The 576,716-nt window shown below is 30.7% G+C and overlaps 3 protein-coding genes across 6 annotated transcripts; 1 reads left to right on the top strand and 2 right to left on the bottom strand.

The window, feature by feature from the left end:
* The first annotated feature begins 127,444 nt into the window (after positions 1-127,444).
* LOC142322767 (uncharacterized) lies at positions 127,445-457,140 on the top strand. Its single transcript, XM_075361842.1, has 13 exons — positions 127,445-127,634; positions 251,206-251,342; positions 377,385-377,676; positions 380,081-380,285; positions 406,215-406,353; positions 412,624-412,845; positions 413,926-414,266; positions 417,431-417,652; positions 419,631-419,813; positions 421,096-421,522; positions 451,688-451,915; positions 453,706-453,860; positions 456,741-457,140. Exons 1-13 carry the CDS (start codon positions 127,445-127,447, stop codon positions 457,069-457,071), a joined length of 3,072 nt encoding a protein of 1,023 aa, XP_075217957.1. The 3' UTR covers positions 457,072-457,140.
* LOC142324142 (uncharacterized) lies at positions 424,145-444,786 on the bottom strand. The gene is made up of 3 exons (XM_075364834.1): positions 444,530-444,786; positions 439,243-439,377; positions 424,145-428,628 (listed from the first exon to the last, which is right to left on the bottom strand). Exons 1-3 carry the CDS (start codon positions 444,545-444,547, stop codon positions 426,808-426,810), a joined length of 1,974 nt encoding a protein of 657 aa, XP_075220949.1. The 5' UTR covers positions 444,548-444,786; the 3' UTR covers positions 424,145-426,807.
* Positions 457,141-486,593: 29,453 nt separating the features above from the next.
* Positions 486,594-565,837, bottom strand: LOC142324141 (pre-piRNA 3'-exonuclease trimmer-like). 4 transcript variants are annotated; one of them, XM_075364830.1, is made up of 13 exons: positions 565,356-565,837; positions 556,242-556,476; positions 553,969-554,088; positions 546,852-547,025; positions 526,753-526,957; positions 524,430-524,531; positions 524,176-524,292; positions 506,770-506,872; positions 502,332-502,431; positions 498,224-498,310; positions 494,950-495,038; positions 491,303-491,401; positions 486,594-486,876 (listed from the first exon to the last, which is right to left on the bottom strand). In XM_075364830.1, exons 1-13 carry the CDS (start codon positions 565,541-565,543, stop codon positions 486,813-486,815), a joined length of 1,683 nt encoding a protein of 560 aa, XP_075220945.1. In that variant the 5' UTR covers positions 565,544-565,837; the 3' UTR covers positions 486,594-486,812. The 4 variants fall into 4 exon arrangements, with proteins under 4 accessions (XP_075220945.1, XP_075220946.1, XP_075220948.1 ...); XM_075364831.1 differs by having other exon boundaries at positions 506,770-506,869; XM_075364833.1 differs by lacking the exon at positions 546,852-547,025.
* Positions 565,838-576,716: the final 10,879 nt, after the last annotated feature.

The following is a 576,716-nucleotide window of genomic DNA, read 5'->3' as shown; positions in this document are numbered from 1 at the left end:
ATATTCAAGACGTGTGTTTTTCTTGTTTATATTTTATTACATAAATAAGTCGATAATAAAAAAAACAAATATAAAACAACATTTTTCCCGTTTTTAGTCCGTTATGACTTGATTGTCTTACTAATAGTGATAACATGGTTATTTTGATCTGTGTGTTATACTGTTTTTTTCATTTTCCATTTCAAACAAATGGGTTTACCCTTAATGTTGATATTCACATATATATATATATATATATATATTTTTTTTTCTTCTTTGTTATCTGCCAAATATTTTACAATGCGTTATAGATTTCTAAAGAATCATCATAGTTATGATAAGAGATTAATTTTTTTTTAATCATTGAATGTTTCCTTAAAGTATGTTTTTTTTACTGTTTCATTAATGAGAAGTTATTTAAGATACCCTGTAGGCCACTTTTGAAATTAGCTGTGAATAATATTACACAATCACCATTTTACTTGGGATTGTCCTAGGCCGAAGATTTTACGTCAGTTTGTTTTTTAATATGATGTGTTGCAACCCTATCTTCCAATTAAAATGTTTAAGTTGCCTCCTCATGGGGCTCCCAGAGAGCCCCATGAGGAGGTTTCCATTGTGTGATAATCGATTTAACACTTCCCAGATCACACTATTTTCTAGAAAAACACAGTACATTCAGAACGGCATTGTAATGAAATAATTTTTCCTTCCGTTAACTAACTAAATAAACAAGATATTGTATGAAAGTACTGTTTTCAATAAGATGGAACAATGGTATACACCACCAATGTTTCTCTAAATTGGTTGCGTGAAGTCTTTGAGAATAGGCTCATTTTAAACTACATTTATCCACCGACATCTGCAGATCTTACACCTAGAATCTTTATTTATTGAGTGTATCTGTTCATGTGAACAATCCTCATACCTTGGATGAAATGAAAAACAAAATAATTCAATTTGTAAATGCAATCACTGCTTGCAGTGTGTATTTTCAAATATTTTGAGACGTTGGTTCAGTCATGCCAGAAGGAAAATAGTGCCCAACTTGGACATCACCTGTAAATAAAATTCCATTTTAATATTATTTAGGCTTCTGCTTCTCTTGTTATTATTTATTGATTTTCCTAATATGTACATTGCAAACTGTTCAACTAGTGAACAATAAACAACCCCTTCACGTTCCATTAAGATGAAGATGATATCTATGGCATGTAAATGAGGTGTAGTCTTGTACAGACTCAGACCGACCATTCCTGAGACGTGTGATTAATTGAACTCTAAACACAAAAAGAAGACCGGAATCCACTATCTAGAATTCAAACCTATAAAAAAGCAACTAACCTTTAGTAGTATTTGAACCTCAGAATATTCGATTTCGAAAATCAGCGGTTAAACAACTGATTGCGATTACGAGTTAACCACTAGACCCGATGGGCTATCAAAGTTATCTGAATATAATAAATTAAATGTTTGTATACATTGGTGCCCAGTTTTATTTGCGACAACCGAATACTGCGCGCGCGCGCGCACACACACACACACACACACACACATTACTTGCATTAAAGAATTGAAAAAGTAGTTTTATAAAAACAATTTTTTTTGTAATCTAGTATTGTAGTAATCTAATAGTGTAATTAAATAGTAGTTTTAACTTTTAAAGGGAGAAATATGTTTTTTTCTTTTCAAAACGTCTTAAAAGATCTTAACGTGAAAATAAGTCCCTATCATTTATAACAAGTAATTTTTCTCATATTTTAAGTATATCATTTTCTCTTAAACGGATTAACATTTTTTTATACTAACATTCAGCAAATTATAGTTGAACTTAATGGATATATTTTTGGAAAATCCAACTTTTTTTCAGTATTACGGTAAATTATGACAATGTTTAATCTTCATTGTTTAAAGTGCTAATAATTATCATTTGCTAAAAATAATACTTTTTATTATTTCCTCATTAATATCTATGATATGGTTTATCAATATCTACATAATAATCTCGCGTGCATATATGTATGTTTATAAATTCTCTAATGTGCATTGTTATATGTTTTGCTGTAAATTTAAGGGATACAAAAAGCATTTTACACAGTTTACAAATGTTGTACGTTAATCTAGGTTAGAAAGTTCTTGTTAAGGCTTATGTTTTTGCTTATTCAGTGTAGTAGTATTAACTTTAACCGTGTAATTTAATTCCATTCTCTAAAGAAAAGGTGACAAATATACCTTTTGCAAGATAATGGTTGGGGAAGTTCCTCGGTAAGAACGTTTATTTTCCCCCTTCTTCAAGAAAAAAAAAACAGAAAAGAAAAATACCCGCGGGAAATCAAGGTTAGAATTGTATTGTAATTCTTGTTCTAAAAGTAATAGAAACGTTATGTACAGTATATAATTCCTAGAAAGTTTCCTTTTGCATTAAAAAAAAAAAAATAGACCGTTTACAATTTTTAGACCTATTAATAGTTTTTTAAATAAAAATAAACTTAACTTTGAATACTGTAATTGGTATTTGTAATTACTACAACTCATTACAACGTAACATTGGTTAAATTTTAACTACAGAATCTTGGTTTTAATTATTTTAATTATTATTCTAGCCTTAGGGTAGAATAACAATTGTAAATATAAATTTTTATCTAGTTCTTGGTTTATCTACATCTCTATCCCTTTTTCGCTTATATTCGTTTATTTTTCTAATAACGTAATGTATTCTATCTTAAAACTACGGTGTTACCTTTTAAGATCGTAAAACGTTATAACGAAAAGTACCTAAATCCAGATTATATAAAAGTACGAATTCTTATAATTTTCAAAATATTAAATAATTAAATTTTTACGGTAGTGTCTATCGTAAAAATTCTTCATATTAATTATGAACTTTCTGATCCTTGTAGAAAAACATTTTTTTTTTGTATTCCTAGTGTGTACGTTGCAATCCGTTTAACTTGTGAACAATAAGCAACCTTTACATGCCCCAGTGAGATGAGGATATGGATGACAGATAAATGAATTATAGTCTTGTACAGATTCATGCCGACCATTCCTGAGATGTGTGGTTAATTGAACCCCAACCACCATAGTACACCGGTATCCACACTCTAGCATTCAAAACCGTGTAAAAGTAACCAACTTTTACTAGGATTTGAACGTCAGAACCTTCGACTTCAAAAATTGGCTGTTAAACACTGATTTGCGATGACGTGTTTAATCTCTATACCAACCCGGTGGGCTAGAGATACATTTAAATTTAAATTCTATGGTTCAGTTTTGTAATAGTTATTCTTCTAACTAATAAAACTTATACTGAATTCATTAGAGATAATGTTACGAAATTTTAACATAACTTTCGAGTTGCATAACATTCGTAGCTGTGAGAATAGCATTCAAGTGTTGTAAGAAATATATATTTGTGTGTATACCAGAAAATGGTCTTTGTCTATTAAGTCAACCAAATATGGAATCGATGAGATGTTAAAAAAATGTAATTCGTAGCTAATTTTAAAGTCTATTCTTTTCATAAAGAAATTAATCTAAAAAAATCCTAATAAAAAAAAATCTTGCTACATTCTATATTTTGGCTATAAATAAAGAATGAAAATATCACATCATTAAATTATCACATAAGTTATAAGCATTTTTTTGATTATATTAAAAAATTTACGGCAATAATAAATTTCCACATTATTTATTTGTATTTTAGCCCTATTATGCGGACATTTACGAATATTTGAGAAGTTGTTAACTTTTTTATTTCAACGGTTGTTATTTTTTATTAATCTTAAAATAAAGGGGACGAAAAGGAATTTAAAAAAATTATATTAGTAAAAATTTAAAGATTTAAAAACATAAAAGTAATATATTAATTACTAGGTAGTATCACCTAAGCCGAGAGTTCTAAGGTTCAAATCCTAGTAAAAGTAGTTATTTTTAGACGGATTTGAATACTAGATCGTGGATACCAGTGTTCTTTGGTGGTTGCGTTTCAATTGACCACACATCTCAGGAATGGTCGGCATGAATCTCTCTTGAAACATGCAACGAGATAACTAAGCATATGTGTCATCGAGTTATTAATACAGGAGTTTGTGTTGAAGAAGTTGCTAGATGTGATGATCGTCATATTGAACACGTGATAAGCTTCACTTCATTCATGCATATCATCGTCATTCATCCTCTTAAGTGATACCTTACGGTGGTTCCGGAGGCTAAACAAAAAAAGAAAGTAGTTAACATAACCTATAAAATTGCTAATAAAGACTGCTATTCAAAATAAGTCATTCTTTTAACGATTCATTTTCATGCGAAATTTGTAGTGTAATTTTTTTTTAAATACATAATAATAATCATATTTACAAAGACCATTCTGATCGCGATATAATTATGATTATTTGTGGTTTTTGATCGTTATCAATTAAACAGTTTCGTTCTTATCTTCTCAAAACGAACAGACGTTTTTTTTTAACTAAAATGAATATTAACATGAAAAATAACTGACTTTTAAATAAGTCTTAAATTACATGAGAACTAGAAATGATTATTAAGCTATTAACAGTAGATATGTAAGGAATATGAAATTTAAAAACATGCGTTTTCACATAAATAAATTAATATAAAAAAATTAATTTAATATAGATTAAAAATCTGTTTTTTTCCCAGTTTAATGAAAATAAATTTTAATAACGAGATAAAAAGTAAAATCACTTTTTTAATCTTTTTCCAGTAGTTTTGTATTAAGAGAAAAAATAATTTATTTCACGTCACATGTTAATTTCATGTATTTACAGCTTCTCCAACCGATAAATACATCCCACGTTTATTACACAAGAAGTAAACTAATTGAAACAAAGCAAAGTTTAAAAAAAAAAAATTTAGTAGTAATAAAGCATATTCACTGAAAAAAAAAATCTGTTCAGTTTGTAGGCTATATAAAAAATAATAAATTTTTTTGACGGCTGAATTTGATAATTTCTTTTGCCAAAATTAAATAAGATATTTTTTAAAAAAACCAAATAAAATAATTAGAAAAAAAAAACAGAATTTATTTTTATTTCGTACTTACGTTTTTATAAATGATCACTTTTACAACAGAGTGAGTGATTTGGGTGCTATTTTGTTATTTTTAATGTGGTTTATATACATCATTTGAAATTTTCCTTATAAATATAAACTCAAAAAAATTTTATTACACCATATTTTTGTAAGGTTTGTTCTATCAATTTTTCATTTTTGAAAAAGTGTTGGGTTAGATCAGCAAAAGGATCATTCTGAATACCTGTTATATTAACAAATCGGGGTTGGTAAGCCACGGCAGTGACAGCCGCATTTCAAATTATTCTACTACCCTTTTAGCATAATATTTGCTTCATTACCAAACAGCGAATGGGTCTTTATAAGATTTATTGTGGTGTTAGTATTGGATCGTAAAACGTAATATTTTTAAATTTTAATCACCTCAATATATGGCTAATGTTTTAAAAATTATTATATCTTTAAACAGAACTGGCTCACTGAAGAGTCTTTACTTAATATCCGACAATTTTATACGAAAAAATATGTTTGTTTTTTTTTTTTTCAAAATGGTAAACGTGACAAGAATTAGAGAAGTACTTATATGAAGCTAAGAATTGTACATTAGTAGGCCTATACAGTGGTATAACTTACAAATCAAAGGGTATTACTTTGATTGGGTGCTGGTGTTCCAGTTTTATTTTCAGACAGATAATCTAAAGTTAATACAAGATAACGATTTAATACACCAAATAATGGAATCGGAAATTACAGCGGAAACTAATTACTTTTAAAAGTTAGAGCAAAATAAAATTATTTTAATTAAAGAAGATGAACCGTCATCCACTTCGCAAGAAATGCTACAATTTCCGAGGTTACTATCATCAGAATTATCGCAATCATCACTGTCACAAAGAAATAATAATTAATTTCATAGTATTGTCAATAATGTGTTCTTGTTACATATATTCAGTTGCTGTTTCCTTAACTTAATGACAATGCACCTTCCATTTTTCTTTCATTCATTTCGGCCACTTTATTTTCACATAGCATTTGAACAAATTTGATATCAAAAGTTATAACTTGCTTCGTATTCTTACCCCTCTGACCAAACCATCTGATAGGAATTGCAGGTGAATATGTTATTATATCAGGTTTCACATGAAATGGACGTCTTATCTTGTAACAAAAGCAACAGGACAAAAAAAAGAAAAGAGAAGTGAAAATGTCTGGAAAAACTGACAAGATGATTTTTCATTTTTTGAATTCTTGTTTTAAAAAATTATAAAGTTATTAAAATGGTTTTAATATTTAACTCGATTAAAGAATCAGTTTTTCTAACGATGGCTCAATCATTAAACTTTTGTTTTAATCTCAGTTTAGTTCTTTATTTGTCTTAGGATTATCATTTGCATAATTGATCACGCTAATTCTCCTCTCTCTCTGTTATTGAACTTTCAAATTTTAATGCATAATTAATTAAGTATTTTTAAGCATCTTTCCTTTTAATCTCTTCTATTTTATTTATCCTTGATTTTATATTTGTATTGTAAAATTACGAACTAAGTAATGAAATAACGATTAAATGCGATAAATATTTAATACAAGTTTTAGAACGGTATCACCGCTATTTGATTTGATAGCGCTGTTTTAATAAATTGGTTGTTTTTCAACACCGAAATTTTTATGTTACTTTGAAGTTAGATAACATGAAAGATCATTAGGAAATTGCTGATCAATCATTTGTGATCATTATGAGGTAATGAAATTATTTACAGGAGATAATTTGCTTGTAAAAATTCCGCCATACTGGATAATATTTTACTTAAGCCTTAGAAAAACTACGGTAAAAGACAAAAAAGTATCAAAATATTATTATATTACCCATATAACAATGTTGTATTACAATGTTTTTTTTTTTTAATTTTTATTAAATTTAGTTATAAAAATAAAAAGTTTAAGTAAGGAGGAGAGAGCCTTAATTTTTAAAATCAAGACTCGTCCAGTATAGACCGAAATGTCTACTTTTCAGTCACGTCATACCGGCTGCAGCATGTCCTTCATTTTCAAGAGAATACAGCTTGGAATAAACTAAGTAAAGTTGGTTGTAAGTAAGATAAATTGTAGTTTATGACGTCCATCTTACTACTCTTGTAATCCTTGTTATCCTCTGCTTGTTGAATTTTATTTTTTTGAAAATATTTTTACTGATAAAGATGAATCACGAAAAAAATTATTTTGTGATGTTAGAGACATGTAATATGAAGAACCACATCAAAATTTCTTTTACTTTCATTGAACCGGTTGTTGATTTATATGTAATAAGAGAATAAAATATTAGATTATATACCCGTATATAGATTTCTGGTCGTATTAAACTTACTATTTTTAAATCCTTTTAAGTCGTTACCAAAAGGCTTTGTTCCTTTCCTAATTACTTTCTCTGTAACAATAACAGTGTATCAGACAATCAACACCTATTTCCAACTGCATCCTAAGCGATATGTATTAAATTGAACATCTATATCCATGGAAGCTTAAGGAAACTTATTACAATTGCAAATAATCCCCCTTAGAATTCAAAATAAGCGCCAGCATTGTCAATACTCTTCTGTAAAGTGTTGGTACATTATTCGCGACTTTTCTTAACAGTTCAAAACATCACGGACTCTTTCCTCAAATTCGTTAAAAGTTCTTGTATGAGTCTTGTAAAGCCAGAGGTTTTGGCCCAACCCCACAAGAAAGGTCCCATGGTGTCAGATCAGGACTTCTTGCAGGCCACTCTGTTGGTCCACGACAAATTAGCAATCTTCCAGAAAACTGAATGTCTAACCAGTCGCAAATAACTAGAACAAAGTGGAAAGGTGCACAGTCCTGCATAAATATGATATCTACAGTGTTATCCCATTGAGTAATGATAAAAAACACAAAGTATAACATGCATATCTGTGCAGCGTTCACCCATTGTGTTCGGTAAATATAAGACCTACCACACTGGTCGATGTTATTCCATTACACACTCTTACTTTTGGACGTGACTGTATTTTGCCAACATAGCCCCTGGATCAGCATTATTCTAAAAGTAACAGTTATGCCGATTAACAAAACCACCGACATGGAAAAATCCCTTTTCAGTTCATAAAATGTTATCAAACAGATTAAGATTATATTTCTTTCATCTTAACATGATTTTTGAAAATTCCATACTGTGTTTGCCGTTCTCGGGAAAGAGTTTCTGGACGTAGTGAGGCTTTCATGGAAGGAAATTCAAACCATATTTAAAACACCTTGAATGGTATGCGTATTACTCCGCTTTTTCTGAAGGATTTGTAGCGCTTCTTTCAAACATAACCCGTCTCTAGGTAAAATTTTCTTCAGACCGTGAAGTTGATGGTGGACTAGAATGTGGCAAATCCATTAGAGAACCTGTTCTCATTAATTTACGGTGGTAGTTTCCATTGGATATTGGATTAAGTCATCCTTTTTTACCATTCTCAGCTCTCCACATCGCTGGACTTGAACCATTGATTTCCATAGTTCGTACATTGCTGAGAATTTTGCTTTTTCTTCTTTGCTGAGAACTGGAGGCGTTTTCGGTTACTTGAAACATAACAGGTGAGGAATAAGCTTGCTTTCTGTGTATTAGTTACTCTCAAATTGATGTTCCAGCATTATATATATATATATATATGCCGGTCTCCGTGGCGCGAGTGATAGCGTCTCGGCCTTTCATCCGGAGGTCCCGGGTTCGAATCCCGGTCATGCATGGCATTTTCACACACGCTACAAATCATTCAGCTTCATCCTCTGAAGAATGCCTAACGGTGGATACGGAGGTTAAATAAAAAAAAGAAAAAAAATATATATATTATCTATCAGTTTAAATACAGAATACAAAATATTGACTTATCAGACATGCTGTATATTGAATTTCCACATTAAACCGACTAAATAAATATAAATATTTTGAGTTGATTAAAGGTTCTGCGAGTTCTGTTGAGGACTGAAAACGCCTGTTCCGCTTTAATCCGGAAGTTCCTAAGTTAAATTTCAGTTTGAATTTTTTTTTACGCTACAAAATTCATCTTTTAGATTAGAAATTGTAATTAGGCGCCAACCTATAATTGCGAGCGTAAATGTTTAACTCCCCACGTATGATTCTTTATTCAAAATTCTGAGAGCAGAATAATACTGTAAATTATAATACCTCATTTATATTTTATGGAAAATGAAGTAGGAGATTTTAAATTAATATAAATAACGTGATTAGCTAATTAATTTTTCTGTTTGGATGTAATAGCCCTTTGAAGGTTGAATGTTTTAAAAGCCTTATTTAGTTGTTGTCTTGTACTTAAAGAAAAATTCCTACAGATTACTAGTTCTAGAACCAGGGATTCAGGGAACAATAAATAGTATACAGTAAAATTTCCTTTATCTGGACAAAATTTAATCAGAGATCATCTGAATGGATAAGAAAGAATAATCCAGGAGATGATGAACAAATTAACATGAATTACTTAATAGTATTTCCTTTTTTAATTTTGAGCAAATAATTATGAAAACACTTCACCTAAGTACATTAAAAACTAGATTTATAATATTAAACTTGATGCTTATTAAAATATTTATGGTCATAAGTTTCTTTCATGTAAATTTTTCATGAAGTTGCAACTTGATCACGCAAACTTTTTATCATTGTTACTTCAACTTAGTTCTTATCAGTCTGTTGTTGCAAATAAACCATCATTCTGTAAAGCTTGGTCATTGCTTCCGCTTCAGTCATCAACACTTTTGGCTATTTATTAGCTTTGATTTTGTATTTGATAGCAATGTCTCATTATCTATAGATGACCAAGGAGATATTAATTTCTCATCAATTATAATTAAGTTACTTATTCACAAAATTTATTATTTGAAATAAAGATACTTATTTTTTAATAAAGATACTTTCAATCTGTTTAAATGTGGTACTAGTTAGCTTGTATGTATGTATAAAGCAATATAGTAATTTTATTAATGTATAATATAATATATTTATTTTAATTTGTTACTCTTGCTACAGGTGCATAAACTTCCTCAAAGGAATTTCGTCTAATGAGTAAGTAATTAAAATTTATTTTATCGTATTATTAATTGAGTTTATTTTCCTAAATTAAGTGAAGGAATATGAGAATACAAAAATATCCCAATAATATTTTGTCTACCAAAAACTATACAAAAGCTTTTATACATAACTAGCTCTACCCGCCACGCTTCGCTGTGGCACATTGTGGTTGCATGGATGAGAAATGAGAAACAAAACAAAGCAGACGTTTCATAGAAGTTTAATTTTGCAATACTTGTGGATATACAATATTTTTTTTGTTTTTCCACTGTCTGCGTAGATATAAAGGCAATCTGGTTTGTCGACTCGGGAACACGCAACATACAGTTGCCCATGTGAGAAGCAATCCGCATCTAAATCTAAACCACACAATTCTAAAGATTGACCTTGAGCTTTATTGATTGTGATTGCAAATGCCAATCGAATCGGGAATTGCAATCTTTTAAATTAAAATGGTGTATCGGTCGGGATCATGGGTAGTAGAGGAATGAAGACATCTTCACCTTTGAAAGGCCCCGTTAAAATCGTTGCTTCCACTATGTTATTCATAAATTTCTTAACTGCAAGTCGCGCGCCGTTGCAGAGTTTTGGCTGATTAATATTCCGCAAGAGGATAATTGTCATTTTTTGATCAAACCGTTGCTAGAATCAATCTAATGAGGAATGTTTTCCCAGTTCCTCCTGGCGCATCCAAGAAGAAGGTCTCCCCAACTCCGTCATTTATCATTTGCATTATGCAATCATAAATGCCTTTCTGTTCACGCGTTAATTTGGGAATGTTTGATTGGACATATGACTGAAGATCACCAATGTTGTAACTCTGTTCACGGCGTAAATCCACATCAAATGAAGCAATCGCAGCTCGGGTGGGTGCTGGCATTCCCAATTGACTAAGACATTTATTTGCAATAGCTAAGCACTTGTCTTCAATATTTATCCATGCTTCGTTGTAAATGCGTCTGTAAATTCCATGGTCATGTTGGTATTTTCTATGCGTACTCTATGCAAAATATCCTCAGCCATATGCGATCGATATCTTTCCCATAACTCTGTGGGAGATGAAGGGAAGCAAGCGGTCAATATAATAACGAATAATGCGCGAATTTGGTTTGGATGTGCAGTGTTGCACGCGTTATTAATACATATATCCCACTGTTGGTCGTTTACTAATAAATTCAGAGCTTGGTGAAAGGCGCAGCTCAATCACGACACGATCACACAAAAGTACCTCGATTAAAGTGAATATTTAATTCAGATTGTATAATAATTTGAATCAGATGCAAGTGGATACTTCTTCTTTTTTTTGTTAATAAACAATGTAATTGGGAACAGGTATTGTTTCACATGTGACTGCGGTTATCGGTAGCTAGTATGGCGAGTGTTCCCCTCGCTTCCGACAGATGGCGCGGTCACTGGTACACAGCTGACAGTTAAAAAAACTGTTTTCTCGCGCTCGCGGGTCTGAGACTGATGCGAAAAATATATAAAAACAATCTTTGATGCGGGTTATATATCGTGCTAAAATTTGAGCTCAATCGGTGCAGGACATTTTGAGTTTTTGAAGCGTACACAAACGAACTTAACATGTATATATATATAAAGATTTGTGGGCTGTGAAAAAAATCCCTTAAGTCGTGCGAAAAAACACATTTTAAATGCTTACAAAAGCAGAGTAATACTTACAAATTACAGAATAATCAAACGACGTTGATTTCAGATGTTAATAAACTGCTAACGTAAGTAGAAGTTGTGCTGCTTCAGTGTACAACGTGATTCTCTAGTATGAATCTACTAATGAATTACTGTCTCCAAAGAAAACAAAACCCCGCAGGTCAATTGAGAAAAAGGTGAGATTTTGATAAAAACGCGATTCATAAAAAAATTACACAAATTTGAATTATTTAGAAATAGTTTAGCGGTGTACTATGTCCTTTGGAAGAGAATTAGGTTATTGTCTTCGACAACGCTTCTTATCATTAAACGAAAAGAATTCCAGCCGTGTTATAGAAAACAATGATATCAAAATGTTGCTTAGTTCAAAAGGAATCATTTTTGAAGAGGTTTAAGTTAATGTTCAATCATTGCAAAGGGTTTCGCGTATTAAAAGTAATTATAGTCCGTATAAAATTGGTTTGACACACAACGCCATATTAGTAAGTCGTGTTTTTATTCGGCTCCTAACGAATATGTTTGCCGGCCTCCGTGGCGCGAGTGGTAACGTCTCGGACTTTAATCCGGTGGTTCCGAGTTGGAATCCCGGTCAGGCATGGCATTTTCGTACGCTATATATCATTCATATTATCATCTGAAGCAATGCATAACGGTGGTTTCGGAGGTTAGAAAAAACAAAAAAAAAACGAATACTTAGTTGTGTGGTTTCAGTGTTACTATTTGTGAATTTTGTTCTTTGCTTTTACATAGCAAAGACCGCTAAATGACCAAAAAACGATTGTTTGGTCATATATATGTAAAAAAATAACCTAACAAAGGATTTTTTGGTCATTATGTAGGGATATTATTTTCTGTGTATTTGGTTATTTCGACTTTTTTTGTTTGCATAGTCTTAAGTCTATCTGGGCTATAAGAAAGTTGGGTGTTTTAAATTTATTTACTCTATTTGTTTTGGTGTTTTTAATAAAATACAGATGTTTTAGCTGTTAAATATAATTCAAAGAAATTTGTTACTTAATCAGTTGTGATTTTGTTTACATTGGCAACGGCCATACGGGCTCTTTGTGATTGGTCGTTGTGTTTGACAGCGGCCATCTTGCATTGATCTGATTGGTTTTCCTTTGTTTACATTTCCATCTGATTTATTAGCCTCTTATTTATTAAAAATCTGTACAAATTAAAAATAGATAGATAGATTTATTAAAAATAGATGAAAACAATCTTTGATGCGGGTTATATATCGTGCTAAAATTTTTTTTATCGTGTTTTTTTAAAAATAAAATACAGATGTTTTAGCTGTTAAATGCAATTTAAAGAAATTTGGTCGTTGTTTTTGACAGCGGCCATCTTGCATTGATCTGATTGGTTTTCCTTTGTTTACATTTCCAAATTAAAAATAGATGAAAACAATCTTTGATGCGGGTTATATATCGTGCTAAAATTTGAGCTCAATCGGTGCAGAACATTTTGAGTTTTTGAAGCGTACACATACGAACTTAACATTTTTATATATATAGATGTCCCACAAAGAAACGGATAAAATTTTATAAACATTTATTTAAAATTTTTAAAAAATATTTTAATATTAAAAGTAAATAATATCAGTTTATATAATCATTTAATCTGTTGTGTTGTTAATTAATAGTTATTGCTTATTATTATCAATATTATAATACTGTTGAAGTTCGTTATTCTATGCATTATAAATGTAAAATTCAATAAAATTGTTCATGCAGCCGCGTTTTACCTTGTTTTATTATTAACACGATTTTATCATCATTGCACCTTTGAATGCTTATCACTCGAAAAGGAAGGGATTAACAGGAAAACGGGTTTCACTATTGTTTTTCTTTTAAAATTTAAATCTAAATCATGTATCATACATATGTCCACCTTCATATTTAAAAAAATTAAGTTTGATTCAATGTGGCGGATCCAAGATGGCAGACAAAAATTAAAAACCCACCATAGAGCAGATTTTTTTAAACTGTATACAATGTTATTTCTTTCTGCCTCCAAATACCTCTCGGATATGCAGTTTAAAGCTGTTTCCATACTTAAATATTACCCGGTATGTAATATATTTTACACATATATTACTTTTCCTATTAATATAGCTAGAATACCTACAACGGGGAAAGTATGGTGATCATGTCATAAATGGGGATAGGGTGGTTTAGGGTGTTAAATCATTGCATTTAAGGGTCCAACTAATTCATCTAAACAAAAAAAATCTGTGTGTGTGTTTGTTTGTATGTATATACGTACGTATGTATCGCACTGTTTTTGGCCTTACTTATCAGAATTGCCTAACCGATTTTTTTCAGATTTCGCTCAAATATTTCTACGTATGGGAATAGATCATATTAATTTTTTCAAAATTCGTTCGGGGGGTGAGAGATATCGTGAAAGTTTGCATTTTGATTTTCTTCTGAAACATTAGAAAAAATAAATTTGTTACCTATAATGCATATATAAATAATAAAAAATATTTTTTTCGATAAATCAACACCCAACTGTTAAAATTGCAAATTTTTTGCTCTATCTACTTTTGGTTTAAATATTTAAAAAAAAAACTTTTTTTTTATTTACACTTCTTATATAGCGTTAGCTAGAAACGTCTACAACTTTTTTAAAATATAGATACTGTAACAAAATGCAAACATTTTTTTTTTAATTTCTGTAAAAGAAACTTTCATATCTGTTAAGCCAAACATGAATATTTTCAGAAAAACGTTTTTCTTGTAGAAAATATTTTTTCTTAAAATTTACTTCCCTTCCCTAAAAAAAAATATATACATTATTTTTAAAAGCTTTTATTTAACTCGCTTTAGGAATAATCAAATCTTGCAACTGCTATATCTTTTGAACTATCGTATGAAAATCAATTAAATTTGGTACACGTATGTAACTTCGATGACAATACAGCACTACGGTGTCGGAATTTGATATGACACATCCCCACGCCACCACACGTTACCCCTACGATAAATTCATGCATTTAGTTGAAAATTTTCATTTCTCATGAACTATCGTATGAAAATGATTGAAATTTGGTACACGTATGTAACTTCGATGTGTACAAATAAATATTTTTACTTTTTTTTACTCTTAAAAAAAATACAAAAATATATTTTATTACATATAAAAAATTATTTAAAAAAATGCTTTTATTTAACTGATATTAATATTAACATTAATAAAAAAGGAATCAAATTAGAAAAACCGTCTAAAACGTAAAAAATAAACCCGTAAATAAAACCCTCTAAAAAGTAAAAAAATATAATTAAATCAAATTGAGAATTTTAAACATAAAAAATATAATATATTAACAAATATAAAAATGCACTGAAAAGTAAAAAATAAATGATATAAATATCTAATAAATAATTGTAATAATTATTAAATTTTAAAATGAAAAGTAATGAAAATATTTAGTTAAATAAAAGCGTGGCGCAGTTTTTATAACAATGTTTTCGAATAAGTATTTATAGACATTTGCTGTATTTTAAAATATGTTTTTAGTTTAATGAGGTTGTTTAGTATATGTATATACTTTATTTATCTGTAATAAAGTAACTCAAGTTTTAATTCTTTGATGGTTCAAATTTGCACCGAGATGATCTTTAAGGGTTAATAAGATTAAAAATAAAAATTAAATTAGAAATCTTGCACAAAGTTATTACATTTTGATGGTAATCTGAAAAATTATTAATTATTATAATTGTAATTGTAATTGTGAATTCATTAAATGAAAATTCGTAATTAATTAAAATGAAACTTTTAGCGAAAAGAGTGCGTTCACTTTGGCTTAGATTACAAGCAGAATTCGAAGATGAACTTCAACTATGTGAGAACACGTACAAAGAAAGAGCTATTAAAATTATTTATTAAAGGGCTGTTATAGTAGATTTGGCACCTATAATATGTTTTGGATCCAGAATGAAATATAATTTTTTCATTACTCTCATAAAAGTTATACTTTATTTTTTCAGTATTTTTAAACAATTAATTCTCTTTTGAATTCATATTTCTTTATTAGGGATCACTTTTTTATAAATAGAATTTTCCTAGATTTTTCCCACAGAATAAGGAAACCGCTAAAGTTAAAAAAATTTTTAATAGAAATTTGGGAATTTTGATGCTTAAATCTTATATTGATAATCATTATAATCAATAATGCAAAAATATTCCAATCATTGCTAGATTTTGCTATGAAAAAGCTGTGCAAGATATTTATGACTTTAGGACCGGCGTAGGCGGGAAAGTTATGACATGTGTTTAATTATAGCACATGAAAATCATGCTACAATCGTGTACGTGAAAGTTTAAAAAAATAAGACGTTTATTATTCCTCTAGATAAATAGCAACGTAACGTGTGATACAGAGTACCCAATGTGTAATTCCTCGTGTAACGTCAAGAAGCTTAATGGTATCTATTTTTTCCAAAACTAGATTGATAAAAAAAATTTCATTGACAAGATAGTCTATAAGATAGTTTTCTTTTCATAGAAAAGAAAATCTGATCGACTCATTATTTCCCGTGCACTGAAATGAGTTATAACGTTAGGTGTCGAGATTATTAAGTGATCTCCAAATGTTCCTATTTCGCGATTTTTAATTTGCGTTACAGCATTTAATTCTCTTATTCTCTATTAGCTTTCGTACAAAGTCCTCCCATCATGCATGCGGTTTTCTTCCTGTTTCTCAATCTCGCATACCCACCGCTTCTTGGCTCCGTTCATCTACTCCTATTGCGTTCCCCAACTAGCGTAACAACTATGCCTTCTCTATATCTTTTTGCTGAGGCTTTATTATATATGTGTATTGATAATGAACTGGATCCCGTTTCCTCCTTCCAACTACCTTTCTTGACACTGTAAATGGATTTTATTTTTTGGACAGTGTTCATGACTTGACTCACGAGAATAATTGAACATAAGTCGAAATAAATACACTCAATTTTGTTGATATCCCCACCTCCGTCATATTCAGTATACATTGAGGTGAGGGAAGGAGCCTAGTACAACCTAATTCTGTCCGAAGACCTAATATTAATTTCTTTTTCTATTCTTCCACTATAAAGTAATTATTGAGCCAAAGTTTTTAAAAGACTTTACTTGCTCCAATATTTTTCCACTCAACCGTACACCTAACTTCCTTTCTTCCTTAGCAGGATAAATTCATTATTTTTCTCCGTATTAACTATCATTTTCCTTTTTAAAATTTTTCCTTCCATACCTTTAAATTGCCATTAAAGTAGTAGTACTCCTATCAAATAAGCAGTGCCAAATAATCCGTAAACGCTGTCAGCGTAATCATCGCTCTTTTCGTACGCCAATTTCCAACGGAACCTAGTTATAAAAAGGTTTATCCTGGCAGAATCCTTGTTTATACTGGTGATTGTATGTGAATATTTCAGGTGATTGTCTGAAAAATTTAATCTAAGTGAAATCAATTAGATGAAATTGAATTTTTTTGTTTTCAGACAGATCACCAAGACAGAAGGCTTTAATGGATGCTGTTAGTTTTTATTGTTGCTAAACATTTTTAAAAATTGTTTTGGATAATTAGATGTATAAAACTTTGTAGCTTCTTATGTAACTTTGCTCCACTTAAAATTATAATTAATCGCTGATCACTTATTTGGAAAATGTATTTTCTGAACATCTAAATCTTCAGTCGATTCAGATAATTGAGCACTACTCTAAACAGGGAAAAAATGCAAAAAATAAATTACTTATGAAACAGAATGAAAATATTTTAACTATATTTATAAAATAAAAAAATAATCAATAATTTTGTTATATAATACTTTCCTTTGCTATATATCTTTATAAATTATAGGCATTATAATTTACCTATCGTACAGAAATGCGTGTTAACAACTTTGAGGATTATACAGTACTTAATTATACATAAACATACGACAAAAATATTCTAAATGAACAGACCCATTAAAATCACACACATTTAGACCAAATTCTTAATGCGTCTGCCTAATTAAAAAAAAAGAAACCTTTCAGCAGTAAAAATAAATCAGAGTAAAAAAGGAGGACCAGACACTGAAGATTTTTTCAAAAAGACTGAAAAAGTTTTGAAGAAGTGTTTTTTAAAAACGCGTTTTACTATAAACTTTGGTTCGATGTGACGTTAAAAAAAGCTTAAATTTCAAATCTATGTGGTGAGTAGTCGGGGTCTAGATTTGGTGGATGATAGAGGCCAGAAGATGACATCTCTGATCTAGGAACTTTTAGTAATGTCATTGCTGATTTTCCTTTCAGAAATTTTATTTGCTCTGAAGGTTTCTATGATTTAAACATTAATGTAAAATACTTAGTCCGATATTGAAACTATGACGGAAGCATGTCTTGATCAGTACTGTATTTATTGTTTTCCTGGCATATAATTTATTCCATATTTTGTTTCAAATCATGTATTTATGATGGGTGTTGATTCATCAATATTGTTTAACATCATGGCTGGAGTTTTTTTTTTTTTTTTTTTTTTTTTTTTTTTTTTTTTAAATTTAATAAAATAAAATTTTATGACATTTGGTTTGTGTGGGTGTGAGTGTGTCTTTCTGAGATTGGTACGTAATTACGCGTGCGCGTTTGTGTATTTGTAAAAGCGTCAAAAAAGGAAGTATACACCGTAAATATCATTCATCTTCTCTATTTTTTTCTTTTCTTTCCTTCGGTTTTCCCCTTTTTGTAATTTTTCTTTCATCACCAGATCATCTTGATATTACCTCCTATATATTTTTTCTTTCACTTTTCTAGATTAAGCTTATCTACTGAATCAGCTAAAATGAAAAATGATGTAGTAAAAACTAAATTCATAAAAAAAAAAACGTAACCAAACTGCAACTTAAAAATAAAATATAGAATTAAACGGGGTAATAATTAATTACCCCTTATAATTTAAGAACAGTTTATATATATATATATATATATATATATATATAGTATATTTTATGTTAACCGAATTTAATTTTCTTCTTTAATTTTCCAGTAATATTATCAATATCATAAAGCGATCAAATTTAATTAATGATTTTATTAAAAAAAAAAAAGTATAAATACATCACACAAATACAATTTAAAAAATCGCTTAACTTATGTTTATACGGTTCACTGATTCAGTTAGTATGTAAATTAAAGTACGATGTATTTTTTAGAAAATATACCTCTTTTATTTGTTAAATGTTTTCATTTTCTTAACTAACCGATTTGATTTAATTTTTCTGACATAAAACTAATTTTAAAAAAATGATGCTACTCTAATATATCAATTTTTTTACGCACAAATAAAATGGCAAACTTTAGAAATATAATTCCAGTTTTTGGTAATTAAGAAAATAGCAATCATTTTATTAATTTGGCTGATAATTAAGACCACACGTGAAGCAGCATTCATTTCTCTTTCTTCTGAGGGTCCTAGTCTCCAATAGTTCATTCTTTCTTTTTTTTTGCAATCTCTCTTTGGCCATACGTTGTTGGTTTCTTTTTTCTCCTTCTTTTGGAAACCCTTGAAATCTTGTACCAGTTTCTTTTTTAGCGTTGTTCTATTTTGTATCTGTGTTCAGATGTTTTCATTTCTTTTAGGTCATTTTGAACCACTGAATTCTATTTTTGTTGTTGTAAATGTAGTTGAAAATTTGTTTTGTGTGCCTTTTGTCACTCGTTTATATAAGGTACGGATTACGGAAGGATTACTTACCTTTTTGTAATTTAGTTTCTTTTTAAAATTTTTATAAAACCTGAATACTTTAATTGTTATTTATCAGTATTATTCTCACAACCATGAGGGTAACGAACACAGCTGAGATCTACTGGCTAGATGGGAAGTGCTCGCTTTGCTCACCCTTTCCGGCTAGTTTTTTTATAAAATTATTTACCTAGTATTTGTTTCACTTTTTTTTTTAATTTAATTTGACGTACACAATTTTTCCTTTGTAAGCGGTTTTAGCATACTTCTACTTGAATGTAGGTACATTGTTTTGTTAATTTTAACCAAATTTTGTCTTTCTTGTTTACGTTAAGATTTTTAAAAGCAAAATTGATATCAATAGCATGGGTGCGTTGTTAACTCGATTTCCGTATAGTGATAAAGTAATGATTTTATCGCTATAGAAGCAGAAAAGCAAAGATATATCAAAATTAATCGAAAGGTTACTGATTTTAATAAAATATTTTTATTTTTTTTTAAAATAAAGATATAAAAGAATTTGATGACAAAAACAAACTTATGATTATGATTTATTTACGGTGTCTCGGTGCCTTAGCCATGAGAATATCATTAAGTAGAAATTAAAAGTATTTTGCTATGTAAATTATATTTATTAAATTTATCTTCATTATTTTAACTTATTAAGTCCTATGTCGATATTTTAATGCAAGAATAAATAAATAATTTTTTTTAAATCTCACCGAAATATACGCAACTCAATAAAAAATTGTATCGTAAAACACTCCTAATAATAGAAAAAAATTGAAATTCTTGTTGGATATTTAAAAACATTCAGATCAATAAAGAAAATATTAATTTAAACAGAGGCGGATGAAATAAAGCTTTAATATAAACATACATTCCAGTTTTAGGACTACATCTCTTCGCGAAATATAATAATATTTTATTCTATTTTAATCTCAGGAAGTACTCTTTGAAAAAATGTCAAGGGATTAGAACAAACAAAATTTAAAATAAAGCTAAATCCTTTCTGTATAGATATAAAATATATAATTGTATATCATGTTATACTATCAAAAGAGTTTACTTTTTTATGTTATCCTAAAATTGGAAAAGTAATGGACGGATTTTGAAGCGTTTTTATCATTCTTTAGAATAGTTATTAAGGAAGATTTAAATTTATTCAAATGAAGAAAAACCTTCCGAAAAATGATTACTTTTATAACGTTTGAGATACAGAATTGGGATCGTTTTATATGATTCCTTAGTCCAGAAAACTAGTCATAAAACGTATCAAAATAAAAATTCTATAGACTCTTATTACACACTCTTTGAAAATAACTATTTTTTTTTATATGATGGCAAAATATCATATCTAGGGGTCGTGCCAATACAAAAGAAAAAACCTGTACTGCACCAGAATGGACACTACACCTATCTCAACTTTGTTACTTTATTCTCATACGAGTAACTAACTCGTGCTATGAGTCAGTTCCACTGCACGTCTTCGCTGTGAGATTGATTTCATTATCTATTTTGATTTTTCCCCAAATTAATTTTTCTAATTCCTATTCTCATATACGATATTTCCGTTTAACTATAGGAAATATTATACTGTTGATTTCAATGATAGAAAAAAAATTTGATTTTCTTTGTATTATATATACATACACACATACATGTTTCAGACAACAAAAAATACTATCAATATTATAATCAACAACTAATATTATGTGCGAATTCCATGTAATTCAATTTTTTTGTGAGTTTTTCAGTTTTTATCCCCCTCTGGAGCCAGACCGAAACCAACCATGAACACAACTCCAGAGGGTGCCATCGCCTCAAACTGCCTAGTCGAGAACTGACGTTCTCCCTAGACAGCCGGGACACTTGGTCTTTAATTAGTCGCCATGCCTTTAATGCGGGGACCTCGTAGAGATTTCCCACCGTGATTCCGGTCTTGACGCCACAACCCAAGTGAGGAACCCGAAAGGGATCCCCCACCGGGACAACTATCTTACTTTGCCCCCTTCATCGAAGTTCAATCGAAACACTAAGGGAGTTCTGTCCAATCACCGGCAGCGGGACACCTAAGCGGCCCATCCCTCCTGCACAGGGCTGTCCCAATCCAGGTCTACTCCAAAAGAAAGGAAAAACATCTCATTATTTGGTTTTGGTCCTGCAGTCGCGTCCCCCGAGAGAATATCCCCGAGAATTACAAAAAGGTACATGTGGCTTTCCTTAGGCAATCCTTACGTAAATGCCCCGCAATCCCACAGCTGAAGCAATATCCCTGCCTACCGGAACCGCCGTAGGCCCAGCTTGGTGCCCAATCCCCCAACATCTATAGCAACGCTCCTCAGTTGACCTCCTTGAAAGCCAACGGCCATACCACGTTCAATACACTGGTTCTCGTCTGGTCACCGAATTTAAGCAACGTCGGACGCGGTTAGCACCAGTACTTAGATGGATGACCTCATTGCAACCCTGCAAGATACCCACCCAGTACGGAAGCGGCCGTCCTTCAGCAATTTATCCGCGAGCAGAGGTGGACCCGCCACCGTCGCTACTTTTACATCCCTAAATGAGGGCCGTAGGGAGAGGACATCTATCGTCACTGAGTTTCCAGCCGTCTTGCGAATATCACGCACTAAATCCATCTCAGAGGTAAGGGCTTCTAGGTCCTTTATGAGCAAGTGTACACGTCGAATGCCCCTACCGGTCGTAACTGTCGTGCCCTTCATTTTGCATAAAATTTGCCGGCGTAGCTGCTCAGCAACATCTCCTGTAACTCTGATATAAAGGTCCTCTCCCAGACCTCGACGCGCCGATAACATACCTGCTTCGCCCGGCGACACGGAATCCTTTACAGAGCGAAGGAGATCTGCATATGTGCAGCCTGCTGCCTTCATCACCATTGTCGCGGTTGGGTTTCTTCAGCGGGACCCTATCTACTGTGGTACCCAATGATGACATATCTGTGTGCGCCCGGAACTGACAAGAGCGCCTCCGAGCCACATACTAGGTCACTCGATACAAATGAAGCCCCATCCTCCCATGAGGCCCACCAAAACAGACATTGGCATTCTCGCCCAACACCAACTGAGCTGATTCCATCAAGCGATTGATCAATCGTTCCTCACCCTCCGATGAGTCCACTAACACCAAATAATTCAAACCGTCTACGTCGACTGACCCACACGCCAAATCCATCGCACGTGTATTGCCAGCAGCAACCTGACCAGCTCGTAGGGAGCCCGATCGAAGCATCTCGCCCGCCCAGGACATCTTCTCCAACAACGCCGAGATGGCCCAATAATCTGTCCGCCTTGGCAGGTTGACTACCTACGTTAGGGCATCAGCTCCTATGACATTCTCCAGTACCACAGTGGACGTAAATACTTCCTTGGGCCACCTCTAAAGAATCAAGCCGGGGCAGTTTGCTGTCACTATCCCACTCTTCAATGACTTCCGCACATCTATCCCAGGAGTACCTCCATCCGTTGTTTGAGTGGCCACATCAGAAACAATCTAATAACTTTGCGTAGCTTCATCCACTAGGTCCAATTGAGTCGACCGTGTCCTCTTTGGCTTCTCAGATGTATCCTCCAACACGTTTCGGAACAGTTTCACCATCCATATTATGGGAGCACTCCCTAATCTCTGCATTCGTATCTACATGTTGGCTAACTAGAGAACTACGCTGCGTAACATAACGGAGTAAAATAGCCGTATTATTAGCAAGACACTACCTCTGCTTGCCAGGATCAGAAGTCACATCACTCGTCACCCGCTCCTCTTTAAGGTCTCCCTCTTCAATCGGAGAGGATTTGATAGGCTCAAGTATGATACGATAGTGGCTATACTGAAGAAATTGGAAACAAATGATGGAAATCTTTTTATAACCAATCTATATCAAACAAAGATACTTTCGGATATAAGGAAGCTTATGTAATAATGTTCACATAAGGAGAGACATTTTAACCCATATCCTTCTCAATATTTATTTGAAGAACATCTGTAAAACAAGCTTTGAACTATATTTTAGAGGGAATGAGTAAATGGTGTTAATTTATGATTAGCTGACAACACAACATTATTGGCTGATACCTTTGAAGGATTGAAGTGACTAATGTGAAATATATGATTCACTGTTATAGATTACAATTGAATTTAAAAAAGATGTAATTTATAATACTAACTATGATAATGATTTTTTAATTGTTCAATTTCATTTTACTTTCCAAACAATTATTATCCGTCAAATTTAGAAACCACACGTGATATGCATGACGGGGATGGATTGCTGGACTTTTTTTTCTAAATGAATTCTTGATAATTGATATCTAATTTGTAACTAAAAGCAGTTCAGATTCATATCATTGCATAGTCCGTCACGTTATATAAATTATGAAAGTGTTATAATATTTCAAATAGTTGAGGCCCAAAGTGTTGGTTTTATTGAAGTAATAGAAATACAGTTATTTACAAATAAATATTTATATTTCTGATTTTGTCATTTTCTTAATCAATTTAAAACAATTTTTATTTTATTTTTAAGCAATTATTTAATTAAATTTAGTGTTATTGAATGATCAAGTTAAAAATTGAAATCATTGTTTCTGTATATGTCACATGGAACAAGTTCTAAATGATTATTTGTTTGTTTGTGCCTATGTAGTACGGCTGATCTAGAGTTGTTTCGTGATTCAATGCTTGGAAAGTTGAACCTTAGAGAGCTATTAGCGTTAATGGGAGTTGGCGGAGAACATATAAGTTGTGTGAGGGTACGACAGACTATACACATATGCAGGTCTTTCTTTTGCTCGTGTGAGTTTGTACAAACACAAGAGAGAGAAAGAGAGAAATTTTGGTAGAAAATAGAAGAACTGTGTGATAAAGAGAAATAGTATAGTATAGAGAATCTGGAAGGTTTAAAACAAATGAAAATAAGTTCTAGAAGAAGAATATTGTACCCTACTGGTTTTATGGGAATGAGGGCAGTGAATTTAAGTTGATTGTTTATTACAGAATTGTTTTCTTTGTTAATGTATATTATCCTAATTTAAGTATAAAAAAAGTAATGAAAAGATGTAAGAAAAAAGGATTTATATATTAATTCTTCAGGTTAATACAAAACTTTCTCTTATGCAAAATGAATTATTTCATTCACTTTTACATAATCCTTTATTCTTAAACATTTTTAACACTGAACCGTAAATTAACGGATTTAATTTACAATTTTTCACTTACAAAGATAAATTGTAAGATGACCATTAAGCAAAAACAAAGTAATTACACCAAAATATTTTATTTGTTTAAAATTCAACTACACACTGAATATTTAATTAAAAAAAGCATGATTCCTGCCCTTTACCCTGTCCAAATATTACATACCGAAACATTTTTTTCGGTATGAAAAAAGCAATCTCTTGTTTATTTGATCTTTAAGCGCGCCACTAGGTTTGAAAATATTTAATTACTTTTGTTTTTTTTTTATCTCCGTAAAATTCTGAAACTCAAAAAAAAACATTAAATACATTTTTTTTTTTTAGTTGTTTCTTTCATTATATTTTTCAGAATAAATTTCGTATAAATAAATTAATATTAATTAAATTAATTGTAATGATTGTGGCGTCGATAACTTCAAGTTACAAACTGAGAATTTTTTTTTTGATCTAAAGGTTTTATTCAGTTAAACTATATTTATTCGATTGTAAAATAAGTCAAAATATGTCAAATCCGTATTGATTTTAATTTTATTGTCCTTAAAAGAAATTAGTATTTTTTACTTTTAATAAATGGATTTTTTTTTTCAGTTTCTAAAAATTAATGAAAGATCCAACTTTAATATTTTCTTCATATATTTCAGATTATTTGATATTAGTAAGAAATATACAGATCATGATACGTCTTGTGATCTTTGCAGGACTGGCAGTGAATGAATCGTGTACACAGTTTCGTCACTAACTGAAACTTTTTGATCATCTCCAGTTTGTGAAACCTAGCTTCCAGTCTTTCTTAAAGTCGTATCCTTCTGACGAATAGACTTGGATGTAGGAGGATCGATATTACATTAACTTCGTACACGCCGTTGGACACGCGTTACCGATCGAAATTCCGCAAACCAAAGCACGCATTGAACCTTGTATGGGGTCCACATCTCAACTGACTACTACTTTTTTTTTATCCCCTTCTCACCCCAACCGGATATCCAATTAAGTATAACTCAGTTGGGGAGAGTGTCCATTTACTCTAAGGAGGCGTCCCCCGCCCACCGGTATTACGCCCGGCACGACAGGTTAGCCTCCGCGGTCTCGGATCTTTACTTCTTTGTTTGCCTGCCTCAAATTCCCCGCCTCAGAGATGAAGTCTGGCTACGCCGCCCCCCACCCCCTCAGCAGGGAACCGGGTCTCGGTCTTTATGCCACGCCTCAAACCGGTGGCACCGACCCCACCGAGTGCCAGGGCACCCGCAGGGCCGACACCGCCGGCCGGGACTCGGTCTTTCTTTTACCCAACTTCTCCCAAGGAGTTCCCTCCCTTCCCAGGAACCCGCATACCTCGGCATACGGGCCCTCCACGGAGGGACTGTCCTCCCATCCGTACTACATTCCCCGTCTTCTATCTTCTTCTTCCTTATATCGGAGAACTTAACCCGCGAACCTTCTAAACCAATTCCAGTTTACATCACTGAACACCAGCCAGTTGATTAAAATATCCGGTGTTAGCATGTTTGCAGAGATCGCACTTCTGTTGCGTGCCCATCTGGGACAAGCAAAAATAGTATGTTCAGCGTTGTCTATCTCTTGGCAGTAATCACACTGCGGTGTAGCTCTTTTTCCAATTTTATATAAGTACTGACCAAAGGAGTCATGACCCGTCAATAATTGTGTAACGTAGAAGTCTACGTTGCCCCTTCTTTTACCTTTCCAATCTCTTATGTTAGGGATTAGTCTTCTGGTCCAATCCCCCACGTTTGAGCAAGCCCATGCATTCTGCCATTCCTGATCTATTAAAACTGCAACCTCATCTCTTGACAGTCCCGTAAATCTTAATGTACGCCCTTTGACTTGTAGGTCAATAGGGGGGACCTCAGTCAGTATACACTGTGCATCATATGAAACAGTCCTGTACTCTGCAGCAACCCGTAGCAAAGCAAGCCGATGAACGCTTCTTAGTTTCATTTTGTTCCTCTGGATGTTCATAGCGTCTCCCCATACCGGGGCCGCATATAGTATCGCAGACGTAGTGGCTGCAGTTATCAATCTCCTAATCTCCATCCTTGGTGCGCCGTGGTTAAGAAAGAGACCCCTCAGAGACTTGCTAGTGGGGGTTACCCTCTTACTTATCATATCGACATGGTTCCCGAATTTTAGGCTTTTGCCCAGTATAACTCCCAAGATATTTTGCATTATTGACCTCTATAATTCGTTCTCCTCTAATGTCTAAGTTGATATTCCTTATCCGTCTTCTTCCAGAGAAAATTATACAGCTAGATTTCGTACTACTGACTGACTACTGACTACAATGACTACTACTGACTGACAACTGACTACTACTGACTACAATTGAATTGTGAGTCGGCTTGCCGGCGCATGCGTATTTCACTGACCATGAGAATCTAAAGAATAAATCTTGGAGATATTTTCTTTCGTGTGAGCCTACGTTTAAGCTATTATGCTGACTGGTTTTCTAAATATAGGCCATTAATTTTGCATACCTTTAGCCTGGACACCCTATTTACATGTTTATGAGTGTATGTATTTATACGAATGTGTATATTTATCAGTGTATTGTTTTCTATGTTCTCCTTGTTTAGTGTTTCAAAACAAAACCGTGGTTAATGTAAAAACTAAATATTTTGTAGAATGACGTATATATTGAATTTTATTAATTTTGTATTATGTTAATTATTTAAATAAAAATTCGTCGTGTGGATGAGTGGATACAGTGGTAGGGGTAGTCATTTCACTATGTACCCGAAGAATAATTTTTTCGTCTCTTTTTATTATTATTTTAATATTTAGTAATGTTCGCAAAAATGTGTTTTTCTTCACACTACCCCCTTCCGTTAACATCTCAAATATATGAATATTGGATTTTACTAACTCTGTTTGGTTTAATATTTGTATTAAATATATTTTACAGATTAAATCTCATTTTAAATAAAATCTTGAAAAAGACTGGAGAGGGTGAAGAAATTCAGTTGACTTTTACATCTCCGAACTGGGTTAACGCAAACATTTTAAATTTGATAGGATGAGTTCTAGGAAAGGGAACACTGATTTTATTAAGTTTTTTAAAACCCGCCAAAAGGAGGGTAGATTAAAATTGAGAGTATAGGAGGGGTATCATATCTCGATAAAAATTTTTGGAGGGTCAAAATTGTTTTCTCTACTTAACACCTCTTCTTTACAAGTAATATTTGCAAGAAAACCTTCAGAAAGTCAACCCTTTCCTAAATACTCCAAATATTGATTTTAAATCAGCGCTGGTTTTAAATAATTTTACTGTAATTTAATCGTTAATTATTGATGTAAAATATGACTTAAACATGTTAAGTCTTAATTGCATGAATATTTCAAAACAAGTGGACAGGTAATAAATTTCAATTTTTTAATAGCGGCAACGAGTTATACCTCTAAAACTCTTCAGCACATTTTTCCTTTTTAAAAAAATAAAAACTGTAAATAAGTGCCTTGTTTTTCAAATAATAACCTTCAGTAGATGATAAATGTAGTTTATCACAAAATTATATTAAAAAAAAATACAAAAAAAACAAAAAAATTACACAAATATATTTGATTACATATAAAAAATTATTTCTTAAAAAAGCTTTTATTTAGCTAATATTAATATTAACATTAATAACAAAAAGGAAACAAATTATAAAAACCCTCTAAAAAGTAAAAAATAAGAATTAAATCAAATTGAGAATTTTTAAACAAAAAAATATAATTTATTAACAAATATAAAAATGCACTGAAAAGTAAAAAATAAATTATATAATATCTAATAAATAAAAAATAAATAAATGTAATAATTATTAAATGTTAAAATTAAAAATAATGAAAATATTTAGTTAAATAAAAGCGTGGCGCCACGCTTTTATTTACATATCAAAATTCTAACACCGTAGTATTGTATTGTCATCGAAGTTACATACGTGTACAAAATATCATTGATTTTCATACGATAGATCAAAAGATGTAGCAGTTGCAAGATTTGATTTTAATAAAGCAAGTTAAATAAAAGCTTATAAAATAAAAATAATAATTTATTGATATTACAATTAAAATTACGAGTAAAGAAGGAAACCAATATTAAAAAAATTAAAAATATATTTATACATTAAGATAAAAATCTACTAAATTAGAAATAATACCAGTTATTAATGAACGGACCGAGTTGAATGTAAGAGGTAGCTTACGACGTATTGTACTTCCTGTGTTATTTAAACTAGGATTGTTTGCAGCGAGTTTAGAAAGCTAAGTAATTCAGTTTCTTGTTTTATTTTATAAACACAGAATAAAATTTTTTTACTGTTCGTAAAGCTACACCCGTTAAAGCCCATCAGCGTTCGAACCTGGGGGGGGGGGGGGATGGCGACCAGAAGCGTCACAAGGCGGGTGTCTTTCCTCTACGGGGTTGGGATGTTCGTAAAGCTATTTTTTTTTTGTTTTTTTTTTTTTTTTTTGTTTAATATATTGTTTTATTAGTCTTTATTATATTAATATTATAAATAAGAATGTCTGTGTGTGCGTTTGTCTTTTATTCAAATCTATAGTTTTATTCTGATGGTGATGAAATTTTGCACATTTTAAAGAGTTCCAGACAAGAAGAAAATTGTTATCTACATTTCTTCGTTCGTGTTAGGTTTTATAAATAAAAAGACTTGTGAAGAGGGTCAACTAATTACTGACCTAAACTTACAAGATCTAACAAACAATGTTGTACGAAGAATGAAACGACGTTGGAGTTGAATATTCATAAAGCATGTCTTGTTAAGATATCCATTCATTTTCCTAAATTAATTAATATATGATCTGTTGAAATAGTGTTACTGGATATTCATTCATGCTCCCAAAATCTTTTGGCTATTTTAATTATTTGTTATTTTTACAATTGTGAATGAAGTTTAAGTAATATAAAACAAGTCATATTTAAGTTTATTAGTTTTTCTTTATATCTATCTATGAAAATTAAACACAATTCTAGTTATACATTTTTATTTTCTGTACATTTTGGCTGAAAATTTTCATTTTGTTATTTCATTTTTAAAAATCCACGGATTTTTTTTGTATATGATGCTTACTTCTATTATCTCCTAAATTACTGTTAATTTCTTCTTTAAACTTATATATGTATACATATATATATATATATATATATATATATATATATATTTATATATATATATATATATATATATAAGAATGAGAGACAAGGATAAGATAGAAAGGGATACGATAATCTGCTGTATGTAAAAAAACTGTAGTCAATTACCACACTCTTCATACTCTACATCTAAAAAAACAACGAAAAATTTTACAAGATTCAGGATAAATTTTATAAAAAGTAAAAAAAAAAATTAATAATTTTATTAACATAAATGATTAATATCAGTAAATATATATATATATATATATATATATATATATATATATATATATATATATATCACCATTAAATTTATTCCATGATTTGGTTAAAAAAATACTATCTGGCTTTTATTTACCGAAAGCGCAAATATCAAGGCAAACGTTGTGCCAACCAACCTAACGAAGCATTTCGATGCGATTTTTTATGTTTTAATGAACTTTTTTTTCACCAGAACATGTCCTGAAAGTTTGCTACATTCTTCATCAATCAATCTGTATATTTTAAAATAAGTTCTTAAGAAACAAGTTAAGTAGTTACGAATAAGGTTTGGATTGTAATTGTTTTTCTTCTTTCTTTGTGCTTGTGTGTTTGTTTCAGAGATGTTAGCTGTTTTAATGTACCAATTAGAAAAAATAAATCGCATATGAATAACGAATTTAAGTAACATAAAATATAATAAGTTAGTGTAAATTGACGATTCATTTATAGCATTTGTTGAATTGCTTTAGAGTTACATTTAATAGATAATGATCTTTCAAATCCATCACCTTAATCTTGAGAAATCTTGAGAAAAATTGGCAGTAAATCCTAGAAACAGTTTAAATAACTGAGAAAAATCTTACAGCAGGAACTTTGTTCTATTCTTTATCGCGGTCTATCAGGATTCTTTAGAAAGAATAGTGAAGAATTTAGGAAGAAACTACTAGTTTCTTCCTCCTCCGTTGGTCGAAAGACACACCTTTCCACTATATCTTTCTAAAAGCAGTTTTTCAGATCAACAGATGGGTTAGCTGGCGGATTATAACCACCGTTCAAGTATTAATATAATGGAAACCTGTTTCTTACTAGTTTTCCCTTATGTCTAATAAATTTCTTTAATTTTTGCTGTTTTAATTTTTTAATACTAACTTAGAATATTAATGTGTGCGCGTGCGTCTGTGTTTTTTGTAACTGTATATGTATTTTAAAAATATAAAAACTAACTGTTAATTAGATTTTAAGTAAAAATAAGTAAAATAAGTAAAAAAAAATAAGTAAAAATAAGTAAGTAAGTAATAAGTAAAAATAAGTTTTGTATAACGTAAGTTAGAAATGTCCTATAATTTCTTCATAAATAAAAAGATTAAAATGATATGTTAAAAAAATTAATGGTTAAAAAGTTTTGAAATTAAAACTTAAGTAGCTTTATTATTTAATCACCTTTAGTGACATTCTCAAATTTATAAAAGAAGTTTTTTCGATAAAAAATCTGCACTGTGACGATAAGTATTTATAGTTAAAAAGAATTAAAGAACTGACCCAGTTATTTAAACATTTTTTTTACATATTCATCGTGTTTATGCCAGTACAAGAAACAAGAAAAAGGATTTTTATTTAATAAACAAAAAGTTTAGGGAAATAATTTAATTTAAATTATTCAAATTTACATTAAAATATAGGCATATTTTTTTAGTATTTCAACTCTATTTTTAATCTTACAAAATTTTCTGAATAGCAGAGATCTCTACAAAAGTATAAAATGTGAAATAAGAAAAGCAGTGAATGGAAAAATGTATTAATTATTAAATAATTATATTTGGCTCCAAACTACGATTTTCTAGACTGTTTAAAAAACAAGTATTTTTTTATTAATAGAACATATAAAGTACTGTTATATATAATATATTAAGTACATAAAGAAACAAGTAATTTCATAACTTCATTGATCGGTCACTGAAGAGTTTAATACACATGAAAATAGAAATCTTTATATTGTATTTACTGAAAACTTTATTGTTAACTAATTAGTAAATTTTGATTTTGTATATAACATTTAAAAATGATTTTTATTTATTAACTGAAAAGAATTTTAAGAATTTTATTCCTGTTACAAACATTTCTTTATTGGAGGAAAGTTTTTAGTATGAAATGTGAATTTATTTGTCCGAAAATACTACTCGTAATCATTAAGTATGTTTGGATTACCATCTTGTTTATCGTTTCTTATATTTAGAATTTATAAGCAGATTTCGATGCCGTTTTCTTGAAAAGTTTATGATTTCAGTAACCAAGTTTTTAAAAATACTTTTTAGATTGACACTCTAGTTTGAATTAATCGGATTAATTTTATTTAAAAAATAATCTTACAAAATGATTATGAAAAGAATTAAAATTTAATGATCGTAAATGTTTTTTTGTCTTCAGTCATTTGACTGGTTTGATGCAGCTCTTCAAGATTTCCTAGTGCCAATCGTTTCATTTCGGTATACCCCCTACATCCCTAAAAATTTGTTTTACATATTGCAAACATTGCCTGCCTGCACAATTTTTCCCTTCTACCTGTCCCCCCAATATTAAAGTGACTATTCCAGGATGCCTTAATATGTGGCCTATAAGTAGGTGTCGTCTTTTAACTGTATTTTTTCAAATGCTTCTTTCTTCATCAATTTGCCGCAACACCTCTTCATTTGTCACTTTATCCACCCATCTGATTTTTTTTAAATTCTCCTATAGCACCACATTTCAGAAGCTTCTTATCTTTTCTTTCCAGTAACTCCGAAGTTTCATTTCCATATAAAGCTACGCTCCAAACATATACTTTCAAAAATTTTTCCTGACGTTGAAATTAATTTTTGATGTAAACAAATTATATTTCTGAAAGAAGACTCGTTTCGCCTGTGCTGTTCGGCATTTTATATAGCTCCTCTATTCAACTTCCCAAATAACAAAATTCTTTTATCTCTGTTATCTTTTCTCTTTCTATATTTATATTCAGTGGTTTATCTACATTATTTCTACTACATTTCATTACTTTCATTTTGTTCTTGTTTATTTTAATGCGGTAGTTCTTGCGTAGGTCATCATCCATCCAGTTCATTGTTTCTTCTAAATCTTTTTACTTTCAGCTGGAATTACTATATCATCAGCAAATCGTAGCATCTTTATCTTTTCACCTTGTACTGTTACTCCGGATGTAAATTGTTCTTTAACATCATTAACTGCTAGTTCTATGTAAAAATTAAAAAGTAACGGGGATAGGGAACATCCTTGTCGGACTCCCTTTTTTATTACGGCTTATTTTTATGTTCAATTATTACTGTTGCTGTTTGGCTCCTGTAAATGTCCCATTTACAGGAGCAGAACAACTGCTCCTGTAAATGCAGTTGTTCTTCTATCTCTGTTCTTGATCCCTAATTTTTTTTAAATGCTGAACATTTTATTCCAGTCTACGTTATTGAATGTCTTTTCTAAGTCTATAAATGCCAAGTATGTTGGTTTGTTTTTCTTTAATCTTCCTTTCTTTAATCTTCCTATTAATCTGGGCGCTAAAATTGCTTCCCTTATCCCTATAATTTTCCTGAAAGCAAACTGGTCTTCTCCTAACACTTCTTCCACTCTCCTCTCAATTCTTCTGTACAGAATTTTAGTTAAGATATCGTAAATGTATCTACTACATAATTTTTATTACATATTTAACTAATAAAAGAAAAGGTAAAGTAATTATTACCTAATATTTACTATTATTTTTAAAAACTTAAATTAATTTCTGTTTCTGAAACCGTTACTATCTGTATAACATCTGAAATCTTACTGATGTATGTAGTAACTAAATTATTAAATTCTATAATTTGTTATTTACGTAGGTTTAGTTAATTTGTCCAATCGCTTAACCGCTTTAGATTCTTAGCCGTCATCTGAATTTGGAAATTAAATATTCATAGCAGTTAAAAATAATTTAATCTGATTTAAATAATTATAAAAAATTATTTATGTTTTATTTACAACTAGCCGGTCGGGGCCACAGGCCTACCGCAGGGCCGCAGAGTTCGCTTCCCTCGCCGTTCCCACAGAGCTCAGTTTGCTCGCCATTCCCGCACAGTTCGCTTCGGTCACCCTTCCCAATATCCAGATGGCTCCGCTCCCTGGATCCTCTCAGTGATCGTTACAATCATGGTTGTGAGAATAATACTGATAAATAACAATTAAAGTATTCTGGCTTTACAGAAATTGAAAAAGAAACAGTTACAAAAGACAGAATAGTAGTAACTATAGTTTCTAAAGTACACACCTTTTGCCGACGGAAAATTCATAATTTACTCCTGTTGCCATGGTAACCAGGAATTTAATAATGAAGTAGAAGGATTAATTTTTTTTCTTTTATGAATGTCTTTAATTCACAAGCTAGATCCCCTGCAGTTGTCACCCGCTTAGTGACAATCCCGGTCTCCACATCCCCTCTATTCCTAGCCCGGATAGGCTTTACCAGAGGTCATCTTTTAGACCCTCTAAACCTGATATCACATTACAATCATCAAACCGCTTTCAAGCAATTATCGATTGATTGGTTCTCGTATGGAGCGAGAACAAACAAACTGACAAACCTTCGGTTTTATATATAAGATAAATTAGTTTTTTTTTTGTCTTCAGTCATTTGACTGGTTTGATGCAGCTCTCCAAGATTCTCTATCTAGTGCTAGTCGTTTCATTTCAGTATACCCTCTACATCCTACATCCCTAACAATTTGTTTTACATATTCCAAACGTGGCCTGCCTACACAATTTTTTCCTTCTACCTGTCCTTCCAATATTAAAGCGACTATTCCAGGATGCCTCAGTATGTGGCCTATAAGTCTGTCTCTTCTTTTAACTATATTTTTCTAAATGCTTCTTTCTTCATCTATTTGCCGCAATACCTCTTCATTTGTCACTTTATCCACCCATCTGATTTTTAACATTCTCCTATAGCACCACATTTCAAAAGCTTCTAATCTTTTCTTCTCAGATACTCCCATCGTCCAAGTTTCACTTCCATATAAAGCGACACTCCAAACATACACTTTCAAAAATCTTTTCCTGACATTTCAATTAATTTTTGATGTAAACAAATTATATTTCTTACTGAAGGCTCATTTAGCTTGTGCTATTCGGCATTTTATATCGCTCCTGCTTCGTCCATCTTTAGTAATTCTACTTCCCAAATAACAAAATTCTTCTACCTCCATAATCTTTTCTCCTCCTATTTTCACATTCAGCGGTCCATCTTTGTTATTTCTACTACATTTCATTACTTTTGTTTTGTACTTGTTTATTTTTATGCGATAGTTCTTGCGTAGGACTTCATCTATGCCGTTCATTGTTTCTTCTAAATCCTTTTTACTCTCGGCTAGAATTACTATATCATCAGCAAATCGTAGCATCTTTATCTTTTCACCTTGTACTGTTACTCCGAATCTAAATTGTTCTTTAACGTCATTAACTGCTAGTTCCATGTAAAGATTAAAAAGTAACGGAGATATGGAACATCCTTGTCAGACTCCCTTTCTTATTACGGCTTCTTTCTTATGTTCTTCAATTGTTACTGTTGCTGTTTGGTTCCTGTACATGTTAGCAATTGTTCTTCTATCTCTGTATTTGAACCCTAATTTTTTTTAAAATGCTGAACATTTTATTCCAGTCTATGTTATCGAATGCCTTTTCTAGGTCTATAAACGCCAGGTATGTTGGTTTGTTTTTCTTTAATCTTCCTTCTCCTAGTAAAATAGTATAAATTAGTTATAAAGTAAAATAATTATTTCAATTACGAAGGACGTTCAATAATTAAAGAAACAAATGAATTCAGAAAAATTATTATTTATTCAATGATAATGACACTAACTCTACTTTTCAACATCATCTCAGGCTACATTTAGGCACTTATCCCATCTTTCTGTGCGCTTTTTACTCCAGTCGTAAAAAATCGGTGTCTCAAAAACTAATATCTGATGGTACGAAATCAGGGCTTTAAGATGGATGTGGCACATCCCGACCAGACTTTTGAAAAGCTTGAGTGTCCTTTGGACGGTATACTGCAGATGTTATCATGCAAAGCTAGCGTTTTTAGAGAGAGGACCAGGACGTTTCCTCCTTATTGTGAGTTTTACCTTATTTTCTAGCTTTTAAGAAAAGAACTCTGTTCATTGTCCAAATAATTGCAATAGATTGGCCTTTACAATCGTAAATCACCATTGCCATTACTTTACCGGCTAAGCATAGGTTTTTCCTGGCAGGCGAAGTAAGTTTTTGTACTCTATTTTGTGTTGTAACTTTTTTGTACTATAACTTTTGGATCTCAGCTCAAAATGATGTTTCATCACAAAGTTACCATGCAATCTGAAAAAGCATTACGTTCCGCTAAATACCGTCATTTAAGTTCCGTACAAATGAGAATCTGGGTGTCTACGATTTTGAGTTAACTATCTCGGAAACAACGTTTAACATTTTTTTCGGTTATTCAGATTATCATAGGTAATGGAATGGAATGTGCCGATACCCGCACTATAATTTTCAGGAAATTCCAAAAATGATTGCATCTTTCCTTGTGAATAAGATCATTAATGTGATTTTGCAAAGCGTCAGTTGAAACTTCCACAAAGTTGAAACTTTTGTGTTTGAAACTTACACCGGTCTTACGCTACGATGTTTGTTTTTCCTACCCAATTTAAACTATTCAGTCTACATATAAAAATTTGCAAGGTCAATCAACTTTTTATCATACCGCTTTAACAATCACGAGTGAATTTTTTTGGCTGGTTGTATACCTTTAGAAAATTAAAATCTTATCATAGCATAGTTCTTCCATCATACAAATTTGAAGCAAAACCGACTTTTGAAATAAACAAGACAGGTTATAACAATGGAGATCCTTTACGAACAGCTGATATTTTTTATACAGGATTGCCATCTTGAACGTCAGATTGTTTCAGTTTATTGTATCAAATAGTTTTTTCTCTGTTACCTTTTGTCATTTAAATTATTGAACTACCCTCATATTTTATTAACTTTTAACTTTTTTCAAGTCATTTATGAATGTTTTACTTCAAGACTCTTCTGAAAATTTATTTAGATATCGAAAGAATGCTAATTTATTGGATCAGTTAATTAAATCTCTGTCTAATTGTAAACGCCGATCTCTGTAACGGAGCGGTTGCGTCTCGAACTTTCATCCGCGGCCTTGGGTTCGAATCCCGATCAAAAATAGTTGTCTTTTATATGTGAAAAATTCCATTTCCATATTCCTCGTAAAAACTTCAAAAGCTTCTGTTATGAATTAATGAATTAATTCATCATTACAAAAAAAAAATCGATGTAACTGATTATTTCACATTTATTACCTTTAATCACGACTGAAATATTTTTAAAATATAAGTGTAATTTCTTACTATATGAGAATGTATATATGCACACGTTAACTTCAGGTGTTTAACTGGTAATTATTGTTCTAATACCTGAAATAAGGCCTGGAATAAGGCAATTCATTCCTAATAATGACATAATCATCCTACAGAATAACAAAGTTGAAGTGGTTAAGGTGATCAAAATTATCATTGTAAGTAACTTTGACAAAAGTGGCCCATGTAGCTTATATTAGGTGTTAAATATGCGTCGCACCCATAAGAAAAACAGGCACAGATCGTGTTAAGTAAATAATACTGTTCCCTTACTTTGAACTAATGCATTTAATATCTACCAGCAAGTACGGCTATATTCCTACAATAATTTTTAATTATTTAAATTTCTCGTTAATTAAGTTTTGTTTTACAAACTCGGAAAATTATTTCTTTTAAAGCTTTTTACTTTGGCCAACAAAAAAAAAATTCATTTATTTCTAATTTTTTGCTTGTTAATATTTATTAATCTGAAAAGAGGTATATATCAGAGTAAATGAAAAGTTGAAACCCACAACTTTATTAATTAACATTATAGATAAAAATAAACTAAAAATTAACCAGTGCTCGATAAACAATAAGTTTATAACAGAATACAAAATAAAATCTAATTAAATTAAATTAATTAGAGTATAGAGTAGGAGATACATTCAAGCTCGCATGTGTGTTCACATTTGTCAGTTTTTTGTTGTTGAAATTATATAGCATAAAGTACATGCTGAAGGCTTTTTATTGTGGCTACACTTGCTTGCTAACAGTTTAATATTTATCATCAATAAACGAATAACTAACTGAACGCCACAAATATGAAGTTTATGCATGCATCTAAAAATACATTATTGCATTTAGTATAGAATTTTAATCAATTCATGTTTACTCTTTTATTCAATTTATTTCTTTTTTTGTTATTTATTGAAATGAAAAAATATGTATAGTAAACGAGATAAAGTTTATTAAATTAAAAATAACTGTTTTATGATATATTTTCATTTATCACAACGTATAAATGAAATTCCATCTGAAATGGAAGAGATGGGAAGACAAAATCAATTCTGTAAATGTTTGTATTAATCTGTAATTCTGAGTTAGATGTTAAAAGCGGTTCCGTTATTAGACTGATCGTTTTAAAAGTCACTTGAATAAAATTTGACAAAATTTCACTGTTTTTCTTTATGGAAAAAGTATGTTTTCATAAAATTACAGATAAAGCATATAATTTACATTCATAGAAATGTTTTTAGTTGAATGATTTAATTAGATATCATCATTTATTAAAGATTATATTTTTGTGTTTTCCAGCAAATATAATAAAATAATATTAAAAATAATATATCTTATTTTAATTATTTAAAAATCATGTAGCTGTTGGAAGGTAATGAAAAAACTGAATCTCAGCTGTTTAACCACCAACTGCGCATGGGTAGTTTCTTGGTGATTTTGGACAATTGCTCATCTTCTTCATGGACTGCTTCTTTCTTTTTCCTGTTTAACCTCCGCTAACTACCGTTTAGATAATTCTTCAGAGGATGATATGTATGAGTGTAAATGAAGTGTAGTCTTGTACATTCTCAGTTTGACCATTCCTGAGATGTGTGGTTAATTCAAATTCGTGTAAAAATAACTGACTTTACTAGGACTTAAACGCTAGAACCCTCGACTTCCAAATCAGCTTATTTGGGAAAACGCATTCACCACTAGACCAACCTGGTGGGTTCTCTTCATGGACTGCTAGTCAGCGATAACTGCCCAGCTCGTTTGTCCGCTTGCTGATAGTTTTTTTTTTTTTTATTACAGCGTAACTACGTGTACCTAACGGCAAAATATACATGTCTACTTGCTAATGAGTGTGATATTAATGAAACACCATACCCCGTTGCACTTCTTAAAGATTATTGTCAATGTTAAGACGACGTTAACAATATTTGCAGAGTTATGTTATGAAATAGCTCCACCCATTCACTCGTTTCTTTATCTGCTATTTTCTGCTCTGTGCTACTAACGGCTGCTCTGTCCTATCAGAGTAAGTACCTAATGAATTCGGCTGGCAGTATAAGAATACTGGGAATGGAAAGAGAATGAGATGACACACAAAGAAGGATGCGCATGCGTAAATTGATAAGCAGAACTTGTTGAAAATAGTATTTGAAAAATATACCGGTTCAACTTGGTTTTTTTTTTTTTAATATAACGTGTTGTTCTTTTATTTTTTGTTGCTGCAAATCTTAAATTAATCATAATGATAGAAATACTAGTATGAATGGATAATGACCGATGCAACAGTATATCAAGATTGTTAAAGTAATTATTCTAATATGTTTAAAAATTAGAGTATTATTTACTTTTCGCCTTAGATGTAGTTTGGTTATTGTTTTTCAAATTGAAAACCTTAGAAAAAATATTACTAAATAATAAAATTTAGTTTATCACGATTGGCAGGTTATACAAAAATTTAAAATCAATATTTCAAAATTTTTATTTTACAGAAAATTTTAATGACATCATCGTCCAGTTTTCTTGTCTGTGCAGATACTTCAATTCAGCAAATCCGTTTCCTCTCTAAAACTGCCCATGTGTTATATTTCATTTTGCTTCTCTTTTTTTATTCCTTCTTTTCACAGAGTCTCCTAACCTATATAATTATAATTATATTTAATTATGAAGTCATTTATAATCATTTTTCCATCCATTTTTCTTCTATAATTTTTCTCATTATGATGATAACAACACCTTTATTAATTCAAAACTAATTCATTTCCTAATGTACACTTACTTATGATAAAAAAATCTTCATCATTGCCCCTCTATTTTTTCATCGTTATTCTGTATTAACATGAATTCATTAAAAAAATTCAAAACGTAGCGTTTTTTGATATTTCTTTTAGTTTCATTTTTACTTCCTTTTACGAAGTAAAGGAATTATTGTGATCGCGAAAAACTTCGGTTTTCAGATTTCAATGAAAATATCCATTTTGACCATCTCTCAATCCATTTTGAGTAGTTTCGGCGTGACGTCTGTACGTACGTACGTACGTACGTATGTATGTATGTATCTAGCATAACTGAAAAACGATTATTCCTAGGTGTTGAAATTTTGGATTTAAGACTGTTGTAACATCTATTTGTGCTCCTCCCCTTTTGACTACAATTGACTGGACCAAAAGTGTCCAAAAAAGCCCAGAATACAAAAAATTAATTAAATATTTGGATCTCACAAGGGGAAGGCACATCGGTTCAAATCCGACTTTATCTCCTCTTTTTTTTTTAAATTTAAATATGATTTATTAATAATTACTAACCTCTGATTGTAAAAAAAGTTTTACAATAAATAATAAGTGAAAAAATCAGAAGTTAGTTATTAGTGAAATAAAATTTTATGTACTTATAAAAATGTGTATATGTAATTTAATTGGCTTATAAGGAAGTCGTGTGATGTCCACATCGGATGTTTTGGTTTTATTTTTATTTTAAACATAAATAAGATTAAAAAATACCGTTCTTATATAAAAGAGGTGTTTTCAAATTAAAGAAAAGAATTATTATTAATTAATTTAAAGAATTATTCTTTAAAATAAGAGTAGGGATTGAGAGAAATGATTGAAAGAGACACCTTCCTATTAAGCGTTAATTAAGACTAACTGTAAGGAAATATAAATTATTTTTCATCGAAACAAAAAAAGCAATTTTCTTTTAGAAAAAGTTTCGTTTAAATCAAACTTAATTTTTTTAAATTTTCTTTCAGTTCTAAACGAGATATTTAATACTTTTAAACTGTTTAACATTTATGCAAGAAAGGGTTTAATTTTCTATATGTACAGAAACTATAAAAATATATTTTTTGTCATCTGTCAGTATTCCAGATCTTTTTTTTATTCACTTCAATTTTTATCAAAATATGTGGTCCTGCATATTTGTTAATTAATTTATAAATAAAATAAAAATAAAGAAGTGAAATAGATAAAAAGTAATAACTTTTAAAATAAAACCAATTTTTTTTGTAATTATTTGCTTAGAGATTCTTGGATGATTTAATTGACAATTAATAAGATAATTTGAATTATGAGAGGCAGCAGTTGATGAAGGTAATTTTAAAAATTCATTTCTAAAAAAAAAGTCAATGTTAGTAAATTTAATTAACGTAGTTAAAATTTGATGGAGTTTGATGCTACCTAAATTGCCTGAGGTATATAAACTGTTGCAGTTGATACTGAACGTTCAGTTGTCCCAAATGAAATTAAAAGAGAAAATTAAAAAAAGAGAGATAAAAGGAAGATGAATCTCTTGGCGATGTGGGACTTTTTTAATTAAACCAAAAATATTTTTTATTTTCTATTGTATTTTATAAAATGACTGACTATTTCTGATTCTGATATAAGTCTAATTAAAAAAAAAAAATTATTATTTATATTTTAATAAATATGCGTTGGTATAAAGATATCATTGTTACATAAAGAATCACGTTTATCTTTTATTTTCGTAAGTGGATTTTATTAATTGTAAAATTGTGAACAGAATCGATAATCTTCATTTCTTGGTATAGATATAAACTTGAATAATTTTTAACGAAATAATTAATTATGAATAAAAAAATTAAGTATGATTCATCATAAGTATCCTCTACGTCATATGCTAGTATTTTTAAACGATGTAAACAAACATTCGGAAATGGAAGTTCAAATAGCAATATCAAATATCTACATGACGATAAAAGAAAAAAAAAACACTGAAAAATATGTATATTTACATTAAAAAGATATTTCTCTTTGGAGGAAATGAAAAATATTGTAAATTTTTTTTACGATTGATTCAACTCAAATTTGAGCGGGATTTTCAGTAAGGTTATTTATATTCACAGTCAATCTCAATTACCTGGAACTATACTAAATTTGATTACAATAACTAGATGACATGGAAAGAGAGATCTCCGATAAAATCTCGTATGAATTATAAATACATACACATGTATGCATATCTTACACATTACACATATATTTTACAAGAATATAATAAAGATAAACAAGTATATATAGTGATCAGTCCAAAGAACATTGATCAAGTACAAAGCGTAAAAAGAAATCACAAAGTAATGCTGAAAATTATATAAAGGATCACAAAAACAAACCAAACGAGGACAAATATTCAAAATAAAAAATAACAACAATGCTACTAAGTGGCGAAACATAATCTCACAATGTACCAGTTCACGCAAATCTCGAAGAATCTCACAAAGACGATACGTGCCGACGCTTTGGGCGCCAAACGTCCTTACTATTATCTAGGAGGATGACTGCGAGCTAGCTCACATGACTATTCAGCCTCATTTTGTATTTGGTACTGAACCGTTGTATTTCCACTCCGTCGCTCGCGAGTCCCAGATAATCATTTATCTCGGTGTTTCTTGTAAACCGCAGCGCCTCTGATATATTTTTAAACAATTTGTTGTGAAACCGCTGTACGATGTCAATATTACTCCCGCTTGTGGTTACCCCACATCTGAATCGCGTAGGTCCAATTATGTTTCAGGATTGTTGTTTGAATTTCAGCGTGCGAATTTTTTTTATATATTTTTTTCTTAATGTGTATTTTGCAATCTATTTAACTAGTGAACAATAAGCAATCCTCTCCCCTACGGTCCAATGAGATGAGGAGATATGTATGAGTTGTAGTCTTCTACAGACTCAGGCCGATCACTTGTGATACGTGTGGTTAATTGAACCCCGATCACCAAAGTACACCGGTACTCTTTGTCTAGTATTCAAATCCGTATAAAAGTAACTAACTTTTACTGGGATTTGAACCTCAGAACCGTCGACTTTGAAAATCAGCAGTTAAACAACTGACTTGCGACGACAAGTTAACCGCTAGACCAGCCCGGCGGGCTATGTGAAAATATTGATTATAAATTTTATAGTCTATGAAAAATACCATATCTAATGGAAATTCGACCCTGAACCACCGAAGATTTTATAAATTCGCCGAAGATAAACATTTATTCTCATTATTAGCATAATTCGTTATCTTTAGACTTATTTAAATTAATTTAGTATAGTTTTATTCATTATAAAATTCTTACGAATTTACCTAATAAAAAATAATTTGAAAAAACTTTACTTAGAGATTTTTGGTGTAGATTATTTGATCACCGCATAACTTCATAGGTTGTGCGTAGAATACGATATGGAAGTTTTGTAGGATATAAAAATGCCTAGTTTGACCTAGGATTTGAACCGAGATCATCCAAATGAAAGGTTGAAAAACTACCTTTTCATTAGGTAGATGGTACGTTAACTATTTAAAATTGAATGATCGCCATTTTGAAATTTAAAGAGTTAATTCTGCACCATTTAGATAGGAGTTTTATTTTTAGGAATTGCAATTTTAATTGTGTACCAAATTTTATTAAAATTCCTCAATTCACTTTTGAGGTATATTTCAACGAAATAATAAGACAGACATAGAAAATTAACTGTTTCGGACAAATTTTAATGGGAAATTGTTTCACGAACTTCACAGTGTTTGACCCTATGATTTGAGTTGTGAAATACATCATATAAGTTTATGTACATAACGAACTACTTCTCTGTGTCAAAGGAAAATATAATTGTCTTATTTTTAACGATATAAATTTAAAAACATGTTATTAAAAAAGCTAGAGTATAATTTTTTCTAAGCACGTTATGAGCGAATAAATGCTGAAATCTCTTTTTCGTAAGAGTTTATGGTTATGACCCACTTGAGATACACAGGCTGTCTCACGAAGAAAACAGAAACTTTCACGATATGTTCTACTGCTGAAAATAATGAAAAAAGTTCATATAAACATAGGTCTGGAAACGCTTTCTTTTCTGTATTCGATTTTCTGTCTACTTTTTCCTTTGTTTTGCTTCAATAAAAAACCAATTTTTATAAGTTTTTATTTACTTTTTATCGGCTATATTTACATTACTTTTCTTAGAATAAAATTATCTACAAGCTTTTTTACTAAATCATTCGCATGTATTAGTCATTTAACAAATCTATTCTGCTACAAATCTAAAAAAAATTTGTTTTTTTTTACACCGAATTTTTTGTTTTACGTCGGATATCTTAAAAACTACTGGCGCTAAAGTTCTAGGATCTGTTTTATCCTATTTTCCAGTTCAAATTACGTAGGAAACCACAACATTACTCCTTCATTTGGCTCCCAAATTTACAGTAGGACTTCTTTTTATCGAAAAAGCTGAAATCCGGGAAAAATCTTTCGCTAGCCGCAACTCAAAAACAAAGAGCTTCTAGACCTATATTTATATTAACCGTTTTCATTATTTCCACCAGTAGAACATGTCCTGAAGGTTTGTCCGTTTTTTTTTATTACCTCGATATTTCGAGGTCTGTTTATTCAAATTTAATAAATAAGTACGAAAATAAAACTCAGTCTATTTTCTAAATTTCATTCTTCATTCACAAAATATTACAAACCGAAAAATTTTGCTTACGCTATAAAATACGACGCACTCTTGTTTAAACATTAATTTACAATAAATTTTTTGTGGTATCTAGATTAATTTGCACACCTAAAAATTATCCTGTAATTTTTTTCATAAAACTACTTTTTAAATAATCATTCAGATCCAGAAGTTCTTGAGGTTTAAATGAATATCTGTAGAAGGCCTTTAATAAAAGGAAGAAACTGCTTTGTAGCAAAATGGACTTGGATCTAAAAAAAATGGCTGGTTAAGTATTACGTATAGGCCAGCCTCTGTGGCGCGATTGGTAGCGTTTCGGCCTTTCATCCGAAGGTCCTGGGTTCGAACCCCGGCCAGACATGGCATTTTCACACACGCTACAAATCATTCATATCATCCTCTGAAGGAATATCTTACGGTGGTTAAACAAAACAAAAAAAACTTTTAAATGTTTTACATATGGAGTGTGCTTTTATACATATGCGAAGCGTGGACTTTGGATGTAAGAGAAAACGATAAAATCCAAGCTATGGAAGTGCGGGTGTGGAGGAGAATATAGAAGATTAAGTGGGTGTAGCTTCAATAGTTTACTATTGAAAGGGGTAAAGAAAGGATGAACGCTATTGGAAACCATTAAAAAGTAGAAAGTGCAACTGGTTTGGTCATATATTAAGAGGCAAAGGTATATTAACAACCATGATAGAAGGTATTGCGAATGGGGAAATGAGAAGAGGAAGAAGAGACTGAAGATGATAGAGGACATCAAGAATGGAAGTCACAAAGATACCAAAGAGCTGGCCTGGAACAGAGAGAACTGGAGGCATCGGTGGTGTCAGGGACTTGTCAATGGGCAGACTACCTTATGATGATGATAACAGAAAAAAAATATTTATAGTAAATATAAAAATGTTTTACAAAAGATACATTAATTTGTTCCTTTCCATTATTTGTCAAAATATTTTTAAAAGTGAGGAATAAAATGTATATTTGGCAAAGGAGACATTATTTAATTCTGCTTTTGGTAAAAGTACTACGTGACCATCTATTATGGTTAACAGAGTGAAGTTTCAAAAGTGAACATTATTTGTTTGGTGGGTTTAGTATATTCAGCAGAACTAGTATTTCTGCCTAATGAAGGTTTTAGGAGATCATATGGCTTCTTGTATTCTGTAGTAAACCAGAAAAAATGAGTTTCTTGAGAATTCCTGTAAAATTTTTTCACTTGTAATAACACTTTCTAATGGCAAATTGTTTAAAAACGTTCGATTTTAGAATTTAAACACTTACCGATCAAAATTAAATTACCAAACACTTACGAAAATTAAATTTTAATTTATGTACTATCTACATGAAAAAGATGATAATTTCATAACTTCAAAAGTCTTTGAGCCTGTAAATCTAGTAATAATTTGTTATTAATGGTTTTTTTATAAAAGTATCTTTACAAATAAAAACATTATTTAAATTTTCTCATTAAGCGAAGTTTAATGAGATGAACATATTTCAGTAAGGAAAATGATGATTATCTTGAGAAATATCTGTGATGATAAACTAACAACTTTTAACTTAAGTTTGTGTTTATTATCATTATTATTATCACTTTCATTACTGTTATAACTAAATCTAAGTTAATAAATGCTGTTCTACTGAATCAAAAATATATAAATTTCTATCGCTTTTCCTTTTTAATATTTGTTCTCTCTTTGTTTTATAACTACAGGATATTTCTTTATAAAGTAACCATTATTTTCCTTTTGAAGTCAATTTATATCTCTTTATTTTACCTTATTTTAACAAATAAGTACTATACAGTTGTATTCATTAGTAAAAGATTTCAAGTATGCGTATCTACGTACACATACAATTACACTCAATAAGTATAAAAATACGGGTAATTAATTAATTGCAAAACATTGCTTTTATAAATTGCTTATAAAAAAAATGATCAGATTATCAACCAAGAATATTATATTACTTACTATTGCCACTTTTTAACTGTACTGGAGTGATGTTAAAGTAACAATACAATCTATTTGCATTGCCCGTTGTTCATCCGTATCAATTGGCCACGTCATTGTGTATATCAACGTCAATATATCCCCACTCATTCAATAATTTTTTTTTGTAATCCTTCCAACATCGTGTCACGAACAGTTATTCTGTCTTGTTAACCTAGCGATTGATGAATTCGTGACGGCTAACATTCCCGCAAATGAATTTTGTTTTAATTTTTATTAAATTAATTTTTTTCTTCCGATTTATTTTATTAAAATTTAACCCCAAACGGGGAAAAACAATGACAAGATAAAAAATTATTTTACGGAAAAATATAGTGGAGCCCTATTTGAAAATTAAAGAATATTTAGTGTAAAAAATTTAACAATTTTTTTTCTTTAGTTACTGCTTTCTGTATTGTTTTTTAAGAGATTTTCGGCATAGTAATTCACGAGTGTATAATTTAGTCAATAGATTAACTGGTAAAGCACGTTTCCAAAATTAAAAAAAGTTATTTTATCGGTTGGTTAAATTGAATTTATAAAATACATCACATAGTACAATCTTTAACGAAAAAAATTAAAGTTTGTCCAAGGTAATTTAACACTTACATTTTAATCTCACGGATTTTCATTTGAAACCTGTCTGGTTCGTAAAACTTCCACGAAACAGTGCCACCTATTTCTATTTTCCGAAATTTCTATTTTACCACATTGACTTCACAATTATCGCTTCTCATACGCTGATTTTCCCAATGTTCATCTTATCAGATAAACGCAGCAATGGCTTTTCTTATTCTACAGAACATACCTTCATCTGTTACTCTGTTTTTTGTCACAACAATCACAGAACCACTCGATATCCTGTACATCCACAATTATATTTTGTAAAAATTTTATTTTCTTCTATCGATCCCTATAAATGCATTTTCAAAATTTTCAGCAAAAAATCTTTAGAAACGTTTCTGAAAAATATGAACAATATGAAAAATATGATTTACATTTTAGATTTTTTTTTACATAATGTTTTAGCAAATTTTATGCAGATGGATTTTTTTACTTATTAGTTTTTAGGCTTGCTCCTTTACATATATTCGGTTAAGATTTAGCTACAACATAAACTGGATTTTTTTATATTCTAATTTTAACAAATTAATAATAATTATAAATAATATATGAGTAAATGTATCACGAGTAATATTTTAAAATATTGACCGTGTAACGGTTAAAAAATATTTTAACAACTTCTTTTATTAAAGTATATTTTAGTAAAATTCGTGCTAACAGTGTATTTATACATTTACTTTCACGAAATGTAACAATAATATTATTATTATTAATCCGCTTTTTTATTCGTAATGTAATAACGAAAAAAAACCTCGATAAAATGCAACATGCTAACCTGTATGTAAAAATTAAAATATTAAGAAAAAGAAATGTTATAAAACTGTCAATACATTTTTACAAAGATTAAACAGATTTTATTAACCTATTTTTGAAAATTCAATTTATATTTACAATATATACAAATCATATTTATATTCATTTTGTTTTATATATATATATATATATATAAGAACACTAACTCATTGCATACTTTATTTTTAGTGGGCTATAAAAAAGAAGGTTTTATTTAAACAATTTGTGCTAGATTTTACTTTTTGTTTTGTTTTAATATTTCTTTTTTTATTTGTAAATTGCTAACTCTTATTACAATTTTATTTTACTTCCTTTTATGCACAGTTTTGTATTTATTTTTTTTTTTAACATTCTGTGTAATAATACGTTAGCTTTTAAGCATAAAAATTTAATTTTTAGAGAAGTTTTACAGATGAAGTTTATATTGTCAATCTTTTTATACTTATATTACGCATTAAATTTTTATCGTCTTGTAAAAGACAGATTTTTCGTGTATTTAATATTGTAATATTTTAAGTTATATATGAGATCATTTATCATATTTTTTTAAATGAAAAATACTGTTTAAATTTTTTTAAACAGTTTATCATATTCCTTTTATCGTTTCCAAATTTTTAAATACATTATTATTTCCGATTATAATTTGCTCGGTCTTAGGTTACTTTAATTTTTAAATACTCGTTACATATTTATATTTTGTTGTTATCGTTTAAATGTTGGAACTTTAATGTAATTAAAAGGATTTTAAATTAGATATCTTCGGCTTCGGTCGGATTCATTTGGATATTTACAGTACTCCTTTCATATGCATTCGGCTGCTGACGATTAAGCGGCTCCATACACATCACTCGGCTCCTTTCGGATACACTCGGCTCCTGACGAAGCAGCGGCCCAGCAATACATTTAAACAAGCTATCGTCATTCTTGTAGTCATTCATTATTCATTGTTAAGTCGTCACTCGTTTAGTTCCAGCCAGTCGCAGTTACAGCCAGTCGCCTACAAGTGGCAATCGCAATATTGTTGTACAATCGCATTCAGTAAGTTCCAGTTCATAATTCAATTATAATAACGTTTAATAATATATAAATAATTCATTTAATATTTCAAGTATATTAAACATTCAGTTTATACGTACAAAAGTATTTTCAAATATAATAAAGAATTGATGATAACATCAACTTACGACTTTAATTTATTTAAGAATTTAATTTATTTAATTTAATTTTAATTTATTTAAGAATCAGCGCCGAACTTCATGTGTTCGTAATAATTAATGATAAACTATATCGTAGTTGAAACTTCTACGATTTGGAACGGAATGTATACTTATTATCAAAAAATATATTTACGCATATTGGTTTGGTAGATAAAATTTATTTCAACAAATATAAAGACAACATTATTCTTAAACTAATAAAAAAGGTATCCCGCCCATAAAAAACAATTAGGGAAGAGGGGTAACCATTTAATTTAGGATTTGTAAGGCAAGATAGAGAAAAAAATAAAGAGCATTTGCCTCATTACAAATATGGTAGACCAGAGAAATCGGCTAAGCACAGTATTCCTGAAAATTAGTCGCATGATTAGTCTAATAAACTAATCAGTTTATTAGAAACAGTAGCTTTAAAAATATGCCTAATAAACAGGAATTAGATAGTTGTGAGAGTTACTCTATCACTGTAGAACAACGATATAAAATTGATATCTTTTTGATTTTTTAATTTATTAAATAATCTTTTGTTACTGTTTCTAATCATAAAATTAAACTGTTCAACCTACATAAGATGGTGTATTAAGGCAGGTAGATAAGATAGTCTAAACTGGAGGTTAAGATGGTTAAAATATTTTTGAGTTAAATTTACTCTTTTTATTGCGATAAATAATAAAAAGTGTAAATTTACCTTAATGTTATCACCGAAGCGATAATTGTTTGTATTGCTAATACAATTATACAAGTATTAACAGTTTTTCTGGTATTTTGTAAGAACTCTCTCTGTCTATTAATGTCATTATTTTTTTTTATTTTTCACATTCATTTATTATTACCGTTATTTTTACATGCAATTCTTTAAGTTAAAGTGGTTCAACCGTATCCTCAAATCGTTTAGTCTTAATTAAACTCATTTCCCGAAGTCATACAATAGTGAAATTTTACACAACGACGTAAGTCTGATGACAATACAATATTCGGTAATTACGTATTAACGCCACCGCAGCTACAGCTTTATTTAAAAACAAAGTAGTTACTCCGATTTAGGTGGAAAATGAACAGTCTCTTTATTAATTTTAATAAATGGTTATTTATATTTATTTATTTTATAAATATAATTTAACCAAACTTAACCTACGCTCGCTTCGCTCGCTAACCTTGACTAATTAACACCGTAATTTTTTGAGTATTTATTTAATAAATTCAGTAATTATTGCAATTATTTATTATTTAAATAATCAAAACACTCCTGTTAATTAGTTAAGGTTAGCGAGTGAAGCGAGCGTAGGTTAAGTTTGGTTAACCCACCGGATTGGTCTAGTGGTGAACGCGTCTTCCCAAATCAGCTGATTTGGAAGTCGAGAGTTCCAGCGTTCAAGTCCTAGTAAAGTCAGCTATTTTTAAACGGATTTGAATAGATAGTGGATACCGGTGTTCTTTGGTGGTTGGGTTTCAATTAACCACACATCTCAGGAATGGTCGAACTGAGAATGTACAAGCTACACTTCATTTACACTCATAGATATCATCCTCATTCATCCTCTGAAGTATTTACCGCAGGCTAAACAGGAAAAGAAAGGTTAAGTTTGGTTAAATTATATTTATAAAATAAATAAATATAAATAACCATTTATTAAAATTAATAAAGAGACTGTTTTGAATCTATGTTAAACTCTATATCGGCCCATTTTCCATTAAATAAAGCTGTAGCTGCGGTGGCGTTAATACGTAAGTACTCAATATTCCATTATTAACGTCATATATATATATATATATATATATATATATAATACAAGGAATATACCTAGAGGAAGGGAGCTAAATTGATAAGATGTAGCGTAGCTATCGTTCTGATTGATTTTGACTTTCGATTCAGTATTAGTAGATCAGGTGACTGATAATATAACTAGTGTAGAGGATTTAACGAGATAACTAGGGTAAATTTACCTTCTTAAACTTTATGTACGCTAATCACCTGATTTAGTTATAAACAACTGGTATCATTTATAATAACGGAAACTAATTTTCCAGATTATATATAAGATAAAACTGCATATAAATATTTTTTTATTTGCTAAAAATTTAAAACAATTAAAAGTAAAACTTATTTGTCAATTTAAATACTTATACAATTAAAAAAATGATAAAAATAACACTGTAAGAAGAGATTTTATAACTTAAGAGGATTTAATTTGTTCAAACATGATTTTAAATAACTCAGTTTTGTGGAAGAAATAATAATAATATTATAATTTATGACAAGACAATTCGTACCAAAAAGTAAAAAGAATAATTTTTTTCAAGAAAATTCTTTGAAAAAAAATTTCTATTTATGCGTGACTAAACAGAAAAGCATGTGGTGCGCTCTAATTATAAAGCGGTTGTATATGAGAGCGTGCCACCCGCTTTTCTTTTTAGTCATGCATAAAGGAAATTTTTTTTCAAAGAATTTTCTTGAACTTTTTTTTTACTTTTTAATATGAATATTTATGTTTTGTTAGTTTTTTCGCTTTATTTTTTGATGATAACTGTTTAACAACCGAAATGTCTATCCAAGATTAAATTCTGTTATAAAACTTTGTAAACGTTTTTTGACCGTAATATTGTCTTCAATTTCGTTTCAATAACATGTCTTTTTTGTCAAGATTACTGGACAGTCCACACTCTTATCTCACACAAATAATATTTATATAAAAACAGTGTACTTCTTTTGGTTGAAATTAACTAACAAAGATTTTCTTTGTATGCAATTTAATTTTCTCAATTTTCAATTGGATTTATTGTTTTATAGATTGATTTTTAAAATTATTTTATGATAATTTTTAAATTGGAAATTGGAAAAGGTAATTTTTAATAAAGATTATGGAGATAAAATGTAGAAAAAGCTTAACTGAGTCATTCAGATAATTCAATCGGATGTGTTAATACTTTTTCATAATAATAAATTGGAAAAAAATTATGAATAATTCAGTCGGTTAGTATAAATAACCTGAGCACACACAAAAAAGCACATTTATTATAATACAGTAATGTTATTTGAATCGGCTTTGGTTAGAATTTTATCAAAAGTTAAGCAAATCGCATAAATATGAATGATATGCATGAAAGCAAAGTAAAGTAAAGTAGAGTTTAGAGTTGGAACAGTTCAGTTGACTACTAAAGGGTGGCGGTGCGGTAGACTAGAAGGTTTGTGGTTTATAGGATGAGTATAGCGAAACAGAGAAAGATAAAGATAGAAGAGAAGAAACAATAAGGGGGAAAAGGGCTGGAAATAATACTTTATGTGCTTCCATTTCAATGGTCATTTACATATGAATGGAACTCGACCGAATGCGGATGTGTTTCTATTCTAAAGTCCGACTTTCAAAATCCCACATAGTACAGCACATGCTGCTTCTCTTCTCTGCACACGTTATGCAGAAGATTTACACAATATGTGCTACAAGGTACACACACGCACATATATATTTATATATATACAAGCATTCACTAATATTATAAATAAAACACGTACTCATTTATTCACATAAACATATTTTAATTTTAATAGCAAAATATTTCCAGCTACAAATTCATATGTTTGCGTATTAGGAAAGGATACTTTAATTTGTGGAATATTATAACGATAAAAAATTAACTTTACCAAAAAATAAATTTTTAAACCGTATTAAAAAATAAAAAATAAAAATAACTAGCTGAAGTAATTTTAGAAGGATTCAGAAAAAGGCTTTCATAAGGCAATAAGTGAAAATATTGATTCACTAAAAACTTTCACTTCACCGTTCCTATTTTGCTATAATTATTATTTATTGAGTTAAATTCAAGTTATAATTACACAATTTTAAAAAATGGCAATATTTTGCTATAAGTAGAATAAAATAAATGAATCTTGTTACTTAAGTGTATGATAAAACGAAAGAGGTTTCCTTCAGTAAAAAAAAACACAAAAAGGAAAATGAATTTAGATCAATAATAAAATCATGTTTAAAAATAAAATAGATTTAAAAAATTGTATTCAATTCTGTTTTAAATTTTACTTTCTAAAGTAAATTACATATTAAAAACAAACAAGTAGATACTCAGGAGTTAATGTAAAATAAAAAATATTTATATAAAAGAAAAATTGATATTGATAAAGGAATATTAATTAAAAACTTTATGAACCAGATTTATTAAATAATAACAAAGAGTATATCGACATGTTTATAAAATAAAAATAACGTTGACGAAATAGTATGCAGTGTCGTTTTAGATAATCCCAGTTGAAAGGGGAAAATTAGGTTAAAAGTTTTAAACTATTCACAAGCCAAACTCTCAATTCAGATTACCCATCACAAAATAATACACGCTCTTTTATTCGGCTTTATACCTTCCAAAGTAATCTATGAAATGGTGGGAAATCGCGTTTCAGTTTGGTTTACAGATTTTTTAAGCTAACGTTCCACGTTTTAATGGAGCTATCTAAAACGATATCGCCGGTAGTTTTTTATTTTATAAACGTCCTATATGTAAAGTTTTGTTAGTATTATTTTTTTAAATTGTATTAGCTAATTATTATCTTTTTCTTTTACTTATATTATTTCTTTATATTTTATCCTAATTCCTCAATACTTGATAATTTTTAACAATCTATTTGACCATCTGGATTTATTTAATAATTATTTTGATAAAATTTGTAACGTTACTATTTTCAAATTTATTAAAATTACCGTGTAACCCATGTATCTATTCATGTAGAAAATTTAATAATATTAATTGTTTAATTTTTATGATACTATAAAGTCTGTTTTATGGTTTTTTTTAATATTGTTAAAAACTTCTTTTATCAAACATTATTTCTTCAAGAAATACAAAAGGAGAGAGATCTGCAACTTGAGAAAAATTACAAAAGGTATTTAATAAAGAATACCTTTATTAAGTATTAAGTAATATATAATACCTATATATTAAGTAATCATTATTTGGCGTAAGATTATAATAAAATGCGGGGTTTGAAATTTTTTTGCTACAGTTTTCGCTACTTATTTTCTTATAATTTTGCGTGAAAATATGTTTTATGTTAGAAAGATATCAGATTATTTATCGTTATTCATTAAGTTCAATATTAATTAATGACGTCAAACAAAAAAGAATTACCTTCAAATCGTCAATTGCAAATTTCATACAAAACTGCCTTACCACTCGAATTTAAATAAATTTAGCCGTGACGGATATACACTGGCGCGAGAGTCACATTTGAACCATAAAGAAACAATCGCGCCAGTATGTCTTCTCATGGAGCTGTTCACTTTCATTCGAGTGCTTCGAACATTGAAGTGTCCGACCGGTTAAGGATGTCAGTGTATGAACACCCACATTTTGTTCAACCTCCTCATTTTCTTCACAACAATGAGGACTTGTGTCGGTAGCTTATCGTTGGCATTCGTACCACCTATAATGATAACGTAATCCTCATAGATAAATTCTCTGCCTTATGAATTATAAAAGAGACCTCCTCCCGGTCTAACCACTGAAGTTACACTGAATACCGACCCCAAACTCCACTGGATATGGCCAGCCAAGCTTTGGGTGTTGCCAAGAAAAAGAATTTTATGGGCTTAAAAGTTCTTGGCCACCTTCTTTTCATTAATTTGACGACAGTAAGGCCGTTGCCGTCAACCGTTTCCTCTCCCAGTTCAGAAACTGAACCGATGGGAGATGATGTTACCGTATTGAAAAACCAAAGTAGATCTTGCCTAGATTTGACATCCGATGAAACTCCTGCAGCCGCCGCGCTTTACCTCTCAAAAGAGCTGATGAGATTTCTGTCTCAAGAGACAACATCTCCACAACTCTCTGAGAGAACCAATCTCCTTCCTAAGCCTCACTAGCAACGTCGACGGCGGCTTGCAGTAGTAAACCAAAACCTCCTTAGCGATAACAGCAAGAGATAATTTAATTTCATTAATGTTCTTGTATTTCCTTTCTTGTATTCTTATTTATTTAGAATATCCTTTTATTTTTTTTACGATTATTCTCATTCGGTATTTCTCACAATTCTTTTCCAAGTCTTCTATTGTTTCACTTGTTTACTCCTGTTCTTACTAATATTCCTACGTCATCAGGGAAAGCATATAATTAATTCTTCTTTCACCAACAGCCACTTCTCTTTTTCAAATCAAATGTTTACTAATAATTTTCTTGGAAAAATATACTACCGCAATTTGTTTTCAGTTTAACGTTTCATATTATGAGCTTCTATGTTTTTCTAAAACTATCCATAACAAAAAAATAAATGATAAATATTGATCCATGAATGAATGGATGATACATGTGCCCCTAAGAAAATTTCCATCATATAAGGAAATATATTTAATTAAAAATTACAAACAAAAAAATTATTTTGTCCAAAACAGAGTGTTTTCTTTATTTATATTACTCCTACTACAGGAATAAAGTCTTTGCCTTTCATCGTGAAGGTTTTGGGTTTGAATCTCCCCATTCAGATTTAAAATTTTTTACACTCTATATAATTTATTTCTCATTATTAAAAAATAAAAGTAGCAGGAAATTGTAATTTACCGTCAGATTGTAATTTCCAGAATGATAAATATGTAGATATAACAGAAAAAGTTTTAATTTTTATTAAATTTGTTATAGCTGTAAAATAATTGTGTTTCGGTAATGTTTCTATATATTCGAATTTAAGCAAATAGCTGCTTCTGTTTCTGTACAATAAAGGGGTTTATTTTATTTGAAGATGCAGAATCATTATAGTACATTATATTCATTATTATTATATTAGGGTAAATTGTATAAAATTTTTAGTGTGCTTTTTACCGTTCACACGTCACGTACAATCATGTTTATTCATTTATTGTACTATGCTATAAAAAAACAAATTTAAAGATAAACATAAAAAATAAATATTCCTTTGATACAAACTTATATACACCTTTATTTGAAATAGGTTCAAATTAACTTGGGTTTTTTCTGTCGCACAAGGTCAATGAATTTTCAACAACGTTTTAGATTAGATTTTATTTTACACAGTATTTATCGATTCGTTATTTGAATATTAGTTCTTTTTTTATGTCTTCTTCTTTATAAATTTTCTACTTTCTTGTTGGAATACTTCCCAGGTATGTCATTTTCCTTCTTTATTGGCATTTAAGTTTCGTGAAAGGTTGTTGGAAATGAAATGTAAATATTTCAATAAAGGTTAAGTTAAAAAATAACAGTTGTGATATTATTTTCTTTTTTTGGTTTATTTATTTTTTCTTTGTGTATTTTACGTGTATGGAATTTCAATTTTCATACATTGATTTTCAGTTTCATCCAGAAAGTTAATAAATATTGAATTGCTTTTTTTTCTCTTTTAGATTAAAACTTATTACCTAAGCTTTCTCTCAGTTTATTGTTGACCACGTTTGCGCTGTCATACAAGTAATTTATACTTAATAATTACTTGCTATGTAACTATGGCTAATGAAATTACGTTTGTTGTGTTACCTTCCTCTCTCTTTTTCCTGTTTAGCCTCCGGTAACTACCGTTTAGATAATTCTTCAGAGGATGATATGTATGAGTGTAAATGAAGTGTAGTCTTGTACATTCTCAGTTCGACCATTCATGAGATGTGTGGTTAATTGAAACCCAACCACCAAAGAACACCGGTATCCACGATCTAGTATTCAAATCCGTGTAAAAATAACTGGCTTTACTAGGACTTGAACGCTGTAACTCTCGACTTTCCAAATCAGCTGATTTGGGAAGACGCGTTAACCACTAGACCAACCCGATGGGTGCCTTCCTCTCTACCTAATGGTTAATTTCTCACCACTCAAACTTTCTAACAACATTCAAAGTTGACCCTTCAGTGCATATAATATTTTATTATTTGTACTGAAATACAGTAACAAAATTTCAGTATTAGATTAGTTCAGAATCAGGATTTTGAAAATCTAACGGATGTAATCAATTAGTTTAAATTCCATATTACTTATTTTTATGTTTTTCCATCAATTCGTACAAAACGTTTCAGCGGGTTATTAAGTGAGTATTGAGATTAAGTCTCATTTATACAATATTTTAATGATATTATTTTTAAAAAGTTATCTAAGCTTATTTAGTTCGTAAATTATGCCACGATATTTCTAAAACGCCCGATAATTGTAAAATTATTGCGTAATTAAAAATCAAAAACAGAAAAATTGAATGCGAGTTTAAAATTGCCTAAATTTAAATACAAAATTATAATATTGTTAGGTCTACAAAAAAATAAGTCAGGAGTAGTGGCTGTAAAAGTATGATATTTGAAGAAAATACTGGTAAAAGAAAGCCATTTAAATAAATTAATTAAAATGTAATTAGTAACATAATATTGTCGCGTGTTCACGGTTCTGCCAGGATATTGGGAGACTATCAAATGTAAGAATCTTAAAAAAAAATTTTTTTTTACCCTAAAGATATGAACAAAAAATAAAATTAAAATAATAATAACACGTGTATATATATATATATATATAACGTATAAAATAATTCAAATAAAAAGGATAAGATTTGTTTAATGAAGCTAAAACCAGAATATAGTCCAATTTACTAAACATTTTATGACCGCTGGAATCTGATATTGCATTAACAAGATTGCACTAGAAATGTATTAAGTTCATACAAATCAATTTTCTGCAAATATTATTACTTTTATTGTTTACTGTAGAGCTACCCTACACTTTATGAATGAGTAGAATACAGTCACTTTCACTACTCTTTACCAGTAACTCGCCAAACAACTTCTGCATTCATCCACTGTCCACGCTGGAATACTCGTGACGAGCTCTTCACCCTTTGTTACCACACCTTACTGATATCGCCGTCACCGCAACCGCGTCGAACTCGGGCTTGCGAAACAACTCTGTTATCGCTTATTATCACGACTGCGCCAAACATGACTTCGTAGAACTACTGACATTCTCCGCTGGTTCCTGGCATTATTTATATACTTTGGCTACAGAACCAGTACTCGCTTCATCCCTGTAAATTGTTAATGCGTAATAATTTTCATCGCCCGCGTCCTTACGTTTGTCTATAAATTTTTATTTTGGTCCGGTAACTCACCCTTCTGGTCGAACAATAGCTTTTGGAAATGCCATTGTCTGTATTACAAAGAACAGAACGGATCCGTTACTGTAAGAAAAGAATCCTTTTTAGTTCCTTCTCGATTCATCTTTTCATTATTATTTTCTCTTTCTTTCTTCTTAGTTGGAAGAAATAGGTTACGCTAGTCTGTTATACTGGTCCTGTTTATGAAGTCTCTATGTCATCCATGAACCCATGGGAAGAAAAGGAAATTATTTACATACCCCGCGAATAATTCGTGCACTTCTCAGTTTGGCAACAACGGCACAATAATCAAGGATCGTAATGGGTATAACTGTAAAATTAACAAGACTTTTTTCCGTTTTTCAAATCGATTATCTAAATAATTTCTGGAAGCAAACCAAAATCCTTATACCGCCCTCTTTTAAAAAAAATAATTCCACTAATTAGTTATACAGAGTTAGATGTGTTTGATTCTAATTGGCAATCTTCTTGGGTTGATGTTATTTTCTCCATTTTTCTTCCGTTATGTGCTGCTCTTTCAGTGTTAACGCATTTACTAAATTCTTTATTCTCGATTATCTATTTCATATTTTCTATTCTAACCTTTGTCTTGCTGATTGATTTAACTCTAAAATTTAATCTGACTGTCTTAATTTATAACTGACTAACCTAATTCATCTCTTCCAAAAACTTCTCTCCTTTTTTTGTTATCTAAGATCTTTTCATTTCAAATATTATCAGTCCACCAATTTTCAACAGCTTCTTTTAATATCTCATATCAAAAACCTCTTTAATCTTTTCTTTTAATTTTCTTACTTCCTCGTACGAAGTAAAGGAAGTATTATGATCGCGAAACATTTCGGTTTTCAGATTTCAACGGAAATATCCATTTTGACCATCCCTGAATCCATTTTGACTAGTTTCGGCGAGACATCTGTATGTACGTATGTATCTCGCATAACTCAAAAAGATTAGCCGTAGAATGTTGAAATTTTGGATTTAGGGGACTGTTCTAACATCTAGTTGTGCACGTCCCCTTTTGATTGCAATCGACTTAACCAAATATGTCCAAAATCCAAAAAATTTGTTTTTTGGACTTTTTCTTAATTGCAGCAATAAGATCTCATTCACAGATTTTCAACGATATTATCATAAGTAGTACTTGTTTTAATTGGTTCCAGGATTATAGCGAAAAAAATTTTAATTAATGAAATATTTGGATCTTACATGAGGAGGCACATCGGTTCAAATTAGACTTCACCTCCCGTTTTTTTTTTTTTAACTTTTTTTTTTTTTAATTTAAATATATTGATTTATTAATAACACTGGTCAACATGATTTTTGTCTCACGAGTACCAATAGGTGTACTTAATTCAGGTTTTTATCTTATTTTCAAATATGTATTCGGAAAATCTCCATTACCCACAGTGTTTTTGTTATTTTAATTTTTTTTTAAATATTTTAAAACGATTTTTCTTCCATTTGTCCATTGTTAAGAAAAAGCTCCTAGAGCATTGTAAGTATGCTGGAACCAAATGAGCTAACTCAAAGGGTAGCGCTGCTACTGTTGTGCAGGTTCAGATGTGTACAAACATGTAGACATGTACAAACGTGATCTAGTGTAGCACACATTTATCAGAACGATGCCAGTTGTGAGGTAGTAGTGAACCAGTAAACGAGCCATTGAATGCTTTGTGTGTTTGAATTATTGTGTATTACATATTTATAACTTTTAGTTGTTAGATACAAAGTGCCTAGAGTTTGTATAAATCATCCACATTTGTTATTATTTATATAATAGTTCCCACTTACCAACAATCTGTAGTAGTAATGTTCCAGCGGTTTTGGATTATTATTCCATCCTCAGGAACAATGATGTTATGCATTATAATTATTTACTTCACATATCATTAATCATCCTAAATTGAATTTTTTAAAAACATAAATACAACAATTGACCGCTGAAAGGAAAACTAAATTTAACGTTATCCGTCATGTCAGTATGAAGGTCTCAACAATTATTATATTTAATAGTAAGAAGCGGTATTACCAACCGAAAAATCAGAAGTATTGTTTAATATTTGTTTGTATAAAAAATCATTTTCAAATTGCGTCTGTTCATTTATGAAGCTTTTATTATTTAAATGTATGTAATAATTTCGATAATATTTGTTTTATGAAAGTTATTGGAATATTCAAGAATATTAATAAAATTATCGGGGTTATAATTATGATTATTTTCTAAAATATGTCTAGCAAAATTGGATCGTTCTTTATTCCCTTTACTTATATCATTTCCCTTTACTTATATCCCTTTACTTTACATTACTTCTATTCGAAAAAGATCGGTTAGTCATCCCGATATATTCCAGATCGCAATTTGCGCATTTTAAACTATCTACTCCATGTTCATCTAAATTAAATTTATTTTTATGTTTTATTATTCTAGTAGGATCTCTGTTGTTTATATAGTTAATTATTTTGTTATTCGTTGGTTATGCAGTTTTTAGTTAAAAAGATTTAAATATTTTATTGAATTTTTTGTAATTTATATTGTATTCAATTTTAGCATATTTGTGGAAAATGGAAAACTTTTTCTAAAAAACAAAATATCGCTATAACTTTCTTATTTAGTAAAGTATAGAATTCGTTTAGAGTTCCTACTACCCTTTTGATAAGGCCCTCAAAATTGTCTTAGTAAAAAAAAGGTTTTTTTGGTATCACCAACCATTAGCCCACAGGGTGGAAAAAATGGCGTTTCGAAGACAAAAAAAAACCATACCTCCCTTAATAGGCACAACATCGAATTGATTTAAAATAGACGTTGGTCCACTAAACATTACCTAAAACTTTTGTCTGTAACAATTTTTGATATGACCAACCCATACGGCAAGGGATGGTCAAAATATTCCTGGAATTGTAAGAAGATGGGGCTTGTACGCTAAACATTTGAAACTTTTATTTACATGCAACCATTGTCGTATTGAATAAATTTGAAGTTTTTCTTAACTTTAAGGTGGAAATTATGTTTATCCCCTACTTCGCACCGGTGAAATCTACCTCCGCCTTCCGGCGTGCAGAAAGGGATTTTTTTATTTTTACAAAATTTCGTTTATCCTTTTAATTTTACATCCAAATAAAATCGTTCTACTACTAGTATATTGTATCGCCTTGTCTTATTATTCAATCATTAATATTGTCCTTTTTTTCACTCCTTGTTACAATTTTTCTTCTTAATATTTTAAAATTGAATTTCTCTTCTAGTAATAAATCCGTGTCATTTATTATTTTTTTATCTTAACTTATTTTAAAAAATAAAATATCACACTGTAATTTCAGACAAGTCTATTGAGATTTATGTAAGAAGCATTTAACGTTTTTATCCTACTATATGATTTTGCGTATGGTCTATATTACTGAAGTGTAATTTGCACTTAAAAAAAATTATCAAAACCTTTACAATCTGTTAAGAATGTAAAGAATTAAAATGGGTATTATTTAGTATACTAAATCCCTCTAGTTCTGAAAATAATTAAACCATGTATACTTGATTGTGTATTTCTCCTATTAATAAAAATAATTTAAAGTTATGTGATTTTTTCTGTATTGAGTAATTTATTCCATATTCAAGTAATTTAATGCAGACTTTCTTCAAAATGTTTTATGGGAAGAGTTAAAGTTTTTTTTCCCTTTTTTCGTCACTTAGAAAATTAAATTTGTTTAGTAATGTCTGAAATTAGCCATTCTCTTATGGTCTTTAAATTCATTTGTAGCTCTTTAAATGTAAATAAAGATTTATATATTTTTTTTTTGTTTACATTAATTATATTCAAATAATTCAGACTTGGCTTATGGTTTGTCGGCTGTGCTTAAACCTGTACAAATTTCACCGGTGGAATTCAGAAATTAAATCAGTCATAATTCAAAATAACCACAAGAGTACTTGTGGTTATTTACAACGTGGTTATCTTAACAACGAGCAGTCGTTGTTAAGACAAACAGGGAAGCAAAGAAAACTGTGTACTATATTCATACGTATATTTTTTATCGTTTCTACTAAAATCTGTAACTAATTTTTCCATTTTCCGTTATTTACTATAAGATATTTTTTATCTTTCTTCCATTCTTTTATTTCTAAGAAGATTCTTTTAATGATATTTCTTCGTCTCCAGCCAACACCTTTCTTTCCACATCATCTACATAAGATTTTCCAAAAAGTTAAATTCCTTTGTGATTCTTCGGTTAAAAATTTAATGATTTTACAATTCAGATTTCCCTACCAATTTTTAATTATTTTTAGTTAAAATTGGCAATATTTTTTAAGCTTTTTTAGATACGTTTTCTGATTAAATCTTCATTCCGTCGGTTTTCAATTATGTACAATTTCAGATACTTGAATTTTTCTAAATTTAAACATAAAATCTGGAATTATCTTTCATTTTATTAATTTATTAAGTTATCGTTATATATCTTAAGCATAAAAATAAATTAATATTATTTAATTCAATCATTTATTAAAATTGATATGTGTTTTTAGAATGGAATGAATAATTGTAATTTTCTAAAAAATAAAACCTAAAAGATATTCTTTTTAGTATTGAATAATTTACTTCGTGTAAAAAACGTAAGACATGTATTGCAACATAGTGATTAAAGGAGTGGTTTTGCATCTTTTATTTATAAATAAGAACTAAGAAATGAAGGAAGAAATTCTCTGAGAAGTCAAAAAATGTCGCTATTCTTTATATACGTATAAAGAAAAGAGAAAAGGGATTTTTATGCAGATTACTATCTGGTACAGCTTGTGCCGCTTTGTAGATGGATGAATTTGTAGGGACAGATTTATGAAAGAGCATAAAAAACTAGTGATGGGTTGTGATATACGTTGGGTTTCTATCTTGCGGTGAAGAAATAATTTTTTTTATGAAAACAAAAACGTCAAAACAAGTTGACATTGATGCCGCTTGAGACTATCACGTACACTTTTTTTATATTACGATGTTAAAATATTGGCAATTTCTTTTTTTTTCTTAAAATATGATCTTAGTTTTATGTTTTTATTATTTTTTGTTTTTATTTCTTTAGCTTAAAATTATTTTTTGTAAAAGTGATTAAGTCTTTTTAGTACCGCAAGTTACAAAATTTTATTACATAGAATACTTTGCACTCTTGAAAAAATTTAATTGTTTTCCGGTAATACGTTTCAAAGCTAACTGATAAACCCGTTGCTTCAAATTACGAGTATTTAAGTTTTGAATAATAAGAACATTTAACGTTTATCTCCGCCTTTAAAAGTTTTATTCATGGTCGGCGATTTATCACTTGACTGGTTTAAAGTTCATCCTGCCTTAACCTTTCTTGAGATAAGTTTTATGTACTCAACCTGTAAAAAAGAAGTGCACATAGTCTTGGCTGGAGTCTGGTTTGGAGTTTAAATGATTTGGATAGATTTAAATTAAATTTACGTTTTTTATTAGGATTGCATTGAACGATAATTTCTTTTTAAGGTTTATTACTTATCTTTATTCTTAAATTTCGGCCAAAAATATTTGCTTTATAGGGTTCTATAAGTACTTTTTATTTTCTGATCTATATTATTTATGTTTCCTTTGTTTTTTTATAAACTTTTACTTAACTTGCTTTAGTTACAATCAAATCTTGCAACTGCTATATCTTTTGATCTATAGTATAAAAATCAATGAAATTTTGTACACATATGTAAATTCGATGACAATACAATACTACGGTGTTATAATTTGGATATGACCCACCCCCAACCCCTCGCGGGCTACCCCTAAGCTAAATTCATGCAAGTGGCTGAAAATTTTTATTTCTCATGAACTATGGTATGAAAATCAATTAAATTTGATACACGTATGTAACTTCGATGACAATACAGCACTATGGTGTCGGAATTTGATATGACCCACCCAAACGTCCCTACGCGCTACCCCTACGCTAAAGTCATGCATTTAGATGAAAATTTTCATTTCTCATCAACTATCGTATGAAAATGATTGAAAATTGGTACACGTATGTAACTTCGATGTGCAAAAATAAATATTTTTAATTTTTAGTCTTAATAAACAAATAAACTTGAACAAATAATAATATTCAGATATAAACATTATTAAGAATATTTTTTTTTGGATATAAAAAGTTTATTGTTCATTAACACTAAAAAATAAAAAATACAAAATACAATAAAAATTACAAAAATATATTTTATTGCATGTAAAAAATTATTTTTTAAAAATGCTTTTATTTAACTAATATTAATATTAACATTAATAAAAAAAAGTAAACAAATTAGAAAAGCCCTCTAAAAAATAAAAAATAAGAATTAAATCAAATTGAGAATTTTAAACAAAAAAATATAATATATTAACAAATATAAAAATGCACTGAAAAGTAAAAAATAAGTGATATAAATATCTAAAAAATAACCAATAAATAAAAAATAAATAAATGTAATAATTATTAAATTTTAAAATTAAAAGTAATGAAAATATTTAGTTAAATAAAAGCGTGGCGCAGTTTTTATAACAATCTTTTCGAATAAGTATTTATAGAGTATAAGTATTTATTTAACAATTATTAAAGGAAATTTAAGAATTAATTATTTAAGAATAAGTATTTGCTGTATTTTAAAATATATTTTTTATTTAATGAGGTTGTTTAGTATATGTATATACTTTATTTATCTGTAATAAAATAACTCAAGTTAATTTTCTGATGGTTCAAATTTGCACCGAGATGACCTTTAAGGGTTAATAAGAAAGAAGGGTTAATATAAAAATTAAAATTAGAAATCTTGCACAAAGTTATTACATTTTGACAGTAATCTGAAAAATTATTAATTATCACCATTATTATAATTGTAATTGTAATTATGAATTCATTAAATAAAAATTCATAATTAATTAAAATGAAACTTCTAGCGGAAAGAGTGCATTCAATTTGGCTTAGATTACAAGTAGAATTCGTAGATGAACTTCAACTATGTGAGAACACGTACAAAGAAAGCGAGTGGGTGCATTTTCCCAGATTGTTACTTGTAGCTAGTCAGTCTCAACTGGAGAGGTTCCAGCAGACCTTTCCGCCTCCTCGCGTCGTTATTGAAAATGAAAATGAAGATTAATTGTTGTAAAAATAAATGTGTTGATTTAAATAAATTATAAAAACTGCGCCACGCTTTTATTTAACAAAATATTTTCATTTCTTTTAATTTTAAAATTTAATAATTATTACAATTATTTATTGGTTATTTACTAGATATTTATATAATTTATTTTTTACTTCTCAGTGCATTTTTATATTTACTAATATATTATATTTTTTTGTATAAAATTCTCAATTTGATTTAATTCTTATTTTTTACTTTTTAGAGGGTTTTTCTAATTTGTTTCCTTTTTTTGTTAATGTTAATATTAATATTAGTTAAATAAAAGCTTTTTTAAAAAATAATTTTTTATATGTAATCAAATATATTTTTGTAATTTTTTTGTTTTTTGTTTAATTTTTTTTTCTTACTAATGATGATTTTTTAACAATCGAAATCATGTAGGTTTAGATTTTATTTAAACGGGTTTTTGATCCTAATCTTCTTTTCAGTTTGTAGGAAATGAGTATTTTATTTACATATTTACAGTACGTTTCTTAATTTAATCAACTGAAAAAAAAAATGTCTTTATGGCATGTAAATGTATTTCATATGATCAATATATATATTTGTTTAGCAATATTACGGTAAAAGCGATTGTATCATTCTTTATATCACTACCTTTATCTATAACTACGTAAACAGAGCTGATACTGTTTCTCGTGTAATAATACAGCCATTGTCAACCTTTTTAGCTCTACGAGTCCCAAAAGACAAAAAATATATATATGGAATATTTCGCGATCCCCAAACCCCCCCAATCGCAAACCAATGAAAGTTAAAACTATTTAGCTGCAGCAGTTTGGTATAGACCGTGCGATGAATTCGGCAAAAATTAAACATCTCTTCTACTCCATGCAGGAGTCAGATGGTTATCGCGGGGGAAGTGTTAATCCGGTTATTGGAATTGCGAGATGAATTAATATTTTGCCGGGATAAAAAGCTTGCTGGAAAACACTGAGCTATTCTCAGTGTTTCTGCAGAATAATGAGTATATGTTGCTGCTGACTTACTTAGCTGATGTATTTTCGCATTTAATCGATTTGAATGTGAATTTATAACGACATGATAAAAACATTTTATTATTGACAGATAAAGTTTATGCTTTCTTTAAAAAAATTATCTGTATTATTCGCTTTCAAAGCAAAGTTTTTGATATGTTTCCACTTACTTCCGATTATATTGAGAAAAATTTAGATGAAGAAGACACTATTATTCACTACAGTTTGGATAACAAGAGGATGCATTTGCGTGAGCAAAAAATTCAGTTGGTTGAGTATTTCCCGGAAGATAAAAATAATTCCTTAAAAGACGGGTACTGAATCCATTTAGTGAAAACGCTGTTGTTGCATCTGCTAAGTTACCTGTTGAGATTCACAACCAGCTCATCGAAATATCTGCCGGTAAAATGTTACGACTACAGTTCACATCTGAAGATTTAGATTTGTTTTGGCTTGCTCGACAAAGTGAATATAGAGATTTAGTTACAGAAGTATTGAAAATATTAATCCCTTTCGCCACGTCTTACCTCTGTGAAAAGGGTTTTTCGTCTACGGCTGCTCTAAAAACTAAATATAGGAATCGTCTTTTATCACTTGAAAATAACAGACAACAGCGCTTTATTTTCTTACATGCATACTTATAAAATGTAAGTAAAATTTTTATAATAAATGATTTTTTTTCTCATAAAATGATTTCATTATTGTTTACGTGTAAAGTTTTAGGCTAATTTCGCGATCCCTAGGTTGAGAAACGCTGGTCTAATATATAGGTATACATAGTCTAATTTATTAGATGTTTACTACCTAATATTAGGTAATCGTTTATAAATAAAAATTAATTTTAATTTTTTAGAAGATACGAGGAAAATTACTAGAAATTAAAAATGGCTTTATTTTCGAATGAAGAAAGATAGTATTTTATTATACAGTTTATTAATTATTGTTTTTAATTGAATTTTTATTTTGATGTACTGAACGTTTTGGCCTAATATTTGTATATAGATCTTATTAGTGCATTCACGCTTGCTTTGTTAATTAGTAATCTTAATTTATCTTAAAAAAGTAATGCTAAAGCATAAAAATGAAAATGATATGTAGCATAAAGAAAAACAAGATATGTTAATGATTAAGGCATAAGAATACACTGTGCAAAATGCTAGAAAATTTTTTTATTCAGCAAGAAAAAGCACAAAGGATGAATGAAATATAATAGACATCAAAAGCAGATACAAAAAAAAACAATGAAAAAAAAATTTAACTTGAAACATAGTTTTTAGCTCACGTACAAAACTGTAGGCTATTCGTTGATAGTTATTTTATGCAGGCCTAAAAAACTGGTTTACTTTTGAATTATTAGAGAAAATAAATATAAATTGTTATTTAATTCGCAATTATTTTTTATTTATTATTTGTGAAGTAAGCGAACTGTCGTAACCAACAAATAATATTAAGCTGAAAAAAAATCTTTAGCCTTAGTAAAATATAAATACTTTTTTATAACTTCTCTATATTTTCTTTAAAATTATATATTTTAAATTCATATTACTATTTCTTTCACTCAAATAGACCACACTATTTAAATTTCTGTTAGGCTTACATATTTAATAACATTTTACAAAGCATAGTAACATTTAAATAGAAAATTATATTTTATTTAAAATTTCTCTATATTGCATACACTGACTACTTTATAAAAAAAAAAAATACTTCAACGTTTAATTTGAATAAATAATCATATATATGCGTACTTATAATTTGTTATAAGTGACTTTTACTTGTTATAAGTGACTTTTATTTGTTATAACTTTTGTATAACGTTTTATTTGTTATATTTAAGTGACTTAAATATACACTTTAGATACAGTAAGTAAATTTTATTTAAAAAAAAAAATATTCTCAAGTATTTCATTGATAGATTTCCAGAAAATAGGATGAATGTTTGATTTTCATGGAAGACCATAACCATTAGTCTACTTTCTAATTACATGTACTTAATTACGTAAATCCAATAAAGTTTATAGCTAATAAAATCGAATAGTGTTAGTTTTAATTAAATCTGTGTAGTAATGCGATTATTTTTAAAACTTTTAATTCGTACATGTCTTGCCCTTTTTTCTACGAAGTTTTTTCTAACCTAAAATATTTTGGTATGTTTTTAAATCTGTCGGGTATTTTTCAATTATTAGGGTAAATTATTATTATTCTGCTGAAATTTTATGATCATTGGGTAATTTTATATACCTCAAAATATGGATGAAAATTTTGAAGCATTGAAAATTTTGAAGCAGAAATGAAGTTTATTTTATGACATGTAGTTTACATTTGATTTTATCAAGTTTTCTTACCATTCATACATGTGGTGTCTTTTTTTTTACGAGAGACGTTTATTCAGATACATACCAGATTATTTCACTTTTTCTAACTTTAAAATATTTTTACTATTTAATTTTAGTGTAATGTTGGATATTTTTCCCTTTTTAAAATAAAGATTATCCTCGTATGTCCATAATTCAGTGGTCTGAACTTTCCATTTTTTCGTTTCATGCTTGGATGTTATGAAGATAAATTGACTTTTTTTTAAAAGCTGAAGTTGATGATATGTCCATTTCTAGTGTTATATATCACTCACAAAAATCTACGTTATTTCTGAATATGTTTTGGGAAGTTGGTGCTAAAGAGTGTAGTAGAACTTAATATGGTTCGTTTTGGGAGGTTGGATGTATAAAACATAATAGGACTGTGGTTATGATGTCTTGAGAGATCCCACATTTTATTCTAAGAAATTTAGAAACTGAATTATGAGATTCAATTCGGAAAAAAAACGATTGGAAAAATAAAATGTGTAAGAAGTATTCTTGAAATTAATTGCAATACGAATCGTGGGTGTGATACTGAAAATAACCAACCACAAAAGTTGATTAAAATCCAAAAATATATCAACTGCTTTCATTTTAATCCTTTTCGGATAATTATTAAATCAACACGTTAGTGTAATACAATTCTATACTCTTATTTTATAGAGGATTTTTTCCTTTGAATCCAAATTGATAGTTAGAAATAGAGTTTTTCTCTGATTACGTTTTGGTCGTATAAACTAACTAATTTTCTAAGTTTAGACCTGATTGATTGTAGATTTATTGTCAGTAAGAATTAATTTCCGTTTTTTCCTTTCCCGGATATCATTATTTTACTAATTTTTTATTGTTAATAGATGCACACAGATTTTAAAATCACGTTCTAGATACTGGTTTGTAATATCAGTCCTTATTTAATAAGTTTATTTTATTTCGAATAAGTCATGAAACTTCATATGGACTGAAAGTTTTATGAATCGTTCTTTTAATTTTAACTTCTTCTAAACTAAGTAGACGGTAATAATTTATAAGGCGATAGTTGATTTCTGTATCCATTTTGTGTAATATCTGTTCATTGAATTGTAACGTTTAAAAATAATTTCTTTGGTAATTTGTGAAAGGTTTTGTGTTTTATTTTAATTCTAAGCCAGTTACCTGACGTTAGTACGTCTAATTACAAATAGTTCGTAATAATTCAACTGCCGTTTCCAACTGCGTAAAATATTTCATAGCTTTCAAAACAAATAATCTGTAGCAGTAAATAAAAAAAGGATCTTTCTCCGAAACGTTTTTTCTTCATTTCTGAGATAATTTGTTTTTTTTAATTAATCCTATTTTTCCTGTAATAGATTATAAAGTAAATAATAAATAAATGTGACTAATTTATAGAAATGTTTTAAAAATTTGTCATCTTTTTCCTTTCTGCATCGATACAATTTTACAAGGAAGATAAATTATAAGTCAATATAGATTATCAGGAGTTTTATTTATAATTGCCTATTAAAGCATTGCTCAAATTTATTTCGTGAAAATTGATATGGTTTTTAAAATCAGGGTGGCAAATCGATGTAAGAAAGTATTTTTGTAGATATCAGTTCTTTTTTTTAACCCAACGGGATGGTCTAGTGGTGAACGCGTCTTCCCAAATCAGCTGATTTGGAAGTCGAGAGTTTCAGCGTTCAAGTCCTAGTAAAGTTACTTTTATACGGATTTGAATACTAGATGGTGGATGCCGGTGTTCTTTGGTGGTTGGGTTTCAATTAATCACACATCTCAGGAATGGTCGAACCGAGACTGTACAAAACTACACTTCATTTACACTCATACATTTCATCCTGTGAAGTATTATCTGAAAGGTAATTACCGGAGGCTAAACAGGAAAAAGAAAATTATCAGTTCTTTCAGTAAATAGCATTGTGAAACGAAATTAATTTATTCTTACATTATTATTTTATTCCAAATATTATTATTATTATTATCAGTATTATTAACATTTATTATTATTATTTCTAAACATTATTTTTTTAATTTACATTAGGGTGTTATATTTATTGTAATACAAACCTTTAAAACTAAAAAATATCAACAGCCCGCATTGTTTTTTTTTTAATCTTCATAATTAAGTTTTTTAAAGTTTTTTTAACTCTTTTCTTTTTAAAATAATTTTAAACGAACAGCTACGGATATACTTTTAGGGAGACAGATATTATTTATCGATTTACGATCAAAACATTAATATAGGTGCAAATTTTTCCAGTCAATCAGACCAGATGGAAAGGTCCCTAAGCTTGTCTCAATTAACATACTAAAAGTCGAGAGCCTCGCTGCCAAAAACATTTTGAGATATCCGGGTGGATCAAAGAAAATGGCCCATTTTGTATCGATATAAACGTGTTGTAGTCCCGTTTTTCGGTTGTAACTAGTTAAATATTGAATTTATCGAAAGAAGTTTTAAACAGGAAACTGTTTTCTGTTGTAAAACAGAAAAATTTTACACAAGTACTTGTAGTAAAATTTTTATAATATTATAAATAAACGTGAGAATGATCTGTTACATCAGAAACAACAAAAACTCGTTTTTATCTTAAAAAATTAATTTTTTTTAAAACTTTTTAAAAATAATGAAATCTAAGGTTAACGCTCAATAAACTACATATTTCTGAATAACTTAACAAAGTTTACTATGAAAATCTGTTTTTGTTAAGTTTTTACAAACATTTATTTATGTTGCTAGTTTAACAGATGGTGAGCACTGACGCATTTTACAAACAATACGTTCACAAAACTCAGTCCAAAATTAAAAACTACGTAAATCGGATATTACCATCTAAAAGTAAATATGTTTCCCTAACTATTTCTATTGTTTAATATTTAATTTCATAAAATTTTAGCAAGTTTGCACTTGGTGAAAATGCCAAAATACAATTTTTTAAATATAACTATTTTAAAATAACTAATATTTAACGCCATTATATTTTGCTACGAAACTTATTACATTCATAAATAATCACTTTAAGATATATTCGCATAGTTGTATTTCAGTTTTTTGAATTTGGCTTTTATTTGCAAACCTTTATTTTGTTGTCAGGTCGAATACTTCGACCTAACAATATTATACTATAATATGTTATTCCTGAATGTAGCAAATTCATTTAAATTTACCAAACGTTATTCCTTTAGGTATCATTTATCGATGACATTTAATTTTTTGCATTAGTTATCGTAGATCAAAAGTTATAGGTATTTGTTTATCGCGTGCGCGTGTTGAAACGGTGCCGTCAGCTACCTCATATCTCTCTGCATAGTCTGTTTATTGCGATAGCTCGTTTATTTATGGTCTGATCAGAGTGTGTCCGTAGACTTTTTTGTCTACAATTTTCCACTCTAAACTTTTGATAAGAGTGATCTTTTCTGTAAAATCAATATTTAACTACCTACAGCCAAAATAGTGAAAAATACATGATTCTGTAATGTTATTTTGTTTATAAAAATTTATAGAAATGGTATTAAGGCATGCTTAGGGACTTTTTCCAGCTGTTCTGATCGACAGAAAAATTTTGCCCCTATATTCGTGTTTTGAATCTAATGCTCTAATACTCTATATAGTTTTTGTGGTATATGATCTTGTAAAATATTTTTTTAATCAAATACTATGATAAAATTATTAAAAAATAAATTCACTGGATGTATTCCGCTATACTTAGATCTACGCCAATAGTAAAAAAATAATAAATTATATTATTCCAAAATATAATTCTTAAAAATAGTTTTTTTCTTTAATTAGTAATCTGTTAAGTTTTACATGCATTGATTTTGTGGTTACGAGATAAATTGGTTTTGAAACAATATGGATGTGTTACATATGGTAGATTAATGTAGTGGTAAGAGAATATTCCCGGAACGTTATATTAACCAAACAGTACAACAGTTGAAAACCCATTTCAAAATAAATGTCCGGGGAATTGAAACCACAGCTTTGTAAATGCTAGTCTTTTGTTTTTCATGACCATGAAATCCAGTTCAGTATTTCTGAATAGCACCACACTGGTAAAATGTAATATTTAAATATTAGATCCAATCGACTATACCGCTAAATCCTACAACGTAGATTGCTAATTAAAATGTTTTTGTTAATGTTTTACTTCTATTTTTGCAAATAGTGATTGTGATTTAGATACAGATTTAATTACACTTTATAAACTACTGTTTTTAAATAATGTATTCGTTATTAAGATATTAAAGCTGTTTAAATAACTCAGTAGTAAGGAAGTAGATATTCAATGTAGCTTTCACTATTTCAAATCCATTTGTTTCCATTAAAAAAATTTTTAACTATAATAATTTTAATCGAACGTCGTTTATTACTTGATATTCACTAATGCAAAGAGTTATAGAAAACTGGTAATAGAATTAGCGTCATCTCTTTCATATGTAACCTCTGTGTTAAACTAAAATAGTTCAACCTGTACAGCACGTTAATTTTTTTTCTCAAGAGAATTTTTGTGTGAATTTTTTCTGGAAGATGGATAGCAGTTTGATAAATGTATTTTATTATATTATTGTTCCTATTGTTAAATTGTTATCTGCTGCATACCTTCCACACACCGCTGTTTTTCAGGTTCTTTTTCCCCCATACCGGAAACGTCCGCTAACGACTCGGATTTCTCCTAGTCGTAGGCTTCCTGAACCGAATATAAGGAACTCATACCGGCCCTGGACTTCTTCTTCCCCTCACAGGCCAGAGGAGAACCACTTCGTCGATGCTTCCCTGCATGCTTAGTCTGCCTCTGCCCATCATCCTGGTCGCCACCCGACCCTGTCGGGAGAGAAGGGAAATTTACTTCATAATTTCTGTCGTACGGAACAGACGAGCCGACAACCTTCTTCTGGCGTCGAGCCGAAGTCCCTCCTGCCTTCTTCAGCTTACGTCTGCAAAATAAGCTACTGGCACGTCGAAACTTTTCTATAACCATCTCTCCAGTGCTGTCACCACCACAACTATCGGACAGAACTTCCTGAATGGTGACCTTCGATGTTCTCCGTTTGCTGGATCTCCAACCCGCAATTGAAGAAAAACTCTCCTCATCGATCGTGACCTCGTCCTCAGATCTACCTGAATCAGCTATATATCAGTCACAAGTTATTTTAAAGCAAAAACAAAAATAAATAAACACTGCACCCGAATAATCCAGCCACGATAGTTATTGTGCTGTTATAAGCAACAACCCTGACGGAGGGAAATAATTATTCAAAATTCTACTTAAACTCTGTAAGCCGAATGCAAACAGAGATTTAAATGAAATAAACACAGCTGGTTTCCAGTCTACAATCTTTGGCAACCGTAGGCTAAGAAAAGTTTTTATAAATATAAACCACTACCCTCAACCCCCGGGTGGTCTAGTGGTAAACGCGTCTTCACAAATCAGCTGATTTCGAAGTCGAGAGTTCCAACGTTCAAATCTTAGTAAAGGCAGTTACTTTTATACGGATTTGAATACTAGATCGTGTATACCGGTGTTCTTTGCTGGTTGGGTTTCAATTAACCACACATCTCAGAATGGTCGACCTGAGACTGTACAAGACTGCATTTCACTTACACTCATACATATCATCCTCATTCATCCTCTGAAATAATACTTGACGGTGATTCCCGGTGGCAAAACAGGAAAAAAATAAAAAAACAAAAAATAGTGTAAAACAAATAACGAAGAACAAAAATAGCAACGAATACGTTAATTAACACGGAACTAAGTAAAACACTTACAAAAATCCAAAAATACGCAAAACGACGAACAGGAAACACAACAACGAACTCAAATAAACTCTAAAAACACAAAAAAACGACGGAAAAAACGGAAAAAAATAACACTTAATAACAAAAACAAATTACAAGCGCAAATGAGAGCTGCAATAGTGAATGGAGGGGACAGAAAGGAGGCAATTGACGGTCTCTACATGGCTTGGCGTGACAGATGGCGAGAGTCAGACAAAGGAAGGTGGACCTATGGGCTCATACGAGACGTCAGGAACTGGGTGGAGCGAAAGCATGGTAATACAGGCTACGAATTCACCCAGTTTCTGTCTGGACATGGATGTTTTCGAGACTACCTGTACAGGATAGGCAGATGCCATACAAGTCGCTGTCACGATTGCGGCGGACTGGATACAGCAGAGCATGTAGTATTTTTTTGCCCTAGATGGCACAACTTCCGCGTAGTGCTCGAGGGTCAGGGTGTTGAGGGGGCAAACAATATAATCGAGGTAATGCTCAGCAATGGCGACAAGTGGGAATGTATTTCGACTACGATCGCATCAATGATACGAGAGAAGGCCAATGAAGAGAGGCGACGGCAGGATGAGTTGATGCGAATCTATGGAGGCTTGGAGTTCGATGACGGGTGATCAAGGGAGGCCAGCTTCTGGTGGTGGGCGGCGGGGGCTCCTCGGAGTCGTCGCTCGTCGATCGCCCCCTGGGGACGCATTCCGGTCACACGGATTTGGATAGTGGGGTGCCTGGGTGAACATGCAGGGGCTGTACATACCATATGGCTTAGATCCGGCCCCTGCATGGTAGAAGGGGAGGTTTTTTAGCGGGTGAGAGCCCCGCACTGCCATCAGTACGGGCCTGACGGCGGCTGGCAGAGCTTTTTCCTCCGCTACGGAAAGAAAAAAAGGAAAAATAAAAAAAAATAAAAACAAAAGCCATAAACAGAAAAACAACGAAAACAAATACTAATTCCCGGAGTGAAAATTCAATCAGCTGTTCACATCGAGAGCTTAACGACTTCAGCCTTATCTCACTTGGCTATTATTAAATTTACGTCACTTAGTTTAATCAAGAATGGTTTTTTTAATTTTTTTCAGGAAATGAAAGATAGAAAGCTATTCACATAAAAAATACATGAAATTGAGTTTGAAACGATGAGGAAGGAAACGAATCACACTAATCTGAAACGGTCGGAAGGGAAAAGATCAAATACACGGAAATAATGAAAGAATATCGGGAGAAAAGAAAAATAAATCCGAAGAAATAATATTTACATGCTCCATAATTGGCCTAACCGCAAAAAAACTCATTGAGAAGTATTATTTTTAATTTTAAACACTGTGTTTTGAAATCAACTTTATATTTTGTAAAATATTTTATTAGTATAACTTTCTTTTAGCCTATTTTCAATAAGTCAATTGTTATCTTTATATAAGAATTTCTACTTTTACCAAAAAAATGTAATTTATAATTTTACTTATATTTTAAAAACTATTCTTTCTCTTATTTACATCAGTTGTGAGTATGTGTTGTTTGTATAACGCATGTATTTTTTTTTTTGAATAGGCGATGTATTCAATTTAACCGCAAGTTGAAATCGATAAAGTTTTTCCCCTTTCCCTTAGCAATGTACTATACTAAGTTTAACAGTTTTTATAAAAATCTTATATAATAAGCACAGTTGAGAACAATATTTTATTCTTAAAAAAAAAAGAAAATAATAATAATAATAAAATTATAATGTGGGAGAGGGGATGAGTTTTAAAGGAATGAAATATTTACAGATATGAACTATTTTTTATTTTATCCCATCCTACTTTATTGAACTTTTTTTAATTTTTCTTATACTTCTTCAGTCTTTCTTTTTCTTTCTTATATTGAAAGAAGAATATTATTATCTTCTGTTTTGAACAATGAAGGGTATATCTTTCAGTAATAATGATTAAAAAACTTTTTATAATTCTAACATTAACTTGTATAATATATTATAAAAGTTAAATATATTTATTTTTTATGTTAATTGGGTACTGCAGTTATATTGAACTGTTTTTTTTATTGTAATCTTATTTACATTAAATACGTAACTTTAGTAGTGTAGAAAAGAATTTTATGTGTATAAGGCCACATATCAGGCAGTGTTTTCCTGCTGATTTTCTTTATATAATCTGTATTGCGTTTTTATTTCATGTATTAATTTTTTATTTCTTTCTGTTTATCTTAGAAAATATATTATTTATAATATTGTATGTATGCATGTATAACAAAGTGTATATATTTTTTAAAAAAACACATAAAACGACAGACTGATGTATTAGAAAACAAGACATAAAATTTGTTGAGAACTGTTTTGTTTACTTTTAATGCTCTCAATCGGTTAAAACTATTTAACTATATATAACTTTGAGAATTAATTTACGAGGGAAATCACCTTTTGATGACTTTTAGAAACGGCTCAGATTTAAAGTTTGGCTAAACAGTTCAGTTATGTACCGTTATTTTCAGGAAAAAACTTCTTTACATAGCACATTATTCCGCTCAGCTTCTTAAAATGGATATAGAAAAGTGTTCTTATTTAAACAGTAAATGTCGCTTATATCCAGGTCATTTGTAACTAGAATCCGATTGTAACGAGCAAAGATAAAAAAATTAGTTGCTTTCCTACATTACCAATGTATAGTAAAGTTTGTTTGAACGAGCTAATAACGAAGTTAGAAGTCGGTTATAACGATAAAATTATTTTCTTTCGAATAATAAATTTGTTTCCCGAGCAATTAAAAACGTGAATATTTTTAAAATACAGATACTCATATTAAAAGGTAATGTGATTAGTACCGTTTGTTTGTAATATTGAATGTTTTAACGACGTTATTCAATGACTTCTCAATAAGTAAAAGGGGGTAATGACAAACAACCGTAGTTGTTTGCCAGGTAGAACAGTAGTAAGCTATGGCAAGTTTTCTGGGATTCTAGGAAATTTCATCCCTTCACTATTATGAAGTTTACACAGGTAGTATGACGATGGGAAGTGTAAAGAATTTTACAATCGATTTCATGTAGCCTATTCTTAAACGGGTTTGCTGCTGCTTTGTACGGTACGTTCGTGTGTTTAACTCGGCTGTAGTTAGTTAATTTACCGAGAACGTGTTGTGGTGTTTTTTTGAGATTATTACGGCACAGAAATAATTTCGGGCGATAAAAGAAAAATTCTTTCAGTTTGCGACAGATTAAAGATTAGTGAGGAATTAGAAAACGGGTGGTTTAATTCTGACGTGGGTAAACCTTATGGGCTTTCTACGTTCGCTGTCTCAATAATTTACAAGAACAGTAGTAAGCTTAGGGTAGCTTTCAAAAAAAATCATCAGTCTCAGGTAAAGAAGATAAGAATGTGTGAAAAAAATGATTTGGACAAAGTCTTATTACGTGGTTCAAAGTGAAGAAGAATTAAATCGTCCTTATTTATAGGATCAGTTTGAAAATTCAGGCAGAAAAATTTTCTGACCGGCTGGGATACAAAGGGTTTTTTTTTTGTAGCGATGGACGAGTAAACCGACTTAAAAACAGACATCAAATCGTTTTTGCAAAAAATTTTTTTGAGTTAGAATTCAGATCTATATCAGATAAACAGTTATGATGTGGGACTTTATTGTTAACTACCAATGACTGAGTCTAATTAAACTAATATCTAATAATTGGGAACGATTATATGGGAATTAGGTTTTCAGATCTCCATTTAATAAATTTTTTTGTTTATTAAATCTTAAAACATAAATATTATTATTGACGATTTCACGTTATTGATTATGAGGTTCTTTATTTTTAATTAGGATTTAAATTCTGCATAACAAGCCAAAATTAAAAATATTGCTAATAATAATAAAATACAAAATCAAGCATTTTTTAATACACTTTGGCATTTCAAAGAGAAAAAATTCAAAAAACTATGAAACTTAAGAAAGAGTACGTAAGTATTTATTACGTGCATTTGTGACACAGCACGTGTACCCTTACGGGACACCAAAAATGAAAGTAAATTAATTTATGAAGGAATATTGCCACTGTATTTTCATTTTCTTGCTCGGAATGAGTCGAGTTGAATTTGTCCATAATTTTTTTATCTTGTCTTGAAAAACGATTTTATCAAATGTAAATATATGTTTGGGGAAAATGAGTTTTTTTGTTTTGTTTTTTTGAGGGGGTTCACCGTTTGGTATTACTATGAGGATAAGATGAAACCACAGTCTTAAAATTGTAGTTTCATCTTATCCTCCGTATGAAAATGTTAATATTTTTTATGTTAAAATTCTTAATGTTATACAATCATTTAGTATTTATAAGTTACATAAACAAATTAAACAACGTTTCACATCATATCCATTAGAATTAACAAATTTTTCAAGTATTTTAATTCTAATTCTGACTTCGATCTGAGACTAGATTCATGTAATTCATTGAAATAAAACAACCAAAACATTTCTGAAGAATAAAAAAATCAAATAAAAATAGATTAATTTTGTTTCTACAGAAACGTTGGAAATAAATTCTCATTGTTGTTAAAGGATTTACAGATGTCAAAAGTAGAACTTCTTTTCATTTTTGAATGGATTTTGAGTAGATTTTACAGATGGTAATCTCCCCTACCATTATTATGCCAGAAACATAATACAAAGAAATCAGCTCGCGAAGACGAGTAGGAATATTTCACGTTTTATAAATATGATCTTTTTACAAAGTGCACGTATAGGCTCGTATTAACTCACCTTCCTGTTGCAGGTAGATCAATTACGTTTCCATGCATACACCGATATAGACTCGCGTTGACGGGTAGGATTTTAATCGTAGATCTTACATTAATCATTTTAAGCGTGCACTTCGGTAGGGAAGGTAAGAAAAAGAAAAAGGTACAAAGACGCTCTGCGTGACTTTGTACTGCAAGGTAGGATCGGGTCTCGCCCGTCATATACTCCTAGAATAACACATTTCACTATGCAAAGCATTCCTGAGTTAAAATTATTATAAAGTACCACAGTCTCGCGAAGAGGGAGACTGTATTAAATATAAATGAAATTAATAATTAGTGCAATTTATTTACTTCAAAAATATTTTAAGAAAATAAATTGCTCTAATGTATTAATTTCATTTATAACGATAACTTTTAATTTTAATATTATTCATATTATAATAATATATTAATAATTAATATTTTAATATTAACATTAATATTGTATTAATATTAATATTATAATATTAATTCATATTATAAGTAATATTATTCATATTCAGTAAATTTCTTATTCGCTAATGATACAAAAAAAAACTGAACAAAAAACCTATTATTCATTTACTCAAATATTTTTATGTATTACTAAAATCAATTATTTATGTAAAACACGGTTGATGCAGGAGTACAATGTTATAGAAAGAGTAGTGGTAAAGTACATCACAACAAGCTCCAGCCTCTCACAACCAAGCTTGGATTTTCTATCGGGGCACTGTACAAATAACATATAAAAATTATTTAATAAATTATGTTAGGAAAAAATATTGAAAATAAAGTTTTTAATACAGGCATGGTTTTTTTTTTCTAAGTTGTTTGTAGTTATACGTTATAAATGGATAAACGGTTCACTTATCACAAATTTTAGGAACAAATTATATAATCGTTTTATTTATACATGTTTTACATTATATTATCAAACATAAGTAAAAATACTGATATTCGTTATTATTTAATTTCAATGATTAATTAAAATACATCGTAAAAATTAAATTACTAGAATCTAAACTAGAGCTACGATAAAGAAGCAGTTTCTGAATTGTTTAATCAAATAATCAAAAGCGAATTAATTTTTTTTTCGTTCCTTTGTTTATAAAAAAGAAAATAATATTTAATTATGAATAATTTTTAAATATTAAATGTTTAGAAAGTTCATTTATTTCATGTATTAAATGTAAAATACATTTAATTAAAATGTATATATAACGTTTACTTCATCAGTGATGAAGTTCTTAAACGTTTTGAAATTTTTACATGAGAAAAAGTACCAGTTACACTTGTAGAGAATACGTCATAGAATATAGCAGAATTTACAAATATTCAAACGCTACTATTGAGATCTACAAACATCAGTCCAAATTCTTCCCTAAAATTTGCTGAAGCACTCATCAAAATCGAAACCGTTATTTTTAACAGCAGTAATAAGTAGGGAATTTAAAAAAAAATATAGTCGTATAAAAATTCCTCCAAAACTATCACTTGCATTCAACTTCTACTTATTTTAAAATTTAGTAAGTCTTAATTATTATAAAATTAAATTACTTTTATGTTACTTTTGCATGTCACTGAGACGTATAAAAAATTTACAGCTTTTGTTTTAATTGAAATTTTATTTATTGACAGTCAAAGTTATTGTTGACAGTCTATTATAATTGTTACTATTATAATTGTTAAAAATTTGTTGTTCTCTAATTGGTCACAGGTGATACCTGTAAGAGGCGTAATGGATTGTAATAATAATATAGTAATTAGTAAATTTCGCATTATTCTAAAGAATGGTTACTTAGGTTTATGTTGAAATATTTTTTAAACTTATGCGTGAATAAAATCTTTATTTTTTCTAAAGTGATGAAATTAAATTAAAATAATAAATAAGTTAATCTAAATATAATTATATCAATTATGATTAGTAATTAGAACCAACATCATTGCCTACATTTTCAAGCTATGGAGCATAATCCACATTCTTTTTTTAATAAAGTGCTGGGAACCTTACCTCTGTGTTTTTCCCTTTCAGTAAATTAGTTAAAAAAATACGAATTAGTAAATATTTTGTATTAATTACTTTTAACGTCTGTATAACGCATTTTCAACTGTTTTTGTTTATCTATTTTTCTTTACAGGCTAAATGATTTTTTTTCTATAGTTCTAATTATAAGATTAGTTTTTTGGATTATTAATTTTTATGAAATAATTAAATAAATTATAATTACTGTTCTGAAAATTATAATTCGGTATGTTGACTGATCAAATGTAGCCTATATCATTCAAATGTGTAAGAAGGATTACTGTGATTACTATATGCCAATACAATTCTGATTTGTGATTGGTGCAAATCTGATATTTTGTTGTATATTTGTGTGATTGGTTAATATAAAGCGGTATTGTGATTGACTACAGTAGTAAACAGGTTGTGATGAAGTGTAAATTAATTTGTTAGAATCATTCTTTATTATTGTTGTTGATTAAAAATGCTTTCATGAGTCGCATTGAAAGACTTGTTACACGGATATAAAATTACTAAAAATAACAAATTGACTTTCCGAAAAAAATGCAAATGGTGAGAAAATTTTGGAAAAAATTATTCAAATCATTTTGTCTTCCTCACATCGTATCATTGTTAGCTCCCTGATTTTTATTCGTATGCTATTTTTACTTTTTGACTATCGTTGTGTTTTAAGTAATCTTATTTTACAGCTGGTTGATCACCAACGAAGAAAACAGGTTTACTAGCTTACAATATTTAGGGATTTCTTGTAAAAGATTTTGGATTAAAGAATAAAATTTATGAAATCTTGATAAAAAAAGCAATTTAAGACAGTAAAGTGAATACTTTTTGTTTTAATAAAACTCGGATGTTTTTGAATTTTAAAAATTTGCTGTTTTTTTTGCGAACTTCATTTTTATAGAGTGTTATTATTTTTAGACTTACAGAAGAACCTTTTCAATAATTCTCAAACGTACATATGAATTTATCATAATTTAAAAATACCTACATATTGATGAAAAAAGATAAAGTAGCAATTTGTTTTTATTTTTCTTTAAGAATTATATATGTATATAAATATTATATTTGAAAGCGATAGGTAGAAGTAATAAAAATTTTAAATGGTCAAGGAAAAAGGGATGTTGAACTTTAAGGCAAAGATACCCTGCAATAATTTTGTATGGCAACTAATGATCGTTAAATGTATTCATTTGGTTTCTCAATTGCCTAAGATATTAGTAACCGATGTTTTTGTCTACACGAAAAGTGAGTAGATTATAGAATTGTTAGTATTTTCTACCGTTTGAGCAATAACTAAATTTGAAAAGACAAATCCTAAAGCCAAAGAAATTTTATCACATTATTATCTACATGAATTACAAAAATTAAAAAATTTATGAATTTTAATTTTTTTAACCGCTACTGTAATTTTTGCAATATTTGATCAGATCCAATTTTGTAATTTTTTTACCATTACTGTTTTAAAGATATGTTTAAACCTGAGGAATATTTGCTCAGAATCCTAATCTTGTTAGGATTATAAGAAAAAATCGTATTGACTTATAAGGATTTTCATTTTAAAAAAGATAAGTTTCTGTAATAATAGTCACAGTTTTATAGTATAACAACTTTAATTTAACGTTATGAAATTCATAGTTATGAAAACCATTTTTCACATTTTTACGGCTTCTTTAACTGTTTAACTGTAGAGAAATAATTGTTTATAAGTTACACGTTCAAGATAAAGTTTAAAAAAAGCATTTAAAGAAAATAAAATAAACTTTAAAAAAACACAATGTAAGAAAAAATTCCCAATTCTTGAAATTTGTCTTGAAATTTTAAAGCTTAAATTTAAACAAATGAGATGTATTTTTTTTTTTTTAATTTGGCTCAGTAAATTGTATTTGATTTAATTTAGTTATATTCTACAGTACGTTCGGAAACTTGCTGTCCACTAGAATTATGGAGGTGTAGTGATGAAATTTTCTTAATTATTACTTTGTATTTTTCTTTCATTATTTTATTTTACATTATTTTTCTTTCGTCATTTTTTGCTTTCTAGTTATGAGAAAAAACTGGAGTAGTTCATAAAAGATATTGAAAATTTCCTTCAACAACAATACAACACTGCACACGTGTCAATTTTTTATCAACAATTTAACCAGCTGGAGTATTGGAATGTCCCATACTTATGCCGTTATTGCGGATTATAGTTCGTCAGTCGTGCGTGGTCTTTTGTAAAACATTGCTGGTTTCGCTACCCCCCCCCATAGAAAATAATCTGAAATCAGATCGGGCGGTCGTGTAGCCAACAAACCCCTCGAAGTGATTTGTTCACTAAAGACATTTTGTAAAAAAGTCATTGACCTGTTAGCTGTGTGCGCTGTAGCGCCATCTTGTTGGAACCAACCGTGATTGATTTCCATTTGATTTAACTGAGAAATGAAGTTTGTTAAAACAGCACAATAACGATCACTATTAACTGTATTTTCAAAAAAGATTGGACCTACAATGCGCGTTCTACTCACACTGACCCAGACTCCAATTTTCACTTCGTTTAAAGATTGTTCGTGTAATTCATGATATTTAGTTGTCGACCACAGTCGAATACTTTGTGAATTAATATATCTTTCCAGAAGAAACTACGCTTCATCTGTAAAACGTTATGTCGAGCGTACCTACGGAATTTTGGTCAATAAAGCGTTTAAACCGTTGACAGTAATTTAGTCTTTTTTAGACAAGATCTGTAAGTTTCAATTCTTGAACACGCATTACTTTTTAGGGGAAAATTTTTAGTTTTTTTGTTAAAGCTTTATGTGTTGTAGCAAGTCCGATATATTATTGCTGTGCTAACTTAGGTATCGACTTTGTTGGACTTTCGGCCATACATCCGAAATATCAAGCAGCTTCTGTTTGTTTAGTTTAGGTAGAATTCCACTTCCATCAGCGTCTTCAGCAAAGCTTGTTGCCCGAAATTTTTATATAAGAGTTCAACCTGCATCGAGGTGAGTCATAGAAAATCTTTCAGAAAACTTGTGCTTCACTAAATCAGTATACTTGTAACCTTCACGAAAGACGTGTTCAACGAGAAAAGTTCGTTCCTCTACTGACAAAACCATTGTGTTTCTCGCAACTATTGATTTCGTCAAACCAAACAACACGAAATGAATCGAAGCACGTTCAACAACTCAACAACTGACGTCTTAGTTTATTACTGAGAAACGATCACCCAACTTACAGAACAACCAACCTAACGCCGAAAGAATAGAATATACCACATAATTCTAAAGCATACTGCACAGCGACTTTTCGAACACTCTGAATCTAAAGTATCCATGGGCTAACAAAAACGCTACTCGAATAAAAAAAGACTGTTAGCAAGAAACGCGAAGTCCATAAACTTGCCTTGACAGAAAAAATCAATAGTAGAAAGCGATGTAATGAAGCTACTACCGAGGTTGAGCAGATATCTTTATAATTCCAGAACAAAAAATACATTTTGTATCTGACGTTTTCCAATTCACTTTTTTTTTAGAATTTTTACGCAAAAATGCTCTGAAAGCTAAGTCTGATTATGTATAGTTATGGTTTAACATTCCAGTAGTTAACAATGACAACGACAAAAACAATAATATAAAAGTAAAAAAATGTACATGTTCAAACAGAGGACCTCCATTTTTTGAAATAAATAAAAATTTAACGGTATTAAATTTCAATATTAGTTTTTCTCCTAATGTATACGTTACAATCTGTTCAAATAGCGAAGAATTAGCCACCCTCACGGCCCAATGAGATGAGGATAATACGTATGAAGTTAAATGAGGTATAATCATGTACAAACACAGACCGACCATCCTGAAATGGTTAATTGAACCCCAACCACCAAAGTACACCGGTATCCACTGTCTAATATTGAAGTTCGTATAAAAGCAACTAAGGTTTACTAGGATTTGTACCTTAGAACTTTCGACTTCGAAAATTAGCTGTTAAACAACTGATTTGCGACGACGAATTAACTACTAGACCTGCACGGTTGGCTCAGACAATATTATTGTGAATATCTTTTTTTAACATTACACTTTTTTAATACACATTTTTTTTATTTTGCCACTTATGACTAATAATATAAACAGCAATGAAACGAATTCTGTAAGGGGAAAAAATAATTCCTGGATTTTTATTTTCCCTTAACGTTTGGGGATTATACTCGGTGAATAAGGGTCTGTTTTTATTGATTTTTTTTTTGGATTGATATTCTTTTATTTTTTTAAAATATTATTAAATGATCGTTGATACATTATTCGATGGATTATGGATTTTATAAAAATTGTACTCGTATATTGTTTGTTACGTTATCAAAAACACATTTCACTGAAAATACTTTGAAAAAAAAGTATATCAGCCACTATAAAATGCAACTTTTAACTCATTTACCCTGTACACTGATTTCTATAACATTTTTTTCATTTTAATTGAAATATTTTTCTTTAGACCTATATAATATCTTTCAATGTACTTCAATATTCATTGCCTCTGCTATTGAATAATTTTAAATATTGTAATAAGCAGATACCTGTTTTCTCCTGCTGATTTGAAGCAGTTTATATAACGTATTATTTCATTACAGAAAAGCGTACGTTAATCTATTAATTTATTTTACCTTACCCATTGACTATGGCTAGTAAAACACCTGAGTGAGGTTAAGGGTAGCAGGAAGGATTGTTTTCCCTGAGAGTAATATTGTTTTTTATTCAGGTAGTTCCTATGGCGAACAAAATGATATCTGGGACTAGATATCACCTGAAATTCTGTGGGCTCGACTTGCTGATATACAACCATACATTTGTGGGCAACGGGCAAGTGGGCAACGGGAAACTCTACTACTCCTTCCTTTTTCCTGGTATAGAATGTAAGTTATTTTTAAGGATGTCTATAATTTTTTGGGTGGAGGGACTCGTACATCATATCGCCTAAAACAGTTACGGTTACGACACTTAACGTACCACATACATCCTTTAACTTGTAAACAAACCATTTCAAGTTTAAGCCACGAAATATTTCTTTGGCCAGAACCATGTACTTAATATGAGATGTAACGTATAGTATCATCGGCATCATCATGTGTCTTTTGCCTTTTGGCTGGTCCTTAGCACCATTGTTGTCTCTGTTTCGCTACCATACTTTTCTTTTCGTCTCATAACTCAGCGACTTCCTTCCTTTTCTTTTTTCACCTTCAACGGAGCGTTCAAGAACTGTACTTGTGATTCCTTTTTTTCTAATTGTATGCCCGATACAGTTTCTTTTCATCCTACTGATAGTTGCCAATATTGTTTGATTTATTCTTCTTAATACTTCTACGTTACTTATTCTGTCCACCCATTTTACCCTCCTCCTCCAGACCTACATCTTAAAATTCTCGATCTTATCTTTTTATTTTTTCCTCGTTGTCAGTGTTTCACAGACGTACAAAATTATACTCCAAACATAGCATTTTACCAATTTCTTTCACTGGTTCAGATTCATGTAGCTGCTGAGTATGTTTTTTTTTTTTTTGTAAAAAAGGCTTAGTTTGCCATTGCAATTCTCATTTTAATCTCTTCTTTACTCCTCCGAGATAATGATCCGAAATATTTGTACTGATCCAAGATATTTATATCTTTTACTTGCTCAATTTTTCCTTCTGCTGTTACAATATCCATATTTTTCCTCTCATTCATCCTCATAACTTTTATTTTCCTCACATTTATTTGCATTCCGTATTCCTTCATTCCTGCTTCCAATACTTGTATCGTTCCTTGTAATCTGTGAGTATCTTTAGCTACAATCAACATATCGACAACCAACTTGACAAAATTTATATTTCTTCCAACTATGCTTACTCCTTTTTAGCCATACAGCATTTCTTTCGGCATTTCCTCCTAAGAAAGGGTGAATAATGCTGGTGATAAACAACACCCTTGCCTCACTCCTCTGCCTAATTTTAACCAATTTGTGAGATTCTCATTTATTCTTACAGTTACCTTTTTGTTCATATCCGATTCTCTGATCAGTCTTATATCCTTCCAATCAACTTTCTTCTCTTTCAGAATTTCAAATAAAAATAACTTTTCCCAATGTTTATGTCAAATGCTTTTACTACATCTACAAAACACCAGTTCAATCCTCTCCTCTTTCAAAACATCTTTCTCCAGTGATTCTGATCATTCCTACAGCTTCTCTTGTTCCTTTTCCTTTTCTGAATCCAAACTGTTCTTCTCCAGCATTCTCCTCCATTTCTGTAATCAATTTCTATTCATAACTCTCAGAATTATTTTTTCAGCATGTGCTATTATGCTGATAGTTCTATATTCTTCACATTTTTTGGCTCCAACCTTTTAAGGTATCTGTCTCATTATTGTTTTAACAGAATTTTCTGGCCATACACCATTATCGTAAATTGTATTGCACATTGAGAGTATTCCATTTATTTCTTTATTTTTTAAGCATTTAAAGAATTCTATTTGAAGTTCATCTACTCATGTTGCTGCTTTCCTGTTCTTCATGTTTTTAATGTAAGTACACTACACCAAAATACTCAAGTTTTCACCTTTTATAATCTTCACCAACTCTTACGTTTTCTTTTTTCAAATACAATATTATTACTCATCCATCCAAAGTTATCTTCAGTAGCCGTCTATATGTTCTATAGTCGTCACAATTCGAATGTTTGAAGACAATTATCATTACGTTGGAGCCTTTAATCACTGCGTCCCTGTTAACCATTTACAGAATTATGAAAATGTTACATTTTTCTGAGGTTCAGGGAGAGTTAATAACAAAATGCCTTTCATAAGAATAAAAAAAGTTTCCATTCTTATGAAAGGAATCGTGCTCGTTGAATTCGAATATTATTTCAATATAAGAATTATTATTATACGGTTTAGTGATGTTGCATCCGAGGTAAGAAGTTTATAATTTTTTCAGGATTCCTCCCCACCGCTCAAAATATCATTTTCCTGAAAATATCTCGTCTTTTAATGAGATTTAAGTAAGATATATATGAAATTTCGTAAAATAATTTTTTATTTATTTGGCGCTGAACATAATTTTTGTTTTGAATTGATTATTTTTTTAAATCTGCTATTTAAACTAAATAATTCTGTAATGTATATACTCGTATTTTTGTTTTTATTCGAATTTTGGTACAGAGAACTAAAAATAGTCTTAAGTAAATAAAATAGGCTTTACTAATTCCACTGAAATTTTTCAACGAGTTAATATGTAAAAGTTTACACTGGTAAATTTATTAGGAATGTATAAATTAATGATTTAATCAGCTTATACAGAATTTAGAATTCTATTTTTAATTCAATTGTTTTGGACAACATAAAAGCAAGATTATCAAGTACTTTTGAGAAAAAAAATAGAGAACAAAGTAAAATTTAATTTCCTGTTGTTAAGTGGTTTGTACGTTTAAACTTATTAAGTTGTCCTATTTACAAATAGTTTCCGTCCAGTTAAATGAATGTGACTTTTTAAAGTTATTTGTAGGTTGTCTAAAATACAAGTTCATTGTTAATTAAGTTAAAATTTAATTAAGTAGTTATAATTAGTCTTAAGTTGAATTATTTTCTTGTGATCAGAAGAAAATTTAAATAAAATCTAGTTAAAAATTCATTGAATTTTCTAAATTTTTGTAAGCAATTTCTTTTTGTGGTCGAATAATGATATATTTTTCCAATACTTATAATCTATTCAGAAGGCTTAATTTAATTTCTATTAGCGAGTAGTAATATAACTACAATAATTAAAAAATTCAACAAAGAATAACTTTGTTTTATAAATCGATAGAATCGTAATAAGCTGAAATAATGGTTTATGGTTATAATACCAACGCTTGTTAAATAGTTCTACAGGAGTAATATTGCTTCAGGGGAATTATTACGGCTTTTAAAAATAATTTTTCTCTATTTGTCTTGTTAAAAAAGTATGTAATTAAATTTTTTCTCAGTTTTTTTTATTACCTGAAATTATAACAAGGAAATACTATTATAAATTGTTTTAATATATAAATTTATGTTACATTTTGCATGATGACGCAAGAAGAAGAGAAATATATTTAAATGAAGGATACTAATTTTTTTTTGCATCTTGATCAGGTATTTTAATTGAACGGATAGTAAATTATCTATTTTTTTTTGCTCAAGTGACACTGAGTATATGTGAATTTTTTTATGCTTGTCATGTCATTAGCGACTACAGTAACACTATCATATTATATATACACTATCATATCAGTATTATATAAAATAACAAAAATCATAAAGAACAAAAATAAACAATAAAGAAATAGGAACAATAAATAACAAACATAGACTAGTGACAACAATAAATACAAAATAAAATACATGAATCAGACAATAATCGCGAAATCGTATTCTTCATTTCACTGTAGAAGAGTAACCGCAACAGACGTTTTATACCTTCGTTCTCATTTAATAGAAATTTCATATCCGGACCCAGGTCTAAGTTTTGTCGGATGGTTCCAAAGACTGGGCAATCAACGAGCAGGTGGTACTGGGACCATTTGACCTTGCAAGCCTCATAGATCTTCTGAGAAGAGCCAAGTAGGTGAGCGTGGGTAAGCCTGGTGTGTCCAATCCTTAGCCGAGTTAAGATGACTTGGTCTCTTCTGTTGCTCGGGGATGAAGGTTTCTCGAGCACATTCTCCCGCATGTTGTGTAATGCCGTGGGAGGACTCGGCAGCCAGAATCTATTCCACTGAGCCCACAATTTTACACGGACTGATCTCATGAAGTCTCTCTCACATGTCGATTGTACTCGGATGCCATTTATTTCAGCTCTCATCGGTCCGTTCGTTCCCAAGGATGCCACAATGGCCAAGGACCCATACTAGTACCACAATCTTATTTATCCTTGAAAGGATATCATGAATAATTTGGACGATGGATTCAGAACGTTTGCAGCTCAAGCTGTCAAGTACATTCCTAGAGTCTGTAATTACTAGGAAGCTGTCATCGCTATGGGTTTCGATAACTTTCAAGGCGGAGTAAATCACAAAGGCCTCGCAGAAGAACACACGAGAACAGGCATTAAATTTACATTATATCTCGGTGTCAGGAAGAACAACAGAACAGCCACATCCATCGGCCAAGACAGACCCGTCTGTGTAGATGAGAGTGTACCCATTGTACGTCTTGACCATGTTGTTAAATTGGTTAAACAGACTGGAAACCTGTTCCGTTTACGACTTCCAGACTGTAAGTATACGATCTCTGCAGACTCACGTAACCAAGGGGCGCCGCATCCTATTCCCTTTTCAAGGATCTTGGGGCAGACAGATCTAGTTCTTGGAGATAGCGAAGCAGCCTGAGGCTGAAAGACTGCGGTAAGGACATCCTTCCTTCAAGTAGAGAAGTGCGAGCGTGTCTGGTCATTTTCCGTAAGCAGTTGATCGCGTGTTTGATGGTCTTGTATTTTCTCCTGTAACGCAATGGGAGTTCATCGGATTCCACCAGTAAGCTTGGTATAGGGAAAGTGGCAAATTTTCCTATTGACATGCGAATGCAGGTGTTGTGCAAGGGGTCAAGTATGCCCTTAATTGTCTCTTTCGTGGAGTCATATAATACAGACCCGTATTCTAACTGCTTCTTTGCGTGTTCAGGAAGATGGATTTATCCGCACCCCGGTTGCAAGATGAATCCTTAGACATTCAGTCTTGGTGTACTTAGTGTCGCTCAAAAAGGTCAGTTTCTCATCAAAAATTACACCAAAAAGCCTAATCTCGTTTGTTCCCTTTATCTCGTCTTCACCTAAGTGCAGACTCACCAAATCTTTGCATCCGACTGGTTGCCTAGAGAATACAATAAATTTAGACTTGGTTACAGACAATTTGAAACCACTACATTGTGCCCATCTGTGCACCGAGTTCAACGAATTCTGCATTATTTTCCTCCTATTTCCAATTTGGTGATAGTGATATCATCAGCGAAGATACATTTCTTAACTGGCAGAGTGATAACATCAGCCACCCGATTGATAGCAATCAAGAAGAGCAGTACACTTATGACAGATCCCTGAGGGACTCCGTTTTCAATTTTGAAGATCTTTGAAAGGACTCCATTAGCTCTAACACGGATTGTCCGTTTACTCATAAAATTGGCTATAAAGCGCAACATATTTCCGTTAATATAATTCTGTAACAAGGTAGCAATTATCCTCTCTCTCCAAGCCATTTCATAAGCCTTTACAATGTCTAAGGTTACAGCAAGGAAATGTTCCTTGGAAGCGAATGCTTCACACACATCTGTCTGTATAGATACTAGGTAGTCCATGATAGAGCTCTTTTTTCTGAATCCGTATTGGTATTGGGAGAAGAATTTGATTCTCTCCAGAAGCCATTTCAGTCTGTTGTTTATCATCTTCTCCCTCACCTTACAAAGGGTATATGTTAGAGCAATTCTCTAACAGAGTAGTTCGCTGCTGAAGTAATGTCACGATTGGGCTTAGCCACAGGGATGACTACAGCCTTCCTCCAGACGTCCGGAAACTCTCCTTCATCCAAGATAATGTTGAACAGATGTAAAAGGTACTGAAGACCCTCGTTAGAGAGTTCCCGTATGAAGGCATACAGTATTCTATCAAGTTCAAGGCTAGAAGACCTTAGATGTGCAAGTACATCTCGTAATTCACTCATGGTGAGAGGGGCGCTCAGATCCTGTTTGATGTTGTTATCTCGTCGAAGTATATCCTCTAAACTGAATTCAGAGCTGTTTTTCATCTTCAGAAAATTGTTATCAAGGTTTGAGTCGCTCGATTTCCGTGAAAACCTGTCACCCACAATATTTGCAATATTCTCAATCAGATCATGTACATAATTGTCTTATACGTTCCCTTGATTTTGTTGATCTTGTTCCATACCTCACTCATAGGAGTGTGTCTATTAAGCAAGGCTAGGAAATTGCACCACGCTAGACGTTTACTATCTTTATATGTCCTTTTAGCCGTCGAGCGTCATTTTTTATATTCGACATAGATTGCCTCATTCCGATGCCATTTGTATCTATTAAAAGCATTATTTGATGCCTGCATCACTAATTTGCATTTACTGTTCCACCAGGGAATACGTTTGTTACCAATGAATCCAGACGTCAGTGTCAGTGGCACTAAATTCCCATATGAGCTGTTTAGATGGTCGAAAGGTAACTCGGCGGTGCTGTCGTTACAATACTCATCAGACAAGCTCGTAGCTTCAGCAGCTTCAATTGACTCAGTAGTCGAGACAAGACGCGCCAATTTATTTATTACACGCGTGAACCTATTTTTAATACTTCTTTCTGGTACTTTCAGGTATGTTTCCCGAAGCATACGTATCACTTCCATCGTATTAGATGTGTAATCTCGTGATAACTCTAGTACTCCTGAGTTACCCCTGGAGCATTTCAGGAAGCTTTTGAAGTCTACGTAATTCAAGACGTAAGGGTTATCCTTGGCTTGTAAGATCTGTGCTTGGGATTCCAGGCCCGCGTCAAGTCTGTCATCATCCTTTTTTGGCTTCTTGGATCTTGTTTTGCTTACAAGTCTCTGGCTAGGAAGATCGTTCGGCGCCCTACTGCATTCCCAATGCCTCCCTGATGATCGTCTCTGCTAGAATTGGTGAACAGTGCCTTCTTCTGCGCCTTACTCGGAGCACCTGTATATTGGCAAAGGTTAGGAAAACCGGTCTCTAAAATCTGGTCTGTACTCCCTTGAGATGTTCCTAGGCTGCACGGGTTTCCCTCTTGTAGGTTGCAATTTTTCGCTACATGCCCTGGTTGTTTACAGAGGAAGCAGGATACAACATCGGCCAAGAAATATATCCAGTACTGTGAATCATCGTAGGTTAAGTCCATAGTGCTTGGTAACTTTATAAGATCTTTAGGAGGTACATGTAACTGGCGACTCAGGACATGTTCGTAGCCCGGTTCTGGGACAACAACACGCAGGGAGGTAATAGCCGACCCAAGGCGGATGCCAGAACGCTTAAGTTCTTCCTCTAACACCTCATTCTGGATAACTGGGCACACATTAGAGAGGACTACTCTTTTGAATTTAGTTAATAAAGGGCTAATCTCTAGGAGGTGGTTCCCAACATTAACTTTATTGTGCTTCTCGGTAATTGATTTAACAAGATCACTTTTTACCAGGTAGATACACACCCGGTTCATAGAGATCTTAGATGCATATATAACATGTTCTTAGGAGTAACCAGTTTACCAATGGCTACGATATATACACTAATCGGAATATCTCCTATGGCATCCAGTCCGATGGCTTGAGTTTTGCTAGGGTAAGTTAGTTTCTGGGCCACGGTGGCGTAACTTCCTGGTCTCTTCGTCTGTCCAGTAAGACGGGTGTCATTCTCTGAGTGATCAGCTTCATTCAGTTGGTCACCATGTTTACTCAAGATTGTCTGTGGTTCACTTCTGTTAGGTGACTTCTCACAAACGTTTTTAAAAAATCTTTTCTTGGTCGGTCACACTCATAACTATTCCCCTGTACTCAGAGGAAGGAGCACAGTTGAGATATTTGTTTACGACGATCAGCTGGGCAGAACTTCGGACTTGGAAGGCTATGTAGCGTTGTGTGGCTGCGTTACCCCAAGTATAGAATACCCTCAATTATAGAATGCCCCAGCGGGTTATTTTAAATATTGTCTAGTATATACCAGCCCCAAGACCAACTCAAACCCAAATAAGGTCACAAATAAAATAAAAATAAGTAGAAAATGGGTCACTTAACTAGTACAACTAATACGTCACATAGACAGCTGTTCTATAATATAGAATATATAATAATAGACGCTATATTTTCAACCGATAAACTAAAATTGATGGAAATTCTTACTGGTTAGATATCAGATAAATACCCTGAAAAATAGATTTCTAAAAATATATTACATTAATTAAAATACAGTTTAAACATTTTAAAATTAATTTAATTTGAATCACAGAATTTTTTTTATAATAGTTTAATTAAATATGAATAGTGAAGGAAAATAACTGCAGATTTTTATAATTAAAAAAACTCAACTGCAATGTGAGGTTCATCCTCAGTTAAATTTTTACGCAACCTTTAACTTTACCACCAACTTTAATGTATGTAAAAAGTTGGGGCTCGGACTTTTCCAGTCTAAGTGAAGAGTTTAAGTAATATAAATTGCCTTTAAACTAACTTAACTTTTAGCATTGGTCACAATGTATTATATATTTTTAGCCATTTGTTTTTACTTTTATTCATTTATTTATCTTTTTTTTATTACAAAACGTATGTAGAAATACTAAATAAATATTTTTTTTTTCGGTTACTTTAAGTAACCGTTACTAATTTATTGTTAATATTTCTTTAGTGCCTTTTCATACATATCAAATTTTATATGTGTATTCTAAATTATATTTTCTTATTCCCCCGTTATCTACTGATGATGATTGTTTAATAACTGAAATCCTCATCTTGTTTTAAATGCTAATTTTCTATCAAACACATCAATTTTCTTTAAAAATCGGTTTAATGGAAATCCTACCCATATTAGGTAGTCAATATATTGATTATATATATATATATATATATATATATATATGTCCTGAGTTATTCATAATCAATGACCAGCAAAAGCTATTAGAATTAAATTGATGAAAATTTGTATACACGTTCTTCTTAAAATGTAAGTGCACCTAAGAAAGCATTTTGTGAGATTCCGAGTTTAAAGGATTAAATAGAGTAACAATGAAAATTACTACTTTTTATTTTCTCGCTAAAAAATTTGGATATTTACTAGATTTATGGTGTATGTAATCGTCACGTAAATATCTAAAAACTAATTTCTAGATTTTATGAAATTTCGAGTTTAATGTGTTGAAATGGATTTTTGAATTTTGTTTTAAATCCGACTATTATTTTTTTAATTTCTCGTTAACAAATGAAGATAACTTGATTTTTGGTGTGTGTGAACTTCATGTAAATATCTAGAAAACAAATTTCGAATTTTTCTGAAATTCGACCGTGAAAGAGAATAAAAAAAGGAAACGGTAAAACCATTTTGAACAATGATTGCAAATTTTCCCCATTTTCGACTATACTAAACGAGATATTTAATAGATTTGGGCTTAAAAATACTCTTCATATAAACCTAAAATCCAAACATACTTACATTTTCGGATTTTTTTTAATTTCGATTTTTTTAAGGGGTGCGATGGTGTACAGCGCGACAATTCAACCAATACAACCATTTCCACTGTTACTGAATTTGCGACGCTATTGATTGCGCCTGCCTCCGGTTACTTGATTAAAGAACAAAAGAAAAATTATAATTGATCGTGACGGCAAACGCAAATAGCGCGTGCGAATCCGCGATGGGAATGCTAGTAACTATATATATATATATATATATATATATATATTATAGAGAAAGAGAGAGAGAGAGAGAGTGGGAGAGAGAAAGAATAAGTGAGAAGGAGAGAGGAATACAAATTTTACATTTAAATTTTAATATTATTAAAAAAAAGATTATTCCAGATTATTAAATATATCTTGTAAAAAGAGATAACACTGTAGCTTAACATTAGACTCGATACCAAGAAATGCTTTTTTTTATAAAATTATATTTTTGAGTAATTAAAACTTCCCTTCACTAGCTTACTACAAATTCTATACTGTTTCCATTTTATGTTAGTTATGCAATAGGTTCTATTTTCATGCAGATTTTTTTTTTATTAAAATGGAATAAGCGATTTAATTTTAATAATTTTCAAGAAATTTCTCAAACTGTTTAGGTTAGATCAACTTCATATGGTATTATGGTGTTCCATAACTTTATTGGTAACTAATTAAATTTACTTTATTGATATATGGTATTCCATATAAAAATGAAAATTAAATCTTGATTTAGAGTAACTTTAAAAAATAAGCCCTGTATAAAAACAGTTAAGATTTAAAAACAATAAATTATTAACTGTAAGTAAAGCAATATGAGAATGTAGTAAATTAAATAAAATAAGTACAAAAATTAAAAAGCGATTATTACAATTATTTTAACAAATATTATAATTTATACATCTTAAACGAAGATTGGTAGAATCAAGTTTTATTCTTTAATTAAAATAATTTAAACCTTATCGTTATAGTAATGTTGTGATAAAAAACTTAATTTTATTTAAAATATATTGATAAGATTTTTTTCTAATTGGTCAGTATTGTATTAAAAAAGTAACGGAAGGCATAATTTGGCTCTTTCTTGTTAAAGTTACTTCCTGGAGTTGAGTTACTGTTATCAGGTTTGATAACAGTAAAACAAAAAAATAACAAAAATACTTCTATTATCTAGTTTGATAAAAATTAATCTTGTTTTTTTTTTTATTTTAGAAGTACTAAAATATTGTTTGTAAAATTTATAGTGAGGTATCAAAAAGGGATCTCATTGTAAGAAAAAATAAAAATATTTGTCTGTATGTTCGGTGCAGACGAGGATTTTATATAGGTGGATATTTTAGCTGGACAGTTTTAAATATTTTGGTGTGATTTTGAATCTAAAGAGAAATAGTCAGATAAATTATAAAATTAGTTAGGGAAATAAGATTATACAGTTTTTAAATTTATTATTTTATTCTAAAGAAATCAGAAAGATCTCTGTAAGGGGCAAACCGCTAATTTTATACTACATCGTATAATGATAATGGGCTTTGAAGTATGAAAAAATCGGAAGCGGGAAAGACCACCAAAGTCATGAAATGGAGATTACGAAGTAACAGAAGAAACGAGGACTCGAAGCGTCTGTAACGGAAAATAGAGATGTACAGTAGCCGCCACGTAACGGCGATCTTGGATGATCAGCCCTCACATAACTGCTATACCTTCGGGGGAAAATATATATTAAATATTTACAAAAATTGGAAAAAGACGTGGAGATGTTTTAGCCGAATTAAAAATTCAAATCTGCTGGAGCACTTTAGAAAAAAAATTTCTTTCAAATTTGAAGATTTTCTCAAGATCAAAGATTACCAAAAATTTCTATTTTATATTCATCCCCTCCCAAAGAAAAAAAAAATTATATATTTTTCTTTTATAGCTATATCTTGCTTCAGAAAAGAGTTATGGGAGTTTTTCATCTATATTTTTTACAATAGGCCTTCAAACCATTATAAATTTTTTTTGCCCATCCCACTCCAATGGTCTATGGTAACAAAAAAATATTTTTAAATTTATTATAAATTTAAATTAACCTCGAAAGTTACCCATTGCATTTAAAATGTAAAAATCTTAATTTTCTGATAGTTCTTCCTCTTTAGTATTTCTTGAAAAAAAAAATGGCCAAAAGTTTTCACCCTCTTCCTAAAAAAATTACAACTTTATTTATGTCGAATTGTGGGTGTATCTGTATTTTTTAAACAATTTTAAAAAGTTTTTTTTTAAATTTATCATCACTACTTAAGGATTATTTTCTTAAAAATTAATTTTACCCGAATGTTACCACGACACTATGGTAGCCTTCAAAATGAAATAAAAATTTTTCGCAATTTCAAATATTTTTAATGCTCAAAACTTATTTTGTTAAACAATAGGTTTCTAAAATATCCCTCCCCTGATGGAACAGCTCTCGAATTTAAAAAAAATTAAATTTCGATTTTAGTTTACTTAAAATACATTTCAGTGCATATTTTAATCATTACAAAAACCCCCCTGATACACAAGGCCTAAATTTTCAAAAATTTAAAACCATAATTTTCGAAATTGTGATGTCGTATACTATTAAAAACGTTGGTTATTGCTTTATTTTGTTGAGCATCTTGACTTCAAAAATTAAAACTAAAAGATTTAAATATAATCAAACAGGTAATTTTATAATTAATAAAAGAAATTTTTTTAAAAATCAATAACATAAATCTCCTAAGACACATGTTTTTTAATATGCAATATGTTTTTTTTTTAATTCATAATTTTATTTATTCTTTTTCAATAAAAAGGAATTATTTTATCGTAAAGGAGTGTATAACTTAACGTAACCGGGAAAATTATTGCCGGCTTTTTTTATTCATATAAATCGTTATTGAGAAATTAAGTATTTGAGGTTTAACTGAATTTTGATTGTATTGTTGAAAAATAAAAATTAAGAAATTCTGTATTTAGTATACACGAGTATCTTATTAATTTAAAAATAATTTTTAATTTTTGTATTTATACTAAATACAGAATTTCTTAATTTTTATTTTTAGTATCTTATTAATTTAAAAATAAAATTTATTCAGTTGCTTTATTCTTTTAAGATTAATCTCCGTTATTATGTACTTCAATTTAATAATACATATTTTTATATAACTTAATTTTTCAACGATGGAAAAAATAAAGTATGCTGTAAGAAAACGTGAGGGGGGTTACAGAATATTACAAGAACAAGGTTGATGCAATTAAGAAGGATCAGACACTTTAGGTTCTCTTGATAATTACTTCATATAACAGTGTATAGGCTAGTGTAATAATAGTAGTAGCAGTAATAACAAAAGCATAAAATATAACCTAAGGTGAACTTGTTTTCACTCAGCTGTGATTTATTACTTCTTGTGCTACCACTGTTACCAACTTTTCATAAAAATATTACTCTAATTTTCTCTTTTTTAACCAACTAATAGCAATTTTCTTTAAAAAAAGGTGGCAGTTTTAATTTTTATTTCCTTTAATAATAAATTACAATAAAATAAATTTATTTTATTTTATTTATATCTTCTCAATTCGTTAATTTGTTTTACTCGATAATCTGGTGTAAATTTTTATGGTATGGTAATAATAATTTAAAGATTTATTCTCATTTATTTTTACGCTTGATTGATTGATATCTTAAATATTCCTATTCTTTTCAGAGCTAATATTTTAATTATTTTCTGCTATCTGCGCCGTCAGTTATTCGCTTTTAATAACATTGTGATCGTTTCTTCCATTTTATATATTTTACTTTCTGTATATCTTTTCATTACCAGATTAATATTAAAACTCTGGTGCACCTTTAAACTATCAGTTACCAACTTATTCTATCGTATGAGAATATATAATTCTAAAATCTATCTATCGTACGAGTTGTACTCGGTTTTTACTTATTTTTTCTAACTTTGTCCTTTACCATTAAAAGAACTTTTTTTTTAAAAATTGGAATAAAAATATTATTCTTCGGTTTGGTTAAAGATCTCTTGATGAGCTGTTGATTTTTTATATCGAAATTATTCTAATAGACCTGTAATCTATGTGTTGTTTATTTTTTTTTTATTAAACTATATAGCTACGCTATTTTAAAAAAAATACTTTTTCCAATAGTTTCATATTTTAGAGTAAATAATATCTGTATTTGTTAGATATATTTAATATATTGTGAAATTGACATGATATTATTAAAGTATAATAATTTAACCGTTTCTAATAATAATTAGTGCTTTTTAATAACGTGAAATTTGAAAAAAAAGTTTTACTCTTTTGTAACTATAAAAAAAAGTTACTATATAATCTATGTATTATTCGTCAAAAGTGTATAAAGCGTAGATACATAGATGCGCAGTAGTTCTATCTGAAATATTAAGTAGTACTGGCACTGCTGTTTTACAGTAATGAGATAATGTAAAACACGAACAGGATGTCGTAGATAGCAAGAAGCCAGTCGTCTGTCCAACAATTCACCCACCTACACATAAATTAAGTTTTTAAACTCTGATTAGTAATGTGTTTTATTATTATCAATATTACTGCTATTATTTTTATTGTTATTACTAATATTGCGGTTTTGTAGTACGGCTAGTATCGTTTATAGCCTCCTAAATTTCTGTTTATCTCATTTTATAAACATGTTTATCAGAAAGACCTCTCTTACTCATAGCCCATCACCTATCCACTTCTTTCTGGTTCTTCCTCAGTTTCTTCGTTGAAATTGAAATACATCCCCATCTTTGAGAAGACTTACTTCAGACATTTTATATAACGGTTAACCATGTTAACCGTTGCTCTTCAAATTGATCCAATAGTGTTTTGGTCGCACTGATTCTATTCTGAATAATCTCATTTTGAATGCTATCCAAAATCATCGCTGACAGTATCTTTACAAAAAAAAAACTCATTTTATCCAGATTGTCCAGAATTCAGAGCCATAAGTACCATACTTTAAATAAATGTTTCAAATAACCGAATCTTTTTTCCTACATATACACTATGAAAAATGGGGTGAATCAGTAAAAACTGGATTTATTGTACATCTGTAAATGTATGTATATGTTTAAAAAAAAAGGTTATAAAATTAAATAAAAAGAACGTTTCGAACAATTGTTTATAACCTATCTCCAAGGCAAAATGTAGTATATTTGTCTTTCATCTGGATATTTTTGATTGAAATCCCGATCAGACTTGATATTTTTTCTCAAATTATAAAATTAATTTCTTATCGTTAAAAAAATTAATGAAGAATTTAAGATAGTACAAGTGGAATTAAACCTGTAGTTAGGGGTAAGAGATTTAAAAATAAGTTATGTATTTCATATTATTACCATTTAATTTTTGAAATAATACCTTAAAACTTCATTCAGTAACATTAGAAAAATTATATGTATGATTGATAAAAAAATTATTTTTACAATAAAAGATATTAATTCTTCATATAAAATAAGCATCCACTAAAAATATAAAGAAAACTTATTAAAAAAAAAAGACCAGACCTTGAAGCGTTCGCCACATCGGAAATTAATTCCATTTTTTTCTTTCTCTTTGAAGAAAAAAAACTACTTTTTTTAACCTTTTTTTTTTTTTTACAAAATATCTATTTGTATTATTTTAATTATTAAGGTGGTTTAATTTTTTTTTATTCCGATCTGTAAAAGTTTTGAACGTTCAGTCTTTAATAATAAATACGGCTCTACATATTCTTAAGAGTAAAAAATAATCCAGTACATGAAATGAAGAATTAATACTTTTATATTCGATATGGTAGTTCGTCTTTTGATAACTTTACACAAATTCAACTTATCGAGGGTGATTGAAAAAGGACTTCACAACTTTAAAAGCATATAAAAGTTTATCGATATAACATAGATTTGATTGAAGTCTCACTTCATGGAAAAACAAATCAAGTTTGTCACCCGACATTCAGTTTTGTTTGGTATGGCTTCTATTTGTAATGCAACATAACATTCCACCTAAAGTTGATTTCATTCCATACTGTAGCCAGCAAGTCAGGCGATACCTCTGTAGCTGCGGAGTTAATTAGAAATTTTAGTTCAATAAGATCAGCAGGCAAAGTTGGTACATAAACCCGATCTTTAATGAAACCCCACAAGAAAAGATCTAGCAGGGTCAAATCTTGGGAGCGAGGTGGCTATGCAATTGGAGCTTCTCGACCAATCAACTGACCTGGGAATAGAGTATCGAGAAAATCTTGGAATTCTAGGCGGTAGTAAGGAGTGCCCCGTCTTGCTGATAATAATGGCTTCCATCTTTGTCATCATCGTCTAACTGAAGAATTAGAAAATAATGGCTTCCATCTTTGTCATCATCGTCTAACTGAAGAATTAGAAAATTTTGTAGCATGTCCAAATAAAAGATACTATTTACGGTTGCCTACTGGAAGAATAAAACGGGCCGTACAGTCTTTGTTTATTCAGGGCACAACATTGACTTTAGGGCTACCACGAATGTACTGCAAAGTTTCATGAGGGTTTTCGCTACCCCATATATTCGACAGTTAGGGGTGTTCACCTTGCCGCTGATGTAAACGTTAACTCATCACTAAAAATATATCGTTGTCTGCAATTTTATCTATCATTTTCACACAAAGCTGCTGTTAAACAACTTTTTCGTCATATGTAATGTGTTAAACTACGGTTAGTTTGTATGGCTTAAGTACATCCCTTTATGTAACAGGCGCCAAACAGTCATTTGTTGAATGCCAGTTTCAGGTGACACACGTCGAATTGATTTCTTCGGACTACGTGCAAAGCTTTCTCCGAGTTTTTTCACAGCATCTTCAGGGACGTGTGGGCATTCTGGTCATTTTACATGTTCAACAGAATAACCTGTCTCAACGAAGGTTTGGTGCCTAGAATAAATTGTATGCCTACTAGGAGGCTGCCTACTGTACTCTAAAAAATTATGCTGAACTGCAGTTGCTTACTGCAAATGTGAAACCAAAACACACAGCGATAAATGCATCCATTTTTAACAACAATGGTGACACCACTGATGGCCGAATTCGCTACTAATGAACTACGTGAGCATAGCAAAAATGATGTATTTTGCTATGAAATGAGGCCTCAACTGAATCTGTAAGTTATCAAAATACATTTTTTTATTTGGGTTTAAATTTATAAAGTCCTTTTTGAATAACCCTTTTAAATTTACAATTAGAGTCTTTTAAAATTGATAGCCTATGAAAAAAACGTTTCTTAACTTTATTTATATTATAAAATTAGGAAAGAGATAACTTGATAAAGGGGCACAAACAAGTATAACTGTAATATTACGGACTCATAAAAAATTTTACATTGTTAACTCTTTATACAGAAAGATAAAACATTAACATAGTTGATTTAAAATCAGTTCAACTTTTTGTTAAATTATTAAAATAATTTTAACTTAAATTTTGTGAGTATGTAATTAGCAATCATCTAATTACATAAAGATATATATATAACGAATTACTGCCAGAAGCAGTATGCGTTCGTGGGATTTTATGTAGAAAGAATATCTAAACAATACATAATTAATTATGTTGTAATATTTTTATTTTTATACACGGATTAATATGAAGTTCTCTCGGGACTTTCCGTTTTTTTCATAACCTTTTCTACTCGTGAAAATAATGGAAAACGTTCATCTGCTTCATTTGCGATTTACGGCTAGTGAAAGATTTCGTTCGGATTTCAGTTACCCCAGTGAAACGAGATCGTAAGGGACAGAATTAGTGACTTTTTATAGTTTTTAATATGAAAAATCAAATAAAATAAATTCCATAACCGTGTCTGCAGTAGTTTTTGAAAAATTTGTGGTAATTACCAATAAATTGGGTAAAAAACCCAGTTTTTTATGTCCTTACGTTACCTTTGTTAAGTGGGTAATAAACACATAAAATTGTTAAACAAAACTTGTATAGAATGTAATTCTGAACAAAATGATGTAAAATAAGTGAGTAATGTAAGTAAGTGATGTAAAAATTAACACCAAAGTAAGTGATGTAAAAATTAACACCATTATCTGGATATTAATAAAGTACATAAATTTTTATAATCCACATTTTAAGAAAAAGAGCTGAGATTAAAATAATCATCATCTTTAAGTATCGTAACATATTAATATTTACTACCTCTAATACTTATTCAGAAGCTTATACCTCTTTCTATAGATAGATCCACATAAAGACATATTTTAATACGCTTATCTGTAATTAAATGCCTTAAGTTCAATTTACAGTTGAATAGTTTACATTGAATTACACCCTTTCCGTGATTGTGTATAAATAATTACGAGATATCTGAGAGAGGTCCAACTTACCACGTTTGAATAATGTTCTTGTGATTGAATTTGGCTTACATCTGTTCGGAATGCCATTATGTGTGGGTTATATATAATTCGGCTCTCTAATTTTCTAGTTAATGATATTGTGAAACGTTCGGCTTTACATATTTTAATTATTGATTTACTCATTTTAAATAATATCGCGATTTATTTTAGGAATTTAAAAATAAGTTTTAACAATTTTTTTTGGAAAAAGGTAGTCTAAATAAAAAAAATTGTTTTCTACTTTTATTTTGTGGGTTCGCACTAAATTGCTAAATAAACTTTCTATATTTTTTCATCTTTATCAGAAAGCCCCACTTTTTTTCATTCGTTGGAGAAATGCTGTTTTATTAAAAAAAAAGAAAAAAATGGTTGCGTGGAAAATTGACATTGATGAAGTATTCATTTACTTTCAAGAAAACTCATGATCATTTGACAGTTAATTCTTGTAATTAATTTAAATAAATTCTGTTTTATATAAATATATAAGTATATATGTATGTATATTACTTCAGAGGATGAATGTGTGTAAGTGAAGTGTAGTTGTCCAGTCTCAATTCGACCATTCTGAAATGTATGGTTAATTGAAACCCAACCACCAAAGAACACCGGTATCCACGATCTAGTATTCAAATCCGTATAAAAGTAACTGCCTTTACTAGGACTTGAACGCTGAAACTTTCGACATTCACTGTTAGACCAACCCGGTGGGTTTTATATATATATATATATATATATATATAGTCGTGTATTTGTGGTTCAACAAGGATGTTGAGAGACTAACAAACGCAAAAATTTCTACTTATGAACAAAATAAATAATAAAAATAATAGTAATCATAAAATAATAATCACAGTACGTATAAATAACGTACAAAATAGTAATTCAAATAAAAAGGATAAGATTTGTTTAATGACAGTTAAATTATAAAAACCAGAATACAGTCCAATTTACCAAAACCATTACAATGACCGCAAAAACTTAATATTGCATTAACAACAAGATAACACTAGAAAATTTCATACAGTTCAATTTTCTGCAAATATTATTTACTTTTACTGTTTACAATAGAACCACCCTACACTTTAGGAATGAGTAGAATACTGTATCTTTCACCTCTGTTTACCAATAACTCACCAAACAACGTCCTGCATTCATCCACGTATGAGCTGGAACATTCGTGACGTACTCTTCTCTCGTTACCACACCCTTACTGATATCTCCGTCACCACAACCGCGTCGAATTCGGTCTTGCGAAACTACTTACTGTAGTCGCGACTGCTCTGAACACGGCCTCGCAGAGCTATTGACTCTCCGCTAGTCCCTGGCAGTATTTATATACCCTGACCTGCAGAACCAGTACCCGCCTCATCACTTTAATTGTTGCAGTATAATAATTTTTATCGTCCGCGCCCTTACGTTTTTCTATAAACTTTTATTCTAGTCTGGCAACCTTTTTGGTTGAACAACAACTTTTAGAGGTGCCATTGTCTGTATTACATAGAAAAAATTGTTAAACAGACATGTTACTTTTGAGAAAAGAATCCCTTTTAGTTCCTTCTGGATTCTATTTTCATCATTATTTTCTCATTTTTTCTTCTTAATTCAAAAAAATTCGTTATTCTGGTCCGTTATACTCGTCCTGTTACAATATATTTTTATGAGTAAATAATTATATTTCGTAGTTCCAGATTTTGTGTTAGATCATTATTTTCTCATCTTTTTGGTTTGGTACGGAGTCAACCTTATTGATATCCACCATCTTCAACCTATATAACTGAAAAGATTAAAAAAACAATTCAATTTTAATAGGTCTCTATATAAAGACAAAAATATAAGTGTCTTGGAAAGTTTTACTGTGTACCGTATAATATAGTTTTATGAATTACATTTTACTGCCACTGATCATGCTCTGTCATCTCTATAAATATTAGAATACAAGTTCTGATTCATGCATTTGTTTTCTTTTATTGAATCAACAATATTTTTTACTTATATTTGTATTTTTATTATTTTATTATACTTTTTTTGACTAATAATAAACTGGGATTTTTTTCTATTTATATGTTTTCTGTGTAGTCTTTAATTAATTTTTGTATTGTTTAAATTAATTATTTAACGATGTTAAATAATTTTAATCAAAGTAATATTTGTAGGTTGAACAGTATAATTAAACAAGCGCATTCTTCATTGACCTCTAAATCTGTTAATTTCATTTATTTTTATAGTTACTACATTCTATTCTATATTATCAGATACAGATAAGAGCACTCTCCATGTTGTTTTTTATTTATAGCATTCGAATGAATATTATAAATTATGTTTCACTTTTTGTTACAAGTTTTATTTTATAACGCGTAAAGAATTATTTTGTTATCGATACTATCCTTCTTCCTAGTGTTAAAAATAGAATTTTATTAAAGACCATATGTTTTTAATTACATTACTGTTTTATCGAAATAACGGAAACTTGTTATAATCATACCATCTGGTGTAAATTATTAGTTACTGATCGACCACGAGTAGAAAGAATTTTTCCCGCTTTGGTATTCAATCCATCGCAAAACTGAAATCGTATTTCTGATAATATTTTCTTTTTTAGCCAGTTTTCTAAGTGCCGTTCTCCGATATAAATTCTTATATCAAAATGATAGTGCTAAACATCTTATATTACATCATAGTATTTTACAACATTATTAAAGAAGAATATGTAAGCTGTCAACCGTCTTCCACCACTCGTCTTACGAGTTTATTAATTTATTAATTAATCGAACCGAATTTATTAATTCTGTTAAACACACTCTTTAAGGAAAGCGGCAAGGTGACTGAACTGCTAAAGTAGATAATAAACTCCGATATATCAAGGATACCGTGCTGCTATAGGACTGACTCTTATTGTAGAAACTTTCACCGAGAGGAAGTCGTCCTCTGCCGAAAGCGGTTAGGACATATCGGAGCTACTCACGGGTATCCGATATCAGAAAACGAACTCTTACGTGTACGATGTAACTACTGCTTGACTGTGCGCCGTATCATTGTGAATTGCATATGTTATGCAGTCTTGCTTCGTAAATTTAAATTGCCGAGAAACATTCGCTGTATCCTAGGCAATAATAAAAATATATTAGACCACGTATTTTTATTTCTAAAAAAATATCAATATGCTTCGTAAAATATAATTTTATTTGTCATGTCAAATCAAGTCAATTTTTGATTTTATTTTATTTTGTTGTATATTTTATTCTAGTGGTTACGTTTTTTTATTATTATAGTTTTAATCTTAGTTCTTTAATATTTTTGTTATCCGAGTAGGGGCCTTTTTCACTCCATTTGGACTTCGTTAAATTTTATTTATGTTAATTTTATTTTTATACTTTCTACGTAAAGTTCTTTAACTAAAAGTTAAAGTTTTATGTGACTGTTCTTTATAAATAAAGTATATATTATTTTTAATATTCCGTCTGTGATATTCGTTTTAAGTAAAATTTTAGTATTTAGCTGTGATACTAATTGTGAGGTTTTGTTTTTAATACTTTAGTTTTTTTTTTGTTACATGTTTTTTTCCGGGCGATGTTAACGCGAAACCGTTTTTCCTCCCTGAAAAAAGAAGTTAAATATTTATTGTAAATAGTATAAATATGATTTCCTACCAGATAATCGCTTACGTGTTAATCCATTCATTAGATAAAATTTCTGATATATGACTCATTGCTTCAAACCTTTTTTTAATTATAAATGAAATTATCCATGATAGTTAAATCTTACTTTTTTTATTTAAAGTTTTCCGAGCGTATAATTACATAGAATTTATTAAAACTACTAATTTAGTTGTATAAATTCTTCTTTTATTCAAAATTAGCCTTTAAAGAAAATAAACCTGCAGTGAACTAACCAAAGAAAGTTTTTTTTTTACTTTTTTCGCTTGAACTCGTAACATTTTCATTTTTCTTTCTTGTTATTCGTTAAACTTTATAAAGTTTAACAACATAGATGCACAGTAGTTGTATCCAGAGTGAGTGAAGACTGAAGTAGTTTGCCGTTGCTAATAGTACAGTGGTTGGGATAATGTACCACGACAAGACATCATAGTTAGCATGAAGCTATTCGCCGGTTCAGCAATACGCTCTACCCTGCGCGACAAATTGAGCTATCTAAACTTTCTCGAGTAGTAATAATACATGTATTATAATAATGTATTATGCGTAAACTATAACATAAACTTTATCATGAATGCATACAGTTATTCAAAAACAGTATTTTATTTTCTTTGTGATATTATGCATAATTATTTGTTCATTATTCTATTAATTTATCAATCATCGAATCAAATTCTGTAAACTTATCAATTTATCTTTATCAGCAGTATCGAATATAAGGTTTAAAGAAGGGAAGAGAAATGCACAAACATAGCACACGTCTTTAAACAAAGCATCTCATGTACCAAGTCCTAACATTTTCCTTTAAATACCAGACGAACGACAAATCACATTTGCAAAACTAAATAAAAAGATGCTTAAAGATTCTATTTATAATTGATTTGAAGGAAAACCCAACAGCAATTAACTTCTCTATATTCCTTTTTATTCTGGCAGGGATCCTTTAAAAATTTCCGATGAATGATAATGAAATGTATTCTTTTCTGTAACTTATGAACAACGTAATGCTTGACCGGAACTTGAAATCAAACCTCCGGATAAAAGTTAAAGACACTACTACTCTGCCACGGAGATCGGTAATGTATAAATTAAATTAATAATATTTTCAGTTTACACGTATAATTAATTACTTATTATAATTTTGAATGAATAACTATGGAAATAAATATAAAATGTGAAATTAATTCTGCTGCTCGGATGTAATTTTCTGTTAGTTTATAAATATTATATCTGTAAAGATAAGTGGTACACTCAATGACACGTTTAGTTGAGACTTTCATACGGGAGATTATAACCACTATTCACAATAAAAACATTTTATTCAGTTATTGGCAGTTCATCACACCATCCCGTAAGTTACCGACATAATGTGAACATGTTTTTTTTTTTTTTATATAACACAAAATAAACGGCAGTTTTCAGCCGTTAACAAATTTCAGTTATGTGATAAAGTAAAAATTTTGCTAAATAATGTTTAAAACTTAGACCAATAGCGACATAAGATTTCACTGAGAGCAGTAGACTTAGCTGATTCTTTTTTCATTTAGATTTAATTAATTAATTTTCCAAAAGAAAACATTCCGGGTGGCTGTATTAATAAAAGATACTATTTTTTTATTTTTTTTCAATTTCTGCTCATTTATATTCTATTGCACACAAACATAATAGGCACGTTTATGCATTTACGGAATAAACTTACAGTAAAAATGTTACACTGATTATCCTAAATATTTAATGTCCACTAAATTTTTATTTTAATGGCATAATACCTGAGCACTCATTATCTGTATTACGCTTGTCATGACTTTCAGATCTTTTTCGTTCAGGTGAATTATTAAACATTCTTTATCGCCTTGCAGGTTTTTCTGCTTGCCACATTTTATTTTCTATTTTTTCACGTGATCGCAGTAATTTTTCCATTTTGAAACACTTACTGTAGCAGATGCCCTGGTTATTAGTACTCATATATTATCCATTTAAATGTGGTGATATTTAGCCACAAGTAGCCGGCTGTGGGTAACCACAGTAGCCGACCCAGCCGAGGGATCGCTCGGGGAGAACCGCCGCGCCGGCGAAGGACGACCGACGCCGACCCGACACTGCGGCGCTCTGGGAGCCACCACTGCCACGCTCAGTGGAAACCCAATTGCCGCTGAGAGAATGCCCGGTCGGACTTCAATGGACGAGCCGCAACTCACTCCCCGACTTTTCCGGAGACCACATTCCGGACCCAACAGCTCTTCTCAGAGCTAACGCAAAAAACAGCCTTTTTCAGGGCCACCACAAGGTAATGGATTACGAACCGTCGAACCCATTCGACGACAATATATATATTTATTTCTAATATGGAAAGTAATACAAGGCTTATACAACCACAAAAAACGCTTGAGAAGCAAATGTTAGTTGAAAAGTCAATAATTTGTAATTTAAGTTCCCTCATCTATTTTTACATTAGGTAATCTGTTATTATTTTAAATAAAAAATAATAATAATTTTTAATTTACATAAAATATTAAAATAATTTTTTTCTTGTGATCCGTTATTAGTGATATTCATCATGTTATAACCTATTTCCCATCAATATTTTTTTCACCCTAATCTAAAATATATATTTTAGTTTTGTTTTAAATATAAAAGTATATATCAGGAGAGAATTTTTATTTAAAAAAATAAATAAATAGAAACCTATTGTAAAGAAAGAAGAAAAAGATGGAAGTAAAGTTGGAAAAGTCACATTGAAGCGTTATTGCAACCTATACTCTATTTCATTTTGTCACCCCTTTACCTTATCTATCCTTTTTCAAAGCTCAGTAAAGGCATTGTTTGTTTTTACAGTAACCTCTCAACTGAACGCAATAATACAGTCGACAGGCGAAACTGTGATTTATTAGTTTTAACATTGCCTGACTCGTGATAGCTTATTATCTTTCTCTTATTTTATTTTCGTTTTTTTTTTTTACTTGATTTCTTTTTTTTCCTTATTCTGTCGTATCTGTTTACCCATTCCACTCATCAATTATTCTACACTCGTATCAACTTTTATAAAAGCATTTTTATACAAATATATATATATATATTTGTATATTTATCGGTTATATATAATTTTTCAACATGCTTTGCGTATAAATATGTAACTGAAACTTATTAAATTAATTATGAGATTATAACGATTCCTGTATAAATCGTTCTAAAAAGAAAAAAACGCGAATATATGCATAAATTATAATATTATCTAATATTAAATTGATTTTGATTATAATTACTGGATTATATATCTACTATTTTTGGACAGAATCTAAGTTTCGATTCAAATATTAGTATTATTATTACATTAATAATAATTTGGTTTTTTCGATACACCGAAGTCATAATTAACAGATCCGAAATTAAAGATTAAAATAAAAAATGTGAGGACTTAAAAAATTAAATATATATAATATTAAATATATTGTTTTTATATTATAGTAAAATAATATTTTATTAATGTCAAATAATTAAACTCGTTTAACGGAAAACCGTTATTTATTTACAGATAATATGCCACCTCTAATGTTGTATTTATATTAACATACACAGCCTACCGGGTTAGTCTAGACTATACTCGTCGTCGCAAATCAACTGCTTAACAGGTGATTTTCGAAGTTGAAGGTTCTGAGGTTCAAATCTTAGTAAAGGTTAGTTGTTTTTTATGATTTGAATGCTAGTCAGAGGATACCGGTGTACTTTGCTGGTTGGGGTTCCATTAACCACACGTCTCACTTTGTAGCAGACGTGCGACAAAGTTTCAGACGCGTCCGTAAAGTTGTGATACCTTCTGAAAAATGAATAAAAGTCTAGTTTGAACTTTTATGAAGTAGTTTGTTTTAAAGGTTTTTACTCTGACATAAAAATGAATTAGATTCCGCATTAAAGGATTCTTCCCCTTCGTCTTTGACTGTAAAAAGTGCTGAATTTAAATGTGGTCATTCAAGATGATTAACGCTCTAGACGCCAACAAATCGATATGACTCGGGAAACCGTCACAAAAATCCATAATGCCGTAAAAAGTGATCGCCGACTAGATGTATGTGAGCTTGATGACATCACAAGTATCTCGATAGACCGTATCCATTACATTTTTACACGATGTTTTGCGTATGAAAACGTTTACTGCACGATAGGTTCGTGTTTGTTATCAGTCGATCAAACGTGCATTCGACTGAACACTTTGTTAAGGGTGTATAGACTTATTTAAATCCAATGCCGTCGGGTTTCTTCGATGTTTTATAACAGAAACTGTAACATGGATTATCACCCATCAGAGACCAAACTTTGGATGAGTGTAGGCGAAAGTACGCCAAACAAAGAGAAAATGTTTCCATTTGCAGGAAAAGTCATTGCTACATTTTTTTTGGGGATTGGGATGTTCATAGACTTCCTGTAAAAAGGCAGGAACATCAGTGGCCTACGCTTGAAGTGCTTCCACATTTGCCGTATTCGCCGGATTTGGCTCCCAGTGATTACTTCCTCTTTCAAAACCTGAAGAAATGGCTCATTGAACTAAGATTCACTTCAAATGATGGGGTCAAAGATGAGACAACTGCTTATTTTGCAGCGTTGGTCAAATAAGTTTGTACTAAGGGTATTAGAAAGTTGAAAAATCGTTGATCTAAATTTATAGAATAGCGAAGTGACTTCGTTGAAAAATAAAAATAAACAAATCTGATAAATCTTGTTTTCTTTACGTCGTCGAGAACTTTCCGGACGACCCTCGTGTATAATTAGAGAACGATTTACTGGAATGAACTTCGTTCGAGAATTGTAATGTTAATTATGCAGGGCAATATACAAAAAAATTAAAATCGGAAATGAATCGATAAGTGTATTTATCTTTTTTTTTCTAATAAATTACGTATTAACTAATAAAATTTAGTTTAATAAAATAATTACCAATACATAAATATTTAAAAATTAAAAATGGCCGCTATGTTGAAAACTTAAAAACATAAATACAGTAGTAGTACATTTATTTAATTTATAAAGAATATCGGATTAAACATCAAACAGACTACATTTATGATTTTAAGCGCGCTACGTATTGGAAGTAAATAGAACTATGGTGTTCAGGAATGTGTCATTTAAATTGTCCACGCACATACTCAATATGTTTCGTACAGGAGTATGCGTTACAGGAAATGCAGATACGTTCAAATAAATTAAATGGGATGGAGGGCTTTTAAAACTACTGTACTTTCGATCCCGATCACATTTTTGTAATTAGTTTGAAGTAATGATTTGGTTTTCGTAATAAAAAAAAATTCTATAATAATAAATAAATAATGAAAATAAATTAATTTTTTACGTTTTTTTTTTTAGTATTATTTCATAAAATAATATATGTTACCGTGAAAAACCGAAGTTAGAGAATGTCAATATTTTCCAGTGAATGTCAGCACATACCAAAAACGTTGGTGAAAGGCCGAAGTATTTGCTTATTCGGATCTTCGCTGGTATATGTCGACAAACACCTATAATTTCTGGTAGGGGTAGAAACGATAAGTAGAAATAAAAAAGAAATCACCCATTACCAATCTCTAAGGTAAATAGATTACGAGAAACCCTCGTAAAAAAGGAAGTTTAAAGTTTAAAGCCAAACATAACCTACGCTCGCTAACCTCGCCTAATTATCGTTAAATATACTTATTATATATGTTATTCTCCAACACTGGAGGCGATTAATCAAATTCATCGCATTCAGTATGCACTTATGGTGAAAGTTGAATCAAAATATTTAAAAAAAAAAAATTGAACAAAGGACAAACCATCTATCCATTTATTTTTATCGTTCATTCTTGAAATTAACATATTCTGTAAATCCTGATTGGTCCTTTCAGTTTATAAAATGCTAAAAAATAATTATTTGTATTTATATAATTTGTATATTTAACGTTAATTAGATGAGGTTAGCGAGCCAAGCGAGCGTTGATTATGTTTCATTTAAATTTAAACTTTCTTTCTTTTACAAAGGGTTCTTGTAATCTACTTCCTTCGGGAATGGTAACGGGTGATTTTTGTTTTAATTTGTAGTTATCGTTTTGACCCCACCAGAGCTTATCTTTTTTTGTTGACATATGCCGGCGAAGATTTGAAATAGCAAATATTTCGGTCTCTCACCGACGTATTTGGTATGTGTCGACATTCACCGTAGATTATCGACATTTGCCAGATATCAGTCGTTCACGGTAAGATATATATTTAGATTTAATATAAAGTAAACGTGATTTTTAAACATGTTTCATCAAAAAACTGATACAAAGGATTTTTTCACACAGCCAATCTTTTTTCGTGAATTTAGCATCAGCTGTTAGCCAACGAAATTCAGCATGTTTATAATAGTTTTTTTTTCATCCCGAATATGGCAAAAACTATAGCTTACGAAAACCTACATGGATCAATACTTGTTTTGAAAATCATAATACTGCTTGTTTTTATCCAGTAAGTTCTGGATGAATTCAGTTTATCGACAAATTCGATCGATATGGTATAATTATTTATGAATCAATTTGTATAAGATATAAACAGTGTTTTTCAGTTAAATCGGGATTATACATAGATAGTTGGGGTTCTGGGTTTATTGGATTACCAGGTATCTACACAAGCAAACTAAAATACTCAAAATAGAAATTTTTGAAGTTTTTCAATCGGATATGAATAAAGAGGAATCTGAATGGAAGCAGAATTGTTTGAAATTCTTCTGTCGTCCCTGGGGAGTCATAAGTTTAAAATTACCAACTTTCAATTGTTCTGTAACGTTTTTAAAACCAAAAATTTTAAACTGAAGATTAAATCGTTACTTATTTATACTTTAGTATAAAATTATACGTGTCCTTTTTATGTTTTGAACTTTTATTAAATTAATTATTTCTTTTACACAGATTGCTACTTTTTTAATTGTATTTTTTTTGTTGATAAAACTGTTCTGATTTAATTAATTATAATCAATTTAAACTTCTGCCGTCCACATATGCCCACGGGACGCATCTTGTATGCAATATGTTATTAAATAGTTCAGTAGCTGACCCCCCCCCCCCCAAATACCCTAGAGATTTTTTTCCATGAAAATTAATCTCTTTTTTAAACCATACTATAACAGATTTTTGTAGTAAATATTTCATTTTCTTCGTGTTTTAAAAATAATTTTGTTCATCTTCCTATTACACTGATAGACAAAAAATAATATTTTTAATGTTTCTCTAAGTGTGATACCATTTCTTGAATTGCTTTTTTGCGTACATTACAAATTTGTAAATATAATTTTTCTATCACCCTTAGTTTTTAATAAATTATGCTTAAAAAAAAATTAATGGAAAATATAGTTAAAATCTGTAAAATTTATAATTTTGCATGGCCATACCTGTGTTAGAATGAGTTCGCTGATGCTGTTATTTTATAAATAGTCTCAGGCACATTCCGAATTAATATCCAACAGTAATCGGCTAGCATGTTACTATTCTATTTCTCTTTATAGCAGCTTTCCATTACCGAAATGTCTTGGTGGAAACGTTCACAGTGTTCGTCACTTACGTCTCCGAGGTTGTCCGGGGAAAAATGCAGGTTTGAGTGGAGGAAATGTATTTTCAAAGAAATATTTCATCCCATAGCTCTGTATGAAGTAAGAAGTTGATTAACAACATCGTAGTAATTGTCGGATTATTGTTTGCCGAGAAAACTTTTGCAAATGTCTTTAAATGAAGCCCGAGCTGAACTTTCTACATTATTTAACATCAAGATAAATGCATCATCTTTGACTAACTCTCTTATTTGAGGACCAACAAATATTCCTTCTTTAATTTTTCCTTCACTTACATTCAGAAATTTCTGCCTGATGTACAAAAATCCGGGACTATCCTTCTTCATTGCTTTTACAAAATTTTTCATTAGTCCTAGCTTGATATGGTGAAGGGGTAAAATTTTTTTGGGTTCAAGTAAGGGCTCATGAATAATATTTTTCCCATTTGGAGTTAAGTTTTCTCGTTTCTTCCACTCTTTGGTGACATAATTTAATCCTAGCTCGGCTGTTCCATTCCCAAAGAAAACAAATTCACTTAGTGCAGCCAAACAAAATAGCTATAACTTTCAAATCACTTCATATCTTTCAGCTATGTTTTTTATAATTTATTTTTTTCAAGAACGTCTTTCATCACATCATATGTCTCTTTCAAATTAATACTATAAGCGATTGGTATCGAAGAATATTTGTTACCGTTGTGTAGTAGAACCACTTTTAAACTACACTTGGACGAATCTGTTGAAAGGCGCCAGTCCTGAGGTTTATGACCTTTTCCTTAGTGCAACATAAGTTCATCAATATTTGTGCAATAAACAAATTATTTTCATCAATAAAGTACTGGGAAAATTCTTTATGTCGGCTTCGAATGCCCGAAATTTTTGTATTTTTTTGAAGTAAATTCCAACCTTGCAGTCTTGATCCTAACAGTTCAGCTTGATTTTTTGATAAATTTAAATCCCTAACCGAGTCATTTAATTCACCTTGTGAAATAAGATATCGCTTATTGGAAGATAATTCAAATTCAAAATCATTGTCGTCTCCTTCAGTATTGCTTGATTCTTCATAGCTGCTTTCGAAACATACATTCACAGGTGGCTCAGGAACTGGAATAATTTCACTGTGAGGTGTAGGCCTGATTGCAGTTTGCAATAAAGGATATTTTACAGTATATTTAGATTTTTTAGAAATTCTAGACACACTTGCTAAGCAAAAGTAAACATTGGTTACATGATCCTTTGGTTCACGGTTTGGCGTGAACCAAAGGATCATGTAAAGATGGTACACCAAATGGCAAAGCCTTCAGTGTACATTTCAGCTATCCTCTTAAATATACAAAAAAATTAGTGCATACTGTATGAGGAGCCTACGTCTTATCCTGATCATCAGTTTTACCCTTAAATTACAAATGATATACTTTTTTAATTAAAGGTATAATGTTTTTTTTATTTCATTTTACGGTAAACGCGCCACATACATAACAAAACACATCCGTATTATTTGCACAATTTCGAGGCATTATGACACTGCACTGTTAACAAACTTAAGACAGCAATAAGAATGAACAAAATTAATTCATTCCTAAATCCAGTGCTTAATACAAACAACACAGGTGTGTTTTCAGCTACATGTTTTGACCTGCACAGACATGATTAATCTTGTCCACGAAATCTCACTCTTTAGTATTAGATATGATTTTATAATATGTGACTATGATATGATTTAATTCTTTGTCTATTATTGTTTATTTATAGCTTACAGATTATGTTAACAAAGTTTAACAAAAAAAATGAGCAAAAAAAAATACAATATAGGAGCTTAAAATGCTAACGACACGTTGAAAAATGAAAAAATTCTTTAATTAAAATTTAAAAATTAAAAAAAATTGGTGGGTGATAGAAAGATTCTGAGTTCATATTCATTTTCAGCATTAAAAAAAAAAGATTAAAAACATGTATCGCTTGTTAGGAAACAAAAATTATGTTTGTCAGTGTTATCAATTGAGACATATTTTTTATTTATATAGAATTATTATTATTTTTGTTAATTTATTTAAATAAAATTACAAACATAAATCGTTTTCACTACTTGTAAATATGTTAGTAGTGAATAATTTATATTGTAACGGAAGACATACCTACATGTAGAACACCGTCCAGTAAAGCAACAGAATATATTTCATTAAATTAGTTAAACAGTTATAAATATATATTACTAATGTTACTATTTTTTATGTTTTATTTAAAAAAATCTGCTTTTTACAAATTTTTGCAAAAGTGTGAATGGCACATAATACTGCTAATGGGTTGGAATAAATTCAAATTCAAATTTATTGCAATAATAATTTTACAAATAGATATACAAAGTTCCATTCTGTGGAATACCTAGAACAACATAAAAGCTCCTGTGTCAAAGGTAATAATACATAAATGAGTTTTAAAATATAGTTTAATCTAAATTTAATTAATCTAAAGTTTGTCACATCAAGTCTAGTTCATATTACTAATCATTACATAAAAGGCGGTGTGTTGTTCCATTCATCAACAGCAGCACAAATACCTTGATCATATTGTAAATTTTTAACACTATTTTAATTTTGTTTGTTTTATGTTAATTTTATTCATTCTAATTTAGAAAACAATACTCTAGTGTCCTGAACACTGGCAACTCCTTTCTTCACCTCTTTAATGAAGATATTTTTAATAGGTACACGCTTTATACTATTGTCTAACAAGTTAAAATTTTAGGTCCTAAACTGACAAATGATTTTCGAAACTGTTCTTTACATACAGCCAGGATTTGTGAATTTTCTGCATCTACACTTTTTCTTGAATTGTACACATTATTTATTTTATGATCATTACTACTATTGAAAAATACTCTAAATGCTTTGTATATGTATAAATTCTTTACGGGTAAAATATTCAGTTTTTCTGAAAACATCAAGAGGTGGGTTGAAACTGATTTTAAATCCATAATTCTAATTATTGTTTTTTGTGCTATTTCCACACTTTTTAAGCGAGATTTATTAGTGCCTGCCCAACATTCGATTCTAAATTCAAGTCTAGATTTAGTAAGGGCATTATATATACGTACAAACCAACCATTTTTGATTGCAATAACGTCGCAACTTGTAAAATTTATATGAATATAATAATAATAATTCTTTCTTGATTTCAATATATGAGGCTTCCAACTTAATTCAGAATTCTAATTCTTTAATTACTTGAGGTAAGAACTAATTTATTATTATACGTATCTCTGATAACAATGAGATCTTCTACCATCTGTGTTTTTATATATTATATAACAGCTATATTCTATAACGTATCATCCGCGAAGAAGAGACATTCCCCTCTGAAATTTTAATTACGTGAGTCATTAATGATTATTAAAAACAGAACAACGGAGAAGACAGTATCCTGTGGAGTGTCCCATGATTCTATAGTCCAGTCACTTAAATTGTCACCCATTCTGACACATTGTGGACGATTTGACAGTAAGATCCAAACCAGGTTAACACGACACCCCTAATTACTACTCTCTCCATTTTAGCTGGGAGGATTTTGTGATTAACTGTATCAAATGCTTTTTGTACATCTAAAAGCAAAATGAGAATTTCAATACCTTATTTGAAAACCGGGATGAGTATCTTTTGAGCACTCGCGCGAAGATAACAGTTTCAAAACTTTTATTTATGATAAATTCCAGTATATGTACAATTTTAACTAATTTTTTTTATAGAATTCGATGGACATGATAGATATGTTCTCTTGATTTTTTATTTGTCAAGGGTTGAATAACCCTTTCAATTTCCTCTTTATTGGCCAGAGATATAAAAAAGGATTCACAGTCACAGACCGATTTTATCCTACCGCCAACTACATATACTTATGACATATTGCTATAAGTTTTAGATATTAATTTACCTGGTATTCCTGCTAAATATTCGCTAAATACATTAGCTATTTCTGCTTTATCCAAATTTCCTCTTTGTCCTTGTTAAGAGCACATAGAATTTGCTGCTTTTTGTCTTCATTCCTAAAATATTATTTATGGCTTTCCATGTGCTTTTAATATTACCTCTGTTGGCGTCCGAATAATTTGTTAAATTATCTATAAACTCGGAATGTTTGTGGACGAATAATTTCAATATAACATTGACGTATGGTATGCATAAGTCATATTGAACAGGTGTTTTTTTTTAAACATACGTTAATGTATCTATCATAAATTCTACTGATTCCAACTGGAATCCTTTTCATTAGCAAAAATTTAAAAATGCATATTTTTTACATTTAGTTGTTTACGTAATTAAATGTAAGTAATGTTTTTAAACTATTTTATTTCACAAAATTAATTATTTTCCAGTTGGGTTGAGACAGTTTAAAAAATTTTTTAAGCTTATTTATTCATTTTATTTTATCTGTATATATTTCATTTAATGTGCAAAAAAATTTCAGAAATTTAGCTAAATGAACAGATCTCATCAGAAGTTGATTAAAATACGCTTGGGTTTGATTTTTATTGAAATCAGCTATTGGATAGTATTTTAACCCATTTATACAAATCAGCTGAGTACGACAGATCTGAAATTTGAAGATGAAATTTCTACCGTCAGTAATTTGACAGGATAATTTGACAGATGCATTTTTACTTTAAGTTCTTTTCAAAACCCATTTTAAACTGAACCGCATTCTTCCTTTGTTTTCACTCTCAATTATGTTTTGTCTCTCCTATTTCTCTCATCATATATATATATATATATATATATATATATATATATGTATGTATGCATGTATGTGTGTGTGTGTGCGCGCGCGCGTGTGTGTGTAGATAGAAGTGGGGGCTCAATCCCTTCTAGGCGTACATTAAAAAAAAAAATACCGTACGGCAGGGAAGTCACCGTACTCCCAAAGTTAGAACTAAAAGTTTTTAAACAGTTATAAATGAAAAATGCGATATAACAATGAATTATTCATATTTTATTTACTCACTTGATACATAGTAATAATTATTTAATAACTTGATACACATTAGCATTAGTTTTAATGGTTCAGTGGTTCTGTGTGCTCGTCCTCGTCAGAGAGGACATAGCCACGTCCTTTCTGATATCCGACCGAGCGTTTCTGGTTTTATGTTACGTAAGGCGTCCCTCACAGCGTCACGCAATTCTCTTCATTTGTGGTGTAGCGACGTGCAGATATGTGTGCTTTGATAATTCCCCGTGTTGAATTGTCTGGTGTGAGATCAGGACTTCGTGGTGGCGATGATAACAGAGCTAGTGACGCTGCAGTACCGAGGCCAATCCAACATCCTCGAAATTTTACATTCAGAAACGCACGGACTGATAGAGCAAAATACAGGTGCTCCATCCAGCTACAACCATACTCGTTCCATGAGATCCTTCTTTTGAAGCTGTGGTATTAACCGTGACTTCAACATCTTTAAATAACTTAGTGCATTCACTGGCCATTCAAAAATGTAAGGACCAAACAAATGACGAGCAGTCATTCAACCCATATCATGACATGTGGTGGATTACTTTCCAAATCTGTCGCGTAATAAGGATTTTCTTTCGGCCAATATAATTTATTTCTGGCATAAGAACTGTGTGATAGATTGCACATTCGTCAGTAAAAAGCACCTTTACACGGTGCACTGCAGGGGGGAATTTTTCTAATAAAGGGCGGCAGGATGTAGCGCGACGTTCCATGTTGGCATCTGACAGTTCACTGACGAACATCGGACGAAATGGCCTAACTTTCAAGTTCTTTTTCATATGGTCTTGCATTCTCGTCCGCGGTATACGAAGTTCAACTAACCGTTTACGAGTTGATTTCGTTTGAGATTGTTGAATGGAAACTGCAACAGTAGCACATGTTTCTAACGGGTTAACCTTTGTCCACTCCACGGCCTACCTTTAATACTGCCTGATTCAAACGCACGTTTTTCACAAGCCAACATTGTTAATTTCATGGTGGCTTATTAAAGCGTTACCGATACGTATCACTAATTAGCTTCATTGTTTGATTGGTATATTGTCTTCATGAACCCATACACTTGTCACTAACCGCTCCTGGACGTTGTAACTACTCGTATCAGCCATTTTAGCACAACTTTCTTTTTCTCAGATTGTGTGGCGTTGTAAAAAACTGTTGCCAACGGGCCCCAATGAAATTACCGTACGTTCTAAACACCTATCCTAACTCATATTTTTCATTAAATTTAGGGGTACGTTGACTTCCCGGCCACTCTGTATATTTACCAAAAAAGAGACAAAAAACAAAAATCAAATAATAATAAATTACGGGGGGGAAGTTTAAAGTTTGCAATGATTCTTTTGAAAAACGTTTTTGATAGCTACTTCGATTCCTCTGTGAGGAAAACTTTCCTTGATAACATGTTTGTTTCGTGTGTATTCCAGGAAAGAAGAAACGATAGACGAAAATGAAAAATAATAAAATCCCAAAAACAGTTTGTGGAAAAAATTATTATAAATTCAAAATAGGAACACGAATGTTACTCTTAAAGGATCTTTTTTTTTAATTTTCACTTTTATAATAATATATTTTAGTAAAAAATTTCAACGGATAAAAATTAAGTATAATTTAATATTTAAAAATAATATTAATATTTAAATTAATATAAATTAAATTATATGATAAAATTTATTAATGTTCTAGGAAGAGTTTTAAAATATAGACTTATCTAAGTATCTTTAATTCGATGGAGACGATATCAGCGACACTGTAGCGATCAATTCCATTCATACCCCAATCATCCCGCAACAAATCTACAGGTCATAAAAAAGTTTATTCTTCTTGGGAACATCTTTTTTCATTTTGTAAGAGATTTTGACTGATTCTAAGTAAATCTCTCGATCTGTAACCAAAAACACAGCTGAAATTAATCAGCCAAGTACAAGAAGAGTATAAAAGAGGACCTTTTTTCTTTCTGATGTGCTATTTTTTAAGATTATTTCGTTTAAAAAGTTTTTTTTAAAATTATTTAGGTGGATGTAAACTAAAAGTAAACTAGACATTGTAAAAATATTTACGACTTTATTTATAATTTCACACAAAAAATGTATGAAATATCTAATTCTCTATCCCCTCCTTACACGGGTTGGATTTTTCCAAAAACTACCTTTAACTACTTTACCAAAAACGAGAATTAAAATTTTAATAAATGTTTCTACAAAAAATTTAACCGAATGTTTCTTTTCCTGTAATAAATATGTTGTTGTAAAAAAAGGAGGTTAGAATAACTTGCATATTTCCTTTTATTTGTATGTTTACTTCTTACTACCACCTTAAAATTCCTATACAGGTAATTTATCTTGTCTTTAATGTACGACAAATCTGCTTTAACCGACATCAGGAAAAAAGTTTTAATTCAAACCGAATATGTTCTTTTATTTTTCTTAGCGTTTTATTTTTTGTATACTGAATGTTTAACTTAAAAAGAGGTTCCATCACTTAGCTTATTGTATAAATAATAGTTTATTGGAAAACACTTACATAATAACTTATCGAAGGTGTTGACAATGATGTCCATCCACTTTTAGAAACTTATCAACACATTTGACCTCGTTCCTGGGTACTCTTGTTAGGTTTACTTTGTATATTTCCTTGAAGGCATTGGTAATGTTTATTTTCAGATTCCTGCAGAGTGTGTGGATTGCTACGATAAACTTCTTTTTTTTTAAGTAACCTCACAGAAAGAGTCTGGACTAAGTCAGATCTTGGAGGGCAAAATCTTGTTGAAATGATTCTTTCACCGAAAAAATCCTGTAACATCTCTATAGCAGAGCGAGCTGTATGGAAAGTGGCGTTATCCTTTGCTACTAGAGTCACGCTGCGACTATGTAATAAAGCTATGAATTGTCAGAGACAGCAGCGTCTACAGTTTTAAAAAAAAAAAACAACGGCTCTATTATTCATCGCTTTGTAACCGCTCACCATACGCCTTTTTTGTCGGTATAGGGGAGATTTTTATCTCTTTTTGTGTTTTTAAAAATTGTAATAAATTTACGTGTAGGCTGCTAGATATAACTTTTTTTTTAGAAAGAAAAAGCTTTTTTCTTCATAATGTTTTCTTTCTATTTTATTTTTCGTGCATTATGTAAATGTATGTATTGCATTATTTCGTGTTTGTGCATGAACGTTGTCGTACTTGCTACACATATCTTACTTATAGTAAATTTTTATTCTGTCTTCATATTTTAAAATAATGTACGACTGAGGTTACTTTTGGAAAGATACTGTAGCGATTTACACATTTTCCCCTATTCTGGATATGTAGCCTTGGGGAATATAAGAGGAATAGAACTGTTCCAAATTCACTTTATCAAAACCCGCAGCCGTTTCTCATCCTCTCCTCCTAAAACTCACCCGAAGCGCAGTAACCTTAGCAGCTTAAATTTACTTCTCTCTCACTCATTCATTCACTCTCTCCTTTTCATCCCCTCCTATATTTTCTCTCACAGCTTAGATCGTACCTAAAATTTCATTCTATATTATATAGTAACATAACATAACGTAACATAATGTTCGCCTCTGACAGCTTCTAAAACTCCATACTCCTGTGGTTATATTATCCCTGAGGAATATCAATTGATAGGAATCCCTGAATTCAAATCATTTATTATTACCTAGAATTTTAGGTTGATAAAACCATTTCAGACAGTTTATTCAATAATTTATAATTTTTTCATCACCCAACTTCCTTAAACAGTAATTTCGTGTATTTTTCTGACAGTTTCCCTCCTTTACAGTATTTACGTTATGTATTCCAATAGCCAGCGATAGGTTATCTAACTTTATTGTACGTTTTTACAAAACTCAAAGTAGCTTCGTTCTTCTAAGTTTATCGGTAAACAACTTTTTAATTTTATACTTTTAACACCCATCTACCTTTTGAGGTTCTTCGTGATAAAAGTTTTTTTCTGATATTTTTTGATTTTTTAGATTTTACTGGAATAAAATAATAACTTGCGTAAAAGTCAGCCTATATATAACAATTTTATAAATTTGTATTTAATTTTTTTGTAGATATTTTTAAAATAATTTCCTGAATTATTTTAATTCAGGTGAAAATTCACAAGCTTTTTTAACTAAATTAATCGTTTATTTTTAAAATCGAAATATAAAAATTATTACAGAAGGGTTTTGCTAATAAATTTGTATCATTTAAATGAAGATTTAAGTAACACGAATTTTTACGTTTGGTATTGAACTTTTTTAGTGGTTTTTTTTTTTTGTTTCAGGGTATTATTCTAGAGGAATTGAGTTATTAGATTACACGCGTTCTACGGGTATTATTTTATATATTTACTTTTTTATTATTCGGTAGACATTTAATTTTTTCAGTGTAAAATAATATTTAGGTTAATCAAATACCTCCGGTGAGGGTTTCAAGCATGGATCAGCTTTCGGCTGTGCCCATCGATGATAATGGATCAGATTTCTTCTTAATTGGTAGGAATCCTTTACTCAGGTCCGGTATACCGGTCTTGTTACAATATCTTTTTATGTGGTTAATTGAACTCCAACCACCAAATAACACCATCTAGTACTCAAATCCGAATAAAAGCAATTACTTTGATTAGAATTTGACCTTAAAAACCCTCAACTTCGAAATCAGGTGATTTATAATGACGAGTTTTACCACTAGACCAAACCGGCGGCGGGTTCTTGTGTTGGAAATGGCGGGTTCATCTTTGAACATTTATTATGAACTGGTACGTACAATGCACTTTGAACTAATGTATTCGTTCTAAATAAAATTCGGATTTTTCTTACTTTTCTTTGTTTTATTGAATATATCTTACACTATTTCTTGAGAATTACATTTTCTACAAGTTTTGTTTAAAATCTTTACGTTTCTATTAACCATTTAATAAAATTATTATACGTGAAACTTAAAATACAGGAATTTTATTCCAATTTATTGGATTTCTAATCAGATTTCTGAAAACCTACTGCAGATACGCTTCTGGGACCTATTTTGTTCGATTTTTCATGTCAAAATCTATAATAAATCCCTAATTCTACCCCGTAATTAACGTCTTAAAAATTTCAGTATGACGTCATTTCGCCGGGGTAGCTGAAATCCAAGTGAAATCTTTCACTAGCTGTAACTCACATACGAAGCATTTTAGGATATATATTTATATGAACTTTTTTTCTAGTATTTCCGTGAGTAGAATAGGTTATGGAAGTCGCAGGAGAACTTCGTGAAACACTATAAATATATAACACCTTTATATATATGTATATATATATATATATATATATATATATATAATAATTGACAACATTCGTCTTTAAAAATCTAATAAATTTTACGTCTCTATAGAGTAATACAGTACTTTAAAAAAAATATTACATTTTTTAAAAAGTAATATACTACTAAAAATACAATTTTAAACATTTTTGTAAATATATAATAAATAAGTTTATGAAATTTACTCGTTATTCCATTTCATGAGTTTTAACAAATTTTGTTTTATTGACTCTGATAAAATGATGTATATACATATCGATATTTTGTTTCTTTTTTTAAATCGTTATATGTATGCTGACTGATGTGATGGAAAATGGTTTGTTATCAATTTAATTAAAATCTGTGCAACCGTTTTGATTCTGTGCACACCAACTAATCACATTTCTCTCCACCTTGGCGTGTAGTTGGGTAAAAATATACTACATACACTTCATAGTATTTATACAACATATATATATATATATATATATATATATATATATATATATTAATGCAAAAATTATTTGGATGAGTTAATTATTGATTTAGTTGGCCTTATTTTAATAGAAAAATATTTTCTAATAAGAAAATCTTGCAAAACTAACGATTTTAATTAATAAAATACAATAGACTTTATGCTTAATTACTGAAGTAAGTTTTTACTATGTTATTTTTCATTTTACATTTATTCTTTGTATCTGTGCTATTGTTACTGTATTTCACATTTTATGACTAACGTGGTTTTTGTGGATCCCTTTTTACGAACTGAAACTCTGTTGATACTTTATGTTTCTGTTTTCTCGTTCTGTATTTTTATAGCCTTCATTCCTTTTTAGATATTTTATGGACCTCCGATGTTGTACTATTTAGTTTTTTCTATTTTCTTGTTCTTTCTATATAAATTTATTATTTTTTATTATTGTTATTAAATGAGATTAGTTTTAATTAATATATTCTTTTCGTATATTTTTTAATTATATCTCTGTGCGTAATTAAGATATTTTATCTACCGGTATATTATTTTTGTTTGAATTACGAGGCTTGAACTTGTATCATAATGATGATCATTATGAAACAGTTTTTCATTATGGTACAGGTATTCAACCAATCAAAAGCCTTCTCTTTTCAACCATTGACCAATCCAAGTGGCTGTTGTTTAATGTTAACAGCTGTTTTTTTGGTTTTTTTTTACTTCGATTTAGTAGTTAGTAAACAGAGGTTAATTTGAAAGTACACCAATAGGTAATTAAGTACCTTTATTACATTGTTTATCCTTTTGTTAATTATATGAAATTGTGAAGAAGAAATATCTAAATAGATGTTTAGATTATCACTCTTGCGAAGTTACGACACTCGTTAAGGCCCGTGTCGTAACTTACTTCGCATTCGTGCATTAATTGCTATCATTAAAGGCTCCTTGCATAATGTACTATTATATCTTATTTTATATTAATAATAAAATATTGAGATTTTTTTAAGAAAATACTGTTAATATAAAAATTTTTCAACTCGAGTAGAGATATGAGCGAAAATTGGTTCTCCAAAACAGTCAACAAACCAACGCTGTCGAAAATGTAAAGTGGCCAGCTATTTTTTAGTGATAAGCTGTAATAGTATGGAAAATAAGTTACCCAGCTTTGCGATAAGTATAAGTAATTATTTTAATTTTTATCAGTTCTATTTTCCTACAAGAAACATTAATTTAATCGTTTTCATTTTTTTGCCTCCCTGTAGCGGATTTGGCCACCGAAACGGCAACAGGGTGCACCTTCCTAGTAGTATAAAATTTCCTTTTTCGAAGACAAATAAAAATCTATTTCATTATTCCAAAAAAAATTGATAATTGTGTTGTTCTTCATAATTTTTTTAAGGTAAAAACTAAAATAAAATAATTAAACTTTTAAATTAAATAATTCAATTTATTTAAAAGATTAACGTAATTATAATTGAACTTTAAATGTATACACTTTTGTTTTTGCAGATATGTTGTGGATTGTTGCTGTATTCTGGGCGGTGGCATTGGGTCAGACTACGCCATCTACACCTTCAAATAGTACAGGATGCCGCCTATCACAATTTCCTTGTGCTAATGGTCGCTGTGTGCCCGTCAATAAATATTGTAATTCAATGAATGATTGTGGTGATTCATCGGATGAGCCACGATATTGTTCACGTAAGTCATATTTCAATTTTTTTCTATAAAAAAGTAAAAAGTATATATTATTAAATATGTAAATTTAGACAGTATATATATATATATAATTATAAAATAAGTAAACAACATTACTCTCCATAGATTGTTTACAAAAAAAAAAAAAAATCAACAAAAAACCTAAAAAAAATGGCCATTTTTATTGCTTAATCATCATCAGTAGATTGTACGGAAAAATTATTTAAAGATAAAAATAGATAAATAATGAACAATATTAATTACCAAGTAAACAGTGGAAACATTATATATAGATAAAAGTATTTGTTTAACCGAGATTTAACAATGAGTAAAAAAAAAGAAAGAAAAAACAAAGTATACAAATTGTTGAACTTTCTAGGCAATCGCAAAAGAAAGTGTAAGTTTAGTTTAAGAACATTCAAACCACTTTTTTTTCTCACAAATCGTGTGTTTACAATCGGTTCCGATTAAGGAACCACAAGTAAATCGCATTAAAAACAATACGTCTAGAAGGTTTTCAGCGAACACCCACAATGAAGTGTACATACATACGTAAACATGTATATAAATAAACTACATAAACACAAGAAGTCTATTTAAATAAATACACTTCAATTGGTTGGGATTACAAAGATTCAAGAGATCACAATCGTCTAGTGAAGAAACAAACAAAAAAAGAATCCACAGCATTACTAAACAACAGTTAAACAAACAAAATAGTAGCATATCAACTTCAGGGAAAGAAATAGAAGGGCGCAGGATGCTAGGTTCCTTACTAAGGCTTTGTAAAGACGTTTATCACATACCTGATACCGAACCGGTTCAAGTGTCACTCAGATAACCCTAAGTCCAATACGTCTTGTCGTTTCAGTTGCCGGATATCTTCACTGTTGTCTAGGAGATTAACTGCTAGAAAGGTCACATGACTGTGTAATCGCTGTTTGTAACTTAAACCAAACCGTTAAATATTATCACGAATATAAGGCAATCCAAGATAGTCGTAAATTTCCTCAATCCGTGCGAACCACGGTGCCTCTGCAATGGATCCTCGCCAGCTTGTTCTGGAAACGTTGTATACAATATATATATATATATATATATATATATATAGCTATATGCAATATGTCCAAACCAGTTTTAAAACCATTTGGTGTATCAAAGGTTTATCGTACAACGACAGACACAAGTTCCTACCTAACAATCAATAAAGCCATTTTTACTTAGCGTTAAGTTGCTACCTTTTCACTTTCACGTGTTACTTCCACATTGAACGAATATCAAGGTAGAGTCCAAGGTACCGAACCCGGTCCGAGTGTGGAATGACGACCCATCCAGATGGACTTAGGGAAAGTTTCCCCTCCTCAATGCAAATGTAATATGACTTGACTTAGTCGTATTTACGTTTATCTTCCACTTTGCTAGCCACTCGTCGATCAGGTCTAACAGCTTCATTGAGGCCAAGTGTGGGTCATCTATTTAAACCTATTAAACCACTTACAAAAATTCAAATCTCTAATCCAAATTTCCCATCACAGCTTATTACTTTTTTCTTCAACAGGTAGATGAGAGAAATTTAACCAAAGAGATATAGGTTTGTAGTCCACCATTGTCTGAAAACTGGTTAGAAAATTAGCTAATTAGAAAATATTTTTTTTTTTAAATGTAATAATGTAAAAGAAAGTGTATGAATGTAATGTAATGAAAAATTGATTGGATAGTTAGGAAATTTTGCTTATCAACAATGAATTGAAACTTCATTGTTGAATAACAGTAGGAGACCAATATTTATTTTATGTTATTAATAAAAGTTTTAATTTATTTAACATGATTTTGTAAATGGTTTTAGTTCTATTTTTGTGTAAGTTATTTTCCACCCTTATATATTTGTTCATTAGAGGGGATCATTTGATCGGTTTTGATTCATCTTTTCTTTATCTTTCTTGAAATAGATTTTATCTACCCAACCTACTGAAGAGGCGAGCAGAAAATTATTGCTTTTCGCTTTTGGTTAAGATTGTCTAGAACGATAACAATTATTATTTGTATATTTTTTTATGCGAAAAGGTCAACGACCACGAAAATATCTCCTCTTTCTAGCTTCGTTTATTTTTTTCATGCGTTTCTCATCTTTTCGACATGGCTTCGTTTTTGCTCATCTGTCAATTTTTTTCCTGTCCTTCTATTTTCTGCCACAAAATCTTTTATATAGTAAACTTATTCTTTGGACATTACCTCTACCACAACAGTTGTGTTCTTTCAAGCCTATCCATTAGAGTTCCTCTTCCATCTATTTCAGGTAATTTTGTTGGCTTTTCATGTTCCACAGCTTTTCAAAGGATATTTATTTAATTTATTTGGATCCATCCTGATCATGTACTCCAAGAAATTTATTCTTCTCCTTATCGTTGTTACTAGTTCTTGTTAATTTTGATAGTTCTTTTAGATTTCAGCCTGCATTCTTTTTCTATTACCTTTGAACCGTAGTTTTCATTAGTAAGCGTCTTTCGATCTTGAGCAATTTTTGGAGGGTGGTTAGCAGTAATGTCATACATTTGTCTATCTTTACTTATTTTTTTTATTATTCATAATTCCGTTAAAAATACTTAGTGTTACAGTGTTTCATAAGTTTTGATTATTCGTCATTTATTTTCAGGGTTTTCTATTTTACTTTATTTTCTTACATATTTTTTATATATACTTTCTTTTTATGTGGTACTGACGATGATTCTTTAACAGGGGAAATCACAGTCTAAGTTTATTTTAATAAATTTGTTTTAAGTTCTAATTTATTTCAATAATAATTTAGCGTAGCTCTTTATTTATATGTACATTTAGATATATATAAAAAAATTTAACGTCTTTTATTAAAAAAAAATAATAATACAGATTTCCGACAAACAATAATAGCGTTAAAAGAACAATAGTAAATAGGTAGCAGCAGTGGGAAAAAAAATAGTAACTGAAACAGGTAAATACACAACGTGCAAAAAGTAAAAAATATAAAAACAATATATATTTAATATTTTGCACGTGCAACGTGCAAAAATGTGAAAATATAATATCTTCAACGACAATTACTAAGATCCAGCACATGAATCCTTTTCAATCGTCTAATGACATCACCGTTGTCTATCAGGTTCAAAGCAAGAGGAATTTTTATGTCCATTTAGCCTAACCATGTACTTAGAACTGAAACGGTAATCTCATCCCGTACATAAGGGATCCCTAGGTATTCGTATATTTCAGAATTCCTGACGAAACGAGACGGTTGGGTCACTTTCCTCAATATCTTGTGTGACCACCACCAATATCTTGTGTGGATTGCTGTCGGTAGTCGTCCCCCAGAGCTGAATCCCTTATGTCCATATCGGTTTCAAGAAGGTCTTACATAAAAGGACCTTGTTAAAGAGAGACAACTGAGAACCTCTACCCATAATACTACGCTAATACATACGCTTTAATTTCTGGTAAGTGTTTCTTCTTTAAGAATATTGAGAAATGTTTTTATCGTAAGGAATAAGAACATAGAAGTTAGAAGTTGGGTTAAATTTAAAAAATTACTAGCACGATTGTTACTCTTTACTTTAAAACTAAATTTTTATTTTATTATTTTGTAAAGAGAATAAACGAGTAAAATACAGTTCTAGGTTTAACGTTAATATCAATCTTATCAAATATTTTCTAGTTTTCTAATAAGAAGTTTAAAGAAATGCATAAATTGTTTTATTAAGTGGGATTAGAGCAACAATTATAAAGTTTTAAAATAATTTCTTATTTTCGATACGTATTTCTCCCATTTTTAATTTACTTATTTTTTAAACAGGTTAATATTTTATTGAAATGAATAAATAAATTACATAGTTTATATTAGTAATTAATTAAAATGCACGTTATTATGTGAGTAAAAATATTTTCAATAAGTATTCTTTAAAAAATTAAAAAACTTTTGTTTTCTTTTATGTTAAAAGATATTAAGATGTTAAACAAAAACAAAAATTCTGCGGGTGATAAAAGGTTTATTTTATTTTTTTTGTGTGTGTGTATTAGTTCTTTATCATTCTTTCTCTATCCTTTTTATACGTTTCCCTATTTTCTTTCTCATTTTAGGAAGGGTAGAAACGTTTAACTTTGTCCTGAAAAGGGTCAAAAAGGTTGAAAACGAGATAAAGTGAAAAAGAGAAAGTCAAGTTCACTTACAGTTCCTATCTTTTTCTTTTTTTTTTTTGTATATTTCTCTTTCTTTCTTTCTTTGTCTCTCATTTTAACTCCGTTTAATAATTAAAAGGATTCAGGAATAACGTAGGTTCTCATTTGTAACAAAAGGTAAAATAAAAAAGAAGAAATATTCAGTTAGAACTGTAGCGTTCATTGTTTTGCTGTTCTCCGTCTATTGTGTTTTATCGAAGGGCCAGGTGTTAAACACAAAAATTCTGTAAACTTTGTTGATAAAGTGTTCTCTTCTTTGCTTTGATACTTTTCTCATTTTGCTATTAGTACTAATTCTAAACTATCACTCGTTCTTCATCATAGATTTATTCTGAAGGAAACGAGATGCTAGTTATTTTACCTTATTATTTACATAATATAACAGATGATTCTTAATAATATAAAATGGTTTTTTATCTTCTTATAAGATAATTTTTTTCTCTATCATTCATTGCCTCTTTGTAAGAAATAATGTGGTGTAATTTACTTATGTTAAATTTATAAATTGTTTCACTTGAGTTTATAAACCTTATGTTTCTTATTTAACATATGTAAGAATTTTTTGTGAATTTTATTTCTTAATAGAATTAAGAAATGAAATAGAATTGGTAAAACTTTAATAAAAGCAGCACCACAGAATACACCATTAATTATTACAAGATGTTAAATTAATGCGATTAAATTCCATATTGTTTATTAAAAATATAAACACATGAAATAATGCTACGGTAAATACATGAAGATATATAACAAAAAGGACAGAATAATTCACAATTTAGAAGGCGGTTGTTGAAAATTATTTGTATACTAAACGAGATATTCAGTAGATTTGGGCTTGCTTCAGAGAAATATTTAAAAGCCATTTTCGGGTTTTTTGAATTTTAATATTTTAAGGGGTAAAAAACATAAATTGTTTTTAATTTTTACCGATTTATGCTGCTGCTATTGAATCAATCTTTATGAGATTTGATAACGTGATGGTAATTTAGGTTTGTAATTCTGATTACATACTTCGCAAGCGAAGCTGCGTCGGGAAATCTAAAAATCAATTATTGTGTCCTATACTGACCTAACCGTTTTTTAAAGAAATTAGAGTCAATGAAAGTCTTTATAAATTGAACAGGCTTTAATTTTTATTTATCATAATTATTCTCACAAACAAGAGTTGAATGAACCCAGGAGATCCAGGAGGCAGAGCCCCCTGGCTAGACGGGAAGGGCTGGCGAAGTGAGCTCTGATCGGTAAAACATCCCTTACCGTGACGGGAAACGCAATTAACCATATAGCGCGACGGGAATGCTAGTGTATATATATATACTTATTTATATATATATATATATATATATACACATATACACACATATATATATATATATATATATATATATATTTGATATTTTCCTTTAATTATTGCCTGTTGGCTGTAGATTTCAAGCTCGGTGTTAACACAGGCTATGTTTCTTCGTTTTCATTCATTTACTGAATATTTAAACTGAAGTCCGATTCTGGCTAAAAAAAGAAGTAGTTTATTGTAAGTTATCTTACCTTTTAAAGCTATTTGTTTTATTTTTACTTTTGATTTTTAATTTTTCGGCAATATCTATAGCCAGAAAGGAAAGTTTGTTTGTCATTGTAATTCACGATTTTACAAATTCACACATTGTAAAAACGCAACAAAAAGATGCATGGGAAATTCCGGAAAGATGTATTATGTGTGCATTTTATACTGTATTTTGACAAATATGCCGGCCTCTGTGGCGCGAGTGGTATCGTCTCGGCCTTTCATCAGGAGGTCCTGGGTTCGAATCCCGGTCAGGCATGGCGGTTTTCATACGCCACAAAATTCCATTTCCATATTCCATTCACAAGCTTCAAACTTATGTGGCAATAACATCAACCAAAAAAAATATCCGGACGACTTAAACAATAAAACTTAGTGAAATTTTTTCTAACAATTCTGTATTTGGGGCATTGATGTGATTAAATTTTATTATTTGTCTGACAAGTTGGTAGAGCATTTATCCCCATTTTTCAATTTAACATTTTTGTGGGGCATCGTAGGAACTTAAAATTCAATACAGTGGTAGTTGTTTAATATGTGAGTTGTTTACCATTTTAAGTCCATTCGACTTAGAGGTGGTAATGTAATTGGCATAAATTTTAGAGTTTTGTTTCATATATCAAAACCCGATTACTAAACACTCATATACGTACATTGAAGAGATATTCAACTAGATGAATTTTAACTCTTGCTAAATGTTGGCTCCAATTCGACAATTAGTCCGAAAAATATATATATTTTTTTATTTTAATATATTTCAGCCTCCTTACCCAATTGGGTAAGGCGGTACCCAATTTATAATTTTATTAGTTTTCTTATATTAGCATTAATCAAATTTTATATTAAATTTTGAAATTTAATTAAAACGTTTTCATACAAGGGAATCGTACAACGATAAACTAATTTTTAGGTAAGGTAAGTATTGTTATATCTATTGTCCTCTATCATGTGATGAAATATCGCGAAAACTTTCAGAAACACTGTAGAAATCGATTTCTAAAATGGTTAAATTGTTTTCAGTTTTGTATTTTATAATCGATTTTAAGAAATAATGGTAGAAAAAATCGGCCTAGGACGAACTCGGAGAGGTTATGCAACCCTTTACCCACTGTTTTATATATATATATATATTGTGTATATATACAAAAAAACCGAATTTTGTGTATTATGTTAACAGTATTTGAATCTGAACCAAAATTCTTGGTTTGAGAATTTAGAAAAAGCAATTAACGCATTTATGCAGGTCCACTATCGCGTGGTGGATCATGCATAAATGAAGTCTACTTGGTTAAGCACAACATAGTTCTGTTCATTGTTTCTTGCTGTTTCTGAACTTGTTATCAATTTAAATCATAGTCTTTATTTCGTCAATTTTTAAGACATTTCTCAAGTATTATTTAAAAATAGGTAATTTTATTAATGTTTTAAAGGTTTCAATAAGAATTAAGTTTTTTTGAAACCTGATAAAATACTAGCAAACAGTGATAATTTTTCTAATTTAAAAAAAAATTATTTAGAATTAATTTGGTTTAAAAATGACTGAAACAAAACGACAGTTTATCGACTTCCTGTTGAAGATTATTCCGAAGATCTAAGCAAAATTGTATAAATCTACCATGTGTGCAATATAATACTAGGCGAAAGGGATAGGCAATAAAATATATACAGCCTATAAGATGCAGTAGTGTGAAAAACAGAATGGCGCCAATTCGCAGTAGAAATTGCAAATTTAATTCTCTTGTTATTCATTTTCCTTAGTAATATTTATAAAATTGTATAAATTATTTATTTTTAGGTGAAAACGGATATAATACATAATAGAATACATAGAATAACATTCTTATTTATTTTTATTTCATTAATTAGTAAAATATATTAAAATACGTTTTAATTTTTTAATGTATAAATACAATTCAAAGTGAATTAATGAACGGCTTACGAAGGCATCATCATCATCAACTTTAGTGAATTTCTGGAAACATGAATTGGCTGATCTCAACACATGTTTTTATATTATATTTTAATTGTGTTATAGGTGTGCCATAAAATAAATAGAAAATAGAGAAACTGACAAAATTACGAAAAATATAATAAAATTTTACGAAAAGATTTTTGACCGTGATGTATGAAGGAAAGGTTGCAATCAATCAATTTGAGGGTGAGGAATTCAAAAGAATCTTCTCTTTGGTTTATCATTTCAAATTTTCGGTACCCTCTTATTTCGGATAGGAAACATTTCCTCTCGATATACAAGTAAACTTGCTAGACAGAGTTTTACACGACTGCCCAAAAAAAGAGTGTAATGTATTTAGGATGTATTTATACATGTATGTTTGTTCCACGGTAGAAGCTCAACGGCTGAACCGATTTAGATGTATCGCCGCGCGTTGGAATCCTTACGTTACCGAGAGTGTCATAGGCTGTTTATATATATATGTTTATATATATCCGATATTATATATATATATATATATATATATATAATAGCGGATATTTGCCGGTTGAAGCACTAATTATAATGAATTTAATTAATGAACTGTGAACTGTGAGCCTCTGTCATTGTATGAGCTAAGTTTGAACTGAATGACGACTAATCAATCGAATGAATACTATTACAAAAATAATAGAATTAAGTTTAAGTTAAATAAAATAAGATCATATTAAATAAATTAAAAAAATTTCTGTTTAATAATATTGGACTTCCCGAGGTGACTGCGTGTAAGATTACAGTGGTGGGGAGATGCCAGCACCTCGTGCGAGGCTAGACTAATCATCACCATCAACTGGTAACAAACGGGATGCCCCTGGGGTGCTGTTTTGTGAAGTACAATGCGGTACTCTTATAATACCTCTCAAATAATCGTCCGATTTTCAAAATTCAAATGGGTTAGTTTTTATTAGGTTGAAGGCTAACTTTTTTATACGTCAGGTACACTCTCGATCTAACGGATCACGGTTATTCGGAAATGTTATATCTTCAAATCGATCTTCCGATATTCAAAATTCAAACAGGGTATATGTTAGTATTATACAAAACCATGATGGAACCAAACGAGAACGAAAATTTTCTAATACACTCAGAAATGGACCTTATTTAACGCTGCATAGCATACGAATGTACAGTTTATAAAGCTACCATGCATACTCGTACATCTGTTACTAGAAGTTGGTGTAAAAGCGTATTCTTATATAAAACTATATTCATAGATTTAGTGATGAAAAAAAGACGTAATTCAGCCAATTATATTTATATCAATCTAAATGATGTTCTTCTATCGCATCGCACGGTAGTACTTATTAATAGAAATTCGTACAAATATAAAATTCATAATCATAAAATATAAATCTCTGAATTATTATTATTAATAATAATAATTAGTTCCTTCATTTAAATTAGAAAACAGAACAATTTATTTATATATAAAGTGCTATAGAAAATTCCATGTTTTGAATTAACATGTCTCCAATTCTGATGTTAATTGAATAACAGTGAAATGACCAGAGGACGACTGTAACCGAAAGTCATTTTTCGTTTACACGACTGCCCAAAAAGGAGTATAATGTATTTTGTGTTTGTTTTGCTTCAATAAAAAACCTATTATTAAAAGTTTTTATTTTCATTTAATTGGCTCTACATTAATTTTCTTAGAATTAATTTCTTTACTAATTCTTCTGCATTTATTAGTCATTTAACAAAGCTGTACTATAAACCCAAAAACCTTGTTTTTCGACACCGAATTTTGTATTTTACATCGAAGAATATCTCAAATACTACTGGAGTTACAATTTTGGATCTGTTTTACCATATTACAGCCACCTTTAGCGAAACGTAGGTATGTTTAATAATAAGAAATCACCAATTTTACACCTTAGTTTGGGTCACAAAAATTACAGTAGAGCTTTTCATTAGAAGAAATCCGGACGAAATCTTTCGATAGCCCTAACTCGAAAACAAATCGTTTCCAGACCTATATTTATATGAACTTTTTTCCTTATTTTCGCCAGTAGAACATGTCCTGAAAGTTTCTTCGTCTTCGTGGGACACTGTATATATATATATATATATATATATATATATATATATATAAATATTTTATGTTCCCCTGTCATTATATTTAATTCATCAAAGGTTACATTTTTATAAACTTGCAGAGGTGAAGTGTTCGAATCATCAGAGTTGATACAGAGGCATGTACTTCAAATATCAATGCCTCTGTGCATTCAAAAACATACTTTAATTGGCGCTTTTATGCAATATTTATTGTTATGTGATTTTTTTTTTAGGATTTTGAATGCGCCGTGAAAGCATTTACATAATAAATCAAGGATTAAAAAGATATCAGTGTAGATTTGATTATTAAAACATAACAGTTTGGTGCAAAAAAAATTATAAATTAAACTAAAAATTATCTAAAGTAACGAACTGAAAAGTATAAAAAAATACATTTTATAGAAGATAAAAATAACTAACTTATTCATAATTTAATTTAATAACCAGCCATTTTTTTGCTAAAATTTTATACTGATTGTAAAAGTGAGGATTTAAACCAATACATGAAAAATCAAAAATCACAAACTTCCTCAGTACCAAATTATTTGTACTCGTAATTATCTCTTAATTAATAAGAGTAATAATAATAATTTAAATAATTAATACATAGTGTTATTTAGAAGCAAATCTGTATGAAAAATAATAATAGAATTTCAAGGAAACCCTAAAAATAGATAAAAAGTTGAGACATCATATAAACGACTATACGGCCAGAAAAATCTTTTAATAGAAAATTATATATTAAAGTTAGATTGTAGTTTTCTCATCTAAACAAAGACCCACGGATAAAAGTAGACAAAATAGCGCATGTAAATTAAAGAAAAGCACCACAAAGGACCATTGTTTTACGATACAACTAAACTTAAATTTTTTTTTATTAAAGTAGAACTTGTAATAAAAAGTCGATGTAAAGAATCCTTACGATGTATTTTTACAACACGCGTAAATATTATTCTTAAATAATTTTTACCCATAGTTTTCTCGTTCGTTGTTCAAAGAATTCCCTGATTCCATTATTATTATTATTTTATTTAAAATAAATTATATACATACCATTTGAAGGAAATATCAACAAACATTATTTCTTTAAACTTGTTCATTGTTTAGAGTTATATGTAGTTGGTTACGTTAATAGAGGTTTTTCTATAAGTAAAAATACATACAAAATGTATGTATAAGAATATAATATGTGTGTGTCTGTACGTGAATAAGTGTAGCATGTTGCCTGAGATGTAGAAGTTAACTTTATCTTTTTTTTTCGATATTGAACTAAGTTAAGTTAGCAACTTTGTCGATCAAACTTTTATCACTCGCTAAAACCTTTTAAGTTCTTTATAAGTTTTTTTTGTGTCTTTTTATTTTTATTTTTATTGGTTAATGCTTCGCTTATTCCTAATTTTTTTTAAGTTACAAAAGAAGGAAACCGTTACAGTTTGCTTTTTTAAATCTTTTTTAAACCGTTCTAAATTTTTATTCCTGTTTAATCATAGTTAGATAGTTAGCAGTGTTACTTTACAGTATAGTTAGGTTTATTGATGTGCTGGTATTTATTTGATATTTTATGAACAGTAAGCGTTTTATACAAAATTACTGTGGACCTATTGTGAATTAGGAGAGAGGAAATATATTTCTTATAAGGTGTATTCACCTACACATGATTTTAGTGCCTATTTTTAACATCAGTGGGACTAACCTATATGCAGTAGAAGAATGTAAACAAGTATCGGCTATCAGCTGATCTAAACGACAATGATGAGAATGGGTCTTCGGGGAATTTTTTACTAACCTCTCGAAAGTGAGGGGTCCCTGGCGTCATCAAGCAGAGATCCGAGGAAACTATTTCGCAGGAAATTAATTAGAAATACCAGTTTAACCGAAGGCACAAGTAGCGATGGCGAGGGTGAAATTATGGACTTTCCAACCAGGTTCCGTTCGATGACTGTACCTATACCTCGAATATATAGAATGCCACAGACCCTTAACAATGATTCTAATATACCTTTGTCGAATAGATTTGACAACCTTCCCGTGGATAATACCAGCGTCAATGTGAGCTAGATGAAAACTATCATACTTTTGCCAATTGTGCTATATGGGATCACTAACGTTCTGAGGCTTTATGAAGTAGCAGAAACAGTTGTAGCAAAGGACGATTACAATCTACAGTTAGTTGGTGCCAAACAACTTCGAATTGTTTTACGGGATATTCAGGTGCACGAAAAGATTATAAACTTAGTTTGTGAGTAAAGGTTGATTGGACGTACGTTGACAAGGAAGGAGGAAAGAGTCTTTCGAGTTGTCAGGAACCTGCACTTCTCCGTCCCACAGTAAATGATCAAGGAGGAGATAAATATGCATGGTCATAGGATCAGAAGCGTAGTCAATCCATGTCATAGAATAACTAGGATCTGACATAGATTTTAAGTATAATCTTTTTTTTTTATTTTTGTGGAAAACTGTTTCGTTTTGCTTTGTAAAAAAAATGTAGCATTAGATTACATACTCGTCCTAGTTATTTTGTTTGTTTTTTTCGCGATTTTGGCTGCTAAATCTTTACGTTCGTAACAAGAACGCTATTTTACCTTATAAACCGAAACAACAGTTTGCTACGTACAAAAACGTTCAAGAGTATTTAAATAATAAGATGAACCTTTACAATCTTAGTCAATATCTCGGTGCAAAAAACTAACAGGGGTATATTATTTAGAATGTTTTTTTTTTCACAAAAAATAAGTTTTATTATAATATTTATTTATAATAATTCAACATAAGCCTTCAAATAATTTTAAAAGTTTCTGCAAAATTTATGAAAACTTTTTACTGCGATTAAATATGTCACCTTTATTCGAATCCAAAACATTTCTTTTGGAAAGTCATGGAAGTCAATTTTACAGTTCTGCCATTGAGATAGGGAGAACTATTTATTTTTATTTTAATTCTTTTGTTTGGAAAATATCTCTCGTTTATTCATCAATTTCGGCCTAAAAAATATCTCTAACAAAGTCTATTAATCACACACACACACACACACAACCCATATACACTATTTGTATATGGGTTTCCCTAGCCACATGTACAAATATGTACAGTTTAGGAATTTTTGCACAGAACCTTCCAGAAATACCCAAACATCATTTGGGTATTGTCTTTATGACTGTCGAATGTTAAATTATTTTTAAAAAAACATGTTTTTTGATAATTAATTTTTATAAAATTAATGTGATAGTTTGTACTTCAGAAAGTTTAAATCTATTCACCGGTCATTGACCGCTCTAGGATAAATGGAAAGGGTTTCACTTCTTACTTAAAAACTTGAAGTAATTCATTAAATTTGATTAATGAAACATATTCTGTAGCAATATTAAAATTAGTATTATTAATTAACAAATGAAGTATGCTCGTGTGGATGAAAGGGAAAAAGAAATTTAAAAAAAATTTGCTTAATAACAGAACAACCTTATGATGCTCATAAATATAATGAAGGTAGCACTTAATATCTTAAATAACTTTTATATTTAATTTCAATAATGTTATTTATCCACAAATAAGTATTTGTAATCTTTTCCGTAATGAAGAAGTATTTCTAAAACTACGTAAAAAAATGTAAACATTCCTGTTTCTACACGCGATCATCAATTCAAACTATTTCCCACACTTTATTATTCCCTCACTGAAATAAATCATTTTATTTTGTCATGTCAATTTTTTTTTTTTTTTTAAATTATACTGTGAACTGGGGTTTATGCTGACAAATAAATTATTTTTACCTGGTTGAATTAAGTACCAACAATGGTGCAATAACGCTGATCTTTATGATATTATACTTTATTACAAAATTTATGTCTTCTCTGTGAATTTATGTATTACCAAAACGTGTAGTTACCAATAAAACTAGATAAAACGCGCTGGATGAACAATTTTATTGCACTTTACATTCATAATGCATACAATAACAAACTTTAAACAGTGCTATAATATTGATAATAATAAACAATAGCTAACAATTAATAACACAACAACAAATTAAACGGCTGTATCAGCTAATATCGCTTACAGGAGATGCTTACTGCAATTTATTAGCCAATAGAATTTTACCAAATATCCGGGAAAATGTTGAACAAGAATTAAATAATAATGTATGGTTTCAGCAAGATGAGGCACCACCTTATTATTACCCAAGGGCACGGCAAATTTTAAATGAACAATTTCCAATAAAAATCTCTAGTATATTTTCCAGCTTTCCATAATACTCCGCAACTTCTTCTTCAGTATATTGTGGTGTGGGTATATATACTTGAGTTATTTCAAGATTTTTATCTCTATCTTATATCCTTATCATCATATCAACATATTCCACCTTAATTACTTTTCCTTCTATTTTCTTTTTTATTAATACTCCAACTCCATTCCTACCACTTCTTTTGCCACCTGGGTAGTACAATTAGAAGTCCCATTCGACATTTCTCCATTTCCTCCCCATCTCAATTCACTCATTCCAAGAATGTCTAATTTATTTCTAATCGTTTCTTGTTTTGCTTTTTTAAGTTTACCTTTTGGCATTAGTGTCAGTATCTTTATATGATTAATGATTTTAGTGGATCTTTAATGCAGTGATTTTCCATTTCCTTCTGAATTCCAGTGCCATTGATCTTGTGATTCATCCACCTGAATTAACATAAACATTAATCAAAAAATCTAATCTAATACTTTTTATCATACACAAGTAGCTACTTTGCCACTTTATTGTTAAAAATAAGATCATACTATGTCTATAAGACAATTATTTTACGTATTACATTTAATAAAAGGAGATGTTTGAATACAAATCTGATAGATTAAGAAAAGAATAGTGTGCATATGAAAGAATATTAGTGGTCTAACAAACTGTCTGTGAGAAATTATTGTCTTATCACAGTGTACAATTGATTGAATTATCAATTTATATAGATTATAATACAAAAATAGGTAATGTTTTGCTCTAGCTGAATTTGAAAACATTAAACTTAAGGTGGAGGTTCTGAAATAGATAACACAGAGTGTTCAGAAACTTTCTGTGCCTGGAATTATGGAAGTGTAATGAAAGTTTCTTAATTATTAACTTTGTATTTTTATTCATTATTTTATACCAACGAATATCACAATAACTGGAAAGTTTCAGTTCTTTTCTTACAGTTTTATGTGCAGTAACAAATTTGATATCTTGCTGCTATGCTAACATACGAATTGACTTTTATGGACTTTCGGCTATAACATTCGAAATATCAAGCAGGTTTTGTTTGTTTAGTTTAGGTGGTCTTCCACAACCCATCGGGTTGGTCTAGTAGTGAACGCGTCTTCCCAAATCAGCTGATTTGGAAGTCGAGAGTTCCAGCGTTCAAGTCCTAGTAAAGCCAGTTATTTTTACACGGATTTGAATTCTAGATCGTGGATACCGGTGTTCTTTGGTGGTTGGGTTTCAATTAACCACGCATCTCAGGAATGGTCGAACTGAGAATGTACAAGACTACACTTCATTTACACTCATACATATCATTCATCCTCTGAAGTATATCTGAACGATAGTTACCGGAGGCTAAACAGGAAAATCAAAGGTGGTCTTCCACATCGATCAGCGTCTTCAACAGCCTGTTGCCCGAAATGTTTTGATAAGATTCGAACTATATTGCGATGAGGAACAGGAGTATTTCGAACCTTTTCTTAAAACTTATGCTTCAGTTAGTCTGTATACTTGTCACGTTCACGAAAGACCTGTTCCGAAAAAAATGCGTTCCTTTACTGAAAGAACCATTACATTTCTCGCATCTATTGATTCCGAAATACGAAGCACATTCAATCACAGTTCAACAACTGACGTCTTAGTTAATTACTGAGCAACGTCCAACGAACCCATAGGGCAACCAATCTAACGCCGAAAACACAAAATGCACCACATATTCTAAAGTATACTGCACAGCGACTTTCCGAACGCATTGTATTGGATGTATTTTATATTACAACAAAATACAACAATTTTACACAATGTGAAAAACTTGACTTATCAAAAAATGTAATCAATATACAAATGAGGTAATTGCGCGAAGCCGCAGTGATTAAAGAAAATGCAACACTAAGTTATGATTGTCAAAAATAATTTCAAATTTCTCAGCCCAACTCATTAGAGCATTTACAAAAGTAGCGTTTTATATTTCAATCATGTACGAAGAAAATAAAAGCTTGCTTGCACGAAGTAGACAGTCGCTGTGCAGGGCATTATATTACTCTTTTCTGCTAGCATTAGGCTCATTCAATTCTGCAATACAGTTTTTTTAATTATTTTCATATATACCAAAAATTTCTTTCCACATTTAGAATTTATTATCTTTTTAGCGTACTTATAGTAAATACTTCTTACTGTATACAGTACAAAAACAAATAGTTTTATTCTTGTGTTAATAACTTATACCCGAAAGGGTTAAAATTTACGCATATAAATGATAAATGTTAACTGCGCATAAATTAAAATATATAAAATAAAAACAATTTTTTCACTGCTTTGTAAAATACATTTAATAGATTAAAATGAAAAAAAAAACCATTAACTTACAAAAAAGGAATAAGTTTTTCTTTATTTCAATGAAATGATAGCCTTAATTTAAAAAAAAAATGGGCTAACTTTATTTTTAGTTTAATAATATCCAATAAAATATGTCAGGAAATGGACCAGTTTAATGGTAATCTAAGGATCAATTGTTAATAAATATTTAATAAAAAGTTTAAGAAACAATATGTATATATTATTATACAAATACATCATTAGGTATTGATGTAAAAATTTATTTAATAAACAAATAATTTCGTTTATTTATCTATTACACAACCAATTAAAAATATTTCATATCTTATGTTGGTGGTTTGTTTTTCTACTTTTATCAGATATTTTTCTCCCTTATTTCTATCCTTACATTCTAATTTTTTTTTTATTTTGTCAATTTTTTTAAATTTTTTATAATAGTTTGTTAATGATAATTTTGATTTAAATGATAATTGTTTTCTCAAGCCGATGTATAATCTTGTTTTCCTGTAATTTGAATTTATTAATGCAAAATCACTTAAAGTAGCATTCTAATTACTCTTTCTGAACTGTCTTAAAAAAAGTGGAAGATTCGATTGGAAAATGTAAATATTTAAAAAATTTGCTTATATTTATGCCCCGATTTTAATGACTTTATTAATTTTCAAAAGGAAAGAGTTATTTTGATGATTTCATCGTAAGGTTTTTTCAGATTAACGTGAATAGAAGAATTATTTAAACGTAACACGATTTTTTATATTAGTAAAGATAATTTTTATATATATTTATTGTAATCGTTGTTAAGTGTTAGACTGTCGTGGTGAAATTATAATGGCCTGGAGTAATTCTGGTACCAAATTTTTTTCACGAAAAAATTAAAAAAAAAAAAGAAAAAGATTAGTTGGAAAGGCTGTTTTTATAATTTTTCTTTCCATTCGTTTTCTTATTTTTATCATAAAATATTGTTCTTGATTTTACGTTTCTTTAGAAGCTTTTTTTTTTATACGAGTAACTTTTTATTGATTTACCCGTATTTTAAATACATTTAGCAATTAAAGAGAAAACGTAAAAAAAAAAAATAAAATAAAACCCACTTCTAAAATAACAAAGTAAACAATAATTTTAATTCTTAAATAAATTTCTTAAATAAAAAGAATAGAAATAGAAATTAATTTATATTTACGTTTAGTTTTAGTAGAATTTTACTACCAATTTTTTTTTGTTTTCTCTACTTTTTGAGATAATTGTTGAATAAATGAAATTAAGTGAAATACATATCTTTATTTTTTCATTTAAATATTGGAGCGTAAAAAGGTGAAAACTATGAATTTTAATCATTCATTGTCAGATTCGAATTTCCAAAGTTGGAATTTCAAAAATAGGTTCGTATCGTTTTTTTTTTTTAATAGTATTAAAACTTATAATAACTCAGCTTTATGTTTTGTACAATATTATAAACAAAACATACAAAAGTTAAATTCATTTACATTATTATAGATATTTTTTTAAACATTTTTCTTATAAACATGAATCATTATTTTGCTACTTATTTTTCTTAAAACATATATATCTTGTTATTTCTAAAGTTATATAGATTCAGGAAATTAACTTCCAGAAGATACTTGAGTAGTTTTTCTCAAATGTAAACAAATAGCTCACTATTAAAAGCTTTTTCCTGTCTTTTTTACTTTATTCTTCCATTATTCTTTTTCCCCTTTTTATTCCTCTTTGTTTCTCCACTCTTCTTTTTTAATACAATTATTTGGCAATGCTACTACTGAACTCTCGTGTAACTGCACGTGAGCGAACGAATAGTAAGGCTGATGTCTTGGAGCAACAAGAGAGTTTCAGGTGAAAAATAATTCTGACTTTGAATTCTCTTAAGATAATTTCCACTTTCATTCTCTTAAAACAATTTTCAGTTTGAATTTTCGTAAGCTAATCTCCACATGATCTTCTCTTAGAAATAATTCTTACTTTCAATTCACTATAAGATAATTTCCACGTAACTTTCTCTTAAAAATAATGTCCAGTCTGGTTTTAATGAACCGCAATCAATTTAAGTCTATTCTTTACCTTGAACATAATTACATTGATACCTTAACCGTTTATAATATTCTGTGTTAATAATATAAATCAGTTATAAAATTCAGTCTACCGATCAACATCCAAAACAGTTCGATCACTACCGATCCGTAAAACATTTTCTGTGTTGTTTCTAATTCCGCGAACTTCCCCGGTAAAATTATTAGTAACATTAGTAGTTTTCACCAAATCCATGTCTCTTTTATTACACAAAGGAATTTTTTTGGAAAAGGGTAGATGAGAACGGTTTCTAAACTTAGTACTGATGCGTCAACTCAACTATTCTTAGGCAGAGACACCATTCGTCACGTTCATACTTTGCGAGTATAGCTGTGGATCTTCATTTTCGAACTGCGCGACTCTACCACCAAAGTAGAGGAGTGAGCTATGGTACTAATTTTTCGGGTGAAGGAATTGTAGAGAAAGGAAGAAGGAAGTTTTGAGAAACGACCCCTTGATAGCCTTATGCCTTCAGACCAGCAATACCCAGTATCATATAACTATGGCCACTCGCTATTACAAGACGTGTCCTCGATAAAAGAAACAAATTTTTCGTAAGCCCAACTATATAGTAATAAAATAATCTTCGTTATATACTTGGTGTTATGTAAAAACTTTAACTGTGAGATGTTCTGATTGAAAAATGTAAGTTTTATAAATATGTGTTTAAGTTAATAAATTATAAAAATATATTAAAATACTGAAAAAAGTTTTGACTACATCTTTTCTCTAAAAATGATTAGAAGATATACTGGACAAAACAAACTTGACTTTATTTACTGGGTAATATACGGAGTGAGCAACATAAAACCAAACCCGTAATGAAACCGCTACCCAATACTATTTATGAAAGACACTCACACAGCTAGTGCGATTAGTGGATGTATATGTTACTAATGATTGTTGCTGCCTTTGTCAGCTGATTACGTGTCAGCGCAGTATAAGTTTATTTGTAGTGCAGTATTGTGAACGCAGTTGTGTTTGTGTAAAATGCTTTATTCAATCCAGGAGAGGATAGTTATAGTTGAGGCCTATTTTCCTTCTGGATCGTTTGAAGAATCACGTCAAGAATTCGTAGAAAAATTTCTATATGCCTGTATCCCAGCCAAAAGTAGCATACACGATTTAGTTAAAAAATGGCGTACAACACGTTCGGTGTCAAACGCAAAACGAAATAGGCAACCTTCCGTTAGGACGCCACAGGCCATTGCCGATATTGAAAGGAGAATTATTGCCAGTCCGAAAAAAATCACTACTCAAGTTATCCCAACAATTTGATGTTAAATACACATCTTGTAAAATTCTTCATGAATTTAAATTGAAACCATTCCGCATTACAACTGAAGGAGGCAGACAAACTGAAACGACTTGAATAATGCAAATGGCTTCTCGAAAATATTGTTGGTGGACAGATAGACCCGATGTCGTATGTCATGTCAGACGAGGCACGGTTTCATTTATCCGGCCATGTTAATACGAAGAACACCAGGTATTGGATGGCGAGGAATCCTCACGAGGTATTCGAGCGCCCACTTCACGACGAGAAAATTGGTGTTTGTGTGCCGTTTCCGGTAATCGTATAGTGGGACCATAATTCTTTGACCAGACTGTCAATACACAAGTTAACCAAACAATTTTTGAAAAATTTTTTCCCCAAATACCTGATAATGAAAAATAATTAAGCTTCTTCCAACAAGACGGAGCAACGTATCGCACATCAAACGTTTCACTGAATCGCGTTCATGCAGCTTTTACAAATGAACGAGCTCTCAGCAGAGGACGATCGCTTCCGCGTTCCCCAGAGTTGTCTGCTTACGATTTTTTCCTTTGGGACTACTTAAATGAGGGAGTTTATGCATGTAATCCCCACAGTATTGATGAACTGAAGGTGAACATTCAACAAGAAATCAACACAACTGACAACAACATTTTGTGTCAGACGACTCTCAACATGATCAGTTGAGCACAAAAGTGCATCGATGCCCAGGGTGGTCATTTTGAACATCTTTTCTAACAATAAGGTAAATAAATGCAACATTTAAATTAAGTATTGTGTTTTTCTTATTTAATTTGTCCGTATCAATCATAAAATTTCATTCCAACATGTAACCTACCGATTCTGCAGCGGTTACGTTATGGTTCGGTTTTACGTTGCTCCCCCTGTAGAATAGATAACAAACAATTTGGAAAACCACTTTATAGAAGATCAGAAATCTACTTATGTGTTTGTAGCTGTTTTCACTACAGCTAATCCAAAATTGAAATTGTAGGTTATGTTGAATAAACTTAGTGAGAATATAGTGTGCTATAATACAGATTCAGTTATATATATTCATAATGGTTAGAAGACAATAGAGAGTGGATGTATACTTGGCGAATGGACAGATGAATTAGAAGGTAACGATTATATAACTGAATTTGTTTGAACGGGTTCTAAGAATTATGGATGTATAACTTTAAATGGTAATTATCTGTATGTTTACGATAAAATAGTTTATTTTGAACTACACAAGTTCAAAAGTGTTGGCTTAAAATGGTTAAAAGAAAAACTAAATCTGTAGCTGTAACTTAAAATCAAATAACAAGAGAAGTTAAGACTAAATATCTTGTAAATAAAAAGACCACAAAAAAGTTTCAGTTTAATCAAGATACTGATACGGATGATTCTAAAAGAGAAAGATAGAATAATCGATATCTTTCCTTGGAGATACTAAAACTTGAATATGCATGTTTCAAGATAATAAATGATTAGTTGTAATCACTATATTAGCCTGGTTGGTGTGATCGTGTCTTGAGTTGTTTTTACATTACATTATACACGAACACATACGCCAATTCATATCCGACATGCAACGAATTTTACGTTTTAGTTCTGTCATGGGCATGCTTGATCATGAATTACGTCGTGCGATATCAAACGATGATAAATGGACCGTCAACATCATATTTGAAGATTATTAGGAGGATTTTTAGAATGCAGTAATTGATACCTTAGCTTGGGGATACAAAAATTGGATATGCTTGGTTTGAAGAAAGGATTTTAATGGTCTGTCCATTGAAACTGAGATTGGGCTTGTCTGCTTAGATGAAAATTAAATATGCATGTTATGGTGATTAACATGACTGAAGGATTTAATGGGCTGTGGTTCATTAAAAACAAAGTCAAATTTGTTTTTTAAGAAAAGATAAAGTGAGAATTATTATTTTATAGTGAATTCAAAGATAGAATTGTTTTTAAGAGATCATGTGAAAATTATCTTAACAAAATTCAAAGATAAGATTATTTTAAGAGAATTAAAAGTCAAAGTTATTTCATTGTGAATTCAAAGCGGAAATTATTTTACAGTAAATTCAAAGCGGGAATAATTTTAAGAAAAGATCAAATGAGAATAATCTTAAGAGAATTCAAAATAAAAATTATTTTATGAGAAAATCTAGTGAAAATTATTTAAACAGAAATTTAAGTGGAAATCATCTTAAGAGAAATCAAAGTCAAAATTATTTTTCATTTGAAACTTGATTGCTCCAAATTATCAAGATTACTAGTTACATCCGCGCGCACTCACGCACGTGCTTTCACAATCAATATGTGTATATGTAATACTTTTGTTTAATACTTTTTTCAGTATTATTTTTCTTCTCATATACTCGTATTGTACTTAACGGTATTGCTATATATTAATTTGGTATTGCTATATACTGTTAGTTTATTTTGTTTTATCCCATTGTAATAATGTGGTTATTCAAACTCCTATGTTCATTTTTGTTTATGTAATTGTGTTTGTATGTGTGCCGGCTTCCGTGGCGCGAGTGGTATTGTCTCGGTCTTTCATCCGGAGGTCCCGGGGTTTGAATCCCGGTCAGGCATGGTATTTTCACACACGCTACAAATCATTCATCTCATCCTCTGAAGCTATACCTAACGGTAGTCCCGGAGGTTAAACAAAAAAAAGGGTGTATGTGTGTGTGTTTTGAATATATTTTATTTTATGAAATCGTACAATGTAGTACGTGACTGCATGCATTAATTATATTGTAGTACTGTTGTTTTATTTTATGTAAAGCTTATTTTAATTGTATAGATAAAAAAGAACCTTATACAAGTCATGCTGCTTCTCTCTACACACACACACACACACACACACACACACACACACGCACAGAGAGAGAGAGAGAGAGAGAGAGAGAGACAATAAATAACTCTTTGTTGATCATTTTATTGAACTTTTGAAACGAATTGTGATAACTGTTGGTTGCATAATGCAAGAAAAAATCGAATTTTTTGTAAGAATATTTTTGTCATATATCAAGTAAATATTTTAATTCCCATGTAAAGAAAATTTCTTTGGTTCTGTTTATTTTTTTAAAACCTATGAATAAAACAAGAGCATGTTTTTTTTATAACATAATTTAACTTATCTTCCATAAGTTTTTTAAAAGTTCGAAAAATTAAGGTGAAAATTTGTGGCTCTATAAAACATTGACTATATGTCAATAAATAGGATTGGTTAGGATAAAAATAATCATAAAAATTTTTGGTGGAAGGTGATCTCATAATCAATTTTAAAAAGGCTAGTTCCAAATTGTCCTACAAAATTATTCAAATTTTAATATGTCAGAGAGAAAGAATTAGATTTAAAATAAAGTTGTGGATTTAAGAAGAATAAAGAAAAAAAAACCTGGAACTTATTAAAAAAAAAAAAAAAAACTATATTGAAGAGGTTTAATCTGTTTAAACATAATTGAATCGGACAAATATATTTTTACATGTATTTTTGTTTATTTTTAAACAAATGTACAATAAAATAATATAAAACTTCACAATAATGTAATTCATTATTTTTCTACCACTTCGTAGAACTAATTTCAAACACAATATTAAAAAATGGTTGTACTTTATATGCAAAAACAAAACACAAAATATTCACTTAACTGTTAAATTAAAAAAATAAAATTCGGAAAAAAATACAAAAACACATGACACTAATACAATACTTGACAAACAGTACAATTTTTGAAAACGTTGTAGTAATACAATTTCAATTAACATTTTAATTTAGATTTTTTTTTTTTTTTTGTCTTCAGTCATTTGACTGGTTTGATGCAGCTCTCCAAGATTCCCTATCTAGTGCTAGTCGTTTCATTTCAGTATACCCTCTACATCCTACATCCCCAACAATTTGTTTTACATACTCCAAACGTGGCCTGCCTACACAAGTTTTCCCTTCTACCTGTCCTTCCAATATTAAAGCGACTATTCCAGGATGCCTTAGTATGTGGCCTATAAGTCTGTCTCTTCTTTTAACTATATTTTTCCAAATGCTTCTTTCTTCATCTATTTGCCGCAATACCTCTTCATTTGTCACTTTATCCACCCATCTGATTTTTAACAATCTCCTATAGCACCACATTTCAAAAGCTTCTAATCTTTTCTTCTCAGATACTCCGATTGTCCAAGTTTCACTTCCATATAAAGCGACACTCCAAACATACACTTTCAAAAATCTTTTCCTGACATTTAAATTAATTTTTGATGTAAACAAATTATATTTCTTACTGAAGGCTCGTTTAGCTTGTGCTATTCGGCATTTTATATCGCTCCTGCTTCGTCCATCTTTAGAAATTTTACTTCCCAAATAACAAAATTCTTCTACCTCCATAATCTTTTCTCCTCCTATTTTCACATTCAGCGGTCCATCTTTGTTATTTCTACTACATTTCATTACTTTTGTTTTGTTCTTGTTTATTTTCATGCGATAGTTCTTGCGTAGGACTTCATCTATGCCGTTCATTGTTTCTTCTAAATTAAATTAATTTAGATAAATTTGTCATTCAAATTAGTTACGAGAATATATCTGAATTTTTTATTAGCTATGCTGTGAATAAAACGTAGCGATGAATTATAACACAAATCATTCTTTGGAATTTTTGTTTGTTTTATTACTAAACTCGCTGTCCGTAAAGAAGCCCGTGCCTACCCAGAGGCTTGACTGGTCATCCTGCACGGAAAACTTCCGTTCAAATTTGTGGAATATGCGGAGGTACATTACTACAGTTTCTGGCATTACAATCGCCTCTTCCTCTTCAGTGACATTGAAATAATGTCGAAATGTTCACTTTCTGTCGATTGGCGTTAGACTCTGAGAGTAATAGTGGCCCTTATTGTTTGCGGCAGACATGAAAACTACACTTTTGGAGCAAGCTCTCCCTTGCACCGATTTTCTTATGTTTCAACTTCACTTTTGTATGATGGCCTCTTCCTTGTTTCTGTATATGCCATATCTGAGTCTTAAGTTCTGCAGCGGGTGAATCCACGTTGAGTCGGTTCTTTTCGATCAATTGGTCATCAGCGGAGAAGGTCCTCCTGACGCGGTCAACAATTGGCTTTACTTAGGTTACAACTGACCATTGCTGAAGTCTCGAACCCGGTTTACGTTTGTAAAAATCTCATGCTATTGGCCTTGAATCCCGCTTAAAGTGGGAACGATTGATTCATCCGATCTCTTGGGCGGGAATACTGAACGCAAGTTGGCCTATGATTGGCAAACGAAAATTCCAGTTGAAATCGGCGGTAAATCATGTTTCACGACCTTCAGGGACATGTGGGTTGCAGGATAATATCCCACTACTTAACTATGATACAACTGCTAGTGTTAACTAGACCACTTGATATAACTGCTAGGGAAATACCTTCACTTTCAGAAAGACCCCAAATAGCTGACGTTATGTTACAGGATGTGGTACTGTCGATAAGTTTTGCAAATTAGTAAATCGGTTAGCTCACTATGTGATAGAGCCCAATACTAGATGCATTTTTCATCGTTCGTCTTTCGTCACGTCATACGCAAAGGTGCGCGTTCTGTTCCTAAGGAAGTATATAAAAAATACCCAAACCTTTATGTTATCCATTATCAATAAATAATGATTTATATGCTGTTATTTTGCTAATATTTTTGTGTACATGTATACCATTAATTTTAATTTAGTCAGAAGATAAGAAAAATTGTATTTGAAGTAATTTTTTTTTTTTTTTAAGGGAGAAATTTGTATGTATACAAGAATACACATTTTTAAATTACTTTACTAAGCAGTCGTGTATTGTAAAGAATGTGTTCTTTTTGTTAATTAAATACAAACAGTTACATTTTTTGAGGGTGTTTTGAGTTTTTTTTTTTTAATTGATTATTTCAGAGTTCTATTACAACGATAGAACATTTTTTCAAACCATTATTTTATATTAAACGATAGCCGTTTTTTTCGTAATCAAATTTCTGGTTGTATCGTGCCATTATTCCAACGATAGTAAACGTTAAAAAAATATACAATGTAATTGTATATTACAATTCAATTCAAATATGGTACCGCTGATATGTTAAGTAAATAAAAAAACAATTAATATAATCACCTTAACAGCACATTGATACGTTCTCTACATCTTTCGGCTTACTTGGAAGCCATCATCAGGAATTAAAAGTAATGCGGTAAAATTAATGCATTCAAGTTAAAAATCTAGTATAATTGTAACAAAAATCTAGTAACTAGTATACTTACTATACTAGTAGGATCGGGACAGTCGTGAGTGTTTTTAAATTTTAACTATGATTTTTAAACTTTGACTTTAATGCATTAGTTTTAACTCCTGATATTGGCTTCCAAGTAAGCTGAAGGATTTAAAGAACGTATCAACGTGTTAAGGAGGATTATATTAATTGTTAATTTATTCATCGTATTCAATTTATTACTATTATTTTTTTATTTATACCATATGTCCACCAGTCTGGTCTAGTGGTTAACTCGTCGCAAATCAGTTGTTTAATAGCTGACTTCGAAGTTGAAGGTTCTGAGATTCAAAAATCCTAGTAAAAATTAGTTGCTTTTATATGGATTTGAATATTAGATAGTGGATACCGATGTACTTTGGTGTTTAGGGTTCAATTAACCACTATAGGGTCGGCTTAAGTTTGTACAAGATTACTCCTCATTTAGATGTCATACTCATCTCACTGGGCCGAGAAGGGAGATTGCTTATTGTTCATTAGATGGACAGATTGCAACTTGCTTATTAGGAAAATAAAATTTATACAAAACAAATATTTTTATGACAGAAACTAAAATATTTTATAATTTAGTAAGTTAAGACATGCATTTGAAATTAAAGATTGAAGTTAATGAAAGAAAATTTAATTTAATAACTTATAAAAATTTCTCTCTAGCAGCACACGATGAAATGAAAAAAAAAAAATTATAATTGGATAATGATTAATTTTCTTCTTAGATTACTGAGAACCAAGTGAATGAGCATTTTTCATCCATTTCTATTTATTTTTTTTTTTTGGGGGGCGTTTTCTTTCCTGCTCTTCCAATAGTTCTTTATTCTTTCATTTTGTTTTTTTCTTCTCTCTTCTGACCAAACGTTGGTTTCTTTTTTCTTCTCTTTGAAACCCGAGCAATCTTGTACCAGGTTTTCTGAGTGTTTACTACTCGTACGTTTTCAAATATTTTCATTTCATTTAAATCCTTTTTGAATCGCTGAGGTCGATTGATTTACATTATTTATTTTTATTTTTTTTTAAATTTGGTTGAAGATTTGTTTTGTTAGCCTGTTATTTCATTCTTATACAGTGGCCAAATAATTTGGCTTTTCTTTTTCTGATGGAAACTGACATTTTCTGTTTCGTATATTTATCAAGATCTTTATTTCTTCTGAATTTATATTTGTTTTCACCTATTTTTATTGGTTCTAGGATTTTCCCAAGAATTCCTATCATTTTCAATATTAAATTTATAATATATTTTCTACTGCATCTGAAATATATTATTTATTCTTTTTTTTATAATATATCGACACGTTTCTGATTTCCATCATAACTTCTTAATATAATAACACAGGAAAACAAGGGTTTAGTTTGATAACGTATATAATTTGTTTTCTTTTTACAAGATTATTATTAAATACGAGTAATAACGGCCCAAACTTCTGGTTATTTCTTTTCCTAACTAAACTGCAATTATCACCATATATACCTTCATAGGTTGGATACATAATTTAAACTTTTTAGTACATTATTTTGCGGAAACTCTTTATTACCACTTTCCTTTCGGTTAAAAATCATATAAACCTTAATTAAATGTAAATTAATTATAATGGTTGGTATAAATTAGAACGGAACACAGTTTCACTATTGTTGTTTGTGCATAATTGATAATGTCTGTGCAACAGCAGTTGTAAGGCTGTTACATTAAAGCTTTAAAGGGATGAGGTTAAATTAGGAGGCGCGGTTGGTGTGACGAGGAGTTAACCGGCCGTTAAATTCTGTGTTAAACGTAACGCTTTAACTTTCTCTCTCTCACTCTCTCTGTCTTTTTCACCACTTTCCGCCCTCATCTCTATGCACGTATCTAGCTCTCTAATTCTACTTCAGGTCATATACAAATTTAAATCTGATTAGTTTAAAACTCCTTACAACAGATTGAATGAACAGTTAGACACAATTCAATATAAGTGTGGTGCTTGTTCGATGAGAAATCTTTCAAACATTTGGGTTTTGAATATAGGAAGTAACACGTATTTTTAACATGCACAGATAAATGGTACAGCTAAAGTATAATTAATTTTATTATCATTTAGACTTTTATCGAACTCATAGAGATTATAATGGATAAGGGATTTAAACAAGAATTTTTTTTTAACTTGATCTGGAGAAATGTCACAATCTGTCTTAATCATAAACATTACTTTTTATAAATAGTTAACCATCATTGGTTACTTTTCCGTGAAAAATTAGTTGTATTTATTTATTTTTTATATAAATTATTTTTATTGTATAATAACTGGGAAAAGTTGTTTCCTGGAAAGGATTACTTATTTCTTTTTAGTCAACTTTATACTAAACAGTTTTTCTTTAGCAATAACGTATTTAAAATCCTAACTTAGATTAATCACTTTTAGAATTTTTTTTTAATTGGTTTTCCTACTTGAAAGTTAACTTTGTATTAAACTGTCATATACAGAAAACGATATACTCCACGAAAAATTCTTAGATGTTATCCAGATAAAATATAACGCGTAAAGTTTTAATATTATAATGTAATTTTAAGGGTAATGTGTAAAACTCCATGCTGAAATAAATTGAATTACCTATTTTCGGTGACAGAAAAGTTGAAATTTCTGTTACGTAACTTAAGCATTTTGCCGATACAGTCACTAATTGACTGAAATTTAATAAAAATTCAAAAATGAGATGAGACTATCAACAAGAACGGTAAAAAAGTGGTTTTAAAAGTCGATGAATTAATTATTTTACTAATTCAATAACCATTTTTTTGATTTATACATTTTTATTTTATTCAGATTTTTATCTAAAAGTAAAATTTGCTGCTTATATATCTAAAAAATTAGAATTTTTGAATATTACGAATTTAAAAAAAAATAAAATATTAGTCGCAAAGATCCTGAATTTTCTTTGCTAAACAGTGGAGGGTTTGAATATGTGTGACCGTCTGTATGATTATATCAATCGTAATATGTATCAAAAAATAATATACTTATATAAAAATTATCAAAATAATTTGTCAACGATATAGTTTTTAAAAGATTCATTTTTTAATTTTAAAAAATATTTATAAAAATTAATTAGTGGTTCTTAAAAAAATATTTGTAGAAATAAACCCGTACTTTACAAAATTATAGCCATATCACAATAACCTTGAAGGTAATTTCTCTTGAAAAGCTTGGCTCATTGTAAAAATTCAAGATCAACCCGTTTATTGACAGTTTGCTGTAGCCTATCGCTTTAGTAAGATCCTCATGCACAACATATAGATGTGCAAGTTATGATATTTTAAAATTGATGAGTCGTTATGACTGTCTGAAATTCTGGTTAGTGTACGGTTTTGGACTTTCATAATGTGATACTGATTGAAATGCTAAAGGACTTTGTGTATTAATAATGCATTAAATGAAATAAATGTTCAAAAATTGCGTGTAGTGTACCGGAACGTTATAACGAACATGTATAACGAGGACTGTTCCGGATGGTTCTGTATTATCGCTGACAACTTGAATTCAATATTTCATTTTTGAAAAAATGAAATCATAATCATTAGTTATTATTTCGGATTTGAAATTTATTTTTAAAGCAGTTTTTATTATAATCGTCCGAAATTTCGCCACGCTTTCCATATTCTGCAGATATGCCTGGTAGTTTTCTGGGAAAATTTGAGGGGTTATTTTTAGATATGTAAAATAAATATCCGGAGTTAGTTTCTAACGATTTTCATCTTTTCATAAAGTTGTAGGAATTTTCGGTGTCTAACCGATTGCTTCCTGGATTAAGTAAGGGCCGTGCAATTTTTGTTTGCTTAGGACACAAAAAACACTTACCTTAGGGCTCTCACGAATGTGCTGCAAAGTTTCGTGAGGGTGTTTTCCACCCCATATTCAGCTCAGTTATCATGTTCACCTTGCTACTGATACGAAACGTTGACTCATCGCTAAAACCAAAACACACAACGAGCACGACCGTACAAGTAAGTGTATCCATTTTTAACAACACTGGTGACAGCGCTGGTGGCCAAATTCGGTACTAATGAAATACGCGAGTCAAAATTTGTGTTTTTCTATGAAATGAGACCTAAACCGAATTTTTAAGTTACCTAAATAAATTTTTATATGCTTTTAAAGTTGTGAAGCACTTTTCGAATCACCCGGTACAATCCTAACATTTCGGAAAATAGTATTCTTCATTTCTGCTTGGATAAAGGGCCTAGCTTCAGAAAAGTTTTATAAACACGATTTTAAAAGTTAACCATAAAACCTTTGTGGAGTGGAGTAATTATATGCGCGTAGTTTATGCTCACGATATCATTAACTATCCGGTAATAATCGGCGGACCCATTATGAAGTTGAAATTGACGAGAGCATGTTGACTTTGCAAAAACATAATGTTGGCCGTAAACTGCCTCAGCAGCGGGTCACTGCTGAGAAAGTAAGGAATGTTTTTTGTTCACGGTACCAGACAGAAAAGCGGAAACTTTAATGATTAATAAATTACATAAAAGCGGAATCGACGGTCATTTATGACGAATGGTGGGCATATCGGTGAACTGCAAACCTGCCGGGAAACGATGTCCACAAAACAGTTAATCGTTTACAAAATTTTGTTAACCCACAAGCGGGAGCTCGTACACAAACTATATAAAATACATAGAAATTAGTGAAATATCATAACAAACTGCGGTGTGTTAGACATAGAGGAAAGATATAGTCGTATTTTGCAGAGTTCATGAGGCGTCAACATCCGAGAGATCGTGACGGTGACGCAGTCGTGATCTCTCTGACATTCTTGCTGACATTGCCACCTACTGGCCAACTAAATAAAACTTAAGTCAGTATTTAAAATAGTACAATAACTAAAAAACAAGTGTGGCCAAAAACCATCATTTAAAATACTTTAACGCACAACAGTTATTTACACTTAGCGTAACACTAGCAAACAATATTTTTTTTTAATTTATTAAAAACCAAAAACTTTAAGTCACAAAACCTTTAATTACTCTCAAAACATTATTCTGTCTGCCATGATTTAAGGTAAACCAGTTGAAAACTGACTTTAGAGTTTCTTATTACATAATTATAACGTTTGTTGAAAACTGCCACCTAATGTTTTTGTGCTTGACTTTTAATATTACAAGAAATATACAGATGATTGCGGTTCTGTATGGGAATGCGGACGTTCAGTAAAAAGTGCAAATGTTCTCGTAAGCGCTCTTAATAATTCGGACAATTTGTATTTAACATGCAAAATTAATAGCTTTTATAATTAGCTTAGATTTATCAACCTAATATCTGAAATGTTAATAAACGCTGGTTGTTTATAATGTACATATGTAAATATATATATATATATATATTTTATATATGTTTTTTATATATATATATATATATATGTATTGTAATACTTTTACATTGCTATTGAAAAAATGTAAAAAAAATGGGCCACAGGGCTCCAATAAGGACTCGCCATTTTCATTTTGCCAGGCGCCCCCGCCCATAGTATTTGTTACCCTCATTGTTGTGAGAATAATACTGATATTTTTAACTTTTTAATTTTAAAACTCTTTCATTTTTAACTTTAATTGTTATTTAAGTATTCAGGCTTCATATAAACCTGAAAAAGAAACTATGTTACAGAAGACAGAATAGTAACTATGGTAACTAAAGTGGACATACTTTAGACGACGAAAAACTCTTAACGTACTTCTGTCGCCATGGTTGGTAACAAAAATACAATGATGAAGGAAAAGGATTAATATTTTGTTTCTTTAATGAATATCTTTAATTCACAATTTCACCCCCTAAGAGGCTAGGGCCTCGGTCTATAATTTAAAACCTTTACTGGGATAATACGAATGTATCTTGCAAATTTGAAACCAAACGGTCGGTTGTTTCAATAAACAAACAAACAAGAAGATATACTTTGGGCTTTATATATGAAGACTTATACTGTATCGGTACTGACATTGTTTATCAACACAAAATATTACCAGTTTATATTTTTCAGTTTTTTCTGATGAATTTTTTTACTGTCAAAATTAAAACGAAAATAATCGTTAATGGAACGATGAAAAGTAAATAAAAAACAATAAAACGTTCAACTAGCACAACGCCCTTGTTCGGTTTTTTTAGGTTAAAAGTAAATTTAATGTAATTTTATTTATATACTATTTAATATTATTTATAATTATTACCTTTAGGATAACAATATGTCGCTATATTTCATACAAAACAAAAAGCAGTAGTTTCAGAAAGTTAAAAGTAATTGAACAGTTAAAAAAAAGCCATGGAATAAGTTTTTATTTGTGTTTTGTTGAATGTGTTTTAAAATGGATGATTGTAAGTCAGGAAACGAACACAAATACAATTTTATGTGAAAATTGCTCTTGTTTTTTTTTTTTTTTTTTTGTATTGTATTGTAAAGGAGTGACATTGTTTTCACAAAGAGAAAATGTTTGTGTTTTTTTATATATTACTACCTAACGTCGACAGACAGTCAATCTAGTGGCACTTATTGATGTGGATTGGATAAAGTGAAAACATGTTGACTATGATGAGGAAGCGTAGAACGGGTTTGGGGGCGGTAAACTAATAGGAGATTCAACATACTATGTTGAAGTTACAATATCCCTTTAAAATGTCACGGTATTTGACGGTTAACACTGTAGAAAGGTTTTTTGAACAGTTTATTCAATTAGTCTTTTCTATTGACATGGCCGTACGGACAGATATATAAACACACACATACATAAATTCATACGTACATACAATAAGAAACAAAAAATAAAAATAAATATGACTACAATATATACATAACATTCCTTTACTTGGTCGTATTTTAGAATTCTAAAAACTGAAATTTAATAAAAAGAACAGATACGAGTATGTATCTAACTGTACTTATACGTGTAAGCTAATTACTAAATACATGTATAGGCGAACTCACATTCACGTACATATGTCCAGGTTCAATATAAAATAAAATTAAATTTTTTAATTTATTTAATTCCTTTGTAAAACATATTCCATTAACAATGATATAGTAGAATAAATATTTGTATTAAATGAAATAAAAACTAACAACTAATCATTAGAACATTCATTTATTCTGATAACTTTTGAAGAAAATAAACGCCGAGATTGTAGGATAAACAAAGTATTTAGACCGATTTATATGTTAATTAATAACCAAACTACTTGCTATTCACTGTGAAAATACATTTTTATGTCACATTTTCCTAATAAACATGCAATATCTACATCACAATGAATTTATCGGATGAAATAGGAATTAGAGCTGGAGTTGCTGAAATACTGAACGGATCTCGAGTTACGGCATAATCCTAATAAAGCTTTCTTGACAGTATTTACAAATTTAATGGGAGCGTGAGTAAAAATTTATTTACACAAATTAGACTGAAAGTTACTAATCGGATTTGTCATTAGCTGTATTTTAAATTAATTGAATAAATCGGTGAGCTGAAAGTTAGTTTCTCTTGAATGCAGATTTAAATTCTGTAAAAACTAGTGAGAAATTAAATAGTTTTGCAGCTGGTAGTTAACAGCTGAAAAGTGTTGAGAATAACAAAATTTTAGTTCAGAAAACAAAACTAGTTTTTATGCTTTAGTGTTGCGGAAAGAATTATGATATTTCGTCATGAAGAATTCCAACTGAGGTTTCATGATTCTCCGGTATTGTTAGGTAAGAATTTACGTAAGTTTACTATAAAATTTGAAGATACTAGATGTGTTGTAGATGCAATAAGATCAGGTATTAGTAGGGCAGAATATCACCTCTAGTTAGTTTTATACTGTGATATGCTACAGTATATTCGGAAAAAAAAATAATAATAATAATAATGGGAAACCACTTTTTCTTCATTTCCTTATAAACTCTGGAATAATAAATATGTTTTTTATGCTTTAGGATGGCTTTAGAATATATTTAGGATTAACTTGTGTTTCACGCCATATCTCTTATCAGTGTTGCAGTTTTGGAGTACACATACGTATATATGCTTTATTTTTTACTTTCCTGGTCAATATAGCTAGGATAACTACAATAAAGAAGAAAGCGTGATGATCATGTCACAAATGTGTTATCGGACTTTTGCACAGATCTTAACGTTTTAGGATCCAACTAGTTCATCTAGACTAAAGAACATATGTATTTATGTGTGTGTGTGTGTATGTATATATATATATATATATATATATATATATGTGTGTGTGTGTGTGTGTGTGTGACGCTCTGCTCTTAGCCTTAATCTCAGGATTGAACAAATCGATTTTCTTGAAATATAGCTCAAATATTTTATAAATGATGCATTTATCTCATATTACTATTTTTTTTTAAATTAAGAGGATGGAAGGATATCGCGAAAAAACAATTTCGATTTTCTTCAGAGGTATTTTAAAGAAAACTTTATTAAAGCAAATTTTTTACTTACAATACATATACGAGTAAATAATCCAAAAATGTTTTTTCCAAAAAAACCAAGCCCTATCTCTCAAAATTGAAAAAGATTTTTTTTTTGTTCTTTTCCTTTATCTCCCTTTGGTTTTTAAATATGTTTCAAAATGTTTTTGATAGTTTGTATTTCATACACAGAGCCATCAAGAAAAATATTTCTACCTCTTTTTAAATTGTGGACATCAAACCTAAAATACGGAAAAGATTTTTGAAGAAAATATTATTTCTTATTTTATTTTGTTTTTCTTTATCGAAGAGAGTGTTAGATTTACAGAAAACTTTAAGTAAACAAATTTATCAAGAGCTATATGAATATTTATTTATTTTTTTTTTATTATTTATTCCCCCAACTCTAAAAAATAAACTTTTTTTTTTGTTCTTTTAATTTTTATTATTAAAAACAAAAATTGTTCTTTTTACCTTTAGGGCAATTGAAATTGAAATAGCTTTAGCTCCTATAATTTACCCCGAACCCAAAGTAAGAAGTAATTTTTTTCATTACTATCATAAAAGTTTAATTTATTTTTCAATATTTTTGAAGAATTCTTTTTTTTAATTTATCATTTCTTTTTTTCTTAAGGATCACTTATTAAAAAAAAAAAAAATTATTAAATTGTCTCTACAGACACAAATAATTGGGAGCTCACAAAAATCAACATCTTTTTAAATGAAATTTGGAAATTGGAGGCTTAAATCGTATTTTTGTAATCATCATAATCAATAAAAAGCCATATTGATGCAGGGTTCCCAGAAATTTAAAGATGTAATAAAGAATTTTGAAAATTATTTTTGTTACTTATAATTAAACGTTATTATGAAAAAAAATAAAATAAAACTTAATGATTGAATGCAAAGGATTTCCGGCTTAGTTGGAAAGATTTTGCATTGATAAACTGTGTATTGCATGCCTCGACTGACATTTCCGGGAAAAAGGCCTGAAATATTTTTCCAGCTTTTCTTAATTTTTTTTTTAAATTCTTAGAATCGTGTTATTCCAAAAGATCTCTTCAAAACTGTAATTCAGTACCTTCATCAAGCTGACAAATTAATAAATTTTAGTTTATTTAAATTAATTTTTTTGTTGTGAAATTTTATACTATATAATATTAATTTATTTTATTATCTCTTACGCATATGATCGTGTTTTTATAATGTTGGTCGACGTTTTATTACGTTCAGCTTTAGTGAAAATAATGAGTTCGAATCCCAATAAGGCATGGTATCTTTTTCATATCATATAACAATTCATCTATCTTTCATAAGAATATAAATATCCAACAAGATATTTATATCCAATATATAGGATACAATGGAGGATCCAGTATATAGGATATATGTATCCTTTTGTTAAAGGAGGATATAAAAATAGTGCTTCACTAAAGGTCAAAGAAGTATATAATTTTCTTTTATTTCCTATAAAATTTTTAAAATCTTTTATAAATTAGATCAGATGCTGTAAAAGCAGAAAATCTGGTGATTGGTGTGGTATATCAGATTTTCTTTTTTTAAAGTAAAATATACGTATAATGTAAATGATGAATAATTTCAAATGTAAAACAAGATGCAGCCATTTTCACACTTAAAATAATTAGCTTTCTTTATATTAATAAAAGTCGCACTACTTCTCGTTGTAAGCGTACTTGATTTAATTCGTTAAAATTTATATACTTTTACCCTTGCCTTTAAAACAAACGTATACATGTTTATAATTTTCATAGAATAATTAATATATTCTTTTAAAGCATGAAATTACTCGTAAATAAACCAGGTAAAATTAAATTAAAATTTGTTTAACAAAGAACCTATCTTTATTATGATGTTTGATTGGTTTTCTCTGGATATTACATTTGTTTTTTTTTCTTATGAAAATTACTTATTAATTAAAATCTTTATTTATTTGGTATCTTCTTCTTCTTCTTCTTCTCATTTATCCTTACTCATTCCTTTTTTCTAACCAATCCTTTTCTTCATTTCATTTAATTAAATTAGTTACTATAAAAATATTACACAAGAGTAAATTTTCCATTAATCCTATGTGCAGAAAATTCCTAAAATATTTCACTTATATTGTAATAAAGGAATGCAGTGTAAAATTGAAATATTAGATAATCTAATTTAACCTCAATTAAAGTATTAATTATTATTTCTTACTAACCAGGTTTATTTCTAATTTTATTTCTTATTAAACTTAACACTGATTTTTTTTAAACAATAATTTTTTTGTTTTATTATGTTTTATGTCTTTTGAATAAGTAAATATGTAAACTTTTTTGAAAGTTGAAATACTCGTAATAACCTGAAGTCTGTACTTAGTAATTGCCGTAAGACATAATAAGATCAGTAATTAGCATAATAACAACAAATCTAAAAGTACTAATATTTAATGATTATATTTTCTCAGCTGTATAAAAAGTTTTTCTTCTCCACCATACTTGTCAGACTGTAAATCCATTTATATTCTCCATTTATAGTGTCTTTAGTGTATATAAATGATTTATTTAATGGACTTTTCAAAGAAAGCCTTTGCAGATGATATAGTAGTGTTTTATGGAGCAAAGCTATTCCAAAATTAAAAGCCCACATCCAGGATGACATTAATTTACTTAAATTATGGTTTACCAATAATTACACAGCGATGAGCCCTAAAACCAGATATGTTCTTTTCAATATAAAAAATTATACTTTTTTGACTCCTCTAAAATGCCATCAGACGTGTTGTAATAATAGCGTACAATGCCTATGTCCCAATATAGAAATGGTAGATGAAAAAAAAATACCTGGGTTTACTTGTAAACTCCAATTTGAGTTGGGAAAATCATATAACTCATAGCAAGAATAGATTACTTAGATATTCAAGAATGTTTTATATGATCATGCCAATCTGTAATGCAGAAGTACTAATAAAGATATACTTTTCATTAGTTAATTCAACGTTAGAGTGTGGTTTAACATTTTGGGGTGGTACTTATCTTACAGCACTCAAACCACTTGTTACACTACAAAAATTATTTGTAATAATTTATAGCAACTTATAGCAAATAAAAACTGATTAAAGCACAGTAAATCTCTATTTATTTCTCTAAGAATATTACAAAATTCAGTTAAAACGTGTATTTATAAAATACTTAGAGTCTTTTTTTAATAGAGGTATTAACGAAAGAAGAAATAAAAAATCTCGTATTGAGATGGATCTTAGAAATAAGTTGGATGTCCCACATTTAAACCTAGAATGACAATTTACAAAATGTTTTACACATGTAAGGCACCAAAATTTTTTTAATTATTACTGGAAACCATAAAAGCATTAAAAGCTAAAAGAAAGTTTTAGCATGCTTTGCAAGAATTTATTTTACAATTGGACGGTAATAGCCATTTTTATAATACTTTCGTGTATTTCTTTTTTTTTTATCTTTTCGCGTCGTTAGCGTAGTGAGTTTTGTTGGTTTTCGCGTCGTTACCTTATTTTGTTGGTTGTTTTATTACTGGAAATATTATCAAGTTAAACAATGATAATATAAATAATAATGACATCTATATATATTTATTGATAAAAATAATAATATTGTACTGATAAGGGAAGGTCATGTCGATATATATAAGGTACGTACATTAGCATTATCTTAGGAAATAATGCTTTAGCCGGACACAACTCCAACTCGATGTATTTACTACAGAATAATTAATATACACTATCTACCACCCCCATAGGCTCAGGCCTCGGGTTGTATTTTATTAATCTCTAAATGAAAAATAGTTTGTAAAATATTGTGAAATTGTATGAGATTAATAAAGATTAAATAAAAAATAAAATTTACCCTTCTGAAAGGTACCATAAACATTTACTAAATGAATTCAATCCTGCCAACCCCCAATGTACATTAATAAAAATCCTCTGCAAATTTCAAGTCTTTAAATTTAAAGCTTAACTCAAAACAGTATCAAAAACTTTTTTTAATGCGTTATTACATCTTATCACAAGTTTGAATGAAATGAAATAAATAGAATTCATTTGGAAACTCTATTTAATTGTCATCTATGCGTTATTTAAAAGTTCATCTAAAACGCTTTTCTTTTTTTTTAAATAAATTATTAATGCATATTTTAACTGTTATTTTTTTTAGATATAATTTTATGGAGGTTTTTAAATAGATTTTTAGGCAAGATTTTATGATTTTTCATATAACTGTTTTGCATGTTTTGAACTTGCATGCTTTCTGATTACTGCATTACCTTAAAGGTTATTTGCTACTCTTAATAACGTGTAATAAAAGTAAATTTATCCAATATTTTTATTAATGACATATATTTCGATAATTTATAACTGGTAAATAAGTATAGTCTGTTAAAGGCATTTGAAAAAAACAACACTTAAATTAAATAAAATATTTATTTTATACAGAATTTTATGCAGTTTAAAAAGTATTGAAGTATTCGTTGTCATGTAAAACAAAGTTCATCGAATATATTTCGATTAGTTTAGTTCCAGTAATTCTTCGAATGACGATTAATTAGGCACGAGGGTTATCAACGGCTTATGATATGAAAAATATGATACAAATAGGTTTACTTTGTAATGGTGTATTTTATCAAAATTTTTCCTTTTTAGTAAATTTAAAATTATTTATGCAAAATCAAGAATTTATCTGATGCGTGCTATTTTCTGTATTATTAAAAAATATAATTCTACAATAAAAAATAATACTCACATAAATATAACCTCAAATCTTGATACACAATTTTCACAAAAAAAATATATCTATATATGCGCTGCAATATAATTAAAGTTTTATAAATATGAACAAAAATATTCACATTTAAAAATATTCGTCTTCAGAGATCCGTGTGTATAAATATATATTTATTACGACTCAATATATGTTATATTTACACGTGCTAATCACTTAATTGCATTGAACGACTGACTGAATTAGACACTACACGCATGTGCGTGCAAACTGATCCACTTGAGCCTGCACAAATCTTCTTGGTGTTTTACATCGGCGCGTGCAACTTCCGTAACTTACTGAAAATACAATCTGATCAGTTTCTTCTAACGCGCCAAAAGAAGTAAAACTTCAAAAACGATGTAAGTATGTAAATAGAAAACCCTCCAAAGGTATTTATAAACAAATAATAATTTAAGCATGTTATTGACTGTTAAGTAATTATACTCACTATACTTGGCATCAAACCAGTCAAATGACTAAAGACAAAAATAAAATACTATGTTTCTAGTCAACAAAATAAAAGTATTTTTCGTTTATCTGAAATCGTACATGGTGATTATTTTAAAAAATGTTGGGCATACCTTTCTAGGTTTTCTAGGGAAAGTGGTTTCTGTTGAATTTTTTAATGAGCTGAAAATTATATTATATATACAGATATGGTGATGTGTGGTAAAGCCAAGAGGAGGCAATCATCAGACAAGTATCCGGCAAGGATGCCGGATAAATTCTCACCAGTTTATTCAATGATTATATCCAGATAGGTTTGATGGCCGTTACACACATTGTATCTTTCCTTATGTGAGAAGTATGCATGTTTTTTGGTGGATTTCCCCCAATCGGCATATTACACAGTATCTTTCTGGACATAGTGCTTGATTAATTTATTCAAGTTTGGTTTGATTAATCCAGGCTTGTGTCTGGCGTTCTGGAGTGTAGTGTCATTGATGATATGTTCCATGTCTTATATTTCTACCCAGGTATAAAGCTGAAAGTTAATTGGAAAACCGGAAGAGAATGGAACATAGTTGCTGGCTTCCTTAGATTCTTAGCCCTACGGAGGATGGCTGAGGGGGTCTGATGCTGTTGTGGATGTATAGGTAGAGTAGCAATCCGAGTGGCTAGGAGCCCGCCTGGGTGGTTAATTGGGTGGACATCGAGCACCGGTTAGCTGAGATATTCGCTGTTAAGATGAGAATAGATGTATGGAGAACTGATAGAGCTGTATGGATAGATGGTAGAGCTGCCGTATGGGAGAGTGTAGGCATTGACCTCGTAACCTAATGCGGACTAGAACGGAAAGAGGTAGGGTATGTTTTCATTAAAAGTTTATTAAATTAGTGAATTTGTTTCTTGATTTTTAAGTAAATCGAGTGGACTTTGAGTAAATTGAATTGTAGGACAAACTTATCATTGTTCCGATCAACACTTGTTTCATTGATATGAGAATAGTATATTTGGTGTTTAAAAGGCTCGATCAAGTAATTATTATCTAGTGCATAGTCTAATAATCAAAAAAGAGTTCTAGTGTAAAACATTAGATTTTTGTGGAAGGCCAAGGATTGCACTTCCGCGAATCGGTTAATTTGATAGTTAAAGGTCGTAAATTATGGTATGTGGTCGTGGTTGGAAGAGGCCATACGAAGGCGATAGTGAGTTTTGTAAATACACTGATGGAAATTTTAGCCGAGGCATTTGCATCGGTGGCATCGTGATACCGGCCAAACTGATGACTGTGATGTATTATGAGGTATGGAAGGTCTAAAAGACGACCTCCGGTAAATCCCATCAAGGCTAGGAGCGGAAGGGGTGGTGTGGTGACCGGGTTCGTCACAAGAAGGTGTCTTCCTCTGCGGGGGGTCAGAATGTAAATTTACTTGGAGAAAAAGTCCATTCTGATACGGTTTACAGATGGCATGGCTATACTTGCAGAAAACAAGCATGATTTAATAACCGTGCTAGTAAAATTAGAACTGATACTTGACTTGAAGTATAATTTTAAAATAAATGTAGGACACACGTTTATTGATAAATATTTATTCACTGTAGCTAGTAGAAATAAAACTCAAGCTAACTATTGTGGGCGACAAACAACTTCAGAGCGTAGACTACTTTATCTACCTGGCACTAAGAAACCATAGATGGAAAATCAAAGATGGAAGGAAGTTGTGAGCCGTATCAATCAACCAAAGATGGAATTCAACAAAAACTACAAGGAATGATAATATGACATTCAGGAAATAACTGGTGAAGACGTTTATGTGAAGTGTGCTAATTAATGGTAGTGAAATGTTACGTTTGGGGAAGTAGAGAAAAAAAGGATTGAAGCCTTTGAATCATGGCGATGCTGTAGGATGAGAAATTTCGTTTGGTTGAAAAGGTTACGTATGTTAAAAGTTTGTCGAAAATGGGATTAGAGAAGCCATGCTTATTGGTAACGGTTTGAAAAAGAAGAGAATATGGTTTGTACTTATTCTAAAACATAGTAGCTTAGTCAGTTCATCCTCAAAGGTGTTGAAGATTGGAAGAATGCTAATAATAAATTTAGGATGAAGAATATTAATCAATTACAAAATGACATGGGCCGCAGGGCCTACGCTGAGCTCAAGAGAATGGTTGATCAAAGAGATGTATATGGAGAGTTTCTTGATTGATAACTAAGAGTAGAATCAATATACCAAGTCGATCGAAATGTAGGCTATATTTATCTCTACAAGTACGTTATTTGTTCAAGATACATACTGATTACATGATGAACATCATTATTCTCAGGGAAAGCATTATTGGCGTGTCATTTGTTCTTCAAATGCTTTATATGCGTCACAGTCTTGAAAACTGCATAAATATTAAGTAATTATAAACCTCTTTATTGAGGGAAGCAGTGCGTTATATAATTATACTCTCTCCATCACTGTTCAATAAGATATGATATTCTTCTAATTATAAATTACGAAGTGTAAAATTTCATTAAAATAAAAAAGACAAAGAATTCTTTTCAAAAGACTCGTATTTCTTGTTTTATGCTGGTCCTTTTTATAATTATTCTTGCGAAAATAATTGTACTTTTCGTATCTATATCTACAACAAAAAAATCAAGATATTTCATTTACCTTTCTATTTGGCAGTAATCTCTTATGCTTGACGTAACTGATATGAAGTATACGGCCTGAATGCAGTAGAGCGTGCAGTTTTGTATAAGCAACAACGCTAATATTCAGCCACTGTTTTCAGCTCTTCTGTAACATGCAGCTGTGCCGGACCTTCTTTAATAAATCTGCAGATTTTTCTTTTTTGTAGTAGAAAATGTTTTATACTCGATGAAAAAAAATTAAAACCACCGTGAAATTATTATTAAAAGTATTTTTTAGATGTGGATCATATCTTAAATTAGTTTTTTTTTAAGTATAAAATAAATGAATATCTTAGTCCAGCTTTCTGCTGAATTATAATAAATAGAAAATTTCTCAATATTATATTACAATCAGATTTTAATAATCTCTGATGTAATTTTTTTATGCATCGTACTGCAGCGTTATTCTATTAGAAAAGGAAAGTAGTTAATTATTTTATATTTTAAATTACTAAAATCATTACTTCCTATATATAAAAATATTAAAATATCCATTTAAAGACAATGGAAAATTCAAAGTTCTTAATATTACATCAAATCAAGGTTAAATGCACACAAATAAGATTCTTTAGCTTTTTTAATACGGTAAAAAAGAGATTTCTAATAAAAATGTTATAGTAGTTGAATCTCCGTAATGATTAATGCTACGATATAATCCACTGCTTTAGAAGGATTAATATAAAAGAAAGGTTTCAAGTTTAAATAAAATCTGAGGTTTTTGAGATAATTTATAAGCAAAAAGAAATTAAATTTCTTAATTTCTTTAAAGAGATTGAAACCACTAGTATAATACAAGTAATAGTAATTTCTACAAAGTACTAGTTCTGTACAAATTTTAAACGGCAGGGTACTGTTAAAATTTGAACTTTTAGCAGTTATAAAATTATATTACATTTGTAAATAAATAAGTTATTTTATTTTATTAGACTTTAAAACGTAAGATTTCTTTATCATATTACACAAAAGAGTATTATTAAATTTTCTTTCCTGTTTTAAAGTTCTATGATGTCTAAGCACTCATATTTCGCCACATTTCTTTTTTTTATCTTTTTTACTATTTTTTTCCGTTCTCCTTTTACTTAGTTACTTGAATCAACTTCTTTTTTCGTTCAGCTTATATAAATATTTTAATATTCACTTTAAAAAAAAACTGAAATCTTTCTGGTGATAATACTTCTAATGTTTATTGTAATTATTTACCTACCTCTACGTTAATTAAATGCTTATTTATCACCAATAAAAAATAAACGGAAAAATAATTTATAATTTTTTTTTTAGATTATTTTTTTAGGTATCGTTTTTCCTAACGATATAATAAATAAAAATAAAAACAACAATGAACTGCCTAAATCTCCCGGCTACGCTGGTCAAGTTATACGATTCATTTTTAGTGCAATCATCATTTTAAGTTGTATTTTATCTTAAACTCCTTTTTATTGAAAAACAATAACCAAAATTATGAATTCTATTTTTTCAAATTTTTATGTAAAAATATTTATTTATAATTTTTTGATTTTAATAAATAAATAAAAAAAACTGATTGTTTCTATACTTGTGGAGGACTTAATGAAAGTTTAATGGTTGGACTATTGCTTTGGTTTCTTGTTTTTTTCCATAAAATGTTACTGATAAAAACCTTTTCAATTACTGTTTTTTTTAACCTACTTGTTTAGTCCACCGGGCTCGTCTAGTAGTTAACCCGTAAATCAGTTGTTTACCGCTGATTTCTGAGTCGAAGGTTCTGAGGTTCAAATCCTAGTATACGACAGTTGCTTTTTAACGGATTTGAATACTAGATAGTGGATACCGTTGTACTTTGGTGGTAAGGGTTCAGTTAACCACACCTCTCAGGAAAGGTCGGCCTGGGTCTTTAAAAGACTACATCTCATTTACATCCCATATATATCATCCTCATCTCATTGGGCTGTGGGGGAGTTCCTTATTGTTTACAGTTGAACAAATTACAATGTTCACATGAGGAAAATAATAAAAATTACTTGTTTGATTATATTTAAATATTTTTATTTTAATTTTTAAGATAAGATGCTCAACAAAATAAGGCAATAACCAAAATTTTCAATATTAGTTTATAAGCACAATTTTGAAAAATATATTTTCACTTTTTCCAAAATGTGGGTCTCATGCACGAAGGGGCTTTTTTAATGATTAAAACATTCATTGTAATTTTATTTTTTGTATTTTTGTTACTGTACGGAGGGCAGTAGTCTATTTTTATCTATCCTTTCTCTGATCCGTCAGTAAAATGATTGAACTCATATGTACCTTTAATAATTTTTTTTTTTGCATTAATCCTTCAGGGGCATCCGGTTTTCTATGCAATTGTATGTTGTATAGGATGAAAAGCATCATTAGTGATGTATCTATCGGTATGTATATTTTTTGGTGTATATTCTACGTCAATCAGCGATTGTATTATACTTACAAATTATTTTTAAATCCAGAAATGATAACATTTATTTACTTTCACTTTCCTTGAGAAATATAATTATTTTTTGTTGATTTGGCGTTATTTTTTTACAAATTTTAAATATGATGGAAATAACAAAAACTGCAAAAACATTCAAATTACGAAAACATTCAAAATTAATTTCTTCGGATTGTTTTTGAAACTTTATTTGTAATTAATACGATTCAAATAAGGCCTGCAATCATTTAGTTTATTTATAAAAATGCTGTAAACCATTTAAAAATAAATTACGAAAATGAAACGCATAGCAAAATTAACATTCTAGGATAATATTTCATTATTTGTTTAATTGTATAATTAAATATAAAAATTCACGAAAAAATGAATAAATGAAAGGAACGAATGAGGATTCTTTATCTAAATCAACTGATTATTTACTTTTTTTTTTTGGAAAACGTACTTCAATTCAGTCAAATTATCAGAAATATACGTTTGAAGAAGATTATTTAGCTCAATAATTTCCTAAAAAACAGTTCCATTTATTTTATAAAACTAAACAGATACAGTCTTCGTCACATCAGTTTTTAGATTAGTTATTTTATACGGTTTCACTCGATGAAATGGAGAAACTTTCTGGATACGTTCTACTGGTGAAAATAATGAAAAACATTGATATAAACATAGGTCTGGAAGCGCTTTGTTTTTGAGTTAAGGCTATCGAAAGATTTCGCTGGATTTCAGTTCATCTAATAAAAAGAAGACTAAATATTGGGAACCAAATTAAGGAGTAAAGTTGGTGATTTCTTATATATTTTGAGCTGGGAAATAGCATAAAACAGGTCCCCGAACTGTAACTCCAGTAGTTTTTAAAGATATCCAACGTAAATCACAAACTTCGGTGTCGAAAAACAAGTTTTTTTAGGTTTGTAGTAAAATAGTTTTGTTAAATGACCAATAAATTCAGAAGATTTAGTAATAAAACTTGTAGAGAATTTAATTCTCAGAAACGTAATGTAAATACAGCCAATAAAAAGTAAATAAAAACTTTTAAAATTCGGTTTTTTATTGAAGTAACAAAGAAGAAAAATAGACAGAAAATTGTATTATTCTTTCTATACCTAATAAACATTCTTTTTAAAAATAAAAACGCTAATTTAAAAATAATTTTAAAAGAAATTCAAGATTTATAAAACAATATTTTAGCTGTATGTATTCAATATTTTTCACAGGTAAAATGAAATAATTACGTAAAAAACTAAATGAAATGTATTTTACTTTGAAATATTTTTAAAAAAATTATTGCATAAATTGGCAATACTAACAGCTGGTCAACAATGAAAATTGTGTACTTCGTTTGAATCTGTTGTAATAAATTATCATATATTCGTAGATAAAGGAAATATAGTGTTATCATATCGTAAAATGCTGTTTCAATTTTCTAACGAGGAATAACCCGGTACAGTTTTTGTTTATAGATTTTTTAACGGCAATTCTGAAGCTTCTTGGCGTGAATATCAGGAGAAATTTCCTGGAAGACGGATTCCAAATACGAAAAGATTTTCTTGGGTGTATCAGCATTTACAAACGAAAGGGACACTTCCAAGGTATTCGTTTTCTGTTGAACGTCAAGTAAATCAGCGTGTGATTCAGCATATTTAGCGTAGCCCAGGCACTAGTACTATATGAATTTCATATCGCACTGGTTTGTCAAAAAAAACGTTTGTGCGCATCCCACGGAAAGAAAATATTTATCCTTTCCGCCTGCAGAAGGTTCAAAATTTGTTGCAAACAGATTACCCCCAGCGGTTAAACTTCTGTCATTGGCTTCTAGACAACGCTAAGGTAAATTCAATTTTACTATTTACTGATAAAGCCACTTTTACGAGAAACGGAGTCTTCAATTCTAAAAATAGTCATTTATGAAGCGAAGACATTCCACGTGCTACTGTGGAAACTAGTTTCCAGCATAGATTTCATATTAATGTTTGGTGTGGCATTATTTATGACAAAATTCTGGGACCATTTATTCTCAATTAAATAAAACCTTACGGGAGATGCACACGTTTATTTTTGAAAAATAATTTGCCGGCTCTTTTGGAGGATGTACCTTTACAAACTAGATTCCAACTGATTTTTCAGCATGATGGTGCAACGCTAGATTTTTCTTTAGTAGCTAGAAATTTACTGAATGCTAATTTCTCAAACTGGATTGGTCGTGGTGGACCAGTCGATTGGCCACGAAAATCACCTGATTTAATGCCACTAGATTTCTTTATTTGGGGCCATATGAAAACGATAGTATACGAACAGAAAGTAAATACTAAAGAATAGTTACTGATTAAAATACGAAATGCTATTAAATTCATACGAAACGATCCTTAGATGATACGGAAATCCAACGGAAATATTTTACGTCGGGCAGAATGCTGTGTACATTGCGATAGAGAGAATTTTGAACAATTACTGTAACTGAGTTTTGTTATCTGTTACCATCTATCATTTAAAGTATTTTATTTGTTTGTTTTCCTATATTAAGAATATTTTTAATAGATTCGGAATAATACAATTTTCTGTCTATTTTTCTACAAAACCTACAAAAGGAATATATTTTCTAGTTACTAGTAATGTGCTACTTAAAGATTTCAGGTAATCTAGGTTTAAAAAATTGTTTTAAGATGATTTATTTACCGACTTTTCGAAGAAAAGTACGGTATTACTTTCAGTACCACAGTGGGATTGGACGTTGCAAATGAATTTCTTTACGTTTTTAGGTATGTGTACGAAAATATCATTTATTTATAATCTAGTTCCCATCTATATATGCTTATGTATAATTTTTTTTTGTGGCTCGAAAATTTTTAATATTACTAGATTATTGCACCGAAATTTAGATATGATGTAGTGAATATGGAGTTTTGCATGTGAAAATTTTATGAAGGTTGGTTGAGTCGTTCCTGAGTTTTGCTCAATTTAATGTCAATATCAGACAACATAACCACAATTTGAGGTAATACTTTCGGTCGCACAGTGGACCATGAAGTTGTTCATGGAAAAACTTTATGAATGTAAGTTTGTTTCTTCTTTCTTTCCTGTTTAGCCTCTGGTAACTACCGTTTAGATAATTCTTCAGAGGATGAATGAAGATGATATGTATGAGTGTAAATGAAGTGTAGTCTTGTACATCCTCAGTTCGACCATTCCTGAGATGTGTGGTTAATTGAAACCCAACCACCAAAGAACACCGGTATCCACGATCTAGTATTCAAAACCGTGTAAAAATAACTGGCTTTACTAGGACTTGAACGCTGGAACTCTCGACTTCCAAAGCAGCTGATTTGGGAAGACGCGTTAACCACTAGACCCACTCGGTGGGTTTATGAATGTAAGTTGAGTCGTTCTTGAGTTACGCTCAATTTAAAATTGACAACAGACAACCACAATTTGAGGTTATGTTGACTGTGTAGTGGTGTGTGCATGGAGTCATAGTGGTGGGTGAGTTGAAACTTGATGCCTGTGTATAGGGGTCTACTCGTTAATCGAACATATGTCGTCCATTGTATTCTAAAAATGAATGCATTTCTGACTGCGAAATAACAAGGGTTTTCTTTTAAATTACACAATCTTTCCCTTTTTCTATTCTACGTCTGAAATATATCATTTTGAATAAATTATATTATCCATGTCAGTCTGACTCCTGTATTTTGAGAACCATAATTGTTTAAAAAAAATTAATTATATCGTTAAAATCACCAGTCGTTTCTGTCTAAAGTAGGTAACACACACATATCTTTCACAGTTTACTTTTTACTTGTGAAAAAAGATTAAAAAAAACATGGTTCGTAGAGCCGTTTTTTTCGGATTAGTCATGCTTATATGTCTGAAAAATGGCAGCCGGCGAAGATAAAATTTTGTAAATTTAGAAAGTATTTTACCTGACCTATTTCATGTGATTTTTTCAATTTCTATAACCATTAAATTATTTTTAAAACTTCTACGTTGATTTTTGCAAAAGAAATGCGTTTCGGGTTGTAATCAGTACTTTACGTTAAGTTTGGTAATGTTGATTGGATAATTGGATTAATAAACGATGGATTTATGTGATGGAGACAGATTTAAATCGAAAATATGAATTATAAAATTATAACGTTGTCTGGCTGAATCCAATTAGCCGCATGCTAAGGTATACCCCCAGCTATAAGTAGAGTGTCTATCGCGTAGGAACATTACTGAATCGATTTAAGTAACATCTTAGTTAAACGTATTTAATAATTATATTAAACCGTGATTAAGATATTATTTTAATTTTGTTTTTGCTATAAATATTCCTTTCCGCGTAATTCATATTGTTCAGTATTTAAATAATATGAAAAGAAAGACAATGACATTAAATTATTATAGAACAGGGTCTCAACCTTTGGGTCGCGACCCCCACGAGGCTCGCGGTAATATGAAAGGGAGATCGCGAAATTAGCCTAAAACTTTACCCGTAAACAATAATGAAATCTTTAAAAAGAAAAAACACTTATTAACACTTCACTTTATTTATAAGTGTACACATGTAAAGAAAATAAATTAATGAGATGGTTGCGTTAGTATTTCATTTAAAAGTTTTCCTAATCTATTTTCATAGATTCATAACTGAATCTATGTTGGGACCACACAAAAGCAAATTATTTTCAAGTGATAAAAGACGATTTTTACATCTAGTTTTTAGCGCAACCATAGATGAAAAATTGTTTTGACAGAGGTAAGATGTAACGAAAGGGATTAATATTTTCAATGCTTTTGTGAATAAATTTCCATATTCACTTTGATGAGCAAGCCAAAATTTATCTAAATCTTCAAATGTGAATTGTAGCTGTAACGATTTCTCGGAATACATTTCTATGACCTGGTTGTGAATCTCAAACTAGTGGTACCTTAGCAGCTGCGACAACGTTTTCATGAAATGGATTCAGTACCCATCTCTTCGAGAAATCATTTTTATCTTCTAGGAAATACTCCGCCAACTAAATTTTTAGTTCACACAAATGCCATCATCATACTAACCAAACTATGGTGAATAATATTGTCTGCTTTATCCAATTTTTTCCCCAATGTAATCGGAAGTGAATGTAAACATATCAAAGTTGTTGTTTTGAAAGCGAATTATTCAGATATCAAGCTTCTTAATAAAAGGATGAACTTTGTCTTTAATAAAATGTTTTTATCACATCCTTGTAAATTCACATTCAAGTAGTTTAAATGCAAAAATACATCAGCTAAGTAAGCCAACAGCAACATATACTAATTATTCTGTAGAAACTGAGAACATTGAAAAATACTAGTAATTCATCTCGCAATTCCAATAACCGGGTTAACACGTTCCCCCGCGATAACCATCTGACTTCTGTATGAAAAAGAAGATTTTTTTTCTTTTCACCCATTTTTATCGCATAGTTTACCAAATAGCCTATTCTGTAATGGTCGACTTTTAAAAAATTAAACATTTTTACAGCTTTACAAAGAATTTGTGGAATTTTCCGGTATATTTTTTTGTGACATAAACATGTCTGTGAAGGAAGCGGTGCGCATCCATTCCGTCCTTGGTATAAGACGATGTTTTAAATTTTTTCAGTAATGCATTATTATTTCCTGTTATCGCCTTTACATCAACTACGTACTGCAATACATTGTACAATCTATGTTGTAATTTTTAGTAGTTTCATAAAAACATCAAAAAGACATTGTTCTGTTCCATGACTAGGTATTGATTTGCAAAACAACATATTTTCTTTGATTCTGTCATTATCGCATTTAAATCTAAAAAAACATAAGAACTGAGAAATGCTTTCCACATATGTTGATTCATCAAATTGAATACAAAAAAATTCACTTCAACTCTTTGCCGAAATATCTGATCGCGATCATCAATAGCCATATCATCGATTCGCCTTGATACTGTCGTTAGAAAACGGAATTTTTTTCAATAATTTTGTTATTTCCACGCCTATTAAAACACTGACCACATCAATTGCAGCAGGCAATATGAGGTTTTCTTCGATTGTATGAGATTTGGACATATTAGCTACTAGTAACGCTACGAAATAAGATGCTTCAAGTGTACTTTTATCAGTATGGCTAGATTTACAATTAGGAGTTTGTTGATTTTTCAAAGTATGTAAATTTTCTTTGAAACTGAACCCTTGAATTCCAAGAGTTTGCTTTTATGATCCAGATTATTAGGTAGTTAGTAGTTTCCAAGTGTCGAATTAATGTTGATGGCTTCGTGCTTTCATCGGAGAGGACTTCAAAGCTAACAACGCACTGTGGCTTTCCATGCAATGAGGTAAAACCATAACTTAAATAACTGCCATTGTACAGTCTTTACAGGTCGATTCACTGGATGTAGATGGCTCACTTCGTCCTTTCACGAATTTATCCATTTTGTATAAGAAACTAATTGAAAAAAAAAAGAACAGTTACACCGTTTGATCTCATACTAAAAACCCGAAACCTCAGTTATTATTATTATTTTCAATGAAACTATGCTTTTAAAAACTTAAATAAAGACACCAGACGCACGCTTTGCACTCGAATCTAAACTGACGTTCTGGAATTCCTTACGCCTCTTTTAAACGTCGTACTAACAGCACGACATTTTCAAACGTATCATATGTATGTTCGAACATGACGTTCTCACAGCGAATATTATGCAAGCAGACCAAATTACAAATAGCACGTAGATATCAGGATGGAAACTGTAAATTGCTCTTGTTTGTACACTGCGTACATGCACGTTCATACCCGTCGCTATCAACGCAGCTAATTAGTTTTAACTAGGTTTCATTGGGTTACCCACCGGGTTGGTCTAGTGGTGAACGCGTCTTCCCAAATCAGCTGATTTGGAAGTCGAGAGTTCCAGCGTTCAAGTCCTAGTAAAGCCAGCTATTTTTACACGGACATGAATAATAGATCGTGGATACCGTTGTTCTTTGGTGGTTGGGTTTCAATTAACCACACATCTCAGGTATGGTCGAACTGAGAATGTACAAGACTACACTTCATTTACACTCATACATATCATCCTCATTCATCCTCTGAAGTATTATCTAAACGGTAGTTACCGGAGGCTAAACAGGAAAAAGAAAGGTTTCATTGGGTTGGGGTCGCGAAATATTCATTATATGTTTTTTTTTTTTTTACTTTTTGGGGGTCGTGAAGCTAAAAGGTTTGAGAATCACTCTTATACGGAATATTGGTAGGTAAAATTAAATTAGTCTATGAAATTCATTAGGCACGAACCTTTCCCAATAATAAAATTTTTGCTTACTATTAGCTAAATGAAGTCATATATCTAGCATTAAAATAATAAAGTTATAACATTAGGTATAACCCGCTCTGATAATCGTTCAAATCTACTAGATTTAATTACTCCAATACAGAAATGCGATAAGGCTGGGCACATTGTACAATGTGCCCAGCCTTAATGGAATTCCTGTAATGGAAATAATTTCCACATCAAGACTATAACTTCCAGTTGTTACTATTTCGATATGGCTTTATTATAATTGTATTTTAGATTCAATATTTTATTACCCTGGTGTTTATCACAACTGGGTAATAAAACAGAGGATTTTGTCACAGCGTAAACATTAATTCATGATATTATGTAATTTCATATTTAACACAATTTGTTGCTTTCATGTTTAATTACGATTATTTTAATCGGTCAACTGGTGTTTACATAATAATAGAGTTTTGTTTACTCATATAATAATTTACGATAAGGTAAAATAAAAAGCAAAATAAACAATTCTAAGTTTACGTCATGTTCGTATTTTAGCCCTTAGAAAAGTATCAACTACATTACAGCTGAAAATGTACATGACTTAACGAATCACAGTCATGCAAATATCGTTGTAATTCATTCCTTAGTTTTAAATATATCTGTACCATTTTATTTTGATTTTTAAAATGCTAAACATGTTAACCAAATTTGTTTAATGATTACTTTCATTTTAAGCTTTCGGATATTATAAAAGATTGAATTGCACATGCGAATGCGTGTGTATGTTTCTGAGAGTGAATTGTACTATGAATGTAAATTTAATCGATAATTATATACGACATGTATAAATGATTTTTAACTAGTTGTTTTTAAGAACCAATTTGATTTTTATTGAAAATATACAAATTATTAATGATAATTTTAGATTGTTATTTATCTCTATAGTTGTCAATTTTTTTTAAATTTATTTATTTTTTGAACTTCTAAAGAATCGATTCAGTAAAATTTATGTTTTCCTAAAGATTTTTCAACTGTACTAAATTTAATTCAAAATATCCATCTGATCCTGGAATATTTTTCTTTTGAAAAATTTCCTTAGGTCTTTTAAAAAATGTTTAATCGAGATGAAAATTGCCAAATTCGATAACAGAAAATCAGGTAAATAAAATTCTAAACTTAATCACCGCTGGCTACCACTTTGCAGACATTTCAACATGCATATTTATCCGAAAAACGACTTTAAAAATCTTTCTGCACTGGTAAAATATAAACAACGGTAAATAGATGTATCTATTATAGATATGACTATTATATTTTACCAGTGAAGAAATATTTTTAAAGCAGTTTTTCGGATAAACATGTAGATAAATAACATGTATGTTATTTACATATTTTATGTAAAATAAATGTTTATTTTTACGGTACAATTTACTTTTTTTGTACAAAAACAGAAGTCAATTTGACTTCGATAGATTGATAAACTGAAAAGTGCTGGATTCCATTTTGTAAGTTTCATTTCATGAATCGAAATCAAACCCCTGGCAAGTACTCCAATGAACTAATTTTATTATGTAAACCGTCTTTTTTTTTAATTTTCATTTTTTATGCAAAGAACCTGGTGTAATAGTAATCATTTCATCAGTATTTTCAAATTTTTAATAAATAAAAATTCTTTTTTAACAGTAAAATAGGAAGTTTTTTATTTATATTTACAATCAATTATCAAGTTTAAAGATTAAAAATGCTAGAGAAATTATGTTTATTAATGACTACTGAATAATATTTCTAACAATATTGATATAATATCTATTTTCTAACAATATCTGAATAATTTGAATAACAGGGACAAAGTAATTACTTTAAAGAATTGTAACAGAATAGATTTACACTTGAATAAAATAATTTTTTTATACAGTATATCAGTACTGTTAAATACACAGGTTTTCATTGTACTCGTACATCAGAGTTAAATAATTTTTCCCACCCATTCAACTGTTCGTTTTCACAGTACATTAAATGTACTGCTATATTATCTTTACGCTAACCATTATTTCACGATAATGATCGAACTGTGGATTAAAGCAAGTATTTCATTTTAAAGCAGATGTGATGTTGCTTCTATATTTTCCTAAATGTAGACTATATTTAATGAACTATACTTTTACCAGGTTAATGGTTGTTCAGATCGAATTGAGCCAGTCATACATTTGCATATTCCTTTGTTCAACTGTAAATTTGTAAATTACAGATGTATATAGGCAAAGTAGTTAAAATTGAAAATAATTTCTGCGTTATGTATGATAAAACAATAAAATTAGACAAAATTTTATACGAATGGGAGTCAGTCGCAGGTGGAAGTTTTTGACACGTTAGCTAAATTGTTTTAATGATTGCTTTCATTTTACGCTTTCGGATATTATAAAAGAGTGAGTTGTGCGTGCAAAAGCGTGTGTACATAATAGTGTACGTGTACGGCAATCCAATCGATATTTATATACAACATCTATAAATGGCTACTATTTGTTTTTAAGTATCAAATTGGTTTCTCTTGAAAATATAAAAATTATTTATGATAATTTGAAATCGTTATTTATCTGTATAATTATAAAAAATTAAAAAAAATTTTTTTTTATTTATTAATTTTTTGAACTTCTACAGGATTGATGTATTAATTCTTGATAATACAGAACCGTTTTATTAAAAACATATACTATTATTTGTGGAAAACAATATAAATTTTGTCTTTATTTTAATTTTGGTGGATAAAATATTGATAAAACCATCAATAATAACATAAAACAGGTTACTAAAACGTTCTTAAAACAATTTAAGAATTTCTGTGGAAAAAAATTAAATTCATCTCCAGTATTAAGAGTGCACCAAGATTTTTGTTAACAAATATCGGTCATATATAAAAAGGTTAAAAAATGTTAATTATAGGAGATACAATCCAAGAAAATGAATTAGAGAAATTCGCCGTAGATGATAGGATTATAGAATGGAAAAAGCGTGTGATCTGACTAAGAATATCTATAACAAAAAAATGCAAAAAATTCATTATAACTGTGTAATTCAAACAGAATGTTTATATATTTGTGAATGCCTATGCTTAATTATAAATTATAATTGTTAGAAAAAATAATTTTTTTTTGAAAATATTGTGTTAAATAAAAATCAATGAAGGCTGGAAAGTAAGAAGTAATGGTGAAGTATATAAAATCGTAGAAAAAATTTCGGAAACAATGAGGAAAATATTGATTTTCTTTAGGCACTTATATAGAATGAATGGCTACAGGTTAACAAGACAAATTTTTAAGTGCCTTTGAGAAAAGAAGATAACAAGCTGGATTCTAGAAATCAAAAAAGATCTAGAAAGAAACAACGTAAAAGAGGATGAAATAACAAAAAAGATATGTTTCATAGGAAAGTGCGAAAGATAGAAGCATTCCGCGGTAGGAAGGATATAAGAACTGGAAGGAACAAAGTGGTCCGAGAAAAGGGGAAAAACGCATAGAGAAAAATAAAAAAAGAATACTGGAATATAGATTTTGAAATTTTTCTGTTTTTTTTAGTGTAGGGTTTCGTTTATGATGTGGATTAGTGTGTTGTTTTGGAATTTGGAGCCTAGGACTTTTCTGAAGATTTCCTTTCTTTCATCTCCAGTCTTTCGACTTAACCATAGTTAGTGATGGTTAATGTTTCGGCAGTATACAGGGCTTCTGGTTTGATTACCGTGTAATATTGTTGTATTTTTGCATTCAGTCGTAGAGGTTTTTTATTGTAGGTGTTTTTTGGTGAGTTGAAAGGCTAGTTTCAGTTTGTTTTTTCTGGTTTCAATTGCTTTTTTCTCAAGGGCATTCCACCTGATCCATTCTCCGATATATTTAAATTCTTTGACTTTCTGTCTTTTGTTCTCCAATTGTAAGGTGCCTTGGTGGGTTAGTATATTAATGGTAGTTTTTTATTTTATTTTAGCAAAGATTTAAAAAGTGGAAACTTAAACAAGAGTTAAAATGGTACAATTATTCATTTTTATTGGGACTATTTTTCAGTCATTTTTTTTTATTTTTCGAACGTTTATGTTTATGATAATTTTTTTATTCCGTTTTTTGCATAAGATCCAAATCTTTTTATTATTTTTCTATTCTATATTTAATCGGATTGTGTGCCATTTCTAATATCATTTACTACTTTATATATTTAGCTACACTTACATAAAGAATAATTTTGATTACTGTATTTTGATGTTGTTTTTATCATATACTTCTTTTTTTTTTTATAAATTTTTACGGGTGATTTGTTCCTTTTTTATTTTCTGACATAGCTCGTAGCTGTAACTAATAAATCATTTAGTTAGATTTATCGTTTCAGACGTATAGTGATCAGTTGTTTTACACAACAGCGTTCCGTTCATTCATCATTTATTATCTATTTGTCTGAGACTAGTTATAAATAATAATAATAATAATAATCATTTTAATTTAGATTGGATTGTTTCGATTTATTTTTGCTTTTACCGAATTATATTACTGCATGTTAGCGTATCTTTTTTTTTTTTGTATAATACATTAGATAAATAATTATTTTCTAAATCAATACTCTCTTTATTATTTGTTTCCTACTGTTTTACACTCACAGTAACTATTTTTATTTTGAAAAATATATACTTTCTCGTAAAAGATTACCAGTTGAACTGTCTCAGGTTTTCTTACTTAACATTTCCATTAGTTGAACCCGACCTAATTACAACCTGTTACACAGAAAATTAAAGGAAATAGAAAACTATTTTTAATGTATTTGTCCTGCAACACCACTGTTTTATAATTTTATCCACCGCTCAAATAACTTTGAGCTTTTTATGATTGTCTGTGTTTGTATTTAATCTGTATTATTATAAAAATCTCTTTCAGCACGCCGGAAGACGGAGGTAGATTTTACCGGTGCTAAGTAGGGGATAAAAAATATTTCCACCTTAAAGTTAAGAAAAATTTCAAATTTACGCAATACCACAATGGTTGCATGTGAAAAAAGTATCACATGTTTAGCTTACGACAAGCCCCATCTTCTTACAATAACAGCAATATTTTGGTCATCCCTTGCCGCAAGCATTGGTCATATCAAAAATTGTTTCAGGCAGACGATTTAGGTAATATTTAGAAGACTGACGATCACTTTAAACCGATTCGATACGGTACCTATTAAGGGAAGTATGATTTTTTTGCCTTCAAAACCCCATTTTTTCCACCCCCTCGGCCAATAGTTGGTGATATCAAAAAATTGTACAAGTGATTTTTAGACCATTTTCCAAAGAATAGCAGGAACTTTAAACGAATTCGATATTTAACTTAATAGGGAAGTTATAGCGACAATTTGTTTTTTTCGAAAAAGCTCTCCCATTTCAACCCCCCATGGTCCGATTGTGTCCATTAACGAACTCGACCGAGATTTTAGGTCGTTATATTTTATGTATAAATTTGAAAGTGATTGGCGAAAACTACGGTAGTTATCGTGTCCACAAGAATTATATATATATATATATATATATATATATATATATATATATATATATATATATGTATAAAGTTTTGAACTGACGTTGGTTTTGGGGTCTGGGGGATGTAAAATATTTGCATTTTAGCACAATAATTTGAATTAATTGCTACTGTTAAAATAATTATTGGATAACTATTTCAGATGGAAGCATTTTATTTCATTAACATTTTAAAACTTTTTTTCCTAAAATATCACTAATACATGATAGATAAATTATAAGGAAAAAGTTCATAAGTTCATATTCATATTCATATTCATAAGTTCATACATGAATATGAACCATCCGGAGTAATTAAGAGATAATTTAAGAATTAAGTAGTTTTCCTTGTACTTCCTTGTTTTAGTTGAAGTAAAGGAAGTATTGTGATCGCGAAAAATTCTGTTTTCTGATTTCAACGGAAATATTCATTCTGACCATCGCTGAATCCATTTTGACTAATTTCGGCGTGAAGTCTGTAGGTATGTATGTATGTATCTTGCATAACTCAAAAACGATTAGCCGTAGGATGTTGAAAATGTTGAATTTAGGACTGTTGTAACATCTAGTTGTGAACCTCCCCTTTTGATTGCAATCTACTGAACCAAGAGTATCCAGAATAACCTAAAATAAAAAAAATGAATTTTTGACCTTTTCTTAACTGCAGTTATAAGCCCACCTTGCTAGGTTTTCAACGATATATCATAAGTGGTAGTTATTTTCATTGGTTCCAGATTTATAGCCAAATGAACGTAAAATGCGTACAAGGGAGTCATTTTGATATGAAATCCTCAAAATTTTCGTGTTTTTGTTTACTGAAGTTATTTATTTCAATATTTTTGTTTAAAATAGATGCTGATTCAAAGAGGACTTCACAACATTAAAGGCATATAAAAATTTATTGAGGTAACTTACAGATTTCCAAAAACACATCAAGTTTGTCACCCAACTTGATTCGATATGGCTTCCATTTGTAATGCGACATACATCCCATCTGAAGTCGATTTCATGCCAGATTGTAGCCAGCAAGTCGGGCGTTACCTCTGTAGCTTCGGCGTTAATTCGAAATCTTAGCTCAACAAAATCAGCAGGCAAAGGATCAGTAGATATAAACCCGATCTTTAATGAAACCCCAAAGAAAAAAATTTTTGTGGAGTCAAATTTGGGGATCGAGGTGCCTATGTAATTGGACCTTCACGACAAATAAACCGACCTGAAAATCGAGTATCAAGAAAATCTCGGACTTCTAGGCGGTAAGGTGGTGTCCCTTCTTGCTGATAGTAATGGTGTTCATCTTGGTCATCATCGTTTAAGTGAGGAATTAGAAAACTTTGAAGCATGTCCAGATAAACGATACCATTTACGGTATCTTAGAAGAAAGCAAAACACTCAGCAAACACGTTCATTTTTTAATTTCAGCAAAGCATTTACCGTTGAATATTTCAGATCATATTATTTTACACACGAAAATATACAAAAAAATGTACTTCTGAAATAAAATTCACATTTTTAGTTGAATCCTTGTCTAAAGTTCGAACAAGGATTTAAAATATGATACAAATACAGAGTGTCCCATATAAAACGCAACCCATCAATCACTCGTCCATGAAATTTCAAAAGTCAAGATTACTCCCCTACTCGTTACTGAAATGGACTCGTCCAACATCTGAACATCGCGGCGACGCAATAGAACACTACCGATAGTAACAACAATGTAGTCATAACGTTCAGTGTATTGCTAGAGACAAGATGGTGTTTTCGCTAGATGAACGTGTTTTCAATGTTGAGTCGTACTTCAGTACGAAATCAGCGGTTGCAGTGCAAGATTTGTTTCGCCATAAGTACCCAGATAAACCAGCTCCTAACAAAACATCAGTATTAAGGTTAGTCGCAAAATTTAGAGAGACTGGTTCTGTTAATAACAAGGAACAAAAGATCTGCGTCAGTGTTGAATACAGATGCAGTCACTGAAATCAAAGACCGATTACTCGCCTCGCCAAATAAATCGATCAGACGTTTGTCTCCTGAAATTAATTTATCTAAATCAACTGTTCATCGGGCGACCAAACAATTACAATTACGTCCTTATCGCATTCAAACGCTTCATCAACTTCTTGAGCCCGACAAAGAAAAACGGCTACAATATTGTCAACGGTTCCGTCGATTTTTGCGTGAGGGAATTAATGTTATGGATTCGTTATTTTTCACAGATGAAGCACAGTTTCATTTGGATGGTTACGTAAACAGCCAAAACAGTAGAATTTGGAGTGCTGAAGATCCCCACGTTTATCACGAAAAACAATTACACCCGCAGAAGTTGGCCGTGTGGTGCGCGATATCGCGGAAGAAAATAATCGGTCCTATTTTTTTCGAGTACACCATTAATGCAGAACGATATCAGAATATTTTATTTCAGTTCATTGCACTCTTGGAAGAGGAAGACACTGCTGGCTACAACATGACGGTGCGACATCGCACTACGCAGGATCAACTTCTGATTTCGTTGAGAAATTCTTTGGTAATCGTGTTATCGGTCGAGGCTTGTGGCCTCCAAGATCTCCAGATTTGACTGCGGCGGATTTTTTTTCTAAGGGGTTACCTCAAAGAAAAAGCCTACAGCAACACACCACGAACACTTGAACAATTGAAAGTCAATATAGAGCAAGCCGTATTAAATATCCAGCCACAAACTTTGAAAAAAGTTGCAAGAAACGCTGTAAAAAGAATTGAAGCTTGTATTCAAGAAGATGGCGGCCACTTCCAACATTTACTCTAAATGTAGGTAATGGATGGTAATAATAAAAATTACATTTACATTTACACATGCCTTTTTATTATTTCAATACCTACCAATATAAGGTTGGGTTGCGTTTTATATGGGACACTCTGTATTTGGAAGGCTGTAACTTAAAAATAAATAATCTTCTAACCAATGAATATTCGATTTTTTTTTTCTTATTTTAAGCTTTGTAAACATTTAAATAAATATTGACAAATATTACCTGTACGTTTGTAGGTCTTATATCATTTAACGTTGGAAGACAGACCTAATTGTAGGTGACCTTATGTAAGAAACAAATCATTTCCAAAACGACATAGACAAAAATAACCAGCTTCCCGTCTCACATTAGGCACAATAAGGAAAGCAAGTAATGGAGTGGTTCCAGTGTCTTCATGTAAATAATGTGTAAAATATAAAATATTTTTATCTTCGAGTATATATTTGATTTCCGATGAATATTAATGTTTTTATATTACGGTATTAATATTTATATAATTAATATTAGATATATTTTTTTTATATTTTATTATTTTACAATAGAATAAATATTTTTTATCTTATGGTTGAATTGAAAATATTTCTACTTGCAGCATCTTTGTTTTCTTTTTTTGTTATTAAATTTAAACTATTTTATTTCCTTCAATGCCATGTAAATTGATTTTAGATTATCTCTACTCCTAATTTTTTCTGCAATATATTTACCACGATAAGCTGTTAAATATCTTTTTTAACATAAAATACAAAAATAATATTACCATTTTCGTAGTTTCGAGCAGTGATCGTTTAAACTAGTGTAATCTTCATATTTAACTGAATACATTAAGTGGTGCAAACGTGAACTTTTAAATAGATTTGAGTCGTCGTAGCAGAAATAGCGGAATTTTGACTTCGCTTTAATGTAAGTTTTGAAAACATCGTCAGTAAGTTTGTAACTAAAATATTTCTTGTTAATATACTGCATTTAGTGTATAAATGTCTGATAATAAGGCAACACGGTTTAAGTTTACCTAAGTATTACAAAATACGTTCTTTTTATTTATTTACTGTATTATTGTTATTATATTTTTAAATTTCAGTGTACTTGTAAAAATAAAATGCTCAGGGTAATTACTGTTTAAATTTTTCTTCTTTACTTTACGTTAAGAACTTTCGCACATACCGCTGCTTCTTCAGAACATGTGAAAATACAAATAGGTGATTAAAATTATAAAATACAGAGAAGTGTTTGCATTTTCAGTCACTTATAAAATACCATATATTTATATTTTCATGTTATGACGAAGCAGAAAGCCCTGGAAAACTTTTAACATAAAGAAAAGAAAATGAAAACTTAAATAGTAAATAATTTGAAAATTACGTTTTTATACGAGTGTATAATTGTTTTACTGCTATTATTATTAATCTTTTTCTATTTATTTGATTAAAAATGATATTTCAAAATTAAACTCCTTAAAAGTTCAAATGATTATTTAAAAATCGTAATACATTTCCTTGAACATTAAGGTTCTTTTGCAGTCTTCTTCTATAAACTATAAGTAATTTTGCAAAGATAACATATATATATATAAAAATGTATATAGCTTCTGGTCAGTTTGGAAATATTGGTTGAACAGAGTTCATATTGGTTTAGTGTCAGATTATTACTTCATCAGTACACCAAAAAGATACGAATCTCTGTAGCACTCAATGGAAATTTCAGACCCCCTAAAACAATTCTTTTTTCTTTTAATTTTGAAATTAAAATTACCAAAATTTGGTTAGTAATTCCATATTTTTATTCCTAATATATTATTTTTGTCACTTTTTTTATCTGAAAATTAAAATTGTGTATTTTCTAAAAATTTGTGTTATAAGATTATAATTTTTTTTGTTAATATCTTTTTATTTATAGTCATATAAACAATTAAGCACTCACATTTACAGAAATATTACACAAACACATTTGCAACTAAACTCCATTTGTAACGACTGGAGTGTAACTGTAAATGTACCGGTCAATCTGTAGTCTTGAACAGACTGAGGCCGATAATTCCTGAGACGTGTTGTTAATTAAACCCCAACCACCAAAGAACACTGGTAGCCACGATCTAGTATTCGAATAAAAGGTATACTTTACTAGGATTTGAACTGACTTCGAAATCAGCTGATTTACAATAACGTGTTTTAAACTTGACTAACCGAGTGGGTTAAGATTAATAAATGTTAGTATTTGTTATAAATTAATAGTAAGGCTTATCAACCAAACTTTCTTTAATGCAGTTTACAATTAAATCACTTCAAATTACAAAACTTTTATAGTTAAATAAATGAATATGAAATTTCATTATTTATTCTTTGTAATATAATGTATGCGGTTCATATCTCGTTATAATGTTGAAATTATCTCAAACGAATTGATAATTACGTATTTTTCGACTTGCCTCCCCCCCAAAGAAAAGATTTAGGTTTGAAAATAATTAGTAACCAGATATTTACGTTTAATCTGGTGGGAATAGAATTTATTTTTAAGTAACTAAAGGAATCCTATTAGGTCGTATATTATATCACTCGGTTTATATTTTAAATTATAACCTCAAAAACGAGGTTATAATGAAAAATATAAGGTTATGAATTAAAAATATGACAGGTAATAACTTTGATATTTTCTTTTTTTTTGCTTGATTGTATCACCACATAAGCTTGAAGTTTGTGCATGGGATATGGAAATGGAATTTTTTAGCGTGTGAAAAATGCCATGTCTGACCGGGATTCGAATCCGGTTATATTGGATGTGAATCCAATATAACTATTTTTATTATGTACTGTGTTATATGATTATGCTGCTATAATAATATTTTTTTTATTTATTACTATATTTTGTATTTATTAAAAAATGGCCTTTGCCATATTAGTTTCAAATTACAATAATATAAATGTGCAAACCAGTAGATCTGATTTCGAATGAATTTTTTCTTATTTAATTCTTGAAGTTTTAATTGTAATCACGACCATCCTAATATTTTTTTTTTTATTCTTTACCTTCTTGACAAGGGTTTTCGTCATTTTAAAAAGCTGAATTGTTAGGAATTTGTTAAAAATTTATATTAATTATTTTACATAATTTGAAATTTTTTAAATATTTTAACAAACTCATAATCAGATACTTTTTTATATATTGATAAAATAATTTATACCAATGATCACTTAATTATTTTCTTTGTGGAGTATAGCGGGCATCTACAGCTATTGTCATTAGCTCTTGTCCCTAGCTACAACTTTTCCACCCTGATCAAAAATAGCGACCAAGTCGAAAGATCAGTCTCGTCAAACAGATTATCCTGAAAACAGACTTATCATTTAACATTAGAATCCCCAAAGAACACAATGACAAGTGTGTACAGGACACATCACTTAAAAACTTATAATTAATTTCTAACGAAATGTTAAAACTATCATTACTGGTACAAAGAGCCGGCAATAATTAAAAATACTTTAAAATAAATTTTTAGTAGCTTAGAACACAAAACACAAAAGAACACATCAATAGCCTAAGGTTTCCATTAGGTCAACATTGTTTGTTTCTTTTCTCCGTCCTCAAACATTACATTTTAAGCCACTTCATTTTCATCTGTAGATGTTTTATAGATCTATAGATGATTCATGATCATCTACAAATGGAATAGAATTTCAGCTTTATCTATAGATTTTAGTTAGATTTAGATTGCATCTGTTACTGTTGTGTTATAATTTAATTGATAGCGTTTTTATTTATTATTTATAAATAATCATATATCATTGGTTGTTATGTGTATGGTTTCATTGTTAAAAATAAGAAAAAAATTAATTTCAATACTATTAGTTTATTTTAAATAGTTTCATTTTAAATAGTTCGGTTCAATTAGCCAAGTTATAACCGAATTTTGGCTTTAAAATCGTATAAAATTAACAACCAAACTGTAATCTGATTTAAAAGCTGTTTTGAATTTGTACTACAACGAAATAAAATAAAGTAAAACTTTTTGTGTTATTTTTAATATTATAATACTATTGAATTTAATTAAAGAGCAATTTTGAGTCTGGTAGTAATAATTTTTTTCATGCCTATATAAGATTGGATTTTGAAACTTCTAATTCCGGTACCGGTCAGTGATCTGATGTTAAAAGCGATTTCGTGACCATATATATATATATATATATATATACTATTAGGTTTGATGTGCTTGTCTGTATGATGGTCAGTTAAGCCATTTTACCATCCGGTGAATGGGAAAGCTCAAAGCCAATGATGTACGTAGGTAATGTTGTACGTCTTCCCTGCAGCTGTTTGAACTCCCTTGACGCTTATATTTCCTAGTTCTCTGACTTACTCGTTTAGACCCAGTAATATTGTCATCAAAAACAGGTTTTCCATTCGCATTATATATTCCACCTTTTTTGCATCCTTCTACATGAAAATATTTGCGTTATTGATTTTTTATGTCCTTACAATATTTTTTTCTAAGAATTTATAATCACGTATATTTACATGAATTATTAATTTTTTATTTTACATAAAAGTATGTTTTTAATCTATAAGTCACCGTTTTGTTTTCGTAGTTTTGTTTTTATTCTCCTATACTTATAGGATGTTTTTTACCTCTACCTGACTGGACTTCTTACCTTAACCAAACATCCTTTTTGGATCATTGTCATTTTTATATTAAAGATAGTTTTGGTATATTTTTCCTGAGATAAGGAACTATGATAAGATTACAATTTTTGTACTCACATTAGCGCTGTCTCTAGTACAGAACAGATTTCATCAAAATTTTGGTACATACATTTTTCTTATCAGTTCTGTCTTTACAATAGAATTTGTTTAATCAATCAACGTAATTAAAACAGTGTTACGTTGTTAATCAGTAAAATCACTTATAAATCAGCCATTTATATTATTAATCTACTTTCATAAATTGAAGGTTTTAAACAAACATAAATTAGCCAAATATCTTTATGCGTGTTCAGTTACAGTTATTTCGAATATTATTAGGTAGATTAATTATGTTAAAGCTGATTTGTTTGCGATACACTCATTAAATTAAACGTAACCAAACTTACTTAATTAGGATATATTTTCTGTAAGAATACACTGAATAAAAAAAGCTGAAAAAAACATTCTAATTAGGAATCTACTAACCTTTGATGAAAGTGCAGTAATTTACGATTATTCATAAGTACACTTTACCAAAATACTAACAATGTTGAAATTAAATATACCCACATAGGTTTTAAATTTTGATATGGTAACGTTATAAGATAATTCCTTTATGTTTTTTTAATAAGGTATTTTATCACAATCAGTTGACCAAATTATTAACTTTTAACGAAATTCTTGTTTTAAATTGACAGCGAAGTGTATTTCTCTTTTTATAATTAAGAATTATACGTAATTTTGGATGACAATATAAATTGTTAACAAAATGAATTAAAGATACGAAATTTAAGTTTAATCTGTCATATTAATTGGCTTAATTTTATTAATCTTTAATTAATTAATTTCTTTTAGGTAATGAATTAAATGTATTTTAGTTGAAATTTTATATTTATAATAATACTTTGGCAAATGGGATGTTTTTCTTGTAGTCGCTAAAAGAAATAAACACAAAATAATGGACATTGCTTACGGCAACAGTTTTCACTAAAACCTTCACCAAGCAAAAGTTATTTTCTAACCTTGTAAGATAATACGTTATTGTATCCAACTTATCAAGGCTTTACCTGGAAATTCTTTTTAAAATAATCATGGTTCTACGTATTTATAAAATGTCTCTGTATCTTAATCCGTAACCGTGATACAGTTATTACGTAAAATTAACGAAATCGTAGATAATGTTATTTATTTATTATTTCTTCGGTAGCAGTAATTACACCAAATTACTGCTAACATCTTTTTTTTTATTATGAAAAATGAATTTTTTCTTAGCGTGTTAAAAAATGCTTCCGAATCAAAGGCGGGACGCCATCCATCCAAAACTTATAATGCAACCACTGGACAGAAACGCATTCCCCATATTATCCCCGCTCCACGATACGCCTAAATTGTGGAAAGGGAAAATAATACCGTTTTTTTCCAATAGAAAATGCCATTTAAAATCTATAATAAGTGCAACATCAAGTGGATACAAGCTCCAACAGAAATTTATCAGAAACGCAAACTACAGTAGATAAACTAGCTAAAAATATATTTTTAATTAAATATCAAATTCTAAGTTAATGAGATCATTGAATATGTATTGTTTATTTATTTATTACGAAGGGCTTCTGTTTATTATTCTTAATTTATTAAATGTCTAAGATAAAGGCTATAGGCTATTGCTGTAATGTACATAAAATAAACAATCTGTACAACTGGAAAAATTTACTGATCAATCTGTCGCCATTAATCCTTTAATGAATTTTCTTATTACCGATAAAATGATCTCTACGTACAAAAATTAATACAGGTAATGTGTGGGTAATTTTTCAGAATTTTTAATACAATTAAGTTTGCGTTAAATTGACAGCAACATTATATGGTGATCCACGTTGCAACTTCCTAAGTCGTTTAATTCACACTGATCTGTAACCACTGTGCTAAAAAATTCCACAATAATCATGAACAGTGTTAAAAGTTCAAATATTGAAAAACTTGCGTTATTTGAAATGAATGTCAAAGGAGGCGATAGTTGAGTTCGACATACAACTAGCATAAATATAAGGATATCATAAGTGAAAAACTCCAGTGATGTACGATGATCTCAATAGTATCAGGTAAATATCAGACGAAACGGATTTAGAAAGAAAAAGATTTTTAATAGAGTGCCAAAAATATGTTATAACTACAGAATTTAAGCGTTACAATTCGTTAAAAAAAGTAAGCCAGTACCTTTTTTCAAAAATCACTGTAAATTTATTTCTTAAATTTTGTATGTGTGTGACAAATATTATGATAAAAATTCAAATTTTTCTTTGTTCACATCTATACTGTAACCCTTATACGAATGTCTTCACACTCTTCAAAGTGAGTATCAGGATATTACTGTTTTACTATTACTCCCTTTTTTTTTTATTTAACTGAGGTCCTATTAAATAAACATACTTCAAATACTTCTTCACCTATAGAATGACTGGCAATTTCGATTAAGTAAAATTGTAGCTCTTTAAAATTAGTATCATTTTGATAGATGTGTGCTTCTAATGTAATGTAATTTGCATACTCATCACAGACCCAACAACATCCAGCCAATACTCGCTAAACTCAGATTGGAGAAAAATGTATAAGGAAATAGTGTGAACGGCAAGAAAAGAAGACCATCCGTAGAGAATTCATAACAAGATAAACATCATGTATAAAGCAGCTGCATGCCCTCTCCAAGTGCCGAGTACCCAATCCCTCGATGATCATGGAATTTTTACCGAAGATGGAAACAGCACATTATTGATCAACGATTTTGGTTTTACTAGTTTTAAACAGACAGTTTGACTAGTTTATGTCCAAACAAAATTTTGTTCTTCAGAAATAATGAACCATCCGATCACAGGTACCATGTCCCTTAAACTCACAGAAAGTGTGAAACTGAAATATACAACACTTTTTGCCAGAATCCTGTAAGCGGATGTGATATCCCCTCCCACTATAAATGAGGTATTTTTTAATATTCTGAGTTACAAATTCAGCACGGTATTTTTGTTTTATTCTGTTGCATAATTACGTAGAATAATAAACGTAGAATTAGAACATAATTCCGTAGAATAATTTATAACCGATCGCTCAAATTTAATATTAAACGTGAAAGAATTTATATATAATAATCATTTTTATAAGTAATTGTTTTTGCAGTACGTATTTAAATGGATATTTATCTTCTCTTTTTACTGTTACATTGTTCAAACTTTTACAACGGATTAAAAAAGAAGAGGAAAAATGTTATACAAAAATCACGTACCTATTTTTTTTGTTCTTTATAAAAATTACAAAAAAAATATACCTCTAAAATAGAAATATAAAACATTATCGATATTATATTTTGATGGTACGTTTTAATAATTTATAATTAAACGTGGTACATTGAAGGTAGAAACGCTTTTTTTAATTTTTAAAAAATAAATGAAAATTACAGTGATTTATTGTTAAAGAAGATTTTATAGTGAAAATAATTTTGAAAAGGTTTATCATATCTATTATAAGTCGATGTTTAACGGAAAATTTTGCTCTATGGAAAACTTTTTTTTTATAAAACATAACAACGATGAGGCACTTTTATTCAACATCGCAAAAATATATTCGAACAGAATCGTAATGACAATTTATATGCGTATTTTCTGTTTTAATTTATGAAAATTTCAGAATTTATCATTTTGAATTTCAAATTTGTAAATGACGGTAATTTATGAACTTCGTAATTAGTTTTCGATATTTTCCATAATTTATTAATTCACTATTCTGAAAAATACTCATTTTATACCAGATAATAGGGAATAAAAAAGATTACGTTCATTTGCTTATGTTTGCATTTGTAGGATATGCATTATTATATGGATATATGTGGTTGAACTCAGATCTTCAGTTTTTAATATGCACTTCAACGTTTTTACCGTCGAATTCATGTTCTAAAGTAGAAAAAAAGAATCGTAAGTCATGTTCTGCTTGAACTCTATGAAAAAAAGAAATATGCATAACCTGTATAACCTCCTACTTCAAAGCAATAATTATCAAAGCAGTTTTTATGAGTAATCAATTGTAAAATCTTTTCCTTTTTTCTTTGTCATTGTGGTAAAAAGTAATAAACTATAATATTACTCTGTCGATGAGTTTTTTAATAATTCTAATTGAAAAATATTTTTATAAAAACCTTAATTCCGTACAATACTATTTAACCTAAAATACGTGTTCTAATATTTTTCATTAAGGCCTTTCTAAATTATTACTTATTTTACTTATTCATTATCTTTATATATTTTATTTGCGTATTCATATTTAAATTATTAACATGGAATATATTGGAAAACTAGATTATTACATGTTTTAACATGTAACGGTTTTAACCGTTTGTGCAATATTTACAAGAAATGTACGACTTCGATTGTTAAATAAGCATCATTAGTGATATTGACACAAAATTATATATAAGAAAATACGATTAAATTAAAAATTTGAATAAATGAAAGAAAAATATAATAATACAGTGCGTTCGGAAAGTTGCTGTGCACTGGAATTATATAAGTGTAATGACGAAACTTTCATAATTATTACTTTGTATTTTTATTTCATTTTTTTTAGAAACGGATATTACAATAACTGGAAGAGTTTAAAAAAGGTGTTGAAAATGACCTTCTCCAATATCAATATAACACTACCCACGGTTAAATTTGTTTTCAAACACTTTAACCAGCTGATGTACTGGAATGTCTCGTACGTATGCCGTTACTGCGGTTATTAGTTCTTCAATCGTGCGTGGTCTGTTTTTCAAACACTGCTTGTTTCGTTGCCCTTCATAGAAAGTAATCTGGCGGAGTAAGATCGGGCGATCGTGCAGGTCACAGTCCTCTCGAAAAGATTCGTTCACCAAAGACATTTCGTAAAAAAGTTATTGCTTTATTCATGTGTTAGCTGTGTGCACTGTAGCGCCATCTTGTTGGAGACTACGGTGATTGATTACCACTTCAGTTAACTGACTAATGAAGTTTATTAACAACAATAAGTTTATTTATTGTTATGTTTATTAACAATAACGATCACTGTTAACTGTGCTTTCAAGAAAGTTTGGACTCACAATGCGCGTTCTACTTACACCGACCCAGACTCCAATTTTCGCTTCGCGTAAAGATTGTTCGTGTAATTCATGGGGTTAGTTGTCGACCAGATGAAACAACGCTTCATCGGTAAAAACGCAATATCGAGGATATCTACGGAATTTTGTTCAATAAACGTTTAAACCGTTAACAATAATTTAGTCTTTTGACCTGTAAGTTTCAGTTCTTGGACACATTACTTTGTAGGGGAAAATTTTCGGTTCTATTTTCACAGTTTAATGTGCGGTATCAAGTCCGATACCTCGCTGCTGTGCTAACTGCATTGGCTTTGATGAATTTTCGGCCACAGCATCCGAAATATCAAGCAGCTTCTGTTCGTTTAGTTTAGGTGGTCTTCCACTTCGATCAGCGTCTTCAACAGAGCTTGTTGCCGGAAATTACTCGATGAGAGTTCGAACTGCATTGCAGTGAGGAACAGGAGTATCTTGAAACTTTTCAGAAAATTTTTGCTTCACTAAATCAGTACACTTCATCTCCCCGCCCAATAAAATCAGTATACTTGTCACCTTCAAGAAAGACGTGAGTAAATTGCGTTCCTCTATCGCATTTGATTCCTATACTTACTATTGATTCCGATAAACTAAAGACCATGAAACGAAACTAAACACGTTCAGGTACAATTCAACAACTGACGTCTTAGTTTATTTCTGAGTAACGCTTAATGAACCCACAGGCCAACCAACCTAACGCCGAAAAAACAGAATGCACCACATAATTCTAAAGCACATTGCACAGCGACTTCCCGAACGCACTGTAATAAAACGAATATTTTTAGTATTAAATACTGTTTATTTGTCAATTAATATTTTGTATTTATTTATTTTTTATTTATTTACCTATTATTATATACAAATTAAGATTTATGTTAAAACTGTTATTCAAATGAAGAAAAAAATTGCTCTCAAAATTCGGTTACAAAAAGTTTACTTAAAATCTAAATCTAGGCGACTACTTCGATAATTAAAGCAGTTATCATTAGTAGATAATACGGAAGAAATATATATAAAAAAATATACAAAAAAGTATTTAAAGTAAAATTAAATGCCGAATAAACATTACTTAAGATCACGTAAGTATTTTAATCCGATATTTTAATGTAAAAAAGAAAAAAAAACATTTTTAAATATAAACAATTTAATTCAAATAACTGTTCTAAGCAATCCCAAAATAAAAATTAAGTTTATTTTTAAAATATTTAAGCATTTAAACATCCAATCCAGAATTGCCCATTGGACTTAGTGCTCGCCTTTTGTTTAGTTTTAAATTTTACTCACATTTTTGTAAATGATTCTTAAGAGTTTTCTAGTTTTTTTCATTTATTTCACTAACTGTTAAAATACTTTATATATTATTAATTAATAATAGGTTAATTATATATATATATATATATATATATATATATATATATATATATATTAATATGGGTTTTAACCAAATCTGTTTTTTTATTATTTTATTTTTTTTATAACTTATTTTTTAAATTTTGTGACGATGCTCTCTGATCAAAGTTTTACCACAGTTTACCTTGATTATTCCAGACAAATCTAGGACGGTTGTTTTTTTTTTTTATATGTGGAGTAATACACCTACCCATTCCTGACGTGAATTATATAATTTATTATCATATACCGATCAGAATGAAATATTTATTTATTTATTGTATGAAATTATTGTATTAAGTACCCAAAAGTTTAAAAATATATTCAAATTTAGGTGTACTTAATTTCATCTGTTAATTTTATCATAACATTATTGACGTTACGGTTGTGTATGATTTTACAAGAGACTTAAGTTATTCTTAGAAATTACGTAGCTACTCTCAAGAACAACAAGGCCCATGCTAGCTTATCGATTGTATAACTTTTTCCTTTTAAATTTCTTTTTGAATCGATTCTCTTTAAATGAGACGAAGTTTAGTTTTCTTAATTTATCTTTGAACGAATTTTAGCAGTAATATTATGATCATGAAGTAATCGCCTTAAAACGTTCTTTCTTTAGTTTTATTCAATCTTGGGCTTCGCATATTTTAACATCGTTTTGCTCGATAAGTTTCTTATCTGGATATTTCTTTGCGTCATATTATTTGATTATAGCACTGTTATTATAGCCTACTTGAGAGGATGATAGATATTATAAATAACACATTAGATCTTTCTATTTGTTTAATTTTTTTGTTACGCTTATATCTTAAATTATTCATACATCGTTTTTTTTTAAGTCAGTTTGTTTTTGTGCCGCTTCAGTTCACTTACTAGTAAACTACAGTGTAATCTCAGTAATCCGGCCTTCCATTTTTTCCGGTCCATGTACACTTCTAAATCAATCTTGTCATATTGGAACATTCCCTACGACCTGTACTCTATCTACAAACTTATCTTTCATTATGGAAAAGGATAGCTCAGAGCACTACCATTACATCAAAGAAACCTTTACGGTCACTACACCCATTTTAAAATAGGAGAAGGCAAAAAAGCCACAATACTTGTTGATGAAGAACTCATTACTGATATTCTTGAAAATTTCAAAAGCTATAAATAAAATATTCTGCCTCTATAGAAACGTTTCTTTCTCTGGGATGAAATTTTAAATGTCTTGTTGACATTTTTCAACTTGACTGTTGAAGAGCAGGCCGGTAGAATGTGAATGTAACCACTAGTCTTGTATTAACAATAGTACAATAGATAAGACAAGTATAAAGTTCTTTAACTGCAAATACCTTTGCTGTTCACAAACAAAACTATCCTAAGAATTTATGAATGAAATTTAGTACATTATCTCTTTCACTTATAGTCTTACAGTAACTCACCGAACTATTTCTTGTTTTCATGTACTGGAATTACTTTTAACGTTACCTTAATCGACTTGAACTTAATTCACACTAGAAATTCGTTTCTTCACTGTCCGCCTCACAGAAAAATCCCTTGCAGAATCTCCTCGCAGACCAACATCTCGCAGAACTCGTTTCAACTGGTCTTTCCCGGAGTATTTATACTAGTATCCTCTTTACCTGCAGGACCAGACCTCAGTTAAGCGTGAGAACGATCGACTGAGCCTTTCCATTCCCACGCATTCCTACCCTGGTCCGGTAACTCTTCTTACGGAACAGCATCTGTTTAGGTGTGTCAGTGGACTGTATTACAAAAGATGATTGTTAAACGACCTGTTACCTTTACTAAAAGAGTTTATTTTAGCCCGTTTATGGATTCCTTCCATTATTATATTTTCTACTACTTTCTTCTTAATTGGTAGGAATCCGTTGCTCAGGTCCGTTATACCGGTCTTGTTACAATATTTATTCCTTATATATATAATGTAATCCTCCTAATGAATGCCGTAATTAGTTCTTAATGAATATATATATAACGACCTCAGACATCCTTCTACACGTATTTCGTCAAGGAATATGAGATTGATGGAATGGTAGATTAAATAAATGTATAACCTTATACTTAATACTTATTTATTTACTGTCTTTATATATTTTATTTATATTTTTTTTTTATGTCTTCATATTTTAAATTATTAATATGGAATAAATTTTAAAACAAAATCATTACATTTTAAAACCGTTTACACAAAATTTACATAAAATCTAAAACTAGATGGCTAGTTTCCATGACCAGCTGATTTAGAAGCCTGTTTTCTAATCGTTACACCTACTAGCTAATCAATAATAAATTACGTTAAAAATTAAAAGAAAACGGTAAATAATTTTTTACGTCTGTTATAATAAATAAAAGGTTAATATTACTATAAGTACTTTTTTTGTATAAAGGAAAACGTTTTCGTACATAAATATTATTTTTGTGACAAATTTTGAAACAGAGAAATGCAACTGTATTGTACAGATCAGTGATAACTATGTAAAAATATTCATAACTAATATTTAACCTAACTTTTTTCTAAAATTACTCATTTATTTTTAGATTTTTTCTCTACCCAGTAATCCGGTACTTTTGATATTCCTATACTCCGTTGTTCTATACAGGCCGGACTATTGAGTTGTAGTGTATCGCATCGCATTGTTGCGATACTTGAAAAATATTTTTCCTGGCTGCAGTGTAATTATGATTTAGTCTGTAATTCAGCCAAAAGTACATACTACAGAAAATAAAGTTGTTTTCAAATTACTTTCTTCAGCGAGATAATTATATCACTGAATATTGTATACCTAGCCGACTGGAAACCAGATGAGACAATCGGCCCTACATTAAGTGACACATTTACTTTGTTCCCAACAGGGACTGACTATGTAATTAGTGAACAATATTACGTTCAAAGGAAATCTAATTAGTGGGTTGGTGTACCTCCGGCACTTTACATTTGTAGCGATCATAAGAAAGACTGGAAGAGATAGTGGAAATCAACAAAATTAATTTATTTTTATTAGTTTATAACAGATTATTTGTGAATATACACTATTTGATTCAATAGTAAAATCAAATAATATTATGGTTAAATAAATCAATAATTTTTAATAAGCATGATGGGTGTTCAACAAATTTATAATTCTTAATTTTTTAATTAATTCATCATAATAACAACATTAATAAGTTTATTCATTAAACTTAAAAACTGTCTTAATGAAAATAAATTATTTAAATTTTAATTAACAATTTAGAAAATAAAAAAATTAACATAGATCAGAGTCCCATTTGGATAAAAACTATGGAAGGTTCTGAAAGCATTCTCATTAATCCTATAAACACCATTAACTTGTAAAAGATTCGGTAAAAGTCAAAAGTTAATTTTCAAGAGATTTTAAAATTAATAAAAGACTTACGCTAAATTTTAGGGCTAGAAGAAAGTTTTATGTTTTTTTTTTTTGTCAAAGTTATGATTTATTTTTGTCATTTAATAGCTGTCACGTTTAGCATACTTTAGAATCAAATTGCGTACAATTTTGTTTGCACCTGTTTATAGTCAATTTTAACATGGAGTAGAAAAACGAGAATTTTCAACATATTTTATTTTTTTATTTCCGTAAATGTAAGAAATCTGTTGAGGTTCACAAAGAGATATGTGAAGTTTATTGGGTTGTTTGCCTAACAGAACGCGTCAGAATTGGTTTGAAAAATTCCGTTCTGGAAATTTTTCTCTCAAAGATGAGCAACGTTCTGGTCCACTTACTGAAGTCGATGAAACCAAATAAAATCCATAATTGAATCGGATCGTCATATAACTGTGATTGCAGACAGGTTAAATGTATCGCATACAAGAATTGAAAATCATATCAAATGTCTTGCACTCCATAAGAAACTCGATACTTGGGTTCAAATGAATTGAAAGAGATTCACTTAACACAACGAACAAATATTTCAGACATACATCTCAAATTCAATGAAGGCAACCCTTTGTTTGAGATGAATTATCACAGGTGATGAAATGGATCGTCTACAAAAGATTTACCGAAAACGATCATGGTTCAAGCATGAAAACCGGCACAAGCCACATCAAAAAAAGATATGCTGTCAATTTGGTGGGATTACAAAGACGCTGTGTAATTTAAGCTGCTTCCAAGGAACCAGACCACCAATTCAGATGTTTGTTGTCAAGAACGAATGAAACTGGAAGAAGTAATCACAGAAAAATTGACAAAATTGTCAAATTGCAAAGGAATCGTGTTCCACCAATACAAGACATCTTTGGTAACTCGTGAAAAATGAATGGAGCTTGGTTGGGATGTGATATCCCATTCCCCATACAGCCCTGATTTTGCACCATCAAATTACCATTTGTTTCGAAATTTGTAAAACTTTTTAATGGTAAAACCTTTACTAATTATGTTGACCTGAAATCGTACTCGGTTCAAGTTTTTGCTGAGAGGGACCAGAATTTCTGTGAGCGCGTAATCATCAAGTAGCCAGAAAAATGGGGAAAAGTTATCGGACAAAAAATGGAAAATATATAATTGATTAAATTTCATTGTTTTTATAAAAAGAAAACTGAGATTTATTTCACACTACAAAATCAAAAGCTTGGATATATATATAGACAGCTTGTTCCTGACCAAATTTTGATACTAGAAACTTCTAATGAAATGGGCACATAGAGAAAGCCTTGGAAAACAATTTAAAAAAAATCTGTATTCTCATTTAGTATTGGGAAACCTCAGTACGGGATTGTAGGAGCAATCAGACGCCAGGAAGTTATTTGGTTAAAAATACACGAATCATGTTTGATAAATGAGATAAATATTTAGGGGTCGTAATAGCATCTGATGTTCTTGATGACAATGATATTAAACGAATGGTCAATCATGAAGTGAGAGACTAGAACCACATGGGATCAAAATATATTCTCGACATATAAAATAAAAATAAAAAGATTTATCAAAGAAATAAAAAAAGGAAAATTGATGATGATTTATGGGAAAGGCGTAAAAAATATAAAGTTTAAGAAAGTAAAGTATATATATATATATATATATATATATATATATATATATATATTTATACTAAACACTAAAAATAATAAATTTTAATTTTTTTTTCTAATTTTAACCTTGAAACTTCAATGCCAAAGTAAAAACAAAAACCTACCTATAATTCTTCTTCTTTGATCCCTTAACGAACACATGGGCAAGGGTGAGCTCGGAGCCAGTACGTTGATGTGGATGTCACTGGAAAACGAGCATTGTGTACGATATTTTTCCATAGTTTCCGGACGGTAGCCCCGAGTTTTGCGTCAGCTATATTTAGTCCCTGGTGTTATAGGTCGTCCTCAGTCTGCTTGAGCCATGTTTTCTTTGATGCAGTTCGTTGAATCTACCACTGTGTAGATCATTGTCTCCATAGGAGACGTATGGAAGTCGGTATTCATACATTCGGCGTACGTGCCCAAACCACCGCTGCCTGCACTTTTTGTATTTCGAGTTCAGTTGTAGGTTGTTCATTGCATCTGAGCCTGATTGTATGATTTTGTAGACAATCACACAGTGATACACCTAGAATTCACCGTAGGCATCGGATTTGGAACACTTCTAATCTGTTTAGGTCTTCTTTCAGTAATGTTCATATTTCTGATCCATATAGCAAGACTGGTAATATGAGTGCTTGATAGTCGGATTTTTGTCTTCAAGGTTACATTTGGTTTCCTCCATAGGCACCAGTCCAATGGTTGGAAGGCAGCAGTTGCTTGCTAATCCTGTCGCGAACTTCCGCGGATGATGAAATCTTCTTTTCTTAGATTAATGTCAATTAATTTCTTAGATTAATTAATTCTATTCTTCTTTTTCTTAGAATAATTTCTTATATTAATTGTCAACCTGCTCAATTTATATTCCGACCAGGTAAACAGCAGAGGGTGAACCATCAGTCGTTAGAACCTTGGTTTTTTCAGTATTAATTGAGACCGTATGGCTGTGCTGAACTCGCAATGTCGTACAGGGTGTCTGTCATCTCGGCATCATCATCTGCAAATATAGCGCTATCATCGGCAAACTGCCACATAGCCATTTTCGCCGTATTGGATACTGCGCCAGCCACTGAAGGCTTTCCAGATAATTGCATCAGCAACAGTATTGAATAGTAAGGGTGAGATGGCACAGCCTTGCCTTACATCGGTTGTATTGGAAATTCATCAGTTCTTTACAGTTCTTTACAGATGCTTATGCGGTTGCTACAGTCATTGTACGTTTTTGTGAGTAGTTGGATGGTTTTGGCAGGCATAAGTTCAGACTTGAGTGCCGTCCATGGTGCCGGCCAATGAGCGCTATCAAATGCGGCCTTGAAATCTATGAATACAATGACTGTTCGCTTCTCGCAGTGTATTCGCACATTTTTCTGAAAGTGAAAATCTGATCGCAGCAGCCTCTACTTAGGCAAAATCTAGCCTATTCTTCTGTAGACAGTTGGTTCCGATGTTTCTGTAGTCGATTTTGGATGATTCTCATAAAAACTTTTCCAGTTATCGATAGGAGGCTTATGCCACCGTAGTTTTTGAATCCGCGACTCTCAACCGAGTATCGGTATAATAATGGCTTGTTTCCATGCTGTAGGAATTTTCTCCGTACACCGTATCAGTTGTAGTAGTGACTGTATGCGATTGACAAGGATATCACAACCTGCTTTTAGCGCTTCAGCTTGTATATCAATCCCAGGCGCTTTGTTGTTTTTCAGTTGTTTTATTACTGTTTTCACTTCACCTACTGTTGGTATAGCAAATAACATCAGTGACTTGGTCTTCCAGAAGTTCCAAGGTTTGCTAGTGGGACATGCGGCGGCTCATGTCTGTATAGGGGTTGGACAAATTCTTTCCATCTGTGTAGTCGTTCCATAGGAGATCGAACAAAGTTTCCGTGGCTTTTCGAATATTCTCATTAATTTTTTTTAATTTTCCACTTCGTCTAAGTGTTGTGTAGAGGGTACGTTATTCATGTTTTCGTGCAGCTTCTTCCATTCTGATGGCTATATCATTCCAATATACTGCACGCTCTGCCTTCAGCTTACTTCTGACCTCCCGGTTCAATTTTCAGTACTGTTCACAGTCATCTAGATTTGCTAGTTTACGCTGATCGACTAAGTCGAGACATTCGTCTGATATCCAAACCTGTGTTCGGCGGCGTATTGGTGGGCAGATATTCTTGGCGCATTCTTGTATGACTTCAGCTATCTGGGTTGACTTAGCATCCACGTCATCATGTTTTGCAAAAAGGCAAACTGGTTGGAATTGGTGCTTATTAGCTGGCTCAAGAAGCTTTGACCATTTTCGCTTCATTGCTGGGAGTGTCGGTTTTTTCGCACATTGGAGCCTCAATTGTATCGTTGCACGTACAAGGTAATGATCGGAGCCACAATCCACCCCACGCATTACTCGTACATTTTTGATCGTGGATCGAAATCGAGCGTTAATAAGTACGTAGTAGAGGCACGCCATGTGAGCAGGTGCTTCTTTGGGTGACGATGAAGGCTGTCGCCAATTAGTACTGATTGGCTGTGGTGAACGACAGTAGACGTAATCCATTGTCACTGGTATTGCCGAGCCCAAATTTTCCGAGTGTGGTTTCCCAACCAGTCCTATCGGCTCCTACATGAGCATTTAGGTCATCAGCAACAATGATTAGGTTGATTTTAGGAATTGTGTCGATGGCGTTCTGATGTCGAGTGTAAAAGACGTTCTTGGCATCATCTTGACCTGATTCAGTAGGCGCATGCACCGAGATGGTACGTGTACGGTTTGTTCCAGCTAGTGTTAAAACATCTAAGCGGCTCGAAAAGGGTTGAAAGGCCAATACGCTCCTGGTCGTTTGCCGATCAAGCCCAAATCCAACGCCTTCAGTGTGTTTTTCACTACCTGAATAGATTAATGTGATCACTGTATCGCTATCTGGCACCCGTACTGTCGTTGTTCCAGAGCCCATAAGTCAGTTCGGGAATCGCTGCGGTAGATATTTTGTAACGCATTAATTCTTGTGCAATGATTTCTTTTTAGTCGACATGATGAGCAGTGCGCAAATACCATGCGGCCATTTTGATTTCCTGACCTTGTGTGACGATCCGATCATTCACTATTTGTTGGCCAGTATCACACTTTACACCAGCATCCTGACCTCGGTTATCCGACAGTACCGGCGCATCAGCTATAACCCCGGATGCGGTAGCGTTATCTCGTACATTTGACTCGTTTTCTATCGGGTTCATGCCTACGTTTTACGGCCTGTCGGCAGCAGACTAACCTTCCTCCCCTACTAGTTTTCACCAGGATCCCAGGCTTAGGACATTCCAAATATTAATCAACGAAACAAAACTCACTGTCAGTGCTGAAGTATAACATAAAATCATCCTGCCAGTGTAAATCAGTCCATAACGAATTAAAATAAATATAAAATAGGCGTAAAAAAATCATTACCAAATGTAAACAACATCCGAATAAAAAAACCCTAGCAACCACAAAATGTTTCCAAAACATTAATTAAATAAATATAAAAATATATTAGGCTCTCAGATATAGCATAAAATACCCATTAAACATAAAGTAATACTAAAGTCCAAGAAAAAAATAATCCTAATAACTGCCTTAATAAATATCAATACCAGACCAAGGCCATATAGCCACCGAATACTTACCACGAAATATTTAATTTTTAAGCAACAATTTATCATTAATGCAGTAAGTATCCCCCAAAATGCCCACCAAACTCAATTAGCTACTTGTTTAATAAAAAATATCCAAAATACACTTGTTACAACAAAATTCACTTAAGTAAAATCAGAAACCTAGGCAACCAGTAATTTTACCTTTATGTAAAACTCTTAAAAGGGACTTTTAATTAATTCAATGTAACATAAATCATAATCTAAAACATAAAACACCAATATAGAAAGATAATACAATTAACTCGCGTAAAATTGAAGTTGTAACTAATATTCTCAAGATGGTAGCTGACTGTTTCGAAACCCGTTTAACTTACGTACATACATTAATCTACCTACAATTAAATAATCCTTAATTTAGTGCTTTATTTCAGAAAGTCCAGTTTAAAATAAAATATACAAAATATAATTTTTTTAATAATATTGTTATGCGGATATTTTTAATGATTTTTTAATTCAAAAAGTATTTTACATTTTTAAATGTTATTTTTATTTTAAATTTAAACAGTTCTAAAAATACTGTCTATTATTCAGGGAAACCCGTTCGCAAGGAAAAATACAAGGGCGGGAAACCTGTCAATATTAAGAAAATTAAATGGAATTCAGAGAAAGGACCCAAGATTATTTTACATGAATAAACATCTATAGAGAGCGGGAATATAGATTGTTTTTTACCTTAGTTTTCTAAAAAAAAATTTGTTTTATAATCAAGTTCAAAATACTTTATATATAAGAAAGATAATAAATCATTAAACAATCATAATCCAATACAAAGAAGAAGTGATGAAAACAAAAAAAAAATTAATTAAATTGTTTATCTAGAGAAGATTTTTTTTTTAATTATCAATTTGTTTTTCAACGTGCAAAAATAACGTTCAGATTATACAACGTTTTCAGAACAAGTTGGAGGATCCATTACAGAGGCACCATGATTTACTCGGAATGAGGAAATTCACGATAATCTTAGATTGTTTTATTTTCGTCACGAGATCAAACTGATTATAAATAATCCAACATAAAATATTTTTCAAAAAAAATCGACCTCTATCTTTTAAAATTGTAATATAGGTTTTTGTTCTTTTGCTTTATCTCCCTTCGGTTTAAATATTTTTCAAAGGTTTTTTGAAATTCTCTACTACATACATAGAGTTATGAAGAAATGTTTACAATTGTTTAAAATTATAGACCCCGGACTATAATGTAGACAAAAATGTTACAGTGAAACAGGTGTGTATTGTATGACTTGATTGGTGTAGTCGAGAATATCATTCAATACTTGGTCAGCTTTTTCTACTCTAGTTAAATTATTTTAACGATACATTGATATTAATATTTCCAAGGACAGTATTTCCTTATGCAGTTGTCATTATACATCCCTCTGTCTTTACCCTTACTTTTACCATCTTAGATAACTTACCTCTGCTACGCAAGAAAGCTAATTCCTGTATTAAGCGACTTAAAATTAAAATTCATTGAGTATTCTTTCAAATCTTACTATTATTTTGTTACTTATTAATTTTTTTTTTATCTTTTGTTTCATTTAGGGTGATTTGATTACATTATAGGATTTTATTTTAATAATAACAATTTTTAATTAAGGTTATGTTTATTTATACCTTAATTTTTATTTTTTTACGAAAGCAATTTATTATTGAGGATTTTTTTCATCATTTTTTCAACAAAAGGTGCAGTGAGATATAAAAAGAAAATTATTATTATTGTTGTTATTAATAAAGTTAATGTACTAAGCAAGCGTTAGCAATGTTTTCATAGAGGTTTTAATGGGAAATTAAGGGTTATACATGTTCAAGTGTGATGGGTGGAAAATGTGGTAAGTTACATAGGGTTGTGTTACAACATTTCAAAGCGATCCTCATCGGGGTAGCCAACGCACTTTTGAATAGATCAAAGGATACCGCCGCTTAAACTTCCCTTATAGTCTATTCTACCTCGTTGCAGCTTTTGTATAATATAGAATACTGGGCCGTATTCTTTATTTCTCGTTTAGTTGTTGCAAGATACCATTTTAAATGGTTTTTTTCATGCGTATCATTTATCTGTACTGGTTTATTACTGATAGTTTACTAATTACGATAGATGGTACATAAACATACATGTATGTTGATATGTTTATAGATAACCTGATGTGTACTCGTATTTCGGTTTTTATATTGAAATCCAAGTTCATTCTAGCAATAGCAATACAGATTTCACTATTTTTAATAACAGTAAGGGTTTTTTTGTGGATCCTTGAAATTTCTAGTTTTTGCCTTATTATTCACAAGGTTACTATTTGGTCTTTCTCTGGGTATCAGATATTATTTATTACGAAACCCTCGGTGAAATTAAAAAAGTATATTTCTAACGAAAATTGTTTTAAAATTAATATTATTAATTCTTATCCTTCAAACTCATCTAATAAATTCATCCATAGCACATAAGTGACAAAAATCACTGTCCCCAAAAGATGAGATGAGAAATTTAAAATTTAAAAACCAATTTTCGTGAAAGTTTCATACAGTTTTACTTAATTTTTTATGGTATAAAACAAATCTTTTTTATGAAGTGCATACTGAAGAGGAGGTCAATAAACTATTTTTCATCTAGATAATAGAGTGGTCCACTGGTAAATATTTCTGTTCAAGAAGAAGAATGATTAGGAAATTTCAATTGTGTAAATTGTTACTTTTAGATATAATTAGTTAATAACTATCATTAAAGGAAAGTTATGAGGTTTACGAGTAATCACAAATAAATATACAAAAGTATAGACCCTGCATCCAAATAATGGGGAAAAAGAAAAATATACGAGTACAAAACTATTAAACAATCAAACCTCACTTTTGCTTTATATGAATTGAAAAAAACACGTTATTACTTGTTTACAATATACATTAATAATTAACGTAGCAAGAATTATTCTTGCTACAAAACATAACAATACTCAAGTACTAATTACGAAGATGCGTTATACGATAAAATATTAAATAGCTGATGTCTCCAGAGCAGTTTATCCGACTTTGATCACTTAAATATCGACACAGTTACGCTTTATTTTTCTAAATTCAATTTTTGAGAACCACGTAGCTGTTATTTCTTACGAAACATAACTTAATCTATGAATTAAAATATTACTACTAGAAATAACGTTGTAATATATGTCATGTTATCAGTTAACGCTTTATTGCTTATCCAGCAAAGAATTTATCTATTTAAATTTATGGCTCCAATAATTCAATTCGGCCAAGCGGTTCTTGTTTTTTTAACGAACATCCTTGCATGCGCGTACATACATATCGCCGGATGTTGTGACGTATTAAGAAAATGAAAATAGATATTACATGTTTATTAAAAGATTAAGTTAAGTCACTTAGTTCATTTGTAGAAGGGGAAATGGAGCTGTAGCTGAATTAAGACTACACGACTGACTGATAATATGGGTGCTCTGAATTAACCCTCTGCCTGAGCAGTGAGGGTTATTTCCATGCTCGGGTATCCATATTCAATTGGCAAAACATTTCTGCAAAATTAAGATTTGTTTTACAGTGCTAATATCGGCACAGATTTTTAATTTAGTTACTGAAGAAAAATATTAAAATAGGATGAAACAGTATAAATATTCAGACAAGAGTATCTAAACATAATTAGGTACTTTAGTTAAAGCAAATCTGACTGGTGCTAATTGTCCTTTACGTCTTAGCATGTGTCATACCATAAGAAAAATTTAATTGGCAGCTAATGAAAACCCACTAATTAATACTTCCGTTGTGTTGCAGTGAATTATACAATCTCCCGGGAATAATTGGAATAGTTTTTAGAAAATTAACCGTCTGTTTCAAAATAAGTAAAAACATTCATATGGACAATTGCCCTAATCTTTCTTCATTTCCTTCTGTTCACCATATTGTGTTTTTTAAATGAAAATTTATATCTTAAGAATGGATTGAGATATTTTAATAAAGTTTTGTGTACATGTAATCTAAAAATATTGTATATTTGTTTTCACGCAAAATTTTTGCGATTCACTTGAACAATTTTAGCCATATTTCTGCCGTTTATTAACCGATTTAAACAAATGACGTGTCATTTTTTTCATAATAAAAAATTTAGCGTTGTAATTAATAAAATAATTCGATAAAATGATATTTACTGAGCTATTAATAATTAAGAAAGTAGTTGGAAAATCCTCGCGTACAAAAGACACAATAAAAATGGGGAAATATTATTACAAATTTTCCAATCACATAATTTGATTTTAAAGTCCACGGCTTTTAAAAACTACTACACAGTCAGGAAACGTGGATCATGCCAAATCAACACTTAGAACAATTATTCAACTTGATCACTTAGCTATTAAAAGAGTTTGGAAAAAAGATATTTAAAACGTTAACCTTCAAAAGACGATAAATCAATAAATAAATAAAAAAACATAGAACTAAATCTTCATCTTATAATAGAAATAACTAAATAAATCTCAGAAAATAAATTTAATATAGGAAGACAAGATATTATTATTACACAAAACAAAAACCAGATAAATCTTAAATTAAATCTAAAAATTAATTAACCCTGATACAAAAGGTACTAAAAAAAACTTCTTAAAATTAAATTATCCATCACATTACAATTAACTGAATTAGTGATTTTTTTTTTTTATTGACTCTGATCACTACCTTTCGGAAATAAAATTTAAAGTAATTCCCAAAACAAAAAAGGAAATCTAATAAACTCAAGACTGAAAAAATTAATTCTGTGAAATTAATACAAAATTCCGACGAATTTTCGAAAATAACAGAAGACTTAATGCAAGTAAAGTTGGAAAACGTTCAATCCAAAATATTACAAAAACCAGAATGTTTCGTTACGGAGAAAAGTTAAAAAAGCATGCATGGTGGACCTTAGAATGCACGGTGGACCTTTTAATATAAGGCAAAAAGCTTGGCAAAAGTGGAACTCGCTGATATGGCGTTATTAGCTAAAAAGTGGAAAGAAGCTGAACAAAAAATAAAGCAACTAGAAAAACAATATATTAAAGTAAGATTAAAAATCTTTAAAAAAACTAAATTTTTACTGTTAAAAATGCTAAAATTTCCCTAATATAAATAATAAAAAAATAGAGAAAGTGTATAATTTCAAATATTTCGAATTAGGGATCAGTTGGAATTTTTTTTAGATTAAAAAGCGTTAAAATTTAGAGCTAGTAAAATGGAATTAGCTTTTCAGCTAACGAAAAACGCTTATAACAAACAGTCTGTGTTGTGGAACTCGAAATTTCGACACTATAAAATTGTGATAAAGCCAGAAGAACTTTAAGCGGCAGAAACCCTAATTCTGAGCAACAAAGTTTTACTAGAAAATTTAGAAAAGAAAATTGTAAGAAAAATTTTAGGTCCTAAATTGAATAATAATCATATAAAAATTCCAAATAACAAACTTGATACTAAAACTGAAAAGCTGTCAAACACAATAAGGAAAAGATGAATCGTTCATTGTACTCCCATATACGAGTATTTATAATGAATACAGTAAACTAACTAAGAAAATTTTTTATTTCTTCTGAAGTAAAAAAACTAACGGCAAATAGTTTACACAATTCCAAGAAGACTTAAAGGAAGTGATGATAACAGAAGAAACTATAAAAGAAAGAGAAATTTTAAGAATATTAAAAGATAATAAAAGGTTCCAGGAAGCGCCAAAGCACAAGAACAGAGCTAAAATTTCTGAAGAACGAAGGAAAGAGATATTAGAAAGAATGAAGAAATAATTGACAGCAATGATTTTGTTCTAACGTGTTCCTAGGTCAACTATTCGAAAAAATTAAGAAATTAAATGGCCGCAATTACGGAATTTTCAAATTTATTTATTTTTTATAAGATGTTTGTTAGATGTACCCCGAATTTTATTAAAATACTCCAATTCTTAAAATACACATTTTATTGAAAAAACAAAAATTTGTGGACAGAAGAGAAAATAAAGCGAAATAAGGATTTTTTTCACAACGTTTTTGTTTATTTTTGATGTCTTGAATGAGTCCATTAAGTTTTATCACACTTTCTGAAATACTGTATACATTGCTTCATCTTGGCACGGAAGCAGAGTAGTTAATACACGTAAAATTATGGATATTTTAACTTTTCCCATTATTTAAGTTTATACCCATCATTATCATTAAAGTTTAAATCGTTTTAAAATTAATATCACTGTTCTCATTTGTTTTACTGAAAAGTATTTTCTCAGGGTAACGTGATTGAACATTTTTACAGCATAAGTATAAAATTATAATATTTAAATTAAAATTTTGTAAAATTTACTTCAATTTCTTGTGACTGAAACAAAAGAAATTTCCTAAAAAATTATAACACTTTAAACTCATTTCTTTCACTTCAAATTCAATATCTTTTTTAAAATCATATCAGGTTGTCTTTTAGGGGCTAAAATTGAGAATATATTTTTGTTATTGGAGAATAACATTATGAGATCACATATGCACCATCTTTTCGATGACCTCTGCCATTTTACCGGAAACATCATAATCCCGTCGCTATAGAACCTCTGTGGTTACTGATCAAAAAATTTTGACACGTGATTTTGACAGAGCTCCTTTGAAACTAACTTAACACCATTTAGGGAGTTCTTCAGTGACCAAAACAAATGATAGTCTGACAGTAGTAGCTTTGAAGTATACGTTGGATACATTAAAAGCTCCAATTCAAGTTCTCTCAATTTCTGACTGGTCATTAAATATGTACGCGATCTAGAGTTGTCAACGTGATATACGACACCCTTTCTGTTGACTAATTCAGCCCGTTTCTTTTGAATTGCTTGGTGAAATCGGGCTAACCGTCGACAGTACAGGTCTGAGTCTATCGTTTTACTCAGTGGCAGTAGCTCATGATCCATGATGCCCTTCCAATCCCACCAAATGTACAGCATAACTTTCCTGGGCATCAGTGTGGGTTTTTGCCGCAAACTACAAAGCTTCTCTTCGCTTCCAACACGATTTTTTTTGCTTATTTTTGTCGTAGCTTATCCACTTTTCATCACTCACGATCAATCGCTTCAGAAATGGCTCGATTTGATTACGTTTCAGTAGAGATTCACAGATAGAAATTCGATCAAGTAAATTTTTTTGAGGCAGATCATGTTATATCCAAACGTCGAGCTTGTTTTTGTAGCCAGCATTCTCCAAATGGTTTTACACTGGTGATTGATGTTTAGGACACTGCTTACATGCCGGTTTTTATCGACTCTTGCCGGAATACGCTAACGCTATCTCTATAAAAGGCTGAGCCTTTTGCGCACGACTTTTTGCGCCTTTTGCGCAATACGTTTTAGACCATCTATTAATCAGTCTCGTTATCTAGACAAAAAATTCATTCCTGAGAGTTTTGCCAGTCATATAATACACAAAACTGATGTTAGATTCCTTCTTAAAAATCTTTTTAAATATTTAAGAATTTTTGTTAACATAAATATGTAGGTTTTTTTCTGAAATTATTCATTAAAATTTCAGATTTTAACTATGTAATGTTCAGAATAATTTTTTTTTCATATAAAATTGTATCAAAAGTCTGTATCAAGATTTCAACAAAAAAGAGTTTTAAACGAGTATTATGAATTTTTTTTAATGAATTTTTAGAAAGTAATGCGAAAATGTTATTTTGTTTAAAAATGTTATAATTTATTTTTATTTTTAAAAACTAAAAACCGTTATATTTTGATTTTAACTCAGAATATTCAATTATATACTTACTCCTACAACAAATATTTATAGATTAATTTTAAATCTTGGTTAAATGATCATCTTTCATATATTAGTGGTCTTAGAATAGAAATTTAATTTTAGAGGCCCTATTCAGGGTTAATTTTCTATACTATGTACTTGAAATGTAGGATTTATAAAGCATTAACGACGTATTTTGATTGTCTCTTATCGTAATTATTTACAATTCTGTAGTTGTAATTAATAATCTGGTTGACATTAAAATAGAAAATTTAAAGTATTTTATTAATCTAAGATATATAATAGAAGTTGTATTAAATTCTCTTTTATTTATTTTCTCTCTTGTAAAATGTTCAATAGGAAAACATTCATCACATGTCATTTTGTATACTCGTAGAATGTACTGCCTGAATTAGTTTACTACTACACTGCACTGTGAACACCATTGCATGAATCAGGAAATTTTAAAACTAAGCAAAAAATTGTTTAATGACTTGTAACGACGTAGACTTATTGTTGCTACAAATAAAATATAGTAAAGGCCGCGTATGGTTTTTGACTTGTAAAAAAATCGTAACGTGAAAAGTGAGGTGTCATGTCCTGTTAACGGAAGTATAAAATATTCAATCATTTTGTGTAATATTTCTGAACATAATAGAATGAAATTTTAATATAGAATTTTATATTATGTTAAATGTTATACTTTTACTTCTGTTTGAAAAATCGACATTACACATTTATCATTCAGAAAAAACTCAGATAAATTATATATATATATATATATATATATATATATATATATATATATATATAAATTATCATTCAGAATAAAATGAAATAAGCATTCTATTACCACTTTATTAGGCTGGAATGTTAAAATACCGTATTTTTTTAATATTTACTAGCATCCCAATCGTGGCTTTACCCGCGCTATATGATTACTTGCGTTTCCTGTCGCGATCAATATATTTTATTTTGTATTTTTTAGTCAAGTAACCGGAGACAGATGCAGCCAATTGCAACGTAAATAATGTCAGAATGGCAGTGCGTCTGTTGTTTGAGCCCCGATTGCTCAAAAAAAAAAACCGAATATGGTCTTTAGATATTTATCTGAAGAGTATTTGCAACATCAAATCTAGTAAATATATCGTTTAGTATATACGGAAGTGGGAAAAATTTGCAATCATTGTTCGAAATATTTTTACTTTCCTTGACTCGTTTCAAGGTCGAAAAAATCAAGAAATTGATTTTTAGATATTCACGTGAAGATTTCACACATTAAAAATCAAATTTATTTTTTCGTTTGTTACCGATAAATTCAAAAAAAATAGTCGGATTTCAAAAAGACAATTCATAAATTCATTTTAATTCTTTATTCTCGGAATTTTAAAAAAACTAGAAATTGGTTTTTAGGTATTCAATGAAGCTTACACACAGCAAATTCAAGTTTATATCTTAATTTATTACCAAGAAATCAAAAAAAAAGGTAAATTTTATTGTTATTCCATTTTAACTCTTCATACTAGGAATTTCAAAAAATCTAGAAATTGGTTTTTAGATATTTACGCAAAGATTTCATACACCAAAAATGAAATTGATATCTTCATTTGTTAACGATAAATTCAAAAACTAGCAATGTTTGTTGCATTGTTAACGTGCAAAATTTCATCAAGATTGAAATAAAACTGTAGATATGAATATGTCGCAGGGGATTTGATCAAATCCCTAAGATAGATGATCATTTCATGGAAGATGTTAAAATTACAACGCTGTGGGGTGATTTCCCTAAAGAAAGTAAGTGATTTTATCAAATCCCTTAACTGTTTTAGTGAAAAGATGAAATAAACAAGTCAGGACTCGCTATGTTCCGATTGTTATCACTCCCCTCCAAAACCACCAAACGTAACCTTCGCTCGTTAGCTTTCACTAGCGAGCGTAGATTAAGTTTCGTTAGATTATATTTATACTTTTAGATTTACTTATTGTATAAATTTATAAGAGATTTGATGAAACCCCTAATGTAGATGATCAATTCACGGAAGATGTTTAAAATTTCACTAAAAATATCCTTTTTGTTTTTAAAAATTTCATGATTTTAAAAATAAGTACCTATTTCTTTTGTTAATTAGTTTCGAATAAATAATTTGTGTTTCAATGACTATTGTTGTATTACCTACTCTAAATTTAATAATGCATGGTTTACCAAATAAATACTTTTAATATCTAAACAATATTATTATCTTTTCACTAAAACAGTTAAGGGATTTGATCAAATCACTTAACTTTCTTTAGGGAAATCATCCCACAGAGTTGTAATTTTAACATCTTCCGTGAATTGATCATCTACTTTAGGGATTTGATCAAATCTCTGTTTTCATCATTTCCCTGCGATATATATAAGACAAACGGACATAAATATCTTTCTTTATTATTTTATTAAGCATTTAAATCTCATAAACCGTAGATAAGATTATTAATAGTGAAAAAAAGATTATTAATTTTTTTTTATGATGTTAACAAAACTGTCGCTCTACGTTACAGTTAATTTAAATTGATGTTATTACTTATTTTTCGCATAAATATGTTTACGTTGTTGATTTTATGAAGTATGTAATTTTTGAGATCCTGCGATTAAATAAAATTATTATTTAAAATAATAGTAATGCAGGTCGAAAAATATTCTATTTATAGACCAGTAGTATGTATGTTGAAATGGATGATTAAAAGTTTCCATAAAATAATGGATTAGGACTAACGATTTAATAAATTTAAATCATTAATGTATGGTTTTCCCGCACTACAAACGCAATTTTTTATTAAACCTTTTAACTTATAACTTATAATGAAATATAAAGGAAAGTTATTTTAAAATATTATAAATACGTAACTTTGATAAGTACGTTCTGCTTTTCAGATTTATATCTCTGCTGTAAGATGTAAACCGGTCATAAGATAGAATAGAAAAACAACTGTTTAATAATTTCGTTAGAGATAAAATTATTTAATTGAGCTGTCATCTAACTTGTATATTTTAAACATTTAAACGTTTTATAGACTATACTAAAAACTTTCAATATTTCATATTCCCGCTAGAAATATCGTAATTGATTTGAATGTTATTTTCTGCCCTTCCTAGCAGTGTCACTCTAACATTCATAGTTGACGCGTTAATAAGAGCAGAAGAGCAAAAAATAACATTCAAATTAATTGACAAGTGTTGAAACATATCATAAAGCTATAATTGAACAATTTTCAATTTTATCGTTGCATTTGCTCGCTGTTCGTAACAATGATTCGTAACTTAAACGCTGATGTCTTCTTCGTTTGCTTCAAATCAAGTCAATTATACTTTATGAATGAATAACAGTTTACATAAAGTAATGTATTTGGAAAGAATAAAACAAAAATATGGCAGTTTGGAAAATCTAATATTTTTTCATAAATAGACCGGTAGAAATAAAAGGTTCCTAGATACATACTTTGGGAGATAACATACTTTTTTATATAAAATAACTTTTTTCTCACTGAGAAAGAATAAATCTTCACAAATAAGTATATTTTTGGGTATGTATGCATCATTTTTTTATTATCAGTTATATAAAAACAAAAAAAAATTAATTTTTTTTGAACACTTTTTTTTTTTGTTAACCAACATTTTTCATCAAAATTTCGTTTTATCTCTATGTTAAAATATACTACAGTATAAACAGCCAATGAAAAATGATTTTTTATAAAGAAGTAAGAAAAACCGCTTTATAAATATATGAGAAAGTTGAGTTATATACAATTATTTTTTTGTCAATGAAAATATGAAAATTTTATCAGAATTTTGATATATATGGGATCTTTTAAATTCAGCGCAAAAATTTGACAGATTGTGATGATTTTTCTCTCTTTGATTTGAACACCAATTCATAAAAGAAATGCATAGTCAAGAGAACATTGCTCCTGTAACTGCAAGTGTTGGTGAAAATCGAAATCTATCGATCCCACATCGTTGACAAGAATTGGGCCTTTCTAACAACAGCACGACGAATTTTTGCGTAAAGATCTTGATTTGCACCCATATATGATTCAAGTAACTCGAGCATTAAAGCCATGGGACCATTCTTTGCGTCGACGGTTTGCCGATTCGACTCTAGAGCAGCTCGAAGTGAATTTAGATTTTCATCAAAAAATCATCGTGTACATGTGGCTCATTTTTGGCTTTATGACTTTGTAAACAAGCAAAATTGCTGTAATTATGATGATTCCAATCCAAAAATGATTCTAAAGTGACCATTACATTCGAAAAAAATCACTGTTTGGTGTGGATTATGGGCTGATGGGGCATCACTGGGTAATTTTTTCGAAAATGAACTGGGTGTTTCTGTTACAGTATATGGTGAACGTTATCGAGTTATGTTTTGTAATTTTTGGTATGCAAATTTGGAAAATTTTGAATTGAATGTGATGTGATTTCAACAGAATGGTGTCACGTGCCGCACAGCTGCTGAAACAATTCAGTTATTGCGTCAAAGGTTTGGTGATTCGATAATTTCACGAAATGGTAATGTCAATTGGCCACCAAGATCGTATAATTTTACTCGCTTAGACTTTTTTCTGTGGGATTATGTTAAGTTACAAGTCTATAGCAATAAATCACGAACACTTGATGATTTGAAAGCAAATATTCGACGCGTTATTACTGTAATTCAAGCCGATTTATGTGAAAGTCACGCAAGATTCTATTGTTAGACGTGACTATGTCAAGCAAAGCCGTGAAGACTATATGAATATTATTGTTTTTCGAACATAATGTAATGTTATAAGCTTCAAAATAAATAAAAAATAATATGTCTGATATACACAAAAAATAATTATTTAAATAATTATTAAAAATAATTTGATATTACTCATATTTTTGATTTTATTTCAATTTCATTTTTTGGCTGAAAACGAAGGACCGTATACGATGCAGCATGAGAATGTGTAGATTTTCACAAATATAAATTACAGGATTGAATTATTTGATATAAAAGAGTATTAAAAAAGGTACTGATAATTTACTATGAGAGATCCTTTGATCCATTATCTTGAAAGTAGATAGTTGAATAATATTTATATTTCATTTATGCTACTATTTACAAATACATTGAACAAATTCGTTCCGTTGTTGATCTCCGAAATACATTCTTCAATTTATTTCTTTAAACTGATAAAATACCTTCCTGTAAGTTGTAATTTATTTTTTTTTATTTTCTTAGTGATATTATTAAATTCTACAAATTATTTTAATTTCTTTTCATAAATTATTACCTTTAAATAACCCTACAAAATGAAATCACACACACCTAACTGTGGAAATCTTGATAGACAATTAATAATTATTTCTTACAGAGAAATCAAACATCCCGGAACATTTACCTTCATAATATCAATATATATTTATATATGTGTGTGTGTGTGTGTGTGTGTGTGTGTGTGTGTGTGTGTGTGGTGTGTGTGTGTGGTGTGTGTGAGTGTGTGTGTGTGTGGTGTGTGTGTGTGGTGTGTGTGTGTGGGGTGTGTGTGTGTGTGTGTGTGTGTGTGTGGTGTGTGTGTGTGGTGTGTGTGCGTGTGTGTGTGTGTGGTGTGTGTGTGTGGTGTGTGTGTGTGGGGTGTGTGTGTGTGTGTGTGTGTGTGTGTGTGTGTGTGTAATGATAGTATGTGGTATAGTATTATTTTTGAAACCATAGCTTATAGTTCTTTCTGGAACCATAGTTCCTCCAAAATCAATAATTCAACATTCCATTCAAAAATATTCTTATCAAATTAACATACCACTGAACTGCAGTTACCACTGTTTCGTCGTTTATTTCAAAGAGGATTAAAACAAAACAGTTTTCTTTTCGCATTGTATTATTCACAGTTAAAATATGGTTGATGAACAGTATTACAGTTAAATTTAAATATCCAATTTAATTATCAGTTTTTTATTATATCCGGTCAAAAAGAGGATTTGCTTTGTCTAATGAAACGAAACATATTGGTGGATTTTACGTAATTCTTAATTGAATTTTCGATAAAAACGAAGGCAATTCCATAAATAATTTGGCAGAATTTCTGAAGTATATGAATTTTTTTCGGGTGAAAAGAAGTTTTGTGATGGAATATATATATTCCGCACTCTTCTTTTAATCCGATATCTCTTCTTTTAATTTATCCGATACGTTCAATCATGATAAATATCGTCTTAGTTGTTCAGCATTTTCAGGCTTCCAAATAGCTGGAAACGGCCAAAAAAAAACTTTCCAATACATGTCATATTATTTAAAATAAGACTACCTTAAAATAGAATTCCAGCAAGGAATTCTTTTGATTCGAGGCACATTAAATTTAAAATTAAATCGTTTTTAAATATCTGTAACCAGTTTTCACTCGGTTAATGGAAGTATACAACAAGTATACTTTGTTATAGCGTTTACTGATTACCTTATTAATTACATACGATATACAAGATTGTGAACTGTACCCTGTTTTTCCAGCGCTAATTACTTCCGCGTAATAAACTCAAATAACATTCTTTTCTTTTTCTCTTTATCCACCGTGATGTATTACTTCAGAGGATGATATGTATGACGTAAATGAAGTGTAGTCTTGTACAGTTTCAGGTCGACCGTTCCTGAGATGTGTGATTAATTGAAACTCAACCACCAAAGAACACCGGTATCCACGACCTAGTATTCAAATCCGTATAAAAGTAACTGCTTTTATAGGATTTGAACCTTACAACTCTTGACTTCGAAATCAGCTGATTTGCGATGACGAGTTCGCCAGTAGACCAACCTCCAGGAAATTTTCACCTATTCTTAGAAAATTACGGTGTTTATTTAGAATTACTGTATCTTTGTACTTCTTAAAAAAATTTTAAATGTTCTTTTTTAAATTGATTATCATCACTTCGAGATTATTTTTTTAAAAATTAATTTTACCCAATTTTACTCAATAATTTAATTAATTAATTAACTTTACTCAAACAACTGGCTTTGCCTTAGGGGTTAGTGTGAGATGTGCGGTACTCACCAGAGGTCTTCAACAGTGAGTGCCGTCATTTTGATGAAAGATCTTGTAGAAGATTTGCAAGTTCTTTCATCAAATCTTATCCAGACTTTCGATGAATTCTTCAAAGAAGACATCGTTAAAATTCGAGCGAATGCAATGACTTTGCAAGAGGCTGAAATCGAAAATGAGATTGAAAGGAGTGGTCGTTATTGAACTTTTGGAATACTTTATGGTAATGGAATTTTCTGACTCTGTTCCAAACTTGGCTTTGGCACACTGTATTTGATAATTTGCGTGTTTACAGCTTCGTGTAAATGAAGGTTTTCTAAACATAAATTGATTAAAAGTTATATTCTTTCAAGCTATAGCTTAGTCGAGGCTATCAAATTTGGCTATTATCTCAGTCGAGCGCGAAACAGCTGATCAAATTTAAAGGATTTTATCAGTAAATTTTCTGAAATCAAAATAGGAAAACAAAAACTATATATTTTTTTAAATCATATCATTAAAATAGTATTAATATAATTTATATATAAGCAATTATGTATTTAGTAAATTTCATTTTATTTAAGAGATTAAAAGTAATATTAAAGGAATTTTAAGTTGAAATATTTATACTGAATATTGATAATCCATATATTTTCTTACAATTTTACTATTTGTGAGTTACAATATTGATACCGATAATAATAATAGTGTTTTATGAAGTTCAGTTCCAGTATGTGGCACGTACTAGTCAAGCTTAGTATGCAAGCTTAGTAGCTTAATATGCATAGTACGACTAACATTAATATTGTTTTTATGTTATTGCACTCGTATTATTATGAAATGTTGCATTTGCATTGTTGGAAAAAACCTAAAATTTATTTTTAAAATAGTAAATACCAAATCACTAGGTGTTATTATTAAAACATTATATGCGATCATTACTCAAATCTGAATATTATTTAAATTCTTAAGATTGTGGGTGTAGCATTACGGGGGGGGGGGGACGATAAATCTGAGTTCCGCTGGGGTATCAAATCGCCTAGCTACTCGTCACTTGCTCAAATACCCTCACACTCAAATATTCTCGTGTCACACTTATTTTACATATATATATATATATATATATATATATATATATATAAATGAGTGATGATATAAAGTTGTGTTTTAGTGGCCTATTTTAGTGAGAGAACGTGTTACTCATGTTCTTCAATTTGGTTACCAAAGTGGTCATTCTAATACTGAACAAGCCCACAAAACTGTTAATGTCATCAGCAGGTATTTAGAAGGGAAGAAATATTATTCAGCGGCATTTTTGGATGTCCAGCAGGCCTTCGATAAGGTCTGCTTGCCTGTTCTACTTTATAAGCTGAAATAAAACTTGCCTTAATCATTTTACTTGATCCTGCATAGGTACTCGGATGGTCGTTTTTTCCAGGTTAAATATAATTAGGAGTTATCCAAGTTTTTTGATATTCAGTAAAGTGTTTCTCAAGGCTCAATTTCGGGACCCATTTTCTTCTCTATTTTCACTGCAGACCCTCAAACTTCCAACGATGTCACTGTTGCTTCCTTTGCTTGATGACACGGCGATCTTGGTTGTCGACGATGATCCAACGCTAACTTCATAAATTACAATCTGAGTAGAAGCTAAACAACGGGTGACTGGTTAAGTGTAAAAATAAAAGTTAATCTCGCGAATTAATGTAACTTTTACAGCGAAGAAAGAGGATTGCCCACGAGTCCATCTGCATAATTACGTACGGAAACTAGGTTTATATGTGGACCTTCGCCTGACTTGGAAATATTATGTGAGGGAGAAAAAGGAAGCAACTAAACATTAAGATAAAAGGATGTACTAGTTGCTAGTCATGGGGTCTCGGTTGTCATTGTCTAATGAACAGTTATTGTAAAAAGTACTTCTGAAGACGGTATGGACCTATGGTATCCAGCTTTGGGAAACAACATGCTATAGCGACAATGAAATTATCCAGTGGTTCCAGAATAAACTAATTAGGATCTTGATAAAGACGACTTGGTTTGTAAGAAACAGCAAGATCCATCAGTATCTGGGACTGCCATACGTTCACGAGGAAATTCAAAACGATTCAGTTCGAAATATAAATTACGGCTTATCAACGATGAAAACTACCTTACTGTGATTTTGCTGGACAATAGCCAGAATATTAGACGTTAGAAACGTCTCCGAGTCTTGGATCTGGGAAATAATATGTGATATTTAGTGTATAAATTCTTTCTTCAAGTATTATTATCTTCGTCTGACAATTTATTTTGTAGTTTTATTAATTATATTTTGTTATGTTATTTCATATTGTTCTATTTCTTTATATTATTTTTTTTTATGTAATTCATAATTCTATTCTGTAACTTTTTCTCATTCTATATTGTTTTTCATACAAGTAATGTATATGATTATTTATATGTATTCTTGTGAGGGACTTCAATGGAAACTTTCTCTTTCACGTCATTGATTTCTTATCCAATCTATTTATAGCTTTTGTATATGAAACTGATTGTAAGTAAACCTTTGAAGCAAAAATAAATATAAATATATATATATATATATATATATATATATATATATATATATATATTAATGAATAGTTTAATAAATTGCATTCAAGACGCAGAATATAACTATTTTATTAAAATTATAATTTACCTCTTATTGCAGCTTTTGTGTATTTCCCTCATTTTGTACATTCTCAGAGATTTCTAGTTCTTCACAACGGTGCTTTCACCTTCCCAATAGACTTAAATTAGAAATTAACTAAGCTCCATTTAACTGCAGTAAAACGAAAATAGTCTTTCAATTAATTTTTTTCTCAATCTTAATTAAATTACATTAAAAACAAGACATCGTACTTTACCGTATTTAAAATGAATGAATATTTAATTGTATTTTGAATACCTCGAAATTCAGGAAAATCTTAATTTCTTCTTCTGCCACTTTGGATTGGGATATCATATTGAATTGTTCTTTACATCATTCTACACTTCTTAAAGAGATCTTTAAAATTAAGTCACCTGATAGATGTTATTAAATACTTTTACTTGCATATTAACCTACCCTAAAAAAATGGAAAAAATATTATCATCAATAGGTAGAGTAATTGACCTGTAATTTATTCCTCTGAAACAGTGTCAAATTTAAGAAATAGTTGGAAAATATTTTATTCACACTGTATATATTTCTTTTATCATCGTCATTATTTTTATTATACTCCGTCTTCACCGCGGACCTCCCGACTCTAAAGGACATCACAGTTGCACCGTTTGCGAATGAAACGGCGATATTGGCTGTTGATGCTGACTCTATCGTACCTTTACTAAACTGCAAACTGTATTAGTTTTAATTAACGAGTGGCTAGCTAAATGAAAGATGAATGTTAATGCCGCTAAATCTACGCATGTTAAGTTTGCTATGAGGAGGGGTGATTGCCCGCGAGTTTAATCTAATTGCGTTTTTATTCCGCATGCTAACAGCGTATGATACCTAGGATTGCATCTAGAACGCCGTGAAGGTTTCATGTCAAGGAGAGAAGGACCCAGCTTAACATTACGTTCTAGGAGATGTACTGGTTAATAGACAGCTGGTCGCAACTATCATTATCTTCTTTCTTTTTCTATTTAGCTTCCGGAACCACCGTCAGGATTACTTCAGAGGATGAATGAGGATGATACGTATGAGTGGAAATGAAGTGTAGTCTTGTACAGTCTCAGGTCAACCGTTTCTGAGATATGTAGTTAATTGAAACCCAATCACCAAACAACGCCGATATCCACGATAGTATTCAAATCCGTATAAAAGTAACTAACTGCCTTTACTAGGATTTGAACCTTAGAACTCTCGACTTGGAAATCAACGGATTTACGACGACGCGTTCACCACTAGACCAACCCGGTGGGTTAACTCTCATTATCTAACAAGCTATGCTGTACTCAGCGGTTTTGAAACCGATTTTGAGCTAAGAAATCCAACTATGGGGCACGAAAAATAAGAATAACATCCAAGTCGTACAGCGATTCTATAACAAACTATTTAGGTATACCTTTACGCTTTACTTTATTTTGAAATACCTTTTACTAACAGAAGCGCCGTAGTTTGTGAAAATCACTGAAATGCACGATAATCTGGGATTATAACTGTTCGAGAGGAGATACGGCGATTCGATACAAGATGCAAAATGAGACTGAACAAACATGTGAAATGGATCGCGATTAACATTCTGGATAACAGTGACGACATAGGTGCCTAAAGCGTCTACATATATTAGGTCTGTAAGTTCTCCGAGGTAAATCAACTAACCTAGGGTATTGTGCATCGCCAAAATTCTTCATTTCGTTTCGCCAATTACTTTTGTTCGTTGTTTGATTTATTCACTGTTTCTGTGTTTGAATAGTTATTCTTTGTGCGACTGATAAGACTTTTTGGTTTTTACGAGTACGTTCTGAACTTTATCAATGTTCCTTGGACTCATCTTTGTATTTACTAATTTATGTTTAATATATATTTATGTATACTGTATTAGATAAGTATACATGTACAGTTTTTTTAGGTATTTCAATGGAAACCCCTCTCTGCTTGTCATTTTTTTTTTTATTCATGTTTGCTTATTGGTTCCGGTAAATTGCAACCGATTATAATTTGAACACTGTGCAAAAAAAAAAAAATAATAATTTTTAATATTATGTTACCCGTTTGTAAGTCAAATTAGAATTTTTTATTCGTTTAGTAATAATTTTAACATTTGATTTTGCTATATATCTTTGTTAAATGTATTTTAGAATAACGATTATAAATTTCCTATGAAATTATTAATGCGTTGTAATATAAGAAGATAATTAAATTAGAAATAATACGATCGAGCCAAAAATTACAAAAGGATCTACAGAAGTTGACAAAGTATTAAATATATCTTTACTACTTTTTTTCATTGTTAATACAATTTTCTTTTTAAAAAATTGAAATAAAACGTTTAGTTCTTTCTACAGTAAAAATAAATTGAAAATGAAATTAATAGGTTTAATTTAAACAAAATGTGTTTTATTGCGAAAATACTTTAATTTTTTTTTTTTTTTTACCTTTTTGCTATTATTTCTTTTCTCTTTACACCTATTTACCTTTTATAATACATTTTATTTTACATTTATTCAAATAAAAGTTTTACAATTCTAATTTTCTTTTTTATTATAAAAATACTTTGTCATCATTAAGCTCTACTTAATCGTTTAAACTTAATAAAATTTCTAAGTAACAGTATAACGTAAAATATGATGAACGTCCAGTTTTTTTTAATCCATGTTACGAAATTAATATTTTTATTTATTTTTAAAATAAGTTTACCTTAGGCATTCCATGTAATTTAACTTGTACTGTATTTTGTTTGGATGTATTTTTATTCAATTTTTACGAAAATAAGTTAAATAAATTTATTTTTAGCCCACCCGGTTGGTCTAGTGGTAAAACTCGTCATCGTTAATCAGCTGATTTCGAAGTCGAGGGTTCTTAGATTAAAATTCTAGTAAAGGTAGTTTCTTTTATTCGAATCTGAATACTAGATCCTGGATACCGGTGTTCTTTGGTGGTTGGAGTTCAATTAACGATACGTTTCAGGAATGGTCGGCCTGAGTCTGCAAGACTACACGTTTACCGATACATTGACAACTACACACCAGCCGCTAATTAATTTAATTGTTGATGCGACTATAAATAAAATTATATTTAGAAAAAAAAATATTTGGAAACTTGTCTTGAAGAGATTAATTTTTAAATTAGTAAATTAACAATGAAGGGTTAAAAAATAGTTCAGTTATAACAATCATAATTTTTTTTCTTCTAAACTAAGAATAAAAAAAAGAACTTGGTCCTTAAAAATCCTGATTTAATAGTATTTATTAAATCGTTTAATAGTATTTGTTTCCTAATTAAGATGTAGTAATTACGTCAGTGATGATAATTAATTGAATTTAAAAAACTAGAAAAATTATTCATCATAAAGTTTATGTTGTTAGGCCTCCCATGAAAACATTTTCTTTTTTTAATAATTAGGCATATTATTATTTCTTATTTTAATCTTAATATGTTTTAAAATGATATAAAACAAGCACTGATAACAAGGATAGTGGGATTACATGAGAAAATGTTAAGTACTAGACGACGTATATCTTTACCCTCCATTCTAACTAGTATGGCTGCCAAGCGAGTTATCGCCATAGCAGTTATTACCCCCTCTCTAACTAATTTCATCTCTCCAGTACCGCTTTTGAACGATTTTGATTGGATAGCGGGCTGCCAAGCCAGTTCCCACCACAGCAACATTTGCCTTCCCACCAACAATTCACTACATCAACGATATTTCCAGAACCGCTTGTCAAACGATCAGATTGTTTAAATGGATTTAACGTATTTTTAATAAAGGTTGTGTAAGCCTATCTTTTTCATACGATGAACAACCACTCGTTCAGCAAATTGCCTTCTCGTTATTAAAAAGTAGTAAGAATTTTTCCCCATTTAATAAAAACAAGTTGTTTTAGTAAAAAAAATTGTAATTTAATAAAAAAAATTGAAAATATTTAATAAAAAAAAGTTTACTGTTTAAGAATACCAAACATTAGTTTTAATATTTTAATACTTAATATCCTATGATACAATTCGACATCCTTCAGTCATTTATAAAGCTATTTTTTTTTTTTTTTTTTTTTTTGCTTGTAAGGTCTATTCATACATTTTGACTACATTTTCTGTCTCGTAAAATATCATTAACATTAAAGATTCTCATAATGTAAAAGGTATTTATTTGAGGATCGTGTTAAAGTGCCTTTAAAACTTAGACCTCACTTTCATTTAATTTTATTTTTATTTTTTTATCTTTGGAAGGTTGAGGAGGAACCGTTATCGTTTTGAATAGTTCGAAAATCAAGAAAATCCTCAGAACTATTATTCGATAGTTACTTCAGATATTAGGCATATTGTAAAACCACCGAACAAAGAAAAGTTCCCGAGTCCATCCTCAGGTAGTCTCTTACGTCATAACACCAAGAATACTCTACGTTTCTGAAATTTTCTCCACGAGGAAGATCTAGCGTCGTCGGACAAGTACCAACAGAACCGATAATGGAAAAAATATTAAGGATGAGAAAAAAGAGGTAGTAAAAAATCTCTGTTTTCAAGATAACAACCCTACCCAGAAGAAAATTCAGTTCCCTGTACGCATCAGGTGCCCATTCGACCTACAATCCCTCAGACTATCAGGATTTTATTATCCAGATGGAAACAGTAAATTCAACGTTTTTGAATTGACCAATTTAAGTATATGTTGCGACAAAAATTATTTTTGTGATCGATACTCGTATATATTAGGAATAAATACAGGATTTCTAATGAACAACCTGACCCATTCTTGGAATTATTATTTCCCAAATTTTAATAATGTACTATGAATATGAAAAAAAAATTGTACGGTAAAGTTCACTTACGTTTTAAAATCAAGGAATAGTAATTTAGCCCAGTAAATTGGTCCAAGAAATGACTACTGTGGTTTCCGCCATTAAAAAAAAATCGCCATTACGTCCTTACGACAAATGCTTTCACTTGAGACCGTTAACTATCTTGTATTGGCAATATTTATTCCATATCACAACATCGTCAAAGGAAATGTTTGTAGGATTCAAATAACATTTTCGAAGAGTTATTCATACAAGTTCCATTACGATTATTAATTTATAAATCAATAGCAATTTTTTGTCAGGTTTACCATTAGAATACAGAAAAAAGTGGTTGAAAGATGTAAATGGGTTGAAATATGATCGTTTTTGAAACAGACAGATACCTGAACCATAAGCTGAAAAAAAGTAATAAATTAAAAGGAATTTTTTTATTAATAACATGCAAATTAGAAGAAATTGTATTTTACCTCGATTTATAATCCCAAACAATTTCGGGATTAGGACAAAATCAACAGTTTCTGATTTTAATTATTAAGTCAACTGTAACGATGTAAATTACATATTCCAATTACTTTTTAAATACGCTATGATACACGATATTTGAGCTTTTAACAGTCTGGGTGAGGTAATTCTGCATTCTCTTCCACCACTTACTCTGTTTTACACAACCCTTGCACTACATGTAAAAACAAAACGAGAATCATCAGGCTTAAAAATATTATTCCATTTCATATCTTAGTCACACGTAGGCTATGTCAAATTGGATTGTCAGAGTTAGTAATAATTTAATATAATATTTTCAAACTCAATTACAAACAGTAACACAAGTACATATTTTATTTTAATAATAATAATAACAATAAAAAAATGAATGAAACAATTTCTGCAATATAACATAAAATGTGTAATTTGTATGAAAATTTAGGTACCCTCTGTAGACAAATCCGTGTCGAGGGTTACCATCACAATAACATTTTATAAAATGAAACAGAAATTTTGTGATGCCGCCAGCAACTTAAAATAATAAATATCTATAAGTACTGAAATCCTAAAATAATAATTTCTTTCAATAATTAGATTAAAATAATAAATTTTCAATTTCATCGATTTCTAGTAACCAAACAAATAACAGAGCATTGTATTCTTTAAAGTTTTTGGATTCTTTTACATTATTAGGTAAAGAATTGTACACCTTCGGAGCCACAAATGAATAAAAATTTCTATACAGTTTCAATTTTGACAAAGGTAACACAAATTTATCATTCCTGCTTAAATTACTTTTGAAATTTGTGTGCTTTACTTATTGCACCTTTTATAAAAAAAAAACTTTTCAGACTATAAAACCATACAAATATCTTAAGGGTAATTTGTTAAGTTTTTTAAAAAGTGGAAAAGATTTGCTAAATCTATTTTTAAATGATATCATTCTAATTACATGTTTTTGAGTTACGAATAGTGACTGTATATTAGAACAATATATACCTTCCCAGCAAATTATACAATAAATAATCTCGATTCTATCAAGGAGTGCTATAATATCTTCAGTTACTTTGTTGTACAAAAATTTATTAAGAAATAAATTTTATATATATACTTAATCCGATTTCGTTTTTTATTTTATTTATATGTTCCTTCCAAGACAGATTCACATCTAAAATTACTCCCAGATAATTACCCGTATTTACTTGCTGTATAGATTGGCATGTACAATTTATGTTTGTATTGCAGTTTAAATGGTGATATTTTATGCTGTATAACATTTCTGGCAGACATTTTAATTGAAAAGTTGTGTAATTTGTCTTCATTACATTTAAACTTAAGAGGTTTTTTATTAACCACCACCTGATTTTCATTAGGTCTTCTTCAATATTTTTCCTTATTTCGTAAAACTTTGTTATATCAACTTTATTTTTATTATCTTTAGTAAGTCGATGTTTTCAATATGTAACATTCATCGCTGTTTAAAGAAAGATCTTTGAAAACGGTGGAGTTTAAATTTTTAGCGTTATTTTATCCACCGTCCATGATTTTATATTACCTCGAACGAACCTCTTTTTTCCGATTTCAAGGTCTATAATCATATTAGAATTTCCCACGTTAAGGACTACTCAAATTATTAACACAGAAAAATAAAACCTTATATCTAACTTCAAATACTGTCATTTTTGGCAGTTTCGAATACGGTCGAGTTAAAAGATAATGCTATGGGGGGATTATTAGTTAACTTGAATGTAATAAATTTTCTTATTTTCATTTATTATTGTCATGTTTGATGATATCATTTATTAATTTTATAAAATGATACATTGCATGTTATTTTGTTTTATGAGAAGTTAAAGTGAAGGGTCAACGGATGCTTATAGGAAAAAAATTAACGTTCTAGATAATGTTAGTAACAATTCCCTTATTATTTCATTTGATGATTGTACTATGCAATGTAAAGATAAGCCGTCGTTTGCTTACAAAATATTATAAACTACTAAAAAGGTGTTTTATTTTAGCGTGTTTGATTAGTTTTCTTATTAAAGCGATTAATTCAATATTTTATTTTATATTCGATTTCAATGTAAGGGATCTTCCGTCAGAAGCGGTTACATTTTTATAAGAAAGGTGAATTATCTAAAGCTCATATATTAAAAAATCCAACACATAATGACCTTATAGTTTGGTACTTTAATATATTTTGAAATATACAAGTAATTTAATTTATTGTAAGGGGGGGGAGGGAAATTGATTGGAAGAATCGTACGATAAATAAACCGTACGATAGTTATGAATAAAGTCATAACTATCGTACGGTTTATTTAATGTTAGTGCCAAGAACTAAACTAAAATACAGTAAAACTTTGTTATAGACAACTAATATATTTAAAAGTGCCATCACATATTGGAACGTGTATATTCAAGAGTTATGTTCATTGACGCTCAATAAACAGGCGTGTATAAATAGGAAAGCTTCATACTTGAGATCAAAAAATTTATTCAATCGTCGATAAAACATTTTAAGAAGAATACTTTCATAATACTGGATTTTTGGTAGAGACAGCCTAATATTTATTATCGAAATATCATAACATATTTTGCTAGAATCAATCTTTTTACGAAATTATAATATTTCAGAATTTTGGCCTATTAAAATTTACTGTAATGAGAATTTTTAACAGATTTCAAAAAAGAAAGTTATATATTCGACCAGTATATATTTTTTATTTTGGTTCGCGCATAACTTTTTTTCCTATTAATCCGATTGAAATAAATCTTATTACAATCGACGCAGCTGCTTTTCGCGGTGGTAGCATGATGTTGAAAGATTTTTTTTAGACGCAAAACATCGATCTAAAAATCGACGAAAAAACTTTTCGCCGTCCGGCGGGTAGGAAAGAACGTGTGAATCTTGATATTCTATTAATATGCGTCACGGTAGATTATGTTAAATGGACTTCTGTAGGGCAGAGTTTCTGTACAAGATATGTAGCACCCTACAATAGAATCATAAAAAATCGAGATATCTCGTCTTAAACCTTTCAAACTCAATATACAATACATATATGATACCCTGCGTCGGTAGGGACAATGGGAATCTTATAATTCTACATATGTGCATCACATTACATGGTCTTGATGTCGGTTTCATTTTTTTTATTTTTTATAATTATTTAATTAAAATTTTTTAATAGCGTAACTTCAACGGTATCCTGACTGAACCTTAATCTACTATATTCTTTTTCGCAAGCAATATTGGAGTAGTAAAATTATCTAAATCAATATAAGGAAGTAGATTCGATGCGGTCAATCCAAAATATAGGAACTTCTGTTTTTTTTTTTAACTCAGCTGCTTGTATTTCCTTATTTATATATAATAAACCAGCATAAATTACTTAGAAGAAATATGAAAAACAACATATTAGAGAAAACCTTAAATAGCAATTTCTCTATGATTTTACTACAATGGAAATTATGAAAATGAAAAAAAAAATCGGGAACAGGATAAGTAAAAAGGGGTCAGATAACAGAAACAAGTACCCTTTTTTATATAATAGGTTAATTGAAAAATCAATAGACATTTATAATTTATTCTTTAAAATTTATATTGTGTGGTTCAATACTTCCGTCATTTTTTATTATTTTTTTTCTTTAACTTGGAAGTTTTACTGTCATTAACAATAAAAAAAGAATGTATGAGAGCTGAGAAATTATCTCTTCTGTTCAATTTGAATTGTAAGGAAATAGGACATCCGCTATTGCACTACTAGCCGCTATTCTTAGCACACAAACACAAATAGATAGGTTTTCCAGTACCAACCAATTCATTTGCCAAACCCTTTCTTCTATACAGACTTAACACATAAATTTTAAAACCCCAGTAAAGCAATCGTAGTCTGTGATATATATATATATATATATATATATATATATAGAGAGAGAGAGAGAGAGAGAGAGAGTGAGAGAGAGAAAGAGAGAGGGAAAGATTTTTATACTTTTAATCTTCATGTCGTTTTATTGTTGCCTATGAATTACAATTTATTTTGGGAAAGTATTTTAATTTTATTTATTTTTTCTTTATATTATTGGCTTTTTCCTTTTGAAAAATCAATACAACTTATATTTATTTTTTTATTCTACACCATATTTACGTAATTATATTTTTAAATTGATTTTTTATTTGAATAGTCTATAAAAAGTTGCTTTTACTGTCTATTCATAACCCTGAGGTTATGCGCCCACGGTTGAGGATAATTACATTGATACCTCAACCCACTATAAAAAAAGAAAAAAAAACTATAAAAAATAATGAAAAAACTTCTTTTTTCTATAAAAAGAAAGAAAAACTATTGATCATAAATTAAGTCATTTATTGTCTTTTGAATATACTTTACTTTCAATAATGAGTCACGTAGACCAGCGATTACCATGTTTTAATTTTAGTATAAACCTATTTAAAATCGTTTCCTCGCATAAATCAAGCACTTACTTTTAGATAAAAAATTTTGGCCAAAAGAGTGCGTGAATTTTGCGAGTAAATACGGTACTTATTTTCAGAACTACTAAACAATTATTATTTTTTTTTAGTTAAGGATGTTTTCATATTTTTCTTTACTTCTCTTTAACTCTTATTTTAAGTATGACGCTTTGATGATGCGAAACAAACTGCAAAACAAGAACAGTTTTTTGGAGCAAGAGTTATTTTTATGTAACGGACTTTATTATTTATTAGTTTATGTTTATCGTACGTTTGCATGTACTACACTTATTACTTCGCATAGTTTAATAATATTATTCTGTTAAAGCAACATACATAACATAACCGACATTATAATGTCGGTAAACTGTAATCGACATTATACACTACTGCTAAACTATTCGAGTAATTTGGAGTTAATTAAAAATACTTAAATTGAGTTATGACAAATTATATAATTTTAGGGGGTATACCGAAATGAAACGACTAGCTCTAGTTAGGGAATCTTGGAGAGTTGCATCAAACCAGTCAAATTACTGAAGACAAAAAAATATATAATCTTTAATTTATTTTAACCGACTGAGTTCTTTATATTCTATTATTTTATAATGTGTAACTAGGCTCTTAATTATTTTTTTATTATAACTCCATGATTAAAAAAAAAACACAGAAACTGCAACAGAAAATATTTCATGGAAGTAAGGTTGTACTATTTATTGTTTTCCTAGTGTCATAGTTGTGCTGCAAGAAGGAAGTATGGTAATCAGTCAAAAATTTGGGCATAGAGGTTTTTCTCGACATTTCATAACCCGGAGATCCCAAAAAAAAAACAAACAAAGCGGGGAGTAATATTCGTGCATACGAACGTACATGTGTTGGCGTGTTTGAAGCTTAATAACGTTTTACTGGATGAACCGATTTCGATGAAATTTACCACGGAGACTCGTGTATGTGGGACAATTTATTGGTAAAAGTTTGGGATCAATATCTTCAGGGTGTGAGGAAGGTAATTTTTTTGGGTCTAATTTTATCAAAATTTTGCACAAAAATTAAGCTCAGTACATGCGTACATACTGATCTTACAATTTTTTAAAAAAATTGCCTTCTAACTGTCACCTTTCCTCCAAAATCGAAAAAGCTATTTTTTTATTTCTTGCATATTTTGTAACCGATTTTTTTTAACGTCTTCCTAGGCATAATAGTAGTTCAAATGATCCCAAAAAATACTTCAAGGTCCATATTGCAGTTAGAAGAGCTGATTAAAATGTAAATCGATTTTTGGAATTTTATAAAACTTTCTTTACTTTTTTACATGTTTTATAATAGTACAATAAAATGTTATTTTAATTCAGCTCCATCCCACAAAAAAGGATCTTGGGTAACATTTTATGGGTTGTACATTTTTCAGTAAAATTTTTTAAACCTCTTCCATTTAACGTAGTAAACGTAGACAAATCAAAAAAGTTTCTTGGGTAGTGATTTTGGGGGGCATAAAAAAATATATAGAAATATAGATTAAAAACCCATGCCAGGAAAGTATAACAACATTGTTTGATTTTTAACGTTACTAACTTCATTTTAATTCGTTGTAAGTGATACAATGTTATAAACTAACTTCAGTTTATCATAACTTTTCAGTTGTCGGGATGGCGTAGATAAGCTAGACTTTCCGTACGTTGATTGATAGTTCGCAGCCTGTCTGAAACGAGTTGCTACTTTATCTCGATATTGCTCCTGGTTATCATATTCTGTTATTGGGTATTAATTAACAAAACATCCTGGCCTGGCGATCCACACTAAACAGCAATATTTTTCGTCTCACTAAATATCCGGTTGGAAACGATGGTATAAAATTTCAAGATTGGGTAATACCGATTTACCCTTGAAAATTTATTATTTTCAAATAAAAAATGTTGAAGTGGTTCTTATATAATAAATAGCCTCAGTTTTCTAAATTTTAAGTTAAGATATCAGCTACTTGGATCCAAAAAAGATGTCAACTGTACGTAACAAAGCTTTATTTTCAAATAAGATAAAATTTTGCAAACCAGGTTTATATTCTACATTATATTTTTTTTTCGAATTTCCTTCTTTATTTATTAATTTTTTAAAAATTATTATTGTCGTTTAAAAGATTTAATAAATCGTTGAATGTTTATATATGACAATAATAATAAAATTTCAGGCAACAAAAGGACGGTAAAAAAAGTGTTCTATAAATATGAATAAATATAATGTTCAATAAAGATTTGAAATAAAAAATTAAATAAAAATATTACGAAGGTTTTTTGTTACAAATAATAATAATACACTTATAATATGGATATAAAAATTGTGTGGAAAAATACTTTTCAGATCCTTCAATAAAAATACTAACAATGTAACATGAGATGCAGAAAGTCTAGAAGTTGCATAAAATACGCTATATACTCAGAAGAGAGTATTCCTGGAAAGGATTCCCAACTGAATAGAACATAAAAAATTAACACTGTAACAAAAAGGCAAAGGTGTTGTAATACTTTTTTTAATTTGTATGAAGTTAAAAATTCAAATTTAGTAATTAGGAGAATCAAAGCTTTTTTACACCGATATTCATTCTTCTGATAATGACATGTAGGCCTTATATAATTTTGCTATTAAAATATTTTTCTACGAAAATTCAAGAATTATTTTTAAAACTTAGGGTAAAATGAAGTCTATGTTCTAGCATTTCAGACAGACTTAGTTCACGTTTCATAGCAATCAGTTTATGTTGTAGCTCTGCATTCCTCATTTTTAACAAGATGCAGATTTTTTTGTGTGTATTTTTAAAGAATAATTTTTTTACTTACTTTTAGCGTTTTTTAGATTATTTCTAATTTAAATAAAATTTTCTTAATAAAAAAATTTTATAAATTCGACAAAAGATTAATAAATAAAATTGTTTTTCTTTAATATCGATATACATTTTGAAATTGGCGTCAAATAAAATTTTAATAAATTGTTTTAGTAATTGTATTTACAGAGTTAGACAATTTTTGAATGGTATTAATTTACTATTAGGAGAGAGATTCAGTTTGAAAGTTATTTTAAAGCAAAGATAATTCATTTTGACAGATAAGAGGAAAACGAGAAGCTAAATATCAAAAATATATGACCTTAATTCATCAGAAGCAACAGAATTTTGTTATTTAGGAGTAAAATTATAAAGGATGAACAAAGTAATTCAAATTTAAAAATCAGATTGGTACAAGCAATGAGTACTTTGATGCAAAAAACGAAGTGTGCTAGTATCAAATATTGATGTAACTATTAGAGCGATAAATGTTAAAAATTAAACAGAAAGATAAAAATTAAAAGATATAATATGTTGTTCTAATCTCAAAGCAGAAAGGAATTAGAACAGAAAAGAATGGAGAATGATAGCAAAGTAATCCAATGGCTGATGACAAAAAAAAAAAAAAACAAAAAAAAGCAGTTTTTGAAGTCTGTTCTATAGACTTTTTTATTTTATTTAAAAAAGTTTTAATTTATTGTTTCCATGAAAGTTCTACTGATACTATTGTTTTTAAGTAAAATTATTATAAATTTCTAATCCCGTTTGAAATATTTCACCCGTTATTTCTTTCGTTGTCCTCATTTTATTATATAAAAAAATTTATCCAGTAATACATAAGCTACTACACACACCATTAATACAGATTAAATCGTTCTGAGATATAAAAAAAATCAATGCGCACATTCAGTGGTCTAGAAGAATCAGATGTGTAAAAAAACTTTTACTGGCTTATTCTAATGTATTTTTTGACGGTGATTCCAAATATGACCTCAAACATTTTTCGTAAGGGCAAATTAACTTTTTTTGTGATTGTCACTCATAAATAATGAAAATTGTTAAAAGAATTTATTTTCTCTATTAAGACTAAACATCTTGTAAAGATTTGTTGTGAGTCCATGTTTATATTAATAATGAAATTTGTATGTCGTATGATATTTATAAACGTTCAAAATGGAATAATTTGGAGGGATGATCAGTATAACTAATATGATATTACATTATAGAATGACATCGATACTAACTATGTACTTCGAAAAAACCCTTTAGTAGATCTAGAGAAAAAACAGAATTATATCGGGAACTAAAATGAACTTCTGTTTGATTATTGCAGCTTCTTCCACACTGTGTTTGGGGCCGAATCGTAGACTATAAAAAAATGATAATTTTAGCATATAGAATGTGTTTTTTTGCAAATATTCAACACGTGATCTCGATTCGATGTGCTTCTTAATGAAGATATACGGAAGATGTTTACAGTGTCTGAAAAAATGCAACCTATAAAATCAGGTGAAGGAAACATAAATTTCTATGCAAAGCGATTGTATTGCAAAGGTTGTTTTAGTTATGCTCTGCTAGACAAACTTAACGTACAAAAATATTGGTTTGATTTTTGAGGTTGTGTATACAAATCTTGTAAGTTATTATGTTTTTGTCTGCGGTTTGGACCACTAAAATATTTGATACCTATGATATACTCTTTAAACTTTTTAAAGTATAAAATGGATTTAAATGTTCAATATAACATAAATAATATAATTTTAGCTGGAATATAATTTTTCTGAAACCGGAAAATCTGTTGAATACTTACTCCCGGATGAAAGAAGAAGAATGTAATACAGCAACCGGTAAAGTAAATTTAACACAAATTTTAATTTTAACACAAAGCTTAATTTTCTATTTTAGTTTTTATAATCTACTGGGACACCATCTCTTTTTTGTATTATAGTTTAAATTTCGAGTGCCACAATTTCTGATTGTTTTATTTCGTTTCTCGCAAAAATCCCTTAACATTAAATGGCAGCAGAATCTATATTTTTTGTGGAACTAAAATTTTCGATTTTAAGGAAATTTCTATTTGTTAAAAACAATTTCAGTTTAATACGAGTAGGTGTGATTAGAAAAGTCAGTGATTTATTAAACACATTAGAACATGAGTTAATATCTCTTTGATACATATAATTTTATAAATTTATTTCTTAGAATAACTTTTTTTACTAAAAACCAAAAATATAGAAACAGATAAAACACACATACTCGTATATTTCACGTTAAAAATATATTATTAAATTATTGCATAATCTAGCTGGAAAATACTCAACTTTTAATTTTATTAATTTAAAGTGCATTAGAGTTATTTTACAATGTTCATCGTTTTACCTATTCTGATACTAATTGGTATTATGAATCCCTTATAAGTATTAACAGCTAAACTAAATACCGCAAACAAAGAAGCAGGCAAGACGGCCCTTATTCAAAGGTGTACACAGATGCTTCAACTAATTACTAATTTATGTTACAATAGGCCTATTTAATTGAAATTCAAATGGAATACAAGTCGTATTTAATCTAACTAAATCATCAAACCAAATCGATTACTTCAATTTAATTAACTAAAGTGGAATATAAACTCAATTGATAGCTATCGGTATCAAATTAAAAATTAAAATATTAATTATTATAATAATAACATTTTGAAATTATGACCGCAATTGACTCATAATAACTTTTTACTACCCAAAATCCAAATAAAAAGAATTTCCATTATCTTTAAATAATTGTAATAGGATACTACTGTACCTTATAACATATCGTTCTACATAAATTTCCCATAAAAAATTAAAATCTTTATTTTATTTTGGGCGTTGAAGTTAGAGAAAATTTAATCTTACAAATATGTATTTAATATACTTTTTAATATCATAAGAAAAACAATTTTTCAAACATATTGGCCGTAACCCAATAAATTCACTCATATACGCGCACGCGCATGCGCGCTTTTATATATATAGATTGCGCAAAAGTCGGGCATGTGTTTTATCTCAGATTCTTCTAGTTCATGTAGAAAGGTGTTTTAACTCGGCGTTGGAAAGCTCTCCAATTAATACCCATTGTTGCTGAATTATGCCCTAAGTGTGCTGAAAGTGGAATTAAAATAAAGAGTTCCGAAAATTTAGAAATTTAATTTTTTTAATGTAGTATAATTACATTTATTTATGTAAAAAATAAATTATAAATTAAATCATTTTTTTTAATGTACAGAGTATATCACGAAGTTCTCCCAGGACTTTCATAACCTATTGTACTCGTGAAAATAATGGAAAAATTTCATATAAATGTATGTCCTAAAATGTTTCATTTGCGAGTTACGGATAGCGAAAAATTTCGCTTGGATTTTTAGCTTCCCCGGTGAAATGAGATCGTTCTTGAAATTTTAGGACGTTAATTAAGGAGCAGAATTAGTGATATCTTAGGATTTCGATCTAAAAAATCTAATAAAATTGGTCTTAAGACCGTATCTGTAGTCGTTTTTGAGAAGTCTTGGGTGAAAATCAGTAAATTAGGATAAAAAAAAAACGTTTTTATGTTTGACGTGCAATAATTTTGTTAAGAAACATTTTGTTAAATTGATAATAAACACATAAGACTTAAAAACAAAAATTGTAGAGAATTTAATTCTGAACAAAATGGTGTAAGATAAGTTGAATAAAACAAAGAAAAGTTTAAAAAAATCAAATTATATTTAGTAATAATTCATTATTACATTTGTTAATTTAATGTAAACAAATACCAAATTCTTTTTGTGATGTGAAAAATTTGTAAAAATAAAATTTACCGTTAAAAATTTCTGTTAATAAATTTTATAAAAGGTGGAAGTTGCACAACAATTGTAAAATAAAAATAGATTAAAAAAAATTGCTTAGATAATAGTTTTTTTTTTAATTAATGACATAAATACAGCAATTATTTTAAAAAAAGATTTCAAAGCTGGAAATAACAGTTGATCAAGAGTACGCAGTAGTGTTTAAATCATTCTGTAATGTACATTCAGTACGAGTACTTCGTATTGTGTACTGTGAACTGAGCTGTCATTAGCAAAGGTTTTCCGTGAATTTCAATTTGAACGTGATCGGTTTGCCATTGAAGTAATGCCGTACTTATTTACAAGAGAGGAATACGCTGATACGGTTTTCATTTTGGTTGTGTAATGGTAATGCTACAGCTACTGCAGTAGAATATGAAATAACGTTTTCCGAATTGCAGGATTCCAGATCCCAAAACAATTAGTGCAACTTTTCGCAATCTTCAGGAAACATTCATTACCTGTTGTAGTATTAGTAACTAGTATTACTACTAGCTACGAACCAACCACCATTTGTTTGTTGGACAAATTTTACTGTTACTGATGAAGCTTTCTTCGATTTTCCGCAGCTGCTTGAAGATGTTCCTCTAGCGCTTACACCCAAAGTGTACTTCCAGCACGATGGCGCGCCTCCGCTCTTCTCTTGTGCCGTTTCCACTCACCTAAATCATCATTTCCCTGAGAAATGGATCGTTCATGAAGGTCCACATTCCTGGCCACCAATATCGCCTGATCTAACTCCTTTACATTTTTGTGTCTGGGGAAGAATGAACAATATTGTATACAAAACAAAAATACATTCTCATGAGGAATTAATTGTCCGCATTATGGATGCAACTGAGCAACTTAGGACAGCCTTGAAGAACTAAAAAGAGTAACAAAAACAGTACAGAACTGTGTCAAGAGATGTATTCAAAATGGCGGGCTCATTTTTGAACATTTATAATAAACTGGTACATATAATGCACTTTGTTCTAGTGTACTGCTTCTAAATAAAATTCTAATTTTTCTGACTTTGTTTTATGCAATTTATCTTACATCATTTTGTTTAGAATTAAATTCTCCACAAGTTTTGTTTAAACGTTTTACGTGTTTATTACCCATTTAACAAAGTTATTGTACATCGATCATAAAAAAAGGGGTTTTTACCCCTAATTTATTGGTATTCACCCCCAGATTTCTCAAAAGCTACTGCAGAAACGGTTCTGGGACCTATTTTATTCGATTTTTCATGTCAAAAACCACTAGAAATCACTAATTTTGTCCCTTAATTAACGTCCTATAAATTTCAGTAGTAGTTAATTCTTCGTTTTCGCAAATCAGTTGTTTAACAGCTGATTTTCGAAGTCGAATCTTCTGAGCTTCAAATTCCGGTAAAAGTTAGTTGCTTTTATACGGATTTGAATACTAGAAAGTGGATATTGGTGTACTTTGGTGGTTGGGGTTATTTAACCTCACGTATCAGGAATGGTTGGCTTGCATCTGTACAAGGCTACATCTCACTTGCATGTCATACATATCATCCATATCTCATTGGGCCGTGAGGAGGTTGCTTATATTATCCACTAGTACAGATTGCAATATGTGCATTAGGAAAATAAATGATTATATAATATTAATGTATCTATATTTTTGTAATTTCAAGTTGGCCTCGTTAATCTAATTTTTTTTTTTTTTTTTTTTTTTTTATTATTATAATAGTTATTTTAATTAATTTCTACAGCAAGAATTAAATATTTTGAATTAGTGGTGTTACTCTATCGTTTTGCTTCATCGTAGAAACTCATTCGACTGAAATTTAAAAAGATATTTATATGATTTTTTAATAAAATTTAGTTTAAAACTTAGTTCTCATGGACAAAATGTTCAACAATCCAAAAAAATTAGATTAAGTTACAAACAAAAAATAGTTTAAAAAATTAGGATTATTTTAAAAAATTATAAATTCTTTAAAACCGATCATATTTTACCATTTTATTTATTTAGCCAGAAAAAAAAATTGTTAACATAGATGTTTTAAAAGAAACAAAACATTGAAAATATATAAACGTAGAATTTTGTCAATAACACACTGCTTGTGGAATCATTAGTAGAAGTCGAGGCTTAAATGTTGACGATAATTGCTCTAGAACATAGTTGAAATGCAAAAGTTTTTGATTGCTACCAAATATTTTTGCTAGAAAATTTAATCTAGAGAGAAAAATGGTAAACATTTGAGATTTAAAATATCTTATTGTCAGTTAGTAGTTAAGGTATGTAAGTTATTTAAATTAAACAATTACGTTTTGAGATCATTAATAATTTTTCATAGCCTACAAGTTAATTTAATATTTAAAAATAGAAATTGGTTTTAACTTCTGGGATAGGTTATTGATTGTTTTAGTCGATTATATGTGTTTTATTTATTCATTAGACATTTGAATATTTTATAAAATATAATATACAGGTTAGATGTGGTTGATGAGATAGTTTAGAAGGAACCAGAATTTTAAGTTTTTTACTAAAGAGGAATGTTGGTTTTGTGAATTGGGACGAGTCAGGAATTTATTTTTATTATAAATATAAATAATTATGATTTTGATCAGAATTTGTCTTAAAGGAAACGGATTCAAATTTTCAATTTATAATTTATTCGGGTAAACCCGTTGTTTGCATAAAGGAACGTATCAGTTGCTTTTAAATGGTAAACATTCTATTAACCTGTATTTCAAGGTCTCCTCCTCATGCAAAAATCTGACATTGGAGTATAGATTGAATTTATCACAATATATTAGTTAAATACAACCTATAATTATAGTAGGGAATATATTTTGTTAGAAAATCCATACATGTACTGTAAAATTGAGGGAATTAGAAAAGAAGAGGTTAAATTTAAAAAATTCGGTTGGTTTTTCTTTTACAAGAAAACAAAATCTTATTTCTTTCCGTTTTATTACACTTTCCACTTGAAAAAAAGGTAAGTTATTTCTCTTACTAACACACGAAACTACAGGCTGCCGTCTAATATTACAGTTAGTGTATGATGATAATGATGAATTTTATAGTGCGTGAAAAATCCCAGGCTTGGATACTCCTTTGTGTTATTATTACTATCATTTTCTTTTTGCAGACTCATATAATTCCCTACACTCTTCCCTCCCACCACTAGTGCAACTAGTGACTATAATAGAAAAGACATGCGATAGAACAGTCTTTGAACATTAATATATCACAATGTATATTATTAAATTTTTCTTCTTCGTAAAGATAGACAAGGTAGAATAGAGGATAAAATAAACCCTATCTTATAAAAGTTAACATTTTAATAAATCTTTTATTGCATTTTGTAGATAACTAAGCAAAAACCACGGAATTTATCGCTTGTAATTTATTTCAAATTTATATATATAATTATAAATTGGTGGTTAAATTATAATTATAACCCAAGGTTATAATTATAATAATAGATTAAGGTTATAATTATAGGTTATCCTTCCCAACATAAATGGGAATTCCACGTATTACATTCCCATCGGTGTACTACTATCATTAAGATCTCTCAAGAAAAGAAAAAAAACACATCTAAACTAAGTCTCAAACAAGACTGAATAAGAAAAATAAGGAACTGAAATCTACTACCTACGCGAAAGGTAAAGAGTTGAGTTCAACACGCAGTAACAGAGAATACGAGAACAACAAAAAATCAAAAAAAAATCGTGAATACAAAACAACAAAAACGTAACACAACAAAAACAGAAACAGAAAGCGGAAAAGCTCAAGCGGCACTCTAGATCCCCTCAGCAATCCTTTCTTTTGCCAAGTAATTTATGAAGTTCTTCACTATGATCCATTCGGCCTGGTTTCGCCAGTTAACACGGAAATCTAACGCCGACCCGATAATATCGAGCGACAAATAGTCTCCGTGCCCATCAACTCGTACTTTGACCATTCATACAAAGCATGATGAACGTCATCCAACTTTCCGCATTGCGGACACATTCCTGAGTCCACCAGGCCGAACCTCTGCAGCCTGTCCCTAAAAGCGCCGTACCCAGAAAGATATTGCCTCATGTCCTTGTTCGGGTTTACCCAAGAGGTGCCCTGAAAACTAACAATGTCTGGAAAATGACTGTGCGTATAACGTCCGCCCTTTGCCTCATCCCACCTGCCACAAAGCATTGCCATGTTGTTCAATTCCCCGAATTTTTTCAGAAGTTAACTCGCCTAACTTCTTGGCAAGATAACGCTGTGTCCTCTCTGACGCAAGCAAATTTATCGGTTTCACGCCCGCAATCACCAAGATGCTCCCGTGAAATCGTGCGGTAGCCACCAGCTACCGTTAACAATGTTAGGCGTTGAGCCCTCAACAATATATCCCGATAGCATTTGAATTTTAGCCTATCCGCCCAGACTGACGCCTAATGTAGCATAATTCCTTCGCAAACGTCCTTATACAGAATACTTATGGTCTTATAGTTACGACCACAATCAGGATTGACCACATGTCGAATACCCAAGAAGGTACTACAGGCCTTCTCCGCGACGTATTGAAGGTCCTTCTTAAACTGCATTTTCTCATCTAGAAACGCCCCGAGCTAGTTGTCAACCTGCATACTTTATGCGCAGGCCTGCCATCGAAACACGGACTCGCCGACTCACTGCCAAACGGCCTTTGAGAAGCATCATCGTGGTCTTCTCCGGCCTGAACGTTATCTTATGTTGATGACCCCACAGCTCGAGTACCCTGCAACCCTGAGTGGCTCGAAGTTCTACCTCCCTACGCGAGCAAAGTAGACGCCATTAGAGTCACCATCTTATACAGTCTACACAGGACTCGACTATAACATTAAATATAGAAGTAATATTAAATAATATTAACAATTGATGAAATCCACCTTACCAGCACATCGATATGAACTGAAGATCTTTCAACTAACTTGAAAGCCATCATCAGGAGATAGAATTATTGCTTACTCCTGAGTATAATGGAAGGACCGGACAGTTATGACTGTTTTACATTTTAACTGTGATCTTCTAAATTTTTGACTTCAATGCAATAATTTTATTTCCTGATGATGACTTTCAAGTAAGCCGAAAGATCTTGAGTTCTTATCAGTGTGCTGGTAAAGTGGATTTCATAAATTATTAATATTATTTATTTAACAGATCAGCGGTAACATGTTCGAGGAATTAAATAATATTAAATTTCACATCGCTGACTGATTTACTGTTTTTGTTTTTTTTAATAATTATTTTTATCAATAAACTTTCATATTTTAGCTGACATTATGTTGATTGATTACGAATAAAATTGGCGTCCCTACCAGCCCATACTGCTTCAGCTTACCTAAGACAACATGATTAGGCAATATAATTTAACTTGCTTTATTATATGTTTAAAAGCCTATATATTCCAACTCAACGGAATATCGGTAAAGCGATTATTCGTTATTTAATCATCGAACCGTCAGTACATTGAAAATTATTGATACATCATGTAATTCTATTCGTGTGTGATTTCTGGAATGGCAAAAAAGAAAATTCGACAAAATTTATGAGCTTGTTTGTGAATGGGTTATTTATTCATTTATGGAACTATAAATAAACAGATATCTAGATTTATGTTAAAGCCGACTCATATTTGAAAATTTGTAACGGTTAAATAATTTTATAAATTTATTTGGTAAAGATTACGGCATAGCTTAGTATATTTTCAATTAGATTCTATAATCATGTGTAATTTGTTTAATGATAACTTACATAATATTATAAACTTCTCTCTTTGTATTTAATATACGTATTTATAAGTTATATATTCTAATGATTTAGCTTAATATGTGGGTATTTAGAGATTAGCGGGCTTGTAAGAGAGGATGGGTAGGTAAATAGACTGATTCATTAATTACGTCCATAAATGATGGTGGTGGTCAGAGGAGAGGGGAGGTATTTAATGCCACCATGAACAGGAATTTGTGAAATTGTGTATCGGATACAAAACTGGTATTATACTTGGGATGGATATAATATGATACGATGTGATCGTAAAGGCTAATGTAGGCTATATTAAAGCATCAGATTATAGCATATCCTTTGGGAATAATCATTTCATCCTTTAAGTGATGCTGACACAGGATACTTTATATTTCCAATAAGGATGATGTCTAAAGGATATCCTATATATATAAATTTCTTTATAATATTTTAGGAGCATAAAGAGAGTTATTTTAAAGCTGAATAATCACTGAAACTACAATTTTTTACTTTTATGAACTTAATATTAACTGGTAATTATTGAATTTCTTATATAACAACAATATTGGTCGTTGTATACGATTGATTCTTGTTATCTTTGATCGATTCAAAGAAATATGGACCGACGTAATTTTCAGTCGTTCGTTCACACATTGCAGTTGAAGCATTATAAATGAAAATCTTTTACAATGACTTCGACAATTGGTAAAATATAAGTAATAACCAGTAAATGCCGTCGTCTCCCAACCAATTAGTGCTGTTTACTTTGTAAATATTTCCATAGCAACGAGACAGTGTTTCCCATAATACAAATATATGTCTACTATCTGGTAATAAATAAATCATATACAGTTCGTATCGTTAAGTGTAAATATAAGTTTTCTATTCCTTTCTCATTATCATAAACGCGCAATTTTTATTAATTAATTATAAATAAATTATTATCTGGTTATTTATTAACAGATTCTGTTTCGAATATTTTTTATATCGTTAACAATTTAGAAAATTCTTTAGTAATATCTGTTGTTTCGAATATTTATTCCATGATTTATTAGTTACATTATTGCTGACATTTATTAAGTTCGAATACAACGAATTAAAAATCTTGTACGTATTATAAGCTCAAAACAGTAGTGTATAATGATAAATGTGAGGTTTGGCAATGTATTTACGTCTCAGGTTTTATTACTGTAAACAGAGATAACGAAATTACCTGATGCTTTTATGAAGCAATGCGTCATCGTCTACCATCTATCCCAAAGCGCCTGAACCGGCAACTAACCTTGGAAATATCAGAATAATTCAATAACATTCTCAGCTATAAATAAACTATACCTCATCATTAATGAACTAATTATACATCTACGTTACATAATATATTTAATTGCAAAATTATATTAATTATATGGGTTGAAGAAATGAGCTATTTATTTAAATAAAAATAAAAATGAATGTAACATCATTTTAATGAAAATCGTTAAATGTCAAGTCATAATATTCACCCACATGACGTTCTGGTGTTGAACGAGCGAATAAGATTACCGTATTTACGTAGTATATAGATTAACTTGATGTTAAAAGCGGTGTGAAATAAATGTATTGTTGTACGACGAAGAGCTCCGTGAATCCGGGTAGTGAATGATACTCGTAGTATGCATGAAGTCATCGTGTATAATGACCTTCAGCGAGTAGCAGTGCATTTGTGAAAACATGTTAGTTACTGCGTAGTTGTATTTTATAATACTGTTAGCTAATGGATAATTTTAAGTAGTTATAGTAGATATAGTATATAGTAATTGCCGTCCTCATCCCGCCTGCCAATCAACGCTGTTGACCAGATTACGGAACTAATCGTCGAATAGGTGAAATTTTGTTAAATCTCCTATTCTTGAGGATTGAGATTTTGTTACCCCTTCCTCAAATTTAAACAAAACTCTTTTTATAATTTGTATTTTCAGAATGTATTTTAGTAAAATATTTCAACTGAAAAAAATAAAAATTAAATTAAAAGAAACATTTTACGAGTATTTTGTTGATCTATATACTTGAAAATTTTTAGGATTTTTTCCATTAAAGGAGAAGATTTTTGAAACTATGACTCATCTATGAATATGTCTTCGGCAGCACGTCCCTGATCTGTTGCCATTAATAAAGTCTACACCATCCTGCATTGCATTACTGTCATTGCTACAATATTTTCCTGAAATTTTAAAAACTATTTTGGTTGAAATTTTTAAAAAAGAAAATTTTGAAATTATTATGAAATTTATACCTTCTAAATAGATTAATTATTAATATTAAAAAAACATTAAAATTATGTAAATATAAGTAAATTAGATTAAATAATTAAATATGTAATATTAATCATGCTGATTAATATAAATAAAAAATAATAAATTATTTTTAAAAAAATAATAAAATAAATAATATTTTGTTCTTTTACAACAGTTAAAAGCGAGTTGATCAGAAGAAAGTGAATGACAGCGTCGGTTTGGGGACGAATTGCCGATAGCATGTTAACAGTCTGTGTAATAGTTTTTAAAATGCTGCTATAAGAAAAAAGTTCCCATTTTTATTATAATTTCCTAAATAATAAAGTTTTCAGGTAGAATATTAATTTTTACCATTTATTACAATGATTGGTTAAATTTTAAAATATTGTAACAGGACCAGTATAACGCACCAGGGTAACGGATTTCTTCCAGTTAAAAAGCAGGAAAGAGAAATAATAATGAAAAGAAGAATTCAGAAGGTTCTAAAAGGAATTCTTTTCACAGACTAACAGGTCCCTTTAACAATCTGTTCTTTGTAATAGAGACAATGGCATCTACAAAAGCTGTTGTTCGATCAAAAGGGTTGCCAAACCGGAAGAAGAATTTATGGGAAAAGGTAAGGGCACGGACGATGAAAATTATTACTTATCAGCAGTTAGGGATGATGAGGGTACTGGTTCTGCAGGCCAGGGAATATAAATACTGCCAGGAACCAGCGGAGAATGTCAGTAATTCTACGAAGCCATGTTCGGCGCAGTCGTGATAATAAGCGATAACAGAGTAGTTTTGCAAGCTCGAGTTCGACGCGGTTGCGGTGACGGCGGTATCAGTAAGCTTGTGATAACAAAGAGTGAAGAGCTCGTCACGAGTATTCCAACGTGGACAGTGGATGAATGCAGCATGTTATTCGGCGAGTAATTGGTAAACAGTAGTAAAAGTGACAGTACAATATTCATAAAGTGTAGGTTAGTTTTATTGTAGAGAGTAAAAGTAATAATATTTGCAGAAATTAAATTGTATGAACTTTAGACTTTTCTAGTATTACCATTTTAATGCAGTATTATTAATATTACCAGTCATTATAACGTTTTTACTAAATTGGACTGTATTCTGTTTTTTATAATTTATTTATTTTTAAACAAATCTTGTCCTTATTTGAATTACTATTTTGTATGTCGTATATTTATTATTATTATCATTTATTTTATTTTCTATGTTTTTAGAATAATAAATTGTATTTATAAGAAATTTTTAGTTTGTTAACCTCTCAATATCCTGGTCGAGCCGTGAACACGCGACAATGTTAAGAATTCTTTTCTTTTTTTTGTACAAAAATTAAATTATTATTATTCGAAGTATGTAAACTACGGATTAATAATAAAATTATTTTATTTGTAATAACATCAAGATGATTTCCCTGATTTACATATAACTATTATTATTCTGTTCCTCTTTTTTTATTCTTGAATATACTTTTGCAGCTTGCAATCGGACATATTATGGTGACGTGGGTCGTACATATGAACTGGAGCTGCACAGGCCTCGAGAGGGCCATATTCCTTTTTATTGCCACATCACTTTGACTGCAGGTGGAGGCGTTTTAGGAGACATAGTTCAAGTGAGTAAATCCGTAAATTTTACAGAAACTTTTATTATAGCGTAGGAGTAGATTCTTATGCATCAATTTTATTATATTTTTTCTTCTATTTTATATTTTATTATATGTCATTGTTTTTGATAATAATTTATTTCAATTGAATCTTTGTTAAAACGTTTTTTAATTATTTATTTATTTTTTTAAATTAATAGATTTTTTAAATTTAATTAAAAATTGGTTCAGCCCACCGGGCTGATCTGACGGTTAACTCATCGTCGCAAATCAGTTGTTTAACAGCCGATTTTGGAAGTTGAAGGTTCTGAGATTCAAATTGTAGAAGTTAGTTGCTTTTATACGGATTTTAAAACTAGACAATGGATAACGGTATACTTTGATGGTTGGGTTTCAATTAACCACACATTTCAGGAGCGGTCGGCCTAAGTCTGTTCAAGATTGCACCTCATTTATACACATCATCCTCATCTCATTGAGTCAAGGGAGGATTGCTTATTGTTCACTGGTTGAACAGATTGCAACGTATACGTTAGGAAAAAAGATTATATATATAGTATATAGATACGAACGAACTGATCATTCTGGAGATTGTTCATGATGTAATTCAATATAATAATTCTCTGCAAAAACACAATTCTCCTAGCTCTTAATAGAATCACCTAAAATTTAAAAGATGTGATATAGTCTGCTGCTCTGCCCCAATTGTGGTAAAAACACGAAAATCTCGGTAAATTCGGTTTAGCACTTTTTAAGCTAACTTATGACAAAATGATTGATAAAAACCTCTAAAAAACTCGTGGAATTAAGAATGATTGCAATAATAAATATCTAAATTTATAAAAACTTTTATTATATAAATGAGATATATTAGGTTTTTTACAGTGAAAAATACCACAAAACTTTAATAGTTGTGTTATGTAACACCGGTCACTGGTCTTAAGTTATTATTTGTGTGAGTATATGACAAATATATGATAGGACGAATGGTGAAAATGAGTAAAATTGGTTGGCGTTAATGGCCGCAAACTGCTCTGACGTCATACAGGCTATGATTAATGGCAGTTTATCGTTCGTACTAACTTACTAAGCATTTCGTTGCTTGATTAGGGCAAATAACTTTAACACACACTCTCATACGCACACAGATGTATGTTTTATAACTCATATCTCATTTATACCACGCACAGTAATTACCATATGTTTATTTCATCACTCCATAATCTACTAATAAAAAATTACCGTATTGGCAATTTAAAGAATTTTTGGAATGTGGAATGTTGAAAATATAAATAATATTTGTTGAGGTTTGATGATATTACTCACACTTCAACGTTATTCTAACTTATTCAGTGTCTGTTAATATTATGTTTTCGTTAATAATTTTGTTCAATATAAACATATAAATTAAACATAAATTAAGAAAAGTATTCATTATCATAATTTTTATGTCAATTTAAACAAAATTTTAATTAGCGAAAAAATAATTATTTTTAAAACCCAGTTAAAATTAAAATAATTAAATAGGTTCTTTTACTTAATTCAACAAGTACTAGTACAAATATTGATTAAAAATTCATATGAAAGCCAAAGTAACTTTATATTTTACTTTTTTATAAACAACATTTCAACACTTTTAAAACAAATTTAAGAATAAAAAAAAAAATGTGAAAGTTTGGTAAAACGTTTCAGACCAACGTTTAAAAATTAAATTAAACTCTGTACAAAAACTTCTCACAAAGGAATAATTGTTAATTTGTAAGCTTTGCTAAATAATATATGTACATGATTTTATAAATGTTATATTGTTTTGGAAACATCTTTTCTTTTGTTCAAAAAAAATCACATAAACTTTTTTTTTCTTTAAACATTAAAAAAAGAGGTAAGAGGAATTATTAAAAAAAGAACACATTTATATATCCATTGAAAATAAACCCAAGTTTTGAATACTCATCGTCGTACTAAATGTGAAAATCAATAAAAGTAATACTTTACTTAAAACAACATTTCAACATTTTTTCATTAATCATAATAAAAAAAAAAGCGGCAGTTACATAATTTTCCCGACTTTTTGCGAGGGTCTATCCATTCTATCAAGCAATTATAATAAATTAAAAAATTTATTGCTATTGATGTGTCAAATATTGCCAAAGAAGTCTTGTTACCAAACTTCAAGTTTTTATGATATTGAAGTACGAAGATATGAATAATAAGTAAAATTCTTACCCTTTCCACTCCTTTTGAAAAGTTTACCAAATAAGATTTAAGTATATATATATTAAATCAGTATAATACCGGAATTTATTTTTTTGATTCATTAATTATAATTAATATTGAAACTAAAGTTTTTACTATTAAATTTCTTTTCATTGCTTACTAAAATTTAATCAGTGGATCTGATCAGTAATTTTATTCCGTTTATAATGATAGTAGACTGAGTGTAGTAAGGTTAACGTTTTAAACAAAAAGATTATTTGATCATATTTATAATAAAACATGTTAACCAAATGAACATTTTGCCTCCTGGTAGAAACAAATAAAGTACTTTTAAATAAATAATTTTTTTCTCATATAAAAGTACACAACCTGTTCTATTTACATCTAAATTTATATGCTGGTATTTTATTTACACCATTAAGCGATAGGGAAAGACGGTTTATTCTATTAAATCTGCATTTTACAGTTTTTTTAATTAAAAGATACTTAAATTTGTATGTTTGAAGAAAAAAATAACTTTTTTTGCTAAAATTATGATTTACATATCAGCTTCATAGTGAAAATTATAATAATGTCAATTTAAGCCAGTTGTATCGCTAGAAAAGTTTGTCTATTTACGTTATTAATAGACTGTCGCCAGAAAGAAGTTATTCTTTCAGCTTTGATGCTAAAAAAGAAGTTTGCTATATGCCGGCCTTACTATAAATCCTGAATATAATATTTTATAATCAATAGGTAAAAGACAGATTTAAAGTTAAATTGATGTAAATTAAATTGGATAAAATAATTTTTGTTTTTTTTTATGTCTGATAAAGACATAAAATCCGGCTTCCCGTATAAAGACATAAATCCGGCTCCCCGGAGCCGGATTCGCAAGTATGCATAAAATCAGCTCTGAGGGACGCCTTCGCCTAGAACTACCTCGGTAGGGCGCTAGGCCCCACCAGGTAGCCGGGACTCGGTCTTGTGTTACATGCCTCTAGCGGGGAAACCCCAAGGGATTCCCCCACCAGAACTCCGGTTTTAACGCCTAACCTCTAATGGAGAATCCCCGGAGGTATCCCCCATCGGGACTACGGTCTTGCATTCCCCCCCCCCCTCAATGGCGTGTATATATATATATAATATTAATAATACATATTATTTATATACATTAATCTTTGAACACAGTTAAATATGGAAATTAAAGGAAGATATATAATAATGTGATCAGAGTATTGGTCCTTAAAGTTTATCGTAAAAAAAAGACGTCATCATGGTGAAGAAGTCGATAATATTAAGGCTTTAACGCCTTATTAAGTGTATTTCTAACGCTCGTACGGTTCGCAAACGTATTCAAATAAACAAACCATAATTAGGAATTTATACATTTTCTCAAATGGAAATAGAAAGAAGTGTTTTAAAGATTTATTGGTTAAAAACGATTATAAACAAATACTAAAAAAATTTAGGGTCAAAAATAAAATAAGATTATTCAATGGAAGTATAAAGAAATTAATTTGTAAATGGGCCGATCATACATCAAGACTCAAGAGGATAGTATATGGACTGAGAGAATGTTAGTAAATGGGAACCGAACTAGAGATCAAGAAAGAATGAAGGATTATATGGAAAGAGATATAGTTAAGATAATAAGTTCAATGTTTATGAAGATGACATGTGGCGGAAATTTGTGCATGTTGGCCATTAGTAGTACTATCTTGAAATAGTGTAATTTCGATTATACATTATTTTTTAGGAGATTAACCTTTCCCCATCACAATGAACCGCGTTGATTAGCGCTCCGCGAAAATATGTTGGTATGTGATTGCCTCCCTTCATATTCTTATGCTACCTTCTTGTGAAAAAAATTTTCAAAAATTACAGTATATTAAAGAGATTTAACAGATTCTGACAAAAAAAAACCGTTACGATAGGATATTTTTTATGCCTGTAACAACAAAAAAATTGAAACAGTACAGAAATTACGATAATTTAATTGCAGGCTTTTTTTGCGCATTTCTACCGCGTTTTTTATCAGCAAATTTTTTTTTTTTGTTTTGTCTTTATGAAACCTAGTTTACTGTTTAAAAATAATACTTTCAAGCAAATCGGTTGAAAATTGGGCAAAATATGATGAAAAACCTGTGTCATAAATCACATATGTTAGTATAAGTGAAAGTAGATTCAGAAAACTACGTTTTATAAAAATTCCCACCACTTAAAAGGCTATTCAGATTGACAAAAAACAATTTTTACTGTATACTGTTATTCATAAGTCTCAGGAGTGGTCGACCTGAATCTGTTCCAGACTACTTGTTTACCGATACATTTACACTTACAGTGCACCTACGTCAGGCCTGGTAAGCTCGTAGTTTTAATGGGATTTGCTTCACACACGCGCGTACACACACACACACACACACACACACACACACACACACACACACACACACACACACACACACACACACATACATACATATATATATATATGCGTGCGCGCGCGCGCACACACACATACATACACACCACACATATATATATATATATATATATACATACTGGGTGTTTATTTTAAAACGCAACCCAACCAAAATACGTTTTAGAAAAGTTAATACAATAATTTCGGATGAAGAGGTTGGCAGAACTACCATATTTATTTATTATTTTATAATCAGCTGATATAATTTCCTATTTCTTTTTTGTGAACAGTTATTTATTTTTGGTTATCTGTGTATTTTATTAAGAAGAAATGTTTTTGAACGGAAGAAAGGGATTTTCTTCTGGGAAATTATTTAACAACTAAATCTATTATTGTTTTCTGCTAAGAAAATTTTCAATTGCAATTCTCGGGTAAGAATATACCGAATAAATCTCAATTCATCGTTTGTTAAATAAGTATAGAAGGACTGATTTTGATTACAATCACAGATATAACCGGAAACGTTCAGTACTTAATGTCGAAACATTGGGAGATGTTATGGTAAGCTTTTTAAACCCGCCTAGCAAATCGTTACGAAAACTTGCACAACAAAAATAAATATCTTTGTATATTCCGTTTAAAGCTACCCGGCTACTTAACGTAAAGCCATACCGAATCATGAATCACATGAATTACAGCCTGTTTATTATTCTGCTAGGCTTCACTGCTGTCAATTGTTTAATCAGTTTTTTTTCCGGAAATCAATAAAGAATTGGATAAGATATTTTTTACAGATGAGACTTGGTTTCATTTGAACGGTTACGTTAATAGTCGGGATGATCGCGCTAGAACTCCAACAATCCTCACATCATCCATTCACTATCTCTACACAGACGGAAAAATGGTGTGTAGCTTGCAATTTCCAGACGAAGAATAATTAGCCCCGTATTCTGTAAAAAAACTTTTAATGCACAGACTTCTACCAAGAAACTTTAGCGCAACTTATTGCGAATTTAGAATTAAATGGGAGAAATTCGTGGTTTCAACAAGATGTGGCCACATATCACACGGCTAGAGCAACAATGGACCTTTTGAAAAATTTCGTCGGTGAAAGAGTAATATCGACTGGCTTATGGCCAGCTAGGTCACGTGATCAGATTTTTTTCTTTAGAGATATCTAAAAGGTTTTGTATTCAAAAGTAATCCACATGCCTCTGAAAAACTGAAAGCCAACAAAACTCAAGAATTACGAGAAATTAGAAGAGGAAAATTATAAAGGTTGCACGGAATATGAAAAAGAGGGTAAAGGGTTACATTGATGAAAATGGCGGACACTTTCTAGATTTCTCATAAAAAAAATTTGATTTCAATATTGTTTTTCACAAATAATTGTAATATTTATAACAATCGCATTAAATGTAGCACATTATTTTTTATTAAATTGGGATGCATTTTAAAACAACTGTAGTTACTTTATTTTTTAACATTATTGTATAATTGAAATTTATGGAAACATATTATAAACTTATTTTTCTCTTATCATTACAAGTTATAACTTCATATTTGTTAACTACGTTTTATTATTATCGTTATTACCTTTATTCAACCGTGAACTTAAAATATTTTAATATTATTAATTAAAAAGTTATTAAAAGTTTTCTGAAAAGCATTATCAACAGTTTATTTAAATCTTCAATTGGTTTTTGAGATAACTTAATCATGCTTAGTTCACAATTTAAATGTAGCAATTACAATTATATTTTGCTTATTTACTTTTTATTCTTTTTAATGAGTTCTCAAGAGTACTAAAGACCTTCTTTTTTTATACTTCAGCTTACTTTAATCTAAGTCTCTTATCATTCATAATATTCCTATAAAATTTTTTTCTTTTCACATCTTCTTTAATCTGTCTTTTCTTTTTTTTATTCTTTTTCACTTTCCTTTAATCCTGTCTTCTAATGATTCCAGTTCTTTCATTTTTATAAATAGATGGTTTCATGTTGTATTTTTATCAGTTTATAATTAAAAAGAACAATAATCAATGTACGTTTAGAAAAACAATGCATTAAATTAAATATTATTACTAAACTTTTAAGGCATATCTTTCTTATTCTTTCTCTTAGATCTTTCTTATTTTGTCGATAAAATAACATCGTTTTTTTTTTTTTTTTTAATATAAAATATTCAAAATATTAATCTACCATGGGGTTTTAATTCATTAAATACATTTAATGAATTTTTATCAGTTTAAATATGAAAAAAAAAAGATTGTACTGAGTGGGTTTTGTTTTGTTAATTTATCTTACCGTCAAATTTTTAAATTATGAAACTGGTATGCTTAAATCATTTAACATACAAGGCATGCGGACAAGGTTACAACTAAAATTATTTAACGTGTTTTTTTTCATTTTCTTTTTAATGATTGTTTTTACTCAATAAAAATAATATAAAAAGGTTTGTCTAAATAAAAATTTTAATTTCTTTTGATGAAATTCGTTTAGAAAAATATGCAGTTAGAAATGTACGGGTTTCTCTTTTCTTTAATAACAAAAATAATTTATTTATTCTTTCTTTAGACGTATCAATTTTTTTTTTTTTTTTTTTTTTTTTCATGATGATATGTAAATGTAGTGTATGAGTTACAAGTGCACATGTCGAAATAAATGCGGACGGGTAAACAGTTTGCCAATTCAAGGCTGCCGTTTGTGCCTATCACCTGTTTCTGTATTCGTCGTCGCATGTATTAACATCTGTAAATTGGTGTGAGTATCAGTTAAAAATGTCAAAGCACAAGCGGTCGACTGAGATAATTATGTGTGAAAATTGTGCGGGGATGGATTGAGTCTCAAGGTAGGAGAAAAATCGGTGGCCCCGAGAGAGTAGTTAGATTTACGTATATTTTCTCTGAAAAAAAAAACCATGTCGGAGGTGTGGACCCTCAGTAGTGGCTTCTTTGGGGAATCTGTCAGGGAACTGAAGAGTGCTTCCACGTTAAGATAACGGATCGGTCTTTCGTCTTCTTAATGAACGTTATCCAAGAAAAAAAGGAAAAAAGGTTTACCATATATTCGGATTCATACTATGTGTATATCACTGATGATATCTTTCACGTGAGTGAAACCCACATAAAGAGTATAATTTTGTGGATGATCAAACAGGAGTGCACAGGCATACCATTGGAAGGTTATGGGGGTCAGAATATTGTATAACAAAAAACATCGTGACACAGCATGTTTGTTAGAATGTCAAAAGTTAACTCGCTGAACACAATCTGCGCATAAATCAGGACAACGCCCTGTTTGATGCAATAATTATTATGATAAAGATACCTGGCCATCAGAAATTAGTGTTTTTTAAAGCAGTTTGTACCGTCGATTGAATAATTAAAATCTGCAGTATTGTGCAGTGGGATGTTACTTAATTTTATAGCTTTCTTTTTAAATAGAGACTATGTAATGTGTAGAATAAATCATACAAGTTATTCCCCGATTTTCTAACCTTTTTTGTCTAAAAACAGGGTTTTTCGGTTTCATATAATGCTAATATTTGGTAGATTCTTTTCGTACATGATAAAATATATTACGATTATTTTACTGAAAAGAGAGTAAATAACCAGTTAAAAAAAAAAAAACAATTCATTGGTAAGACGTCGTAGCTGATAACAGTGTTATAGCTGGTAAACCCTTAACTGTTGTCAATTCAGGATACCAAACGGCTCTTTTGTGCATCAGCCTATTTAGATTATGCAGCTTGCTCCAACAGGAACTGTTGATCACCATGATAACCATTTAATAAACACTTTTCATAACCACGAATGTGCAAATTGCCTTTTAACACACTTCGGTGACAAAGCAAAAAGATTAAATTAATTTTTCATAATATTTTTTTCCTTTTTAAATCAAATAACGAGTGATCTTTTATTAAACTTTAAAAAGGGTTGAATTTGATTTATAAACCTCTTATTTTAGATTATTCGAAATTTGAGGACCATCAAGGAAACAGTTTAATTCTAGTGTTCCAAATTTTTGAGTATTATAGTAAAATGTTGATTTTAAGTCAATCGTTTATCGACGCAAATCCCAGAATATTTCTCTGTGTCTGTCTGAAATCTCTGTTATATAGGTAAGAGAAATCAGATTTCTAATTTGAGAAGTGAAACAGGGTTTTTTTGTGCTTATAAGAAAAAAACTCCGTACAAAAAAAAACTCGTACAAAAACACCGGTCAGGATATATTTTATTAAAATAATATTTTTAAATCTAATCATAAGTTATGCCTTACTTTATTTTTTACATTATCTCTTTATTTTATTTTTGAGAAAACCCAAGAATTTAATACTTAATTTTTTGTGATAATTTAAAATTATTTCTTCTTTCCATTTTTTTGTTTATTTCCGTGAAATGATATTTAATTTATACTTAAAAATAGGCCCTTTTATGTAGGTCTAGCAGGTATGGTGGTATTATAGATGAAATCCACTTATAAAAATAATAATATAACATGAAAATATATATCCGGATGATTTTTTTCTAACTTATCACTGTCAAAAAGTAAGAAATAAAAGATGGAAATCGACTTTCATGGAAGAAAACATTATTTTTATAATCGCGTGTCAGAATTTGCCACATGAGCTAAAGTATAGGCTAAGTTTTGATTGGTTGAATATCCTAACTATTATATCGGTATACATTCGTGAATATTTGTATAACAACAGCGCGCATATCGATAAAAAGAATGAGATGGATGGGGGTTAGAAATATGATAAAGATTATAGTGGCGGAAGAGTAGGCGTATTATGAAGGGAGCGTACATATGACATACATAATTCATTTCTTAGCTAGTATCTCAGTTTTACTAAATCTTATCCATTTTTCTTACTTTTCGAAGCGCCTTGTCGTAGATTTCATGTGACATATGTTACAGTCACTTTTGGACTTGTGATAAAACAACAAAAAAAAAAGAATAATAATATTCTTTTTATTATTTATTTGTGCGAATCAATTCGCACAAATGTAGGCCGTACTGGATTTTTTGTGTTATAAATATTGTTTTCTATCATCTTTTCATGATCTGAATATAATATTGAATATTTATTTCAACGTACATCACAAGATACCGTACTTATTTTTCGGTGTGTTCTGATTTTTTTCCCTTCTCTTTGAATTTCAGTAAGTTACCAGACGAATAATAGACCCAGCTTATGTTCAGTTTATCTTCCTCATTATACTAACATTTTTTCGTTTATTGTATTCCCTTCATTTTTCGAAAAAAATATGTAAATTACGTATCAGTAATTTGTTTTATATCTATGGAAATTTTACTTTGATTAATCACCGCAGCGTTTATATAATTTTGTAATGGATTAATACTGAAATAAGTCAGGAAAAATTATTGTAGCAAATTCTAATAAAAACTTACAGGTCTCTTGAGCAAGCGATATTACCCCGATCTACCCTAACAGATAGATGATAGTTTTTTACTACCCATTTTTTTCTTATACTTGATTCCTTTTTTCCCATTTTCGAATTTCAGTAGTTTGATCCTGCTAGATTCTTCATATTAAGGATACCAGGATCTAAAGAAGTCAGTAAATACTTGGTTTCTTGAAGAAGGGAAGGGGAACTGCATGAGGACTTACTCGTGAAATCTGCTTCCTTTATGATCGCTACAGTAAGCCTAATGGCTTAAATTCCTAAATGTAAATCTAAACCTCTTAATCCCTCCAATATAAAATCTACCACGTAGATTCAGAATCACAGATACAGTTTTTTTTTGTTTTTTTTTTTTTTGTAACTGAACAGAGAAAATAAAAAACTGAAGGGCAGATGAACTTCAGTTAAGGATGGAGTCAGAGAAAATGATGATATACTTGTTTGCCAAAATATTAGATCTTTTTAACCGATTCGACGATAACAAATGTTATTTAGGCTTATTTTTAATTAAATTATTTGTAAGATACTGTATTTTTAAGGCAGTTTTTTTTCATTCATGAGAAAAATGAAAAACATTGAAATTTATTGTAATCTAGAATATTTTTTTTTTTTTTTATTTAGCAAATTTTGTTAAACGTATACAAATTTTTATGAGCGTATTAGAAATCACAGTATTTGCCGTAATTCATGCCGTAATTTGTAGTAATCTAATATGCCTATTTCTGATATTTATTTAGTACACAGGTCAATGTACTTGTCCAAAATTAGATCGCCACAAAATGTTTACATATATTATAAACAAAATCCGCAACTTTCAATTTAAATCGCCTTAAATCAATTTCACAGATGATTCCATATCAAAATGTTATTCATTCAAAAGATTGCACACATTCAAACATACACATTCTCAAATTTGGGAAAATACATACAAAAAAATAATCAAGTTTTTTTTAAATGAAATTTCAGAAAATGTTTCAGTGTTGTAAATTTTAAATTTCATTTATTTATTTATTTGTGTGTGTGTGTGTGTGTGTGTGTGTGTGTGTACGCGAATATTTTTGACAATAATAGTGTTCAGAAGTGGATGTGTTATCCGGGACTTTAGCCAAGTTAACTTGAAAAGGTGAAAACTTTTACAAACTGAATTAGACAATGTGGATAAGTTTTAAATGAATTATACATCTTTGCTGTTTTTTTTTTTGTTTTTTTTTGTGTAGACTAGACGAAATGAAGTTGAAAAGAAATATTTTTCCCTTACTATCCAACTATACTTAGGAAAGAAACGTGGTATTTGTGGTATTGATGGTTTTGTAAAAAGTTTTGTGGTGGCTCTAGACTGGGTGTCTGTTTTTTCTTTTTTTTTTAACTTCGGGGAGAGAGCAGTTAGTTAGCTAGCAAAAGTAGTGGGGAATGGGTGTACTATATTGAGCCATTGCCAATTGTCCGTATAGCCTAAAAACCGATTAGAAAGTTGAGATCAGAGTGAATATGGAATGAAGAGGGGAGAAATAGGGGAATTAGTGCATTTACACTGTTTGTATAGGAAGAGAATTCAAAGAGAGTTTTATTCCTTCCCTTTCTATACTTATCTGCCCCTCACCATCACTCACTTATCTGCTTACACGCCCATTCCATGTCCTGTCCTCTTGAAAAAATTAACTTCTCTCCATTTTGGGCGTTACTTATGACCTATTATAATTATTATTTTCCAAAGCGGTAGTCTGTATAAACATTTGAATTCCATTTAAATTCAGTGCTTGTGGAATTTTAAATAGTATTATTATAACTTGAACTATAATTATCTCTTTAATTACTAATTGAATTTTAGCGTTATAACTGTAAGAATATTTTTATATTACTTGTTTTTGTGTTCTTTTCATTACTTAGTTCGTTAACTATTAAAAGTTTCAGTTTTCATTATTTTAAATATTGTTATATACCTATGGGCTAGTCTTATAATTGATTTTTTAAAAGTGCTGTAAGCTTAAAAATAATCATTATATCACATTACCGGTTTGCTAACCATTTTTTAAAAGTGTCTACCTTAAGGTAACATTTAAAAAACAATAAACTTAAAAAAAATAGAGTCAAATAAATCGTAAATAATCAGCAAAAAGTCACTCCAGTAATTCCAAAAAATCTATTTTTGTCAGACGGATCTTTGTGCGAATGTATGTTGGCCTGTATTTAGTCTTGTAATTCTGGATCCCGTTGACCAGTTTTCTTCAAACTTCGTCGACAGGACTACTTTCGAGGGGAAAGTATGTATACATTTTTGCAAAAATTAGAAAAAGGGGCTGTTTTGGCCGAAATAAAATTTCAAATCCTTACTGGTCACTTCATCAAAAAACATTTTTTACAAAACTTAAAATTTTTTTATGAAGATCACAAATTACCAAAACATTTTATTTAATATTCACCCCTTCCCCAAAAAATAACTTAATATATATATATTTTTTTAACTGTATTTTGCTTCAGAACAGGAGTTAATGGGAATTTTTGTAACTATATTTTCTACATCAATCGGCCTTTAAACCACTATAAAAATATTTCGCCCACCTCACTCTATCGGTCTGTGCTAACAAAAACTATTTTTTTTTTTTTTTTAATTTAAATCCATCTTGCAAGTTATCCCTACCATTTAAAATGTAAAAATCTTAACCTGTTTGATAGCCCTTACTCTTTAGTATTTCTTTAAAAAAAAGCCAAAAATTTTCATCCTCTTCCTCGAAAATTACAACTTTATTTATTTACAATTTGGTTTAATCTTTGTACTTTTCATACAATTTTAAAAAAGTTTTTTTTTTAAATTTATTATCATCACTCAGAGATTATTTTCTTAAAAATGATTTTACCCGAACTCTTCTTCTTGAGTATGGGAGCACCAAAAATGAAAAAACGTTTTTCCGCTATTTCATATTTTTAACGCTCAAATACATAATTTTGAAGAAATGAGAGATCTGAGGAAATCCTTATATGAATTACAATAAGTGTTTATATAAGTAGGTGTCAAAGCATAGGGCAGAAATGATTTACATATCAACAAAAGTCATCCTGTATTCACTTGCTGTACTTTTAATTATTATTGTATATGTTTGGAAAGGTACAAGAACGCAAACAACACCTTTCAACTTTCATTAAGTCCTTCTCAAATACATAAATAATCAGTACTTTTTTGTATTTATTTATTTAAATATGAATCATAAAATTAGATACAAATATTTTTACATAAAAATGTGAAAAAAAAAAATCATAACTTTGGTTATTGTTTTTCAGTAAAAAGGAATTATTTTACCGTAAAAATACAAATAGAACTTAAAATGATTGAATTAAATAACTTGACGGGCGAAACCGGGAAAGTTGAATTAATAAAAAGCTGGAATGTATTGACGGCTTTTTAATATACATTTGTCTGCTCTAAAATTTTATCTTTTGTTTATATTATAAATCTTTGAACTTTAATTAGATTTTTCGTTTAATAAGTAAGCAACAGAATTGTTTTATATCGTAATTGATTTTGAAAGAAGGTTTAGCCAATGTCAAACAATAATATTACTGTATTAACAATATCGTTAGCTCTGCTTTTATGAACACCGGACCAATATTGTAATGATTGTCGAGGAGGTTAATAGATTCTCCTTTCCTTTATTTTTCTTTTTATAAGTATTTATTTTCTCAAATAAGATATCCAAAGAGAAAACGATAAAAAAATAAATTTACTAAAACCTAACATAAGATTAAATATCTGCACGGTACTGAGAAAGGCATGCTGCTTTACCTTAGTAAGAAAACGGTCTCAAAGAAAAATGTTAGGTCCAAAGATGAAGTATAACCTGAAAAGTAAAATATCTTATTCGTTGCCTTTAAAACATAAATTATAAATATTGGATGACGTCTAAATAAATCGCATCAGGAGTGCAGGGTGAAATCGCTGTTAGTTTAGCTGTTAGTGACTGGAACTTACTCTCTCCCACACCTCTTCTTTTCACCACTAAGAAAGATAACAGCCCCCATTTTGAAGCAGATTATTTAATGAAAAATCGTTACACAAACCTCGTTTCGTATAATAAGAAACCTTACTTTAAAATGTCATTTGCTCATAATCACATCATAAACAACCAAACAAACGAGATCGAGTTAAAACAGGCTTTCCCTTCATTTGAAAAATTACCCATTAAGATAAAATTATTCTTCTAACAAGAATTTACCGCAATTTTTTTTTTTATCCATCTAATATCCCTCCTTATTTCGAACATTGTCATGGTGTAGAAGTGGGTGACGTGTGAGGCATGAAATCGCACATTCCGCACATTTATTAAATTAAGTAACGAATTTTTTTAATTTTCTGAAATTAATAAGAAGTAAACAATTATATCACTCGATCACCGTTTGCAACCTTAACAGCATCTACATTTCATCTTAACAGCTTATACAGCCTACTTTTTTTTTTACCGGACTGTACTCGGAAAAGAGCGATAGGTTTCGAAGATTATTTTTCGTTTCTTTGCATTTTTAATTCCAGGACAGCTGTACCAATTTTTATAAAATTGGTTTATCAAATTTACAGGGTATCAAACGGGATCTCAGTTGTGTATTTAATCTTTGTTAGAACCTGTATCGTGCGAATAAAATAAAATAGGGGTCAACAGATGCTATTTTATGTAAATTGTATAAATAAATGTTTAAGAAAAATTTTCAAAATGGTTATCAAGTAAAAATTAAATTTAAAAACCGATATTTTTGTGCTCTGGTAACAACATTATAGATAAAAAAAATCTGATGTGGACACAAATTACTTCCTTGTACGCCTACTAAATTGCATATACACATTTTTTTTAAATGTAAAGTACATAAAATTTTATTTCATTAATAACGTTTGATATTTTTTCATACTTTTTTTGTCATTGAATTATTATTTATTGTAAAAATCGTTTTACAGTCGGAGATTAATAATAATTAATAAATCAATATATTTAAATTAAAAAAATAAAGGTTAAAAAAAGGAGATGAAATCATATTCGAACCGATGTGCCTTCACCTTGTAAGATGCAAATATTTCATTAATTAAAATTTTATTTGGCTATAACTCTGGAACCAATGAAAATAAGTACCACTTATGATATTTCGATATTTCGTTGAAAAGCTCTCAATAAGGACTTATTATTGCAGTTTAAAAAAAGCCCAAAATCCAATTTATTTTTATTTTGAGCTTTTTTTGGACACTTTTCGTTCAGTTGATTCCAATCAAACGGGGAGGTGCACAACTAGATGTTATAAGAGTCCTAAATCCAAAATTTCAACACCCTAGGGCTAATCGTTTTTGAGTTATGCGAGATACATACCCACATACGTATGTACAGATGTCACGCCGGAACTGGTCAAAATGGATTCAGTGAAGGTGAAAATGGATTTTTCCGTTTAAATCTGAAAACCGAAATTTTTCGCGATCACAATATTTCCTTTACTTCATACTAGGAAGTAAAAGATTTAAATCAAAATTAAAAGATGTATAATTTAGTATAAATTATGATTAAAATACTTTAATTTTGAGATCATTTATTTAAATAAAAAAATATTGCTATTTAGAAATATACACAGTATAAACAAAACAACTTCACTGAGAAATCCAGTGCGTTCAAAGATTAACTGTACACCTATAAACACGATATGTTGAGGAATTGTATTAAGTATACTGCGCACTGCGTGTAATGTTTTCAGCAAAATTTGATATTCCTGTGTTGGTTGCAATCTGCTTACGCGAGACAGTCAGACGGTAACCTAGAGAAGACGTGTGTCTGTTTCTTTGCTGTTCATTGTGTGTTCGACGCCTTTCAACAATTGGGACCGTATCTTTCCGTGTGTGCTCAGAATGGTGTTAACTTTAGAACAGCGAATATTTCTCGTTGAAATTGAGATTGCAGCATATCATTATAACAACCTTAATGGTTTCATAAATACCATCATTAAAAAAGTAAGTACACTTTGGATCAAAAAAATAAAACCCGAAAACGAAGTGTAGGACTTTCCCGTCACGCGGCTAAAGCCGCGTTCCAGGGAAGTTCTAGAACTGTTGGTTGTTTGTGATGTTCGGCTTACACAACTTAATTTTAAACATTTATCTTTTTTTTTAATATTATATATTAAAATTATAATTATAATAATAATAAAAACTATATAAATATTATATATTATAATTAATATATAATTTATATATTTTTTATAATATATTTTTTTTAATTTAATTTAATGATTATAAATAAAGCGCGCAGGCATTCCGTATTTAATTCGCGCGGAAGTGGTGGTACTAGCAGCGATGGTCGGCACTAACTAAACTAATGTAATTTCACAACTTACATAGAAAAAATTTCGTTTGTACGGTCGGCAGTCGATGTAGCCGCGAGGCTTAACGTACCAGGTACCGAGTCAACCGGGCGATCGAATTTGAGACCCAAACATACCGAGCTACTTTTTTACATTTTAAATATTTTCATTTATTTAACTCTACCGAAGTCACCTGTGACTTCATAACATAGCAGTAGTTTAGAGAATTTTTTGGGGTGGAGGTGCGATTTAAAAAAAAAAAAAACCTTTTGCAAATATTGTTATTTTTAATCGTTAACAAATTTTCTTAAGAAAAATATGACCTTAATTAAGCGAAATTTCGAATTACTCAGGGTAACCTTTTTCTGCAGCCTCACCCCCTTGACCTATTAAGTTGAAAATTTAATGGCATCAATGCCCCATATATAGAAATAATCTGATCAAGTTTGGTCAAAATCGGTCCAGTAGTTCTGGAGATATAAAGAGTGCAAAACCGAACACACCCACCTACTTACGAACATCCGGAAAATTTTCATTCGGTTTTTTGGGTTCCTTAGGGGTCAAATCGTCAAGATCAGGTGAAAGCCGCACATGCCCAAATTGGACCGATTACAATACTTTCCCTTCTAGAACTATACCTATGCCGTAGCGCTATTTACACGGGAAAGTAATAATAAAGTTTTAATACACATATTTGTAATAGTGAGTGCTCCTAGATTTTATTTTTATTCATATGTAAGACAAAAATTATTCCGATAGCTGAGCAATTTTATTTTTTACTGCATTCTAAAAAAAAATTGTTTTCTTTATTTTTTATTTTTACTATTATACAAGGAAAATTCAACTTTTTTAACAATTGGCTGACAGCTTTTACGGAAAATTTATTTAGCTCTTTCATCGGCTTATCAGTATGTGATTCTATAAATTTTTATTTATTTCATACATTTTTTAATTTTTTAAATTATATTTTACTTTCATTTCTAAACGTAAAAATATACAATTTTGTATTTTTAATTATTAAATCTGGACGTTATTGTGGGAGAGATCAAATTACCTCAGTACCCGTGAATTATGGCCTCAAGATATAAATAATATAATTTTATATAAATCAGTCCTCTGTGTACTGCATTGAAAAAGTTATATTTTATCTGATAATTATTAAATCATGATGAAATCTAGAATGGATTATGATTTTAACTAACGTAATTTTTAAACAAATTTTGATATATATTTGAAGAAGAGTTTTATGTTTGTGTTTTAATGCGTTATATGTATCCGTACAGATTTTACATAAATGCGTGAATAACAACCCAAGAACTGGTGTTAAACAATTCGTTCGAAAGTCGCTGTGCAGTATGCTTTAGAATTATGTGGTGCATTTTGTTCTTTCGGCATAGGTTGGTTGCTCTGAGAGTTCGTTGGGCGTTGCTCAGTAATAAACCAAGACAGACGTCAGTTGTTGAGTTGTGATAAAGCTGCAAGAAAAGAACTGAAACTTTTCTCGTACAAAGTAATGCAAGTTGAAGAACAGAAACCTACATGCCATAAGATTAAATTATTGTAAATGCTTTAAACGTTTTATTGACCAAACTTCCGTAGGTATCCTCGACAATACGTTTTTTACAGATGAAGCGAGGATTCATCTGAGAGGTTATATTAAATCACAAAATACACGACTGTGGTCGACATCTAACCCCCTTGAATTACACGAAGCGAAAATTGGAGTCTGGTTCGGTGTAAGTAGACGCATTGCGGGTCCAATACTTTTTGAAAATACGTTTTTTTTAATAAATTTATTATTTGTTTAATAATGTTTAATAGTGATCGATAATGTGCTTTTTTTAACAAACTTCATTAGTCAGTTAACAGAAGTTTAAATCTATCACAGTTGTTCCAACAAGATGGTGTCAAAGCACCCACAGCTAACAGGTCAATGACTTTTTTACAAAATGTCTTTGGTGAACGAATTATTTCGAGGGGTTTGTGATGCGGTCGCCCGATATGAATCCCCTATATTACTTTCTACGGGGGAGGGGGCAGTGAAACAATCAGTTTATCCCAACAGACCACGTACGGTTGACGAACTAATAACCGCAATAACGGCATTTGTATGGGACATTCTAGTACGTCAGTTGGCGTTTGAAAACAAATTGAGACGTGTGTAGTGATGTATTGATGTTGGAGGTCACTTTCAACATTTTTTATAAGCTATTCCAGTTGTAATATCTGTTTCTATAAAGTAATGAAATAAAATTAAAAAGTAATAATAATAATTGAAAATTTCGTAATTGCACTTCTATAATTCCAGTGCGCAGCAACTTTCCGAACGCACTAAATGTTTTCCTAAGTATTCACCAATGCAACCAGTTTTCACTCCGTTATGTTATTTCTCTGGCCGTGATTCACGCTGCTGAGAGGAGAAAGTAAAATGTAGGATCCTGCTTAAAAAAAAACTAATAATTAAATTATACACATAGAATCCTTCAGAGAAATGAGATAAAGAGTCCAATATTATATTCCTTAAATAACATTTCAAACTTTTTTTAATGTTTTTTTTTAGTCCATTTAAATAAAAACATTTCAGTTTTTTCAATAAATTGGAGCTGGTCAATTTTCTGTAACTCCAATTTTTTTACTTTTCTAGTCTATAACATGAAACAGAAAGAAAATACAGCTATGAGGTTTCGTTGTACCATAGCTTTTAATACTTTAATAATTCTTTAAATCCATCATCAAAAGTGGTTCTTATGCCATCGCTGTCTCCATCAATTTCTTTCCCAAGCTTCTCCTTCGTTCTTCAACCAATCTTCACCTCATCTATAAATTTCATTCTTCCTCTACCTCGCTTTTTTCTCCTTCTACTGACCGTTCCGATGCAGTTTTCAAGATCTAAATACTCTAATAACATGTCCTAACCAGTTTCCTTTTCTTTTGTTTACTTCCCGCGTAAGTGCTCCTAGTTTTTCTTTAACCCTGTTCATTACTTCCTCATTCCTCACCCTCTTTAACCGTTCATCTTACTTTCTCCATCCTTCTGCATATCCGTTTCTCAAAAGCCTCAATCCAACCTTCTCCCTCTTTTTATCGTCCATGTTTCACTCCCATAAAACGGGATGCTACATACAAAGTTTTTGGCTATCGTTTTTCTTAACTCTAAGCCCACAGTAATTTCCTCTTCTTACTGATAGCTTCCTTTGCCATCGCTATCCTTCTCTTTATCACCTTGGGCTCTTCCAGTTCTCTGTCACAATAGTACCCAAATATCTCAAATTTGTACTTTTTCCTCCCCTTGTTCTTACCACAAAATCCTCTTTGTGGTTTACTTCGATTACTTTAGTTTTTCCTATATTTATTGACATTCCATACTCTTTCAATCCCTCTTCAACGGCCGTTAGCAATCTTTAAAGTACATGTTGCCATCAGTTAGATTACCACTACATCAGCAAACATTATGCATCTTATTTTTTGTCCTCCTTCTCTTTCTTCTAATACAATCCTTAATATAGCTTCAATGTAAATGTTGAAAACAGTGTTAGTGAAAGATTGGATCCTATTATTGTAATTTATTTATTATAGCCGCAATTAGAGTAAGAAAGTTTTTTAACCCTTCAATGAATGAAATGTTCCGACCCTTGTTTGTCTGAACCCTTCAATGAATGTTTGGATAAATACATACGCTCTGTTTAAAATAGAAGTAATAAAATCTGTTCCTGTTTTAAATTAAAAATTAAGAACTATTTTCTTAATTCTTTTTTAATCGATTTTAAAAAGTGAAAAGTTTCTTAATTTGACTTGTAGGTTAGTTTTTTGTTTTTTTTTTAATTTGTATGCAAGATTTTACGTTAACTAAGTTCTTATTTTAAAGATTATTTCTTCTGTATGATTTCACACTGGGCGTGCCTCTGGTATTCATATTGTAATTTATTTTTTATAGCAAAACCAGTTCGCTGTTTAAATAAAAACTTAGATGTTCTACATATCAATCTTTTATAATACTTTTTTCTTCATCATTGTTTAGTTAATATCAGCTGTCAGTTTTTAATTGTATTTACAGCCCGATGCTATTTCTTATGTTTAGAATATTTTAAAGGAAAAATTCAAGAAAATTAGCTAAACATTAACGGTATAAATCATTGTCATGCAAAAATACTTATTTCACATTCTATAAATCCTCAGCTCACGCTTATTAGCAATCAATTTTATGACTTTTCTACGGAAAATTTTTTTTTAAGACGCAGGTTTCACGTCTTTTGTTTCTTGTAATGAGGTATTTCATACGGATAGTGGTTTTATTTTGTGGTTCTACCTGCAATTTTAATGAAATAAAAAAAATTTAAATAAATACTTTTAAAAAAATTATAAAAACGTATACCTCGCCAAAAATTAAAAAATTATTATTATCCAATCTTTTAAATTTTCTCTTTTCAAAGTCATTACTACATTAAAAACAACTATCAACAACTTACCAGCCCTTAATTTTGCATAGGATCCAAAAAGTTGAAATTAACAGAATTGTAAATATAGTTTATTTAACCATATATCGCGGGGCCCGGATCTATATGGTTACTTGCCTTTCCCGTTGCGGTGACTTTTTCTAATTTATGTGTTATAGTCAAGTAACCGGAGGCAGGAGCAGCCAGTCAACCCAGCGGGTTGGTCTAGTGTGAACTTGCCATCGCAAATCAGCTGATTTCGAAGTCAAGAGTTGTAAGGTTCAAATCCTATAAAAGCAGTTATTTTTATACGGATTTGAATACTAGATCGTGGATACCGGTGTTCTTTATTGGTTGAATTTCAACTAACCACACATCTCAGGAATGGTGGATGTCAAACTGTACAGACTACACCTCATTTACATTCATACATATCATCCTCAGAAGTAATACCTTACGGTGACAGTGACTATTCGTTGAGCCGCCGCGCCGTACACCGTTGTACCCCTTAAAAATTCGCAATTAAAAAAAAAATCCTAAAATTGTTTTTAGATATTTATCTGAAGAGTATTTGAAAGCCCAAATCTAGTGAATATCTCGTTTAATATAGTCGGAAATGGGGAAAATTGGGAAAAATTTAACAAAATTTGGGAAAATTGGGAAAAGTCATGGTTCATAATTTTTTTTACCTTTCTTCACCCCTTTCAAATCCGAATTTCAAAAAAAAATCTAGAAATTTATTGTTAGCTATTAACATGAACATTACACACACCAAAAATCTAGTTGATATTTTCATTTTTTACCGAGAAATTAAAAAAATAATCGGGTTTAAAAAATCCATTTTAACTCTTTAAACTCGAAATTTCAAAAAATCTAAAAATCAGTTTTTAAATATTTATATGAAGATTACATATACCAAAATTCAAGTTGGTATCTTCAATTGTTACCAAAAATTAAAACAATAGTTTCATTGTTACTCCATTTTAATCCTTTAAGTTCGGAATTTCAAAAAATCCTTTTTTAGTGTACACTTACACCGTAAAAATAACGTGTTTTAAAATTTTCATCAATTTATTTTCAGTACTCTTTTTGCGGTGCGTTGATTATGAATTAATCACATGTTGTTTTATGTATATATATATATATATATATATATATATATATATATATATATATATATAGATTTAATTTGGCATTTTAAAACTGGAAATTATTTTTACCTTGTATCGCTTAGGTTGGGTGGTTTTTAGTGGGTCGTGGACGCTTTCATTTGTACAGAATATGTAGGAAAGTTTATTAGTGTAGATGATACTAATGATCTACCCTTTGTACAAGATTACATACATAAGATTTAGGACACTACCCTCCTCTTATAATGTTAGATTTTTATGATAAGCCCTCATTTTGAAAAATATTTTAATGTGAATACAGTTATGAAATATGAGTTAAATAATAAAAAATATCAATGTTATAGCAAAAATAATGATTGTATGGATCCAGAATTTTAATAATTATTGTTTAATTTTTTTTTCTCAATTATGCGATAAAAATTAGAAAAATAACTATCACCCAAAATCATAACAAAAAGATTTATAATTCAAATAAAAGAATCATTTGAATTTTTCAAAAATATCGAAAAATAAATATCCGTAAACGTGTTCAAAAAAGGTTTTGTAGGCAGAGCTACACAGGCAAACAAAAACAAATAAAAAACCATACTAAGGAGTTGTAAAAGGCCCCTATCAAAACAAAAACAACACGTAAAATGGGTGTAAAAAATCCATCACATGGAAAACAGCAAGGGCCGAGGGTAATGTTTGAGCGAAATACCCAGCAGTCACGACCAGTTGAGGCTTAAAATTTGATTGCCAACCTTTGCGGTGGACAGTATAGTGAAATACCAAATAGTGCCTTTACGTTACATGTATACAGCATTACGTCGTCAATCACTGTAAGAAAACGTAAGATTTTTGTATATTCTACTGCACCTTTTTTAAAATCCTTTTTAACTTTCCTTCCTATAATAAAGAAAAAAATATCTTATCGGTAATTTATCATTCCAACAACAGCAAAGTGGATAGAGTGGCTGTCACGGATGTTCAGACCCTTCCCTACCACTCAAAGAAAAATATAACTAAAGATTTATCTTTGAAAAATGAATATGTTATTACATAGTTTCATAATACATACTGTTACGGTCTCGGTCACTTACGGAATAGTTATTAACTCTCTCAGTTTTCGTTTTAAATAACGAAATAAAACACATGCGGTTTGATCCTTTGTTCAAACAACCGCATGCTATCCGATCTAATTTACGTATCACTACGTTCACCGGAAAGAATAAAATAAATTTTAGTATTTTTATTGCAATAATTCCATCATCTAAGTAGAATTCCCATCGTATCTGATAAAAATTAAATTTCAAATTGAGCAAAAGGTCTTTGTAATATTTCTAGACAGTATTAGAAATTTCCTCTATAATATCCGATCTCCTTGGCGGATTGGTTGCATCACAACCTTTCATCCAGAGGTCCCGGGTTCGAATCGCGGTCAAGCATGGCATTTTTCATACGCTACATAATTTCATTTCCATATCCCACGCACAAGCATCAAGCTTAAATGGCAGTATCATTAAGAAAAACAAAATAAATAAATGTATCATTTCTAGTTTTCTATTTGTGCTTGAAAAAGAGTAATAGTATATAAACAGCCTCTTAGTACTACTATCGAATTGGAGTTGGATCACGATAACATATCTGATTTTATAATTAAATACTGTAAAATATATTATTTTATTATATTTTTAAATTGTATTAATATTATTGTATATTAATATTATATTTTTAATTTTGAAATGACGTGTCTGTTCAGATTTCATGAGTTCCTTACAGGAGATTAGAGACATGTACTCCAGATCTCCTGTCGTCTGTGACATACAGTCTGTTATCAGTCTTGTCTGTGAGATTCATTATGTCATTTCATAAATGTCTAGACGTAACACAACTGTGAACTTCTGCTAGATCTACAGCATATTGGAATTTCAGGCAATGAGCAAGCTGGTTTTTTTTTTGAAGAATCTTTTTACTAGCCTCATTTCACTAATCGTGTGGTTTCTGATGTTCTTGTCTGTTTTCTTAAGAGAGTGGTGTGTGATGAAAGGCGAAGCGAGTGGAATGCCAGATCAGCAGTAAACTTCATTCAGATAAGAACACTGTATTACCGCGAAGCTCTTCATGCAGGAATAACCGTCGAGAAGAGGTTATTATCTGTCGTTTGCGTATAAGGCACACTAGGCTCACTCATGGATATCTCATGGCTCGACCGTTTGTTTTCGCTGCGACTAACTGTACACCACATCCTTGCGGATTGTGTTTGTTATGCGGCATTGCATCGGAAGTTTAAACTAGGGATTAACTTTTAAAATATGTTAGGAATCAATGGGACGACGTTATAGAATGTTTTACGATGTCTTAGGGCCGTCTTTTTATATTCAAATATTTTATATTTACTATATTACATTTAAACAATTTATACCGCTTACTTTTCTTTTAGAATACGGAATAGGCATTTTACATCACTCTAATTAACAAATTAATTTTTAATTGCTTACGATAGTAATATTGTGTCCGGACGCTGATAACGACATTTTGTTGTGCGCCAAGGAAAAGAACGGTTAATTCTGTGAATTGTTAATAAATTATTTTTTATTTATTAATATTATTATTGGGCTTATTGTTCTAATGTATTCATTTATTTATTAACGCATAGGATTATACATATATTAAGTTGCCCGATGTGATGTATTTCGTAGTGTGAAAAATTGTAAATAATTATATTTTCTACTTTATTTTATTATAACAACCTCGGAAATATTTCACACGTATTTTAATGAAAAACATAAGATGGATAAAGTATACTTGAAAAAATGCCAGATCCTTACCGGGAATCGAATCGAGACTACCTGACTTAGGAATCATAATGCTAACCGCTATTCCATCTGGGCAGACAATTAATAATTATTATTACTAATTATGGTTCTTGGATACGCTCCTAGAAAAAAATATTTGGGTACTTAGCTAAAAAAAATATAAAGTAAAATGGAAAAACTAATAAGTGTGAAAAATATGTAATGATTTCATTGACGACTTTATTCTCATCATCGTTACAAGTCTATTAATATTTTATTTTATATAAATGCAGATGAAGTTGATATAATAATTTAGTTTAATTGGCCGTATTAATTTCACTTACGTTTTTCATTATAAAATAAAATAATTTTTTAAATATTCAACATTTTGATCGTGTTCAATGATTCTAATTTAATATAAAATGAGGTAATATAAAATGACTGATCATGCTGTGCAAGTATTTGAATACCGTTATTGTTATAAGTGTATGAAAAATCGATTTGTCGGATTTCGTTTAATATATTTTCCAATAGAAATCATTCATAACAACAGACGAGTATTCTATTAATATGAATGAAAGTTATTCGAATGAAAATGTAAGCGAACATATTGTTTTGAATTATTTAACAGCACATTGTTTTTTATTAGATTTTTTATTTACATTAATTTTATTATTTTATATGTATTACCAGCTTATTGTTATTATAAATAATATATATATATATATATATATATATATATATATATAATTCTTAAAAATAAAAATTCAATAATCAAAATTCATCAATAGTAATAATACAAAGTTAGAAAATTCAAAATTAATATTAATGGTGAATAATCTTTACCAATGAAAGAACGATTAAATATCATCTTGTGTAATAGCATATAAAACTTACACCTTCATGAAATGTAAAAAAAAAAACATTATTAGATTACTGATCGCCAGGACAGAGATAAAAAGAGATAAAGGGCAGTAAAGAGCCAAATTTTCTTCAATTCTGGCTCAAATATTTTTATATATGGGTCATTAATCATATTAATTTCTTAAAAAAGAAAATTTCATAAAAAAATTTAAAATTTCGTTGTAAGAAATTTTTTTTTTATTATTACTTTTTTTTAAACAGAAAAGAATTTATTAAATTTAGAGAAAAACTTTACTTAAGCAAATTTTTTAAGCTTAACCTACATATGAATATTTTAGAAAATTTTTCTTCACAATTTATTCCTCACCTCTAAAAAATATATATTCGCTTTTTTGGCTGTATCTCTTTTAATTGTTTTTATTTAAATTTCTTTTTTCATTTTTCTTCATTACGTAAAGGGCTATTAAAATTAAAGTAGCTTTGGCACTTATATTTCATCCCTGATTCAAAATGAAAAGCAATTGTTTTCATTACTTTTATAAAAGTTATTATATTGTCGGGTGTACACGGCTTGATCAGGATATTGAGAGACTAAAATTAATTGTTTATAATGATATGATTTATTAGTTTAAGAATATAGAAAATAAGACAGATCAATAATAATATTAAACGACAATAATAAACAACAAATAATAAAAACAATAACAATAGTAACAACCATAATAATAATAAATTACACCCAAGGATTTGTTTGAAGGTAGTTAATCATAAAAATCATAAAAACCAGAATTTAGTCTGTAAACTATACACGTATTACAGCCTGAGTCTATAAAAGACCACTTCATTTACATATCATCCTCATCTTATTGGGCCGTGTGGGGATTGCTTATTGTTTACTAAATGAACAGATTGCAACATACACATTAGGAAAATAACAGATTCAAAATAAAAAAAAAAACAAAATATATATACAAACACGTATCGATGATTATTACAAAATAGTTGATAATTCAGAAACCGCAGTTGAAAATTATTTTGAGTACATATTTATGTACAAGTTAAATGGAATGCAGATAAATTGTGTTTTTTATTATTTGAAAATTCATCAATAGAAGAATTTTGTTTCCGTTCTACCTCTGATGTGTGTAAATATATATAAATTTTTTTCGTATCGCAATAACCATTTAAACTCCTAAACTAATCTATTTTCATTATTACTGGTGTATAATTACAGTAATATTATTTATTAAATTAAAATATATTTTATAATGTTATAAAAATAAAAATCTCCATTTTTCCAAGATGTTCTTTTCATATAACTATAATTATATTAATATGCATTTTATTTTATAATAATTTATATTGGTACTATATTATATTTAGGCGGAAAATGATTATTTGTACACTTATATTTTATTTATTAGGTGCTGTTTGTTGTTTAGCTTCGTCAATTTTTGTTACCATTTAAATTACCATCAGTTAACTTTCGAAAAAGTTTTCGAATTTTTTCTTCGTGAAAGTTGGCAAAAGAGAAATAAAATTGAATGTAGATGATGAAATGGCACGAAATTTTTTTTAAATTCATACAAGGGATGAAGTTGCTGAATTAATATTTACGAATATTGTTCAAAATTATACAATGACAGCAATACAATAATCCATGATACCTAGGGGGCGAATCCTTGTGTAGGACCATGACGGAAAACACGATGATTCCACCATTCCCTTTCACTTTCAGATAATTTACCCTTACAGTTCTCACTCCCCTATATACGTCAGACAATTACATAAACGCTGATATATTTATATATAAAAATGTTATATAGGAAATATTAACTAATTGTTAGTGCTTAATATTTAAAAAGAAAGGTGAGGTTACATTTTGATCAGTATTTTTTTTTTTGAAAAACTGAAATTTTTTTTTTAAAAAGGATATATATATATAAGCTGCGTAAATTAAAAAAAAATGTAGGGTACTCATAATTATTAAACTAAGTTTGTTTTATTGTAGGTCTGTTCAACGTTAGTTAATGGTTTTACTCATTTCAACTAAATTATGTAAGGTATGTAAAGCGCAAGTTGGGATTATGAAGTGGAATCTAGCTTTAGTTCAGAACTTCATAAAGTTTTCAACTCTGTCGTACACAGTTAAGTAAAAAAAAGAGATGAGAAGGAAAATTAACCAAAAGAGTAAAGCAATTAACAAGGCTAAATATATTTAAAATGAATAAGTAAAATTTATTAGATTATCAGCAATGAATATGAAAGTAAACAAACTGATCGGGAACAATCGACTTTTCTTTTTTTATTGGATTTTATATTCATTCATTTTTAATTATTCAGCTTTATAACGAAAATTGATTAAAAACGTCAATGTTTCATCAAAAGTTTACATTTAATTATATCAATAGACTAGATAAAAAATTGTATATCTTCCCAAAAATTTGTTCCAATGCTGATGATATTTTTACTCATTCGTGCTTCATTGTATAAAATAATTTTCCTAACGTACAAGATTAAAAAATGGTAACGGTATATATTTTATATACAGAGTGTCTGATAAGTCAATACTTAATTTCAATTGTATCCTAAGCGGTACGTAAATAAATTTTACATTTTTGACCATGGAAGCTTAAGGATACATATTACCTTTGCAAATAATCCCGCTTAGAATTCAAAATAAGGATCAGGTTGTCAGTACACTTTTGTAAACGTTTTGGTATATTATTCACGGCTTTTCTTGAGAAATCATGGTAGTACTGTGTTCAAAACATCACGGATTCTTTCCTGAAGTTCAGCAAGAGTTCTTGAACGCGTGCTGTAAATTTCTTTGGCCGAACCTCATAAAAAAAAGTCACAAGGTGTCAAGTCAGGGCTTTTAGCAGGCCACTCTGTTAGTCCACGACGGCCTATCCATCTTCCTGGAAACTGAATGTCCAACCATTAGTGAACAACAAGAGAAAAGTATTGAGTTGTACTACCGTCCTGCATAAATATAAGCACTGCAGTGTTATCCCGCTGAGTAATGATAAGCAACACAAAGTTCGTAAGCATATCCAAGTAGCGTTCGCTGTTCATTGCGTTCTGTAAACCACCACATTAGCCGATGTCATTCCTCACCACACTTGCTTTTGGACGTGACTACATTTTTCCAAAGTAGCATCTGGATCAGCATTACTCCAATTGTGGACAGTTATGCCTATTAACAAAATCATCGACACGGAAAATTGCCTCATCAGTCCATAGAATGTTATCAAACAGATAGGATAATTTTCTTCCAATCTGATAATATTTCTAAAAATTCCATGCAATGGCCGCAGTCCTCGAGAAAGAGTTTCTGGGTGTAATAAGACTTCCATGGATAGAAATTCAAATCTTTACTTAAAACATTGTGAATGGTACAGCATATTACTCCGCTTTCTCTGGATTCCGTACGAATGGACTTCTTCCAAATATAGCCTGTACTTGGGTAAAATTTTCTTCAGACCGTGAAATTGATGGTTGGTCAGAACGTGGAAAATCCGATTCAGAACCTATTGTCAATAATTTACGGTGATAGGTTCTAATGGTTTTTGGATTCAATGTTTCATTTCTACCATTCTCAGCTCTCCAACAACGCTGGAATTGAACCTCCGATGTTCATACTTCGTACCTTGCTGCGATTTTTGCTTTTTCCCCTTTACTAAGAACTGGAGAAATTCTATTTTCAGTCACCTGAAATATAAATGGTGTAGTAACCTTGCTTTCTGTATGATAATTACTCTTAACTTCATGTTGCCCTTAAATATATTCCAATGTATTATCAAATTAAAAATAGGTATTCACCTATCAAACACCTGTGTATGTATATATATATATATATATATATATATATATATATATATATACGTACATACACATTTATTTAAATTAAACTTTTTATAATCCATAATCCCACTGTACGTTAATTTTACTTACATATATTGAATTTCAGCCAATCCGCCAAAAACAGAATTAAAGAGACATTTTTACCTTTATTTCCTTTAGATTATAGCGCTTTTGGCATAAGCCCATCCTTAGTAATATTTTCTGATTTATCTTTATTTTCATTTACACATATAACTACCATGCAACATCTTTAACATTTGATTACTTTTTATAATTTTCGTTATTGAGCAAAATATAAAAAAAGTTTAAACATTTACAAAACATACATTTGTTCAGTCAATTTTTTTAAAAATTTTAAAACATCTACAAAAATTGCAGTTAATGTTAAAATTGATTTTATTAAAATTATTTAAAATTTCTTTCGATATTGCTTTACATAATGTTAATAGAGAACTGTAATCGTTTATTTAATTTTAATAAAATCTTATCAAACGTATTACCAACTTAAATAATTTTTATAAGAATGTCCCCCAACAAATTCTGTTTGCAGATTCAGGAGGCTAAATTCACGTATATATTTGAATATATAATTTTTTTCTAAAATTTTTAATTTTTTATTATTATTTTCGTGTTCAGTATTTACTTTTTCAATTATTCCTAAATTATTTTCCATGCTAGTTATATTATGTTTATTGAATGGTCACCTAAATTTGAAAAACCTAATGATTTATTTTTAAACGATCTAAAATGTTCATTAAACCTATCCTTAAAAACCTATTTGTTTTTCCAATGTGTATTTTTTCACAATTATTGCATTTTATTTTATAAATATCAGAAAAGTAATATATTTATTTTTTTATTTTATTATAATATTTTAAATATCTTATTATGTAGATATCGAGTTTGTAAGCAGGTTTATATTTTTTATCATTATATACATTAATCAATTTTTCTATAATTTTATTAGTGTAGAAGTATATATATATATAGATATTTTCCTTTCATTTGTTAGATTTATTTATTTTCAGTTTATATTTATAAAATATATACTTAAATAATACAAACATCATTACATTAAAACCCATAAATGAAATAACCCTATATATATATATATATATATATATATATAGAAATATAGAGACAGAGGGAGTGGGAAAGAGAAAAATTGATTATATTGTCCCCTTTCATAAAAAAAACTCTATTTATAATAATCTGTGATAATTATTTTTAATGAAATAAATTAAAAAATTTTAGAAATAAGAAATTATTGTATGGGAATAAACTTGATAAAACATAGTTAAGCATCTATAGTAAAAATTTGTAATGATTTTATTCTAAAATATGATATATCGTACATATTACCTCTACCATAATTAGTTACTCGTGCACGCCTATACAGAACTGACAACCAATAAATAGATGCATGCCTTAAACTACGAATTAAATTAAGTTACCGACCCCGCACCAGTTAAAAACAATGTGTCTGTTTGTTTAGTAGTTAAATCTATTAAGTGTTCATCTAAATAAATTATGTTTAGTGATAGGAATTGCATCGTAGAAATTATCCCCCCACCAAAACCATTTTTCAATAATGGGGGTAATATTTTTATTACTGTTTTCATGGAAATTTTGAAATTTATTTTTACTAAGGTAAGAAAAACAGGAATGGATTTAGTATGAGTCTTAGTGGAATTTTCATTCAGAATTAGTTTCAATTAACAGTGAGATTTCCAATACAGAACATAATACTTTTGCTTACAAAAAGTGTCTTATATCCTTTCGCTCCTGTTGCGAATAATAGCTTACAATCTTTTTAAGAAAATCTTCCTATTGATTTATTTAAAGACAGGTTTAGTATTTCCTTTTACGCGACCAATATTACTCTGTCGATGTATTTCAAATAATAAAAAAAAAATTGAATTTTTTATAAACCTTTGTTTAAGATGTAAGCAAACAATATTTCTCGTACATTTCGATTAAATCCTTTTTAATTGTTATTTTTATTTCACGTTTAAGTTATTTATATGGTACCGTCTCTTCTCTGCCGTATTACTTTGTACACATATTATTTTTAAGCATTAATATGAGAGATAACCATTTCTTTCCCCATAATAAATTGGGTAGTGGCGTTGCCTTGACAAAGGTTTTACTACAATTTTTCTTGAGCTATCTAGATCAAATTCCAGAACTTCCTTTTTAATTAATTCATAAAACTATACACCTATCCATTTCTTTTATACTGATCAGAATAAAATATTTATTTTAATACCTGTAGTAATAGAAAAAGAATATAAGCACATTAATTTCCGAAAATTATAATTAGGTCTTGCACTTCTTCCGAGTTAAATACTTTTCCTATTTTTCTACCTGGAAAAGATATTTTTTAAGAAAATCAGTTTTAATTTATACCCCAGAAATAGTACTCTCTTCAATATTTGTTTTATATTTGTATATTATGTCCCAGAGGAGGGAGACGCTCACTATAGGGAACAGCTTCAGCCGTTTCATTGTCCATCCCTATCGTCTCTAGACATTGGCCACAGAGGAAACCTCCTTTCTTCCTTGAAACTTCTTTTTCCTTGTTAAGGGATATAGATTGGTTATAGATAGAATCCTTCGGCCGGTAACCAGATACATACCTAAAAATCATTGACACAAGACAGGAAGCATTGCAATACACTTTAACGAGATTTCCAGTTAGTATTCTACACCAATAGAAACAAAAACACAAATTAATCTCTTCCATGCGGTTACAAATACACCCACCACTCCTTACTCCTTTATATATACTTCAACCATCAGTTCAACTATCCCTGTAGACGACACTCACAAGCTCAACATTTTATTTATAAAATCACATCAAATTTTCAATATTTTTCTACTACTCTCTCTAGTAGCTTATTTGTCCCTATGGACTTTTTCAAATTTAATCACCGGAAATAGGCTTTCTTTCATCATTCTCACTAACGCCACACAGACTACATGAAGAATCAGAAATAGTACTTATTTTTCTTAGCCAATGATTGAATAGTCAACCTGTCAGCACCTCTTTCAACGAATGATCCATGGCACTTACGTTTTTGATGATATTACAGAAATGCATGGAATGAGAAGATTACTGTTCTTCTTTCTTGTAATTTTTTCATCATTTCCTGTTGTAGAAATGGAAATAATAGGGCTAAAGACCTCTTAATTTCATCTATGTATTTTATACTTTCTACCGACTACTATTTCTTCGTAAATACACTTTGTTTTTTATAATTAAATGCTTACAAATAAGCCATGAAAGAACATTTTGATGAGTTTGAATCGGTGTTAATTTCTCAACTTTTCACTAAATGTCGGGTAATTAGTACTGTGATAGATAATTTAATGTTTACTTCGTAAAATTCAATAAAGATATTGTAAAGTTACAGCATCGTTAACGAAGATACATTTATGTATAGTACATTGTTAAAAATATCGCGCTATAAGGTGCAAACCATTTTTTACAATTAACTTCTTTGCAGTCTCTAACAAGAAATTTTTATGGAAAGATTTTATTATGTTTAATATTTACTAACTTTTATCATCAAAATCTGATGTTCCATCTTTTCTTTTAGAGGAACCAGACAAAGCAAGCATGCATTAATTTTAGATATCTTTGATCGTTGAAATTTTATGATATTTTTATCTTTATTTAATATTTTGTAGTACTTCACTGCCGCTTTTGATACTTACTTAAATAAATCCACCTCTACATTTTAACGTCACAAACAAAACTAATTTTTAATCAATATATCAAACATATGACATACAAACAAATTTAAAAACAAGGGTACTTTTCACAACATGTTTCCAAAAAATAAAAAACCGGATTTTCCTATACAACTTGCACTACGTAAACTCAAACATATGCGATTGGAGTTGCATTCTTTGTGTACCGTATCGTTATTTATGCTTTTTTGCCATACGGACTCTATTCTATCAGTGCATGCAACCTGTTGTTGAGTAGACAAAATTCTCAGAATTGTAGAAACTAACGCGCATGTATCCCGGGTCAAAAATGTTAGTATACATCTTCCACAGATCAGATACAAAATAGACACTTCCAAAACGTAAACTTTCAGCACTGATAAAAGTGTATCTGGTGATGGATTTTTCACTGGTACCATGAAACCATGAAACAACGGTTAGTATCCACTTCCATTCCCGCAGATACCCATTGCTGCCGCCCAACACGACCGACATTATACTTCCGACGCACTGATAATGTCAACACGGATCCTAGGGTCCCCGATTTTTAATGGACGTTCCATTAAATGCTGCTCACAAATATGCCGACAAACATTTTTCCAGTCGACTACAGCGGTACTGCTAAATTGTAAATTTTCATTTCCCTGTTGAAAATATAAAAATTCTTATTTATCGACCTCATGAGCCCAAAAATAAGTAAATGAAGGATCCTTAGAAATGAACAGTTTTGTCCTTCAAAAAATGTGTCCACCGTAAAACCATATTCTTTACGACACTTTGAATCAGTACAACGCCAACGTAGACCATCAGAAGACTTGAGTTTCAACAAGTGCGTTGGGTTTTTGCATGTTTCAGTTTTGCATTTCCGTTCTTTGAAAAACAATCCACGGTTTTGTAACCATTCCAAGCAGGTCCACCATATTTGGTAATTTTATATAGAACCCGTAAACAAAAATCTTTAAATTCATTTAAAAATCGATCTTCTAAATCTTCTAAACTCATTTTTTTAACAGAACTGACCAAAAGATTATGAATAAAAATAAAATATCGTACTGAAAGAAAACACGTCAAAAGAAAGAACGCAAAAATTAGAAAGAAGTGGACAAAAATGTAAAATACAAAAGAACGCAAAAACAGATGGAAGTGAAGAATAAAGTACTGTAACGTAAATAACGTCACTGTTCACAGACGTCAGAAAAAACGTTAGGTGTATTCATTTAAATAAGAGTGAGAAAATCTATCCTTTTTTTTACATTTGAGAGTGCTTAAAATGTTCGTATAAAGCATGTGCGTTTAAATCATTTTCTCGTGCTTACTTATCCTATCTCCCATTCTCTTTATTCAAATAATTGCACGGTTAATTCGTATCAGCTAGCGGGACGCATTATATTAAACAGGCAATAATTTATGACACAATTATTGGTTATGCTGAACGCTTTCCGCACTACCGCTTCACTGTTATCAGTATATTACCGAACATTCCATTCTTCAGTCCCTTTTCCCACCGTTACAATCCTTTTAACTCTCTGATACTTTTTTTTTATTATAAATCACATAGATATAATAACGACTATAAACCCGTTTTGTTTGTTCATATTCCAATTTTAAGAGAATGGATTCACATTGAGCGTATCTCAAAGTAATATATTTCAACAAATAATAGATGTATTTCGGTAAAGGGTCTGATTTACGCATATTTATTTATAACTTCTGTATATTGATGAAAAGGACTGAAAACTCAATTATTCATTTCTTTGTATAAAATTATATAAATCAATAATTTTATCAGAGCTATTTTAATCGAAAATATCAAACTGAAGGGAAATTAGAAATTTATGTTTAATTTACGTCTTTTTGAATTTGAACTTGTTTGATATAGTTTTTTTATCAGCTTTATCTATATTTTTCATTTCTCTCTGTGATATGCTAAAGTTTATACGCACATATCAAACTACAATACACGTGAAAAAAACAAAAACTTGTTTTTGAAGAGATATACCTTACTACTATAGTAGATGGAAAAAAATAACATTTGAAAACTTAATCTTTTCTATGTTGCTGTTATAGTTATTTTTTCGAAGAAAACTTTAATATAAAAATAGCCCATTTTTCCCAGAATTGCAATTTCAGCTTTTCGTGACTACATTAAAAAGAGATTAAAAAAAATTAATGTTTAAATATATTTAAGAATAGAGTTTTATTAGCTGATTAATCATTACTTCCTTGTACGAGGTTAATGAAATATGGTGATCGCGAAAAATTTTCAGTTTTCAGATTTCAACAGAAATATTCATTTTGACCTTCCCTGAATCCATTTTGACTAGTTCCGGCGTGAAGTCTGTAGGTACGTATGTATGTATGTACGTACGTACGTATGTATCTCACATAACTCAAAATCGATTAGCCCTAGGGTGTTGAAATTTTGGATTTAGGGCTGCTATAACATCTAGCTGTGCACCTCCCCTTTTGATTGCAATCGATTGGACCAAAAGTGTCCAAAAAAGCCCAAAATCAAAAAAATTTTAATTATGGATTTTTTCTTAACTGCAATAATAAGCTCTCATTGAGAACTTTTCAATGATATATCATAAGTAGTACATATTTTCATTGGTTCCAGAGTTATAGCCAAATAAAATTTTAATTAATGAAATATTTGTATCTTACAAGGGGAAGGTAGATTGGTTCAAATCCGACTTCATCTCCTTTTTTTTTAACTTTTATTTCTTAATTTAAATATATTGATTTATTACTAATTTTTAACCTCTGATTGTAAAAAAGTTTTACAATAAATAATAATTCAATAAAAACACTAAAAAAAAAAAAATAAAAAATATCAGAAGTTATTAATGAAATAAAATTTTATGTACTTTTCATTTTAAAAAATGCATATGTAATTTAATAGGCGTTCAAGGAAGTCATGTGATGTCCACATCAGATTTTTCTTTTTAAAGTGTTTGGATTGTTGGATTCACTGCTGTGGTGGCTGTTTTAAAAACAAATTCCTATTTAGACTTTCAATTTGCGTTGAATCAAAATTACAGTTAACAACAAGATCGAAAGAGGGCTTGATAAGAAAAATATTTTCATTAAAATGTTTGGAATAGGTATAGTTCTTTCTCTTAAGCGTAGAATACAGTAGGACCTCGTAATTGTCTGTATAGACGTTTCACAAAGTTGAGCAATGTGAAGTGACTAATAATTTGTAATAAAATTTCTAGAGACTAAGAAATTTTAATGGAAATTCTTTTTTCCTTTGTAAACGTTTTTCCATACTTTTATAATGATTTAATTATGTAAATAATATAATTATTTACTGTGTTTTCTTGCTCACGGTTTAGTCCAAAAAATAAATTTTCTTTCTTATTGATAGCCAAAATATAAATTTTCTAAATGACCGATATATCGGTGTAAAATATTAGAAAACTTTAAAATGATAAATATATTCTGCATTTAATGTATTAAACCAATAATTTTTTTTTTTATACTTTCCCTACTGTAGCTCTATTGCTGCAGCAGCAGTAGGATATCTGTTACGGGAAAGTGGATAGTAATTGGCCTAAATTTTAGGTATCGGGATTTTTTGTAAATGTTAATGTTTCAAGACCCTTTATTCTAAAAAACAGAAAAAAGTTATGAACTTTTCAGAAGTTGTACGTACTTAGTTGGCCTGCATTTTGATCAGTATCTTCGGACTGGATCAACGTAAATTCTTCGGAAATGGCTCAAAAATGTTTATATAAAGGAAACTGGTGGCATTAAATTTTGGACAAATGAAAAAGAGTAGGTGATAATTTTAATCATTTTTAATTTTTTGTATAGTTATAAAACGATAAAAGTGGTTTCATAAAGTTGTTTGAAATCCCAAAATTAATTTAATTGAATTTAAGGCTGGGGGATATTCAGTACAAGAGTGCGTTCGGAAAACTGTTGTGCAGTATGCTTTAGAATTATGTGGTGCATTCTGTTCTTTCGTCGTTAGGTTGGTTGTTCTGTAGGTTCGTCGGGCATTGCTGAGTAATAAACCAAGACGTCAGTTGTTAAGTTGTGATTGAACGTGCTTAGTTTCGTTTCATGTTGTTTATTTTATCGCATTCAATAGTAAGTATCGGAATCAAATGCGGTAGAGTGACGCATTTCTCCCGTTTAACACGCTTTCGTAAAGGTGTATACCTTTACACGGTATATCTATTTAGAGAAGCACAAGTTTTCTGAAAAGTTTCCAGATACTTCTGTTTTTCACCGCGATGCAATTCGAACTCTTATAGAAACACTTCGGGCAACAGGCTCTGTTGAAGACGCTGATCGAAGCGGAAGGTCACCTAAACTAAACGAATAGAAGCTGCTAGATATTTCGAATGCTATGGCCAAACGTCCAGCAAAGACAATGCGTAATTTAGCTCAGCACCAAGATATCGGACTTGCTACCGCACATAAAGCTGTAAGAAAAGAACTAAAACTTATAGATCATGCCAAAGACTAAATTATTGTCAATGGTTCAAACGTGTTATTGACGAAATTCCGTAGATATCTTCGTAATTACGTTTTTTTACAGATGAAGCGTGGTTTCACCTGGGAAGTTATATTAACTCACAAAATATACGATTGTGGTCGATACTAACACCCATAAATTACACGAACAATATTTACACGAAGCTAAAATTGGAGTTTGGGTTGATGTGAGTAGAATCCGCACTGTAAATTCATTCGTTTTTGAAAGTACAGTAAACAGTGATCGTTATTGTGCTAATCAGTTTAAGTGGAAATCAATCACGGTTAGTTCCCACAAGGTGGCGCCACAGCGCACACAGCTGATACAGGTCAATGACTTTTTTACGAAATGTCTGTAGTGAACGAATTATTTCGAGAGGTTTGTGGGCTGCACGATCGCTCGATTTGACTCCCTTAGATTACTTTCTATTGGGGGGGGGGGAGGTATCGAAACAAACAGTGTATCAAAACAGACCACGTAGAATTGACGAACTAAAAACCGCAATAACGGCATTCTACGAGACATTTCAGTACATCCGCTGGTTTAAGTGTTTGAAAACAAATTAAAACGTGTGCGGTGTTGTATTAATGTTGGAGGAGGTGATTTTCAACAATTTTTAAAAACTATTCCAGTTATTGTAATATCAGTTTCTATAAAATAATGAAATAAATATACAAAGTAATAATTATAAAAGTTTCGTCATCACACTTCCATAATTCCAGTGCACAGCAACTTTGCGAGCGCATTGTATTTCTCAACAGTTTATTCTTCACATCTCAAAAACTTGAACAAAAATATTGAAAGTTGTCACACATATTTTTTCCATATTCCCAACTTTGACCTGATTTTCGACATCATCGGTCAGGGTCAGCTCAAATTTTTTTTTTAGTAAACTGTCATTTTTATATAACCTTGTAGAATATCATTGCACCAAACTAGACCAACCTATTTAAGTAAATAATTATTCCAATAAATAATCGTTTAAGTCTCAACAAACAAGGAAGCGGAACGGGAGTTTTAAATATTCAAGTTTTTAAACTTTAATATTCAGTTGGATTGAAACTTTATTCCTTGTCCAACTGTGTATCTAATATTAATGTAGATGAAGTGAAAACATTTAAAAGACGAGATCCAATGGGATCTGACCTCTTATAGTTTCTAATATTTCATCTGTTTTTCAATTTATTAAAAATGTTACATGAGATAGCTGTCAAGAAAAAACTTCATATGGGACCCAATTGATTTTGCTAAAGATTTTTGTAGTATTTTTTTCCACTAAATACTGTTGATGATAAGACGTCATCTGGTCAAGACGGTCAATTCAATCCCAAATTTTCTTTCTGAACATTTTGATATTTCTCCCATTCGTAATCTGTTAAATATTTCGCAATTAAAAACTGTCCGTATTTGAAATAAAAATTTTCCAAGGGCAAAAAAGGGAAGTTATCCAACCCTTTGCAGAATTTTTATATTATCTATGAAGAAAAATGTGAAACGTTAAAATTAGATTTCAGGGAAAATAGGAAAAAACTAGAGTAACTTTTTTTGTAGTTTTCCAACATTCTTAAATAAATATATATATATATATATATATATATATATATATATGTGTGTGTGTGTGTGTGTGTTTTAAATTAAATGTTAAGTTTATGTATTTCACAATAAAATTAAAAATTTCGCAACATTTACGTACATACACATGACTCATTAAATCCAATTTTTTCCATTTCGTAATGCAAAACGCCTCATAAAAAAAATGTATTTCTTGACTTATACAATAGTATGTCTGGCATTAGACTCTTATTGTTCTTAACTATATTTTATTTTTGGATTTAACTTGTTTTTCTTGTCATAACATCAGTATAAGTGTCAAAGATTTTTCTCTTAAAAGAAAATGATTGGATGATTTCTTATTTAGGTTACAATTGCATTAATGACATTTTATCTGTACAGTAATTTTTATTAGTGTTTATTATAATCGATTGAATGTTCAGCAATATAATCTCTCAATGATTACAGTATTTGAAGAAGTGGTAATAGTGTTAGATATATTACAACGGAGCAACGTAAAGAATTTTCAATACGAGACCATCGAAATTTATTCCTTGTTTATTATATCTATATTATATTATATCTATATTATATCTTTCAATTGAAACTACTTTTTTTTATAAAAAAAAAAAAGTAAAATAAATTAGTTAATCTTATTAAAGGAAGCGGTATAAGTAATTACGTTTCATTCTGTTTTATGCTCAGGATAAAAAATTTTATATATAGACAATTCAGCTGGTTAAGATTCTATATCGATTAATTTCATTGGGCGCTAGAAAAAAAGGGGTAGTCCGTTCTTAGTAATATTGGTATTAATTAATTCAATATAACCGTGTAAATCTTTTTCTTATTTAATATCGTTTATTTCTGTATTCCCTTCTTTTTCCTGTTATCATTAATTATCACAACTTCTCTTAAATTTATAGGAAATTACTGCTTAACTAAAGTGATAGAATTAAAGATGTCTCAATTTGTCTCCTCTTTCCACGATGTTCTCGCCTTCTCCTTTGACCTTACCCGTATTCTACGGCAGGTAGCAACTACTATTCCACGAGAGATAAATGAAATAGGTTTCTTGTTAGAAATGAAAGAGAAAGAGATTTGGGTGAATGGTAGGAGAGGAATATATCTCTGATATTAACAAAGCACTAACAGTACTACCAACCCTTAAGAGTAATCAACTTGAACTGTTTACAATTCATTTCATTAAGTAAACCAACCTGTAGCTATAAGCTGTAATAATTAAATTTTAAGCCATATTTAATCTATCCTTTTCTATATAAATTATGTAATATAATTTGTTGGTGGAGGAAAGCGTTTGTGTGTGTGTGTGTGTGTGTGTGTGCGCGCGCGCGCGTGTGTGTGTGTGTGTGTGTGTGTGTGTATGTGAGCGCGTTCCTGTTAGTACGGGAACATAGGACAGAGGTGTCGAATAACGAAACTACGCAGGATTGTTCTTTGGTATTAAAAGAATTTCACTTCATTATGAAAGAAATCAGTAAGCAATTTGACATCTTACAAAATTTTGGTTCATTTTTTTTTCATTTCGCCAGTTATTACTTTTCGATATTTCTTTCTACTTAAAATAATTCATACAATAATTAATATATCTCTTCACCATCATTCGGTTATTAGTCCTGAGTCAGTTCTTTGAATCATGTTCTTATATTTTCAGCTACACTTCTGAATTCTTAATAGTTTCTATTATCCAATAAAAAAAAAAAAAAAAAAAAAAACATTGGAAGGTCAGAAAAGAATATCACTTTTATTCTTTTCTGTTTTCTCTTTTTTGTACCCTTTACTAATCCTCCTAGCACTGCTTAATAAATCTTACTCCTTTTATAATCCAGCCAGTTAGCTATCCGATTCTGAATTGTTCTGATAAATCTTATATTCTCGTTCGATCGTCTCATTCTTCATTTTTCATTCTTTCTATCCGATTAATCCTCTCCATTCTACTTCATTACTACAATTCAAGTGCAAAGAGTCTTTTTCTTTTTCTTGCTTTCCATGTTTCACATTCATACAAGAGTTTTGTTCTCACAAGACGCTTCTTCAAATTTTAACTCCATCTTACTGCATAATGATTTTTCTTTGTTCTTAAAGCTTCCTTACGCATTGATTCCCACGGAGACACGAATATGAAACATTTAACAGAAGAAAGTTGTGCCATGACACTAAAACTTGTAAAAAAATTGGTCGATGATATTCCTCCAAAGAATAGAACAAATGTAAAAAATTAAGGCAGAAAGAAAGTAAAAGGATTTTTTATTAACAAAGTTCAATAATACCATACAAAGAATTCGCATATTTATGTATTAAAATAATGAGGGACGTAGGTGTTCGGAGAATAAAATTAAGTACAGGAGTGTCCGTAAAATGATAGTGGAACTTTAAATGGTTATAGCTTCGAAATAAAGCATTGTAGATAGATAACTACACGTTAAATGAAAGAAAAATACTCCAAGTTTCTTACCTGTTTAGTAGATGTGTGATCCTTTAGTTGCCTTGCAGAAGTCAAGACGATATTCAATCTCTTGCCATACATGCATAGAACATCCGGCATGATAGAAGAAACAGCTTCAGTGATCCTTTCTTTTAAATTGCCTAGATATTGAACTTGAACGGAATACAGTTGCTTTTTTTACATAACCTCAAAATAGAAATTAACGGGGATAAGGTCATAAGGTCTGGAGACCGTGGGGCCAGGCAATTTACCCTTTTCGTTCGACCCATCGCTGAGGAAATGTTTCGTTAAGAAAATTCTGCACGATTTCAGAAAAATGTGGGGGAACTTCGTCTCATTGAAAAATCAAATTCTCCGATATTTGGGTCGCTGCACACCCTTTTAAAATACCCAGAAAGGTGTTCCCCGTTATTTTTTTGGCAAAAAAGAAGTATTTCAGCAAAAAATCACTGCCTCGTCCAATAGCGCACCACACATTCACTTTTTCACTGTCACGCTGATGTTCAGTAACGGAATGTGGAGGTTCAGTACTCCACATTACGCTGAACATTATGCCGATGTACTCGTCCAGAACCATGAAACGTTGCTTCATCACTGAAAGTGAACTTGTTTAAAAAATCAACGTCCTGCTCTAATCTATCCAGAATGTCTACAGCAAAATCCATTTTTTTCACTTTGTCCTGTGGATAAAGTTGTAGTAACATATGAATTTTATGCGCAGTGAAACGTTATCATCTTTGTAACAAATTGTGAACAGTTGTTTTAGTAATGCTCAACTGTGTAGAACACTTCCGTATTGATTTCTTCGGGCGACGCAAGAAACTTGTTTTCACTGCTTCAAACACTGATAGCCGTTCTGGACGTGTTTGCTTCTGTCTGTTTTTTTTTTTTGAGTTGTTTGTAACATAGCCAAATGACATTTTCATACGGGGGTCTTCATTGTACACACAACAGTATTCACATGTAACGGACTCAAACATAGCTAGCCACAACACACACTGAGTCTTCCTCTGCACTGTAAACATGATGACTAACGCGCACATCCTGTTTGCATGTACTGAAACACAACGCGCATGCGTTAGTTTTCACGCACATAAACTTGGAGTGTTTCTCTTTCATTTAATCATAGTTCATCTCTCTACAGTGCTTTGTTGCGAAGCTATTACCATATAAATTCCACATTATGTTACGGTCAATTGTGTAATGCATAAAGTAAAAAAAATAAAGAAACGATAAAATAGAATTTACCAATCGATCCTAAAAATACCTAGAATAACGTTTAATTGTATTTTAATCTGCACATTACACATTATTTTATATAGTTTTCAACTGTCATTTTATTTTTAAAAAATCAGATCAAATTTTTTTATTCTTTTAAAAGTGTTTTATATAAATTAATTTCTTTGTAGTTATTATGATGATGATTGATGAGGGATCGAAATGTGCAGTTATTTTTATATTTACAGTGTATGTAAACCGTTCTTAAGAGTTTTTTAACTATTTTATTCCATTAACCGATTAGAATTCCCATGTTTTGCATTCCGTAATGGAAGATAATAAATGTAAAAAGGTAGAATCTCTTAAGTTGAGATAAAGATTAGAAAATATAAAACAAAAGAAGGTGAAGATATGGAACAGAATGATTAAAATTAAAATATTTGCTTAAAATGAAATTTTTAATTCCATTAAAGAGTCGTTACGTACTAATGATATAAAAATATATATTTTTATTTATAAATATTTGTATAATTATTTTAACAGAGGATTTCCAAATGTTGTTTTTATTTGAAAATAAAAGGATTAAATGATTGTTATATTTCAATACAGACATTATTAATTCTGAACTATGAAATTGTCAACAACAAACTGGGAATCCTCAAAAGAGACTTATTTTGAAAAAAAAACCTATCATAATCGTACATTCTTTCGTTTTTTTATTACATGTCATTTCGTATTTTCTTTACATTTCCTTTCTTATGTATTCACTTGCGTTAGATCAATTCAAAACGTTTTTTAACTTAATTAATGAAGAAGATTTGTTTTAAGAATATCAAAATTTTAATGATTTTTAATTGTTTATTGGGTTCAATTTGTCACAGTTTATTAGATTTTTATGGTAATCTTTTTACCATAAAATTTTGATGTGTAAATTAATTAAGACAGGGAAACTAAGTTTAAATAAACTGTTAAAATTTCATACTAATTGTATTAATTTCTTAGATTATGACATAAGTAATTATACTACGTTACAAAAAATAAATGTAATAAAATATTTCGATTTTATGATAGATGAAAACCGTAAATGGAATCTTCATATAAACTATTTGTTAAGTAGATATCTTCTAAATTTTACAAAATGAGAAAAATTCTTAGAATCCCAGTACTAAAATTAGTTTATTATGTTTTTATACAATGTGTTTCTCAATACGGTTCGATAACATGGGGTTGAGCATTAGACTATCATTTAGTAGACTTATTTACACTGCAAAAACGAATTATGAAAATAATACTGAAAAAACTAAGAACTTATCCGAGTCGCGTAATATTTAAGACTTCAACAAAATAACTATAAGGCAACTTTATTTTCTAAGTATAATTAAATGTTTTAATGACATCCTCTCAAGAGCAGACAAGACAGTGGTATTCGTGTGGGTCCCGGGCCATTGCGGCACCCTCGGAAACTAACGAGCCGATGAGGCTACCAAGAGACCGGCAACAAATACCCTCCGATTGAAATTGATGTGTGAGAGCGACTTCACAAAAGCAGTCCATGTCAAACTGTGTACTCTATTCAATAAGTTCTGGCTATTCAGTCCTCCCTCGGCCTTAAATGGAATCCGAGAGAAAGTCTACGAGAAACCTTTTAACCCAAACAATAGAAGAGACCAAGTCATCCTAACGCGGCTGACGATTGGATACACAAAGGTAACCCACGCCCACTTATTTGGCTCACCTCAGCAGAACTGTGAGGCGTGCAATGTAATATGGGCTGTAAACCACTTATTCATAGATTGAAATCTGGACTCTTCTTCGAAACTCTTCTTCGTTAACTAAACCTGGGTTCAAATCTGAAGGATTTGCTCAACCGGAAGAAATGTATCAAAAGATTGTTTCTTTTTGAGAGTGGAATGAAGAATTCAATTAAGCGGTTTTGGTTACGTGAGATCACTTACGGAGTACTTTGTGCAGAGTGAAAATAGTCTACTAGTCGTGTCCCTATTTCGATATTTGTTATCCAATGTTTGGTACTTATTGCCTAATTATTTATTAATACTTAGTTTTATTTAAGCCAATAATGACTCTTATCGGTGATGCGATTATAAACAAAGAATGGAAAAAAGGATTAAATATCTATCAGATAGATAGATCGATGAGTTTGAATTACACATTATTCTATTTATAATGCAAGGAAGAACAATTATAATTTCCGATATTATCTATCTAATTTCACAACAATTAATCTGCAGAGTAATCAGTTGACATCTACAGAGTAATCTACATAGATGTAATCTTTACAATTTCCATCCACGTTAACTTTAATGATTGTAATAAAAATAATTTTAAACAGATTGTCATTGATTGGATTAAAAAAAAATATATTGCTTTTTATCTTAATTTCATATGAATTTTGTCGCATAATATTTTTTTTTTCTTTTTGAATTCTATAATATTACTTTAATCTGTTTTTATAATTAATATTATCGAAATCTTAAGCTACAGAAACTTTAAACTACGTATGATTAAAAAATATATATTTATATGTATATATCACGACGACGACTGCAACCCACAAACAAGCTTTTCTTTACTTGGTTGTTGTCTTATTATTCTTTTTGTAACCTTTAATAATGGAATGATTTTTTTGAGTTATAATTAGATAATGAATTTTTGTTTTAATCATATATTTTGGTAAATAAATTGAATTCAATTACTATTCAAATTAAATCTGTATTTGACGAGAAGTTAGTTTAACGGCTTAACCGTTCATAATTTGAATTTAATCTTCCCGAATAAAATAGGCTGCCGTACGTTTAATATTAAGAAGTGTTAAATTCATTAAAATTCAAACTGTCTGGTGTAAGTCACATTTTAATGAATATTATCAACAGCGTAGAAAATAATTAAAATTTATATTCATAAGTTTATATACTATTAAAAAGTGTTGTAATGTTTTTATGTAAATATTTTATCCAGTCCGCTTTTAAAATATTCTACATTAGCTATATCATCTTCCATGGCTTTCATTATCTGTTAGTGTTGTTCTTACGAAATTTTTTTTTAATTGCTTTATCAGTTCTAACTTTATTTTTCAAGTTTGTGTTACTTAATTATACCATGTTCTAATATAATATGATTTTAATTTAACATAATAAAAACTTACAAATTTTATCAAGGAAAACAATAATTACAAGATTTATTTTCAGTTTTTATAATTAAAAAGTAAAAAAAATGTATTTATTTTTGTAAATTGTAACAAAGAAAATAAAACGTCTGTTTTTACACATACTCAAGTAGTTTTTAAAAAATGGTATGCAATTTTTAGTACTTTTTTGATTATTATTAAAATGCACCAAGAAGATTTTCAAACAAAATTTAATCACAAGTTTGTTTATATACGAGCATATGCCTCATTAAAAAAATTCTTAATAAAAAATAAACAGTGAAAAATTATTTAAAAAAATTTAATTTCGTCTTTGCGGACTTATATTACAATAAAATCTTATATCAGATACATATATCTAGGATTCTTCACAATTCCAGATATACATGCATTTGGGACGTTTTTGAAACATTTCAAAACGTTCCATTTAATACTTTATTCATTCCTGAATGCAGTAATGAAGCGTTGAGGGGATCGGAATTTTGTCGTTCTTGTTAAAAATAGAGGACGCGTAAGGGTGGTAAGTAAGCTGATTCATACCGGTTATCGCTTCTTCCGAAACGGCGTTTGATAAGTCGATGTTTCTTATGAGTTCGCTCATCCGTGCGTGATCATGAAACCTAGACTAGAGGAACGAGTCGTTTTCTCTTCTCAATTCTCTGAGAAATCTTGACTATCAGCCGCCAGTTTCGTCGCCGGAGTTTCATATCCTTCGTCAGAAAAACTAAGCCCATCGTTCTCCACACTTCTCAAATTCAGCCTCATGGTCACTTCTCCTCTAAAATTAATGGATGCGGAGTCGATCATGGTCCTATCTTTCTGATTTCATGCTGACCGAAGTAAATAAAGCTTTGCAGTATTTCTACTATGGGTTCGGTACTTTGATCTACGAATCGAACCCGAGCTGAATACAAATCGAGTACGGTTTTGTGGAATCGACTTTGTACGAACAGAACAGCCTCGTTCTATTCTAGTGTGATACATTTTTTTCTTTAGTTTGCATTTAGGTTTGGTCTGCAATCAGGACTTTATTCTCACCGTCGTTCTAGCGGTCTCCCTGATTTCTTTTTCATCAAAGTAGTTTCATGCCATGTCTTAGTTTCAGAGCCAGTTCTTAGACCTCTTACATATCTTCAATTAGCATTATTTACGGTGACGCCGGGGAAGTACCTGTTATTCTTTTCTTTTTCCACCTTCAAGATGTGCGGCATGAAATCGACCGAACCGATCTTCCACTCGCTGTCCTCCAGTACGATTGTTGGAAAGAAATCCGTACACAATATGAAGGGTGTCACGCTTAGCCAAAATATATAAAAAACTTAATCCACAGATGACCGCAAACAACTGAATTGAATACCTGGCGTCATTCTTAATTATACATGATTAGTAACCGCCCGCCTTCGTTAGCTCTGGCTTTAAAATAGCTGAGTAATACTAACAAAAGATGTAAGTTCCCGTAACTGTCGAAATACTCGACGGAACCGTCGCGTTTTCTTAGCACACCAAGTGTGTCCCTGGATTTCAGACCTTGTCCCTGACTTGAATATTCTTTTTTTCCGCTCCAGTACACGTCTACATGTGAAACCCTTTGTTGTATGGTACTCTTGCTTTACTCTCCATTTTGACATCCGCCGGGCCCTTTTGGAAATTCTGAATCGATCTAGTAAATTCGCCGATTCTGCCGTCTGACAGCTTATCCTCTTTTCTGCCGTACTGCCTTTGCCAATGTTTTTCTTTCTCGTGATCCCACGCCATAATAAAAACTAACTCTTATAAGGAGCTCTCAGCTGAATCGCTTTGAGCCCACCATAGGATATATCTTGAGTTTATAGGAGCTATCGATTGCATTGAATGGATTAATGACGGGATTTCCTTTCCGCAGACGCTCTTTTATTTTCGTTCCCGGACCGTAGCACCGATAATCTGGTGTGTGCGCTTCGAACTACGGTAAAAACTCGCTACGTGGACCAGTTCAGTTCAGTACATCCCCTATGACTTAGCTCGACTTGCTCTACCTGGAATGTTCGTCACAGAATACATCAAAATGCTTTTATTTTGATACTACAGTCTGCTAGTGAACCGTTGTATTTTATACGCTCTCTTTTTCTACCTAGAAAAACTGGATTTTCCCACCACGTATATCTAAATTATATTTTATTTGTAATATCTCTACATATGGGTATAAATTATATTACATTCTTTTGGAATACATTTCAAACACATTATTTTATTTTTTTGCATCTTTAGGAATTTTTCAAATTAATCATGTCATACAAACTAGCGTAAAGGCAGAATAGATTAATTGCATCTCATTGGAAAACAACACTATTCGGTTTGTGCAATCAGAATCACTGAAATCTTAGGATATCAGCCAGCTCTCTCTTTTTGCTTTGGTTTCTCATTCTTTTCTTGGCTTTTACATACCTATCTGTCTACGTATATCATTAACGTAAAAGAGAGATAGCTCTCTCTCTCCCTCTCTCTTTCTCTCTCTCTCTCTCTCTCTCTCTCTCTCTCTCTCTCTCTCTTCGACTTCGTTTTACTTTTTCTTGTTCCTTGTGGTATCCCGCACTACATTTCTGGAATTTTAAACTCCTTCTCTCACTCAACCTTCTCAACCACTTCTGTTCTAAGTACTCTTTTAAACCGTAGTTCCATTGATTTCCACTCTATCTCATTCCACTTGCAACATTCTAACACCCGTTCTCTCTGACATTTCCCCTTTCTAAAGTAACCACTGCATTAAATCGCCTTTCAGAATTGTAAATGGTAACAAACCTTTAGGGTTGGTGCTTCAAGGGTATTTACATTCCTAATGGAGCCAACCAGTAGTGTATTGTATTACAACAGAATCTACAGTACATTGTGATTTAATGGGCCAATATCGTATCGAATTGTATTTTACTACTTAAGTATTTAATATACTTACTAGTAAGTTATTTATTTATTTATATTTTTATCTAATTTTATAATATATTCAAACATTATTTTTATCAAAACTAATTCTCGCACATGTGGATATTCCATAAAGGTATAAAAATCATTGATTTGAAGAAATACATTTATAACCAGTGTACGTATAAAATAAAATAAAATAAGTCTAAATCAATTTATAAAATAAAATATCTAAATTTAAATTAATTGTCATTTATGAAACTTCCTTTGTAAAAAAATTATCGCTGTTCATTCTATTGAAAGAGGAACATCAAAGAAATATATCTGATGGCATATCAGGTTAGGAATAATGGTTTGATGAATTAAATATAAATCTGAAGTTTTTTATTACTAAGTCAACTTAGGTTATTATTTTATCCCTTTATTCCAGTTTATGAGATAAATAGGTAATAATTATATAATAAATTTTAGAAACTATAATTAGTAAACTCAAGAGCTCATTAAGTTGTTATTTTATAAGTTCTATTCCAGACTTTATTATCGTTTAACTTATGTAAACCATTTGAAGTAGAAGAGTTATTTTCTGAAAGTAATAATGTGTACTATACAACTAGTACCTTTGCTGAATATCACAGAGTGAGTGTATAAAGCTGAATATCACTTGCGTTTCGGTTGGCTTGGCATGATAATGTACAAAGTTGGTATAAATGTGTGTACGAAATATTATTATGGTTCCTAAACCCGATCTTGATATATACGTTTTACATTAATAAACACAATATGGCGGGCAGTAGGAAAACGAAGGGTAAAATCGGCATTTTTTCAATGGGTTTTCTTTTGTTCATTTTGACCGTAAAATCCGAAAATATATAGCCAACCCACCATGGGTTGGTGGGTATTATTTTTATTATTATTACGTAACGGTCAGAATAAAGTATTTATTTTATTACATAAAATTATCTTAATAAATATCCAAAACCCTTATTTGTTTTCTAGTTGAGATGAATTCAAGTTGCTTTTGTACATATTACATAATCTGAGATTTTCTTTTAATTTGCCTCTAATTTTTCCTTTCGTATATAAATTTAGGTTATTATTTATGTTTATACTATTTATTTCTTATTTTATTAAAATGTTCATTAATAAAATAAAAAATTAATTTAACTTTGATAAGAAGTAAAATATTTTACAATATTCCGAAGAAAATTAAACTTTTCATAATTAAGATACTTGTTCGTGTAAATTATCAAATTATTCAAAAGTAAATGAAATAGCTTCTTTGATTATATTAAAACTGATGATATGTATCTTCAATTATAAAATTAATTTAATATTAATAATACTAAGACGATGAATTTAAACTAAAACTTAACCTTTTCTTTACTTACTTAACTAATCGTTATTTACTTATCTGTACTTTAAACTTTTCGTATTGTTTTAATATTTATCTACTTGATTTCCCCTATCGTCATCCATTAACTGTTCGTAAATAAAGCTTCTTAAAGTTAATATTTTATCGTGTTGAAAATTGAAATATTTTCTATGATCTTGTCATTTACAATTAGTATTATTATTTTAAAAGGTGGCTTTTAAACTCTTTTTGGCATTTACATAAATCTTAAAATGTAATCGTTCCGTTGTTGATAAAGATTGATAATTTTTTTTAACAGTATGACCTTCCTTAATCTATTGTTCATGTATTTACCTATTATTCTTTAACTGATATAACTTTTTTTTTAATATTTTAAATTGGATTACTGTACCATTTAAAAGTTAAAAAAACGTTTTACAAATTCAATCTTCTGCCGTTGTCTTATAAAATTAAAGTACAGAGTGATTTTTTAGTTTTGTTACCCAATTGTTAATCTCTGGTAATTTTTTTCTAAGAAAGGGAAATTTTGTTTTGTGACACGAAGTTGGTAGCGCTACTCAACCGTTATAGATACGGCAGTGTGAGTTGATTCTCTTTGAGCTGTGTAAACTTTTGTGCCGTTTCCGGTCGTGTTACGTACAGAATGTTTTTACCATAGAACAACGGGTTTTCATTCTTGAACAATATTTTGCTACGAAATCGTACGCGAGTGTAAAAGAATCATTTCAAATTAAATTTGTTGGTGTTCCTCCGCCAGAAAAAAATGTCAATTTCTAAGCTAGCAAACCGATTTCGAGAGACAGGTAGTGTTTGCGACAGAAAACGTAGTGGTCGACCAACTCGCTTGACAGATGCCATTTTAGAGAATGTGAAAACAAGATTGCTCAATTCTCCACGGAAAACTTTACGAAAACTTTCCACACACGTTGGTTTGTCATATTCTAGTGTTCAGAAAGCTGCTAAAAAATTGAAATTGTATTCGTATCGCGTACGATTAGTCCCAGAGCTTCAGCCTCCAAATTTAAAGAAGCGATTGCAATATTGCCGTTGGTTTAGGTCTTTTGTAAATGATAACGGAATCGAATTTTTTAACACAGTGTTCTTTAGTGATGAAGCTTGGATCCATCTCGATGGTTATATGAACAGTCAAAACTGTTGAATTTGGGCGGTTGAAAATCCTAACGCTCTACAAGACAAATCTTTGCATCCTGAAAAAATTGGTGTGTGGTGTGCGATATCTCGTCATCGCATAGTCGGACCCATATTTTTCGAACAGACAGTAAATGAAGTATACACGAATATTGTGCGCCAATTTATGTTCCTTCTGGAACCTCAAGAACGGTATTGCTAGTTTCAGCAAGGCGGCGCTGCATGCCACAGATCTCGAGAAACGGTGGATTTTCTGCAAGAGTTCTTTAATGATCGAATAATAAGCAAGGGCTTATGGTCTCCAAGGTCCCCAGACCTCAAAAACAATCCTCACACTATTGATGAACTTAAAGTCAATATTACAATAATCATAAATATTATCAATGCAACAAAAAGGTTTCTGCTAATATGCTGAAAAGAGTCCGTGCGTGTATAACCGCAAGGGGTGGGCATTTTGAGCACATTCTTTAACAATTATGTAAGTAATAGATTTTTATTAAATCTCTTTTGTAAGTAACAAATACATTTTTTTATTCCACCTAAATTTCCCTTTCTTAAATTACATTTAAGATTGGGTATCAGGACTAAAAAGTCACTCTGTATAAAATTATATTACTTATTGTATTATAATATATATTTGTCATTATTTGGTTGTTTAAACAAAACTGAAGTTGCAAAGATTTTTAATTTACTCCTACCCTCGTGATATTCTTTTGTCATAAAAAGAAGATAACTAATTTAATGTTATTCTCCATTTCTATCTATTTATATTTATGAATGTGCAATCTTTGATAAAAATAATACTCATTTAATCTTAAAATAATAACCATCTTCTTCTCAGGAATCAAATAAAACAACAGAACTCTTTTTGTACAACTCAACATAATATTTCTTCGTAGTGTAATAATTGAACGCATATTTTAGAATAAAATAATCTAACCTAAATAACATAATCATCATGTTTGCAATAATAATTTTTAATGTTTATTTTTCTAGTGACCTAAAATAATTGTAGAACTAAGAACACTTTTTTGTATAGTTTTGTTTGTACTATAATATTATTCCATATAAGTTATCGATAAATACTACTGTAGGCATAACTATAATGTAAGATTACAAAACATATACATAAATAATTTTTTCATAGCGTGAACGTTAATTCAACGTCCCGGAAAACAGTTACGATAAGAGAATATTAATCAACCTTTATTTCTTACAGGACTGTTCTCAAAATAATTCAAATAAAATAACAAGTCTAAATAACTGTTATAAATTTAGTAAATTACTGACTTCGCCAAAACAGTTTTCTTTTATATCGGGAAATTTCGATGTAAATCTTTGGAACTGCGATTTTGATTACTCACACTTATTCACCGAAAGGTGGTTAAACAAGTGATCACTTAAATTTATATCGCTTCAATAATATGAATGTTATTTATGTACAAACGGTACTGTATTTTAAAAAAGAAAAAGTAAACATACTTTTGACTTCAAAAAACGTCAAAAGTTTTTTGAAGTCAAAATAAGGCCCGCGTAAAATATACAAATTCAGTTTATTTTACAACCTTAAAATAAAGAAACTGAGTTACTCTGACAAATTTCAGGTTCACCGTCGTCGTCGTCACGGAGATTTATAACAAAACGGTTTATTGTTTCTTTTCGCAGCCCTTCTTTAAAAAAATATTCATTCTGAACTTTTTAAGCATAATTAACTCACCTAACCCAGTCGTCAATGGTTACACGTTTAATGGAATCATTCAGAAATATTTTAATATCTTTTATTTTAAAAGTATTGTTTCTATCAGCAAAATATTTTTTAATCGGGTTCACAGAAGCTCAATTGGGTTAAATTGACAATGGTATGGTGGAAGGCGTACCACTTCGTGATCCATACTTGCTACCGACTCGTCAACTTCGTGAGTTTTTTGTATTTTCTACTATGTTTTTGAACAATATTTAGCAGATCAAGCTGAAGAAGAACATATTTAATATTCAATATTTAGAAGAAGCCTATAGAATCAGGGTCAATGTTTTTAACCATTCCTTTATGTCACATTTCTTTATGTTGGTGGTCGGCACCTTTTCCTTATATCTGGAATGGTAACTTGCGTTATCCATGACAATGACGCATCCTTCTTCTAGACCACCAAGCAAATCCGTGGATCAATTGGTAAAAATCTCTGAATTCACTTCGTCATGGATTTCTTCGGTTGAAACAATAGTCTAGCTTTATTAATAAAACATAACTGGCCGTTTCAGCATGAGACAAAATTGAACGGCAACCTTTACCCACAGAAACCTTCAAGCCACCTGTACTTGACGAATTTTTCGAGTGGTTTTGATTTACCAAAGTTTCATCTAAATAAATAATAAGCGTGGATTTTTTGCGTTTCAATTATTATGGATTTTTTAAAGAAATTCCTCCAGTAATAAAACAATATCTCGCCTCTCCGTTAAAAGTTTTTTACCATCTTTACATTTTTTGAATGAAAATCCAAGATCCTTAACAATTCTCCATAAAAACATCAAGCTACCACTGTAATTTATTTTCTCTTGTAACGTGTGTTTTACTTTGTGAATAGTAGGATACTACCCACGGTCATAGAGCTCAATCAAGGACGTTTTTACGGATCATGTCCTTATCAAAATCATTCAAATTTGTCTCGGATTTATTATGTGGTTGTTTTTTTCTTTGGAGAAGAAAAAGAATCTACACTTGTTTTGTTGTCGGCTTCCCTTTCGATAGCGCTCGTGTTACCCTCTGCAGTAATTCGCTCAACAGTTCTGGGAAAAACACAAGCATCTGCTGTAGCTTGTTGAGCGGTGGAAAAATACTCACGAGAAACATCACTGAGAGTTCTTAAATGTTGAAAATAACAATAAACATTATACACAATATTCTTACTCTGACTTCGTAAATCAGGTACAGACATTTTTAACAATAGACTGCACACACAAGAAACCTAAAATCCTAGTTATAAATAATCCTACAATTACAGTTATAAAGACACGTATACTGTACAGCGAAATCACGGCACTGTTTTCGCGGCAATTTGTACACAGTCACGCGGTGTTGGAGAGTGGGTCATAAACCTACCGGGTTGGTCTAGTGGTGAACGCGTCTTCCCAAATCAGCTGATTTGGAATTCGAAAGTTCCAGATTCAAGTCCTAGTAAAGTCAGTTATTTTTACACGGACTTGAATACTAGATCGTAGATACCGGTGTTCTTTGGTGGTTGGGTTTCAATCAACCACACATCTCAGGAACGGTCGAACTGAAACTGTACAAGACTACACTTTATTTACACTCAATACATATCACTCTCATTCATCCTCTGAAGTATTATCTGAACGGTAATTACCGGAGGCTAAACAGAAAAAAGAAAGGAGAGTGGGTCATAGTGGGGAAGACAAGGCAAATAGATGCTACTGTCAGGCGGTGGGGAAAACCGCCGATATAAATGTAATAAGTATAAATGAAATTTCTTGCTTGATTAAAATTTTGCATCATTATCAAGGGGGATTGAACCCAAAGCATTCTACATAGTGTATGCTAACCGTTATAATAATTGGCCGGATATCAAAATTCCATAATCTTTTTTTCTTATTATAGTTCAATAAATACCAATAGAAGAATTAATTAATTCTATGTAAATTCTCTAAATACTGTGTATGATTTTAAAACATATTTTTACCATAATACACTTCAATCGTTGTTAGTAATAGTTTTTCTGCGATATGAGATTTATAGCAGTTTTTTTTACCATGTATAATTTATATTACAGAGTTTATTACAGTATTTGAAAAATTTCTTCATATTTTGTTAGAATCTGAGAATAATTTGATCGATGAACAACTTGTGAGTGTTTCTTGTGATTCAAAAATAATGTCGATAAAGGAATAGATAAATTAAAATTCTGAAAAGAACTGCTTCATTACTCTCTGTTTGAAATTACTACCTCTGCAGCGGAACTTAATGAAGATACTAAATACTACCTTTGCTTCTGAAGTAGCATTTGGCTGGAGTGTAGACTTCGGCTCGAATTGTAGAGACTGATTCATGTGGGAAAAGTAGTGCATTCAGTTTATGAAGAGCATTTAAATTTATGTGTACGCGCCGTAAAACAGCGACCATTACCACTTCAATATATTTTTGATGAATATTTTCGTGTGTTTTGTCACGAAAAGTCTGTAGCGTAGTTGTATAGTTTCTATAGTCTGCAGTTTGTAGACTATACAAACTGCAGACTAGTTTGTATAGTCTGGATAGTTTTCTGAGTCAGGGAGTCGATTAGAAATGGTTCATTTCGATATCTTTAGTGATAAAGGAATTAGATAATTTTTTTTGGTTTCCAGAGATAAATAGCATATCAATCGTTTCTGAAAAAATATACACAAAATAAAAAATCAAAGATAATTAAAATCGGCCTAGTAGAACTCTAGAAATAAAATATCCCTTTATAAAAATCTTAGAGTTTTATATAAGCGAAATAGAATATCACTAACATTAGCAATATCGTACAAATGGAAAACCTTTAATAAAAAAAAATCCAATAAAACAAATAACGGATAATGATAGTTGAAAACTTCATCTTGTAATATGAAACAAATCTATAAATTTGTCTGAACGCGTGTATGTGTCAATATTACAAATGAAGCGACCTATATTTTATCCAATAGTAGACCAATAAATTTATAACATCAGTCAGTAAGCGATGGGGATGGGAGGAGTCAGATCATAGCTGGAGGGCTATTCCCCACTCGTGTTTACCTTCCGTTTCATATCCGAGCGAAATATCTACCCGTCTACTCTGCTCTACGCTTAAATCTTTGTTCATGTGAATTCAACTTGTTTCATAAAGATTGAAACTTGGAATAAACTTCTATAGTATAAAAGTATTAAAATAAAATCACTAAACGTACGTTCAATAACTGTACACAATAAGTTTAAATCATATTTTAATGTACATTTTGATTTTTAATTATTCATCATCAGTAGTTATAAAAGAAATTTTACGTTTATTTTCTTTAGAAGAAAATAAACGTAAAAATGTCAGGAGGTTTTTTCCTTAGTTGCCCTAAAACTTAATGTAATATAAATTCATTTCTTAAAATTACTGATAGAAAACCTCCCACCTCTTTTCTATTACCAATTTCGTTTTCATATTGTTCGCATAAATACAAATCCAGTAGCGTGCGTTGATGCGTGCTGCATTCTTTTTCATTTTGTTTTTTTGGGTTTTTTTTTTGGGGGGGGCACTACTCATAACTACTTGGCGGTATCGTTGTTTCCTTCAGTTATTAGATCTACAAAGTTTGAAAAATGATCAAACAGTTAAAGTTGTAATTTTGCGAAAACTTGGATAATTGTGTTGTATGAGCGTTAAAAGTCAGAACCAGATCTTACACACATGTCTTTTATCAGGAATAACTTATCTACTGTTTTATACAGCACAGGGTAAAGGAAAGGGAACTTTATTATTTAAATAGTATAATAATAACTTTTACAGTCAGTTAGTCTTTATCATTTTTAGATTGTTCAGAAGTTATTGAGTGCGTACTTCGAACAGACTGGATTTGTTTTTTTAGAAGATTAATTCACCAAGTAAATTGAAGGCTTGTACGTTGGAATATATAAAATATTTTAATACCTATATTAAAAAATGTTCCAGTCCTGGCTGGGATTCAAACCATAACCTGATTGAAAAACGAAGACCTTCTGCCACAACGATCAGAAATTACTTTTTACTCGATAATTTTCCTTATTACATATATTGATCTCATCAAGGAAACATTTCATAAAATTAATATATTTTACACCGATTGTAAATTAACCATACTACTTTTTCTATTAGGTTAGCTACTAGTAAGCTATTATTAACTACTATTTAGTAAGTTACGTACTCAGAGGTCGACGTCTATAAAACTATTCGATTTTCTACATCGTCACCTATCTCTGTTTTAACATAAAATAGGAAATAATTTATGGTCATTGTGATAATATTGATACCGATCGTTCAGTACTTCCTTATTGTTATTCTATGTATTAATTACGAAACTCTGTGAATGTATGTATATATTCAATTGTAACTATGTGTACTTTAGCTTCTACTTTTCTGTATATATATATATATATATATATATATATATACAGAAGCTATATACATTATTACACAATTTGATAAGGTATTTAATATTTATATGTTTGATTCAATTAAATGTTTTTAAATATTGCACGAGATAGCAGGAATACTCGTATGTAATATATAAGGTTGGCTTTATTTCAAAAAAAAACATTTTACCGCTATTTTATTTTCACTTTTCAGTTTCATTTATTTTTAAATGAATAAATAAGTAAATATATATTATATATTTTGCTCAAACAGTTTGAATATCACAAGCAAATCAAGCTATTTATTAATTATTTTAAAAAGTTAATTATATTAATTAAATTTACGTTAAAACATTATATTAAAATTTATTATAAAAGATGATGACGATAAAAGATATTTTCAAACCGTCTAAATACAGGATATAACTTTTTTTTTTATTAAAGAATCTTCCACTTAAGCTGCCTGCCTGGTAGAAACTTACAATGCAAGCACCTGAAGAATTACCTCATCAAAATAAAAAGTGAGTCATCGAATCGGTCCATTTAACGAAGAATAAGGCTTGAACATAGCCTAATAATAAAAAAAAAAAAACACATTCCGATCGATGAGAACTTCTCCTTTTACTGAAGTAGTTTAAAAATAGAACAGTTAGAATAAACTTTTAAAAAATCTTGCGCAGTACCTACTTTACATTAATTTAATTTGGTTTTAATATTCTAATATTTTTTTAATTTGTTTTTTTTTCCAACTTGTAATATCATAACGAACCACGCTTCTAACCTGCCCCGCTCAAATTTTTTCGAACTTAAATTGAGCGTAACTGAAAAACGACTCAATCAATCCTCATCAAATTTCACATGCATAACTTTAGATGCATTACTACATATGTAAATTTCTATGAAATTTATCTAGTAGCTTAGGAGTTTTTTGAGCCACAAAATTTTATACATAAGCATATGCAGCATTATGTTCATAAAATATAATATAAAACATAATATTATATTGAACATAAATTATATATATATGTATGGATATAAGGAAACCAAAATTTAAGTGAAAGATATTTTCGTACTCCTCATACCTAAAACGTAAAGAAAATTCATTCTCACCTCCCACTTCAACATGCGAACAAAAGTATTACGTACTTTTCTTGAAAAATTCCGTAAAAAACGTATTTTTCCTCAGATAGCTGTAATTTTATACTTTTTTCCTTAGAATTTCACACTTCTTTTTTGGAAACGGTTTAATTTATAGTTATAAGTTTTGTTTCAATACACCCCAAAATAATATTTTATTGTGGTTACTAGGTCAGTTGGTTTTTGGCTCTTTTCTTGAAGGGAATGTTTTCCCTTATTCAATTTATCTTATCTTGTTCGCTAAAATACAATTTTAGCGTTTTTAAAATTCTAGTAAAATAAAATAAATAAACACCGATTCTTTCGTTTTTATTTCATGGGATAAATTAGTTTAATAAAAATTTGTATAACTTTTTACTGATTTAACGAATCAATTTATAACTTTGTAAAGTTTAAGATAATTTTCAAATTTTATTACTAAGAGAGAAATTACATTTTTAATTCAACGTAAAAATCTGTAAGCTTTATCAACATTGTTTTCATTTCTTTTCAATATTATTTTATATTTATTTAATAAACTGAATACACTGTTTTTTTATTTGTCATACTTTAACCCTTTTTTTCTGTTTGAGCAAATATTTTTTCTTACTTAGCGTAAGCTTTTCAGACATAAAGTAAACATACGTATTTATTTTTTTCCACGTTATACCATTCATTTTGAAGTATGTCTACTTGACTTTTTGTTTATTGTTTGCAATGCACAGTGTTCTCTTTTTTAACTGAAATGTCTTCCATCGTTTTATGCAACGTAAAACTGTTTAATTACGTACTATTATTAAAACCCATCTATAGTTGCCTCTGTGAATCTACGAGTTTGTAACGCCACGTGCTGACATATAATTGTTACTGTTTTCCAAAACATTATTTTTGCGCTTGATTATTATTTTTATTTCATTTTTTAAACTTACAAACAATACGAGCGCCCAAACAATACATTCATGTTGTTGCGTGTTCATTTCTTTCTATTTGACTTGATTACATGTACAAAAATGCTTAATGACTCAATCTTGTAAACAATAAAAATTCCTTAACGAATGACTAATGCTTGATTGGTATTATGTACAGGCCTATAAAAATGTATACATGCAGTTAGAAACGATGTCTTTCGTCACGATTATATTTAGATCTGTCATTCATAGTACTTAATGTGTGTTTAAAGAAATAAACTTTAGTACAGTTTACATCGCGTTCAGTGAAGGTATCCGAATAGCGTTCTTTTGAGGTCATATTATTTTATAATTGCTCATTGGTTTTCGAAAAGTTTTTATAATATATTACTTTTTGTTTTATTTTTGTTCGTATGTTATTAGTGCGGTTTGTTATGGTGAATTTAGATCCGTGGTTAAGAAAAAAAATTAGGAGTCAAGCACGTGAAATTATCAATATGTTTATGATTTTATGAAAAAAGAAGGTCTAAAAGTAGGTAAATTAACTGACAACAAACATATAATTGGGATTCAAAAATGCGAAGAGAGTACTGCTGCTGCTTGTGGGATATCAAGAACGCAGGTTTAAAAACTCAGAAGAGAAAAAAAAGAGATGATTCTACAATAAACATTCCAATCGTGTTCTTTCAGCACGCCGAAAAAGTATAAACGACCTTCGATATCTGCCAGTGGACCGGACAGTTTTGATTTAGGTGTAGTTAAAAGAACAGTTAATGAATTTCATTCAAAGAAGAATGAATTATCTACTTTAAAAAAATAAGGCAAGAATTTCAGTCAACTATTGATTTTAAAGGCAGTGAATCAACTTTAGCTGTTATCTTGAAAGAGTTAGGTTTCAGACGGTGAAAAACTGAAAATAACAGAAAACATTTAATTGATAAATCCGATATCAGGTGGAAGAGAATTGAATATTTGCAGGCAATGACTAAGTACAGACAAAGCAATACTACAATTGTTTATTTGGATGAAACGAACGTTTAAAGTTCCCATTGTTCGACAAAGTCGTGGTCTGATGGTATTTTTGAGAGACTTCATGTGCCGATTAATAAAGGTGACCGTTTAATAGTAATTCATGCTGGAGGAGAAATCGGTTTTATTCCGAACGCATTACTAACTTGGAAAGCCAGTTCGAAAAGGGGCAACTACCATAACAACATGAACACAGACAATTTCATGAAATGGGCGCGTTAAAAATTGATTCCAAATCTTCCACCAATGTCAGTAGTAGTTGTTGATAACGCCCCTTATCACAATACTGGTACTAGTAAAGCACCAAATTCTAACTCCAGAAGAAAAGATATGACCGATTGGCTGGAGAAACCCCATATTCCGTACAGTTCAAAAATGCTGAAACCAGTTATATGAATTAGTAAAGTTACATAAAACTAAAGGACAAAAATAGCACTTGGATGAACTTTTGAAAAAACATGATCGTTTTCTTAGAGTACCATCCGATCGAGATGGTATGGACAGCCGTAAAAAGACATGTGGCGAGTCATAAAACAACATTTTCTTTCACAAATGTTGAAAAATTAACTACGGAGAGAATTAATTTCATGAATGAAGATGACTGGAAACCCTATTGTGAAAAAGTAAAAAATATTGAAAAAAGTATGAAAAACTGAAACCACTGATAGATGGAATGATAGAAGTTATATTACACGTCTAGACTCTGATAGTGAAAGTGAAAATGAAAGTGACAATGATAGCGATTCGTTTAGTGAGGATGGTGAACTTGCTAGAAGTTTGAATTAGATGCATAAAGAAAATTCAAATAAGCTTTTGCATATTATTAAAATTTAATAATTTAGTTCAAATAAAGGTTATAAAAAAATTACATATTTTTTATAATTGGTAACTGTAAATATAATAGTTATTACCATGTACAATATGATAATAAGTAATACTTTGATTTGATACGCGATGTTTTCAGGCCGAGTAGTAATACGCAGTATGCTCGTGATGTCAAGCTCGTACAGTGGCTGGTCTTAATAGATACATATATACATTTTTTTTTTTTATTGTTTTATTTACAAATGGTTCCATTTACATAAAGTTTTAGTAAATTGGATTACATCTCAATCACATGATAAGGAGTCCTTAGCGAAACTTCTCAAAAATTACATACAAGCATAAAAAAAATTTATGCCAAACATACATATAATGGCATTCAATATCACTAGAAAAACAGAAAGCAATATAATATAATCAGGTGATATTTAAATATGCATTTCTCAGAGGTATTTTGAGGCAGTAAGAAACGGTGTACTACATAGTTAAAAAGATCTGCATTATGGTGGGTTTTTAATTTTTGTCTGCCATCTTGGATCCGCCATATTGAATCAAACTTTATTTTTTTAAATAGGAAGGTGGACATATGACATATGATTTCGACATAAAATTTTACAAGAAAAACAATGGTGAAACCCGGTTTTTCTGTTAATGCCTTCGTTATCGAGTTATATACATTTAAAGCTGCAATGACGAAAAAATAGTGTTATCAATAAAACGAATTAAAACGCAATGCATGAAAACTTTTATCGCATTTTACATTCATAATGCATACAATAATGAACTTTAAATAGCGTTATAATATTGTAATTATTAAACAGTAACTAATAATTAATAACACAACAATAAATTAAACGGCTATATCAACTGATACGTCTTACAGGAGATGCTTACTGTAACTTGTTAGCCAATTTGAAGGTTGTTTCTTCAAAGGGTATGGTCTGTTTTGGAGCCATGCTCCCAAACAGGCTATACCCTTCGAAAGAACAACCTTTCAATCACCATTGAATAGGTAACAGGCTAACTGTCTTTTATGAAGCTACGTCGTGTACCGACTTGCCTGATTTCGTGACCATGACTACTTTCGAAGCATTCCACTCCGTTCAGAAGTATGATGTCCGGAAACTGCCATTAAATAGATCAGTTATACCTTTAAGATGGGTGTGGAAGGTAACACAAAGAGCACTTTGTTTGTGATTAAATCTAAGTCAGGGCTCTTCTGTGAGCTTTTTCCTCCTTGATCACATTAATAACTCCAGCTTTAGAGAAAAGCTTAATAGGAAATACCATAAGGATCGCGGGCTATCTCGGAAACCAACGATTTTTACCTCACGAGGACCTCTATTTCAAGCAGTAGAAAGACATCGCTCAAGTAAGTGGTAAATATCTCAGCCTTCTCCTTAACACTCTTAGCCCAAGACCCATCAGACGTTTTCAGAGCAGAATGTGAGGATGGAGGTTGACGGAAGCTCCTCGTGACCCTCCATTAGGAGTCATTTTCTCTACGTAAAGGATAATACTTAACTGTCTCATTCTTATAGCTTTGTGATAGCTTTTGCCGATTTCAACTTATGAGCAGTCCTGTTTAGAATTACTTTATCCTCGGCTCTCCTGTAAGGATGCCAACTCCTTTTCTTAGCAATAAGATCTCATATCTCTCTTGCATGGCCTGTTTTCGTTCGACCGTCACGTTTAAATTCCGGTGTCGATCGTCAAGCAGCTTCCTGTAGGATTGAAATCAAGTATTGCATCGCGTAATCAATATTATCGGACAATCCAACCAACAGGCATTACCTCAATCCAGCTACGATAGGAATAACATCTGTCCGTAGTTAAACAAAAATAAAATCTAATTGCGTAGGTCTAAGAATAAAATGATTGTAAAGTAGAATACGATGTTTTTTTATGTTATTATGAAACAACTTATTAAGTTTCATATTAATATACATTACAATTTAGTATATTATGTATATAATGAATATTATATATATATATATATATATATATATATATATTACTACTACTACATATTAATATTCTACATTAATCAATATATTATAATAATAATTATAACACAATTTCGAATAATTATTCCGTAGTTGATAATGCTATATTTAATGTTAAGTAATCCTTAGCTATATGTAATTAATTAGCAGAACATAGTGACATATATAACAGTATTTTTTGTATGTGTAAGTCATTTAACGCAGAAATTTAAGTCTTTATTTCTTGTTACAAAAAAAAATGTTGTTTGGGAAAAATTTGTTCATTTATTTGTTTTCATTCCAATTTATTTTGTTTATTGCTCGTAATCACAGTCGCAAGAAAAAATGACTTTGTTTTCAATCACCGTTATTTTACACAGTACTTAAAAGTATCACAGCCTTTAGAAATATGAGAGTTCGTTCTACTGCTAACTGGTGATTCGTAAGGGCTTTGATGTTGCCCTTCAGTCCGCATTTGGATCTGAGATCGGTGTAGAGATTGCAGTCTACAATGATGTGCTTCGCTGTAAGTGGGCTTCCATAAGAGCAAATAGGTTATTATAGTCCCTGGAGATGGTAGGGTGAAGTGAGCCGTGTGTGTCCAATTCTCAGCCTGGATTATTTTTGATCTTCGAGTACTTGAACTATAATTCACAAATATTCGTATTTTTAAATTACTTAAGCAAAATTTTGAAATTAAGTCAAATTGTATGAATACTATAATTACTATACTTGCATGCTTCAGAACCACGAAGAGTCAGTAACATTGTAAAGATAAAAGTTCATAAAAACTATATACTCTAATCATTTTTTTTTTCATTTTTACTTCCTTGTACGAAGTAAAGGAAGTATTGTGATCGTGCAAAATTTCGGTTTTCAGATTTCAACGGAAACATCCATTTTGACTAGTTTCGGCGTGACGTCTGTACGTAGGAATGATGTATTTCGCATAACTCAAAAACGATTAGCCGTAGGATGTTGAAATTTTGGATTTAGGACTGTTGTAACAGCTAAGTGTTGTGCACCTCTCCTTTTGATTGCAATCGACTGAACCAAAATTGTCCAAAAAGCCCAAAATCCAAAACCAATCTGGCTTTTGGACTTTTTGGATGAGGAATAAGCCCTCATTGAGAGCTTTCGAACGATATATAAAGCTGTACTTATTTTCATTGGTCCCAGAGTTATAGCCAAATGAAATTTTAATTAATGAAATTTTTAGATTATAGAAGGGAGTAGTACGGAAATGGAGTTACGGCGTCAAGAAATGACGTCAACCGACCTCATCCATCTTGGAAACGTCACTACTGACGTCATTAATTCAAGATGGCGGTGGTCAGTCATCTTGGATGACGTCATTTCCTGACACCGTAGCACGTCAGTGTTGCCAACTTGATTTATTTTGTGACGACATTGTTATATATTGAAGTAATATTTCAAAAGTTGGTAGCACTGTTGTGTGGCGGTCGGTTTGAATTAAATAAATAAATAAATAATATTTAAAGTGAAAAAAAATTCGGTCGGCTAGAGGATTCGAACCCGGTCATGACGGGACGCGACCGACTGACGCCTTAACCCAATCGGCTGCAGTGGTTCCCTGATGTAAACAGTGAAAAATATTCTACAAAAGCTGTGAATAATAACGTCACATCAGTCTGTACACACACACACACACACACACACACACACACACATATATATATATATATATATATATATATATATATACACACAAATGAATAAAAAAAAAAATTAGACGTACCTCGAAGATGATCCTGGTCGTCCAGGCGATGGCGTCGGAAGGCGTTACCGCAAAGAAGAGAGGTTCTCGTCGTAGATCGTGCACCGGGAGGCGGTGGCGGCGGTGTCTGCTGCGCGTGTGTATGCGTGCGTGCGTCAGCGGAGTGACGCAGGGTGTTTACCGTGCGAGGTGCGGCGCTCGACTGAAGAATTGTGGGACCGACGTGGTCTTAAGTTGTCCGATTGACCAATCGCAGCGTTGGAATTCGAATCGGCGCATGCGCACTAGCCGTTAGTGCGTACGTGCGAACTAGATCGTCGTCTCTAATAAGAGCGGATGCGATAAAGAAAATGTTTTTTTTATAATTATCGGGTCACTAATACAAAAGTGTCTTGATTTGTTGTAACCGGTTAAATCCAGTTGTGTTTGTGTATAAATGAAAAAAATTGTTGCATTTCCACACCACCCAAGAGGTAGCAACTGTGGTGTGTTGAGATTTTTTAGAGTGAAATCTCTCCCCAGTAGGTCTACAAAACACTCGTACAAATGATTTAAAATATAAGCTAAAAATTAAGTTGGATGCTATAAAAATTACTCCGAATAAAAATAAAGAGACTTGTATTCTGTGTATAAAAAAATGGTCGCATTTCCATACCACCCAAGAGGTAGCAACCGCGGCGCATTGAGATTTTTTTTAGAGTGATACCTCTCCCCAGTAGGCCTACAAAACACTCGACTATATATCTTAAGAAACGTGTTCATAATACTTCTTTACAAGACCGGGATGTTATGAACGACAAAGGCAGATGATGAGTAATGATAAACTTGCACAAGAAAGCACATCTATGTGAACCAAAAAAATCCCAAGATAACTCTCTAATTTATGTATACGAAACCTGCCTTCTTGTGCAAGTTTATCACTACTAATCATCTGCGTTTGTCGTTTATAACATCACGCTCTTCTAAAGAAGTAAAGAAATAATGTTTAGCATACATAAACGTAATATTGCAAACTTGCAAGCATATGTCTATCGCACCACTTCCTTCTATTTTGAAAATACCTAAAAATTTGTTAAACACTCTCCTCACCATTTGTACCACAATTGATAGTGGATAAATCCAATATCATATCATGTCACGGTCCTTGGAACCATTGCATACAGTAAACGTAAATAAATATGGTTTTTTTTTAAACAATAGATAGTTACAATTTATTGTATGGGGGTGTAAAGTGTTTTTTTTGTTCGTGTATGTGTGTAATTTTGTGTTGATTGTGTAATGTGTTGTAGTCCGTAAAAGGACTTATTTAAACATCGTAGAAATTAAAAAATTCGTGCAGACGATCGTTGACGGTTTTCTTTATCCTCTTTTTTGCATTTCGTATTCTTGTATAAAATAAAATAAAGAGGAGCGATATGACGTCCTCTCATATATCGATTGGTTTTAACTAATCGAATTCTGAATTTTCATTTGTGTCGTACGCCACCAACAGCGGTTGGGTATTATCGTCACAACCATCGGCAGAACAATCTACCTCATCGCGGGTCCTGAAGGAAAGTCCTCCGTCCGTCGCTACATTAGCTGTTACTCTTCTTTTTTCGTTTATAGCATACACGTTTACAGCGAGTACGTTATTTTTTCGATGCGAAGTATTAAGATTTTTTAACACCGTCGCATTCAACTTCATATTCGACGAACGACTTAATTTAAACGCCTTTACGTTACCGTCGTCACCGTAGAATCCAGAAAACAGTACTTCTTTGCAATGAATAAGTGCGATAGCTTGTTCACCGCATTCAAATTCGCAATAATATTTTCGTCCATATCCGAAATCATCATCATTGAAAACCACTCTTATGGTCAAGTTATCACCGTTTTTATCGAAATCATGTTCAGATAAATCGACAATATATACGTAACTGTGTTTTAATTTAAAACACATAGGCATCAGACGATGGTCACCGACGCGCACGCATACATCTTCTTCACTAAACTGATTCATGTTTACACCTCGAACGTTTCTCAACGAATAAACTGCTTCACTCAGTTACACGTTATTTATAAGCTCCTCGCCACCACCACAACTACCACACCCTGCTATCAACGAATCAGAATGTCACAACCTCCCCTCCACAATTCGAAAAAATTCATCTGATAGGTATGGTGATATCCTGAAGAGTGCATTTTGGATGATTTGAAGCTACAATTTTTCTATGATACATTTTCAAAGTGTTATTAATAAACTGTTCTGTTATGTTAATTTCGACTATCACTTTTTCGATACCATTAACATCTGATTGGCATACGAATTCAAGACTCTGGCAACAACCCGAACCTATATCACAACGATGTAGAACGACATAAACCGGTCTGAAAATAAATCTTTGAGAATTTAAATCTTTCGAAAGACTCATTACCGGTACGGATCTTTGTTGCGGTATTTTACACCGAAAAGCTAACGTTTGCATATACGTTTCGTAGAATAACGAATTGAGACACTCTACAGTAATTATAATGTAACACAAAAGCTGTACATACAATAAAATATTCATTTTCCCCATGTTCAACCATTCACGCCGAATGCTTAAGCACAAATAAACTTATTGTCGTTAACAGATGACTAAGACGCTCCTCGCGAGAAGTTTTAAAAACAGAACTAAATCCGTTTTTTGTTAAACAATCTCCTCACCATTTGCAACATAATCCGATAATAGATAAACCTATTACCAGATCGTGTCGCGGGCCTTGGAACCACTGCATTCAATAAACGTAAGTAAATATCGTTTTCTATCTTGTTTTCTTTAAAAGAAAACATTTGTTAAAAAAACAATAGTTAATTACAGTTTTTATTGAATGGGGGTTTAAAGTGTTTTTGTTTTGTGTATGTATGTGTAATTTTGTGTTGTTTGTTTAATGTGTTGTTGTCCTGAAAAGGACGGTTTAAATAGCTACCTTTTAATCATTATTCGAATGCTACATCGAAAGCTTTACAAGACAGTCCTTTATATACGAGTTTTAATTCCATAGATACCATTTTTTCTAATTCATCCTCATTAAGCGTTTCGGTAAAACGTCTTGGTAAATAAACGTTAAATCCATCTCGTAAACGACATACTATGGTCTTCCCATAACGTGTAGCGATGTTCCTTAAGCATAAAATTTCAGAAGGTTTACCGATAGTGAGATCACCAACGCTCTTTGTTTCCAAGTTGGTAGCAACAAGTCGCTTATTCAATTGATGAATAAAATCTTTTCTGTTGCCGTCAGTCATGATGATGTTGTTTGTCCAAGAGTTAGCTTTAGAATGAGACTAGGGCGATTACGAATGGCTATTTATACCCACACATCTGCTTATCTACATACGCATTCGGTATTCCAAGAATCGACGATAATTATTTATTTTAATTGCTTATCAACTAACAACATCCGGTTGAGCCAATTATTTTTTCTTATCAAAGCCATAAATTATTTTTATTCTTATCGTCAGATAAATAATTCCACGAGTCGTATTTATTTTAAGTTCTTATCTACTAATCACATCCGGTCGAGCGAATTATTTCTTATCAACGCTATAAATAATTTTTTATTGTTATAGTCACGATAAATAATTCCACGAATCGTATTTATTTTAGTTCTTATCTACTTTCCACATCCGGTTGAGCCAATTATTTCTTATCAACGCTATAAATAATTAAAAATATTTTTTTATTGTTATCGTCACGATAAATAATTCCACGAATTGTATCTATTTTTAATTTCTTATCTACTACCCACATCCGGTTGAGTCAATTATTTTTTTCTTATCAACGCGACGAATAATTAAAAATAATTTTTTTTTCTTATCAACGCGACAAATAATTAAAATTTTTTTTTTCTTTCCAATTAACCGCATACGAACAAGTTTGAAATTGCTTATCTAGAACTTGTATTCGGTCGTGTCAATTAAAAATTATATTTTCCTTATAAAACAGTAATCACAAATCAACCACAAACTCGTTAGCAAGTATTTAAAAGAGAGACGGTGCACTGAACGCTATGCAAAATGGATCTCGCTACCGACGAGCAATTTATATTGTACGAAATAGAGTGTGATAAAGAAAATATCGATCCAAATATTGGTGAGATTTTTCAATATTTACAAACTTTAATAAACAATAATAATAATGAACACCGAAGACCTATAAAGAAAAAAATAATAAATCAAAAAAGACTGTTACACAAAAATATGATTATGTACATTTAAGAATTTAAAGCCTCTCGGATAAAAGTACATTCGCGTTGTGAGAGGATGAGAGAAATTTTATAAGTCTCTTAAAAACCTTTACCACCACCACAAAAAATACATTTGTTCGAGTTGCGTTTCCACTCCAACCAAGAGGTAGCAACTGCATCGCTTTGAGATTTTTTTTATGCGAGTGATATCTCTCCCCAATAGGCCTACAAACACTCGTGCAAAATTTTACAAACTTATTTTTATATCCTCGTTGAACTCGTCAACGTCACCGTTGGCAAGTTTTTTCTTTCCATAATAAGTTAATTTCATCGAATGATTTTTTACAACGTTCAATTCATCGTCGGTAAATCTGTTTGTATATGTCTTTGGTAATAAGGTTTGAAAGCTGTCCGGTTCATCCGATTCGCTGTCGAACAATATTACGCAAATACGGAGTTCGCCGTATTGAGTAAATATTTTTCTCATTTCAAACAGTACGTAGCTCACACCGTTATCAAGATCGGTCATCCTCCTGAACGGCATCTTCTTTAGAAAACAATATTCATCGTTGAAAATGTTAATAAATGCTACGGTGTCCATCGTAACATTCACAGTGCTCACACTCGAATGGCAATTGCAAGTGTGATTTACCTTCTTACACCCTCTTTCTACGAAAACTTTGCAAAACAACCGATAGAGTTCGTTACAATCAATAACTGTAAAGGCGAACGGACTTTCCCATAACACTTCGTATTTATTTGCACGTACCATAGCGTGCATTCTTTTCACGTTTTCAATAATCAATTCGCACGAACATAAGTATTCTGGTAGACCACGTCCGCAGTAGTCGAATTTCTTACAATCGAAAGCATGTATTTCATCATTATCATCGTAGTGAACAGAGTGGGTGGCAAGCATCATAAAACAATATTTGCAAATATGCGATGCAATAAACCTCAATTCGTTAACCGAATCGGTGAAAGACCTCTCCATCATCATTACACTTTACCCCTCATTATAATGAATATAATGTCTACACAAGCCGTCTACAGTATGTATTTTTAAACTGTCTAAATATTCTTGTAAACCGTCGTGAAGTTCAGTGTAAGTGGCGTCGTAATTGAAAACCACTCTAACCGTATTGAAACGGTGTATGTCTCCGATAATACTTGTTGCGTGAGGAAACGCAGCAATTGTAAGTTTCATAAGATGACGCAACGTTCTTACGCGGTGATTCGGAAAAAATCTAATCGTCCACACCGATGCGGCTATGTCAACGTCCATCGCAAAACTACGGATGGAATTACACATCGGAAGGTCTTTTAAGGGGAAAAAATAAAACAGGTTTACTGTAAAACACTCTCCTCACCATTTGTAACACAATTGATAGTGGATAAATACAATATCATATCGCGTCACGGGCCTTGGAACCACTGCATTCAATAAATGTAAATAAATATTGTTTTTTTAAATTAAAAAAACAATAATAAGTTACAATTTATTGTATGGGGGTTTAAAGTGTTTTTTGTTTTGTCTACGCGTGTAATTTTGTGTTGTTTGTGTAATGTGTTGTTGTCCTGAAAAGGACAGTTTGGGAAAGACGGAGAGGTGACTAGTTGAAATAAATTTTTATATAGCCAGTCACCGCTTGTCTACACATCCCACATGGAAGGTTGTGTTGTATTAAATAACGAACACAATCTATGCAGAATGTGTGACCACACGGTAGTATCGTGCTCCTACACGTGCAATCAGACATATTTTACATCGCAGTGTACTGGTCAAATCTTCATCCCGTATAACACCTCGTTCTACTGCACATTTCACATTTCTTAATGCATCACTAAGCGATTCTAAAAATGGCACATCTGCACCCTTCACACTGGTGATACTGCGCACTAAGTTCCTAAAACTGGTAACCAATCTTGCTTTAGCAAGTTCGAACGATGTCGATGTTCTCTCACCCATGTTCGTCTGATGTGCAGCTTTGTTGTGAAATGAATGTTGTAGTGAGCAGAGCGACAAATGATGTTGATTCATCAACATCTTGCAGCAGACTGAGCTCTATAGCGGTACTCGACGTGGAACAACATGTTCAAACGAAAGCGGTACGTTTTCCTTGATGCAGTTCTGACAACGAGTTGTGTGGTGATGCACATCCATCCTTTCGTTACACCAACAATAATTTACACACAATTCGTTGAAGGAATAGTAATAACCGTTTTTTGCCGATTCCTCTTTGTTTTCCGCGTTTGTGTTCGCAAACGATCGCAATCGATCGGCTTCCCTCACCAGATCGAACGGCTTTTTACACATCTTCAACCACTCCATGTAGAAACAACCGGTTTGTAACGCACATTTTCCACTCTCCTTGTGCGTGTGGTACGGACAATGTACGATATAATTTGAATTCGGCTTCGGTGCGCCGTCCGGTATCTGACAAACATCGTTATGAAACCGTCGCAAAAATTTCACTTTCTCCAGCCCTTTGGTGTGTATTGTGGCAAACTGCGAATATAACGCCTTCATGTTATCGTCGTTATATACGACTTCGCCGTAATTCCAATCGATTTTGTGAAAATTCCTCTCCAACCATCCGGCCATCCGTTTGTGTTTAGATGTCATCTAGAATTTTGGGTACGATGATTGAAAGTGAAGAATCATATAGTTTCCATCACCGACAACAGCAAGTTCTTCAACTATAAACTCACCTCGTTTGCCGAGAAAGCCGTGATACTCGATAACTCCTTCTATGACGATCGCTCATCCGTGTATGAGGATGGCGATATGTAACCACCGACGATGTCTATGAAATCACAATGTTGGTGGTGGATATCCCTTCGTTCTCCTCCCCCTTATCCGCCTTCTTTTTGTCCTTCTTCTTCTGCTTCTTATTGGTCTTGGTCTTTGTGATCGTCTGTTCAACTGAAGAAGGTTTATCATAAGATTTTTCTTTGCGATTTCTCCTTTTGCGGATCTTCGTTGGTTTCGATTTCACCTCCTTCTCAGTCGGTTTCGTAACTTCAGGATGGAGATCGATGTTATGCAAATAATCGTTCATGAATAGAAACGATTGAACGTCGTCTGGCGAATAAACACCACTTCCTTCCATGACGGATGCTCAACAACTACTGATTTGTGTACGCAGTCGGATTAAGCCTTTTTATACTTTCAAAGTAGAAGTGGTGGGGGTTACCCCCTTTACCTCTTCTTCTTCCTCGTTTAGGGGACCATCATTGTCAGCATCATCATCATGTGCATGTAACGTTATGTTAGGTAATGAGATATTGGTAGCATTTACCTTTGGTAACACTGTTGTCTTCGCTGAAGGTAATGATGATTTTACATTCACTATGGTTTTCCTCTTCAATGCGGTTTTGTCAGTGTTTACCTTTGGTAACACTATTGCTTTTTCTGAAGGTGACGATGTAGTGATGTTGCTAACTACGCCAGCAGACACGTTTTTTGAAGATGATGGTGATACTGTAGCGTTGTAAAAAATGGACAACACCTCCACAGACGATGAATTACACCATACTAACGGTATGTTAACCGGCGATTGTGCAAAAAAAGTCACTCTACACCGTATCGGTTTCATCGCTGTACAAGATTCATGCGAAAAGTCGCCCAGTAACAGTGTTACGATTATTCCAACTGCAATACCCGTTTTAAATACACTAAATGTTATCAGCCATTTCGTAAACTGTCGCCACGTTGACAATATTTGCTTTTTACCTTCCTCTCCCCGTCCACCACCTAATTGATCGATCTCAAATACCTCCCGCATTACGTAAGTTTTTTTCACTATTCCAGTGAGCGGAGTGTACTTGACGATGCTATCATGTATAATTAGACAGTAGGCAGTCGTGTTGGCCGGTATATTGTTTTTGGTATCGAAATCGATACGTACATCTACTGTTACTGTTTTAAGCGATTCGTTCTGACGGGAACAGTCGTTAACTATTAACGGTACACTGGTCTTGAAATCCGCCAAACTGTAAGCGGGACATTCGTCCTCCGGTTTGTTATAATAACCGGACGGAAAGCTGGCGAACATTTCATTCATCATATTCACATTTCCCTGTAGATTGTCGTACGGATAGTACTGAGAATTCAAATACAGAAGAACGTTTACCAACTCGCACATATCGAAGTGCGTCAATGATTTTGTAGCTTTATCTTTTCTGTCCGTCTGTAAACCGAATATCACGTATCTCGGTCTATCCGTTTGCGAACATGTTTTTACCGTACATGAATGTATGTTTGTTTGTGGTAGAGCCGGATATTTGTGGATCTGCCATGTACGAAAAGCAATCGCTAACGGTCTATCTCGTTCTACTACATTCAACAAATGCAATCGCATCGTATTGGCAACGTGAACATACGGAATCTTCCACGCTATCATAGTCACTTTCAACTTGGAATCAGGCGCCTCTTTGGAAGACACTAATGCGTTCACGTCACTGGAAGATCTAAGCAAAACCAATTCTTGTTTGATATTCAATATTATGTGTCTGTAGTCTTCGGCGAAACCCATCAGCATGCGCAGCGGTACGTAGAAGCAAAATCTTCCCTTAGCGTACTGTAGAATGCCATCTGCGGTTGAAGTTGAGTTTCGAAAAACTTGTTTATATGGGTCATGTACTCGTACGGGTAAACGCCTTTACGGATTAAACAATATCTTTTCTCGGGTAGCGGGTAACAGTTCGTGAGACGTTTAAAGAAGAAGCGTTTAAAAGAGCGACGACGAAAGAAATTGTAAAGAGTCCAAGAACCTCAACGGACCGACGGACAGTGACTGTAATCGCTCGGACGTGTTGGCAATACAGTTTATTTTTACATCGTCCTTATATTTTCCCAAAGCTTGAACTATATGATGGCTATCGTAACCGCGGAAGTTATGAAAAAATACCGGAATATGCTCGGTGCGCTTACAATTTAAATTGCACTCGTTATGACATGCACCGAGAAACCGTCCTGTGGTATGCGAGTGATGACGTACACGGTCATCGGTCAACTCAAAATGACAAAGAAAACACTCGGTAGCCCTTTGAAATGTTTCAGTGTCTTCGGGAGTCATCACCATCGGTTTTTCAGTAATCATAATTTTGTGCAATCTATCGGCGTGACCGAGCAATTCATCCAGCATCTTTTCAACGATGTTTTCACCATCGGTTCTCGCTCGCTAGACTACAGGACTTTCACAAATCTTCCCTTCCTCGTCGACGATTACATAGGCGTAACCGGACGGAAGATGATAGGCTACCTTATCGGAAAATCTAGTGTTTGGTTTAGGGGTGGCAGTGTCCATCGGATGTAGAAATGATTCAAAGTCTGCATACACTTTATACGGAACGGGTAGTGTGGACGAGTAGTCCCTAAACTTCATCACGCATTCCTTTTCTTTAGCGGGATCGGGTACTCTTATCCTTTGTGCACCGTGTCGCTTACACTCGATCAAATATTGGTTTAGGTTTTGTATAGCGATAAGTGGGTCTAATGAACTGAAACGGTGCAGACAATACGGACAATATTGACTGCTACCGCGATGTTTCGTAAGACCTGAAAGGAGGCGAGATAGCCCGTTCATACCAGGTTTGGTATTTATAAGGCAATAATGGAATTTATCTCTTGTCTCCCCTGCATGCAGCAAAAGGTGTATGCACTGAATAGGATCGCGGTTTTCGGTAACACGCACCGGTTACACGCGATTGTTATCTTCCTCATAGCCGTAGACATTGATGCTTATTGTGGGGTTCAACACCGCGAAGCGATCAATGTCTTTTACCTTTACTGGATATGATATCCCGTTCATGTTAATTTCATGTTCAAAGCGTGCATACCAACTCTGACGATAGTTACGACCTGGTTGGTCATGCAAGTATGCTAGTACGGACCATAGGAAACATTTTTCATCATGCGGATTTTTTACATTAATTATTGCCTCTCTTACAAGTTTTTTGGGTGTTTTTATAAATGAACTAGAGGCGCCGTATAACGGACGGTAACGGATAATGTTTAAATCAGTATAAATTATTTTACTTATTACCCACCCGCTGCCGTTGTTGATGAATTTGGTTAGTGTCTCTATAATCTTTTCCACAGATTCTATCCACGATTCTTCAACAACGTCGGTGTTATCGTCCAAATTTATCACCGTTCTAGTTTTTCCATGCAAGTACAAATTGATGAATGTTGTTTCTACTCCGTCTTCGAGATGTGTCTGTTTCATCAACTCAACATTTACAGCAACGTACCTGTAGAAACAGAATAATTTTAGTACATATTGACTACTTTTTTTAAAGATAAAAACAGTACATTTACAAAAAATATTAACGTTTTTTAATTACCATTTTATATTTCCATCAAAGCGTATGCCTTTTTCCTTCAAACGATTCAGGATGTTGGTCTGATACCGCAAAAGGGTTGAATGCAGGTATAATTCCTCAAAGTCAGACAGGTCCCATCGAAGACGGATGACGTTGTTATTTATTGCATGGATAACGGTGGTACCATTTCTATTTTTTGTAATATCTGAAACAAATTAAAATAACATATATCGTAACATTGTTTTTTGTGTGTTTCAGTGAATAACAGAATATTATTTATTTTATTTGTTTAAAACTATTTTTTTATTGTTTTTATTTTTTTAAATTTAATTAAATAATTTATTTCATTTGATTGAAAGTTATTTGATAATACCATACTGTCCTATTAGTATTTATTTTTTTAAATTTATAACGTATTCTTTTAATTGTATTTTTTTTAAATTTAATTAAAGTAAAACGTACCTTGCTAATTAAGATGAAAATATAATGATCTCTCTGCGATCGATGTATTCACTTTCAAAAACAGATTGCGAATTATGAAATCACACAAATTTTTTCACTTATATACAAACAAAACTGGATTTAACCGGTTACAACAACTCAAGACACTTTTGTATTAGTGACCCGATAATTATAAAAAAAACATTTTCTTTATCGCATCCGCTATTATTAGAGACGACGATCCAGTTCGCACTAACGCTAGTGCGCATGCGCCAATTCAAATTCCAACGCTGCGATTGGTCAATCGGACAACTTTAGACCACGTCGGTCCCACAATTCTTCAGTCAAGCGCCGCATCTCGCACGGTAAACACCTCTGCGTCACTCCGCTGACGCACGCACGCAAGCACACGCGCAGCAGACACCGCCGCCACCGCCTCCCGGTGCACAATCTACGACAAGAACCTCTCTCCTTCGCGGTAACGCCTCCCAACGCCATCGCCTGGACGACCAGGATCATCCTCGAGGTACGTCTATTTTTTTTATTCACTTGTGTGTATATATATATGTTGTGTGAGTGCGCGCGCGCGCGCGCGTGTGTGTGTGTGTGTGTGTGTGTGTGTACAGACTGATGTGACGTTAAGATTCACAGCTTATGTAGAACATTTTTCACTGTTTACATCAGGGAACTACTGTAGCCGATTGGTTTAAGGCGTTAGTCGGTCGTGTGCCGTCATGACCGGGTTCGAATCCTCTAGCCGACCGAATTTTTTTTCACTTTAAATATTATTTATTTATTTATTTAATTCAAACCGTCCGCCACACAACAGTGCTACCAACCTTTGAAATATTACTTCAATATATAACAATGTCGACACAAAATAAATCAAGTTGGCAACACTGACGGGCTACGGTGTCAGGAAATGACGTCATCCAAGATGGCTGACCACCGCCATCTTGAATCAATGACGTCAGTATTGACGTTTCCAAGATGGCGGACAACCGCTATCTTGGATGGCGTCATTTCTTGACGCCGTACCCCCATTTCCGTTCTACTGAAGGGGAAGGCATATCGGTTGGAATCAGACTTCATTTCCTTTTTTTAACTGTTTTTTTTTTTTAAATATGTTATTTATTAATAATTATTAACCTCTGATTGTACAAAAGTTTTACGATTAATAATAATTCAATAATAATAATAATAAATGTCAAAAAATATCAGAAGGTATTAATGAAATAAAATTTTATGTACTTTTAATTTTTTTTAAATGTGTATTTGGAATTTAATAGACGTACAAGAAAGTTATATGGTGCTCACATCAGATTTTTAAATTTATTATATAACTCTTAATTGTATTTTAAATATAAGTAAGTATATAGTATATTAAAAAAAAAAAAATTATTTTCAATTAATTTTATTAAACATTCGAATAATTTTTAATTATTGTAATAAAGTTTAAAAAACTGAAAATATTATTTCAGCAGATCTCCAGAATATCGCAGGAATTTGTATGTATGGTTTGTTTCACTAAATTTATTAAATAATAAATAAATAAAAAGATTTTTTACAATAAAAATATTTTTATTCAATACTAGCAGACCCGGCAATGCTTCGCTATTGTTAGATTTGGGTATATATATAGATTAAATGAACACAATTGAAAGTTTGATAAAGCATTAACAAAATGAACATTACGGGACTTCACAAAATTTAACCCTTCCCTTTTTCCCTTTCACCATTTTCCTTTCCATTTCCCCTTTTCCCTCTTTCCCCATTTTCATTTTTATCATATTAACTTTCCTTTTCCCCATTTCTCCGGCCATTTTCCCTGTTTTACTCCTTACCCTTTCAAACCCCATTTCTCTTTCCCTTATTTACCTTTCATCCTTCCTCTTTATCTCTTTCCCTTTATTTTTCCTTTTCTCTTTCCATTTCCTTTTCTCGTTTTTCCTTTTCCCCATTTTCTCTTTTTTTCCATTTTCCCTTCTTCCCTTTTAACTTTCTTCCCTCTTACCTTTTTGATTTTTCCCTTTTCAGATTTTTCCCTCTTTCCCTTTTCCGATTTTTACCGTTCTCTCTTTTTTCCCGCGTGCAGATCGGTCCAGTAGTTTTTAAGTCTATAGCGGACACATATATCGTAAACATTGAAATAGAATCGTAAAATATTTTGTATAGCGTGTGTTGCTTTTTCAAAAACAGTATGATTTTATGTGTCACAGGTGTGACACCTTAGGTATATAAAAAGACGCACGTATTCGAATGCAATGTTGTGTCAAAATTTCAAAGCAATCGGTGAAGAACTTTCGGAGATTAAGATTTTGAACAAACAAACATTTAGGTTTTTATTTATATAAATTTTTGCGTATTATATTACTTATGAAACAAACGACGTTATAGATAAGTTAATTGATATTTTAATTAGGGTTCCTCCTTTAATATTTTTTCTAATATTATGATTGTTTTAAACGGAAATAAACTGAGACAAATTTCTTAATGTTTTTGTCATTGAATTAAGCAAGAAGGGAAATTAATAATTTTATGTGATACGAAAAACGACTATTTAGGATGGTAATAATATATATATTCTACGAAATTAATGTAGACTTTATTCCAAAACATTTCTGCAAAAGATATAAAATATAAAATCAGAAAACCAATATGACATAATGATGATATTACTGAAAATTTTAATTCAGTTTTACGAGTATATTAAAAATTCCAAGTAACCGACGGTCGTAATGTGGTTGTCTATCTGAATTAAAAATTCCTAACGTTATTTTATACTTGGAAATGAAAAGTATATGACCACATTAATTTGTATGAAATATAATGGAATACATTAAATTAAGTAAAAAGTAATATTGCTTAAAACTGAAAAAATTATTGAATCAAATACATATATATATATATATATATATATATATATATATGATGAAATGACAAGCCGTGTGATTGACAATCTATGGTTAGTTAATTTAAGCGTAAACATTTATTTAAAAAAATTGTGTAAAATGGTAAGATTTAACAAAATTAAAACAAACAGCAAAATTTTCAAGTTATTGCCATTCATAGATGTATGGTTTAAAACAAGATTTCATAAGTAGTCATTGGCACTGTAAATAAAAATAATTCGATTTCTTTTCTGATATACAGCGTGTTCAAAAAGTGACGTAACCTTCTGGAAGAATGTTCCCTTTTGTTGCAAGTTTAATTGAGGAAAAATTGATCGCGCAATGCACCAGAGAGTAATGTCTCCCAGTACTTTAAATGTAGGAGTTATGCCCAGACCCAGAATGCCTTCACATAAAACCATGGTGTGGCTAACAAGTACGACTATACGGTGTTTCAAGCGACTGTACGACAGTTTCGAAGAGACAGGAAATATGAAAGATGCAACAAAAAGTGTTCGACTGAAACTGCTAACACCAGATAAGTTGATCGATGTGCAAGCTGCATATTCCTTTAGACCCAAGAAGTCTGTGCGATGGCTATCTAACCAGTTTAGTCTCTCCGTTGGTAGTGCCCACGTGGCAAGTGTATTAAGTTGCGTCCTTATAGAATTCGTGTTGTTCACGAATTGTAACCTGCAGACACTGGAAAACGTATAGCTTTCTGTTAGCGGTTCATGTCATTTCTAACGCCAGATGGCATAATTAGGATAGAATGATGACATTCCTGTTCGCAAAACAATCAAGATGGTTTTCAGTGAGTCGAGATCTATATTTTTATACTCACGGTCGAAAACAATGATTTGCAATGGTATGTAGAACCGAAAAATTATTTTATCTTGTACGCTCCTGTTTTAAGAAAGGGACCTTTTCTCTTTCATTAAATTTCAGACACAATACTGGTGACAGCGCTGTGGCCAAATTCAGTACTAATAAAATACGTGAGTCAAAAATTGATATGTTTTGCTATGAAGTAAGACCTCAACCGAATCTGTAAGTTAGATAAATAAATTTTTATATGCTTTTAAAATTGTGAGGTCCTTTTTGAATTACCCGGTACATAAATTAAAAATTTTCCAAATACATAGGCCTTTATCGTATCGATTTTGATAAAAATTATTTTTGATAGTTTATTTTATTGGTAAAATTTTCATCCAGACAGCCTCTACATATTACATTCATCAGCCTCTTCATATTACATATTACATTCGAGAACAGATTTTTCTAGTTAATTTATTCATTTGTTTCCGAAGATACATTAGCTTTTCTTCTATCCGTTTATATTTCCTTATATTTTCTTTGCTTCTTAATTTTATGTTTAAATCAACCCAATTTGAACTCTTACTAAGGACAAGTAAATGAGAAATAAATCCCGAAAAAGGTATAAATACTACAAGACGCAGGTGGGATGTGGGTGTAAACTGTTTTTAATGTTAGTAGTGACGGTGATGCAATACACCGGTTTGATAAAGGGAGAAAGGTAGCGGCGGACGTAATTGACCGAGCCCAATTTTTTGTATTAAGGCATTTACAAAAACTTCTTCAACACAGTAACAAACTTATTTATTTATTCTATTAAACGAACGAATAATTCAATCGAACAATGAATTTTAGCACACTACAGAATGTAATATAGTTCTATATATTTATTGTTAACAAGGTTGTCGGCGTTCGTAATCGGTAGATTAGATATCAGGGTTTTATGTTTTTTGTCAAAAAATTTCATATTTTTGTTATAAAATAAAAAATAAACTAAACAAAACTGTTTTTCTTGTAATTTCATAACGTAATCTTGGTAGAGATCTACCTACCAAGCACTGCGGCGTTGCGTCGGTAGTTTAAACTTGGGGGATAACATCCGAAATATCTTACGGAACAATGAGACGAGACGATGTTATCGAATCTCTTACGATTTCTTAAAGCCGTTCGGTGCATTTGTATCATCTAAATATTTGGTTATTCATATAATTTCTTTCGTCTATTTCTGATGCCGCTTGTCGTATCTATGCCAGATCGTAATTTGTTGTTTTAAGTTAGATATTTAATACTGTTCTCCATTGTGGTTTTATTTCGCCTTTAGTATACGGCATAGGTATTTAAATCTATATTGTGTTTTTGTATTGTTGTTGTTTAATTTTGAAGTTAATTTTTAATATTTAATTGTTCCTACATTAACATTGTTTCCGGGCTCTGATAACGATACTTCGTTGTGCACCCAGGAAAAAACGAGTCGAAATTAAGAAATTTGGATTCAGAATACCTTTACTCAAGATCTAAATATAAATAAGAAACATATAAAATAAGTGAAATCTTATTCAGCGTTAACTTTATTCCGAAAATTACCCATCAAATTAAAAAAAAAATCTGTTGTTGACACTACATGACTTCCTCCTTGTACGCCTATTAAATTACATATACACACTTTTTGCTGCACTTCATTAAACTTATTTCATTTGAAAGTGAGACACGATCCTCCAATTTTTTAATAAAGTGGACAGTTACACAATTGCTAAAATAGTATAAATCAAATATTTTTATGCATTTATTAATTCAACAATCTTACCTAAAATATTAAGTTAGAGTAAAGTCCCTTTATTACTCTTTAAATAAATGTATGTCTTACAACTAACACTATGTTTTTTTAAAATTATTATGATGTAACCATCAACAAACACGAATAATCAGATGGTTCACCAAATCTGATGTGGGCACTACATGACTTACTTGTTTGCCTATTAAATTACATGTATTTTTTTTTTTTATGAAAAGTACATAAAATTTTATTTCATTAATAACTTCTGATATTTTTTATATATTTTTTTTATTCTTATTATTAAATTATTATTTATTATTTTACTAACAGAGATTAATAATTATTAATAAATCAATATATTTCAATTAAGAAAAAAAATTTAAAAAAAAAAGGAGATGAAGTCTGTTTCGAACCGATGTGCCTTCCCCTTATAACAAACAATTATTTCATTAATTAAAATTTCATTTGGCTGTAAGTCTATCAATGAAGATAATTGCCACTTATGATATATCGTTGAAAAGCTCTCAAGGAGGGCTCATTCCTACAGTTAAGAAAAAGTTCAAAATCCAGATTGGTTTTGGATTTTGGGCTTTTTTGGACACTTTTGGTTCAGTCGATTGCAATCAAGAGGGGAGGTGCACAAATAGATGTTACAACAGTCCTAAATCCAAAATTTCAACATCCTACGGCTAACCGTTTTTGAGTTATGCGAGTTACGTACGTACGTACATACATACATACATACATACAAACGTCACGCCGAAACTGGTCAAAATGGATTCAGGGATGGTCAAAATAGATATTTCCGTTGAAATCTGAAAACCGTAATTTTTTGTGATTACAATACTTCCTTTACTTCGTAAAAGGAAGTAAAAAGCTTTTCAATTTTATTTCAGTACTTAAGTTAAAATGTGAAAATTTTTTTTTAAGATTAACAAATCTCCAAGTGAACGATTATCTTTGCAGATCGTTGTATTTTACCTAATTTGCAGAATGGAAACTATTATTCCAAACATCCGGCAGATTCGATTGAATTGAAACGGACATTAAAATTGTAACAACTAATTATTTATAATCGTGATGTAGATAGAGAAAACCGAAAGCAATCATATTCAGAGTTCTATATTCAGAAAAGAATTTTCAAAGTACAAAATAGATGTATTTTAAAATCCTGTATGTACCATTACGTTAACACTAAGCAGCACATTGGTAAGAGCTTCGTCATATCCTTTTTTCATTTTTTATTCGAATGATAATTCTGAATAAATACAATTTTTTGGTACAAAAAGTAATAAAATGCAATAAATAGTAAAATCTTTTAAATTATTTCAGTAATGCAGTTGAAAATAGAAATTATGAAAGTAACTCAATTATGCTGTAAAAAATATGGACCACATATTAGATAAGGATACCTTTGCGTTAATCCATTTGTAAAAGCGAAGGATGTAACCCGCAAATCAACCGTTAATTATGAGCGGTTGTAAAATTAAACTAATCCAATAGAACATTGACAAATTACCTCATTCACATATGTGACGTAAACACTAAAAGCTAATCGGCATTCAAAATCGATAACCTACGTATCTGGTATTTTTATTTCTCTACCTACCAGTTATTCAAATGTCAAATCTGCCTAAAATTGTTACTTTTGTTCAGAAAGTGAAAGATAAAATCAAACAGGAATTTCATTTAAAAAGTTTTTTAATCCTGTAGCATAAAGCGAAAAATGTTATTTCGTTATATAAAAATATCCAAATCATTTAAACCTATCTACGGTTGTCGTTATTATTTAATTTACTTATAAAGAAAGAAATTTATTTATTCCTTGTAGAAGAATATGATTAAATTTATCGGAACAAGGAACAATTTGAATTTAAATAATAATTTATCCGTCGATCTAAATAATTTAATTATCCACCGATCTCCCGGCGGAGCGGTAGAGCCTTTCATCTGAGGGTCCTGGATTTGAATCTGGGTCATGCATGGCATTTTTCATACGCTACAAAATCCATTTCCATATCCCCACCACATAAGTTTAAAGCTTCTGTGGTGAATTAATTAAGCAAAAAAAAATTATTCGTAATTTAGATTTAGTACGCAGTCACGCATAAACAATTATGAGAATGGGAATAAAAAAATTAGTTTACCTCAATTTGAAATTGTCTATTTATTTTATGAAAAAAAAATTGCACGAAACCATTATTTAGGTTGCTACAAATCAGATACACTTGTTAAAATATTTTTCTTCCTTAGCGTAGAAATTTTTTCCTGGTCGCACGAGGTGTCATTATTAGCGCCTGGATACAAAATTACTATAGTAAATGATTAAACATTAAAAATTAAAATTTACCTAAAAAACTAAAACGATGTAAAACGTCTATGCAGTATGCTAAGTGCGAAATATAAGCAATATTAAAAATCTTACACAAACAGTAAAACTGCCGAAGGTCAAAAGGCAAAAACATGATACAGTTTTAATTAAATATTTGAATTTGTTACAGAACGCGACTGTGATAATTCCTTTGGAGGAGGCTAAAAGGCTGGTTGTGGCAGGGAAGACCAAGGTCTGCTGGAAGTCGTGTCGGGTCGAGATTAGGAGGCCCGATACGAGTTGCTATCGTTGCTGTGGTGGCGGCCATGTGTCCTGACTGTTGTGGTTGTTGCTACAACTGCGGCGAGCCGGAACACTTTAGAGCGGACTGTAAAGGTCTACAAAGAAGTATAGTGTGCGGAAAACTGGTCACCAAACGGGGGCCCGGATCTTTGGTAGACTGGATAAGAAGGTGGTGACTAGCAGGGGGAACAAAGCCCAGAAGGCAGGGGATATATGAAACACTGCAAGAGGAACTGAGGTGGCAGGGGGGACCAGCAGGGGCATGAAGCCCGAATGGCGGTGGATATACGGAAGGAGTCAACTGAGAGTCAAAAACTAGAGAAGGATGAGAGCGTGACTAAAAATGGGGAAAGAATGGAGTGTGATATTTGGAGAAAATTTGGCTGCTTGTCCAAAATTTGTGAAATAAAGTTGTTTATGGCCCGTAAATGGACTCCGGAAGTTGTAAAATATCGCAGAAACTTGATAAAACGAAATATACAGTAATTACATGTAGCTGCTATTTCGGATCAAGGGTCTGGTGCCCCCGACACTATCTAGAAGATAGCTATGAAGATAACACCAGTAGAGTTGGTGCGCCGATTGAATGAAGAGAATAGGCTGGATGATACCTTCATAGAAAAAATGCACTCAGGAGGACATCCATGAGGATTAAATACCTTGAGACAAAGACCTCAAAGGTGAGACAGAAGAACATGACCGGTGGGAAGAGGGAAGGACAGCTTCCTGCGGATCCGGCGTTCGACCGCGCTTGGGTGGATGGGGGTCAGTAATGTTGCACGGAGACTCCGGATGCCCTGAACCCAAAGGCACCTCCCGGGGTCGGAAAATGCTCTATTGAGAGTCTGGCCCCGGAGGAGAAGTTGGAGAGGTGGTCAGGTTTAGTCGGTAGGGCGCAGGCACACATACGCGTTTTAATAACATCTTGCGGAACCTGTTGCAAGTCCAACACTACCCCTTCAGGGGTGTACGTAAAAGGTATTCCCCCACCTCATCTTCAACAACAAAAAAAAAACTGTTTCGTCATAAGGATAGCGAAAATGAATTAAGTTTTATTTATTATTTTTTTTATTATTTCTCCGTAATTTATTACAACAATTTCTTCTACTGCCGTGAGAAAAAAAACAAGTATTTTGAACTTAATGTGTGGATCATTATTTTGGTTAACTACAAGACTTTAACAACGATTAGGTTATGCGCATGTGTATGTATGTGTACATTTGTATTTATTACAGCGTTTAAGTCTCAGTAAAGTAAAGAATAATATAACACAGCACAAATCTTACATAGTTCAGTACAATGCGGTACGTGAAAGCATACTATACTGTTGTATGTTAATTATATATGAAGTTAAAGGGTTTGGTAGATTGTGAAGGGAAGTAGTAGACCCTAGGGGGTATTTAACTCCCCATACCTAGATACCTCCTTTTAACTGCTATTATCTCAGTTTTAGTGTTTGCTTTTGAGAATACCTCTGATTTCAGACACGAATTCCCCTTCCGTCATTTGGCATTACTAGATACTGGCCCTAATCATATATATATATATAAATATCTTCTCATTATCTTTTAATGTTTATTTACTCTTTATAGTTGTAATAATAACACAGACTATAATAGAGTATTTTGTATTATTTTAATGTTATATGCATAAGATCTTACATACATATTATCATATCCAAATTTTATGTTGTTATAAAGATTTGCGTTTCCCATTTACGGAAAATTATTATTATATCATTACTTTTATTTATAATTTATTCTCCTACTATTATCTTTATTTTAATTTTCAAGTTTTATTTTGTAATAAAAACAAAGATATTTAATATTTATTCAGAATACTGCTTCATGTGTAAGAGTTGTTAAAAGGCGAAAAGATAATTCCTGTTTATTTCGTATCCTGTATACGAAATTTCTGTATCCAGTATTCCTGTTTATTTCGTATTTCCTGTTTGTTTCGTGTTCTACAAATTAAGTGAAATCCTTAATACTCGTAATAAAATGTTAAAAATGATTTTGATTTATTCCAAAGTATAATTTAATTACGGTATAATTCATGGAATAGAGGAGAATATTTAAATGTAATTAATCTTGTAAAAAATTCGTAATTCAAAATAAGTTATTCAAAAATCATTTGAAAAATCAGATGATTCAATCGATAATTTTCTTATTTCTGCAAACAGTACAAATTGTTATTTTTGAAGTCGATTACAAAACTAGAAGTAAAAACGTAATTTTCTCAAAGTTTAATAAATCAATTTTTCTATGAGAATAGTTTGCTTTTTGTTATCATGAAGTATTTTAACGTGTTTTTATTTAAGTAAAGTTTCTATCATATAACAGGAAAATCTTTAAAAAAGTAATTTTTGCCTTATACAACTATTAAGTTTTACATTTTTATACTCTAGTTTAAAAGTTAAGTATTATTTTTTTTATTCTTAATTTTTTAATTATATTTTCTTATTTGATTGTTACTTGAAAGTTTCAAGACCTATTTACAGATAAGTTATCTGATCTTTGTAGAACATAAATATACTTCAGTACTGGGTTTTAAGTTTAATATTTTGGTATCTTTTTGCATAATTTATCTATGCTAGTTTGATTGAATAAATTAAAATAAAAAAATTAAATCTACCTGTATTTATTTTTATTTATGAATTTACCATTTTTTCTGGAAAGAATAATTATTTTTACTTAAAAGCAAAAAACAATATCTATTAAACTAGACCAGCGTTTCTCAACCTGCGTGTCGCAGTTATATGAAAGGGGGTCACGAAATTAGTCTAAAACTTTGCACATAAACAATAATAGAATCATTTTACAAGAAAAAAATAATTTATAATATAAATTAGACTAATAATAATATATGTGTAGTGTAAAGTTGTAGACTAATTACGCGACCCCCCTAAGAAACGCTGGCCTATATTATGATATTATCTTACCTAATATCTGCTTTGCATTAGTTTTTCCTACACTTAGCCTTTGGAATCCAGCCGTCGACAAGCACATTCGAGCTCCATTTTCTCTGATAGCTTGTTTCTATCATTAATATACCCTGGTGAAAGTGTTCACTGAGATCATCACTTACATCGTCAAGGTTAGGTGGAAAAAAGTTAAAAATGTGATTGCAGCACGTATTTTTAGACATATTGCAATCCAGTTTTTATAGATCTCAAAAATTTTACTTACCAATTCTACGTGGTTCTCAGCCTCCATTTTTATCCAGGAATGATTTAAAAATATTTTTAAATGATACTGTTTTTTTGATGTAGAAGTTCGCATTGCACTCTCTTTCGAGTAACTTCCTCGACAAGTTCAGACAAGGATATTGTACTTCTACTGCACCTCTACAACAATTAAATGCGAACAAAGGAAAGTTATGTGTAAGTTACTATTAAAAAAAATAATAATAATCAGAAACGATAAGTAACAGTTGCATTTGATACGCAGGCTAACGTTTTAATATCCTCGATAACAGTAGAAACTTTATTTAAATAAGATTGTGGTTGCATAACTACGAACATAAGTATGATAAGATAAAACTAATAAATACGGTGTCCGGGTATATTGCAAAAGAGACAAACTCTCTCTCTCTCTCTCTCTCTATATATATATATATATATATATATAGAAGAGTGAATATGTTCCTTCTGGCCTAAACTAAGATCATCGAAACGACCCACTTTATGTTAGGTGGTAAATTGCAACGAATATATGATGCCTTTCATCAGCTGGAATTCTAGCCGATGCGACCGCGCGTACATTTACCGGCGACGACCGAAGGAACTTAGGTTTGTCACGGTAGTGCACCATGCACTTCGATAAAGGCGAAATATCGAAAAGAAGCGCTTTATGGTGCATGATAACTAAATTGCGACGGGCGTATAGTTGTCGCTATATTGTGCGCGTATTTAGCGAAAGGTCTGATTGATACGCTTTATAGTTGTGGTCGGCGTACAGTGTTAACAGATCACACGAATCGATACTAATCGATTAATACCGTATTGCATATATGTTTAGTTTAGAGCTAATAGTAGTGGTTTCAAACGGTAACAAATACAAGCTGGTACCAATTGTAATGCATTCCTCCTGAAAGTTTCTGGAAACGGCAAGAGCAGTCCTAGGGGCACATCAATATAGAAGCATCCGTTTTCATCTAGTGGAATCGTATCATTACCGAACACCCAACCTGCATTGCTTACCGCGTTCTTATCGCCAACTCGTAATGACAAGCTGTTCTTTATAGTGCTCGTTACCCCAATATTGGTATCCCGAGTGACTTCTTCTCCATTCAATTCGTATCGTATCTAGTCAAACATGTAAGCGACAACAGTGTTCACTAAACGCGCTTTTGTAGCCTTTTTATCCTTTGCGATGCCTGCCGTATCCACTAACGATCCTTCCACGTGAAAACAATCTTGCACAGTAACGTGTACTCGTCCACCTCATTGATTGGTATGTGGATCGAGTCGCTATTCTTGTAGGCAATATCAGTTGCGTTCAGTTTATGAACCTAATATTGTTTGTATTTCAGTGACTCGTCACGAGGGTATGATTTTTCAGTCGAAAGCAGCTCCATAATGTTATCTTTGTAACTTTTTCCGCCGGTTGGGTATCACATATTATTTTTCTAAATCATTTATAGCCTTCTACCGATTTGATTTTATAACCCTTGGACCGTAACGCGACTATTCTATCCTCCGATAGAAGCCAACGATTTCTTTTTGATTCTGGTCTCCACGTGGGCTTGTGGTCATCGAATATCAACATCTGCACTTTATATGTTTGAAAAATAAAATAACAACAAAACGTTATTTACGATCGCACTTTTTTCAATTTCAGTCGCAAGCTTACGGGTTCGTTGTAGATTCAATAAAGCGATCGTTCTCGTTGGTAGTTGTATTTGTATCTCGCCGATAGAACGTTGACCGATAGATCGGAGAGCGACAGGTATATCAGATTCCACGATATCATATCTTTGTGGTCCGCCGACAGCGGAAATTCGTGCAATATACGATCCTGTTTGCCACTGGCGTAACTGCCGCGTATGATGTTGCACTTGACGCAGAGCACGTTCACGAGCGCTGTTTTCACCGGATTTCTCAGTCGTATGCACTACCTGTGACTCCATCAGTTCAGGTTTGAAGCCTAAGAGATGGCCTAAGCTGTATCTTCGGTAGTGCCCATCCAAACATTAGATTTCAGTTCGGACTGTAGGATGTTCTTGTTGGCTTTTAACGACACGAAGCCTCCTACTTCTTTCAGTTTCATTTGAATATATTCGGCACAATCTTCCAACTCGTAACAGCCAGTAGGTATCGCTATGGTATGTTTATTTATTATTTCATTTTTATTCACGTCTGCGGAGAACGCAAACGTAAACCTGTTATTTACCCCTTCAACCTTTGGTATGCTGTTACCCGTCATTATGTATTGCAATACCAATTCCCATTGGTCGGGTGATAGTTGTAATTCCGGAAAGAGGTCATGGATGATTTTTGAACCGACGCCACTGAAACATAACGAGATCGACATGACTTCCAACAATTGGAAAAAAATAGACACAGGTCCAATAAGCTTTTCAAATTTCATCCTTTATCATCCCGCACAAAAACCGCCAACACCAGTGACCAGTCGTCGCTTGATGACAATTATAATTGAATTCTACATCGTTGTCGGTGCCAAAGCACCGTACCAATTCGTTTGGCGGAGGAAAATTTCCCATACTGTTGAAATAATCAATTGTATCGTCGCGTTTCATACGGCAAACTCAATGAGTACCCGACCCGTTAGAAACGTTCTGAGTTAATTACACGTACTTCGTTTTTCCACTGCTTTTTCGGCACTTGTCTCCCACGAAAACTTTTCTGAAGCGTAGGATTTTTAATCGTTTAGCATACTCTAACAATTCGTAATCATACACTGGATGTAACGGTATGGAACAAGGTCTTTTTTTTAATAGCGCAACCGCTACCGCGTTTCAATTTCAAACGACCCCCTTTCTTTAGATGTGATCTTCCGTTCGATTTCTTTGTAGTATATTTTGGAGTAGCTTTTCTCTTAACTCCCGCCAAATTTCGATTTGACTTTCATCGCGTTGGTTACTTCCCACGCTGCCGCTTTTTTCGCCGCACTCGAATCCGAAGCCGTAACATGTTTCCAAGCCATTTAGGCCAACTATTTGTCCGTCTGAGCTCTTGTGCTACCATCTTTGTATATTTCATACGCGATATCGCGCAATCTACATGCTTGATTCAATTTATTTATACCCTTCTTTTCAATGTTTTTGAAGCTTGATGCCGGGACCGCAGTACTGATACCCCGGCAAGTGAGCCTCTACCGGTAGATAATCTGCCGCCTTGTTCAAATGCGATGGCCCCATCGCATTGGGTCATATGGAGGGTGTCTTCCTCTTTGGGATCAGTATAGTCAATGAAGATACGATTCCGCGACCTGTTTTTCTGCTCACCTTCATCCTTTACACCTTCCCCATCACTATTAATACACTTCACAACAAAAAAGCAATAGTTTGTATAAAACCGTCGAGTTCGTTTTCAATGTATATTCGATCACGGCTTTATAATTCCAGCCTTCAGTATTTTTTGTCATGCTCACGAATTATTTGCGATGTATACGTTTTGTTGTCCTCTATATAGTCTTCATTTTATTCTCTACATATGTTGTAGAGAGTAGCTTGCAAGAGATCTTGGGTGACGAGAGTTTTGCTTAAATGTTCAATGTTTTCCTTTACTTGCTTTTTTACAGCGTTGTCTATGTAATTTTCTATTATTGTATTATTTTTAAATACGTTTTATTGAGAAACTCGCTGAATTCACCTATTAGATCGTCTGCCACTTGATTCAGTCTTTCCAGATTGACAAACAGATCGCTCAAACTGGTCGTATATTCGGCGAACATATTTTTCGCTCGTCGAAAATTAACAGCATCAGTATCATCTTTTGCATCGGCCACAGAACATAGTCGTTTCCCTTTCATATCGGTAATCACCGTCGTCAGTTGACGCTCGTCGAATAGTTCGTTTATCCTTTTATCGTATTTGTAAAACGTAGCAGTTACGTATAGGAAATTGACGGCATCATCACTTGTAACAGCATCGCCCACGTCGCACAACCTCCGCCCTTTCATGTCATAATTACCGTCTGGGGTCAAAGCGAACCCTATGCCCGGCGGTCCTCGTGAACCTCTTGCGCGCTTTCAGGAACTACCACCACCTAAATTTAATTCGGCATGTCATCTATGTAGAAAAAATAGACAATAAAATCACTAAGTCATTAATATTAGTTACAAAGCACAAAAAAACTACGACAAAGAGCATTTTAACAATCAGTAATATAAATCATGTTGCATTCCGTGCACTAACGACACCCATCCAATAATGAATGATCAAACATGTGTATCGGTTGTACTTACTGGTAGATTGTCTGTTTTTTTAGATTTAATATCTTTATTACAGCACCTGTTAAATATTTTAACAAGATTAACACAATTAAAAAATCAGAATAAACTTTTAAAGAATCAGCAGAATAAATCTTAGTGCATATCGAACAACGTATCGACAACCGTACAATAGTCCTCACTTTTTTAATGTTTTTATAAGCTCCTCGTACGCTTCTTGCCCGCTCCCGGGATCTTTTCATTTTCATAATTTTTTCTATTGGACTTAAAGTTAGCTTTCTACATACGAAAAAATTAATAAACAAAAGCAATAAGGCATTAAAATTCATTTAATGGTTACAACTTTTCTCAATTCTGCAATTATCGAGATCAACCTGTCGATTGCCCATATTGCCAACATAGTATTCATCATGAAGGTCGCACAATCGATCGATCAGTTCGTTGGGATCGTCCCAGTTTTTGTAATTTGATTTAGATTTATCGTAATTCATCACTTCGGAACCGGTGGGGGCTGAACCGTGCCGTCGTAAAATCTTTTTTTCTTCGGCGTATCACGAAACGTGGAAGATTTGTCTCGCTTTGTCCCCGGAACTTTCGATTCGTTATATAATTTATCCGTATAACTTCTATATCTTTCCCTTTTTTCGGACTAAAAGCTACCAACGATTTCCTATTATCGCTATCTAAATAACGATTGCGCGAACGTTTTTCCCCCGTAAATAAGCTGCGCGGTCTAACAATTGGCTGGGTCCTCGTGGTAACGGTACAGAATCCCAACGTTCGGGGAGTTGAGGTGCGCGTTCGATTTCGTGTCTATCGGATTCTCTAACTGCAGGCGGCGGTGTTGGGTATCTCGTACCTTCTCGAGGCGACACTCTTGGGAATTTCGTAGGGTCTCTGATCATCTGACAAGGTGACGGTTTCTTACGAGCGCGACAGGACAAACCCAGCGACAGGTCTATGAATGTCGAACCGCGTAACGGAAAGTATTTGTTAACCAGTACTAACAAACCGTGGATAGGCAGTAGTTTCCATTCGCTTCCTTTGGTTTGGAAATCCGTTTCTTCTTTAACAATTTTTTCGAAAGCTTTACTTAAAATTTTGTGTAGTTTGTTGCGATTGTGCACAGTTATCTGCTTCGTTTTAAGGTTTGAATCTTTCGTTTCGTAATCGTCCTCACCATCTATTAATTTCTGATACCTTTCGTGTGTACATTCTAGAAACAGGTTGAACTTTAGAGATTTTTCGTTGTCCAACTGCTCTGCTAACAGGTTTACGATGGCTTGTTTTAACAAGTAGAGAAACGAGCGAATATCCTTGTTTTCATCATCCTGTTGTTATAATAGTACGTCGCTACGTTCTTATGGAACGCGTTCTCAACTAAGGTAACCACGACGGTTTACATATTTCCAGTCTTGGACGTTTAGTTTTGGTCTCAGTCAAACCCGCACCAGTTTAGGGCAGCCGTACTTGTTTACAGTTAACATTAATTTGGAGTAATATGTCGTCAACTTTTCGTCAGTTTTCGACTGTTGTCCGTCTTAGTAAGTACGCGAAATACTTTTTCTATCGCCTCTTCTATTTCACACGTACTGTTTACCCTGATATCACCGCTGTAGATTTCTATATCGTCTTTATTCCATATTACATTCGTTTTCTGTACAAAAGCTTCACATTTCAGAATGAGGCTGAACGTAATAGAACCCGTCTTTTTAATTGATCTTGTAAGTAAGCTTTCTATATCCCCCCAATTTCGATCAGAAATTTGATATAGTTTGCTTTATCATCGGAAAGGTTTTTGTACTGATATTTTTCAGCGTTAGATCTTTGTGAGGTACTGGCTACAGAGCAGTACACTGACGAAACACATAGCCCTAACTTAATCTGCTTCAGTAAGTTGTAAAATTCGTACGCGTTTGAAATACATAATTTTACCAAACCGCAGGCGCTACTTCAGTAATGTAGTATTGATATTGTTAATGCATCGGGTATACTCTCGATCGACTGGATCTTGGTTATCCGGGAATTAAAACGTATAGTTCTTATGTTTTCATTGCACTCCCCGCCGTAAAATACTGATCCGAAGTTTTGCTAAATACGCGCACAACATAGCGTCAGTCGTACGCCCGTTGCAATTTAGTTACCACCCAGCATAAAGTGCGTCTTTTCGATCTTTCGCTTTTATCGCGGCGCAAGGTGCAATACCGTGATAAACGTTAAGTTCCTCCGGTCGCCGCCGGTAAATGTATACGCGGTCGCATCGGCTAGAATTTCAGCTAATGAAAGGTATCGTATATTCGTTGCAATTTACCATCTACCATAAAGCAGGTCGTTTCGATGAACTTTCGCTTTTATTGCGGTGCCGGTGACGTATTAGTGCGACGTCGTAGCTGACGACATACAGGTGACGTCATGGGTTAGGTTAGGTTAGTTGTGACGTCGCATGACTTGCGGTAAATGAAACCGTTGTTATTAATTTTTGGCGGGGTCAAAGGTCATGTTTAGGCCAGAAGGAACATAATCTTTCTTCTTATTTTATTAAAGTTGAACTTCTCAAATTTGTGTTTAATTTTATAGATGTTATTTACATCTATATTCTCAGAATTAAATTCTCTCCAAAGTTAACTAGACATTTTTATTTGTTATCACTTATATCAAGAAGCATAGTACGTTGGTTTGTTTGCAGTATGGGCTCACATTTTTATTTCGAATGAAGCGTTTCTACGCGAAATGCAGCACATACAGTTTTATTGGAAGTACGTTTTAACAAAGCCTTTACATTATTATTGCATAATGTAATAAAAAAATGCGATTTTACCTTTTATTTTTTTTTAATTTTGTTAAAAAAATATATAGTTTAGTAACTGCCAACAGCCAGTTTAAAAATTATAATAGAAGAATATACAAATCAAAAAAACCGGGCAATACAGCGAGGTATCAGATAGACTACATCATGGTTAAGTAAAGATTTAGAAAACCATTCTTCGACTGCAAAGCATATCCAGGAACAGACATTCATAGCGACTATAGTAATAATTAGTGACTATTAGTAATAATGAAATGTAGATTTGGGTTTAAAACCTAAAGAAATGGTATCAGATGAAACGTTGGAATTTTAGAGAAGCTTGAGGTAGAGGAGGTAAATAAGATTTTTGAGGAGGATATCAAAAGAGATGTAAGTAAAAAAGTTAAGGTAGAAAATATAGAAGAAGAATGGGAGAATATTAAAAAGGAAACTCTTAAATCAACACAAGTGAACTCAGGCGGAACAAAGAGAACTGGTAGAAAATCTTAGATATCAGAGGATATATTGCAGCTGATAGATGAACGTAGAACGTATAAGAATGGTAGTGATAAAGATGGTAAAAGGAACTATCGACAAGTAAGAAATACTATAAACAGCAAGTGCAAATTAGCGAAAGAAAAGTGGATTAAAGAAAAATGTGGAGAAGTGGAAAGAGAAATGATCATTGGTAAAATAGACGGAGCATGCAGGAAAGTTAAGGAGGATTTTGTTGTACATAAGTTAAAATCTAATAATGTGTTAAATAAAGATTTAATTTCAGTAAATATTTTATATATATATATATATATATATATATATGTATGTATTTATAATAATATAGCTCTAAAATTCATAAACAATTCGCATTCCGTCTTTATAACCAACGCAATAATGTTGACAATTTTATCTCCATTGATATTTTATGTTCCTTTATACACCTTAATTATAAAAAAATATTTAATAAAATTCTCAAGAAAAGATTTAGTTTCTATTTAAAAGTGGTACTTTAGTTGTGTCGCTAGAAGACTGTTTTTGCTGTTTAATAGAATAGTGTTTCTCCGCTCCGTAACCTAAGTTTAATTTTCATTACATTATCCAAAGACCAACCTAACTTATTCCTACCGTAGTAAAATTAATTATACACTACATCTATTTCCTGTAGTCCTTACAGTGTAGAACTCTAATTTCCTAAATATGGTAACTTCATACGTATTTAACTTATTTAACTTACATGTACTTCTATGGAATTTCTTACCAGACATTTTTGCTTTTCTTTTTTTTTTGTATATTCTCCAATCTCTGAACCGAGTAAAGGTTTATCAGTTGCTAAACCTTATCGTAAAGCTATAAATATCTATTTATTATTGGGGAAAATAAAAGAATTTCTTCAATGGAATGAAAACAGTTGTCAATTAAAAAATTGTATTATTACTGTAATTAATCTCGCATACTAATTTATTTTAAACCCTTTAAGGTTTCAATATAATAATAAAAATATAATAAATACCCTTGTAGGTTTCAATATAATAACATAATTATTAAGAATTTAATCCGTAAAATTTAAATTATTTTTATAAAAGATTATACCATTTCGGTATAATATAGTATTTCTATGGCATGAATTCATTATACAGAATCACATTACAAATTGTTGATTTTGTAAAGATTGCTTAGATGTATCGCTCCTCCTTAATCCTATCAATTAGACGAACTACTACGATTTGTTTAAAGTTTTTTTTTTTGTAAAATTATTATTCCATTGTTATACTCGTGGAATGGTTATTACGTCATTATGTTATTTTGGATAATAAATATTAGGTTAAGACTTAGTGTAAAAAAATAATGAACATTCCTGTATTTCATTTGTAGCAGTTTCATTATATCGTCTTTTAACATTCCTTTTGATAAGAAAAGGGAATTTAAACAAATTAACTCTAAATGTAAATCTGTCAGCTATGAAGTTCATACGCTACAAAATCATTTCATATTTTCACGGAAAGCAACAAAAATCTCTTGCGCAATTCTGCGCAAGAAGACCGATTTTTCGTTTCTGAAGCCTTCATCTTTTTTTTTTTTGCTATTAGAAACGCATTGAATTTTGTAGTACAACCCATTACATACGTTCGATTAATGAATAGACCCTATACACAAGCGTCATATTTCAACTCACCCACCACTGTGACTCGCTGCACAAATGCGTGTGAAAAACAGACCACTACACAATCAACACAACCTTAAATTTAGGTTACGTTGTATGTAGTCGACCTTAACTTGAGCGTAACTCAAGAAAGTATCAACCAATGTATTGAACACTGTATTGGGTAGGGGGACTTCCTACGTAACTGGAAAGAGGCTAGATTGGTCCTTTTGCCCAAGCCGGGTGTGCAGCAAAACGAAGAGGGGAAATGCAGACCCATTTGCTTAATTAACAATCTGGATAAATTGTACGAAAGAATGGTGGCTGAGAGGCATAAATAGGGTCCTTAGGTGGTTTCTCAACTACCCAATTCGGTTTTTCTAAAGGAAGATCAACAACAGACGCCGTTAATTATGTGTTGGAGTAGGCAAAAAATAAGATCCCGTTACTTGTATTCCTCGATGTGCGTAATGCATTTAACAGCGTGTATTGCGGAAGGGGGTGGTAATGGAATCATTACGAGTCAGGGACCTTGGCAGTTGTTTATTGTCGGTGGTAAATAATTATCTGTATGACCGTCGAATGGTGGTTGGACGGAGGAGGGCGTTGAAGACTTTAACATGCATGTCGGGGTGCCACAAGGTTCGGTCCTGGGCCCCATTCTTTGGAATGCAGTGTACGATGGCCTCCTGAGTATGGAAATACTCTGGGATGCCAGGTTGGTCGCGTACACCGACAGATCGTCGGTGTACGCAGTGCCAGATCGGCACTGCTTGTTGCGGCGAGAACGGAACAAATCGAGGAAACAAAGAATGGCGCCATCAGGCAGATAAGCGAGTGGTTAATAGATAGGCGAATGGAGCTAGCTCCATAGAAGATAGCGGTTGTTGCTATGGGTCACAGACAACTAAGGGAGATGGCGGTTAGAGTAGATAGACATGTAATTACGGAGTCCTGGTAATAGCTTTTAAATTTTTTTTATTTCCAGAAATATCTGGAAATGTGGGTGGAGAGGACGGGGAGTTTCACCATCCAGGTCATGGAAGCTTCCGCTAGGACAGAAAAGCATTATTATGGAATTATTATATGCGGTCTCGGCATGGAGTAATGGTTTGGGCATTAAGAAGAACCCTGAGTTGGTGATATCCTTCCAAAGAAGAATGGCGATTGCGGTGGTATCGGCCTACCGGACTGTGTCCGGGGATTCGATCGGGGTGATCGCGGGAGTTCCACCGTTTTAACTTCGGGCCAAGCAAATAGAAAGAGTGTATGAAGGAATACCTAAGAAGGACGCCGAATGTATGATGATTGAAGAGTGGCAGGAGGCCTGTGACGCATCCAGGAAGGGAGGTTGGACCAGGCGGCTTATTCCGAGGGTGGAGCCGTAGGTCCAGAAAGGGCGTTAGGAGGTGTCTTATTCCTCACGCAATTCCTTTCCGGCCACGGACCGGCTCATACCTATACTGGTTTAAGATAAGAACCACTTCCGACTGCAAATATTGCGGAACGGAAGATATACCTTAACATGTGTTTTTCGAGTGTGAGAGATGGACTGCTTTCAGAATTCTATTTGACCGTATGAATTTAGCCAGCTAACATCGTGGCGTATATGCTCAGTGCGGGGTCGACAGTGGGAGGAGGTGTCAGCAATAGTGATGAACATCCTTAAGGCGAAGACGTAGAGGCCGTGAGATGGAGTGCTCATTGAGTTTCAAATTGCGATGAAAAGCCCTCGGATGAGGTGAAGGTAAGGACCGGAGAGCAAAGGGTTGACGGACAGTCTCCTGCAGAGTCGCCTCCCGTCCGCGGTTGCGTGGATGGACAGGGACTCTAGATCCCCCGAGCTCGAAGACAACTCCCGGGATTGAGTAATGCTTAAGTGCGCGTCCGTCACCGAGGGGTGAGTTGGTGAGGTGGAGGTTTAGTCGGTAGGGCGCAGGCTACCATACGCACCTTAATAACATCTTGCGGAACCTGTTAGCGAGCCCGAGACGTAGTGCGTAAATGGCATTCCTCCTCTCACCAGGAAAAAAACAATTATAAAACTTTCGTATGATAAGCTTCAGTTATACTACTACAACATATAAATTTCAATGAAACTGTTCTAGTAGCTTTCGAGATCTTCGAGCCACAGAATTCTATACTTAAATGGTATTATCGTACTCATTACTTTAAAACGTAAAGTAATTTCATTTTCACCCCCAGTCCCACCATGCAACTGATAGTAATACCTCAAATTGAGGTTATGTTGTCTGTTGTTGACATTAATTTAAGTGTAACTCAGGAACGACTCAACCAATCTTCACAAGCAAAACTTCAAACTCACTAATACAGGATATCTAAATTTCAATGAATGTGATCTAGTAGTTTTGGAAACTTTCGAGCCACAATATTTTATACATATATATAAACTACATTTTTAAATGAATTGTATTTTCGTACTCATACCTTCAAACGTAAAGAAAATTCATTTTCGCGCCCCCCAATTGCACCGTGCGACCGAAAGTAATACCATATTTTTCTTCGAAGTATCAGTAAAAAACTAAGTTATTTTAGATATTAAAGTGAACCTTAATTTAAGTTTAGTTTATCTGTTAAATCAAAAGTGTTAAGATGTATAAACTTTACTTCTTAATTGTATTGTTTTGTTTTTACAAATATATGTTTGGTTTGTGACCGGTTTTATTTATCGTACGTGCAGTTTTTTTTTTTTTTTTTGCTTTTTTGTTATTTTATCTGTATTTTAAACTAAAATGAAAAGAATAAATTAAATAAACTTTAAAAAGTAAAACTACACTAATACAAAAAATAATATCTTTTTTTATGCAAAAAGGCCAACTTAGTATCATGAGAATATTATTTCTTTCTAGCTACTTTTCTCTTCTTCCAAGCATTTTTCATTTTTTCGCCATGGCTTCGGTTTTGCTTATCTATCTCTTCTCTTTGTGTCCTTTTTTCTGTCATGAAAACTTTTCTATTGTAAATTATTTTTCGGAAGTTATCTATATCGCAAGAGTCCTCTTCTTTCAAGTCTATCTTTTTAGAGGTCCTTTTCCATCTGTTTTAGGTAAATCGATTTCCTTTTCATATTCTACATATTGTCAAAGATTTGTTTATTTAATCTGTTTGGGTCCATCTTGGTCATATGCACCAAGAAATTTAACTTTATTTTTCTTATCGCTGTTTCTAGGTCTTTTTGATTTTGGTAAACGTCTTTATCAGATTACATCTGTGTTCTTCCTCTGTTACCTTTGGTAATTTTACCATTTGTAATGTTTCAGTGTCATTTAAGATTACTGGTCTTATACAGTTGTGTAAGGTCTATTTCGGCATCTTAGAGCAATTTCTCCTTTTGCAGATGTCTTTGGCGATAAATCTAAGCTTTTCAAGTTTGAATATTATATACTCAATTACGCTTTACCTATTCCTGTTCTGATTATAATCTCTCCTAGGTACTTATAGCGGTTGCAAGTCTCCGTGGCGAGAGGGGTAGCGTCTCGACCTTTCATCCGGAGGTCCCGGGTTCGAATCCCGGTCAGCCATGGAATTTTCAGACTCTACAAAAATTTCCATTTCATCTCACCTCTGAAGCAATACCTAACAGTGGTTCCAGAGGCAAAAAAAGTACCTAAAATAGTGGTGGCATGAGATTTATCTTCCGGTAATTAGTCCTTACTTGCGTTAATGATTTGATATTCATCACGACTTCCGCCTTGGTAAGTGATACCTATAGGCCAGCCGTTTGTGCTTTTCTTGTTAATTCTCTATTTCTGCTACTCTGTCTTCCTTCGACTGAGTTAAAAGAGCCAGGTCGTCAGCATAAGTATAATACTTTTTAATTATTTTTTTATTTGATTTTTTAAGCCGGCACCAAGTAAAGGATTAGTATCATACTGGTAATTATTTCAGTTTAGTGCTGACATAAAATTGAAATTTGGAAAAAATTGGACTTTATATTTTTATTAGAATGCTTATTTTATCTTTGGTGGTTTAAAATGTATAACATTCTAAATACCTTAAAATAAATTTATTTATCACGGCTATATTTTTGGGTATTTTTTTTATAAATCATTTTTAGCTACTGCATGACGTATTAATTTAAACTATTTCATCAGCAATTATTCTTAATTTCGTAAATTTCAAAATGAGTGATGTAATGAATGAGTGATGACTTATTTCTTCTATATTTAATTTAAAGCATTATTGAATTGTACAGCCTAATACAAAATGTAAATAATATTTCACGTAGTAGATTTTTAAAATCTCATTTCATGGATTTATGTATTAAAATTAAAAGTTGTTTTGATCGATTTTAAAGTTACGTGTTGGTTAGTCCTACAGTTTGTGAGTTACCAAACACGAAAAAAAGATTGTCGGGACATTAATGTTCCACTGTTAAACCGTGTTCCCCTTCATTTGTTTCTCTCAACCAACCCCATTTTAAAATATTCCTCTTTATCTAAATGAATAACAAAATGTTACTATTAAACCTCCTTCTCATTGTATTATATCTCTTTCTTCCTTTATCTGTAAATGTTTTAGGTTATGTTTTATCTGTTTTGCGTCGAAGTTTGTGTTAGTGAAAATTCATGTTTTGACCGCGACAGTGGGACGTGTTGTGATTTATCACAAAGTTACTGTTGCCAGGTTAACCACCTGTTGTTATTCAAGAGGCAAATTTCCCCGTAATTTGATAGGTAGGCTCCACAAAAAATAATAAAAAAAAATAAAACGTATTATTTATGTTTTCCCCTAAACAACATATGCAAATTTTAAAATGGTAATTAAAATCATTTATATTTCTATATTTTCTTCTCCCTTTTAATCTAAATTCTGGATTTATTCACGTTTTGTTTTAAATCTGAAAAATAACACGAAAGTGAAATTAATTCTTTGCCGTGATGTATTCCATTCTCTTTCTTTTTAATTAAGCTTATTCTATGTTATTATTCCTTTGTTTCCTATTCCAATTTATCTATTGCACTCATTTCTGTATCTCTGAATAATTCTATAACGGCTTATTAACAGAAAATGTGATTTATCTACGCTACAATGTAGATTATTAACAGTATGAAATTGTAAAAACTATAAAATTATCAGTCTTTTTTCATTACCTTGTATTATTTTAATCTTGTAAGTTTAATCTTTATCTTTGCTTTCCTTTTAGTCTTTAAAATCCGGAAAAGGGATATATAACTTTCCAGGCTTCACTCTTGAAGAACTTTAAATACACAATTTGGTTTTGAAATATTAATGAATTTATTTTATTATTTTTATTTAAAATCCATCGTATAAATCATGAAATACAAGTAGAAAAGGATTTTTTTAAAAATAAATATTTAGTAAACAGTTGTAGAAACCGGTTCATAGAAATTCTGATGGCTGGTACCGGATGTAGCAATGTTACCTTAAGTAAAAATTAATAACTCATATATTTCCCTAACAAGGAAACATTTTAATTAAAATCTCACGCATTAACATAAAATTTGTTTAATGATGTTAGAAGGAAACTAATAAATGTGAAATCGGATACCACCTTACCTGCTTGTCTGTAGACGTGTGGACCGAAAATAATGCAGTCTGATAATTTTATACTTGATTTCGTGCATTATTTTTGCGTTCCTTTTTAATTATTTTAATTATATCTCAGCTGTTTACCAATCGATTTGAATAAATGAATGGTATATGGTCATCTTGCGTCGCAGAACAAGATATAGTGCTTTTCATGTACCGACATTCGCGATTACTAATACCATCTGAGGAACGTAGATCAACCATTATCGGCTTAAATGGGGCAATATGCCGACAATAACTATTTTGTTTGGGTGATCCAGAGCTTGCCGTAAGCGGCGGACATGGCCAACTCTAGTTTGGTGCGATCGCCCCTTCCATTTCAATCAACGCGAGAGACAGACCACTCAGCCTATGAGTAACCTATCGTAGGGAAACAAAATCTCGAACCATTAGCTAAACAGCCTCACGTCTGCCCTGTAAAGGCACAAGAAAAAGACCACCGTCTGCAAAATCAAGTCCAAATGACCCGGCTGGAGCAGATCTCGTCCTAAGTTTGAATTTACAATCTTTTTGCCAGCCTTAAACGGTATGGGTGGGCTACCGCTGCTGTCAAAATTCCAAACCTTAATCGGTGAAGTAGTAAACACTCTAATCGTCATAATAGCCAGTGGTACAGCTGAATCTTAAACTCCCGAAATTGGTCTCCAGGAGCTCTCGACCTAGCTCCGAGTTGATGCAGAGCGAGATTTGGCAGTGAAACATGCAAAACAGAAAAACAACGCAAAAAAGTAGAGGCTTATTAAATATGATGTTATCGAAAAAAATGTTTAATTAATCTGGTTGAAAAGACTTGAAATGAAGAGAGTTTAAAAAGAATCGAAAAAGTTGAATGTTTTTTTTTTTGTTAAAAAATTCGAAATCAAAATAGAAACTGGAATCATAAGAATAATTATTTTGTTTCGTTTCCAAGCATTTAAGTGTTAGAAACATTTACCGTTTAATAACTTATTTTATGGATAGAAATTCCCGGTAATTGAATTCGTTAGAACATCGAAAATAATTTTGTCTTGTGAAAGTTTGTCTGGTAATTTGATTTCCTAATATATTCGACGTTTTGACTTTTGAAAAAAAAGTACAAAAAATATTATTTTTCTTTGTTTCCTTTTAAAGTTTTTTCATTTATATTTAACAATAGAAATGTGTGTTAAGCCACTTAAACCTCATCGCTACTCAAAGTACACTTAACGCCGGCCTCATTGATAAGTATGTTAACAAATAAACACATAAGTTCTATAAAAGCAGAAAGATTTCTGAACCGATTGCATCCAAATGTATTCGTATATCCAGTTTGAAAATAAACTAATTTTTCTTAAAATTTAGTGTTAATAAATCTTTTGCAGTAAGTATTTAAAAATGACTTTAAAGTAGTACAAATCAAAACTACACTTTCTAGTTGATTTTTCCTGCCATTAATTTTCGAACAATACGAATATCTACCCTCCGAATACATGTTTTAAACAGTGATCATCAGTTTTTTGACAAATTATAGACTTTTATATTTTATTTCCAAGGCTCATTTTATTCTTTTGTTTAAGATTTTTAACATAAAAATTTGCCTTTTTTCTTTATAAATTTTTCTTTTTGAAAATATTTTTACTTTTTTTTTTAATTAGAAATTAAGCTCAAAGTAATGTAAATTCTGATTACAGAAACCATGCTGTGTATAAACCATATTGTATGCAAGTATTTTGTAAGATTATAGATTAATTTAAATTCCTTTGTTGAAAGTTTAGAGTACAGCGCTTAGTATGAAATAGTTAAAGTAATATAGTTCCGCACCTCTTGAGGTGATATGGTGAGATAAAATTCATCTTACTACGGAGATTGCTTGGTGGGTGGCTAACGTAAGATATTAAAGTGATTTGATACAGAAACTGCGGTGGTAAGAATAGAGAAGGTGCTATAATCTTGTAACAGATTTGGTCGGCTTGGAACGAGTATAACTCTGACTCCCTATTGCACAATTCCATGAAAATGTTAAACTGGTGGGTTTAAAGGGTTGTGGTAATCTCCAATCTACCTACCGCCAGTCTCTATCCATCTCCATCTCTCTTTATCTACTTAAGTTAGTGAACCGACCGGCGACTACCCTCTCCCTTAAAATTGTAACCCTCTCATCTGATGCATACTACTCCCTTTAGTAATGGATTACCCTTTTCCGTCAATTTAAAGATTCCCTTACTCCCCTATTCATGGTAATTTGGTTAAGGATCTGGCAATATCAACTTCTACTCTTTTTTTATAAATTATTTATTACAGAAGTACGTGCTTTTTGATAGCTTAATTTTTACTAGCTGATTTAATTAGAATATTATAATTAAAGTTTTCCTACTTTCATTCTCATTAATGGGAAGTTTTTTTTGTTGTAATAATACAGATCAGTATTTTCTAATATAATTTTAATGATATTAATTAATTGCTATACAGTAATAATTTAATTACTAATTAATTACCACGAGCATCCCTTGCCCAGCAGGAAACCATCGACAGCATAAGCAACGGTACGAAACCCGCTGAGCAATCTAGTCCTCAGAAGTGAATCAAACTCCACCACTCACAATAACTGACCAACACATTGCCCTGCAACAACCACTTTACAGTAGCTTCCCAAACTCATGGTTGTCCTTGTATTTGTTCAAAGTAAAAAAACCCGACGCTCGTCTCCGTACCTTCTAAGGTGGGCAACTCACCAAGTACATTATGTACCAGCAACTTATGTTGTGCGAAAAAATCAACCTATTAATTCACCGCCATCATCGTTGAAGCCGCTATGCCACAAAAGAGACTTAGGGTTCACATCCGCACAAACAAAGAATCGACTGCCACCTGAGAAACGTAGGATTTTATACCAGACCTCAAAATGAAATCAGCAGTATCTCTATAATGAAAATATGAACTTGAAGAATAGAGTTGCAAGTTCTGATCATCGCACGGACAACAGAGTGATGATCGTTTGCGTACTGTAGAATGATGATTTCGTTTCTTCACATTGCAGCAGACATGCTAACAGAAACAAACTAAAAACTTTTCCAACGAGAAAAACCTGGCAGTTCACCGGACACAATATAGGATACTGCAACAAGACAACATCCAACCCCCTACCCGTAGCGATCTCGCCAAGTTGTATCTGTGCAATCTAAGACCCCTACGCAATTATTTACTGAATTTTAACCATCTAACGATTTTAAATTGTATTACATTATGAAAGGCCGAATATAACGCGCACACTACTTATTTACAGCGTGCTTATGGTCCTTCCCTAGACGTCTGCTGTTAACACACAAGTCGCGCCTCCGACGTCTTAGTATACCCCTCTCGTTTATGACTCTCATCCACAAAGTGGAAGCACACGTTTACATCTTTCAGCTGTGTGTCCAAACTGGCGGCGTTTGCATAAACGATGAGCATATACTATTATTCTTTGGCTTTACACGAAGAGAAATCAGTAAACAAACTGCTTTCGGATTAGACGCCTTAAAATAGTTCAGAACTCGCATGGAACACAACAACCAGGCTGCTGGTGGTCTCCTGCTGGTCGAGGAGGGCTCGTGGGCACAGGTTGAATTCCCAGCCACTGAAACATGCAGGATACGCGAGCTAAAGGGTTATGCGGCGAGTCGGCGTATCGACGATGTCTAGAACACAAAATATATTCTAAGTTCTCACACAGACAATTATAAGGAGGATCACTTTTTTTTTATTTTTCTGACTTCCTGTTCATCCTAGACCAAAACCATTCAGGATCTCCACCGATCCGGGCCACCGCCATCTCTTGACCCCAAATCCTAGAAACCCCAAAAATTACGCCCCCCAAAAAATTTTCGCCGCCGAAACCTTGCCGTTTCTAGGCGTTTAATTGTTTTCTATTTTTTTGATAGATTATTTTGGATCAAAGGTCGGAAATGGCGAAAAACGGTTTTAAACAGAAGGATTTGACCTGGCGAAGATTTTTTTTTTGTTGGGAGGGGGAATTTTTTAGGGTTTTTTGAATTTTGGGGCAGGAGATAACGGAGGCCGGGATCGATGGAGAACCGGAAGCGTGAAATGAAAAATGAGAAAAAGTGATCCCCCTTATAATTGTTTCTGTGAGCACTTAGAATACACAGAGTTATCATAAAAGAATGGTGCGGTCTTCATAGGAAGATTGTAGGGAAATTTCTAGGTGTTTTATAGGTGAAAGCCTCCAACCCAAAAGTTTGTTTATCAGCAGTTGTAACCACAACGTCAGTTCTTGTATTGTTGTTGCGGTGAGTTTAGTGAGTTAGTATGTTCTCGGATAAAGACAAAACAAAGTGTGTTTTATTGATACCTGAATTAAAATCCGTAATTTTAGTTCAAGTGCGTTTCGGCGTGAATTCGGAAGAGATCCACCACACAAAAATAACATAACACGTTGGTTCAAACAATTCGAAGAAACTGGATCAGTTAAGAAACAGAAATCAACCGGCAGTCCAAGTGTACCAGACGAAACGGTTGAACTAATTAGACAATCTGCAATTAGAAGTCCTGGGAAGTCCATCTCCCGTCGAAGCGTCGAATTATGTATTCCAAAATCAACAGTTCACAAAGTTTTACATAAAAAACTGAAATTACACGCTTATACAATTCAGATACTGCAGGGATTGAAACCCGATGATGGTGTAAAACGTTACAATTTCGCTGTTGAAATGTTCGACACAATAAGTGAAAATGAATCATTTTTAGATGACATAATTTTTATAGACGAAGCTACATTCCATGTGAATGGATGTGTTAACAGACACAATTCACGAATATGGGGCTCTGAAAACCCACATGCAATTATCGAGAAACAACGCGATTCGCCTAAAGTTAATGTTTGGTGTGGTGTGATGAAAATTCGAGTAATAGGGCCTTCCTTCTTTGCTGAAAAAACAATTAATGGAGTTGAGTATCTTGATTTGTTAACCAATTATTGCTTTCCTCATCTGGATGAACTCGAAAGCATTCATCGACTTCATTTCCAACAAGATGGTGCTCCCCGCACTTCAATGCATTGGTCACGGACGCTTTGAACGAAAAATTTGGAGATTGATGGATAGGCCGGCAAGGACCCATACTTTCGCCTTCAACGAGTCCAGACCTGACACCTTGCGACTTTTTCTTGTGGGGGTACATGAAAAGCGTTGTTTATATACAAAAAATTAGCGACCTAAACCGCTTAAAAAACAGTATTAATGAAGCAATGACAACCATTAACGAAGAAATGTTAACCAATGTTTGGAGAGAAGTTGAGTATCGTTTGGACATTTGTCTTGCGCGAAATTTTCATTAATTACTAAGGGCGCACATATTGAAATTTATTAATTATGTAAAAAAATGTTTGGGACGACAAATTTGAAAAATAAAAAACATAAACTGTAGGTAATTCTGTTTTAATTTAAACCATGTTCAAAAGCGCACCATTCTTTTATGATAAACCTGTATATGAATTACTTAGTTATTAACTATATAATTCCAAATATACTAATAATTACATAAATTTTATGCAAAAACGTGTCTTTAAAAGTAGTAAGTAACTCTGCTGGTTATATCGTTTTGAAATATTGGATTAATTCCTTACTATACTGAATTAGAAAGATTGGGTGGTTTGAGTTTCTAGGTAAACTTTTCAACAACAGATTGTTTTTTTTTTTTTTCATTACCATTAGATTTTAGTACAAAATCCCTGAACCAGATCTACAGCAGATATATACCCATTAAACCATTCAAACACTAATTCCGCTGTAAATTAAGTAGGTTCCTACATTTCTACACAGTATCAATCCCACTGAAAATCGCTAAGATCAAACCGGTCTCCAAATAAAATATCAAAGAGGGCTCCAGCATTGTTTACATGGATCTAATGGAAAACGATTAATCGTGATAAAGATAACTTACTCGCAGAGGAACCGCAAAATGAGACAAACTACTCCACCCAAAGGGTTGTACTTAGAGTTGTTCATGGATGCAGGCTTATTTTTTACTCTTTTGCTACACATCTCTCTCACAGAGAAGCCAGTATGGATACATACATAATTCTCTTACTCACTGTAGAAACATGTGATTGTAACCGCTAGCTGAACTTGGTAAAAATTTTACTGTTCCTTTAAAAATAATTTATCTTTATTAATCAAAAGATTTAAATCATGATTCAGGTATACGTTTCATGAATTTTAATAACAGTGATTTTATTTTAACCGTTTAAAAGCTGATAATATGGATTACTTTCTATTATCCTATTAAATATTGTCTGCGGATTGGTTTGAGAATTAATAACTTCGAAATGGGATCGCCAGATTTTAGTTTGTAAATCTAAACCAACTTTTAACATTTACAATTTTATAAAATTTATTAACTCGGATGAATAAATTTGACGATACGTTTTAAAGTTATTTATCATCAAATTCGACCGCTCACAATATTTATTTATATGTTTTTAATTCTATATTTTCTTATTCATTTCAATTAATAAATAGTAAAATAGAGTAGACTTTTTGCTTATATTTTTGCGTGAAATTTTCATTAATTAAAACAAAAAGTTTTTAGTAATTTAAATGTTATTTTTTCCGATTTATCTTAGAAGATAATAATTTGACTGTCCGTTTTTCTTTCATTATTATTAATTTGAAATACACAATAACACAATGCAAGTAGTGAAATCTATTGGTGAAGACAGAAGTTAAATTTTCAGCTAGTTTAATACTGTATTACTATTACCAACTTACTTCCCTTCTACCTTGACGTCTCTTTCACGTTCACACTTTTCCTGCTCTTTTGCACATCGTGTGACAGTTCATTATCCCTGTTGATTAATTACAAACAGCACGCTCTATTGCACATTTATCACATTGAATTTACCTGGCTTTTGTTCTTTTTTTTTCACGGTACAGTAAACGATCACCAGCCTACTGCTGTTACTGTTTGCTGTAAACAAAAGAATTTTATTACTGTATTTTTTTTTTCATTTATTATATTGCACCATTAGAGAATAAATAAGATACTATAGGACCTACATGAAAGTGTGTTAATGGTGGTTCTATGGGAAAAAAGGTAAAAAAAATTAATATATTCTTCCATAATTTTAAATAATTGTTTTTTTTTTATACATTCGCTTCCTGTTAACTATCATAAATATTTATCCACATACTTATTCTATCGGATTTTCCAAATAAAACTGTCCTTCAATTTTTACTAAAATTTAATATTTTTTCAAATAAAATTATAAAAATAGGAATATTACTTAATATAATGAATTTTTATTTACAGGACAAGCTCTATATGACCTTCATTTGCCTTAGTATACCTAAACATGTTTGAAAATGCATGAATTTACAAATAAAATTATGTTATATTTCACTTCATTCAATGTATGAGGATTGTTCTTGTAAATCCTTTCATTACTCCCCATAAATAAAAATATGTAGCTGTAAGGTACATGGATCTTGGTGGCCAGGTGTGCTTTGAAATGAATCTATCCACAAAATTTCGTACAGCAAATTTCACGAAACATCACCTGATTTGCCGCTGTTTCTCCGTCTTGTTGGAAGTATGTTTCAGAAATCTCTTTCTCATTTAGTTGACCGATGAAAGGATAAATGATTTCATTGCAATACAGTCTTAAGTTTACTGTATTCTGGAAAAACTGAATGGTTATCCGTTTTCGTAATATATCATATCAAACTTCAATTTTTGCTTCGTGTAATGGTTGTTCCAAGATCTTATAAGAATTATTCACAGACCACACCCGACTGTTTTGATTTTTGACATGGCCTGAAAAACAAAACTACGTTTGATCTGAAAAAAATGTTATATCAAGAATATTTTTTCCTTTTTCATTTATAAAATCCGCAAAACTACCGGGATAATGGACACGTTTAGGAAAATTATTATTATGTAACTGATGAATTTCAGTTATTTTGAAATTATGTATTTTAAATATTTACTCGGTACTCTGTACGTATCACTCACTACTTGTGGTTTCTGATTGTAGTAGTTTTTTTTTTGAGAAATTTCTGATGGTCTTGGGATGACATTTCTGATCACATAGCTCTCTTTTTCTCTTCAAGATAGTTTGCTCTTCCAAACTTTGGAGAGTTTTTGACAGATCCAATTTTTCGGAAGTTATAAACAAGTTTCGGACAGCATTGCTATATGAAATAACGATGTGGAAATTTTTAACGAAACATTTTTCACTATTCTGTATATTCATTACTACAATGAAACACATTTGACTCCCCAAAAAATGCGATCTTTAAAAATTAAAACCATTGTCATACTCTGGAAACGAAAGAGTTAACAAAAGCTTTAATGGTTGTGGAAAAAATATTGCAATACATGGAAACATGGAAATCACTTGTGAACAAAGGCATATATTAATATATTAAAATATATGAAAAACAACTTAAATCGTTCTTTATTGATTGAGATAAAGATGTTTTTGTTAAGATGCAATATTATATTTGGGACACTCGATATATTCCAGTAGCCCAATTTCACTTCATTATACCTTTTTTCTTTTTGTTTACAGTCTGAATTTATTTTTGGTAAATTTTGCAATTTCTTACAACTGTTAGATGATGAGTTATCGAGACCATCAAACTGATCTCGTATGCACTAACTATTTTGTTTCTCTTTGAATTGTCCAACAAACCGCTAATCTTGTAACGGCTACCTATATTCCTGCCTGAATTATAATCTTGGGATTCCATCAGAAAATGGTTTATCTATTGTTTGGTATCCGTAAAAATGAATCTACTAAACTTAAAAATTCTATATTTTTGTGGTTTTCTTTATGAGTAACTAAGCTTGACCATATTATTATTATTATTATTATTACTCATGATTTTCAATACAGGGAACACGACGACGTTCCGCCGCCTAGGATATTTGGAAACCATTCCTGATATTTCCCTCGCCTCCGAAGAGCTGGTCACGCTCGTTCAGGACTGGAGAATTCTCGAGGATTATACCGGTAGCGACCACCAATATATCTCATTTAGAGTTCTAGATGGTACACGAGAACGCCCGGGGCCCCCACGGCTGGTGAAAAGATATAACGTCAACAAAATCGACGAAAATAAATTCAACAGAAAGATCTCCTCAGGGGTGGTAGTCCCTGAAAACTTCACCAACGGGGGGACGCTGGCGCTGAAGCTGTAGTTGCTACGACCATGCGGCTGATCGCTTCTGCATACGACGCTTCCATGCCCAGGGGGGGGCGAGGCACCAGAAGCGACCCGTGTACTGGTGGACACCGGAGATTGAGGGGTTGCGCCGAGAGTGTCTTCGACTAAAACGGGTCGCGCAACGTGCAAGGAATCACATAGACGCGAACGCCAGGTCAGCTGACTATAAGACGGCAAAGAAGCGGCTCCGTCAAGCCATCAATGTGAGCAAGGAACGTTGCTGGAGATAACTGACGGAGACCGTGGATGCAGACCCTTGGTGGCTGGGTTACAAGATAGTAACTCGGCGCTTGGGTGTCTCGCGGTCACCAGCTCCACTACACGAAGTTAAAGCGGAACACGTCGTTAAGATATTGTTCCCGGCCCACTCGGTCCGTGCCGAGCGGGACTTCGGCGACGTGGGCGACTTCCCGCTCTTCTCAATGGAGGAACTGGAAGGAGTCTTACGGTCGCTGAAAGGCAAAAAATCCCCTGGTCCCGACGGTATACCGGCCGAGATACTCAAACTAGTGGGGCGCTGCAGGCCCCGTCTTCTATTAGACATGTATAATGCATGTCTGAAGGATGGGTCTTTTAGCGCCAGGTGAAAGACCGCGCGTCTTGTGCTAATTCCCAAGAGAGAAGAAAATTGCCCAGAATTGCCGTCCTCCTACCGCCCATTGTGTATGCTTGACACAGCTGGGAAGGTATTGGAGAAGCTGTTAAAGAAAAGAAAAGACTGAAGCGGCGATGAATCAGGCAGGTGGCCTGTCACCTCAACCAGTACGATTTCCGGCACGATCGGTCGATCCTAGACGCAATTCAGGAGGTTGTTGAGGCAGTGCGGCGAGCAGAGGATCACAATCATTTTTCACGACGTATGGTCCTTCTCGTTACGGTGGACGTAAAAAACGCTTTCAACTCCGCACGGTGGAGTGATATGATTCGGGTCCTGGAGCATTCGTTCCATGTGCCTCAATACCTTCTCAGAATGGTAGACGCATACCTGCGGAACCGCGGTCTCATTTACGAGATCGCAGCAGGCTGGCGTAGGACTAGGAACACGTCAGGGGCGGCGCAGGGGTCGATTCTCGGCCCCGACCTTTGGAACGCTGTCTACGATGGCTTGCTGAGGCTGGAGATGCCTGAAGAATCTGCCTTGGTTGGGTATGCTGACGACGTTGCGCTACTTATCGCAGACCACGACGTGGAGCGCGCCCAACTGAGGCTCAGTCGAGCCATCCACAGAGTCGGTGCCTGGCTGGACGACCATGGATTGTCTCTAGCCCTCAGCAAAACGGAGATCGTAGTTCTCACGAAGAAGCGTATCGATACCCTTCTCTCCCTGCGGGTCGGGGTAGAGGTTGTCGAGACCAAGCCGGCCGCAAAGTACCTCAGTATGATGATTGACCGGAAACTCAGCTTTGGTGAGCAGCTTCGTACAGCCGCCGACAAAGCTGCGAGTGCCGTAACTGCTCTCAGCCGGCTTATGGCGAATGTCGGCGGACCGAAGGCCAGCAGACGGCGATTGCTGATGTCCACGGTGCATTCCATCCTGTTATACGGATCGGAAGTGTGGGCCCAGGCATTAAGAGTTGCGAGAAACCGGAAGCGGCTCGCGCAGGTGCAACGCGTGTTTCCACCTCCCTCCGCAAAAAAAAGAAAAAAAAAAAGAATTATTATTATAACCATTTTTTCCAGCTTGCTGCCAGATCTGGACGTGTGTGTATAGACAAATATAATTATTGCTACCGGTTGGTCTAATTCAAATGTAAAATGTAATTGCAAATGTAAGTGTAAATGTACCGGTAAACATGTAGTCCTGAACAGATTTAGGTCGACCACTCCTGAGACCCACCAAAGAATACCGGCAGACTAAAACCTTAGACTAAACCGGCAGATTAAAAAGCTTGGCTATAAAGATATTATAATAAATATTAAAAATAGTCTTGTATTTATAAAAAAAATAGTAACATTAACTACTTCTTTTATATCAGACAAGCGAACTATTAAACTATCATTTAATTCATAAAAGTACAGGCGACGCAACGAATCTCGATGCCGTAGCAGCGACAGCCGCAATTAAACTCATTCTACTATCCTTTAGCATAGCATTTTCTTCATTAACTATCAGCGTAAGTTGTATTGTGGTGTTAATACTGAATCGCTGAACACATTTTTTTTTTTTTAATCACCTCAATGTATAGATAATATTTTAAACATTATTACATTTTTAAATTTAATTTGTTGTAATTATATGTCTGTATATACTCGTACGTAAGTAATGACAAATTTAATTGGCTCACTGAAAAGCTTTTACTTAATATCCGACAATTTTATACGAAAAATATATGTTTTTTTTTTTCAAAATAGTAAACGTGACAAGAATTAGAGAAGCACTTATATGAAGCTAAGAATTGTACATTAGTAGACCTATACAGTGCTATAACATACAAATCAAAGGGTATTACTTTGATTGAGTGCTGGTGTTCCAGTTTTATTTTCAGACAGATATTCTAAAGTTAATACAAGATAACGATTTAATACACCAAATAATGGAATCGGAAATTACAGCGGAAACTAATTACTTTTAAAAATTAGAGCAAAATAAAATTATTTTAATTAAAGAAGATGAACCGCCATTCACTTCGCAAGAAAAGTTACAATTTTCGAGGTTACTATCATCAGAATTATCGTAATCATCACTGTCACAAAGAAATAATAAATAATTTCATAGTATTGTCAATAATTTGTTCTTGTCGCATACATTCAGCTTCTATTTCCTTTACTTTATCACTACACACCTTCCGTCAAAATAAAATTTTTGAGTCCGTCTCATCACACACTTGTCAAACTCATCTAGTCCCGTTGCAGACATTTCACGCGGTTTGTATTTTATTGGATTAGAGAAAGAAGTTTCCGCCGGATTTTTGGCTAATTTTTCTAGCAACCGCGTTTTCTCTTTTCTCACTCCTTGGAATTGGGATCGCGACACCCCACCCGCAGCTACTGTTCTTTCTTCACATATTATAATGTGAATCAAGTGTTTTCTTCTTTTTCTTCTTTTTCCCCTTCGGAAATCTGTCACTCTCTTGTTTCGTAAACTCATACACACTATTTATTATTTTTCGGGCCTGCCGTTATAGTTTTTTTTTCTGTTTTATACGGTAGACTTAGGTCACTTATAATTATAAAACACTAAAAATACACAATCGGTTATAAAATGTGATTACTTTGCTCAATCAAAATTCGAATAAAAAAAAAACGGAATTTGCGTAAATGCTCTTACAGGATCAACAAATACAGGACAACTAGTTAATTGGATTATACTTAAGCACATAATAAGCAGGCTTATTGGTATTTGTTTATTTTTACACGGGCAGTGTATTTGAAAACAATGAACAACTAGCAAACATAGCAATATTGTTTCTTAAAGTTTCTAAGAAAGGTGACTCATTTTATGAGTTATAATACTTGGCTTGTCCGTGTTTATTTTTAATAAATTATCTATATGTTTATTTTTGATTATATTAACAATTTTAATAAATTAAATTTTATTTTTAATAAATAAAATGACGATAGATTATAAATTATGTATACATGTCTGACAATTATAATGCTATTTATCACCTAGCGTTTGTCTGCTGACGAATTCTATTCTCAACAATGCTTGTTGAACCTTTCTTTTCTGTTTAGCCTCCGGAATCACTGAAGGTATTACTTCAGAGGATGAATGAGGATATGTATGAAGTGTAAGATATGTAAATGAAGTGTAAACAGCTTTAGTTCGACCATTCCTGAGATGTGTGGTTAATTGAAAACCCAACCATCAAAGAACACCGGCATCCACGATCTATTATTCAAATCCGTATAAAAGTAACTACCTTTACTAGGCCTACATTTGTATAACATTTAAAAATATACCATAACATATCTTTAATGAAATGAAAACTAAACTGAATGTTTTCAGGTTGGATAACAGGCCGTACTAGCCGTCGTAGTCTAAGCTTCAAGATTCATTGCGGCAGCCGTACAGTATTCGCAATATTCAAATTGATACAGACAAAAAGAATATTGCTTCCTTCTTTGCAAAAGAATAAAATGACATCTACCGAGATAAATCGAAGTATGTTTGCAGTGTGTTGTGAACAAACAATATCGTCTTTTTCTGAATAATATTCATCGGTATCCCATTAAATTTATTATCTCTTTATTCGACTTTAGTCAGTGTTTAAATATTAAAGATTATTTATCACTTACAAATTATTATTCGTTGGAGAAGTATCGGAGATTAAAAAACCGACGAAAATTGTTACTACCATAAAAGAAATGTTAAAACTATTAAAATATAAACAATGTAAACAATCGCTTAAGAAATAGGAGTGAAAAAAATAGAACTGAAATGGAAAAATAGTGTTCTACCAAAGCTTTTTCTTCTGAAATTCTAACGAGGAGACAATGAAAAGAGGGGGTTCAGGAATAGTCAGTGAGTTATTACTTTGGTTTGTTCAAAAATTTATACCCGATTTCTGAACCATTAGAAAAACCAAAACTTTTTAATTAATAATTGAAGATTTGGAGTGAGAGTTATTTAATTATCGAAGAGTTATCTAATATATATATATATATATTTTTTAAATAGTCATATATTAGTTTCTTTGCAATCCAATAGTCGCTTTCAACATTTCTGGATACGATTATTTTCAATCGTACGAGGGTCAGTCAGATTATATACACTTATCGTTCTACAATCTGTTTACACAAAGGTAGGGGTTCAATATTACATCATTTTTCTACATAGTCACTTCCCTCATCAATGCACTTGTTCCAGCGGTTCACAACCTTGCGTATTCCTTCCAAGAAGTTTTACGGTTGGTTGCGAGGCCATTTTTGGGCTGTAGGGAGGGTGTTCCAGTACCTCAAAATCCAACGTGTTGGTTTTAACGGTGTGGCCAGCCGTGTGCGAACGGGAAGTGTCATGAAACAACAATACTTTCTTCCACAACAGACTTTACGTCTGGATGATTTAATGGGCAGTACCATGACTGATGATGTTCAAAGAAGACGCTACCTCATCGATGGTACTCGCCTATTCACTAGTATCGTTTCTCGAGCTTTCTGAATCTTGTCGTCCGTGGGGGAAGTTGATGGGTGTCCTGCTCCCTCTTCGTTCGTCACACTTATCCGGCCACTATTAATTTTTTCGATCCACGAAAAAATACTTTACGTGATAAAGTACCATCCCCGTAATGTGATAAAAGTCTACGATGAATTTCAGCCCCTTTTACACCCTCCGATCAGAGAAATCGGATCACTGCTCGTTGTTCCTCCTCGGTGCAAACTGCTGGCGAAGCGGACATGTTTATACTGTAATAGCCGGAAGGCAAATGCTGCGATCGGGATCAAATTTTGCACACATGATGGCAGTCGTACCAACTCTAAGCACGCCTGCGCAGTAGGCTGTATGACAAACCTTGAAGGTAGGTGTGCTATAGTGAAAGTGTAAATCACTTTTAACTCGCCCTCGCAAGAACGTAAGATAGTTGTTTTAAAAAAAGTCTACATAGTTTAACGTATAAACTATTATTTACCGTAAATATTTGCGTTATTTATGAATGTAAAAATATACGGTTACTTCAGTTAAATCCGTATTATCCGAATTTTCCGTAATTTGAATAACCGTCGTTCTCAATAGATATGAACAACAAGGGGTTTATTGTATTTCAACAAAAGAGAAAAGGTTTTATACTTCTACGAATTTTAATGAATTACCGACTTAGATTTTTCTGCCAATTTAATTAAAATAAAATGTTAAAACCATTCTTTCATTGAATGAATATTATTTTGTTGAGTTTTTAATTAATAAACATTAAGGCAGTGTCCATGTTTGGAGTGATGGTTGCATTTGAACACGCGCATGTTTTTATATACCTACGATGTCACACCTATGGCAGGTGTGACTTTTTTTAACAGAGCTATCTGTTTTACGATTCCATTTCAGTTTTTCCGATATGTGTGTCCACTATAGACTAAAAAACTATTGGACCGATTTACGCGCGGGGGGAAAAAGGAATAAAGGGAAAACTGGAAAAGGGAAAGAGGGAAGATCGAAAAAGATATAAGGGAAGAATAGGAAAATGGAAAAATAAAAAGGGGAAATCGGGGAAAGGAAATGTAAAGGGGAAAGGAGAAAAATAAATGGGACGGGGCTATATATATATATATATATATATAGAGCTGCTAGATTGTTTATAAATTTTCGTTTTGGAATTTTAATAATTGGAATAAAATTTTTATTTTCTTCCAAATGCTATTATTAGTACTGTGAAGGACCTTTTTGTTACTGCTGCTGTTTAGGTACATTTTGCCTACTTAGAATTCATTATTATTACGGAACGATTATTACGAACGATTATTACGGTGTTCAATAATTTTATTTATTTATTCTATACACCTAGCAGTTAATTGATCAATTATAGTTATTTCTTTTAAGAGAAGTGAATTTTGAAGCTAATAAAATATGAAGTCAATCGGGATCCAAACGCAGAACAATCAGAGTAGTAAGAAAAGATGTCTAACGCTTAGATCAGCTTTGAAAATTTTTTTTATGAAATTTATTTATTGAATCAGCCCGTTTCAAAATATGTAATTGAATCCCTTTTGCTGTTTAATTTTCTAATTTTTGTTTTACTACTTTACAATTTAAATGCTACACATATCCGTAGTGTGATTTTTGTGTAATTTTAGCCTAAAAACTAAATGTAACCCCCTGTTTTAATCAAATTTTCTATCTGTAATTAAAGGGCTGAAAGCAGTTTTTAGTAACAAAAATTACTCATAAAATTTCATATAAAATAATGAATAATTTCAGCTATAAAATCTTTCATAGTATTATGTAATTAGGTAGCTTACAATTTAAATTAATAACCACTTCTTGGATGTAATAGTATGACAAAAGCTCCGAATATCAAATGATGGCCAACCAAGCCATTAAATTTTGTGGAAATTAAAATTGTAATGTACTCGTTCGTACTTTCTTATGTACTTTACAATTACAAAACTACAAGCCCTTACAGCTTGTTTTTGTACTGAAGGACTATTGTATTCAGGCCTGATCATTTCACACTACGAGGGACGTTAAACCCTACGTTTATTATAAAGAAGGTTTATATTGGCCTCCTGCTGACTATTGATAAATATCAATATTGAGGATTTTACATTTTCCTGTAAAAAAAAAAACCACTAAAATGTGTAGTCATTACTGAAAAATAAAAAAAATTTGTAATGACTACACATTTTAAGTAAACTAATTTACAGGAAAGAATGAGGAAATTTCGTTTGACAGCATCAGCTGATCTTCTGTATCATAAATTTGTCTCTAACACTGGTTTTTTGGTATTTTTTTGTGTGGATTGATACCTTTTTTACGGTTACGCAGCTTTAGATATTAACTTATTGTGGTAACTTTTAGTTGTTACGTATCTTTAATAAAATGTGTGAACGTTCACTGAGGAGGAAATAGAAAGGATGTTACGTGCTTTTGAGGTAACAAATAATTTTGAAATTGATGACAGCAAGCAAAATATTGCAGATTATGTTGCCGTTAATGTGATTAATATTGCTAATTTAATTTCTAATCATAATTCTGTAAATACAAATGAATGCAACGTAAACTTACATCATCTAACTTAGTTTTTAATCCAAATAATGAATTAATCCAGATTTGTTGGATACGATGATGTTTAATGTTATAATTTTTATTCTTTGTTTTTAGTCACTAAAAACAAAGACCAACAATAGTCTAAATTATTCATTTAGACTATTTGGTAAACCAGTAGAGAGTCAAAAATAAATGCTAATATTTCACAATATTACCATTTATAAGAATGTTACGTTACCAGTTGATAATGAAATTATGCTTTTCAGGCACATAATGCACATAATGCTTTTCAGGCATTATGTGGATGGGATTTATTCAGATGCCTACTTTAAGTACGCCATCAAAATCGCCTTTATTCAAACTTCCGTTGATAATTTAGTTTCATTATTTCAGAATTGCTATATCCCAGACAGGACTGTACGTATTATGAATCCATTATCCCTTTTCTTTTAAGACGATTATTTATCAGTACATCCAAAATAATAGAAAATAGAGATGTAAAGATCTTTGTAATTTTCAAAAAGATGCCCGCAACCGATAAGTAATCTGTAGTTAAGTTATATTGAAGGCTATATTGAAATAAATTAAGTAAAATTATAAATATAATCTAACCAAACAACCTACGCTCGTTTTGCTCGCTAGTGAAGGTTACAGAGTGAAGCAAGGAAGCGAGGGTAGGGTAAGTTAGGTTAGATTGTCCTATTTAGGTTTCAGTTTATCAAGTATCTTTATTAGCTGAACGATTGATCTGTTGTATTATTAAAGCGATAGTTTATCTTTATTAACTAAGCGATAGCCTTTCAGTGGCGCCATCTAACAACTGACTAACCACAGATCGCTTTATCGGTTGCGGCCATCTTGAAAAGTTATTATTATTTGCCATCTTGCAAATTATTACTACATTACAATTTAAAATTTATGCTGGCAAAAAAAAAGTCAACCAGCTGAAAAATATTCTGTACCAGCTAAAAAATTGTATTCAAATTAATGGAACCTTAAACTTTGGCTATTGCTTAATAATAGTGTAACCTTGGCTGAGAAGTTGACTATAAATAGGACTCATGTTTTTGGGTATACTTAGACCTAATAGGAAAGGAAAGCAGCAGTTTTTAATTTAAATTTATTCTGTCTGCTTCCTGACGATAAAAATATGTTGTTTTAAAATGGCACAATAAGAGAGACTTATTGATAATTGATAAATAGGTTTGGTTCTAAAGCTTGAAGTAATAGTATTCTGTAATGAAAGAAAATTATTCATTGATTGGAGTAATCAGATGGTTTCCTACTAATCACCTCTATATTGATCACTTAGGTGGTACTGAAAAATAGCTTTTGAAATTTTAAAAAGAGAAACATGAAAATTCATAAAGAAGCACTAAACAAGTACTGTAAAATGAATTAAGTGCAAAAAATGTTTGACTTATCCATGTAATAACATTTTCTTATTATATGTTTAATAAGAAGTGCTATATACCAGATATTATAGATTAGCAAGTTGACCTTGGCCCAAAACAATGAAGAGAATGCTCTGAAATATTTACAAAAAAATATATATAAAACATAGAAAATACTGAAACTATATCTAAATCTGAATTTCATTTTTTTATATCAGTAGATATAATGAAATCAAAAAATTTAAAAGAACTTTTGTCCACAGAATGTTGAGTATCAAATTAAGGTAGCCAGTGTCAAAAGTTAAATACATTGAGCTAAAATTTTACTTTTTTCTAGTTAATATTTCCTTCATATTGTTTTAAGATCTATACCAGATATTGTAGATTAGTAAGTTGACCTTAGCCCAAAACAATGAAGAGAAATGCTCTGAAATATTTACAAAAAAATATATATAAAACATAGAAAATACTGAAACTATATCTAAATCTGAATTTCATTTTTTTATATCAGTAGATATAATGAAATCAAAAAATGTAAAAGAACTTTTGTCCACAGAATGTTGAGTATCAAATTAAGGTAGCCAGTGTCAAAAGTTAGATACATTGAGCTAAAATTTTACTTTTTTCTAGTTAATATTTCCTTCATATTGTTTTAAGATCTATACCAGATATTATAGATTAGTAAGTTGACCTTAGCCCAAAACAATGAAGAGAAATGCTCTGAAATATTTACAAAAAAATATATATAAAACATAGAAAATACTGAAACTATATCTAAATCTGAATTTCATTTTTTTATATCAGTAGATATAATGAAATCAAAAAATGTAAAAGAACTTTTGTCCACAGAATGTTGAGTATCAAATTAAGGTAGCCAGTGTCAAAAGTTAAATACATTGAGCTAAAATTTTACTTTTTTCTAGTTAATATTTCCTTCATATTGTTTTAAGATCTATACCAGATATTATAGATTAGTAAGTTGACCTTAGCCCAAAACAATGAAGAGAAATGCTCTGAAATATTTACAAAAAAATATATATAAAACATAGAAAATACTGAAACTATATCTAAATCTGAATTTCATTTTTTTATATCAGTAGATATAATGAAATCAAAAAATGTAAAAGAACTTTTGTCCACAGAATGTTGAGTATCAAATTAAGGTAGCCAGTGTCAAAAGTTAAATACATTGAGCTAAAATTTTACTTTTTTCTAGTTAATATTTCCTTCATATTGTTTTAAGATCTATACCAGATATTATAGATTAGTAAGTTGACCTTAGCCCAAAACAATGAAGAGAAATGCTCTGAAATATTTACAAAAAAATATAAAACATAGAAAATACTGAAACTAAATCTAAATCTGAATTTCATTTTTTTATAATTTATCAGTAGATATAATGAAATCAAAAAATTTAAAAGAACTTTTGTCCACACAATGTTGAGTATCAAATTAAGGTAGCCAGTGTCAAAAGTTAATATATTGAGCTATAATTTTACTTTTTTTTAGTTAATATTTCCTTCATATTGTTAAGATTTATTTATTTTTTATGCTTACCAATTCACTTCTGTATACTGATTATGATTTATTGTTTAAAATAAAAATGTACTTTATTTTTCCTCTGATTTTATTTTTAAAATTAACAAATTTTATTATGTTTTACATTTATAAATAAAATAACATGAAACATATGTTTTACACATTTTTCGATTAGTATTACATTATAGTGAACACGATAATATAACAGAAGAAATGTATTAACTGTGTATAAATCATGCCATCCTCACTCATTTGCATCACTAATAACACCATACCGAATTCTGATTCTTTAAATGAATGTAAACAAGCATGTTTTGGAGCAGGTTGATATTCCTGAACACAACACATTTCCTTTAAGAACAAACTTAATACACAATTTTAGTTAAAAAATAAACTAATTATGTATGTAGACAGTATATTATTCTTTAACTGAAAAATAAAAAAATTAATGTTGATGATTATGATCACACATATGAATGAATGTGTTCTAAACCTGAACTGAACTTAACAATGCATGACAAAACATTGTATATTGTGAAGAAGAAAAAAATTACTGGATTGTAGGACTCGTACAGAAATAAATAAGAAATAAATTTGATTTCATGTCATAACAAACTGATTAAAGAAAGAAGTAATAAGAAAACATAATAATTTTTCCATTGACCATTTTAAACTTTTTAAACAATTTAACACAAATTGTAAAATGTACAGTTTAAACTTATTAACAATTCTTTCTTTTATATAATTTTCATTACCCTAATAATTTTTAACCAACACATCCTCATTATCTCTTTTTTTTTATAATTTTTTTTTGATGGAAAGGAAAGAAATACATGTATGTTTATAAATTACACTGTTCATTATAATCATTACAGTCCATTGATGTCTGTCATTAGCAAAAGTAATAATAATTCATATGTATTTCTGTGTTCAGCTCTGAAAATTTGTATCATAATTGTGATTTAACATGAATATTGCTCAACATTCAACTCTTTCAACCTTTTTCAGTGGTATTCCCTTACTAGGGTTGAATGTTGAAATGAGTAAGTGGCTTGTAGTCAGTTAACTAGACAACACACTAGCCTAACTGGTATAGTCGGATTATAAGGTGCAAGAATTAGACCTGAAGAAACAGATTTCTTTAATCTTTTCAAATGATGACATTCAACTGATCAAAACTATTTGTAGATGTTTTATAAAAATGAATGTAAAGGATAACATAAACTTAAAAAATTTGGCAAAAATCTTGGTTTGAAGATGATCTATGATGATTTCTAAACCAAGAAATTAACAAGATTGTCATTTGTTTGATGATACTAATATACTTACAATTAATTCAGTTTTAATCTGTGAGTTAAATTAATTTAAAAGTTTGAAATTTTGCAACAACAAACCAACCCAAATTGTATAATAAAATATTTTTAAAAGCTTATTTCAAAACATTTTCAATAATCTCATTAATTATTCTTGGTAACCAGTGCTGCATTTTTCATGCTAGCATCAACTGATGTTATTACTAGAAGTTTTTTTTTAGATTACCTTGTATTTAGATTGGTTAGAAGTATGGTCATTAAATGGTGTAGATTTGGATTTTGTCTTTTATTTCATTTAGTATAGCATTGTGTACTTTTATATTTTTATATGCTGTTGCGTATTTGCAGTTCAACAAGGATATTGAGAGATAGCATATGTAACAATAATTGTTGGAAATTATTTTTCTTAAATAATTTATAATGAACAAAATAGTTATTAAAATTAAATAAAAAATTATTTAAATTAAATTAATTTAATAACAATTTAAATTGCAAATACCGAAATACAATCCGATTTACTACAACCTTTATAATTCCTAATAGAAACTAATATTGAATTAACACAGTAAGATAACAATTGAAACATCATCAATTCACTTTCTGCAATAATTATTCACTTTTAATGTTTACAAAAAGAGCTACCTTACACTTTATAACTGAAAAGAATAATGTCATTTTCACTCCTGTTCACAAAGAATTCACTGAACAGTTTCTTATTTTCAACCACTGTCCAAAACTGAATACTCATGACACACTCTTCACTTGTCTGTTACCACGCACTCACTCTGAATGCTCCTGCACATCATGATCACATTTATCACAAACCGTAATTGTGTTTATCACACACTACTAAATACTTGAAAACTGGTATTCTTGACTGAAACACAAGGATCTCTTAGAGTACAATACACTCCTGCCTATTGCAGTATAAAGTATTACGTACTTTGTTGCTGAGTCTTTCTAGTGGGCTGGTGGGTAATAAATAGAAAACTGACTGATATACACGGTTATGTGAAATTTGGGATTACAGTCTAATCCAAATGAGTTTTCAGTGGCAGGAACCCGACATAACCATTTGCTTGTAAGCTTATCTTTTATGACATGTTCCCTTAGGGGTCAGCTTCCTGTTAAGGGTAGATGCTGGAGGTGATTTTAGGGCATGTTTCTCTGTGGCACTCGACTAAAACTAGTTCACAGTCTATTGCAGGTTGATTTGGCTTTTGTAGGATGGTATATGCTAGGCTTAACCCAGTCAGTGATATTGGGTAAGAAAAGTGATGGAAATAATGGAATGATTTTCAAGTGATCTTGTAGTTTCTTCTCTATTCTTTTCTTTTTAACCTTTGAATAGCCGGTAGTTCTGAAAAGAACTAAACGGGCAAGAGAACAGACTTCTTCATTCTTTTTCATCTTTCTCCTTTAGAAGGAAAGGATGGGTTATGAGAAATCATGGCACAAGCTGTTTTTTGGCTTAGATGGCAATACTTGGCCTATTGCCTGTGTATGTACAATAAATAATTAATAATTCAAATATCTAAGCACAACACATCTCACTAATAACCAATTGTAAATGACAATTTTGAAAAAATTTGGCTCCCCAGCAATACAAAAGTGTTGCTGGTCCTAATGAATAGGACAACAATTACGTCATTTGAAAATGTAGTATGTTAAATGAGGGGGCCACAGATTGGGTAAAGATTTGGGTTGGAATGGCCATAACCTACTATGATACCTGAAACAATCAAAAACAGAAACAGAACAGTATAAATAATATATAGAGGCAGATGAAGGACCCTGCTCCCTTCTTCCAACTTGGTATGCCCGATGAATCTTCTCTGATCGAGTTTTTGACCTCTGGAACAAAACTAAAGTAGAAGATAAAATTAGTGTTTTATAGTGGTTTTGTGTTGTAATAAGTGAGTATACTACATTATCTCACGGAGGCTCATCCAGGACTGCATGCAGATGTTTATGATGTCCTGGAGCCGAGGATCTTTCCAACAGATATCTTGTATGTGTTGAAATCCACTTCTGTCTGAAAACCACTTCTTTGGTTGTTCTCTTCTGGTCTTGCAGACTGTCTTCATCCTGACATCACTTCATTGTCCACAAGGCAGTATTCTATCTTCTGAACTGCTTCCATCTTCTTCAAGAATGCTATACTCTCTAGCCTTCTCCAGAGACAAAGACATAGACTACGCTGGGCAGAATAAAGTAAAATCTTAATACAATTTGTCATGGGACTATGTCGGTTCATTAGCAGATAGAGTGCAGCCCGAGCACATTTAGCCTTTTAAGTTGCATGAAGTACGTACTCCCTAAAGGTCAATTGTTTGTTGAGAGCCATTTTTACCCAGGATGGGAACAACACATTACTGATCAAAAACTTTGCGTTGACCACACCAAATATGTACAGTAACAAAATTTTATTTTTTTCTAAAACTTGAAGAGCCATCAGAAAATATTTAGGCTTTCACATGAAAACCTTGCCCATCCCTAAATAATAGGTGCAGGGCTACTGAAGAAATAGCTTTCCCATTTCCAGAATTGTGTGGTGTATGAAAGAATCCAACTAATTATAAAATGTTAAGCAGACCTAACTTTAGGTATTGTAACTTGTAAATAATGTATGCTAGACAGTAAGTAGGTAAAAGTTGTCTTTCTTTTTACTGTTTTAGTTTACTTTTATCATGTACTTCCTGTACAGTTGCTGTGAAAAAGCTTACTGCCTGCAACCTGTATAAATAAGTGACTGTATATGTACTACAAATTCACTTATATACTTAAACTTTGTTTCAGGTCTCACTTGAAAGCTTTACTATTGGACGATTTGTGTCATTTTTAAATGGAGGTTGTCCAGATGGCGATCTACAGATTACAGAATGGGGTAGACCACATGTAGGTGGAGCATGGTGTGGTACATCCTGGGGGCCTACATTATATTTTAGCGAAACTCATTCAGTAACTCTTTTACTGAGATTATTACAGTTATCAAAAGATAACACTGGATACAATTTTGATTTTAAAATGAGCTACAAAATGCTGCCAAGACATGAAGCTATAGTCAGATATGGAGGCCAGTGGATGCCTGGTAAGTTAATGTTATGACTAACCTGTTTTAAATATTTTCAGATTTTATAAATATTTTTAGAACAGTACAGCATATAGTAATTAGTTTTAATAAGCCATGTATTTTCAATGAAAGAGACATGTTATTGTTTTCTTTATGTATTATCACTATTTATTTTTTTTTTTATGATTTCTTATTAGTATATTGTTTTTGTCAAACTGTAATGTAATCATTGCAGTTCATTTTGTATACTCTTGGACCACTGTGCTTCTCTGTTTATGTTTTGGGGCATTAAATAATACATTGGCAGACCTCCGAGGCACGAGTGGTAGCGTCTTGGCCTTTCATCCGGAGGTCCTGGGTTCGAATCCCGGTCAGACAAAATCATTCATCTCATCCTCTGAAGTAATACCTAACGGTGGTCCCAGAGGTAAAAAAAAAAAAAAAATAGTACATCACACAGAGTGGATGTCTACATTCATCCATAGGTACAGGGAATATATATACAAACTACATAGAAGAGTCCAAGTAACTTTTGCAAATTATATTAATTCAGTTACAAATACAAAGATATAACCTTAATATGCAGGTTTTAATAACATATAAAGACAAAAACACTTTCTTGAATATGAAATTTAGAAACAGGTTAAATTAGTTACGAAAGGTCTTTTGAAAAATAAGCTCCCTTATCTTGAAAGAACATCCTCTAACAGTTAACAATTTTAATATTATTATTCCTTTCATTACACTGTTTTTATTTCATACAAGCTGTGTTTTAAGAGACCTATCTGAATTTTAAATAGAAATGAAACTAAAAAATGTAAAATAAAATAAAGGTAAAAAAATAGAACAGACTTAAAAATCGATTTAAGTCCTAAAATGTAGTATTCTTCCAGATTTTAACTTTTTTTTTTTTTGAAGTCTGTGCCAAATTAAAAACCAGAACTGCCAACTTACTAATCCTTAAATCAGCAAAGACTTCAGAAAATTAAAGAAAGATTATTTTAATAAATAATTAATTTAAAATTAATATTTTAAATTTGTTTAGAGAATTTATTTTTTAGTGATTTAATTAATTTATTTACTTTGATTATTAACTGAAATTAATCTGTTAGATTTAAAATTTAACAGGCATTAACCATATGCATTATAGCTATTAACCCACGTTCTATTAACTCTCATTTGTTGTAGCAGATTTAAATCGTTTTGTTAAATGCAATTTCATATTTATCTTTAATGTTTAGGTTTTTTAAAACATTATCTATTTATTATTAAAAATTTAGGAAGCAGATAATTGTGATTTTTATTAGGTCAATAGGTGATTTTTTTTTTATTTATTGAATTAATTACTAAATAATTAAATATTTCTATTTCACTTATATTTGATTAAATGTTATTTTTGGTTTAAGGTTATAGGATTTTTACCGTAAAATATTCTAGTAATATTTTTGTATGTAAACAGTTTTTAGATGATAGTTTAACATATATATATGTAAATACAATTTCTTTTACATTTTATTATATTTGCTTGATAAATAATTCAAACACTAATTTGTTTAATAATGATCCCCAGTCTGTTGAGTGTTAGTAGCATTACATTTACCTATTTCATTAAATAAAGTGAATGATTAGATTAAAAATAAAATGACAAAGCAAACTTTGGCTTAAATTATTTTATCAATAAAATAAACCAAACACACAATATCATATGTAAATTTAATAAGCATTTAATGATATATATGTATACTGGAACCTAAATAGTGATGCAGAAGCCTTACAAGTTATCATCTGGTATTCTACCTGGAAGCAGGTCCCTTATGCTACTGCTGTCTCCATCTATTTCTGCCCAAGCTTCTTCATCCCCTTGAAGTTTCCAATCCTCACCTCACCTATTATCTCATCTTTCTTTTCAATACTTAACTTAAATAATGGTAAATTAATTTTTTTAAATATTCTATTGGCAAGTTGTACTCAAATATATGTTCAGATTAAATCTCTAATAAAGTATTTTACATTTTCCATAACTGAACAACTTATTATTTTTGTTCATATTATTTGCAGAACAAAAATTAAAGAAGAATCTAATTGTTGCTCAAATATACCCTTGCAAAGAATCTGAAAGGTTTCACAAATTGCTGGTGCACTCACTCAGTCCACCAGCAAACAATAAGTAACTTCAGACCTTTCTTGAAAGGAGTTGAATTTGTTGTTATATTGCAGTGATTTAATTATTCAATTATTCATAAATACAATTTTTTTCTCAGTGTAGTATAATTTTTATCATATCTTGATTTTTATTAAAAAAAAGAAGTTGAATAAATAACCAAAGGAAAGGAGTTTTCCTGTTAAATTTATTAATTAAACTAGGTTATTACTGAATTTATTATAATATAAATTTATCTAAAACTAATAGTTACAGTTCCAGAAAGTCTGATGCAAGTGGAAAGCAATAGCAGTGAAGATCAGATTCCTATACAAGTTAATCAACAACAGCATTACTTAGGTGAACTTATTTCTAACACATACTGCTCACGCATCTTCAGTGACTGTGATCGTAAAGACTGCCGCCTTGAAAGTCCTAATTTTCCTGGTGTTTATCCTCGCAATCTCACTTGTTATTATGCTGTCCGGTAAGTAAAAAATAATTTAATTTTATTGTGTTTTTACATACGTATGTATGTGTTAGTTGGATTTATATGAAATAATGGAATCCGTTAGATTTGCAATTCTTTATATGCATAAATAAATAAATATGTATGTATATAAATGATTGAATAAATAAATACATACATGTATTTATTTATTCATTCTGAAATTTTATACACATAATTTTTCAATGTATGCATAAAATTTGTATAGATGTATACACAGATACCTGTGCACAGGGGCTGAGATTTTACTATAGTAGAAACATTTAAAAGATGAACTTAACACTAACCTATCAACTAATAGATGATATAGTTTTTCAGATATATATATTACATATTTCATTTATTATTGTGATATTTCCTGAACTGAGTCACTCATCCATTCTTTAATGTTTTAATTCTAAAATTGATATCTGATGGAAGTTGGTTGAACATACATATTGCTTTTACCACGTTACTTTATTGTATTCATTTTTATTTATTATTGGAAGGGTAATTATTTCATTTTGTTATCTGACTGGCTTCCTGTAGTTTGTCTTTCAATTCAGAATTATGATAGGTCAATAACTCAAGCTCCAATAAATTTTTAATATTTAAAAGAGTTACATTATTGCTTGTTGTGAGTGCTATAAATTTTAGTAACCTTTTTTTGTACATATAACAAAGGCTGTAAAATGGCACCTTCCCGTACAATAATCCTGTAGTTGGCTATGCTCTGAAAAAACGCATTGTAAACAGAGTGATTTTGTAGACATATTTTTTTCAGTTTCATAAAGGTAAATATAATATTCTGTTTCATTATTTGAAACTCCCATCTGTGATTAGAATCCATCATTACTCTTAAGTATTTACATATTTCTACTCTATTTGTCGGTTTTTAATATGAATACCTGGACTGTTTTCATAAATACCAAAAGCTATTTATTCCATCTAGACTACTTGTTTTGTCTACTTTAAATAGACAAGACTTCTTAAAATAATGACTTCATTAAGATTAACCAGTCACTCACTTTGCTTAAAGCTTCATTCATGTTATTTTGAGCTGTTAACTAATTCTGACCTGTGTCAATTACAACTGTGTCATCAGTATATGAATAAATATACTCTTGCTCTGGTAATTTTAAAATTTCATTGATTTATAGTAAGAACAGCAAAGATCCAAAATTGGAGCCTCTAGGACATCAGTTATATGTAATGTTTTTCTACTAACTGATTAAATACTTGCTTTTACTGGTTTCCTGAAATATAATATCAATTTTTAAATAAAATATCAATTCAGGTGCAATACCTCTTATTCCAAAACTTTTTAATAGTAATTTATGATTAACTTTGTCAAAAGTTTTGGCTAAGTCAAGAAAAGTTGCTATTCACAGCATTCTTTCATTTAAATTATATTATGTTTATCTCTCTTGCAAGAGCATTTTTGGTTTCTTTATTTCTTGTGAAACTTTACTGATTCTCAAATAGTATCTTGTATTCAGTGACAAAATTGTACATTCTTTTATGTATTATTTTTTCAAGTATCTTGGCAGTGTTTGAAATTAGCAAAATCAACCTGTAACTTGCAACTAGATTTTTATTACCTGATTTGTATATAGGTCTGCAGTATATAGGTACTGCAGTTTTTAGAGAAGTTGGTCAAGTGGCTTTTTCTAAACATAAATTAAATATATGCTGTAGGGAAACTGCTATGTAATTATCATTTTTTCAGTGTCAAAATATCAATGCCATATTATATCTATTATCTTATTTTGACTCAAAGGTTCTATAAAAATGCTTTTGTTGTTGAACTTTGGTGTGTCTATTGTTATAGTTTGTTTGATTTTTAATATTTTTTTGCTAGGTCAGATCAAATGTGATTAAAGGATATATTTCTATTTCTTCTATTTTTTAATTATTTTATAGTAAGAACTGTGACATTTGATTTTTTCTTCTGCAGCTGGCTTTCTTGTTTATTTTTTAATTTATATAATTCCGTAAAATTTTTTATTGCTTTTTTTATTTTTCTTGAACCTCTTATGTCATTTTCAGTTTTGGCTTTAGAAATTATTTTACAGTATTTTAACATAATATTTGTATTCTTTTCTCATTATGGTGATCCTTTTTTCCGCGTTATATACAACAATTTTTTTTTTTATGTGTGTATTCATAATTTAGATCTGTAATCCATTTACTTCTTGGTCTGTATGTCTTTTTATTTTTTGTTGTTTACTAATTAAGTCTGAAATTTCATCTATAAAATGGTTTATACTCATATTCAAGAAAGTTATTCAGGAATTCTAAATTTGTATGTTCTTTTTATGTAATATCTATATTGAAATCACCTGCAATAATTTTTTTTTGTTTAAATCTAAATATTTTTTCATACCATCTCCAAATTAATTTTTGTTTTATCATCACATCTGTACAGAACTGATATTTTATTATATTTGCTGATTAATACAAAACTAATTATGTTTAATCTGTTAGTTGTATCCAATTGTATGCCATGATTTATATTTGTTTTAACATATCAGCTTTGCAAATAAAACTGTTATTATAATAAATTTCATAATTATGTAGCTGAAAATATGCATAGTGCTCTAATCACCAGTCTCAGTACATAAGTTTGTCCCACAGACCCTCAACCAACATCTGCAGTTTATTAAAATATGCATTAAAACTTCTGATGTTAACAAGCAAGATTTTCATGTGTTTATTACTGCAATATATCTTGAGAGATTGCAAATCAATACCTTTCTTCTTCATCAATTATACATTGATCAAAGTTCATTAACTTTAAGCAGAGAGTAAATATTCTTGTATTCTATGTTCACTGACTGAGTTTGTCAAAATAACAAAGGACTCGCTAATATACTTCTTGTTTTTGCTTTTTAATTTATAAAGATCACTGGGATGAAAAACATGCTCACAAATTATACATAACACAAAAGAAACTTTCATACTTTGATGACACATGTAATATTTTGCTGGTGTCTTAAACTGGATGGACCTTTCATCTTGGCCATCTTCTTTTTTTTTTTTAATTTAACTCTTGTTTCTTTAATTTTGTATTTTTAAAATGCTTGCAGTTGCTTTTTATTTTACTCTTTTTAATAACCTTTAGATTAGTCCTCTGCTACATATTTATCAGTTTATTTTTACATATATTAATATTTACCATTTAAAGTTTTCTTTTTTTTACTTTTTAATTATTTTGTTTTCTTGATCATTTGTATTATATAAGTTACAAAATAAAATTTATTCATAAATAATTTAAATGAATAGAGAAGTTTTATTCTATTAACAGAGATAGATGCACAATTATCTAGAAGTAGCGCATTTCATTAGGCAAAACAGTCTTATACATTATTATCAATTTAATTATAATTATAAATTATTATAGTACAGGGTTCAAAGGACAAGTAACTTCATATACTATAGTTCAGTTTTATATCTGAATTCCCAAATTCTATTAAAAATATTACTTTTTTTATCAATTTCTACAGTAAAAAAGATATTTCAGATCTTACCGTATTAATCAGTATACTGATTTATACATCTAACAAAATCCAAAAAACCATAATTTTCCTACCAAAACAAAATGCAATAACAGAGTTGCAACTATACTGTTCAAATACTATTTTATGTATACATACAAATAAATATATATAAAATATATAGATTTCTGTTTTGTTCATTATGGTTAGTTAATGAAAAAAAACTTCAAATTAAATTGAAAATATTGATACTTTGTCTGCCACAGATAACATGTGTATATAAAATAAATATTTGTATACATATATATATATATATATATATATATATATATATAATATATTTATTTGTATATTTAATTGAATGTACTAAGTAGAGAATTTTATTTATTTAGAATAGTTTATTAAATTTATCATAAAAATATACATGTATGTTGGTAGATATATCTGTAATGGTTATAGGCAACCTGTTACTATCATTGCTGAAAATGGCATTGCTAGTCTATAACAGGATCCTGTGTCTAGCTTAGTAAGAAGGTGGAGCTTAATACAGTTGCATATCACCATGCCAAACTGCTGAAGTGGAGGTGATATTCAGCTCCATATGCCACCTTCATTCTGTTGAGCATAGGTGCTGTTTATATAATGAACATCATTACTTTAAAAAAATCTTGACATAATTTAGACATTTGTCACAGACATAAGAACATCAGAGACAGAGTAAACCACTGCCAAATGAAAGCAAATAAATCAAATGGTAGCATTAAAACAGTTAAGTTTTGTTAAATTTTTATAGAAGCATAATTCTATAGGCTATTAATTTTTGTAGTTATTCAATCCTATCATCATAGTTGCATGCTATATCTCATAAAAGGTGTGGAATTATATTCCACAACCTATTTTCCCATATTGGAAAATTATTTTATTTGTTTAATGATTATTTAAATAACACTGTCAATATTTTTTTTTTACTTTTTCTTTTTCATCATTTGTTTATAGTTGCATCAACGATAATATCAATGTCATTAGCAACTTAAATAATGGTGCTTATTATCTAATTATTTATGATCATTTAATCATAAATAATTAGATAATAAACACCAAACATTGGGTATCAAACTGAAACATGAATAACAATTGATAAATATTGAAATATAAATATTTATAATATAATAATATTAATATTATTTATAATTAAATAATATATTTATATAAATATATATAATGATAAATATTGGAATATCATCACTAGACTATTTTTACAGCGCTCACAGTATACTGTAAGGGATCTCACACAAGCAAAAACACTAAGTTAAATTCTTCATTCCACTATCACAGAGAAACCGCAACAGTCTTTTGATGTATTTCTTACGGTTGAGTAGTCTTCACATTTGAACCCAGGTTTAATTGTCATCGAATAGACTGAATATTGGGGGAATCTGAGTAAGTGGTTTACGGACCATTTAAATTGGACGCCTCACAGTTCTGCTGAGGAAAGCCAAATACATGGGTGTGGGTTAGCATTGTGTGCCCACTCCTCAGCCGAATTAGAATGACTTGGTCTCTTTTGTTGTTTGGGATAAAAATTTTCTCGAAGATGTTCTCCTAGACACCATATAAGGCCGTGGGAGGACTCAGCAGCCAGAACTTATTCCACTGAGTATGTAGTTTGACATGGACTATCTTTGTGAAGTTTCTCTCACATTTTAATTCTAATCAGATGCCAGTTGTTGCTGTTCTCTTGGCAGCCTCATCGGCCCGTTCGTTCCTGAGGATGTCTTGGCCTGAGACCCATATGAATACCACTCACTGTCTTGCTTACGTTTGAGAGGGTGTCATAGATTATTTGAATGATGGGTTCAGATCATCTGCAGTTCAAGCTCTCAAGTACACTCATAGAATCAGTTATTATCAGGAAGCTGTCATCACTATGGGTCTCAATAAGTCTCAAGGCAGAGTAAATTGCGTAGGCTTCACAAAAGAACACAGAGAAATAGGGACTAAGTTTATATTCTATCTCGTTATCAGGGAATATTATTGAAGAGTCACTCCCGTCGGCCGAGACAGAACCTTTATTCATGTGTGTGTAACCATTGTACTTCTTAGTCATTTCACTAAATTAGTCCCTAGCAGATCAGTAATGTGGGTCCCGTTTACATCTTCCAGATTTTTTTACTTATTTTAAATCATTACATGTTTCACCTATTTTTTTGTTTATTGTGGATTTTATCAATTATTAACATTTTTTTTATTTCTATTAATTTTTCTTTATAATAGTGTGTTTTCAATCAGTAATGAAAAAAATCTGGATTTTTTTTATAATTAATACTTTATGTGGTTTGTATTTAATCTGGGTTTGTAATTAAATATGTGTTAACTTGAATGATTTTTTAAAAAAATAATTTTCAGAAAATTCTCATTCCAATTATTTTCTTTATTATTTCTTTCTCATTTGAAGTCATTTTGTGTCAGAATAAATTTTAAAATAAAATTTTTTAGTATCAACATTTTCTAACGTTTTAATATAGGCTATATTTTTCTTGTTATTTGTACAAATATATGGTCTCTATAGTTTTTAGATTTTATTCAATTCTTTCTCACTACTTTCTATTTAATTTGCTTTTTTGTATTATTTATTCTCAAATTATACATTATTTAAATTTTTCTTTAGTATTCTATCACCATGACTCTTATTGTTTAACTTTGTCATTATATTTTATAAAATATTAATTATTGTCAACCTCGTTACAATGTATGATATTGTTACCAAATCATATTAAATTCACATTTAACTGTAGTTGTTTACTGGAATCAGATTAATCTTTGTATCAACTGTTAACTAATTCAGCATTTAATTCTTACTTTGTGACCTTTCATTTTAAAAATATTGCTCCTTAAGATGTTTCTACAGTCAAGTAACTGTAAAATTGTTAATTTTAAGGGGGATGTACTCTACCACCTTGAAATTTTTATAAGGTTCATATCGGCTAGAACATTGCTAAGATCTGTATCTGGAAATTTGAGGTGCCTCAGTTAACATAAGTCTTCATACTTAATTATCATATCTTGGTTTTATAACTAGAATTTTACAATCCAGTTAGATTCTTCATACTAGCTGGACAGTACACATAAACAGAGTTATACCTATACCTATCTTATTTTCTTCATTCAATACTGATATTAATCATGTTGCTCATATTACAAAGAAGTTACTTTTTCATGTTCATTATTTGTTATTTTCATGATGATTACTCATCTTTATGAATAATTGTTTATCCATAACAGTTGATGGTGAATTAAAATGATTTATTTTTAAGTTGATATAAATCAAAATTACAATTTAATAGAAATGTGTAATTTGTCAAAACATTTTCAGTTTTGTGCAAACAGTTTTCTTTTATCAGTATTTGATGAAAGCAACCATCACTTTAATTGGGAAAATTTAACACAACTAAAAACTTACAATTAAATAAAAATTTTGTTCAGTTCACATAAAAATAATCATTTCATCAAATTTTATATTATTAAAGCATACTACATACTAATCAAAAAAGGCAAAAAAATTTGATTCTTAATGTTGTTGCTTTAGGAGAAAAACTATCATTCTAATATATATTCTTTCATTCTATACATATCATTCTATAATATAGTAAATCCCTCTTGACATAAAAAATTATTGCACTTTTTAAAAGTACAATATTCGATGTCACTTATTCTTTTAATTTCTATAAATCCATTTCATCCTTTAACCAATTTATTTTTTCACTGCATACCAGGTAACAAACATTTTGTTAATATGCTCATTTAACCCAGATTTCAATCTTACTTGCTGTGTTTACTCATACCAATATACTCTTAAATGCATACAAGCTGCAACTGGGATTTTTCCTGTGCTGCCTTTAGTGGAGATTTTTGGCTACTTTCTTTTCTGATTTATAGAGAGATCGAAAAGTCATGCACATCAAAATTAAAGTGTCCATAAATAATAATCTAGTTGAAAAAGTTCTTTCAGCTCCCACAAGGTAGTACCATGGGTATTAAAAACAACAAACCTAGACATCATTGTGATGTATTTTGATCACATGATGTAGTAGTGTTTTGTTTATTGCTTGGTAAACATGTTGTTTTTCCAAAAGCAACAAGTTTTCATTGTTGAACATTATTTTTCGTCATTCTTATGCACATGTTGTAGACGAATTTCATGGGAAATATCTAGATGTGGCAGTGCTTAATAATTCAACCACAGAGAGATTAATTGCCCATTTTAGAAAGTGTGGATAAGTTGCAGAGAAGAAAAGAACCGGGAGACTAGCCACTTTGTCTGATGCTATACTGGCTGAGGTTAAGAATATGATGGAGCGTTCACCTTCAAAAAGCTTGAGAAGACTATCAGCGCATCATGTTTGCAGTGTTCAGGAAATGAAGGAGTCAGATAAAGAAAAGCATACTGTACTGTACGTGGTTTTGGTCATTGACAACTATGGAATTGCAGAGCTAGACTGTGTTTTCTTTACTGGTGAGCCATGGTTTCACCTTAGTTGCTACATGAACAGAACACTAGAATTTGTTAAGCTGAAAATCCACCTGTGTTACATGAAAACCCCTTAAACTTTCAGAAAATGGGAGTCTGGTGTGCCATATCACGTTGTCGAATAGTGGAACCCATTTTCTTTGAAACTACAGTGAACAGTGTTGTGTATCAAAACATCATTACACAGTTTATTGCGCTTCTTGAAGATGATGAATGTAATTGTTGGTTCCAGCAGGACAGTGCCATATTTCACACATTTAATCAAACCATGTATTTGTTGCACGAGTTTTTTGGCAAGCGTGTTATCTCTAAAGGATTATGGCCCCCTTATTCACCTGATTTGATGTCCCCATATTTCTGTCTGTGGGGTTATCTTAAAGGAAAAGTCTATAAAAACATACCACATACACTGGAGGAACTAAAGATGAACATAACAACAGAGACTATCAACAACAGTATGCACATGCTCCACAAAGTGGCCTCATACATGGTAAAAAGAGTTTGTACATGCATTAATGAACGGGGCAGCCATTTTGAACATATGTTGTAAAAATAAATAAATCGTTAAATATTATTACTTTTTTTTTTTTTTTTTTTGTCTTCAGTCATTTGACTGGTTTGATGCAGCTCTCCAAGATTCCCTATCTAGTGCTAGTCGTTTCATTTCAGTATACCCTCTACATCCTACATCCCCAACAATTTGTTTTACATACTCCAAACGTGGCCTGCCTACACAATTTTTTCCTTCTACCTGTCCTTCCAATATTAAAGCGACTATTCCAGGATGCCTTAGTATGTGGCCTATAAGTCTGTCTCTTCTTTTAACTATATTTTTCCAAATGCTTCTTTCTTCATCTATTTGCCGCAATACCTCTTCATTTGTCACTTTATCCACCCATCTGATTTTTAACATTCTCCTATAGCACCACATTTCAAAAGCTTCTATTCTTTTCTTCTCAGATATTCCGATTGTCCAAGTTTCACTTCCATATAAAGCGACACTCCAAACATACACTTTCAAAAATCTTTTCCTGACATTTAAATTCATTTTTGATGTAAACAAATTATATTTCTTACTGAAGGCTCGTTTAGCTTGTGCTATTCGGCATTTTATATCGCTCCTGCTTCGTCCATCTTTAGTAATTTTACTTCCCAAATAACAAAATTCTTCTACCTCCATAATCTTTTCTCCTCCTATTTTCACATTCAGTGGTCCATCTTTGTTATTTCTACTACATTTCATTACTTTTGTTTTGTTCTTGTTTATTTTCATGCGATAGTTCTTGCGTAGGACTTCATCTATGCCGTTCATTGTTTCTTCTAAATCCTTTTTACTCTCGGCTAGAATTACTATATCATCAGCAAATCGTAGCATCTTTATCTTTTCACCTTGTACTGATACTCCGAATCTAAATTGTTCTTTCACATCATTAACTGCTAGTTCCATGTAAAGATTAAAAAGTAACGGAGATAGGGAACATCCTTGTCGGACTCCCTTTCTTATTAGGGCTTCTTTCTTATGTTCTTCAATTGTTATTGTTGCTGTTTGGTTCCTGTACATGTTAGCAATTGTTCTTCTATCTCTGTATTTGAACCCTAATTTTTTTAAAACGCTGAACATTATATTCCAATCTACGTTATCGAAAGCCTTTTCTAGGTCTATAAACGCCAAGTATGTTGGTTTGTTTTTCTTTAATCTTCCTTCTACTATTAATCTGAGGCCTAAAATTGCTTCCCTTGTCCCTATACTTTTTCTGAAACCAAATTGGTCTTCTCCTAACACTTCTTCCACTCTCCTCTCAATTCTTCTGTATAAAATTCTAGTTAAGATTTTTGATGCATGACTAGTTAAACTAATTGTTCTATATTCTTCACATTTATCTGCCCCTGCTTTCTTTGGTATCATAACTATAACACTTTTTTTGAAGTCTGATGGAAATTCCCCTTTTTCATAAATATTACACACCAGTTTGTATAATCTATCAATCGCTTCCTCACCTGCACTGCGCAGTAATTCTACAGGTATTCCGTCTATTCCAGGAGCCTTTCTGCCATTTAAATCTTTTAATGCTCTCTTAAATTCAGATCTCAGTATTGTTTCTCCCATTTCATCCTCCTCAACTTCCTCTTCTTCCTCTATAACACCATTTTCTAATTCATTTCCTCCGTATAACTCTTCAATATATTCCACCCATCTATCGACTTTACCTTTTGTATTATATATTGGTGTACCATCTTTGTTTAACACATTATTAGATTTTAATTTATGTACCCCAAAATTTTCCTTAACTTTCCTGTATGCTCCGTCTATTTTACCAATGTTCATTTCTCTTTCCACTTCTGAACACTTTTCTTTAATCCACTTTTCTTTCGCCAGTTTGCACTTCCTATTTGTAGCATTTCTTAATTGCCGATAGTTCCTTTTACTTTCTTCATCATTAGCATTCTTATATTTTCTACGTTCATCCATCAGCTGCAATATATCGTCTGAAACCCAAGGTTTTCTACCAGTTCTCTTTATTCCGCCTAAGTTTGCTTCTGCTGATTTAAGAATTTCCTTTTTAACATTCTCCCATTCTTCTTCTACATTTTCTACCTTATCTTTTTTTCTCAGACCTCTTGCGATGTCCTCCTCAAAAATCTTCTTTACCCCCTCTTCCTCAAGCTTCTCTAAATTCCACCGATTCATCTGACAACTTTTCTTCAGGTTTTTAAACCCCAATCTACATTTCTACTTAATTTCAATCTACATTATTACTTAATGTCTTCTTTTTTTTTATTACTTTGATGTGCGTGACTTTTGGATCTCTTCGTATTTAATGATAGGCCAAAATATAATTACCATTTGTAACAGTTACGTATGATGTATTACTTAATAACAGAGTAAAAAATACTGTGACCTGGCTTAGAATTGTAACTGCATGAACCTTTATGCTGCTCTGTTATGTATTTTAGAAATGATAATCTGCAATTTACTTTTATTTTAGATGCAGTATAAAATTATTGGTACCCAGAAATAATTGTATTAATGAAAACACTACTTCCTGAACTTATCCTTACTTACTCTTTATACAGAACTACTCCTTGTAAACCTTGTACTCCCAGTCTTTGCTTACCATCGATATAAAATTGATGGAAATAAAAAGCTAGTACTTACATGAATAATAAAATGCATCACGGACTTGAAATCAAGATTAGAGGATGTTGCGGCTAAGTCAAATTTCTAATGCTCCTAGAATATAACCATAAAAAATTTGGTCTAAATCTATTTCAAAACTTAAAATAGTTCAGGAACTAATTTGGAACACACGACTGGCCACCTATTCTATAGTTTTATGTACAAGTATGTATAGGTGCATTAAACATATTAAATTTGTTAATAGTATTGTATATGTAGAAAAAGCTGGAAGTTAGTCAAAAACAGGAACAGGAAATAAATATACCAGAAGGTGATTTTTAGATTTAGGGAAATTTTTATTCTGCTGTAAAGTTAAACAATCGGTCATTAATTTTTAAAAATCAAGAAATTTTATCATTTCTATAAAGTTGTCATCTAGTTAAAAAATCAGAGCAGTGAAGGAGACATATTTTTATTAAAAGCATAAACGTAAAACAATTCTAAATTGTTTTTTTTTTTATAAAAAAAACTTGCTTTTTACATCAATTTGTTATGGAAGTTGGTGTTGTCTGGTTTACACAGCACAGATCCAAATGACAGATTACTCCTAGTTTATCTGACACCATTTCTGATCTAACTTCCAACTTTGTTCAAATTTTCTAGTCCTTATCTCAATTCAATGTGATTTTCACATAATAATATACAAATATTTTTACCAAGTTTTGAATTCATAGAATTAAGCTGATTTCTCCAAGTATCAAATGAATTTCTAAAACAAACTAAATTATTATGGAAGTTATAGTAAATAGAAAACAATCAAATTTGTTCAGTTTAGAGTTTTTTAAAATGGTTTTTGTGCTTTTTCTATAAATAAATTAACAAAAATCTATAATTATTTTATTTGTTATATGAGATCAACTAGGCTTATTCCCTGAACATATGTTTTCAATTTTTTTAAATGTTTTTACCAATTATTTGCAGCCAAAGAAAAATTTTATTTTTCATTCAGAGTAATTATAGTCATATAAATATTGTATAATTAATTATAGTAGAGTTGTTCTAGCAAGACACCTTTTCCTCTGCTTACAGCTGTACATCTACTTCCCTCCACAAACGCCTTGCTATAACTGCTCGGCTATACTTGTATGATATACCTAGAGTTTCTTGATATCTAATGTACTTTTGTTACCAGAATAGGGTAAGTACTTAATTACAACACTACAACTGTAGTGGTGGCTAGGATACAGTATTGAAGAGCCAGAAGCATTGAAATATAACTGTTTCAGCCTGCCCAACCTATCAGCCTATTGTACAGGAAAATGAGCAATAATCCTATGCACCTCCCTGACATACAGTATTTTTCACTGACAGGCTTGCTAACTTACAAGCCCTGATCTAATAATTATCTACCTACAATTTTTCCTCAAGTACAGATGTAAGAACTGCACTGTAATTTCATATTCTTGAAATTTAAAACTTTTTAAATTAATATTTTAATCTTGGATGCTACTACATGCTCATAACCAGCTACAAGCTACTACATGTGCTTTTAGAGATTTTTAAAAATTTTCAATATTCAAATAAATGATTTTTGAATTTTAGAGACTGCTTAACTTGTTTGATTTATTCTGAATTGTTAAAATTCATCTTTTTTAACATTTCTTACAAATAGAAATTCTAAGGATCTTTTTCTCTTATAATCTAAATTTTCCAAACTTCTTAAAAAAAGAATCAGATTTTTATTCTTTAAAGAAATAAAATTTGATTTGAAATAAAAATTAATGGATGACAAAATAACAAAGTTGAAAAAAATAGTAACATCATGTAGGGATGAGACAACATAGATGGGCAGGAAATGTAGCAAGATCAGAAGATAATTGATGTTATTTATTTATTTATTCTTTATCTATGAATTAATCTGCAAGTGGAAGAGTGAAGATTGAGTTTTTGTTGTGGGAACAGCTGGCTAAACATATCACAGAACAAGAAATCAAGATGGATGGACGCACTTTATGAAGGGAGGTCATGCAATAATTTGGCATAACAGATAAAAAAAAAATAATCTAACAGCCATTATATCAAACTAAACTCTTAACAGCCTGTTTGCTATATTATATACAATTTAAAACTTCAAGGCTGTCTGAACTTGTAATCTTGATTTCATCAAAATTCAAGAAAATTGATTATAATGATTTGTTAACATTCAGAATGTTTGTAGGCATTTAGAATAGTTATCTGATAAAAAAGTCAATCAGTGACAATAATCATTAGAATTCCTAACTGCCTCTTTTGAGTATGGTCTATCTTGAAAATATGTCTTTATGAACATAAAAATAGCTGAAAAATGTATTTTAGAATTATTTCTCATAGATAAATGTCTAATAATTTTTATAAGTATAATTTTGGGCTAATCTTTTAATTCTATTCATCAAAATTTCAAGTAAATTATCTTTAAACTTCAAATCATTGTAGTAAAACTTTACTAATAAGGCATATAAAAAAATCTTCAGTTTATTTTATTTTGCCCTCTTGTTATATTTAGTATCTGTTATACTAAGTATTGGAAGTTTTTACTAGGTGAAACAGATCAAAATTTTAATTATGAAGATATTTTCAAAAGAAGAACATCAAATAAAGAAGACACATTAAGTTGTTAAACACAGATAGTATAATTTTTACATTTTCTGTATAAAAAGATCAAAAGAAATAAATTACAGCATTTGAATTATTTAAAACATATCAGTATTAGAACTTATAAAATAAATAATATTAATGTAACATTTTCTTCTAAACTGAAATAAGAGTCGTAAATTACTAAATAAAATTGCTTACAAAATTAACATAGACCCCAGTATACAAATCTATCATTTTTAGGTATAGTTTAGGATTGCTATGGATGGATGCATTGTGATACTTTGATTTTAATCTCTTATATGAGTAAATATTCTTACTAAGAATATGTATGACTTCAAGTGAAATAGGTTTTGATAGTAATATTTTCAGTGTTACGCTATAATAATAACAAATAGATGTCTAAATGTAGTGCATGACTATGACTAACACAAATTGCTTAGATTATTGCATTTGAATTTTAAATTAGGTGCTAAAATTTTACTGAAATTTTAACATCTCTACCGTTGCCGTCACAGTATTCATTCCTCTTTTAATATATTCTATGTTATAAATAATGTTAACTTCATTTCTAGTATTGTTTGTTAACTTAATTCCTAGCATTAGTTTCACCAAAATAGTCTTATTTTCCACACAGATAGTTTCATTTCAGATGCCTGCATTTTGTTTTTATACATTTTTGTACTTGATTCATCCACTTATTTGTTATGTAAAATCTAAGAAATTTAAATATCTAGAATCATAATGTAAAATGCAGTTCCCTTTATTTATTATCATGCTTAATTAATCAAAAATGGCTTATTATTATTCTCTAGTTTTTATATTCGAACTATTGTTTTATTAATATTTGAATTATGTATTTATTTTTAAATAAGTACAAAATCTGTAACTGTAATCATCAGTCAAATTATAGTAGGAGAGCTGTTAAACATTTTAGTGTAGGTATTTGAGGCACAGTGAAAATTTATGTAACACTTCTTTTATAATGTCTGAATACAAAATCAAAGACCTGGCTGAAGGGTAGTGGAGCCTAGGCAACCCTTGAATTTTTAACTTTGCAAAAAAAATCCTTGAGACATTTTGAAATTTTTTTTTAATGCTTTTATTTATAGGCGCATCAACAATTATAGTCATTAGCGACTACAGTGACACTATCATGTAGCATTATATAAAACAATAAAAATCATAAAGAACAAAGATAAACAATAAAGAAATAGGAACAATAAATAATAAACTTAGACAAGCGACAACAATAAATACAAAATAAAATACATAAATCAGACAAAAATCACCAATAGTATTCTTCATTTCACTGTAGGAGAGGAACCGCTACAGACGTTTTATACCTTCGTTCTGGTTTAATAGAATCTCATATCCGAACCCTGGTGTAAGTTTTGTCGAATGGTTCCAAAGTTGGGCAATCAAATTGCAGGTGGTACACGGACCATTTGATCTTGCAAGCCTCACAGATCTTCTGAGTAGAGCCAAGTAGCTGAGCATGGGTAAGCCTGGTGTGTCCAAACCTTAGCCGAGTTAAGATGACTTGGTCTCTTCTGTTGCTCGGGGATGGAGGTTTCTCGATTACGTTCTCCCGGATGTTATGTAATTCTGTGGGAGGACTCAGCAGCCAGAATCTATTCCACTAAGCCCATAATTTTACACAGACTGATCTGATGAAGTCTCTCTCACATGTCGATTGTACTCGGATGCCATTTATTGCAGCTCTCTTGGCAGCCTCATCGGGCCGTTTGAAATTTGAATACCTTCAAATTTAGTATTTAATGAAATAAGAAAATATAAAAGGCAGATTAGTAGTCGGGTTTAAAATTTTGCCAGGCCGTTTCAAAATTGTATTTCATAAATATCGGAAAAATATATTTGAGGCATGCTAAAGTTTATACAGAATAATATTTTATACCTAGAAAAAAAAATATTTTTAAAAGAATAGGCCCTCTCTTGGGACTTTTTACGTACCAGGTGATCGGGAATGTTATACGTGAGTGCGAGTGAGTAACGCTATTTGTAGGTTGAAGTGTGGTAAATCAGCTGATTTCGAAGTCGAGAGTTCCAACATTCAGATCCTAGTAAAGACAGTTACTTTTATACGGATTTGAATACTGGATCGTCGATACCGGTGTTCTTTGGTGGTTGGGTTTCAATTAACCACACATCTTAGAAATGGTCGATCTGAGACTGTACAAGACTACACTTCACTTACACTCTTATAAATCATCCTCTGAAGTAATACTTGACCGTGATTTCCCGGGAGCTAAACAGGAAAAAGAAGTTGAAGTGTGAGAGAGGGCGTATATCGGCGGCCGGCTAAGTTGAAGCGTGTTGCGGTGCGATTGATTCTGGCAAGACCACGTGACTTATAGCAAGCGTGCAATAGTTAGAAAAAAGTTTGGAATCGTTAAAATATTCTGATTCGTAGCAATTTTTTTTTTAATTTTCATATATTTAACATTAAATGAAAAAGATATGATGTATATCTATTGATACGCGATATACTCAACAAATAAAATATTTTTTTATTTACCCTCTGTTTACTTTTCATTAAATTGTATTTTTATTTATTATAATAAAATATAACGGATTGAAAAAATAAATGAATACAAAAATAAAATTACATAATAAAATTTATTTGGATGAACTAATTACGAGTATATAGGTATAAAAACATGAATTTTCCTTTTGGATTTTTTTACTAGTCTTAATTAGTCTTCTACTAGTGTAAATAAATCATCTTTAACATAATAACCTTTCGGCTCAATAATTTTTTTATTACGCACCAATGTAATTTTTAGCTCGTCTCCATATTTTTTTTTTTTTTTAATTTCTGAATATATTGCCGTATTTGTCACCCTTTTTTGTAGCAATGTTTGTAATAATATCCAAATAACTGTTGCATAATGAACTGAAAGATTAAAATGTTTTATTTTGAAGAATACTTTCATTAATAAAACGCAAATTTCTTCAAAAGCTTCTTGATGTAATTTTAAATTTTTGTGGTAATTCGTTTCCGGTTTTTCTTGATACTCTCGCAATTTATTGAAATAATCTTTTCAGCAGATTCGATAATTACACTGTTTTCAGCACTTTGGTGCTGAAAACAAATATGAACTCAGAATCTTTCTATTACCCACCATTTTTGAAAATTTTTTAAATTTTAATTTAAGGATTTTTTCATTTTTCAACGTACAGTTAGCGTTTTAAGCTCCTATATTGTATTTTGTTAGCTCATTTTTTTTATTTTATAACATAATTTGTAAGCTATAAATAACAATACTAGACAAAGAATTAAATCATACCATAGCCACATATTATGACATCATATCTAATACTGAAGAGGCCTTTATGGATAAAATTAATCATGTCTGTACAGGTCAAACATGTAGCTGAAAACACAGCTGTGTTGTTTGTATTAAGCACTGGATTTAGAAATGAATTAATTTTGTTTAGTGTTAAGTTTGTTAACAGTGCAGTGTCTTAATGTTTCGAAATTGTGTGGATGCCTTTTGTTATGTATGCGATGAGTTTACCGTAAAATCAAATAGAAAAAATATTACACCTTTAATTAAAAAAGCATATCATTTGTACTTTCAGTGTAAAATTGTTGATCAGGATAAGACTGGGCTCCTCATATGTTCTGTATATTTAAGAGGATAGCTGAAAGGTACACGAAAGGCTTTGCCATTTGGTGTAGTTATGGTTTGGCGTGAACCAAAGGATCATGTAGCTGATTGTTACTTTTGTTTAACAAGTGTATCTGGAATTTAAAAAAAATCTAAACATACTGTAGAATATCCTTCATTGAAATCCGCAATCAGGCCTGTACCTCACAGTGAAATTACTCCAGTTCCTGAGCCACCTGTGAATGTATGTTTCGAAAGCAATGATGAAGAATCAGGCAGTACTGAAGAAGATAAGAATGATTTTGATTTTAAATTATCTTCCAATAAGCCACATCTTATATCACAAGGTGAATTAAATGACTTAGTAGGGATTTAAATGTATCAAAAAATCAAGCTGAACTGTTAGGATCAACACTGCAAGGTTGGAATTTACTTTTAAAAAATACAAAAATTTCGGGCTTTCGAAGCCGACAAAAAGAATTTTTTCAGTACTATATTGATGAAAATAATTTGGTTTATTGCACAAATACTGATGAGCTTATGTTGCACTTACAGTGCCTTTTCATAGATTCGTCCAAGTATAGTTTAAATTGGTTCTACTACACAACTGTAACAAATATCCTTTGATACCAATCGCTTATGATATTAATTTGAAAGAGACATACAAAGTGATGAAAGTCGTTCTTGAAAAAATAAATTATAAAAAACATAGCTGGAACATATGTGGTGATTTGAAAGTTACAGCTATTTTGTTAGACGTGCAGTTAGGCTATACTAAGTGCATGTGTTTTCTTTGCGAATGGGACAGTCAAGCTGAGGATTAACATTATGTTATCAAAGAATGGAAGAAACGAGACAACTTAACTCCAAATAGGAAAAATATTATTCATGAGCCCTTAGCTGAACCCAAAAAAAACATCTTTACCCCCTCTCCATATCAAGCTAGGACTAATGAAAACTTCTGTAAAAGCAATGAATAAAGATAGTCCCACACTTTTGTACATCAGGCAGAAATTTCCGATTGTAAATGAAGGAAAAATTAAAAAAGGAATATTTGATGGTCCTCAGATAAGAGAGTTGGTCAAAGATGATATATTTAACTCATTGTTAAATCATATAGGATGTACACCTTTTGTTTCATTTAAAGACATTTGCAAACATTTTCTCGGCAAACAAAAATCCGACAATTACCACGATATTGTTAATCAACTTCTTATTTCATATAGAGCTATTGAAAATACATTTCCTCCATTCACAACTGAATTTTTTCCCGGACAACCTCGGAAACGTAAGTAACGAACCCGGTGAACGTTTCCACCAAGACATTACGGTGATGGGAAGTCGCTATAAAGGGAAATGGAATACTAACCGATTACTGTTGGAAATTAATTCGGGATGTGCCTGAGACTGTTTATAAACGTAAAGCATCAGCGAAATAATTCTAATACAGGTATGGCCATGCAAAATTATAAATTTTACAGATTTTAATTACATTTTCCCTTAATTTTTTTTGAAACGTAATTTATTTAAAACTAAAGGTGATAGAAAAACTGTATTTACATATCTGTAATGTACACAAAAAATCAATTTAAAAAAATAGTTTCGCACTTAGAGAAACATTAAATTTTTTTGGATCAGTGTTATTTATAGTCTGAACTTTGAACTTTTTTTTGTACTTCAGTATCCTTGATAAATTTCTCGTACGGTATTAAAGATTTTTTGAAACTTCCTTATCGAGAGCATTAAGAGGTTGACGTTGCCCATATTTTTTGGAGCTTTTGCCTCATTGGCTTTTTCTGAATGGAGGAAATGTATTTTCAACGACATATTACATCCCATAGCTCTGAATGAAGTAAGAAGTTCATTAACAATATCGTTGTAATTGTTGGATTTTTTTTGCCGAGAAAATTTTTGCAAACGTCTTTAAATGAAACAAAATGTGCACTTTCTATATGATTTAACATTGTGTTAAATACATAATCTTTTTTTTGGTTGTAAAAAATACAAACATCATCTTGATTACCCAACTCCATTGAAGTTTCTAATACATTTTCTTCTAAATATGTGCTCGATGTCTCGGCAATACTTTGTATGTCTCGAGATGTTGATGCTTCACGCATACTTTGTTGATCGGAAGCATGTTCGTCAGATGATGAAATATCTGTAATATAAAAGTTTTATTATAGAAAAAAAGCCTCTGTTAGGTTTTAACCCTCTTTTAGGGTTACATTGGATGGTAAAATAATGTCTTTATATTTTAACCCATGTTTTTGCCGAATTTACAACACTTCATGAATTTTTTGTAGAGTTTTTTCCACTAAAAACAATTATTTTTTCCTCGCTTTTTGTGCAAATAACACAAACTAATTTTCACTTTCCATGATTAATATATATATATATATTATTTATACGAAGGCAATTCAAAAAGTAAATTGAAACTCAAAAAATCAATATATTTATTTGGACTTACATAAACGATACATACACTATTTTTCAACGTAATCCCCTCGTACTTCTATGCACTTAGTCCATCTTTTAACGAGCTTTTGAATTCCATCCTGGAAGAAAGTTTTCCATCTGGTATGCAAAAAATGTTTTGCACCAATGTTTGCATCAATGTTGCATCGCTTCTATGGAAGCGGTGAAACATTGATGAAGAGGCTATGGCCTCTTCATCAGATATCGATAATGATTCCCCCGAAAAGATGAAAATCGCTTGGAGCCAGGTCCGAACTGTATGGACGGTGGTCCAGCAGCTTAAAACTGAGATCTTGAAGGCAAAGGATTGTTTTTTTGGCCGTATGATATTGAGCGTTATCCTGAAGTAAAACCACCCCTTTAGAAAGTTTACCACGTCTTTTGGATTTGATTTTTTGCTTCAGTAATTGTCAGTAGCTCACAGTAGTTGTCACCGTTTACTGATTGACCTTTAGGTGTAAAGTAAAACAAAAGTGAAACTTCCATATCGTCATCATCAACTTTCCTGCAGATATCTGTATTTTGAACTTTTTTGTTGTGGGAGATGAAGGATGTTTCCACACTAAACTTTGCAGATTACTCTCAGGTTCAAAGTGATGGACCGAAGTCTCATCAACGGTTATTATTCGCTTAGGAAGTGAGTCTCCTTCATCTTCATAACGCTTCAAAAACTTCTGGGAAATTTTCAAACGATTCTCTTTGTGGATATTTGTCAGTTGCCGTGAAACCCAGCGAGCACAGACTTTTTTCGAAAGTTTAAACAATCATGGATAATTGAAAATGCTGAGCCACGAGTTATATTCAACTCACTTGCAATGTCATTAACTGTAACTCGTCGATTACAGAGAATCATTTGTTTAACCGCTTCAATATTGTCGTTAATCTTTGAAATGGAAGGCCTACCTTGCTGCTGTTCATCACAGAAAGAAATCCTACCATTTTTAAAGCGATCATTCCATTCGTAGATCTTGCTTCCACTCGAATAACTGCTGCTGTATTCGACGAATAATCTCTGCTGGTTTCACCCCTTCTGAACTGAGGAACCGTATCACTAATCCCATTTCTTCCTTGGTGCAATCAGACAAAGAAGCACTCATTTTAAACAGACTTTCAAACATAATCACAAATAGCTAACAATGAAACAGTAGTTTCAATAAATAGCTGATAGAGGTTATGTTATGAGTTGTTACAGAATAATCATTGCTGCCATACATGTGATTGGGAGGGAAATCAAAATGTCCCTTTACTTTTTATAAAACCAAATAAGTTAGAAAATTATCCAAATTAATAGAAAATTTTCCAATGCAATTCATTAGGTCAAAAACCAAACAAACAAAAACAAAATCAGAAAACCTCAACGTTTCGTCCAAGATGTAGGACTTTATCAAGACAAATCACAAATGACAAAAAACAACATCAGCAAACCCTTATAAACCCCACACCACCTAATCTAATAAAAACCAAAACCCCCCACTACTAAAAATGTTATCATTTTCATAAATACTCCCACCACCATTCCAATGATAACATTAAGTCAACCCAAATAAAAAATACTAATTCTAAATGAATAAACCAAAACTACACAAAATAAACCAAATCCTCGTTCCAAAAAACTAAATAAGTTAGAAAATTATCCAAATTAATAGAAAATTTTCCAATGCAATTCATTAGGTCAAAAACCAAACAAACAACAAACTAAGGAATTGGTTTGCTGTAAATGTGTATTGATTTCTCAGTTGCAGATAGTAATAGTCCGACAGGTAAACATTTTAGAGTAGGAAGAGTACACACAAATAAGAAGAAGAGTGTAAAAAGAGTTACACAAATTTTCACGGTGCTTCAAATACCTGCTATAAATGTTTAACACCTATCGGACTATTAATATCTGATCTGTAACTGGAAAATCAATACATATTTACAGCAAACCAATTCCTCGTTTTTGTTTTTTTGTTTGTTTGGTTTTTGACCTAATGAATTGCATTAGAAAATTTTCTATTAATTTGAACAATTTTCTCACTTATTTAGTTTATTTATATTTGTCTAACCAAAGAATATAATTTAGTTATTTTATATATATATATATATATATATATATATATATATATATATATATACAAACAAAGTAGCACTTCTACAATTGCACGTGTTTCACTACGAATGAGAATGTTTTAACTACTGCAAAATTTTTCCTACTTTTCTTCGCTTGCTATAAGTCTTGCGAGAGCCAATCGCACCGCAGCACGCTTCCACACAGCCGGCCTTCGATATACGCTGTCTCTCACACTTCAACCTTTCTTTCTTTTTCCTGTTTAGCCTCAGTAATTACCGTTCAGATAATAATTCAGAGGATGAATGAGGGTGATGTGTATGAGTGTAAATGAAGTGTAGTCTTATACAGTCTCAGTTTGACCCTTCTTGAGATGTGTGGTTAATTGAAACCCAGCCACCAAAGAACACCGGTATCCACGATCTATCATTCAAATCCGTGTAAAAATAACTTACTTTACTAGGACTTGAACACTGGAACTTTCGACATCCAAATCACCTGATTTGGGAAGACGCGATCACCACTAGACCAACCAGGTCGGTTCTCACACTTCAACCTACCCATAGCGTTACTTCCTTGCACTCACATATAATATTCCCAATCATCTGGCAAGTAAAAGTCCCATCAAAATGCCCTGTCCTTTTAAAAAAATTTTTTCTATCTATAAATATTATTCTGTCTAAACCTCAGCTTCCTCAATTTTGAAACGACGTGGCAAAATTTTAAACCCGACTAAATAATCTGCCTTTTTATTTTCTTATTTAATTAAATACTAAATTTTAAGGTATTAAAATTTCAAAATGTTTCTTTTTTCAAAAAAAATTTTTTTTAAATGATTTTTTTTTCAAATAAAATTTTGCAAAGTTAAAAATTCAAGTGTTGGCTAGGCCCCATTACCCGTCAGCCAGGTCTTCGATTTTGTATTCAGACATTACAAAAGAAGAGTTACTCAAATTTTCTCAGTGCGTCAAATACCTACTCTAAAATTAACACCTGTCGGACTATTACTATCTGTAACTGGGAAATCAATACATATTTACAGTAAATAAAATGTTTTGAATTTGTATAATAAGTTCAGCAGGAATAAAATGTGTTCCACAGAGTTATTTTCAACTACAAACTTTGTAGATGTGATTTAATGCTTTTTTTATGGTATAGAAATCTACAGACATCTCCATAGCTTTATAAGTGTAGATCCTGTTAGTAGTTAAATTGCTCTTCATGAAGTAACAGTATCATAATTATATTACATCCTTGATTTTCCTGATCAGATTGTATTGTTAATTGCAAAGTAATAAAAAATAGTGGTCTGTGGACAATATTAAGAGATTGCTTGGATAAATATTTAACTGGTCGGGTCTAAACCTTGGTCTGTCAACTTTAATCTCAAAAATAAATATTTAACTTCTACATTATCCTGACATCACAAGTTGATGATATTTATTATGTTTTAGTTTTTTTTACTATTAGCCACTAAAGAGTTTCCAACAGAAATATGTGAACTACCCCCACCATTTTTAAGTTTTACACTCACATTTATTTTAATTTCCTTGGGAAGTGTTTTATTGAGCATGGCTTTGTTGGTGGAATTTTACCTTTACTTCAAGCTCTTAAATTCTGAAGATTCTACTCCTTAATATTTTCCAACTGAGAGCCAACAAGTTATAAGGGATAAGTTTAAAATCAGATGATATAATCACTATTATTACTTTTTATTTATTTCATTTAAAAGGATTGTTAAAATTCAATGGGTGGTACAAGGATGGTTAAAATTTAATGCATAGTTACTCATAATCACAATGAAAGAATTAGGGCATCAAAGTACATTTTATTTGCTAGAAAAGCATATAATTATTTTTTTATGTAGCCTCCATTTACAGCTACACTTTTCTCCCAGTGGTGAATCAGTATTTTCATTCCATCAATGAAGAATGCTGGTGGTCTTTTCTTGATCCATGACATCACTGCATCCTTCAGTTCATCATCTGTGGTGAAATTAATATCCCTTTTAAAATGTGGAAAGAAGTGAAATCGTAAGGCACCAAATCTTCTTAGTATAGAGGCTATGAAGTAGTTTCAAATTTCAACTTAACAAGAATTTTGGCAGTTGCATATGATATGTGTGACTGAGCATTATCGTTTTGCAGAAATATTAGCATCATCATCGATTGTTGAACACAACACACACACACACACACACACACCATCTAAGGAGTTTCAACATTTTTGTGTATTGCACAGAATTTACAGTTGTCCTAGCTTCCAGATACACTACAGGTACATACCTGTTTAGAAGCCCAGAACACTGTCAAGAAATTTTTTTTTGTAGAGGGTTCTGTTGTTGAATATTTTTAATGGTAGCAAACCAAATTCCTGGTATTCTATGCTCTACCATTTTTTTCTAGGTCATAATGATTCACCCAAGTTTTTTATCTCTCACCACATTATTGAAAAGGAAATGATCTCCTTCTCACGGTAATATTTCAGAAGTTGTTAAAGTTTGTTTGCAATAATGTGTCCTTCTCACTCGTTCAAATATGCCTCTTTTTGGTGCTTCTCTTCAGTCACAGACACTAGTCAACCACTGCGAGGTTCATCCTCAATATTCATTTTACCAGCTTCTGATGAATAAAATTTTACACCCCATTTACTTAAAGTACTGCAAGCAACATTTCCATCTCCATTGACCGCTTTTAGATGACAACGAATGTCACTAGCATTTTCAATGTTAAAATTCTATCACTGCATGTTGTTTTAGATGTATGGACATAGCAGTTTTAGAGCATCAATTCTATTACAATGGTGACTGACAGAAAATAGAGGGCATGGGTCAACAAGTTTTGCAAAGTTAATAATAAGAGAAGGAAACTATAAGATGGCTGCAACTGTTGCTTTGTGTAACATTATTTTTTTGTTACATTTCATTGTGCATTACATTTTAGCCATCCTTCGTATTACTGATCAGTAGTTAGTATTATGCAGTCTTTATCATTGTTTCTGAAATAATCCAATTATAGAAATACAACAACAAAAAGATTCTGAAGACTTACAGTCTCAAAGCCAAATTAAAGTAACTGTACTTGTTACAAATTTTTAATTAAGGTTTTAGAGAACAACCCTCTTGTTAGCTGATGTCACTCACTTGACTTGCAGTTTAGTGTCAGTTTGGTAGTGAACAAGATTTTAAATTCTATCCACCTGTTTAAAAAAATATTCATTTTTTATGACAAACCAAACCAAATTTATTTTAAGATAATTAAAAAAACTCTCACTGTAATGTTTTAAGTGATCAGCTTACTGAGTTTGTAAAATGTCATATTAAAATTAATTTGGTTTGTTTTCTCATTGAAAATGAATAGTTTGTGTAATTTTCTACCATCAGCAACAAGAAATCACAAAAATAAAATTGCTTCAACTGCTGCCCTGTCTCAACCTGTGACATGACACTGGTACTATCAACCAGTCACTTCTTTATTAGGGCTTATTAATTTCTCAAACATGATGCTGATGTTTTAAATAAATAATTTTAACAATTATTGAAACCCACCTTACCAGCACATTGACATGAACTCAAACTCTTTCGGCTTAAAACAGCCGTGATTGCTTTACATATTAACTATGATCTTTTACATTTTTGGCTTTAATGCAATAATTTTATTTCCTGATGATGGCTTTCAAGTAAGCTGAAAGCTGTTTAGTTATCAATGTGTCGGTAAGGTGAATTTCATTAATTGTTAATATTACTTAAGACTTATTAGTTGAGTACCCATTCTCTCTGTGGAACTGTTTATGCACTGTTCTTATACATAGGTTGGTAAACAAGTGGCGAAATAAATAAAGGTAAACAAGTTGCTGAAATAGCAATTTAAAGGCATCCTGCTTAACTTTAAAATTGAATCTAGTATTAGCAGGTTTCTATGCTCGCTTAACTTATTTTTTTTTTTTTTGTTTGTTATCTCATATTAATTATTATATATTAATTTTGTTACATGCAGACAACACATTGTGCCACCTGGTAAACAAGCGTTGATTGTAGTACGTCAAGCGAAAGGACAGCTTGTAAATATACGTAGTCAGGCTGCCTTGTATACACGAACTCAACAGCAACAGCCAAATCAGGCTCGCCAACTGAAGGTTATAATCAATCAAGTTTCTTATAATCAAATCCAGTAGTGTGTATCACATGCATTGCAGTGTATGTAAAAGAGGTACTTTTATTTATTTTTTTGGTTTAATTAATTAAATCCTCATTTAATGTGAGTTAATTAATGAAAAATCCTTTTATTTTTTTTAATCAAATTTCATTATGGTTAATAAAAATTTTAATTGATAGTCTGAAAAAATATAATTTTTTATGTCCTTAAATTCTGCACTCTACAGTGCTTTGTTGCATTTAATCATATATTTGCTACATCTATTATTTTTAATTTCAGTAATACTTTTCAACTAAATTTTTTAAAATTTTTTCTTACTTTTTTATACTAATTAATGGGGAATTTTTTTATTCATGTTTTAAAAATATACAGTAATGACAAAATCAAAATTATTATGATCCTAGGTTGTTTTAAAGAAGAAACTGTTTTATTTATTTTCCTTAAATCGGTTCCTGACTAAATTAGCTGATTATGGAAAATTCAGTTTTAGTAAAAAAATTGTTGTTTATATTAATTGTTCTACTCTTACTTTATGTTACATTATTAAATTTTCAGTTAAATTTTTATTTTAATTTAAAATTATTTTTGAGAAAAGACCTCTTAACCTATATCTGTTACTTTAATATTAGTTTTATGTGAACATATCTATAAGAAAATATTTCTTTTTGTTTTCTTGATAGTTGTGTAAAAATACTTAGGTGTAATATATAAGGGTTGTTCAGAAAGTAAGTTCTATTAGACGTTAAAAAACAATAATATATTTGTATTTATTATTTTTTTATCAAATTCTATAAACAACTGTATTCTGCGCAATCTCCACCATTATTGGGGTATTTATGAAATAAAAAAACAAATGTATATGCTCCACTGTTAGAAATCAGCTGCCTTCATCATTAATATATCATTTTGGTTTTCTTTTTCATCATTATCAAAATATGGACAACTGATAACTTCTTAAGATGTAGGAATTCCACCTTTTCCTAGGTATCAAGTCAAAGCTATAAGAATAGTGATTCCATCATTCCTATAAATAATGTGATAAGATTTCACATGATAACAAAATCATTTTATTGTATTAAGTGTACAAAAAGAATGGCAGAATCAGTACTTATGCTTTTTTTCTGGATGGTTCATCACAATTTTTTTTAAATTTTACAATAAATGCCTCTGGTATGAATTTCAACAAAAGAATAAATAGCATGTCTGTCCGAGAATGCAGTGTACATGATCTTTCCTGTTGAGACTGTCTGCTTGAACTTTTTATTTGTCATTGCTGATGTGTGCTTCCCTTGTTATTTTGAATCGGGTATGAAGTTCAAACCAAAGTCCCACTTCCTGTAAAGTTTGGTTCAACATTCTTATCTTCTTTTTCAAATCATGTTTGAAAATGTGAAAACACTTGTTGGGCATTTTTCTTTTTGTTCTCCCTTACAGAAGTATCCTGGACATTCAATATCTCCCACTTTATTTAATCTGCCAAATAATATGTGAATTTTCAAACAATATAAATTATGAAATTAAAAAGAATGCAGAAATTGTTAAAAATTAATCCATATAAATGTTTTCATTGACTCTATATACCAAGTCATCGTTCATTAAACATGGTTGTATTTGCTTATTCTCCCATTCTTCACTTAACATCCCAATTCCTAATCCACCACTCACTTATGTCATCACTCAACATATTTTCACTATATTCTTCGTAAACCTGTATATGAATTTTGCTGCATTGCATGTTGCTGACATTTAAAAAAGGTAATGGCTTTTGATTTGCTAAACATATTTAACACTAATAACAGCTGTAAACAATGATATACTTTAATATAGCATTGCCTGTGACTTGATAATTAATAAACATTGCATTTGCAAAATGACAACTGTTAAGAGGAATGTGACTACAGTCAGTTGGAATTTACTTTCTGGTTATCCTTGTAGTAAAAGATATTTTAAGTGTAGTAATATATATGAAATTTTTAAAATTGATTCATCCATTTTTATACATAAATAAATATGAATTGTTTGAGTCTTCTTGTTTTCTATTAAATATAATGTCTTCTGAATGGAGTAGTCTGTTACAGAGCACTGGTTTAATAATTAAGGATAACACTGGTTCTAAGTCAGTAAATGAGTTACTTTTAGTATTCTTTAAATTATTCTTGTGTTAACTACAGGTTATGATTAAACTAAATTTTGGTGGTTGATGTTTCTAGATTAAGGACAGTCATTCATAATATATTGCCATTAATTAAATCAAATCATTAAAAAACACCATTATCATTCAAGTCCAATAAAAATTAGCCAATGCATACTTTTAATTGTATTTTAACAAAAGTTTTTGATCTTCAAAGCACTTATTTAACCAGTGGTTTATAAAATTTCCTTTTTTTTGTTATTTGCAAATGGCCTCATAGCTGGAAGTAATAATGGAAAAAAGTATGCATTACTTTTTTTAGTATAGAATTAAGTGAGTATCAAGGATTACATTAATGTATATTATAAAATAATTTAGTTCAATTAATTCCATCACAGCTTTCTATTTATACTATTAAAACTTTATATATTTATTGAATTAATTTTTACAATTTTTCAGTATAATGTAAAACATTGTAAAATATTTTAGTACAAAATAAATTTGAGTAGAATTTATTTTCTACTATCGTATTTTTTTCTGATTTATTATGATTTTATATTCACTCCCTTAGAAGATTGTTAAAAAGTACTGAATTTGGTGATGTACCTTATTGTTGACTACCTGTGGATTGTAACAGTATGGCATATGAATGATTATTAATTTTTAGTTAAAATGGGTTCTACTAAATAATAAACTGGTTGCTAAGCACTTATTAAACCAATGCCATTACCCTGCTCAATAATACTCCCCACTATAACTTGTAGATGTACCATCATCTTTGGCCAATAAAGTGGCAAGGCTTACAACTTTGTGGTCTCGGTACAACTTTGAATTCAATGTGGGAATGTCAAGAGCACAGATTTTTATCAGGAGTTGATGAATTGCCAGAGCAAGTTTTGGCCATGATTACCCTACCTCAGCCCTGTTGTAGATCCACTTATAGATCTAATCAACACATTGCAAAAGGGAAATCTGTTTCATCGATGATACTATACATTCTGTAGCATGGGAGCCCTACAGGTGATCTGCCATCACCAAAGTCAGATTGAAGTAGAATATATGTGGGTCACATGACCTGATAGAGCTCATTGCAAGTTTTGTTAGTATAACCCTCCTGCTTGTCCTAACAGTAAGAGATTTACTACTGAGTTTTGGTGACTGTAAACTGAGTCACCTTGACACAGGGGCTGAGAACTACTTATGATACCAGAAACTGTTAGTTTTCACATTATGTACAAGAGTCCTTCAAATATAAACTGGAATTTGTTTATGTAGCTTTATTGATATTATATAAAATTATAAACATATTACCTTATTTTTCTACAAAGCTTTCTCAAAAAAAATACATTTTCTCACAGGGTAGGTAACTTCCTGATCTCCTCATCAAAAGTATAAGATGGCTACCCCAACAACCAGTTACATAGATAATACTCAACTGCAGCATTGCCTTTGAATCTTTCCTCTCCTAAAGCTTCTTTTCAGCAAACCAAACAGGTGGAAATCACACTGTGACAAATCCAGACTGTATGGTGGATGTTCAAGAGATGTCCAATGACTTTTAGTAGTTTATTGCGAGTCTGAGCTAGTGTATGCAGCCATATGTTATCATGGAAAAGAAGGAAGTTGCGAATCGTTTGTTGCAATAAATAGCCCTGCCTCAACCAACAATTGGCAGCATTATGCCACATTTGCTGACCTCTGTGGTGCAACCTCTCATCCGAAGGTCCTGGATTCAAATCCTGGTCAGGGATGGCATTTTTCACATGCTATAAAATTTCCATTTCATCTCATCCTCTGAAGCAATAGCTAACAGTGGTCGCAGAGGCTAAAATAAAAGTATGTCGCATTTACCATCTTTCGTTCATGCAGAAAATTAATCAGCAGTTGAGTCCCAAAACACAGTTGCCAGAACTTTTCCAGCTGACAAGCATTTTGCCCCCTCCCTACTTTTCCCCCACTTCATATTAATTCTTTAACTTTCTGGGGTGGTAATGGTAGACCCACGTTTTGTCACAGGTCACAGTACAGTCCAAAAATACTTCTACTTCTTCAAAGCAATTCAGAAGCCGCTGACAGTTGTCTTTCTAGACATTTCTCTGTGCCTCTGTGAGAAGACATGGAACCCACCTCGCTGACACTATGCTGTATCCAAGAGTGTTTGACAACATTATATGCACACTCCCAACACTTATGCCCATCTCTGATGCAGTTTCAGCATCCACAAGGTAACGAACAGTCCGAATATTGTCATCAGTGATGCTGGTCCATGGACAACGTTCGTGACTTTCATTCTCCACTTCATTACAGCCACTTTAAAATGTTTTGGCTCTATCAAATGCTTGTGCTTTTGACAGGAAATTTGATTATCGTTCCACAATGGACAATGGTACCTCCTGCTCAGACATTCTGCTAGTGAGTGTGAAGGGCGTAGTGGGTGTGTATGGGCATGGCTGGCTGGTTGCTCCCCTCAACACACATCCAACTAACTACGTGCAGCGCACTACCACATTCAGTGCTCTTCCCCAGTTCATGCAGCGAAATTTCAGTTTATATTTGAATGACGCTCATAAGATGGTTTATCAACAGCCCACATCTCTATAACTGCTACATTTACTGCGTAGTAAAATATTGATTGCTGTTTATTTTACAATTACTAGTTAGATCTTTAAACAAACAAAAAAATTCAATAATGTACGTAGCCTTTATTAAATTATATACACCCAGAAATATGTTAACAGTTTTTCTCATAAAAGATGATTTGATTTTTGATAGAAACTCTTTAGTATTGAAGTGATTCTAGTTTCAAAAACTCAAAAATAATAATTTTTAGAACTTGTAACTGTTGTTGATGATTCTGATATTGTAAACCCTTTATGATTGTCATAAATTTTTTTCAGTTTTAAAATTTGTTTTTTTAATCATAAAATTTTTGTTGTACTCATGTTACTTGCAGGTACTGTCATTTTAAAGTTATAATTCCACAGACTTGCATACACATATTACCTGATTTTTCATTTTGGTATTTGCATGATTGAAAAAGAAAACAGATCCTCACAATTTCATATAGCAGTAATACCTCAAATTTATTCAACAAAGAAATTTTTTGCTGAAATAAGTTATTAATGACTACAAATATACTCTTTTAATAAAAAATTATGCATTGTCTATAATTATTATTAATATACAGTCACAATTATTGGTACAAAAATAATTTCTATGTTTTTATAAAATTGTATTTTTAAAAAAAAGAGAAGAAGTAATTTTATAGAAATATAGAAATAATTGGTTATATTTGTAACATGCACTAATTCAGTCATAACAGACCAATTACTTTTGTAAATATACTATATTTTCACCATTTATAAACTCCACCACTGGGGGACAGTAATCAAACTGTGAGAATATCTGTACTACAGAATCACTTTTTGAAACTTACTATAATTAGTCTCACTTCTAGGTGGTGAGGTAGCCATTAGGTAGTGAGGTAGTCTCACTTATAATCATAAGACTTATTATTAGTCTCACAATGACCACCGAGTTGAGTATTGTGATATAATACAAAAATTAGACATGGACGTAAATCTTTCTAATTCAATAATATTTACTGATTAAGTGAATTTTATGTTAAATGAATTAGCAAAACTGTCAATATTGGAGCGACAATAATCCAGATGGATGTTGGAAGATATACACAGCACCCTCAGAAAGTGAACATTTGGGCAGGAATCATTGGTCAATGTATTTTATTGGTCCTTTTATTTTAAATGACAATCTTACAGGTGGTGTTAACTGCAACTTGTTAGCCAATAGGATTTTACCAAATATCTGGGAAAATGTTGGCAAACAGTGGTTTGAAAACAGGCTTTCAAACCATTTTTAAAAACACTGTTATATAAAGATCTTTACTCTCCATTCTCAGGTGATTAAATACCAAAGCTTTAACTTTCCCATTGAATAAAAGTTTAATCAATCTATTATTTTAATTAATATTTTCTTTTATTCAATTAAAAATAATTTTAAAATTTTTGTTAATTATTAATTAATTAATCTGTTTTTTATTACCATTTACATGATTGATTTATTTTTGATTAGCAGTCTTTAGTTGTATTTCCTTCCTAGGTATGGTCAGAGTGTGATGAAGTACAAGATTATGTAACTGTATATGATGGCTATACGACTAGAGATCCTGTTCTCCTTAAGTTCTGTGGAGGAGGATCTTCAGTGCCTGAAGCGATATCAAGTGGCCCTGAACTTCTTGTTGAATTTTCTACATCTCCATATGGAACATTTCTTTATCCATCACCACCTTTACCGCTCCATGGATTTCAACTTCAAGTCCAGGTGAATTAATCTCTAAAAAATTATTTCTATTTTATAAGGTTTGTTCTGAAAAAAGCATACAATCACGCATAAATTTTATCATGTAAAATAACTTATTTTGATTAATATTATATCAATCTAACAAATTACAAACAAATGTTCTCTGAAGTATTGTTTACTTACAAAAATATACACTATGGTGAAAATCCATTACCAAATTACAAAGTTCCACTGAACTGAAAATGTACTGATGGAGTTTAGAAAACAAATATAGTTCTTATATCTCTTACATTGACATTTAATCATCCAAATTAAATTTCCGACTGCCAAACCTCACTTGTCACTAATAGATTCATGTAATCTAACTAAAAAAAAAAAAAAAACCATTAAGGCCATTTCTTATTACAGTGAGCAATGAAATAGTTACTGGAAGAAATGGATTATAAAAAATTTGTGCATAGTATTATAATATTGTCTTATTACTTTAAATAGACCCCTCGCTTACCACTAATTTAAAAATTTTCCAAATAGATGTGTGCGTATTGAGTCCTACACTACAACCATTATAAGTAACTTGACATGAATCACTGGACATTTTGAAAATGGTTAGGCAATTCTTAAGAGTAACAAGAAACCCAAGCTAGCCTTAGTTAGGAAAGAGAGCAGTAAATTGGTTTCATTGCCATCTTTACTTTTCCTACTACTACTTTTCCTTGTATAATATTTTTTGAAGTCTGTTTATAATTTACTCTTAGAATAAATTAATTTCATAAAATGTCATGCTGTAAAAACAATTACCAAACCTTGTTTTCACACCTTCCAAAAAATAATTATTCTTTTTTTGTACAATGTAATGCTACAATGGAGTTGTTATTTAAGAAAAGCTTTTTAAAAGTCAAGGATAATTTTTCTTATACCTCATGTATTGCAAACAAATAACCAGTCTTAGATGCAAGAGTAATTTAATTGTGAATGATTATGATTAATTCTTTAGACTGAATTATTGGATTCTATTTTTTTATAGTTCTTTTTCTAGAACATTATTTTTAAAGATTTAACAATTAATTTTAGTTCATGTTGGTTTACTGTTTACAATTCTAGGTGAGATTTGTTGACCAAGATTCACCAAAATATGCTCGTAATAAACGTTGTGAATTCTGGTTGCGAGGTGCTGGGAAAGGAATGTTAGAAAGCCCACGTCACTCACTTTCAGCAAATACAACTTGCCTTTACCATTTACAAGGAGCTGAACCAGGAACAACTCCTCCACCACGCCATATAGAAATGTTGCGCAGACGTCCAAATCTTGCTAGATATCGTGTTTGGCTAGCAGTACTCAAATATCATGTTGCTGCAACAAGTGAAGAAGAACCATGTGCTACTAGGCTTCAAGTATGGGATGGGAATGTAAAAGCTTCACCTGCCTGTAATGATATTTTCTGGTAAACAGCTTTGATTTATTTAAAATATATTTTTAATTTATATTAAAAGTTATAAATTTGTAAATTTTATTTGTTAATTGTACATAATTTGACCAATCAAACCTCTTTGGTGAAACACATATATATATATATATATATGTGTGTGTGTGTGTGTGTGTCTGTGTGTGTATGTGTGTGTGTGTGCGCATACATGTGTGTGTTAAAAAACATGCTAGAATATAAATTGATTTAATTATTTATTGCTGTGTATAATGTAAAATAATTTTCACTAGCTTTTTTTTAATGATTTCTTCTCATTGTATTATGTTTAATTTACTTTTTAAATGTATCTTATCAATCAAGGTACCTCTTAGACTTTAGATTTAAGTATAATTTTCTTAATTTGTAAGTTATATATCACATTTTGGCTTACGTACATTGTTTCTTATTATTTAAAAGTATTTGTTTTACTGTAGTTTGAAATAGATGCTAAACTGGTATTGAACTAAACTGGAAAAGAAATAACTGTTAAAAAGCCATTTTTAAAAAAAAAACTTAAAATATAAATCTGACTGACATTGAATTTCCAATTGACTTGTTGGCAATTTCAATTGCTAAGCAGTCGTCAGTGGTTATTGAGGATTAGAGTAATGCATCCCTCTTATATAAAGTTAATTATCTAAAAATTCATGTCTGGAAATATTGAGATAGTGTGAACTTTAAACTAGTCACAGAAATATCACGGTTTCTACTGATAGTGATTGTTTAACAATCAAAATAGCTGTGTAATTTTATATTCTTTGATTGGTTTTAGACTGAATACATTAGGCATTTCATCCACCAGTAGTTGTTTTCTAATGCCTAATAAATAAAATAATAAAATAGGCTTTAGGAAGGATATGTCTCGCTGATTATTAGATAATGCTATATATAAAGTTGTTTGGCCTTAATAAAATAAAATTTAGATCTTTTCGTACCACAGTATTTTATTATTTTAACTTTTCCGGATTTATTTTATGTAATATTCTACATTCAGTAATCTACAAATATTGGTTTTCTAAACCAAATGAAGATAAATTTGCATTGCAAGTATACTAACCTAAGATCTATCTGTGGTAGATGTTAACATTGGTATTAGTTATCAACTTGTAATCATTATAACAGATGTTATTATTGTGATATTCCAAAGTACGGAAACTGTCACACATTTTCTCAGACCATATAATTTCTTTTAGGTAAGTGAAATAATAAAATATAATTATTTAATTACTTTTCTAAACTCTCCTGGTAGTGTGCCATTATTTTAGGCTGAATATATAGAATTACAATTATTTGCTTTATTTTTGGCTCTAACAGGCTGAAAACAATTTCAGAGTTAGATCTGTTGGAAGATGGTGTACAAGTAAGTCATCACCATTAGTCATTGGCCTTATAGTAAATTTGGGTTCTGCAGTGTATACTTGTATTTACTACTTATTCCTTTTATCTTTGTATTACAGAATTAACAGTTCAATAAATGTTCTTGTAGTTCATGCCACATCATCATTATGCCAAAACTGATCTGGAGATTACTCCTAGCTAAGTCTGTCATACATTTAACATAAGTTGATCAGCAGATGTAAGGGGCCCAGTTCTTATGTTGATCCCCAACTTTAATATAGTCCATAATATTTTTTAACTACTGGAGTAAAATTTTGTCATTTAAATGTCAAATTCCCCCACACATATAATAGAAGTTCTCCATAATTATTTACACATTTCCTTGGCATATTTATTCACTAACATAATGTACTTGATACAGTAATTATAAATCACAAAACAGAATGAAATTGCAATGTGTACATATACAGAAAATTTTTAAACAATACCAGTGGGTTAATTGTGTATCTTAGAAGACTGCTCTGTGCTAATATGTCAAAACCTACTATAAATTAATCATCATAGTACAGTTATTGCCTTCATAATGCTATTTTAGTACCCCACCCTCTGTTAGAAATCATTTAAAATATTCTTTTATATGCATAAGTTATCCCATAAAAAAATATGTATAATTGTTCAAATGCAATACTTCAAACATTTTATAACAAATACCGGTGGTTAATGGAAAAATTCTGATATATTTTTGAATTAAGCATAAAAAATTAAGTTAGGGATACAATAAAACTTGCATGTACCAAAAATGTGTTTATTAGTGTAATTTAACTTAGTTTTATGTTAATGAAGCTCAGGTGTTCATAAAAAAAATAATAATTTCCTTGAACCAATATCAGATCACAATGGGAACCTTTGCTTATAGATGAGATACTTTTTATCTTGTCAACAAACTTGAAACAGTTTCCTTGTTCAAATGGAATAGAAATAAGATTTGCTTGAGCTATTAGATCTGTCCTGAACAGTTTCAACAAGTATTTTGATTAAAAAAGGATTCTTTCAATCTATTCAAGTTATACACTTTCAATCTATACACATCTTAAGTACCTTCTCTGATAGGTTAATGGATCTATTAGTGTGTACTAGCTTATCTTAAACTTCTGCCATTACACCATGAATTTGCACTTGAATTTTTTAACCTAGAATTTCAACTTGGTTGCACTGACCTTACTTGACATTACCTTTTCCACATAACCTGATGGAAATTTTAAAAATCCACCAAACAAAATTTAATGTTCTTATTATGATTATGATTTAATGTCCTTATTATGATTTTAAGGAAAATCATTAATAATTAAAAACATGAAAAGAATACTATGTTTTAAGTTGAATGTTACAAAATAGATTTAGACAGTAAAGAACCTTAAAATTTGACATAACCTTACAAACATGAATGGAGATCACTCATGTTGCCAGGGTTCATATTTTATTATTATCCTTATAGAATGAACCCAATTAGTTACCAATATTTTTACTGTTGCTTTGCTATAGTACTGGCTGGTCCTTGCAGAAATTTCAGTATTTCAGTCAATGTTTGTGGGAGTGTAAAAAACTATTGACAGATAAATGTGATATTGAATAATAAAAATTTTTTAATTTATGAAGAATAAATTCAAAGTGCTTATAACTCGCTTAAAAAATAAATTGAATATATTTATTTAAAACGTAAGTTCTTTTACGAACTTTACTTACTTATATATATTAAAATACATTTTTTGTTTGTATTTTTTATTATCTTAATGTTTTTATTTCAGTGATAAAGACAATACTCATGGAACTGTGATTTATAACGGTAACAAACCTAACCTTACACTTCTTGCACGTTATTGTAAAGATCACATTCCTCGTAGTTGTGACCATTCTTTACTTATAAATAGTACTCGTTCAACACGACCATGTTCATTATCTGAAAGTTTCCTATCTACTGGTGATGCATTAACACTTGAACTGAAAATCACAGAATCAACTACTTTGAGGTAAACTATTATACTTTTTTTAAATAATATAGATTAAATACTTTACTCTGAAACTTTCATTAAGAAAAATTATTTCATAATGATAAACAAGTATTCAAAGTATTTACAAGTATAAGTATGCATGAATAAGTGCATTATGTACTTCTAAGTGTCTATTTAACTGTTGTAAATATTTGTACAGAAAAAGTAAAATAATAAATGCAGAACTTATCTCATCTCACCTGTAATTAATGTATAGAATTATTATTCTTGATTCCGATATTAACTAAAAGGAAGCACTCTTTATTTTTTATTTCTAAATCAGTTATGTTCAGTCAACACCTTTTTCATTGATTACAATAACCTTAATTTATTATGATGAGCTGGATTATTTTAAACAATATTTTGAGTTTTTTTTTTTATAATTTATTCCAATTTGTTTTTTTATCTATAATTAATATTGCTTTATTATCTTTTTCCTTAAATTTTAGGCTTTAAATGTTGATCTTAACCATTTTTTTTACTTTCTAACTACCATGTGATACATAATATTTCTCAATATGATATAAATTATAAGAAATCTTTAAGTTTTTTTTAGATCTTTAAAAAGATTTAATATAGTTGTATGTAAATTTTATTTCCCTATTTTTTTTTTGTAAATAGAATTTTAGTTATTGGAAAACAAAACTTAAATCAATATTAATTGGTTCTGAGGTAAAAAAGAACGTTGAATATTTTTATTGCCTTTGACACTGTAGGGAAAATTATGCAAAAAGAATAATTTTTCAATTGGAAAACTGGAACCATAATGTGTTAATGACAAAAATTTATTAACTTTTTGGTGGTGGGTAACTTTGATTTGGTTCGTCATTAAAAATTATGTAGTTTAAGCACTATATGAAATATGGCTTACTTCAAAATATATTTTTGTCATAAAAATTAAAAAAATAACTGCTTACAAACAGAAAAACTTCAAATGGATTAATTAGTTTAAAAAATTATTGTTTTTTTTTTAATTTTTTGGGTGAAAATTATGTATTTTTTTTAATCTTTATAAGAAGCCTCTTAAAAAATCAAATTTTAATTATCTTTTTATGAATAATTTGTTTTCTTATACTGAGAAGTTTTACGAAGATGATATATAAAGTTAAGAACAGTTGCTCTTCATCCAAGATAGTGTCCTTTACAGGTTTGAGGTCAACTAAAAGATGCTTACTTTTAAATAAGCTTAGTGTTAGCTAAGTCTTCAAATTTCTGTTTAATCAAGAAAAATTGAATGTTAACTTTTAAGACTATTCAAGATATGCTCTCAGACTGGTAAACTGTGGTAAAATTCAGAGGTAGCTGTTTAACTCTTGGTTAACTGATGCTTTTAGATTAATTATCTCAGATTCAAGGATTTCTTTTTTTTTAATTATTATGAAGTAGGTGAGATTAAAAAATGATTAATTGGATCTGTTGATGTAATCAGAAATATGCAGAGAAAATCATCTAGAATTAGTGTTTACAATTCTCTGTTATACATACAAGAATAGGATGAATCTTTGGATCATGTTGTTATAGTTAATTTAAATACAAATACTCTTGAAATCATTCAAGGATATTACATTCAAGTAATCATGAATCAAAACTAAGAAGGAAATTTCTGTGTTTAAAATAACTACTGTGAGACTTGTAAAATGGTCAAATTTAAACTGATTAATAGGTAAGGTACTGTTTAAGAAAGATGTAAATTGTTGATGCAAAAGAAAAAATTATGTAGTCAAACTTATTTAACTTTGATGTTCTTTTATAATCTAAGTACAAAAAAAAGATTTATTGAAATAAATTTAGATTCAGAAAATTCACAACTTTTTACAAAAATTATTAGATTTTAAATAATTTATTTTGTAAATAGTTTTTGTACATTTTCTTTTTTATTTATTTTTTATTATCTCTCACATAAACTGTATGTAATCTTGTAAATAATTTTTATAATTTTCTGACTCTCCTTTGGCAGACCTGTGTCATTTCGTGCCCTTTATGAATTTGTTGATTTACATCAAGATGGTGAACCATATGGTAAGGGACCATGTTCACGCAGATTTGTTAGCCGATCACAAGGTCAGTCTTCATCAACACAAACATTTGCCTCACCTAAAGACGTATTTTTGTATGGAAGAGGTGGATCAACAAATCTTAGGTATAAAATTAATTTTATTTAAATTAAAAATTATAAATATCTAGAGAGATTATTTTAAAGCAATTTGGTTTAAAGATATTATTGTATTTTATATTTTAGTAGAGATTTACCTGGTAGGTACTATGCAGCCACCAAGTAGGAGAGATTTACAGGTAGATTTCCCTTCAGACTATTCCAAGCACAAACCAGGAATACAGTTCCCCCATTCTGAGCATGAACCTAATAAGGTCTAACCTACATCTTCAATACCCAACGTACTGGAAAAACTTTATCAAAGATAAAATATAACCTTGTTGAAAATTTAAGCTATTTTAAATTGTTGAAGAACTCATTAAAACCCAGCCTCTATGGCACTGATAGCATGTCTGTCATTTATTCAGAATGCTTTGAAATCAAATTCCAGACAAGCTTGCATTTTTCATGTATTAAAAATTTATAATATTAAAGATAGAATTAGGGTGGACATGATTGAATTTCTGTTTTTATCAGTATGAATAAATTAATAATTAAGAGATCTTTTTCAGTCATAGAAAGTCCTCCATTTTGGATTTCTTGAGGAATTTTATGAAACCACTTTCATAGCAGTTGTCTGTCAAAAATAGGCATTCAGGAGACATGTGGAGAGCAAGTTTAACACTTAAATTTTTTTATTTTTTCTTAGACTGCAAATTTTCTTCTGATTCTAATTGCTTCACATCCTCACAATTGAGAACTGTTTACCTCTCATGTGATACCCAACTCAAAAGTTATCTCATACTGGTTTTAGAGAAAGGTGTGTAGGTATGAATGAATGTATTATACTTTAGAAGAAATTGTCAGAGTTGGCAAAGTGAGTGAAAACTTACACAAAAGAAAATCTGCGTTATTTTTTAATTATTACCTATTGGAGCCAATTATCTTAAAATATATAAAAGAAAAAGAATGAAATTAAATCATCATCTTAAAAACACTTTCCATACCTACCTTGTTAATAAAGGAACAATTATAAGATGTGTAACCAAAAATCATTGTAGATGCAGCAGATGTAGTATTAAAAAAATAATTTAAAATCATTCTCATAATCAGTTTTATTGCTTGGGTGCAAATGTTTTCCACTGAATTAAAGCACCAGTTTTAATTGCACCAGTTTTCCACTGGTGCATTTTAATTCAGTTTTAATTACACCAGTGGAAAACTGGTGCAATTAAAACTGAATTAAAATGCCACTGAATTCCATTTTAAATATTAAGTGGAGAAAAAATAATTTTATAAAATATTTATTCGTGTCAAACATTTTTTACAGTTGTACTTATTGGTTTATCGCACAAAAGGGGGAACAAGTCCGGATTACATTAACACAGTTAAAAACAGGAAACCGGACTGGATGCAAAACACGCTTAAACACTGACTCTGGTCGACTACAGTGTCTTGGAAATGCAACAGCAACATTACAATTTTGGGAGTCGCCTTGGAGTTCAATGCCATCACTGCCACGTGACTGTCTGTGTTCATCTGCTGATAATCTCCTGCCATATACTTTTACATCTGTTGCCCATGCAGTTGAAGTAAAATTTAATATATTTCATATGAGTTCTTCTGATGATTTTAGAAATCTTAATTTTGAAGCTAGCTGGGAATTTGTAAGAAAAGCTGTTTGTACTAGAAAGCAAAAAGTTAGAGGCGTTAGTGGTGAGATAACATTTAGATCTCCAACAAGAACACCAGAAGAGGTATTTATATATATTTTATAATTTTATATTTATATATTTTTTTTAATTAGTTAATTAATATTATGATTTAACAAATTTAATTCTCAGTGTAGAAATAGATTAATTGTTTTGCATGTTTTTTTTTAGAATACTATAATTTCAGATTACATGCACCAGTTGTTAAAAAGGTAACACAAAAGGTATTCATTTGAAACAGTTAGCATAAGGTATCAAATGAAATAGCTTGAAAATAGGAAATTAAAAAATTTATGTATAATTATAATCATGAATATAATATTTACATATAGTAAAGTTAAAGCAGAAATGTCTGACAGCTGTAAAAATAAAATAAAAAAGTATCTTTTTTATTAATGAAACTTAGTCTGTAATTTAAAAGCAAAGTAATGTAACCAGTGTACAAAAAAAAAGTATGGAAGGTTTTAATTTGTTAATAGTATCTCTTGGATGAACTGTATATAGTGTTGATATAAGGCTAAAATCAAAGCAAGAAAGGAAGTTTTAGTTGTGCATATGGCCAAAATATGATTCCCTATATTTCCACTTGACAGCACCAAGAGCAAAGATGGATACTCCTGAACAGAAAGCCCTCTGTGTTTTGCAATTTTCTAAATTTTAATCTGTAGTTATAGCTTAACTTGTGTTCTGTAAAAAGTGTAATTGTGATCCACCAAATGATAATAACATATTTGTCAAAAGCATAATCAGTTTCAGGCAACCAAATATCTGTGTAATGGGAAGAGCATAGGACGACAAAGGGTGGCTGAAGAAAATGTTGAATGTGTCAAGGAGCCTTTTCTGCATAATCCTAAAAAAATATGTTAGGAAGGCCAGCCTCGAAATAGGATTCTTTGGGATGACAGTGTAGAATGTTTTAAGGAAATGTTTACTTATGTGTCCATATTGTTTACAGCTGTTACAGGCCTTGAAACCTACTGACCATGCTGTGAATGTGGACTTGGCAATAAAGTGTTACAGCATAAAGCTAACTTTCTTGAGCATATTATTTTTATTGTTGAGTTAACATTTCATCTTATCTTTTAATCTTATATTATTTTCATCTTGGAAAAGTTAACACACATGATTTCCATATATGGGTTTCAGAAAATCCCAAAATTATATGTTCTCTGTGCAGTATGCCAATGACAAGTTTACAGCTGTCCTTTTATGCTGAAGCAAGCATAATATACAAGTTGATTACTGGTATATGCTGATGGACCAAGATGGAGCAGAGATTTGAATGGTAACTATAAAGTATGCCTCTTCACTGGCATAACTCTGTACGGAATTGATTGAATGACAGTTTCCCCAACTGCTTGGTTGGTTTCATGGACCTGATAACAGAGCCTGTTTGCAATAGCCTCCACATTCATTCACTCTAACCCCATTTGATATTTTTGTTTGAGGTTTTAAAACGGATCTTATGTATGCCTCCACCACCTACTGATCTATCCATTTTAAGGCAAAGGATTGGAAAAGCTCTTTCATTTTATTTGTGATTCCTTATTAAAAGCCAAAATTATTATTAAATAGTTAATAATAAAATAATTAAATAGATATATTAAATAGCTTTAAAGTCTGATATTCCTTTTTGTACATTGTATATTGAATTGAGTTAGCAACTCTTGTTTAAAAATTGTTATTGAAATGTTCTCTAAATTCTCTCTGTATGTTGCAGTACAACATACAGTGCTGGAATTGATTTTAGAAACAACATTTCTTCTTGGATGTTTGCACTACCTTATGTTATACATTTTCTTAGTTTTTCATTCAGTGTTTCTGATTTTATAAGTTTTTTAAGTATTCTACAGAAAGAATACTTGAAGTGAAACTTCACATGATGGCTAATTTATATCTCTTAATTGTGAAATGACATGTCCTTTAAAGTGGTTAGCAGATGTGAACATAGCACAAGCTTTTCTCAATTGAGTATCGTTGATGTTTTAAGCAAAGAAACATTTATTTCTTCCATTTATTCTAATGTCATAAACATGCATGAAAACAGTTTGTATTTTCATTCTTATGTCTACACTGCTTGCTTGAATTTAATCAGGAGTTAAATTAAAATTAACTCCCAAGTATGCAAGAAAAACTCATTTTGACTAGTTCAAAGCTACATCATGTTTTATAAAAGGATCTCCTTGGACTTTGGTAGTTGTTTATCATTAAAGCAATGGTTTCTTATATTAACAGATCTGGATTAACCTTGTGGCTGTGTGTCTACTGGAGAACTTCTCAAAACTTTGATGTTTTTATAAAAATAGTATGCAAGATTGTTATATCATGTCAATTGAACTGGCTAGAGAGCTCACTGAATTGCTCTTACTACAGCCCTTACAAGTATAAATAGTTCAGTTGTTCACTATAGTTTTGCATAAACCACTGTCCCTTTGTGAATTAAACTACAAAATAAGAGGCTGCCAGCAGTACTTGAGGGATAATGTTTGCTGAACGTATAAAATTATTATTTTAAAATACAAGGTCTGTTCAGAAAATAAACAAACATTTTTAATTATGCGCCAGCAGAGATATTTATTGACTTTCAGTTGGCAGCATTGTGTTCTGCATAACCTCCTCCATAACCACATGTTCTTGGATTGTTGATATCTCATTTAGTTTTCGTGTTATTGTTATTTGAGTGCAACGTGTTTAAGTGTTAGTAGTGATTTTTGTAATGTACGATATTTTGATGATTGAACTTTTGTCTCGGTGTTGTAACCGTAAACCCAGCTTTCTTCTCCCATTATGATCCTTAGCATGAATATGTCATCGTCATTGGCTTGTTCAAGAAGTTGCCAACAAACATCCATCAATTTTCTTTCTACTGTTCAGTCATCAAACAAAGAACAAATTTTGCTGCAACTTGATGAATGTTCAATTTTTCTGTCAAAATGTCATGGCATGATCCAATTGAGATGCTAACCTCTTCTGTAAGTTCTCTGACAGTCAATCGGCAATTTGCATTCTCCAGATCGTTGATTTTCTGAACATGGGTATCATCAGTTGAAGTTGAAGGCCTTCCTGGTCGAGGTTCATCTTCAATTGACTGACAACCACTTTTAAACCGTGAAAACAATTCGTAACATAGCGTACAACCTAGAGCATCATCTCCATAAGCTTGTTTCAAAAGTTGAAATGTTTCTGTAAAAGTTTTCCCCAATTTCTCGTAAAGTTTATATTGTATCACTGCTCCTGAAAATTGCAAATTACAAAAATCACTACTAATATTTAAAAATGCTGCCCTCAAATAACAATAATATGAGAACTAAATGAGATATCAATAATCCAAGAACATGTGGTTACAGAGGAGGCTATGCAGAACACAATGCTGCCAACCGCATGTCATTGAATATCTCAGTTTGTGCGTAATTAAAAATGTTTTGTTATTTTCTGAACAGACCTTATAGTCAGCTGCTTTTCTTCAACTCTTTATGTGTGATCTAATACAAGAAAAACAGTTAAACTTATAAAAATGTTTTATACTTGTGATTCAAAATAGCCTTTTCCAGTTTTGAGACTATTGCCATAAAAAAGTCATATGGGTTTTCTTCTCCCTCTTCTTTTATAATAACATTAATTATTTATTTTTGCTACAGATAATTTATTCAAGATCTACTGCAGAGTGGTATTTATAGTTACTTTTTAACAAAATATTTTTCTAAAACAATTAAAATCAAAACACACTTGAACCCATATAAACAATAAACAAGAACAATTGAACAATTTTACAATTACATTGTGAAAAAACTATAAAATAAAATAGCGTACATCATGATACTTTAAGTATAAATTGAATATTGTTTCTTTGAAAAACTTGAAGGATTTATAATGTTAGAGCAGTTAAAAAAAAATAGATTTTGAAAGTAAAAAATTTGTAATTATTTTTTTAAATAATATACATTATATCTTTTTTAATTATAATATACATTTTTATTAATATACATTATGCTTAATTATTTTTTTCCTTTTGATAGTTAAAATTATCTTCTAACAAGTACGCTATTTTATATTTAACAATTAATATTTAATTTTAATAACTAGATAACTAAAATCAAATAATCTACTTATATTTTAGGATTTAAACTAAATGCATTTTTTTAGATCTGAATTTACAATGTTTACATTCTTTCGCATGTGTATTCATAATCTTAAGCAATGTTTTAGATTATTATAGAATAATCTATACATTACATAAACATATATAGACATGAATAAAAGTACATAGCAACATACAGCAAAATGATTAAATGTTTTTCTTTGAACTGAAAATTACCCAGTGAATGTACATTTACCTGGATAGAGCTACATAGTGCAATGATATTGATTATTGTTTACAAGATTTTTTTGGTAACTACATACTGTTTCAGAATGGTAATTGGCCTCTTGAGATCACCATATCTTTTTGTGTGCGATTTCTTTTTATTGTGGGGGGGGTGTTTAAAATGCTGAATATTTACTCATTTTTCTTACAGCTATAAATGAGCTAGCTAACTGCTAGGATTTGTGAGGAGATTTAAGTGATCTTTATTTAGATGTTGTAGCATGTCATGAGTTTACTTTTACATATAGTGAATTAACATATAAAAATTCGGTTTCCATCAAGAATGTTATTAAGAAATTATTTTTATGTAAAGTGATCACGAATGGCAGGTTTTACCCTTTGATAGTCTTGTAAATATGAGTATCACTAGATTTATAACCTTAAATTTTACTGCATAAATCGTTCATTTCCATGCACCATCTGTATTTATTCAGTTTCTCAGTGAGTTTTATTAATCAGATGAAATTTACGTAAAAATATAATTTGGTTAGCATTATTATATTAGCATATATATTATATTTATTATTATTTGGCATTATTTTTATATTAGCATTATTATATTTTGGTTGATTATTGGTTATTTCAGCAGTTCTGTTGTTTATAACTATTTTATGATGCACTGGTTAAAGTAATTAATGTATCACTAATTATATTTTTATGGAAAATAAAATAGACATATGTATATAATAAACACATAAAAGTAAAGTATGAAAAAAATTCTAAATTTCCAGTAATAATTAAATTTATCCTACATACTAAAACGTCTTTTTAATATATCATCATAATAATAATAATATTAATATATCATTTTATCATTATTTTTCATATATAATTTATTTCATTTCTAAGTCACGTAATAGAAAGCTCTGTAGGTGTATAATTACAACTACATGAATTTATTCATTGAAAATACATATTAAATTAAAAACTTTCGGACCTGTACATAAATAAGGAATTAAGTCTTTTTTTACAAAGATGTTGAACTTACGTTCAAGTTATCATGATAATGGCAAAGTGAGCAATCTTCCATATCGCTTCTTATATCTTCATCATCACAGTCTATATTGTTACTTTCATGATTTTCATTATTTAAGCTTTGATTAGATGTACATGTTGCTACTTCACGTCTAGAATCATTTAAACTTAATACTGTTGGTTTTGGTAAAAGTATGGCTTCTTCATATGTTGGAAGCTGAAGTATATCAGCTATTGGAGACCTTACTGGGTACGGGGTTGTATGTGGTTCTACATTATCATTATTATCTTGTGGTCTATCACCAGTTAATGCTAGATTGTGTCTTAAAACTAACATTACTAATACAAGTGAAGACATAACTGCAAATATCAGTAGAAATGCTGTCCAGTGACGTTCAGATTTATATTTTTTATCATTTTTTTCTAAAGATAATTGACATGATTTTGTCCATGATATTTCCAGTTGACTGTCGGGAATAAGACACGTTAAATCTTGTTCATTTTCACTTGGACTTCGTGCAATAACAAATCTTAAAAATTCTTCGTGATTTGTTGTATTACATCCGCATTGCCATGGATTATTTGTTACAATAATTTCTTTAATATTAATCATATAATCCATCATTAAATGGTTAAACACATTTGTTAATCTATTTCCTCTTATATCAAGTTTTTTAAGCGTAGGTAAATTTTTAAATGCTTTAATACTTATCATCGTGATGCGACAGTAACTTAAATCTAATTCTGTTAAATAATCAAGATGTATTTCATTGGATAAAAATTCAATAGGATTATTTGATAAATTTAATGTACGTATCTGTGGTATATTGTAAGATATTGAATAACTTATTTCAGCAATTTCACAGTCGCTTACATCAAGATATTGAAGTGATACTGAACTAATATTTGGTATCCATTTCAAAGGATTTTTTGATAGTTTCAATTTTGTTAATCTAAATAAACCTGAAAATGTACCTGGATTAAAATCTTGTATAAAATTTGATGATAAATCAAGATTTATTAAAGATTCACCTCCGATAAATGTCGCATAGTTTATTGATGATATTAAATTTTCTGATAGATCAAGTTTAATTAATTGTTGATTTTGATACAGTAATCTGGGTGGTAATTCTCGAATAAAATTTCCTTTAAATGATGAGTATTTTAAATTTGGAAATTTTGATAAAATTAGTTCTGTCATATCACAGTTAGTTGCATCAAGATGTATTAATGACACAGACATATATCTATTATCAAATGGTGTATGCACTTTAAGATTTGAATTTTGTGATAAATCTAAATATTTTAATTCTGGTAATTCATCAAATGCTTGTGCTATTATATATTGTATATCACAGTTTGTTACATCTAAGTGTTGTATAGAGTTAGATACAATTTTTGTTAGTTGTTGTAGTGGGTTGCCAGATAAATATAAATGTGTTAAATTAGTCAACCATTTAAAGGCACATCGATCTATATTAGTAATTACGCATTTTGAGAGATCAAGTTTGTTTAAAGATTCACTGTAGAGTGTATCGTCTGAAGAACACGAACCAATTTCATATATTGGATTATTTTGTAAGTATAATTCTATTAAATTATTTGAATAATGAATTCCTTGAATATCAGATAACCTATGAAATTTATTTCCTGACAGATTTAATGTTTTTAATTTCAACAAATTCTGTAAACTTGTGTCAGGTATATGATGTAACTGATTCCATCCTAAATTCAAATGGGCCAAAGACTGTAGATCATGTAATATATCTGATAAATAGTACAGTTCATTTCCAGAGAGATCCAGACTTTCAACCTGTTAAACAAAATGAAATACATTTTAATGCTACTATTGTACATTAACAAAAAGCTTTGAAAATATTTAATATTTTGAGGTCATCCTGTTTTATTTGGAGTAGTAGTGTTGCTAACAATGTCTGTGACCAATTGCATGTCACAGCCATATAAACCACAACAGATAACTGTAAGCTACATTGAATTAAATACATTGTATTGCCAGAGTTCATCCATCAGGCACAGTTGTTGGGGAATATTGTTTTAGGCTGACTAGGTATTGGATTTATAGGTTCATCTATGATTTCCTAATGGCTTAACTTGTTGCTTTTAGAAAATAAAGCATTGGATAGGCAATAATTTTATAATTAGAGGGGATTTTCACAGAATTGGGTGTAAAATAAGTGTTAAGAATATAAACGCATGAAAATAGTAAGACACGAAGAAGGAAACATTCAACAGATAAAATAGTACATGAACTTAAAAGGCATATTAACAAAAGATTGAATAAGTGGGAAGGAATTAAAAACAAGAATATTAATTTCTAAGAAAGGAATATAATAGAAAAAAAATAGGTAAGATGAAATTATATTTCATGAAGCATCTTGTAAAGTGTTATATTAAAAGATTCACAGAACTGAAGATGAAAAAAGTAAAAATTATAGATAATGTAAAAGGAAATGAGAACAGTCAGAAACTCTAATTAATTGTCGGGTGGAAATTGAAGAGAATGGAGATAAACTTAGCACTAGGGACCTGTCACAGTGCAGATGCAATCTCCATATGATGTGTTATGACATTGCAGCAAAAATTATTAATTCTGATTATTCCTCCCATCATTCGTTTTATTTCCATTTTCCAAGATGGAGCCTTTACAATCCAAATTCTATTTCAATGTTCTTGTTTTATTTCAATTTTTTATGGTATGGATTTGCATGGTTGCTTTTTTTTATATTCTGTTAGGCTTGGGCTTACTCTCTTTTATGAAGGTTTAAACAACACATGAGATGTAATAAAAAAGTAATGAGAATTTTTAATTCTGCGCATTATGTATTTTTTTTGACTGAGTCTGGCTTTCTCATACACAATGGCAGCTCTGTCTACAATTTATATTGATATTTTCAGCCATATTAGATAAGTAGTTTAAATTTTGGCAGCTAAGTAATGAGGATGTATTTATTATGAATGGCGATATTTTGATTAAAAATTACGGAACAAAACATAAAAATTTTGCGTTAAATTTTGCATTAAAAGTGGAATAAAGTGGAGTGAAATAGTGAAGCTGTTAGAGAAGGCAAAGATATTACAGTAAAGATATTATGTCAACGTAAGTTTGAGTGTTAACTAAAATTTCAGAAAGGCCATAAAGATAACAAAAGGGTTGGATGTCTTAACATATCCAACAACTAATGAAAATATAGACAAAATAAAGGACATTGTGATCAATAATTCTCAAATCACTATTAAAGATGTTGCTTAAGAGGTGGAATGTTGTATGGCTCGAGTGAAACAATTTTGACCAAAATTTTTAATATGACAGTAGCAGCAAAATTTGTTCCAAAACTGTTGAATTTTCAACAAAGCAACACTACAGAACAATTGTTAGATCACATATAACTCAGAATTACTCAAACATGTCATAACAGGTGATGAAACGTGGGTGTCCACCATACTCCCATTTTTCAGGTGATGAAATATGTGAATATGGTTATGGTGCACCATACTGATGCCACAGCCTCGATATTTCTAAGCCTGGCACCCTGCAACTTTTCCTTGTTCCCACTGATTAAGAGAATATTAATAGGGCAACAGTTTATACAAAGCTTAAATAAATTTAAAAAAGATCTAAGTGAACTTAAGGCTATACCAAAAAATGCTTTCCATAAATATTTTGAGAACTATAAGAAATGCTGGCATAAGTGTGTCACCATCTCTGGGAGACTATATAAAAGGGAACATATCAATTTAGAAGAATAAGTAAATTCATTTTGATAAAAATTAAAATTTTCATTATTTTTAATCACACTTCATATGCAAAATTTTTTTTTGTAATATTGTTATGAAGTATCTAAGTTTTAATCTTTATCCTTTTGTACTTATTTTTGTAGATCTTTAAGAAACACATCTTTAATAATAGTATAAGATTTTTATATATGTTTATAATATAATAGTATATGTTTTTCTTGCTTTACATTAGCGTTTCTCAACCTGGAGGTGCGATCCCAATGGGAGTCACAAAATTAGCCTACAACTTTACACGTAAAAAATAACAAAATCATTTTATGAGAGAAAGAATCATTTATTAAAAACATTTTATTTGAGTAAACATTTTAATAAGTACACACGTAAAGAAAATAAATTAATGAAATGGTTGCATTTGTTTTTCATTTATAAGTTTCTCCATACGTGAATCTGTGTTAGAAACACACAAAAGCAAATTGTTTACAAGTGATAATAGACGATTCCTATATTTAGTTTTTAGCACAACCACGGAAAAACCCTTTTCACAGAGGTAAGATTTGGCAAAAGGGATTAATATTTTCAATGCTTTTGTGACTAAATTTCCATATTCATTTTGTCGAGGAAACGAAAACACATCTAAATCTTCAGATGTGAATTGTAGTAACATTTATCACCAGACATTTCGATGAGCTGGTTGTGAATCTCAACAGGTAACTTAGCAACTGCAACAATGTTTTCACTTAATGGATTCAGTACCCATCTCTTTGAGAAATTATTTTAATCTTCTGGGAAATACTCTGCCAACTGAATTTTTAGCTCACATAAATGCACCTTCATGCTGTCCAAACTGTCATGAAATATAGTGTCTTCTTCATCCAAATTTTTCTCTATATAATCAGAAGTGAGTGAAAACATCAAGATTTTTACTTTGAATGCAAACAATCCAAATATCAAGCCTCTTAATGAAAACTTAATTTGTCATTAATAAAATGTTTTTATCACATCCTTGTAAATTCATATTCAAGTTATTTAAATGTGAAAATACATCAGCTAAGTAAGCCAGCAGCAACATATATTCATTCTTCTGTAAAAATATTGAGAATGGGATTTGTTTATCCTGGAAAAATATTATTTCATCTCATAATTCCAATAACTGGGTTAACACTTCCCCCATGATAACCATCTGACTTCTGTATGAAAAAGAAAAGATCTTTTCTTTTCATCCATTTCATCGCATAGTTTAGCAAACAGCTCATTGTGTAATGGTCAACTTTTAATAAAATTTACCATCTTTACAGCTTTACCAAGAATTTGTTTGAGATTTTCCGGCATATTTTTTGTGGCAAGAGCATGTCTGTGAAAGAAGCAATGCATCCATTCCACGCTTGTTATAAGACGATCTTTCAATTTTTTCAGAAATCCACTGTTCTTTCCTGTTATCACCTTTGCACCATAACTACATACCGCAATACATTTTGACCAATCTATGTTATAGTTTTTAGTAGTTTCATAAAAAACATCAAAAAGATATTGTCCTGTTGCAAGTCCAGGTATTGATTTGTAATGTAACATATTTTCTTTGATTAATCTGTCCCTATCACTTCATATCTCACAAAACATAACTGAGAAATGTTTGCCACATCTGTTCGTCTAAAAAGTTACTAAAAAATTCACTTGAACTTACTTGCTGAATTATCTTATTGCAAACATTGGCAGCCATGTCATCCATTTGCCTTGATACTGTATTGTTAGAAACAGAATTTTTTCAGTTTTTTTGTTTCTTCCACACCTATTAAAACAGTGATCAATATCAATTGCAGTAGGCAATATGAGGTTTTCTGCAACTGTATAGGGTTTGGACATCTTAACTGCTGTTAATGCTATGAAATATGATGCTTCAAGTCACACTCACCCTATTCCTGAGATTCTTCCTAATATTAACACACATCGATCTAAACCTGTTAGTCTTCATTTCAATGTCATAGAATATGCAACAGCACAAGTAGTCAGAAAAAAAAAACACTTGTTCAATTATATTATTATTGACCACAATCTTTGATCTTACAAGCTCCTTTCCTTAAAACTAAAAACCTTGTTTTTAGAAACTGAGATCTGGCAATGATACCATTCTGTAATTTTACAAAATTAAAAATATTGTTCTGTAACTTTGAAAACACATCCTGTAATACATACTGCAGATTACTTTTACCAAGTAAAAAGGAAGCCCATTATCAGTCAAGATTTCCTACATCATTTCTCTATTAACTCGATCAAAAGCTTTTAAACAGGTCAACAAATACAGTAATTGTCTCCAAGTTATATTCTCTTCTTTTTTCGATAATTTGTTGGAGGGGAAAATTATTATCCATTGCAAGACCACTCTGTTCTTCCAGCAATTTTACCTTTGCTATTGCAGTTATTCTTGAAACTATTATTTTAGAGTATACTCTGTAAGTAGCACAAAGCAATGAAATCCCATGATAGTTGTCACAGACATCTCTTATTACTGTTTAAAGATTGGTTGGACAATATCTTCCAATCTTCTGTGACTCTTGCTCTGGTCCAACACATATTCAAGAAGTGTAAAAACCTCAGCTTCAATAAAGGGCCTTACTTCAACAATTCTCCATAAGTCCGATCCACTCCACATGATTTCCTGTTTTTAACCATCTTCAGAACTGCTACCAACTTGTCTAAAGTAATCAGATCTACACCATCTGATTCATCATTCACATTCACAAAATCCTTTGCAATAAATTTATCAACACAACAGAGATCACAATAATAATGCAACCACTCCTCCTCTTCAATCATGTTTAACATTATCTGTAATCACACCAATATCTATCTTCTGAGTACTCAACTCAGTCATCAACTCTTCTTCTTAGCACTCAGTCCTTTCACATCCCAAGTTGCCACCTTTAACAGTTTCTTGGGTTCATCTCCATTTCCTAGATTCATAATTATTGATGATATCAAATTGGTTTATCTGTTTTCCCAGTCTGTATCTGAGGCTGTCAAGAAGCTTGCCAGTAAATACAAATCCTGTCTAGTTGGGATATGAGCACTATGCAGACAAAGTTTGGTGATGGGGTTGCCATCTCACTGCCTCCAGAAACTTGCAGGTTTTCAATCACAGTATGCTCCCCTAGGCTCATCTGCTCTGTTGACCATTTGTCACCTGTAAACCAAGGCAGTGGCCTTTTAACTGGATTACTACCTGTGGAACCAGATGGACCCAGGTTTAACAAGTTGATAATCTTCCCCTCCACACTTCCCCAATCTTTTGAAAAATGGAATTAGCTTGCAGCGGTGTTGACAGATGTCTTTCTTGACATTTCTCTGTGCCTCAGTGAGAAGACATGGAACCTACCTTGCTGTATCCAAGAGTGTCTGACAATATTGTATACACATTCCCAATACTTATGCTCACTTCTGAAGATCCCCAGACATCAAATCTTTCTTTCATATGCTCTCAAATGCCTCAGATTTGAAACCATATCAGATATCAAATAATAATAATAATGTATTTAAAATTATCTGATGGGCTGTTGATTAAATAGGTTACAGCATAACATGTTATTATATTATTTAAATTCTTAAGAGAATTAATAATCTTTAATAAAATTTAATGACATTAATAAATTTGAATTTGAAGTTTTACAATGACTAACAGTTTAATAGTTATTATTGCTTTTAGTATTGCTTTCTTCTTTAAAACATTTAAGTATTTAGTTCCTCTGATCATTCCTCTATCTTTTTAAATCTTCATTAGCCAGTGTCATTCTCATATATATTATTTTTTTAAGCATGTGATCAGTGTCATTTATCCTAATTATTTTTGTTTTAAACACTTCCTTTTTTACTGAATTCGTTTACTTATTGAATTCGGTACATAATTATTTAAAATCATATTTTGTACTTTTGAATGGGGTTGTATGAATAAATGACTCCCAAAAAATAGATACATGTAGAGTTATTTTAATTTTTATTAAAATTTATGGTTTTTTTTTTATTGGTGTGTTTTTAATCTAATAAAAGTGTTAAAAATTTAAAGTGATTATTTTTAAACCACGTTGTATGAAGTGACATGTCTTACATCTATCTTCATTTTCTTCTTAGATATTTAGCTCCTTTTTCATTCTAAAGAGGAGTTTTGCAGTAGTGTGTTAAAATCTCTTTGGAAGCATATTTTGATGTATTTGTAATTTTTTTTTCTATTTTATCATCTTGATCAGTTAATTAATGTTTTATAATTACTTTTTGCAAAACTCTGTTAAAATCATACATAGAAAATATTCAAAAAGTAATGTATAAAAAATAAAATAGATTGTTAAAAAATCATCAGTAGATACAAGGGAATTAATAAAGGTAAATGCAAGTACAAAAATATTACTTAAATAAAACAACACAAAAGTAATAAATAATTAACTAATTATGTGATGTTAACAAAGAATGTTTCAATCATTGTTTGTAAAAACAGAATTGCACTAAAAATATTAATCTTTTGTAACAACACTCCCAACCAAATAGTATAATAAAACAATTTTAAAAATTTACTTCAAAATGTTTTCAGCCATCTCTACAACCATTCTCAATGATTAGTACTGCTGTTTTTACACTGATCAGATGATGTTACTGCAGACAGTTGTTTTTTTAATTAAGCGAACCGCGTATTAAGATTATAGTTAAAAAATTTATATGATTTGAATTATTTCTCTTTTCTTTTAGCATATTGTTGCATGTTTTTGTTTTTTAATATATTTCAATTATGTCAAAATTAGATTTTATCATTTTCAAAGTTGTTTTAATATTCGTGGATTTGTAATTTGGGTCTATGAGGTGATTAGCAAATGTTGACTATGTTGCAGTGGAGGGTTTTTATGTGTTCATTGTATTTCCGTTTAAAACTATACTCCATATGACCAATCTAGAATATTGTACAGTCAAAAAAGTTGGTCTTATTCAGTTTAAATATTCCAGGGGCTTTGTGTTTGGTAATTATGATCTGTGTGTAATGATTTGTTTCATTTTTCACTCTTAAAGCTACATTATAATCTATACAAAATAAATAAAAATAAAAACGAAGATAAATAAAGTAAAAAATGTTATCAGATTAACATACATAAACAAAGACTTGGAAAAAATAGCCCAAAGTTTAAAAAACATGCATATCAATGTAGAAAAACACCAAAAAACACTGAGGATTGTTGATAGGGCAACTGAAAATGTTTTGAAATAGGTTCTTTTTCAACTAGTTTATTATACAAATTTATTTGGTGTGTCATTACAAAAAGTTTAAATGTAAAATTAATGTTACTGCCGACCCATCATGGATGAAAACTTAGCAAAACAAAATTATATTGGTAATTCTGTGAACCGTAAGCCTTACTTATTTTGTACTGATAACATATTTGGTCATATCTGTGTCACAAATAAATAGATGAAATGCCAAAAGGTATAGTTATAGCTATAATTTTTTTGTCAAAAGTAGATCTTATTTTTGTTAAACACTACTTTCTTTCTGAAATGTTATTTATTTAATTTATTATTACTATTTTTTTTATTGTCATTATTTATTTTTATAGTTTTAAGTTTTGTTTTTATATTTATATTTAGCTTTACTAATTCTCTCTGTAAATACGTTACATTTCTGAGTTATCTGGACTTTCATTCATTTGGATTATTAATAACTTATTGGATTAGCCATTTGTATTACTAGTCTATCGGAACTGTTCTGTTCCAGATAAGTAGGGAATACTGTATTCCAGTGATATGTGCTGAATTTTATTTACTTAAAATTGAAAAATTCCATTATTTTGATATATGTTTTGTACAGTTCTTGATAACAGAGGTTTCCTCTCACTTTAAAAAAAATGAAAATTGTGAAAGAGTAAAATTCTGTGTATGGATCTTTAGTAAACAGTATTCAACAATCTTGCATAATTTAATTGGGTAATTTTATGTAGATGTAGGTATATATGCATAATTCCTCAACCAATTTTTTTTTTTTTTTTTTTTTTAGGGCGAAAAACGGTTGGACGTTATCATATCTCGAAAATAAATAAATAAATAAAAGTAATTAAAATTGTTACATAAAATTAAAACTTAAAACTACTATCACAGGAAACAAAATCCGGAATGGGTGTAAAAGGCCCATTCTCGGATAACAAAAACACTAACATGTAACTTAAAACTACGTTAAAAACTATCATATTAAAAATAAATAAAACTTAAAACTAAAAAGAAATAAAACTTAAAACTATTATGTTTAAAGTCTTACAACTAATATCACAGACGAATTTAAAAAACAAAAAAATATGAATATATTTATATATATATTTTTATATATATATATATATAAAAAAAAAATTCTGATAGGGAGTGTAAAAGGCTCACTACTCGGATAACAAAAACAATACATAGGACAATACATACAATTACAAAACAATACATACTAATTAAATTTTTTGTATTAACCCTATACTACGTAAAAACAGAAACATCCGGTTTAAAACCTCTTTATCATTACACAATATACCACGGATGTTACTGGGTAGTTTAAATTTACGACGTAAATTTAAACAACCCGTAAACTTGTCCAATTGCGCAACACACATTAAATTTTGAGCTGTCACATTGATGTTCAATAATGACATGTGAAAATTCACTATCCCGTATTCAAACATTACGCTAATATACTTGATCTGAAACATGCAGAGTAGCTGCATCACTGAAAATAAACTTGTTCAAAAACTTCCCATCATGATCTAATCTATCCAGAATATCTATAGTGAATTCAAATACTTTAATTTTATTCTGTGGATAGATTCTATGTAACTCTTAATTTTATAACCATTAAAGCACAGTTGTATCTTTTTATGGCATTGTAAACAATTGTTTTTGGGATGCTTAACTCTATAAAACACTTCCACAGTGATTTTTTTCAGGATATGCAAATAACATTTTTGCACAGCTTAATGATCTCATCAGATGCTGATAGCATGGTCTCATCCTGGATATGATTCTTTCTGTAGGCTGCCCAATTCTCTAAGTTGTTTGTCTCATCAGAGAATTTAATTTTTGTGTAATGGTTCTTCATTGATCGTACAACTCTATTCACACCTAATAAGTCTAACTCACTCAAAATTGGCAAGCCACAAAACACTACTGAATCTTTCTCTGTACCATAATATGGGAACTAATGAGCTTCATGTGACTATTGAACTTATAACAGTGCGCAAATACTGGTACAAGAATTTGCTAATATATTGAAAACTTAGATAGATTCTCTTCATTTTTAAGTATACTTTATGTCTACGTTATCGTGGTTACATTGTACTTTGCTTATGAGGTGAATAGGGGGCTGAAAAAGTGCTTATGTAACACTTAAAGAGAATTTATGAGATGTACTTCAGTACCTCAGTTATAGGGTGGTAGTTCAGTCCATTTTTTATTCAAAATCATGCTCTGTTAGATAATGATTTTTATATTTAAATTTATCTCTATCATATACTTATAATTTCAAATTAGCATATTCCATATTCAAATATTTCATACTTCATATATATACACAACTATATTCAACTAACTAACAGTTTGTATTAAATTCAATTGTATGTGAACACTTTTTCTCAGATTTTGATTTTGGATTTGCATTAAGCATCATAGAGGATTACAGAAATACATGAATAGCTGTAATTGGCTGTTGGTTCTACCTCGAAATAGCTGCCAAAATAAAAATTTTGTTAACAATGATGTAAGCTATCAAATTGGTTCAAATGCACTAATGTATGGTTTATTAAAATGTATAAAATATATAAATATCAATTTTATAAGCCAAGTGTAAGACCCCAGAATGGCAAAAAACTAACTTTTTAATAATTGAAAAAAATCATAAAACTGCCAGAACATGAGATAAATAAATTAGTAAATAAACAAAACATAAGCATAAATAAATAAATAAACCTAGCATATATAGGACCCCAATAGAGGTTTATTAAAACCATAAACTTGTTTGTGCCACCTGCAGATTTAAAAAAAAAAAAATTTAATCTAAAATTATAAAAACTTGTACTTTTTAATTGTAACAGATACTGAAAAGGAACCAAAGTTGTATAGACCATAAATTATGATTTACGTAATATGTGAGTACAGATTTGATTGGCCACCAAAATAATGGTTACATGACCTAAGAGAACTTTAAAACATAAAAATTTATAAATTGCAGTTGCATTAAATCAAACAATAATATTTAAACATATTACACAAACATGTAATACATAATAATCTGAGTTAAGTAGAAGAGATAATCTTTGTTATAAATGAATTAATGAGAGTACAGTGATGATAATAAGAATGTTCGTTCAGAAAAGTCTTACTAGATTTTTCATTGATAGCTAGTTTTTATTTGTATTTCTTATACGAAATCCATTTTAATTTGGAAGATCTAAAAGAATATGGAACATCTAAATAAATAATTCTTTTTAATTGTCTTTAAACAAAATTTATGTTTCTGTAGATTTGTCTGTTATTCATCTTTATCTTGTTTTAAATAATTCTTTGCTACTGTTGTATAAATTATTTCATAATTTTTTTTAATCTTTTAAATTATTTTTAGCATTTAGCTTAATTCTACTTTTAAAATTATTGTATATACTTTATTTTAACTTACATGTGGAGGAAAATATATTGGCAATTCTTTTAGACCTCTGTGACTGCAGTCTACACTTTGACTTATACACTCACACTTTGTTGGACAGAAATACCAACCAAAGACGTATTTTAGTAATATTAATAATACTGCCAACTGTAAAAATAAAAAATTTAATAATAATTATAAAAGAAAAAATGTTTAATATCTTGTTTTTATGAAACATTCAATGAAAATAATAAAACCTACTTCAAAAATGCACAAAATTAAAAATCATAACATTCAGTCCTTTTTTTGTTACAAACTTGATTAAGTCAGAACTCAAAGTAGAATTGAATTGTGTTATTTTTTACTTAATGTTACAATTTTGTAGCCAATTTTATTATTATTTTTACAAAGATTTTTCAGTTTTCAAAATTTTAGTTTCTCCACAAAATGGTTATCATTTCTGTTAAAAAAAAAAATCTACAATAAAAAATCTTGCCTGTATAAAAAGAAATCATTCATAAGAAATGCAACAAACTTGCACCTTGATAAAAATAAGAAAATTAATGCAGAAAAAAAAAAGAAAGTAACTATTGTAGAGTATGTGCTGTGATTCACAGCAGATGCTTGGAATTTGAGTACATACATTTTTTAACACTAAAGTAGTTTTTACATTTTTTCATAACTAATTTTCATGAAGTTTCATATGAAAATATTTGGAATATTATAATGATTCCTGTTATTAATAAATAAATTCATACTATAGTAATCTAAACTCATAAGTCAAACAAAAAACAAATCACTTTGATTTTGTAATTACCTATTTATTTTATCTTAAAAAGCTTACTGTCGAATTTTCAAAGGAAAATAAAAACCGAACCATAGAAATTGATGAATTTGGATTTTGAATAAAGTACGTATCTAAAACCAAATACATTTGATCAAATTGAAAATCTTCTCCTTTTTCAAAGTCAAACTAAAAATCGAAATTTATATGCAGCTAGTTCTAAAACATTCTTAAAAAGTAAATTCTATGTTCTTAAATTCTTGCATTAATGTTACAAAGTAAATGAAAATATTTAACATCATCATTCCTTGATTAGTTCTCTCTCATAGCCAACATTATTGGTTGTCAGGTTATTCATTAACAACTCCTGACCTTATGAATTTAGGTTGTAACAGTTATTATTTATAACACTATTTTATCAGCAAGGAAATTATATAAAGGTTTTTAATTTATAAGACCACACAAGAAACCTAGAGATAGAAAAGTTATAATAAAACTTGCTTGTAACATAATCTAATGAAACTTAATTATGTACTTTAAAATGAATATTTCAAAAAAGATGTTTAGATGTTACATTGTAAGAAAAAATATTTCATTTCATTGTTAGTGGTAAAGAACAAAAAAGTAACTGATATGAAAGCATGATTAGGTAATGGAAAAGTACAGTAAGATAACTTTTGACTTGATTTATATACAGTCTAAGAATACTTAAATGTAAATAAATTATACGTAAATTTTAGAATGAGTGTAATAAATGAGCTATGTTAACATTCAAGTGAACAATACTACCCTAGGTAACTTCTGATTACTAGTAATCAACCACAATGATAACTTCATTGAAATAAGAAAAAGTTGCATTTGCTGTTTAAAAAAATATTTACTCTTTATATATTTATTAGTATTTGTATGTTAAAGAGGCCCAACTTTTTCCAGTTTGCATCTTAGACTTAGATCAGGTTGGATTTTGTATCACCAAAAATAGCAAACAATGCAGATTCAGATTCCCAGCAAAGTTCCAAGGTTAGGCAAATAATAGAAAGTGGCAAAAAACAGAGTCCTACAGAAAGAGCTGTAAAATCAAAAGGTATTTGTCTCCTAAAGGAGTGATTTGTTTTTTAACGCATCAAAAGCCTCTCCCTGCCATGGATGGATTCCTATTTTACTAACAGTTTCTTGGAAAATCTGTAAATCTTTGTTCAAGATGAGAAGTAAATTACTGATCAATGACTTTATGTTAGCCAGCTTAAATGTGTACCAGAACATTTTTTCAGATCCAAGTACTACAGACCATTTGAGAATAAGTTAAGGCTTTAAGGAGAAAAATGCTTACCCAGTCTGAAAATTGAATAGTATGTAAAAGTATTCGACTAAATTATAAAACATTAATCTAAATTTCCAATGGATGAAGAAATTTGGCATAAATTAAAGACTGAACTATGACATTAATATTTTCAATTTTTTTCTGAAAAATTGTAAATAAAGCCAAAAAAAGAACAAGTTTTATGATTTTTTGTTTATTTTATATATAAACTACAAAATTATAACTAGCTAATACAGAACTACTATAACTTTAGATTTATAAATTTCAACATTATAATTTATAATTTTTCCAAATAGCCAAATCTAATTAAGCGTTTTTTTACCAAAAGGGTAATCTTTGTAAAGAAATATAACTCTGGATATCAACAAAAGTGCATTAAAAATAAGCTAATTTTTGTACCTTTCAGGGCAATATTTAAATATGTTTTCTAATTGTGGAAATACTTAGGACTGCACTAGATAGAGTTACTAGATCCTCCACTAGATTCATGTGTAGACATCCTAATAGGTTAGTATAATGAAATGTAGGTATTTCATTATTACCCACCGGCTTGGTCTAGTGGTAAACATGTCTTCCCAAATCAGCTGATTTGGAAGTCGAGAGTTCCAGCGTTCAAGTCCTAGTAAAGTCAGTTATTTTTTCACGGATTTGAATACTAGATTGTGGATACCGGTGTTCTTTGGTGGTTGGGTTTCAATTAACCACACATCTCAGTAATGGTTGTAATGAGACTGTACAAGACTACACTTCACTTACACTCATACTTATTCTTATTCATCCTCTGAAGTATTATCTGAAAGGTAATTACTGGAGGCTAAACAGGAAAAAGAAAGAGAGAAAGGTATTTCATTATTAACCCACCAGGTTGGTCTAGTGGTAAACGCGTAACATTTATATGGATTTGGATAATAGATCATGGATACCGGTGTTCTTTGATGGTTAGGTTTCAATTAACCACACATCTCAGTAATGGTTGTACTGAGACTGTACAAGACTACACTTCACTTACACTCATACTTATTCTTATTCATCCTCTGAAGTAATAACTGAACGGTAATTCCTGGAAGCTAAACAGGAAAAAGAAAAAAGGTATTTCATTATTATCCAGTGAGGAGTATAATGTATTTAATGTTACAAATTGATTTTATGGAGTCCATATCTAAGCTCCACACTAACTGTTTTTTTTCTTCTTTTTTTTTATAATTCTTTTATTCCAAAAAAAAATATCTGCCTAAGAATTAAAATAAAAAAAAGAGAATAAAATTGCATAAAAAAAACAAAGATAATGCAGTTTAAATAGTAGAGATGGAAATTATTTTTCTCCAAATTCTTTTCATTCTGAATTTGATTTCTCTTATTATAGCCTGAAATGATTTTAATGTTTTGTGGCTTTTTTTCTATTCATTTGTGAGATGTAAACTCATTCTTCTTACTTTTTTAAAATTATCCCTGGTGCAAAATCATTAAAATTGTGACATTATTGACTGTTTATTTGTAATATTGAAATTAAATCTGGAATAAGATGACATTATCAAACTAGGAGGATGATTTGAAAAGTTCTCTGCCTGATAGTGAAAATGAGAATTTATGTTTTCAAAAAAATTATTTTTTTTCACTATAATCTCCTTTAATGTTAATACATTCATAGATTATCCTGTTTCTGTACTGTTCCTCCGGAAGTTCTGCAAAGTACCTGTCAACAGCAGCCGTAATCGCTTCTTGATTGGGCTAAAAACGCCCCCCCGGCGAGGAAGACTTTGAGGTTTGGGAAGAGATGGAAGTCGGATGGATCCAAATACGGAGAAAGGGTGGATGTTCTAGCACTTCATTGTGCAAATCCCTAAATTTTCCCATCGCCAAGACATCTCTGTGGGTAGGTGCATTATCCTGATCGAAGATGATTTTTTCTTCTGCAAGCCGGGTCTTTTCAAGAAATTTTTACCTCCAGTTTTGCTAGAATAGTATTCCCTATTTATTGTTTTACTCTTTTCAAGATTAACAGCATTCCTTTTGCATCTCAAAAAACCTTTGCCATGACCTTTCTGGCACCGTCTTAGCCTTCTTCGGAGCTGAAGAACCGACTTCTGTCCATTGTATGAATTGTTTCGATTCTGGATGAATCAGTGTTTCATGCATTGTCATACATCGACGCAGAAAATCATTCTTGTGTTTCATAAAACGCGCCAAGCACTTTTCAGAAAGTGTCGTGCGAATGCGATTTTGATCCGCCGTGATCACGCGCAGCACCGTAAAGTTTTTTTCATGTGCAGTTCTTCTTGTAAGATATAACCGACGCGTTCTTTTGAAATCCCTACAGTCTTAGTAATTACAGTCACCTTCATACAAAATCATGTCGTGCACTTTTTTGATGAATTCCGGTGTGGTTGCCAAACTTTTCGGACATCCTTTTCGTAGAACATATTTGATGCTTTTACGGCCACGCTTAAATTCGGTCGCCCATTTCTTCACGCTGAAAACAGAAGAAGAGTCACCATACACATTATGATCCTCGGATGAATTTCAGTGGGCGTCAAACTTTCTTTTACGAAGAATTTTATCACTGCATGATAATCGACTTTTACCATTTCTAACAACACACACAGTGCAACTGATTTAGACGGCTGCGTAAGCCAGTTGCTAGATGGAATGACTTGCAATTTCACATGGTGTTTTCTAACATTTGTACCAACCTGCGTGGAAAAAATAATCATGCGACTAGTGCTGCGATTTATGGTCGAGGCCGAGAACTTTTCAGACCACCCTCGTAATTATGAGTTACAAGCAAAAAAGAATATATTAATAAAGTTTATTTTAAAATAAAGTATAAAATTATTAAATATACTTATACTTATTATAGCATTACAATAGCTTTTTGAAAGGTTAAATAATAATAATAATAATAAATAAATAAATAACAAGCATAGTTTTAATCATTATGCCTTGAAAAATTGAAACAGTGATTAAATATAGTAATTTCCCACAATAAATAATTAATCTCATCTAAGTACTTTTAATTTTATCTATAGAAATTAAATAATTTTAGAATTAAAACTTTTAATGAATATTTAAAGGCTTCTCATTAATGGTTTTACTATAAAATTAATTTCCAAGATTAATAGTACTTCTTTTTAGCAGAATATTGTTAATGCCAATAAATTAACTTAGATGTGTTAAAATGAATAAAATTTCATATTAATAAATACATAAGTAAATACCTTTATAACAAATTCCATTCACGATGTTTGCTTCAAACGATGTTATAACCATATAGAAGTAACAACTGAAATACACCTCGTTTGTGAAATAAATCCATTACTAAAAAAAAAATCCTGGAACAAATTTTAAAATAAATGAAACAGCACTAACTATAGATGAATATTTTTATCATCAAAATGAGGACACTACTCTCTAGATTGTGTTTATTATATCAAGTAAATGTTAGTTGAAACAGGTATCTGTATAGTACATGTATTGGTATGTAAATGTATGTGGGTGTGTGTGTGTGTGTACGCGTGCGCATTAATAAAACTCAACAACTGATAATGGTATCACATTCATTATGTTGTTATTTATGTGGGAGTGACAAATGAGGTAGTTCTACCTTATCTACATCAGAAAAGCACTTTACACATAATGATATAACTAACACTGAACGAGTACAGTTATACATTGTATTAATGCATGTGTGCATACACACTTTGCATCTATATGTTTGTGTATATTGGTTATTTTTTCCTTGTTTGTTTACTAAGTGACTTATTTCCTTAATGAAAGTAATATATATCCATATAATGTTTATTTTTTCTTGGTATTATATTTCTTATTTAACAAAGTTCTTGTCATTTCTTTATAATGAATCGCTTTTTATCAGTATTATTTTTTAACCCATTAAATAGTTTGTTATTATGTTTTAACATTTGTCAGTTTTAATTGTAACTTAATAATTAGCTTTTTAGAAAAACAATTTTTTCTGGGCCAAATTATAAATATAATTTTGTGTGTAATTTTTAAAAAAAATTTCCCAAAAAATGGAACAGATGTCTTTTGATTTTTAATAAAATTATGAAATATGTTTTACATAAAAATCATTAAAAATGTTATATAAATTTTCTTCTGTTCACTGCACTTAAAGTAAAAAAAAAAAAAAATGGTAAGCTTTTCTGGATAAGGTAGGTAATCATGCACTGGACCCCTGAAATACGTAATTTGATATGGGGCTTCTAAAGCAATGTATAAATATATAATAGCTTCAGACATCCTGTTTCAAATAAAAAAGAAAAAATGTGCATTTATTTTCAACAGGTATAAATTTCTTTATCACCAGTCTAATTTGATCATTGGGATTCAATTAATAACACTAAGAGCTGATTTGATTCTGATCAAGCGCCAAATTATGATTTGGCTTACAGCCTATTGTTTGTCAGTAAGTAAAATCTTTAAAAACAAAAATTATAAGTTCAAACATTTTGTGTTGGAACAATACTACTTTTTGTAGTAATTAAATACAAATCTTGTTAAATATATTAAATATGCCTGTGCACAATAAATGAGTTCAATTAATTTTCCTTTTTAGTATGTTTAAAATTAAGGTAAATATTGAAGTAAAATCAGATTGATAATTATAGTCATTAAAATACAATGATTGTAAATAGAGGGTATTGCCTCATTACTGGATAAGCATCCAGCAAAGGTGCTATCATCATTGTCCAAAATCCTGTTAAATATAAAGCTGTTTTATCACCATTGCTGAATAAACATTTAGATATAAGTTGCCTTAGCATATTAATAAATAAACTTAAGTGAAGGAAAAAAATATGACAAACAGTAAAAAAAATGAATTGTTTTCCCAGATTTTGTTTTAACTTTTTCTGTGTGTGGAAAATTAAGAAAACTGATTTTTTTACTTTTACTTTTTTTATTTTACTTTCATTTAAATAATCTTTTATAAGAGATGCCAAAGACAAGAAACTTCAGTTTATTGAAAATTTATTAAAAAATAGTCGTAAAGAAGTAATTGCTGAACATGCAGTACAGCCATCTTTATTGTGGAAATAACTAAATTACTGATTAACACACAGTAAGATGTATGAAATAAAATATCAAATGAGACTTCTGAGTAACATTCAGTTTTATAAAAATAAGAAATTATGAGATTATTATGTAAACATGAAACATTTGTGCCTAACTGCCAAAATTTATTATACAAAATATCTAATGGAAAAATGAATTACAATCAGTAGTCTATGATTGATTGATTGGAAATCTATTGATTTAAATCAATAATCTATTGGAATACTCAAATACATCAAAAAACTTTAAATGCAGAATGATAATTAAAAAATATCTTTAGCTATTTTAGACTGTGTAATTTTTCAATTTTTTTTTTTTACTTGCATTAACCAAAATAAACCTGTCTCAAGATTATTAGAGGAACTTCCTCTATAAAATAGATTATGAAAATCTGGGCATTTGATAAAAAATAAAATTCTGTAGAGGTGAAACAACCTCCTCTTTTTTTAAAATCTTTTATAAAAAGAATGATCAGACAAGCAATCGCTTCAGCAAAGTAAAATGTTAATTTGAATCCTTCTTAGTATCAATTAATCACCCATTCTAAATTATTGCTGAATACAGTAAGTTTAAACTTCCTTTGATCTTTTCCTATAAAAATTAGACTATAAAAGACTATAAAAATTAGTTATTGGTTGAGTTTTAACTTAAACAAAGATGAATTGGTTGAGAGAGGACCCAATACTGTTCCAATTGGTCTTTTGGGTTGCCCTTTTTTTTGCTGAAAATACAATGTCAACTAATGAAGTTGACAAGATTGATTGGAAATGCTTTATTATATATATATTTTTTTTTTCGTGTGTTCGCAGCTTGATCAGGATATTGAGAGACTGACAATTGAAAATGTTTATTTAATTACAATTTATTAGCTTAAGAACATAAATAAACTAAGATAAATCAGTTATAACAATGACAATAAGAATAATAAACAACTGACAATAATAGTAAACAACAATAATGTAATAATCAAAAATAATAGACAAGTAATAATAATCGTTATCACAACCACTACAATAATAATAATAAACAATGATTACATACAAAACAAAAATTAAAGTAATCATCATGATTTATTTACAGGTAGTTAAATATTGAAAACTAGAATTCAATCCCATTGACAAAAGACACTAACATGACCACTAATCTTAACACTTTTAAGCACTCTCTCGCAGACTCTCCTGGCAGACTGACTGTCAACTGGTCTTCCCTGGAGTAAAAGATTCTGCCCTCACATTTTCCCATGAGATTCTGATCTTGTTAAGACCTGATCTATATTTTTTTATCTCCCATGTATTTTATTTTGTTAATTCTTTCTTTTTTTATTATGTAATAATAATATCTTTATTATTATAATAATAAAGATCCGGGCTTGGATCAACCACCAAACCCAGAAAACTGAAGAATCTAACCATGAATTCACCAAACAAAGGAAAATAACTCAGAAAATTATAAGAGGAACCAAACGACAAGCCCAAAAAAACTTGATTCAGCAAATAGAAGAAAGTTCCAAGAAAACTAACTTCCGAGACTATTATAAAATTTTTGGTCAGGCTCTTCAAAGATATGAACCACCCACCCTTATGCTGAGAGGAAAAAAAGGAAATATGGCCCACACCAATAAAGAAAATGCTGAAATTTTGGCAGAAACCTTCAATAGACTCCTCAACTGTGACGACCCCCCAGAGCTTTTTGAGATTGACACTGAAACTCCAGTTAAAACTTCACCAGTAAATATCAACCCGCCAACAATTCAAGAAGTTCTCGCAGCCTTAAATGAAATAAAAACTACAAAGCAAGCGGAGAAGACCAGCTTTTCGCAGAACTCTGGAAACACTCATCAGTTTATTCAGTCAAAACTTCCCTACATCTATGCCTCGTGAAAATATGGAACGAAGAAAAACTTCCAGAACACTGGACCACAGCCCTCATTCATCCATTACATAAAAAGGGGATAAAACTAATCCGGAAAACTACAGAGGCATATCTCTCCTGGATTGCACATACAAAATCCTGTCGAGAATCATATACAACCGATGCAAAGACCAACTTGAACTGGAACTTGGGGAATACCAAGGGGGATTTAGGCCATGGAGAGGTTGCCCGGAGCAAATAATATCCCTAAAACTTATGATGGACTTTTATAAAAGACGGAAAAGACAACTAATAATCACCTTCGTCGACTTTAAAAGGGCCTATGATTGTATACACCGACCATCCATGCTGAATATTCTGAGAAACCTGGGCCTTCACCCTAAACTCGTAAACATGATAAAATTAACTTTAACCAATACCCAGTCCAGAGTGAAATTCAGAGCTGAACTCTCTCAACCCTTCTACATAAAAACTGGATTGAGGCAAGGAGACGGCCTCTCACCACTCCTTTTTAACTGCGCCCTCGAATTTGTCATGAGAAAATGGTATGAAATAAATCCCAAAAATATAAAAATGGGTACTAAGAAAAACTCCATCACACTAAATTGCCTAGGATTTGCAGATGACCTCGCTCTTTTAGCAAATAATATTCAAGAAGCCAAAACACAAATCATGAGCCTTCAAAACCTAGCACAAAAGATAGGGCTTCATATCTCTTTCGAAAAAACTGAACTAATGGCCATAGATCCTCTGGTAATAGAGCACATTACGGTAAACAATCAGAAAATTAAAATAGTAAAACAATTTAAATATCTAGGGGAAATAATAACTTATAATTTAAATGAAAAAGTGACATGGCAAAACAGGACAAATAAAATGATTAAATCCCAAAAATTAACTTGGTCAACATATAACAAAAAATGCCTTTCTGCTAAAACAAAACTTAAACATTATAAAACTGTAGTACAGCCAGAAGTCACCTACGGAAGCGAGACCCTTTTCAAAATCACTCAGAAAAACCGAATTGAAAAAATTCTGAAAATAGAGAGGAGAATTGTCAGAACGTGTATCAATAAAAAACACCAAAAAGAAGGCCAATGGTGGATTGTGCCAAATGAGGTGGTGTATCGAGAAATAGAGCCTGTTACTGATACTATGCGGAAAAAAAGAATCTCTTTCTTTGGTCATCTCATAAGGACACCGGAAACAAGACTGTCAAGAAATATCATTGAAAAGCTCTGGTTCCAAAAGCTAGAAGTAGGATAGATCAAAGAAATTAGAGAAGATATGAAAGAATTGGGAATTTCCCTGACTGACCTACAGAATAAAACTGGAAAAATTACAGAGCTAAAAGATAAAAGCATTAGATTTAAACAAAAGACAGACAAACGACAAAATACAACGAAGAGGGTGTTTACGGATGAAGAAAAGAAAGCAAGATCTGAACGGATGAAGAAATACTGGGCAGCTCGGAAGAGTAAAATAACACGCTTTTCTCAGAAAAGATCCAACTAAAATTGACTTAAGTGGTCCCATGTTGGCCGTAAAAGCATAATAATAATAATAATAATAATAATAATAATAATATCTTTGCTGAATATCATAAATATGAATGTTTAAATGCTGTGCTAAAACCAAATGTTTACAGACTTTGAAGTATGTACTTCAGTAATGTATCAATAATATTATTATTTAATGAATACCAGTTATTTTATTGATGTGGGTCTATAAAATTACTTTTAAAAAACATTGAAGTATTTTTTTAAACAAACCTTAAGTTTTGTTTGCTTAAGGGATTACGGTTTTTATCTTTAATTGGTGATAGAACTTTTTTTAATTCATTTAAACTTAACTAATTTTTTTATTCAGTTACAGACATTAAAATTACTAAATGAATTAAATTGTTAATTGAAAAAAAAAACATTTATGTATCTGATCACAAAATGAGTTATTGTCATATTTCTGAAATCATTCAGTAGGTTTTCATAGAATTGAAACCTAATAACTTGTACAGAATCTGGTCAGTATGATAAAAATATAAATTATATGAAAAGACAGTTTGCAGACGAGGAAGATGTCAAACAAAGATTTATCCTCTCCTCACTGCTTTTTAACTGTTCAAGGAAAAAGCAATAAATAAACTAAAGAAAACTTCTGAAATAGATTAACACTCCAGGGACAGAAAATTAAAATGTTAAGATTTAGATATTGTTATTTTGACTTAAATTAGGAATAATGATTAATTGCTGGGGATGAAATTTAACTTAAAAGAAAACAAGTCTAAAAGAAAGTTAGTAGAATGCAACAGAAAGTTGAATAATGAGTAACAGAAGTTGTAGAATTTGTTACTTAAATAGTAAAATGACAAATGATGAAAAAAGTACTAAGCTATCAAAAATAAACTAACAGTTAGGGGAGTATTTCATATGTATTTAGAACTAGAATTCTTTAAAATAATTATATCGAGTATAACATTGTTACTGCAATAAAATATGGCTAAAAGAAAAACCAAAAGAATACTTTAAATATTCTTTTTTTTTTATATAAACATTGTGTACTGGAGTAAATTGATAATTAGGCTGTTTGATAAGTATGAAATGAAGATATCTTAAAGGAACTGGGGATTAGAAAAGTACATGGTAAAATCTTATGTAAAGAAAAACATGGTTGGTGGGCTTTATAAAGGCATCCAAGGTAGTGAATTTGGTTTAATAGATAATTTAAAGGGTAAAACCATTAAAAGAAGGTAGATATTAAAAGTATGAATTATTGTATTCATGACACACATGTTTTAAAATTTTAAAAGAGCAACTGCGGTACAGTTATTTTTAAAGTTATAAAAATTACCTATGTCTGAGCTCGCTTTCTCTCCTAAGCTAAGTTTCTTCAGAGTGCAGATGGGAGAGCTGAGTGACAGCTGCTAGACATCCAAACTACGCTTGTGGCATAATGGATGTGTAGCACTCATCTTTGAAGTGGATTTTGGAAGATGTTTTATGCGTGTATTATGTTCAAAGGGTGTCATAAGCAAAAGGAAGATTTTTCAAAATCAGCATCTCATCTAACAGCACCATAACACTCGTTTCTCCAAGCAGCAGACTGAAGTTTAACTATTTGTGAAAATTAACTCGGACATGTGTAGCTTTTTATAGCTTTTATCATAAGATAAATTGCGCTGTTAAAAATTTTACAGAAAATTAGAAAGCTTTTCAGATATTTAATTGATAATTAGAAATTTAATGATTTAGAAATGTATGTTGAGGCTGTGGAATACAGACATTCCAGGTCTAACTACTGACAGAAAAAAAATGTTTGTCTAACCAAAGAATGAGTTGGCCAAAATATGTAGTTCGGTGGATCAAGTTAGAAAACTTTTCATTTATAATTATAAAAGAGAAAGTTATATGCCAATCTTTTTTTATGTATTCCAGGTTAACTGTGAAGCTCATCCATGGGTAATTATACCTTCAGAATCTAGGTTTTTGTATGTTAAGCTGCGAGGAAAGATAATTCATGGATCACAGCCAATGGAGCCTAGTATATCAACTGCATCTAGTAAAGTGTCATGTTCTACTAAAAATAGGGTCTTAATACATGCTGGTAGTGGTGTACATGTATTAGTTTGTCCAATGCCAACTGCTGAGGAGCGTCATCATTTGGTAATTTAAATTATTATATTGTTCTGGTTGTTATTATTTTTTAATTTTACTTTCCTGACAAATATAGGTAGAAAAGCTATATTAAAGAGGGAAGTATGGTGATCATGTCAAAATTGGGTGTCTCGTTTTTGCAATTTTTTAAATTTTAGGGTCTAATTAGTGTATCTAAACCAAAAAAAAGACATATGTATGACTGCATGAATGTGGCACTGATTTTTGGCCTTATTTCTCAGGATTGACTGAACAAAATTCTTCAAATTTGGCTCAAATATTTCTGTATATAAGGCATTGTTCACATTCCTTTTTTCAAAATTTCTTGAGGAGATGTGAGATATGCAGAAAAAGCCAATTTTGATTTTCTTCAGAGGCATTTTAGAGAAAACTTTATTAAAGTAAATTTATTATCTACAATGCATACATAAATAATCAACAATTTTTTTTCTAGAAATCAACTACCATCTCTTTAATTTGAAATATATATTTTATGTTTTTTGAGAAATTTTGGAGAAAAGGTTTTTGAGAATTTTTTTTTCTTATTTTAACTTTTATTGAAAGGGTTGTTAGATTTAGAAAAAAACTTTAGTTGTACAAATTTGTTAAGCTTAACCTATATATATGAATATTTTTAGGAAAAAGTTTATTAAAATTTATTCTCCACCTCTAAAAAATATATAATCTTTTTTTTGTGGTTCTAACTCTTTTTATTATTGAAAAAAAAAAAGATTGTATCTTACTTCATCACTTAAAGGGCTATTAAAATAAAGTAGCTGTGGCGGCTCTATTATATTTCAGACCCAAAACAAGAAGCAATTTTTTCATTACTTTCATAAATCTTATAGTTTTTTTAAAATACTTTTTCAATATTTTTAAACAATTCTCTTTTAAATAAATTTTTGTTTTCTAAATTTTCCCCACTGAGTAAGGAAGTCCCTAAAATCAAAAAATGTTTTATTCAAAATTTTGGAATTTTAATGCTATTCTTTTGGAATTTTAATCTTATTTTTGTAATCATTATAATCAGTAAAAAAAGCTAAGTATGACCTGACTGGTGCAAAGATTAAGTCATGAAATATTTTGTCAGCTTTTCTTTTATATTTTTTTATAAATTACTTATATTCTAATCAGAAATAAATTTGCTCTCATATAATTTTTTTAAGATATTGTTGAATCTACCTAACTTTATCTATGAAAAAAAATGAATCTTAAAAGAAATTTTGAATTATACAAACAATCTGAAAACAATATAAATGTATATTCTCCAAGTTGACTCTAATAATGATGCATTGCATAAATTTCTTACATGATACAGTTAATAGTCAGTAATACAGTTAACATTCCCACCCAGATTTTTAAATTGGAGGTAGGGGTAAGAGTTTATAAAAAAATTTTAATTTATAGTTTAAATGTAACATAAATTTAATTATTTTTGTTAAATCCTAAATATCTAAAAAATAAAGATTTTATTTAGAAAGTTACAATTCTTTGTTGTGATATGTAAATATAATTTTTTCTGAGAACATTGAGTAAAAAAAGGGTTGTAAATAAACAAATTTGAAACTACATATTGAAATGTATAATTATATTCATTCACTAACTCATTCTTTCAAAAAATGTTGCCAACTTTATAAATAATTGACATCATTTGCACATTTCTTAAATTTTCTCATTTTTTATAAACATTAGAATAATTTATAAAAATTTTAAAAGAATAAAAATTAAATTTTTCATTATTACTTATTTATATTTTGAAAATATTTCAAAAAAAAAATTAGGAATATCTTTGTTAAAAGGTGGAAGTTTTCTCAGAAGGATGGGTAATTGGAGGAACAGAACGTGTGTTTCCAGTTTGGTCAAAAGAAGGTGTTGAATCAAGGAGTGTCGTTGTTGAGTTTGTTCCTAGGGAAACTGGTCATTACACTGTTACATGGCTAGAACTTTCAAGAAGGTAACATAATAAAATGTTTTACATTAGAATGGTAACGTTAGAAGATTTTATATTATAGATCAAGTGGCCAGTCGGCTTCTTTACTTTATGTTGGTCAGTATACTGGCTTTGAAATAAAATACTGTCTAATTAATCAAATAATTGTTAACTACTATTAAAAGAAACTTTTTTTTTTTATTATTTTTTTTTTTTAATGTACAGGTGATTCAAAATTGGACAGCAATGCTTCAAAATCTGATTTGAGACATTAGTGTAAACAAAATATTTGCATAGACCTAGGTCTGGAAATACTTGCATAAACTAGTCTAGAAACACCAAGAAAATTGTAGCATAACCCAAAAAATTAGAGTAAAATAAGTTCTTTATTATTTTTGCTATGAATTAACATAATTAAATTGCTAGTAAACAGACAAAAGTTTCCACCAAAATTTGTAAAGAAATTAATTCTGAGAAAATTGATGTTAATAAAATCATTAGAAAAGAAATACAAGTTTCTAAAATTTAATTTTAATTCAAAACAATCAGACTAAAATTGCAGAAAAATATTACAAATTTAAACAAAAAAAATTATTTTTCATATTACTAAAATAATATTTTAATACTAAAAATCTGATGTGGACACCACATGACTTCCTTATATGCCTATTAAATTACATATACACATTTTTGTACAATCGGAAATAAATAATAATTATTAAATAATTAATAATAATTATTAATAATAATATTATAATTATTAATAATATTATAATTATTAATAATAATTATTAATAAATAATTATTAATAAAAAAAAAGTTAAAAAAAAGGAATGAAGTCAGATTTGAACCAATGTGCCTTCCCATTATATGATTCAAATATTTCATTAATTAAAATTTTATTTGGCTACAACTAGAATGAATGAAAATAAGTACCACTTATAACATATTGTTGAAAAGCTCTCAATGAGAGCTGATTACTGCAGTTACGAAAAAGTCCAAAACCAAATTGTTTTTGAATTTGGGCTTTTTTGGACACTTTTGGTACAGTCAATTGCAATCAAAAGGGGTGATGCACAACTAGATGTTACAACACTCCTAAATCCAAAATTTCAACATTCTACAGCTAATCGTTTTTTTTTAGTTATGCTAGATACATACGTACAGACGTCATGCTGAAACTAGTAAAAATGGATTCAGGGTTGGTCAAAATGCATATTTCTATTGAAATCTGAAAACCAAGATTTTTCACAATTACCACAATACTTCCTTTACTTCATACAAGAGAGTAAAAATGAATTTTATGAAGCAAATTAAATTAAGTTCTTTATTTCGATAAATCATCATTGCCATACAGATAGACATCCTGATATGAATCCTCTAAATTTTTCTTCATAGGCGTAAAAAAGTATTTATTTATGCATAATTTTTCTGTATTATTGATATTATTGAAAATACAACTCTTATGGTGTGTTGATTTTTTTATGGGAATTTGTCCAGAATCCAATCCATTAAAAAGCTTTTTTAGTTTTTCTGGAATTTTTATAATTTTTTTTCATAAACATGTGAAAAATGATTTACATTACATAATAGTATTTTCTTTAAAAAATATTTATTGCATGATATTGGGACGAATTTTTACTAATTTTATTTTATTTTTTTATTTTTTAAGTAAGCTGTTAAAACTTTCTGTCTTGGTAGTCCATTATCATTTATGTTTAATACAGCAAAATCCAGTTATTGTAATCACTTTCAGCCAACATGATTTGATAATAAAAATAATCGAACAAATAACCACAGTGTAGCACAAAACTTCATTATATTTTTCTATACCCATGGCTGCAGATTTGACTCACATTAGATAGTCTCATTCAGTAATGAATCTCAACTTAACCTATGAAATGCACTTTATGATTTTGTATCATCTACTATATTATAATTCTTTTACTGTTGATGTCCAAAATTTTTTTTAGAAAAGAAGTGAGTAAAAACTTACCAAAATGATAGCCATAAACATGCGAACCTTACAATTACAGATACATACAAAACAATTACAGATACTTGACATATTTTGCAAAGAAAAATTTAAAAGTGAATAACAGTATACTGGTGACTAAATATGATATGAACCATTCTTATAAGATACAATAGCAAGAAAATGCCCAATTAAAACTTTGTTTTCCTCAACTATTCATTAACCTTATTAAAATACCATCAACAAGTACTGAACTAATTATTTGATAAATACAATTTATTTTCACTGACTGCATTTAATACATATTTATCAAAAAAATTAACAAGCATTAAGGTAACAACAATACTGAACAATAACATTATCTGTAATCAGAATAAGCAGCTCCTACTGTATATAATAATTGCACTCACTTATCAGAACATGCAATCTCACTTGATGATATTCCTTCACCTTTTTTTTTCAAATTACAATCATGTAATATGAAAAAAAACCGATATTACTTATGCTAAAACAACATTTGGAATTACTTTATTCCTATTGAAAATAATATAAAAGTTGTGTATGTGCTTGTTTATTTGAACGTTAGTTTTCATGTTTTTAACATTTTACGTTTAGTTATCTTTAATTGATCATATCTAATGTTTTTTGAAACTGCTGTTTTCTCATAGATTAACAAAACAAGATTAAAATATGACATTAATTATTATTAATTTGGTGTAAGAAAATGTACAAAAATTTTATGATTGTTACTTTCTATAATTATAAAATTATCATTCATTTACTTAATGGCAGTTAACTTTAATCTATCTGCTTGTGAATAATGGAAATATCAATTAAAATAAATATAAAGTAATAAATATTTTAATGAATTTATTATTAGTGATATTCAAATTCTTTATTGCATTTTTAATTTCTGAATTTTTCTCCAGGCCTTCTGTACCACCATCATCAGGATTATCATTATCAGACTGTATGCATCGATGTCCAGAATTAGATGCATGCATTAATTCAACACTTTGGTGCGATGGAATCTCACATTGCCCATCAGGTTATGATGAAGCAGCTAAGCATTGTTTTTATTTATTACAGTTACCTGCACACTACCTCATAATTGGATCATTATGTATTATGTTGATAACTTGTGTTACATTTATTGTTATTAGACGTATATGTAGAAAACGAAGGACAACGAGTAGATTGAAATCACTGCCATCAGATACAGAAGCTATTGTTGGAACACCTAAAGAAGTTATTTGCTGACACAACGATAATTCTGTACGCTATGTCGAGGTTGATAGAGTAACAACAGTGTGACCTACGTTGCATTTAGTTCAATCTATTCTCAACATGGCTTTTACTTATTACTTAAATAAACAAAATTCTGTTTTATTTACAATAGAGATTGTGTTTATTTTATAATAAAAGCAATAATTATTATTTTATTGTCATAAAATATAAAATAATTTATTATATGTTTGTATATTAAAATTACAATTATTTAGAAATTAAATTGATACATTAATCTTTCAATGTTATCTATTAATTTATCATTATTTTACATAAATATTAGCAGAAATTTTATTTATTTGTTATATTATTTAAGAACTATATCTATAAGTGAGTGATAATATAGATTTTATCTGAACATGATTGGAGAAGTTAATTTTTAAAAGTAAATTGTAGTTTGTAGTTTTAATGTTCATCTGTTGTAAGAATAAATTGTTTACTGTTTTATTAATTGTTTATATTTTATTTAAATTTGACTCAACTAATATAAAAGTATTTTTGAGATAAAACATTTCTTGTTATAGATTAGCTTACTTTTGTTCTTATCATTACATATCTCATTGAAGTAGTTGCCAGTTATTGATGAAGAATCAGAAACATAAATGTGTTCTTAATATCATTACAGGTTTGAAAAACAGCACTATGATTATTCTTGCATATACTGCTGCAACCTGTTTTTCTCAGAAAATTATAAAATTAATGATCATTATATTTTGTTCTGAGAATAATTGTAAGTTTTATTCATTACATGACAGCAGTTTTTTTAGTTACTTAACCACAATATCACTGACTTTCTTTTGTTTCCTAACTTTAATTGTATTTTTCTTGAGGTTTAAAAAAAATTAAATCATACAAAGAGATTTGACCTGAAATCAAACTATGAGGGCTATTTGAAAATAACAGTAGTTTATTAATTTCAAGAAGGTTGACTTGTGCGCAGATGAATCAAAGTCTACCAGTTAATATTATTTGATTTAATCTACCACTTACCACACATCTACTACAATCCTTTACATGTGAATTAAAAAAAAATTAAATAAAGTAGTACAATCAGTATTTTTGCTAAGTGTAAAAATCTGGCAATGGTATTTGTTTTAGAATTTCAGATCATGGAGCTGGCTAAAGATCAAAGGCATTTTAACTTGTTTGTTAAAATTTTTTTCCCAAAATATAAAAATTGAAAAAAAACTGTAAGGTATGATTAAATTGTGATAAATATGTGATAAAGAGTAATTTGAAGCTCATTTATCCTTATGACAAATGGCTTGCATCAGTGTGATTATGAAGAGAAATTTAGCCAATCTGTGTGTAGTTGAAGCATCCTGGTCAGGCATGATATTTTTCATATGCTACAAAATTTCATTTCTATGTGGTTATTTGCCATTTTTACATGAATTAATTCACCATTAAAAAAAATAGCTAAGTTATACGTTTTTGTAAAAATATGTAAGAGTAACATTTTCATTTAAAAAATTTTTATTCTCAACTGGCCTTTGCTTTCAAGATTGCTCATGTATTTCTTTCTTTATTCATGTAAAAAGTGAAAGTACTATCCTCATTAATGTGTTGATATCTGCGTCAAACTCATAGCATCTGTTACAATATGAATGATCTAGGCATACATTTATTCACTTAACACCATTATTAAGTGAACAATAAAGCTTAAAGAAAGCATAAATTATATTTTATTGATCATTTTTTATGTACTAATATTTTGAATACCTGACTAAATCACATTCTGCAACAGATCTATGATTCTTGCAAGTGAAATTTAGAAAAAAGACAAATTTTATTTTGATATTTCATTTATAAATATTAGATAACTCTTCTCAAGATATCAACATTTTCACAGAAAATTTGATTTACAATTTTCATTGGCAAGTGATTGATGTAACTTTGGTTCGTCTTCTTCCAAGGTGATTGATGCAATTGTTTTTATAGAAAGCACTTGTCAATAAGTTTCTTGCTTTTAGATATCTTCTTATTTTTCTGCCCTGTTGATTTTAATTTCATGGTTCAAATTTTTGTTTAATTTAAACAAATAGCGTTATATGTAAATATAACGCTATAAATGTAAATATAAATTATATGTAAATCTATCCATCAGAAAATAGATTGTTGATTCACAGAACTTCAAAGTTTATAATTGTTTTTATAAATGGATTTTTATGGCTGCTTAATTATGTTATTTCCACAACACCAATATTTTTTTGTCTTTTAGCACTTACATTCAGTACCACCTCATAGGGATCCATAAGTAAATTTAAATCATGATAATCACGTGAAGAGAGGTCTCTAATGAACCCTTCACTAAAGCATACAAAAGACCAAGCAAAGTTCAATACTTAACATAGAGATAAATCACAGACCACAGGAAGAAACAATTAAAAAACAATGTCATCAATAAAAATAAATGAAAATAGCATATAACATTATAGATTAAACAAATATTCATCAGCAAATAGAAATAGCTATAATTCGTAAATTATTAAAATTACATTTACTGCACAGTGACAGGTTCATTCTGTGTTCCCACTCAAAGGTCCCTTATCCACAGCACACTTCCCTGTTTACCTTTCCCAGGTCCAGCACATGGAAACGTTTCAATCATCTGATGTCATCATTGTTTCAATAGATTTACTGCCAGTTAATTAACATGTTTGTACTGTGAGCCAAATTTCTGAACCTCTTTGTAAGCAGAAGATAGATAGTCATGAATACCTCTACCCCTAACACACTACAGCACCCCTGTTATGGTCCTCACCAATCTATTTTGGAATCTTTGGATTATCTCAATATTGCTGTTGCTCATTCTCCACAGCTCAATCCCATATGTCCAGATAGGTTTAAGGACAACACTGTAGATCAACAGTTTATTAGACAATGATAACTTTGAGTTTCTATCCAGAAACCAGTTTAGTTCCTTACATTTGATATTAAGCTGTTAACTTCTTTTTATCAAGTGGCCACATGTAGCCACAAACCAAATTGATGATCTGGTATAATCTCCTCTCGCTCCAAGATAGGCCATAGGCTCTGGAGAAACAGTTTTTCAAACACCTTTGATTATATCAATAGAAGACTTATAGTTCTGTAGGAAGTAACAACATGAGGAGGTTTACCTGACTTTGGGACCATTACTATATGGAAGACCTTCCACCCAGATGAGAAACACATTATCATAGGAACCCATTGAAAAGGTCCGTTATATACCAGATGACCTGAAACATTACTAAGATCTTATTGAAAATTACTAAAATAGAAACATTACTAAGATCTTATGAGAGATCAAATCAAAGCCTGGATCCCTTTTTAATGTCTTTCCATCCTTCATTATTCCTAGCACCTCCAATGTTAAAAAAGGCTTGCATCTCCTTGTTATTGTCAACAGTACCTCCTTGTTGTGGTCCCTGAGGTTCAAGGTTAATAAAAAATGTTGATATTGTTTCTTTCGTCATCCTATTTAAGGCGTTAATAACACTATGGATTCTGTGCCTGTAATTCCTCAATTTCTTCCTTAATGGTATCCACTGGAACCGAGTGATGCAGTTTCCTGAGCACTACTCAGAAAGCCCTTTTGTCTTTCCATGTAAACATGGGTCTGATGAGATTATGTTCCTGTACCAAACTAATTACTTTCTATTTCAATATCCTTAAAGAGCATGCGTAATTTTTTAGAACCTATTAAATGTACCCATTAATCATTCTTACATACAGCTGATTCAAGAAACTCATATAACCACATGATATCTATGATACCATAGAGTATTGTCGGTGGAGGTTTAACAGCATTCTTCTAGTTACCTTGACACTCATATCCTCCATTGGAAGATTATCAAAGCAATTCAATAACTACAGTTTTTACGGGCACTTTTGGGGGATTGTGGTGCCGTTATTTCCAAAACACTGGGACTATCTGCCATGAAAGGTGATTCAGCTGTGAGTCTGTGATATCAATTTCTGAGGCACCAGCAAGACTGGAGATAAAATTGTCTTTAATTAACTTTTCACAAAATGATCTCCTGGAGGTCCCTTCTGAACACACTAGCACATTTCCTAGTTATGCAAGGCCCAGGAGATGTCCTATTATCACTCAAACCACCTCACAGCTTATTCATGTTTACTATTTACTAGCCTATAGGTTAGTCCTGCTAATCCACAAATAGAAAAGCATATAAAATAAAAATATTACAAGTAATATACTTTCCTTACCAAATCCGTCATACAAACTATCAAAACTAGATGCACAAGCTTCTACTTCACAGAAAAACAGAAAATTAAAAGCACTATAAAAATATATTTCCACTTCAAAATAACAGGTGTTATAAATACTATAATAATTAATGAAAAGTCTGTCACAAAATCTCTGAGCTTTTAAAAATTCAAATCTTATTCTTGCTATTTGATCTGGATGATCTAAAAAAAAGTTATTGGCAGCTACTTTAAAAAACTTAAAATCTAAATATAATTAATGTAAATTTTGATTCTATTTATTACTTTTGTTTGTAGGTTGTATAAACATGTTTCTTTGTTATGTTGTTTTTTATGGGAAGATTGTATACAAAATATGGTTGTGATTTTATTACAATTAAGGAAGATTTTATTTCATATAGCTGTCCAATTAGTTTTTTTAATGGGACCAGTAATATTGTACTGTATATAATGTTAATTATCCTGGTTAATGCTGTTCTACTGAAAGATGATACTAATTGAAGAATCTACACACCCAGTAAGATTAGGTTCACCAGCAATTTGCTGGTTATGTGTTTTTAACTCTCTGTATTAACAATAAAAAAGTTTTGATTACATCTTATCTGCATAAAAAATGTTTTAAACAAATATATAATACAGTTTATTTGCATTACACTCATATCTTTTACTCATTTAATTTGTTTTATTCATATTTTCTTTTTGTTATAATCAATCATTTAAATGGTGCGTTATTTCTTTGCCACTATCTTATCCAAGATCACACATCCTACATTTTTAGTTAACTGTTTCATCTGTTTATTATTTTTCTGGTTTAACTCATATAGTTTCTTTTAGCCAAATTCACTATTTAAAATATGTTAAAGTGTTTTTTAACATGTGGTTCAACAACTATGTACATTTTACAAGAATTTCCCACTAACTAACCTCTTCTCCAGCCTTTTAAAAACCTCTTCATCTTGTACTGTTCAACCTACTTAATTTTAAACATTCTTTTATAACATTACATTTCATAAGTCCTGCCTTAGTTTCTGGATTTCCTATTGTCCACTTCTGCTGTTGTGTAATACTAATCTCCAACCAAATTATCTTAAAGAATTTCTTAATAATTCCCATATATAATTTGTATTTGCAGATCTCTTAGTTGCATAAAAATTATTTCCCTTACTGATTAAAGTAGCATATATAATGCATTGTTTCATTACAGAAAGGGATATACTAAACTGTTGCTTTATGCTATCTATCCCAGTTATTTATGTTTGTAACAAATCAAAAGCACGTGTGGTACAAGAGGCTCCACTCAGCATTGCCATCCTGAGTGTTCACTATGCAGCCAGACCTTACAATGAACAAAACATAGATGTCACTTGTTGGACTGAATATTTCCTGGATTTGGTAATCCGAATGACATGTAGTCGTACATTTGGCTTGGTGATGAAAGCAGCCATAAACCATTTAACTCCTCACTTTCCCTTCTAAGCTTGACACAGGATGCTTGTTATTCTTAAGAATTGTTGATGTCATCTTTTGGAATGACTGGTCAAATTCATTTAAAACCATTGCAATTATTGTAGTAGTTAGTTAACTTATACAGAAAAGTTTTCATGAGTTGTTATGGGACATTTTGTTTACTTTTTTTTTTGTTATAATTTTATATTTAATTTCTCATTATTCTCCTGTGTTTTGCAGTTTATTTTAATCTTTCTCTTTTGCAATTTGTTTAATTTCACTTTTGTTCACTTTCAGATTGATTTTCTCTTACAAAAAAAAATAAAAAATGGACATTTTTTCTCCATAACTATTACTTAAACCTGCAATCTCTTTCAGTTCCTTTTTTTTTTACTTCATCCATATGCAAATTAAAAAGTATTGCGAATAACAGCTTGCTATTTATTTTCTTTGTATTTCTTTTTTACTACCCTTATTACTCCTACTTGATTCATGAACAAATTGTAGCCTTTCCTAATATTTTGTTCCTACTTTTCTTAATATTTGAAACATTCTATTCAATTTTATATTAACAAATACTTTTGCAAGAGAACAATAATGTGTAAGTAGCTATGTTAACCTTCCTTCAAAAATTAATATGATAGCTAAAATTGCTTCTTACATTTCAATAGTTTCCTCAAGTACCTATAAATAGGTACCTTGTACCTTTCATTCTATTCTAGCTTAAAATTTATACAATTATAATTTTAAAGACTGAAGTTGAAAAAGTAAATAAATACTTCTGTGGATTAAATGTAATTTACTGGTATGTGAGTGAGGATTCACAATGTTGTTAGATTCTCAATCAAAGTTGAAAATGGCACATTAACCATGTTAACAATGATAACTGGTAATGTTAAAAACTATTACAGTTTTAAAATAACATTTTGAAGTTACAAATGCCTAGTTTATACAAATTGAGTCTACAATGTAGCATCAACAGAATATTTAATTAGTTGTTCATCACCACTTCGTATAATGTCTGTATTTATACGAGTATAATTCTAAACCTCGTGATAAAAACTATAAGTACACAGTTTCTACTGAATGTTCCCTTCTCAACAATTCAAACTTCATCAATGAATCATTTGTAAGATAATGCTGTTTTAAATAGTTCCTGGCTTCAATCTCTGGCTATGATATGGAATTGTTTTATATCTTATTGCCATTAAATGATATTTTCTAATTAAGCACAGCCTGTTGCAATAAAATACATTATGTAATTAATTAGATAAATTAAATCTCATTTAAGCCACTCTTATAATCCACATTATTATGCTACCAAAATAAAAAGATTATTCAAAATTTCTTCAAAATTAAGAAAAATAATTAAATGAATGATTTTTTTTTTAAATATGGTATATTACATTTCATAGAACAGCACTACTAACCTTTTCTTATTCTATGTGTTCACTTAAAACAGTATTCTATATACTGATGTAGAATTTTAATTAATTTAATTATAACTCTTTTATTTTGTTCTGTTTGTTTAAAAATTTACAGTAAATTTGATATGAATTTTTATTTCATTGAATAATAATCATGAATTATAAATAATTTATTCAAAATATTTCAAATAGAATACTATAAATAATTATAAATGATGTAATTAAGCAACGAATAGATATTATAAATAAATTTGTTCTTGTTTTTATTCATATTAAAGTTTTTTAAGTCAATTAAAACTTTTATCATATAATAATACATCTATACAGTCATCTCAGTCAATTGTTTACTAAAAATAATTGAAGAATAAATTATTTTAATTTTTTATCTTTATAATTAAGTATAATTGGTCTTTTTACAAAATTTAAAAAACTGTTTATTATAATCCTGCATTAAAAGTTCATAAGCACAAGTGATAATTGCAATCCTCTTCAAATAATTTTGTTGCTATTTTTTTTACTCTCTCTCTCTCTCTCTCTCTCTCTCCCTCCCTCTCCCTCTCTCTGTGTGTATTTTATTAATTTGAATTGGTCTTGTATACAGTTATTATTTCAATATTTTATGCCAATAATAGTTGCTGAAAATATATGTATTTTGAAATCAAAAAGTAATTTGAACTTATTTTTATACAAAATTTTAACTTATCTAAGTAAAATTGCTTGCTTACTTAAGAAAAACTTCTAATAACATAAACAGCATTTTTTTTTAATTACGGCTTATGTGTCTCCTGGTTATTTTTAGCTTAATGATATCACTACATAAGCTTGAAGCTTGTGTATGGGATATGGAAATGAAATTTTGTAGCAATGAAAAATGCAGTGTCTGACCGGGATTTGAACCCTGGACCTCTGGATGAAAGGCTGAGATGATACCATTCTACCTTGGAGATTGATATTTTTAAAAAATGATGGACTGTTTATTTAATTTTTTCTTATTCGTATATTATTTCCTGAAGAATAAGAAATTCAGAACACTAGAAATGGATGCAGGATTATTTTGATCCTTTTTTAAAATAAATCCTTATAAAATAAAGATAATAGTAATAATAATGATGTATGATAACTCATAATGATTTTATTTTCATTTAATAAATTAATAAAATACTTGTATAGTTATATCGGTAATTTATAAGAAATAAAAATAAATAATTTTACTCTATAATAACCATTTTCAACAGTGGTAGGCTATTTTTGGTACTAAGTGTATCTGTAATATGTAATCACCATTCATATTTGTTACTGTTTAAAAATCATTCATGTAGGTTCTCTGTTATTCATTTCTTAAGTAAACTATTAATGTATTCATAACTTTAACAACTTTTTTGTAATTAAGTCATAAATTATAATTCAAAGATGAGATTTACCTTCAGCAGAACAGACAGACCTCAAGTCTTAAAAAATAACCACTGTTTTTCTTTAATCTTTTTTTTAATTTAAATAATATTTCCTTCGGTAAGAAATTAAGGACATTAGAAATGGATGCAGGATTATTTTGATCCTTTTTTAAGATAAATCCTTATATATTAAATTATTAATTAATTGACTGTATAAATGTATTAAAAAAATATTATATCAATAATTATTAAGTTTGTTTTTAATTGTAATTTAATAAAATTTGATAGGAAGAAGCCATGTTGACATCTACATTTAAAGAAAGAATGAAAAATAAAAAGAAAATAACCTCCATCATAGTGTACAGAATAAAGATAATAGTAATAATAATAATAACAGCGTATGATAACTCATAATGATTTTATTTAATAAATTAATAAAATATTTGTATAGTTATATTGGTAATTTATAAGAAATAAAAATAAATAACAACGTTAAATATAAAAAGTAGGTTATAAATTTCATACCAAATGTTCAGTGCCAGTACTTAATGTGACAAATAATTTTTTAGAAAAAACAGTTTGTAAATTTAATTATAATAATATAATAATAATATCATTATTTACTTACTACTACTTGTAATACACTACCGGTTAATAATAATTATTCATATTAGAATATTGTTGTGTTATTAATATAAGTTTATATCTACAAATAAGATATGTATAATGAAATTGTTTTTAAAAAAATATTAAAATTTTATCAAGTTACTAATGTTTAATAACAATTATTATAATTAATTATATTGTTATAAGATGTACGTAGTGTATAAACTGTTTTTAAAATACTCTTACTAATTATAAGTATAATCAGGGCTTTAATTCTAGAAGAATACTTTAGAAAGCAATTCAATTCTTTGCATTTCATGAGAAAAAACTGTGACAGTAAATGATAGGTAAAAAACATTAAAAATAATATAAATTATAAAATTTATCACATATTAATGTTTTATCTTAAATAATTAAAAAGTAACAGTCGATTTTCATACCTACAATTCATAGCATCTGTACTTTCTTGGAATGCTTAAAAATCTTGCTGTGATCCAGACTCAAGTCTTATCAATTTCATATTTAATCAGATGTAATCTTGTTTCTTTAAGAAACAAGATTATCTATCTACTTGCTTAACTAACTAGTTTTTTTTTTATTTATGTGCTAAATAGCAATGACATTTTCACTGGACTTTATTATAAAGTAAATATATTAGGATATGCCACACTCCTACCTACTGCTGTATGTTACTTGGATAAAACATCATATTCAAGTTTTCTCATACACATGGTTTACAATTCCAGCCATGAGCAGAATTGTTCCATTAAGAGTCCTATACTTTTTTGTATGTTGTTCATTTTCTCAGGAAAAAGCAGATTTTGTTTCTTGTAATATCTAAGCAGATCAACACCACATATTTAATCATTGATATGCTGGCTACACCAGGGTAAAAAAGTTTCAATCTTTCAAGAGATTGTGGTTTGAAATCTGCTGTCTGTATGGGGTCTTGAATTTTCCTCCAGTTGGGTTGTAGGTTTACTCACCATAACAAATCATTTTTGAAATGATTGAAAAATGATTTGTTAAAAATGATTGGAGCTCTATTTGTCATTCTAACAAATAGAGCTCCATCCTTAGTGAAGCTCAAAATTCTCTCCAGACACATTAGTGATTAACGATTTACTGTTGGACAGCTTAAATAGAACAAATAAAAATTGATTTTCTTCCTTAAAATAAAGGAGCACTTGAAAGCAGGTACAAGATTCCTATCACCCACTTCACCTTATTCTTAATCCCTTTTTTCTTTTGTGTGACCCTGTTGAGAAACTATCACCCATTTTTCCCCTTATTTTTTATCCCTTTTTGCCCTGTTTTTGGTCTTATGAATGTAGGTATGACCATGCCACATGAGAATGCAGCATGTGGATCTAGAAGAGTCAAACATCTTTGAAATAGAGACATCCTATGCACTGAACCAGTAACTTATCTACCTGGTGCTGTATAATGAGCCTAGTTGGCTGAAGTAACTGCCAAGTAAAGTTGGACCTCTAATACCTTATAAAATACAAAGTAATGTAAAGGTACAACAAATAATTACATATTCCATACTAAAATAAAATTTTATTCATAAAAATGTATGCTTCAAATTTGCAATTCAGTTATGCATACCGAATAGTAGTACTAAGAAATGAAATATTTTTTCTAATATAAATTAGGGATCATTTTTAGAGAGTACATATGGTGATAATGTAATTTTTTAATAGTGGTTCAAATACATTTTACATATCTTTTAAATATGCAATCTCGTAGAAAATATATGTAACACTAATATAAGTAGACCTTGCAGGAAAATTTAAAAAAAAGAATCTAAATACACATTTAGACAGTTACAATTGAATTAACTAAATCGCCTACTGGTGATTATGAGATTAACATTTTTTTCCGCTAATTGGTATGTTACAATCTGTTCAATTAGTTAACAGTAATTAACTTCCCCCTACCCCTACAGCAATGAGATGAGGATGATATGTATGACACAGAAATGAGGTGTAATATTGTAGAGACTCAGGCTGGCCACTCCTGAGACGTGTGGTTAATTGAACCCTGAACAACAAAGTACACTGCTATCCATTGTGTAGTATTCAAATTTGAATAAAAGTAACTAATTTTTACTAGGATTTGAACCTCAGAACCTTTGACTTCAAAAATCAGTTGTTAAACAACTGATATGAGACAACAGTTAAGCACTAGACCAGCCTGGTGGGCCAAGATTGACGTTAGATCAACATAATCTATTAACATTTGATCAATTTTCTTTCATTATATTTTTACAATGACTTAATAAATAAAAAAATTAAGGATCTGAATCCTATTGTTTGCAATACAAGCAGATGCATACTAAGTATGCATGTTTGCAAACTTAGTATGTTCCTTGTTTAAATTGACTTTATTCCTACCCTTGATTGTATTTTGTGTTTGTTTCAAGGAAGTAAAAAAAAAAACAAATTAATCTTTATTCTGATCAAAACAAATATATTTTATAAAATAAAAGATAAATTATATATATAAATAATAAGTACAATGATTCATCAGTGTTTAATCTGATGGTCAATCACTGATGTTGATACATCAGTGATTCAACCATCATACTACAATATTAGTTATTTTTTTATCGTAGCAAAAAGCCCTGAGAATAAAATGTTATTGTAAGGCAATAATTAATATTGCTAATTTTAAATATTGTGAAATGTACAATTACTTTATGTTCATTTATTTATTTTTATTTTATTATTTTGTGAATTTATTATGTTTATTTAATTATGCAATCATAAGCTCCAGTTAATATAAATGTTTGTTTACTAATTCAAAATTAAATTTTTTGTTGTGCAATAAATTATAAACAACTTTTACTAATGCTATAATTTAATTTTCTGCATTAAATTTTATACTCTAATGTTATTTGCTAATTATGAATGTTTTAGAAACAGAAAGTAAGGTGTATGAATCTCATTTAGTTAAATATAAATATGTTTGCTAAATAATGCCTAATCATTCATCCCACTAATCAACGATGCAACAATTCTGTTACCAATTTGATTCATTGCATTATATTTTGTTTTCTACAATTACTTTTACTTGATTTCATTATTAAGTTTTTACTTTTATTCTTACACATACACGTATTATTTTTTGTACAATTTAAAGCTAACGTCTAGTTATATTCCCTTTTTCATAAGAGATAAGAAACAAATTTTTATCAAATGTAAATGCCAAATTTGACTGGAATTTGAACCCAGAATCTTCCAGATGAAAAGCAGGTATTTACCACTTTTTTAAATGTGAAGTTTTGGGATAGTAAGTTAGACATTACCATTTGTAACTTAATTTAAAGGATTAGCATCGGTATGTTACAAGCTGTTCAACTAGTTAACAGTAAGTAACTCCCCCCCCCCCCCAAGCACAATGAGATGAGGATGATATGTATGACATGGAAATGAGGTGTAATCTTGTAGAGACTCAGGCTGGCCATTCCTGAGACGTGTGGTTAATTGAACTCTGACCAACAAAGTACACTGCTATCCGTTGCCTAGTATTCAAATTTGAATAAAAGTAACTAATTTTTACTAGGATTTGAACCTCAGAACCTTTGACTTCAAAAATCAGTTGTTAAGCAACTGATATGCAAAAAAGAATCTGAGTAATTTCAAAAATCTGAGTACAACCTAAGATCCCAATAATTAATCAGTCTTAATAAAACATTTGCAGTTAAGAAGTTACATAACATTTTACAATGATAAACCCGATTCATGACAGGAAAAGAAGGATCTGAATGTTAGTTGACTGATCTGCCAGTCCATTTATGACCATAAATAAACCAGAGAACTAGTCGGAACAGCATTTTGAAGAAAATTTTAGATTATTAAAGGAGATATCCATGTAAGTGGAGTGAAACTAATGCATCAATTTTACTGATAGATATAATTTACCACTAAAATTCTACAGTAAGCTCAACCCTCTAATAGTAAATTACATAATAAACATTCCTAAAGAGTGTATGTAGTTCTTAGTTTCCATATTTGTAAATTGTTAAGTGTTATTTCTTAAATTTCATTTAATCATTTATAATCATATTTTATTTTTATAATTGTATGTTTAATATTTAAACTAGTGATCTAAAAAGATGAAATATACCATTCATTTAATTCAATGATAGCAAGGTAAGAGTTTTAAAAACATTAAACAAATCATTGTAATGTTTTTCAAATTACTTGTTATTTATCCTTCCAAAAGATATTTTACTGAAAAATTTGCAGTTCCTTCAGTGGACCAGCAGTACCTGCAGTACTACTGCATGGTGCCCACCTTAAAGTAGTTATGAAACTCCATTAGTATATGGAAAAATATTAAATTTGATTTTGTACTGAGAAATTTCCAAAGGTTGATTCAGTTGTGTTCAGATCAGTATTTTTACAGCCAGCAGTTTATAAACTTCTGAGTTGGTATGTTTGTTAGTCTGATAAATGTATTTGGTGTTTTCTCATTTTGAAGCTGACATAGAGTAGTAACTTTTCCTGAAATTGTTGGCATTTTAAATATGATGGTTTATGTAATGTTAGTACTGTGCATTTTTGTCGCTAGGTAAATTATTTATTTTGTTTTGTATTTAGCATTTGTTTTTCTCTGAATGTGAGAGGATAAACCAATAACTGCATCAGATATTTTATTATATTAAATCTTTCACTATAGTTGGTTAAAAAGATTGCATCTATTAGTCAATCTAATATGTGCAATATAAAGCTTCATGATCGTTTGATATGGGATGATAAGATGTTTTGTGGATACTAAATCAGTTTTGGTAAGTTTTCTATGTACTTTTAATTGTGTTTGCTTTCTTTGTTGAGTTACAATAAATTCAAAGAAGTTACATGATTTGTTACATTCATATTCAGCTGTGTTCAATAAATACATTTTGCTTAAAAATATACACTACAAATTACTTATACAGAATAGGTAATTATCACATAAAATAAATGTAAAACTACAGCTGACACATTCACCTACAACACTTCTAATCACTGTAAAGGACAAAAAATGAAGCTTTCTTACTCTTACATTATTTAGCCAAATGAATTTAGAAATATCATTTTAGCCTAATGCAGTTCAGAAAGTAAATTCCAGTGACTGCCTAAATACTACATTAACACAATGGGTGTGCTGATAATTAAAAAGCAAAACTATACGTATTTAGTTTTATTAGAAATAATATATTTTCCATGTAATAATTTCTTCAATTATATTTTTGGGATCTTTGTATAAAAATGAATTTTAAAAGTTCTTCAAATTAATTATGTGTCAGTAGAGAGAAAATTTGCTTGTATTTGTTATTTTTGCCTTCGAAGTTAAACAAAGCACAGTAGTTAGTAATTTTTAGGACTTCTCTTTATAAAGAAATGATAATGCCCATATTGTAATAAATTTGTAAGAAATTTAAGTTATTTTACATAAAAATAAGATTTTCATGCAAATTCCAACTGTAGAAACAAATAAGTTACTTTTTAATTTAAAACCTTATACATTAATGAATTTGACCAGGAGATCCAGTAAAAAATTACTGGATCTCCTGGTCATAACTAAAAAAAGAAATGACTAAAAAGTTATTTCTACCTTCTTTACCAGCAGACCATTGATGCTTTCTAAGTTGTGGTTATGGACCTTATCTAGATAAAGACTTAACCTTTATATATCTCATTTAGGTGAGTAATCTGTGTGAGGTGTTACTTCAGCTTATGATACTTACTCTTTACTCGTTTGATACATTTTTAAAAGTATTTTGTGGTCATTACGATTTAATAAGTGGCAGTGTGTCATTCGTTGAACAAGTCTCATTACAGTACAACTACAATTCAGCTTATATGGTCAGTTGTAATCGATTATAATCCCAAAATAAATTAATTAACATATTTCAACTGTAGCAGCCATTTCTTATAAAAGTCAACAGTTTCTTCAATAGAGTGACAAAACCAATCAATAGGTTCTGGTTTAAATTCCTCTCAGGGTTGTCATTTTAATCAAACTAAAACATTGCATATGCTCTTAAGGTTATGTTATGAATTAATTCCTTTACAACCATTCGAACACCTGTTGCATTACAAACAAAATAGTTAATTTAATAATCTCATCGATTCGTTTCTGTACTACTGCTCAGTACTAAGAGAAATTTCTAAGGCAATCTCAGCACTAAGACAATTTCTTTAGCAGTTCAGTGTTTCTCTGTGTTCCATGAACTCTTTTTTTTTTTTATTAAGAACAAGATTTATTTTTTTATACACTTACATAAAAATCAACTGCCTTAGATTTCTCCTTTTTCAACACTGCTGTTCTCAACGTCTTCATCTTATAAAACCAAGCCACCTCATCAAATGAGAGAATAAAAATGTTTCTAGATGCAAGCCCTAGAATAGGAGACAATAAAAAGTTCCCATTTGAATTTAATCTTTTGACAAGTGTAGACATACTTGGGTGCATGTTTTCAGGAATAAAAATTCCTTTTGTCAGCATCCTGTATTGCTAGTTATTGACGATGGTATACCTCAAATTTGAAAACACTTCTAGCACACCTCTGTTGTGATTGTTGTTCCTGGCATTATAAGATTATCTAAAAGGGTGGATTTTTGGCTCCGGATAACAATGGCCATGATCTTCTGTAATTAAAGGATTAATTTTTTTTTCATACAGTGAATTTAAATGACTGCACAACATGGATTTTTGATTTTTACTCAACAAAGATGTAAGAGATTATTTCATCATCAATTACAGCATGGAAAAGTTTTCTCTTTTGTAGCAGTTGAAAATTTATGTTCCAGTGCCATCTTCAATTAGTACATATTTTTAGTCAATATTTTCAGTGACAGTTAAGTACATTGTGCTCTAAAATATTTGTAAATTTCACACCAGTTGTGAAGAATCAAAATGGCAGATACCTTTTAAAAAAACCCAGTTGATGCTGTTCTCTTTTTGATGAACACCTCATTTATATACCTATTCAACAAAAAACTGTTTTATAATTTGTATTTGCAGGGTTTTTGATATAATTACAAATTTATCATACACCTTTATCATTTTTTTTTTAATGATCTTTTGAACAAAACAACTAATTAATTCAAATAATAAAATAGTGCCCAAAATAAAAATTATGAAATAATTTTACAATTAGTTACTGTAAGATTTATTAAAATGTTAAATTTCTGTACAATTTATAAAATTCTTTTTATTCATAGAAGTACATGACAGTTATTGGGGCAAATTCTTAAAATTTTAAGTCCTGAATAGTTTTTATACTATAAGCTTATGGTTTATACAAACAAACAAAAATGTATGCTACAATACCATGTAAAAATATAGATAATAAATTGATGTTTCCCATACGCTCCTTATTACACAATTGCCCAAAAAAAAGTGTAATATATTTAGGGTGTGTTTGTGTGTATATATTTATATGTGCATATATATGTATGTATGTTCTATCATAGCAGTTCAATGGCTGAACCAATTTAGATGTTTGATCCTGCACTGGAATCCTTATATTACCAGGCTATATAAATATGTATATATACTTATATATATATGATTTTTAATTTTTTAAATTTAAAAAAACTTATACAAATACTATATACAAAATCTGTTTTACACCCTCCCTACTATAGAGTTGCATAAAGCTCAGCAAAATGTTTTTATTTGTAATCGCTTATGCCAAAATGGAGTTGAGCCTAATAATGTTGTTCAAAACCTTCACACCGCACTGTGATGCGTAATATTCGAGGGACTCAGTCATATTGGCATAAAGCCTTCACAAATCTAATTGCAATGGTCTAAAATTTAGGGGCTCTGCTCTTCTACTTTACACTGTTGTGCACTGGCTGAACATCTTATTTTTTTATTTTCTTCTTTTTTTTGGCAGTCGTGTTTTTTAATTTAACAAATTTAAAACTTGTTTCTAATCATAAAATTTGTTATTTTTAATATAACTTTATAGAACTTATTTTCTCAGTTCAGAGAAACAAATAATAATCTAGTTAATAATATAGATTAATCAATTTTTTCAACATTATTACATGTTTGTTTGAAATCAAATTATTATTATTAATAAACTTAATCACCAGAATAGAATAATAATTTTGTTTTTCTTATGTAACTCATTTAACAATCCCCAATAATAACAAAACCCAATCTATATAAAACTATTAATTTTTATAAATTTTTCTATCTATTTTTTCTGTTGCTTTCATGAATATTTCCATCATCAGCTGTACATACTTAAAAGTACACACAAAAATATATTGCACATTATTATGAATAAAAAGTGCTGACAGACTATTAAGATCTATTCTTGTCCATGTTAATCAGAACAAAGTATTAGATTGAACAAATTTAATTCTTAATTATGGGATGGAACGGTTTATTCATGATAATGTACATTTTTTGTAAGTATATTTTTAAGTATATACAGATAACAATAAGAAAACTATAAAAAATGGTTCAATGACAAATGAGTTAGCTAAGAAAAACCTAATTGATATTCTGTTTTGATGGTTAGTTAATATTATTATTAATAATGAAAACAATATAGAATAAATAGCATAAAAACTGAGTGCTTCCCAAACTTTTTTACTTAAATATAATTAAATTATTAAGTTGCTAAATAGTATGAATATTAATATTAAAAATAATTAACATAGTCATAAATAACATACATATTGAAGAAATAAAACGTAATGTCTAATAAACTGTATATTTGTATAATAAATCTGTTCTATTTTATTAATTGTTATATACTACTGTAATATTTAGAGGTAAATTGGTTGACTGTAAATTCACCTATTTTTTAAATTAAAACCTTCGGTAGTGTAGTATTTTTTGGTGCTATCATTATAAAGACGTTGTTATTAAATATTATAAATACATAATGTAAAAATTTATACTTGCTACAATTTATTAATTTGATGGGTAAATAAGCAAACTTTATAATAATTTCAATAGTAAAAAATTTATTCAAGTACTTATATAAATTATTACATAATGTGTATTATGTTGTAATTTGAAGAATGTGTTAAAATCTATTATTTGATTGCTTACAGTTTATGCTGTGAAAAAATTACAGAAATAAGCACAATGATAGAGTGAAGAATACATAACTAAAATAAAAGTCAGACTAATTTTTTACAATCCTAAAAAAACAAATTTTTATATACTTTTTTTGTTTTTATTAGGCAAACGTGTTACTTATATGGGTATCTCTGCAAAGGTAACATAATATATAACAAAATTTTTTGACAGCAAGACAAAACAAAATGTGGTGAAATTTATGACTGCAAATCATTAATTTTTAAAATATTGTAATTTAAAATTTAGATTACATGGAAATTTTTCGCATAAAAGACCTTTTTGAAGCTCATTATGCAGTTCTTCAGGAATATTACCAGTATACTACTGTCAATGGCTCTTGTATTTAAAATGGTGAAAACCCATTTGAAATATATTAAATCATGATGTTTATTAATAACTTAAAAAATCTAATTTCATAATGAAATTATATTGAATTATACTGAATTCATAATGAAATCGATACACTGTAATTATTTACTAATTGTAGTTGCAGAAACTTCATAAAAAATTATAAAAGTTAGTAATTTGAGATTCAGATTGTTTAAAACTTACAGTAGTATTTTTAATACTGAATTAAATAATATGATATGGTGTTTGAAAGTATATTTCAAACATACTGTATTTGGCACAGAAAAAGAAAGCAAAAGGTTGTGAGAAAACCAGAAGTAACATATTTTTAGCTAACACTCAACTAGCAATGCTAAAATTGATCCTCATATGAAAAATAATAATACACTAAATGACCTCTGTAAAGAAAGATATGAAAAGTAGGAAAATAAAGGAATTATACAATAGACTTTACTTTTTTAATTTTGGTATCTCAGAAGTTATATGAGATTGAGTCAAGGAAATGATTATAATGCAGCAGTGGTGAAGATAATATTAAAAATGGGAGGAAAAAATGTGGTAGCTCATCTGAATTTGATGCTATCTGTTAAAGAAAGGAAATTTGTATAGTATAAGTACTACTTAATTCTTGAATGCTGATAGGTGATGTACTAAAAATCAACATTTGAGATTCTTTCAAAATTTGTAGTTGTGTAATATTTGTAGTTCACCTAATTTTATTACCAACTTTGCCATTTAAACAATTTCTCACACATTTACAGTAATTCTATTCAATTAATTCCTATTACAATACATATTAAAAGATCCAACCAAACTATTTTATTCTTACAACTTTTTATGTTTTAAAAATGTTATTTTAAGAATGTATAGTTCTTCAAAGCAGTCACATCAAGCAGGTTTTTTATTTACATAAATACGTTATGTAGCACTTAATGAAGGACTTATGAAATTAAGTGCTCTAGAAATATTTCTCTTAGAACATCCACTGATCTTCTAGTATGAGCTGTGGCTCCATCCTATTGAAACCACACTTTCAGATTTTCAAGTTCTCAGAGTTTTGGTTCCAGAAAGTTGGAAGTATATCAATATACTGATTGACAGTTACTGTAACACTTCTCTTCTCAAAAAAGTTAACTCTCCATACTCCAAACAATCCAGTAACACACCAAACTAACACAATGACTGCAGAGAACTTCCTTGAAGCTGTAGAGGACTTTCTTCTGCCCAGTATAAAAAATTATGCTTGTTAATGTAGTCAGACAAATGAAAATGTGTTCAGTCACTTCTTATCAAAATGATATTTTCCAGAAAATTTTGAAGAATATCCTCATAACTTACTCAATGGTTTTCCCAATCACATTCACTAAGTTCTTATATGATCTTTGTTTTGTATAGGTGAAACTTCAGGTCTGTGTGACAAAAGTATTCTCAATTCATTCTGACAAATGTGCCATTTTCTGGCGTCTGAGTACTACTGGGTTTTCCATATGGGTTTCTTTTTAAGGATGAACTAATGGCTTCAAAATTACTAACCCGCAACAATATTTTGGAACTGGAGCAAAAATTTCACATTTTCAGTTGTTTATTACAACTTTTTGAGGTTGGGCATTATTAAACTGATGAAACATGTTTTAGATTTGGTTCCAACTTCAAAAAATTGAACTTTAATAAACTTAAAAAATATTATTTTTTAAAGTTTATTACAAATAGATGATTTATTTTTAACTGCCAATAAGCTGATATAAAAACAAGTCTCCTAGAACAGCGGTTCTCCAACTTTTTTTTTACATACCACTCATGTGAATTACAGATCAGTAGCATACCAGTGAACACCATTAAATATGTAATAGGTCATTAGGATAGTAATAGAATTATGTTTCAGATTGATAAGGCAATAAAAAATTACAATCTTTTTTGAAAGATCCATTTATTTTAAATATTTACATAAACATTATTTACTTTAAAAGAAATAATACATTATACATTTTATTTAAATTATGATTACAATATTCTGGAAGAATAAAAATTCAGTGAGGAGGATGATTCTGCACATGAAGAGATATCTGGTTCATTAGGACTTAATTTTACACACAAATTTGGGTCAAGATTCAGTTTATTATGAAATTTATTTTTTTATGAAATCCAATTTCACAAAGATATCTATCTGGTAGAAAATGGAATTAAAAATAACAAAGCTCTTCTGGACAGAGATGAATAATAATTTTTATCCTTTTACCCAAATTTGCATCACTCTAATTTAGTAAACTCCATTTTCAAACCTCCAACACAAGATAGTTCTATCAAAGACTCTCATTGTTTGTTAGATTTCCAGGAATGATATTCAGTATGAAAGAAATTTAGTATCCATAAGAATTCAGAATAGTCTTCTTTAAAATATTCTTCAAAAGTTTCAGCGAGCATTAGGCAATGGCATTTTATATAATTGATGAGATTATATCTTTCATTTCAAATTTCTCTAGTCATTAAATTTTCCAAATTTGGAAAAGACTGCAGGTTTTCATTTGAAACACTATTCATCATTTGACATCTTTTGATAAATGGCTTTATTTTGTTGGCCACTGAAAATCGATTTGTTGTCTCACCTTGCAAACTTGCATTTGTATCATTGAGACAATTGAAAATATCTGAAAAGTAGGCTAGTGTTGTGATTGCATGCAGTTCAAAATTGGTATCAATTAGGCTAACCTGAATCTCTGAATGCAGCTCAAATAACCTGCTCACCATTTTTTCATGAATATTTGATGGTACTACTATTTGTTGCCCACTACTACCATGAATATATCATGGTGTAGTTAATATTTCATCACAAAATAAATAATCCTCTAATTGTACTTAGAAATATAAACTACATGTAAATCATAGGTTAGTTGAGTATAGTCTCTTACATCTGTGCAATTATCAAGCTGTATGGTGAAAAAAATCTAATAGTTCTGAATTTTAGCTCTTAAGCTCCCTTTAACATTTAATGCCATGCTTTCAATTCTGTGGTACAAGTATCACTTGACAGTTGTATTATCTAAACGTTTAGGTGACAATTCACCCAACATACAAGTCGCCAAATCTTTCGCAGCAGGTAACAACAGCTCTTCACCAATTTTGTATGAGCTTTTCCACACTTTGCTATTCTTTATGCTCACTAAGAAAGATGCCTCAACCACTTTTTGAGTACTCCTGTAAAAGACGATATAATTTTCTTCGGGCATTTTATTTCTGACAATTTTCAAACAAAATAATGGTTAGGTGTTTTCTAACGTTGAATGTTTAGTACTTCAGTGCCATTTTAATAAGAGGGTTTCATGCATTGTTTTGAAAGAATTTCATAGCAGATTACACCCTTGCCTCATTTTTACATCCATGACAGTACATCCCATATTAATATAATTGGGATCACATTTTCTTACAACTTTTCATATTTTGGAAGGAAAAAGATATTGACTTGCTGTTAAATTCTGATTATGGAGTAGAGCTCAATGGTACAGGGTCTTTAACTGACAATGTTTTGTCAGTCATTGCTCAATTAAGTTACTTTCCATATTGTTTTATATTTTTATGGCAACTAAACTAAACCAAATTAATTTAAGTAAAGTACATAAATAATTACGTAAATAAGAAAAAAGTCCCTTTCGAGATACATTCACCAACACTAGCACTTTTATCAAATGAAAAAATAGCATGATAACAATATTTTTAAATCAGATTATTGCAGAGTATGTACAACATTCATAAGAAACTGAATCTGTATGTCTGACTGTAAGATAACCATGACCAACTTGCTTAACTGCTGGAGGTAAGTATGGCAATCCTTTTGTAGTGCGAATTAAAAAAACCTTTTTTTTTTACATATACGACATGGTGCATGCATATGATAAACAAGTCACTACATGTGTGTTGTGGCATAGAAGAACCCATCAGTGTTGCACTTCTTGTTTCAGTGTTTCTTCTTGCTAGCCAAATAACTGATATTTTTATTGTTGCTATACATAAAAAATTTCCTCATATTAAAAGAAACAGAAATTCATAATAAAATATTTTTTTAATACATATATATATATATATATATATATATAAAAAAAGAAAAGAGAATGGTTGAAGTTGGCAACATCTGAAGATAATTTATAGTTCAAGGCAGAATCCTCACTGAAGCACTAAGTATCGGTAAACATGAACTATTTTTATTCTATGACAAAATTAAAACTGTGTTACATGGTTTTATTGATGGATGGTATTTAATTAACAAAGAGGAAAAGAAAATCGAAACAAGAGCACCAAAATGAATTTTTCTTGCTATATAGTTTTATATATATCAAAAACTGAGGTGCATACTCTTGATATACTGCTTAGATTTATTATCATAAATAATAGTTCAAAAATTTAAACACTGGTTAATGTATTTTATGATTTATATAATCCTCAGGCAAAGTAGGCCTTCAGAATCAAAGGGTCTAAAAAATAAGTAAATAGGTTCTTTTTAACAGATTTACCTTAAAAATAAATAAATATTAAAAAACTATCAATAAATAATTAAAACTGAATAGGAAAAATTTTTATAGGTACTTTATGAAAAACTGACAGTCCTATTTCAAAAATGTCTAACCTAATATTTCCTTATTAACCAGAGAAAATCTCAGGGAGGAGTAACCTGGAAACTGAGAGAAGTTAAATTAGGTAAACTGCCCACAGCCAAAGTCACATTAACAGAAGCCAATAATCAACCATGGTCTGTTAAAAAAAATCAAAACATAGAAGTCATGATCTCTTTAAAATTTTTCACCAAAACAATGTATAAATTGATAATTTAAGAAAATGAATTTATTTTTTATTTAATTAAAAATGCTCATTCAAATTACTAGAGGTCTAAAAAGTCCATTTCTTTATCTTAAATACAATCACACTGAATGAATTAATAAACACTCACATCAGCATTTACAAATTCTTTTAATATCATTGATATAATAGAACTTTATATAATAAACTATTTAATATAATAGACCTTTTTTGTTTTTATTTTATTATAAGAAATTAGAACTTTATATCGTTTTCAATTTAATATTGTGTTCATTATATATAAGCTATTTCAATAAAATAAAATAAATATGTGTTCATCAAAATATAAATATAAATATTATTACTTATTGCTTTTATTAATTTATAAAATTAAATTATATTAAATTTATAAATATAATATTGCTGTACAAAATGAATATACTACACTTTGCTGATACTAGTACTGTATCACTAAAAATAATTATTTAATTAAATTACAGTGCAACTGAATTTATTATTTTTTTATAAAATTTATTAAAAGATGTTCACGGCATCACTTTAAAGAATATTTACGTAATTTTTTCTTTTTTTTACTTTGTGAGATTATGGTTGCATTCTATTTGATGTACCAGTAACTTAAAATTGCATAATCATAAATAGTTAATTGTAATATAAGAAATTACTTAAAGAGGAACTAAACAAAACTGATCAACAAACTTGTTAGCCTGGACATAATACATACTGGATGATTCAAAAAGGACTTTGCAACTTTAAAAGCATATAAAAATTTATTTAGATAACTTACTGTTGATTCGGTTGCGGTCACATTTCATAGCAAAACATATCAAGTTTTGACTCATGTAATTTATTAATACCAAATTCAACCATCAGCGCTGTCACCAGTGTTGTTAAAAATGGACATATTTACTGATGCGGAATGAGCTCGCTCTGTATTTTGGTTTCACGATTTGCAGTCATCAACTGTAGTTCCATGTAATTTTCATAAAGAGTACAGTAAGGAGCCTCCAACCAGGCAGACAATTTACTCTAGGCACCAAACCTTTGTTGAGACAGGTTGTTCTGTTAAATATACAAAATCATCAGAACACCCGTGCATCCCTACAGCTGCTGTGAAACAACTCAGAGGAAGCTTTGCACATAGTCTGAAGAAATCAACTCGACATGCATCATTGTAAGATTGGCATTTCGTAAATGACTGTTTGGCACTTATTACATAAACAATTGCACTTGAAGTCATACAAACTAACTGTGGTTCACCACATTACAGAATATGAAAAAGTTACTTTTTCATATTCAAATGACAGATATAATTGCAGACGATAGATTTTTAGTGATGAGTCAACGTTTCACATCAGTGGCAAGATGAACACCCATAACTGCTGAATATGGAGATGCCAAAACCTTCATGAAACTTTGCACACATTAATGATAGCCCTAAGGTCAATATTTTATTTGCCCTAAGCAAACAATGACTGTACGGCTCGTTCTTCTTTCAGAATGCAACTAAAGTAAGGCTATCTAAGAGTAAATGGTATCATTTATCTGGACATGCTTCCAAATTATCTAATTCCTCAGTTAGACTATGATGACCAAGATAAATGCCATTACTATCAGCAAGATGGAGTACAATCTCACTATTGCCTAGAAGTTTGAGATTTTCTTGATACTCTATTCCCAGGTCATCCCAACCCCGTAGGGGAAGGACACCTGCCTAGTGACGTTCTGGTCGCCACACCACCCCCTCGTTCCTGGCCCTGTTGGGCTTTAACGGGAGTCATCTATCCTCCTCTGACTTTTTACATCTCATAGTAATAAACCTGGCCTGGTTGGGAGGCCACTGATGTAAATGTCTCGGTAGACATTTGCATCGATGATTTAATAACTCAGCTTATTGCCTTCACTGTAGGCCTCGTCCGGACATCTTGAATGTCCTCTATTTCCAGGTCAGTGAAATTTGACCCTGCTAGACTTTTTCTTGTGGTTTCAATAAACATCAGGTTTATGTACCACCTTTGCCTGCCGATCTCATTGAGCTAAGACTTCAAATTAACACCGCAGCCTCAGAGGTAATGCCCGACTTGCTGGCTACAGTCTGGAATGAAATCGATTTCAAGTGGGATGAATGTAGCATTACAAATCGAAGCCATATTGAGCCAAAGTGAATGTTAGTTGACAAACTTGATGTGTTTTTCTATGAAATGAGACCACAACTGAATCTGTAAGTTATCTCAATAAATTTTTATATGCTTTTAAAGTTGGGAAATTCATTTTGAATCACCCAGTATTTTAAAGATGTTGTTTATTTGCTACTTCCACCAACATAATGTTGTCAGTGGCACAGTTGGAAGCAGCTTACTCAAATTCTGATCCATTCAAGCTGCACAACATATTTGGAGACTTATTCATATGTTACACCATATGAATTAAGATACAAAGAAAAAAGCTTTATAATGATGAAATAACAAAAACAAATAAATATGAAAAAAATTAATCTTAAAAAAAAATCTTGTCTTAGGCGGTTCAAAACTTAAAGTATATGTAGTATTTTATGTCAGAATGTATCCATTTGTCTGTCAAATAATTTAGATCAATTTTTGTAATTTTTTAACACTAAAAATTAAATATTGAATTACACAGTCGAATTGTAATGGTAGTAATAAAATTGTAAATAACTGATTGGGAATGTTGTTTCATTCTAAACTGTTTATAAATACCATAAGACCAAATGGCTGATCCCACTTATTAATTTATCAATCCAGGCATGCAGGCCATGGGGAAGTTGGTATGACAATACCAGCATATAAAACTAAAAAAAGTTATCTGTTCAGGTACAATATTAATCTCCGTTCCTTAATTAATTACTTTCTTAAAAAATGAACCATGAGGGCTAAACAGTGACACAACTATAAAGGACATTCATTGGCTCTTTCCTTACAGAACTCAAACAATAGTAAAGGCAAAGACCAAAAAATTCATTTTTATTACAATTAAACACAAGTGAATTAAGAATAATAAAAAATAACATAAAATAAGTCAAGAAACAAAATCCTATTAAGTCAACCAAAAAATAAGTGGATAAACAAAAACTATATAACTATAAATAATATTAAAAAGTTGTAAAAATCTTATGATTACTCAAAATCATTTAACTGTGTTGTCAAAAATTAAATTTTGATTATAATTATAAAAAGATTGTAACTGACCTCCAATAAACTTTACATTAATCTCCAATAAAATTTAAAGATCCAAACTCTCCTACAGCTAACAAATTTAATAATGCATCAAATTTAAAGTGACCCCTAATAAATGACATGATCTCCTGTAACAGCACGTGAGTGGTTATACATGTTTATAAATTTTACAAACACATCTAATAATAACAAAATTAAAACACCAAACTATACTTACTCACAATAAATTTTTGTGATCACCTTCTACAATCAGAGAGCTGCTCAGTCACTCTTAAGTATTTAACTCACTGACTAATCGTAGCCATATATGCTGTCACTTGTGCCACATAGCCAAGCAATTTCTACAAAACTCAGAACGAAATTACATTTTCAATACTCATATGTTTGCATTGTTTTACCAACAGCTTTATTCTATTTAAAACAATAACAAAATAAAATATCTATACAATATAACATATAATTTAAAATTTTAATTCCACATACTGTAACTCCATCAATATGATATGCTCTAACCAAAATTTCTAAAATGACAGACAATAATGTTAAGCATATTGCAATGAAAAAAAAAATTTCTTCCCTACTTAACCATTATTTACCATTTTTTATGTACAAAAAATCAAAGGGGTTAAGCAACAAAACACCACAACAGGTGGAAAACTGTTACAGATTACGATTTAAAAGATTTTAAATATTTAAAGAGTACCAATTTCAGCTACATCATCATCTAAAATCCTATTAATTATGTGTGCTAATTTGAAACACCAGCACAATGTGTCACATAATACATAGTCAAGAGAATGCGATCCACCATTATGAGAAAAACATCCAAGAGAAAACATTTTAAGGTGCCACATGATATGAAGAATCCATGTAATTGAAAAAAATGACTTTTCAGCTACTACTTCAGACTGAAAGTTTACACAGAAATACTCTTTATTTGTTAAATCTTATAGTTCACCACGCCAACCATTTGTTCTGTTACATGGCCTTCAAATATTGTTTTAAAAAAGCATGTAAAATTGTAATTAAAAATTGACTAAGATTTCCTTCGCAAATAAATTTGCGTCTGAAATCCTACATGCTTAAAACACCTTACTAGGAACCTCACATAAATTAACAAGATGTGTTGCATTTTCTGAGAACAAGGTGGTCTTGAGAATTTAAATTAATAACTTGTACAGTGAATACACTGAATTGTGCTTTAAGTCAACTTACTGATTAAAACTAAAACTGTAATTACTGACTAAAACTGTAACTCTTCACTTACAGTAAAAAGAATACAGTAGTGTCTTCTGCAACTTTATGTAAAGCAATAGTATGCCACAGAATTCACCAATAATTATGCTGAATTATTGGCAAACAGACGATGTAAACTCTTCAAACATCTATGAATGTTCACTCACCCAAATGAATCATATAATTTTTATTCAACATCATAAATCTCAAAATTTGGAATTCACCTGGCAAAAGAACATCAAAAGATTGTTGTGTGTATATCTAGTGATAACTCATTTTAATAAAATAATGTCAATTCAAGGTGAATCCATAACAACAAAATCTGTGAATGAAAAAATGTAAACCAGAGTAGCATACATTTCATGTAGTAGTGAGTCCAAGTGAAGTAACTATATGTCAAGTTCTAATAATAATCATAAGCGTTAAACAATGAGGATTATTATCAAAAAGGACTTGAAGCCTGTTCTTTGAAATTCATACGTTGGATGTAAAGGTTGCATTTTTGTATGAACAATATTAAGACATTATTAGCTGTTCTAGACACATGGAATGTATTTAGATCATTGAATAAGAAAGGAATGAACTAAAATTGGATATAAAACAATGTTGCTCTAATAGCATTACAACTATCAAAACTTAATAAAAATTGTAATTACAAAGTTGCGATGCTGTGAAGTAGTTTTAAAAAGGGGGAGATTTCTAATATAATATTTATTTATTAATTATTAATAAATGTGTATAAATATTAGACTTATATACTGATATATTAATTACTAAATTATTATATAACATTTAGTCAGTCTTTCATATCATTATATCTAAATTAATAAGTACAATTTTATTGCTGTTATTACTTAAAAAAGAATATATATATATATATATATATATATATATATATATATATATAGATAAATACTTATTTATTAATTTGTAAAATATGTTTAGTAGTGCCTGTGTAGAAAAAATAAAATTAAAAGACAAATCAAACTGAAAAATTACAACATATATATATATAAATATTCATAACACTATTATATCCAATTAATCATTTATAATAAAATTATTGTTCAATTATTGTAATTTAATAAAATTATTACATCTGAAACATTATTATGTTCACATTATCAGTTCACATTTGTTATGGCATTAAAAACATAATCAAAACAGAATTTATAGCTGATGCAATTCATTAATATTCCATTTACATTTTAATACTTAGTTGATTTCTGCATTACTATTATTTCACATCTGTACAGGCAACTTTATGATTAATAAAATACAAAAATTATAGAAGTTAAGCAAAAATTGTAATAAATTATTTTAGTCTTCCTTTATTTCTATTCCTTCAAATCTCAAAAGCTGATGTGCCCATTCTTTTGATGAATGAGATTCTAATAATCACTGACAACTATTTATGCCATTTGAGTGAAAAATAAAATCTTTTCATCTGATTGGTACATAATACATTAGTCAGATCACATCAGGAGTGGGAAGTAATGCTACTGCATACTTAAGTGGAGTTGTACATATTAAGAGAGCAGCGAATATTTCAGTAAATGAATGCAAGGAGAGTAAAATATATTTGTCTAACTTTTATAAAACAAATCTGTAACATTGTTACAAATGTTAAACCTTATAAAAACAACTGTAGTTTAAAAAATTAAAAATTTCATTTTTACAGAAACCCTACCAAATCAAGTGAATAACACCATAAAAAATAGATTAAACAGGTTAAAAAGCAATTTTATTCTCTTAAAAATACAATTAAATTTTTATTTAATTACTTAATTTACACACAATTTACACACCATTGGAGAAAAACAAAGTATGAGTCTATGCATTTAAAAAAATAACCTTTCACATATTTCTGATTAAGTTCTTTCACTTGATACTATAGCTGGATGGATGTTAATTATTAAAATTTTAGATACTTATTTTACTTCATCTCATTTTAAAAGTTTTTGAATGAATGCACCAATACATAATCCTCCAGAAATCAACAAGCCACTCCTGAAAAAAAAATTAAATCAGCAAAGTTATAATGAAAAAAAAAGAAGGAAATAGTAAATATCATATAAAAAACTCTATTTCAATTTTATTTTGCATGTACTTTTATTCTTATAAAGCATTGATTCCCAAAGTGGTCCAGGTGGACCCCCAGGGGTCCACGGGAGACTCGACGGGGGTCTACATTGGTGTGACAAAAAAATGGGGGTTTACAATTCGTAAGCAGGGGTCCACAAAAATTCATCTGGTTTCGATAATGAAGAACTAAAATGTTGGCTTGACTTTGCATATCAATCTAGGCAGATAATGTTTTGAGAAGCTCAGCGACTGTTACTTGTAAAAACTTGCATATTCCATATTCAGTACAACGAACGTGTCGAGACTTGCAAAGCTGTCTCGAGACTTGGAAGCTGTTAGTTCGTGGAACTCAGCCGTAACGCAAATTTTCATAGTTAGATCTAATCTTCACATTTTCCGCCGACTGGAAATATGGCAGAAATGTAGCTGCAGGGGGTCCACCAGAACCAGCAAAATTTTGAAAGTGATCTATGAGAAAAATAAGTTTGGGAACCTCTGTTATAAAGAGTTATTTAATTCTTTAAGATTTATTTAATTCTATTTAAATATGATATTTATACATGTTTATTCCAATTCCAATTAATAAAAGTAATTTACATAAAACACATTTATATTTGTATTTTTTTTAATCACCTATTTTTTAAACTATCACCTAGATGAAGTAATGGTTTTCTAACAGTGATAATATCATTATATGACAAATTTTTTTTATAGGCACAAATTTCTATCTATAATTGAAGTGGATATGTCCATCATAGAGGACAGCTTGATCTGCATACCCCAACCATATCTAACCTATTAGCTACAATAGTGTGCTTCAATGTTACATTGTTTTTCCTCATAATGTAAACCCAAACAGACTAGTTATACACAAATCCTTGGCTCGTAACTGGATATACATACCTGAAATTCATCCACATGAATAAGGTACAACCTCTTCCATCACTAAGTAAAATATTGCTGGAGTCATAAAAGCATAAATTACTAATATCAACTATTATACATGAAGTACACATTACCTTTGAGGTTAAGAAATCACAATTGACAAACCCTTAACAAAAGTTACAAATGTTGGTATTTGGAATATATTATTTAACCTTTTAAATAAAGTATGCATAAAATATTGCAGATAAAGCGTGACAGTATTTCAAAACTGTTAAAAAAAATAGTTATAGAACACAATAAAAGTGATTTGCAGTAAGAACTTCATTGGATGTGTACAGGAAATTCAAGTATAACAGCATCAATCCAAATGAATTAAGAAGCATAAATAAAACTACTACTACATATATTTTTTTTTTATGAAACAATATTCTGTACCAAAAGGAAATATAAGTGAAATTTTTATCATAAAAGAAAAATCATGGTAAAATAAAAGCATCCTATTAATGTTATTAAAAAGTCACCCAGTAATACTTTTTTTTTATCCTTTTTTTAACACCCCCAAAGTGACCGGTCCTCGCCAATAGGCTTTACAGTCACCTCAGGGTGTCGTGGCAGTCGTCTGCCCCCCTGTCTTGCCCTTCTCTGAGGGCGTCCCAACGGGGTCCTCCTAGCTTCATCAAGGAGCAGTAGCCTTCCCTTCTGGAAGACCACTACACCCCTCCGCTAGAAGGCTGTACCCAGTAATACTTAGGCATCAAAAAGCACACATATTACATATAGTAGAGAATCACCATAATTATCCAAACATAATAAAATAGGTATTAGTTCATTAAGTTTATTTATTATGTGAATAAATAGATACATAAATTTTCTAAAGAAAAGTTCTTCATTAATAATAATTTTGGCTAAATTTAATATAATAATTGAACATATTATTATTACAAAATGAGAAATAAGGATTTACTTATTATAGCATCTTTCTTAAAATAATTATAAATAATGAGCTGAACAGACAAGAAATAAATAAATGACATGATATAGCGTTGTAATATTAGTAGCATTAATAAAATTTTAAACATTAATGAATCACAATAGCACTATGTTTCTGTTATCTTTATTTCACGGCACTTCTACAAAGATCTAAGACCCAGAAAATTTTCAAAGATTTGTATAAATTAAATATAAAAAGCAGCTTATTTATGGAAAAACACATTTAGAACAATCTTTTACTTTAATACATAATAATTTCACATCTAATAAAAATTGTTCCCCATTCAAAAGAATTAAGATAAGTAAGCAATAACAAAAGAAAATGAGCAATGTCATACTAACACTATATACTAGTAGTATATTACATACTATATATATATATATATATATTTATATTTATAAATTTTTGATATTACGCGATAAATAATTTACAGCAATTGTTATCTTTTGCAGTTTTTTTTTACAGATTAAAATATAATATATTTAAATTCTATTAAATAAACCACCTAGTACAGAATATTGAGATAAGACATATCTTACTTTAATTTTTCATGAAAGTACTTTCACATCCTCAGTTATGATTGAAAGAATTCCGTTGTTGCATAATAAAAATGTAAAAATAAAAACACTAAAATAATGATAACTGCATATTAATTTACATGAGTGCTGCTATCTGCTGCAGTTTTTTATAAGAACATCTTCCCCTCATGTCTGATGGTAAATCAAACTGAAATTTTGTTTGTATTTATATATCATTATTTTTCTAATATTTAATTTGTCATTTTTATTAATTTCTAACATTTAAAAATTGTGTTAATATCAGAAATAGAATGTTCATTGTTTATTAAATGGTCTACCCTCCCTCATTATTAATTACATTAATAGTATATTATCATTATATCACATTAATAGTCTGATGTGAGGTATCTTGTGGGGATGTACGGTGTCTTGTGGGTGTGTGAGGTCAGTGTCTGTTAATTGTGGTGTCTGAACGTGTGTGAGGGCGTATTCCTCCCTTCCTGAAGTAATATAAATCAGATGTACCAGGAAGGGTGAGTAGCCAGGGGTAGAGGTTTAGTCAGTAATGTGCAGGAACACATACGCATTTAATAACATCTTGCAGAACCTGTTACTGAGCCCAACACTGTCTAGGTGCCCATAAATGGGGTTCCTCCACCTCTTTAAAAAAAACAACCATCATTAACACTTCTAAATACTAGCTGGCGTCTTTCGCTGCAAAATAGGTGTTTTTACATATGCGATAATCTCCTCGTCCAGTGAAAATCTCTTTCCTCCAAGTGAAACTTCAAAGTTAGGGAAAAAATTGTTTGGGGCCAGATCTGGTGAATACAGATAGTGGTCAACCAAGCCCACCGGGTTGGTCTAGTGGTGAACACGTCTTCCCAAATCAGCTGATTTGGAAGCCGAGAGTTCCAGCATTCAAGTCCTAGTAAAGCCAGTTATTTTTACATGGATTTGAATGCTAGATCGTGGATACCGGTGTTCTTTGGTGGTTGGGTTTCAATTAACCACACATCTCAGGATTGGTCGAACTGAGAATGTACAAGACTACACTTCATTTGCACTCATACATATCATCCTCTGAAGTATTATCTAAACGGTAGTTACCGGAGGCAGCAGTAAGACTGTTTATTTGGGGATCGCATAATTTCCAGAACTGCTAACACTGCTTGACCACCCCAGTCTCCAGACCTTTCAATCTGCAACTTCTTTTCATGGGGACATCTGGAGAGCGTTGGGTACCAGACTTCACCATAAAACCTTGCCCAGCTCAAAACACAAATTGAAGAGGAAATTGTCAACCTTCTGAAGAAAACATTGCACCACGCTTGCAAAATTTTCAGAATCGACTTACTGAATGTGTATGAAAAGATGGACAGCACTTAAGCGAAACAATTTTTAAAAAGTAATTTATATTGAAATTTCCACTCTTGTAGAACATATTTTCAACATCAAATAAAAGTTAGTAACTTTTCATCATTTTTCTAATTATTTAAAATTTTCCCGTTTCTCTGCACCACTCTGTATGCATTTGTGTGTGTGTGTGTGTGTGTGTGTGTGTGTGTGTGTGTGTGTGTGTGTTGTATGTGTGTGTGTGTGTGTGTGTGTGTGTGTGTGTTGTGTGTGTGTGTGTGTGTGTGTGTGTGTGTGTGTGTGTGTGTGTGTGCATGCGCGTGTAAGTGCTGATGCTAGGTACTTACAAAACTTAACACAGATGAATCATGTAAAAGTTTTTAAACACAATCTCTCAAAATTAAGCAAGAAATCTTGCATATGCACTATTCAAAAGATTTCAAGGAAAAATCTACAACTGTTGAAATTCACCAGTAAACATGCTAAAAATCTATATAACTTAAATTTCAAGATCAATACATTTTATGTCTAAACATTAACAGCTAGAGCTAATCTTAATTTTTGTGTTTTTCTTTATAAAGAAAATAATAATAATACTAACCAGAGAACACCACGGATAATCGTTGAATCCCTGAATGGGTGATACAAAGAAACTCTATACTTTTCATGTTTTAGAAAATCTCTCAAAATCTGTCTAGCACTGAAACAAAAAAAAAAAATATTGGAATTTATCATTAAATAAACAACAAATGAGTATACTCCCTCCTCCAATAGTGTATTTAAATTAAAAAATATGAACATACCCTATTACTAACTGAAACATTAAGTTAACAGACTGTTTTATAGTTCATTGTTTTAAAGATCCATTTCCAATCATTAACCACTTTTTTCTTTTTTTTTAATTTTTATCTTCTGTGTAGAGACAAGTAATTTTTCATTTTAACTTTAGTTAAATGGAAAAACCTACTATACAGAAAAATATTAATGCATTTAATGGAAAGCAAATTTTGAACAAACATATGGGTCAGACTGAGAACTTCCTCCTTTTTTTTAAATTTGTAAAAGTTATTAAAAAGCTCAAAAGTATTGTTACAAGTATGATTTTTCTAACTAAAAAGTTTAAAAATTTAATTATTATATTCAGAAACTAGCTTTAAACATATACACTGTTACTTTTAATCAAATTATTATAATAATCTAAATTTGATATTACTTATATATAATTTAACTACTAAGTTTTTTATTAAAACATTCTGTAGACATTTGGAATTTATAAAATGATTCTCTCACAGATGTTTTGTCAATAAAATGTTGATTTAAACAAGTACACAATTTATCTCACTGTAGAAAATAAATTCTATTCAGACCAATGGCACTCTTCTAACAAGATATCATGCTATGGAATAACTATTATTTTAAAATTAGGGTATGTTTTTTTTTTTTTACTTGTTTAAATCTAAAAATAATTTACATGACAAAGCAATTACAAAAGTAGGCTCATTTACCCACACAAGTTCATACGTATTAAAAATGTTATAAAGATAATATATAAAAAACCTAAGTGTTCAATGCTTTTGTAATAAAAAAAATACTACTCCACTCAATACTCTTACCCCTGCATGAATTTGCAAGTATTCCACTGAGCATCTTCTAGGCATGGAGTGGGAGGTGCTCTTCATATATGATGAGCATCGGAGAAATAAAATATATTCAAAGCAGATGAAAACTAGTGAACTGCTTAGGACTAGCAATTCAGTGTAAAATCATGTAGGCTAAGAAAAGAAAAACTTCTTTAAAAGTATGGTTCACAAATCAAAAGACTGTTTTGTGAATATATATACTATTATGCTTTAGTGACGTTTAATTAATAACTTATATAAATAGTAAAAAGCATAAAAAATATTATTTTTTATCTTGAAATATTAAAGAGTAAAAAATAAAATGCACAATTTATTCTTTAAGTACTACATAAAAAAAATGTCTTGCATATTTTGTTAATCTGATCAGTTTTAATGTGTATTAAAGAAAGAAAACAAAGACTGTAGAAAAATATTAATTTTACTTTAACTTTTCTTTCCCTAGATTCTTATTTATAAAGTTAATCATGAATGAATAGCATACGGAAATGAGAATTACTTTTTCATATCCATCAAAATTTGCAAAACTAACAATGTCATGTCTTAAGTCATTTTTTACAGTAAAGAGTAAAACACAAACCAGATTTTAGGTAATTCATAAGAGTTAAAAAGAAAATACTTTTTACTGAAATCAACATTCAAGATAAACCAGTTTACTCCTTCAACACTTCCTTATCATTTATAGAATACTATTAGTCATGGCTTACCAGAAATTTAAAAAGCAAGTAAAATTAGACAATCAAACAAAAGTTAGTGGCCCTAAATTAATTCTTCATTATACTTTTACTGTACTACTCACAAAACATGATTGATGTATTCAAAATTTTTCTTTAAAATACATAATTCCATAAAAGAGATCCCTGTAAACAGATTGAAGTTATTGGTGACCTGATAATACAAGATAAATGTAAGATATAGATTAAGATCAGGAGACAACAATGGCAAGGAGGTGCATTAGAAGAAAAGTAAATTATTCAACACGTTGAAATTAACTTCAAAGGCTATTGAAAAATAAGTTTCTCATAATTACATAGCTATAATGACATGATTTTGAAATCTGAATACTAAGAAGTGCAGAAGAGAATAATGAGCACTCATCAACTGGATATAAAGGAATGTTAAAAACTATCAAGCAAACAATGAAAGAACATTGTATTAAGAAAGATCATAAAAGAGGGTTCAATAAACCTATTAAAGAATATAAAAAATACTGTAAATTATACTATTAAGATTATAAAGAATAAATAATAACTGGACTCTTAGGGTGCAAAATGTAATCATTAACCTCTTGGGGTACATCTAAAAGTTAGCATAAAAAGTTATTTCATAAACTGTACAAATTAAAAAAAGAAACTTCTCAAAAAAGCAAATAATCTTGATATTCCATTCAATAGTCAGTCAATCTTCATTTTAACTTCTTTAATATACTTTGTGTACATATTCTAACGATTAAAATTTTGATTTTTAATGACATTTGGTAATAGAAGTGTGGTTTGGCCTCTGAAAAAGGAATAAGACAAGATACCTATCAACATCAACTTTTTTTAATATTTACATTGATGATTTAATAAAAAAAAAAAAAATGTTCTAGAAGAAGAAAGGATAAGTGTAGCAAGAAGGAGAATAAATTATGTAAAGTACATAGATGACATGATTTTTATTATTAGGAAATGAAACAGGATATTCAACACATGAAGGTACTGTGGTAGAATCAGGAATGAAAATGAATGTTACAAAAAGTAAAGTAATGAGAATAATAGGAGACAATAAGCCAATACACAAAAGAAAGAAGAATTAAACAAGTAAATCAGTTTTAGATATTTAAGCAACATGTTAAATGATGACTGTAAATGTGAAAATGAGATAAACAAGATTAGCAATGACTTAGGAAGCAATAAAAATAGAAAGAAATAGTAGTAAGGTCATGTAGTAAGGTTGAATTAGAGTTGAAAATGTGTTTTGCTCGAAAGTGTATGTTTGGAATATACTCTTGTGTGGATGTGAAACATAAGACCTAAGAAAAAGCAAAAAAAAAAAAAAGACTGGAGACATTTGAAACCTGGGAATTGAGAAGATAGGAGATTAAATGAACTATGAGAAAAATAAATTAGTAATGAAGAGAGTTAAAAACAGAAACTTAATCAGAGTAATTCAAAGTTATTCGGAAAGAAAACCTGGCTGTGATACAAAATGAGAGAAGATTTATTAAAACATTGCTAGAAAGATCAGTAGAAGGTGCAAGAAAATGAGTCTATAAAGGAGATAAAAAATTACAGAAGGAAAAATTTTATTTCAAAAGTTTAGCAGGAAAACAAAAACAAACATGGTATAAGGAATCTGCCTCAAGTCAGGTAATATGACCATATGATGATCACAAATCATGATATAAAGTAATTTTTTCTTTCTACACTTCCCACATAAAATTACACAGCGCATTTTCTTAAATTACACAGACATACTGGCAAATTGCTTTCTTTGGAAAGCTTTTGATAAACAAACAGAAATGTTTGCTCCCATACAATCAAAACTAGCAAGGCTATAATTAGGTTGTATACAACCCCCACAATTTCTTCTTTTTGTGAAAGGGGAAATGACATTAAGATAATCTTACCATGAAAAATTTGATACAGCAACTAAAACACTTTTATTATTTAATGGTTTAGTATCAACAGAACAGTACTTGGCCAACATCTCTGCTACCTGAAAAGTAACAAGTAAAGTAATGTTAAGTTTCTCAAGTTTCATTAAACACAGTTTCATTTCATAAAATAAAGACATAAGTAAATTTTCCTATTGTCTTCAAGTGTCTTAAGTAAAAAAATTCTTTTTTTATTACTTTGATAGTACATTCACTTCAATACTAGCAACAATGTAAGTTTTTAAATAAATAAAAACATACTGAAATTCCAAAACTTATCAACTATACAGTCAATTATTAAAATGACAAAACATAAATAAACAAATGCAAATTTTTTTTCAAGACAAAGATAGACTTTATCCCAAATTACATTTATAATTCAACTAGTATCCCCACTGTAGCATGTGATAAATGGTTACTTGCATTGCATTTCGCGTCATGGTCAGGGAATGTTTAGTTGATCAGGGTGAGCAAAGTGAACCCTTCCCATCTAGCCAGGGCTTCATCGCCTGAGCCCCCTGAGTTCATTAAACTCAAGCTTGTAAGAATAATAATGATAAATAAAAATATTAAAGCCTGTTCAATTTATAAAAATTATCAGTATATTGTAATTTCTTCAGAGCAACAGTTTGGTCAGTAAAGGATGCACTAATTGGATTTTAGATTTCTTGTTGTGGCTTCGCTTGTGCAATACATTATCAAAATTAAAAATATAAATTACCATCACAATGTTAACAAGACTCAAAGATTGAGTCATTAGCGGTAGAATTAAACAGCAAAGTGTAAAACAACAATTTATGTTTTTTTACCCCTTATATTAAAATTCAAAAAACCTGAATATGGTTTTTAGATATTTATCTGAATAGTACTTTCAAGCTCAAATTGGGTGAATTTAGTATAGGCGGAAATAAGGAAAATTTGCAATCATTACGTAAAGTTTTTATTACCTTTCTTCATCCTTTTCAAGGTTGAATTTCAAAAATCTAGAAACTGGTTTTTAGACATTCAAATGAAGATTACACACACCAAAATCAAGTTGATATCTTCAATTGTTACTAAGAAATTTAAAAAAAAAATAATAGTAAATTTCATTGTTACTCCATGTTAACCCTTTAAATTCAGAATTTCAAAAACTCTTTTCTTAGTATGCACTTACACCATAAGAAGAATGTGTATAAAAATTTTCATCAATTTATCTTCAGTAGTTTTTGCTGGGCGTAGATTAAGGATCACTCACTACATGTCTTTTAAATAAGCATATTTAAACTACAATCAGTACTTTATTTCAGTAATTATATTCCATTTTTTCCCAGCAATTATTAGGCTATTCATTTTTATCCTATAATATAAAATTATACTAAGATACATATAGATTAATGAATCACTTATAAAACATTTTAATTACTCTCCTAGTTAAATAGTATTGGATTTTGTGTGTATTCATGTTGCTTTTAAATTATTAAACAAAAATACACACACAGTTACTAGATTCATTTCAAATCTAACTTGTACAACAAGCAGCCTTCTGATAAAGTTATGTTCCTGTAATTCCTTTCTATACCAGCTATTAGGCAGCTTGCAAGGATCTATTATATAACTGTTTTATAAAACTGCAATACCTACGGACATTAAACAAAGGTTAATACTGCAGACTGCTCATTAAAAACAGCAGTGATATACCAAAAATAATATCTGATAAAATAAACAGCTTCAATCAAAATCAAATGTGTATGAAACTCAAATACTGACAACAAAAAATGCTCACAGTACACATCAAATTATCAAAATACTCCAGATTGAACATTTGGAATATGTCAAGCAGAAGTATACTGAAAACTGAATGATGAAGAGTAATGTAAACTGTAAATGGTCTAATCCACATATAACAGAGCAGTTTCACTAACTGGATGCACCTTCACTAAATGCTACATGTAGCAATGACAACAATGGCAAAAAAATTGTTGTTCTTGTAATGGCATTGACGGATTATTACAATAGGAGGAAAATCATAATGCATGCATGAAATGATAGCTACAGTGTCATAGTATAAAGATGTTTATAAATGATGCTTTTACTTTTTCAAATATTCCTCGCACAAATTTCTTGGTGCACAGTTCAGATTCTGACTGGTCTTGGCCGTTACAAGAGATAACTAAGCTTTGCAAAATGAGTTTATTTTGATGCTAGCATCATTGTTCATTTACCAAGCTTGCATACCTGATCAGTGCAACCAGATACCGGCAGTTTCATTAGTCTTCCTTTGTAAGAACTAGATAATTTTTTGAAGGCCTGGCCAAACTGATATGTTTTAACACTGATGGCTCCTTGGTACTGAATATGTCTCAAGCTGTCCTTATGTTGTGAGGTTTATTTAATAACACTGGCCTAGCTATTGATGGATTAATGAGCTACAGATATAATCATTACATGAAGAATGAATGCAGCTGTTCACAGATTGAATCAAGAAACTGCACTAAAAATCTAGACTTCTGGAATACAAAAAATTTGATTAACCAATCAAGTATTTTTTGAAGAACATATGACAACAAATGAGTGTGATAAAAGAAAAAAGAAAAATGTCAGCAACAATTTTCAAATGTTCTCTCTTTTGTTATATGAGACCATTTTTGTTGTTCAGTGTTAGAAGTATAAAACTGAAATGCTGCAAGTATCCTTTTCCAATTTTTTTTTATAATAGAATTTAAGGATGGATTTACATTTGGGCCAGTACAGTAAGACTGTTTTACTGCTTTTTTTTTTACATTTGGGCCAATGCAGACTGTTATGGTCATTAGCTATTAATAAATGCTAACAGAAACTATTCCTACAACTTTCTCATTTTGATGATCTACTTACAATTGTTTGCATTTTATCCTTACCTTACACCTTACCATTTCCAGGATATTACTCCCTTACCCAGCATCCTTCATGATTATTATCCACAATGTTATAAACTCAAAGAAAAAAAATTATAATTTTTTTTAGTTGAGTGCCAAGTTTCTCTACTTTACAAGTGTTTCACACTTCATAGACATAGTCTTTAACAAACAACTCATTACAAAATAAAATCCCATAAATTATCAGATATGATTAAATAAAGTTTCTTAATACATAACATGCACATAAATATAAACAAATAATGCACGCTCAAATAAAGCTACAAAAAAAAAAAAATAATCACTAATATATATATATATATATATAAATCAAAGTCTCTTAAAAAATACTAATTTTTTCAAACTTTTACCTCTAGTGAACTGATACTGCAGTTTCCTTTAACCTTTACTAACAATATTTGAGGTCTATTTGATGGTGGATCATCACCAGCAAAATTCTGGAAAAATTATGAAAAACAGAATTATCATTGTTTTAGGATTAAATGAGAATCATACCAAAATTCTTTTATACTAACAAACACGTTATTATAAAAATGGTACTGAAGTTAGTTTATAAAACAAAGATCTCTAAAGTAAAGACTGTTGCATCATAAAAAATTTATTCGGAAAACTTTATTTTATTTCTCCTAAACTACATACATTATACTGCTTCTCTATATAATCGCAACATGAATTAAGATGTTTATTGTAGCGATACAACAGCTTCAATATACCCTCATCATATTCTTCTGCCACCAGTCCATTTAGCCATTGATTAACAGCATTTTAAAGTTCATTGTCACCTGCAAATTGCTTATCACTCAAAAATTCTTTCAATTTCGCAAACAAATGGTAATCAGAACAGGCTAAGTCCAGACTATATGGCGGGTGATCGTAAATTTCCCATCCAAATGTTCTCAGAAAGTCACGTGTTGGACCCGCAACATCTGGATGTGCATTATCGTGCAGCAAGATTGCACGTTGCACGATTGACCGTTGGTCAGCCGTCCATGTCAATTTTGAATGGCGCGCCATAACTTATGTAGAGTTTTGCACTAGGCATCTGCATTTATAGTCATTCCATGTGGCATGAAATCAATTAGCAGTATGCCAAACTGATCCCAAAAGACTGTGGCCATCAGTATGTGTCCAAATGGCTGTGGTCTGACCTTTATTGATCTGGTTGGTGACTGAGGATGATAACATTCACTTGACTGCCATCTTCTCTCTGGCATGCAATATTAAATCCATGTTTCATCGCCAGTAACAGTTTAATTAAGGACTCATCACTTTATCTGTGTAGCATATCAAAAATTCCAAAGCAGATCCCATTGGGATTTTTTTGTGACGTTCCATTCCCGTTAAGACATGTGGCACCCAACATGCACAAACCTTGCTGAAGCCTAAATGGTCATCAATGTGATCAATAACAGCTCTTGAAACATCAGGAAAAAGAAGGGCCAAGTTGGAAATTGTTGGAGGCAATTTTTCCTGATTTCATCATCGACTCAACAAGTCCTTGGTGATTACAAGCCTCCCCAAAAGTTCATCACACACATTAATTCTGTTATTTCTAAACCTTTCACGCGAACACACATTCACCATTGAAAGTAGCCATTTTTTAATGTATCGAAAAAGATGTCCCGGTTCTGCTGCAATTTGATTGTTGGTTCTTTGTTGTAACTTTGGGGGCATCTCAAACCCATGTTTTACTATCTATTTTGCAGTAAATCCATTCTTTCAGCGTGAAAATTTAACTACAAGCAGAGGATAATCATGGAAAACACACATCCAAAATTTGGTTGTCAGGGGTCAAAGGTCCAATTGTAGAAGAACCCGGACATTCTATACTATTAATGGGTAAAACATTCAGTAAGTTTTGTGTGTATTTATGTTTCTGAGATGCTGCAGGATGATCCTAGATCAAGTCAAACTGGAATATTTACTTTAACTATACTGGAATACCAATAATAGTAATGGTGTACTATTATTTTAGGGTTTAATTAACATCAATTTTTAGGAAGTCAATCTGAACTGAACAAGACAAACACAGTTAAAATTTAACTGAGCTTAGTCAGTTGTATGCTGGTGTATCTCTGAATAAAAAAACCTTAAAATTTATTATTTTATTTACAAATCATCAATTTCACTATAATAATGAACAATGTCAATGTTTTCTTACATACAAAGACAAACAGTGTTGTCTATTCAGCAATGTTCATTATCAAAATTTATTTTAACTAATTTATTTTATATAAAACAATGAATCCTGCAATAAGAAATTTTTATATATTCCTTACCATTTGTGGTTTTAGTTGTTGCATTTGATTTTATGGAATATTTCAAATTACTCTCTCACAGAGAATCAAATTTATCTTACAAAGGCTTTTTTTATTAATTATTTCTCACTATATACATGTTTTTTTTTTTCATTTATGTTATTTATAGTAACAAAACAACACAGTTAAAAGCACAAAAAAAAAGATTTAGAAACATTGGCTTCATAAAAGATAACTGATTTGCAATAAATAACATAAAAGAGAAGATTGTTAATATAATACTACACCATAGAGGAAGCAACAATAAAAAATTATACTTTTCTAGCACCACAAGCTTTCTAACTAGGTCCACCCACCAATAATTCAGCTCAAATTGAGTAGCATTAATATTTAATTATAATACTTATCTGGAATTTCTGTAACTATATTAATTGTATTGTAGTTATAAGAACTCTTTATGTTCTTAGGTGGGATTATGTGAAAAAAGTAAATGTTTAGTCATTCAAAAATACATGCCATAAATGTATATTTAATAGACTTTTACAAAGCTGACTAAGTATATCATATATATATAGGCTAAGTATATCAAATTAAATTGAATAAAAGAACATTCATTGGTATTGTTTTCTTACAGTCATACTATTCTAATACTTATATTGATTATTACCTTCTTTTTTTTATGATTGTTTGTAAGATATATATTATGATTTATTTTTTAAATATAACTTGATTCTTTTTTTTTAAGTTAGATATTTTTTGATCTTTTAATTAATTTTCTTTTTTTGTCTTGGAATGTACTACACTCCAAGTATTTCTTATTTAATACATATCTCATGGTTGATAGTAACACACATCAAGATTATAAATCAGTATCAGTATCAAAATGATAGTTATTAATTTTTTTTGGGTAAGTTCCACTGCAAGCAGATAGACCAGACCATCGCAGACCTAATTCTGCGGGCTGTCTGATGGAGGTGGAAAAAACACATTACAACCTTTTAAATAAAATTTGTGCTACTGAATTTCGCTTCAGATTTAGATCCAGTAAACATGTCTGGTTTTTCTGATGAGTGGGATGCCTTTTTTATGAGAATTGTAACATCAAAAGAAAATGAAGATTTAAGTTCATGAGCAGCAGGACTACAACAAATTATATTAAGGGAATACTCCAAAAAATTTAAAGAGTATTACACAATGGATATAAAAACATTTTGAATGATTACTCATTCACCTGGAGAATGTAATTTCAGAAAAGTTATATCAAACTTCAAAAAATGTATTGATCCTACAGAAAAATTTAGTCGCTTTGAGTAAGATTTAAAAATAAATTCACGGTGAACACAACCTGCTAATTTGGTGTATATATATATATAAAACCCTATATATATATATATATATATATATATATATATATATATATATAAAACCCTATATATATATATATATATATATATATAGGGTTTTCAATCAGTAGGTATAATATTATTAGCTGTAAATTGATACATAATGAAAGTATTTTGCATGTAAAATCTTTAACTTTAATTTAATTTTAATCTTTGTGTGTTTAATGTAAATCTTTGCACGTAAGAATTCATATCAGATATCCATGATCATAATAAAAGATTAAGGGCAACACTCGCATCAAACAACTTATTTTCAAGTTGTTCCACATGACCAAATTTAGCCTTCATATAAAGAAGGCCTTCATTATATGAAGGCTAAATTAATGATGATCATGGTCTAATACCAGAAGGAATGACTGAAAAGAAAAAAGATCATTCAAAACTTAAAAAGGATTTAACTGACAGTACATAATATTCAACCAGTGACTTCCTTTCCACATAAAACTAAGTTGGTGTATTAGATCAAATTATATCTACTACAGTATAATCATTAAATTTAGTATCATCCATATTATGATATGAATTTGTTTTGAATATTCCAGTTCTTCTTTAAAATTTCTAAGATCTGTTTGAAAAAAGAGGAAATTCTGAATAAACAATTAAATGTGATCAGCAAAGTAATTACATTACATTTAAATTTTATATTAAATGATTTGTTAACACTGATAAATCACATCACATCTTTTGTAATGTAATTATTTACTTTTTAATAAAAAAAATCTGGATAAAAGTGTTTAATAAAAAAATTATGAATATGAATCTATAAAATAATGAACACTTTTATTCTTTCAACTCACCACATATCCAATTGAAGCTCGAACAACATTAACTTTATTAGCAAATTTTGCAACACTATTAATATGTTCAGTACTTGTCAAAGGTCTTCTATATGCATCTCTGCAAATAGAATATTTCATTATTACAAATACATAACAAAAATAAATAAATATAGTATACAGTTATAGATAAAATAACAGTTATATTAATTTTTAAAAGCTTGCTGATTTAAAACTAAAACTTTTAAACAGCTGCTATGTACATACTTAAACAATAAAATTTTCAATAATACTTATTTCTAAAGTACAGAGTTATCATAAAAGAATGGTGCGGTTTTGAACATGGTTTAAATTAAAACACAATTACTTACAGTTTATGTTTTTTATTTTTCAAATTTGTCGTCTCAAACATTTTTTTACATAATTAATAAATTTCAATATGTGCACCCTTAGTCGCTCGGCAAATGTCCAAACGATACTCAATACAAGAACTGACGTTGTGGTTACAACTGCTGATAAACAAACTTTTGGGTTGCTGGCTTTCAGGGATACCAATATAACATCTAGAAATTTCCCTACAGTCTTCCTATGAATTACTGAAACCGCACCATTCTTTTATGATAACCCTGTATATTACTGATCTACTTTTCAATTATTTTGAACCAAGATTGTAAATGATTAACCTCATAAGCTTTTATACAACAGTATGAAGTAATATATGAGGTGTGGCTATTAAATAACAAGACTAAATGATGTAAAATATTTTATTTTAAATTTATACACATTTATGCACATTTCCCTTCAATATACACCCCCTCTATCCCTACAACGCTCCAAGGAAAGTTCCCATTGTTCGAAATAGTGCTGGAAATCTTCTTCTGTGAGCTCTTTCATGACGCGTGCCGCTTTTTCTTTCACAGCTTCAACGGTCTGAAATCTTATTCCTTTTAATGCAGATTTGACCTTGAGGAACAGATAAAAGTCACATGGTGCCAGGTCAGGCAAATAAGGTAAATGGTCTAACACTGGGATGTTATACTTGGCTAGAAACATGACAGACAATGCAGTGTGAGCCGGTACATTCTCCTGATGAAGAACCCATGATTTGTTCTTCCACAATTTGGGTCATTTTTTTTTAATATCTTTTCACAGTTAAGAAATTAAAAACAATTTAATCATCATTAATCAATGTTGAAGGGAGATAATTACTTTTTTTAACTATATAATTATCAATTGTAAAGGAAATACAAGGTGCTAAAAAATAATTTTTTATCAAGGAATAACAATAAATCTTGTGAAAACAAAAATTACTCTATTTTCAGTGTATTTTAAGTGGCATCAATAACTGCAGTCACTAGACAGAAAAACTATGTCAGCAACTTATAGTAAAACTGCTACTAGTCATTATTTAACTTCAATAAACTATAAAAATCAGTTTCTTAATCATGGTATTACTCATTGGCATCTAACCCTTACTTCAAATTTTAAAAACTCTTCAACTTCCAGGGAGCTACTCTAAGAAAAAAATTATATTTCTCGCTACCATTTTCCAACATGATGATCAAATTGCAAGTAAAGTATTAGTAATATTTGTCTAAAGATCTAACATTTTTAATAATTTTCTTTAAAAAATCACAATTTTGACTAAAATACAAATCTCTTAGACAAGTAAGAAAATGAAAATAAAGTCATAACACCTAAAATTGAAGTTATCTCCTGAAGCACAATATATGGTCTACCTAATGAAGCTGTGTTGTAGTGGGTGAGACAAGTACAGGTATTTCATAAACAGCCATATTACATAAGGGATTGATATAGCCGTTTATTAAACTCACAGCCACTTAATTCTCCATCAATGAAGTACCCATAACAAAAATCTGACCAGAAATCATCAATTTTTTGTGTTTTTTAGGTAACTAGTTCACTGCATAGGATTCAAATTTATACAGGAATTCGATGTGAAAATTTTATTGCTTATGAAAATACCCGACAATGATTCAACCTGACCAGAGACTTTCAGAATGAAAGGTTGTAACATTACCTCTCTGCCATGATGGCCAGATGAGTGGTTAAAATTAAGTTTTTATTTTAATTCCTATTAATACAAATCACAATGAATTATCCTGACACACTAATTACAATGTTAGGAAAAAAAGAAAACTGAATTCTAGCTAAGAAGTTATCTCAATCATTGCTTTAGATTTCTATAAATCTTTGGTTAGTAACCATTTCCAGACAACTCCAATAAAGAAACAGCTGCTCTACTGCTCACAAGAAGGTGCCAGTCCCTGAATCCAAGAAAGAAGAGAAAAAATAAAAAAGAAGGGTAAAGAGTAGACATAAGATATGAATCAACTGATAGATTGTCTGCCATTCATCAGGATAGTTAAATGTCTTACCTCAAACTTAATCCACAAATTGACTTTTATATTTTTATAATGAAATTACCTGCTATCATTTTAGCAGCTGCTTGCTGATTTATTATAAGAATCTTGCAGTTGCTGTATAATGTCAACATGAAATCGCAAATTAAAGAAGAAGTCTCAGGAAGAAACAAACTAGATGTAATCCAAAACCAAATATAGCAATAATCATAATTTTCATTATGGAATGGTAGTTATTGTATTAATAGCACATCATCCAAATAAGAACTACAGTTAGTTAATTTTGATACTCTATACAGTGTATTAAACATAGTTTTCTAAATTTTTTAAATACTCTAACTTGAGCCAAATAATCATTTCTGTAATTTTTCATTCAAGTAACGGTTTTTTATTAATGAGGTGGATATACATTTGATAAAAAATTATTTTTTGAAAATAACAGCAACTATAGCATTTTAAAATTATTTTGTTTACATATAAACAAAAACATTTATGTATGTAAGGTCATTCAAAAGACAAGCTACCATTCTTTTTTTCATTAAAAGTATAAGAATGAGAGCAGAAAAAGTTGGTAGAGAGCAGCTCTAAAATTTTCTAACTATGAGTGTATTTTTGCAACTTCAAAAAGTTCACAGTTGGCCAATAACCAATGTGTGCTAATGTACTAGGTGCTTCTCGCATATTTATTTTGTACAATGTTACTGCATTATTTATTACGTTATTTTGTACAGGGTGAGCAACATAAAACCGAACCCATAATGAAACTGCTACCCAACACTATTTATGAAATTCTCACCCAACTAGTGCAACTAGTATGTTACTATTAATTGTTACTCCTGTTTGTCATGTGGTTACAGGTCAGTGCAGTAAACATTTTGTTGCAGTGCAGCAGTATTGTGAGTGCAGTTGTGTTTGTGTAAAATGCCTCATTCAATCCAGGAAAGGATAGCTAGTTGAGTTCTATATTCATTCTGGATCGTTTGAAGAATCATGACAAGTATTCATAGAAAAATTTCCGAATGTCTGTATCCCAGAGTAGCATAAACATAAAGAGCATACACAATTTAATAGGCATAAAAGTAGCATACACAATTTAGTTAAAAAATGGCGTACAACAGGTTCAGTTTAAAATGCAAAACGAAATAGGGAACCTTCTGTTAGGACTTATAGGCCATTGCCGATATTGAAACGAAAATTACTGCCAACCCAAAAAAATCACAGCATTATCAAAGTATTTAAGATGCAGTTCAGCACAAAAAAACCACTCCGTGGGCATCAAGCAAGTTATAGTAACCCCACAATAACACAGCTGCCTATTTGTCATGTCTAATCCATTAATCATGTCAAAAAAAAAAAAAAATCAGGATTTTTTGGATAACCATGGAGTTGTGCAATAAATGACCAAAAATGGATTCCTTGTCCATTTTTGGTTGTTTCCAACCTGAAGATGCTACTACTTGTGGCTCCACTTTGAAGCAGAGACACAATGAAGAACACAGCTGACAGTTACTACAAAAGAGAGCTACAGAAAATGTTTGCAGCCTATTCCTGGGTTAAGTGTGTGTAGACACAATGGATATTACTGAAAAGGAGTTTAGAATGGAAAGCTACTACTTAGCAATTTTTTTTTATGGTCGTCTATATCAGTGGTTCCCAAACTGCGAAAACTTTCCCAAAATTGCGGCACCCTTTCCGAGTCATGGTGCCCTTTTTCAATTGAAAATTTTCCATGGCGCTCTACCCTGAGTAAAAGTATGACTACTCGTAAGAGAAAAATAAAAAAAGCTTATCTTCATTATTTTTTCTTTATTAACATTAAATTAATAATTAAACATGTCTTTTTTCAATTAATTGTGAAGCTTTTACAACCTTTCGCAGCGCCCCTGTGAAGAGGCCATGGCTCCCATGGATGCCATGGGACACAGTTTGGGAATCACTGGTCTACATCATTAAATCTTTTAAGGCACCTTGTGCACCCTGTGATTTTATTAAAATTAGTTAATTACACAACAATCATAATGGTAATTAAAAAAAAAAAAACATGTAAAATTGAAAAATGTAATAACAATACTTACAAACCATAAGTAGCAGATGCAAAATAGTGACCCAACTGCAAAAAGCAGTAGCCACATATATATGAATCCCAACCTGCTTCATGAACAAGTATGTCTGGATCTACTGCAAGATATACAAATATATGAAGGTAAAATAAAAATAAAAATTCCAACCATCCTGGTCTCAAAAAATTAATATTTTTAAATACATAATAAATACAGCAATAAAATACACTAACGATAAACAAGAATTGTATAATGAAATAAATAATAAATATAAAGAATATAGCTATAAAATTTGGATATGATACCTCATTGAGTGATAATCACTAACATAATTTTTGTTTCCTAACATGCAATATATAATTTTAATCTGGTTTTTGATGCTGACATTGAATATGACCTCAGAATCTTTCTATCACCCACCATTTATGAAAAATTTTTAAATTTTAATTAAAGTATTTTTTTTCATTTTTCAACGTATGGTTAGCATTTTAAGCTCTTGTATTGTATTTTGTTGGCTCATTTTTTTTTTTTAACATTGTTAACATAATTTGTAAGCTACAAATAAACAATACAAGACAAAGAATTAAATCATATCATAGTCATAGACATATTATGACATCATATCTATACTGAAGAGTGAACCTTCATGGACAAGATTAATCATGTTTGTGCAGGTCAAAAAACATGTAGCTGAAAACACAGCTATGTTGTTTGTATTAAGCAATGGATTTAGGAATGAATTAATTTTGTTCAGTCTTATTGCTGTCTTAAGTTTGTTAACAGTGCAGTGTCATAATGCCTTGAAATTATGTAAATGATGCGGATGCCTTTTGTTATGCATGTGCTGAGTTTACCGTAAAATCAAATAGAAAAAACATTATACATTTAAATAAAAAAGCATATCATTTGTACTTTCAGTGTAAAACTGGTGATCAGGTTAAGATGTGGGGTTCTCATATAGTATGCACTAATTGTTTTCTATATTTAAGAGATTGGCTGAAAGGTACACAGAATCTCTGACTTGGTCAGGGATTTAAATTTATCAAAAAATCAAGCTGAACTGTTATGATCAAGACTGCATGGTTGGAATTTACTTCAAAAATTTCAGGCTTTCAAAGCCGACAAAAAGAACTTTCTCAGTACTTTATTGATGAAAATAATTTGGTTTATTGCACAAATATTGAAGAGCTTATGTTGCACTTAGAACAAGAAGGCACCAGTGATGACTAGTGTCTTTTCATAGATTCATCCACGTCTAGTTTAAAAGTGGTTCTACTACAGAATGGTAACAAATATCCTTCGATACTAATCGCTTATGGTATTAATTTGAAACAGACATACAATGTGATAAAAGATATTCTTGAAAAAATAAATTATAAAATAATAGCTGGAACATATGTGGTGATTTGAAAGTTATAGCTGTTTTGTTAGGCATGCAGTTAGGCTGTATTAAATACATGTGTTTTCTTTACGAATGGGACAGCCGAGCTAGGGATAAACATTATGTTACCAAAGAGAGGAAGAAACAAGACAACTTAACTCCAAACAGGAAAAATATTATTCATGAGCCCTTAGTTGAACTCAAAAAAAAAACTTTTACCCCCTTTCCATATCAAGCTAGGACTATGAAATATTTTGTAAAAGCAATGAAGAAAGGATAGTCCTGGATTTTTGTACATCAGGCAGAAATTTCTGAATGTAAGTGAAGGAAAAACTAAAGAAGGAATATTTGTTGGTCTTCAAACCTTACAGTGGTCACCCAGTTTCAGTGGTCATCATAAGTAGAAGCATAAAAAAAAAAAAACTAATTACAGGGGCACTGTCACTTCACAAAGCAATGCATCATCACCCAGCTAGATACATCATATGAGTGAGTAGAACACATTATTGAGCAACAGAGTTACTATAAAATCTCTCAGTAATTCCATACAAACTAAAAAAAAAAAACAAACAAAAAAAAAACAAACAAAAAAAAACTGTTGCACACAATTTTTGAAACATTATCATGAAAGCAAGGATTACTTACTTTTCAATATTGTGATGGAAAATTTTAATTTGGTACGTTATGAACCAAAAAAAAAAAAATGGCAAACCACAGAATACTGCCACTTTGGCTCACTGTTATCCAAAAATATTCAAAATCCAACTACGCAAAAACTTTCTGTTGATAGTGTTTTAGGATGCAAAATAGGCGCATGTGACAGAGTACTTGTTAAAAGGTTTAACCAGTTAATTCTGTGCAGCTGTGTTACAACAGTTGAGAAGATGTATGCATCTTATTCAAAAATTCACTGAATCAACAGTCTTCAACACAATAACATCAATACACATTATGATGTGTATTATACTAGGTGCTAATGCATACATTAGCACCTAGTATCTTGTGTAGCTGAAATTCAAATCAATTCCACATCATCCATTCTCACCAGATTTGCTGCTATGCAATTTACAATTCCTCCCAAATTAAAAATGAGGCCTTAAGGCATTCATTTCACCATGGATAATGAAGTGAAGGATGCAGTGAAGTTTTGGATCGAGGAGGGATGGCTGAAATTCTTTAATGGCAAGATAAAAAAAATAGTTCACCATTGGGAGAAATGTGTGGCTGAAAATGATACTATGATGAAAATAAAGATAACCTCTTGTAACCAATAAAATGCGGTTTTTAATTATTTTGTATACTTTAATCATTGTATTCAAGAATCATGATGCTACAACAATAGAATGAAATTATACTTTCTCAAAGGTAACTGATATATTGACCCATTTCACTCTCTTGGTGGAAGTAATTTTATATTAAAGTCATTTAATATAGACAGTATCAAATATATTTAATAGAATGCAACAAATATAATTTACTATACACTTATTAATATCAATATTAATAAATGAAAACTACAAGAATAACTGAATAGAACTAAATAATTAAATTATTTTCAATCCTTAGATCATTTTATTAATCTTCAGTTATAGTTACCAGATATTATCAATGCTACATGGCTGTTTTTAAAAATGATAACCAACTCACTTTCAAAATTACATCTCAACTGTAATTACAAAAGTCCTTCTTGGAGCCAATTATGTAACACCTCTTAAGAAGAGTTACTGGAGGGATTACTATTAAATATGTCTAACTTAAAACGGTTAGGAAACCTCTTTAAAATAAGGTAGACTGATACAATTAATTTATGTAACATCTGTATTTTTAGAATCATTAAGTGGTGTTCTGTCAATTGATAAATAAATCCCTTACACCAAAGCTGCCTCTGATTTTTCCTATTTCACACCTCTTCTTTAGATTTATAAGTACGTTTTTTGTCAGATTTAATATGTTACAAACTTCATATTGCCCACATACACACACTATTATACTCACATACATTTTTATATGCTAAATACGAGATTTGCAAGTAGAGGCTGATATCTTCATATGTACTGTTTCCGTGAGGTGATTTGTAAGGTTGATTTCTTTGTTGTGTTAGTGTCTGTATATGTTGTCGCTGAATGGCTTCAACGGCTCCTGGCACTTTAAAGCCACAGATCAAACAGTCCTTTTCAGATAGCCCTGAAAAGGGCTGTTTGAGGTTTCTGGGGTGATAGTTCTCAAAAGGGCTGTTTGTGCATTTTGTGAGGTAGCCCTGAGAAGGGCTGTTGGATCCGGAAGCTGGTCTCTGGCGATATCGGCTCAACTGTTGTCAGAGAGTTGTGCTTGTCCATTGGAATCAGACCAAGCTTCCCCTCAGTGGCAGTTGGGTCCCCACTACAGCGTGGCAGTGGTGGCCCCCAGAGCTCCACATTGCCGGCATGACTGAGACATTTCTCCCTGAGCAATCCTGTGCTGGGCTAGCTGCTGCTGCTGGGCCCACCAGCCAGGGCACTTGAAGCCCAGCAACTCCCTTGACGGGCTGGTCACACCTGCTGCTCTGGCAGGGATTTAGGCATCCACCAGGAGGTCTCACATTGAGCCAGCCAGGGAATATCTTCTTTCTTCTTCCGTCTTCTTCTCCAGGTGGTGGTGGTCAGCGATAAATTGAAAATTCGTTCGGCCGTTCACTTTTTTATAAGCACCTGCAAGTGATGGGGGCGTAGAGCTACTGTGGTAGGAGAGGTACGCAGTTAGCTAGGTTGGTGGGGAGTGGCACTTGTGTCAGCGCATACATATACTGTTACTCCCACTGATATCTGAGCTGTTAGTAGTGCATTCACCGACATGAAGCTCGGCATGTATGTGGCAACAATGTTATGTCTACTCAGTCTTATATAGTATTTAACAGAATAGTGGCATTGATTAGCAAATATCAAAATAATAATAATAATAATGATAAAAATAAAATATAATAATATAAAAATATAAAAATTACTGCTACCAAGAGAATCAAATGAGTCATTGGATCAGATACCTATGAGAAAATATACTTTCACTTTACTGTTGTAGCATCATGATTCCTGAATACAATGATTAAAATACAGAAAAAAACAAATTAATTTTCGACAATGATAATACTAATAATAACAAAGAATTAGTTTACAGTGTGTTTAATAATCCTTGACACTAAATAAATAATGTAAATAAATTTTTATTCACATCAGTATATAGTAATGTAATAAATAGATCATATCAGATGTATAAGAAAATGCAACTGTTCCTGCATTTTCCTGGATGAATCACGGAAAACCATGGTAATACTTGATTAAAGCAGGACCACAAAATACATAATTATAATATAAAAAATTCAAATGATTTAATTCCACATTTAATTATTATTTAAAAATAAACACATAAAATAACATTAAGGTAGGTAAATAAAGGTACTTAACAGAAATAAATGACTACAAAATTCAGAAAGTATTAATGAAAATTATTTGAGCTTATATTATTTACAAGTAAGTTAACATTGAAGGTAAAAAGAATATTTTAAATAAAATGGTGGAAAGATTATTTTCCAATGGTTCAGTAATTTATTAAAAATGAGAATTGTTAACATTAATTATTATATTAGAAGCAAATAGAATACAGTCATGTGAAGGAGTTAAGATAGGAATCATTTCTAATATAAAAAAGGGTCTCATCTGTCATTCATACAAAATCCTTCCTTTATGAATTCCAATAATTTGATGAATTCCTAGAATTTCCAGTGACAAGACTTCATGTTTCTGGAATAAAGAATGAGCCATAGATATTGAATTTGACCGACTGATTATCCACTTGAATGCTAAAAAGAGTAATGAGAAAGTGAGCAATTCTGAACTCTGTGAGCAGGGCTACCAGGAATTGAAGAATTGAATCATGAGACCAGATTAGAATACATAAAAAACCAGTTATGATTAATAACTGCATATACAAGGTGTAGCTATTAAATAAATACACTAATGCTGCTACAGAAATTCACATGCACAAAATTCATACGACCGACAGCTGTGTAGCATGAAGCCTTCTCTTTCAATTGTTGCCACTCCAGTTTCTGTAGACATATTAGTCTGGCTGTGACCAGACTAATATGTCTGGTCACATCTGTTTTTTTGGATAACATCTGTTTTTTTGTTTTTCCAAAAAAATGATAAGTGTTTTTTATTAAAAATGATAAGAATTGTTGTGAAACTTCATATGAAACTTGGTAAAACTGCTACTGAAACTTATCTTTTATTAAAAAAAGTAGCAATAAATGTTTATCACATGTACAGGTTTTTAAGTGGTTTAAGTGTATCCAAGGGCTGAGAAGACGTTGAAGATGATGTTCGCCCAGTTTGCCCATCCATGTCAAAAACGGATAAAATATTGAAACAATTGGTAATCTGATCGGATCTGACCATCGGTTAACTATTTATGCAATTGCTGAAATTGTAAGAATTGACAAAGAATGCATAAGGCAAATTTTACATAACTATTTTAACGTGCAAAAAGTGTGCACAAAAATGTGCCTAAAATTCTCACAATCAAACAAAAAGAGACTCGTGAAAATGTTTGTTCTAATACTTTGAATGCCACTGAAAATGACCCAAACTTTTTGGAAAGAGTTATAACATGTGATGAATCTTGATTTTTCACTTATGATCTAGAAACTAAGCATCAGTGCATTGGAAGGCATGAACGAATCAAAATTCAAAGCAATGATGACTGTTTTCTTCAAGATTCATGGGATTGTGTACTTTCACTGGGTTCCTGAAGGTCAAACTATTAATCAACATTTCTACCTTCAGGACCTTGCTCAACTCCATGTAAAAATAAGAAAAAACAATCCGTATTGTGGAAAAACAAGTCATCAGTTCTTCATCAGGACAACGCACTAGCTCACACTGTATTGTCTGTCAAGACATTTCTTTCTTTTTCCTGTTAGCTTCCAGGAATTCCAGAGGCTTCCAGAGCACAAGCATGCCCAACACAGCTGTTTTAACAATGTAGGTCATACAGGACATTAAAGTGGCAGTTACAAGATCTCCTCATAAATCTTTGCAGAGACTAAGCCAGAACATTTCACTAGGTTCAGCCCACTCTGCAGTGAAGAGAATGCCAAAATTTATACATACCAAATGCAGATTTTCCATGAGCTAACTAATGCTCATAATGCTAAAAGTGTTCACTACTGTCAATGGTTCAAGAACTTCATTAGAGACAACACTGGTAATTCAGATCAAGTGTTTTTCACAGATGAAGCATAGTGTCACCTTGATGGATATATTAATAATCAAAACTACCAGACCTGGGGTACTGAAAATCTGCAAATTTTAATTGAATTTTCCATACTCACAAAAAATAGGGGTATGGTGTGCGATTTCAAGTTGACAAATAATAGGATACTAGTTTTTTGAAAAAACTGTGGATGCTGCTGTCTATCAAGAAATTATCCAACAGTTAATAACCTTACTGCAAGAGGATGAGCGTAACTGCTGGTTGCAACAGAACAGAGCTAGTTGTCATACACCTCACTCTACTATGGAAAGGGTACAGGATTGATGTGACCACCAAGATTCCCTGATCCGACTTAATTAAAGTTCTTTCTGTGGAGTTACTTAAAAGTAGTTTTATATAGGAAATCTACACAAGATTTGGTCAACAAGAATATGGTCAACATGTTGACAAGAGCATGAAAGTGGATGGATATCATTTTCAACATCTTCTGTAAATTATTATGTAAGCATTTGCCAATTATTATTTATTGACTAAACTAAGAAATCAATCTATTGATTAACTAATCAATCACCACATACAATGCTACAGACAGCATTCTTACATATGTTATGCACATAATAGATATATCAATCAGCTTTGATAGCTGACAACTATCCTGAAGAACTCAACACAATAAAACATTTGGCATACATACAACAGCTACCTACCCACACTTACGAGATAATGGAATATTAAATAAAATAAAAAAAACTAAAAACACATGCAGTGACAGATAATAATAAACACTAACATATGGTAACACTAATCTATGCTAACATACACATATGTTAACACATTTTTTGCAATCATATAAATTGACATCATTTTTAGGAAAGAAGGCTACACACCTGTATTGCTCTCAGATCAGGAGTAAATTAATTTTAACAGCAATGACAGTGTTAAGTACTAAACTGGATAGATTTCATGTGTATTCATTGACATATATCTGGAAATTATGACTAACAGTAAAATTAGATACATATGCAAAGGACCATAGATATTTAAATTTTAAACAAACCATAAAAAACCATGATCTCACATATTTAGCAATATTAAATTAACCAACATATTAAATTTGATAAAAACAATATAAAGAAATTATTGAGTATACTACTTGATTACATATATAAGAAGTTCAGATACACATCACTATGGAAGACGCCAACCTCTAAAAGGCCAATATAAGAAAATATTTCATTAATTTGGACATGACATATTTAATAATTTCAATATTTTAAATTATAATTAAAGAATGAAAATGATGTAGGGATCATAAAACATCTATAGATATACTAAGTTCTGTTTTGTTATTATATTTGGATCTTTATTTATATTTAAAGATGTTATATTATTTATATATGAATGTATATATGTATATATATTCATAGCCCACTGGACTGATCTAGTGTTTAACTCGCCGTCACAAATCAGCTTTTAACAGCTGATTCTTGTCAAAGGATCTGTAAGTTGTTTTTATTTTGAATACTAGATAGTGAATAGTATACTTTGGGGTTGGGGTTCAATTAATCACACAGCTCAGGAATGGGCGAGCTGAGCCTGTACAAGACTACACCTTATTTATTATTATCCTAATCTCATATCCTCATCGTATTATCCTCATCTCATTAGGCTATGGGATAGTTGCTTATTGTTCACTAGTTGAACAGACTGCAACAGACAAATTAGGAAAATAAAAATATATACAAAGGTATACATTTTTGATACAACCTATATGCATAGAGCTTACGTTTTTGATGTAACGTCTCATTCTCCTAGCTATTCATTCCTTAATATTTTTAATAAATTTTTATTTCTATTTTTATATTTATTACAATAATAAGAATTTAACCTTCAACCAAAATTGAAGGAAAAAATAAAGGACAGGTCCAATGAATTGCATAAAACTAGGTCGAGCCATTCATCCTTTAAGTTAAAATTTTAAAATGCTTATATCTTTTGAATCAACGGACTGATTTAGAAAATATCAAGTTTGCTTTATCTTGTAAGATAGTTTCCTGTCTTTTCATATGGTTCAAATTCAGAAATTTCCATTTTTGAATATTAATATCTTGAAGTAAGGAAAGAAACATGAGAAAATATTTATTTAATTATTAATCCTGTAAGTAAGTTCTATTTCCTTCTACCAACGTATATCCATTGAATAATTCAAATGTATCAATGTACTGTAGTCAACCATTAGGGTTACAATTGCCAGCGCCAAATCTTCCAACTTTCACTGGTGCTTATATTGAGTGGGTAAATTTTAGAGATTTGTTCGAAATTTTAATAATTAATAAGTCTTTGTCCGATATCCCGTGTATACATTATTTAAATTCTAGTTTAACCGGTGAACCTAAAACTTTAATTTCTAATATATCTCCAACTGCCGATAATTTTAAAATTGCGTGGGATTTAATTCATAAACGATATGACAATCCAAGAATAATTGTAGAACAACATATTAATGCCATATTTTCAGCACCATCTATACAAAAGGAATCCGCTGCAAGTTTAGGCCATCTTATTAATTTCGTAAAGAGCAATATAAGTGCAACGGAAGCATTAAACGGAATAGATCTCCCTCTTCATGAATTATTTATCAGTCATATATTATTGCAAAATGTGGACATTTCCACTAGAAAATCATGGGAATTAAAAAACACTGGTTCAACTATTCCAACTTTATCAAATTTATTTACATTCCTCGAAGACTGGCGGCAAGCGCTGGAAGTGGTGAAGGTAAATAATGATTTGAAACCGGGACCTACTAACTTTAAACCGCGACAAGATGCACCTAAGCAAGGGTGTCAAAGGGTTACTACACAAATAAGCCAGTCAGTCACATTAATTATTCATTTTTAACCAAGCAAGAAAATAATTGCGCGCTACGCCATAAAATTCACCCTTTGTCTAGATGTTCTGAATTTTCAAGGCTTGACATAAAACAATGACAACAAATCGTTAGAGAACATAAATTACGTACCAAATGCCTCCGTAATGGCCATTTCTCCAAAAATTGTAATTCAAGTAAAACTTGTATGAAATGCTGTCGTAAGCATCACACTTACGAACAACACACATTACGCTACATTACGAACAACAAACTGTTAAGATTCAAATTAGTGACAATAATCGCGCTGTAGTATATAAGGATATGTCTAGTAATAGTCATAGACCTATTTCTCATTCAGATTCATCGAAGGATAACTGTTCTACAAATTCACGTACACAACTATCATACAATCGAGATTCAATTAAGCCTAATAAGGGCCCTGAAGCTAGTTATTTTCTATGAAGGGTTCAAAAAACGAAGATTCTTCTCGCAACAGCCATAGTGGAGATTACAGATCGTTTTGGTAATAAGCACGACTGCCGAGCATTACTTGATAGCGCGTCACAATAGAATTTTATTTGCGAATCGCTTGTCAATCGCCTGAACCTTAAAAAACATAACATTATACCGATACACGGAATAAACAACGTTCCATCCAAAACAAAGCACTGTGTGATGGTTACATTTAATTCGAAATGTACTCCTTATTTTCGAACAATTAGTTGTTCTGTTCTACCGACAATAACTGGAACTACTCAGAGTTCAAAATTAGACTATAATTCTTGGGAATTACCACAAGGCATTTGTTTGGCAGATCCTAGTTTTAATGTTCTGGGAAATATCGATATTCTGCTTGGAGCTTAAGTATTTTTTGAACAGCTTACTCCTGGCCCACACTCTACAAATTGGATCATCCTACTTTGATCAATACAATGTTAGGTTGGATTTTACTTACAGAAAATAAGATTGATTTCGAACGAGGTTTTATCACACGCAGTGACAATGTTCAAGATCAGTTGCAGCGATTTTGGGAAATAGAAGAAGATGAAGATACATGATCATTTACACAATCTGAAAAGATACGTGAAGATCACTTTCAAAAAAACACGAAGAGAAATGAATTTGGCAGGTACACTGTTCGATACTGCTTATGGAGAATGCATCTAATTTGAATGATTCATATGAAGGAGCTCTTGCAAGATTTTTACGTCTAAAAAACCGATTAGCTAACGACCAAGGCCTGAGAAATGATTACATTAAGTTCATGGATGAGTACGAAGCATTAGGTCATATGAGACGAGTTTCAGAAACAGAAAAGAACGTAAAGAAGGGCTATTATATGCCGCACCATCCAGTTTTTAAGGAGAGTACTTCAACAAAAACGAAACTCGTCTTTGATGCGTCATTCAAAACCAAATCTGGTTTATCGTTAAATGATGTTTTACGGGTTGGTCCAACGATCCAACAAGACTTATGTTCAATTATACTACGTTTTAGAACCCATCAAGTATGTTTCACGGCTGATATAACAAAAATGTACAGACAAATTGAAATCTATGAACATGATACTTCTTGGAGAAGGTCTCCAAATGAATCGTTCAAAGCATATGAACTTACTACAGTGACTTATGGCACATCCGCAGCACCTTTCTTAGCAATTAGATGTCTCCATCAATTAGTAACTCATGAAGGCCATAATTATCCAGTAGCTGCTGAAATACTAACCAAAGATATGTATGTCGACGACTGCATTTCCTGAAATGCAGTCGTCCTACATTTCAGGAAAGGAGACAGTTGAAGAAGCCATCGAAGCTCAACGACAACTAACTGAATTACTCAAGTTGAGTGGATTTCCTATCCGCAAATGGTGTTCGAACAGTCTAGAGGTATTAGAAAATATACCACTCGAACACAGAGAATCTAAGACTCCGTTGGAATTTGAAGATAACGTGCACATAACAAGACCTTAGGCCTAATATGGGAGCTGACAGCCGATGTCATCAGGATCGCTCATACAATTCATCCAAGGGATAAATCTTTTACAAAATGTTCCACCTTGTCAATAATTTCAACTATTTTTGATCCTCTACGCTTAATTAGCCTGACAGTAATTAATTATAAAATATTTTTGCAGCGTTTATGGAAGGCAAAATTGGATTAGGATGATCAACTCCCTGCTGAACTTCATAATTATTGGAAGTCAATAATTTCACAATTAGAATTAATTAAAAACATCCATATCGATAGATTAGTAATTGGAAAGGGTGAAATTTCAGATATACAGATACACGGCTTTTCAGATGCCTCTGGGTTAGCTTATGGCGCTTGCATCTATTTACATTCATCAAATGTAAAAGGAACTGCATCTACACACTTACTTCGTTCAAAATCGAGAGTTGCACCCTTGAAAAAACTTCCAATTCCATGACTTGAACTGTATGGTGCCTTGTTATTAGCTTGTTTATTATCTAAAACAAGAAAAATTTTAAAAATAAGGATAGCTAGTTCCCATCTTTGGACTGATTCGACGGTAGTCCTAGCGTGGATTTCTGCACCACCGTCTAAATGGAAAACGTTCATAGCGAATAGGGTATCGGAAATTCAACAAAGGGCAGAAGACTTGGCATCATATTTCCTCGGCTGATAACCCTGCAGATCTGATATCTAAGGAAGCCTCAGTTGATCAGCTTGTTAACAACCGATTATGGTGGAACGAACCAGAGTGGTTAAACTCACCAATATTAGAATTTGCAAACAATGATTTGTCCGTGAATTCGGAAAGCGTTCTGTCTGAACAGCGAAAAACCGTCATGCTACACAATAATCATGCATCTGAATGGGACATAATCAACAAATATTCAAAATTGCACAAACTATTACGAATTGTAGCATACTGTTTTCGATTCATTGCAAAAGGTAGACAAAAGGTACGGAATAGTCAACCAATTACCATCCAAGAGTTGAATAAGCCCCTTTTAAGTGTTATCAAGTATGTTCAGTGAGCAGTGTTTAAATCAGAGTAGACTGCACTTGAAACTGGAGTTCAGCTTTCAACTAAAAGTAGTATTTATTCTTTAAGTCCTTTTATCGATCAAGATGGATGTTTGTGAGCTGGAGGTCACCTTTAGAAATCATCCTTGCCATTCGAGAGCAAACATCAATTAATCTTGTCATACCATCATCATTTGACGGATTTTATTATCTTATCAGAACATTTGAAATTGTTAAATGCTGGTAAACAGCTACTTACGTTATCTTTACATCAACGTTTTTTGGATCCCGAAAATTCGAAGTGCAATAGGACGAGTCATCCATAAATGTATAACTTGCTTTAAATTAAAATCGTCAGTTGCTCAACAACAAATGAGCATACTTCCAGAGCACTGTGTGCAACCATCACCTGCCTTTTTAAATAGTGGGGTTGATTATGCTGGCCCAATTATGCTGAAAACTGGTAGTTATCGAAGCAAAACTTCAGTGAAATTTTACATCGGTATTTTTATTTGTTTGGCTACACGAGTGATTCATATTGAGCTCATATCTGACTTGACAACAGAAGCGTTCATTGCTGCTCTACAAAGATTCATCAGTAGATGAGGACATATTCTAAATTTATATAAAGACAACGGTACCAATTTCGTGGGAGCCAATAATCAACTTAAGAAAATCAAGGATTCTTTGAAAGCAAGCAAAACAAGGAGTAAATTAAATGAATTTGCTTCAATGGAAGAATTTATGTGGCATTTCATCTCACAAAGTTCTCCTCATTTTGGCGGCTTGTGGGAGGCGGTGGTTAATTCTATTTAATTTCACTTAAGACGAACTATTGGAAACCTTTGAAGAAGTTGTGACCATTTTATGCCAGATAAAAGCATGCCTAAACTCTAGGCCATTAACACCTCTCTCTCAAATGATCCTAATGAGTTTTCCTTCCTAACTCCTGCATATTTTTTATTTGGTGAAAACCCAACCTTTCTTCCTGATCTCAACCTCACTAATATATCTGTTAATAGGTTACAAACGCTTGGAACAACTTCAGCAGACGATTCAACATCTTTGGAAATGATGGTCCTTGTATTATCTTCACAACATCCTACAGCGAACGAAATGGCTGTCAAAACACCAAAATTTACAACCTGGTATGCTCGTACTCATAAAAGAAGAGACATTTCCTTTAAATTGGCTTACTGGTATTATTGAAAATGTTCACCCAGGTGAAGACGGATTAGTGTGAGTTGTGTCTCTTAGGACACCTAATGGTCATATGAAGCAACCAATTCACAAACTTTGTCCTTTTCCCGAATAATACTTTAAAAAATAAACTATAATTGTGCATTCTTTTAACAATTGTATTTCATTTAATTTTGGTTTATTGTTTGTTACGATACAATTTGTAGCACATACTTATGTTTATGTTAATTTGTTTATTAGTTACCTCAATATTTTTCACTGCTTTGTTTTTATTCACTCGTATTATGTTTTGCATTGTATGTATTATCTGTTTGTTATTATTTTGTACTAATTTTGGTGTAAATGTAAGAAACTTACATTTAGGCCGGAAGTATGTTTAGGATTAGTTGCAGATGTTTTTTTTAGATGGATTTTTTAGATGTTTTTGTTGCATACATGCGCACTACATACTGTATGCGAATTATTGTGTGTCGACTCAGTCGCTGTTTGACTGGTGTGCTAGTAAGAGGTAATTTCATGTAAGGCGAGAATATTGCTTGTCGCCAAGTATTGGTCATACTGGTGATGTAGATTGTATTCTTAATTTATACATGCTTCTGTTAACAATCTTTATTAAATTTATGTTTATAATAACAATTAAAAGTGTAAAAAGTTTATTTATTCGGCCTACGGACGAACAGTACCTAATAGAAAATTACTATAACTCAGTCCACTAAAAATTTCTTCAACCACTTCAAAAACAATTTGATTACACACAAATGAATGAAAAAATGAAAGCAAATTGTTGATTTAAAATTTCTTAGTTAATACTGAGTTGCCTGAAATTTCACCAACAGTTTAACATGAAATCCTAACACAAAACCTTGACTAACAAAAACACTGCTCTTATTAGGTAACGAAAATGTTAAGAGCTTTACAAAATCAAGCAATAAGGCACTCAGCCTTTTCTTACCCAATATGAAAATTAAGGTAACAATTTCTTGAGCCAAATAGTGACTGGAGATGAGCCTTGCATCGCTCACATCGCAGCAAAATCCAAACTGACTTTATGGAATAGTGACACAAAAAATCTCTAAAGAAAAGAACAAAAGGTAGTTCAAAACCAGCATTTAACATGAAAAATCATGTACGCTGTCTTCACAATGCTCTTCCACAAGTTCCCAGTGAAACTCAAAGTATGATTGAACAATTTGGCTGTGAGCAATTGAAGCACCCATCTTATAATCCTGACTTAGCACCAAGTGACTATCGTTTGTTTCTCCATCTCAAATGCCAGCACTATGTAGCACTGGTCAGTGCTACAATGACAAGAAAAATGCTATATAACAATACAGCATTCTTTAAGGAAAAATGTCATTCTTTAAGGAAGAAATTAAGAAAATTGATTACAAGATATGAAAAGTGCCTTAACAATGACGGAAATTATGTAGAAAAGTAGTTTAAGCTATCCCTTCTGAAATACTATGTACAACTTCTTCAGTTGTACATATACAGTTTCATTACAGTTTTTGTTCAGTTCACATGCTATAGAATCATTGGCATTAACTGTCAGCAATGAAAGGTAAAGCAATCTGAAGACAGTCAAAAAATATTATTTTCAGTGTGTATAGTTATGTGAAAGATCTTTTGCAAAATAAAACTTAAGCAACTATTTGTGAAACATTTACATCTACCCAGGGAGCAACGACAACTGCTTGCTTATGCAGCCTTGCAGTGTGCAAAGAACATAGCCAAAGCCTGTGAGAGCTTATCTGCTGCATTTGTAATCAATGAAATTTGTGATGTCAATGTCCAACAACTGTCAGTTTCATTAAAATCTCCTAATAAGAAGACGCCTCATAAAAATTGGGTAACTGATGTAGACAGTTTCAATCAGGAATACAATCACCATACAATAACAGTGTTTTTCAAACGTGGTGAATATCCAAGTTGCAAGAAAGTGTGTGCAATTTTACAAGAGAAAATTGGATTTACTGGAAGCAAAAAATCTAATGGCATTATTTTCAAGGATTGGAGGAGTTTACAAGAAGGTTGTGTGCTAGTGATGGACAATGCTATCATTAGATCCTTGCAGAACAATTTCTGCCTAGTAAATCAAAATAGCAGACGTTTTTAGCTTACTAAAGAAAAAAATTAAATCATGATCCAACACAAACTGTAACTGAACTTCACGCATTAGTCAAAGATCACTAAAGTAAGTACAAGCAATTGGAGTTGCTGAGCAAGTGGGTCATGAAGTAGTGCATTTACTAAAATATTATTGTAAATCTACTGGATTGTCTTTACAACCCAATAGAGCTCATTTGAGCTCAGTCAAAAGATGAAGTGGTATCAAACAACAAAACATTTACAATTAGACATAAAAATTTTTGAACCAGGTACTTCAAATATTAAGTATGCTCTCCTTGTTGATTCAAAAAAGGTGCTTCTCCCACCTCTCCATATTAAGCTTGAATGAATGAATGAAAAACTTTGTTAAATCTATGTTCAAAGAAGGTAATGGTTTTAAGTACTATTTTCCCAATTAAGCGATGCAAAACTAAAAGAAGGCATCTTTATTGGACCTGAAATAAGGAAACTTTTACGTGATCCCCTTTAAAAAATCCCCTTTTTATGTGATCCCCTTTTAAAGAAAAATTAAATGACAAGGAATTGGCAGCTTGGAACTGTTTTTTAAGTACAGTGAAGGAATTTATGAAAGACGAGAACTATAAAACCTCGTAGATGAACTCTTAAAAGCTTATGAATTACTAGGATGTCCCATGTCCTTAAAAATTCATTTTTTGCATTCTCATTTGGATTTTTTCCAGAACATTTTGGGTGCAGTAAGTAAGAGATGTACAAGGACACCAGGACAATGAAAACACGATACCAGGGACACTGGGACCCATCTATGAAGGGTACTACTGCTGGTTTTTAAAAAGAGAAGTTTTTAGTGAACAGAAAAGAAAAAAGTGAAACTTTTTCACTAAACTTGTCACTTTCAATTTGTATGGTACCTTTATGTAACATTTTTATTTTTTACTGCATACGATACTTAATAAAATGACTTTAATTAGATTTAACATGTTTTAGATGCAAATATATTCTTTATTCAATATACATTACACTGCAATAATATGTTATATACTGTTTTTAGTCAAACCCCAAACTCCTGCAGCAAAAAATCTGTATGTGTTACCAGTATTTTGCAAATCAGTTTCAAATTTGAGACCACAAAATACTTTAATAGAACTATTTTCATCAATATGACTTAAAAAAAAATTTAATTTGTTGAATAATTATAATTATATTATAAATGCTATATATAAAAACTAAATGTTGAATTTGATTACAGAGCCTCATTTGTTTGAGCATAAATTTTATTATATTTGTCTTCATTATATTTCCTTGTTTAAAAAGAAAACTGAAAGTTAAGATTAATCTTATTAGTAGTTATATGTCTTTAGGATTAAACATTTTTGTAAAAATTAAGATATGAAATAATTCAAAGATTAAATAGGAAATTCTTCTCAGCAAATTAAATTTTTAATTAATGGCCTACTGAACATTTTCATTGTCATTCAATCTAAATGTAACTGTAACAAGTAACTACAGAAAATATAATACTTTTATAAAAACTTAGCATAATTTTTATTTTTTGATTACAGCATGTTCACATTATTATTATTATTTCAAATAGTTACGTATTTAAGAAATAAATAATGTAAATATACAATACCACACTAACATTGATCAACAGACTGTTTCCACAGTTTAACATCTGGTCTGTACAAATTTGATTCACGTCCTCTACCTTCAGCAAAATAATTATAGAGATCCAGCAACATATTTGACTCCCAAGCATCTGAAATAAAAATGTTTCGAAAATTAAAAATTTTTTCCAAATGCTGCTGCATCTTGAATACACAGAAGTTAAAAAAAAAGATCTTAAATGTTTAAAATTAAACTGATGATCTAAAATTAACAATAAAAAGTTCTTACCTTCCTTTTTTAAGACTTTTCTTAATTCATAGCTAATGTATTTTGTATCATATATTTTTGGAAATAAAGTATTAATCTTTTTCTTGAAAACACTATAATTATCTGGAAATAAAACAAAATCTTAGTATCAAAGTGTAATAAATTACTAAAAATATCTAAGCTCATTCAAATCTCTCTTATGTAACAACTTGGCTAACTGTTAAGAAAACAATGTAAATAACCAACAGCTAGGGGGAACAATTTAAATAAATCAAAATAAAGTAGATTTTCATTTAAGATTTGACAGCAGTACTAAAATTTGACAGCTAATATAACTACTAATTAGAGATAATTTAATCTTTTTTTAAAAGAAAAATGCAGATACCAACTTATAACCCAAAATTATGAACAAGTAAATATATCCAAATATCAATTTGCATTTTACATTATGTTCTGTGGAACTGTGAAAAAAGTTATAAAATACTAAAATAGGCAGAAAATTAATAAAAGTGACAAAGTTTCTTAGGTATGGTGCTGTTGTGAAAGAGGTTAAATTATTTATAGTTTACTCAGAAATGTTATAATTGTACAGTTTTAGTAAACAGAATAAGAGCAAATGTAATGATTATTTAATATCAATATTGTGAAATTAAAATATAATTTATATCAAAAGGTGCAATTAAAATGTAATAAACAAAATAGAATAATGAAGTGCAATTTCTTCAGTACCAGTCATGTGGCTTCTATATATAGATATTTATTGATTTGAATGTTATTTACTGCCTTTCCTAGCATTGTCACTTTAACATTTAGCACTCTTAGATAGTTTTCAGGTATGTATAGTACATATTATGGAAGCTTGGTTTGACCTTACATTATCTTAGTTCCAGATCTAGGCTTTTTGTGTAGCAACCAGATAGCAAACAGATATGTTAGACATATGTTAGCCAGTCCAAATACAAGGATGGAGAAATTCAAACACACGTCTTCATAAACTTAGCATGAGTCCTCTGAGCACTTAGCCAAAATCCACAGAATACCTCCAAGAAGAAACAGCTCAAGGATAAGAAAAATGGACAGATATTGAGAAAGAGACAAACTATCCAGAGAAGGTCTGTAAAAATGAATCAAACAACCAAATTCAAAGGATTACTTCAAGATTCATTTTGTCTATATTCCCTTAGAATATCAGGATACTTACTCTGGATGAAAGCAGCATATTACCAACCAATATTTTCCATTGACCTACTCAAATGGATGCCTATAAATCACTTTTTCTCCAGATATTAAACAACCATCTGAACTCAGGCAACATTAAGGTAAATCCTCGACATTTCCCAAAATCAATTATCCAATTGAATTATTAATCATTCAGCTAGACCCTTAGTGAAGTGATGTGACCAAAGCAATCTATACTGACAGTAACCTGATCATCAACCTGTTAATATATGCTCCTTTCCCCATTGTTCCGATTCCAGCACTGCTAGTAACAGAGATAACAAAGGGGAGATGGACCCTTAAGATAAGAGTACAGGCCAAGAAGTGATCAATTAAAAGGCAAAGTTAATACAAAAACAAACTTTTAACAAATTAGTTGAAATCTTATTTTCATTTTAAGGAAGAATGCATCTTTTTGGACTAGGGGAGGGCTTGGCTTTTCCCAACAGGCACCTCAGCCATCAGAAATATTATGCAGCCACCCAACAGGAGTGGAAAATCTCTGAGTTGGTCCACAAGCCGCCTCCCTATCCAAAAACAGTAATGAATTGACTCTTCAGGTTCTCGCATCCTCAGCATGGAGAAATTAGCAGGGTGAAAACCATAGAATTGATAATGTGAAAGAAGTAGGTAGTAATAAGAAACAATTAACTGATAAACATCATGGTAGTTTAGTACTGCCTGGAACTAAAAATAGGACCTGGAATCAACAATTTTTATGCTTAATTACAATATCTTCTTTACTCTAAAATATGAAGTTACACAATTTGTTTCTCTTCTTAAAAATTCACACATTATAAATTAGCTACTCTCTACTTATTCTCATTCTGCTGAACAATCTCATTCATTCTCAATTACAGCTAACCTACTCTTATTATTTTTTCTTTTTTTTTGTAATAAAACAAATGTTGCACTGTATGAAAAATACCAAGCATGATCAAGATTCAAATCCAGAACTTTCTGAAAGAAAGATGAAGATATCTTTCTACCACAGAGATTGACAGAATGATATTTTTTGTTTATGTAAATATTGAAGACTATAACCGTATACCTAGTGTGTTATTTTCAACCATAAAAAATAAATTCAATATATACTTAAAAAAACAAAATACTGAATTCAACTTACCTGGTAATGGTTCATAAAACTGATTATATAGAATCATGAGATCAATAAATAAGTTATGACCAACAATAGGTTTCTTTGAAGAAACAAGTAATCTAAATATTTTAGTAAAACCTAAAAAATAATCAAGTATATCTCTTTCCAAGTAATTGCCATTAATTGATATTAATTCTTCTCTTTCACCAGCAACAACCTTTCGCACGATTATCTGAAAAAGATAACATATCTGTGAAAAGTTACTTTTTAAAAAAAATAATAAAAGAAAAACACAATACAATTAATATATTTTTTTAATTTGATAACGCCACATACGCTTGAAGCTTGTGCATGGGAATATGATAAGGAAATGGAATTTTGTAGCATAAAGAATGAATGAGTCTGGTTCCCAGATTTTCAGTGAAGCGGTAAAAGACAAATCACTTAGATTTTCTGGAGCTATTATGCATTTTCTTGTCAATTTTTCAATTAGATTTTCATATTTAACTGACAATGTTTTTGAAGAAGTTTCATTTTTCTCATTTTCATCTAGGATTACAATTTGGTTATTCTACTTTTTTTCTACTGCAGTAGCAATTTTTTCTGTTTCCTTTTCTAAGGTTAACTGATGCTTTATCTTAAATAAGTTACAGATTGAGATTCACACCATGGACCTCTGAATGAAAAGCTGAGATACCATCACTCCAAGATCGGCAATTTTATTTTTACAACTTCCAGTAAACTGTTTATCAGGAAGGCATATAGCAACTTTACAGATTGTATGGAGAGCAACTGTACAAAATTTTTCTTTTTAAAATTAGAATTGAAAATTGTAAATATATGAGAAAATAGTTAAACTGGAGGCTCACAAAATTACATAAATTGTAAAAATATGTACAACAGTATGCAAATTAATCCGAACACAGTGAAAGTTTTGTTTATTTTTATGCTGTGGCTGTACTGTTTGACCACACCCATTTTTTAAGTCATCTGTGTAGCATGAGTTGTTGTTCTTTAGTTACTTAGCAATTTTCATGTTCATGTTTTGTAAAAGTTTATTTCATATTTTATTACAAAATCATATTTTCCTATTTTTTTGTTCTGTAAGTCTTGAATATATAATAATGGGTGTAACTCTAAGAAAGCATCCAAAAATTGTTTCTCTTACCAAGCATACCAATTTGAGATGACAAATAGCTTCTGAGTGTGGTATTGGACTAGAGACAGTGATTGCTATTACTATTAAAACAATTTAAAGAAACTGGTTCCTTTTCACCTCAAAGGAAAGATAAATGTGGTCCTACAAGAAAAACTACTCTAACAAAGGATCAATAATTTGTGAGAAAAGATAAGCTTGATCTAAAATTATCTGCTGTGAACTTAAATCAAGAATTAGCAGCCAGTAGTGGAACAGATTTACAAGTGACAACTGTTAGATGCCAACGTCTTGCATCTGGGTGGAAAGCTAAAGACAGCCACCTAAAAAGCAACTTTTTAGCAATGTGCAAAAAATAGTTCTTATGGGTCAAAGCACATGCTAACTGGACCAAAGAAGACTGAAAAAAAATGTTATGTTTTCAAAGTCACATTTTTATGTTCAGAGGCGAAGGTTGGTCCCTGAACCTTTCAGGAAAACCATCAGATGGAAATACATTACTGGCTCATAACTAACAATCAGTTAAAACATTCCCAGAAAAAAATGTTTTGGTGTTGTCTCACATTTGAAGGCCCATATTCATTACTTCCAGTACAGGGTATGTTGTTGAAAAGTGATGTTTATATTAAGATTCTGAAGAAAAGGGTTGTAACATAGCTTCAAACTAATTTCCACTAGGCAACGGAAACAAGATTTGTTTCCGTTGTTGATTTGTTTCCATACCATACAGTAAAATAAGTGGAAAAATCTTTTGAAGAATTAAACATTAAAGTGTTCCTGTGGCCAGGCAACTGTCCAGACTTAAACCAAATTGAAAATCTGATTCATTTTAACAGTCAAAAATGTCTCTCAATAATGAATTTTACCACAAAAATTGATCTCATTAAAGCAATAATATCAGTATAGTTTCATGATGATGAAATCAAATAAATATGTAGTAATACACTTGCTGAATCGATACCAAATCACGTACATAAAATGTTTCAGAATACAGGAGGATAACATTCACAAATTGTATATGATTTTTTTTTTTAAATAAAGTTAATTTTTATTAAGTAACACCTGTGTTTGGAATAATTTTCATGCTACTGTAAATTCTTGAAATGCACGCTTTGGTACTGTTAACATACAATTATTATAGTAATTGTGTTATTGTAATAATTCAGTTAAATACGGTCAAATAATGTTAGTTTTCAAAGTAATTTTTTTCAATAAAATTTTATTTCTAGTATCTTATAAATTCTAACATGTAATGGAAAAACAAAACCAGTTTTTAAGAGAACATTTCTCACAACATTTTTATGAGAAGAGTTCTCATAAAAGACTGGATTTTATGAGAACTTTTTTATAAGAACATCTGATTAATCGCACAAAGATGCTATCCTAAATTCAATAATAAATCTACAGCTGCAAGCAGATTTATAAGTATGAGTAACATCGGGCAGCACAACATAGGAGGGAAGAAATATAGAGAAACTAAGTGAATGGATCCGACTACATTTTGATAACGCAATATTTTCTTTCAGATGACCAACCGGAGGGGAAGAAGCGAATGAAGCAATTCAATCAAGTTTAGGGTTTTCTTATAATCCACATGTTACCTTTTTTCTACCTTCTAAAAGTTATCTTATCAGTGATTTCAACAATCTGTTAGTATTATTTTTCAATTTTTTGTTATTTTAAAGCCCCTGCAATGAGAACCAATTTTATAACAAAAAAATGTAATAATCATTTGATGAAGATCAGGATTATACGGTAGACTAAAGATTTACCAGCAAAATCAATGCAGTTCAAAAAATGTGAATTATAAGCACAGCAATTATCACAAAAAAATAATTTGGCTGAATAGTATTTTTCATCTTCTATTTTGAATAGCTTTTAATTTTTTTTTGAGGGAGAATTTGGCAATATGTAACCAAACTGATTGTGATTCCATCATCAAGGAATTTCTGGCAATTAAGACTTCTTTTTTGTTCCAGAAAACCAAACAGATGATCATAAGTTTTCAGACAGAACACAAAGAATATTCAACAAATACTGAACAATTAGTTAACACACATCTGGCCCATAAATCTCATAAATTTGTTGGTGAGCCTCTATACGAGTTATTTTTCACAAACAAGAATCAAATTACAGTTTGAATATCACAGCTTCATTATAAGATGATCTGTAGAGCAGCAATTTACTTATTAATTCTTACAATAGGAACAATACACTGACACCAAACAATAGTCACTATGATGAATGATAATGAATTTTGCTGTGTGTGAAAATTGCCAGACTTGATTGGGACTTGAACCCAAAATATTAGGAAATAATATCCCGCTAGTGCACCTAAATGAATTTTTTTACTAACTGGCTACTAATATATACAAAAATAATTTTTCATAAGCAACATCTTCATTCTAGGCGTACTAACAGTAAATTCAAAAGCTGTAAGTTTTTTGAGCTCTTGTTTCAAAAATAGTCCTATATATAGTTGTTTTCTAGCAATCCACAAACTTTTTCTTTTACTATTTAGTTCTAATATATAATTTAGTTTCAACTAAAATAATGATAAATTTGTTATAAATGTTATTAAAAAAAACTCATTACTTTTTACAATGTTAAATTTCTTATTATAACACATTTACAGATCAGCCCCTTTGAAGTCTTTTATAAGATATCAAATTCATATAAGGTTTTTTTCTCCAACTACCGTATAAATGGACTACTTCGCTATAAATTCCTTATAATCCTTCCTTATAAATGCTAATCAAAATATAGAACTTTAACGTATAATTTAATTTATTATAAATGTAATACTTACATTTGTTATAATTCCATCAAAATCCAATCTTTTTTATTGTTCTGTTTTCAAATTTTTCATCAGTTATTATGTTCACATAGGTGACCCTGAAAACATTAAAGAAAAACTAATGATTCTAGAGAACAACGAAAAATTTCCTTACAGAACAATAAATTGTTAAAATTAATGGAAGTATAACAAACTTATTCAAACATAAACAGCCTCTGTTAGATCATAAAAAATTATATATGTAACACTGTAAAACATTTTATAGGCTTTTGTTTTTTGATATTAATGCAACTTTATAAAAAAAAAAAAATAAATAAATGAAATTACATACTTACTTTTTATTTACTAGTAAATAAATTAAAATAAAATAAAAGATTATATATACAGTTCAGCACTTTTAAAATAAAAATGGTAAACTACATCCCCTTAAAACCTGATTGTTCCACAAGAGCTGAAAAACCTCACTCAGTAATATTTTTAAAATAAAAAAGGGTGAGAAGTAAGGATAAAATGTCATTAACCAGTCATGTTTAATAAACTTGGCTCACCAAAAAGAATTCTGAATGTAGTTTCCTTATATTTTGTTGACATTTACAGGCGAGTAATAACGATTACATCAGTCGATTTGAGATTTAAAATTTAAATTAAGAAAGAAATATCAAGAAAATGCTTTACATTTAAAACCTTCACATTAAAAAAAATAATTGTGATGAAATCATTGTTATAAATTGGTATGAGGACTATTCAAAAATTGTCTTCTGACTGAACCACTTTCACAGCAACACAACAAATGTAGCAACCACCAATATATTATCTTGTTACATCCATTTATCATTCATTCACCCTGTTCAGTCCTAGTAAAACAACAGTTGATGAAACGTGATCAAAAAAAATAATCCCAACTAGTACAACTTTCGTTAGTCTGAATTAACGAGGTTTTACAGTAATATTACTTTTAAATTTCATAAATAGAATAAATATAAGTTTAAAACTACATGTGAATTTTTACAACGTGCAATGGTGTAAAGATAATGAAATTAGTAAACTATTAAAAAGCCAGTGAACCATAAAATCCAGCAGCTAGTTGGTGCACACCACTCACCAAACATGACTTGTGTAGTAGTTTAAGATGGCAGAGTATGTGATGATAGGTTAGATTTATTCTTTATTCTAGTTTGCCATTACTTTATTGTTTTTTGTTTCTTAAATAAATGAATAAAAATTAATGCTTTTAACCAATATTATTTTTTTAAGAAATACAGTATAAAATGATTAATGAATTGCCTCCTTACATATAGTAGGTACATGAGAAATAAATTCCAGATAGAGATCAGAAAATCAAATTATCAGCTGTTATAGTTAATATAGCTGTTATAGACTGCTCTTATCATTAATGTAACAATCTTTAAAACTTAACTCAAAACTGTGATACGTTACATATATTTTTAATGCACAATTTTAAATGAATAATTGTTGTACCTATTGTTCCAAAATGATAAAATCAGTTATTGAGCTCTTGAAATGTGTTAAAAGCACAGAGAATGTTAACTTTTATGTGGATTTCTAAAACATACTTATAAATAAATATATAATTAACTTGGCAAAAGCAATTCTTTTGTAATGTATTTGTCCATACTCCCCTCTGTACAGACATCTCAAAGACAAAAGTATAAAAACCGTTTACCACCAAGATTACAGAATTCGATAATGCTTCTTACCTTATGCATATTATTTTTTTTCTAATACTGCTTTTGAGGGTTTCCCTCATCATCAGTTAAATTTTTTCTTTCAAATCACACATTAATTCAAACCATTAAAATTACAACACATAAAAATATATAATATTAAAAATATTATGTCATAAATTTAATGTCATAAATATTAAAAAATATAAAATTAATTTTTTTTTATTATGCTAGCCACACATACAGTACTGTACTGCTACTACTACTACTACTACTACTACTACTACTACTACTACTACTACTACTAGTATGAGTACAGTACTGTGTACTACAGTATATATGTGGCTAGCCACATAAAAAAAAATTCAAAAAATTTTTAATTTTTTAATATATAAGAATACATATTTTTATATGTGTAATTTTACTGGTTTGAATTAATGTGCAATTTGGAAGAAAAAATTTTATTGATGATGAGGGAAAACCTCGAAAGCCTATTAGAAAAAAATAAGCATACGGTAAGAAGCATTATCGAATTCTGTACTCTTGGTGGTAAATGGTTTTTATACTTCTGTCTGAAATAAATAGTAATAATTTTGTCTTTGTAATATACATATGTTACATATATATGTAACATACATATACATGTTTATATGTGTATAAACATACATATGTATGTTTAAGATCTTTTGTCCACTCTACCGAACGCAAATCTTAACTAATTTTGATGAAACTTAGTAGGATGATGTAAACCTATTGCGAATAGGATGTGAACCCTATTGATTTTCTTGTGATTCGGTTCAAAGAAACCAGAATTAGAACCAAAAAATGAGGTTTTGGGTACATTTTTCTTTTTTTGTTTTACTATTACGCACAATTAAATCATGCACTTGAACTGTTTTCATGAAAACTGCAGCTCCTCAGTGAACAATCAGTTCACAGATTGTTCAGTTCAGGATGAACAATCTGAGTATAATGATCAACTTGAAGCATCCAAAAAGAAATATAATTTGAAAAGTGAAGACACTAAAATGTCCAAAGAAATTCCAACTCACAAGGTTTTGACTGGGGACCTTCAACAGTATTTACTAACACCTCTAAACACAAATAGCCTCAGTTTCTATAAAAGAAAACAGTGGACTCTTATAATTTCACCCTTCATGACTCCACTGATTCATCAGCTCCCTGCATGATTGTGGGATGAAACTAAAGGAAATACAGGAGGAAACAAAATTGCATCTGCCATACTCAAATGGGCAGATAATGTAATTCTGCAATCCAACATTGAAGAAATAACATTGTGGTCAGACAACTGTTACAGACTGAACAAAAATAAGTCTATTGTAAAGTGTTTTTTTTTGGATTCTGAAAAAGTACTCTCAAATAAAGAAAATAAACCAAAAATTCCTATTAAAAGGACATATGCACATGGAGGGAGGCAGACACAATTCAAGCCTTAATAGAAAGAAAAAGGAAGAAAATAGCCAACACGAGCATACTGACTAGGGACTGGCAACAGCTAATTTGCCAAACCTCTAACAAATACTCTGTGTATAACATGGAATTACAAGATTTTAAACCGTTTGATCTTTTAACTTGAAAACAGTCTTCCTTTGATTCACGAAAAGTAGATGTTGCTAACGAACCTCTTATTCACAATGTGTTCTTATTTCACAATGCGCTCATTTGCTAGTAAAACAAGAAAAAATTGGAGAATTTTTTTCAAAACATCTTTTGATGAAGAATTTAGATGTGTGAACTTGATACAGTTTCGTAGAAGCCAAGCAATCCCATGACCTGAAGCTCTTAGTGTCGTTTCAAAGCAAAAACTACCTACAAGTAAACAGAAATATGACCTTGTGTCTATAATGCCATTCATACCCACTGTACGCCATGGCTCTATAAAAATTTGGTGTATTCAAACACAGCAGCAGACTACCCAAGACCAATGAAACTACAGAAGATTAATGTAATGAACACTACCTATTTTATTTACAGTTTTGTTTCATTTACCTATTTTACCGTTTGTGTTTAATACAATAATAAAAATTTTCTTAAAATTATGTAAAAATAGCTGTTTTTTAAGTACCACAACCACATAGTGCTTTTTTCTTTTACAACCACTCTCTCTACCATTAAGATAAACGTAAATAGCACTATGTCCACAAACTTATTTAATTTAAAAAATAATACTTTAAAAACTATAATCCTATAATTTGAAAACTCAAACGTCCAAAGATTATAAAAACAAAATTTTATTTTCAAAACCCCATAAATAATCACAATAAAACTTTAAACTCCTCCCCTGTAAAATTTTATTTTTGAGACAGTGGCCTTTACCTCCCATGTACAGAATTTTATACATTAATTTATTGGAGGTTGCATCAAGATTCTGAGATCACTTTTCAAATAGTATGAGATCACATTTTTATTTGAAAGAATATCACTTTCAAATACTATGAATCTGGTAAATTTTATCATTCTGTTGAGTAGCACCAAGTAGTTAATACATATCTAGATGGATCCAGTTATGTTAATCAATGTCTTGTCTACAATCATTTATCTGAAAAATATTAGATTTACAGTGTTCCCATGAGTACACTGTATGGGACATGAAAAGGATGTTTACCAAATATGAAGCTTTGTTGATATTCGTTTTGAGAGACAATAAAGAACAAGCTGTTTAAATTTTATTTACCTTCTAATTATGTTAATCAGTTTAATAAAGAATTAAGACGCGCAAAATTTTACTTGATGAAACTTGTTTTTTTGGACTGAAAGATGATGGACAGACTCACAATATTCAGTTGAGACTGTAATTCTTTTTAAAGTGATAAAAAAAATAATAAAAATAAACAATACTGAGTGTTTTTAGAAGGCTTCCCGGGGGAGAGATTTCACTCATTTACAAAGAAAATCTCAACATGCCATGTTACATATCTCATGGGTGATGTGGAAAATATAACAAATTTTTATACAACAAAATCTTTTCAATTATTTACTAAATAGTTGTATAATGTGCCAATGAATATGGCTTTAGTTGATAAGGCTTGGTCAAGGCTGTTCAATGGATAACTGATGTCATATTTAGGGTGATCCATATTGTATGGTGTGAAAAATGTTACTGTAGTTCTGAACACTATTGTCAAATATTGCAGTGTATGGAAAATGGTAGAATATGTATTGATTGTCTGCTTGCTAACATATCATTTGTAGTTCGTTGTATTTATCACATCTTCATATAATTTCATCACATGTTGTTGATTATTGGCAACAAGTTATAAAGTACAATTTGAGTACTAATTATGACTGATCTGAACATGTACATATTCAATTCATATATAATAGTGTCAGAAAGGGCTACAATGAAAAGAAATTAGCATGGACTAATGATGTATTAGGCGTCAACTGTGCAGGAGAAAAATGGATATGAATCACACACAATTCTTCCAGACAGTTTGGCGATGGGTTACAACACCACACTGTATCTGTAAGAACAGAACATGAAAAACTAAGATCCATCCAGGTCTGATCCAAAGAATCAGTCCTTTTCAAGACTACCAACAACACTATAACAAACAATCATGTAACAAAACAAAAACACTTAAAACCCCCATACAGTAATGTGACTATTGTTGGTTTTTTACAGTTTTAGTTTTTCTCATTGCTGGCTGAAAAGGTTCCAATACCTGTAGAGTATAATCTGACAAAGGTTATGTTCATTGACAAATTATGATACAAATGGTAAAGTGTTTACATACACACAAAAATTATTAAATATAATTTATACAAATACTATACATCATAACACTCATACTCCCACAGTAACAAGTGAACTTGCATAAGTATTATTTAAATTTAATATTTAATCAACTGCAATCATCCTGTGCCAAACACAAAAACCAATAACACAAAATACAAATAATTATCTTATGAAGTTGAGTAGCAATCATGGCATATCATCAGTTTTGTTAACATCAGCATAAATTGTGCAACATCCACCTCACACTCCCATTTGCCTGACAGTATTCACAGAGACATCTCGATTCCCCCCCCCCCCCCCGAGGGTAGAAGATCCCACCTCGTAGCGTGTCCGGTCGCTACACCAACCCCTCCGTTCCTAGCCAGTAGTGGCTTTAACGGAGTACATCTTCTCGCCCTCAAACTGATTGTGCCACACAGCTTTTATTCCAGGCCCCGCAGAGATGCCACCGATGCAGATGCCCCCAGGGACATCTACATCGGTAAAAATTCACCCCGAGATAGATTTACGTGTTTATGCCTTCAGAATGAAGACAACGGACACCTGCAGCTACCACATCACCCTCAGGAACTAAGCTAGAAACCTAACCCGCGGAACGAAGGCCCCGCGCCTAGATCCAACTATTAAAGAGCCACTTTCTGAATGTCTCAGATCCGTACTAATAACCTCAACAATAAACTTTCCCACTAAAGTTTTATACATCTAAATTTAGACCTAGTTCCCTTAAGAACCCCGCTTAATACTCAAAATGAGTTTCTATCTGACTCCGTTCCGGTCTGCCCGGGAGAGGAGAATTAACGCCTGCTCCCGCACAGCGCCATCACGGAGTCCCGCGTGACATTCACCATCTTTCGCAGACCGCCGCCAAGACTCCCTTGCATACCACCAAAGCAGTACAAAGAGAAGCCCCACCGACAGTGTCATTAGCTCATTAGTGCCCTAGTCGGAGCGCGACCGCACCCACCGGGCAAGAATAATCACGCCCGCCGATAACGGCCGCAACTCCGCCGACAGCATGATTAAATACATACCACCAATACATCTAACCGAGGCACGCTGCCTTAAGCGCCTACCTTCGGCCAGTCAACTGCCCAGGCGGTCCCTAGCCACCCAGGTTCCTATCACCTACTAGATCCCTTCGGCAGCCCTGCTCAGGGCGAGGAAGCCAGCAACTATTGTCCACTCTCTACGAGTCCTCCAGTTGACTCGTAGATCCAAAATAGAGTTTACTCTCTCGAGTTCCCTAGCAACTCTAGTACGTTCAGCTTCGTACCTGGGACATATGTGAAGGACATGGTCCACGGTGTCATCGACCCTACAGTCCGGACAGAAGCCGGAATCAACAAACCTAAACGTTGCCAATTTATCCCTAAAGGCACCATGTACTGAGAGGAACTGAGTGGTATGCCGATTGGGGGATACCCAGCTAATCGCTCGCAACTCTCTAACATTGGGAAATATACCATGCGTATAACGACCTGTCAAAGAAGTATTCCACCTATCTTGCCAAGAGTCGAAACCTTGGTCTTCGATCTCACGCATACGCCCAGCAGTAAGGCCTCCCTTCTTTGCAACATATCGCTGGCTACGTTCCGTAGCCGAAATATCTACAGGTTTGATGCCCGCGATCACAGTTACTGCCTCTCGCGAGACACTCCTGTAACCACCGACAACCGCTAACAAAAGAAGACGCTTGGCTCGTAATAGAATGTCCCTATAACATTGGTACCGCAAACGATGAGCCCAGACGGGCGCAGCGTACAACATAATGGCCTCACAAACGCCTTTATAAAGAATCCGCATGGTACGGAAATTCAACCCCCACTCGGGATGTATCACTCTACGGACGCCGAAGAAAGCATCAACTGCCTTCTTCACCACATGCTGGATGAAGGTGCTCCTTGAAGAGAAGCCTCTCATCAAGGATAACACCCAGATATTTCTGAAGGGTGACATACCTAATTGAACGACCGTCCATTACAACCCGCGGATGGCGAGTTGCAGCTAAACGGCCCTTCAAAAACATCATAGTGGTTTTCTCCGCACTGAAAACCATCTTATTCTGAAGACTCCACAACCACAAAACCCTACATGCCTGTGCCGCTCTGAGCTCGATCTCAGCACGCAAACTACCCTCAACCAGCAGCAGCCCATCGTCGGCATAAGCCACGACGCGACAGCCACCAGGCAAACGCAGCCGCATGAGAGAGTCAAACTCGATGGTCCAGACGAAAGGACCTAATACACTGCCCTGTGGACATCCTTTTGACAGGGTCCTTCCTACTTGCGAACTGCCGTCACGAAGGACAACAGTTCTGTCGCTGAAATAACTCGAGAGAGTCCTATTTTCTTCCTGCGTGCAACCACGCTTCTGCAATTGAAACAAGGCAGAGGGCCACCACAAGTTATTAAATGACCCGGATATGTCCAAAAAGACACCAAGTACATACTTGTACTCACTGCTTGAAGCCAGATCCAGGACCCTAATAATCGCATCCTCTGTACTCTTACCGGGTCTAAAGCCTTCCTGGTCGTCCATCAGCATGTGATTCAAAGAAAGCCTACTATTAATGCGGAGGTAAAGTACCTTCTCGAAAAGTTTTCCAACAACTGGTAAGAGCGTCAGAGGACGGTAAGAAGAACTAACGGTGGGGTCCTTGCCGCCACCCTTGAACAACAGCTTCAAGATTCCACGCTTCCAGCAAGCCGGGAAATACCCGGCAAACAAACACCTATTGAATACCCTAGTCAACGGGCCAAGAATTACAGGCTGGGTGCGAACAAGGAGCTCCACCGTGATACCATCATATCCGGGGGCTTTGTTCCTAGCAAGGCTACAGATTACCTGGCGGACTTCCGCCTCAGTAATCTCCAAAGACACAGAGTCCGTATTGAAATTTACAACCGCCGCTCGAACTCTCCGGTGATACGAGGTCTCACCAACCTCGGTATCATCGGGGAGCAGATCGTCCATCAGAAGAGATAGAACACAATCTTTCTCAACAAAAACGTCGTCCTGGGTCGAGAGAGCCGACAGAAGACTGTCCTTTTTACGTTTGTGACCAAGCACACGATAAACAACACCCCAAGGGTCTTTATTCCCTTGCTCTTGGACAAAAGGGCGCCAGGAATCTCGTTTAGAAGTCCTAATTCTATGAAAATACTCGTTCCTTTTCTGACGATACCCCGCAAACAAGGCCTCGCGCCGGTCAGGATCACGCGCACGCCGTGCGGCTCTCCTGAGTCGGCCCACGGCCTGTTTTATCGCAGTCAACTCCCGAGACCACCAACCAGCTACTCTCTCTCGACCCGTACTACGAGGGATTGAGAGTTCTGCGGCTTCAACCACCGCAGAGGAGAAATTCTCTGCCAGGTTATCTAGAGGGACCTCGTCCAGGGTACGAGTGAACACCCGCATCCTGGCCGCAAGAATGTTTGAAAACTTGGGCCAATCCGCCCGCCTGTGCAAGAAGCGCCCCTGCTGAACAGGGGCGTCCGCCCTAAAGACATCGCGCAGCCCACCTAACCACTCAAAAACTATGAGCCGATGGTCGCTTTCGCAATCATCGACTACAGACCAGTTCTGAATCCTACCTGGGATATCCTTGCCTATGGTAACATCAATGTTGGTACCAAGGAAGATCCTCCGCAATCCCACCGCGCCGGCGAAGGTTGCCGACTCGCCGGCGACATTGAATACTTCAAAACGATGCTGCGCGATGAAGCCTTCTAGCAATTCTCCGCCGTCGTCTGTGATCCCACTGTGCCAAAGAAGCGATTTGGCATTCGCATCAACTCCTATAAGAATAGGACGACCCGCTACCAGCCTGATAATTCTATCCCATCTTTCCAAATGTAATTCAGTGGGATCTCTGTACTGAAAGTACGAACTAACCACAACTAGGTCGAAACCATCCACAGCAAGCTTAACGACATGATGCGTGTCAGAGGCCTGCCGTATAAAGATACTATCAATAGACTTCCTGCACAGAACGGCGGATTTACTATCACCTACATGGAACTTATTCCAGCCTGAAAAACCTGGCAGGTCACCCTTGACACCATACGGGTGTTGGAGAAGTAAAACATCGAGGCTCCGTTTTTCAACGACGTTACCTAACTCGACTTGGACCGCATAGGCACCCTGGGCATTGAGTTGGCCGAAACTAACCATCGAGCGAGTTGAAGTAGACCTCAACCGCTCTTAAATAATTACCACACTCCCTACTATTGATGGAGTGACTATGATTTCTGCGTAACCGCTTGCAGTTAACGCAGACCGGAGCCTCCTTCTTTTGCAGAAAATCGTCTCGCTTGTGGCCCTCCTCACCACAATGCGCGCAGACCGACGCATATTTACAGAATTTGGCCCTATGGCCGAACCTACAACATTTAAAGCACCTCTGCACATCAAGGTATTCCTTGACGCGGCAAGAGGCAAAATCGACGAAGACCCTACCCTCGGACAAAAACTTCTGGTGGAGACCAGCACCTAATTCGAAAACTCCGTGATACCGAGGGGCATCACGCTTTCCAGTCTTAAAGACTAACCTACACTGCTCTTTGAACGTGGCCGCATCCAAATCAGTATTCTGCTCTCGAATGAGAGACAGAACTTCCTCATCAGAGAGACCCCGCTAGATGTCATATATAATGACTCGGGGCTTTCTCAATCGCTTGAGGTCCACCTTGACCTCGAGCCTGCACCGCTGGAGAGTCCTTGATGACTTGGACCGTCTCCTTGTTATCCGCAACGACGACTAAAACCTTGCTGGTCTCCCTTATATCTCGAATCCTAAGCCGATTCCGGTCGCCACGAAGGGCTTCCCGAAAATCGCGCTTCAATTCCTGACTCGTGGTCTTGGAGCCCTCCGCCATGTTAACAAAAACTACCTCCGGCTTCTTTACCGCTTTGTTGGCCTCTCGTTTGGTCTTCAGGACTTCAGCGTAGCGCCTGGACTGCGCTGGGGCCTGAACAACCACCTTGGGAGCCTTAACCTCTTGGGGCTTGGAGGCCAAGGCCTCGAAACCCTCGCTTACCGCCACAAAAGCTTCCCTCAGCTTACCTAGCCGGGGGAGAATTGTCTTCCTCGCACCCGAGCTGACTTCACCGGGAAGAGAAAGAAAATCTACCAAGTCCAGGTCCTCCTGGACTACCTTCAATAGCAGGGCAGAACTACCAGGTCTGCCCTTTGAATTCTTGAAAGCCTCTACTACAGGGGAGGACCGCACCTGGGTGGGTGCCCCTGTGTTCATCGCGTCGCTTCCCTCGTCCTCTGAGGAGCTAGTCGACGGCACCGGCGCTGGTTTCCTCTTCCGCCTGGACTTCTTTACAACTTGGAACTCCGACATGGCCGAAGATTCCCTAATGTAATTGAATGCTGCCAAAATTCTCGCTGTCTCCTATAAACTGGTTTGGGCAAGCCCACGATGTGACGACTGCCCGCAGCGAGTACGGGCAGCTGGAGACCCTTACGTTCTCCTGTCACGCTACGTACCTCTTCGCCGCTACTGGAACGATTGATTGATGCACTAGACGTACAACAATGAACCACTGATTACGACCCTCGCTCTGACAAGAGCGCAGAAGGACTAAAAGACAGAGCCTTTTGTCTGTCACGGGGACTAACCAACAGCAGTCGTTGCCACCCCTTCGCCGCGTTGAGGCGGGTAGCGTCGTATAAATCGACGCCAATCACACCGCAGCAAAGCTACAAATGTCGAGTCTAATTTAAAATGCGCTGTTAGTGAATGCAGACTTAGGATCAGCTAACTTCGATACTGTCGGAAGGTACACACACGATCGATAGCCAAAAAGACACTGATAATAAGGTATACCACAAGGATACTCTGAGACGCACAAGGGACCAGAGTATCTATTCACAGAGACAGTACATGTCCCATGCATCTGTGAACTCCTGGTGTACAGGTTTCAACTAGCACCTCGTCCATCAATTGCTGCCTCATAGTGAAGCAGCCACAATCAAGAAGGCCCTAACTAAGACTATCTTCTTCATACTCTCTCTCTCTCTCTCTCTCATACACACATCCGCACGCGTCCGCGCGCACACACACAAACTTATTAAATATATCATTTATCATAATTCTGTAGATATAAAGGATGTGACCCGTGTGAAACAAGGGTAGTGTTAACAGTTATATTCCTTATCTGGTACATTTATAATTTATTTGAATTTTCTAAATTGGACATAACTGTTCCCGATATATAGAACTATATTTTTTGTGACCCATACAAATCAAGGGTTGTTTTAAAACTTTTTAAAATTTGGATCGTATGGTTCTTATCCACATTGAGGTGCTGTAGTATAGCATTTTTTTCAGTAAAAAATGCCCTAGGATGTACCATTTTCTAGATTATTTGCAATTTTTGAAAATTTTAACCAAAAGAACTTCCAGTGCACAGGTCTCATCGAGCACTTCCCACCAGCTACCAGTGCGTCGGTTACGATGACCGAGATCGTCCTTGGGTATGTCTACCCACACACATGTTCTTCAGTCGCATGCCAAAGCACAAACTACGAGAACCGATCCAGAAATAAGTTTCCCAAAGAACTCTAGCCGAACGGGAAGGTGCGAGGCGAAATCCGGCAACACCGCTGTTACTCCACTCTCGATTCCGCCCAGCCGCGCTTCGCTGCGCCGCTCAGTCTTGGCTCAGCAGCTGTCCGAGATGGAGGTTCCACTTGTTGATCCCGCCAAGTGCGAGATTCGTTCCGCAATTCGCTTTTTGCACGCAAAAGGGACTCCACCCGTGGATATTCATCGTCAGTTGACAGAGGTGTATGGCGACAAGTGTATGTCCATTCAACACGTCCGAAGGTGTTGCAGGGAGTTTAGTGCCGGTCGGAAGAAGTCCACGATGAAGAACGGAGTGGAAGACCGTCAGTTTCGGAGGCGGTTATCGAGATGGTCCAACGCGAAGTGCTTCAAAACAGGAGGATCACCGTCCGTGAACTTGTTACTCGGATTCATGGGAGTCCTTACAGTACAGTGGAAAGAGCTTTGACTGAAAAATTGGGGTATCACAAGTGTTGTGCTCGATGGATACCATGGCTATTGACATCAGAACACAAGGAGAAAAGCCTTAAATGTGCTCGACAGTTTCTTCAAAAGTGCATGATAATGCCCATCCACATACTGCTGCCCACACTGCTGAAACTTAACTTTGAAGTACTGGCTCATCCTCCATATAGTCCTGAACTTGCCCCTTCTGACTACTACTTGTTTGGTCCACTCAAAGAGGCATTAAGGGGTCGTTGATTTACCTCTGACAAAACAATGAAAGAAGCAGTGCAGTCCTGGCTCGCAGCTCAACCAAAAACCTTCTTTTATGAGGGCATCAGGAAACTTGTGCAACGATGGACCAAGTGCGTTGTAACACAAGGGGACTATGTTGAAAATAATGTACATGTAAGTTTCCTATTTGTATTGCAATAAAATTTATAACTACACTGCAGATAGTAATTGACTTACCCTCTTATTTAAACAACATTACATTTAAAGTATTACTTACATGAGCATTACCCTGAAAGGGTAAATTCTGAAGTTTTTTTTTTGGTGTTTTACACTCTTGATATGAGCATGATTCATTGCCCTGCACATGTTCAGACAGTACTGCAGCTCTTCCTACATTCTCACCAGCATGTCAAGTGTAATGGATGCTTCTGCCACAACAATCCTCTCTTGTAGGTGTGGTTGATGTCACGGATTTTCTATGAATAAATAATGTTTTTCACATGCCCCCACAAAAAGTAATCAGTGGGGTTGCCCCTCCTCTTCCAATCCACCTGTTTTGAAACTGAATGTTAATGCAGCACGGACATGGTTGCTGTAATACAAAGAAGTGCCGTCTAGCTGATAGAAAATTAATCCATTTTCTTCAATATCACCAACCTGTAGAAGAACGTAAAGTTTGAGCATATCACAGAAAATATCCTCTACAAAAATAAATGAGCCCACAATACAGTCATTCATCAGTCCAAAACAAACATTGACTTTGAGTCACGCTGATGTTCAACAATTTCATGCAGTGGCTTTGATCCCCAAATCCTACAACTGTGTTGATTTACTGACCCATTAATGTGGAATGTCGCCTCATCTGAAAACATGACATTTTTCAGGTATCATTATTTTCATCAACATTAAGCATGAAAGCTGTAAATTCCAATCTTTTCACTTTCTCATTGGGTTTGATTTCATGTAAAAGTTGTATCTTGCACCCATGTAGTCTAAGCCTCTTACACACCACTTTGTACACTGTTGATTTAGGTATTCCTAACTCTAAACTGTGTTTTGCTAATGACTTTTTAAGGCTACGCTCGAGTCTGTTCAAATATAGATGGCCTGCCTGGTGACTTCCCCTTTAACACACTACCTGTTTCCTTAACTGATTAAACCACTAGAGTATTGTTTTATTCATAGGCGTGGCACATCATATTCATATCGACAATCATGCTGAACTATGGTAACAGATTTTGTTTCAATAAACCAAATCACACACTGAGTTTTCTGCTGCGATGTAATCATGACTGAGAGTGATACTGCCGACCAGACATGAGTGAAGGTCACACAGTGATGCCAACCATGACAAATATTTGTGATGAAAAACTTAATATAATGAACTAAATATGAATATCAGGTGTTTTTAACAGATTCCATTATGTCATTATGATTTTTTGGAACCAAGGAGTTCTTATAAACACCCAGTATTTTAAATTTAATTCTGATATTATTTTTAATTATACATTTATTATTAATATTATTTACACTTAATTTCATTATTAAAATTATATTTTATTTAACAATTTATTCATGAATTATGTAGAACAGAATTCATATAGACAGCTCAAGTGATGGTGTGGTCACGAGCTTAATATAATGTCTGCACACTGCCAGGCAACTAAGTTCAAGACCTACCCAGATGAGTTACCTTTTTACATTTTAAATATTATTTATTTAATTCTACCACCAACCTGTGACGTCATAACTTAGCAGACATCAGATGATGATTCAATAATACCAACCTTTGAAATATTAAAGTTAAATCATAACATCAGATGATGATTCAGTAATAACAACCTTTGAAATATTCAAATTAAATAATATTTAATGTATAAAAAATGATTGGTTGGTAACCCTGCAAAGGAAAAAAAATTTCCCACATGGAAAAAGAAAATTCCAAGATAACAGAAAGCAACACCAGGGCTCCAAGATGATGGCTGATGCCAAATGACAGGTGTCATGAGTTCAAAATCCTATTGGTTCATAAAAAAACCGACGGTAAATACAAGATGCAATTCTATTAGCTCCAAGAGAAAGGGAGGGGAAATCCAAGATGGTGGTGCTGTGACACTAGTGTTCCTAGTGGCAAAAGGGAGAACTAGTGATGCAGTATCCCCATTTCTGCCCTGCTTTTGCATATTACCTTAATATCAACTATACTATTTTCAAAATCACTAATACAAAAATTGTAATTAAATCTTTAACGTGCTAAGAAAATTTTTATGAGTACTTTAAAAAAATGCAAAAATACATCTTGGAAAATATTTCATGTTAATTTACAAAAGTTGACTACACAATTTTTTTTTTGTTAATTTTTTTAATTTTAGTAAATATTATAACAAGTTTTTTTTTATGCATCTATCTTCTAAATAAAATACATTTTTAACATTAATTGTTCAATTTCAATTTCCTTTAAATGGTATAATAATCAAATTTTAGCAATACAATGTGACTTCATCATATTCAAACACATGCTATTCAACATTAGCAAAATCTAAGAGATCAAATTTTAATAACTTATTTCTACACATATAAAATTCATTTTGTAACAATTTTGGATTTCTATGATGAGTTACTTTTACGTTATTTCAGTTTAAATAAATCAGATTTTATGTAAATTACAACATAGAGAGGTGTCTAAAAATGTACTCGGGACTATTTCATGACATAGTCATATGAATAATGCCTTTACTGAACAAAAAAAGAACTTTAAGCTGATTTTATTTTTTCCATAAAGTATTTAATTATTAATTTGAGATTTTGTGTTCAAATAACTTAAGTTTTCAATAAGTTTTATGAGTTATTTCCTTCAGCACATGCCAAAATATGCATTGGACATAAAATATAGTATGTATTACGCAGATTAAATTGTTTTTTTTTTTTTTTTTTTGTTAAATTGATATCTTTAAATAAAGACGTTGGTAAGGTATGCAAACCTTAAAAAGTGTAAAAAAATTATTAACACACTTACATAAAATGGCAACTCATAAAATAAATTGAAAAATAAATAAATTAAATGATATATTCTAAAAATAAATTAACCTCCATTTTCAGTTTCCTAAATGTGCTAATATTCTGTGATAAAAAAGAAGTAAATTTTATCAGCTATTATCTTTGTAAGAGTGATCTACAACAGTCGACCCCTAACATTTCCTGCATACAACAATGGTTAATTACCACACCACTTGATGCCAATGAAAATAGAAAAAATATTAAAGAGAAATCTAGTATGAGGATATGCATTATTGGCTGTCAGATTATAGGAAAATACTTTTCTACATTCAAAAGCAGTATCACTAAATACAACAAACAATTTGTGTACATGACTAACTTCAAACATCTATATTTTGTCAAGCTATTATGAAAAATTAGAAAAAAAATAAAAATGAACAAATCAATAATTTAAACAATATAAAATAATCCTACATTATTTAGTGAAGATGTCGACCAAAGATCCTTATAACGATTTCTTATTTCTTTATGAATCATATAGACTACAATTACATTTTCTCTAAAATTATCATTTTCTAAAATGTATTCTTCACCTACAACAGCTTTTGAAGCCCAAACACTGACATCTGAAATTACTCGCTGAATATCCTGGAATGTATAAAAAAAATTAATTATTCAAATCATTTCATCTGAATAAATATTTTCATAATAAAAATGCGATAAGAAAATATACTCAAAACAGTAGCACCTACCTTATACAGCATTTGCCTGCACAAAATAGACACCACTATACTATCTACATTATAACAATATTGTTTCTGAAAAAAAATATACAGCTCTTCTAGCTGTATATTAGCTTGAAGATGCACATAAAAAAAAAACCAGCTCAACCTGTCATGTACAAGATGTGAGATAGCTTCAATAAGTTCTTGAAATTAGTGCCATATGATTGAAATAATAATTACAAGGAAATTATTGTTTATCAATTAGCAGAAATTATGATATCACAATACTCCCATTATTAATTTTTCAACAAAAGCAGCAGTTGAATAACATGCAAGTGACATCATCATAGTTTAAAATACCATCTGCAAAAAGCTACTGATATCATTAGTTCCTAATGTCAAGATTTTTGTGGAAAAAAATGTAATAAATGGCAGAGGTCATCTGTTACAAATTCAGAAAAATGCTGGAAATAAAGCATGTGGTATTTTTTATAATTTTTTATTATAATAAATTCTAAAGACCATAAAAACATAAAAAATCTGATTTTTATCAGAAAAGGATTTTCTTGACCCACTACCAAATATTATAGCGACTACATATTAGATTTGACCATAATTCTGATAGATACTGATTTGTTTAATTAATATGATAAGCGACATTTCTAACAAAAACTTTGCTAGGTGAGATTGGAAATTTTGGGGTCAAAACTATAACATCAATTGTTACAGGAGAACGATTTTTGACTGAATGGGTAAACTTTTACCTAATTAGCCAATCTGGTTTACTTTCATGTGCAAAATACAATGGAGAAACAAAATACATTAACAGTCAAACTAGTTAACAGTTAAAATCTAACTAGAATCAGAAACCCCAAAAAATGGGTAAATACATCAAAATACAAAATTAAGTTATGCATCAACACAGTAGCATAATATATATATATATATATATATATATATATATTCAGTAGGTTCCATATTTAAATATTCCTGTTTTAGAACTGTAGTCATAATGACTCGCATACAGACAAGTTTAGTTTATTGGCAAAGCTATCAATCTCATTTTTATATATATCTGTTCAGTATATACAACTCATATGTAAGATTTAAGCAAACTGGGATATCCATCACATGAGAAATTTGGTCTGCAATCTATTTTTTTTTTTAATACAAGGCACATTAAACCAGCTTAAATTCACTGTCAAATTTTTAAATTTATGGAGTTCATGCAATGATGCTAAGATAAGAACACGTATTATTAGTGAAGGATATGAAAATGTGCACAATGATGTTTGGAGTGGACAATAATGTACAATGAATAGCGACTTAGTGTGTACAACTGAGAAAAGCATTAGAAGGGAATAGATGGTAAAATACCATATTACTTTTCTTGAATTTTACAAAAGTTTGACTATCACCTCATGTATTAGTATCTGAAAAACAGAGTAATTGAAAAATTATTGCACGTTGGGTGTTGAAGAAGCTACAAAAAGGACACAACATGAAATGTCAGCACAGTGTAATGGCCTTTTTACACAGAATACAGAGCAAGGCATTGATTTCTTGAGCAATATAAGACATCGGTAATGAACATAATCCTGAATTGAAACAACAGTTTATGAAGAGAGACATACATTACTCTCAATAAAGACAAAATTTAAGCAGCAACTTCCAAAAACTGTCCAAAACACTGTTTCTCAGAAGAAAGTGTTTTGAAACAAAAACAGTTTTATTTTAGTGGTCTTCTTGCCTCAAGGCTAAACAACAGATAGAGAAGTCTATTCCAAATTGCTCAAGATATTGTCATCGTACAATCTAGAATAAGTAATGAGGTGCTTAGCTGGGATACTGCATTGATCCCTGACAATACCATTGCACTAAAATGTGCTGCAACTACAATGCAAAAATCTCACAACCTTTGGTTGAGAACAACTAGATCCCAGCCAGATCTTGCATCAAGTGTGATTTTCATCTATTCTGGAATTTCAAATTCTTCCTTGGTAGCCAGCAACTCCACAACAATGACAATGTACTAGTGTCATTATTGTGGCATATCACGTGTGTATTATCATGAATACTACATAGTTTACATCACAGATGCATCTTTCTACAACAAAGGATTACAATACCAGGTGCAACAATGGTGAAAATTGTGTAAAAAAGTAGTGTAAAGCACGTGTTTCAAATAACAGTAAAAAAAATGTTTTCCAAAAGTGAGAAAGAGAGACAGAGAGTGTGTGAGGGAGAATGTCTGGGGGAGGGGAATATTTTGTTTATCTCTGTGTTATATATCAATGTAACAACGGGTTATTGTTCTTTGGTTATTTAGCAATTTTCATATTAGTGTATTGTGAAAGTTATTTCATTTTTTATTACAAAATCATGCTTTCATATTTTCTGATCAGTATGTCTAGAATATATAATAATGGATGTACCTCCAACAAAGGGTTAAAAAATTGTTTCTTTTTCTGAACATACCAACATGACAAAGTAAAATAGCTTCTGAGTGTGGTGCTGGACTAGAGACAGTAAATGCTATTTTTAAAACAATTTAAAGAAACTGGTTCCTTTTCATCTCAAAGGAAAGGCAAACATGGTCATAAAAGAAAAACTACTCCAACACAGGATTGATTATTAGTGAGGAAAAGTAAAATTGATCCAAAATTATCTGCTGTGAACTTAAATCGAGAATTAGCAACCAGTGCAACAGATTTACATGTGACAAGTGTTATATGCCGACTTCTTGTAGCTACATGGAAAGCTCATCAGCAGCTAAAAAGCGGCTTTTAACATCAGCAATGTGAAAAAAAAGAAGGTTTTTCCGGGCCAAAGTACACTCTAACTGAACCAAATAAGTCATTTTTATGCTTGAGAGCAAAGGGTTTCATATGTCAAAAAATACATCACTGATCAGAAGAAAATACATCACTGGCTCACATCTAATAATCAGTTAAATATCCCAAGAAAAAAATTTTTGGGTTTTTTCACATTTGAAGGTTCATGTTTATTATTTCCAGTAGATGGTATCTTGAAAAATGATGGATATATCAAAATTCTGATATACACATGGTATTGATATCACATGGGTTGTGATAAAATTTCAAAATTAATTCCCACAAGGCAATGGAGTGTCTCAACAAGATTTGGTGCCATGCCATACAGCCAAAAAAATGGAAAACGTTTTTGACGAATGAAACATTAAAGTGTTCCTGTGGCCAGGCAATCCCCAGACGTAAATACAATCGAAAATGTATGGGTAATAGTCAAAAATGACTCTCAAAAATAAATTGTACCATAAAAATTGACCTTATTAATGTAATAATATCAGTATGATTTCATGATGAAAATTAAAAAATGTGTAGTACACTTGCTGAATCTACATCAAATCATGTATGTGAAGTAGATATTCATAATCATATTACTAAATATTCACAAATTGTGAAGGTATGGTTTTTTTCTAAATAAAGTTACTTTTTATTAAATAACATTGTGTTCGGATTAACTGCACACTATTGAACATACTAGCATCCCCATCACCCACACTACACGGTTATTTGTGTTTCCCGTCATGACCAATTTTTTTTTAATTTTATATAATTTAGTTAAGTAACTGGAGGCAGGTGCAACCAGTTGCATAGCACATACAGTAAAAGTGGCAGTGGCTATGTTGGTTAAGCTGCTGAGCCACAGTAAATTGTTGTACCCCTTAAAAATCGAAATTCAAATGTTTTTTAGATATTTATCTGAAGAGTACTTGTAAGTCCAAATCTATTGAATATCTTGTTTAATGTAGCCGAAAATGGGGAAAATTTGCAATCGTTATTCAAAAATTTGTACTTTTCTTCATCCCTTTAAGATCAAAATTTGAAAAATCTAGTAATTGGTTTTTAAATATTCACATGATTCACATCAAAAATCAAGTAGAAATCTCCATTTGTTACTGAGAAGTTCAAAAAATAATAAAACATTGTTACTCTATTTTAACCTTAAAACTTGGAATTTAAAAAAAAAGTTTTTTAGTGTGCACTTATACTGTAAGAAGAACATGTATACACATTTTCAATAATTTATCTTCAGTAATTTTTTCTAGGTGTTGATTATGGATCAGTCATGACATGACTTATTTATATACCAGGTGGCTGAAAAATAACTTACAGCCCCCTCTAATGTTTTTTATAACTGAAATAATTGGATATGATTTGCAGGATTCTCCCTTGTACTGCGGGGCTACTTCAATGAACATATATTTCACTGTTTTTGATTTCTGGGCAGCAGCGGTCAGAGATCACTCAAAACTTTCAAACGGGACCAATGGTCATTTGATATATCATTTTAAAGATAAACAAACTCAGAACTAAACTCTTATCACCCAATCCAAAATGGCAGCCAACAATGTGTTTGTTTCAAATACCTAGAACTATGGTTGTGTGCTTCCTATTAATTTTTGTTTTTATTCGAGATATTCTGATTCTATTTTTGAAAACTTCTTTGATAAGAGAGGTAAACAAATCAATAATTATTTATCTAGAAGATCACTGTAAAAAGTATTAAAAAAACAAAAACCATTCGTACAAGATTCAATTAAAATTGAGGATGATTTTGATAGGAGAGTTGAATTCAGTAAAATCTTGGTACACAGATTAACAGCATGAACTATTTTTTGCTTCAACACACTGTTCACTGACAAAGCCTCATTTACTTTAAACAGGAGGTTATTATACAGGGGGGGGACGTCATAGTAGGTACTGGTCCCAAGAAAACCCTCACTGGTATCATGAAAGTCATACCCAGCATCCAGAGCAGTTATATGGGGCTGTAATAATAGGTGACATACTTCTTGGACCATTTGTCATGAATGGTAACTTAGATGGTGATATGCATAATCCTTTACTGAACAAGCAGATAATTCCAGCTCTCAACAATCTGATTGAGAGAGCTCAAGAGATGTGTTTTTCCAGTTGTATGGTGCACCTCTGCTCTATGCTTGCAACATGTGAAATGTGTTAAACCAACAGTTTCCAAATCACTGGACAGGTCAAAGTGGTCACCTGACTGACACAAGTGGTCACTAAATCAGTGGACAACCAAGTCACCTGACCTGAATCCTTTTGATTTCTTCTTGTGGGAGCATTTAAAATCAGCTGTTTATAGCTTACAGTCAACCTCTCTTGAAGAATTAGGGAAACGCATTGAGATAGAATGTAAAAAGATTTCACCAGAAACTTTTCACAATGAAAGAGAAGCATTTGAGCAGTGTTTGTGTTACTGCATAGAAGAACGGGGAGGGCAGTTTAAACATTTAATATGATGTGAGAAGCAAAAATATTTTTTATCTGAAATAATTTTATCTTTTTATTTTTTGATCTCTTTTAAAATTAAAGATATTATTAATTACATGAAAAAGTAATTAAACTACAAACTGTAATTTACTTAAATTAAATAAAATTGTTCTGACTGCAAATTTAATTAAAAGAAGTTATAAATCAAAAATATATCTCAAAATTGTTATAAATAATTAACTTTTTCAACCTTTAATTAACATGACATTTATGGTCGTCATTTTATTTAAAGTCAGAATTTATTTTTTTTGATACCATTTTGCTTGCCTTACCTTTAAAACAATGTATCACATGACCATACATCCAATTTTAAATTTTTCAGCCGCCCCCTACCACCAAGCCATCCCTGAAGGTCAAATACTCTGAATTGAGACTTACTGAGTTAAGTCTTTCATATCGAAGAGGATCTCCAAAGAGACAATCAGGATATGTCAAATAAAAAAATTACAGGGAAGCATACAACCATAGTTAAACTACGGCTATCTTAAACAGACACTTTGTTGGCTGCCATTTTTGACTGGGCATTTAAAGTTTAAATTTAATTTTAATTGTATCATTTTTACTTCCCTGTATGAAGTAAAGGAAGTATTGTGATCGTGAAAAGTTTTGGTTTTCAGATTTCAATAGAAAGATCCATTTTTACCATCCCTGAATCCATTTTGACTACTTTCGGCGTGATATCTGTACATACATACATATGTATCTAGCATTACTCAAAAACGATTAACCATAGGATGTTGAAATTTTGGATTTAGGACTGTTGCAAAATTTAGTCATGCACCTCCCCTTTTGATTACAATCGACTGAAACAAAAGTGTCCAAAAAAAAAGACCAAAAGCCGAAAAATTGTGTTTTGGGCTTATTCTTAACTGCATTAACAAGCCCTCATTTACAGCTTTTCAATGACATATCATAAGTGGTATTTATTTGCATTGATTCCAGAGTTATAGCCAAATAAAATCTTAATTAATGAAATATTTGGATCTTACAAGGGGAAGGCACATCGATTCAAATCTGACTTCACTTCATTTTTTTTAACTTTTTTTGTTTAATTTAAATATATTGATCTATTAATAATTAATTATTAAACACCAATTGTAAAAAAAATATTTACAATAAATAATAATTCAACAATAACAAAAAAAAGAAGAAAATATTAAAGAATATCAGAAGTTATTAATGAAATAAAATTTGATGTACTTTTCATTTTAAAAAAATGTATATATGTAATTTAATAGGCATAAAGGAAATCATGTGGTGTCCACATCAGATTTTTCTCATCTTATTGAACTCTTTAAAATGATATATCAAATGACCATTGGTCCCATTTGAAATGTTTGAGTTGCCCCCCATCCTACACCAACCAAAAATCAAAAATAGTGAAATATGTGTATACGTTCATTGAAGCAGCCTCTCAGTACAAGTAAGAATTACATGAACTGCATCCAGTTATCAATTATAAAAAAAGTTAAGATGGGGACAGAACAAAAAAATAAAAATAAATAATTCTACCTTTACAGGTATTACCTTTTCATCATCAAAAGCCACATTTCTCTCCACCTGCTGAAATAGTTTACCTTCAACCAATTCACTTCTTAAGACTCTTTCCTGTTCTTCATTCAAATATGGAATACCTTCATATACAAACTGAAAGAATACATTTATTTTAACAGGTATGTACATATATATACTATTTTATTTATGTTTTATTTGTATTTTAAAGCCACATAATAAATTTAATAAATTCTTAAAATATTTAAGATATAATTTCTTTATAATTTTTTTAAATTAAAACAAAAGAATTATTATAAAAACTATAATTTTTTTTTCTCAATTATCTTAAACATGATACAAAGATCTAAATTAAATAATTTTAAGTTTTATAATGCCAAACCGCATTAAAAAAATTAAAAGCATCATGCACACCTGTAAAAAAAATTATTTAAATCATCTATAATAAACATTTGCTAAGTCAATCTCATGTATTTCTAAAACAATAAAAACTGAAATGGCAATCATGTAGTAGATGAACAATAAATACTTTATAAACAATTAAGAGCATGCAATTGATAAGTCAGGTGAAACTTTAGAATTCTTTCTCTTATTAAAGTATCTAATTTAAAAAACAATTTTAGGTTGGCGAGAAAAATGAAAAGTTAAAATATCAATGAAATAAAATAACAGAGAAATGCTCAAAAATTATTTTAAGAATATACATAAATAACAAACATGAAGCAAGTTACACGTATTAAAAAAATATATTGTGGACACCACATGATTTCCTTTATGCCTATTAAATTACATATATACATTTTTTTTAAATGAAAAGTACATAAAATTTTATTTCATTAATAACTTCTGATATTCTTTAATATTTTCTTCTTTTTTTTTGTTATTGTTGAATTATTATTTATTGTAAATATTTTTTTACAATTGGTGTTTAATAATTAATTATTAATAGATCAATATATTTAAATTAAACAAAAAAAGTTAAAAAAAATGAAGTGAAGTCAGATTTGAATCGATGTGCCTTCCCCTTGTAAGATCCAAATATTTCATTAATTAAAATTTTATTTGGCTATAACTCTGGAACCAATACAAATAAGTACCACTTATGATATATCGTTGAAAAGCTCTCAATGACAGCTTATTAATGCGGTTAAGAAAAAGTTCAAACCCCAATTTTTTGGCTTTTGGGCTTTTTTGGACACGTTTGGTTCAGTCAATTGCAATCAAAAGGGGAGGTGCACAACTAAATGTTACAACAGTCCTAAATCCAAAATTTCAACATCCTACGGCTAATTGTTTTTGAGTTATGTGAGATACTATGTACAGACATCACGTCGAAGGTAGACAAAATGGATTCCAGGATGGTCAAAATGGATATTTTCATTGAAATCTGAAAACCTAAATCTTCTGCAATCACAATACTTTCTTTACTTCGTATAAAGAAGTAAAGATAAACTTACAATCAAGTATGTACTTCAAACTATCCATACAGATTGGCCATCATGTTCTATTCCTCTCCACTTATAAATAAGATAAAAACTTATTTCAAGGACTAGTAATATGAATGTATAACTGTCAAAGATCTTACATAAATTAAAATCTGGACAAGATACATGGATAATTTTTTTATGATAGAAAAACTGTGTCAAAATTTGTTAATAAACTAGCATTCTAAAAGGAAATAGATTGGTTCCAAATCATTAAACAATATATTTTCTCTGTCAATGCAAGTAGCAATCAATTTCACAATTGAATAATTCCTGTTTATTACAGACATTTTTTAAAACTTATTTTTTAATAAATGTATTTTTTATGACTTTCCAAACAATGTTGGATCATTTCTCTGATCTGTACTTGTTATTGACGAAATATAAGTGTTAAAGAATACAATCTGTAATTATAGCACTTCTCAATCAGAAAAAAAACAACATCTATAAAAAAAATTCTTCTTTCACTATTGATCAGAAATATTATAGAAAAATATGAGTCAACAAAAAAAGTGGTTTGAACAAGCAAACTGATCTTCTTTAAAACTCACACGCACTAATTTTATTTTTTTATTTAATTATTTATCACTCTATAAGCTAGTTACCCAATTAAAAAGACCAATATCATTTTTTAAAGAGAATGTTGATGAAATAATGAAAAATGCAATATCCTGGTCTGGTAACTGAACCCAATACCAGCTAAATGAGAAGTCATGACTATTGCATTACTGGCCACACATTTGTATTTTATCATATTACACTAATAAAGTGTAAAATATATTAAAAAATTAAAAATATACTTACCTTATTAAAATCAAAAGAACATTTTGATAAAAACTGTAATGAGGATGCTTGACAAGCAAATTTAGTATCTACTGAAGCTATTGGTCTTGGAAAAATAAAAAAATTGTACATATGAGCTTCATACTTGTTTTCATCTCTATTAAAATGAAATGTGGTTAAACCAAACTCAATAATCAAAAAATTATCAACATTTTTCTTTATAACTTCATATCGATCTGGTCCTCGATGAAATAGGCTAAAAACATAAAATTCTAAAATAACAGTCAATTCATAATTAATAAAAACAAGATTAATTAATTATTTAATCTATATATAAATCTACTAATCCACATCAATATTACAGAATAAATTACAATGTTAACAGTTTGCAGTCATCATTTTATTTGTACATTCAGCACATCTGAAACTTGAATAGCACATGCTTGTTAAAAGGAAATAAGATCCATAAAGCATATCAATCAAGAGCTGCAGATCAATACTTAAAACTGCAACAATAAAATAATAAATTAAATATCAATTTATTTTACAAACATTCAAATATTAGCTTCCAGAAATTTTTTTTTAATTATGATCAATTACTGCTTCAGAGGTGTTGAAGACACTGTTGTATTGACACTTAAAAGTGATTAGATAAAATCAATTTTGAGGTGATCAAAACAAAATACTTGAACTGCGATGTCTGTTCATTTAATAATATGTTATTTGTGAAATTTAACGTAATTATGAGAATAAAGTTCATTATTCATGTATGATGAGTACATAACTTTAATATGCTTAGGATAAAATTGCATGTTATAGTTATAACTTCAGATATGTACAATGATTTGCAAAAGACTATGATGACATTAGTGTTTATTAAGTTTTTTTGTATCTGTGGGTGAACATATAACCATTTTGGGCAAATAGTAATCAGTGAAGTCAGTACAGTTTAATTTATACAACCCTGAATTGGTATATTTATTGATTTGTGCTAGGTTTTTTATGTTTATTTTATCAATGCATTGTTAACAGACTTATGGATGCTTAACTGCTATAGAAATATATGAAAAAACCTAAAAGTCTCTATTGTGTGGGAATAATTAGATCTGTCAAGAGTAAAAATAAAACAAATTGAAGAAACAAAAAAAAGTAATAAAAACATGTAAAATTTGCACATACATTTAATAATTTGACAAGGTAAGTAGGACTTGGATAAACTTTATGTATTTAATTTTATTTTACTTTATGTAGATTTATAATTCTCAAAATAAAACTGTAAGATTTAAAAAGGATTGCTGTTTACAAAAAAGCAGAAGCAGAAAACATGATAACCACTACACTATAATTTTCATACACCATGTTTCAAAAATACTCACCAGATTAGTTTACATGTGAATAGATCATGTAATGAAATATATTGTAGGGGTCAGTTCAGTTTCAGATACATGGGTACAATAACGGAAGGCCATTCTGATCCTTAGATTAATTTTAGAAGATTGATTGAAAAAGAATAAAGATATCTACAATGGCATTTACAGAGCTTTATAAAGTATCTGATAATATATTATAAAATTGAATATTTAAAATTTTAAGAAGACCTGCTCCTAAATGAAGGAAAAGAAGAGTTATTAACAATTTGTAAAACACAGATTAAAAAAAAAAAAAAAAAAAAAAAAAACATGTAGTTGTTACAAGAGTAAAATATTAAAAAAAAGAGCTCAAATTCAAAATGGAGAAAAATAAGCAATTTTTCCTATTTTCTTCTTAACTTGTAAATGGAAGAAACAGTATAACAATTTTGAAAGAAAAATTTTAGTAAGTAATCATTCAGAGAAAGAAAAAAAAATTGGAGGATTTATTGACATTCACTCATTAAAGAACTAAGTCATTATTTTAGCAGAACCCAAACATGTGTTGAAAGAGACACTGAATGGTATGAATCTATTGCTGGTTAATAAATTAGAAATAACCAGATAAAAACATATAAAATGACATGTAACGCAATTTTGGATAATTAAAAGTTAAATGATAAGATAAGGAAACAACATACCAGAAATAGTTTTGTTATTTAGGTAGCAATACTACAAAGGCTGGATGAAGTAGGGCAGATATGAAACGCAAATTGGCATGAGCAGTAGGAGCTTTCCTGCAACAAAGGAATGTCCACTAATATCAAATACAGATCTAAAAATCTGGGTAAAATTGTTGAAAATATTTTCATGGAGTGTAGGAATTTACGAGAGCGAAACAATGACAGTTGGTAAAATAGAAAACAAACGAAAAGCACAGATCTTTGAAACATGGAGTTACAAATGATGTTAAAAATTAGGCAGATGAATTTTTTTTTTTTTTGTCTTCAGTCATTTGACTGGTTTGATGCAGCTCTCCAAGATTCCCTATCTAGTGCTAGTCGTTTCATTTCAGTATACCCTCTACATCCTACATCCCCAACAATTTGTTTTACATACTCCAAACGTGGCCTGCCTACACAATTTTTCCCTTCTACCTGTCCTTCCAATATTAAAGCGACTATTCCAGGATGCCTTAATATGTGGCCTATAAGTCTGTCTCTTCTTTTAAATATATTTTTCCAAATGCTTCTTTCTTCATCTATTTGCCGCAATACCTCTTCATTTGTCACTTTATCCACCCATCTGATTTTTAACATTTTCCTATAGCACCACATTTCAAAAGCTTCTAATCTTTTCTTCTCAGATACTCCGATTGTCCAAGTTTCACTTCCATATAAAGCGACACTCCAAACATACACTTTCAAAAATCTTTTCCTGACATTTAAATTAATTTTTGATGTAAACAAATTATATTTCTTACTGAAAGCTCGTTTCGCCTGTGCTATTCGGCATTTTATATCGCTCCTGCTTCGTCCATCTTTAGTAATTTTACTTCGCAAATAACAAAACTCTTCTACCTCCATAATCTTTTCTCCTCCTATTTTCACATTCAGCGGTCAATCTTTGTTATTTCTACTACATTTCATTACTTTTGTTTTCTTCTTGTTTATTTTCATGCGATAGTTCTTGCGTAGGACTTCATCTATGCCGTTCATTGTTTCTTCTAAATCCTTTTTACTCTCGGCTAGAATTACTATATCATCAGCAAATCGTAGCATCTTTATCTTTTCACCTTCTACTGTTACTCCGAATCTAAATTGTTCTTTAACATCATTAACTGCTAGTTCCATGTAAAGATTAAAAAGTAACGGAGATAGGGAACATCCTTGTCGGACTCCCTTTCTTATTAGGACTTCTTTCTTATGTTCTTCAATTGTTATTGTTGCTGTTTGGTTTCTGTACATGTTAGCAATTGTTCTTCTATCTCTGTATTTGAACCCTAATTTTTTTAAAATGCTGAACATTTTATTCCAGTCTACGTTATCGAAAGCCTTTTCTAGGTCTATAAACGCCAAGTATGTTGGTTTGTTTTTCTTTAATCTTCCTTCTACTATTAATCTGAGGACTAAAATTGCTTCCCTTGTCCCTATACTTTTCCTGAAACCAAATTGGTCTTCTCCTAACACTTCTTCCACTCTCCTCTCAATTCTTCTGTATAAAATTCTAGTTAAGATTTTTTATGCATGACTAGTTAAACTAATTGTTCTGTATTCTTCACATTTATCTGCCCCTGCTTTCTTTGGTATCATAACTATAACACTTTTTTTGAAGTCTGATGGGAATTCCCCATTTTCATAAATATTACACACCAGTTTGTATAATCTATCAATCGCTTCCTCACCTGCACTGCGCAGTAATTCTACAGGTATTCCGTCTATTCCAGGAGCCTTTCTGCCATTTAAATCTTTTAATGCTCTCTTAAATTCAGATCTCAGTATTGTTTCTCCCATTTCATCCTCCTCAACTTCCTCTTCTTCCTCTATAACACCTTTTTCTAATTCATTTCCTCCGTATAACTCTTCAATATATTCCACCCATCTATCGACTTTACCTTTCGTATTATATATTGGTGTACCATCTTTGTTTAACACATTATTACATTTTAATTTATGTACCCCAAAATTTTCCTTAACTTTCCTGTATGCTCCGTCTATTTTACCAATGTTCATTTCTCTTTCCACTTCTGAACACTTTTCTTTAATCCACTCTTCTTTCACCAGTTTGCACTTCCTGTTTATAGCATTTCTTAATTGGCGATAGTTCCTTTTACTTTCTTCATCACTAGCATTCTTATATTTTCTACGTTCATCCATCAGCTGCAATATATCGTCTGAAACCCAAGGTTTTCTACCGGTTCTCTTTATTCCGCCTAAGTTTGCTTCTGCTGATTTAAGAATTTCCTTTTTAACATTCTCCCATTCTTCTTCTACATTTTCTACCTTATCTTTTTTACTCAGACCTCTTGCGATGTCCTCCTCAAAAATCTTCTTTACCTCCTCTTCCTCAAGCTTCTCCTAATTCCACCGATTCATCTGACACCTTTTCTTCAGGTTTTTAAACCCCAATCTACATTTCATTATCACCAAATTATGGTCGCTATCAATGTCTGCTCCAGGGTAAGTTTTGCAGTCAACGAGTTGATTTCTAAATCTTTGCTTAACCATGATATAATCTATCTGATACCTTCCAGTATCGCCTGGCTTTTTCCAAGTGTATATTCTTCTATTATGATTTTTAAATTGGGTGTTGGCAATTACTAAATTATACTTCGTGCAAAATTCTATAAGTCGGTCCCCTCTTTCATTCCTTTTGCCCAGCCCGTATTCACCCACTATATTTCCTTCCTTGCCTTTTCCAATGCTTGCATTCCAATCTCCAACTATTATTAAATTTTCATCTCCTTTTACGTGTTTAATTGCTTCATCAATCTCTTCGTATACACACTCTACCTCATCATCATCATGGGCGCTTGTAGGCATATAGACGTTAACAATCGTTGTCGGTTTAGGTTTTGATTTTATCCTTATTACAATGATTCTATCGCTATGCGTTTTGAAATACTCCACTCTCCTCCCTATCTTCTTGTCATCACGAAACCTACTCCTGCCTGCCCATTATTTGACGCTGAGTTAATTACTCTAAAATCACCTGACCAAAAGTCGCCTTCCTCTTCCCACCGAACCTCACTAATTCCTACTATATCCACATTTGTCCTACCCATTTCCCTTTTTAAATTTTCTAGCCTACCAACCTTTTTCAAGCTTCTAACATTCCACGCTCCAACTCGTAGAATGTTATTTTTTAATTTTCTGGTGACCCCTTCCTTAGTAGTCCCCACCCGGAGATCCGAACGGGGGACTATTTTACCTCCGGAATATTTTACCAAGGAAGGCGCCTCCATTATTGCTATGTGAAAATGCAGAGCCACATTTTCTTGGAAAAAAAGCAGCTGTAGTTTTCCATTGCTTTCAGCTGCGCAGTACTCAGAGGACTGAGTGATGTTGATATGGCCGTTTAAGTCGTCCTGACTCACGCCCCTAACAACTACTGAAAGAGCTGCTGCCCTCTTTCAGGAATCATTCCTTAGTCTGGCTCTCAACAGATACCTCTCCGATATGGTTGCACCTTCGGTCCAGCTACTCTGTATCCCTGAGCACTCAAGCCCCCTCACCAACGGCAAGGTTTCATGATTCATAGAGGAGGAGGCAGATGAATAAAGAGGTCTTAACATGAAAAGGAAAGTAGAAACATTTATGGTAAAATATAATGTGGGAAATTACGCTGGCAGGCCACACATTAAAAAGTGCAGGTTTAGTTATTCTGGTAACAAAGGGATGGGTAAATGATAAAATTACCGAAGGCAAAGATTGGAACACTTAAAACAGATGATGTAGAATATAGTAAAAATGTACAGTTAAAATATCAGCACAGAGCAGAAAGAATAAAGAATAATATCAAACAGGTTAACCGATTAATGACTTTAAACAAAAAATGTTTCTAAAAGTAAGTCACAAATTCAATATGCTTGAAAAATGTGAAATTTTTAAAAGTGCACTAAATGTGATAAACAACAGACAATTATGCTGTTTTTATCAAACAAACAAAGCATATAAATATAAAAACTCACCTCAGATCAATTGTACTATCTGACCCATATCCAACATATTTTAACATCAAATAACACCACTCATGAAGAAACTTTATAGTATATAAAAGATTCCAGAAGCACATACCCATAAAAGCACAATATTTAAAGGGAGTAGTAATAATAACTTTATTCAAGAAATTGATTATAAAACTTAAAAAAACACTAACTTTAACATTAATTTTATTAAGCCATATACAGCTGAAGATGCAATAATGCAAAGTAATTTGTTTTGCGTTATTATTACACAAAATAATATTTGTTTACTGTATTTAAGTAGCCTATTTTAATAATAATCTTGCATATTATTAAATAATAGGAAAAACGTTTTTGTTGGTAATAAGTAGTTTATGTTACTGTTCATTAAATTTAATCATTTTTTGTTTCTTATGAGATGACCTATAAATAATTTATATAATAATAAACTCTGATGTACAATTATGTTAACTAAATATTACATACTCAAAAATAGTGATAATTTTCTATGTAACCTTATCTTATTGTCAATTATTTATTATTTCTATATTTAGACAAAAAAACTGAATGCTGCGTTTTTGCAACTTCAGCAGCAATGAATATTGAGAATGACTCATTGTTATTACATATTCATCACATAAACACAGCCTTACATTGATCTTCTGAATAAAAACTTTGGTAAATACAGTGTTTTTGTTCACCACCTTTCAATAGATGATACCATATTTTGGTTACCATTCTTGTAAAATGTTTATGAAAGGAAAAGCCTGTGTGCTTTAACTACAAGGTGTGGCGTTATGTTCTTCACAAGAATACCTTTTCAACTTTTCTCTTTATCAAGGGAAAAAGCAGACGTGGATTCTAGCCTTGGATTAGGTGATTCAGTTGATCAAAATTTATTGCACATTGTGAACAATCCTGGAAAGCACAGCATTTACTTTGATAGATTGTTTAGTTCATATAAATTGTTAATTTTACTGAGGAAAGAAGGCTTTTTTGCAATTGGAACAGTTAATGAAAACAGTATTCAAAACTGCCCTTTGAAAGATTCTCGTTCTTAGTGTAAGGAACCTTGTGGGAAATACAACTATCAATTTGATACCACTGATTCAATTTTTATAGCAAAATGGAACAATAACTCTACAAATTTTCAGTCCACTAAACCTCTGAATAATATCAAAAGGTATTCTAAGGTGAAATAAAATGAAAATATCAATCAAACAGCCAAATTTAATCAAGTAATACAATCGCTATGTAGGTGGGGTTGATTCACTGGACAACGGTGTCAGCAACTACTGAATAACAATGAAAGGGAAAAATTGGGAGTGGCGTTTGTTTTCAAACTTTCTTGATATCGCTTTAGTAAATTTGTGAAAGCTTTATCAATACATCCACAAAGAACAAGTCGAGCAACTCAAATTTTGACGACTTGTAGTTATCGCATTATTATCATCAAAGGTAAATATCACAGAAGAAATTCTATTCCACAAATTAAAAGACTTGGGGCAACCAACAGTGTTTTCAACTGCAGCAACTCAGTGACAATCAGTTTACAAGCATCTTCCTGGAAAAAATGTAAATAATAGAAGAATCTGCTGCCGACAATGTAAAAGTACAATGTTATTTTCGTGTAATAAGTGTAAAGTTAGACTTCACCGAAAATGTTTTATTGATTACCACAAAAAGTAAACTTGATATATTCATTGTATACTGAATAAAACAAACATTTCATTTATATTGCATCCTAATTTCTGTTGTGATTACTTTTTATTTATATTTGTAAAAATATAAAAAAATTGTAAGCTAAATCAGTTTGTGTTAATATAGCCACCTTTCCTGTTGAATTTGCGTTTTCGCAACATTTCATAAATTGATAAATAAACATATATATGATTCAGAAGCATCTATAAACCTAAATCATTTTATGCCCAGTGCATCGGAGCATGGCAAAATATGGGTTAAAAAACACTTTATCAAGGCTAACTAGGAATAACATTTTCTCAACAATATGGTATGGTTTTTACCAGCTAAAAATGGTGATGCGCTGTCTGTAAGGAAGGCCTTAGCTTTGGAGGTTTCCATCAGTTTTTTCTATTCTAGTAATGTTAAATGGAGACTACAAAGTCTCTAGGTACATTAGGTCTCTACCCTTGTACTTTACTATACCCTCTGACAATTGGCTTTTAAATGTTGAAATAAGCCTGCTACAAGTGTGATTGTATATCTATCATGAACTGAAATGATAGATCCTCCTAAAAATCAATTTTGATGGCATCAGTTATTGTGTGTACTAGGTTTAAACTGCAAAAGTACTCTTGTATATATCTACAAAGTTCATCAAATATCCATTATCATTTAACTGTAAATTCTGGTGTTCATTTTTCTCCTCCATTAACATCATGGTTTCATTTACTTCCAATATAGCCACTCTTGTTGGGAAAGCTATTGCTGTTACACACATCTCTCATACAATGTTCTAATCAAATTCTGGTTGTTGTCATTCAATAAATTCTTCCTATTCTTAAATTGTTTTCTTTTGTACTGTATTGCTAATAAAACAATAGACTGCAGATCAAGTTACAATAGCCAGTTTGTGATGAACACTAACTTTTTAAGTTTTTCATTTAATTACATGTTCAGCTAATGAACTTATTTCACATCTTAACAAAGGGCGATAAGATGTTTACATGCACTAATTGAAAACAAAATTCTTTCCAAAAAAATCCAAATTGGTCTGCCTTTATGCAGGTATCCATATAGTTTTTATTCCAGCTAAACTTTTCAGATACTAATAACTTTCATTGCCTTTTAGATGGCTATATTTTTTACTCTTTTCTTTACACACTGGTCCTTCTATTAGTATTGATTTAATCAACCCTTCTGCTTTAACGTGTCTTGGCCTGCTGGCTTTCCACAAGACAAATCATTTAATGTATAACAATTAAACTAGCAGTAAATTCTATACAACTGTAATTCTAAGTCTACTTAACACACCCATCCATTCGCAAAACCTATTATGTCCTTTTACTGTAAATTAACACTGATAAAAATTAAGAATAGAGTAAATTCTTGTAAATTGTAAATTATTATAATACTACCTACCTGTTTTTAAATTTGGAGGCGAAAGATAATCCACTGAACTCGGAATCAATTGAAATAACAACAGCGCTTTTAATGTTTTCTTCTATTTCGTTATACCTTTCTCTAAAATTACTATTTAAAATATGATAATTACTCAGATTATTCTTTATATTTTCTAAAATAGCATTCATTTTGAGTAATTGTATCATTAAAAAAATATATACAAAAATAATCTCTTATAACGTGGATAAATATTCATAAAACAATGGCCTGTTACAATAACCTCAAATATTAATAAAACTATATAACCTTAAAAATGTATAGAATCTTAAAATGCAGATGTTCTGTAAAATCCTGTAACATTATCTGTTTCTACTTTCCTTCAATCAGCACGTTAGACAATTAAGATTTTTAAAAAACTAATAATACTTTTAACTGAAACAGATGGTAAACAGCAACAACACGAGACAGAACTCGCGTGTTGTTGGATTAATCAAACTTAATTTTTTTTTTAAATTTCCGGATAATTAAGTTTTAGCTTTTATTATGAAAAATGAAAAAGCCTTTATTTAAAAAATTAAAATATAATTTTAAATGGTAAAGTAGGAACTTTTTAAGTACATTTAAGTGTACTAAAGATCTTTTCAGAAGTATAATAAAATTCTTTCTCATAGTATTAAACCCACACAAACGGTATTTTTAAAATGTAAGAATTTAAATTGTAACTGTCAAAAATGTAATCCTGCGAAGACATTAGTAGATTTTTTTTTTTAACCTTCGGGTCCGCAGTCAAGCAATTCTTTCCGCAGAGGATGAGATGAGTGCTTTGTAGCGTGTGAGAAATGCCATGCCTGACCGGGATTCGAACCCAAGACCTCCGGGTGAAAGACCGAGATGCTACCAGTCGCGCCAAGGAGGTCGACATTCTTATTAGACCTAATAATGAATTTAATACTTCAGTATAATCCAGGGATATAATGTGAAGTTAATATATTTATCACTAGATGTTATAACAATTTGTTAAATTTTGATCCAATGTAGGTAAATGAAATAATGATTTTAACATTGCAATTACTCAAAAAAGTGTTACTAGTATAGTGTGTAGAAGTTCAATAATCTATCCCTCATCTACTATTTACAATAAAAATTATCAGTATTTGTCAGCTGAAGTATACATTGAACAGTGCTAAAGAATAATAATCACAGTCCCGTTGAGCTGTGAATTGAGGTTCTGTTAATAAGATATCAGGGTTGTTCCTTGGAAAATGATTATCTTATTACAAGTTGTCTAAAGATACACACAGTCGTGAGGGAAGTATTCGCGTGGTTTATAAGAATTTATAGGTTTTGAATGCAAATTTTATGGAATTAACTTTTGTCAAATGATTTTTTTTTAGTTAGGACTCAATTTTTAGCGTTCATTGTTACGTACATGAAACTGTAAAATTAAGATTTAAATTCCCAGCAGGAGATAACAGATCCTTTACTCTGCTTTTTTAGCAAAGTTTTACCATGGTCTCTCTAGGAAAGGTTTGGGGGAACTTACTTTTTTTCATGCCTCATGTTACATATCAATCTATTCCTTACATAGTCTATGCAGATGATGTATTATTATACTGAAAGTTTCTAAAATGGTGGGCTGGCTATACTTTTTCTGATTTCTACTTGTAAAACTAAATAAAAAGTATCCTTAGGAAAAATGGCAATTTCTCCTTCGTTCTCCCACTATCCACCATTTTGTTATTTTCTTATACAAATTTATATATCTCAAGTTCCGATTGAAGGATCACATTAATATTTGGTAAGCGTCTTGGTAATAAAGTTTTAAAATTAGCAAAAAATCAGTATTTAAATACCTTCGCAAATTACAAAATGGCGGTCATGTTTATTTTTCAATCCGTTATATCTCTATAGTTTTATGAAAATGTATGTTATTACTAAAATATTAAGTCTTTTATTTTGAACAAAAGGACACTTTATTTTTTAAAATCGGTTAACAAATAGCAGAGTAATGGCAGAAAATTGATGTAATTTTGTGTTTGTTTTTATATCCTCCCTCTTTACATTCAATTCGATTAAATATGAATCTTTATTTACTGCTAGTATTTATTTATTGTTTGTTTACTATTTTAGTTTTGTAAAATAGTATCAAACTAAGTAATAAGTTTCTCACAATAATAGACCTAATGGGCAGGCAGGAGTAGGTTTCATAATGAACAAGAAGATAGGGAATAGAATAGAGTATTTCAAAACGCATAGCGATAGAATCATTGTAATAAGGATAAAATCAAAACCTATACCGACAACGATTGTTAACGTCTATATGCCTACAAGCGCCCATGATGATGATGATGAGGTAGAGTGTGTATACGAAGAGATTGATGAAGCAATTAAACACGTAAAAGGAGATGAAAATTTAATAATAGTTGGAGATTGGAATGCAAGCATTGGAAAAAGCAAGGAAGGAAATATAGTGGGTGAATACGGGCTGGGCAAAAGGAATGAAGAGGGGACCGACTTATAGAGTTTTGCACGAAGTATAATTTAGTAATTGCCAACACCCAATTTAAAAATCATAATAGAAGAATATACACTTGGAAAAAGCCAGGCGATACTGCAAGGTATCAGATAGATTATATCATGGTTAAGCAAAGATTTAGAAATCAACTCGTTGACTGCAAAACTTACCCTGGAGCAGACATTGATAGCGACCATAATTTGGTGATAATGAAATGTAGATTGGGGTTTAAAATCCCGAAGAAAAGGTGTCAGATGAATCGGTGGAATTTAGAGAAGCTTGAGGAAGAGTTAGTAAAGAAGATTTTTGAGGAGAACATCGCAAGAGGTATGAGTAAAAAAGGTAAAGGTAGAAAATGTAGAAGAAGAAAAGGGAGAATGTTAAAAAGGAAATTCTTAAATCAGCAGAAACAAACTTAGGCGGAATAAAGAGAACTGGCAGAAAACCTTGAGTTTTAGACGATATATTGCAGCTGATGGATGAATGTAGAAAATATAAGAATGCTAGTGATGAAGAAAGTAAAAGGAACTATCGGCAATTAAGAAATGCTATAAACAGGAAGTGCAAACTGGTGAAAGAAGAGTGGATTAAAGAAAAGTGTTCAGAAGTGGAAAGAGAAATGAACATTGGTAAAATAAACGGAGCATACAGGAAAGTTAAGGAAAATTTTGGGGTACATAAATTAAAATGTAATAATGTGTTAAACAAAGATGGAACACCAATATATAATACGAAAGGTAAAGTCGATAAATGGGTGGAATATATTGAAGAGTTATACGGAGGAAATGAATTAGAAAATAGTGTTATAGAGGAAGAAGAGGAAGTTGAGGAGGATGAAATGGGAGAAACAATACTGAGATCTGAATTTAAGAGAGCATTAAAAGATTTAAATGGCAGAAAGGCTCCTAGAATAGACGGAATACCTGTAGAATTACTGCGCAGTGCAGGTGAGGAAGCGATTGATAGATTATACAAACTGGTATGTAATATTTATGAAAAAGGGGAATTTCCGTCAGACTTAAAAAAAAGTGTTATAGTCATGATACCAAAGAAAGCAGGGGCAGATAAATGTGAAGAATACAGAACAATTAGTTTAACTAGTCATGCATCAAAAATCTTAACTAGAATTCTATACAGAAGAATTGAGAGGAGAGTGGAAGAAGTGTTAGAAGACCAATTTGGTTTCAGGAAAAGTATAGGGACAAGGGAAGCAATTTTAGGCCTCAGATTAATAGTAGAAGGAAGATTAAAGAAAAACAAACCAACATACTTGGCGTTTATAGACCTAGAAAAGGCATTCGATAACGTAGACTGGAATAAAATGTTCAGCATTTTAAAAAAATTAGGGTTCAAATACAGAGATAGAAGAACAATTGCTAACATGTACAGAAACCAAACAGCAACAGTAATAATTGAAGAACATAAGAAAGAAGCCGTAATAAGAAAGGGAGTCCGACAAGGATGTTCCCTATCTTTGTTACTTTTTAATCTTTACATGGAACTAACAGTTAATGATGTTAAATAACAATTTAGATTCGGAGTAATAGTACAAGGTGAAAAGATAAAGATGCTACGATTTGCTGATGATATAGTAATTCTAGCCGACAGTAAAAAGGATTTAGAAGAAACAATGAACGGCATAGATGAAGTCCTATGCAAGAACTATCGCATGAAAATAAACAAGAAGAAAACAAAAGTAATGAAATGTAGTAGAAATAACAAAGATGGACCGCTGAATGTGAAAATAGGAGGAGAAAAGATTATGGAGGTAGAAGAATTTTGTTATTTGGGAAGTAGAATTACTAAATATGGACGAAGCAGGAGCGATATAAAATAACGAATAGCACAAGCGAAACGAGCCTTCAGTAAGAAATATAATTTGTTTACATCAAAAATTAATTTAAATGCTAGGAAAAGATTTTTGAAAGTATATGTTTGGAGTGTCGCTTTATATGGAAGTGAAACTTGGACAATCGGAGTGTCTGAGAAGAAAAGATTAGAAGCTTTTGAAATGTGGTGCTATAGGAGAATGTTAAAAATCAGATGGGTGGATAAAGTGACAAATGAAGAGGTATTGCGGCAAATAGATGAAGAAAGAAGCATTTGGAAAGATATAGTTAAAAGAAGAGACAGACTTATAGGCCACATACTAAGGCATCCTGGAATAGTCGCTTTAATATTGGAAGGACAGGTAGAAGGAAAAAATTGTGTAGGCAGGCCACGTTTGGAATATGTAAAACAAATTGTTAGGGATGTAGGATGTAGAGGGTATACTGAAATGAAACGACTAGCACTAGATAGGGAATCTTGGAGAGCTGCATCAAACCAGTCAAATGACTGAAGACAAAAAAAAAAATAGACTTAATAATTTAAAAAATAAAACAACTACCTGTGATAATGTTACGTTAATTGTTGTAGAACATTGGGTGGACTTTTTTTTAAATAAACAAGTTAAAAATGGTTAAAAGTTATAAGAGATGTTTAAAGTGCCCACCATTAAAAATTACACAAGTCTCCAGCCTTTTTCTGAGAGATTGTCTTAACCGTTCAAAAATACAGAGAGTACTTTTTAAAATCCATTTTGGATTCTTTGTTGAAGATTTTCAATGTTGAGTATTGGAGTTGAATCAACAATATGTTTCAAATGGTCCCACAGGTACAACTCAAGAGGGTTTAAGTCAGGTATTCGGGTAGGCTAGGGCACTGGCCCTCCGCGGCGTATCGATTTTTCATTGCAAGTTTCATGCAGGAAATCTGATACCAACTGACAAATGTGCCGGAGCTCCATTTTGGTGAAACCAAATATTTTTTTCTAAATTGTAGAGGTACAAATGTGGAAGATTTTCGGTTAAATGAGCAAGATAATTTTCTCCATTTAAGCTATTTGTTAGAACGACAGGACCCAAAACACAGTCATTAAAAATATCTGCCCATATGCTTAGGGAAAATATTTGTTGATTGATTCTTTGGAAGGTACCATGAGGATTCTTGTTGCTTCAGATATGCTGATTGTGATAAGTTTTGAACACCATTCCTGTTGAAAGAAGCTTCATCTGTGAACAGAATCTTTGCCAAAAACAAAGGGTCTTCAATTAATGTTCTTCAAAACCAGTTACAGAAAGCCAATCTGCGTGGAAAATCATTGGCATTCAATTCCTGTACGCATTGCAAATGATAAATGTAAAGACGGTTACCATTTAAAATCCGCCACACAGTCACGTGGCCCAAACTTTCCTGTATTACCAGAGAACATGTAATTTTGTCAGGGGATTCTTTCCACAATTTAGAACACTTTCTTCTAATTCAATAGTCCTAGTGCTCCTTGGTCTACCACGGCCGTGATTCCCTGCTGTAAATGAAACTGTTTCCTTAAGCCGTATGTGAAGTTTTTCAAACATTTTTTTTGGCATTTGGCACACGTCTATTAGAAAACCTGTTTTCATACAGTCTTTTTGCTTCTTCCCGTTGCAGTTTGCTAAACCATATATTAAATGCACGTCACACATTTCCGCAAAAGAATATTTCAACTCCATGATGATAAAACAACAAAACTTAAAAACTAAACCAATTACATTGAATATTAAACACTCACTCACAAGTAAACAATGAGTTTAAATTACTTTAAAATCGTATGGTTTTATTTTTAAATAATATGCATTACATTTTTACATTGTTAACATGATCAGCAGTAATAGTCGCAGTGCAAAATTATTTATAATATAAATTTAATATTAAATTTTATTGTGAGAAAATTACTTTATTTTAAACTAAGTAATAACATGCATTTTCATAAAACTATAGAGATATAACGGATTGAAAAATAGACCACCATTTTGTAATTTGCGAAGCTATTTAAGTCTGATTTTTTGCTAATTTTAAAACTTTATTACCAAGACGCTTACCAAATATTAATGTGATCCTTCAATCGGAACTTGAGATATATAAATTTGTATAAGAAAATAACAAAATGGTGGATAGTGGGAGAACGAAGGAGAAATTGCCATTTTTCCTAAGGATACTTTTTATTTAGTTTTACAAGTAGAAATCAGAAAAAGTATATCCAGCCCACCATTTTATAAACACTTAGTATATTAATAATAAAAAAATTTCTGAATCTTGATCAATAAACTGGCTAAAATTCTTGGTTAATAAAGAAACTAATTTTTTTTTATTATAAGTTTAATACAAACTGGCTTAATATATACTTTTCATCATACAGTCTTATTAATTTATTAAGTATGCTAGTGGAATTACATCTAACTCAATCATTATTTGGTGATAACAATGGACAATCACTTTTGCTTCTTTTAAATAGATTTCATAAATAGATTCATACCTATTGTAATGAGTTCTATGATTCGACTTCCGGAAATTTTCGACATATCTTCGTGTTTCACAACTCCCAGCCCCAAAACCACCATCAGTTCAAAAGTTCACTTTTGTGAACCGTCAGTTCACTTTCTTGTGGATACGATAACTGCCGTAATTTTGCGCCAAACACTTTCAAATTGATACATACATAATGACCCAAAATCTCGGTAGAGTTCATTAATGGGCAAAATCAGACCATAGGGATAGAAATGAAAGGGGCTTTTTTTGAAAAAAAAAAAAGAAAAAAAGGGGATTTTTTTTGTTACTATTCTTCTTTTGGTAATAATAATGTGGTTATTGATTATTAATAAACACTTATAATATATTATTCATGTAATAGTAGTATATGGTAACTTAAATAAGAAATCTATGTTGAGTGTCTTTTGATATTGAAGGCATGAAGAAATGAATTAGAAAATGGTCTTATAGATGAAGAAGAGGAAGTTGAGGAGGATGAAATGGGAGAAACAATACTGAGATCTGAATTTAAGAGAGCATTAAAAGATTTAAATGGCAGAAAGGCTCCTGGAATAGATGGAATACCTGTAGAATTACTGCGCAGTTCAGGTAAGGAAGCGATTGATAGATTATCCAAACTGGTGTGTAATATTTATGAAAAAGGGGAATTTCTGTCAGACTTCAAAAAAAGTGTTATAGTCATGATACTAAAGAAAGCAGGAGCAGATAAATGTGAAGAATACAGAACAATTACTTTAACTAGTCATGCATCAAAAATCTTAACTAGAATTCTATACAGAAGAATTGAGAGGAGAGTGGAAGAAGTGTTAGAAGACCAATTTGGTTTCAGGAAAAGTATAGGGACAAGGGAAGCAATTTTAGGCCTCATATTAATAGTAGAAGGAAGATTAAAGAAAAACAAACCAACATACATGGCGTTTATAGACCTAGAAAAGGCATTCGATAACGTAGACTGGAATAAAATGTTCAGCATTTAAAAAAAATTAGGGTTCAAATACAGAGATAGAAGAACAATTGCTAACATGTACAGGAACCAAACAGCAACAGTAACAATTGAAGAACATAAGAAAGAAGCCGTAATAAGAAAGGGAGTCCGACAAGAAAGTCCCTATCTCCTTTACTTTTTAATTTTTACATGGAACTAGCAGTTAATGATGTTAAAGAACAATTTAGATTCAGAGTAACAGTACAAGGTGAAAAGATAAAGATGCTACGATTTGCTGATGATATAGTAATTCTAGCCGAGAGTAAAAAGGATTTAGAAGAAACAATGAACGGCATAGATGAAGTCCTAAGCAAGAACTATCGCATGAAAATAAACAAATACAAAACAAAAGTAATGAAATGTATTAGAAATAACAAAGATGGACCAATGAATGTGAAAATAGGAGGAGAAAAGATTATGGAGGTAGAAGAATTTTGTTATTTGATAAGTAGAATTACTAAAGATGGACGAAGCAGGAGCGATATAAAATAACGAATAGCAAAGCAAAACGAGCCTTCAGTAAGAAATATAATTTGTTTACATCAAAAATTAATTTAAATGTTAGGAAAAGATTTTTGAAAGTATCTGGTCGGAGTGTCGCTTTATATGGAAGTGAAACTTGGACAATCGGAGTGTCTGAGAAGAAAAGATTAGAAGCTTTTGAAATGTGGTGCTATAGGAGAATGTAAAAAATCAGATGGGTGGATAAAGTGACAAATGAAGAGGTATTGCGGCAAATAGATGAAGAAAGAAGCATTTGGAAAGATATAGTTAAAATAAGAGACAGACTTATAGGCCACATACTAAGGCATCCTGGAATAGTCGCTTTAATATTGGAAGGACAGGTAGAAGGAAAAAATTGTGTAGGCAGGCCATGTTTGGAATATGTAAAACAAATTGTTGGGATGTAGGATGTAGAGGGTATACTGAAATGAAACGACTAGCACTAGATAGGGAATCTTGGAGAGCTGCATCAAACCAGTCAAATGACTGAAGACAAAAAAAAAAGTAGAGAAACTCTTAATGGCTATAAAAATGCCACTATAGAATACCAATGAACATTTTTTTATATTCTTGATTTCTTCCCTACAAATTTGGATGCTGTGAGAAAATAACAGTGAGTAAGGTTCCATCAAGATAAATTGCAATCAATCAATCAATCTTACTACTAGTTTTCATAAAAAGAATTTTTATCAATACATAAAAAAGCAATTTCTTGGTAAAATTAACACCAATTTCTGCAAAAGATGTAATAAATTTTTATTTAATTCTGTCAATTCTGAAATGATAGATGTTGTAAAGAAATATTTAAAAAGTTATTCTGTAGATCATAATGTCAAAACTTATTTAACATTGAGATCATAAAGATAAAATTTTCCTGGCATCTTTTAGGGTTGTAATTAAAAATCTGACAGCGACAGAAATGCTGATTGTAAGATTCTACTATAAAACAGATTTAAGTTCATGTATTTGTTTCAATTTCAGAATTTTTAACTTAAACTACAGTGGTAATAGATTAACTCCTATTATAAAACCCTAAAAAAATCAGAGAAACTATCTGTAAAAGGAGTATTTTTTGAAGTAGTGCTTTAACTCAAATATTCTATATGTCAACACGGTTTTCTTAAGAATCATTCAAGGGCTTTATTAGACAGTATTTTAAATGTACACATGCGAAATGCTTTAATTTTAACATGTTGATTGTAATATGGAATCCTTTGATGAAAATATTGAACAAGCAGCTCTGCTTGTCACATTTCCTGATATCAAACACATATTACACATCTTAGAGTAATCTTTTTTTTCTAAATCTTCTGTATTATCAAATGATGTTAATAGTTACTTTAAGCAAGCACAGGATCCTGGTTGCCGGTTTCTGGTACTGCAATATATGAATCTTAATTACCTCCATCTGGTACAAACCTTCCAAGTTCTGTACATAAAAACAGAAACTATATATGTAAATAGTTCATTTGAAAAAAAAAGTTTTAGATTTTTTTTTAGATAAGTTTGCACCAATATTTAAATTAAAAACAGGTACTAGAATTTGAGTAAAGTTTTTAACTTTTTTTTTTTTTTTTTAATAGCATGTTAAGCCTATTTATATTTTTAATTTGATAAAAATAGTCTGTTATATACTTTTAATCTTTGTTATTATATGATTATTTTTAATAAATAACTTTGTACACAACCACTTTTAACATAATCTTCCTAGATAAAAACAAATTTGGATATAAACTGAGTGTTGATTTATGCAATTTAGATTTATTTGTGAAAATGATTGCTATTTTTTACATCTTAAATTTTACTTTAACAAAAAAAATAAATAAATAGAAAACCAATTAATTTTTATTTTTTATATAAAAACATATTTGTTTAGGTATAAAAAAAATTACTTCTAATTATTAATAAAAGTATTAAATTACTTTAAAATTATGTAAGATTACATAAATTACGCCTAAGCAGTGAAATTAGCCAATATAATATGAGGGCTGTTTTTTTTTCAAACCCCGATTGAGCATCTTAAGTACAGAAGAGACATCTTGATTCCCCCCCCTCTACCGCAACCCCACCGAGGGAAGAAGATCCCTCCTGGTAGTGTGTCTGATTGCTACACCACCCCCTCCGTTCCTAGCCAAGAGTGGCTTAATCGGAGGTCATCTTTATGCCCTCAAACTGATCACATTCCACAGTGCTCAGTCCGGCCTTGTGAGATGCCACTGATGCAGATGCCCCAAGGGACATCTACATCAGTAATTTAGTCCCAGTCAAGTTTTGTCTTCTAAGAAGACATCAGACACCTAACACAACCATGTAGCCCTCAGGAACTAAGCTACAAGCCTACACACGGAAGATCGAAGAACCTGCGCCAATCACTACTAATAAGCCCTAAACCATAAGTACCCACAGTACAAACAAATGCAACAAGTATGCCACAACAGCATATCAAACACAGCAAATTCAGCCTAAATTTCCACGATGGCATATCATTAAATTAAGTGATTGAAGTGCACCCAGCATAAAAACTATTGTCCCAGAGGACCTCAGTTTTGGTCTGTTCAGTAACTGAGTATAACCTCTAGTCTCCACTTAAGCTCCAACTCTGAGGACCATTTGGATTAGCACTAGGTTGATCGCAACCAACATTTAAACATAATACCCCCATAATAAGTGTGCACTGCAATTTGACCAAACGCCATCACAAGTTAGTAATCACACGCAGGAGAGTGAACTCCCCCCAGGCATGACCTCCATTGAAACTTAGCTAATCGAACCGAGGCATGGTGCCCAGCATGCTTACCTCTGGCCAATTCAACTGCCTGAGCAAAGCCCTAGCCACCCAAGATCCTGAGCAGGACAAGGTACCCACAAATGCCAACGCAGGTTAGAGGAGCAGTAAGCTAGTCAAGCAAAACAACAGCGGTAAAAACCGCAGGGGATAAACTAGAACTCTACCAGGTCCCCACAATCAAAAAGTACGGCAACTCAGTCAAAGACTGAGACTAACAAAGATAAAGGATAGATCCAC

This window comes from Lycorma delicatula, chromosome 4, assembly GCF_047948215.1.
Source record: "Lycorma delicatula isolate Av1 chromosome 4, ASM4794821v1, whole genome shotgun sequence".
In the NCBI taxonomy this organism is placed as follows: domain Eukaryota; kingdom Metazoa; phylum Arthropoda; class Insecta; order Hemiptera; family Fulgoridae; genus Lycorma; species Lycorma delicatula.
The sequence above is the reverse complement of the archived record's forward strand: the minus strand, read 5'-3'. Positions and strand labels throughout refer to the sequence as shown.

Coding starts and splice junctions, on each gene's coding strand:
- LOC142322767 (XM_075361842.1), top strand. CDS start 127,445: ATGTTGTGGATTGTTGCTGTATTCTGGGCGGTGGCATTGGGTCAGACT. Junction 380,286..406,214: donor ACTTGTTATTATGCTGTCCG/GTAAGTAAAAAA, acceptor TGTTACATGCAG/ACAACACATTGTGCCACCTG. Junction 414,267..417,430: donor GCCTGTAATGATATTTTCTG/GTAAACAGCTTT, acceptor TTTTTATTTCAG/TGATAAAGACAATACTCATG.
- LOC142324142 (XM_075364834.1), bottom strand. Junction 428,629..439,242: donor CAATATATTTTCCTCCACAT/GTAAGTTAAAAT, acceptor TTTGTTTAACAG/GTTGAAAGTCTGGATCTCTC.
- LOC142324141 (XM_075364830.1), bottom strand. CDS start 565,543: ATGATACAATTACTCAAAATGAATGCTATTTTAGAAAATATAAAGAAT. Junction 554,089..556,241: donor GTTCTTTTGATTTTAATAAG/GTAAGTATATTT, acceptor GTATTCTTTCAG/TTTGTATATGAAGGTATTCC. Junction 498,311..502,331: donor GAGCTTCAATTGGATATGTG/GTGAGTTGAAAG, acceptor TAATTTTTCCAG/AATTTTGCTGGTGATGATCC.